Raw genomic sequence first — 464354 nt, forward strand, 5'->3', positions numbered from 1 at the left:
AAAGACTTATCTAAAAAATACTCGATTATTTCAAAGACCAAGATGTATTCTACTCGCAGTATTTAATTAAAGCATCAGCATCTGAAACATTTCTAGGCGACAAAATTTTCAAACCAAAAACACATGATTTTGCATTACTACGTATGGCATCGCCTTAAATAAATACAACTCAGCATAAATAAAAACACATGTTTTTAATTAACATATAATAAATTAAAATACACAAAAGCCACTTGTGGTGCTTGTAGGTACCTACTACACATTTATGTTAATATTGAGTGAAGAGGTGTAAAGTGAAATTCCTTCGGTAAACAAGAAGGTTATTGAACTTTAGGGATCATATTTGTATGTATATATTTAAAGATTTATGATGTGTTATTTTAGCTTTTTATTTTTTTTTATTTTAGAAAATTCGAAAAGAATGTGACATTACTGGTTCCCCGTTTTACGGTCACAATGTACATGGATTTGTGTATGAAATATAAATTAGATCGAGTTTATTTTATAAGTACGTTCATTTATTAATAATAAGTATACATTTATTTATTATTATATTTATGACTGTACAGTTCAGGATTGTTTTAAACGGAAGTGGCGCCCTCTGTAAGTATATTAAAATATGACAAGAGGAAAATTATAACGCAGTGTCTAGAAGAAAAACATAGCATATGCGTTAATCTTTGTTGGGTTGTCTTAATATTTCTCTTATAGTTCTTGTACCCTTTTCTCTTTATCTTAATTTTAGCAGTGACACCAATTGGCGGAGATGAGGTGTAATCCAGTTATATAACTAACAACATGTACACATTCGCATACTGCCTACTAACAATGTATGCCTGAACATTGGGGTTCATTTTTTATAAATCCCTATCAGTCCGCTTCTCTTAAATACACACATTTTTCTATCTGACTATAGCGAAGACCTGTATTAACTCAACCATTTGGCATTTCATTTGTCTGTAAGTTTATTTGTGACGTTCCTGTTCCGGTTTCAAGATGGTGGCCGTTTTATTGGTTTAGTTAAGATTCTTTTTTCAAATGTCAAATTGTCGTGTTTATTAATTAAGTGCGTAGGTATCTAAGTACTTACTTACAAATCTTATGATTTCAGGGGAAATTCGGTTATTATTATAAGAGAAAACTAGAAACATCCTTTTTTGTACACGAGATCTACTACTATTTACAAAACTATTAGCTTACACTGGGTAAATACCTTTTTAATTTTTAATAAACATAACTACCAAGTTAAATAAATTCAAAATGTTCATTACTAGGTATGATCGAATATAAATTTTAACTTTAAACATTTGCTTATTAACCAGAAAATTCCACAATATTAAGTATATTTTGCCTTTGTTAAAAGTCAACATGAATACAATTCTCCCGTCTGGAACCCACATCACAATATTCACGTACAAGCTATTGAATGAATACAAAATAAATTCTTACGTTTTTTAATTAAAACATGGGTATTCCAGCAATTTTGTTGAACTGCAATACTCTTTTAAATTAAATGAACATGGACAGAAGGATCTTCACTGACATGGTATTTCCATATAAAATATTCCAATGATGATTTGATAGTTCAGAATTGCTTAAATTGATAAGTGATTAAGCACCATGTATTGTAGCGCCCTTCGTGGCAGCAGGACGCGTCCTAACGCTTCCTCCAACCGCTTTGTGTTTTTTTAGTATTTTCAAGGGAAATGAGGCAACATACCTTTGAAATTATTTTTAAAATCAATCAATCAACATTTGAACTTAAATAAAAATAAACTTAATAATTATTAGAACTTTATAATATGTGATTTGAGTGCAGTGTTTTAAAGTGAATATTCTGAAATTTGCTCAAAAATATTGGACTTTCGAAACGAACGGCGATCGGTAAATGCACTCCAGATGTTTTCAACAAAATTCTCGGAAACTGGGCAAGCTTGGACACTGGCAAGTTTTTTAATAAGCCCAGGGTAATTTATTACCCAAACTTCGCTTTTTATTGCGGACAGAATGCACCACTTCAACAATTACCAGGAACAGGATTACATGGAGATAAATTATGGACTTGCCAAACTTCACAGCGGTGCTGCCAGGGTCTCTTATCTATGTGAGGTGTCAGCGCTTTATTAGCAGCAGATACATACCTGGACGCTGTTGTTGGACGCGGTGGACTCTCTTACTGCAGCAGCTGGTCCAGTTCCTTCACCACTTAGGATTCTTGCTGCAGAGTCTCCATCTTCTATCTTTGTAGAACGTCACAGCGGTGCTGCCAAGGTCTGGTATCTGTGAGAGGATAGTGTGTCAGCGCTTTATTAGCAGCAGACACATACCTGGACGGATGACGAACCTCGTGCTGGCACTGTTGGTGGATGCGGTGGACTCTTTCGCTGCAGCAGCTGGACCAGTTTCTTCACCACCTGGGATTCTTGCTGCAGAGTCTCCATCTTCTATCTTCATGTCACCTGTTCCTTTACTTCATTTTACTTAACTTAACTTCACTCTATTTTTGTAATATTTATATTTTCTGTAATACCTGCATCAACTGTAAAGCGCCCCTGAGGTGACATCTCACAAAAGCGGCGCTATACAAATTATCCAATAATAAATAAATAAATAAAAATAATATAATTGTTTTGTTCGGTTTGTTTATAATTTCTTAGTATTTTAAATAAGTACCTCAAAGATTGGTAGGTACTTACCCGAATGCATAACAAATGGCGTCTATTTTGATAAAATACTTCAAAAATAGAACTATTTGTCATCGTGCTTTTCGATGTTCTATTGTCTCTTACTACTGTTTTTTGGAAAATTTGATTAATTTTTTTTTTTTTTTTTTTATTAATATCAATAACAAAATTTGTACATTATGTAGGTTTAAAGTATAATATAAGTATATTTTTTGTATTTTTTTCACAGTCCTCCTCACTAGGGTTTCCTGTTCTGAGGCGGCCTGTAGTTTTTCTTAAATTTTTGTATTTAGTTTTGAATTGTCTTTACATTGTCTTCATAATGTTTGTAAGTTGATTATTACTTTGATCTCTAAGCCATGTTTTGACTTTTGTTTTAAATATACTCATTTCGTTTATATTTTTGGTTTCATTTGGTAGAGCATTGAACAATTTTATAGCATGGAATTTATTATTTCTCTGTCCAAAGGATGTGTTCAAACTGGGAGTAATCAGGATATTTTCGCTTTTTGCCCTGGTTGTGTATTTATGTTGGGCAGTGGAGTATTCGGATATGTTTTTTTTCAGTTTAAATAAAATATTTTTTGAATATAGTTTCTGTACATTGTAAACATTGAAGTTTTTGAATATTTCTTCTGTCGGAGTTCTAAGCGGAACTTTCAGTATAGTCTTTAATACTCCTTTTTGTGCTATATTGAGCCGCTCTGTGTGAGTGCTCAAGGCAGACCCCCATCCAGTTATTCCGTACTCTATTTGTGATTGACACAAAGCATAGTATACTTTTTTAATATCGTTTATATTGAGGATATTGCGAATGTTTCTAAAGAAGTATGTGTACCTGGTTAGTTTTTTTGTAATTACATCTATATGTGAGTTCCAACGGAGATTATCATCAATTTCAATTCCAAGATATTTGATGCTTTTGGAGTGTGCTATAGTGGGACAGAGGCATGATAAGCCTTGATTTTTTTGATAAATTCCTTGGCATGAATGTAATTTGAGATTAAGGTCCTCTGACGGCTGCCCTCTGGCTGTTTTAGAAAATGTCAGATATTTTGTTTTATTGACATTAAGCGTCAGGGAGTTTCTTTTAAGCCAGTTTTGCAGGAGACCAAGTCCGTGTTCAACTTCTTTGTAGGTATTTATCCAATCTTTTTCTTTAAATAAAATTACTGTGTCATCAGCAAAACTAATGATTTTTCCTCTTGTTTCTAGGTGACAGATATCATTAATGTATATTAAAAATAATATCGGACCTAGTACGCTTCCTTGTGGTACTCCATGGTTGATTAGGAGAGGTTTGCTTTTTCTCTTGTTAATTTGGACGCTTTGTGTTCGCTCCGTCATATAGCTTTTTAGTAAGTTTAGTGTTGTACATGACATACCAATTTTTGAAAGTTTTGAAAAAAGTATTTTGTGATCTATTGTGTCAAAAGCCTTTTGTAAGTCTATGAAGATTGCCAAAGTTTTTTCTCCACTGTCTAAACTTTTAGTGATCATATCGGTAATTTTTTCTATGGCGTCACTAGTACTTAAGTTCTCCCTAAATCCATACTGAGTTTTTGATAATTTTTTATTGTCTTCTAAGTAGGATAAGAGTTGTTTTTTTAGTGTTCTTTCCAATATTTTTGAAAATGCATTTAGTAGGCTTATTGGTCGGTAATTGTTTATGTCATTTTTACATCCTTGTTTAAATATTGGTATAACAATCGCTTTTTTGAGGGCTGTAGGGAATATGCTATTCGTTATAGACATGTTGACTAAGTATGTAAGTGGTTCGATAAGTTCTTTACAGAGATATTTTATTGCGTTGGTTGAGATTGTGTCCTCCCCCGAAGAAATATTTGATTTTAAAGAAGAAATTGTGTTTTTGATATCGTCAGCTGTAATTTGTTTAAAATTGAGCTGATTTCCTTGCTCAGGTGGTTCGTTTATTTGTATATCTTCATTACATTTTGTAACTTGCTTTGCTAGATTTGATCCTATATTTATGAAAAAATTATTGACGTATTCAAGTATTTGGTCAGGATTATCAGCGTATGTCCTGGGAACATTGTTTATATTCAGCACGTCAATTGATGTAACGTTGGCAGATTTAGAACTTGTTATTTCATTTATTATTTGCCACATTTTCCTGGGATTTTGTTTACAATCTACAATTTTTTTCTTATAGTAGGTTTCTTTTGTACACATAATAACTTTTTTGCAAATGTTTCTGTATCTTTTGTAGTATCTTTACATGTGTATATCGTATGGAATTTTTTTAAGTTTCTTGTGTAACTCGTCTCTTTTTCTTATGCAGTTTATAACATTCTGTGTAATCCATGGTTTAATATGTACATTTTTGTGTGAGATTTTCTTAGTAATTTTTGTGTTATTAGATAGTATATTATTCTGAAGAAGTTCTATGAAATAATTCCATGCATCATTTGTATTGTTCATACTTTGCAGTTTTTTCCAATCGGTACATTGTAGATTATGTTTAATGATATTCCAGTTGATTTCAGTTTTTTCTGTTGTTAATGGTTTTTTCTTCATTTTATTTGACTTGTTTATTTTTATTGAAAGCATAGTTGTATAATGATCGGTTATAGTTGAATTAAATACAACAGTTTGAGTAATGTCTTTTGTTTTACTCATTATATGGTCTATGCAACTTTCACTGTTGTCCACTTTTCGAGTAGGAACATTTATTAAGCTTTCCAGTCCATGGGATGCTAGCATCTGCAGATATTGAATTCGCTTAGGGTGTCCATTTTCTAAAATATTTATATTTACATCTCCAATAATAAATATGTTTTTCGTTTCTTTAAGAAGGCAGAGTTCCTCGTCTACGGATTTAAGGAATGGGTCGATGTTTCTTGTTGAGGGCGATCGATAGATTGCTAATATAGCTTTTTTGAGAAGAAGATTGAATAATTTTCTTCTCACCACAATATAACAAATTGATAGATGTGCCACCTGATAAGACAATAATGTGCTACCCATATTACATGGGCCAGAAGAAACCTTGGTAAATTTTGGATAGGGCCTGACTCGCTTATTACGAATAATTTTTAGAAAAAAACTTTATATTCGCCTTAATTACTATAAAAGAAAACTTTTTGCATTTCGGGCGGCGGAAAATTATACATTTTGATTTTCAATGGCGTAAAACCAAAATTCACTTCGCGAATCGATGTGGCGACAACGCGCCGCCATTAGGAACGCACTGTTATGTTGGTATCACTGATGCATTAACAAGAGCTAAATACGACCGTTGCTATCTTCGTGGGATACCGAGGTTTGTGTAACATGGTTTGTGATACAAAATAAAGTGCCCCTTAATAACGCCTGCTCGCGTCAAGGCAAGAAAAACATCCCAGTTTTCAAGTAGTTTACCGGCTACGCTAGGTTTGTGTAACATGGTTTGTGATACAAATCCATTGGTATTCCACGAAGTTAGCCATAGTCGTATCTACGCAATGTATCAGGGATACCAACATAACAGTGACGTACCTAATGGCAGCTGATTGCCGCCGCATCGATTCGCGAAGTGAATTTTGGTTAACGCAATTGAAAATTTAAATTCATAATTTTCCGCCGCCCGAAATGCAAAAAGTTTTCTTTTACAGTAATTAAGGCGAATGTAAAGTTTTTTTCTAAAAAATATTCGTAATAAGCGTGTCAGGCCCTATCCAAAAATTACCGAAACCTTACTATTGCAGGAAGGAATCTCCATCAGGTTAGTGCACGTTTTTATTATACGTTTAGACAATTCTTGACCACATTTTTTGAGGTTGAGCCCGCCATTGTCGTGGCTATTTAGACGCTCAAACAATAAGCTTTCGGATTCCACTACGTAATTCTAGAAGTAGGAATTTATCTTAGTTCAGAAATTATGTGACTAACTACCATATGAATTCCTCACTGCCCAGAATGCTTATGGGGGAAATAGTGGTAAATATTCGGAATCGTAGACAAGGATAATACTAAATATTTTTAAATGAAACCTTTTGATTCACCTTAATCACTTTAAAAGAAAACTGACTGCATTTGGGAAATTTTTAATTTTAGCATTTTAATTTTTAATTACGTAAAATGAAAATTCGCCTTGGTTGTATGGGACGGCAGCTGGAATAATTTTTGTTGACGTCATTTTCTTTTGTTGGTATTCCTGATATGAGTGGCTAGAATTTTTACCATTTACTCTATGCATATACTAGGTAGGTACTATTTTGGCCGAACTCGAAAAATAAAATAAAGGTACCAATGACAATTGAATAACTAAATTATAAAAAAACGTACTGCCGAAAAGTGCCGACTTAAAAATAATTAATTATTTATTAAGGTATTATTATTTTATTTAACCTATAATAACCCAACCTAACCTATCATAACCCAACCTAACCCAACCTATCATAACCCGATCTAACCTATCTTAACCTAACCTATAATAACTTAACCTAACCTAACCTATCCTAACACAACCTAACATATAATAACCCAACCTAACCTAACCTATCAGATTCCTTTTATAGTAATTAAGGTAAATAAGAAGGTTTTATTTTAAAATATTTTGTATAATCCGTGTCCAGCGATTCCGAATAATTACCGAAATAATCATACCGTCTGTGAACATCTTCAACTAATCACATAACAAATACAAAATATTGTTACTGAGGCTGTTTAATTATTTAAAATACTCGTACATACTCGTCTTACTGTATAATTATTTTTTCATATGTAAAAGCCCCTAAAAAGGGTGATATAAATAAAATTTTGCTACGATGTACAGCTTAGATCATCGATTAAAAATCGTATTCGTAGTAAGACGATTTTGTTTTCTATGCGTATGGGGCCGTTAGAAGCGAGTGAGTCAAGTGATATTTTTTAAAACACGCTCGTATTTGTAACACTTCAACCACTTTTTTCCCAAACCTCAATAAATTTACTCGAAGAATTAATTTATCAAGAAACATGACTGTCGGGTATTGACTGGAACTTAACTATCGCAATATCGCATTGTCAATAAGCCTTTGAACAGATGCAGACGCGATCGCGGATCGATTCGATGCAATATTCATTCGTCGATTTTTTTCCTAAGCTGGCAACGTAACGCCTGTCAAAACATCACCTCAGTTTAATTTTTTTAAATAAACAATTTCTATTATGGTGCTAATCTTCTTAACGAAAAAAAACGTTTGATAACTAACTTCTTCTAATCTCTAATTTTCGCATGAAGACATTATTAAATTTAAACATTATTAAAAAATCCCAACGTGAAATGCAATAATCAACAATGAGTGTGTAAAATTAGTGTGAACTGTTTCGTTACAGCTAGAGAAATATTGAATCGTTGGACATGTCTTGGAAATCAATATTAACGATAGTGATAATATTATACAATCGTATTAATTTGTGACAATACAACTACGTATTGTTTACTATCAACAAACGTCATCGACATCTTATTTTGGTGAACCATTAATATGACTTTTTTCGGTTTTATACATCTTTAATACATTTTTTACTGTTTCGTTAATATTTAAAACTCTACTGATATAGGTTTTGTGAATCCTTAATACAAGTTTTTCGATTGGTGAATCTTTAATACAACTTTTTCGGTTTTGTTAATCTTTAATACATTTTTAATGATTTCATGAAGTTTTAATACACTTTTTTGGATTAGTGAATTTTTAATACATTTTGTTCTGTTTCTCGTAACTGTTGAATATAATCTGTTTTAATTTCGTGGGTCTTTATTAGTTTGTTATCGGTTCAGCAATAAACCGTTGGGTCTTTGCGCCCCGCTATTATTATCAAGATGAGATCTGCAGGTAACGAGTCTGTTATAAGACATCGGTAAACATTTAGTGCTGATAAAGGAAGATGTTTCAGAAGGTGTTGGCCATATATAACAGCGTCTCCCTCGGGTGATAGTGTATTTCTCGTGCAGTGTGGTGAGGTGTTGTGGGACAATGAAAAGGCAGAGAGGATGGATTTTGGTGCTGGTCCTTCAGTTGGCCCTTTGTGCGGCCGCTCAGAATGAAACATCCACACAGTAAGTTTAAAAATCATTACATAATTACGACTAATTATCTCTTCCCATTTGACGTCTCAGAACAGACATTGTCTAGTGAAGTAGGTAACGTAAATATGTGTATTAATCATTGAAGAAGAAGATAATATTAGTAATTCTAAAGGAAACGTATAAAAGAAATTAAAAAGGCAAGGGTCGCAATTGGAAATCGAATCCAGGTCCTTCTTTTAAACCCAAGCCTAGACCTAATGCGGTCAGTGGCAGAATGTTGTCCCAGAAGGCAGAGGTTCTGGGTTCGATTCCCAGTTGCGACCGTTACTGTTTTATGTTGTCTTTTTTTGTTTCATAATTTATTTAGATTTATTGAAATTATCTTTTTAACCAATGATTAAATATCAAATCGATGTATACCAATAACCTTAAATGTTATTTCAATAAATTGTGTACAAATATTAAGTGAAAATATAGAATAGACCCCCGAATTGCTGGGAATGACATTGAATTTTTTTTAAAGACTAGCCTTTTTATGAGAAATGAAGATGTTAGATACTCTCACTCGTATGGACAAACCTGTCAAATAAACAATCATTTTGGTACTTTACTTATGTCAAGCTTACATTGTCATTGATAACCCAGTGAATTGTAAAAAATAGATTTTACTGCATTTAATCATTTGCAAATATATTTGCTAAAGTGTGACTTAGGGATGTAATTCTAGGACATTAAAAATTGGTTTCCATTCAGAGTAGATTTCCAAGTTTAGTACGTTACACTTTTTGCCAAAATTAAATTACAATGTTCGTGCTCCAGTTCTAAGTTATAACACAACATTTCTTTGTTTTTTTTATCCTGATCCTTTGCTGATCCTGACTCAAGTTGTTACCAAGATAAACTATTTAATAATATGAGAAAGGTGATTAAAACTTTGCATCGTGTAAAAATAAACATATTGACAATGTAGAGCGTGTATGAGGTAGGATACTTATAAAGAGAACAACTCAAATACACACCCTTACTAAAAAAATAAAAACGGTGTTTTAGTTCCACATTGAATACATTAACAATTTCTATTTTGAATTATTACTAATAAATTAGCTGGCAACGAAAGAGCTGGCAACGTCGCATTTTGGCAGACTGACACGTTAGGTTCCCGTCATGAAAAAGTTTATTATTTTAGACACAAAATTTTCAATTTTACAATAAACATTATGCATGTACAGGTAAATATAATCCCGATAAATCAACATTTACATTGCGCAAATAATGAATCGAACATGTAAAGTTTTTGGTTATTATCTGCTAATTATTATTAGATTTTTAAAATATTTTTTATTGTATAAACGAGACTAAAAGTAAAGTAAAAAATTTCTTGCAGATTGCCTCAATAATTTTTTTTTTTTAATTTTTCAATTTTCTACAATTTATCGACGAATGTGTTTTTTTCCACTTTTTCATTTGGAAATTTAAATATTTCGATTTATAAACATTAAAGTATATTTCAAATACAAAATCTAAATTTCAAAATTTAGATTTTTTATTTGAAATAAAATCGGTATTTGTTTTACGACATTTTGAGAAAGATGAAATATGTAGCACATTTAAAATAACTTGGAAATATTCCGAAATTCAATGAGAAATTTCAAGTTCATACTGCAGATGAACAACCCTCTTTGGTTGTATAAACAATGTATATATATTTCCATAAACTATTTTGTGGCTGTTAAATGTCAGTTTCTATTACGAGTAGTAAGGTATATGCACGGTTGTTTATCAATGTGTGTAAAATATTCACCATGTTTATTAGTAAGGCTGATAATATCTAAGTTATTTCATTGTGGTCCACTGAAATTGTGCGTATAAGTGCGAATCATTTATTTTTAAAGCCGCGGTTTTGTAAAATTTATATTTACACAAATTTAATTTAATTAAATTGTCGTGGGAACAGAAATATGATAGAACCAACATGTATGGGCAATCAATTTTATTTGTTCTTCTTTTAAACTTATTACTATGAGTTATGAGGTAAGCATTACTACTGGTAAAGACCAGTATTCTCTCTCGTGTAGATAGTTGGCTACACGTGGTTACATTGCACGACAGTCGAATCAAGTGAGTTTTTACAGATTGCAATATTGTCGTGTATTGCCTATTCTTGTCGAGGTATTGACAATATTGCCGGGCCAAATCTACTTCCTTCTTTCTTTATTTCACAATTGACCGAGTGTAGCGAAGAAACACACATAACATTATGCATGAACCCAAAAATCCCTGTACAGAGCATTCGTGTGATTTTGTATGTATGACTTTGAAGCCAAATCTAGGGTGAGAGGAAATTGCCTGGTATCCATCTTGTATGACAAACTTTTGAAATGATTTGTATGCCAAGGGGTATGAAATAAAGAATATAAATTTCATTTTTACATTTTTAATACAATTACAACGGCTTATGAATTGTTTGGCGTATTTGATAAGAATGGGATTTGTGATTTAAAAAAAATATATAGGTTAAGGCATCTTTCATACATCTTCCCCATCATCTCGCGGCTTTTAATCGTTCGCAACAGCTCAGTCCTAGGCCTTTTAGGTTTATGATATTATAAGTGTTTCTGTTCACCACCCGCTATCAAAACTGTCCTTATTTTGTACGCAATTAAAATGAATAAATAATATCTCGTTTTTGCTTTCAACTTTATACAAGTCGGTTTGAGTTATTGGAGGAAATCGTTTTTTTGTGTTTTGAATATGTCTTGTACGACAATCTTGACGGGACACAGCAACATTGACGGGTAACACCTTGCCCGGCAAAACTATTGCCGGGCAAGACAGTAAATTGCTCGGCAACATGCAATAATAGGCAATTTATCTTGCTCATATATCAGAACCTTTGAATTATTAGATCTTAGTAACCTTTTTCATGGCAATGAGGTTGTTAAAAACAATGATGGAAAACCCCATAATATCTAGAAAAAAAAATTAAAAATATATTATGTTATACCAAACAAAAAAAAATCGGAAAAAAAATCACAAAGTTGGGTTTGCAGAAATTCAAATGTAACATTGTAATAAAACGGACAGTCAATTTTATTTATTTTATTTACGTTTATTGAAGTCCCCGTTAAAAACACCGTTTCTATACCTGTTTCAGCTTTCTATCAAATGTTAATCAACTGAGAGGCATAACGACATGATAGTTGTGCTTTTGAGATTCAGAAATGGACGTAGAATCAGCGTAACGGGGACCTTAAAAGCGATCATGAGTAATTCAAAGTTACATTTGAATTTTTGTGTAACATCCAAATTATCTAATAATTGTTTTTAAAATCGTGATTGAATAACCAAACATTATTATACAGAAAATAAACGATGTATGACAGTGGTAGATATAATTTATCTACATTGATTAACTTGTAAAAAAATTCTCATAAAATATCAAGTAAACAAAGAATTGTTTAAGAGAGGTAGGTCGGAAAAAAAACATGATTAGTTGTATTTTTTTGCGATAGCAATAGTTAGTAAAGATATTTTATTGATTTGATAACAAACAGCGCGAAGATATAGAGTTAATCATAAACAACATCCGTCATCTTATTTCATTTCACCTGTACAAAGGCACTGCGATGTTTCAATGTTTTGAATATTCCATAAATTAAAATTATTTTTCAAACTATGCTCTTCTGTGAAGTTAAATAAATTTTCGCAAATTAACAGGTGCTTCGGTAACGATTATAATTCGCTATGTTTATAGTGGAATAACTTATTGGGTAAAACGTCCAATTGTAATATTTAATCTTTGAATTTATTAATTAACAACTCTCAAAATAAATGTGAAGCAGAAAAATCAGGTAAAAAAATCGTTTGCATCTAGGAATTGAACGCAGGATCTCAGCCTTGCAGAGGATTTGCTCTGACCACTGAGCAATCCGACCACATCTCCTCCGGTCTAGTTTAACTGTATCTTACCTAAACTAAGAACTACCAACATTATTGATTTTAATTGCAATGTAGATAGTGTCTTGAATAAATACATCCATTTTTTTAATACGCGCCATCAATTGACTAAGAGTCACTTATATCACAAGTCGAGGATGAATTCAGTGGAAGAACTTATTGAGTAAAACGTCAAATTGTTAAATTTAATTTCTGAAGATAATATTTACTAAACTCTCGAACGAAAATGTAAAACAGAAAAATTAGAAAAAAAAAATCGGCAAAGCTGAGGAAGTCCGGGGTTCAGTTCCTAGATGCTAGATTCGCTTGATTAATATTATCTTCAAAGGTTAAAGATTAAACTTCGTTTTTTGTCGATTGAAGTTATTATTTTTCTTGGTTTCGTTGTAGAAATTTAATTAAATATTATTAAGTTTTCAGGTTATATAGGTATCGGAGTTAGAGGCGAGGCAACATAGTACTCACATGCATTGCTTGCATACAGTAAGTTTCAAACATGTTAGTCAAAGAAAAAAAGTTCCAGTGAAAATTTTACACAACAGTTCCATTTAGAATTACTGTAAAAAAATAATATTCAAATTCGATTATCGGATATATTTATGGTTCCTTTCTCGCTCATAAGCGAGGTTAAATAATGTTTCTCAGTGACGTTTGGTAAGCGAATACAAATGCAACCAATGTACAAAATTAGAAGTTTGTTTTGGGTTAAGTTTAACTATTGCGTGACTAATAATAATAACAATTATAAATTCATCTTGCTTTGTTTATTATAAGACAGGATCCAAGTTTTAAAAGATTGGCTATTAAAAAAAATCGTGATATTTTATTTTATTTCAATAAATTCAATTCTATTTTTCCTTTATGCATATCACGCGCTGATGATTCTGAAAACGTCGAAATCTATAGAACAATTGTTATCAAGGTTCTGTTTTTTCAACTTGACCGAGGAGTCAGTGTGCCTAATATAGATTTGTGATGACTTTTTGTGATCATTGTCATGGTTTTAATCGAATTTCGTCTTTATTTTGTGTGCATTTTGACACCAATAAATTATCCAAAATAATTTCCGATGAGACTCATGAAAACAAACTTATAATTGAAGAAGAAAATTATACTAATACATCTAAACGAAACATGAAGCAGAAAAAGACACAAAAATATTTTTTTAAAATCGGTTACAACTAGGAATCGAACCCTGGATCTCTTGTCTTACTGGACAAGCGACTTAAATAACTCGACAATTGGAACCTATTTATTAATCGTCAATATTTATCAATCTCATATTTAAAATTCAGAAATAAATATATTATTTTGCAACTTTTTTTTCCATATTTTTGTTAATTAACTTTTTTATAATGTTTTTATATGTTAAAAGAAAACGATGTTCCTGAATATTCATTTTGACTTTAAAAAGTCTAGGTATCTCATAAAAATAAAAATCGGAAATGTTTATCCGAGACACTACCTAGGTTACATCAAACAATTTATTGTGCCTTTCTGGGGTCTAAGAGTCAAAGGGTATTGTGTAAATCGGTGACACAGGTTTTCACTCAAATCGGTATAATTCACATTACTGGCGATTTTTTCGTTGAATCCTAATATAATAGGTACTACTAATCAGGGGCGGCTGCTTCATAAGGTCAATGGAACTGTGACCACCCAAAATTATAAGACGATAATTACAAAATATTATACAAATTAAATAAAGATGGGTTTCCACTTCTTTAGACCCCAAGAGCCGCCTCTGGTACTAATATAATTGTTTTCGCACAGTAGGTAAGTGTAATATATTCAATTGGTGGCGGTAAATGATATCAACGGAGTATCGAAAATCCGACCTCAATAAAAATGGTAAACAATTTATAATCAGTCTACCTATTTGCCTTCCATTGATAAATTAAATTTATTTCTCTACCTCTTGGCAGTGGTGTAGAATTACTTTCACAGTATATATATTATTACAATAATCTTGATATTAAATTCCAGGAGAATTTGGTCTGATTTGTGCAAGTAAAAAGATAAAGCAAGTTAAATTATAGAAATCACTATAGGTCAAATGTCAAAAAGTATGTCAGCTTTTGAAAACAAAAACGTTATTTCAAAAAAACTTTTGTTAAAATTAATGTCTCTTTGTTTGAAATTCATCTTTCAATAGAACTATTTTCAGCTCGCTACATAATTTCTGTCATAAACTATGAATCGTGTAATGTCGTATCATAATCGTAAAATTTCCCTTTATTTGTTAAAAAATTATTTTGTGTAGTTAAAAAATAATTATTTCGGTTATCGTAATTTTTAAAAATATTGTTTTTAATGCGAAACCGTATAAGAGTCCCATTTGCCTCCAACCGTCTGGGGCCAGTGGGGGGGGGTATGTTGTGAGGTTGTAGGCAGTGGGGAGGGGAAGGAGACGGGGAAGATGAAAGTGGGGGAGTATACTGGCTATTCAGATCTGGTCACCAAAGCAACGTTTCGATTCTGAATTATTATTAATCTAAGAGTATCTTCCACTTTGAACGTGCTGCAAAATACCATATATTATTTTTGAACAAGCATATTGTGAAATAATTCAAATTAATCAAATAAAGTTTATTTGAACTCACGACCTCCGGCTTGCTAGTCGAGAGCCTTACCCTTTGACCACGGACGGTGACCTGAAATGAACTGAAATTTGCTTTGAATTTAAATATCATTTTCAAAATTGGAATTGATTGTGTGAAGAATTCAGAAAAGCGATAAAGTACCTACCCATAGTTTAATATTTTAACAAAAAATCTTTTGATTTTGTCACTTTCAAAATTGGAGCTGATTTGTCGTGAATTCATAGAATAATCACGATCAATAATAATAATAATGTTCCCTCGATTTATCTATTAAAAAAATAGGGTAACCACAATTTAAATTAATTGTGTGAAACGTTCGTATCATCGTGTATCACTAACGCACTATTTAAAATTAAATTATATTTTCACTATTTTTTGATTTTCTCGAAAAAAATTACGACAATGAAGGTATAATTTTAACTGCCATTTTCGTTTTTATTCGTGAATTCGGCATCTGACGTCAATCCGGGCGATGTTGGTGACAGCCGTCTTACCAGCTTTACCGTTTTCTATGTCGTAATGACGTTGTAGCCAGTTGGAACCATTTCTGAATGTGCGGTTTTAGATCGTTTTTAAAAGCAATAATAATTATGAGAAATAATATTATAATTATACATTTTAATATAATGATCATAGTCAGAAAAGTAAACATTAAATATTCCACACATTTTCAATGGTATTCATAGTTTGGGAAAATACCCCATTAGGTTTTTAATTAAATCCGACGGTTTTTATTATCATTCAATGACCGCAAACATAAAATAAAGAAAAACATGTTCATTTGCAATTACTCACATTACACATTAATAACACTACAATATCAATTAAAATTATTCATTTAAATGTATAATTCGACCACATTTTGAGATGCATCATTGACTTTATATTTAATTAGTGATATGCTATTGCTATAAACATGTGTTTCCAACGAATGTCGTATTTTTCAATTAACATCTTATGCGGTTTATGAATCAATGGAAACCAAATATAAAATGTGGTAAATTGATCGCTCTATAATAATATATGCTTTATTTGGTCACGTCTAAGAAACAATCATTTATAATTTCCTTTTACTTTTCTGTTGTGACTAAGAGGCTTATTGTTTTAAAGGTATTCTTTAAATTCAATCAATACTACACCTCCATATGGACTCCACTTTACGACATCTATAAAGAAAATATTGAAAGTATCCAGAAGAAATTTCTGCGTTACCTCTAATCACAGAATGAACGCACCTAAACGGGGATACACAAATATGCTCTCGAAATATAACGTCTCCACTCTTACCAACCGGCGAACTTACCTTGACCTAATGACCTTGTACAAAAACTGTAACAACTTTATCGACTGGCCTGGCTTACTCAATCTAATAAACTTTAAAATATCATCCACAACGATGAGGCTTATCAACTTATTCCATATTAGCCGGACGCGGACAAATGCTGGTGTCATGGATCCGATCAGAAGAATGTGTGAATTGTATGATAAAAAGAAAACCTGAAGTATTCCGACATCTTTTTTGATACATATGTACCATACGTTTGGTAAGAAATTGAAGTCTGTTTTCCTATAAAAAAAAGAAAAATTGTACATACTAGTACTTTTTTTAAACAAACTCCTGTCCAATATTAATTATGATTTATCTCTAAACTTGTGTAAAAAAATATTTATACCTACACTTTTATTTGACACTGAGCATTGTCTATATACAAAATAATTTTCTTATATACTTTTTCCCTATTTACATGTAAAAAATATTTTAAATTGTTATCTACCAAGTCAATCAGTGAGAAATAGTTAGGATGCATGCGAATTATCCAGTTATTGTTTTATAAAATTATCTTTTAATTACAGTCTGTCTCTGTGTTTTCTCCTATAAATATTTTTAAAAAAATGTTTTTTTACGAGATACCAGGGAGAAAAATGAGTGTTACTCATTTACTAAGAATCTCTTCGAATTATTCGTAATCCGGTTAAAAACGGGATTGCAGGCCCTTAACGAAAAAATTGATAGGTTTCATGATATTTTAAGACATCGGCACATGTTCCGATGTATATATTAGGAATTTATTAAAAGTTTATCAAGAAACAGCCAGCAATCTTGTTATTAACCGGATTACCAGTAATTTTAAGACATTCTTAATAAATTAGTAATACTCGTTTTTCTCCGTGTATTATTGACTTTTAAAGTAGGAAATAATTTAAAGGACGCTTGCTTTCCATTTCAGAAATGTTGTGAAATTGAAGAAAGTAAGAAAATTTCATTAATTCATATTTTGTCAACAAACATAGCTAAAGTCATGTTGAGTAAAAGGTTTTGATATTGAGCTAAACTTGAAATTAGCCGCGTTTAGTGACCAGATCTTAATAGCAAGGTATATTCCAACCTTCCTCTCCTCCATCTCCTTCCTTTCCCCACTCCCAAGACAATCCAATTTGGGATGCCATAGTCCGCTGGCTCTTAGGAGCCGTTGAGATTCTTTCGCGGTGTTCACATGAAAAAATAAAATTAACAAAATAATAGGTCAACAAGACTTATATAGAAAAGTAGATATGGACTGCTTAGTGCTTATTCCAATATAATATTTTTTCGTTTTCTGTCTAAAATGTTCATATATTTTATAAATGAAACTATAAATCTAGATCAGAGCTTTGGTTATTAGCTTTTTGCGTGATTTTAATTGATAATAAATACTGAGTGCATAATGACTGTTATATAAATCTTATGATTTTTATCACGCGAATTATGATAAATAGTATCAATTTAAATACAATACTTATTGTTTGAGGTTAGATAAAAATAAATAAAGGTAGGTTCTGTAGTTAGGTACCTACCCACTAGACTTGTTAAATTAATAATATGATTTTCTTGTGCTTACGAGTAACAAATTCAAAATTGGAACTAATTTAGGTACATGTGTTTAAGAAACAAATCCAAGCCAAAGAAACTTAGCTGAAAAGAACGGCGATTATTTTTGTTCTATTTTTGAAATGTTTGATTTTTTTAAAATTCTGTATCGTTTGCGTCCGTATAAAAAATTATACCCCCAATTTCCTTTTAAAATAGATAAATATTTTTTTTAAAACCAAATTTTTTTTAGTCGTGCACGGAGAAAATGAGTATTGCGAATTTATTAAGAATCCCTTTAAATTATTGGTATCTCCAGTTAGAAATGGGATTGCAAGCCTTGTGAATGAATTAACAGGTTTCCTGATAATCTTTTAGTAAATTGCAAATATATTATCATGATGTGTTGATGAAAATTCGTATATTTTTGCAAATCGATAAAACATTCGTAAATTGATGTTTTATACATAAGGCCTGATCATTTATCGTAAAGGCGAAAATCGATTTCTCTCCGAGCACCCAGACGTTCATCATTGATGTGCAACATTTTCCGCTTATAATGATGGTAGTAGGGAGGGTAGTATGGTAATAGATGGTTCAATATTATTAACTTGGGAATTTCTTTTATAAGCCTAGAAATCTTTCCCTGTTCTGGCGGAAAACGTCATCTTGTAAGAGTTGAAAATCCGAAAACCATAATTTGTAGAACGGCATAAGACTCATTGTGTGATTTGAGATATTTACCTCCAAAATGTTAATGGTTTTAATTTTTTTGGTTATTATGCCGTGTTGTGCTTTAATTAAAACCGGCCATCGGATTTGTGCCTACTGGAAAGGTTCAAAACTTTTCTTTAACTTTTTTTTAGGTTATACCCATCAATTTTATGATGACCGGATAAATCATCACAATGATAATTCATCACATCTTAAAAAGTTATATGAAATCATGGAAAGTGATGAAACAAAAATTTTATTAACTGGGTTAAGTAGGTTAGGTTAGGTTAGGTTAGGTTAGGTTAAAAAAAAATAATTTTTCATCGTTTCTAATGACTTTATAACACTTTTTAAAAGTGTGTTGAATTGTCACTGTGTTGAGTTATCATGGAACCCAATGTTATATTATATCATTGAGACTCTGTCCCGGTTAGACAAGAGATGCTGGGTTCGATTCCTAGTTCTGAACGTTATCTTTTTTTATTTTTCTGTGTCTTGTTCTGTTTCATGTTTCGTTAGGTTTGTTAAAATTATCTTCTTCTTCAATAATAGATTCTTAATAAATAAGCAATAGTCATTTTTCTCCGTGTGTGATTCCGGCTAGTTTGCGCACATTTGGGTCATGGGTAAACTGAAGCAATTCGGAATGTCAATACAAATTTAGGGAACTTTATGGAGGCATGAAAAATATAACTCTCAAAGGCAAACATTACAATTTTATTAAATATCTTGATTACGATAAAATTGCGTCGTTCATAGCTACTAGCCTGAAAGATTACCACGTTTGTATTTAACTGTATTTGCTGACATACCTACATAAGAAAGCGGCTTATTTTATATATGTTTCCATACATTATGATACGCACGCGTAAGAAAAAACCAGTTGTAAAAAAATTGTTTGTTGGGTGTATACAAACAATATTATACCAGCACTTTTTACGATTACAATACAAACATAGTTGTTAATTTTTTCGCCTGAAATATGGAAATATGATCTAGAGATGATTGTTGGGAAAATATATCCGATTAGCTTATTTCAGATTTATTTTTAAATTTATTTACTCTCTAAATGAAGATTCCTGCTTGAGTCACTGTGTTTTTGTTTTATCTTCGAACATTTTAAAACCAAAATTCAATATCGATAATTTTAACTCCTCGGTCTAATTTGTTCGGTTCAGGGAACAAACAGCTATCACCCGTGTAGACAATTTGTTCGCTTTTCGAAACTGCTCATACGATCTCATAGAAATCGTTGTCTCCCTTACTGCCATAGTTATATATATGAACTAACCGGTGTTAGAAAGAGAAAACACCAAGTTTTATGTTCGAATAGAAGTGAACTACAAAATTCGAGAAAAATATATGAAACTTTTTTTTATATAAAGCAATAAAATAGTAGGGTGACCATAATGTTTTCAATACTTTTTCCTAGTAAAAAATGCATTATTTTTTTCGTTATAAGTAATTTTAGGTCAGTGTTTAGAGGAAAAATGTAAGGTGAGCAATTTTTCAAAGATTACATGTTTATTACTAATAACAAAATTTAAAAGTGTACTTCATCACCTCCCAATAGTAATTTTTCGGATACGTTAAAAAATATCCCATTTAATTGAAAAGCGGAAATACTCACAAATTCGCCGACTTTTTGGCAGCATATTTAAGAAATACAACGGTCAATATGCCAATAGACCTGAAAAGTTAACAATAACATTGCAACCTCCTTCAAAACTTAGATGTTTTTATTCATAAATGTATTATTTCTTAATTTTATTTTAGCCCTCTATGAATAGAACTACAGCAATTTATTGTCATGCATGAAGATCGAAAATAAATCTAAATAATAATTGTTAACTGTTGTATTTATAATGCGAAATTAACTAGTATTATTTATTATTATTTTTTTGGTAAACTAATGTTTTTAAGACAAGATTTTTATGCATAGCTTTAACAACCTTTGTGCTATGCATAAAAAATCTTGTCTTAAAAACATTAGTTTACCAAAAAAATAATAATTAATATTTGACAAGTTCAAGTATTTCACCTTAAAATGTAGACAATTTGTCTCGACGCCATCTAGTGAGAGAGTTAGCACTTACAATGCCTTTCTCATATAAAATAAAGTTGGTTGTTTTCAGGTGAAAAAATGTAACAAGCAGTAATTATTGAATGAAACACTAGTATATATTGAATAATTTCGCGGGTAAGAGATAAGCCGCCATAGCTCAGTGGTCAGAGCTGTCGACCGGAAATCGAAGGGACACGGGTTCGAGTCCCGTTGGCGTCACGTATCTTTTATCAGGAGATTTTTCAATGTGGATGAGTGTTTCAGGCGAATAATTATTGCTTGTAAAATAAGTATTATTTATTTTCCATTATATTTCTGTTGTAACACATTATTTGTTTCGTACAGGTTAACATAGTTACGAGTCTATAATATAATCCGGTATTCAATGCAGTATTTGTGTTTTTTCTCCCATTTAAATGTTTTGCTAATTGACTGAGTGAATCGAAGTCCTGCATTAGCACGACCATTTTTTTTTGAAGAAAGACAAACATTCCCGGGTTATGGATAACCTGACAATATTTGAAAATCTCCTACTACCACCACACTAAGCGGAAAATGTTGCTTTTGTTGTGATGGAGGACTTAGTCAGACAAACATTCCCGGGTTATGGATAACCTGACAATATTTGAAAATCTCCTACTACCACCACACTAAGCGGAAAATGTTGCTTTTGTTGTGATGGAGGACTTAGTCAGACAAACATTCCCGGGTTATGGATAACCTGACAATATTTTAAAATCTCCTACTACCACCACACTAAGCGGAAAATGTTGCTTTTGTTGTGATGAGGACTTAGTCAGCCGAGAAATTGAACAGCCTAGTTTGCGTAGCCTAGGAGGGACCCAAACGCAATGTCAACTCAGCCACCGACCGGTCTATTCCATTTCATCTGTATGGAATTTTTTTGTTACGTTCCGGTTCCGATTCAAGCTTTGTTGGATACTACGTTTTTATCCCGTCATAGTTCGCATCATCGTGGTCAATCATCATCATCTACGAGCTGTCAAATCGGAACAATCAATATTACGGTACCTACCGGCCCTGAAGAGTGTTTGGAAAAAGAATTGCCATAGCTAGTTAGAGAATTACAAAAAAAACCTTTTTTTAAATTGCCATTGTTGTAATGCTTTTTCTTTGTATTAATAGTATAATTTCTTATTTGAAACTTGCTGACGTGTACCCGGCGTTGCTGGGGGTTATCCTTAGAAGATAGATATATACCATACAACATTTATTCTGTAGGCCTTTTTAAGATATACAATTCCGTTCTACACATAGACATATGAATATTAGTAGATCTGCCCTAAGTGATTAAAAGCGTATTATTCCCCACTCCCCATACCGGTTCCATTGGAGCCGGCTGGGCTCGCGTATGGCTTCCCGTGAATCTTGAGAATGTGACGTCATCATTCTTGTTCGAACTAGCGTCGAGCTATGGTCGAGGCATTTTACGAAATAACACGGCAAAATGGTGGCTTGTGATATGAAAACTTGTAAAAATAGATGTGAAAAACAGAATAAACCCAATTGTCGTATTACATTCCATATGTAAGCATTATTTTAAGGTTATTCACACGTATAATATGGATCAGTTGTAGAAACATACACTATCACATCGAGATACGTCTGGACGCAAAATACAAAGCCGTTTGAATAAGAATCAGGGATGTGCCTTTGCCTTTTGCGCTTTAGGTACCACGTGTTAGGTACGCGCTTGTTTCGTATGTACGGTACTGCTGGAACGAGAAGGAGTGCATATCACATAATACGCTAGGTTATACCGAGTGGCGATGTGTGATAGAAAATCATGTTTTTTGTTTTTAATTGAAAAAATGTCATCGGAAGGCAAAATGATGTCCAAATTTTTACTCCAAATACTCTTAGGAATCGCTGGTAAAAACTGTGTGTATATAATTTCATTTGTTTTTTTAGTTGTTTTACTTTTCTTTCTTAAAGATTTCAATATTTTATTATTAATAGGAACATAGCGGTTGTGACAACCCTCCAACATTGCTCGAATGTAGCGATTCCCAAGTGTGCGCATCGTTGTTACTGGGAAGTAAATTATGAACACTTATAAAAGTGTCTTAACTAAATACGTGAACAAAATATTCGACTCTGAAAATAGAAGTTTTTTTTGCCGAATTTGGACTTCGCAAATTTGTTCATAACGTGGCGAGTAATTTGCGCTCCCATGTAAAAATATCTATTCATTCAAAAGCAGATTTTACTTTTAAGAACTAAATGGTGATATTAAAATGCGAGATGCCTATATACTGTCAGATTGATTTATTGACGAATCACAGTCAGCTTTACCCCCTTCGTTCTTCAACAGTTGATTTTACCCCTCACCTTTAATTTCTAGTCTATATATTCATATGTCTGTGGTTCTACATTATTTTGATTATCTCATAAGGTTTAACCAGCTTTAGCAATGTAAGCGACGAAAACATTTTTTTTACGACTTGATTAGAAAACATCGACTTATTTTACTTTCTATGAATGTAATATGTGTGTATTTTATTACCTAACTTTTTGGAATAAATTCTCTAAATAATAAGGAAAACCCTATCAAAATTCGTTGCTTAGATTAGAAGAACTAAGCGCAAAAATAGACGCGAATGGAGACTTTGTTTTTATATTATTTACAGATTTCAAAAAAATGTTACATTAAATATTTATTGTTTATCTAAGTACCTGCGTATAAATCTTATAAATTCAAAAGAAATTTTTGTTTTAATTTTGTTGTATCCTAGAATCTTAGAGAGTAGTTAGAGAGATTTTTTTTTTTATTAGGTACAATATTTTTTTACCATTCAGGTTTTACAGTAATGTAGGCCTCACTGGGTGGCTTGCCCGTGCTGAGGCCTTCATTTTATAATATGAAATATAAACTACATAATACATTTAATGGGAAAAATTATACATTTAAAATTAAAAATACTGAATTATATATTTAAAATTAAAAAAAATAGTACATTGAAAATAATCTTGTGTGTTTGTGAGTGATGTGTGTTTATATTGGTTTTGTGTGTTACGTGAAGGTTTTATTTGTATTTTATGCTATGAAATTTTGGTAATATTGTCTTTTTTGTTCTTTAATCCATTTTGTAATTTTGTGTGTGAATTTATTTTTATTTTCCTCAATTTTAATTTCAAGTTTTAAACTGTTGAAAGCTTTTATTGCATGGTATTGGTAGTGTCTTTGTCCAAAGCTTGAATTTACTGTCAGAGTTTTTATGTTTTCTTTGTACGCTTGTCTAACTGGTCTGTTAGTGTTATTTTGTGTACGTTGAAATTTATTTTTTTTGTCAAAAATGTAGTTTAGTAGTGTTTTAACGTATAATTGGCGTATATCTAGTACGTCACAGCTGTTTAATATTTGGTCTGTATCAGTCAGTCTATGTTTTTTTAGTATTACCTTTAAGATCGTTTTCTGTGCGGTTTCTATGTAATTGATAGCCGAGTTTGTTGCTCCTCCCCAAGCAATAATTCCATATTCTATTATTGATTGCAAAGTGCAAAATATATGTTTCTTATGCTTAGGAAAATGTGTATTGTTTTGAGAAGTTTATTTGTGATTTGTTTGATGTGAGGTATCCATCTAAGGATTATTCATAGATGGCACTATATAGTAGTTGAAAGGTTACCCATGATGGCACATAGCTGTCGTTAATGCAGGGATTACTATTGCAACTTCAAGGTCTAGGCCCAGAATAAATTCTACCGTCTGCTAAATAAGCCATCAGAGCTCATTGTTATCTATCACAAATAAAGGCCTAAGTTTTTTTGTAGACCGAGGATTTTTTAATTTAAAAAGTTTACAAGACTAACCTGGAGTTACAACGAATTTACTAAATAAGATAAAATTAGAAACAGACTGTCCACAGAACTATTAGTTTTAAATGCTCGTGTTACATATACTATCAGTGTTATTTCTTCAAAATTCTTCGAAAGAGCCTAGAGTAGGTTATAATACTAAAGAACATTACATTACATAACACGTAGAAGAAACTACTTGAAATCAACTTATTTTCCAAGCGTAATGGAACGAAGGATTTTCTTTAATTTAAATTAATCCTTTCTTTCGTCTGTGGATAGAATACAAAATAAACATTAAGAATGCAAAGAAAAATTTTAAGTCATTTCATTTGTTGGCTCGCTTCATGGCTAAATTACAAGTAAAATCATGTTGCCTTAGTCTTACTTCATTGCATTAAATGCAATTTGTTCTTCTAAGGTAATTTACAGATGCACGTATTTGATAACATTGAGATCTATTTATTTATATATGTTAAGGTCCCGATTAAAGTATGTTCATACACGTAATATTATGTGCATTGTACGTTCTTAATAAATACGTACTTTACGCTATTATTATTTAAGCGTTTTGTATGTGAACGGTGTTATTCGTAATTAATTATTTACGTGAAGTGAATTAAAGTCATTCGACGTGAATATAGAATGTAGACCTATAATCTTGAATCTTGTTGATACCTTTCGATCGTGTTGCCAATTTTGTATCAGCTAATGAATATAAACTATGTATATGCTAAACTATTATGTTTCCTTACTCCTATAACGTGAGTTTCTTAAAGATTCCTTCCACATTTTAAGAGTTGTCTCACGTAGAATGCATGATAATTTAATTAAGGCTCAACTGCCCGGAACTAGTGGTAACCCGAAGTCCCCAGTTTGAGGTTATGAGACTGTAGGAAGTTGGGAGAGAAAGGAGAAGAGATTGATGATGTGACATGACTAAAATTTCGAATGATTGTGTGCTTTGACTACAATATCGATTGATAGTACGCCATGACTAAAAATTGTCTTGTAGTGTGTAGTGACTAGTGATCAAATAAAGAGCTCTTAGATTGATAGTGTACCATGACTAAAAAAAATGTTTTGTAGTGTATAGTGATCAAAAATAGTGCTAATTGATAGATGGTGTGTCATTACTAAAAAATAGGTCGATAGCGTGCCATGACTAAACGGTGACGATAACTCGGCACACCTTTAAAAAGTAGTTTAATATTCATTATGTTGAGTTATCATGGAACCCTACAAAACTAGTGTACCATGACTAAAATTGTCTTGTAGTGTGCAGTGATCAAGTATAGGGCTCATTGATAGATAGTGCCATGACAAAAAAAATGTTAAACAGTGTGTATTGATTAAATATATGGTACTTTTGGGTTGATTACATTTTTTCAGATCTCACTAACATTTCACTGTTCAAATCATTGGAGTTTATATTTACAAAGACTGGGTGCTGCCTTATTATAATATCATTGCAAGATTTCGATCGAATTGCCTCAGAATCGGAGGTACAAATGCCTTCTATCTCTGCTCTGTAAACGCAATCTGTGTCAAGTAATTAACCCACATATGAAGCATATATCAACACAATACTCATACAAAATAAATATATCAACAACATTGATCACTTTTGAAGGTTATTAAAGCCTTAATCATAGTAAAATCATTCATACAATAAACAATAATAATTCTCCTAGCTACCATACGATAGATATATAAAGATATCGAACGCAGACGATAAAATGAGTAATTAATTAATGATTTTATAGTTGAATTATGAGAAAAAAACTTTCTTTGAATTCATTGCTGATTATCACACCGTTTCTAATTGGATGGATAATTGGGTTCCATGATAACTCGACACAGTGACTATTCAACACACCTTTAAAAAGTGATATAAAGTCATTAAAAACGATGAAATTTTTAAAAATTTAAACCTAATCTAACCTAACCTCACCTACTTAACCCAGTTAAAAAGTTTTTGTTTTATCACTTTCCATGACTTTATATAACTTTTTAAAGATGTGATGAGTTATCATTTTGATGATTTATCCGGTCACCGGGTAATTGATATCTGTAGTTTTTGTTTCATCACTTTCCATGACTTTATATAACTTTTTAAAGATGTGATGAATTATCATTTCGATGATTTATCCGGTCACCGGGTAATTGATATCTGTTGTTTTTGTTTCATCACTTTCCATGACTTTATATAACTTTTTAAAGATGTGATGAATTATCATTTTGATGATTTATCCGGTCACCGGGTAATTGATATCTGTAGTTTTTGTTTCATCACTTTCCATGACTTTATATAACTTTTTAAAGATGTGATGAATTATCATTTAGATGGTTTATCCGGTCACCGGGTAATTGATATCTGTAGTTTTTGTTTCATCACTTTCCATGACTTTATATAACTTTTTAAAGATGTGATGAATTATCATTTAGATGATTTATCCGGTCACCGGGTAATTGATATCTGTTTTTTTTTTCTTATCCCGTGCCCGGGTTCACTGGGTGAGGTGTGTTCAGAATGCGACTGCCGATCATGATGTGCCAGATCAGGAGAGGCTGGTTTAGAGAGACCCTTTGAAGTGTCCAACTGGTCTCTCGACCCGTCGCCTTGCACCGCAGCTGGAGGGATATATTCATACGTGCGTGACTCCTGTACATACTGATCTCTAGAATCCTACCCACCCTTGTACCTTCCCAGAACGTCCTCTTCTTCCTTTCCTTCATCTGAGGAAAATAATTTTCCTCAGGGCCTTCTGTGTGGGGTTAATGTTAAAATGATCGACTCAAATATTTGCATCACTCGATCGCGTCATGTCTTTATGGAACGTACCCGACATCTTATTTCATATATTTACATGATATGCTACATATTCTTCACTCTTTTCTGATCTTCTTTTTCGTAAATGATTTTACCATAACATAAAGAATAACACAATAGGTGCCTTGTGTGCATGTTTCGTGATCCAAATAAAAGCCCAACTATCGCTTGTCTGATTAATTATTCTTCAAACAGCTAGTTAAAAAATTTCAAAATTACTCTTAAATTCAATGCAAATTTAAGTTCACTGAACGTGAATAATTTCACGCGGGAATAATGCACATCACAGACAACCAAACTTAGTTCCTTTGGAACCCTGTATTATGTATCAATAACACTTATACCGAGGTTAAGGTACCAATACACTGTATGAATTTTTGCTAAATCTCCCAGTGCACACAGATGCATACTTAAACATTTAACCAAATGCTAAATCGTCCAGATGAACAAAGAGTTTTTGTTCAGAAAATTAACTTTTCGCGTTTTTGTGATTTAGCCTCGTTTTCCGCTTCAGTTAAGGCAAAGAATGGTTTATGATATTTTAGTTTATCACTAACTGATCATTGGAACGGAAATCACGTTTGTGTTAACTGATAGGAAGGCGATTACAGAGAGGTTAATAATCTCTTCCTGGTGGAGATTGTGTTATTCCAGTTTCTTACTTCTGGTTTTTTACAAACTTGCGTCTTAGAAAAAAAATTATTTGGTCCAAATCAGACTAAAATTGTAAAAAATTCTATTTGAAATAATTGATAGGCATCTACAATGTCAACGTTTTACTTGGAAATTTTCGTGGACAATATTGAAATGCGTTAACAACTTCTTAAACCTAGATCTATACACTGCATTTTGCAATGCACCTGAAGGTAGCCATGATTTTCCTGAACTGCTATTGTAGTTGGTCGTATCCTAAGGGTTAAGGTAGGGGCTATAAGCATAGATTTATGAATGCGGGTCTTGTAGAATCCATCACATATAGAAGACAGCATACACAAAAATTAAGCCAACATCAACTGTGAAAGGGTTTTACTCCGTTGAAATACCTGTAGAGCAGACTCAGCGTGCCTACATTGCGTCTGTGTATTAGAGATGGCAATAGCTACGATAACAAAAGGACTAATAATTTAAGTAGTTAGAGTTACATTTTTTAAAAACAAATACGTGTTGTGATAAGATCCTTATAAGAATTGGGATGAGGAAAATGAGGATTAAAAGGATGATTTGTAAGTAACAAACCTCCAAATTTCAACAAAGCTAAAGCTATTTTACCCAAGTTTTAAAAATCTGATATTCTAGACGGATTTTTTATTAATAAAAATTTTTGTCGGTATTAGTGGGTAAAATGATTTTTTTATTACTTTAATGAAGGTAGGTCGGAGACTATGGAATAATAATGAACTTAATCTTTGAGGGTCTAACACTGTTGCATCGATAACTTTACAATATAGGATCGATAGGCGTGACTACCGACGATTTTATAACGATATCCTGAGCACTTATTATCATCAATAATGGTCGCACTTTTGATATACAGACCGGTGTTGATAATGCAATAAATCAGAATTTGATATTCTCTGACAACACTGGCGCATCTCTCTATGAATTACGACTACGACTACGTAAAAGTTGGAAATAGTATTAAATTTACAATGCCGAATTGAAATATTAACCTAATATACATTGGCAGTCCGAATGTTCTTTTTGACAGAAAAGGGGAGTTGATTATTTCATTAGTTCATTAGTCATAACTAACAACTTTTTTTCTCCTTGCTGGAACGGAAACAATTGATCGCGTCTCAGATTAATTAATTATATCAATGGATCGTGTATGCGATTACTTTCAGCTCTACGAGCTTAGTTAGTTCACCCCATTCATTAATTAGCCAGTTATTTTGCATAAAGCACGACATTATCAAAAAAGTTGTGCATATTGACAGTTTATCCGACACATTGGATGCCGCGCTAAAAGTGGCGGCTTTTGTCTTCCGACTGTCCGAATCATATTCTGACCGTGCTCACAAATATCACTAACTGACCATAGATGATGGATTTCGTCAATATCGTATTGATATAGGGCTCTATCGATCGTCCGTGCCTCCTGATGAACGTACGACACGAACGGGAGATATAAAAGTCCAGGGTATCTATTCTCCAATCCAGGCCGCTCGCAATCGTCGTCGAAAGTACAGTCTCATCGGAGGCACACATTTACATACGCCAAACGTCAAAAATCATTCCACTCGAACAACGAGTGGGTCGAACCACTCGTTGTTCGAGTGGAATTACTTCGTCGAGAATCAAGGCCCAGTTCGCGTGTCAGTCGCGCTTTTCCTTTTTTTACTGTTACAAATTGTACTTTAAATATTACATATCTACTCCCTATCGGAGTCTATATTTCTTAAAACAATTTCTTTATAATTCCCTATTACAATTTTGTAATGAGCCCAGAGTCATAACTCAGATCGCCTTACTGCAGATCTTTTCCTACCCTCAATTTTAATAAATGACTTGTAAATATCTCCTGGTTGTACTAAATATAACGTGATGAGTAGCATATCATGTTATTCCATTTGAGCAGGAGTGATGAGTTTGCCTGGCGTATAATGTGTCAGATATATTTCCTAGACATTTCGGGACTTCCTGGAGCCTCATCTGCCGAAAAGCTCGCGACCGGAGACCACCCGACACTGAGTGCACAGTGCGTCGAGATATCTCCCCAAACCAAGGGTACGTCTTTTGCCGTAAAAACCTTTATTAAACCTTATCAGATTTGTTCCCGAAATTTTCTAAGCGGAAAGAAAAAATCAGCTAAATCTTTGACATGAAAAGAAATGACTTCTTTTATATTGTATATACAATATACATGGTGTCTGAAAATTAGTAGTACAATCGGGAAAGCACGCCAAATCAGGAGTTGATTTTATGGTATAACTTTTTTGATTTGAGCTTTCATTTTCGAGTAAATCGAGTATCAAATGTTGAATTTTTTAGGTCAAAATAATAAAAAAAATCGGTAGTGAGGGGGTTAATAGCAGCTATTTAATGTATTTTAGAATGCTTCGCAGCGTAGACCCGACTCCAAAGTTTTGCTAACACTTAAGTTGCCTAAAGGAAAATTTAAAAAGTTTAAAACACACTTTTTACATGATATTTCAAAAAAACAACCCCCACCCCTTTTACTCAGCAGAATTTTGGTACTTCTTGATGAAATTTTGATACTTCTTGATGAAATTTTGCCCACTTGACGCAAGATTGGGCAACGCCGGAAACTTCAGATAGTAAGACATAAAAATAATTAGTTAACATTTGTAGAAATATTGATTCCTGTTGTTATTATAAATAACTACACCATTTAATGATAGCACGAAGACAAGATCAGAGACCTTCTCCCAGTAATGGATAAACAATACCCGACTATTATTTCATAAGGCAAGTTTCCAGCATTGAGACAATATTGACTCCGAATGAAAATCGACCAGAAATAATATTTTTTACAGTCGAAACCAATGAGGCGACTCAACGTTGCAAATTAAGCGAGACTCAGCGGATAAAAAGCATACAAATCTGTTATCATTTGTTGCGATGACTTTTTAAGTTAATTTAGCCAAGGCCGCATATAATTGTTCTGACAGAACACATTGTAATTTGTTTTTTGGACAGGGTGGCAATTCCGGATTACGTAATTCTGTAAACAATATCGGTTTTCAAAATGCACATACGACAATGAGAAACTACTAATAATCATAACAGCGTGTTAAAATATACTTATTTTATTTAACGGCAATATAAAGTAAAGTAAAAAAGATACAAAGTAACGTAGTTTGTTCTCAGTCCTCTTCACTAGGTATTCCTGTTCCGAGGCGGACTGTAGTTTGTTGTATTTGTGTTGATCATGATTTCCTCATCTTCTAATTTGTTGGTTCCCACAAAATATAAAATAAATTAAGCAAAAAGTATTTATGTTTGTTGTCTGTAGGTTGAGTTGGGGTTACTTCATAAATTTAATGATTTCCTCATCTTCATGTTTAGTTAGCCATAATTTGATGTCTTTTTAAAACTTTTCTATATCCATGGTGCTGTTAATTTCAATAGGAAGGGCATTATATAATTCTATAGCATGGAAATAGTGGTTTTTCTGGCCGAAAGATGTATTTAATTTTGAAATATTTAGTAGATTTGAAGATTTCGTCCTTGTAGTGTAGGTGTGTTGTTTAGCAAGGTACTCATATTTTTCTTTAAAATTAAGTAGTGCATTTTTTTGAGTACAGTTTAATACTACTTTTATAGTAGGTTAACACTTCAGGCCTCTGGCATATTGACAGTTACATTTCTTAAAGATGCTGTCAGAAAGTCGAAGAATTTCTGCGTATTTCCGCTTCTCAATAAAATCCCAATAAATTGGATAATTCTGAACGTATCCGAAAACTAAAAATTGTTTTTGAAAGGTGATGAAATACGCATCGAAATTTTTTTATTAGAAACAAACATTTAATTGAATTTAATTTCGAATTCAAACATAAAAAGTTTCAAAAATGGCTCACCTTATGTTTTTTCGTCTAAACACTCAACTAAAATGACTGATATTAAAAAAAAGCATGTTTTATTATTTAGTAATTTATTTACGCCCTAATGGGCTTTTACAAAATTAGTTAACAAGTAATACAGTTGTGTTACATAGTTTACAATAAATTATGATTTTGATTAAATTAAGGTAAATTCAAATTAATAGTGTGGATTACGGAAAGCTAAATATTTATCGAGGAACATATAAATATAAAAACAAAAGTGTATTCACTACGGAGTTGTGAATTCATACATCTCAGTAAAATGATTAAAAAGATTACGGAATCTTTAAACATGTCTACAATATTCCCAAATTTATTGCCAAAATGATGTAGTCTATTTATAGGTGTATGAACTTCATAGTTGGTTTTAAAATTGTCACAGAAAAATGTAGCACTTTGCCTCGTATTTCTAGTCGGTACGTAAAATTTTATTTTGGCGAGAATTTCAGGGTTGTCAATGGAATTATTAATAATTTTCTTTAAAAGTACAAGGTCAGAGATGATCCGCCTATCTGATAGCTTTATTAAGTTAAGTTGTTTCATCAAAAGAACATAGTTAATATTTTGAATTGGAATAAATATTCAGTTTAAAGTTAATAAATCTTAGAAATTTGTACTGTACCCTTTCAATATTGTCAGAATGCGTTTTATACAATGGGGACCAAATAGGCGAATTATACTCTACCTGGCTTCTTACTAAAGAAGTGTACAATGTTTTCAAACATTCAAGTGACTTGAAATCACTCGCCGTTCTGCATATGAAACCAAGCATTTTCATAGCTCTCTTTGTTATATCATTTACATTCAGTGTGAATGTTAACTTTTCATATTTATTTATTATATAGATTACCAGAATTGCAATAATCGGTCTTAGATTTTTTCGATGGAAAGGAAGTTGCAAGTTAAAAATTTCAGACAAAAAGCACAGTCGCACAATTAATTTAAATTCAGACAAGTAGCCCTTTATATCATGCGATTTTCATTATGCAGACGTGTAATTTGATAAAATTTAATGTCCTATATTGTTTTACGATAGGTATTTTCCACTACAACTGCGCAAAACTTGCAGAAAATGGCTATTTAAGTCTGGGGGTCGAGGTGCTGGGAACAAAGTTAAACAAATTCACATAGACAAGTTTAAATCAAATCAGTTTCAAGAGATCATTGCTTGTCAACAGTAATGTCAATTCCTCTCGGGCCGACATGAAAACAAAAAAAAACTCCAGTTAAATATTTAGCAAGATTTCCAAAAATCATGAATTTCTTTGAAATAATTTGTAAACCGCGTTAGTGACTCGTTTGCGAATATACGCAGCGCAACTTGGCACAAAATTGTACCCATTCTTAATGCACCCGGCCGGCTAACTCGTGGGGTAGCCGTTTAAGTGCTGTCAGAACAACCAACCATAGGGCGTTTGAGTGTTCGCGGTTTTAATTGTTTTCAAATGTCAATCAGGATTTGATGATTTACACAAATTTTTAAGCCATAATATTTTTTTTCACTCAAATTCCTTATTGAATCGCGAGTCTAAATTTAAGCGTAATTGATGAACGTTGCTATGCACCAGTATCTTTTGGCATTTGCAGGGTAAGAGGGGACTGCGGGAGGGTGTTCCGAACAGTGTGCATAAATACATTCAAACGATTTTTGCGGTTTAATTTTGATTGTATTACGACAACGTGATGTTTACTTATGTTGACTTTTTAAATATCGATGGTGACCTTAAGAGGAACGACTGCGCGTCGTTTTTCATACATAACTTTGGATTTGAGGTCAAAATACACTAACCAAACAATAATTATTTTTAATTCAATTTTTTTTGTCAATGTCTATTTAAATATGTTCTATTTTATTTTTTTTGTGATTAAAATTATAAAATATAGTCCATTAAAAAAATTGATTCTTCACAATTTAGAGGAAACTTTGGTAATTTTTGTGAGTTAATGGTAATTATTAAAAAAATAATTTTAAAGTATATTTTATACAATTTAAAATTTTATATCTAGTGTACATCTATTCTAAAACTACTATGAAATATTATATTACCTACGTACTACGTATTTAGACTTCACAACATTAAGGACGGGTTGTTTCGGAGAATTTGAAGAATTCATAAAATTTCTACGTTCATTTTCGGGTTCTGTGAAAGTCCTATTCAAGTTCTGTTATTATATCATTGTAGGCTAGTTGCTTGACAAAACTGAAATAAAAACAGAACTTTATAGAAAAAATCTTTCAGAGAACCCTTAAATTAACGTTGAAATTTGATGAATTGTTCAAATTCTCCGAAACAACCCGTCCTAAGACATAACTCACGAAAAACTTAATTTTTTTGGCTTCCTTAACATTTAACCCTTTCACACCCACATTATTGTTTCCACATATATAAAATATGTAATGCTTGATAATACGTCAGAAAATTTTTGATATTTAATTTTTTTTTGAAATTATTCTATGTGTATTTGGATTAACATTGGACGTCAGAGGATATTTTTTTTAAATAGTAAGGTAAAATAAACATAACACAAAAGTAATACAAATAACTGTATCATGTCAAAAATGAACATTTACAATGTAGTAATAATCTCTAAAGTACAAACAAATTACATTTTAACTAAAATTCATTCAGAAATAAAGAAATTATCTAGGATAATAAATCTTTAAAAAATTGCCATACTAGTCGAAAACATGTCCGTCACTACCAGTGTTAATTTGAATGAACATTGAAATTCATTTACAATGCTCTGACAAATGACTGTGAACAGTGAATAGAACTGATGTTATTATTATAGAACGCAATGCGTTAAAATAATTGTAATTCGAGTAGAAGATATTGATATCTCACATTAAATTAAGTAATCAATGACGGCAGAAATTCGATGAAACTCACAATCAGCAGATGTCAAAATATTTATCGTTGTTGTGGCGGGAATAAGGATTTCAACTGAGCGAAAAAAAATAGACGCCATAGAAAAGAATACAAGCTATAAGAAAACAAAAACTTGGCTTTTCTAAATTGCTACCGTTACGGTAAAAAAAATTCACAAAGTTCATATTAATTTGAATTAACACTGGGGCTGAAAGGGTAAAGGGAGTTCATTGAAACCTTTTAAATAAATATTGTTTTGTGTTTATTATCGATGAATTTGTCTTTTGTTCTACCTACTATGTAAATATAGTGAAATATAAAATATTAATTGATAAAAAAAGAATTTTAATTGGCTTAAATTTAAATTACAAATAACTGATTACGTTTTAACACACTATTCTGTGTGTACATAAATTTTAATTTTTGTCCCACAAAAACGATTTTTTTCAAGAACTTTTATTTTATATTTCATTGTATTCGCATTGTATGTTGGGAAAGATTATTTTTTTTATTAACTACCATTAACTTAAAAATTCAAATTTGTCTCTTAAATTATTAAAAGTTTTATTCTGGCATATATTTTATAATTTATAACCAAATAATAATTAAACTAGGATAAATCCGTACTAGATATTATTGTAAAAATAATTATTTAAGAAAATATTAGCAACTACTCTCCAACGAAAATTTGAAACAGAAAAAATATGGGCGCATATAGGCGTTGAACCCAGGACCTTCGCCTTGCGAGGGTGCTGATCTACCAACTGCTCTAATCTGTCCCTATCTCCTTCGGTCATATTTAACTGTATCACATTTCGAATAAGAACTACCAACATTATCTTCATTTTTGTAAACGCTTATTTTTATTGGCTGCTATTTTCGCAATATTCAACTCGAACTAAATTTAATCTAGATAGTGTCTTGTATAAATATATCCTATTTTCTGACTAGGGCGAAGTTCTCGAGTTCAAGTTCTAGATGCGCCGTACTTTGTTTTGTCCTAAATTGTCGTTTGAGAGTTACTTATATTGTCTTCGATAATTAAATATTACAATTTGAGGTTTTACTCTATAAAAGTAAAAATAATTTTTCAGTTTAGTCAATTATTTTTGTTTCAGATCCAAATTTAAATTTTGTGTTTAAAATACTGCGCAGATCTTAAAAATATTTGAATATTTCTGCAAAATTTCATAAATATTCCCAGTATCTTTCTAGCAAATCACCCACGTTATTTACATCGCATTGTGAAAACTTCTTTCCAACTTGGTAGGCAGAAGCAAGCGTGAATAATTTGCATGACTTAGACAGATTTATAATAATAGATCACCGCTCATTAGCCATTAGCCATTGGCAATAAGGCTGTATACACCAACACAGAAACAACAGCCCGCGGTGCAGTGCTATAGTGTATATGGCGGGAGTAGAGATAGAGTGATTTAGGTGGTGGGATTGACATTGACCGAAATAGTTTTTGCGTTGATTTATCCACTGTGCCTACCGCTCCGCTAGAGGGGGTTCTTCATCATGTTACAGTTACTGAGTTGGCTATATATAATTTAATTTAATATCTTTGATACTAGATTCTCAAATACATAAATATAAATAAAATACAATGTCGGTATAAAACCAATACTCAAACATAACTGGGCCGATGTCGCTGAAAATTTTAAAAATTTTTCTTATAGGTAGGAGTGTGTAAATGGTAGATGACTCGGGGACACCCGAGGAAGACTTAACGCATTATCTCTGCACTGGAATGAGATACGGAGTCGAATTAAATTTCTAAAATGATGTAGTTTTTTAACAGTCACAATATGGAATAAAGAAGTGGATGGTAAAAATGACATGGAAGTGAATTGTTGAAGAAGTAGGGGACGTCCGAGGAAGACATGCCACGATCAAATTAATCATATAGTTGTGTGATAAAATCTGGAGTGATGAACGAAGAAAGGGGTGTAAGGAAAATGTATGACGCTGAAGTGAATAGTACAAGAAGTCGAGGATGCCTGAGAAAGAAAGTCACGATCAAGTAAAACATATAATTTAAAAATAAGTACTTTTTTAACTCTTTACAATATAATATTTTCATCTTTAAAATGGACTGTTATCAGGTACACTAGAATTCAACAACCTCATAACTTTAATTCAAACCACATAAAGCACATTGTGCTATATTATGTGCGCATAATTTGGGCATGGCATATACGTACTATATGTTGGGGTGACACACTACGCTATAATCTTCTTCGGGAAAGGGGGTCAGATCAATTGGGGAACTGCTGCTGAATATCATTTTATTTTTTATAGGATCTGACAGATGACAGCCGCGTCATTACGGCGCTCCGTAAATTGTTCAGACCCCCTCTCCTGCCTACGGCCTACGGGTAGCATATTTTTCAAATATCGCCTGGCTAGCAGATCACAGCGTATATCGTCGCACCGCCAACACTTACAACACATCATATTTTTGGGTGTGACGGGTCTGTATGGGATTGTACGGCGAGCAATATAGAATTATATAAAACGCTTTGAACTTATACCGTAATCTGTCAGACCCTTAATTGCGTCAAACAACGTTATTTTTAGTGTCAATGTAATCCAAACATATATCTTACAAACTATATAATGTACTTGTTATCCTTGTTCTACCGGTAATGGAAGATGCTCCACGGAACTAACGTCACTGATCCATTGGAAATGCTCTCCTTGTTTTTTTTTAACCAATATTTCAACGTATGATGCTTCGAGGAACTAGCGTATTGATCCCTTTTCATTTCCGGCGTCAGGTGGAAATGTTGCCTTTGTTTTACAGGTATTTCCATGGAAGCTGCTCCTATGATCTAGCGTAATTGATCCTTTCGGCTCTGGTGCATATTCGGTTAAAATGAGAACCGATCGTTTCTACGACCTAGTTTAATATAACACACATTTAATATTCCATTTCTAACTATATCTTTAATATTAAAATTATCAGATTTAAGTACAGCAATTTTTAAACAAACAAAAAAGATTTCGAAAAGATCAAACTGCATTACTTCGCTCTCCTACGCTAACCATTTTCCTCTAGGACTGTTGATTATGTATGTTGTGAAATGTAAACTATAATCTATTAAAACAATAAATTTTATTGGTACTTGGCCTTATTCTAATCACTTGCAATATAGCTAATAGATTTACATCTCACGTGGATAACTAGTTTACCTTGAAAGAAGTTTTTAACGATTTAGTTATTTATTTATGAGCTTTACAGCAGTTATGTTTACGAAACGTCAGAAATGTCTAAGTTTCCTGTCTTAGTTATCGGTTTAACCAGACATGGATTGATTAAGAACAAAACAACCTTGAAAACTAATGGCGAATTTCTTAACATCAGATATTTTGGTTAGTCATTACAAAATTCAAAGTTGTACTCTTCTCGTGGAGTAGATTATTGATTAATTTTCGGGTTCTGAGAAAGCTATATTCAAGTTCTGTTATTATATCATTATAGGCTAGATGCTTGACAGAACTGAAATAAAAAAAAATTGAAAAAATCTTTCGCAGAACTTGAAAATAAACGTTGAAATTTGATGAATTGTTCAAATTCTCTGAAACAACCCGTCCTAAAAATCAATTAAAATTGGTTATAGCTGTCAATTGAAAAACAAATCGAGCAGCCTAGTAAAATATGTGATTCCCATGTATCTTTTTTTATTATTTAACGCCCAGAGGGCTTTTACAAGTAGGCGGTACAATTTTAATGACAGACAGTTTTGAAACATGAAAAAGAAATAATAAAAATAAAATTACATTAAAAAATAATATATGCAAGAAACAAAATTAAAAATAACAAGAACATAAATTAAAAAATACATCGATTTGACTGGTTTACAAAAATATAACTTCCATTTAGGAATAGTGTTGAAATAAGTCTGTTACGTAATCCACAAAATTCGCAAAGTTAATATTAATTATATCGACATCACCTAAGTATTGGTTTCCCATAGTGTGAAACCGTTGTATTGGGGAGTTTGCAATGTAATTGCGCTTATGTGTGTTGCAGTGGAATAGTGTATTTTTTCTTGTTGTTTTTGTAGGTATTCGAAAGTTTATGAGTTGGAGAAGTTCGCAACAGTCGAATTTACAGTTTAGAATATTGAATAAAAAAGTTATCGATGATGAGACATTTTCACATTCTACTCATGTGAATACCGTTAAAAATGTGAGGAAGTTTAATTTTTTGATCAGTAATTACTGATTTGTCTTAAGAAAGTGGAATTATTATTTTCATTTCATAGGTGTTTATTCTAAAAACGGTTTAAACGGACGTAGAAAACGCTAATGGCTGGTAATACGACTGTCACCGACGTTGGCCGGTGTGACGTCAACAACGCTATATTTAGTTATTTATTTACTTTATGAATGAACCATTTTTAAATACATCCGATCGAGATTTTCGAATAATACATCCGATCGAGATCGACTTGTACACACCCCACCCGATGAAGCCGGGCACCCCTACTAAACACCAAGCGAAGCGAACCACTTAGGGTGACCTATGGCAAAAGTTTTGGTTATACAATAAATGGTTCCCGGGGCGGCGGTACACAAACCTGCCTCCCAAATCTAATTGAATTTTCACTTTTGATTTTGCAAATGAATGAACGCAAATCTTGGAATTTAACCCACTTCCTGAAATCGTAAGATAGACTCGTGGTCGATGACAATGCATTCTATCAACTTTTGGTGGCAATCACGTAAACACGCGAGGAAATGTACGCATTTCTCTAAAATCTTGTGAAATTACAGCAGTTAATAGATACAAAAAATGAATACACTTTCGCATTTATAATATTATTTAGGATGAGAAAGTTAATATTTTATATCTATAGCTTAGCATTTCCGGTCATAAGGCTTACTAGAGAAACAAGTGAAGTCAGGAATTATTACAAAGACTCCTTAATTTAACAAAAAATATTATAACTGAGTAAGTAAATAAGTAGTCGTTGCATTACATTAACATACAGATAACTAATGTAACATAATTTTGTTAATATTTAAAGTAAGTTAATATATTAGTTTGGCATTTCCGGTAATAAGTATTAAATAAATACATAAATATTATCTTACCCTTTGCATAACAATGATTGTGATTGCTATCTGTTACAAAACTCTTTATGTCTAACCTTAAAATATGACTACTTTCTACCCTGAGAATTAGTAATGGTATTCTTAAACTTGTAATTACTGAATAACTTCGTACCTGAATTATCACTTGACTCCACCATCTTTTCCACTGTGAAAACCACAGCACTACACCGAACTACACAAAAATAATTATTTGTTAAGGCGATGCACTACGTCGTGTAATATTTTAAAACGGAACAGCTGAGTTTATACACTCCATCTGTTTCCAGAGGAAACATAGTCTTTGCAGACCTCAGTAAGTCCTGTATCTTTGTCGTTGTTCTGAAGACAGTCTTGATACTTTCCTTTCTCAATAGCCTGGCAATTCTGTCTGTCACATTGTGCACATAAGGCAGGAAGGCACAGCCTTTCGACTCTTGTTCAATTCTGTCTTCGTTTGGTGCAGATTTGGTTCTTATGATTTGCCTTGTCTGACTTGCTGGGTAACCGTTACGCTCCAGTGCATCGGTCAGCTTCGTAAGTTCCGCTCCGATTTTATGTTCTTCACATATTCTGGTCGCTCGGGTCACCAATGTATGGATAAGTCCTCTCTTCTGCGCTGGGTGGTGGTGCGAATCAGCGTGTAAGTACCGATTCGTATGGGTTGGTTTCCTATATACAGTATGCCCTAGGCTACCATCGTGTTTTCGCATCACCTCCACATCTAGAAAAGGCAGGATTTTATCTTCGTTTTCCAGTTCCATTGTGAACTTAATTTTGCTGTGGAGAGAATTAAGATGGTCCAGGAATTCGTTTAGTTTCTCCGTTCCATGAGGCCAAATGGCGAAGACATCGTCGACGTAGCGCCACCATACTTTAGGGACAGCCGAAGCTGTGTCGAGTGCCACTTCTTCAAACTTCTCCATAAAAAAGTTGGCTAGTACTGGCGATAACGGACTGCCCATCGCAACTCCCTCCAATTGCTCAAATAGTTCACCCTGAAACGCAAAGTATCCCGTTTTGAGGCAGTGTTCAAAAGTTTGCAAATGTCTTCCTCATATATCTCCCTGAGCATTGTCATGGAGTCTTCTAGAGGCACATTTGTGAAAAGTGACACGACGTCAAAGCTGACCAGAATATCTCCTTCCTCAGTCTTAACTTCCTTGAGCTTACTAATCAGATCTGTTGAATCCTTAATCCACGATCCGGTTTTTCCAGTTTGCATCTGCAGTAATCTCGAGAGGTATTGGGAAAGTTTGTATGTAGGAGCACCAATAGCGCTGACAATCGGTCTCATTGGGATTTTGCAGTGGCCCCCAAAAAGATACCTGTGGAATCCATCGTATGTGGTGTAGAGACTGCACTACATACAATGATGAAAGTACACAAAATTTCAGAGGTGCAAGCAGAGGACATCCGGCAAGAGACTTGCCATATTTTGAAAAGGGCTGAAATACCCCGCCCCAATATCACGAAAGGAGATATTGGGGCCCTAAAAGAATTACGCGCCAATGAGGAAATCTTGGTTTTGCCAGCCGATAAAGGAAATGCCACTGTCGTGATTAATACGGCAGACTATACAAAGAATATGGAAGACCTCTTGTGCGATTCAGGCACCCATAAAAATATTAAAAACAACCCCACCAACAAGATTGACATAAAGACAAGGGAACTAGTGAAAGCTTCTAGCATCAGGAAAGGCTAAGTGACCAATGACGACACGTGGAAGAAAAAAATGTTCGTTTATTGAAAAAAATTAAAAAATAAAAAACTCCCTGGAGTCAAAATTTTTTTAGTCCAACTAATGTCAGGAGTCGGTAAGTCAAGTACGTTCCTTAACACCCGATATATTATGTAAAAGTTAGACTTTTATAGTGTAATCCTAACGGCTGTTCGATAAATAAATAAACAATAAAGTTGTTAGTTTCTGGTTAATTTATCGGTATATTAATATACATAATTCATGCTTCAAGCTATGACATAGTACGCCATTTACACTATGGTCTAAACAAAACATGACATGGTTAATTTTTGTACACATCGTATTTTTCTCAAATAGATTTTTATGTTTCCGTGATTTTCCTACGTGGTGAAATTCTGGAAGTAGAAATAGAAGAAGTAGGTTGGTGATAACCTTAAAATTTTCTATCTAATTTCTACCACTCTTCGTCTGAATGTCAGCACTCTTTTTTTGGAAATCGGTTTCATAGCTCGAGCTTAAAATAGTGCGTTATCATAGATAAACAAACAGATGGACAGAAATAGCTGTGCAAATATCATCACGTCAGAGCCCATTGTGCATTGCACAGTGTTTGTTGTTTTAGAATAAATAAATATATCAGAACCTAAGCCTTGTGTGAAGGAGTATTCAAGAGCTCTCCAAAAGGTTACAAAAAGCCAGGACTCATTTTAAAATCAGTAAAAACCACTTAATTGCTATCTGAAAATTTACTGATATTTCCAAATAGCCTCCATTTAGGTACCAACACAGATTTTAATGATTTTTGTGAAGAAAATAATTTACCTAATATTACATATAGATAATATCTTCTCTCTGTAAGTTTCTCATGTATAAATGCACGTTTGTTCCTTTCCTAGGTTTTCTAATTTATGAAATTAAGCGAAGAAAAATGAATTTTGGTAATTTATTATGAATTTTTTATTTTTTTTCTATTTTGTCTTGCTTTCTTTAGAAAGCAAGACAAAAATATATATTACAGTAAATAATAAAATAAAATACAGAAATAACAGAAAATTTTCAATAAACTACTTTTCAGTAGTTTGTCGATGGCAACTTTTCACATAAAAAATATTAAAAATATATAAAAACTTATTTTACTTAATGACAACAGTGATAACAATAAAAAATAACAATTTGTTTTAAAAATATAAAAAACATATACACAACAGTAATAGTATCTACCTATAGTTTGTATTAGACTCTAATACAAACTATTTCTTTCAGCGAGCCAATTTTTCAACATAATATTTGTTTTTACATTTGTACATTTTTTTTATTTCAGCAGGTAACATATTTAAGCAACTAGGTATCATGTAGTCCAGTTTTCTTTGTTCATATTTGTTTAAATGCTAGTCCTTCATTTATCGTAAAACGAGTATTGTAAGTGTGGTCCAGTCTATTTATGTATATAGGGCTATTCATATGCTGAAATATAATTTTATACCACAGAATTGATCTTACTGAGAAAATTTTAAGATTCTGATAAAGGTATGGAACATTATGCCTTTGTTCGTATAAACTTTTATGAGCTAATAATTTAACTAGTGAATTTTGAACTGATTGAACATGGTTTATATTTGTTTTACATGAAAGTCCCCAAGCTGTGATTCCATACCTTATAATAGATTCTACCTTATAGCAGATCCGGTAGATCCGAAGATGTCATCTTCGGATCTACCGGATCTGCCCTGATGATGGACACTGCAACGCTGTCCGAAAGTCGGCTAAAGAAGGAGTTAGCGCAACACGGCATAACACCCCAAAAACAAACAACAAAAATGCTTTTGGCCGTGAGAATCTAAAAACTTACCTGTGTGTCTTTATTTCAGGTGTAATAATATTTTTTGTTTTTAATGAGTTTTTATTATTCACAATGTACATTTGTTACGTATAAATTTTATTAAAAAAAAATTATACGTAACAAATGTACATTGTGAATAATAAAAACTCATTAAAAACAAAAAATGTCTAGAAATTGTTACATAGTGAATGCCAAAGAAATACAAAAAAAAAGTAATAATATTTGCCTTAGCATTGGGTGATCTAATATGTATCAATTTAGTTTTTTGGCATTTATAATTAAACCAGAGTCGTGAGACCATTTCAAAAGTTCAATGTAATCTTTTTGTAATAGTTCAATAAATAATTGCAAATCACTGCGAGAAATCACCAATGCAGTATCGTCCGCATACACAAAGTTTTTTACATGTTTAAAAATGAACTTAATAAAAGATACATAAATAATATATAAAATTTGGCCTAATATGGAACCTTGAGGAACGCCTGCTAATATTTTCCTTTGTTTACTTAAGGTGTTCAAAAGTTTTATTTTCATGCATCGGTTGTTTAAGTAATTTTCAAAGAGTTTTAGAAGTTTCCCTCTTATTCCTATGATTTCTAATATTTTCAATATTTTTTTATGATTAATAGTGACAATTGCCTTGGAATAATCTATACATAAGACTAATACATGATTTTTACTATTTAATTCATTATTTATTAGGCTGGCAAACTTCTGAATTAGCATTTCAGTGCCCTTTCAATCAATAATAGAAAAATCTTCTAAATATTTAATCAATTTCAGCTGAATGTATTTTTCAAGGATTTTTTCGAGTGATGGCAAAATACTAATCGGTCTATAATTACCCAATACAGTGTGATCACCGCCTTTATAAATGGGTCGGATGATACTACATTTTAAGTCATCTGGAATTTTTGCCTCAAATATGATTCTATTAACAAAATGGGTTATAATTGGACCTAAGGTAGCTATGTGTTTTTTAATATTGCTCATTCTGATATTATCAATTCCAGGAGAAGAGTTTTTAAGTTGTCTTACAATGCTTTCTGGGATGGTCCGATGCTCTGTAGGAAACTCGCTTGCACAGCGCGGGTGTAAACTGTGCACCCTAAAGTTTAAGTTTAGACTTACGGAATTCAATATCAGCAATTTTGGCCCTTGGTAGGTACATACTTTGAGGTATCCCCTCTGGTTCAAACCCAGTTGTCCTGTAATTACATTTATGTAACATATTGCAAACACTATCAGAGAAATAATTAACAAAATCATTATTTACATTTTCTTTGGTCTCATCTTTCATCAAATATTTGGAGGCAACTTGGTCACAATTATTTTTACATTTCTTTCCTAAAATTTGATTACACTCGTCCCATGTTTTTTTTTAATCTTGAAAAAGATTTTTGAATTTATCATTATAGTATGTGGTTTTTAATTTATGTAACAATTTATTTAAAACATTTCGGTAACACTTATATTCTTTTTCATAGTATTTGTTTGTTGGAGCATTTTTCCAACGTTTATACAAATAATATCTTTTTTTATATAGTGCATCCGTAGGTATCCAGTCATTTATGGCATGAGGTCTGCTTTTAGATTTTTTGCTAATTTCAATCGTGCTGTTTTTGTACAAGTCATCAAAATAATTTTTAATTTTTAAATAAATAACAGAACATTCGGTTTCCTTTAGAAGCGATTTCCAATCATAAATACAAATATTTTTATCGATCAGTTTTTGCGAAAGAATTTTCACGTAATTAGAATCAGAAGATTTGAAATGATCTATCGAGTTATAGTGTATACCAAGGCTGCCCAACCTTTTTAGCAGTTGGGCGAAATTGACGATTTTGAATCACTGGCGGGCCACTGAATACCTGACGGTTCCTATTTCCATGGGGGGGGGGGGGGTTGTTAGAGAATTTCTATAAAACATAATTCCCCACAAAAAAAAATGTAAATAAGTGCTCCGCACAAAATATTTGAAATCCATGGGGGGGGGGGTTGTTACGGAACTTCGCTAAAAATTCCGCACACCCGAACATCATATGTGATATCCCACAGCAATTTTTCGAATTCCGTGGGGGGGGGGGGGTGGCTACAGGATTCCATTTCGACGCAAAAAATATTATGTCGAAAACCGGTGTATTTTTGTTTCAAAAGTAAGTTCAACAGGTTAGATTTTTTCGTCGCTGATTCTCGTTCTGAGTAGCCTGAATAGCGATAAATCGCCGTCGTTGACAACACTGATGACCGCGCGCAAGCTGCATTGTTTGTTTTACCGCGGGCCCGCGACACTTTTTCAAATTGGCGGATTGGCGGGTTTTTTGAAAATGTTTCAAGCGGGCCACTTATAATTCGTTCGCGGGCCACATTGTGGCCCGCGGGCCTGGGGTTGGGCAGCCTTGGTGTATACTAACAGCCGTTGTATTGTGGTCTGCGATGTTATAGTCATACACGCACGCAAATATTGTACTGGACAATTGTTTTCAAATTATAAAAAATAGGAATGCAGGCCCTTAACGAATGAATTTATAGGGATAATAATTTTAATTAAATTAATTTTAATTTATAGGTTTAATAATTTTAATTTAATTTATTGTAATTTAATTTATTTTAATTTAATAATAAACAAACTTACTAGTAAAATACGAATGTATCGTCACGATTTCAGAACACGTGTTCATAATATATTATCAAGGCAAATGCAGGTGCATGAACACGTGTTCCGATATAGTAATAATAATAATTGGCTATTTCGTATAGCGCCGTTTTTGTGAGAAATTACCTCAAGGGCGCTGTACTATTAATTTATTACAAGTACCTAGAATCATTACCATTGGATTTGTTCTAAAAGCACTGCCTAAACATTAACACAAATACTAACACAATAGTCACATGAATGAGCACACAGCTCCCAATATTCTGTGCAGTGTGTAAATATTCAATATTGTACTCTGACGTTGGTGGCCTTTAGGCATCTCTAGTTCCTACTTTTGACACGTTATAGTGGGGTGATATGTGGAGCGCGCACGGTACTGCAATTCGTGGCTGGAACTTTGCGCGTTTTTTAAAATAATTTATTTATTTTGTCCAATTGTTTAATTTTATTTTTATAATCAATAAATTTTTGCGAATATGGTTGGAAAGTGCTTATATGGAATGCACCCCTCTGCTTTCAACAGTTAGGAATTTACTAAAAGTTTATCAAGAAACGGGCTGTAATTGCGTTTTCAACCGAATTACCAATATTTTTTTTTTTTTTGGTTAAAAGAAAGACAAACATTCCCTGGTTACGAATAACCTTAAAATCTCCAACTATCACTAGTAAAAGAAAATGTTGCTTGTGTTGTGATGGAAGCCTTAGCCAGTCGAGGAATTGAACAGACTACTGCTGGGTGGGACTTAAACGCGATGCCAACTATTGGATTATGTCTCAATGTTGTGAAATCTAAATTTTAGTATGTAAGTAGTAAATAATATTGTAGTAGTCATAGAAAATAATGTATTAGGTATAAGATGTAAAATTTTATAACGAAATAAAATATAAATTTTAAAAAAAAATAAATAAAAATAAATAAAAAAAATAAAATAAAAACTCATCCACTGACCAGTCAAAAGAGATTTAATAAATTAGCCATACTCATTTTTCTCCGTGTACTACTAAATGAATCAAATACCAAATAAAAAATTATTATTATGAACATAATCAACACTGTGGCATTATTTGTATACTTACTTCATTTTGCCTTTTACTTACATATTCCTTAACGTGCAGCTTACATAAAAAATTCTGTTACTATCACTGATTGAAATTATGTCATAATCACATACAAATAAAGTTTTACAGCGATGTCCGTATCACATAGATGATTTTCTTATTTAACAATACTCGTTCAATTGAACATTGCAGAGTTACACTATATTTCTATGTGCATACATTATGGACAAACTTACATTAATCTTAACGTCAGGTAGGCTGTTACTTATTAGTCATTGAAAGCCTTCTCACGCGGCTGTGACGTAACTTATATTTACTATTTACAGTCACATGACAGTAGTCAGTACGTGCCTGAGTTGTCGATGATTATCTCAATAAAAAGCTATCGTCCTTAGCCGGAGGCGGTTGTTGAACTGACAGATTTCAACATCTGATCTTATTACTGATAACACCATAAGACTAGTTCATTCGTCGTAGTTTTTCTTATTTTAATTCGTTCGCTTTCATTTATAATGAAGTTACTATTCATGCCTCAACACTATTTTTTTCGAAATCTGTCTTCTGATTGAAACAAACATTATGGCCTCCTATCGTATTTGTTAATAATAATATGATTATTTAATAAACACTTAATTAATGCATTACAAATTTGAATATTGTTTTAAAGAGGGGGCGGGCTTATATAAAAAACGATTATAAGGAATATTCGTGAGGAACTGTTCAAAAAATATTTAATTAACATGACTTATTTAAAATAGAGCAACATTTTCTCGACATCTTGGTTAAGTAGCATTTAAAGAAACATTGTGAATTTTCCTCATACCGATAACATGTTAAATAGCAGAACCAGGTGTGTTTTTAGATGCATTTATTTGAATTTCGATTGTCTTCTTGATTGAATGAATGAAGTAGAATCTTGGATGTGAAAATTAACCCACTTTCCGCCATCCGATCTATCTGAAACTCGGCAGACAGGCTTATTGTCGATGAAAATGCATTCTTTCAACTTTTGGTGGTAATCACGTAAACACATACGGAAATGTACTCATTTCAGTATATAATACGGTGGCACACATGCCTACACGCGCGCGCACACACGTATGGAATGACATTGTATTTAATATCATTCCATATGGAATGACATTGTATTTAATAAATGAAAATTTACAGCAGTAAATATGCGAAATAAATGTCGGTACTATCCAATTATAAATTGGCTTAGGTGTTAGTGTTGTTTGGTCCAGTCCAGGGGAGGAAGATTTCAAAGAGGAAAAGATGGTTTGAAAGGGAGTCATCTAGGAACAATGACTAAGCGAAAATTATATTATATTGAATAGACTTAAGGAAAAATAATTTATAAAACATGTCTTATTTTCAATAGAAATCTCTTGACATCTGAGTTAAGTGGTATTTAAAAAAGAACTATAATTTTTTCATACCCAAAACATGTTAAAAAATATCAGAACCAGATATTTTCATTTTATTTCGGGGCATACTTTGCGATTTTTTTCTATCCAGCGAATTGCATCAATAATTACTTTTTCAACTCGGCATATGAATAGAGATTATATATTTTTAAATAAATGTAAGTGCTCAAAACTTAAAGCATTCAAGAAGAGTGAAGGATATTTCGATCGAAATTCAGAATGCTGGATGTTAAATAGAGGAAGAGAAAGGAAACGATTAAAGGTGGGTGAAGATGATGAACTATTTTGCTGGTTGAAATAGAATTGGAGAGATACACAGTTATAACCGTATACAGTTTTACATAGATACGAATGATTATTGATCACGGTAATAATATTAAATGTGTTTCCTTTCAGCTTGGGTACTAGTGACGTATTTAAATTCAAGTTCAATGAGAAATTTTTAAAGTCAGTCCCTCCATCATTTCTTGTGACTGTTGTATAGGAAATTACACTTGCAAATTGTTTTCAAATAACTGACAGCATCCTTGCTCTTGTCAAACAAGATGAATCACTGGGAATTACTCATTATCATTACCAATTAGTTTTGCTTGTTTTGCTCTTGGCTTAAAAACGATGCGGAAAACTGTTGGTTTCTTTGTCGTTTCCAAAGATAATTTTTTTTTTATCTGTTTGTAATTATTAATGTACCCCGGAATCGACAGTTCCAGCAATGAATAATGTATAGACACTCCCGAATAGCAAAAAAATATAATGTTGTTACATTTTTTTCTGTTCTATAATTGTTTTCATATCTGTTGTTTCTATATAGGTATATCCGAAATTCTTCTCTTCTCTTCCTTCTCTTTATTAAGAGTTACAATTTTTTTGAGTCATTTCATCGAGGAAGGAGCTCTTAGAAGTTCATTTATTTTCAATTACACGGAGAAAAATGAGTATTGCTAATTTATTAAGATTCTCTTCAAATTATTGGTTATCCGGTTAAAAGTAGGAATGCAGGTCGTTTTTTGACAAAGTTTTAGTAAATTCCTAATATACCGAAACACGTGTTCATGCACCTGCCTTGGTTTTGATAATATGTAATGACAAAATGTTACGATTTTTATGAACATGTATTCCATCATCGTGATAATATATTGGTATTTTACAAAAAGTTTATCGGGAAACCTATTAATTCATTTGTTAAGGGCCTGCCATCCCGTTTTTAGCCGTATTACGCATAATTTTCAAGAGGTTCTTGATAAATAAACAATATTTTTTATTATTAATTTTTCTTCGTGTGTTTAGGACAAAATTTTGACAAAAGGCCAAAAAAAATTATGGATTAATTCACATTTTTTCTGTTGTATTTGTCTGTAATTAAGTATGTGAAGACTGCGTATGAAACTGAACTGGTTTATCTTATGTTTATTTCACAATGTGATTATCGTATTATATAACTGTTTATATCCGAAATGTTATAAAATAAAAATAAAATTTTAAAAATCCATAACACTCGTTATCTCCAAGATATTAAATATTATTTGTAACACTGCCCTTGACTTTATTAAATATTGGTGTTTGGACATCCAATCACAGACAACATAGAATAATAATAGCTAGTTATATAGTTTATCATATTTCCCAGTGTAATCTATGTAGAATAAAATGCCCTTTCCTTTCACATTTATAAAAAGAAGTATTGGCCTTCTGTGTCCGCCATCATTAGAAGATTGCTAATGCTAACTATCAGTTATAAAGAATCACCTCGTTTTTAAATACCAGTATTATGGGCATAATTAATATTGTTAGTCTTCAATAAACCCGCAAACCTATTCCTTTTATGCACGCTTAACATAAATAATATATATACATTTTTAAGTGTATTTTGTTATTTAGGCTGAGGCCAAACAAGCGTAATTTTGTAAGTTGTGAGTTGCGTTTTTGGAGTCGCGTAATACACGCGTGGGTCGGCAGACAACTCATTTTTCGTCGCCGTTTGGCACAAACCGGACTTTTATATGAAACCCAATGCAGCGTAAATTACGCGACTCGCATCTCTCAAAATTACGCTCGTTTGGCCGAAGCCTAAAAGGAGCGGCTGCGCTTCCTTTTTCATACTTCATTTAATTTTTAATTTGAGGCCATAATATTCTCAACCGAGTAATATTTTTTTTAATCAAAAGGCTTAGCAAATATCTGTTATGGATATGAGACTTTTTATCTATTTGTTATTTAAGTAATAAAATGGAGGACGCAGCGAGAGGAATGAATTCGTACGTGCTTCATTTCTGGACACACTGACCCCATTATACATTCCTACCCATCATACCTTTTTCCTTCCCAGAACTTCCTCTACTTCCTTTCCTTAAAAATACCCTCCCACAGCATCCCAAAAGATGACATATTGCTCCCGGGGAAATTAAAGTGTTAAATTAAGGGTTAAACTTTAAAATAATGAAGAATAAGACATATATTAGAGTGAAGACATTTCCCAAATGCGAGCATAACTTTCCAGGGAAAATGTAGTCAATAATGATGATGATGATTTGATCAATTACCATGATTAATTTACTTGAAGCCAGGGTCAAACTCGTTAATTAAACCGTTTAATTTATTCAAACCAACCTTTGCCAAAACAAAGTTATTCTTCTGAAGCAACGAGTAACCAGCTAAAACATCATTATGATTTGTGGATGTGAAAGAATGACTGATGATTTGTAATTATGTAAAACAATGGCCATGACATCTCAGTTCTCTCGATCTGTCTGTAAGTCTACAGTCTGAGACGACCATGAAATTGGTAATTAGTCAACAGGTTTTGTCGTTATTAAGATGGCTTCCTTTATTGTTAGTCTGTTTTTAAGCAAAATAATCAATAATTATTATTTTAAATAAACTTATTTTTACAAGACAAGATTTTTATGGAAACCACAAAAGACGACGAATTATTAAAGACATAATTATTTTCCTGAAACGTATTATATAATTTGAAAAAATATTCCGGGAAAAAATAAATGACCGGTAATCAGAAGGGTTCGGGATCAATTCCCGTCGGCGGCATTGTTTATTTATAATTTGTAAACAATAATTATTTAAACCTGAAGTACATTAAATAGATGCTCAACACTACGGTCTACATTTAAAAAATATATACTATATATAACATATACTCGACTACCATAATACGGACATGTGTCTAGTGTGGTAGTCGAAAAGCATGTAAAAAACTGTATTCAAATATTTTTTTTATAAATAAAGAAAAAAAATATATATATACATATATATATTTAAAAAAAAATCAAAATTTAAAAACTTATTTACTGCACAAAAATACAGAGTACAAAGGGGTATAGCTTATAGGTTACATCCTATTTCTTCCAGCTAACGCAACAAATATAACACATTATATTACATAACCCAACAATTACGTGTTAACAAAAAATGTATGTAAATAATTAGTAAAAAACAGAGGTATTTTACTAATGTAAGGTATTCATTTAAGGTGTAGTGACATTTGTTTAAGAGAAATGTTTTTAGTGATGATTTAAATTTAAGTATATCGGTTATTTGTTTGATGCTACGTGGAAGGTTGCTATATACTTTAATGGCCATGTAGTGTGGTCCTTTTTGAAATATAGTTATAAATGTTCAATTAATTAATATTATTTTTTTATTATGATGTTCGAGTTTCCGCACAAGAGCTCGAAGAGAAATTTCTTAAGATTTGATGGCCTCCGTTGTCGAGGGCTCTTGACTAGCAAGCTGGAGGTCGTGGGTTCAAATCCCGGCGTGCGCAAGAAAATTTTATGCGATTAATTTGTGTTATTTTACAAATTACTCATTTAAAATAATATATAGTATATTTGCGGCAAGTATCAGAGTGGAAGATACTTCCAACATCGCCCTGGTGTAAGACCACCATTCAGAGTTGAAACGTTGCTTGAAACGGTTTTGGACGTGTTTGGTGACCAGCTCTGAATAGCCCGGTACTTCTCACTTTCCTATTCCTAATCTCCTCCCCCTCCCCACTATCTTCAGCCTCACAACACACCCCGATTGGGGTGCTATTGTGTCACTGGCTCCAGTTGGGACTCTAGTTCGGTTTCACACATAAAAAAAAATCTGTTTTATTTCCATTCAAATGGCAATAATCATTTGTAATAATCTTTATAATAACATAAGCTATCTGTAGTAATTATTTTTTTCACGAGATTTAAATTTACCTGATTATTATAATATTACAATTTTAAGTGCAATCCGCATTATTATATTAATGTAAGGTGATTGGTTTTGTAATTGTTAATCTATTTTCAAAGAATCGTGATGTAATTTTATGAGTTTGACACAGGTAATAAGTATACAGGATGTCCCTAAAATCAAGGGTTTTCTTTGATTGGATGATAGACTATCTCATGGCGGATCAGATTATCATAATTTTAGTGAAACGTCGTTAGTTTTCTAAATAATTGCACTTTGGTGCAAATCAACACCTTAGATCAGTTTTTCGAGAGTCACAGCTGCAAAATTCCATATTCTAAGATTCTATTTTTTATTACGCAACCCTGAATAGTATTACTATTGATCACAGTTCAAAATAAAAACCACTTTAAAAACTAACTACACTAAATGAGCATTTTTTTAATAATTTGCCAGGTTATCATGGCACATTTTTTTACAGTATAAGGATTCGAAGTGTTGGTAAAGTCATTTATGATGTTAACTTTTGGGATGATGTTATTATGATGTTAACTTATATTTTATATATGTAAGATTCATAGCATAACGCTGAATAAATATTCTCATTGTAATCTATTGCGATTTAAAAGAAAACTATCGTCGCCAATGTATATGATTTATTCGTTTTCTAAACAGTCCAATGTGGTTGACTAGAAATATGTGTTGTTCTAGAAAAAAAGTTTTTGGTGCAGATTGTTAATATTTTAACCTGTTGTTTTCCATTTTCACTTCTCTTTAGCAGTATTATTATTTTACATGCCTATCTTAATATATAAAAATCGGTTCCATGATAACTCAACACAGTGACAATTCAACACACTTTTAAAAATTGATATAAAGTCATTAGAAACGATGAAAAAAAAAGGTTTTAACCTAACCTAACCTACTTAATCCAGTTAATAAAGTTTTTATTTCATCACTTTCCATGACTTTATACAACTTTTTAAAGATATGATGAATTATCTTTGTGATGATTTATCCGGTCACCATAAAAATCATGTGTCATGTGTTCGTACACGCTAATCTCCGAAACCGCCCAACCGATTTCAATGAAATTTTGTGAATATTTATGGTTGGTTTCAGCTTGGAACATAATATAGTTTTGGACCCGATTGGTGGCGCTGTAGTCGAGATAAAAAAAAAATCCGACAAAATCCGACAACAGCGACAACAGATAAAATACGGTCTATATAAAATGGGGTCTACATAGAATACGGTCTACATAAAATACGGTCTATTTAAAAGGCGGTCCGTGGCAGGACAGCGTCTTCCCGGGCCCACTAGTATATTATAAATGACTCTTTCTAGTCCTGACAGGAAGTTCGAGAACTAGATGGCAAAAAGAAGGTTAAGTTTTGACACGAGATGAAAAGAATTTAAAGTTATTTGTGTGATGAACTTGCCCTGTGATAATTTTTTTTCCGTTTATTGTAGGAATTAATTAATTCTGGTTTCTCCAATCAAAACGTGATCAGGGGTGACATCTTGAATGAAGCTGGGAACTAGAGGGAACCGGGGCGTGTCGTTTTTTTTTTATCTACGCCAAAAGATAAGATGCAACCAATCAGAGAGGCCTAATGAAAGGCAACACCTACCTTATTGATTTATTATGGTGAGAAAAAAATTTTCAGTTGATTTCACGGAATAGGGACGGAACCAGATGTTGGCGTTAGAGCTATTTTAAAACAAGTGCTTAAATTTATGATGATAGCAAAAAAATAGGAACATGCACTGCATTGTCAGAGACCTCCGTGATGGTACTTTGAATTCTCAGACTTATTCCAGTGCAGTAGCAATGAATTTGGCAGGTTGGGGCGGATAGAAAAAAAATCCTAGCAAAGTCAATAAGAAACAATAAAACTCCGCTAAGCAATGCTACTAAATGACTTATTAAGTAGGAAATACGCCGTTAAATATAGTTACGTAATTTTTCTAAGGATTTGGACGAATTATAATTATGACGAGCGAGGTAAATAACATTTTAACAGGACTAGTTTGGAAGTTGCTTAATTAAATTAAAATCCTGCAAGAAGATTTAAAAATAAAACTTATAAATAAAAGATATTTTATACATCCTAGACCGTGAAGGCAATTGTAAGCCGGAATAAGAAACTGGTAGGCCGACACGCCACTGAACTGAGGGGATCAAGTTTCATTCCTTGGGACTAAGAAGTTGACAGGTTATTTAAGAAGCAACAATTTTTTTGTTTGTGATACGATCGAAATTAATGTGACGGGTTCTAGGACTTGTAATATATGTTGTCCTTGAGTGCGATGCGGTCCTAAAATTTTCAGAATTCGGAGACATAAATTATATAAATGGCGAAATTGAAAAATGGCGAAAGGCAGAGTTGATTTGGGGGAGGAGACGAGGGGGTGGGGGAGATGAAGAGAGTCGGGGAGTGTGAGGGTTGGAGGAGGAGTGTAGATCGGGTAGCGAGATGAGACGGTCAAGGTTAAAGAGCGCGGGAAGATAGTCAGTTTTGGAAGCGTTGGGAGACGGTCAAATAGGGCCAAGATAGTCAGTTTTTGACCCTTAACAAAAAGGGGCCATAAATTATGAGACTTGCCCATTTCAAAACAAAAAAAGGATGAAGAGCGGTTACTCTAAACACGTTAAATTATTGAACAATCGGCATTAGTTGGGTTACGAGTTAGTATACTTTTCGTAAATTTTAATATGATTTAAAATTGCTTCAGTAGTAATATTTAACGTCTAAAATTCGTAAAATATAAACCGTTGTATTTATGCGATGCCTATGACAATATGAACAATCGGTTCAGGAAGCCGGAGAATGGTTAATTATGTGCTTTAGCATCTGTTATTTAACAATATGTTCTCGTATTCTCCTTGGACATTCAATATATTTGGTATTTCCAAAGTTATTCACGGAATTAACACAGCGGATTGAAGGTAGTTGCCGAGAGAATGCATCTGTCTGGCTTTCCTATTCTATCAGTTGAGATTTTCATTCACATAAGTTTGGCTTGGGACGAAGTGTACGACTTTTCCGTAGGCTATCCTATCTTATCAATGCGACAAAAGCGAAGGAATCGAAATTGGTAATTGGCTTGCCTAATAGGGACTTTTGTGTGTTAGCAAATTTGGAACCCTGGATACCAGGAGAGCGTCTATTTCAGTAGGGCAGTGCCGGCCTTTCCCGTGCTCTTGATGTGGTTGAGTTATCCCGTAAAAGCATCGGTTTCTGTCGAAGGTGTTGGAGGACCAGCCTAAGATGGTTACCCTGGATAGACCCCTGTTCTGAGTATTTTCAGCTGGTGAGAGGACGCTTTCACGGAGTTCCAATCGAAGGGAACGAAGATTGCCAAGTAGCTTTCCTACTTGAGTTAGCTTGGTAGACGAAGGAACAAAACGGATAATGGCTATGCTATCCTTTTCTGACGTATGGGGGAGATTTTCTCGTTTACAGAACGAAGGGATCGTGACGAATATGAAGTTGTTTCGACGATCTTCCAACAGCCTTCCCGTCACATCCAATAAATATTTACCCCACTATAGGAGGAAAAGTCATCTAGAATAAGTTGGGAATTGACTCTGACTGAAACCGTTTGAGGTGACGGAGATCGGATGATTTCAGATTCACGACCTGATAATTCCTGTTTCCCTGATTCTTAGCGCCGGAAGTCGGGGATACCATTTTCTACCATTCTTTGATATTTGAAGCGGACGGAAGGTAACAAACGATAGAGCGAGTGACCATGACTTGAAAGTGGAGTAAGACCTCCCGTCCCGGAAACATTCGTTATGTCGGATGGGTGCCTTCATCCGAATTAAATATTGATATGACTATTTTGAGTGTGGACGAAAGACTTGAAGTATGTTCTGTATTGCACATATGATAAACATGTGTCATTACCTATACTGGAACGAGAAGCTGTATAGGCTGGAGCCAGGAGCTATTTGGAGTAACGTGACTGCAGAGGCGAAGGCGAACAAACTGAAGCTGGATCTAACTTATTCTTACAAGCGTAAACCAGAGGGGTGTTCACGGGACTCCCGAACTCCTGACGTTGCTGATGCAAACCACTTCAGTATATGTTTATGTTTGAGGTTAGTAGAGTGGACTCCTAACTTTCGGCATGCTGGCGGAGCTTAACTCATCATTGATTTGGGGGAGGTTGACGCGACCTAAACCTCGCGCCACCCACGTACCTCAAATGGTTCCTGACATCAGGCTATCATGCCCACCAAACCGGAGCAGCTCCTTGTACCTAACGGTATAAGATGAATCTTCATCAATCATCATCATCATCAACATCACCATGAACAATTACCACCAAGGTCCCACATATCAGAATTCAAAGGAATCCTACCTTCATCACCCTCCGGCAGGAGGCAAAACATGTCATTATTTCACCTGTCGCTGAGGGATATTTAATTAATTTCTGGAGGAGCTGGGGTTGGACCGGGAACTTGACTGCTCTCGAGCTGGTCACGTTAACGGATGGGATTTGGACGGAGACCAACCAAAAGCAATACATGTTTTGTCTCTAGCCATTCCTAAAAATGCCTACTCGTAGAAATAACTCACAAAATTAACAATCCATAATCAAATCATTAACCTAGAATCTTGTGCATCTTGAATTGAATTTGTCTATAGAGAATTTCATGTACTTGTATTTAATTGTCTCATTGTAGTAGCACATCATCGACTGCAGTAACCGGAAACATTTTGGCGAGCAAACAAGGTAGGAAAAAGGTAGTTAAAATCAGGATAGTCGGTCATTGTCTTATTTTAAAACCATACAGAATGTAACACGCCTCATCTAAAAAGAACCAAAGTTACCACAACCAATTAAAAGGATCCTTCAATGAATTAATCAATGTCGAAACAAAAATTGACACAACGTGACATATTAATTCGATAAGATTGAAGGGTTGATGTACCGCGAGAAGTTGCAAATCAGACGGGAGAAATCATTAGTTTCACGAAGGAGAAGGTAGAGTCAGCGATTCGTTTTGCGCGGGAGAGGGGTATTTACCAAAATATATACCCGAGTAAAACATTAAAATCATTTCAGTGGCTGCCGTGATCAGGAGATTACGGAAGAAATATATTGCTAGATAACTATAGTCAAACAATAGAAAACATTACATTTGTTTACAACTCTATAACGACCGATTGTTTACGTAAGTAACTAACTACTTTGTTACCGATTTGCAATATTTTTTATAAAATACATATTCGGTATCAAAGACAAAAACTGATCACGTCATGACGATATAATATAGTTCATTCTTTCAACAAAACACACTCAATTATTTTTCAAATTTTTATTTTCGAGTTGATGAATAAAGTTTGGTTTAAAGGGATTCACTTATATATAAAACTAGGTTAAGTCGAAATATTTTGAAGGTAGATTTCATCAATCTTGGCATAAAAGCTATAGATTAATATATAAAACAAATAAATTGTATATCACCATCAATAAATTTTTGCGGTTGGAATATTATTGAAAGTTTGAACTCGTTGAAGGGAAAATAAAATGTTAACGAATGTTTGTCGAGAAACTATGATTTATTTTGTTATTGCAACAATACATTACGTTTAGCGTTGTTATTGACGGGCTTCTAGTGGTGTTATATTTGACAAAGATTTTTAGAAGGTAACTAACATTCCACCTTTGCATAATATTCATAATCACAAAAAACATGATAAAAATTCGGATAGGAGGAAAAAACAAAGTATGTTAAAACGTCTACTGACCAAAACTAAATAAATGAGATTCTGGAAAAGATATCGAATGACGTCACGGGGAATAAATGTTTATATTGAATGTTAAATTAATGATGTTTGCGGAAATTTTATTACGGCAAACAAACAATGTGCGGATAAGACTGTTTGTATAAGAGAATTTATTACATCTGCTAAGAAAAATACGTTATGTCTATGACGCTTCCTTCGTCACACATATTATTGTAGACTTTATAACCTCTTATTCGGACGATTTGTAGGTTTTATTACAATATGGTAGTATCTTTTAAATCCGGGATATAAAAGTATGATAACTTCTTCTACTTGCGAACTATCTTTATGGTTGTTTAGAAACCTATAGAAGTCTAGTGAGGAAAATGTTGTTACTGATTAAGTCCCCGCATTCCGTATTTCTAACGGTTTATAACAATGTTAAATATGTCTTATTTCTCTTGCAAAATAGGCTCAGAAAATTATTAAAACCACGTTTTGTTCTATTATATAACATGTTATAGTAAAAATTCACAGGAATATCTTTGAATGCAACATAGGCATTTATCGAGAGATTTTTGCTCTTTTTTAAACTTGTCGTGTTTTATTAAATATTTTCACAGTTTTAGTTTTTTTACTACTAGCGCGCTACCTCTAACATTCGAATTTACATATCTCCTTTTCAAACCATCCTTTTCTTCTTTTTGAACGCTAACTACGGAACCTTAAATGTTATTTTGTGAAGATATAAGCATCCAGGGTGAAGTGGTTACCCAATTTAAGAGAAAAGACGACAGATGGCAATGAACCAACTTTCATTTAAAGTGCTAGAAACAACATGTGTGGCTTTTATCCATTATGTAAAGTACCTACAACAAGCAAATAATATTATATTATTTGCTGTTTGAGTATCGTTTTTGGTAATTACCAGTTTTTAGTTTTCCTTATCTCGTCACAGTGATAATCTCGTCACAGGAATCTTCAGTTCTCAGGTTGACTTCTTGGGATATTGATGAGGGCCCTTAAAAAGAATCTGACTGATACCATCACCGTGACATGAGTCCCTGATCAATTAAAAACCCGATAAGTTTATAAAAGAAAACAAAATAGTTCTGTTTATTTTAACTAAAACCTTCTACGTACTATGAACTATGAATCTTAAGGTAACATTGCAACCAACACGTTAATCTAAAGCAGTCATTCCTGAAGTGGTCTATATTTCGAAGTCTATTTTGTGTTCGAGTTCGAACTGCAGGGGGTACATGTCAATGAAAAAAATGGAGGTGCATTAAATGTAAATGGGGGTCGATGAAAAACTCGTAGTATATTTACAAAGCCATTCTGAAATCAAGGGAAATTCCGGACTGAAAAACCAATATTAGGAAAGCAGGGGGTCTACTCAAGAACAGAAATAATTGGAACGTGGTCAACAGGACAAAAAAGTTTCGGGACCTCTGATCTAAAGCCAAGCAATATTTCCAGAAGCCTTTACTTGGATAAGATATTTATAGCATAGATGAAATGTGTATTTATTAATATTTATAAAACCAAAATAACTTTATGAATAATACTTGACGTCATAAACTTTCCAAGGCTTTCTCGATGTAGTTCTTATCTGGCGAAACAAATAAACATATAATGTGTATCAAAGTCTGATATCAGAGGTAGTTGATTATTTTAACATTTCCAAGGTAGGCACCTAAACATAACATCAACATAGACTTTCCTTGTTACATAAAAATATTGAGCATTTTATAAGACAAACATTTGTATTTGAGACGTGTATTCTGTGTACAGCTGAGCGATATATTTATTTATTTATTAACGGACATCGTCCAAATTACAAAATAATAACATGAATAAAGTAAAATGAAAAATATAGGAGTAGATATATAAATATATATTTAACAACATATCAGATATAATAGTACCGAGTAACTTAATAAATCTTCTGCATAATTTACAACGTGTCGCAAAATTCGACGCCAACCTATCAAGGGGTAATAGGCCAGCTCACGACTTATCAGAATATCTAATTATGACCTCAGTAAAAATTCGATAGTTTTAGAGATAATATCACTTATACGAATTTAGCGAAATCGTGACAATCAAAAAGTGTACCTTTGGTCAGTTTTTTTAATGCCACAACTACAAATTTACATATTTTACAATTCTAATTTCTGTCATGAAATTCTATTTCGGTCCAGAAGAAAGCCAATCAATTAGTTTACTAATCTCCAATAATAAGTCCTAATGAATAGGCAAAATAAGAAAACTCATTAGTCAAGCTAAAACCATTGGTATATAAGAACATTAAAACGACATGAGCATAGTTTTGCTTGATGCTCACATTTTTATTATTTCTGATGAACGTATTACTAAAATCTCAAATGTTTCTAGAGGGATCTCTACGAATGAAAGTTAATTATGTTTAAGATGAATAAAAACATGACCTTATCATTAGAATATTTTATGTAAGACGGTTTGAAAATTTTATAATACGTTTTTCAACTATAAAATTAGCAGTAATCACAAGGTTTTATTTTTCTAGACGATGAATTAGTAACTTCCCGAGGGATCGATCCCTTTAGAAACATTTAAGATTTTAGTAAAAAGCTCATCAGAAATAACTAAAATAAACACCACGGAAAGATCGATTTTCTAGGCCTGCTAGGGCTAAGTTAACCAAGTTGACTATTGTTTTTACGCCACTTCATTACTTACGTCGTTAAGATTCCCACTTTATTTTAGAGATTTGATAGAGCAAATTCAACCGCTGGTCTGTCAATACACAGGGGCCGTGCGTCGCATATTTTTGTGCACGGCTGCTTCACTTACGTCGTTAAGATTCTGGCTATAGTTTTGCTTTTGTTTAGTATTAGTTTTTGACAGTTGCTAGAGCTAAAGAAAACATATATATAACCAACGTGTAAAAAATACATACCGTGAATAAAGACTTTCTTTTGTTGATTGATGTTTTGGTAGTTATAATATTGTTTTATATTCGCGAGAAATCATTCACATTTAATCAGAGATGTGCAAAATGGGTACCAAAAAACCATTTGAAATGCAAAATGGAAATGGGTCAAAACTTTTCCATTTGAAAATGCAAAATGGTTTTTAGAAAAGCATTTCAAATGCAAAATGCAAAATACCTATTTTCAAAATGCATTGAAAATGCAAAATGGTTTCTCAGGTCAAACAATCAAAATAATTATAGAATATTAAAACAATTTTGTCATTTAATAATGGACATCAATGTAGAACAAACATATTACATGATGGTAAATCCAAAAACTCCACAACTACAGATTATGAAACCACAAAAAATTTGCGCAGGACTAATGTTGCCAACGTCAAAACATAGAAACTGCTATCTAACATTTAATATTACAGCGTCATGGCCCCGTTCAGTATTTGAATCAGTATTTTTTGTAATGGTATCACTCAATTGCCAGGGCTCCTACCAGGGAGCAACTTGACAAATGTAAATTATCTCTCTTAGCGAGGTTGAGGACCGACTGATATTTGGGGCTTATGAAAAAAGATGAGTGGAGATAGTAGGAAGAATGTTGCAAAAAAGCATTTAAAATGGAAAATGCACTGAGAAAAGCATTTAAAATGCAAAATGCAAAATGGTTTTTAGAAAAGCATTTAAAATGCAAAATGGAAAATACCGATTTTGCATTTCCATTTGAAATGGATTTATTTGAAATAAAGCACATCTCTGCATTTAATTAACTGAAATTTACTTGTATTTTAACCGGGCGTCCGTATTTTATAAAAGTAGTTTTATATTTTTTTCTATCATGCGGAAATAAGTAAAAAAATGACGGTAGAAAGAGAAATAATAATTCTTTCCAGTTTGCCTCAAATATGTATATTGAATGTCATTAATAAAATCCTAAAAATAGCTAATTTGATTAATTCATATTTTGTAATCGTAACAATCAATTTTAAAAATTAAATCATGATTTTTCAATTTCTCTCCGATTTTTCTACGATTGGGGTAGAAAATTAAGTAAAAATGTGGTTATCGTTTTTGATGGCATTTTTCACGTTTAATATTAAAATTATTAATGTTTATTTTAAATGCGTACACGGGAAAGAGATTGTATTTTGCTTCTAAAACAATATTTTTTACCGAAAAAAGATGTACTCGTATATAGCGCATTTGAAATACACAGAAAACATTGCAAACTGAACAAATGTATTGAAAGTACTGAAATGTTAAGCGTCATTTTCAAAATAGGAATCAGATGCGTGAAGAATAATTAATCAGACAAGCGATTCACTAGGGAGGTACCTTTAAAATAATATTTCAACAGAAAAGTTTATTTTTTTATTATATGGCGTCATAATATTCCTCATGTAATATGGTCTGTGTTTGAAATGTTGAGGATGCTGGCATTCTCATAGATTTTATGCCTAAACAAACAGTACTAGTCCCATGCAGTTTGATTGTGGTGCTTCCTTAGCCTTATCAGCATCATTAGCTGTGTTTGAGTAAGGATGTGTGTATTGGCAGCGAAAAGCCAACTTGAAATAACCAGATAAAGCCGACAATACGCTCACAATATAATTATTAAATTCCCCGTGTACTTATTAAGCAATCTTATCTATTATAATACTGTGACATTGTTTTATAAATCATTTATTACTACAATAAAAGAAAACCCATTCATTTGTCGAAAAATAATCAAGTTATAAATTAGAGCAGACACTTGAAAAGAGGATAGTTCCGTATTTATTAAAAATGTTTTTAAAATTTTTTAATGAAAATAAAATAAATGTAATCCATGAGAACGTATTGAAATTTTTATCACTACTATTATGCCACTTGGTAACAAATTAGTGATTGAACCACCATGCTTGCATTAAAGCAAATGTGGATTCCGGATGTGGACTGATCGCGAAAAAAAGATCTCATGGTAAATGGGAAGGCAGGAGAAGCAGAAGGTTAGATTCGTTCAACTGAACATGCATCACAGGTGTCGGTGATCACGACTGTCGTGCAGCATAGGACCGTGGAAAGTGAAGGATCCTGGTTAATCAGGGCAATCCAGGCGTAGTGCGTTCGATTCCTGGGCTGGCTAAGTCCTTCATCACAACACAAGCAACATTTTTCGCTTACTGTGAATGTTTTAGAATCTGGGAATGTTTGTCTTTCTTGTCCTCAACGACACTGAAAAATAACCTTCCAAAATCCTCGAGGGCTCCACGAGTTGACGACATCCTCCACTTACCCGAACCGTTTTAAGGACCAGACGTCTTACCGGGACAGGCTTCTTAAACCACTCAACCTGTCCCGGTAAGAAAAGAGATCCTGGGTTCAATTCCTAGTTGTGACCGTTATCTTTTTGTTTTTTTGTATCTTATTCTGTTTCATTTTTCGTTTAGATTAATTTATACTATCTTCTTCTTCTATTACATTAATGGGTATAATTTAAAAATAAAAAGTTTTCCTTCTATTAATTGATTATGAAAGTCTCCAACTGTCCCTAAACGGCACAACATTCATTTTTACATATACCAAAAACGTTTATATAATCTCATCCAAGTCAGTTTGTTCTTGTTCGGGAAACTAGTGGAGAGACAACAATAAAGAGGAACGTACATTAGAAAAGGAAAATAGAAAGGAAAAACAAATTCAGCGTGACATGGCAGCAAACAACACAAGAACGGCATCTTCAGGCGCACTGTGGTGCGCAGTTCTATGGTGGTGGTGGGCTGTCCCGATGAGACGGTGAGCAGTGGGACGTGAATGTGATCCTTGGAACCCTTAACACCTTGCCAGACGTGACTCCCTAAGCCTACGTAGACGAGGGTACTCTTCAGTATAATGAAATACAATAATAACTTTGTTTAGAATCACGATTTTTTTATTAATTTACAAGCTGACATGTACCCGGCGTTGTTCGACTTTTCTCTACTTTCAATAAATAAAATAGTCATGTATTATATATGGCGACTGGATAAATCATCAAAATGATAATTCATCACATCCTTAAAAAGTTATATAAAGTCATGGAAAGTATTGAAACAAAAACTTTATTAATTGGGTTAAGTAGGTTAGGTTAGGTTAAAAAAAAAAATTTTCATCATTTTTAATATCTTTATATCACTTTTTAAAAATGTGTTGAATAGTCACTGTGTTGAGTTAGCATGGAACCATTATGTATATATAAATCTTCCTGAAGAAATTCTCTAAATGATAGTGAAAACCCTGTCAAACTCCGTTGCATAGTTTAGAAGAACTAAGAGCACAATCAGACAGACGCAGATAGTGACTTTGTTTTATATCATTTAGAGATATCAATGTATTGTCACGATTACGAATTTACTAAAAGTTTATCAGGAAACGGCCTGTAATCCCGTTTTCAGTTCATTATTATCTGGAATGTTCCCGAACGTTCCAGACTATTGCCGAACATTCCACAACATTACAGAATGTTCCAGGATGTTTTGGAATGTTGTGGTATGCTCTCGAATACTTTCGAATGTTCTGGACTGTTATAATTTCCAGAGGACGAAACTTCTAGCCCTTATATCTTCAAAAGCACGCCCTTCAGGTATAAACGGGAACCATCTTCACGGATGGGAGATAGAGGGCTACCACACCATATAACTACTTTGATCGTATCGGGACTCGTTTCTGAGTTTTAGCGGCACGCACATTGTACACTTACTTTTATAATATATATTGATGATTAAGATCGATTGGTTTCGCCTATCAAAAGCATCATCACTGTACAAATTAAATTAATTAAAAGTACAGTGTAAGTGTTTATATAAACGTAATACAGAGTGAGACAAAATATAAAACAACATTGAGATAGCATGAAATTAAAATATAACATAATAACAGATAGAAAGATACAGTAATCCTCCACACAGCATCCCCAAAGATGACATAGGCCCTGAGGGAAATTATTTTCTTCAGGGCCTCCTGTGTGGAGTAAATATAAAAAAAAAAAAAAAAAGTAATAATAAGTTATATCGCAAGAGACAAAGCGTCAGTAAAGAGGTAATTAAGGAATAATTAGAAATTTGATGAGTTTATATGAAATATACCTATTATTGAGAGATTGGATATATTTAATTCATTAACGAGTTTCTGTATTTAGACGGCTTCTAAATTATTTGATATGTTGCCAAGACCATGTTTGTGATGAATATTTGCACTGGGCAGTGCTTTGATTGAAAATGTGATCTTTGTAAAACTTATACATATTTTATATTTCCTTCCAGCCCACCAGTCGCACCTGCCTTACCAGCCGTCCCGACTGCCCCGGCATGCAACTCCATCGAGAACAGTGACCACCTGACACAGTCGGAGTTCATGGCCCGCCTGGTGCACAGCTGCCGCTACGACAAGCTGCTGAGGCCCAGCACCGACGGACCTGTCTCCGTGCTGGCCAGGGTCTATGTCTATTTTATGCAGGCCACTGACGCGCATGATATGGTTTGTCATATAACTAATCAATTAAAAAATAAAACTGTTTAGTGCTTAGCTTTGCAGGCCGTCTATGGCACCAACCACTTTCCCAACCGTTTTTAGGACCAGTTGGGGCTCTCTGTCGGTTAGCACATCGAGTATTTTTAACGAAGCTAGTTAATAATTATTATATCACTTTGTCACGTCATGAACATAAATTATCCGTAGTGTAGATAATTGTATTAAAATATTGATTTGAATAATAACAAGAAGCAATTTTAAGACATTTAACGGGTTTCCAACAGTCTGCAAAGTTGAAAACCAATGCAGTAAGAAATTCGCATCTGTAATAGGGATACCAAAATAATACTTATGTTTTATGTATAATATCTTTCCAGCATTTCAAACTGCACTTCCTCCTCCAACTGCGCTACTTCGACCCGCGGTTAGCCTACAAGACGTACTCGCCCACGCGGAAGCTGATAGTCGGGGAGGACCAGCTCCGGTCCGGCATCTGGACCCCGCACGTCTTCATCTCCAACGAGCAGACCTCTTCCATCATGGGCACAGACGCCAAGGACGTGCTGGTCTCCATAACCCCTGAGGGGGTGGTGCAGTTCAGTCGGAGATACCAGGCCATCGTGTATTGCTGGATGAACCTGCAGAAGTTTCCATTTGATGAACAGGAATGCTCTATCAATTTTGAGAGCTGTGAGTAATACCTTCATTATTGTGCTTCATTTAGAATTTAATTCTCCACTATTGCTACTATTTTAAATTCAATTTTGGTACCCTTTTTAATGCATTAAGCAATGAAACCATTGATCTTTTACGATTGAATATCAAAATAACACCTCTTATTGGAAAACCCTGTATATTTCTTTTGATGCGGAGTACAAACAATTAGTGTCGTTTTCCATGGAGCCAGTGTTCCACCTTAACGGGAAAAATGCTCAAATATCTGGTGACTCACGTTATGAAACCCAAAGACATCACTAAACATAAAAACTTTAAAATGTTTACGTATTAAGAATTTGTACGAAATCCCAACAATAATAACAAAAACTAGTCAGAATCATTAAGGGTGTTCAAAAACCTTGATTATCCTTGTATCCCCCAACCCATGGCAGTGGTTGTTGCCGGTATCAGTGAAGCAGGCTGTATGTTGCAGGGATGTACAACTCCAGTGAGGTTCAGCTGCATTGGGAACAGGACGTGCCGGTGACGATGGCCCCGGAGCTGCACATGGCCGAGTTCGACCTGCTGGACAGCTGGACCAACGAGACGCTGGTGCAAGCTGATTGGACTGACCCAAGGCATGGAGGATTCAGTGAGTTGGACCTTTTATAATGTTTCATTATGCTGTTATGGCTGATTGGTCCGAGCCCAGACATGAAGGATTCAGTAAGTTGGATCTTTGTTGGACATTGTTTTCTTATACAGGAATGAAATAGGAATGAGGCCGGCCAATCGTTCCACAGCTGAGCTGTTGAACTCGAGAACGAATCGTTTCTACGATTGTGACAAATGTAAACGGTGTACAAGTGTTGGACGCGTATTTGGGGTGTTTTTCAACTGTGCACCGGTGCCGAAGGAATCAATGAGGCCAGTTCCTCAGAGCATCTTCCTTTGAAATACCGGTAGAAAAACGATAGCATTCCCACCTGACACCTGTTCTGCAAAGATCGCAATCCGTTTGTTAAGATAGGTTATTTTAAACGGACCGCCCGTTTTTGCATAGAGTCGAGAGTTTTTTCAGGTATTTTGGGGCTCCAAACTTTGGTGGCTACCAAATTCAATCATGAGGCGCACTTGCAAAGTGTGTAATGTTGCTGAACTGATGGTTGCTCTGCTGCTCGTGGACAAGAAAATAATAAAGATACACCTTTAAACTATTGTGACTTCTGTTTCAGTTGGCAACTACAGTTCCCTGTCCTTCCACTTCAAGCTGGCCAGGGAGATGGGATTCTACATGATCGATTATTTCATCCCCTCCATGATGATAGTGGCCATCTCCTGGGTGTCTTTCTGGCTGCAGGCAGACCAGTCGGCCCCAAGGATCGCTCTAGGTAAGTTTGTGTTTCACTGCAAAAATCAGGAAACTAACATCATTCTCCTACTCGGAGGCTGTCTCTTATTTATTATTTCTGTAAGACTAATCCTCTAAAATCACAATAATATATAGACCTTTCCCCATTCCAGGCACAACTACTATGTTGTCCTTCATCACCCTGGCTTCCTCCACGGGGAAGACCTTACCCAAGGTATCGTACATCAAGGCCAGCGAAATCTGGTTCCTAGGCTGCACTGGATTTATTTTTGGCTCCTTGGTGGAATTCGCCTTCGTCAACATTATCTGGAGGCGCAAGTAAGCAACAATTTTGAAATCAAATATAGAATATCGTCCCCTTATTGCAGAACTGGCTTAACTGAATTTTTTGTATAAATACTTTTCTAACAGGCAAGGCTATCTGAAAATACAAAGCATAATGGTGCTCTCCAGTAAAATTCCTAAAATTCATTTAGGTTAGTTCTGCAATAAGGGGATTATTTTTTTTTAATTAACTGGTCTTCATGTCGAGTATAAATAATAAAAATTGAAAATAGAGAGTCCTGGCCATCCGATGCCTTCATTTATACTGGTATATTGCAATATACCTTATTTATTTATATTTTTGATATCATTAAATCATGTTGAAATTCCATTTCAATAAGGTTTTTTGATGATCAAAAGGCCTTTATAACTTTCTTGCACTTTTTTATTTATGACCGGAACGGTTTCACCTTGGTCCTGAAGGTAGCCTGTTGGTAAAACCGGGAAATTAAGAAAAAGTTAAAATTGTGTTTTAATCCATAAAAAGCCATTTATATCTTCAGTTTATCATGTTTTCTTATTGAGAAGTCTCTTTGGTGTCGGCATTCTTCCATTTTTCTTACGGGTGGATGCCCAGTGGATCCGTTCCACTTTTATAAATCTTATTAAGAGTACTTTTTCGTACAAAACTTAATTTTTTTTTGAGGCTAATATACCCCATCGAACAGATTTATTTTTTAAATCAAAAGGTATTGCAAATATCTGGTACTTACTGATATGTGCATATATGATAAATCCGTTGCTCTTAATTGGGTATTTTATTTCCATTCTTGAGTTCAACAGTCCGACTGAAACTTACAACATGGGTTTCTTCGAGACCCATTTTCACTCTTTCTTCTCATCAAAAAGACCCTCCACAAGATATCCCAAAAGATGACATAGGCCCTGAGGGAAATTATTTTCTTTATGGCCTCCTGTGTGGAGTTGGTGTAAAAAAATAACAACTGGCAGAACATAAATTAAAAAAATGATAACCATAAAATCATTGCCTTTTTAGGAAGGTTGTTGAGCTGAAGAAGGTGAACAGCAAATACATCCTGAAGAGCACCCTGACGCCGAGACTGGCCAGGAAGGAGTTGGGGCAGACGGAGACACTGCACAAAGCGCACTCTTGTTCCAGCTTGGATGGAGTGTCTGATGTGCCCAAACCCATCTTCAACAACTACCTGACAGTCCATGTAAGTTGAGCTATTGATTCATATAGGAATAATAATTGATATTATTATTTTAGGGGCAGCGCTGATGATCTAAAATTAGCAAAGTCTCAAACCAATAGCAGATTTAGCAAAATACAGATTTCTATGGGTGCTAATTCAGTTACTGTATTATCGACCACGAATGCGAGGTACATTTTGACTTGCTCATTTTAATGATTGATATCATAAAATAGTCCTCTTTCATTTTAAAACACAAAAGGAACTAAAAAAGGTTCCTTCCAAACATCACTCAACTGGTGTCGGTAAAATTATAAAACTCTGTCAGGATTCTAAAGAGCAATGTACAAAGTAAATAAAACAATACGATTTGTAACTAAAAAAAGGGTATTGTGTTGCGTACATGCGAATATCCTAGAAAGAGCACAAAAATCATCACAAGATTGTTGTATTGTGGTGAACGAATATTATAACACGTTTGTATTTGATATGTTATTTATTAAACCAGCCCAGCTGGCGATCTGTTGACAAGTGGTGACAGCTAGGGTTTGTGTAGCACAGACAATATATTAGGAAATGGCCATAGATAACATTATACTGATAACACCAACATCCCTCTTTTCCTAATAAAGAAAAACAAGTCAAGACAAGATGAACATTACAAACATAAATTTTTCTTTTCAAATAAACATAATTCATGACATAGTAATAAACTGTAAGTGAAATACAATTACCAAATTTAATTATAATCAGATGGATTATATCTATCAGGTTTATTAACAATTCTGCCCGAACGAGTTCGAATGCTTGCCTCATTGTTTGTCAGCTCATCAGAAGTTGTAGGACCTGGATAGAACGGGATGGAATGAAAATCATTGTCAAAACGTACACCTTTCTCCGATGAACTATTTCCATTCAGCGGTGATGATGATTCCTGACGTGATCTGTCTAAATTTAAGTGTTTCCTATTCCTGCGATATCTTGAACCATCGGGAGTTTCAACAATATATGACCTTGGGCATCCTTTAACAATTTCTACTACAGTAGCTGGTGACCATGAACTTGACACATCTTTTTTAAAAACTACTTTATCGCCTATCTTCAACTCAGACAAGTTCCGAACCTTTTTGTCAAAATATTTTTTCATTTTGTTTTGACGACCCTTAAATTTATCTTCATATTCTTTAAATCGCACGACTTTTGGTCTAAGTTGACTGGATGTTACGGGTAAATTACATCTAAGTTGACGTGACATTAAGAGGCTTGCAGGGGATGGAAAATTATTTTTTGGACTATTTCTGTAATGTAACATAGCAAGATACGGATCAGTTTTGGATTCAAGGCATTTTCTTAAAATATTCTTTACTATTTTTACTGAACTCTCAGCTTGACCATTTGACTGAGGATAGTTTGGACTAGTGGTGATATGTTCAATATCCCACTCATATAAAAAGTTTTTAAAAATGGCTGATTGAAATGGTGGTCCATTATCACTAACAAGCGTTAACGGTATCCCATGACGTGAAAATATAGATTTTAAGTGTGTGACTACAGTTTCCGCGTTATAATTGTGTAACATTGAATTTTCGATGTATTTTGAATAATAATCAGTAACAATGAGATAATTTGAGTTGTTGAAATGCATTAAATCTACACCTACCTTTTCCCAGGGAAAATTAGTGATACCATGGGGCAAAAGAGGCTGTGACGGGTTATTAGGTTTAAATTTAGTACAAATCTGACATTGATCGACAATGTTTTTAATATCAGAGTTAATATTCGGCCAAAAAATCATATTTCTGACTAGACTTTTTGCTTTTGACATACCTAAGTGACCTTTATGTACATCTTTTAAAATTTCAGGACGTAAAATTGACGGTATAATTAAACTAGGTCCCTTAAATACCAGATCATTGACAACATGAATTTCTGCTTGAAAATTCCAGTATGGTTTAACGCAGGGTTCAATTACATTTTTATTTGACGGCCAACCGGTTTTATAATATTTCATTAAAGTTAATAAAGACTGATCTTGTTTCGTCGCCGCAGTGATTAATTTCAGTTTTTCTTCTGAAACTGCCAGACTTGACATCAGTAAATTGATATGTATGTCAATTTCTTTTTCCGCATCTGTTATTTCTGTATCAGGTAACGGCGCTCTAGATAACGTATCGGCAATATACATAAATTTACCAGGTACATATCTGACGTCTAAATGGTAGCATTGTAGAGACATCATCATTCGTTGTAACCTTGCGGGAACTTCAGAAAGTGATTTCTTAAAAAGTGTGACTAGTGGTTTATGATCTGTTTCAACATTTACTACGTGGCCATAAATATACTAATGGAATTTTTGACAACCGAATAAAATTGCATATAATTCCTTCTCTATCTGTGCATAATTTTGCTGACTGGACGTTAGTGTTTTTGACGCATAAGCAATCGGTCTACTTTCCTGCAAAATAACTGCGCCCACTGCGCTCTGCGAAGAATCTACTGATAATTTTAACGGTTTTTTAATGTCAAAATTAATAAGTACTGGAGATGAACTTATAATTTTCTTTAAATTGACAAAGGACTGATCGTGATTGGCATCCCATTGCCAGCTGACGTCTTTCTTTAGCAAAGTCCTTAAAAGTTCTGTTTCTTTTGACAAATCTTTGATAAAAGATCCCAAGTAATTAATCATACCTAAAAACCGTTGTAAGTCTTTCTTACAAGTGGGAGTAGGTAATTCTCGAATAGCTCTAATCTTTGACTCATCTGGCCTGATCCCTTGACTGCTAAAGATATGACCTAGAAAAGTAACTTCCTGTAAGCCAAAGTGACATTTATTTAGATTGAATTTTAAATTTACTTCTCTGGCTCTTTTAAAAACATTTTCTAATCTCCTTTCATGAGATTCAAGATTCTCTCCCCATACTAAAATATCGTCAACGAAAACTATCACCCCTTCTAGATCAGCAAATATTTCCGTCATTATTCTAGAGAAGAATTCGGGAGCTGAATTAATTCCATACGGAAGTCTTAAAAATTGATACCTGCCGAAAGGTGTTTGGAAAGTGCATAAATCTGAACTTTCACTATCTAAGCGTATCATCCAAAAACCTGAAAATGCGTCTAGATTTGAAAAAAACTTCGCTCCTTTAATTTTAAACCTAATTTCGTCCATTGAAGGTGTTGGATAATGCGTTCTGCAAATAGCCCTATTTAAATTTCGTGGATCTAGACAAATGCGTAACTGTGAATTTTTTTTTTCTACGACAACTATGGAACTCACCCACGGTGTTGGTTTTGTAACCTTGACAATGACCTTCATTTCCTCCATTCTATCTAATTCTTCTTTTAATTTATCGTGCAGCTTGAATGGAATCTTTCTTGGTGCATCGATTTTAGGATGAACATCAGATCGAACTGTTAGATGACATTCGTGAGGTAAGCATCCGAGACCCTGAAAAACATCGTTAAATTTCTTTATTAAATTGTTCGAATTATACATTGACAAATCATTGTTGGGAATATTTTCAGAATTATTCGTGTTAGAATACACACGTTTTATTATTCCCATTGCATTGCAAGTAGCTAGCCCTAATATAGTTTGACATGATTTCAACTCAGTGATGACAAAGGGAATGGACATATTTTTATCATTATTATAAAAACAATTTAACTTACAAATTCCTTTTGTAGGAATGTTAGTACCACCGAATGAATTTATTTTAAATGCTGTTTCTGTGATAATTTTTTCTGACAAACCAAGTTTATTAAAATTTGTAAAAGACATAACATTTACATTGGCACCGGTATCTATAAGACATGAAATTATAACATTATTTATTCTTAAATTAATGTGCCATGAATTCAATGTTGAATTAATATTGTTACAATTTAATGTATCAATTGTATAGTCGTGGTTGGGTATTTTACTTTGTGACAATGTATTAACATTAATTTTCCTACCTTTCAATTTCCTATTAAAACAAAATTTCGAATAATGCCCAATCTTGAGACAATTAAAGCATTTAGCTAATGATGCCGGGCAGTTTGTGCGGTGAATTTGTCCACATTTGGTACAGACTCCGCCCTGACTTCCGGATTGACCTCTGGATAGACTGCTCGGACTTCCCGATGGACTTCTGGAATGATTGCTCGGACTTCCGGATTGACTTCTGGAATGGCTTCTGGCTGATAGTGAAGATGAAGAAGGGCTTCGTAGAACTTGTTGTATAATATTCCCCTCAAGACTTCTTGTGTTTTCCCTCGATACAACAATCGCTCTTGACAAATTAATCGCTTTTTCCAAGTTTAACGACGTTTCTTGTAAAAGTCTTTCTTTCAAGTAGTAAAGATTTCGATTTAGGTTACATATGAATATGTCCTTTATTAAGGATGTTTGTAGATTGCCGAAATCACAAGTTTGACTTAGATTTTGTAGCGAAGCAATAAAATCTTCGACTGTTTCACTGTCGCCTTGTTTCCTCGTGAAGAATTTAAATCGTTCCACTGTCACATTTATTGTGGGTATGAAGTGTTTATCGTAAAGGAGTAAAATACCGTCGAGCGTACTTTTCTCAATTGTGAGGCCAAATGAGTTAAAAATTTCTACCCCTTTCGGGCCAATCGTGTGTAGAAGCCTGGCCACTTTTTGAATTTCCTGTTCTTCATTAAAATTATTAGCCATCATATAAATAAGGAATGATTGCTTAAATTTCTTCCACTCACCCGCCATATTTGGAACAATCACCATAGGCACAATATGACTCGACATTTTATTTCTTTTGACAATTTGTTTTGGATACAAATTATTGACTCTTGATGTGACTTGACTTGACTTCACTCACAATATATTTATTAAGACACACCTGACACCATGTTGTATTGTGGTGAACGAATATTATAACACGTTTGTATTTGATATGTTATTTATTAAACCAGCCCAGCTGGCGATCTGTTGACAAGTGGTGACAGCTAGGGTTTGTGTAGCACAGACAATATATTAGGAAATGGCCATAGATAACATTATACTGATAACACCAACAAAGATGTCAAGAGATAATGAAAATTGAAACGATTCGCACCCATGTTATGGCAATATGCCATATCCATAGATACAGCATTTTTTGTATATAATTCCATCCATCGAGTTATACCATAATGAACTTACTTGTATTTAATTAAAATTAAACACTTGTGTTGTGTACTTGTAACTAGCGTTTGTTTATTTTGGTAACTTCTCAATGAATTGACGATTGCACCATGATGTAACTGCAAAAAGTGCACTTCGGTAACTAAGAAGCGAGGAAAATAAAAAAATGTCCAAAAAAAGCTTTAAGTCATTTTTCTCAAAACTAGCTTTTTGGAGATACATTGCCATCACACGGGTGTGTGATGGGTCTAAATATACGAACAGATAGAGAAAAAACTTTTCAGAAACAGTTATTCGCCACGTCTTTTTCACGCCCATTGATAAATCTGCCAATAGTAAGATTTTTCGAGTTTCAGTAATAGCCATGATATCCATTTATCTTTATTATAATGGTTCATTTTTTCTCAATATTTAATATTTTCATCCGATAGCATCTATGCGCAACGTAATCAGTACTTTTTTTTAATAATTTGGAATAATATTATGCTGTAAAATTACACATCAATAAAATTTATCTTCGATAGGACAATGACAGGTTCAGAAGAATTCAAAATATTTAGAAATGAAACTAAATGTATTAGATAAAAAAAAAATTATAGGTCTCCAACTAATTTAAATGAGATTTTTATTGAGTACGTAAACTAAACATTGCTAACTGTTAAATCTCTTACATCGCATGTGATATAGCCACTTCTTTTATGTTTCTGCATCATCTCACCTTAACCAACATAATTAAACGGTTCGAACATGTATTTTGCAGAGTTCGTCTAATCTCCCGACCATCACAACGCAGAGTTTCGACGACCTGACTTCCACCAACAGCCGCGCGTCTCACGACGGCACGGTAACTGTCAACGTGGAAAATGGTACAGACACCGCCAAGGCACAGAAGTGGACCACCATGACCCCCCAGGAGATATCTATGTGGATCGACACCAGGTCCAGGCTCATCTTTCCAGTCGCTTTCTTGATCTTCAACGTTATCTACTTCACATTTGTCTATTTCCTCTGAGAATTTGGACTAAATAAAACAAATTGGATTTGGCAAGCCAAAAGCTTTAATAACTTAACAATCATCAACTTTAGCCGGTGTAGCGGAATGTGAAAATGAATACTTTCCAATGTATGTTTTTTTTCTCATTTTCCATCTTCTTCACTTTTATTAAATAGACAATCCAAAGTGGAATTAGGTAGTTATTTATTACTTTTCACAAACAATGATGATCTGAGTACTATGAAATGTATCGTAACGATGATTAAAACTGGCACAATGTGGTATCAAATGTGACCTCATGTGGCTTCATGTTGGATCTTGTGGTGCCGTGTGTGGCATTTTGATTAAGGCGTCATGTGGAATTTATCGTAAATCAACATTATGCCCAGGGACTTTTATTCCAAAGACAAAATAACCCCCCTTTTCTTGGGCAAATAGTTTGTCTATGACACTATCCTTAGACTTTGCATAGGTATTGTATCTTCCATATCGTATTTTGTAGTATTATGAATGTTATTTTACCATAATGCGATGTATAGAAAAATATTATGAAGTTTGTTGGATAAAATAATATATTGTCTAGTATATTTTTAAATAGTTTATTTTATTAAAATTATTAACATAAACTAAAACAAATCAAACATTTGAAGTAGGCATGTAGGATATATCTACTTGTATTTACTTCATAACTACATAAAAAGTTTAATAAATATTTTATCGATATGTTTCACATAAAAGCAATTTTGTTATCCAATTTTAAGTATTTTTCACAATTGGACCATTATCATAACTATTCATCATATTGCTATGTATTATTTTTACATTTAGGAATCTCATGTTAAAATTATTATTTTATTTATATTCAATACATTTTAGTTTTAAAATAAAGTAATATTTTATTACATCAACCACTTTAAAGTAACTCGTGTATTTTTTTTAAATAAGATGAAAACTATATAATATGTCTACGATAAGTTCAAATAAATGTAACAAGTTATAATCCAAATAAACATTGAAAACTGAGTAAGAAGAACAGTTTTAAAGGTAAATAAAGTAACATTTTAAAATTCATCAACATCACTGTAAGCTTTTGTAATTACTTCTGAGACATTACATTTTTATTAAAGATAAACATATATTTACAAGACAAGGTCTTACGCAAAGCACAAAGGATAGCAAATTATTATAAGCAATAATTATTAGCCTGAAACACAATTATAACATAAAAAAATCTTCTGAGAAAAATAAATCCCACTAACGGGAATTGAATCCGTAAAAAGTAATAATTGTTGGATGAAATACTAGTATTTATTGAATTAATAGCTGACATAGCACGGTGGTTGGGTGCACCTGACTGGCGGCAGTCAGGAGGTGTGGGTTCGATTCCTGTAGGCGGCATTTTTTTCAATTTATATTTGTGTTTCAGGCTAATAATTATTGCTTATAATAATTTACTTCTGAGACATCCTGGGATATTCATTTTAGAAAAAATTAAGGATAGGTTGTTTCGGAGAATTTGAACAATTCATCAGATTTCAATTTATTTTTTTATATTAAGTTATGTGAAAGATTTTTTCAAAATCTTTTTTTTATTTCAGTTCTTTCAAGAAACTATCCTATAATGATAAAATAACAGAACTTGAATATGACTTTCACAGAACCCGAAAATGAATGCTGAAATTTGATGAATTGTTCAAATTCTCCGAAACAACCCGTCCTTAGTCTCTTTCTACAAAATGTGTCAGGTAATTTTATTTAAAATGTTGCAAAATGAAACTTGAAATAATACATGGTTTAAAACATTTTTTTCATTACTAGCAGTGATATTACGTACTTCTTCATTTTAATTTTAAACATTTACGAGACCGGTTGAAAAACTCTTCTAGTATCAGTGGTCCTATAAACAAATGAAGATTCACGAATTCACTCGAAAACAATGAAAATTCACTAGGTAGGTACCTACTCAAAATTGCAACTGAGAAATCTGACACTTTATCACACTCTATCATGAAAAAACAATGGTGCAAAATAAACTATGTGACATTGTACCTTATGTCAAATTACACACAAATGATGTTCTCTTGGTCACCCTTCTGGTGTAATGACTTAATTTTTAACCTTATACGAAACATGAGATCGGTTTTATATATAAAAAGTGAACAGGTTTTCATATTGGTCACCTTGCAAACAGTGCGAACAATGCCTGTTGGAGAAGGATGTCACTCGAGTATGTGGTATCATCTGGCATCCTAAGGGTATCATGTGGCACTTTGATATCATGGCATTGATAAAACAAAGCATTTTCAATAAATCATATATATTTTTGGTAGAAAAATGGACAAATTTATTTTTTGTGATTTAAATATATTACATGGTCACAGGAAATCAACACTCGTGACGGTTTCAGCAGTATTGCTTTCATATGACGTTATGGACATGAAAAAGGAATCAGAAAAAAAATTAAATAAAAATTTACACCGCACTAGTCCCAAATATCCGAAGCCAATGTACTTAAGTTGTCTGGAATATTGAGCGGCTTAAGGAGGGCGATTTGTAAAGCGGAATGCTGTTCCTAGCTATTCAGATCTGGTAACTAAACACAGATGAAACTGTTTCAATCAATCTTGTAGGTCAACCTTCAAAGGGCAAGTCTTACAGAATCGAAATTTAATTCTAAATTTGAATTAACCAATGAAACATAACAATCTCGGAGATGCCAGGTTTTGAACCCGTGACATCTAGATCCAGAACCAATAATTATCCTCCTATTGACAGTAAATATCTTCGCATTCATATTATGTAGTTCAAGAAAACCAACACTAAAGTTGCACACACAACTGTAACAATGTGTATGATATATTAAATACAGTGTGATCCCACTTCTGATATTACTCAATCATAGACAACGTCATCCGGTAGTCATTTTACGTCAATGCCCGCTTCGGCGGTGTGGATAGGTGCGATAATCTCCTGGAAAGGAGGCTGCGAGGGGACTATGCTGTCTTCGCTAGAGGAGCGCTTTACTGCTCTGCTGCTCGTGTGCCTAGAACCAAAGATAATTGATGGAAGTTATTGGTTATAAAATTGAATAATTTTCAAGTGTTGGCGATATGTACAATTTGTGGTTTGCAAATAATTTTCAAACCCACCCTCGGGCAGTGGTGTACATTCCATATAGGCACATAAGCACTGCCTTTTGCTCTACTAAAATATAAATGCTATTAAACTTTAAGAAATCAAACTCTACTTTCAAAAATGTGCGTGAAGTTCCAGATACGAATCGCAGCGCTGCGCACACCATACCAACCGCGCACTGTAAAAGGGCGTCGAAAGCAGAAACTAAGTATGCCAAGTGTAGCTCATTTTCAAAACATTTGAAAATTTTATATACCCAATATAAGGTTTGTAAAATGTTTAAATGAATGATTTGGCTTATAAAATTCCAACCAAATCGGCTACAGCCAGTAACTTAGCCAATCTTAGAGAACACTTGCACCAAGTTCCCTTGGTCAACAGTTGTCTGTGGTTTTTTTAGTTTTTTCTTTACTTTTTGATTTTGTTTAAGATAAAAAAACTATACACATTACACTTTCTTAACTTCAAAGTACACATTCAAAATAAATATCTAAATATTATTGCTTACTACATTTTTATCAACTTACATAAGAACATTTTAATTTTGCTCGCCGATCTTAACTAATTCGCTGTATCCCTTCTGCCTACCCTGAACCAAAACTCTGTGCATGCCATTGCCCATAGGCAGAAGGTGTACCAAATCACTGAAGAATCAAGTTCTGGTGGCACAGGATACGTGCACCACAATGGGTTTTGTACAGAATGTACATAGTCCGCAAACGATTTAAAATTGCCACTTCACGTTGAGCCAACGTTAGCGCCCAATATTTAATTCTCTTCTGTGACAAACTAAGCACTCAATGAAAACCTAATTAAACCTAATATTAAAAACAATGCCTAGATTATGTTACTTGCGCAATCCTCATAACTTAGCAGTTATGTATATTGCAGAATCGTATTTAACGGGAGTTTAATTTAGGCCTTAGCATTGGAATTTTCGCAACCATGGTTGGGTTGATTGCGACTGTTACTGTTTTGCACCCTCGAAGCTTTTGAAGACTTTGAGATGAGATTATTGAATGCTTTTTTTAATATCACCTTTCACTTTCCATACATACCGATGAATAAATGTATATTTGTAAAAATCTACCAGGAGCAGAGCAGGTAAAATACTATGAAAAACGAGTAATGAGAATTTTGGTTTATTTTGTTGAAGCTCCTGTCGGTATCATTATATCGGAATACAAACGATCTACACTATGTAATTCTACTCACGAAGCCGGTGTACTGGGCAGGCGGGGAAGCCGCACGGGGGCCCCGAGCAGGCGACGCGCTGGGCTAGCGGGTAGCCACTCACTGTCGCCCCCCGAACTGGAGCCTCGACCTGAGCCAGAGCTGGCACTGGACCACTGTATCGTCTCCGCCATGCTGGAATACAACAGGTGTTGCTATTAATGAGGATATTATATAGTTGGCAAGGAATATATTTCATGTTTTATTAAGAAGCAAACTTTCCTTACAAGAGAAAATAATTCCAGATCACCAAAACCAGACAACATCAAAGATCAGATGGAAGGCACAAAGGAAGAGGTGGATTGTTTGCGTGGAAGACGATCGGAGTAGGGTATGAAGACATGAGGACCAGAGACGAATGCCTAGGTACCTAGGTAAGAAGCTGGGCGTGCAGTTTGCCGCTTTTTTGAATTTGGCAACCACCTCTGGTCTAGAGCCCCGAAATCCCTAAAAAAAATCTTTGATTTTGTACAGAAACGATCCGTTTGATAGATTCGCCGATCTTAACAAACGGATTGTAATCTTTAAAGCACATGCGTCAGGTAGGTATGCTGTCCTTGTTCTACCGGTATTATAATGGATGATGCTATGAGTAACTAGCGTCATTGATTTCATTGGCACTGGTGCATAATCGGAAAACATGCCAAACGCGCACCCAACATATGTACACAGTGGACATTTGTCACAAAAAAAGGATTTCCTTGGGTCACCACATGCGCCATCGTGATTCTTGTTGCCCTGTCATTTGGCACTGTTTCCATATAACTAGTTCACTATATATAATATTCACTATATATGTCTTTGGGACATTATTTATTTATTTATTTATTAATCTTAAGTTAGCTCACATCTTCATGTGTGCTAATAGTTTTATTTATTATCTTACGGTTAGGTTAGGTTGGTCATAATCGCTTCAACAGAAGGATATAAATTTCACCTTCACTGATTCATTGTGTCGTTGAATATTTATAGAAGCAAAATATAGTTTTATAAACTAATGGCATTGATAATAAACGACTTACTTAGAGCTAATGGGGGGTAGAGTATACGAGTTGAAGACCATCGCGCTATCCGTGTAGGTGGAGGCATGGATCTCTTGCTGGTAGAGCGTGTAAAGTTCCTGAAGATCTGGGGGCAGCTTCACTCCACCCTCTGGAAATCAAACATTAACGACTGTCAATACTAAATCCAGTATATACTAAACAAAATACTATCCTGGGATGCTATACAAATCATTATATTATGGCTAATTTTAAGAAAACACCCTTGTGATGATTTTTTCAACTTGTACAAATCATTCAATTATCCACTCGAGCGATTGTTGCCAAGATTTCATCTGCTATCCCATATTTAAAATTCTATAAATTTGGCATATTATGGCAAGCGATCGCTCAACATATTTTTGCAAACTTGACGTTGTATGCCAAAAATCCCTCCAGTGGGTAATATTAGGTAGTAGATACAATTAAAAGGGTTACCTCAATCCGCGCCACAAATTGGTCCCTAGATGAGTCCGAGTCGCTTCAGGCAAATTCAACACAAGAGTACTTGTGAGTCTGTGCGTTTTCTTATTTGTTAATCAAAATGATTTTTGCATATGATTCGATAGGAGGGGGAAGGGGTAGTCAATGAACAACCCCAGGCCTTGCTCGGAGACCCCCACCATCAGTAATCTACCTCTATGATCATCTATGATCACTCAGAGTTATACCTCAGAAACTGCAGGGCAGGGCGAGCAGTTCGCGCTCATCTGGTTGGTGTGGAAAGATAACTCCTGGCAGACAGGTTAAACACTCACCATCCATGATCTGCCTCTGCCTCGTGATGATCTCATCGCTGAGCTGCCTCTGCCTGTCGTACCTCAGCAGTTGCAGGTCTCTCCTGCGCAGGTCGGCCGCTCTGCTAGCGCGCTCCCCCTGCAGGGCTAGCTTGTCTGCCTGCAGCTCGTGCACCCTGCAGGCCAGGGCGAGCAGCTCGCGCTCTTCCTCGCTGCTGGTGCGGGATGGGAGCTCCTATCACAGAATGAAAATTATTATTATTTTACAGTAATCAGTTATTTCATATTTTTAACACAATCTATTAACCAAAAGCTGCAAATGTGGTGCATTCTTCAAAAGGTACCTCACTATTTATCTCATACTCTTCTTCTAATACAGCACCATCTGCTGCCTCTTTGCAATTCTCTGAAAAGCAATGTTCCTCTACCACATTTGCTTCCTCTAATCTATATTGGTCCGAATACTTTATTTAAAAGGCTTGTCTTTTTGTCAAAAGGTTTCGCCATGGGCATTTCACAAACAACTTCAAATTTGCTATTTCTTTGCGGCTTTCACCTATCCCAACTCCGTCCAGTTTATTTTAGGTAGGTCTATCATCGTTCCGTTCCCAATCAAAACATAATATTCTTTTTGGCTTACATCTTCCAAGGCAGCACCCCTCTTTCTCACGGTCTCCAGCTCTTTCTCGGCCTCCGCCCTGTCCGCCCTGGCTCTCTCTTGCTCCTGTTCTAGGGAGGCCAGTTCCGCCCAGGCTTGCTCTACTGCTACGGTCCCCTCTTCCGCTGTGGAGCCTGGTGCTGAGGACCTTCTGGTTCAAACATAGGTTAAAGTAAGAAAACTCGCGCATACTAAATGTAAATACTCTTACATTTGGGTTGATATTTTTAGGGCCAGTTTTTTATGAAATAATATACTACGTATACGAAAAATATAAGCATATAATTAAAAGTACTTTTCTGGTAAAAAGAATTCCTTTAGAATAGTTTTATAGATTTTTATTTTGAAAGTAAAACCGTTTAACTAAAATAATCGACATGTATAAAAACCAATGGTTTTTTCATCGGGATACAACGTATACTTAGTATAACATATCCTGGTAAAGAAACCATTAGCTACATCCCGATTAGAGTCGCTCCCAACTGGCAAATAGTTAATTAAATGAGTCAGTTAAAAGAAGAAAACACATGTTTTATGTAATAAATTGTGACTATTCGAGTGCCCTTTTAACGGTCTCGCCCAGTTTATTATAACAATAATATGCATTCACCATTTTGTTTCCAGCCACTCAGAGCGTCACTAAGAAAATTTACTCCCCACTCCAAGCAATCATTTGCGCATTTATAAAAAAGCAAACGAATATACCATCGGTTACGAATCATCTCATATATTCATTCAATTTCCGGGACAAACACATGTAGCTTCTAAAGAAACAAACACACTTTTCTCTTTCCAGAACGATCTACGCCGCCGGGATCGGAGCGAGCGTCCAGAAAGAACAAAGTATATTCGCTTCCCCAAAGCAGCTTCACGGATTGTAACAATAACATTTGGCTGTCATCAGTTGTTTTGTTTTGCTCTATCTAAAAATAATTTTATACCATTCTGTTTTGCTTTCTGGCAAAAAAAAGTGTAGTGTGTTGTGCCTTGAGGTTTCTTCTCCCTTCTGATCTTCCAGGGGTCACTTTTCGCTGCTGATTTCCAGATATTTATAAACTTTTTTACTTCTGTCATTTTCCATACTATTGTTGTAGTTGTTTACTGTTGTGAATAATGGAGGAAGATTTCCCTCCTGGACCCCCTACAAAGCCCCCAGATCCCTCTCCGGACCCCCCAGACGGGGAAAATGTAGAAATTTCTGACAGTGATTCTGTCATTTTGACTTCTACCAAAAAAAGGAAATTTACTCCTTCTTCCCCAATAAAACTTGACTCGCCTTCGACTTCACAGTCCCCACCAGCACTTTCTCAACTTCCTCCAACAAACTTTTATTCTCCTCATTCCCGTGGCCCATTCATAGTATAAAAAAAACTGAGCAAGGAAAAACCACCTACCCTCTTGAATTTGGCAAATTCCTATCAAATAGCAAGAATCTTTCAATCAAGCCTGGAGGTGTAAAAGCTGAGGGTCGCTTCCGAATCTCCGTCGAATTCCTCTCAGGGTCAGCTGCCAACAGTTTCATCAAAAATATCTTCATTTCATCTAATTCAAAGTTCAAGGCATATATCCCTACTTTCAATGTCACTCGCGTGGGCCTGGTCAGGGGTATCTCGACCGATCTGTCCATCGCAGAAATTCTGTCTTCTCTTTCAACCCCCCAACACATTGGCAATCCCATAAAAGCCAGGAGGCTAAATTACAAGGACTCCTCTGAGGGTATAATTTCTTGGAAGCCCTCCCAATCTGTCGTTATCACCTTTGAAGGTCAATCTCTTCCCTCCCATATATATTTATTCTTCAACTCATTACCAGTTGAAATGTATACTTATCCCACCACTCAATGCTTCAATTGCTGCCGTTTTGGTCATACAAAAGCTGCATGCAGATCTCAACCCAGATGTTTTAAATGTGGAGAAAACCATGCAGCTGACCAATGTCCTTCTTCCTCCTCACTTAAATGTTTTAACTGCTCAGGCTCACATACAGCCATCAACACTTCTTGCCCAGAACAATCTCACCAAAAAAATATCAAAAAATCTATGGCCTCTCAGAACTTGTCTTTTCTGCAGGCTTTTAAACTATTCCCGCCTGTCAAAAAATCATTTGCTGAGGCTTTATCCAGCAACTCCTCATCCAACCCTCTTCCCTCCTCTACAACAACTTCTTCTCGTTCAACTAAATTCACATACAAAAATGCTATCTCTAAACCGGCTCCTGGATACGATCAGCAACAACACAACTCACTGCTCTTAAATCCCAATGGTTCATCTCTTTCAAATGCCACAAATGGGTGTGCAAATAATTATAATCCCTCCTCAATGAACTCTCATAAACCCTCTGAAAAACTCTCCCAAGACAATTCTTCATTTATCCAAACTCTTTTTTTTTTTTTTTGTATTAGGCAATTCACCCTAAAAAGAGTGCTATGTGCCGTTAAAGTTAGGGGAGATGGTTATAATTTTATGGGAAATCTATACGGGAATAGGAAATCTCAAATATTGAAGTCATTCAAGTCTATGAACTTGTATAGAACTGAGAAAATGCGAGAATTGTTAAGAGAAAGTAAATAAGGAATACTAAGGGGAGATTGGTGGGTGATTTTTATAAGTAAACGATAAATGCCTTTGAAAGATGAATGATTTTTACAATTAAAGAAAACATGATCAAGAGTCTCATTTTCCATGCCACACTGGCAGAGTGGGCTATCTAGGACCCGGATTTTAAACAAATGGGATGCAATGGAGCAATGACCAATTCTCATTCTCGAGATACAGGAAATAATTTTTTTGGATTTTTTCTTGCCGTGGAACCAAGGTTTACTTGGTATATGATTTTGTATTCCAGCATAAAAAGCACCAGTTCGGGTTTTCGTATTAGACCAATTTTCTTCCCAGGAGCGAATCATGTTGGATTTAAGAATTGGGATGACGTCAGATATAGGAATTCTAAAATCTAAAGGATTAGAGCCAGAAATTGTTCCAAGTTTAGCTAGAGAATCGGCTTTCTCGTTACCCTCAATTCCCAAATGGCCAGGGACCCAAACCAATATTGTCTCGAAATTTAATTCATTTAAAGATTTAAGGGTGTTTCTGATATTATAAATAATATAGTCTTCTGGTTTATGGATATTTGAGGAAATTTTCAACACTGCGCTTAGTGAGTCAGTGCACAGTAAGGCTCGTCGAATATTGAAAAGCTGGATTTGGCTCAAAGCTTGTTCAATTGCGAAGCATTCTGCAGTAAATATAGAAATTTCTTTAGGCAATTTATAAGACAAATCTAAATCGAATTCGGGAATGTGTACCGCAGCTCCACAATCTTTGTTATCAGACTTAGAACCATCTGTGTAAATGAGTGAAAATTCTGGAAACTTAGAAGATGTAATGTTTTTAAATTTTTCCTCAACATTTTGATTAGATGAGGTTGAAATATCAGTTCGAAAGTCTGAAGTTATAACATTGGGGATATAATTGATAGAATCAAATGGGATAATGAAAATAGGAAGGATAGGATCTTTTTGTAGATTTTGGAGGGAAGAGGACAGAGATTTGAATGAAAGAAAACTTTTTAGAAGGAGAGGAAGTCGATTTTTATCTGTCGATCTTTTTTCGTTGTTTAAGTTATTGAACAAATAATCAAGGCTTTGTTCTAAAGGGTGACGCGATACAGAAAAAGATTTAAAAATATATTTATCAGCCAGGAATTGTCTCCTCAAAATTAAGGGGGGATCAACACATTCTACCTGGAGAGAATTAATTGGAGAAGATTTCATCGCTCCAATAATTATTCTGAGCGCTTTCGACTGAATTCTTTCAAGTTTTTTGTCCAAATATTTAGGAAGAGGATCGAAAAGAAATGTTCCATAATCCAAATGGCTTCGCACTAGAGCACCATACATTAATTTAAGAGTAGTAGGATGAGATCCCCACCACACTCTGGAAACAGCTCGCATAATATTTAGCCCCTTTTCACACTTAGCCGAAATGTTCTGAATATGCGGGAGCCAGGAAAGTTTATGATCCAAAAGTAGTCCAAGAAATTTAATTTGCTTAACGATTTGAAGAGGGACATTATCAAAGCAGACCGAAAAGGGGGGTATTTTTCTTTTGCGCGTAAAAGCCACTACTTTGGTTTTAGACGTAGCTAAATTCATCCCATTTGTCAACAACCAAACTTTAATATTATGTAAAGCCAAATTCAATTCCTTCGCAGCGCGCGATAGATTTTGTGTGATAAATATATAAGGAAATCATCAGCAAAATAAATTCGCTTGATAGATGAAGGAATTACATTGTCTAAATCACTTATATATATATTAAATAATAATGGACTGATTACGGACCCCTGAGGTAACCCCTTCCATAGTTTGCGATTTATCGTTTTTGAGGAAAAGTGGATAATAATGGATCTGTCTGTTAGTAAATTAATAATAAATTGAACTAGTTTTAAGGGAATTTTTATTTTAATTAATTTTTCTTTCAAAATGTTAATTAATACATCGTCGTAAGCTGACGAAAGATCAAGAAATGTGGCCAGAGTGCAAGAATTAAGGGACTGAGATATACGGATGTCTGTTGTTAATACACTTAAATTATCTATGGTTGATTTCTTTTTCCGGAAGCCATATTGATTAGGAGAGATAATTCTGTTATTTTCAACAAACCATTCCAATCTGTTCTTTATCAAGTGTTCTGCTACTTTCATTAAACACGACGAAAGAGCAATAGGACGATAGGATGAGATTTCAGATGGATTTTTGCCAGGTTTTAAAATCGGAAGAATTTTTTGAACTTTCCAGACTTCAGGAATAAATCCCGTTTCGAACATGTAATTAATTAGGGATAAAAAATATTCAACCGACATGTCTGAGAATGCTTTAATGAAACTATATAAGATTCCATCAGGGCCAGGAGAAGAGTCTGGAAGGGAATTGATTACTCGATTTAATTCACTTACTGAGAAAGGAGAGTCCAGCCAGCTAGAGTGAGATGGATAAGAAATAAAGGAAGGCATTTCCTCACATCTGGCAACTGACGGAGGAGCTATTTTATCAGCAAAACCTATAATAATGTCTTCTGGAATATGTTTGGAACGCTGGAGAGTATATGACCGATTTTTTTTAAATTGGACCAAACGGATGACTGGGGAGATTCAGGAGACAAGCGTTCACAGAATTTTCGCCATCCAGACCGCTTTTTGTTTTTCAAAACGCGTTTCGCTTCTGCCTGGGCGCGTTTCACAGAAAGGTAATTTTCGAAACACATACATTTACGGAAAATGGAAATTGCTTCTCTTCTGGATTTAACGACACTAGTGCATTCTTCATCCCACCATGGGGTGGAATGTTTTATCTTAATGTTTACATTACGTTTTTTAAGTGTTTTTTCTGCAGCTTTTATTATCATGTTAGGAAATAATTCACATTGTAAACTAGTGTTGACAAGGGAAGACTTAGATGCTTGAACAATGAAGTCTAATTCTGAAGAAAAATTTCTCCAATTCGCGTCTTTCGTTTTAAATTTAAAACTATTGTTTATCGAAAAGGAATGCGTGGAAGATAAATGGTGGAAGGTAATTATTATAGGAAAATGGTCACTGGAAATTGGATCTTTAAGAATGTTCCAAGAACATATGGGAATCACCGAAGATGAGCAAAGAGATAAATCGACTGCACTTTTCCGATGTTGAGGGGCAGTAAAACGAGTTGGAGATCCATCATTTAGAATACATAAATTATAGGTATCCATAAATTCTAATAGATTATGGCCAGAACGGTTTGTTAACTCACTGCCCCAAGAAGGAGAATGAGCATTGAAGTCCCCAAGTATCATATACGGGGGACGAATCTGGGATATAAATGTTGACCATTCGTTTTCAACAAAAATTGTAGAGGGAGGGATATATATATTGATAGTAATGTAATATCAGATACAACAGCTGCTACTATCTGAAAATTATTGGGGAGAGTGTTGAAAATAATTTGTTTAAAAGGGATAGAATTATGTATAATAAGAGCAGTGCCACCTTTGCCATCCAGTCTATCATGTCTTAGACAATGATATCCAGGAATCTTAAATTGGTATGAGGGTTTTAACCACGTTTCGGAGATGGCAGCAACTGAAATATTATGTTCATCAAGTAACTGTACAAGATCAATTTTGTTGGCGAATAGACTTCTACTATTCCATTGAAGTATTTTGCTCAGTTGCGGATACATCGGGAAGGCTAGAGAGTAAAGATTTCATATAATCGGCAGCGTTGGACGGTACTTTATTGTTATTTGAAAGGATCGTAATTAATAGGGTAATTAAAGTTTGAATAAAAGAAGAATTTTCAATCATGACTTTAGGTAAGATATCGGAAGTGGAACAGTTTTTTAAGGCAGTCCCATTGGGAGCCTGGGATTTATTATTCCCATTCGGGTTAAGTAAAAGATCATTATGTAGTTTTTTATCGAAAAAAGGAATAAATTTTGGATTAGATTTTATCGGTTTGAAAATTGTTTCTTTGTGGGAAGATGATAGAGGGGATTTAGGGGAAGAAAAATGAAAGATAGAAGCGTTAGACGTTATCTCTGCAAAAGATTTTTTCGTAGGAGAGAATAATTTAGAAGCCTGAAAGTAGGAAATGTTGTCTGCAGCCATTGACTGTTTGATATTTCTCTGTCTAGATAACTCTGGACAGGCCACACTAACAGCAGTATGGTTGCCCTTACAATTAATACAAATAGGGTTATTCGTTGTATTTTGACACTGTTCAAAGAGATGATCCTCTCCGCAATGGAAACAACGAGGAGGGGAACGACAAATAGGTTTTGAATGGCCAAAACGGCAACAGTTGAAACATTGGATCGTCGGGAATCTGTATACTTCAACGGGAAGAGCGTTATAATAAATAAATACACGGGATGGTAATGTTTGACCTTCAAAAGTGATAACAACGGATTGGGAAGGTTTCCATATAGTGGTGCCGGTGGAAGTATCCTTGAAATTCAAACGACGTGCTTTTAAAACTTTTGGAGTTAATTGAGAGTCATTAAGAGCGTCTACTATTTCTGTTTCTGATAGATCGGTTGGGATACCTCTTACTCTGCCCATTCTGGTTAAATTGAAAGTAGGTATGAAAGATTTAAATTTATTATTTGAAAGAGAACCTATTTTTTTAACAAAATCATTAGCTAATGTGGCGGATTTAAATTCTATGGATAGTTTGTATCGACCTTCCGGTTTTATTGATCCATTTATAATACCGAGGTTATTGAGTTTTGAGCTAAAAATAAATTTACCGAAATCCAGGGGATGAATTATTTTCCCCTGTTCAGTCCTTTGGACATTAACAATAAATGGAGCTGAAGATGAAATAGAATACATAAGCTCAATGGCTTTTGCTTCTGTAGGAATGGTATCATTATAACTTCCATGAGAGATTGGGGATTCGTTTGTTTGTGAAAGAGATTTAATTTTAGGAGGTACATTAAGGCAAAGCGGAGGTCGTCGTTTTCGGGAAGGAATGGTTACAGAAGCTTGGGAATCATCAGAATCGTAGACGTCTGCAATATTAGAAATGGACTCAGGGTCAGGAGGTCGATTTTCATCCTCCTCCATTTCAACAAATTAAAAAAAAATGAAACAATAAATACTATTTAAGAAATAATAAATGATAGAAATAATACACGCAACTGCGTCGCAAACCAATAATAGAAACAAAAATAATGAATACGAAAATGTAACAATAAATAAATCTTATCTGTACGCCGCGCCGCCGTCAGTCAGCCGTCAAACACAGAGCACTGGAAGTAAACACGACTGCACACTACCGAGGTTCGGTGACTACTCATCCAAACTCTTATTATGCTTCTAATTGACCTCATTTCTTCTCAAACTAATCTACCGTCCAACGCTGCTATTATTATTTCCACATTGAAATCATTTATTCAAAATGACTTTTCAAGATGTCAGAATACTTCAGTGGAATAGCCAAAGTGCTATTTCTAACAAATCTGATCTCCTTAACCTATTAAATTCCAACTTTATTTCTTTGGCTGCTATCTCGGAGACTTGGTTTACTCCATCCACCCACTTTAATGTGGGAGGGTATTCCTGTCTCCGCGACGACCGCCCAGGAGGTACGGGCGGCGGTGCTGCCCTTTTTATTAAAAAATCAATATCATTTTCCCCAATAAATAATATCAAACCCCCCAATGCTGACTTCCAAATGGTTGCAGCTAAAATAAAGGATACATCCTTTATTTCAGTCTATCTTCCCCCAACAGCCCACTTCAATAAACAAATTTGGTTGCAAATTGTAAGTCAACTAAGCCCTCTTTTCTTTATATTAGGCGATTTTAATGCCCATTCCCCCGTCTGGGGTTCTGCTTTCTCCGACCGAGATGGTCGAAGTGTGATGGATTTCCTAGATCAATCCAACCTTTTCCTTTTGAATGACGGATCTCCTACTAGGATCTCACACCCCAGCACAAACCCCAGTGCAGTGGATCTCTCGATATGCTCTACTAGTCTAGCTTCTCTCACCTCGTGGGTGGTGTCCACCGACCCTTGCTCCAGTGATCATTTCCCGATCACCATTACTTATCAAACTTCTTTCCAATCAGACAAGTCTCATATTTCGACAAAAGTTAAAACAAAACACACCAAATGGGATGAATTTAACTCTCATATGGACAAGTTCCTACATAATTTACCCGCCACCGATATATTTTCCGTCAAAGATGATTATAATAACTTCAAATCAATGTTCATAATTGCAATAAATAAATCAAATCCTCCCCCTAAAACTAAATCTCTCAAAAAACTCCCTCCAACTCCCTGGTGGGATGAGGAATGTTCCAAAGTAGTAAGAATTCGGAAAGCTAAATCTCTTACCTATCGTTACAATATGACTATGGAGAACTATCTTATATACAAAAACACTGAATCCAATGCCAAAAGGGTATTGAGGTGAAAAAAAAGATCCGGATGGTACAACTTCTGCAGTTCAGTATCTCCGAACACTCCAATTTCGGAAGTTTGGTCTATGATCCGAAGATTTCGATCCTCCTTCAGTTCACCATCTCCTCGAGCGTCTCATTCTAAATGGATCGATGAATTCTTGGAAAAAATTGCCCCCTCTTCTGTACCTAACTTAGATGAAATAACGCCCATCTATAATATTCTTATGTCTAATCATTGGCTAGACTCTCCGTTCACCTTAATTGAGCTAAAAAATTGTTTATCAACAGTCAAGGACTCATCTCCAGGCAGAGATGGTATACCTTACAGCATAATCAAAAATAGTAATGATAATGTTCTAAACCACTTCTTAGCATCTTAAATAAAAATTTTCGAGACTGGTATAATGCCTGATGACTGGAGTTGTCAAATAATCATCCCTATTTTAAAAATAAACAAATCACCAAATTCTGGATCCAACTGCAGGCCAATCGCTCTTTCATCCACCCTCAGTAAACTTTATGAAAAATTAATTAAAAACCGATAAGAATTTTTTGTCGAGAGTAAACAGCTTCTCTCTCCATCTCAATTTGGATTTAGGAAAAAAAATCCACTCAAGATAACCTTGCCATCATCAGTACTGATATTAATTTATCAATTTCTAAACAGGAAGTTTGTCTTGCCGTCTTTATAGATATAGAAGGCGCCTTTGACAATGTTTCCATCCCAATCTTGAAAAAAAAAACTTCTAGGCCTTGGCCTTCCCCCCATTCTTGTCCAATCTATTATTAATCTATTTCTAGATAGAAAAATTTTCATTGAACTTCCAGATATTTCTCCTCAAAGTAGATCTATTTGGAAGGGTTTACCACAATGCGATGTATTGTCCCCTTACTGTATAATATATACACATATGATAGCATGTCGCTATTCCCCCACAAGTAAAAGTTATTGAGTTCGCAGATGACATAGCTTTCTTCTTATCATCCAAAATCATCCCTCTCGCCGTCAAATATCTTAACGAAGCCATGAATGCCCTTTGCACATGGCTCACGTTAAATGGTCTTGAACTTCCAATCCAAAAGACTCAGTGTGTCACCTTCTCAAACCGCCATAAAAACCCCCCCGTTCAAATTTTATTTAAAAATTCTCCAATCCCCAACGCTTCTGAAGTAAAATTTTTGGGAGTAACATTTGACAGTAAACTTAAATGGTCTTCCCATATTAATAATTTAGTTACTAAATGCGAAAAAAATATAAATATCATCAGATCATTATCTGGCGTTTGGTGGAGAGCTCACCCTACTTGCATTAAGTTGCTTTACAACGCACTTATTCGAAGCCATCTTGACTATGCCTGCCCACTTTTTAGTACTGCCTCAAAAAATGTACTTGATAAATTAGACAAAATTCAATCTAAATCTTTGCGAATTATAACTGGAGCGATGCAATCATCACCCATCAATTCCCTTCAAGTAGAATGTTCTGATCCTCCTCTTTATTTAAGGCGTCAACTATTTGCTGACAAATTTGTTCTTAAATGTTTAAATTCTAAACGTCATCAGGTTATCCCCAGCGTCTCGTTGTTCATTGACTCAACCCATTCATCTACAATGAGAGCTTCAACTAAACCTCTTCCTGACATCTGTAAAAAATTTAAGTCTCTCTCAGAGCTTCACATCATCCAAAATGATCTACTTCCCTTATACAAATTAAAATATAGTCACGTCACCCTATCCCCAACAATAATAGAAGGGATCGGAATCCTTAAAAGTCATTCCAATCTCCCGGCCCGAACTGTCAATAATATGTTCAATGACATTATTTCATCTAAATGGCCCAACTTTTCTCTTTTATTTACTGATAGATCCAAATCTCCTGACTCTCCTAACTGTGGTATAGGTATTAACGTTTACCACAATAATTCTAATGACAGAATATTTCATTCAATTTCAAATCAATTTTCAATATTTTCAGCCGAGTGTATTGCAATAATAGAATCTCTCAAATATATAATCAAAAATAATTTTGAACATTCCCTCGTTCTCTCTGACTCTCTCAGTTCCCTCCAAAAACTTAAATCCAGTCCTCTTCTTCATCCTGATGATCACTTTGTATGCCTTATTCGAGAGATGATAGCCTCCATTCAAAGCTCTGGTAAAACTGTAACTCTGATTTGGATTCCTGGACATGTTGGTGTCATGGGTAATGATATTGCGGATGCCTTGGCAAAATAAGGAGCGTCCAACCCTGTTGTTACCCTCGTAAACCACATTCCCCTATCTGACATTTTTTCCATCATCAAAGATAGATCCCGCAATGTTTGGTCGGAGTATTGGCACATTGCTAGTCAATCCAAGGGAGCCTGCTATGCCTCAATACAAAGGACTATTCCATCAAAACCGTGGTTTCAGCAATTTCCTCATTTTTCCAAAAAAGAAATTTCTTCACTCATTCGAATGAGGATCGGACATTGTTCCGTTCCTTCCCATCTTTTTAAAATTCACGTTGTTGACTCCCCAGATTGTACATTCTGTGGTTTACAAGTGGGAACTTTAGATCACATATTTTTTTGGTTGTCCCTCTCTAAACAAATATCCTCTCTTCTATCAAGCCTTATCTAAAATTGCCTCCCCTCCATTCAACATCTCATCTCTTCTAAGTCTGAACTCGACTCCAATTTTCATTATAATTTTGAAATTTGTCTATTTAAATAAAATTAATATTTAAATTCACCTTTCATTTCTCAATAATTTTAAAAGATGGCCAAGAACACCCTTGAAGGGTGAAAGCCAGAAATAATGGGAAAGAAAAGCAGCTTCACTCGTTTGCGAGAAAGGGTCAAAGGAATGCATGAGGCCACCCGTGACTGACAGTACATTTGCTTTTCCCCTATGCCACGTGCAAGCAATTGATTGACGCAGAAATTACCTTTTACCAATTAATTAATTAAATAGTGACGTGTTTTATTTTCATTAAATTAAAATGACGCCACAAAGTGAATTTGCGTTTATAATAAGTTTTATATTTAATTCGTCGGTATTTAAAACATTTTCGTCGGTGTTTAAAATATTTTCGTCGGTATTTCAAATATTTGGTCGGATAATGTCATTCGTGTTGTAAATAGAAATATCTTTTTACACAATTTACTAAGTATGGGAACTTAGTTTTAGATAATTGTTAGTTTCGATGTATTTCTTTCGTTTATAGTAAAGACCTACCTTATGAATAATACGTTTGCTTCGCTTTGCTAAAAAAATAACCTTCAAATACTTGTAGTCTGATGAAAATGACTAAAATTAATTATTATTCATTTCTGGTCAAGTATCGAAGTAGCTTAACGATATTTTTAGGTAAATTTAGTTAAACATAACAAAAGTAATTACTTGAAGCTCTGCTGCGTGGAGAGTCTGGAAGTGGTGGGCGCATTGTACAACCTATTATTCCTGGACTCCCAGTGGCTGATGACCAGGTGCTGGCGCTCAGCGTCCATTGCTAGCCCCAGCAGGTGGCTGTCCAGCTCCATTAGCTTCTTCCGCAACCTCATCTGCTCCTGGAAGGTGCCGACTATCGCGTGTCTGAGTGCCTTCAGTTCTCCGCTCTTCTGCAGGTTGTTGTTTGTGTTCTTTTCGGCTGCCATGCCGGATCTAAAAAATATTGGAAGAATACATCACTTTATTTTTTTTTTTTTGTATTATAGAAACAAACAGTACATGCTTTACAGAGATGAAACAATATATACAGCAATAAGATACTTCATGTTGGGTACCTATGATATGTTTCCTTGTAATGTCTGCTAAATAGGTATGTTTATTCCTTACTTACCAGGTGACGTGTGTAGTATATAGGTGTGTGTGTAATTTATGTATGAGTGTTCGTGTGTGTGTGTGTTTGTATGTATGCGCATTGAACAGTTTAAATTATTGACATGATGCCACGTTTGAATTTGTGCAGTGAATCCGAAAAAATGTCAATGTTAAAGTTTAGACAAATATATTTATAAATTTATTTAGTATGAAGAGCTCGATTAATTGGCGAATTAGATGCTGCATTTGTTTTATAATTAAACGTGAGGAACAGCACTGTGTGTCAATAACAGAAACAATCAATTAACTTATTGAGGGTTAAATTTTAACTTTTAATATGTCATACTTAATACGTAATACTTATTTCGTGTTACTGAATACTCGATACTTAATTTGTGATACTTACTGAGTGATTCTTAATAAACTGTATTTTATTTGTGATTTATAAAATGCAATAATTTTTACGTGATACTTAACATTCGATAATTAATTTACGCTATTTTTTAAAAGCATTGCATAACTTTGACCGGTTTTATAAACTGGTAGAACTGTATTTTCTGTACCTTGGTCTCTCTTCCTTCATTTTCGTCCTTAATCTTGAAATTTCGTTTTTCAATTCATTGATGACTGTTCTATATTGTGTGACGTGGTAATCTGTATCCAAGACGTTCCTTTTGACCTGTAATACAAAAAATACCATAATTTATTAAAAAACCTACAATCGCAGTAGGAATATATTAAAAGGTTTCATAATAACTCAACACAGTTTAAATTCAACACACTTTTAAAAAGTGATATAAAGTCATTAGAAACGATAAAAAAAAATTTAAACTTAACCTACTTACCCCAGTTAATAAAGTTTTTGTTTCATCACTTTATATAACTTTTTAAAGATGTAATGAATTATCATTGTGATGATTTATCCGGTCACCATAAAAAAACGGTTCCATGATAACTCAACACAGTGACAATTCAACACACTTTTAAAAAGTGATATAAAGTCATTAGATACGATGAAAAAAATTTTTTTTTTATCCTAACCTAACCTACATAACCCAGTTAATAAAGTTTTTGTTTCATCACTTTCCATGACTTTATATAACTTTTTAAAGATGTGATGAATCATCATTGTGATGATTTATCCAGTCACCATAAAAAACACCTTGTCAAAGCTTTTAGCTCCTGTGTGTAGGCAAATTACGTGGCATTAAATAATATTTTTATTTTGCTTTGACCGAACTTTATTACAAAAATTGGACTGATAATGAGCTTTGTGATAATGCACTGACGGCTTCCGTGGTTGGATTAATTTGTGTTATTTCACAACTTATTCATTTAAAATAGTATATTTATTCATTTTCGGGAAATCGACACTTTACATTTTCAGTTTGTACAGAAGTATTATATAGTAAAATAAAACCAATTATGGATTTCCTCCTTGTGACTTTAACTGAGACAGCATAATTTGGAATAAGTTATTTTAATTTGTGAGAAAGGAATATGAATTAAAAAAATTAAAAAAAAAAAACAAAAGATTACATAAAACGAAAAATTTACAAAACAATACATTTATAGCCATGGAGAGAGGTTGGAGATATAAATCAAATCATAATAGAGATATACGAGGCGTATCCAGAAAGTAAGTGTACTGAATTTTTGTAGGTTACAAATTTTTTTATTGAAACAAAAAAATTACATGGTTACCGTAGTACATATATCAGCTATTTTTAGACATAGTCGCCATTCCTCTCAATGCAGGTGGTGAAGCGGGGTATCAATTTTTGATGCCTTCCTCGAAGAAGTTTCCCGCCAACCCCTTCGTCCACTTCTCCACCTCCTCCTTTACCTCCTTGTCGGTTGAAAACCTTTTTCCACCCATGTACAGCTTCAGGGAGGTGAAGAGATAATAATCTGAAGGATCTAGGTCAGTGGAATGCGCGTGGTTGTTCAGGACATCCCATTTAAACGAGGCAGGCAGTTCCTTCGTGGCGTTGGCCGTGTGTGGTCTGGCATTGTCGTGCAGCAGGCTGACTCCCTTTGTCAGCATGCCTCTCCTCTTGTTTTGAATCGCCTTCCGCAATTTTTTTAGGGTCTTACAGTATCTTGCAGAGTTGATGGTCTCCCCTTGAGGCAGATATTCATTCAACATTATGCCTTGACTATCCCAAAACACGGATGCCATGATTTTCTTGGCTGAAATTGTGGTTTTGAACTTTTTGGCGGAGGGTGAAGAGGTGAGAACCGTTTTTAAACTCGCGATTCCACTTGTACACACTCGTGCGATTTATAGCTTTATCACCATATGCAGTTTTCACCTCATTACAAACCTCAAACGGAGGTTTTCCCTTCCAAACGTGATAAAGGATGATATGTATTTCGCACTTGGCGGGAGATTGGATTGACATTTTTCACGAAACGTGTTGTCGCGTCGACACTTCTGAACGTACTGACCTTTAACCTGTCTCGTTGCCGAGGGGAAGAGTCAGGCTACACGTAAGTGTAGCCAACATGTCGAAAATAAAATTCATTTGGTCGTGAGAGCCTCAGTACACTTACTTTCTGGATACGCGTATAATAGGAGATATGCGTATTCTATTTGCAGTACATTCAAGAGTGGTAGAGACACGTTCAGAATCGTCACTAGTGGAAGACCACCATTTAGAATTAAAACGTTGTCAATGCCAATTGTAACGTAGCGGGCAATTGACGTACCTTATTCGTGATGTGGTTGGCCCTGTCCGCGTAAAGAAGCGTGTTCCTACTCTCCTCCCGGTGTTCCGCCGCGGGGGAGACGTGTGCCACCATCACCGTGCGACAGTTCCCGCTGAGAGCTTCCTTCAGCAGACGGGTCAGCTTGGAGTCACGGTAATTAACATACCTGAAAAGAAATAATCTTAATAAGTGTGGTAAAGGAGCAAAGCAATTATTCGAAAACTTCCCCATAATCATAAACTATACTAATTTTATAACACTGTCTGTATAGTTGTTTGTTACGTTCCAGTACCAGTTCAAGATGGTTGCCGTATTGGATACTTCTTTTTTATCCCGCCAGAGCACAAGTGATCGTGATTCCTACTACGAGCTGTGAAATCGGAATAATCAAGATTATGGTACTTTCATGTTCATCTGAAGTTGTATTTCGCAAGCAGTTTCGGATGCAACAGGAAACATGTTGAAGCAAGCAGGAACCATCACGCGCCGTTTCCCCGTGGGGTTAGGCGGAGAGGATCGACCGCCACAAAACTCTGTCTCGGTGCAGACTTCTTGCTTGATTCATATATATTAATATTGTATCGACTCTTGGCATGGCCCTAATTAAGTATTGGATTCACTTGTTTGTGTCATGTCTTATAAAATTGTTTTCTTCTTTACAAGTTCTTCTTCTGGTTTCTACAAAAATGTTGTAGGGTAAATTATAGGGAGTTTACATCTCCCGAAAATAATAATAATGTTTACCTTTCCCTACATTTATGTGAGACTGGTATCATTATAATCCAGACGTCAGACGCTTTGCACGGCAATTAATTCATTCTCTCTCCAGAGGTTTCAGCCGCCAGTTTATCCGTAAATCCCTTGTAACGCACGCGCTCTGCTTTTGTTAAAATTATTGTAACGTGAGTTTGTTAAAATAAAACTAAATTTAAAATATTCGAATTCTGATTTTACACACCGAGAGTAACCACGCAACCTTGGATTCTGCGGATTGGAGAACCACAGAATCATCCAGCCAACAATCCACTTAAATTGGCAATCATTCACACACCTCCAAAAGTATTTAAGTATTAAATGGGTATCTTACCATTTCGCTGCAGAATATTGATTAAAGGGGCATTCACGGGGAAAAATAAGTATTGCTTATTTATTAAAAATCTCTTTAAATTATTAGCAATACGGTTAAAAACGGGATTGCAGGCCTTAACGAATGAATTAACAGGTTTCCTGATAAGCTTTTACTAAATTACAAATATACGAACAATGTTGGAACACGTGTTCATGAAAATTCGAAAAAATATTTTCCTTTCATTATGGTTTATTATCAAGACAAATACATGAGTTCAAACATCGTGAAAATATATTCCCAAATTACTAAAAGTTTATCAAACCTGTTACTCGTTCGTTTAGGCCTGCAATCCCATTTTTAAATGGATTATTAATAATTTGAAGAGGTTTTTAATAAATTAAGAATACTCATTTTTCTTCGTGTGGTCTTAACAGCAGTATCAACAGTACAATGTTTTCTCACCTAGCCCCTCCAGAAAGCGCCGTTATGCAGTTGGCTAGCGCCAGCAGCGAGCGGTTAATGTGCGCGCCCTCTTGCAACCTTCGTCCCCTCGAGCGAGCCACATGTGCGCGTTCGCTGCCTGCCAGGTCGACCAGGAATAGGCGTCCGGAAGCCGCCGCGGTGCTTGGGTCGGCCGGGGCGGAACCGGCGCCCGGCCCTGAACCGCATGATGTGACGGTCACACTGAAAAAAATATACAGTTATAATCCTTATTGCTTTTAATAGATTATATTCCTAATGTGCACCCACACGGAGAAAACATACTGATATAAAATATTACAAAATAATTAAAAATCTCTTCAATTTATTCGTATTGCTATTAGAAACGGGACTTAAGGCGATGCCATACGTAGTAATGCAAAATCATGTGTTTTTGTTTTGAAAATTTGGTCGCCTAGAAATGTTTCAGATGCTTTAATTAAATACTGCGCGTAGAATACATCTTTACCTTTGAAACAATCGAGTATTTTTTAGATAAGTCTTTTTATAAGCCCAGAAAAAAATAATGTATAGGCCTATGAAAACTTCTTTAAAGTTCAAAGTCTCTTACTTACGAACCCATTTTTGGTTATGATTTTATTGTATAATGTGGAAAATTAAGTTATTTATAAAATGATCGGAAAAAAAATAAATATTTATGCCTGAACATCCACAAAATAAAATAAAAGGCACTTTTTGGCCATGTTTTTTTTTTGCATAAATCAAAACAGGCGGATGGTGTTAAACGGGAATTTAATCCTTATCGCCATCTACGTAAGGGTTGATAACAATCAATAGCATATTGATAGCTATCATTATTTATAGCTATCAATAATGATAGCGGCTCAATTTAAAATATTACATGACGTAGTGCATCGCATTAAACGAATAAATTGGCAGGTTTTCTAATAAACCTTCAGTAAAATACGAATTTTCGCATTTCTTCATTATTTAATAATATGATTAACGCAGTTGCATGAACACGTTTTCCGATATATTATGAAAGTACTAACAGTTTGTAAGTAAATAGAATGCTATCACGTTTTTAACAGGATTTCAGCATACTCAGTTTTACATCAAGCAATACTCATTTTTCTCTGTGCGCCCATAAATAACACGATCTACATACTTTAAAGCATATCATGCAAAAGTGTTTCTTCTAAAATATTTTAATAGACGCTATCTACGAAAGCGAAGATTATAATTTATGCTGTATTTAACCTTAATGTCGAATTATTTATGAACACCAGCGGAACACCCATCCACAGTTAAATTTAATATATGAGAATGGGTCGTTTCTTCGACTCGTTTTCGTGTGAGTCGGCTCGCATATGGAACGAGCTACCGGCATCTAATTTATTGACATTGATTCCTGACATTTGAAGCAAAAAATTAAATTAATTTTGGTCTCAGGTTGATGTTTTTTTTTTCAATTTTCAATTCAACACCGAAAATTCTTTCGCACGTTGTCACTGATCACTCAGCAACTGCCCAATCCATCATCCCGACCCCATCAGTCCAATACCTATCGATTTTTTTAATGTTTTTAGTTGAAAAAAATGTCACCTTACTCAGAATAATAATGTCAGAAATCACAGTTGGTAAGTCAGGTACGTCCGTTACAACCCGGTATATACATATTTTTTAAGTTAATTTTCATAGTTGGTCCGGTCTGATAAAGTTTTTAACTAGCAATTGTTTCATTATACTCATTCGTAATTCTACTTTTTGCGAACTAAGTCATGTATCTGCAAGCATGCAAGTTTTTCTCGTCCGCAGTATGACGTCACTAGTCTTGGCAAACATAATATTTAAGTCAGGTTCATTTAGTATCACGAATCACGAAAGCTCACGTATAGTGGGTTTATGCATTGTGTTAGTCCTTGATTCCTCTGCACAACTTAACTGGAACATAGTCTAGAGCGTAAGATTACTTACTATTGATGTTCTCACTTTGTGATAGATGGCTCTCCATCGAGCAGGTTGCATGCGACATATTTACACGTGCTAAAATGTGTACCAAATTGTAATAGTAGTCGCGTTAAAAAGCAGCTTCTCTGCTGTCGGTTCCTGGTGGCTGAGGTTCGTTACCCTCACTACAATTTCCCTGGTGGACAAGGCTCCTAAACTCCTCGCGGTTCTGCGCTGCGTGGAGAGAGAAGGATACCGTCGTACCGGACGTCAGTGATACTTGATCACCCCGGCGCAGCGTTTTGGTGAGCTTCCTCTGCCAAAAACTTTGTGAAAAAAACTGCCCCGTGATAGTGGGGTAAACTGCCCTCGATACGCGGCTTGTATATTTTTATGTTTCAATCATACTTCCACTTATAAATATTGTGCTCCTTATTTATTATTTAATTTTAGATGCCAAACCACCAGGCGAACACATTTCAGATTTTTTTTTATTTTTTTTTTTATTATTTTAATATAGATCATAGTTACATTAATACATACATTTTTTTGAAAAATATAATATTTAGGTACATAATTGCTCATGTATACCTTATCAGAAAAGAGGAGCTCTTGTGCCTGATAAGGGAGCCACGATTCTTACTTCAGTGATTCAATGTTATGTGTAAAATATAAATATAATATATCCATATATTTTTTTAATATAAGTTTTTTTTGAAAAAAAGTTTGATTTTATTGATTTGTTCTTGTTGGTTCGTAATACAGCGCAATTCGGAAGGGAGATTATTGTAGTTTTTTATGGCTTGGTAAATATAATGGTTTTGCATTTGAGTTGTTTTAAAGATTGGCGTAATAAATTGATTTCCATTTCTCATCAGTTTGTAAAATTCTTGATATTCTGTGTTATTTTTTTCTTTACACATTTTTATAATTGAAGTTTGCTTAAATATATCATCAATATTTGGTACTGGAAACATTTTAAAAAGCAATTTTGTTGGGAAAGTAGAGTTTTTTTTAAGTATTACCATTATAATAATTTTTTGCGAGACTTTTACTGAGTTGAGGTTGTTTTTATAAGATCCTCCCCAACCTATGATTCCGTAAATAAGCAGGGAGTGGACAAGAGCATAATATACATTTTTTAGTATTTTCACATTTAAAATATTTCTTAACCTAACAAATATATATATATACATTTCCTTATTCTCTTTACTAACTCCGTAATATGGCTTTTCCATTTCAAATTTTCATCGATGATCACACCAAGATATTTAATTTCAGAAGAAGAGTTGATTACAGTACAAATAGGATTAAGTAGTTTACAGTTGACATTGTCACAATTTTCATCATGGATTATGATATTTACTTTGTGTTTAGGTATTTTTTGTAGTGAAAATAATACATATGTTGTTTTTTTGGCATTAAGTGTGAGTAGGTTATTATCAAACCATGATTTTAAGATATTAATACATTCATTTGCAAGTTTGTTAACTAGTTCCCATGTTTGACCTTTTATTAATAAAACAGTATCATCAGCATAAGAGATTAATTCACCTTTGATTTTCTGTTGGAAAATGTCATTTACATACATTAGAAATAGTAATGGTCCGAGGACCGTGCCTTGAGGAATGCCAAATGTACTTGTTAGTGGTGTACTAAAGGTTTGGTTTAATTTTACAATATGAGGTCTCTCTGTTAAGTAGCTTTCTATCCATTTAAGAGCCAAGTGGTCAATGCCATTTTCTTTTAATTTTAATATAAGTCTTTCATGGGAAATGCTGTCAAATGCTTTCTTTAAGTCAATAAAAATTCCTATACATTTATTTGATTTGTCCAGGGCACTCTGAATACTAGATGAAATTTTTGCAATGGCATCTTGGGTACTTTTTCCCTCTGTGAAACCGAATTGATTTTCATTTATAATCGATTTTTTTTTAAGAATGCAGTTAGTCTTTTTTTAACAATTTTTTCAAAATTTTTCGATATATTAGATAAGAGTGAAATGGGTCTATAATTAGAAATGTCCTCCGGGCTACCGGACTTAAATATTGGAGAGATTATGGTTTTCTTATACGTGCTCGGGAAAACTCCTGTCTTAAAGCTATTGTTTATAATATGAGAGATTGGTGTAGAAATATAATTTTTAATGATTTTTAGTGTTTTTACAGCGAGACCGTCAAATCCCGGAGCAGAACCACCTCGCATTTTTGATATAATTTGTACAATTTCAGACGGATTGGTTGGTTCGAAGAGTTCAAGTTTAGTTTCTATATTTGGAATATTTTCAATATACATCTTATTTATTTTTTTCACGGTAATTTTTTCTGCTAGACTCTTTCCGATATTTGCAAAGAATTCGTTAAAAGCGTTTGCTCCTTTTTTAGGTTCTTCAATACAGTTAATTATGTTATTGTTTTGTATTACACTCTTAATAGTATTACTTTTGGTATTTTGTTTATTTTCCATGATTTCATTGATTATATTCCAAACTTTCTTACTGTCATTTTCAGAATCATCAAGTTTATTTTTATAATAATTTTCTTTCGTGTTTTTTATGAGCGTGGTTAATTTATTTTTGTATTCTCTAAAATGAACATTTAATTTAATGTCTAGTGGTTTTTTTTTGTTTCTTTATAAAGCCATTCTTTGTGTCTTATGGACACAACAAGCCCATGTGTTATCCACGGTTTGATTTTACGAAATTTTGCTGTATTTCCTTTTGGAATAATTTTTTTTGAATCATTTATAAAGTTCGTTAATCTATTTTCAAATATTTTACAGCACTCGTTGACGTTATCACTTCGGAGAATATCTACCCATAATTCAGATGACAATTTATTTTTCAAAGATTCGATATTAACAACAGATATTTCTTTTTTATTATTAGCAGTTTGTCCGCAATGTTGGTTTATCGCCTGAGGTATTATTGAATTGTAATGTAGCGAAGTCATGTAATGGTCGGTAATTGAGGTTTTTATAATTCCCGAGTTTAAATTATTTATATCTTTGATATTTGTGAAAATGTGATCAATGCATGATGGACGTTGCCCATTGACGTTTCTGGTGTAAGAGTTTATACACGACACATAATTCAATTCCGCCATCATATTTAAGTAATTATCTTTATCGTTCGATGTGTAATCGTGCGATAGATGTGTTCTTATTTTGTGTTACTATTGATGTAAGTATGCATACATTATTTAGTACTAACAATCATGCATGCAGGGACATTGGAGAGTCTAGAATCGTTTTAAAATAAATTTAGCTTCTTTTTACAAAAAAAAATTAGAGTCCTGACGTGTGCGGCTAAGGAGGTTAAACAATCAGTTTCCTCACACAGCCGTCGGGAAAGGGTGGGTCCCCTCCAATGCCAAAAACTTTGCCAGTGACCATGAGTTTCTCTTTATTTTGTCTGTCTGTAAATTTGAATGCATGTTCCGTTTGAATCATTTGTACATTTTTATCAGCATTCTTTCTATATTATAATACTTAACGGCCTCAAGAAATTTTGAAGAAAGAATTGTCATTGAAGTGATGTTTTTATGGACGAATTGCATTATTCCTAATAATGTTTTTTTTAAATGTAACATATGGTTAGATGCAGGAATTAATTACACCGATAATAATAATTACCTTAACAGCGCATGACTCCTAGAGGATGTCTTATTAGCCGCAGTGGACTCCACCACCCTCGCACGCGCGCCCCGCTGCAGCAGGGGGAGTGCCTCGGCCGCGCTACGCACGCGCGCCGCGCTTAGCCCCGCCACCGCGGCGTGCCCCCCGGCGTCCTCCCGCAGTTCGAGGCCCGCCCCGCCCACACCGGGGCTCAGGAGGTCACGGATGTTCTCGTTGTAGATCTCCAGGTAAGACATACTGACCTGAAAATAAAAAAAAATATCGTAATCTGAAATAACTTTTTCTTTTTAACTTATTTTGAAGGTTATATCAATCAATTATATCATTGACGAAGACGATAATACTAATAAATCAAAACGAAACAAATAACAATTATTTTTAGGCTCATTTTTCTTTCTATTTATTTATACATTTACCTGTTTCCATCAATACACCCATATTTTAAGGCACTTTCCAAGTTTACAATAAGAGATCAATATTGTTCAATTTATTTATATATTTATTCGGAAATCAATAATGGAATAACTGAATTATTGATATAATTATGAGTGAAGGCAATTTTTCTTGTTTTGATTCCTGTATGAGGCGTAGTTCCTAGTTCCTAAAGGCTATAATTTATTCAACACAGTACGGACTGCGCGTTGGTTGGATAGGAAAGGTCACGTACATTACAAATAATTTGTGATTCATAAATGAATGGTAACTTACTTTTAAATGTCGTGTAATTAACAATGTGTTTGGATAACATACAGTTAGCATAATATTTAAGAAGGTTCTTCGGCCGTTAACCCAGACTACGATGATAAGAGATATTTAACAAATTATTATAAACAATAATTATTAGCCTGAAACAACTAAACAAATTGAGAAAAAATAAATTATGCTAACGGGAATCGAACACACAGCCTTCCGATTGCCCATCGGGTGCACTAGCCACTATGCTACTTCAGCTTATTTAAAGCTGCCGAATAATTCAATAAATACTAGAAAAATTATTGATTATTAGATAAAAAAATACTCGGAAATTGTTTCAGTTTACATAGGTGTTTTAGGCAAATAATTATTGTTTATAATAATTTGTTATCTTTTGTGCTTTGCTTAAAAACCTCTTATAAACATAAATTTATATTAAAAAAAAATAATAAATAATTATAAGAAATAATTAGTCATCCGAAATACTAATACAAATTGAAAATATCTCGTAATATAAATGGTGAGAAATTTAGCACTAACAAAGCCTTTCCTACAAAAATAAAGTTGGTTGTTTACAGGTGAAAAAATATAATAAGCAGTAATTGTTGACTGAGGTACTAGTACATATTGAATCATTTGGCGGGTTGTAAATAAGCCGACATAGCTCAGTGGATACAGAGCACCTGACCGGACATCAGAAGGCACGGGTTCAATTCCCGTTGGCGGCATTTATTTTTATTCGAGAGATATTTTCAATTTGTATTAGTATTTCGGATGACTAATTATTTCTTATAATTATTTGTTATCCTTTATGCTATGCATAAAACCTTGTCTTATCATTAAAAAAATAATAATAAAAGATATTTAATTTAAATGGTTTCATTTTTTTATGTGACTCCTCACAAGAGCGCCTTTGCCTATATAGAACAGGACGACTATGTCGCTACCCGGTTGGGCAGCGTTGTGGGGCGGGTTAGACGCTGTAGGAAGGGATTATATGAAGGCAAAAAAACGGATGCCATTGGCTCGCTCCACATACGTCGAAGAAACGACCCGTTCTCATGAAGCCAACATCAACTGTTTATTCACATTAAAAATCATCTCTTGGTTTTGCAATACCTATGTATGTATAGTACCAACACTTTTTAATTTATAAAAAATTTAAATTTATAAATTCATATTTATATTTTTGGTAATAATCTGATGGCCATCACGTTTCCATACGAGTAAAACATGACATTTGTCATTATTTTCGTGTTTCATCATTATTTCATCAATTCCCTGTCAAAAGAATGGCTTAGCACTTTCATTTCATTAAAATGGTAGTGTTAAAAAGCATAGCATTATGATGGTTTTCCCGCTTCGTTAAATAAAACACGCAACAATAATATTATTCCCTTCACGTGACGACTTTATCGAATCGACTTTGGCCAAGTAAGTACTGAGAATTTATTGAATTTTTCAGGTTTTTTGTTATACACAACATTTAACAACTTAATTCTTTGAACCTTTAAATTAATTTCAGATTCGCTTATAATAACTGCTACAGTAGTTCTGGAACAGTAGACTTTGTGTCCAAAAAAATATGTTTCAAATTTTATCTTCTCTAATCTCTAAATAGCATACAACTTCCGTCTATTTGTGTGCTTAGTTCTACTAAAGTTCGCAACAGATTTTGATAGGATTTTCACTATCATTTAGATATTTTTTTTATATAAATATAAAACATACATATCATATTTATAAGCAGTAGAGAAAATTCGATGTTTTGTAATCATGTTATTTAAATATAACGCTGGCTAAACGTTACGAAATACATCAAAATAATGTTTTACGGAATAGTATATCTTAAAAAGGCCTCATAACCTCAAAAATTTACCCCAAACAATTTATATGTCCCCGATCGGGTACACGTCAGCTAGTATTTAAAAAATCAAAACCAAAATATCCTCTGAAATCATAAGATTTGTAAGTAGGTACTTAAATACCCACCAACGTAGGAAAATAACTAATATTGCGTATTGCTAATTTATAAAGAATCTTTTAAAGTTAAAAATGGGATTGCAGGTTATTTAATGAATTGATAGGTTTCCTAATAAGCTTTTACCAATATACAATATTTCCAATATTTTCCCATTTCGTCATTGGGTTTTCCAATAAGAGGTGTTATTTTGATATTTAATCGTAAAAGATCAATGGTTTTGTTGCTTGTGTGGCGCGTAGCGCCGTTTTGTTGAAAGTTTTGTCCAAATCAATACCATCCAATTTCGGCCATAAAAAATCATTAATCATCTCTCGATAGTGCAATCCATTCACCGTAACTGTTGCTCCAGCCTCATTTTCGAAAAATTAAGGTCCAATGACTCCGCCGGACCATAAACCGCACCAAACAGTCACACGTTAAGGATAGAGAGGCTTTTCAACAATAACTTTTGGGTTTTCCGAGCCCCAGATGCGACAATTTTGCTTGTTGACTAAGCCACCAAGGTGGAAATGGGCCTCATCACTCAAGATGATTTGCATATGATTCACTCAAGTGAATATTAATAACTTGCGTCGTTGAAGCGTGTATCGTTCCATTTTTATTAATGGCGTAGTTTCTACTTGTCAAATGTCAAAAAATGACAGCTTCAAAAGTAACATCTACCGAAATAGCGGACTATTCAAAATAACACCTCTTATTGGAAAACCTGTATATTATCAAAGCAGATGCACGTGAAAAGTGTCCCGATATTTTACGAAATTAATAAAAGTTTATCGGGAAACCAATTACCAATCATTTGAAAAAATTATAAATTTAATTTTTCTACGTGAATTTTATAGTTCAGCCCAAAATAATATTAACAAACCCAATATTTTTTTGTGAAATTACTTTAATTCTGCTGATGTTGTGTTTCAAATTGATTTCGATCATGAATAATTGAAAATGAACCTAAAAAAATCACTAGAACCATAAAATGGACGCAAATTCCTCAATTTTACTATTTATTATTACGTCGGTATTAAGTATTGTTACATGGCTAGATTTGAATTCTATTTTAAGCGTTGTTAGATTTCATCGCGTGAATTCACAAAGGGCAGGATGTTATCGTTAAAAATAACGCTCTTTGAAATACGTCTGACTTTAAAAATAACTTGCTAATACATTATTTGTAAATTTTAAATACGCCTCTTGTCTCGAGAATAATAAATAGCTTTTTAAGTGCACTTCCGATACCATTCATTTTTTAAATATTGGATATTTATAGAGTTAACCCCTCAGGCGAATTTGTTAGGTTTTGCGAACAAACAGCTATTACCGTGGAGTGAATTTGTTCGCTTTTGGGAACAGCTCGTATGGGCTCACAGAAATCTTTGTATCTCCCTTAATGTCTCGTGGTGAGAAATATGAATTGAACGGTGTTAGAAAGAGAAAACACCACGCTTTATAATATTCAAATCCAAAAAGTTAAGCAATGAAGAATTAAAATGTAAGTATTAAATCGTGTGTTTTTTTCGTCATCAAAATTTTCAGCTCAGTTTTTAGATGAAATGATGCGTTATTTAAAAAAAAAAAAAAAACATTTCAAAAATTATATGTTTATTTCTAATAATAAAATTAGAAATCGTAATTCATCACCTTTCAAAAATAGTTTTTAGTTTTTGAATGAAACGTTTAAACTGCCTTCTTTAGCCAACGTTGCTGACGTTGTTATGTTGTCAGAAACGTTGACTAAAGAAGGAGGTAGCGCAACACGGCATAATACCCCAAAAATAAATCACGATAGTACCTTTGGCCGTGAAAATCCCGAATTATAACGTTATATACCTAATTCACACGAGACGTATTTTAACGCGGTGCAATTTTTCTATCGGAATCCTTATTTTCTATGTTGTGTCATAGAGTCATCTAATCAAAGCACGAATCTGTACAAACATCAACTTTTCCAGTAAGCATTTCGTAGCCATAGAGCAAAAGATCACTTTTGAGTCCTTGTAAATCGTTGGCTAAGGCGCAGCACTACGACGTACTGAAAAATCATGTGTTTTGGCTTGAAAATGTGATCGCTTAGAAATTTTATAGATGTTTTAATTAATACTGCGAGTAAAACACATCTTGCCTTCAAAATATTTTTTTTTTTTATTATAAGCTCAGAAAAAAAAGTATCAGTAAATCGCCCGCTAACGAACACCTTTTCGGTTATGGTTTCAGCTTATAATGTGGTAAATTAAGTTTTTTTGTCCTAATTCTATAATGTATTTATTTGTATAAAAAAAAAGTTTTTTTTTGATTTTAGTAAATAAATAAATTTGTGACGTTTTAATGAATTCTTCGTTGTTATTATTAACTTTAAATATTATGTAACATTCGTTCTTATTATGAATTGTTTTGTTTTATCATATATTTTTGCTGGGTGTTCTAGAATTAAATTTAAATGCCATTTTAATTAGGATATGTTTTGTTTAAAATTTCCGAAAAAATAAATTGTGCCTGAACTTAATAAAATAAAATTTTACTTACTTTTGGATATGTTTTGTTTCTTATATAAATCGTACAGGGGGCTGGTGTTAAGCGAGAATTTAAACCTTATCGCCATATGCATAAAGAGTGTTATTTTTAGAGGTTCGATTCCAAACGTTAAACGACGTGGTGCATCGCCTTAAAGTCTGTCAACGTTATCTACAGATGCTAGTACTAATTATTGGTATGTTTTTTGCAGAAAAAGTTATTTGACTTAAAGCTTGAGGGCTTTTTAAAAAAAATAAATTTATCAAAATATATTTTTTAAATAACTTTATTTGATTATAAGGCCTATAATTATTTGCATATTTTTTGTAGATAATTTTGTTTAGTCCTCGAAAATCATTCACAACACAGGTTCTCTATATTTTAACGAATTCTATTCATTTAGGTACAGTTATTTCGCCTATTTTTGAGAAATTGAAGATGTAACGTAATTATAACTCGTGTAATATTTGTGTAAGTATCTTTTCGCTTTTTAAACATTTGATTATGTTATTGCTATATATCAACGATAAATATTGCATTAAAGCTCGCTCTGAAATCATTCGGGACAGTTTTAATGGCCTATTATCAAGTTCAACATTTTACTCCATTGTGAATGAGCCTTTATATCTTTAAAACTGTGCAAAACGTAATGACGTGTGAATTAATAAATTTATACCTATACCATCCGATTTCATCTATTGGATAAATTGTTCCCCTGGCCATAGAGGGATTATAGACTAAGGAACTCTAATGTCACTTTTTTATAATTTTTAATACTTAGTTCATTTATTTTTTTAATTGAATTATATTTAAGACATTGTTAGTCATTTTTTCGTTTTCAGAAAAGATGAGCTCTTGTGCCTGATAAGGGAGTCGTGATTTTTTGAAATGGCGTTCCTATGAAATTTAATTGAATCGAATTCTTCATAATGACTTATTTATTCGAATTCTTGTCACACTTGAACGGTAGAAAATGTCGGAGATATCCAAGGTAGACATGGCACGATCAAGTGAATCAGATACTTGAGTCGGGCCATGTCAAGAGTCAGAATAATAGAAGAGCATGAATGAGGCAAGGAGTGTGTGCCAAGACCTAGTTGTTTGGCGGTAAGTCCTCTCTGCCTACCCCTGTGGAAACGGCGTGATGGTTAGATGAATAGTTAAGAATCACATAAATTATCCTACATTATAACATTATTAATATATTTTCTTTACTTCCAATAAATTTTGTAAAACAATGGATCAATCAATTATTCAAGTCAAATGCTTACTTAATTAATTTACGTTTCCTGAAAGTTTCAACGAATCAAAAGCGAAGGTCAACTGTATCCAGGGTCAGGTCAACCATATTGATCTTCTGTATCGCTCAATCGGCTGTCAGATGTCTTTTCCATTCAAAGTGTATTGGAAATGAATAATTCGTCCGCTATTCCGACTTCCGAGCAAACTGAATTATTCCCTTTTAACGTTACCGCTAACAACAACACGGAGGTTTTAATTGAAGGTTTTCTGTTTGACATGGGTTTTCAGGCTTCGTTATTTAGGGCCCCGATAATAGCGCTATAGTATTTGTAAAGGTAATATTATGCATGTAATATATACATATACGACGCGACCTCCGAATAAGTTTCTACACCACGGGCCAATATAAATATAGCTGTAATTAAATGATAAGATCATCTGGTATTATTGTTTAAAATGGAAGATGAAAAATGAAGAAAAATTTCGGCAATTTCCGACATAGCACAGTGGTTTCAGAGCAGCTTACCGGACATCAGAAGGTACGGGTTCAATTCCCGTTGCGGCATTTATTTTTACTCGGGAGATATTTTCAATTTGTATTTTATTTCAGGCGACTAATTATTGCTTAAAATTTTTGTTATCCTTTATGCTATGCATAAAACCTTGTCTTAAAAACGTTAGTTTATAATTAAAAATGTTAAAAAAATAAGGATTAGTGTACAATTATTAAATTAAAAAAATTATTTCCATTCTTCCAAAATGGGTGGTGTCTTTCCTACTTTTCCCCTGTCCCTTTCAGATCTGAATTTCTAGTGGCAGTGGTAAAAAATGTTTGATGCTTGATAAAATTTTGTACAGTTATTTGAAAAATTATATTGTGTTTTTTTATATTTTAGAAGTTATTGCTAATTTCTTTGAAAGAACATTATGTATCAGAGTGCTTGTTTCATATAACATGACAAATCGTACTTTTTTTATATCAAAATATAACGTTCAAAAAATAATCATTAATAAAATAAGTTTAAAACTAACATTAACAAAAATTAGTAGAAAAAATTCGTTTGGAGATTAAAGACTAAAACCACATTTCAAATATAAAAATGGCTGCCGCCAGAGATGGTAGCTTATATGTAATGAAAAAATTCACGCAAAGTCAGTCATATCAGCAATTGGAAAATGAAAATTAATTTATATTCAGAAAAATTCTGAAATCTGTATATTTTCAAATATACACGCGGCCTGAAAGGGTTAAATGGTTTTTTTTTAATTTAGTCAAAGCGCGCTACACAAAAAATGTTTGAAAAATATATAAATAAATCAATTCAAAACCTAAAAGTTAATTACCAATTAATTTGAAGTACCAAAATTAAAGTTGACTTCAATGCAACTTAAGTGCATTTTTTCAAATTCGTAATTGTTTATTCAATAATATTAATTGATTACTGTTATCATTTCACCCTGACCGCAACATTGTGGAACATTTAAAAACGTGTCAGGTTCTCTATTAAATAAAATATATAATTTTCCCACGATCCATTACGAACCTGTACTAATTTAATCAATGGGAAAGCGAAGTAAATATTTGTCCGTCATTAGAATATTGCCATCAGGTGGGAAAATAATTAGTGGGTAGCTAATTGCTTTTGTAATGGTGAACCGAAAGGTGAATGATTGAATATATCGGTAAATAATAAATGTTAGGAAATCATAGTGTTAGATAGATCATTCACGTTAGTGTTGCTGCTTGAATTTAAAAGTACCATTGTTGATCGTGAAGCTATTTTTATCAGGTAAGTAATTTTAAAAGTCCTTTTTAAGAATATTATTTTATTTATTTATTTGTTCATGTTGTTACGAACCAATATTGGTTATAATATAACTATTACAAGTATATACTACGGAGAAAATTACAAATTTGAGGTACATGTAATTTTTTTTATTTTTAAATTTGAATATTGCACTAGAGTCCCAACTGTCTGAAGCTAGTGACGTTGTGAGATGGGGAAGAGGAAGGTGGAGGAGTACCTGACTATTCAGATCTGGTCAACAAACAAGGCTAAATCCATTTCAAGCAACTTTTCGATTCTGAAAATCGGTGTTACACCAGGGTGATACTGAGAGTATCTTCCACTCTAGAACATGCCGCAAGTATACTATATATTATTTTTAATTAATGCTTTGTGAAATAACACAAATTAAATAAATCAATATTTACTTTTTACCAACGACCTTCGGCTTGCTATTCGTTAGCTTTACCCCTCAACCACAGAGTCCTTCAAGGTATTAAAGAATAAAAAAAAATGATATAGTCAAAAGATAATTGTGAAAATGTCTGTAAGTGACATAAAAAATGTCGATGGTCAATGGAAAATTGTTTGATTGATGAGTTCTGAAAGACATAAGTTATCGCTTTCGGAGTATTCAAAATTGCTCGGGATCTTCCATGAGTATACTTGTAAGACATATATAACATAACCTCTTTAAATATAATTGGATTAAGTATACGTAATTGTAAAAAGCATTCACTTTGTGGCTCATCATAATTTACAAAAAAAACACATACATTTGTTTTTGACCACTATTGTTTTATTTTCACTCTACCGGTTTCGGAAGAACACTTCCTTCGTCAGGAGAATATTAAAAACCGTTTTTAATATTCTCCTGATTAAAAACTGTTTTTAATATTCTCCTGACGAAGGAAGGGTTCTTCCGAAACCGGTAGAGTGAAAATAAAACAATAGTGGTCAAAAACAAATTTATGTGTTTTTATTGTGGATTAAGTATAGTTTCAGAGATTAGTAAATTTTTCGGCTTGCTTCTAAGGTGTTGAAATCCAGCATTCGCGTTAAGAACAAGGATAGATACATGAATGGATAGTACGTATATTCTCTCATATGTAGGTAACACACAAACCTCTTTTGTACTTTTCTATTTTTAAAATATGGTTTAGTTCAGAAGGGGCCCAAAAAATGAAGCTATATTCCAGGATACTGCGAACAAGGGCTTCATAAATTAAAGAAATACATACATATCTATTGAAAACATTGGTTGTTGGTATAATTGAACAAATTCTAATATCATAATAATACCCGGCGTTGCTGTGGTAGATAGACACATACCATCTCAAACTTTTCTGTAGGCCTTTTTAAAGGTTCTCTGATATTTAACAATATTTAAAAAGTGATATAGAGTCAGTAAAAGTGATGAAACAAAACCTAGATTTAATAGTTACCTATGTAACCTATTTAACCTAGTTTTTGTTTCACCATTTTTCATGACTTTATATCACTTTTTGGAGGTGTGTTGAATTGTCATTTTGATGACATAGCCGGTCACCCTTTTTAAGATATACAATTCCATAGTTAATTATTTTGATGTATCTCGTAACATTTAGCCAGCGTTAGCAATATAAGCGTCCGAAAATATTTCTTTTACGACTTGATTATAAAACATCGAGTTTTCTCTACTTTTTATAAATATAATATGCCTTTATTAGATATATAAACCTTCCGTAAGAATTTTTCAAAATGTTCGTGAAAACCCTATCAAATTTCGTTGCGTAGTTTAGAAGAACTAAGCGAACAAACAGACAGACGCGGATAGCGACTTTATTTTATACTATTTAGAGATTCACACCATTAAAATTAAACATTATTATTTACAATAATTGCATTGCAATTTTACAGTGTAAACACGATCCCATACGACTATATTTTTTTTACTTTTTTTTATTTATTTAACAAAATAGGTAGACCAACAAAGCTGTCACATGCCAGCTTGTCTGCAGGATCCACCGAATCAAAATATCTTAAGTCCATGTCTATAACATTGTTAGATTATTTGTATATGAGTAAGTCTTATTTCTAAGTAGGTACATTTCACAGATTTTATTTTATTGCAGACATTCGCAAAATATATTTCTAACGAGTAATTGTAAATACATAATATATCTAATGCACCTCACTAAAAACAAAGAGTTTGGGAATTTACATTAAGGTGTTCAAAGGTACATGGATTGATCATTTATTAACCACAGCTTTATGATTTTAGGGAAGTAAAATTAAATATAATCGTATTAATTTAAAAAACCTAATAAGTTTAGTAAATAACACTGAATTATATATTTTTAATTAACTAAGTAACATGATTAATGGTGTTTATATTATTTTGAAGAAAACACCTAGTCTATAATATGTATAAATAAATTAAGCTACCGTTTGTTAAATTGCTTTATAAGTATCTACGCCTCAACTATCATGCCCTTGACTTCTGTTTAACACCCTCGCCCTTATAATAAAAGCATAAAGTGAACTTCAGCCGCCCACTTTACAAAATGCTTTATTCGATATAATCAATACGTACTTCAAACACAAAAAAAATTGACACGAATCAACCATGAAAAGTTCTATGTATTTTGAAATTGGTTATGCGTTCCATTACCGAACTTAACGAATTGTAAAGATGTAAAACTGAGTAATTATTTTCGTTTTAGAATTACCTGACGGCGTGACAATGGGGGTTGTAAACACTGTTTTAATAACATGAGGGTAGCTTGAACAGAAACGCACGAGAAGAGCTTCAGGTATTAAAAATGACCGATTTTTCTCTGAATTTCGATCAAATTGATTCTCTACCAATGAAGTGTGAAGGTATAGAAGCCATTTTCTAATAAATATCTCAGAAAGGTAAATACTATCAGTATCGCCCTGAAGAAAAATCACTAATAGGAATCGAAAAAAGCGAAAAGTTTTAATTGATACTTGGCGGCTCTCATTCGTCTGAAGAGTTTAGTTAAAACAGTATTAAACCAGGCTCAAGGCCGGCTTTACAAAACCAACGTTGAACCGGCATGTTAGAATCTAATTAATAAGACAGATAAAAACTAAACTTTTAACATCCCTTATGCAAAGTTACTTATTTGCATAACCATCATTATTCGTCGGAACTATAGATAATAGAAACAATGGAGATGGGCCATAAACAATATACACGTACAAGTGTCACCAACATCGTTCACCCATACTATTGCAAATAGCAGAGACGCTCAGTGGCGCACTGCCTTTGTTTCTATCTACACACCAAATTCATAGTTTTCAATGCATAGCCGCTTTGATAGTCCCTGCAGTTTGGTCGTTACTTGGCGACAGTCGGCACGTTAACATACCATATCTCCATTTGTTTCTATTATTTTACTATATCTCTTCCTCATCCATATAAATGTTACTAAAAGAAAAAACACTAATTTTTCAATGCGTTGGAAAAGCAAAACAGTCGCCTAATCATGTGTCCAATGGGGTTCCAAAAAATAAGCAACAAAAAGCATTTCAATACATATGATTTGAGAATTTCAATTTAATTAATTGTATTAAGTACTAATATAGTTGCAAATAAAATAGCGGTTACTCCTCTAGTGTTATTTGAATCATTGTTTGTTGCTATTACGAACATGAAAGAAGGCAATTATCGGTTGAAAACGGCGTACTAAAAGGCCACGGGACGTGTCGTAACGACCCCATGAAAACTAGATAATAATTCTGTGGCGGGTATTATTTATCGATACGTTCATGGTACTGTTTGTCTACCGATATGCTTTTAAATGCCGACAGATAAACAGAACGTTGTGTCGAATGATAGTCATTATTTCAAATTACATGATTTTTTCCAATTTACCCAGAAATTGTTGTCTCTGAGGTTGTAAAAAACATTAACCTGCACGAAAAAGCATTAATTCACCAGCGTGTCTAGTACTAGTATATTATTCAGACTTTCTAGAATGCCCAAAACTCTCCTCCTTCGACTACCATAATACGGACAAATGCTTAGTGTGGTAGTCAAAAAGCATGTAAAAATCTTTTGTATAAAACTATAGCAAAAATAAAGTATCATCTGTTTTATAGGTAGACTGATTAATTTTATACCTAGTTTGTTCTATTTTATACCTATTTTTATCTGTTTTAAACCTATTTTAATCTATTTTACACCTAGTTTGTTATGTTTTATACCCAGTTTGATTTATGTTATACCTAGTTTGATCTATTTTATACCTATTTTGTTCTATTTTATACCTATTTTTTTTCTATTTTATACCTATGGTGATCTGTTTTGAACCTAATTTGATCTATTTCACACCTAGTTTGTTATGTTTTATACCCAGTTTGATTTATGTTTTACCTAGTTTGATCTATTTTATACCTATTGTGTTATGTTTTATACCCAGTTTGATTTATGTTATACCTAGTTTGATCTATTTTATACCTATTTTGTTCTATTTTATACCTAGTTTTTTTTCTATTTTATACCTATTTTGATCTGTTTCGAACCTAATTTAATCTATTTTACACCTAGTTTGTTTTGTTTTATACCCAGTTTGATTTATGTTATACCTAGTTTGATCTATTTTATACCTATTTTAATATAATTTATACCTAGTTTTTTTCTATTTTATACCTTCTTTGATCTGTTTTGAACCTAATTTGATCTATTTTACACCTAGTTTTGTTATGTTTTATACCCACTTTGATTTATGTTTTACCTAGTTTGATCTATTTTATACCTATTTTTTTCTATTTTATACCTAGTTTTTTTTCTATTTTATACCTAATTTGATCTGTTTTGAACCTAATTTGATCTATTTTACACCTAGTTTGTTATGTTTTATACCCAGTTTGATTAATGTTATACCTAGTTTCATCTATTTCATACCTATTTTGTTCTATTTTATACCTAGTTTGTTCTACTTTATACCTATTTTGACCTGTTTTTAACCTAATTTGATCTATTTTACACCAAGTTTGTTCTGTTTTATACCCAATTTGATTGCTGTTATACCTAGTTTTATCTATTTTATACCTATTTCGTTCTACTTTGTACGTATTTCGATTTATTTTGTATTTGATTTGATCTATTTTACACATAATTTCTTCTGTTTTATATCCAGTTTAATCCATGTTATACCTTGTTTGATCTATTTTATACCTAGTTTATTTTAAATTTTATATCTAGTTTGTGTTATTTTATACCTAGTTTGTTCTATTTTATACCGAGTTTGATCTATTTTATACCTAGTTTATTCTATTTTATACCTAGTTTGATCCACTTAATACCTAGTTTGAGCAATTAATGATTCTGAATATACCAATTCCCGATAATCAACGAACACTGTAGTAAATTATTTTTCATTTTATTTTACGACAACTAACACTTGCGAGTAGATCAGCAACGTTTTCAGCTATCAAATATAACACCAAAATAATGATTTAATAAATTTTATATATTACTTTAAAATATTATAAAATGATTACCACTTAAATGTAGTGCGTTACCCTCGGTGGGAATTGTGTTTTTGTACGTCTGATAACATTTTACCCCCAATTTAACTAATTCTCGGTTTATAGTTAGATACTATTTGTACTGGATAATTACGCCAGTGACATTGAATATAAATTGCCGACTTCCTCTTGAGTTTCATCTCGATCGGACGTGGTGAAATGGCTTAATTTCCGATCCAAAATTTGCATTCATTCATTAACGAAAACGAAATTAAAATTTATGAAGCGGATACAATTTATTTTCTGTGTATGATGAAAAGCGAGGTCCAATTTATGTTTATTATGAAATATGACCCTCGTGTCAATAAAAATGGTCATCGTGTAACATAGTTTATTATTTATACATAGTCATGTATATGACGGCCCCGTGGTCGAGGGGTAAGGCTATCGACTAGTAGGTCACGAATTCAAATCCCGCCGTGCGCAAGTAAATCTTATTTGTTTTATTTAACAATTTATTCATTTAAAATAATATATAGTATACTTGCGACGCGTTCCAGAGTGGGAGATACTCTCAGTATCACCCTGGTGTTATACCACCATTCAGAATTGAAACGTTGCTTGAAATGGCTTTGAGTATGGTGACCAGATCTGAATAGCTAGATACTCCACCACCTTATTCTTCCGTCTCCTTCCCATCCCCATTACCTTCAGGCTCAAAAAATACCCCCAGTTGGGGATGCCATAGTCTCACTGACTCCAGACGATTGGGAACAGTTGGGACTCCTGTGCGGTATTCAAATAATAAAAAAAATAAAAAGTTACGTAGGTTCGCTATTCCCGGGTAGGAAAAGAATGTATGATGGTGTGAGAACTGAAAGTGTTTATTGACTCTACCCGTCAAGTTGACGTAATTCCAATGGTTCAAAGCGAGTTTTGTGGGTCCATTACTCTTAAGTTTTCGAAATTTAAATCGAATAAAAACAGCATAATTTTTACGACAACAGAAAGAATTACGAAATTTTGCCGTCATTTAGCATTTTATGAACATTCACTGCATGAAAATTGTGAGAGCGAATTATTATTTTGACGATTAAATTTAAAGACCCCGTAGTATGCGTTCAAAGATGGTTTGAAAGGGAGATATGTAAATACGAATGTTAGCACGCTAATATTTAAAAAACCAAAAGTTTTTAGTAAATTTAGCGAAAATGGTGAAAATATTGAATAAAACACAACTCGTTTGAAATATAGTAAAAGTCTCTCGACAAATACTTTAGTTGCATTTAAAGGTACACTGTAATTTTCGAAGATTACTTTGCGATTTTTTTCTATCGAGGGAATCTTCACAAATAAACTTTTTTTTTCTTATTTTATTAAACATGTCTTATTTAAAATAGAGCAAGTTGTCTTGACATCTGATTTAAGTAGCATTTAAATAAACCATGTTAAATAACACAACCATCTGTTTTTTCTATCAAGAGATATTTATGTAATTACTTTTTCAACTCTGGATTATCTTCCGGAACTTAAAAACTTAGTATTCAAGAGAATTACAGGGTGTTAAGGGGCAAACTTGGCTTACTTTAATCAGTGATTACTGAAATTATGTTAGAGAAGTACAGGGTGTTAAGGGACGTACTTTTCTTACTTTAACCGGTGATTCCTGACATTATGTTAGAGAAGTATAGGGTATTAAGTGACGTACTCGGCTTACTTTAGCCGGTCATTGCTGACATTATGTTAGAGAAATGCCTACAGGATGTTAAGGAACGTATTTGGATTTCTTTAACCAGTGATTCCTGACATTATTTTAGAGAAAGCACGGGATATTAAGAGACATACTTTGCTTACTTTAACCAGTGATTCTTGACACTATTTTAGAGAAGTACAGGGTATTAAGAGACATACTTAGCTTACTTTAACCAGTGATTCCTGACATTATTTGTAACTAAATTTTTTAATATAATTTTGGTCTAATTTTGATTTTAACAAAAATCATAGAAAATCAGTAGAAATTGAACACCTGGGGTCGAAATGAGAAGTTGGGCGGTTACGCGGCTGAGTGACTAGTGTCAAAATTATTTTGTAAAAAATATATCCCAAAAAAGTCACCGGAGACCAAAATTTCACTCACATTTTTTACTCCAAATAATATCAGGAATTACTGGTTAAAGTAAGTCAAATACGTCCCTGTAGGTATGTAGGAAGAAATTCCAAATACGGGGTATTAAAACAATGTTGAAAGAGGCGCGACCCACGAACTTCGGAAATCAATAATCAACATACCTTCCACTTAAATGATAAATATTTTATTTTCCCAACTTAATAATCAAAAACATATTTGAATAAGTTTCCCTTTCACCTTCGGCAAAAGCTCGCACGTGTTAGTTATTCTGTATTTAACCTTCATATCACCTTTCCGGTCGTGAATACGCCGATAGGAATATCTACATAAATAGTACGGGAAAACAAAGAAATCGAAATAGATTTCAACTTTAAATTGCGTGAAGTGCCGCCTACAGTGTGTTGTGCGAAAGGTTAAATCTAAGATACGAATACGATTAAATGGTAAATAACGTTAACAGAGGTTAAGTCCTTGATATCAACGGGCCTTTGCTAAATACTCCATTATTATCGAAAAAATAACTTTACCCATTATTACGCCGTTTTGTGTTTTGTCTATCGAGACACAATTTTGTGAGAGAATAAATCGAAATGTATAATGACACATAACTTCAAAAGAATTCGAAGTATTTATATAATAATGGTTGTTTCAACTTTGGTACTTCATGCATTGTTAATACCATTGTTTGTAAATAATAAAAATTCACTGAAAAAAGACTGCCTTTTTTCACCTCCATCTTGAGGGAGCTTTGAACTCTTGAAACTGTAGTTCAATGAACTTAAAAATAGGTATTCGATTGCAAAAGATAGTTACATATATTAGGGGCTGTAAAAAGATTCAAACTTTTTTTTAAACTGGATATAGTTCCCCTTCATGTGGTGTAATATAAACATACATATATTTACGTTTCTATAATTTATTTAGTGTTTATTTCTCATATTTATTGCATTATTATTAGCTTCCGGATTCCACAACGTAGTACTAAAAGTCAGGATTTATTTCAGTGCAGAAATTCTGAGACTAACTACCTTATGTATTCCTCTTTTCCCAGAATACTAATGGAGGGAACAATTATACCAAGTCTGTGGACATCTTCAATTTATCTTTAAACAAATATAAAATGTTGTTAATGAAGCAATTCAGTTATGTACAATAAATAATGTATATTTCTTAATATTCTTATGTAAAAGCCTCGAAAAAGGGAGTTAATTAATAAATAAATTATTTTTTATGGGTGTGTGTTTTTGATTTGTTCGTTTGTTTTAGTTCTTATAATATTTTCTTTCTGTCTTATATGGTGTGTGTGGAAGTCTCCATTTGTATTTATTTAGTACCGGACATATACATTTATATATTTGGAAAATGTTTTGACTGTCCAGCCAGTAGGAAGTCCCGTTTTGGTACAGGCAAAATTTCGATTAGTTAGCATACATATTTTGTACAACTAAGGATTGAACAAAAGAAAAGAAAAAGAGAGAATGAATAAATATAAAAAAAACAGTAAGGACGGATTGTTTCGGAGAATTTGAACAATTCATCAAATTTCAACGTTAATTTCCGGGTTCTGTGAAAGTCCTATTCAAGTTCTGTTATTATATCATTATAGGCTAGTTGCTTGACAGAACTGAAATAAAAACAGAACTTGAAAAAATCTTTCGCATAACTGGAAAATGAACGTTGAAATTTGATGAATTGTTCAAATTCTCCGAAACAACCCGTGCTTAAACATAAAGTTAGTTGATGTTTGTTTACCATACTTATTAAAATAATAATAATAAAAAAGATATAGAATCATATACTTAATAAAAAAGGATAAAAACATAAATATTTGCTACTGTTGGTTGCATTGCATATTATATACATATTTTGTGGAACAAAAAAAACTAAATATAATACAATTAGTCTGAGTACATATTGTGTAAAAATATTTAATATTAATTTTATATAAAACAACAAATTTGGCAATTTGATGCGATCACGAACAAACACACGCAGACATGTACGCATTTTTCTGAAATTCGATAAAATTACTACAGTTAATATACGTAATAAATTTCGGTCCTACCCGATCGACATTTCGCGAGGAGATACATTTTTTTAAATTGTAAAATTCATTTGAAAATAGATTATTATTTGGAGAAAAAAACTTTGGTTTTTACGGGTTGATTTATTTTAATCTGGCTAAATTCAAATGTCAAATGCATTAAGCAGTAGGTATGTAATTTAGCCTTAGAACATATAATCCTTTATTTACCTTCGTTAATGACTTAAATCGATTTTCCCCTTTAACGTCCCAACGAAACACTATTTTCCTGTGTAAAAAAACTACGCTCTAGATTATGATAAACTAATACGTTTACCAAACAATAGAACCTTATATCTGGGTTACAGAGCTTAGTTCCGCCCAAATTATCAGAAAATTGTCTTTATCTCTCCCTTATTATTTATGTACATGTATTGGCATACGCCATGTTAACAAACATAGTTAGGGAATAATAAATAAGTAGGTCCCGGAGGGGAGACTACTCAACTGTGAATATCTTATCTAATTTTTGGACCTACTACTAAACATGATGTAAATATAATAAAAACTAGAAAAAACAATAAATAAATATTCACGTAGAAACGTTTGTGTTGGATTTGGTAGAAACACGTGTCTTATTTATTAATTGAAAAACCATGAACTATAATTTTGATATCTGTACATGGAGAAAAGTGAGTGTTTCCTTTTTTTAAATCCTGTTAAAAACTGTTTTTTTTCCTAACATACTTTTAGTACGTGCATAATATATCGGAAGACGTGTTCATGCACCTGCGTTTATCCTGGTGGAACACAATGACGAAGTGCGAAAATATTATAAGTTTTAAGAACACGTGCTACGACATCGCCATAACACATTCGTGTTTTACTGATAATTTATTAGGAAACCTGTCGATTCATTAATTAAAGGCCTGCAATCCTGTTTTTAACCGCATTACGAATAATTAGAACAGATTTTTAATGATTTAGCAATATTTTATATCAGTAAGTTTTATCCGTGCGGACAAGCGATAAAGTACCTAAGTCAGTAGTTTTATTATTTATTATTCAATAAATATATTTGTACAGCGCCCTTGAGGTGATTTTTCACGAAAAAGGCGCTATATAAATCAGCAAAATATTATTAATATATTAATACGATATTTTAAAGGAAAATTATTTTAATCTAATTTTTCGTGTGGGTTTTTTTTGGCTTATTTCATGATCAATTCGAACCCTTTATATTTTTAATGTTCCTACTTTATATTCATAAACACAAAACGCAAGAAATAAAAAAAAATACGTATTTTAGAAAATCTAGATCTCAGCGTCAAAAACATATTCAACGGGCAGCCACAAATAAAACATTTGGACAAAACAGCTTCCTGCGCAATGGTACTAAACTATTCAATAAAATCTCGCTCTCTTTCAAAGCTCCCAGCAATATTAAAACATTTAAATCAATGGATACAAAACATAGGGAGATCAAAAATAGAAAATATACTGACACCAAACACAGACTGAAACTCAAACCACCAACTGCACTAAAAACACCATGTTTTGTATATTTATAATTATTAAATAAAAAGCACTAAAAAAATAATTTTTTATTACTTCATATTATCCATACTACTATGTTTATTCTAATAACATCTAAATGAAATCCTCAGCACGGGAGATCCCATTGAGAATATCATTATAATCTTAATGCAATTATCCAAATTTACTAAGATAATATCATCAAAAACTTTGAAACCCAACTATCAAAAAGATATCAATACAACATCAAAATTACTAAAATTTATTACCAAACTAATGCAAAACAATTTATATCTATTTAGGAATAAAGTATTTCCACAAACTTCCTATTGAAATAGAGAAATTAAAAGATATCAACAAACTGAAACTAAAACTGAAGTTATACTTGTCAGGAATAATTAAATAAATAATTGACTGTTTTCCCTTTCTTTATATTTATTATTAGTCTATATAATTAGTGTAACTCGCTCACCAAGCACAAGAACCAGTTTCTCTTTTGGTGATATTGTGATTGTAAAATTATTTTGTACCCATTTGAAATTTATTTAAAACCACTGTACCCACTTATCTAGATAAAAAAATCTGTGTGATGCAAAACAAAGGAAGATAATTAAACATTTATTTTAGTAGTATTACTACTAAATAAACTAAATTATGGAAACTAGACACAATCAATGAAATGACGTCTTGAGAGGCGACCTCCAATGTCTAACGGCTAGTGTCAGATATGAAATAGGAAAAAGTGACATTGATATGAAATATTTATTTTCTGAACCTTGATTTTATTATACTTTGTAAATAATCCTCTCCTACCTACCACCCTTCCCATCTCTCTAAATCGTAGAAAAACATTGTTATGTCGTGCAGCGGTGGATATATAAAATGTAAATCACATTAAACGGACAAAGTTTTCTTTCTTTTAATATTAATTGACACGCAAGTCTCTTTTCATCATTCGCGTGTCAGAGGGGAAAATACGATTGCCTAGGAACTAAACACTTTAAAGGGAAATGTCTCGTAATTAGCGAAGATAGACGCCAGACGCTGCGTCATTAGATAGAACCTTAACCTTTAAAAGTTAACTAAGGTTGGTACTACTTCTTATTCGGGTGTCCTCTTCTATTGGAAATTGGCTGTCATTGGGGAAATCTTCAATCTATGAGCTAAATCAATGGAACTTCACTCGTACCAATCACGTTGCGTTGGTTTCGAAGCTCCGAGCGGCAGCGTGTTCCTATTCTACTACTTTTGTATGTGTCGCTCCAACAAATTTCTACAGTACTAAATTTTGAATTATTTTCGTACCCTTGCTTGATTTGTCGAGGTTATGTTGAACTGGGTGAGAATTGGTTAGGTTAAGTGTGTAGAAGCTTTCCTAAATGTTTCACATGTTCGTTGATGACTCTTAATTATAAATTCCTCACGACCAGCAAACTACCAACCTTACGTAAATTGATAAATTATTCAAAAATTACCTTTTTTATTTGAAACGCCACTAACCGGAATTACAGTTTTTAATTTTTAATTTGAAATATCTTTGAACCGCTGACATATATGACTACGTCTCATTGAGTGATTACCTTCCGATACACGAAGGGTCACATTTTATAAAGTCGACGGGAATAATAAACGAAGAAGTCACTGATCAAACACGTAATTACAGGGTAATGTTTTAAAAGAAAAGTATCGTAAGAATACAATATCGGTTATTGAATTGACCTCTCTTGAATTTTTGTGCTCCTGCTAAACTCGGATATTTATAGGTTTTAAGTTATGGGATAGAATTAATATACCACTATACAGAGATGTGCTTTATTTCAAATAAATCCATTTCAAATGGAAATGCAAAATGGGTATTTTCCATTTTGCATTTTAAATGCTTTTCTAAAAACCATTTTGCATTTTGCATTTTAAATGCTTTTCTCAATGCATTTTCCATTTTAAATGCTTTTTTGCAACATTCTTCCTACTACCTCCACTCATTTTTTTTCATAAGCCCCAAATATCAGTCGGTCCTCAACCTCGCTATGAGAGATAATTTACATTTATCAAGTTGCTCCCTGGTAGGAGTCCTGGCAATTGAGTGATACCATTAAAAAAAATACTGATTTAAATACTAAACATGGGGCCATGACGCTGTAATATTAAATGTTAGATATGCAGTTTCTATGTTTTCACGTTGGCAACATTAGTCCCGCGCAAATTTTTTGTGGTTTCATAATCTGTAGGCGTGGTGTTTTTGGATTTACCATCATGTAATATGCTTGTTCTTCATTGATATCCATTATTAAATGACAAAATTGTTTAAAAATTCTTTAATTATTTTAATTGTTTGACCTGAGAAACCATTTCGCATTTTCAATGCATTTTGAAAATAGGTATTTTGCATTTTGCATTTGAAATGCTTTTCTAAAAGCCATTTTGCATTTTGCATTTTCAAATGGAAAAGTTTTGACCCATTTCCATTTTGCATTTCAAATGGTTTTGGGTACCCATTTTGCACATCTCTGCCACTATATAATAAAAAAATATCTACATAAATAATAATTGCAATTCTGTGAAAAGTTGACCTCGCGTTCAAAAAAATATGTTTTTAATTTTCTTACGTTTAACTATGTGACGTGTACCCGGTGTTGCTGAGAGTTATTCTTATTAGATAGACATATTCAATTCCGCAGTACATCATTTTGATGTAACTCATAAGGTTTAGCCAGCATTAGCAATGTAAGCGCCCGAAATAAAAATTCTACTACTTGATTACAAAACATGGACTTTTAAAAATATAACATTCATGTATTTTACATATAAGCCTTCCGGGGGAAATTCCCTAAATTGTAAAAATTTTATACTATTTACGAGTATTTAGAGATAAATCAAAAATTTAAAAACCTCTGAAATTATAAGATTTTTTAGTAGGTACTTAAAAACCTACATAAATCATATATTTTATGTAACTTTTTTAAATTTAAAATAAGAAATTATACAATTTATCAAAGAAACGTCGCTATTTTAATGACAATTTTTTTCCAAAACTTTCACAGGAACCATATTACATTACAAGATCGAATAAAAAGTCCAAGTAAACACGACTATTTAACTGAAACAAGAATCTATACTGAACCATTTAAATGGCTCCCATCTTGAAACGGAAACGGAACGTCCTTACAAAAAAATTTACAGTCAGACCAATTGCAAAACGGTCTAGTTAAAACATGACTTTATGCTCAATCAATGGGGTAGTTTCATAGTTTTTATGAATATTGTTAAAAATCTGTGGAAGATTTAAAGTTTATTTTTCTGATTGCGATTATCGTACTAAAAATATGTCATCTAAATATTTTCATTCATAATTATTGATTTCAAAAACAATCTAAAACCGCACATTCCGAAACGGTTCCAACTGGGTTCAACGGCATTATGCCAGTGTCTGGTAAGGCAGCTGTTACCAACGTAGCCCGGCGTGAGGTCAACGCCGCCAAAATCAAGATAAAAACGAACACGCCGTTTTGGCGGCAAATCAAAAATGGTAAAGGATGGGGCAAAAGTAATCACCCGATGTTCTTGTGCTGTATTTTTTTATGATAAACTTTGGTACTCCTTGTTATTCCGCTTTCTTGCGGAGTAAACCGATTCATGTCTTGTCGATTTGTATTCTGCGTTTGATTACTTCACAAATGTCAAAACCGAATCGACATATGGCGCCATTTACAAAATTTATAGCGTTTTCTAACAGGGTGATTATTTTTGCCCCATTCTATACATTTTAAATCGTATAGAAAATTTACTCTAAAATGCCGATATTTTCGTAATTTTTTTCGCGAATAAAAAATGTAAATATATTCTAATATTTATTTTAAAATTTCCATTTCTGCGAAATTACAATCATCGAGTTTCCGACACAAGCCTGCCTACTTATGGGCAGGAAACAGCGTATAAATAGCTTATCAACCCCACACAGGAAGCCCTGGAACAAATCATTTCCCTCAGAACCTCAGTTTTGGGATGCCTTGTGCATTATAAAAAATATGCAAATTAAAAATTGTGTAAAAATACACATTTGAAACTGCATTTTAACACAATTTTAAAAAATGCTATTCTGACCAAAATATCTACAGTTTAAAAACTGTAGAGATAAATCAAAATCAAAAAATAAAATGCTATTAGAAGATTTGCAAGTAGGTACTTAAATACCTACATAAATATAAACCATATATTTTATGTACCAGTTTTAAAACTGTAGATAGTTATTCAGAATAGCATTTTCTGGCTTTTCTTACATATTTCATACCGAGACACGACAAGGTGCTAGCTCCAATAAAACTCTGTTAAAATCAGAAGCAAATATTATACAGTTTGTCACAAAGTCACGCTACGAGTATTCCAAAACCTTTCTTTGCAAAGAAACGTCTAAGTTACATGCAGCGAAAGTTATTCTAGGAAAAAAGGTCATTTAAATACTGAGCTGGCTCGCTGCACAAATTATGTAAGCTTACCGTATAATTACATTAAGGGTTAATTTATACTACATGTTATTGTACACATTGCATTATATTATTAGCAGGATTTGCAACCTGCAGGTTATCTTAAGGCTTCGTGGTAAGCGTTCGAAGATGGTTTGAAAGGGAGATATGTAAATACGAGTATTAGAGGGAGCGCGCTAATATTAAAAAAACGATAATAATTAAGCGAAAATTGTGAAAATATTTAATAAAAAAATAACCGTTTGGAATAGAGCAAAAATCTCTTGGCAAAGGCTTTAGTTGCATTTAAAGAAACACTGTGAATTTTTTCATGCCTATAACATATTAAATAACCGAACAAAAAGTGTTTATAATTTGCGAATTTTTTCTATCCAGGGAATTTAATATAATTAACGTTTCGGCGTAATAAATTAATTAAAAACCTAAAAAGTTAACGAGAAACTTGTTTTAAATCGATTAAAATTTTGTATGTGGGGGCTTAAGAGAGAGTTCAAACACAATATTCATGTCGAGGAACAAAGAACACGATAATTATTATTTTTCAATGAACCCGTACTAGGGAATGCAATCCCGGAAGAAAATTTCAATCCAGGTATTTGCGGGACTGAACAATCTTAGTCCCGCTGGATCCAGGTATTTGCGGGATCCAGCAGAGTGGACTTAGATATCTAATCAATCGTATAATAAAGACCTCGATCTACCAACCTTGTTTTTAGACTTTTACATTTATACCTATAATAAAACAAGTTCTTTGGGACATTTTAAATGATTTATTAATAGGTATACCTTTAGTTAGACATAGGTAAAGTTTAAGTCATAAATTGGAAAAGAATAAGATTAGACATAAATTAACATAACATACCCGCCTCGGAACAGACTTTGTCTAGTGAGGTGGGTAAAAGAAATCTATGTACACAAATGAAAATAAAATAAACGCCCGGATTGCCGGCACTGAAACTGAAACTGAACTGAAACTTAAATAATAACGTTCACACGATAAACAATATTCTTGTACAATGAGCATCATAAGTTAAATTAAACATTATTTAGGAAATAGCTTTGTAAAAAAGTTAAAGTATTAATTGTGTCATCTGATAAACGGCTTCTGATATTGGACACAAGGTAGCCAGCGGCTGAAAAAGCTCGTTCAGCTTCCACGCTGGAGAGTAACACGTATGAGCTGCGCTTCTCTGTAATCCCGCCAGTCCAGCGGGATACCGCAAAATTTTCGACCGAGATTAGTCCCGCAAAATGTCTGCGGGATCTCGGTATTTCGGGATCCCGGTATACCGGGATTGCATTCCCTAACCCGTACACATAACGATATAACGTCAATAAAGCTTTTGAAGTAAGTACGAGTACGAATATCACAAGACGAATTAATTGTTGACTTAACTGTTGCACATTGAAAAATTCAAATTAAATTAAATACTTAGGAATAATAATAGTCAAAAACCTAAACTGGAAGGATCAAATCAATCTTATAAACAAAATAAGAAAATTAATTTACATATTTTTGAAAATTCGCAATTTCCTCTCATTGAATAATCTAACATCGGTCTACCACGCTATAGTTCAATCAAATCTCCAACACGCTGTACTCAGCCGGGGAGCTGCATACAAAACAAACCTACTCCCTGTTAAAATTGTACAACGTCCGATTATAAAAATAATATTGAAAAAACCAATAGATAATCCAACACACCTAATTTTTTAAGAATTTAAAGTATTCAAATTTAATGACCTTGTCCGAAGAAACATAATAATTCAAATAATGAAATAAAAACAAAATCACAGCTTTTTAACTGAAAATCTTACTCGTCAAAAACATATATTTCCAACACAAAAATGAAACACCACTTTTGTTCGACATCATTAATCTATCTAGGGAAAAAATACTTCATCAATCTACCTGAAAACATCAGATCGATCGAAAACGATAAACACCTACTAAAAGCGATTGAAGAGAAGTTCAATGTAATAATACCACAATGATGAAACTATCTCCTTAATTAATTTTTTTTAGTTTACTTATATTATTTTATATTCAAATTGCCTTGAATCATAATTATAAACATTAAATATTCTTCATCCTGATGCTCAACACACTTTTAAACACAAGCGCCAGCTTCTATAGAAGAGAAACATAAAAAAAACAAAAGCAGTGAAAACTAGTTTTATGGATTATCTTAATTAACATACACTATTATACTGTGTAAATTTATTAATTATTTAATAAAAAATAATAAAAAAATTATACCAAAAAAGACTTAAATCTACTGACCAAAAAATATAAGAATATTTCATAAAAATAAGTAACTGTAGAAAACCAAAATGGTGAGTTTATTTGATTCTGGTGCAAAGAAGTCACCATTACTTGTCATTGAATTGTGAAGTTATGTTGACATGACATGAAAGGGAAAGTGAAATATTCAAAAACCTTTTTTATTCGCGGAATTCATACAACTACGCAAGGAGCGTACATCTTCTATTTTTTTTATATCAACGTCTCTACGTGTGTGCACTATACACTCAAAAACTACTGGTCTGATTTCGCTGAAAAATTCAATGTTTGTTCTTATTAGTGCCTGGGGGGTTTAGGAGGTGGTTTGAATGCTAGAAAAATTCGGGGACGTCCTACGAAGACATAACGCTTTATCTCTGCACTGGAATTAGATACGGAGTTGAATAAAAGTCGATATAATTTAGTTCTTTTAATATTGACATACATTAGTGAACGGTAGAATAAGTCGGGGACACCCAAGAAACAGTGGCGACTCGTGACTTTTGGGTTTGATGGAGCAAAAGTTTGGAAAATTCGATATTATAGATGTTAATTAGTCCAAAACAATTTTTTATTTTTTTTGATATTTTGATTTTTTCGTATGAAGATTTTCAGGAAATCCGTGCTAAAATTGAATTTTCAAAACAAAACCTTTTCAGCTACAAAAACATTAATTATGCCATTTTTCTCATAATCAATGTTTTCTTAATCTTTCAAATTGGCACACCTACTTGGTAGCTGGTTAACATTTACTTGGAGTTGAGAGCTGACTTAACCCTGATCTTCTAAATCACGTCTTGTAAGAACACCTGTAAACTTTCCTCATTCTCTTAGCAGACTCCATTTTATTTGCACCGAGGGTCACTTAACGTGTAGATACTCTGCACAGATTGTCTTAATAAAGTGACGAGGTATCGATAAAATGTTGCAATTGTCAATCATGTAGGTATTCCAAACTGTCAGACAGGGACAGGTAATTGGGTAACAAATCATTTGATTCATATCCGCAATTTCTTTCCGTGTAAATATCTATATCAATAACTGCACTCACCGTATAATCAGCCGGACTAGGCTTGGCCTGCAGCGCATCGAACAGCCCGAGCAGCGCGCGCTCCATGAGGCCTGGGTCTTTGGGACTACCCCCGGCCATGGTGTGCGTCTTTCCCGCGCCTGTCGCCCCGTAAGCGAACACCGCCCCGTTGTACCCCGCCAGCACGTCACGCACCAGCGCGCTTGTCGTAGCCTCGTACACTTGTTCCTGAGAAGAAATAATAAATAAATTAAAATATTGTAAAAAACCATTAAGATATTGTAACGTAATTATTCAATAAATAAATAAATTTAACGGTGAACACAATTGCCGTCCTACTAATTAGATTCTTACACACCGGTTCAACGTTGGTGTGGTAAAGCCGGCCTTGAACCTGGTGTAAGACCGTTTTAAGATGATACCCTAAAATAAAGCCAGAATCCTAACGACGTAAGTGAATAATAATCTTAAGCAGCCGTGCACAAAAATATGAGGCGCGCGGCCCTGGTTTACCGGACAGACCTGCGGTTGAATTTGCCCAATCAAATGTTTAAAATAAAGTGGGAATCTTAACGACTTAAGTGATGAAGTCATGTAAAAATAATATTCGGCTCACGGTCCAGCATAATGGAAGGATCTACGGTCGATTTTGCCCTTGCAGGCTTAGAAAATCGATCTTTCCGTGAGTTTATTTTAATTATTTCTGATGAAGGTATTACTAAAATCTTTAATGTTTCTAGAGGGATCCCTCGGCAAGTTACTAATTCATCGTCTAGAAAAATTAAATCTGGTGCTCACCGCTAATTTTATGTAAGGTCCTATTTTATTAATCTTAAATATAAATAACTTACATTCTTGGGGCTCCCTCTAGAAACATTTGAGATTTTAATAATGTGTTCATCAGAAATAATTTAAATTTGAAAGTCGAGCAAACCCCGGTTATTAGATTCTTATATCGCCTAAACCAAACAAACTCTATGGTAACAAGCAAAGGTTTGATATTTACACCGCGTTTATAAGTAAGGGGGTTAGTCTATATTTTGGATACAATTAATGTGAAAGTATGACATGAATGTATACCAGTTCTACAATAGTAAGACAGTGTAATAAACTTTTGCAACCCCTTATGTGAGTAAATCATTTTATTATTATTATTTAGGTTCGTCGTTATAACCATTAAATATTTTCATAGACCTTTGCCAACCCATGTTGTCTATAATTATTTCAAATGGTCATCATAAATTTCTAAGCAAATTTCATTCGAGATATTTTTGAAAACCCACAGCTAGTTCTAAATTAGGTCAGAAGTTATAAAACCTCGCGTGTGAAGATGGAAGGTTCACCTTCCCGACAAAGGGTATTATAACATTTCAATTCTTTTGACCTTCCTTCACTTTGAAATGATAACCCAAAGATTATTATATTTGTAACGTATTCGCAATAAAAAGATAGACCCACTAATTTTATTTTGGCCATTTTAAACCAATATGCAAAATTAACACAAATATAACATCAACTCTGATCAATTGGTCTGAGGGTCGATTTCCAACGAAATTCTTATGTATTTCAATTAAAAAATATCTGAAACATAATCTTTTATTTTCAAAAGCTTCTAAGGATTTTGGTCCGGGGAATAAAATTCGATGATAAATCAAACAATAATGCTTACTGTTGTACATCTTACAATATTTTCAGGCCTATTGTTACTAATCACAATTTTAGATTCTAACTACATTCACCTACCTTTTAAGTAAATTTACTAAAATTCAGTTTATTTGTACCGTTTTTTAATTAAATTTCACATTTGTTTTCGGAAATAAATTAATGTAAATCTTGGAAATGGAAATTAACCAATTTTCCGACATCCGATCGAGCTGAAACTCGGCAGATGAATTCGCTGTCAATGACAATGCATTCTGTCAACTCTTGGTGGCAATCACGTTTGAAATTTTTTAAAACATTTAAAAATCGATTTTGAATTTCCATTTTGTTTTGTGAATGAATGAAAGAGTGCAAATCTTAGAAGTGGAAATTAACCCACTTCCCAACATTCGATCAAGCTGAAACTCGACAGATAGACTCGTCGTCGACGATAATGAATTCCATCAACATCCATTTTGATGGCAAACGCGGACATATGCGAATTTATTTGAAATTCGATGACATTACTACAGTTAATATACGAAATAAATATTATTCAAATGGGATTTGGCTAGGTTAGTAGAGCTTTTGAGTCCCTAGGTAGCAAGGTTCAATCCTTAAAAAAAATATGAAAAAATTATTTTAAAGACATTTGAAAACAAATGTATTATATTAAAAAAACTGGTTTGCTTTTTTGCTATTTTTAGTTTTTTATCTGTTATATCAAAATAATCTAGTAACTATTGCATTATTAAAGTTTATTATTTAGGTTTATTATTATGCTATTTTCAGTTAATTATTTAAGTAATTTCTTATCTATCTCATTAACTATAATAGGGAGTAGCTCTCCCCAATTCAAACACGAGAATTAATTTATCGATTGAGTTGGCGAGTTTTATTAAAAAATATATACACATTTTGTAAATAGATTTAAGAACACGCAGCATTTTTATAAATTTATATATATTATGTACATCTATATAAATAAAAATGTTCGTTTGTTCAAAATCTTAAATCTCCGATAGTTCTTCACCAATTGCTTTGAAATTTTGACACAACATTCGAATACGCGTGTTTTTATATATTTTTATTATATAGATGCCTTGTTTTTTTTTAAATAGCGCCAACTGTTGGACGTTAAATCAACACGCACTCTTGTTTCTCTATCTGCACGGACAGACTGAGTCACAGCAACGCGTGGCGGGGTTCAGCTTGTTAAACAATAATAAAATAAAATAAATATATAAAAACGGTTTATATTAACAGATTTTTTTTTAAATTTCTGTTGCATTTAAAAATTCCGCTTTATACCAACCTCATTATATAAATAATAAAATTAAATATTTTAAAATCAGAATCCGGTTGATCTCAATTTTGGTGGACAATGGGGTGAATTAATAGCTTGTGAAAATACGTTAATAATGTGTGGAAGAATTCAAGTATCCATTTCTGATTATCGTAGGTACTATAAATTTGTTCATTCGTAATGATTGATTTAAAAAACGATCTAAAACTGAAACAGTTCCAACTGGCCGAAACGTTACATAGAAGACGTCATTATGACATGGAAGATTTAATGTTTATGTTTCTTATTATGATTATCGTGCTAAAAATATGTTCATTCATAATTATTGATTTAAAAAACGATCTATCATCGAAACGGTTCCAACTGGCCACAACGTCATTATGACCTAGAAAACTCCAATGGCTGTCACGAACGTCGCACGTCGTGACATCAATTCACGCATAAAAACGTCACATTTTAAATCTTTATAGATAATGTATTTGTTTCCAAATACCTTCACTATCGTATTTTTTTCTTATTTTTTGTATAATAAAAATACCATATTCAGTCAGATTAACTTTATTTACTTTCAGGGCGCAGTATTAAATGTCTCTAGGGGTATTGTTTGTTTAACATTAGAGTATTTCATATCATTATATATTTACAATGCAATTTACCTTCAATAACTTCCAACTGTCCAGATCGAATGGGACTATGCCGTTCCAAAAAGGAACTTCAATCAATGGTTTAAAAAACATACTATATTCATATAGATCAGAGGTCCTCAAATTTTTTTGTCCCGTAGACCACGTGCCGATTTTTTCTGTTTTGGGTAGATCCCTACTTTCTCCATTACTCTACTAATTTTGGAATCTACTAATTACACGAAAGGCTTAAAAGGCTCTCGTGGACCCAAATTTTACATTTCATGCACCCCAATTTTGTTTCCAACGAAAATATCCGATGAGCTTATTCGTGAATTTGACCACAAATGAAGATGTTTATAAGATCAAAGGGGTGAATTACAATGTTAGAACTTAGACTTACAATGTTAGACGATATGTATGTTTCATAAATTTAAGCACATTTTGAAGCAGAAAGCTTGCATGTCTTGGTTGCGTGTGAGGTAATAAACATATTAATAGGCGTTCGGTTTTAATCTACGAATACATTTAAGCAGTGTACTAACACATAATAAGAAATTAAAACAATTTAAATAAATTTATGAAAATACTTTAAGAATTTTCGCATTTAGTGTATTTTAATCAATAAACGCAGCTTGAAATTGTTTGAGCTACGTTTAGGGACTAGTTACGAATTATGAATACCCAGGTGTTTCAAAACTTTCCTTTTACCCCTGCTACCACACTGAGAAAAAATCGTATTGCTGATTTATTAAAAATATTTTAAAATTATTGGTAATCCGGTTGAAAAGGGGATTGCAAGCCGTTTACTAATAAACTTTTAGTAAATTCGTAATAATATCGAAACACGTGTTCACAACCTGCGTTTGGCTTGATAATATATAATGACTAAATGCGAAAATGTTAGGAATTTTATGAACACGTGTTCCGAGACACATTGGTATTTTACTATAAGTGTATCAGGAAACCTATCAATTAATTCGTTACGGGCCTAATGGTAAGTTTTGAAACAGTGAAAAATAAATGAATAAAAAAATTGGGTAGTAGTTGAACATTAAAAAGCAAAGGGCCTTCGAAATCTACAGCTAAAAACAGAATTTCAAAGCATTACAATTAATTCAATCAAAAATCAATTTAAATGATAAATCACTTCAAAGAAAGAACATACAAATTCAATTTATCATGGAATCATTTGTTCGAATTTCCTATCATTATAAAAAGATACGCCTTTACCATAAATACTTATATTTTTTCAAATTTCGAATAAATCAACGTCAGTTTGTAAAAACCCTGAAACAAAAGTACCTACCTAATTATTATCTGACGAGTAATTTAGCACCGCGACGCCAAAAAAAATGATTTCGATATTATTTCTAGGTCTGGGCCAAATGACTTCTAAGCTATCACTCGATCAACCTCCCTTTCTCTGACATTGAACTCTGAACCTTCAATATTACCTAAAACAAGGCAATACCACCCGTGAAATAACGGTGAAGGAACACCTACTAAATAAAAACACGCGTCAATAAACTTCGAGGTGAAGTGGGTAATTCAGTGATTACCCTAATTTTATTGGTAAGCCGAGAACGGAAATGAGAAATTTACCGTTATCCCGCCGTCGACCAAAATACTGATTGCTTTTTACATTATTTTATTTATAATTTACGAAGTTATATATTTACTGATTTGATAATTGTGACCTCTGACGACGTAAAAAGAACCTAAACCTAAAAGGAACGCGATAAATGTAACCTTCAGAATAAGGAACTTGAAGAACTGAATGGCGTAGAGGAAGAGCAATTGATGTTATTCAGTGATGATTTAGAAAAATCAAGAGAAAAACACTAAACTTAACAGCGCAATGCAAAAAACCGAGGAATTGAAAGAATTTGATAAAATTTAAAAATCTAACTCTGAAAAACGCTTCAATAACATTCCACATCCAACACTCAAAAACTAACTACACACAATATACATTTTTCAGAATCACGTGTACAAAATAACACGTGCAGAAATTCTGGGACTAACTACCTATTCCTCTTTGCCCAGAATACTAATGGAGGGAAACAATTATACCAAGTCAGTGAACATCTTCAATTTATCTAAACAAATATAAAATGTTGTTAATGAAGCAATTCAGTTATGTACAATAATTAATGTATATTTCTTAATATTATGATTTAAAAGCCCCGAAAAAGGGCGTTAATTAATAAATTTAAAAAAATACAATTACATCTTAACAAACACTGATATTTACTTATTGGGTATTAGAAAAAAAATCAATCGGTTGTTCAGTTGTTTGTAAGATTTTAAAGTTTTTTTTATGCTTCCGATTTTGTTGTCCGGGTTAAATCTTCCCCATAGGAAAAACTAAACCCTTCCACACACTTTTCCACAAATGATTATCTAGTCAATCAACACTATGCAAGTGCATTATACAAGTAAAATAAATACAAGAACAACAACACGTCAACTTACCAGAGATCAAATGGGAAAAAAAAATTCACCGACTCCAGATATTTTCATATCAGAGGGTTCGGCTCGGTAGAACTCCTAACATGGCCTATAAATCCTACTGATCCCTCAACATAAATATTTAAAAAATCTTCCGTTATCCTACATGTATTCAAAATGACCGACTTTTGCATCTTTATATATAAATTTTTTGATAAATCTAATACGTCATTTTCATTACGTGCATTTTTCTCTTTTTATTTTCTTTTTTCTTTGATCATTTTGCTAAAATCTTTACACTACATTATCTATCTATATGTGTTTTTTAAATTTACTTATTATGTCATTTCCACTATACCAGTATATTTTCTTTTAGGATCTTTTATATAATATAAATCTTATGCGGAAACTAACGTTGGTTCTTGTAATTATCAATGCTCTCTAAGATAGTTTCTATGGTCCTATGCCGTAGACGAAAATAGACATCTGCTCATAAATTCTCAGTTCATTTTAATTTATAGGTGCCTATGATTAGAGAGAAAAACATATAATATTTTTAATAAAATATGGAGTTTGATAACGGAAATTTCACCGCAATATCAATTTGCTTTACTCTCCCAGAAATTTGGAATTGCCTCATGTTTAGTGATTACTTGAAGGATGAATTAAAATAATATGGACCATAACTAAATTCAGTAGAACTTTGCAAATCTAATCACAAATAGGCTTCTCGCACGATGTTAAACTTTGAAGTTTAATGGCGAAAACGCTTTAAATGTTTGGTTTCTTCACAGTTTTAGCGCTATCGACTAACAAACTTACCAATTGAATCAGAAAACTAGGATAGTCAAATAAACATGAAAAATATCTTTGCAAACCAATAATGAATAACAGAAAAAATTGTAATTTACTGACTTAAAGATCGCCACACGAACAAAACTGAATATATCCAACAATAATAGACTAATTGTAATTTACTGAATTAAAAGATCGCCACACGGACAAAACTGAATATGTCCAACAATAATAGACTAATTGTAATTTACTGACATAAAAGATCGTCACACGGACAAAACTGAATACTTATAATAATATTAATAACTTAAATAAAATAAAATACCACGAGTAGAACACATCGAGGCCTTTGAAATAAATCTATCGTTTTTTTACAAGCATTTTTATAAGCCTTTAAAAAAATGTGTCAGAAATATAAAACTGCTTTAAAGTTCAAAATCTTCTATTTACGAATCCATTTTCAATTATGGTTTTGTTGTATAGTGTGGCAAATTAAGTTCTTTAGAAAATTATCGTAAAACATTTAAATATTTGTGCCTCAACTTCGCAAAATAAAGTAAAGCACACTTTTTGGCGATGTTTTTTCACTTTCATAAATCTACATCTACATAAGGAGTGTTATTGTTAGCGGGCCGAATCCAAATATTACACGTCGTGGTGCGTCGCCTTAAAAAAGAATCACTCTTGACTAATTTGGTGTGTTGACTTTACTTTTACGTTTACCTAACCAATTTAACTCTAAATACATCTTCTATAAATTGAATTAAAGTGTCATTTTAATAATTAGTAATTTTACTAATATTTTAACAATAATTTAAAAATAGATTCTATGAACAGAAACAAAAACATAAATAATATTATAAAATCTAAATCCTGTATAACATACATTTGTGTGTATTATTCAGTGTTAGTTATACGGCGACCATTTTCTTATATTTTGCGTATAGTAAATTAAGAGGAAGCTACAAGCCAAAAATGTGTGAATTCTTGGTAAGAACTATATTGTCTTATATCGTCAGGAACATAGGTAATAGGCATTAAAATCGCTTGGCAAACGGAGTCTAGAAACATTCGATTTCAAGCGCAAAAGCGGTTTTTATTTATTTTGTAAGGAATTTCATAAGAAAGCAAAAAAGTTAATCAAAGGAAACTGTCACAGATAATTTTGGCCATAATACTTTATTTTTTAAAGTTGTTTCATTTATGCGTTCTTACATTTTCATCGAAAAAGTACATTTTGTAGTAGTTTATATTTATGTTTTATACTGAGTAACTACATTTTTTATTTGAATACTACTCAACGGCAACGATAGGAAAAGCTTCAATTTATCTAAAGCATCTTTTTGATATTCATAATGTAAACCAATTCGTTGTAAAGATTAATCGAAAATAGTGGTTTAGCATTAAGCTTCGCCTTTAAAGGTTTTTTTTCTTACTAACCTGTGTCGATTCCTCTCCAAAGGCTCTGTCGTATGTGTAGATTTTTTCTGGGGCGCGTTTTCTGGGTCCTTCGCGAGTCGCTTCTTCAAAAGCTACTGCCTGAAAAAAAACGTTGTTTTTAAAAATTATTTTCACAAAGTAGATACAGCGAAACAACACGCTTTCAGATACAACGCACAACACATAAACTTGTCATAGGCAGCGGCTTCCTCTTTCGTGCAAGAACCTCTTTTGGAAGTGTTGAGGTTTCGTTCAAGAAAACCTGTAATTTGTTAGAAGTGAATGAACAAATGATTATGTATCATAAACGCTCTTAGTAACAATTTGAAATAACGATCGCACATGCAGTTATATTGTATTTTAAATATATTCCGTCTTACTAATTAATTTCTTAAACGTCCGTTCAACGTAAGTGTGGTAAAGCCGGCTTCGAGCCTGGTTTAAACAGTTTTAACCAAACAAACGCCATTGTCATAAGCCAAGTTTTTCACTGTTCTGGCCTTACTTCTTAGCCTTCTTGGCCTTAGTGATATTTAAACCACGTTTTTAGAAAGGCTGATTATGTTTATGGCTTGTGGACATGAGCCAAGAAGAGTGTTGGCCTAGGAGGCTAGAATATAAGTATTACAAATCCATTCAAAATAATTTAGAAAATATTATTTATGTAAGTATAGGGGGTACGATTCTGGCACCCGGTACGCAATCCTACAGATTTATCTAGGTATAGGGATACGATTATGGCATACGGTACACAATGCTACAGATTTATGTAGGTATAGGGGTACGATTCTAGCATCCGGTACACAATCCTACAGATTTATGTAGTTATAGGGATACGATTATGGCATTCGGTACACAATCCTACAGATTTATTTAGGTATAGGGGTAAGATTCTGTCACCCAGTACACAATCCTTCAGATTTATGTAGGTATAGGGGTACGATTCTAGCATCCGGTACACAATCCTACAGATTTATGTAGGTATAGGGATACGATTATGGCATCCGGTACACAATCCTACAGATTTATGCAGGTATAGGGGTACGATTCTACCATCCGGTACACAATCCTACAGATTTATGTAGGTATAGGGGTACGATTCTAGCATCCGGTACACAATCCTACAGATTTATCTAGGTATAGGGATACGATTATGGCATACGGTACACAATCCTACAGATTTATGTAGGTATAGGGGTACGATTCTAGCATCCGGTACACAATCCTACAGATTTATGTAGTTATAGGGATACGATTATGGCATTCGGTACACAATCCTACAGATTTATTTAGGTATAGGGATACGATTCTGGCATCCGGTACACAATCCTACAGATTGATAAAGAAAATAAATATTGTACAAATAGTACATTTTTGTGTCATGGATTTGACTATGACGCAGAAGTACCAATAAAGCATCGTATGTGTATTTATTTACGTTTGTGTGACGGAAGCGTTGTTTTATCCCTGATAAAGCTCATGTGACAAGTACTCGATTCACCGGCAATGTCAATATGGAAAATTCATATACTTATTCAGTTAATTCTCAATTAATAATTTTGGATGCGGACATGAGTACCGCCGCCCCGGTAACCATTAATTTGACTACCAACACCTCTGCTACAAGTCACCCCAGGTGGTTCGTTTACGTTGTACGTTTGGTATTATAGCAGGGAGGCCCAGACTGTCCAGTTTCATGGGGTGAGATTTGTCCAGGTCTTGGCGGCGGATGCGTCTGGGCCCTAGCTGCGTGTCGGGCCGAATCGGGAGAGGCCGATTGAGGGAGGCCCTGTGACCTCTCCATCCGGACTCTCTCGACACATCGCCTTCCCGTGATTCTCATGTCCGTCACTCCTGAACGAACTGACCCCCAGATACCTTTTGCCTTCCCATCCCAAAACTTTCTCTCCTTCTTTTTCTTAAAAAGACCCTCCACACATCATTCCCAAAGATGACATAGGCCCTGAAAGAAATTATTTTCCTCAGGCCTCCTGTATGAAGAGAATGTGAAAAAAAGAGAGACTATTAAGACATCATCCTTTTCACTATAATTCCTAATCGTCATCAATTCCATGCCATGTATGGTTCAATGAAATCCGTCTAGCAAATTCAATGTGCATGTTATCTACACATTATAATGCCTGAAAGTAAAAAATGATTATATTGGTTTGCTCATTATTAATGTGTAAACTTTCCACCACAATCAAATTGTAAAATTTCACATCAACAGCCAGCACTTCATTATTCATGAGAATTTAATTGTTCTCATACTACTCAACAATATTAACAGAGACCAATCAATAAAAATAATGTACCACCACAGACAAATTATTAGCGTTTTTTTAACCCATAGTAGAGCTCTTTTGACTTCATAATTAGGACAATGTACTGAATTAAAGGATAGATAATTAGCTTTGATAGTAATCAATAAAAAATACACAACCACAAACAAATAATTGTTGGCACCGGTTTGATTGAATCCATAGAAAAAACATTGGTAACACATTTTAGCTTAGGACAATGTACCAAATCAAATGATAGATAATTATCTTTGATATCAATGCATAGTTAACCTTTGACTTACAGAGAAATTCCAGAATAGACCGGTCTGATAATTTAGCATTCGACGGTAAAGTTGATTGCTATCCTCAAACAGTTTATTTTTGTTATGTGACACCTCACAAGGGCGCCCATATACATATGTACTATGTACACATTGTACAGTGTAAACGCAGAGGAGCTATGTCGCCACCCGGTTGGGATAGGTTACGAGGGATTTATTAATGTGGGTCTTGAAAAGGCCCGGATTATATGAATGAGGAAAAACGGATGCCGGTAGCTCGTTCCACATACGAGCCATCTTACACAAAAACGAGTCTAAGAAGTGGCCAGTTTTCATGAAGCTAACATCAACTGTTAACGGTTGTTCCGCTCGTGAACCTCGAGTTTCACGCACGTGCACCAGTGCACCGGTGCCCCGGGATCAATGCTGCTAGCTCATTAGAGCAGACTACATTAAAATACCTGTAGAACATACTCAGCATACCCACATTGCGTCTGTGCAATAGAGATGACATTCGGTCTGTTAACAATTGATTCTCAATCAGCCGGACCGCCCTCCTTTGCTCAGAATCAAGTAGGTTTATCAAGTATTGTCGGGCTCCAGCCCAGAGGGGGCTCCCAAATTCAATTTTTGGACGTACTTGAGATTTATATAGAAGAATCCGCTAGCTCTATAGAATATGCCCAGTTTATTGGAAGCCAGATTTACTCGGGCTTCTATAGATCCCCGATCCGTGCGCCGGTATGATATACTTTATAGAGTCTTTATTGAGGAGGGTGCCTCCATAAAATTGTACCAGACAGTCATTGATCTCCCTCTTTGCCGAATTCAGACACGCTTGGTATTTTGAGACGTTGAAACCGACCAAGTCGGCCTTACCCCTGGCACGAACCTTTTCGAGGTGGTGGACAACTTTTTGTCTCAAAACTTCCCGAGCTGTTCGGACATCATAAGTGGAAGGAGGCTTTTCAAAAAGATAACCCTCATAAACGGCGCTTTCTTCAGCGTAGCAATTGATTGGTGCACATTCAACAAGATGGTTGATGTGCAACAACAGCGTCGGCGATAGCACAGATCCTTGTGGCACCCCCGCATTAATTTGGTGTGGAGAGGAAAAAGAGCTTTAAACTGCGGGTTGAATTATTCTTCCTTTGAGAACATTTGCAATCCAACTATCCAGGGTTCATGTTCATGGAAAATTACAGTGATATTATTATAGCACTCAACATAAACAAATACCACATTCTACGTTATTATATGAGTATCATTCATTAAGTGAGAATTTAATTTATATTACAAAGAGCGTACAGCACATCGTTGGTGATTATTTCGAGTTTACGCTTAAAGAAATCCTGATGTCCTTGTGGCGTATTTCGAGAGACATTCGTGGTACGCCCTAGAACATAGAAGATTGCATCTAGTACCTACGAGAATAATATCGAAGACGCGTAGAGCCACTACAATCGTCGGGAATATTCCCGGCTGTGCTGAACGCGTGCGAACTTATATAAGTGTAACGGCGGAGTGCTACCACGAAGTTTATCGGCGAGATGCTTTTACATCCCGTAATACGTAAATCTCATTAATAAATTAATACTGATAAGCGAATTCAATTATATGGTTTTTCAAAGACTACGTAACTAAAACTGTATACTAATACTAACATATTAAATAACAAATCAAAACGTGTTTTTTAATAATTTTCAGAGCTTACTTTGCGATTTTTTTCTATCTAAATCACGTTTCGGCAAAACAAATGTTTAGATACTATATTCAAAAATAACATATATTTTTTTTGGAACTTAAAAACTTAAAGAGTCAACGAGAAACTTGTTATAAATCTGTAGAAATTGGGTATGGGAGGTCTTAACGAATGCCGACGGATTTCGACATAAATTATAAACTCGCCTATCGGAGTTCGGTAATTTATTAGGCCCTGTACTTAACTCGGTACTTAGTTACTTTAAAATCAATTTATAGAAAGTGTGGAATGAGTTAAGTGGGTGATTTGCAATTTTCACTTACCTTGTCATTGATGACGTGTATAACCCTTTGTGTCTCCCCCTTGTTGAGTGGCCTCACCCTTACGGCGACCTGAACAATTACAAAACAAACACAAGTCAATAACATTATCCATTCTATCCAACCAACTAATAAACTAACACCTCATTGCACTGAAAAGGTCTAAAGGATCTATTGTGGAAATTGTTTGAGTAGCTGGCAGTTAACTCTTTGAGAGCCAGAAGTGCCTATCGGATACGAAAAATGTGTACCCGCTGAAGGCCACCGTGTCCGACGGGCACATTCAAAATATACTTTCTTTTCAAAAGATTATGAATCGTAAAAAAAATTATAGCCTACTTATTCGATTGGCAACACAATAAACAATGGGATAATTGCTTTTCGTTTTGTAAAGAGGAGCCATTTTAAAATACGTAATATCAAAGTTACTACTGCGTCATTGTTCAACGCGCAGTTTGTGTAGTTTGTTGTGTGTTTTCTTTATTTTTTCAATGTGAAAACCACCTATTTAACTTCATGGAAAATATAGTAAAACTTGAAGAATATTTTCGTATTTCTTTAAAATATTTTTTATTACATGAGAGACATTAACATTTCTCAAGATACAAGTAGCTATTCTGGGGAAACCAATTATGGTAGATTTTATACTCTTTTTTATTAACACATTATCTGGAAAGACGATAGAATTTACATAAACATAATTTTGCAAAGAACAAGTAAGGTAACACACGACGGAGGTATTATTTCGCGTTCCGGAGGTTAAAGAAAAATTTAAGTGTGCATTGAATGTGAGAGAATTGTAACAATGGTTTGCTTGATAAACAGCTGATCGTGATATTTTAAAATGTATTCAGTACATGCTATTACATTTCTTGTTGCGATACCATTCATTATTATATGTTACGGTTAATTTGTAACTCTTTTTACTATTCGGGTCGTAGAAGCAACCAGTTCTCATGTGACAAATGTCAATCGTGTACAAATGTTGGGCCCTCGTTTGGCTTGTTTCCCGATTATGCACCGGTTCCAAAGGGATCGATGACGCTAGTTCCTCGGAACATCCTCCATTTTAACCGGTAAAAGAAGGACAGCATATCTACCTGATGTGCTGTGCTCTAAAGATTGCAAGCCGTCTGTTAAGATAGGGGAATCTATCAAATGGACCGCCCGTTTCTGCAGAGTCAAGGGTTTTTCAGGTATTTTGGGGCTCCAGTCTAGAGGTGGCTGCCAAATTCAACAGTAGGGCGTACTTGCAATTTGTACAGGGTCAGCAGTTGTGTACTATTAAAGTATCTGCGGGCCCTGTACAGTACACCCAGCTTCTTTGAGGATATCTTGACTCTGGCTTCGATGGAACCTCCGTGCCTTAGCTGGTCAAAGTTACACCAAGCATATCAATGGAAGGCGTGTTGGGAAGTTTGTTTCCGTTGAAGGAGAATATATTGTCATTTCGATCCCTTTTAAACGTAATCAGACATGGGTCTTTGAAACATTGAATTCGACTAGGTTATTCTTTCCTCTTCCCCAAGAGGAAACCCACTCAAGTAACCGTCCATTCTCTACTTCAAAACCCTCCTGGCTGTTCTAGTTTGCGTATCCTTTGGTGACTTGTCAAAAAAAAACTATCATGGACTGTCATCCGCGTTAACAGTAAATTGGTGTAAACGAAAAAAGGTCTTTGAAAAATAAACAGATAAATAAACTCTTTCTCCTAGCTGTCCAAAATGATAATTTTCATTTAATGGCCGTGGACACAAAGCTCAAGAAATACGGAAAACATTTTAACGGTATGCTATGGAAAAGGTAAGCAAAGGATGCGAAAATCAAATAATAAATACATTTTTGATTTCGAAACATTCCGAAAAAGGTCATTAAAAAAACTAGGACTCCAAATAAAAAACCAAACTTAATAATGATACTTTTTAAAAATGCCTTCGTAATGGAAATTTCTACTTTTATTTTAATGAACGCATGTCCACCCCGTAATTCTATTTTTAAACCCTCAACGTGACGATCTTGGACTTTGATAAGTTTATAAAAATGCTTAAATCACATTAATTTTATTCGAAAATGGATTTTAGTACACGGACAAAAACAATTGTTCATACCCATAGACTAAAATACATCAATGTTCAAACTACTTCCCCGCTCCGTTGCAATACCTGGTGAAATAGTTTTTCGATCTTTGCAAACAAAGTAATACCTTTGTGTTTTTTTAAAGTGGAAGACACTTTTTGATGTCTAGCAAATTTTACATATGGAGGTATTTAAAAACAAATTTCTTTTCAATTAAAACAAAGATTTCTGTAAACTCTTGTAACCGCACTAGGCTTGCTGTTTTCACATAAATATATATTTTTTTGGTTGATGTAAATACCTAATTGTAAAATATTGTCTAATGGGATTTTTCACGACAGAGGAAGGACAAGCTTTCTTAAATTATTTACAATCAAATTCTACACAAATAATAAACAGATCAATGAAATTATTCTAGTGGTATGGAGATGGTATCTGTTTTAAACTAACTTTTTTTTTTATAGTGAATATCTCACAAGAGTCCCAACTGCTCCCGTCTGGAGCCAGTGAGACTATGGCATCCCCAATTGGGGGATGTTGTGAGGCTGAAGGTAAGTGGGGAAGGGAAAGAGGAAGGTGGGGAAGTACCTGGCTATTCACATCTAGTCACTAAACACGGCTAAAGCCATTTGGAGCAACGTTTCAATTCTGAATGGTGTTCTTACACCAGGGCGATACTGGTAGTATCTTCCACTCTGGAACGTGCCGCAAATATACTATATATTATTTTAATTAATTAATTGTGAAATAACACAAATTAATCAAATGAAATTTATTTGCGCACGCCGGGTTCGAACCCGCGACCTTCGGAATGGCAGTCCAATGCGTTACCACTGGCCTATGCCTAAATAGTACAGCCCACATGATTTTAATAGGGAAATTGTGTTGATGTGCTATTGATGTTAACAAACTATTACTTGGCACTGATAAGTAAAAGTTCTCAATGTAAATCTTACATGAGCTAGTAATATAAATATCCCAGGCATATATTTATCAATTTAATTGAGTTAAAAGCGTTCTAATCTGATGGTGCCGGTTCGAATGGGATTGTATTTATACATTTTCTTATGAAAGTATAATGCAAGGTCGGCGGCAAGCGTGTCAAACGAGGCAGGAAGCTAATATTCGCCATTTTTAAACTATTGCGGGGGTCGAAGCTCCAACATGCAATAATTTACCGTCGATGACACATCAACTAACGTAACATGAAGTCAGTATGGACGCCCTAACAATTACAAAACCAAGAAGGTAGGTACTCGTTACTGTAACATAATTAAAACTTACTAATTTCGGTTTTAACTCCGCCTGTCTGTCTGTAATTCCTTTTAAATTAACTGTAGAATTTTCGCTCTGAATTTAAGTATAGTTTTCCAAGATGTAACTATTTGTTTAAACAAATTCACACAGAGAAAAATTAGTGATGTTGATTTATTAAATTCCTGTTAAAAACAAAATTGCAGGCCGTTTCCTTACTAACTTTTAGTACATTCATAATACATCGTAACACGTGTTCATGCACCTGCATTGGTCTTGATAAAATACAATGACGAAATGCGAAAATATTAGAATTTTTGTAAACAGGTGTTCCGACGCCGCGATAATATATTTTTGTTTTACTGAAAGTTTATTAGGAAACCTGTCAATTAATTAGTAAGGCCTGCAATACCGTTCTTAACCGTATTGCAATATTTTATATCAATGAGTTTTCTCCGTGCAGACAAGCTATAAAGTACCTACCTATTTTACGATATTTTAAAGTAAAATTATATTAATCGTCGTTTTCAAAATTTGGAAACATTTTATCCCGTGATTTTTCAAGGGCGGTAAACGTCAAAATGGGAGTCTGTCGACCGAAACGAAATCCCAGGAGCACAGAAATGTCATAGGGTAATTTGTGTTAATTCCCGCAGTAGTAGTGCTATTAAAAATGATATTATGTAAAAATAATAACGTCAAAACAGACCTGTCAACAAGAACAAAATGCCAGGAGCACAGAAATATGATTGGGTATTTTTTCCATCCGGTTTTTATTATAAACATTTATTGCTCAGTGACAATGGTTATTAAAAATCACATAACGAGGAAACCATTTATATTTTTTTAGATATTTGTATTTATCTTTTAATTTTCCGGTGATTTTTCACTGATCTGCGCTAATTTAATTCATAATTTAAATTTATGGAAAATTCGTAGGTATCACAAATAACATGTACACATACAAGTAGTTGTTCTTTAACCTTATCGTGTTTGTTTTAGGGGTGAAAAGCATTTTCTCACGGCATTTTCTAGCCAACGAAAACTTTAAGGGCGACAATGTCATTCGTCGAATTTGGGAGATGTTTTAATTGCGGTATGAAGAGGGATAATATTTTTAAATACACAATTACGCCAATTTGGAAAGTGATCTGTGCTCTACGAGATTAATATGTTAAATAACGCTGTATAAAATTATATAATGATAATATTATTCACTTTTTTTCAAAATCTGAAAGTGGTGCTACAAACACTATGAGCGGGAAACATTTCGATTAATAACAAGCTAAAGGACGCTCTGGTTTCCTAAATTCACTACTGAATGGGAACGACAATTATTCATTATTTGGAAAATCACACGAGAAAATCGTGTGTTTTGTTATTTCTGAAGTTTGTTCTTATTAGTGCCAGGAGTGTTTAGAGAGTGGTTAAAATGGAAGTCGGGGACGCCCGAGGAAGATTCCACGCATTATCTCTGCACTGGAATGAGATACGGAGTCGAAAAGGCGATACAACGTTTTTCTTTGTAATTATGACAATGTTTTATATATTAGTGAATGATAGACAAAGTCAGAGACACCCGAGGAAGACGTGGATCGATCAAATTAATCAAATACTTGTGTAAAATGTGGCGTACATGATGAAGAAAAAAAGGAGTTGTAAGGAGAATTTATAACTTCAAATTGAAAGGTAGAAGAAGTGGAGGACGCTTAAGGCATAAATGCGCCCAGTTTTCAGGTAGGTACACTAGATTTCACAACCTCAAAACTTTACTCGAAAACATTTATAAACCTGAGCAACTCCGGGTACACGTCAGTAAGTTATATATAAATTATTTCAACTTATGAAATGTGGTTCCAACTACAATAAATGGGGCACTACCATCATGATTTCAATTTATTGCTTTTTCGAATTTAGGACGTTAACTTTAATGAAATGCATAATTCTAATCAAAAGAATTATTTTTGCTTGGTTGTGCAATCATCAAAGCTTTAGTATTATTTAGGTTCAAAAACCTTTACATCCGTTGCGCCCACGTTCATACAAACCGCATAACATAGAATTTTGTGTTAAATTTTCACACGTTTTTGCTGAATTTTTTCGCGACAACTTGTTACCCCGTCTAGAATAATTATTTATTTAGATATTTAAAATTTCTTTTGATGTGAGAAATGAATTATAGTCGCGGAAAGTAGGTATATTCTGCTAGGAAAACTGTGATGATAAGGAATAACAGGTGTTGCGTGTTAGCGAAGGCTGTACCGCATAAAGATAGAGACGGACTTAGCGTTACTCTGAATGGCCCAGTCATTCTAGAGAGAAAAGGTACGTTACGTGGTCATAAATTCTACTAGGAACGTATATGTTGTTCCTTATAGCTTCGGTTGTTTCGTAATAATGTATTTGTTAAAACTCTGTATTCTATTTTTTTTTTTGTATATATTCAATAATATTGTTATTGGGTTTATAATGTTTCAGTTTGATAATGCCTTCAGAGGGCGAAACAGCTGTCACGCGTAATAATAATTACACAGCATAACTTGTTTAAAAATAAACTGTTTTTATAAACCCAATAACAATATTATTGAATATATAAAATTTTTTAATTAAAATGGAGTTCTAAAAATTAAACTTAATAACAATAAATCTGTATTCTATGTTTAGAACCACGGCTTTTGCAGTACTGAAAATGAAACAATTAGACCTTACATAAATATTCTGAAGGTTTATTTAGGGTGTCAAGGTGCGTACTTGAATTACTCATATTTTATAAAAGTTTTTGTTTTTATCATGGGGAAATAAATAATGTTTTTGACGTTAGAAAGAAAAATAATAATACTTTTCAGTTTGCCTCAAATATTTACACCTAAAAACAGCCAAAATGAATAATTCATATTTTGCGTCGCTGTCGTAACATTCAGTTTAACATTAAAAAATATTTTTTATTATATGAACGAGTATAAAAGTGAATGTCCAGTTTTCTTACAAATTTCCCAAACAAAACGAATGTTTTTTCGAAATATCGAGTTCTATCAATTTTTCTACGATTGGAGGAAAAATTTAAGGTAAAATGTGGTTAGTTTATTTGACAACATTTTGCACGTTTGATATTAAATTAGATTTCTAAATAATACAATAGATTGTTATAATAACAATAATGTTTATTTTAGATGCATACGCCAGAAAGATAATTTTATCTTGTTACTTAAACAGTATTTGTTTTTACGAAAAATAAAAAAAATAACATGAAATTCACAGAAAACATTGCACTCGATCCTAACTGTTCAATACCTAAAAACTTATTAAGTAATATTATTAAATCCAAAAAATATTATTATTTTTTCATCATGTGGCAATTGTTTCGCAGTACTTAGATGGTAACAGAACTTTTAAAGGACTTTCACAGAACTTTAATATTTACTGAGGATTGGTTATTTCATAGAATTTGAACAATTCATCAAATTTCAACGTTCATTTGCGAGTTCTGTGAATGTCATATTCAAGTTCTGTTAGTATATCATTATATGCTAATTACTTGACAGAAGTTTCACAGAACTTAAAAATTAGCTTTCAAATTCGAAGAATTATTCACATTCATCGAAACAACCCGTCCTTAAAAAATTAATGAATTGCTTACTTTCCATAAACCAACCCGTCCTTGGTAATTTTCTTTTACTTTTGATAATTTTACGAAAATGCATAAAAAGAGTTACATTTTCTAAAAAGAGGGTATATCCTGATAATTCATTATTATACAGTAGATAGTATCGACTATATATACAATATTATCGACCGAGCGTATCGAAGACTTATCTTTTAACTCGACCATTTCGAAAACCTCTTGCATCCACTATATAATATAGCAAGCACGCCTTACTTTGACTATGTGGCTAACTTTGACTGAGCCTACCTATCTGCCTGAAAAAAGTTAGAAAAAACATTACATTTTCATTGAGATACTGACGTTTATTTCGTTGTTAATTGTATAATTCTTTATTTTAAAAAAAGTTACTTAAAATATATATATTTTTTTTTATTACTTTATTTATTTTCATTTCTTTACACATATTAATAGATAGTATATAATAGCACAATATATAATACCAAATAGTATACACAAGAAATGAAAACCCACTAAGGCACTGCCTGAGTGTGGGTAATATAAAACGATTACTATATTTCAAGTACCTAAAGTATAATATACATTAGTTGAAAAGTTTTTTTTTGTTTATAGTTATTATAAAAAGTAAAGAGAAAACATTACGTACAATAGTTTATAAAGTTTCAGCAAGTGAGTTGTAGAAAGGATCAATAAATTTATAGTAAAAGCGTTTCAATATCTGCCTCATTTAGCCATAATTTTACCTCTTTAATATATTCTATCTTTTTATTTATCATTTGAGTTTGTAGTGGTAGAAGGTTAAATGTACGAGGACCAATGAAACTGCTATGTGTCTGCATTAATTTAGTATTGGTTTGGGGGGTGTAAAATATATTATTTGTTCTTTTGCTCATTCTGTTTTCATTTATTTTGAAATTATTTTTGTTTTTAAATAAATATTTCATAGTTTGTAATATAAATAATTTACGAATGTTAAATAATTTAGATTCCTTGTATAATAGGTCGGTCGAGAATGTTTTATTTTAATATTATAATAAGGTTTATAAATAATTAGGGAGTTCTTTAATAATGGACCTTTTTACAAATCTGAGGATTTCTGTGAACATTTTGGTTTTATTTTATCAAATAGGAGAAAATAAATATAAATCTTTCTTGGACGCGAGATCCACTGTACACAGAACTAATAGGTATAATATATGTAAGTTTCGTAAATATTATTACATATATCGTAAATTTATTTTTTGAATAGTAACCTCCATAGAGAGGAAGTCAATGCGAGAGTCGGGTCACCATACGACCCCATATTCAGCAACCTTTACTTTAAAGGGCCGATAGTTCGATGAGAAGTTCTGACACTTTTTATAAACTGTTGTGATAAAGAATTTTATGATAAAAAATGTTAAAATTTGATAAAGTGGGGTTTGAATCAGGATAGATGTTTGCATTTTTAATTCCGTATCAAGTTAAATAAGTCACCCGCCCCTGCCTAACAGACAAGGGTAGTGAGGAGAGGCACCCCTCCGTTACTACCCCCAGTTACCTGCAACCAATTTACCACTAAATGCTGGCCGACATGCCAGGAGGGCTGCTTGTGAATATCACAGGAACACTACTCTCATATTCTACATCGGAGGACGGCCTGCTAATTAAAACCGAATAACGGATTTTTCAGGCTGAAAAATTATACTTGCTAATGCACTATTTGGTAAATAGAAGTGTTCTCTAGAGTAGGTCAAATATCTGGGTCAGTTTGAATTCTATGTGTGGATTTCCTTGGTTTATGCAAAACAGGGGAAAAATTTGTAAAAGGTGTATTCAGTTTTTTGACAATCTCGTTGGTAGGAGTGGTGAGATCTATGTGTCCAGAACCAGTTGACATGGATTCAATTAATAAACTCCCAGAACAACGTATTTGATTTTTATTTTGTGGATTTACTATGGATAATAAGCGAATTAATAAGATAAAATATTATTTTTACACATCGTTTCGGTGTGGATAATACTCTCAACGGACGTGTCCGATCGGACATCACTAGTATCCGATCGGACATTTCTTGTGTCTGATCTGACATTTCAAGTGTCCGATCGGACATTTCCAGTGTCCGATCGGGCTTTTCTAGTGTCTGATCGGACTTTTATAGTGTCCGATCGGACTTTTATAGTGTCCGATCGGATACCGGAAAAGTCCTATCGGACAATTCTGGTGTCCGATCAGACATTTCCCGGGTCCGATCTGACATTTTAAGTGTCCGATCGGAAAATTCTAGTGTCCGATCGGACATTTACCGGGTCTAGTAGGACACTAAATATGGCACTGGCGAGACCAGTATTATTCGGGACGAAAGCATTTCTTGAAGCACCTTCTGTCATGTCTAATGACCGAATCTGAATAGTCCGGTAATAATAATAATAATTTATATGATTTGTATAGCGCCATTTTCGTGCGAAATCACCTCAAGGGTGCTGTACAAATATATAATACTTCCCGGCCTTCCTATTTTCCTGATTTAAATTACCCACATGAACACGTGTTCATTCACCTGCGTTTATCTTCATAATTTAGTATAATGACGAAATGCGAAAATGTTTCACGTATTCCGAATTCCGACATCGGACAATACAATGATATTTTTCTAATAGTTTATTAGGAAACCTATCAATTCACTCGTTAAGGGTCTGCAATCCCGTTTTCAACGGGGAGAATCAAAAAAATATTTCGGTATTTTTCTTCGTTTACTTACACCTAGTGAGTATTGAGGTAAATTATGTAATAATAATAATATTTTGAATGATTTATATGGCGCCGTTTTTTGAAAATTCATTTCAAGGGCGCTGTACAAATATATTATATATTTCAACAATGATTTATCTGATTACCAACTATAGACTTGTCAAACTATTATCAACTTATGGCTAATGCTACGTATGCATTTACGAACCGAAACGCGAGCCGAGCCTAGAATTATAGGATAGGAACGAAGCAACAGCAAATAGCGCAAAACGCCGCATGCCATTGCTTCGTTCCTTTCCCATAATTCGAGGCTCGGTTCGCGTTTCGGTTGATTGAACAGATTGCATTTATCGGTCCATCGATCACTAATTATATGTAGAATGCATTTGACCATTGTTCATGTATTATTAATTATTTATATTTTGTACAGGCAGATAATATACAGGACCATATTTTCCTGAGAGATCACTTGAGATCAACACCGTTTATCGTTTATTGGAACAATTTACATACAATTCGCAAGCAGAGGGCATATTTGGAACACATGTAAATAGATATGGCATTATTAATTCTGGAATCATATATATTTATGTTCTTTAATGAGCGTGTTTAGGAGAGAAAAATAAAAATTTATGTTGGGCGGTAAACCAGTACAAGGATTTGATTAGAATTGATCTTCCTAAATGTGATTCGTCCCTCGGTATGAGACAGAATGAGGTGTAAGGCTTCGAATAAAGTAAATCCAATAAGAAAAGTGTGATTAGGATATATTATAAACAAGAAAAGAATGTTACTCTCATAATAATTTAAGGGTAAGAGCCTAAAAAAGCAAGTTCTTAGTTTTATACATCTAAAACGTACAATAAAATAATACAGAAAATTAATAATGGTACCTACTTATATTGTTTTTGTCCTTTGCGTGAATCTGTAAAAATAATATTTCAACAAACGCCGGCACTTAATGTAGTAATTCACTAGAATTGTTTTCTTTTAACGTAACAATTTCACCCACTCAAATGAAATAGAATTTTAACGAAATGCTTCACATATTAAGTATTCACAATGAGCACTTAACTAATACGTTAAGCTCTCAAATAAATTAAATTCCGTTGCCAAAACCAACTGCCTATTCCAATAAGTTCGGTAAACAAGCGGTCAACATAATGGCGTGTTCCCAAGTAAAGTAGTTGTTAATACAATGTGATTGAAAACACAACTGTTTTCTCACAACATCAACATAACTTCTGAATCAATACATTCACACTTCAAGCTCATTATTTTTACCAACCACATTTAGGGGTTATTTTACCATCCTCTTGATAAACATCATCCATAGGATAAGTATTTTTTTAGATTTACGATGTAGTTTTCTTTTCAGATCTCGAACCAATAAATAGTGGTACTTGTACTACAGTGTGTCTACAGAACATTTTGATACGTAACTTACCTCAAATTACTACATTGTGTCTATATAAAATTATGATGAACATGTCAACACAGCTTCTAACTTCTAACCTAATAATGTAAAATTAGGGGCGGCAATTGGTTAGGCTTCGCCCTGTTTAAGTGATACTAACAACAGTTACATTTAATAGGTAGATATTAGGTCATTCACAGAGAGAGGGTGAGTATATATTGTTAAAATACGGAACAGGAAGGAGTTATACAAAACATATTTTCTTCGATATTATCCAAAAATTATATGAGCAGAAATGATGCTTTTGAAGAAATCTCGTATTACATGAGGCGATCCTATGAAAATCGGGTGTTAATTTTCAAGTTAGCGGAATTTACCCGAAACATACGATTTGAATTCGACCAATCAGAGGGCGTGGACCGTCCAGACGCTAGCGTAATAATATTATAGAAGATACTGCCACCATGGGTGAAACTACGGTGGAGACTCCCAAGGAGGATATTGGGTTTCCACATATGACGGCAGAATAACGAACACCTCGGCACATTTTTGGTGTTCATAGAATATTACTACCTAAGCTTCAATCATGCATGTTTATACAGTTGCAAATCAGATTTCATTCTACTACCACGTTTTATATATGGAACATCTAACTGTATTACTTGCGCCCAATGTCAATATGTATACCTATATGTATAAGTGAATAGATAAATAAAAAAATAAATGTATTTCAATGGAAACGGGAACAATTCTGAAAAATCATATGGGTATCAAAAGATTCACCAAGTTCTAAGCTTTAAACAGCAATAAAATCAATAGTAAAATCTCACTCTAAAAGAGTCGAAAAACCTGTTTAAAAATATTGATTTTTGATTTTTGGTATGTTTTTATTTAATTAATAGCTGATGGGTACCCGGCATTACTGGGAGTTATCCTTAGGAGATACACATATACCGTTGCGGACTTTTATGTGGGCCTTTTTAAGTTATACAATTCCGTGGTACATTATTTTGATGTATCTCATAAGGTTTAGCCAGCGTTAGCAATGTAAGCGCCATGTTTTTTTTTATGTATTGATTACAAAACATCGACTTTTTTCTACTGTCTGTAAATATAATATGCATGTATTATATATATATAAACCTTCTGGAAGAAATGCTCTAAATGATAGTGAAAACTCTATTAAAATCTGGTGCGTAATTTAGATGAACTAAGCGCACAAACAGACAGCGAAAAGTGACATTATTTTATACTATTTAGAGATAAAAAGTCTGGTATAAAAATTTACTAACTACTAACAACTTATTTAGGCATACCTTACACTACATCCTAAACCTATTTTTATACCATTTAGACATAATCCACGAAAAGCACAAGGCTTTTAGCTTCTTTAACATCTGTCGGTAGTTCATTGAAAATCTTAAATCCTTTAAAATAGAGATTATTTTCGGTTCTCGACAAATTTGATTTTGGAAGTCTAAAATCTCCACAGCTTCTCGTGGGGTAGCCATGAATTTCACAAATTTGATTTTGGAAGTCTAAAATCTCCACAGCTTCTCGTGGGGTAGCCATGTATTTCAAAATAAATAAAAATACTTTCTTAAACATGTATTTCGGGAGCATCGTATTTTTGAGCTTAAATATAAATTTTACGGTATTGTAAATTATACGCTGACTCACACTTAACATATCTAGTTTTTTTTAAGGCATTTTTTTACCTACTACTAGTGACAATTATATAATATAGGTATATAAAAACACATAAGTATTTGAATGCAAAGTTGTAACAAAATTTCAAAGCAATCGGTGAAGAACTTTTGGAGATTTAAGATATTGAAAAAACGAACATTTTTAATTATATAGATAGATTGTTTCCATTTAAAACTGATGTGCATTTCATTAAAATGTAGAAATTGCACTGAAAACTGAATAAATTAGACATTTTTGCATACATATTTAGACATGCACAAAAACAAAATATAAATTATCTCAAAATAACAGATTTATACTTGTTGCAGTTTAGTACTGGGCCATCGATATAATATATCGCATAAGTTAGCCGAGATTTCTACCTCCTGCAGGTATTTATTTATTATGTATAGTGAATTGTTATCGATAGGATATCGAATGCATCAGTATTGATGGGGCGCAAATCCTTCGTTCGCAATTGTGCGGGGTTGGTTGCGGTGGTGCGATAAAGTCTAAGACAAACAAAAAAACGAATTGAATTTGCCTTAGTGTTTGCAAGAGGAAATGAGTGGGAAAGGCCAAAGACTTACCCTGGTCTTGTCCTCCTTAGCCGCTGGTTCCTTTATTTACACTTATCAGCTTGCATACAATTAAGGGCAATTCCCTTCAACACTCGCTCACTCAACACAAAAAACAGTGACATTCACTGCGGCGGGTAAAAAACGTTTCACTGGACGATGTGTGCTCCAAAAACAGTCACAGCCGAGTTCAACATATGCGGGTATTCACAAGATGACACGAAATGTTCGCGGTAAGATGCAACGATAACAATGCGCCTTGTCTTTGGGCCCGGGTCAAGGAAAGGGGACAAGGGGCAAAGGGGGGGTGAAGGGTACACATTTTAAGGCTATTCAATTTTAAAACCTCACGCGCAACTTAGTATTAAACCAATATAATATTATGACCGCATAACAAATGAGGAATGATAAAGTACTTTATGTTGTTTTCCTCCAAGAAATCATTTTTAAGACTTCTACTGAAAAAATATTTTTAAATAAAATTCAATTACAATTAAAGTACTGTAGAGGAATTAGAGAAATATTTTTTCCAACTGTATACGATTGTAAATGTTAGCCTACAGTAATGTTTGTAAATCAACACCTTTATTATGGGCCAGCTACGTTAAGGACCTTTTGTCCTTGGCACAGTAACCCGGCTTAGTGCTATAAAGATAAGGATTTATTTTTTATCCGATAACTAACCTCGTGGAAAAAACTGACCCCAGGAAAAAACGTTGCGATAACATCAAAATAAAAGTAAATATTTTCCCTGCATTTTCCTACCGATCCAACAGATAGGCCAGTTACTTAATTGCATGTAAACATTTGAATAAATCTAGGGTGAATAACGACAAAAGTACGTAAATATAAATATAAATTGTGTGATGACTGCAGAGTTCCAACTGCGCAGTGCATGTGGGACTATGGTATGCAATTTGGAAGCTTAAGGCCCCGCAGTAAGCGTTAAAAGGTGGTTTAAAAGGGAGATATTATTTAAAAACGAATGTGAGAGGGAGATATTAAAAAACGAAAACATTTAATAAAACACGATTCGTTTAAAATATAACAAAAATCTTTCAACAAATTTATTAATTACATTTAGAGCATACACTGTGAATTTTTTCATGCCTACAACATATTAAATAACAGAACAAAACGTGTTTTAAATAATTTTCGGAGCTTACTTTGCGATTTATTTATATCTACGACATTTCATATAATTAACGTTTCGGCATAACAAATGTATCGATATTATCTTCAAAAATAACTCTTTTTTTTGGAACTTAAAACTTAAAGGGAAACTTGTTATAAATCGGTAGAAATTGTGTATGTGGGGCTTAAGGATGAAAGTATGGTAAGGAAATGAAGAAGGTTTTGAAGATCTGAGACTATATCTACCACTCTTGAACGTATTGTGAATGGTCCTTCTAATCTCATATTATTTGAGCTTTTAGTGTAATTATAGTGAATTTTAAAATAATGGGTAATTATTCGCTCATTAGAGCGCCATCTTTTTTTTAAAGAAAAGTAAAATAATTAACCCTTGATATATTTCACCTCAGGACGTGTATCTATGAGTAGGGAACTTGTGATAATGGTACTGCAACTTAGGATTCATATTAACAGGCAAATTTGCAATCAGCCAACAATCAGGTATATTGAAAAAATATATAAAAACATGTCAAAAAATAACCTACCTAATGAAGGTACCTTTTTTTGTATTAGGCAATTCACCCTAAAGGAAGGTACCTTTATAGTTGCATATTTTATGTGTAAGAACAGAGTATACCGCTCTGCCACGGATTACATTGTAACAACACTCAAAACCAAAGAAATTCTTCAGAAGTCGATAAATTATTGTGATTAATATTTTAAAGTACCTATTTTAATTTATTACACTCAGTAATATCAAGGACATTGATATAATATTATATTGTGTACTTTACATAGCGTGAACCTATTAATATCAAGGACATTGGTATAATATTATATTGTATACTCTACATAGCCGCAAACTCAGTAATATCAAGGATATTAGTATTTTATTATATTGTGTACTTTACATATCCGTGAACCTATTAATATCGTGGACATTAGTATAATATTATATTGTGTGTTTTGCATAGCCGTGAACCTATTCATATGGTGGACATTAGTATAATATTATATTGTGTGTTTTGCATAGCCGTGAACCTATTCATATCGTGGACATTAGTATAATATTATATTGTGTGTTTTGCATAGCCGTGAACCTATTCATATCGTGGACATTAGTATAATATTATATTGTGTGTTTTGCATAGCCGTGAACCTATTCATATCGTGGACATTAGTATAATATTATATTGTGTGTTTTGCATAGCCGTGAACCTATTCATATCGTGGACATTAGTATAATATTATATTGTGTGTTTTGCATAGCCGTGAACCTATTCATATCGTGGACATTAGTATAATATTATATTGTGTGTTTTGCATAGCCGTGAACCTATTCATATCGTGGACATTAGTATAATATTATAATGTGTGTTTTGCATAGCCGTGAACCTATTCATATCGTGGACATTAGTATAATAGTATATTGTGTGTTTTACATAGCCATGAACCTATTAATATCGTAGACATTAGTATAATATTATATTGTGTGTTTTACATAGCCGCGAACCTATTAATATCAAGGACATTGGTATAATATTATATTGTGTACTTTACGTGGCCGCGAACTGAGTGCACTTCAAATTTCTATTCCAGAATTATGGATACAACAATTTTTTTTTTTTATATTTATGAGTTTTGTTAATTATTAAGGGGATTCAATTCGTAAAATTTTAACGAAAGCAAGCACTCTATTTTAATTTATTCATTCATAAACATTTTAAAAGATTTCGCACATACTCTAAAGAATTCGAAATTAAGCAATACAACCGTATTTATAAAGGCATATTTAAGTAGGAAATTATACACTTCAAAACATGTTCTTGACGTTTGATACTTAATTTGTTTCTAGGCTTATAAAATTCTTATAAAAAACGTTTTATTAAAGCTAAGTCCGAGATGTTTTCTACTCGCAAGATTTAAGGGAAGCATCTAAATATTTCTAAGTGATCAAATTTTCAAACCAAAAACATTTTCCTTGATTTTACTTCAGGTATTTCGCATTGAATCCCAAAGAAAAAAATGGTGTATAGAGCCGAAGTTATCTTTATAGGTAAGTGATAATATACTTTATCAGCTAGCAATGACCTGAATTGTAAACATCTAAATACCTACCTACTTTACTGCAGATAAATATTTAATTCAAAGTTCCAGGTGTACGCGGTCAAATAATAATTATAAAACGAATCGATGTGATATCAAATTTCACAGCGTATATTTATTACACTTCGGAAAAGGTAATTGTATACACAAATGTATTGACATTTTCACAATTTTTTTTGGTGTATTTTCTGTAATAGCACCGGATTTGTAAAAAAAACTCAAGGGAGGTAGGCATTAAAATATTATTTCAGTCTTTCTTTTTCAAGATTTGTTCAATTTTAGGTAATTTTCGGAAAATTTAAGATTCGCTGTGTTTAGTTTGTCTTTGAACTCGATATCTCTTTAATTTTGGCACTCAATTCTACTGATATGACGAAAGCTTAAAGTTCAACTTTGAATTCGATTCCTCTTTAAATTTTTCTATGAATTCGGGTGATGATTTTTAAGTACTTAACTTGGTGACAACAGCTAACAAGCAGCTTTACTAAGAGCTTTTGAGCCTGTTTCTCCAAAAGCGCAATTTCAAAACATTGTATCTGGATTTTGGACTGCATTTCGGTTTATTCAGCTGATATTTACTCAACCAAATATCTGGTTGATTACTCAACCAGATATTTCCAACAGCATTTATATCGGAAATGCTGAGTATCCGAAGCTTTAGTTCTAGGATATCGCTTTTCTTATTAATACCAAACATCCTGGCTGTAATAGAATCAACATCCGGGATGATTTCATCACAGGGTTAGCTCACCAATAGTGTTGTCTATGTGAATACTTAATATGTCAATTAACTACATCACAGGAAATGTGAATATTTTCCACATGTCCTTCAACTTAAGCACGAAGTATCCTTTAAGTTTTAAAAATAATATATTATGTCCCTACCTGTTTTTTTTGTCCTACTTTTTATTTATTACGTACCGTTTTTTTTTCAATGTATTGGTCCTAACTGTTTAAATGAAAAATAAATAAAACGAAAATTTTGATTTTGGTTTGCTATTGATTTGAAAATGTGGCGTGGAGAGATGATTTTTAAAAAATAATTAAAGAACCGTGACTCAAATTTGAAGGGAAATTGAAGAGTGAGGGAAGGGTTGAGAAGTACTAAATATTCAGATCAATTCATTAAACATTGAAAAAGCCATCTCAAGAAAAGTTTAAATTCACATGGCGTTCTTTTACCAAGGTGATATAGAGAATATGTATCGCTTACAGTATAAGTACAATAAATATAAAAAAGAAAGAAATAGATTATCTTACCATAAGTCTATCTTCAGACATTTTCTGATCCTCGCCTTCACTCCCCCCACTACTCGTAGCCGAGGTAGAATTGTGATTCATCATGCTAGGTCTTGTTTTAAAAACCATTTAATACAGTCAATAATAACACAACAAAACAATCTATGCAACAAAGTCACTAATGTAATCACTCGATAAATTGTAATGCACCATAAAGTTAAAACACTAACGAATTAGTTTTTTATTTACCATTGTTTACAGTTTGATTAAAATTTGTTATACTTCAATCAATACATGCATAATGCGAAATGTTTAATTCTGTAATATTGTATTGATATAATTTAGACGTATTCACTTGGTAATGCTAATAAAGCTTTTGTCAAATCGCGTGCTGACATGTCCCATCGTAAATTACTAGAATCATATAAAGACTGTACAATATTTTAAAACCACAATCACTTATTCGAAAAATTTGCTTTAAATTACGTTGAATTTATTGCGCTATCAAATAACATAACATTTGTAATGGAAAATGTGGTTTGAATGGTACATTCGTAAGTAATAGCAAGTAAGTTAAGGTGGGTTAACAATGCGACTGGCTTTGAAGGCTTGTTTGGGAAAACTGTATTGAAACTGGATTGACCAACCACGCCGAAAGGGTTACCATGGGGATGAAATAAGCGGGCTGTAAACACGAGTTGTGTAGAGCAGTGGTGCTCAACGGTGATTGTACGAGCTTTAAATGCTTACAATAATATTGTTGTTAATGTGTAGCTGAAGGAAGACGGGTTAGGAAAGTGTTGGAAAGTAACACAGATGGCAGTGCATAGAGCTTGCGTGGAAGACCGCAAGATGGAGCCAGTGGCCAGTAGTCGCCAGGGCCAGCGGGAAGGCTCTCAGAGAAACTTACTGTTTTAGATTCCAATTACCAAGCTTCTAGTTAGGTATCATAGACTATCGAGTCACCATTATAATACGTAGAGTATTAATAAATCCCTGATGTACCTAAAAGAACTATTTATTTATTAACTCCTACCAAGACGAGTTGGAGACCTGTTTGTACGAACACAACAGAAACAGAATGAGAATTAGACAATTGAGGAGTTAATTATCGGAATCTATGCCATTGTAATAAAGCTATGGTATTTTCATGTGTGGTATCTCACAGTGACGATATTAAAATTATATTCAACCCTTAAACGATGTACGTATATGCTACGAATTTATTTAATTATTTATATATGAAATAACACATAAATTAAATTCAAACTTATTTTATAGTGATTTATTTTTGGCGTTTTATGCCGTGTTGCGCTACCTCCATTTAGCCAATGTTCGAACAGAATTAGTCTATCACACGTCCTGGCCTGCACGGACGATCTCTCAAAGGATATCAGAACACTTAAGAGCATATAAACTCAGCCATCCTGACAAATCGGCAATTACCGAGCATTTAATTGAAATCGACAATTACTATGAATTTTCCTTGAAGTCCTGGGAAGACTGAAAACGCATAGAGCACGCTTAGTTACGGTGGCAATTGAAATTCGTCAAAATTCCATTAATATTAATAAAGACGACGGTAATTCAATAGTTCTTGGAATCAGATAATTGACGGCTACATCAAAACTAAACCCAGAAAACCATTTTAAATTATACTGTAATATCAGGATCGGAGCTGTCAACATTGTATCGCATCTACATTATAATAAATTCTAATTATATTAAATTCCCTCGATAGAAAAAAATCGCAAAAATAAACTCCAAAATTTATTAAAAACACGTTTCGTTCTTTTATTTAATATGTTATAGGCATGAAAAAAATCACAGTGTATCTTTAAATGCAAATAAATCATTTGACAAGAGATTTTTGCTCTATTTCAAACGAGTCATGTTTTATTAAATATTTTCAACATTTTCGCTTAATCATTATCGTTTTTTTTTAATTACCGCGCTCCCTCTAACATTCGAATTTACATATCTCCCCTTCAAACCATCTTTGAACGCTTACTACGGGGCCTTAATATTACAATTTGCAAAATAAATTGCAATAAATAACGATTCGCAATTTTCAGAGTAAATAAAATTCTTGCATATTTACTTTTTTACCCATTATTTTGAGAAAAGGTCATGGACCAATGGCGCAAAGTATAAAGCAAAATAACATTGGTACCTGTATGTATAAATTATTGTCTTTTATTCTACTCGAAGTTGGTAACGCTAAGTTTTTTGTTGTTGACGAAATATATAACAAAGCCCCGATGTATTTCTATAGAAAGCTGTTAAACTTCTCAGGCGTTTTTTTAGATAAAACACTTCTTTTGAAATGGTTGCTTCATGATTAATTTGAACACTTAGTTTGAAAATTATTATTAGAGATTAATGATGTGTTTCTTTATCATATATTTCGCGATAAAATATTGAGTTGAGCAGTAAAAAATAAAATATATGTGTATACGTATTTCCAGGTTAAAAAAATACTACTGCTTTAATACTGAGAATTGAAGCTTTTATTGGGGTACAGAAAAAAAACCATGTAGGTATTTCTCCAGAATATTTTGTTAGAGAAAACTTCAAGGCAGGATCGAGAAGCCTTTACTAAAGACGTGTTTTTTCATTCAGAATTTGAACAATTCATCAAATCGTATCGTATTTGTAGTTGTTTGTTGGATATAATGCTTGTTGGATATATTGCTGTTGGATATAATGCTTGTTGGCTATAATGCTTGTTGGATATAATACTTGTTGGCTATAAAGCTTGTTGGATATATTGCTTGTTGGCTATAATGCTTGTTGGATTACTGCTTATTGTATATAATGCTTGTTGGCTATAAGGCTTGTTGGATATAATGCTTGTTGGATATAATGCTTGTTGGATATACTGCTTATTGTATATAATGCTTGTTGGATATAAGACTTGCTGGAAATAATACTTGTTGTAAATAATGCTCGTTGACTTGAATGCTTGTTAGCTATAATGCATTTTGGCTATAATGCTTGTTGGATATAATTCTTGGTGGACATGTTTTTGAAGTTGAGATCTAGTGTTTCTAATATATGTGTTGGTTGTTGTCTCTAGTGTTTGTATTTATGAATATAAAGTATTATTGTTTTCGAATAGAGTTGTTTAATTGATATGTTTAGGATTTGATTAGTGATTTGAGAATATTGTCATTTTAACTACCCCGTCCGATAACATCGTATACTGTAACAGTGATAGGCAAAGAACCATGTAGATCTTGATTAAGTATTTTTATGAGAGATAAATAAATACACATTTTTTCTTCCACTTTGGTTTTGAACCCTTGGCCTCCAAATAAACAGCCGGGGATCTTATAACACTGTCGGAAAAAGGCAATCACCATCTACCATTCTTACCAACTATACATACTTGATACTGCTGAAGCTGCCTGTTAAAAAGTTTCTATCTAAGAATCATGTAATCGGTTTTTGTATTCATTCGTTTTGGGGAGGGTAGTTGTAAATAACTACCATTTGAAAATTAAACAGCTGCAATCTGTTTTCGGTGTATAATTATTTTTAAATGGCGTATTAAGCTGTAAAATATGAAACTTAAATTTACTGCCTCTTCGTATTGATTGGTGCAATAAAAGCGTGTAAAATAAATTATTTTGTATTTCCATTGGACTGCAGAGAGGAAAATTATTACCATGACAAATTGTATACAGTTGATGTGATCGGTAAGTTAGTGATATTGTTTGAAGTTTTTTTCAGTAATCCATTAGTAAAATAATGGAAAAATAAATATTGAACTCTCTTTTTGAAAAATTTTGCCGAGCAATAATATTTAAGTATCTACATATATATATATTTTGCAAAGAATGGATTCACCGGATTCTTGTAGTATATACACTGAGAAAAAGAACTATTGCTAATTTATTAAAAAATCTCTTTAAATTATTGGTAATCCTTTTGAAAACGGGATTAAAGGCCGTTTCCTGATAAACTTTCAGTAAAAACATGAGTTCATGCACCTGCAATTACCTTGATAATATACAATGACGAGATACCGAAATATTAGGATTCTTATGAACACATGTTTCGGAATTGTGATGGTACATTCGTATTTTACAAAAAGTTTAGCAATATTCCATGTAAGTAGTTTTTCTCCGTGAACCTTCGCAAAAGTTTAAATTTAATATAATATATATGTTTCATGTAGGCATCATTCTCGCCACTGCATTATGTTTGGTATCTCAATGACTTATCGTATAATTTAAGTAGATGCCTAAAGGCTAAACCATTCTCATTCAATGCGCAGAATTCACACACGGATCACCCCGTGTATTCCTGCGACGACGGGCAGATCAGTTCAGTCCGTCGCGTGTGAAAAAAACAAATCTACTTAGATTTTAGATCAAAATTTTCCTAGATTTCAAAATGAATTTGTATGAGGTACGATATTTATTCATATTCTAGGGGGTTAATTTTTGGTTCATAAATTTTCACCCAAAACTTGAAGTTTCCCCGAATTGGCTTGAGAATTATAACTACAAAATTGAAATATGAATATTTCTCTAGATTTTGTGATTTTTTTTTCCCTAAAAAAGTTTTTTTTCCCTCGATGTAGGGAAAATTCCCTAGACATACCATGTATGAGATGCTCGCCTCTCGAATGTCCGAATGTGTGTGTGTGTGTGTGTGTGTGTGTGTTTTGCCGTCGGGGATCGGCTTGGCAGACAGATCCACCGAACAAATCCGTGTGTGAATTCTGCGCCGGATCGGGCGGATCTGATCGGCAGACAGATCTACAGAGCAGATCCGTGTGTGAATTCTGCGCCGGACCGGGCGGATCTGATCGGCGGACAGATCCACCGAGCAGATCCGTGTGTGAATTCCGTGCTTCACACTTTATCAGGCCGCTATGCAATATGGGTACCTAATAGTAAATCTTGCTCTCTCGACAGGTTTCCTGTTACCTATCTTTTGCACGATCACAGCCAAGGGAAATACAAAACACCCGTATCGTTCTTATTCTACTTGCCAAAAGCTTTCTTGTCCTAACATCGCGGTCGGCACTTTATACCTACCCTGTAATAGTCCAACTATCACCTTTTTTTAGCTCTTATTAACCATTGATTAGATTACCGAGCTCCAAGTCAAGTAAACTAATTTCGACTATATATAGGTAAGTATGTAGTGTGAAATATTCTTGCGTATTGTTTATTCAAATAAAATAAACTTTTAATTAAATATTTGAGCTTCATTACGATAAACTTCACCCGCCCATTACTAAAAATATATATTTACTGCAAAAACTTTATGGCATGTAAAAATATAAAATATTTTTAAAAAATGTCAGAGAAGCCACAACGTAGGTACGAAAATAACTAAATGTTTGACATAGGCTTGTATGAAAATAGAACGAAGATTCCGTAATGAGATAGTGCACGTGGTTTCAATGAACTAGTTCCATTGCAGGGCTGGCCTATGCGGGTGCAATTTGAGCAGTCCGCTGATTTGTCAAGGCGCCAAGCTCTCGATAATAACACCTAACAGCTACCTAACACCTAACATTCCTAACACTTTTACCTTGAGATTATTTTTCACCAAAACGGCACTACACAAATATACAAATCATTCTGGTCCGCATAATCCGATGCTATGGTATCTTCTAGTGGTCGGTCGATGATTCGCCGCGCAGTTGCAGGGTTGCCGCAAAGTTGCGAATTTGCAGCAGGGCTGCCACAAGATTATATTATGGACAAGTCGATGGTCTCACAGAACAATGTCGGATGTGCAAATTTGTAGTTTTGCAGTAGATATGTTTAAAGTTTCATTGTGATCACGTACCTAGGCGTCTACATATTTTGAAAGGAAGCGTCAAAATTTTATTCGCAGCAGGCGTCGTATCGCTCAGGACAGTGGACACACTTTAGCGGCCCGTTCATAAACATATTCTTTGAATGGCTATCCTTTTCATAAACGGTGCTATATATTTTTAACGATTAGTACAATATAACGTGTCTTATATATTTGTAATGTAAAACAATAAATAAAATAATATTATAAAAATATAAATAAAACAATAATATTCGCATAAACCTCTACAAATAGAAGAAAGGGACTTGCTTATTCTAGACAGCGAAAAATACCTTGGCTTACATATTGATAAACATCTGACATTTAAACAACACGTAGAAAAATTAAAAGCAAAAATCATCCCATTTTTTGGTGTATTTGGTAGAATTGCCCATCTCCTACCAACGGTGGTAAAGAGGGGCTTATATTTTAGTTTAATCCAGTCCCATCTAAATTATTTAATAGAAATATGGGGAAACACATACATTACATACCTAAATTATTTACAAACAATACAGAACAAAGTTATTAAAAAACTCTTCAATTATAACCCGGACACTCCCACAAAAAAACTGTATCAGGAAATGAAACTTTTGAAAATAAGAAAATTGTACGAATACAACATATGCCTCCTAATCTACAAAATCCAAAATGGACTTATACACACAAACACAACATTTAAACAAACGTCACAAGTACACGAACATTATACTAGGCAACATAACAAATTGTACACACATGCTGTAAGGACTGAAAGTGGCAAAAGAGGCATTGGCCACGAGGGTGTACAAATATACAATCTCCTTCCAGATAAACTTAAAACGGAGAGTATAAATGTATTTAAAAAAAAAACTTTTTAATCTTAAGTTATTAGAACAATATTAGAATACTATTTATTGAATGTTATATATATAAGTTAAGAAAGTGAAATGTGAATTTCTTTTAACTTAATAAATAAATAAAATAAAAATAAATAAAAAAAATAAAAAAATGTCATTGAATAGATGACGTAATTTAATAACCTTCGATAGGTATTATAGATAGAATTGAAACGTTGCTTGAAATGGCTTCTGTCCTGTTTGGTGACCAGAGCTGAATATATCCCAAACCAGAGACCAGGGGTAAGTCAGAATTTCTTTCCAATTCTAACTGTTAACCACAGCCACCCCGAGAGTTGTGTCAAATACTGACTACTGTCCGCAGTTAAACCACAAATTGATTCGCATACAATATTTGCGACTACATAATAATGTGCAATTATTCCGACTACAGAATTATTCAGGTCAAAGGTAGAATTAATTTTTCCATGTTCTTGCTCCGGCTCAATACAGTTCCGACCTTCAAAGGTGCACCAAAATTCAACTTACAAAACTGTAGGCGAGATTCGAATTAGCTAAAACCGAACCGAAACGATGTGTAACCCGAGTGCATTAATGCGAGGTCAACACGTTATAACAGTTACAAGATAAAAAATAGATCGAAATAAATTTTATGCGATACGATTGTACTACCCCAGCCAGGAGTACTCCTTTCCCGGTGAGACCGGTACACCAGGGGGCACTGATTTGTTAGACAAAGGTTATCAGATTCTTCAATAGTAACCAGCTGCTAACCCTATACAAATTTCAAGTACGCCCTTCAATTGAATTTGGGAGTCACCTCTGGGCTGGATCCCCACAAAACTTGATAAACCTACGTGATTCTGTGCAAAAGAGGGCGGTCCGTCTGATTGAAAATCCATTGGTAACTGACCGATTGTCATCTCTAATCTACAGACGCAATATGGGCATGCTGAGTCTGTTCTACAGGTATTTTAATGGAGCCTGCGGGCTTTAAATGCTTACATCAACTGTGAACGCGTATTACGCATTGCGATGTAAGGCGTTTTGTGTAAGACGGCTCGAATGTGGAACAAGCTACCGGCATCTGTTTTCCTTTTTCAGGAAGATACTCTCAGTATCGCCCCGGTGTAAGACCACAATTCAGAATCGAAAGGTTGCTTGAAATGGCTCTAGCCGTGTTTGGTGACCAGATCTAAATAGCCAGGTACTCCACCCCCTTCTCTTCCTCTCCCCTTACCCCCTTCCCCTCCCTACTACCTTCAGCCTCACAACCCCAGTTGGGGATGCCGTAGTCTCACTGGCTCTGGACCGTTGGGAGCAGTCGGGACTCAGTGCGTAATAAATCCCTTCCTAAATCCCCTACCTTAACCCGCCTCACAACGCTGCCCAACCGGGTGGTTACATAGCTCCCCTGCCTTTACACTGCACATACAGGGGCGCTCTTATAAGGTGTCACATAAAAAATAAAACTGATATTAAACACGGATTAAAACCGATGTATTTAAATTTCATTGTCTGAAGCCTGAAGGCTGTAATTTAATAAATATTAATATAGAAATAATATTATTATCTCTGCAGTAACTCTCTATTAATCATATTTTTAAAAATTGTACCTACTTACAGCTTTTGCATTATTTTGCCGTGACCACGTTGTGTATTTCTCCTGGTAGGTAGGTAGTTACTCAATAATGATGGTAATTCCTACTGATCCGCCTTTATTTAATCACAAAAAAAACATCGCCTAATGGTGTTTTAAACGGCACTATCCATACACACCAGGTGCGAGTGGGTACCTACTTAATAATTATCGATACATTTTAGTTCCTGATAGAGATGGTACCAACCTAACAAACGCATCCAACGCCACATTTTCGTTATTCCCCAAAAAAAAATTTCTGTAATATTAATTTCTGAAAATAAGGTTTCTATAACGCCAGAATACAGTGTACAAACGTTGTTTGAAATGGCTTTGGCCGTGTTTTGTGACCAGATCTGACCCGCAATGTACTAAAACCTAACCTAACCTAATCTTCTTCATTCTTATCTCTTTTTCCTCCTCATTCCCTTTAGCCTCAAAACACATCCCAATTTTGGATGCCATAGTTTCACTGGTTGCCAGCATTTATCTTGTGCGACACCATGAAATAAATAAATGTGGGTATGTATACATATCTATATTATAATTAATTAATCTTCCAACCAACAACAGATTTTTTTCATCGAGACAAATCGAGCGCCAAAAACCTTTTGTTATTAAAAACCTAAAAAATATCACAGCGCGTCACTGCTAATAAGAAACTGAAGGAACAAAAAATACTAGTCTTTCTTAGAACTACAGTAGACCTCACTTCGAAAAAAAATATGTTTCTAAAAAATCAAAATCAAATTCCCTATGAAATCAAAAGATTTGTAAGTGGGTACTTTAATACCTACCTACTTAATTGTAAACCATATATTTTATGTGAACATTTCTTTTTTCAAATAAGGATTCAAATAATTTAGTACAAAGAAACGCCACTTGAATGACGATTATTTTTTTCCTTTCTTCAGGTAGGTACCATAATAACTGTGAAACTGAAAAATAAAGTGGATGCAGTGAAACGGTACAAACAGATGAAATGCCAAACGGTATTGTTAGAACAGGACTCAGGTCAAATAACCTAACCGTAACCAATATAATATAAGTATATTTTATCAATACAAGACGATACCTCTATCAAAAACATAATGTCTTTTGCAATTTTCATAATGGATGCCGCCGATAAAATCACACTTCAGCAATAATTCAATGTCATTAAGCCTCCGCCGGTGGGCAGCAATGAATATTTTATTGGTTATTCGTGTTGTCCAAATAAATAATATTTTCACGGCACTTTTTGTTGACGGGATACGATAATTGGACAAGCGACAAGGCAAATAATAAGGCATTTGGACATCGGAAAATCGTTAACCGTGGCCTTGCGAATGTCCCTGGATGTGTATAAAATCAACACCGACATCAGGAAACTATTAATTTGTCAACAAAACTAGATCATATTATTATTTGTATAGCGCCGTTTTCGTGAGAAAATCACCTTAATGGCGCTTAACAACTCAATTTATGCATTTAGTTTATTCCCATCACTTATACAGGGTTTGCCAATAAGAGGTGTTATTTTGAATAGTTCGCTATTTCGGTAGATGTTACTTTTGAAGCTGTCATTTTTTGAATTTTGACAAATGGAACGATGCACGCTTCAACAACGCATTGAAATTATTAAAGAGTAAATCAAATGCAAATCATCTTGAATGATGATGCACATTTCCACCTCGGTGGCTTCGTCAACAAGCAAAATTATCGCATCTGGGGCTCGGAAAACCCTGGAGTTATTGTTGAAAAGCCTCTCTATCCTCAAAGTGTGACTGTTTGGTGCGGTTTATGGTCCAGTGGAGTAATTTGACCTTACTTTTTTCGAAAATGAGGCTGGAGCAACAGTTACGGTGAATGGATTGCGCTATCGAGAGATGATTAATGATTTTTTATGGCCGGAATGGGATGGTATGATCTGGATAACGTTTACTTTCAACAATACGGCGCTACGTGCCACACAAGCAACGAAACCGTTGATCTTTTACGATTGAATATCAAAATTACACCTCTTATTGGAAAACCCTGTACTTATAACATGTTATGATTTCTGCCCGTGGTATCAGTGGTAAGGTATAAAATATTAAAATAATAGTTTACGCATAATAAATAGTATCATTGGCATTAGTTAATTCCAACAGGAGACCTCGATAGGAAATAAGTTCCTTAGTGAAAATCGAAAGCATACAATGTTTAGCCCTTGGATCTAATTTTTTTCGCTTTTTGGCGCTTTTCCGTGTGTTTTTGAATGCATTAATTCATATTTTATTCCCTTCACCCAGAGGACACAGGAATCTACCCTAATTGGGGATAATAGAAAAATTTTAAAAGTTTTCCGTGTCTTTGTGAGATTTATAACTAATTTTCTACTTCAGTTGCTCTCGTCACTTACTCGAGTTGGGGATGCCATAGATCCACAGGCTCGGAGGTTATTGAGGGATTTGGACTATTGTGCGGTATTTGCAATTTTATTCGAAGCCTTTTTTATATCTTTGTAGGTAAACCAAATCTTTCAAAAAATGCGTTTTTTTTACTTGACTTTTCCAAATGTAAAAAAAAATATTCTCAAGCATAAATTGTGTAATACACAAATTAAAATGCTAATAGTGGTATTTACAATATTTTCATTATTTTAAACTTATGCTTATATACCTATCTCCAAATTACGATTAAATGGCATAGCAGTATTTTGCAGGAATCGCTTCAATAAAATGTGGTTTGTTGTTTTGATATAGATTTACTGCTTTCAAAAAAAGCCCCCAAACTCCTTGGGCCCCTTCACGGCTTAAGAAGGCCATGTTCATAACCCCGAGCAACGCGGGTACAAGTCAGCTTGGGTGAAAATATTTCTAGTTTATTCTGACTACTTCCTTGTTTCTTCCCTTTAATCTCTATAAAAAATAATCTGCTCCCCCTTCTCCTGAAGACAAGCATCGACTATTTTTAGTAGGCTTAGGGAATATCTATCTGGTGGGGATAGTTAAATCAATTAAAAATATTATAAGTATTTGAGTTTGTTATGATTTATAAATGTTCCACCGCGTAGCCACTAGGAACATTTACTTGTGGATATTTACGCATAGTATATAAGTCATATATCGTTCCAATTGCAACCTATAAATGCCGTGAGAAGCTTTGTCAACACACAAACAAGGGTTGGAAAACTCATTAGGGCAGAAAATGAATTATCAGAAGTGTGTGGAGTTATTGAACCCTGTCATCGATTCATCGGCTATTGACAGTATATTGGCTTGTGTCTGTCCTACCTTGATATTCACAGTTCTTACCCTACCAGGAACTGGGGCCACCCTATTGTGCAAGGCGGGCCTAGGGTACTACCACCATGATTAGGTGTAGGTAACTATCTACATATTCAAACAAAATGTATTGTTGGTTTTTCAATGGCTGTTTTGTTTTCAAGGGTGGCGCAAGCCCTAAATTTGTGGTAGTTGGTTTTTCACGTTTTGTATTTTGAAAGCAGGGCTGAGCAACTGAAAAACTATTTCTTTTCCTGAGCCAAACGGCGCATGGCGCTAGTAAGTAGTAAATACGTTAGAGGGTTAGGTATTATCAGCGCCTTGGCTCCTTGGCAAGTCGGCGCCCGGAGCAGACTGCTCCAATGGTACCTGCACATGCACAGGTCCGGTCCTAAGTTCTTCGCATTCCTTTGGATTCCGAGTCGGAACTTATCATCAGTTATGCATATTATTTGAATGTGCTATTGTCATTTTTTTAAATGGCTACATGAAAATTGTGGTCAAAGTGGTGTGAATTCGCAGTAAGTATTGCGTCACAAGTTTTTGTTTCATTAAAATTATGAACATCCACAAAAGAGTTAAATCAATAATTCGAGAAGATTTTCAAGGTCAAATAGCCTCATGTTGTTTTTTATTATTATTATAAGCCGTTCGGATTGTTCATTAAATTAAATACATCTCAAATACGATCACACAACACATACGCACAGAGTTACAATTAGAGGTGCTACTGTGTACTAATATCTCATCGAAACTTGTTCCACTATTAGAACGTGATAAGCGGTGCGAGTAGACCCGATTCGGTAGTTTTAGTCAGAGCGTTGGGAGAGTTGGAGTTCAGTTGGAGGTAAAAAGCGGAACCTATTTTTGCGCTTCTTGTCTCATATACACATAATACATCAATGCACTTACCTAGCTTCGTATGAAAGATGTTGCAAGCTGAAATTCATTAGGTAGGTACCTTCCTGCTAAATGTTGGCTCAACAATGAGAAAGTTCAAAGTAACTAGGTACCTAAGCATCCAAAATCCATTCATTGGTGTAGATTCCCATTATCTGATCTAAAAATCGTTGTACTTACGCAATTTTCAATTTTTATTACGATCTTAAAAATGGGTGCTTTTTCTGACCATTTAAAATTATTACTGCGAATAAATAACCGTCATTTAACTCTTAACTAACCCTAAAGTGACCTACCCTCAACTTAACTTTATCCCTTATTTCTTCTTTTTCTTAACTCTTTATGTTTGTTTATCGCTTTTTTTTCATAGTTTCATGAGAAGTGTCAATAATCCGTGGAAAAATAAAGTAAAGAATGATGTTTATTTAATTTTATTAATTATTACTAGCTTTACACAGAGTTATTCGAAATCAGATGAGATCAGTTATATTCCTCCTGTTTTAGTCAGTGGGCAAAATTTCATCAAGTATAAAAATTCCGCTGTAAGGGGTGGGAAAAGGGGGTGAGGGTGGTTTTTTTGAAAGTGCATAATCCTCCTGTTTTGAAGGTCGAGTATGCAAAAATCAATCTCGAAATAAAACTGTACATTTGTTTAAAAAACTTGTTTATGTAAATAAATAGATAGAAGATAGATGATAATCATGTATTATTTTTTGAAATAGCATATTTATTAACAAAATTGCATCAAAAATAATAGTTGAATTGTAAAACAATATATTTTACATGTTCAGAAACAAAAGGTGTTTTTAGCATAATACATCTATTTTCAATTCCCGATCCAGTTGCGTCTCTCTTGGGCCAGCTGGCAGCCAATTTCAAGATTTTTTTTATTTTTGTTTGATACGACTGAGGATTGAATCTTCCTCCCCAGGGAATGGAGTCAACCGTGCTAAAAACTGCACCAAATCCCGATTAGGTAGGACCGACATTTATTTCTTATATTAACTGCTGCAATGTCAACCAATTTCAGAGAAATGTGTATACGCCCGTGATTGCCATCAAAAGTTAATAGAATGCGTTGTCATCGATAACAAGTCTGTCTGCTGATTTCAGGAAGTGGGTTAATTTCCAAGATTTGCATTCATTCAATTAGATTTGGGAGGCGGGTTTGGGTACCACCGCCCCGGGAACCATTTGTTGTATAACCAACACCTTTGCCATAGGTCACCCCAAGTGGTTCGCTACGTTTGGTGATTTAGTAGGGGTGCCTGGGTTCATCGGGTGGGGTGCGTTCAGGATACGCCAACCCACCAGCTGGGTGGCGTGCAAGATTGGGAAAGACTGGTTTGGGGAGAGCGTTTGACCTCTCCAACTGGTCTGTTATATTCATATGTCCGTCACTCCTGGACACATTGATCCATAGATTCCTACACACCCCTCATACCTTTTTCATTTGCTTAACTTCCCTCCACACAGCATCCACAAAGATGATATAGTTCCAGAGGGAAATTATTATCTTCAGGTCCTCCTGTGTGGGGTTGACTTAAAAAAAAGATGTATTTTAAAAATACATTAAAAAAATTATTACTATTGGCAAACCCTGCTTCAGCCCCAAAATCCTTCATTGTATGGTCACAAGAGCAGGTGTTGGCAACCATTGAGGGCAATGGAACATTCCATACAGCCTTGGAAAAACTCATTTATGGCCCATACAAATATCCATTTATTCCCGTCACTATTACATTGTGCTTTTTCAAAGTACGGATTTGTAATAATTCACGGAACTTCATGTAGCACTCATTCCCTATCATAATGGTGTCAATAATTTATAGTTAAGTGTATTGATATTATACAAAGCTTTGTAATATTTTAATGAAAAGCTTTCGATCTATTCCACAGATGGTGTGTGATTCATAAATGTGGATGTTTTCTATGAAAAACGACTCCAAGCTTTTCATAAGTGTTCCATTGTTAATGTATTTTATAGAAACGTAATTTACGCTAGCATTACTTCATTTCTTTTTTTAGGAGAAAAACATTCATTTTACAAAAAAAAACTTGATTATTCAATATTTGAGTGATTTGGCGTTCTCTTTATTTTGATTGTTGGTTGCATTCAAAATTGATTTTGCAAATAATATAGTAAATGGGATACATTTTCATTTAAATTTATTTATTTATTCAATGCATCGTTTATTACAGTCATTGAGAATTTTTAGACTACCATGCTATCAAAACCTCCTAGATCACAAGGCCGGGACACCGGGCGGGACAAATTTGTTATAAAAATTTGTAAATTTTTTTATTTATGAAAACTGTTTTAAATGGTTTAGCTAATTTAAAAAAATAAAATAAAAATATATTTTTTGGAGGTTCTCATACAAGTTAGGAAGCTGATTTGATTCAGTGTCCTGGCCTTGTCGTCTAGGAGGTTTTGATGCTAGAAGTCACACGCCTGTGTTGTGATGGTCGATAATAATATTCATCGATCAAATAACCTGTCTCCTAACTCAAATACATTATTTTTTTCTTTATTTTTGAAATATTTTGCGTTTGTATGTAGTATTACTCTATGTTTGCTTCACTCAAATGTAAATTGTTAACCTCGATACAGGCTCAGTCCTAGTGAGGTTGATTTTTATGATAAAAAAACATGATTTATGTATAGTGAGATGCAATAAATAAATATAAAGTTCATTAAAAATAATATATCAAATATGAAATGTAGAAGAATTTAAAAGAAAATAAGGAGTATAGATTTTAAAAGAATATAAAACACTATTGTGGAAATGGGTGTATTTTGAATAATTCATAAAAATAAATAATTGAGCACTCAAATGGAACCAAATTTATTTATATTTTTTATTATTATAAAAATGTAGTTAGATAGTCACTTTTTTTTAATATTAACTAAACATCATAAAAGATGTAAACTGATGTACCTACAGGGTGTATCAGTATGTGCCCAAAAGAACTTAAACCAGCGATTCCTGATGATATTTGGAGTAAAAAATGTAGAAGTCATTTTGCTGTCAACAGCAAAACAAAACAAAAAATCCATCACACATCTCCACTGCGTTAAGCCTAGCGCAACGACTGATACACACTCCAACTCATTCCAGCAGCACCAAGAGACAAGACGGAGCACCGTTTCAACGTGTGGCAGTGTGATCAGTGGTATGATAGAAAGATATTTTATTAAAAAACAACATCATCAGACAGCAAAATGACATTTATATTTTTTATTGCAAATATGCTTGGTATTCGCTGGTTAAAATCTTTTGGGTACATGTTGATTCTCCCTGTGTATCAATACAAACAGGATGTGTTAAACTTTTCAAGGTAGAATGTTATTAAGGGTTAATTTAAAATTGTTCATAAACTGCTCATTCATACATTTAATTATTATGGAAAAAACACTGGAAGTTGGAATATGAATAAATAGTTTTGTCCATATACAATCTCAATTATTTCAACAAAGGCATACAAATACAATTTTGGATTGAATCACCGATACAATATTGTATTTGTATCAATTCATCTTGTTATTTTGAAGCTTAATATGCAAAAGTGTTTTCTCCTAAAATGATTAGCACCATCTATGAACAAGCAGTTTATGAATAATTAAAAAAAAAAACAAATATTATTCATAATATGAAATCAGTCACCAAAACATAAAATTATTTAGAACCCGGTGCAAACACTTTAATCCCTCTATCAAACAACTTATAATGATAACTGTTCAATTTGACCAGATTGTTTGAGATACTTGACCACGGACGGGAAACTTCAAATGTACCCGACACTTCTCTGCTTCTTCCCGTCTTGAACCCCGACACTTCACAAATAACATCGGCCATATGCGACACGAGTCCCGACAGAATAAAACTAGAATCACTCTCGGAAATAACGTGAACACCAACGGCAATACTACACTTATCGTTACTTAAAATTAGACTTTTACACAGTTGAACGAAGGTATTAACTTCAATTATCGTATAACCCATCTCTAATAACCCTGTAATATCATCAACGATTAAAAATACTGATGGGTGTTTAGGCAGTAAGCTTTTAACTGCGTTGTTAACAATGTCAAACAAGTCGTCTATTTTAATTTTATTATACGCAGTACAATCGGCATTCTTTGATGAAATTACTGCGTCGCTTACAAGGCTCAAGCAATCAACGCTTTTCACGGTTTCGACTTCTTTTAATTTGTCCAGATTATATCCCATCTTCTGTCCAACGCTGTGATAGTGGTGGAAGGAATTGTGAAGCGTTACGAGGCAAATAGAGCCCTGATCTTTAATCTGTTTTGCAATCAGGCAGCTGTGCATAAAGTGCGCTTCTGATCCGGACATCTCTTTGATGAGAAAGAATTGTCCCATTAGACTTTCTTTGTCCAGGTCTAATGCCGCCAATACATCGGATGCCATTCTGAAAAAAGAAAAACTATTATTATAATACGATCTCCACGGTTGAGAGATTACAATCCTTGGCTTCGAATCCAGAGATCAAAGGTTCAAATCCCAACATGATTAAGAAACTTTTATTTGACTAATTTTTGTTATTTTACAATTAAAAATAATATTTTTTCAGCACGTTCAGAATGGAAATGTTGCTTGAAATGGCGTAACCATATTTGGTGACCAGTTCCGAATCTCCTTCCCCTCCCCACTACCTACAGCATCATAAAATACCCCAATAGGGATGCCATAGTCTCACTGGCTCCAGACGGTTGGTAACAGTTGGGTTAGGTTAGGTCTAACCTAACCTAACCTAAGGTCTAACCTAACCTAACCTAACTCATCTCATCTACCTATACTCACATAAAATAAAACACGTATTTTAAATTTTTTTAAAGAACATGTGAATACCCCACAAGAGTTCCAACTGTCAACGGAATCAGAAGGGCTATTGCGTCTCGATTTGCGGTATGTTGTGAAGTTGAAGGGAGTAGGGTTGGGAATAAGAAGGACCAAACACGCTATTACCATTTCAAGCAATGTTTTAATTCTTATGGTGGTGACGAAGGAACAAATCAAATTAGTATTTTTTATCAAAAGAATCGTACTCTTTGTTTATTTAATCATGCAGAAATACTATTCAAATAAGTATTATAATAATGTTAACCACATGAGCAACTGGAGTGGTAAGTACTTGCATTGTTTACGGCATACAAGTCACATGCAATCAATTTATTGCATACGCTAACCAAACATATTTACAGAGGTAATTTAAAAAATAGGTGTATGTGGTCGTGATGAACAGAGCCAAAGTAGGAAAGGACATTATTCATCTTAACTAAAAAAAACGGAAAATCTGTTTGTATATTTCATTAAAACTTGCGCACAATGAGTTCTGGCATCATGAAATTTACACACTGGAATGTAAAGGTCTCTCAAAGTGGGGGTATGCAGGTCTCCCATAATTCCCACTGTCTTCGGGCAGATGGGACCAGTGGTGGCCAGCTAATATGTGCTCCCGAGCGCCGAACAACCAACAAAATTTCCGACATGGCTAATCACAATACGAAACTCGGTTCGGTTATAATATTTCATACAAAAGCTACCTACTTACTATGCGCGCTCAACTTGCAGACCGACTGTGACTTGTGCCTATGTTCATAGCAGTTCGTTTTCGATTGCGATCCAAAATTTGACTGCTTTGTTCGCGTATTCTGTGGAACAGTCGAAAGCGTGGGTACATACTATTCTTTGCAAATATTACCATATCGAGGACGGCGTCCGGAGCTTTACCACCACATCAGAAGGAACGGTTTGTTCAGTAGAAAGATAAACTAAAACGCGTATGTGTATTATTGTCGATATCGTGTCTTCAATTTACCATCTGCTCTTTTTCAGCGAATGTTCCGCTTACAGCTTTCTTCTACAAGATAAAACTTGTCATTAAGAGATGAGTGATGTTCAGATTATTTACTATCAGTTCAGTCAGTTGTCGCCGTTGTCGGGCATTGTCTGTTGAATTTAAAACCTTTCTTGCTCTGCAAAAGTTTTGAAGTTCAATTGCAGGTTATATCGATATTCATATATCAATTGTTAATTAGGCATATCAATTGCAGGTTATACCAACTTATGATTATTTTTGTGTTTGTTCATTGTATAAATTAAGAATGAGTTTGAATGTGGAATACATTAAGAACAATAGGTCGAGTTTTTAAAACAAAGTGATAATAAAAAATTCCGGTCCACCTAAACCTGAACTGATAATAAAACAAGAGTGAATATTGAAGAAGTTTACTCGATCATTTAACAAAACAATGTATAACAAAGCTTCGTGGCTCTGTGGATGTGATCATTTGAATACTTTATTTTGTTTTCCGTCTTTAATTTACGATGTTGATTCAGTTTGGACAATCAGCGGAGTTACTGATGAAATTACTGAAAAAAATCATAAAGCATAATTCTTGTCATTTACATTTACAAAAAGTTTTGAGTTTAAAGGTCTTAGGAAAAGTTGATATCAGAATGCAATTGGATTCGCTACCGAGGCTACCGAGCCCAAGTTAAACACCATAATGAGCTAGTTAATAAAAATCGATACATCCTGTCCAAACTTATTGATTGTTGAAAGATGTTTCTCAACGTTAAAAATAATTAAATACTTTTTTAAGAAACACGTTGAGCCAGGACAGATTGTACGTACTATCAGTGTTAAGCATTGTTAAAATGTTAATTCAGTCTATGCCTGATTTTGACACGAGAGTCATAGAGATCTTCGCTAAACAAAAGGAGCGGAAAATAAAACGTCTTTATAAATAGGTATATATCTTTTTTAATTTATTTTCTGACTTAATGTTGTACTCCAGTGAACCCCCACATATTGTGACCACCGGCTGTCACTGGTTGGGACTATCACGCTATACTCTTGAAAGGTGAGCTTTGACATCATGAAATTTGAAGATTTTTTTTCTGTTTGGAACTTCTAGGTAATGGTAGCTAATTTCAGCTAGCAACGTCATTTCCATCATGAAGATAGGTTTATCCATACACTTTAATAAGAAAAAATCAACCCGTAAAAAACGAAGTTTTTTTTACTACGTACATACTTATCAATTTTAAATTTTCGACCTAGTTGCGCCATCTCTTTCGGCCGGATACTAGCCAATTTCAAATATTATTTTTTTTTGGTTTGATTGAGGATTGAAACTTCCTCCCCAGGGACTGGAGTCAACACCGCTAACACGAAGCCAAATCTTAATTGGATAGTACCGACATCTATTTTGAATATTAACAGCTGAAATTTTTTTTAAATAACATCATACAATTTCAGAAAAATACTTGTGTGTGTGTGTGTGTATGAGTGCCACCAAAAGTTGATAGAATGTATTGCCATCAAAAACTAGTCAATCTGCCGTATTTCAGGTCGATTTTAGGTTGGGAAGTGCATTAATTTCCACTTTCAAGATTTAATTTCTTGCATTCGTTAATTCATTTATTCATTCAATCAAGAAAACAAAAACGAAATTCAAAGAGATGTATTTAAAAAATAGTGCAGAAACTTGGATGAAGCCGGTTAGGAACTGTTAGTTTTAACATTATAAAAATAATATGTTTTAATCTGCTTTTTACTAGTTATCTCAGAATTAGTAATCTTCACGTAATAAAGTCAGCAGATAAGAGCATGCTGTTGAGAATTTTAAATAATAACACTGAGGTTATCAAACGTAAGAGTTTAACTTAACATTGACAACCATTCATGACATTCAACCATCATGCAGCTTGACATACTTACATTAACTCAGGCAAATAAATTCCTTCAGGGCCTATGTTCTCCTGTGTGGAGGGTATTTTTGTGGAAAGGAAAGAGTGAACCTGGGTCTTGAAGGGACCCATGTTGTAAGAAGAGGGAGGCCGGCAAATCGTTCCATAGCCGAGCGGTTGAATTCAAGAACGAGTTGTAGAAAATACCTGTTCACATGTGATAAATGTCAACAATGTACAAATGTTGAGTGCACGTTTCCCAACTATGCCCCGGTGCCGAAGGAATCAATGATGCTAATCGGAGCATCTTACATTGAAATACCGGTAGAACAAGGACAGCATTCCCACCCGACGCCTATACCCTAAAAATTGCAATCCGTTTGTTAAGATAGGAGAATCTATCAAACGGACCACCCATTTCTGCACAGAATCGTTTCTTCTTTTTGCAGTTTGGCGATCAGGTCAATAAATAGGTGCAATACATAACCTAGCCTTCCTCTTCGCCTTCTCTTACAACATTTCCCAAATGCGAATGCCATAGTAGGTCTACCGGATCAGGGCAGTTAAAACTCAGTATCGCCCTGGTGATATTTCCACACATTTTCTGCAGATTTTGTCATTGATTCAATATCAGAACATAATTTGCAGTACGTTTCCAAAATTTCAGTTCATTCTGCTTCATAGATCCTGAAAAAATGGCCCATTAAGTTCAAACCCAAGTCTTGCATTTGTGCCCGTTAGCATGATATTTCCACAGATGCTATTTTCTGCAGATTTTTTAAATGATTCATCTTCAGACCAAAATTCTCAGTACGGATCTGAAATTTCAGTTCATTCGGCTCCGTAGATTCTGAGAAAACGGCTTCAATATTTCAAACACAAGTCTTGCATTTGAATGGTGATATTTGCACACATGCTATTTTCTGCTAACTTCGAATTTACCTTTTAACATTCTGTTAGAATTGAATTAGTGACTGGAATTGAATGGCCAGGTACTTTACAACCTTTCTCTTCTTCTGATCATTTTTCACCCTCACAACATTCCCTGAATAATAATGCCATAGTCCCATTAGCTCAGAGCAGTTTGGAGTATACTGCAGTACCTACCTATCATATAAAAAAGTGTTTTTTTTATTTAATGTTTCCAAAAATTACAAAAAAAAAAACAAAAATTATCAATAATAGTTCATGCTTAACGCTCACAGTTCTTACTCGACTACATAAATTTTCTACCATATTATTTGAGTGTATTTATTTACATGCCAATATCATATGAGAAACAGAAAATCAATAGTCATTATCTATTTAAATGTATAGAAGAAAATACGACGGTGTGTCGAGTGTCGACAGTAACCGACCATGTGAATAATATATTACCAGTACGCTCCTGGACTCTGGCAACATTCAGTTGTGTGCACAATTCATTTAAAAAAAAACCTTCAACAATTTTTGTTTGACAATCTTACTGTAAGTTATTTGAAATAAGAACCGACTAAGTGTTTATCAAACGCAAGCCACAAGCAACTTAAGAAAGTCTGTTAGTTGAAAAGTTCTGTGAACAGTAAACCTGGCATCCAAAAAGGTATGTTTCTAATTTTATCTTATTTAATAAACCAAAGTAAAATTTCCTCCGAAATCATAAGATTTGAAAGTAGGTACTTAAATACCTATCTACTTAATTGTAAATCATATTATGCGCAAGAATTCTTTTTTATTTTAAATAAGGAATCATACAATTTGTTCAAAGAAATTTCAATGACAATTCTTTTTTCAGGCAGGTAGGTACCATAATATCGAAAAGCCCAGTCAAAGTTAGTCACATAGTCAAAGTAAGGCTTGCATGAAAAATAAAGTGGATGCAACAGATTTCGAAACCGGAAACGGAACTTAAAAACAAATTAACAGACAGATGAAATGCCAAACGGTCGAGTTAAAACAGGACGTCAAAAGCTCAGTCAATTCTCAAGAATTATTCCTACTACCATCATTATAAGCGTAAAATGCTGCTTGAGCAATGATGAAGGACTTAGCTAGCAGAGGATTTAATTCACCATACCCGGGTAGGTACACTAGGAACCGATAGAATAGGGCTGCTTCTCCATCTAACTGATTGATTGGAAAATATGTAATGTGGGCTTCATTAAACTGAAAACGTTTTTTTATTGTGGGAAGAGGATCGACTCTCGAAAATGGGAAGTTAAATCGTTACGAGACAATACCGGAATTCACAAACTGATTGGCAAAAATATTTGTAATGACGTGAAAATTTGTCACTGTACAATGGAAAACTATTGTAAACTCTCTTTAGCCAGTGTTCAAAAGAGTGAGGTTTTTACTTCCAATATTAACATTTTTTATTGTATTCATTACATGGTATATGTGTCATAAAAATCAAACTTTGTTAAAAAAAAATACATATAAAGTGTGATCCAATTGGAGTTTTCTGTATTGGCAACACTTTAAATTAGAGAGCTGTCATTAATGGCGCATTTTTAATACATCAAATGTTAGTTTGATACGACACATTTACTAAATGGACCGTTTGACCACCGGTAAACGCGTTAAAATTGTTCAAATATTCTACGGCTACAACAAATTTTGTACAAACTGTTTATCAACAACTGTTTATTAACAGTAGTGAAAAAGTTGGATGTTTTTTGTGGGATTTTCTGAAAAGTCGCGTCTAAGCCAACAAATCTGTAACGTTGGAGCACCTAAAAACTAACAACCGCCAAGCTACAGCCAAGATTGCCCCCGAAACTTACGAAAAAGTTATCGAAAATGATCTCAAACGAATTAACTGCTGCAGAAGGTCCGGAAGCGGCCATTTGCTTAAAATAATTTTCCATAATTAATTAATGATACCAAATAATCGATTAATAAAAAAAATGTATGTTAATGTTACATTTTGTGTGTTTTTCATAATTAAAAGTTAGGAAACTGGAATTGGATCACCTGTATAATATCAGAATAACTGAATTAATCAGATAAATATAATAAAAATTTAAAAAAATATATATTATTATTGATGATGGGAGAATTTCGACCACCGCCGTAGAAATCATATACTTATTTATTTATCCTAAAGGTTAAATAAATAAGAATCTGAAATACTGTATCCTAACCAACTAACTATCCTGAAAGCCCGGATGAGGAATTCTATATCAAGAGAAACTCAAGGATGAAAAATTATAATATCATCGGTAAAATTTCCATTCTCCGCTTACTTCCAAAACACACCCAAATTATTGAATTAACACTCTGTTTCAACTCAATTAGAATAAACATCTGTTTACGTCGGGAGAGATGGTAAAACATGCACAAAATAGGTTCTTAGTTTGGGTTATTTAAATACTTTGTGCGTATTTGAAGCGGAACCTTTCCGAAAATGTCACACCATACAATCTGGCGTTAAAACGTGTAAAAATACGGAGTTTTTGAACTTTGATTGAAAAAAATGGAACATTAATGTTAAGGCGAAGCTTAGTGCCAAATCACTATTTTGATTAATCTTTACGAATTGGTGTACATTATGAATACAAAAAAAGATAGCTTTAGATAAATTGAAGGTTTTCCTATCGCTTCGCTGGAGTAGAATATGAATAAATATATAAATTACTCAATAAAAAATATAAATGCAAACTAATAACAAATAAAAAAATTCAATAGAAATGTATGAACGCATAAAGGAAACAACTTTTAAAAAATACAGTATTATAGCTAAGATTATCTGTGACAGTTTCACTTGATTTACTTTTTGGCTTTCTTATAAAATTATTTACAAAATAAATAAAAACCAGTTTTGTGCTTGAAATCAAACGTTTCTAGACTCCGTTTGTCAAGCGATTTTAATGCCTATTACCTACGATATAAGGTATACCAAGAATATACACATTTTTGGCTTGTAGCTTCGTCTTAAATGTGAAATGAACTGTTATTTAAATAATTTGTGCGAAATAGCAAGAAAGCGGAGAACCGAAATTTTAATACCTATATCATTTTGAGACAAAACTAAATGGATGACATGAAAATTTGACATCCAACAATAATTATTTGAAACTCTTTTATCAAAACCATATTTAACTCAAGACTTTTATATTAACTATTATGAATCGCATAGATTGAGGAACACTTTTTAAAACAGCAGAATAATAATTTTAACTCGGCAATAAAATTATCAATTGAACATGTCATGTCATATAGATGAAAGCATTTTCCAACTAAAACTGAATAGCTGGTGACGGCCGGTGTACAGAAACATTGGTAGGCTGATTCAAATCCCAAATTAACTCCATATTCCGAGATTCATTTGGTTTTATGTATATACATACTCGTACGCAATGTCAGCTTTACAAGGTCATCGGCGCGTATATCACTTGTGATATACTTACGATCAACTATTTTGGCCGCTCATTTGGTTCCACAGTCACTCCCAGTCGACATGCTATAGCTTCGTAAAAAGGTACCCGATGAATTCAACACTTTTCACTGATTAATTTACACGGTTCGTCAATTTGCAACGATTAGATATCACTTTGATTTGAGGTTATCGACGCAAATTGATCTGTGGATTATTACACCGATAAAGTAATTATATCATTATTTTTTACCTTAATTGAGGCGGACCCTTCTGTCAGTTCTCGGTAAGAAAAATCAAATAATAAACACTTTTTTCAATGTTGTTTGAGGTAACTTTGTGCGAGAAAAACGTGCGTGCTCTGTTATCCGTAGGCCTAGTTGTATAATTTGACACTTCGCAACTGACGTAATATCCTTATGTCAAATTCTAGTATTTGACATTTAGCAAATGTCATCGCCAGTCGCGAGTCGTCTTTTCCGGCCGTTCCGTCCCTTCCGATATTCGAAGCGAGCGTGTCTCGTGTTTTATTTTTTATTTTAAAATGCAAGTTAATATTGAATTGTGCGTCTGACGATTTTCACTGTAACATAAAGTATGTAAGTTTTTTAATCTAATTTAAGAGAAACGTGTCATCTAACCCTGATTTCCCTCGATCTAATAATAATGTCCATTCGGTTAGTTACTATTTGAATTCGTTATTATTTTGATGATTTAAGTAAGTACCTATTTTAAAATGTTATATTATTAATTTGGAGTTGCCGAATTTAGCTGCTTCTGTCTGATGTAGATAGTTTGTAACCGCCTACTGGGCCTGCTGATTCAATTAATCTAACTCTAACATCAGTTTTAATTTCTTCGCTATTTTTTTAAAATATTATATTCTTCGCAAGCACCTATCTGTTGATTTCTAAACGTTATCTCACCAGAATAATATACCTATGATTACCACGTTTAATATATATATATACAGAATTATTAGACCCACACGATTTTTTTAGTTTCCAAACTTAAATTACATGAATGACTTATATATATACTATAGCTATATATAAAGCTATAGAATATTCATTTTATACAAATACTATTTGCTTAACATTTATTTAAGAAGCAATTTAATCCTAGTTGGCATGCTATGCACCATATATTTGAAGATGTTTTTGTTTTTTTTTGATAGGGTTCATATTGGTGCTATTTCTAGGTCATGGGAGTGTTGGAATTTGCATTATCTTAAAGATATTTGTGGACAACTAAGGCATTGTGACAGGGAACCTCGCCATTTGAAAACCATGGCTGCCATATTTAAAATAATAAAAAAAACAATGACTAAACATAGCTCTAATTAAATAAAAAAACAATTAGATCAATAAATTATAAAACCAAAAAAAGGTTAAATGTATGGTGCATATATTTTAATGCTTGCAAAACTCGAAAAGTAGTTAACCGATATTGCTGAAAATTTCAATGTTTGTTCTTATTAGTGCCGGGAGTGTTTAGAGAGTAGTTTGAATGATAGAAGAAGTTTGGGGACTCCCAAGGAATACTTAAAGTAATATCTCTGGACCGTAACCAGATACGGAGTAAAATTAAAGTCGGTTTAATGTAGATTTTCAACAGTGACATACAGTAGTAAATGATGGAAGAAATCGGAGACACCCGAGAAAGATGTTAGCAATAGCGAAACATTGCAGGGTACACTAGTATACCTATATAATTTAGTCGTCGACTTGCAAAACCCTCAAAATCTGTAGATTTCACGAAAAACTTTTTAAACCATTTTAAATGTAAAAAGAAAATACCTTTTATGCTAAATATCAACATAATTATTCATTATTCTTTTGATATTTAGCGAAAAATATGAATAATTAATTTATTTTCAATTTACTTTAAGCATTTTTTGTGAATGCATCAGAACCAGCAGAAATTTCCAAAGGGGTTTTGCAAGTCAACGATTGATATAGTGTATTACAATACACCTATAAATAATGGGGTATTACTTTTATATTTCCATGCATGGGTAAAACAATGAGTTCATTACTACCATACCTTTCATTCAATTGTGGCAAATAATAATAACTCCGCACTTTTAATGTAAAGTCAATATTAATATTATAATAATATCTGTTCTTAATTTTTAGTTAAAAGTACCTGCTGTGTACTTTGTGGATGGTAGGCAAACATTATAAATGTTATGTAAATATTCTCATTGTTATCTTTTCAACAACTTTCCATTGAAATATTTTAAAATTGCAATGTAGATAATCTTTGTAAATGATAAGCAAACAACACAGCAATTATACGAAAAATAGTATTTTATTATCAAGATAAAAACAATACATCATGTCATGCTCTGCGGTTACGTACCAAGTAGTAAATTAAAAAGATTTGAATGAAATCTGACTGTCATTATTGTCTATTGGCTGTTGCAGAAAATTAATCAAAGACATTTATAACAATGTCAGGAGAAGGGAAAAGGATATCCCGTTGGTATTTCGGAGGGATCGCTTCGGCGGGGGCGGCTTGCTGCACTCATCCCCTGGACCTACTCAAAGTACAGCTGCAGACACAACAGGGAACCAAAGTATCCCTTGCCACTCTGACCAGCAATATTATCAAAAATCAAGGTACATAAATCTTTTTCTTATGCAAAACCTCTCTACATCAATTTTAAATTTATGTTAATGCCAAAGGAAAATAAAAAAATGAATAATAAGTAGGTACCTGCCTGTATACTGTGGTTATGAGTCTACCATTTTTAAATTTTCTTTTTCCCCACTGCGGCAAGACCACTTTTTTGAAGAAAGAATAAACAGTTGAATCCTATCCATGTTTGGTGTATTTTATCTTAAATTCTTGTTTTAATATTAATATTAATTGAAATAATATTCTTTCTAGGTGTTTTGGCACTGTACAATGGAATATCTGCATCCCTTCTCCGTCAGCTTTCCTACTCCATGGTCAGATTTGGTATCTATGATGTCTCCAAACAACGCATCACACAGAGAAGTGTGAGTTCGATTTGTTGATAACATGAACATTAAAAAAAAACACCTATTGAACCCAATGACATTATAAATATACTTTAGACAAGTTGTATTGCTCGGAAAGCATAGTCATGGTAATTCAATGGGCAAGGCACGGTAAGCTCTAGCTAAACTACTTAATAAACTGCTCAAGCATTTGGTAAAATTTCAGAATAGCTCGACAACTATTTATATGGAAAATACTGCATTAAACTTGAAAAATTACCATTGATACAGTAAAAACAAAGATGTTGATTAATTTTCTCTTATTCCGCTTCACTCTTAATACGCAATATTTCACTTTCAAATAAATGGATTTAGCTTTATTAATTCAAAACATGATTTATTATGTCGGGGGAGACGGAAATATACGCACTTTTAATTTTAATTTCGTTTATTAAGTCACTTACACGATATGTCAATTAGTATGCGGCGCCGCTGACGGCGACTATATTCATATCAAGAGTTGGATTATATTCATAATATCGTAATTCATACCTACAAAATATTTCATAGACACTGCTGCCAACCAAAAAAAAATTAGTATTGCCATATAAAATAAATAATATCATCGTGTATAATTAATCCATATTAATATGTAAGTCAATGTATTATTTATAACAAATAATCAACATATAAATAAATAAAATAACCCGAATAACAAACAAATAGAATAAAATGTGATTAAACGTATTCCGTTTAGGTAGTTTAGGTTAGGTTAGGTTTGAACATGGAAAATAGGTATTAGAATTAAATCACAAACCAGTCTATACAAACCTAGCGTATCCCACATACTACTTGAAAACTGGGATGTAACTCTAAAGGGGACGCGAGAAGGCGTTATTAAAGGGGCATTTTTTTGCTATAGAAAATCACAGTTAGATTAGGTTAGGTTATATATATTATTTTAATATTTTCAAGATTTTATTTTCTTTAACTGAATTAGTTCGTAGGTAGGTACTGTACCTAACCCGCGCACTGGCTAGGTAAATAACTAGTTGTGGTAATTCCGGCAAATGTCACATTATTTTGTTTCTTTGAAATCTCGTGTGACATATCGCGTAAGTGACTTAATAAACGAAATTAAAATTAAAAGTGCGTATTTTTCCGTCTCCCCCGACATAATAAATCATGTTTTGAATTAATAAAGCTAAATCCATTTATTTGAAAGTGAAATATTGTGAAAGTGGAATTCGTAACCTTTACCTAAAAGACAACTATTTATGTGGAAAATACTGCATTAAAGTTCCTTTTTTTTTCAAAGTTCTGAAAAATTACCACTGTACAGTAAAAACAAAGATATTGAACCAAAATTGATTACATATACTTTTACATATAATTTTTGTACATAATATATGTATTGCCAGTTTATTGTTCAATGTGACCACATTTACACACATAATATGTTTATATGCTTATTATTTTTTACATTACATAATTATTTTAAACATAAAATATATATATATATTTTTGGTTTTATAGAGGATTGTACCTTCCTATCCAGGAACTGCTGTAATGTCACCCGATTTCAGAGAAATGCGTGTATAGTATATGTATATATAGTAAGCGTGTGTGTATGTGATTGCCACCAAAAGTTGATAGAATGCATTGTCATCAATAACAAGACTATCTGCCGAGTTTCAGTTCGATTGGATGTCGGGAAGTGGGTAAATTACCAAAAACAAAAGTGAAATTCAAATAGATGCATTTAAAAAGCAATCAATTTTTCTAAATATGTATTTGATGGCAAATTTATATTAACCCTTAAATGCATACTGTTGCAAAACTGCAACATACCGTTCAAACCACCTTTAACTCTTTGGTGTATACTTAATGCATGCCGTTTTAGAATTATTAAGTTCACGGTAATATATTTTATCGAGTGGCATCACCTTTTTTTTCAAAATTTTTTGTCAAATGTCACTTTTTCTTTAACAAAGTGAAGATTCTCGAAAATTGGTTGGAGGTTAGAGTTACTGTTTTGTTTTGCTGTTATTAATTTGATTTTCTTAGGTAAGTAGATTCAATAATACAATACTTATATGTAATAACTCGTATTTTTCCGGTACACTTATTAGTTTTGAGAAATTTTTTTAGATTTTTTTTTTTTTTTTTCATACGTAAATTGTTCATATTAATTTTTATTAAATACATGGTGTTGTAAACCTGCAACAATTTTTTTTAATCAAATATCATTAAAAAATTACAAAAAAAAAATTCTTTATATTTCCTTGCATATGCATGTAAATATCTACAAAATATATTTTTTTCCAGAAAAATTGATAAATCATGCATTTAAGGGTTAAATAAATGCAGAGCTCAATCCTGTAAAGTAAACATTATAATGTTATCTATTTCCATAATTATAATTTTTTTTATAAATAATACCCGTCTATCTATGTTAATGATCTGATTTCTACATCCTAAGGATGAGTTGTTTCGGAGAATTAGAACAATTCATCAAATTTCTACGTTCATTTTCGGGTTCTGTGAAAGTCCTTTTTAAGTTTGGTTATCATATGATTATAGGCTAGTTGCTTGACAAAAATGAAATAATAACAGAACTTGAAAAAATCTTTCACAGAACTTGAAAATGAATTTAGAAATTTGAAGAATTGTTCAAATTCTCAGAAACAACCCATCCTAAGTGAATGCTAGAAATTATTTTTGGTTAATGCTTCCTTTATTCAATCAAAATCTCTTAAAAGTATATTTTTATTTTGATAATGGTACTTACAGATAATAGTTTAGATACCTTCATAATAAGATCACAGCCAGAGTTGACTCGATCACCGCATTGATCAGATGCATTGTTTTTGCATGTTTACAAATTTATCATGCTTAAAATTATCCGTTAGCCTTGTTTTATCATGTCAACTATTTATTTTCCAGGGTGTTCCTCTATCCCCTGCGTATTCTGTGATGTTGGCAGCAGCGGGAGGGGCAGCCGGGGGCTTTGTCGGTACCCCCGCAGATCTTGTCAATGTCCGCATGCAGAACGACGTGAAACTTCCACTAGACCAAAGAAGAAAGTAAGTACCTATCCAAATAAATACTTTCAGAATAATTTACAGGTGATTCTAAATTTGAAAGGCACAATAATTTTATAATTAATATCTTAAAAATAGAGATCAACATATTCATCTTTGCAGTCAGTTAGATTTAGTGGATTAAAAACATCTATGAATTAAAAAAAAAATATTTGTTTGTTAGTTCCTTCTTTGGCCACCTACAAAGATAAGTGTTTCAAGCTGTAAAAAGTTTACTATAATTTTCAATAGTAATGATTGCAATGCATTGGACCTCTTAACCCATCTACCACATACAAAAAATCAATCACAGGAGTAAAGCATGTGGTCACTTCAATGACTGGCACGAGAAAAAATATGATTTAATATCTGATATTGTTATAACAATTTTTTTTTTCTCCTATTATATGGTGAATACTTCTGGCAAAAGGGATTAATTTTGTTTTCATTATTTTATTAGTAGAAGCCAAAGAAATCCAGATAAAACCGAATAATGTTTTATGGCTTCTGTTCTACCAAATAAATCTAGATTTAATCGAGTTAGGATTATTACTTTTCTGATTTTCCATGTGGCTTAATCTCAGTGTTATGTGAGTAATAAAAGCTTGGTGCATAATTAAGAATCGTTTTACCTGAGTCTTCTAATTAATTTATGTTTATACTAGGTTTTTACAGATGATATCACTTATATCAGAACAATCCAGATATAAAAACTCAGTTAATACACAAATAGGGAGAACAATTACAAAAATCTACTCGGACATAGGATATATTAGTTTTCATACATCTAAATAAAGATTAAAATACAAATAGACATACTAAATTATAAAATTGTATGAAAGCTCACTCATATGACAAATGGTACAAAATAGTAATATACAAAAGAGACACAAATAGAGACGAAAATATTACATAATATAAACAGACCAACATATTTTTAGCCATAGCAGAACATTTTTTCTGAATCTGAAAAATGTATACTTCAGCACATCTTATTATATAGTCAGTCGACATATTTAGGTCAGATCAAATAGGCGATATTATTTTTTAATGTATTCGGGTGAAACATGTTATGGCGTCTTAAACAATGGGAATTGGGAACATTTATTTCAATATTACAATAAGACATAATGCAATACTAAGATGGCCGTGAATTATTTTGTGTAAACATATTAGATCAGTCAGTTGCCTTCTAAGTGTAACTAGCTTTTTGCCCGTTGCAGGCAACTAATGGGTAAAAATGTGGTGCATGGTGTAGTGTTTGAATGAAGATGAGGCGAGGGTGTGGGACTACAAATTTTTAAAAAAGAAATTAATATTTGGAGAAAAAAAGGTGCCAAAGAGCATACTGATCATTTTTTCACCGAGCCGTTCGGGTTGTGTAGGTCCAGACGCGTAATTTGATACCCATATCGTATGTACGGTTTTTGTCACCGACACTCTTGAAAAGTCCCAGGGAGTTTTATTTTGGAAAAAAACATTGCTTTATAAACACGCAAAATGTGAAAACTTTTATTGGAAAAAATTAATTTAAAAAAAAACAGTTAAAAAAACCGTTTTTAATATTAAATAACTTTCCCAAACTTCTGTGCTCCTAGTAGATTACAGCGACCTCGAGGTAATTTTTCGCAGAAATGGCTTTATAAAAATTATCATTATGGAGGAAAAAAGTCTTCATTTCAATCTTAATTAAATTTCATAAAAAAAATATCGGAAAAATGTATACATAACGCAATAAGGTACCTACTCGTTAAAAAAGAAAGGGATCACACTATATATGAATTGCTCCCAGGGCGACTTTTTTTTTTTTTTTTAAATCTTATAGAATTTTACTGAATTAAATATAATAATCCATAAATTTTAATACAAAATTATCCACATTCGTAGTTACAAGCACGCCATCGACGGCCTGTACCGCGTGATAACTGAGGAAGGCGTCGTGAGACTCTGGTCAGGGGCCTCCATGGCCGTGGGTCGGGCAGTCCTGATGACAGTGGGCCAACTGTCCTGCTACGACCAGATTAAGGGGTGCCTTGTGGCCACTCCGTACTTTGAAGATAATGTGGTTTTACATGTGGTGTCCAGTCTTGCCGCCGTAAGTGTTTTTATCTCGTTTTGTAATTGAATTCTTCTTGTATTGTTTTTTATTGCTTATCGAAGATTATAGAAAATTCTGGCAATCTTGTAATTTGGTAATATTTCAGTAAATTTGTTATGCTAAAATATTCTTTGCAATTTTGTTAATCGCCTTTGTTGTGTATCTGGAAAATTGCAAACTTCGAAAAACCTTGGTGAAAAGTTTTGTACGAGGCGTATCCAGAAAGTAAGTGTACTGAGGCTCTCACGACCGAATGAATTTTATTTTCGACATGTTGGCTACACTTACGTGTAGCCTGACTCTTCCCCTCCGCAACGAGACCGATTCAGGGTCAGTACGTTGAGAAGTGTCGACGCAACAACACGTTTTGTGAAAAATATTTCACTTTCTTATTTCATTTATTTTTCTGTGCATGACGATCAGAGGAGCGGAAGACCTTCAATTGTGACTGACGAAATTGTGGAAAAAATCGAAAAAAAGCTCCGTGACAATCGCAGATTGGCTGTGGAAGAACTTTCTGCGATGTTTCCACAAATCTCCAGATCTCTACTACACGAAACCATCACAGAAACCCTTGGATATCAGAAACTGTCCGTAAGGTGGGTCCCAAAACAGCTGACAGACCAACACAAGTTGAATAGAGTGGAAGACGGACAAGAGTTTTTGAGGCGCTGCAAACTCCATGGAGATGAATTTCTCCGCTCCATCGTTACTGGAGATGAAACTTGGGTTGCACACTACACGCCTGAAATGGGATGTCCTGAACCACCCCGCGCATTCCCCTGACCTAGCACCTTCAGATTATTATCTCTTTACCTCCCTGAAGCTGTCCATGGGTGGAAAAAAAATTTCAACTGATGAGGAGGTAAAGGAGGAGGTGGAAAAGTGGACGAAGGGGTTGGCGGGAAACTACCTCAAGGAAGGCATCAAAAAGTTGATACCCCGCTTCACCACCTGCATTGAGAGGAATGGCGACTATGTCAGAAAATAGCTTACATATGTACTACGGTAACCATGTAATTTTTTTGTTTCAATAAAAAATTTTGTATCCTACAAAAATTCAGTGCACTTACTTTCTGGATACGCCTCTTATGTATGCCTATTTTTTCTATTTTTTTTCTATATTTTCTATTTGTCATTATCCTTTAAGAATTTAAGAATATGCCAAACTAGTAGGCATAAATCCTGGTTGTAAAAATTCCCCTCTTTAACCATACTTTGCTACAAGTTTTTGTTTTCAACCAGCAATATGTTTTAGAACTCTAAATAAACATAGTTTTTATGCTACGATTCTCAACTCTTGGAGTTAACACTCCTTTCTTCTTGTGGTGCATTCTCCTAACGGAGGTTGGCTATCATCGGGGCAATCTTCAACCCGCAGACCTATATAGCCTGGAACAACTGTGCAGAATTGCGTCATACAGGAAACAAAGCCATGAGTTGCAGCATCTTCTACAATATTTTCCATCAATCATTTTCTGGAAAAAGATTTGTAGTTTTCGCTCTTCATCATGTTTTTTTCATTAATATACCAATTTGTTAATTATTCCAGGGTGCCATTGCCACAACCCTGACGCAGCCCCTTGACGTGCTGAAGACGCGCGCCATGAACGCCAAAGCCAGTGAGTCCAAGGGCATCAAAGCCCTGATTGTCAACACCGCCAAAGAGGGCCCCATGAGCTTCTTCAAGGGCTACGTTCCTGCATTTGTAAGACTGGCTCCTCACACTATCCTCACATTTGTGTTCCTCGAACAGCTGCGTCTTAACTTTGGGTATTTTCAACCACTGAAGCAAAATAATGAATAATTATATACTTATAATAGAATTTGCTGTTCACACTTTACATACCATACATATGTTAACACTTAAAAGAAAAAGTTTATAGATATGTATTGTGGTATACGATTGAACTCGGTTATGACACTTTGAAATTCCATGAAAAGTTTTTGATGCTTTGCAAAATAAGGAAAAAAAAATATGGATGTTGTGTGATAATTAAATTTGGTTTGACACTTAGAAATTTCATGAAAAAGTTGTTCATACTTTAAAATACAATCAATAAGTGGTGGACACTGCAAAATAATCAAAAGAACATAGATATTATGTAATACACAATTGAATTTGTCGTCGACACTTAGGAAATATCATGATAAGTAAGTTGTTTACACTTTAAAATAGAATGAATAAGTTTTAAACTCTTTAGGCTACTTATACACAATGAATAAGTTGTAAACTCGTTATAATACCTATACACAATGAATAATAAGTTGTCGACACTTTGCAAAATTATGGATACATAATATGTAATACACAATTTATTGAAGTTTTTTTGACACTTTGAAAATGTAATGTAAGTAAACACAATACACAATCAAGTTTGTTGTGGACACTTTGAAATAGTGTTCTGGTATTTCATTCTCAGGGTGAAAACTCAATATATTAATAGATTTTAATGTTTGCGTAGAGTCAGTAAGTAAATATGTAATTACAATAATAATTAAGTTTGTGTAAAACCGACCTGCCACATATCATCAGCAGGGAATTTTATTGTATGCCCTTGAAATGATACACATTTACTGTTTATAAAATAATTATTTTAAATCCGTGAGAAATGCTTTTTCATATCAGATACAATTTGATTTATTTTCCACTATTAGCAGTGCATTTATTTAATGAAATGATAGTGTTTGATGCGTCAACAATGTGCATTAATTATTGCATCAATGTTGTACAATGCATTAATATTTGCTTTTCATGTTACCTGTTAAACAAACTTTATGCAATCTTTAATGTCATTCGTATTGTAATTATGTTTAAATAATTACGGAAAAGGTCATTTGAAATGAACTTGGTCTAAATATCGTATAAAATGTTTTACATGTTGACAAAATCTTGTTCTTCCAAATTTACCAAATTGAATACCTGTTAATGATAAAACAATTCTTATGAAAATCCCACCAGTTCTATAAGTGCATTTATCACTTTAAACCAATCTTTATACAATACACATACTATACAATATTTATTATTGTGAATTTTTTTGCATTTAGAAACATTTTTAAGTACCTTACGAAGGCTACAATATTAAGGCGATGCAATACGTAGTAATGCAAAATCATGTGTGTTTGGTTAGAAAATTTGGTCGCCTAGAAATGTTTCAGATGCTTTAATTAAATACTGCGAGTAGAATACATCCTGGCCTTTGAAATAATCAAGAATTTTTTATATAAGTCTTTTTACAAGCCCAGAAAAAAATTATGTATAAGGCCTATGAAAACTGCTTTAAAGTTCAAAATCTCTTCTTACGAACCCATTTTCGGTTATGGTTTTATTATATAATGTGGCGAATTAAGTTATTTATAAAATGATCGAAAAACATTTAAATATTTGTGCCTAAACATCCACAAAATAAAATAAAAGGCACTTTTTGGCCATGTTTTTTTCTTGCATAAATCAAAACAGATGGATGATTTAAGCGGGAATTTAAGCCTTATCGCCATCTACGTAAGGTGTGTTATTGATAGCGGCTCAATTCAAAATATTACATGACGTAGTGCATCGCCTTAACAATTACTAACTCTGTCTAAATACCTACTAATTTTAAGATTAAATGTATTTTTTATTGCTGTTTCTGGCAAACTTGTTGAAAAATAATTTAATAATATAATTAGGCAACTAACTGTTTGAGCCGCGGTGAAATATTTTAACACCAGGCACAATTAAAAAAAAGTACTCCCTTAATAATTTGCTTAACTTTTTCTGGGCACTTTTTCAAAGTTTCGTATCCCGATAAGTTAAGTGTTCCGATTCCCCTGCTCTACTAACGGCTGTACTAACAATTGTTACATTGAAAGTTTGGAGTATGCCTCATACTTTGATTCAATAAGTGAAAAGTTAAGCTGCTTACCGGATACATGACATTTGAATTCATGTTTCGTCCGGCAAATTATACAATATTATTATTATTTTGCAGCAATTTGCAAACTCATAATTTGTATTTATTGTGTTATTTAGTTTTTAGATGCCGTGTGATCAAATTCCTCTCCTGAGATATAAGTGACAAATTTAACAGCATTTTTAATTGTTTACACAAAACTCTGTGACTGTCGTCATAATAATTCAAATGTGTGATGATGCAAAGCATTACTTTAGAAAAAAAAATTATTATAAATTGTAGTTTAATAATTTAAAAATTATATATTTTATTCTGATTAACAATAATTATTTCTTTTTAAAATAAACTGCAAAGCAAGTTTAAATATTAAAAATTTATATTCTTTAATAAAAATGAAATATATTTTGTAATTTTGAATTTTAAGGAAAAAATTACATTCCAATCAAATAAAATATATAATATGCAATTTGATGACATAATTTCTTGAGGCAGATGAATATACGTAAACTAATGTATGTTTATGTAGAATGTATAGTTTTTCATACTTAGAAGGTTTGTAGAGAGAGCTATGGATGATATTATTTTTTTATAAAATATGTATTGTGATTTTAATTTACATCAATAATATTATTTACATCTTTTTTCTAAATTGTTCACTGTGAAAAAATCTTTATTTTATCATGTAGCCGATGCTAAAACCTCATTCAGAAAATGGTTTTGTGTCTCATCTGACAGAGGTGCACACATTATATAATTACAATTTTGCAGAGTAGGTTTACTGGAGTGTCATTATTCTTATGTCTGTAAAATTATGAATCTAAAAATCAATACGGAAATTGATTTTGGATTGAATTTCAGTTCAACTAATTCGTCTGCTGGAAAATTCATTATAAAATCATTTTAATGTATATTATGTGATATGTCAATTTTGTCAGACGCCAGTTGGTCAAAAGTCAGTTTTTCAAAAGTCAGTTTATTCAATGTCAGTTTGTCATACATGTGGTTAGCTCCTCATTACTACCTTTCAGACCATAATGCTGGTCTCACACGAGCGCCATACTCTCATGGCTTAGCCTAATTCAGCATATTGCTTGCCATACATTCCCACACTATCCAAGTACTGTGAAACAGCCGGCTCATGATGAGATAATAACAGAACTTGAATTTTAACTTTGAAATTTGATGAATTGTTCAATTTCTGTGAAAAAACATTGTCATGATATTGAACTCTTTTCTTAATGGGGATCTTGTGTTGGTATTTACAGAATATTTTTTTATTTTATTTTTTCTAAGCGTACCTACTACAAACTCACGGGTTTGTTTATATGTGAAATAATTCCGATTTGTATTTGTCTGCAAGTGCGTTTTATGCAATACAATATTATATAATATGTAAATGTATATCCGTTTTTCTTATCTTGGTTTATATTATAATATTATTCAATGTGAAATAATATTTTCGCTATTGACATAGTAAAATTACGTAATGGCATTTTTTAAAACCAATTTCAAAATCATTTAAAAAATATATATTTTTATTTGAAAGTTATTCAAAAATGTTGGGCATTTTGTAATTAGTTTTAAGATTTATTATTTTTAGTTACTTAGATTCATAGAGTAAGAAACTTGTGTGGTTATTGACATACTGACATTTTTAGAGGCTAGAATAAAATTGATAATTTGACATTCAATATTTTTTAAATTCAGTACCATTCTACAACACCCTAATAACCATCATAAATGGTTTAGCCTAGTTTTTACTATTCTATAACGCTTCAACCTGAAAACTTACATTTATATATTTATGTACTATTTTGTCTAACCAAGACAAAATGACTTTAATGCTTTTAATTTTTTTTTAAATAGTGATTTGGTTAATTTTTATAACCAATTTACCAGTACATTTATATATTATAAGAATAAATATATTGATATTCGTTTTCGTGAATTTCAGAGAATAATAATTTTTTTTAGTTTTCATCTGCTTTATTAACATAATTGTATTAATATTATTTTGCGACAAACCATTCCTAAGTTAGTACATAACTACCTACCATTACATTATGTATTCCATTATTTTAATTTTCTCATTTATATATTGTTTTGCAACTAACAAACTTAGTTTATGAAAACGTCTAAACTAAATTGTAAATAAATAATTAAATTATTTTAGTTGCAGTTGGCAGGGCCGTATATATATTTATTGTTTTTATATAGATAAATCTAAATATTGATACTTAACCTTTTGCTATGAAGCAGTATTTATTTTGCATCTTATAATGTAATTATAAAATCATAAATAATGTACACTCTATATAAAAAATGCTTAAAAGTTGTAAAATTTTTAAATACCAGATACATTTGTTATTTTTTGTAATATGTTTCTTATTCCTGGATGCCAAAAATTTCAAATTCAATTGATGTGTTCAGTTTAGTTTTCTAGAGAATGTCGTTGAAAGAGATCGTTCTTTCCATAGCTCAGGTGTAGTTTGCTATAATATATATATATATATATAGATGGTTGTTGATCGCTAGTCTTCCTATTTTGAAATGTTGCTATTAAATAAGATTGATGAAAAACTGACATTTATTTTTTTCAATGTTATATTTTTTGTAGTTGAAATCACAAAATCGTAGAAGAGAATCTATTGACTGTTAATAATTTCAAAAATCCATAAATAAAAAATTGTATAACATGAATATTTATTTGTCTTTTATTATAATACTAGCTGATGTGTACCCGGCTTTTCTCGGGGACTATAAATGGTTTGGGGTAACGTTTTGAGGTTGTGATAATCTCATAAGGTTTAGCCAGCGTCAGCAATGTAAGCGCCCAAAATATATTTTTTTGTCTTAATTACAAAACTTCGACTTTTATCTACTTTCTAAAAATACAATATACATACATACATGTTTTGTATTTATAAAACCTTCTGAAAAAAATTCTCTAAATGACAGTGAAAACCCTATCAAAATCCATTGGGTGGTTTAGAAGAACTGGGCGCACAAACAGACAGACGCCAGTTTTACTCCTGTTTGGATTCTTGTATACGTACAAAATATGTTAATTTCATATTATACCTCCCCCTATATTTCACTGAAAAATTCTTGCAAGAATGTAAAAGTTCAAAACAAATCAAGCCACCGCAGTTACATGCATGAATATTTGTAAGTTCTGTAATGACATTAAACTCAAAATTTCCTATGTCTATAAACTCCTGAGAGAAAAAGTACAAATTTCATGACACAATTTGAAAGTTTTTGCTATTTCAGAACAATATTTAATTAATTCTTTGAAAAGGGAGGCAAGATCAATTAATGAAATAGTCTTTTATCACACATGTTTATTTTATTACAACACTGATGAACAATATACAATAACATCCAGATGAATAAATAACATCCATAGAACAATATAAAGTGGTAAAGCAAATAATGTGAAAGTAAATTAGACCCCAAAATCGTGGAAAAGAATGAAAATAATTGGTGGGATAAAATCTGATGGTTCGTCCAGTGAATTTCAAATGAACGAAGTTATACAAGACATATATATTAGGTAGGCATTTACAAATCATTTTTATTTGGATAGGTGCCTATGTGATAAGTAAATTTTTGAACACATTCTAATAATTGCTGTCGTACATACAAAAGGGAAAAACTCTACGATCAGGGAATTTTACTAAATTGGGCAAATCCGCCTGCAAGGCCTAGTAGCAAAAAACCCGCAGGAGCAGGTTATGTACAAAACCTTTAAACACATGATCTTCGATGCTAGGTGCCACTGTAGTAACTTTTGTATTGACAATGTGTTTGCAAGACAACTGTTGTGATGTCCGCTAACGGGGCATGACTGCTCGCAACCCAGTTGGTGTGACGTCTAAAACTAATGTAAAAAAACAAATTCAATGCAAACAATTTGTGATGGTTAGTCATTTTGTAGTGTATTTATGCCAGTTGTTGCATAAAGTTTCATAAAATAGAAACTTCTACAAAAATACATATCTAAATATATAATATATTGGTCTGAATTCATTTGTCATCGTTGTTAATATCCTACTGGAATTAAACATATTGCAAGATTATTTTGTTTCACTTTTTAATATTAACAAATTTAAAGTCACAAAAAAAATTTAAGAATTAAATTATAGAACTATCTATTCAATCAAAAATTGCTATTAAGTTATAGATAATATTCAGAAAAATAGGAACATTGATGGAAAACTTGACACACGGAGAATATATTTTTCAACAACATTTAATACAAACTACATATAAAACAGACATCAAACCACATAAATACAATTACATATTTTACAAAATATTATGTAGCTTTAAAATACAAACCAGATTCATAATCAGATCATTTAATGAAATTGCACTTGACATAAGTAAAAGCATATGTAGAGAGAACAATAAATAGCTATGTAAAATAATTTAACACTGGACCGGCAAATATCTAGTTAACCCCTCAGGTTAATTTGTTCAGTTTTGGTAACAGCTCATACGACCTCATAGAAATCGTTGTCGTCCTTACTGTCATGGTTAGAAATATGATTTAAACATTGTTAGAATGATAAAACACCACGCTTTATATTCAAAACTAGAAATTCACCACAGAAGAATTAAAATGTACATCTATTCAAAACCAAAGATTCCGACAGCAATTTGAGAAAAATTTGTTAATTTTTTATTAATTATTTTATCATGAAACAACAAAAAAGTGAGGTAGGTGGCAATAATGTTTATAAAACATTTGTCTAATAAAAGATACATTTTTTGTTATCTTTCTAAGAATAAGAGTTGAAAGTTTTTTTCGTCACCTTTCAAAAATAGTTTTCGGACACATTCAGAAATATCCCGTTTATTTTGAATTTTATTGCAAAAAAAATTACACGAAAATTCTCCGACTTTCTGACAGCATCTTTAAGGAATATAACAGTCGATATGCCAGAGGCCTGAGGGGTTAAGTAATGTCACTTTAAAAACAAGGTGTATAAATGAAAATAATAATAAACCAATAGCTAGAATAAATTTCTTGTAGATAAATTTGCATTGTAATTCTGTAATATTACTAGAATCATCAGAGAATACATGAGTTTCCGCGAGTAATATGAGCTAAGCGAGTACTGAATCCAGCTAATGTTGCAGTAATAAAAAAACAGTTTGGAACACCTTGAACATAAAAAGAATAAGTATTCTTTTTATGCCATGTACCAAAATTTATTAATTATTTCTACAAAAAACGAATCAATAACTCGAGGGCTTAAAATCAAACAATGTTATCCACAAAAAACATGCCAATAATAATAATTGGTTTTATATTGGACATGCTAGTCTGTTGTATTTTATATGTATTGTTTATCATGTTAATTCGCGGATGTAACATTAATTAACTATTTGGGCTTGTCAACATCCGCGGACCACCGCTTATGTATGCATTACAATATCTACCTAGCTGTAAGATTGCATACATTGTAAAGTATTTGCTATTACTTTTCCTTTTTGGACCAAGGCAAGCCCGTACATTACAACAGTGAAAGAGATTCGACCAATGGGAAAGCCTAGGAATGGGCGGCCGAACCTTGGCTGTCCTTTTTTTGTCCAGCGTGGTCGGGTCACAAGTGTAACAAAAAGGTGCACTTTGACTTTTCAAATCCTCTATATCACTGGATCTCCTGAGCTACAGACTTGCCTGGACTCGCTGCCTGCAGCTGCCCATTCCCGCTGACTTCTTAAAATTTTATTGGCTACCTGATTCACCAACTGGCTTGCCGGCAGGAATTACAAGGCTTGCAGCGGACCCTAACTAAAACGTCAGTACACATTTAACTGCTTTTTTAAAAGCGAGCTTTCATATTTTGCATTTGCACAAAAGTCATGTACAAAATTAACCGTCCTTTTCACAACGAAAGTTATTATTTTACATCTTACGCAGTCCGTGTGCGCGCTACAATATGTCGAGTACATGTATCTTTTTTTGTAGATAACTTTTTTTGACTTTAAGCCCTAGAATTCTTTGTATAATTTTTGTAGATAACATTGTTTGACATTAAGACCTTCAAATGATCTCTTACAATATTCTTGCACGCAGTCCATTCATCTCTTACTCGGTCTGCCTCTTGGTCGCTTCTACTTGGGCATTCATGTGGTCATGATTTAAAAAATATATATTAATGAATCGGTTAAGAATGTGTCACTTAGCAGAGATTACCAGTCGCCTGCATTCATTTTTGGTCACCAAATTCAATACGAGATTACTAATACAGTTGCATAAATGATTATTTTAATGATATTAAAATAATCATTCATCATCAACGCAATATATTGGAGAACATGAACAAATAAATAAATAAACTTCAAAAATATTATACAAATGTGATGAAAAGGTACATAGAATATTTTTTACCGAAATTCAATAAAAATCTTATATAAAATATACTTCATCTAAAATCTACCTTTTTACGGACGTTTAATTTTTTACAAATATTGATACAGTAATTTGGCAGCCATTGGGCACGACTATAATACAGTGATTTTTAAAACCATACTACTCTTCACAGACAACATTAATTACACAGATGTAGCAACAGTTTATAATAGTATAAAGATAAATTAAAATAATTGTACTTTGAAATAAAGATATTGTAAGTAGAATGAACACAATTTTTGGGATTGCTATTAAGCTTTTCACTGCTTTCCCGATGTATATACACAAAATAATGGATGTGCATGTCATTCTTTTCGACAGTCATACATTTTCTTTTAAAAAACACATAAATGTATGCATGTACCACTAGAGGCGTGAGTTATTCATATATCATAAAAAGTATGAACATGCTGCGCACAGGTTAAGTAATCAAGGTTTAAAATTAACATAAAAAACAGGTACAAATGAGTAAAAACTTAAAGCAACACTAATACTGAACATATTATTTGGAAAATCATATAAAAATAAATAAGATCAATTTTAAAATGCGTCATGATAATTTTAACATTATAAATAAATATTTGTAATTTAGTGAGATATTTCTGTTATTTTTTTACATAAAACAGAAGCTTTTCCAGATTGTTGAATTGTTATTTCACATGGTCCTTGTTCCCACGGCTCCCCGTCCACTTGCATGGGAGCGTTGCCTTTCAATTTTATCTGTTCAAAAGAAATAAAATTGTTTATTTATGTTGTATTATTGGGAGGCAGGGAGGGTAGTGCAAGTCTGAACATTTCTTAAAGCATATTATTAAACATTTATAAATTAATATAAAAGCAATAATTAACTTAACCTTTGACATGCCAAGATTCAAAACAAAACTTGTGTTACCATGAGGGGTCACTGAGATACCCCACACATTTTATCATTATTTATTTATTTATTTATTTATTTATTTAGACGCCGTAAAAGGCTTTTACAATATACATGAGTTATGTTTACAGTGGTTCACAGGAGCGAAACAGTATTATGTTAAACAGAATAATTACTGAGAAATTATGTTGAAAATTAAACAAGAATAACATCTGGTATACATAGGTACAATAGCATTTTTATTTTCAATCCGTACAGTAATTTAGTATTGAGGTTATTGTTACCTTCAATATTGGATTTGGTTGAATTTGCTGAGAACTAAGAGTTAGCTCTATTGAAACAGGGCTGTCAGTAAGACATCTCATAACAATTTTGGGAAAAATTATAGTTTTGATTAAGTATATAAAATTATTAGATAACACTCTTCTGTCTGATATCTGATGTAAGTGCATAGTTTAGGTTCTGTGATAACTTATGGATAGAATGGTATTATGCCTAATAACTTTGATAATTACGACAGAGGTATGTTATTATAGCCTTCTTATAACTATATTCCGTGCAGTTGAACACATCTACTACTTCTGAGAAAGCATTGCCAACTGCATGCAATCTAGGTATAAGCGAGTTTCTAAATGACTCAGTCCTGATATTGTTATTGAAATTAAAAAGAATTTTGGATCGAGTGGTTCTAGTGGGTATATGGAAGGTAATTAGGCTTAATATATCAGGGCTGTCTATAATACCATTGACAATTTTAAAAATAAAAGTCAAATCGGAAATAAGTCTTCTATCTGAGAGTTTAAGTAAGTTTAATTCTTTCATCAAGTGATTGTAATTTATTGATTCTATAGGTAGACCGAGTTTATAGTTAATGTATCTTAGGAATTTATGCTGAATTTTTTCAATAGAGTCGGAGTGGATTTTAAAGTAAGGACACCAAATAGGAGAATTATATTCGATTTGACTTCGAACAAGTGAGGAATATAAGATTTTTAGTGTTGAAATATTTTTAAAGTCTCTGCCATTTCGGAGAATGAAGCCGAGCATTTTTAGTCCTTTGTTGGTGACTGTTTCTACATGTGAAAGAAAGTTAAATTTTGAATCGAAAATAATGCCGAGATCGTTAATTTCACTTACAGAGGCGAGAGAAACATTATTAATTTTGTATTGATAGTTAAGGGGTTGTGTTGTTCTAAAAAATCTTATAATGTGGCATTTACTAATATTGAGATAAAGTTTGTTAGTTTTGCACCAATCTTGAAGTTTATTTAAATTTAATTGAATTTGAATACAGTCATTTATTGTTTTTATAATTTTAAATAGTTTAAGGTCATCGGCAAAAAGTAGCACTTCAACATTTTTATCAAATACAGTAACAATATCGTTTATGAAAAGGAGAAACAGTATTGGGCCTAAATGTGACCCTTGGGGTACACCGCTAGTAGCTATGAATTTGTGTGAAAGGTTAGAATTATTTTTTACTTGTAGATTTCTATTTGTTAAGTAGCTTTTTATCCATTCCAATAGTTTACCCTCAATTCCGATTTGACTAAGTTTATTAAGAAGAATTTTATGGTTAACTTTGTCAAACGCTTTTACAAAGTCTGTATATATTGAGTCGACTTGGGTTTTGTTTTCGAGTGAACATGCTATAAAATTTTCATATAAGGAGAGATTTGTTAGTGTGGATCTGCCTGGCATAAATCCATGTTGATTAGTTACAATGATGTTGTTAATATGTATGGAGATTTTATCGAGGATAAGTTTTTCAAACAGTTTGGGGATAGTTGAGAGCATGCAGATGGGTCGGTAATTAGTGACATCATGAATATCGCCTTTTTTAAATACAGGTGTTAGATAGCAATTTTTCCATAGGTCGGGGAAGCATCCAGAATTTAATGATTGGTTAAATATATGACATAGTGGATTGGCTATTATTGATGCACAGTTAATTAGAAAGGCAGGACTAATTTTGTCAGGACCCTCTTTTTTCTTTAAGTCGAGTGTTTTTATTTTGCGTATAACATCAGGAACATTTATATGTAAAGCGGGAATGTGGACCGATTCCTTTGGATGAAAGGGTGGAAGTTGAACATTTGGGATATCATTATCGTAAACATTTTTGAAGAAGTCGGCAAACAAATTAACGATGTCATTAGTATCACTACTACTTTTCCCTTCGAAATACATGTATGTTGGTAGGCTAGGTTTGTTTTTTCTTAGTGAGTTTACATGTGTAAAAAAGTTTTTGGTATTTGAAGGAATAGACTTTTCTGTGTTGAGTATGTATGTTTGATATAATTTTTTGGAGAGCTTTTTACAGTCAGTTCTATATTTATGAAATATTTTGTAGTCTGAGATAGAGTTGCTCTCTTTGAAATTTTTGTGCCAGATTTTTTTGTTAATTATTAAGTGTTTTAAGTCATTATTAAACCATTTGGGGAACTTTGATGGTTTGAATTGAATTAAGGGAACATATTTTTCAATAGCCGTGTTGATGATGGAGTAAAAAGATTCAAGATTTTGGTTAAAATTTGTGTTTTTGTCTAAAAAGGACCAGTCTGTACTTTCTAAGTATTTTGTTATGAGTGGATAATCTGCCCTTGCAAAATTGTATGAATATTTAGGAACACTATTAGAGTAAATGTTTAGGAAGTTGTTAGTAATGGTGATGTTTAAGGGAGGATGGTGGGAATCTTCGGGAAGAAGGGGGTCTATGGATTTACATAATTTTACTGAAGGATCGCTACTATATGCAAGATCTAGTAAATGGTGATTAGAGTTGTATACATTATTAATTTGTTTAAGACCTAGGAAATTTGACATATTTATAATTTCACGAGCATTAGCAGATGTATTAAAATGAGTTGTTGAGTTATCGCTATGGGTAATCCAGTCTGTATTGGGAGTATTGTAGTCGCCGATTAGCAGCATTCTAGCTTCCGGATATTTGAGCTTGAGGGCCTCTACATCTTCAATGTGGTTTACGTAAATTTGTGTAATTGATCCGGGAGGAATATAAACACATCCAAGAATGATTTTTCCTAGGTTCGTCTTGAGTAGTAGGAAAATTTGTTCTATATTTTTGTGTTTGCATTTTAGCCTGGATGAAGTTATAGATTTGGTGACTGATATTAATACACCTCCTCCTCTTGATTTGGTGCTGGTGGCGGTACTTCTATCTAAGCGGTAGGTGTTGTGTGAAATGAAGCCTAGTTCTTCTGTGTTAAAGGACGGATCCAACCAAGTTTCAGTCAGGAAATATATATGAAAGGGATGGATTGGAATCGATGATCTTAGCTCATTAAGTTTTGTGCGGCAGCCTCTGATATTCTGATAGTAAGCCATGATAGGTTTTAGTTTTTTGAGTTACTATTTACAATAACAGGTTTATTATTTTTGTATTTTATTGTGAGTCCAATCTCACCATCTTTGGTTCTTTGTTCTAGTGTTAAACGTAGCTTGGTGAGATAGTTTCTTTGAGCTGGGGTTTGGTCTGAATAAATTTTAATACCGGGGTATTCGGTTATGTTGTTCTTTTTCTTTAGTATGTCTATGGCTTGAATGGAACTGTCAAGGATGACTTTAAGAGGTCGAGGTTTGTCAGGTTTTGTGATTCCCAGACGAAAAGTTGTTATGTTGGCTCGGGTGATGGATGAGTTAAGAGTTGTTAGTGTGGTTAAGATTCTCGTTGTATCATCAGTATTTTTTTCTATATGGGAACTGGCTGAGCTTTCAGGGAAGTTAAAAATAATTATGTTTTTTGACCGTTTTTTCCTCTCTTCGAGCTCATCGGCAGCTTCACACATTGATACAGTTGATGAGTTTGTGGATTCTTGTGATGAGTTTGAATCTATCAATTTTGAAGAGACCATGTGCTCGTACGACTTGACCTGTCCCTCGAGAATTCCAACTTTTACACCTACATCCAACATAGTGCCAGAGAGGTTGGACAGTTTATTGAGTAGTTTGGTCATCTGATCTTTAGTTAGTTTTAAAGCGGGATCCGTTATGTTACTGTATAGAGCACTAATTTCTTCTTTCGCTTTATTGATATAAGAAAGAGCATCTGTGGCACTCATCTTGCAAGTTGGAATTTATAAAATTATTTTAATTTTATTTTATATAATATAGCGGTGACAACCCTGCACTTGAGTTGTCTGTGACAAGTTAGATGGGCAATTCACTTGCACACTACGATACTCTGAATGTGTATGTCAGTAGTACTTCCTTCTGTATGGCGTTTGTTTGTGTGTGTCTAATGCGCTCTGGTGACAGTTGAGATTTGAGATATTAAGTTATAAATAAAGAGTTACCAGTTAGGCAGCTGCAACTATTATTTCACTGTTTAAGTTTAGATTTTAGTTGAGTTTTTGTAATAAAAATCACTACATAGAGTCCTTAGATTAATGTTTACTGTTAAATTTTGTGGAGCAAAAAAAGTATGTGTTCACTGTGACACTTGGTATTGTTGTTTATACGGACAATTATACGGACATGCTCCTAGCTTTTTTAGGAATACAATAATTTTACTATAACCTGATACATAAATAATATGTAGTAACTTCAGAGATTTTGGTTACCCTTTTGACAATGGGGAGGACTTTAGTTGAAGAGAGGAAAAGGTTTGACACTTACTGTAGCCTTGGAGCCTTGGCCCAGCCGCAGTGGCTGAGACAATCCAATCTGCAACTGGGCGATGTGGAAGGAGGAATTAATGCCCAGGACCTCCAGTTTGCCATCATTAAAGCTTTGACAAGGAACTGTCTCATCTGCTCCGGCATCTAAAAGAAGAATTAAAGTAAATAAAAAATAAGTTATGGTTGGTAACACAGACAAATGAATGAATAAACTTGAACTAAAACATATCTTTCGCCCCACTATGGCTGTTAGTTGTTAGTTAAAACTGTGAGAATTGCAATGGAAAAAACGGGGGTCCAGCACAATAAGATGGCCTGTTGGGGGTTCAGGATCGGGCCCCAGTTCTACAGGTTAAGTTTGCAGAGGCTAGCGGCCTTGCTTACCCGGTATCGTCGCTCCAATGCCTGGGCTAAGCTCTCGGCCACAGAGAAAGAAAGACCCATCCATCATCAGACTGTGAGCGCCAGGCTCGGATATCGTCAAAATCACTAAAAAGGGAGGTAACTCTACGGCTTCTTCAAGGAAACAGTTGGTACATCAGGTTTATTTATACACAAAGGTTTCATGGCTATAACTGCGATTTGACAAAGCAATCTCTCTCTCTAGGCTATCAATGGTTAAGGTAATGACTCATGGGGATTGCAATAGTTGTCTGGAGACTCACTGTTATGATTATCTAGAGTCCAAACCGCATTCCCGACTTGGGGCTGGTCTGAGATCACCCTCAAATAGCACAGAATTTATAACACGGTTGCACAGAGAATCACTTCCAACTCTAATCAGTGGATTGATCCTTTAAAACAGTAATTTGGGCCAGTGCCTCTCGACACGGGTACCGGTGCTCAGTATCTGCCGTATGATGATCGTTTTCGTGGGAATCTTAGTCTGACACAAGTGAACAGTTGATGGCTAGACTGCGCGAGTGCGTGAGTTATGTGGCAACTTGGAGGCATGCGTTTAGTTTACTTCTGTGCCGTTGGCGCTATTGGGCCGATTCGTCATTTAACTGTTGGAAGTGATGGCATTCTTTTGATTCGCAATTTTAGGGTTTGTGTTTGTGCAACGTAACAGTACCTAAATATAAATTCTGGAATAAAAAATTTATAATTATTATATAAACTTACTCCAAACATCTACTCCAGCGCCCCATGAGGGAATATTCAGCATTAACAGAGCTTGGATAGGGGGCAGAGGAATTACTTCTCCATCCAAAGTGAGTTCTAGAAGATTCTCCAACCCATGACAGTCCTGGGCAACGGCTTGGTGAGTTCCAAGGAATAAATAGATGAACTGAGAGAAGAAAGATAAAAATCGTACATGAGTTACATATTTAAAATACAAAGATTTTTCTCGACTATTCTATCTATGAACTCTATACTTCCTACAAATTACAAAAGAAACAATTGTGTTCAAATTAATAGTGATTGCCCATTAAAAGTGTAATAAATTAATCCATCGCCCTTGCGTAAATTTATCTCAAAAATGACAGTTTAAAAAGTATTCATTGATTCATTACATATTATTATTGCAACAATTTTTATTTTTTTTTTTTTTTTTTATTTAAAAAAAGCAAGACAAAAAATATATATTACAGTAAATAATAAAATAAAATACAGAAAAAAACAGAAAAGTTCCAATAAACTACTTTTCAGTAGTTTGTCGATGGCAACTTTTCACATATGTACATATTACTATTGTACATATTACGTAAATGAATGTGGGTACTTACATAGTTAAAGGTCTGACTGCTGCAAAGGTAGAGAGGATGTAACCGAGCTCTGTGGAAATCCAGGGCCACTTTAGCATCAACGCCAATACTCACATAGTTGTATGCCACAAAATTTCGCCGCCCAACTGATACTGACCATCTGAAAAACAAACATTAAAAAATATAATATAAAGTGCACTGACTTCGAGATGTGACTCTACATGAAAGTGCAAGTAAAAAAGAAATAACTTTTTCGAAATTCCAACATTTTAATGTAGTTTTTAGGTAAAAAAGTTAGTTAGTGCCCTGAACCCCCCGGACACCTTGTATTTATTTTATAACTTTTGAAAGATTACAATTTTGGTGACTTTCTCAATTACCATACTAGGCTCATGCCCGTATTATGGTAGTCGTACATGATTTATGTAAGAATAACAAAATAATATTTTGTAGAACAATAATAAAACATAAGGAAAAAGGATTTTCTGGTAAAACAAAAATTTTTAAAAATGCATATTATTATAGAAACCATATTAGAAATAAAAGTAAAGATAAAACTGATTGATAAAAAGATATTTTTTAATGAAGATTAAAACTATACCAAATTATTTTTTATCATTATTTTTTTATTTAAAACAGATTAATCTTGGTACATATTTACCTATGTTCGGTCACATTTGAAGTTAGCGATATAAAAAAATAAATGATAGAGTTAAACGTTTAACATTTTTTTTATTCAGTGTTAGGAACTCATGTATTCTTTAACTTGTTAACCGGGGAATTCCGTTTTGAATTACGCAGCATATAACGGGCGCGAACTCCTTCACTAAGACATATCAATACATCACGCCCGGAGGACGTAATTTCATATTATTATTTTTTTTCATTTATGCATTATAAAAATGAAAACATAGAATTAAAAAACTATAAATTTTACAAACAATTATAAAGATTACAAAAAATATAAAAAACTTTTTGATTACAGAACAATAAAGAAAAGCACACAGATAAAAGAGAAACATTGAGTTTAAAAAATTAAAATAAGTAAAAATTTAAAACTTAATTTCCGTGTGATATGCTCGGAAATATACGTCTCGCTCGTTCCAGGACGCAACATATATTTCAAGGACGTATTCATATGTCCTACCCGTACCCGATACTGTTTACGTTTGACGTATTTATACGTCCCGCCCGGTTAACAGGTTAAAGAAGGCTCGTCCCCTTTCAAATAGCCAATGTTGAGCACGGATAGTAACAAGGGATATAGAATTAATTGAATTTGTATCGGTGTTTAAGGCATTGTATATTTGTATTATATTATATAACCAGAATTGTCGCTGAGCGAATTTGGTTCTAGTTTTAGGGAAGTTCTAGTGTCCCCTGTGAAGAAGCAACACTACTGTTAAAAGAAAGATAAAGAAAAAGTATGACATGCATTTAAATTAATAGACTGACCTGTCTATAGTTTGGTTGGTAGCATTCTTGATGCCTTCCATGACGGAGAGGGGCGCCAACGGAACAGAGGAGCTTCCCCCCCATCCTAACACCCGACTTAAATCATTCCCAGTACCCAGGGGAAGAATTCCAATAGCTGGTGCGGGCTGAAGAAAAAATATTATTTTGCTGAATATGTATCTTTTTATCAACTCGGGATGCACTGATTCAAATTTCATCAGTGGAAATACATATTCTTTGGAGGTAAAGGTAAAGAGTAAGCCTGAGTCTTGACGAGAGCCAGAATAATTACGTTTCCTAAGAAAATTGTATTGTCAACATTTCCGTAATCATGGGAGGAAACCGAGTTACCTCACCATTACAATTCTCGTATTGACAGCTAAATATAAATGATTTAATTTCAATATAATTATGAATATATGCTTTGGGGTAACCAAATGACCCCACATATGAACAAAACAATGTTATTTTTGCAAACCTTGGCATTTCAAAGGTTAAAAAAATAATTAATTGTAACTGCATAAAAATTTAAAAAAAGAATATGATTATTAATTATGAACACAAATAATTGTAATTTCATAAATAGTAACATTTACATCATTACAATGCACAGGCAAATCATTTTAAAGAGTACACATCTGAATATATTTGTACCCACTGATATTATTAAAAGCTTCAAAAAAGTTTTTTTAAATAGTTTGAAACACCCACAGTCTCCCCGAAAATGCCTGAATATTTGTGATGCGTGGTGATGTTTATCTATTTATATCGTTTTCATGTTTTTTTTGTTACATTCTTCAGCTTTCAAACAAAGGCAAAATTATTATTAAAGTAAATATTTTTTTATTAAAGTAAGTCAGTTTTTGTAAATTTGATTTATGTACCAGAAAGTACTCCGAAACATCCCTTATTGAATGCTATGAATACCTATATCAGGTGCTCTAGATTGATGATTTTATTGTCTAATGTACAAGTCAAAATATTGTTTCAGCATGTTTTACGCCAAGAAATCGGTGATTCACAAAATTTGACTTGATACTTTTAGCATAAGTCCTAGATATTATGTAGTAAGTTAAAAATCTTCAAGTCATAATTTTCAGTTCCCAATAGCATCAATGTCACAAAATGCAATAACATTTTACATTCCATCTAATAACTTAAACAGAAGTAATTATTCCTTACATCAATGCCGGCATCCGTTATAGTAGTTAGCACAGCAGAGACCGAGCCATCTCCCCCGGCCACGAGGATCCTGGCCGATGAAGGGATCCAGCGCAGCATGGAGCGGAGACCGGAGTCACCTAGGATCACCACCTGGATGGGGTTTAGGTAGCCGCGGAAGTCGGACAGAACCTCCTCGCCCACCTGGCCACCAGATTTTGGATTCACTGAAGTCGGGAAATAATGATATTTAAAATGAAAAGTTTGATTATTCCCTCTTATGGCCTGTTTACGCAAAGACAGTGTTTAGGATAGTGGTAAGTGGTAACTAAACTTTTAAAAAGTGACTTGCTAACAGTGTGTTATGACTTTAGACTGTTTAGTGGTAAGTGACTATTGTTTTAGGACTGTCAATTAGTTAACCACTTACTACCGTCCTCAGAGGCATGTCCACAGGTTTTAATCAGGGTAGGCAGTTGGAAAAACAGTGAATTAATTGATATTAAAAAACTTAACACAGGTGTGTTACGCTGAGAATGGCTAAGCTGCTGGCTATATCCGAACGACGGTTGGGATTAAAGCCACATCAAATATCCAAAGCACTTCATATATGCATATTTCAAATGCACAACTGCATGAAAAAAAGCCAACATAATATGATTTTTATTTCATTAGTACAGTTATACTAATTAATAGAGATACCAATAGATGGCACTGATTGCTATTGAATAAATTTAAAATTGTTGACAATTTAATGGGCTTTTACACACTATAAAGTTTAATAGTTGAGTATCACAGTTATTATAAATTCTACAAAATTAAAACAATAAAGGAAACATAATACAACGAAAAAAGAAAAAATATTAAATGTTACAACAAAAGCATATAATAAAATAAGATACATTAGTAAAAATGATAAGAAGTCTCAAATAAATAGATATTCAAAATAAAAAATAAAAATATATATATTGCGGAAATTATAGATGTCTATTTGTGTCTCGATATATAAAAGAATTGAAATAAACAATATTTATATTGATTATTTTTAAGATGAAATATATCTCCCAGATCAGAATACAAAATACAAAATTCAAAATACAAGACGGTAAAACAGATATCTGCAATACTGACAATAATGACACCGAAATCACTTAACTTTTAGTGTACCGAAATTATCCATGAAAGATGCAAAATTTGTATCCGTTGAAAGCCGGTGTATTAGATAGGCAATCTCTAAACATACTTCCTGTTGTGGGATTTTGTAGCTTAATAAATGTTCTTACTAAAATAAATTATTTTCGATTGGCAACAAGATTAAATCAGATATGAGTTTTTGATTTTCATTTTGTAAAGAGCAGTCCCTACAAAATATTAATTTACTTGCTTTTTTACTGCTCCCTGTTTATGTTGATTCTTTACTGGATAGCCTGCAAGCGGCCTTAAGTTTACAATAATTTTGAGTTACATATTAATGGACAAACCTATAACAACCAACGGCCTCCAATCTGGCCAATCTGGTGGTATGACCGAAATATGTCCAGTACGGTTTATAGTCACACACGTGGGGGGCACTACCATAGACCTGATAGATCCAAAGTCACACACCTGAAAACATACAACATCTAGATTACTCCAACTTCGGATTCCAATCTTTGAGGCAGGAGTCAGGTCCTTGTTCTACCTGCATTTCAATGGAAGATGCTCCGAGGAACTAGAATCACTGATCCTTTAGGCAACAACTACAACAAGAACAACCCTCTATATTTCATTAGTTAGAAGTAAACTGGAATATAATTCATTAATATAGACCGAGTTCAGAATCAATTGCATCTAATAACGCTGTTTGAATTATGTCAGACCTGGTAGTGTTACACAGTCATTAACAATTTAATTGACAGCCCTGCCATCGTTGCCACTATTAAATTCCAGGTGCCAACTAGAAACATAAGACAAAATGCAACATTCTTCTGCAATGCATATACAACCTATTATCAGACACACTCACTAACATTGGTTAATTAAGATGCATGATCTAGGCAACAAGTTTGGGGTTACTATTGATATATTTGTAGTGGTACGCCACTACTTCATTCGAACGGAATTCTAGAAGTTTCGGTTTTTCCAAACAAGCTTCTTGGATGTTCTTTTATTTTTTATTTATTTGTTTGGAAAATTCTAGATAGCAACCAAATTGTTCGAGAATCTTCTTCACCTTTTAAAAGCGACAGTATGAATAATCTAATCAGTCAGTCATCAATTCGCCATCAGTTAACAAGGTGCTCAACGAGTGATAATCCACGCACCTTATTTGCGCGAAGGACATTCTTCCCGGCTCTGCTCATGGACTCCATCGGAATATCATCATAGCGCTTTGGCCCAGATCGCCGTCCCTGGCCAACGCTACATGGATTACAGCGCCCTGGTTCCAGCGTCTCTGACCAGCGCTTCATCCACTCACCATGACCACCACGAGGACACGTAGCATCCTCACTGGTCTACTCAGCTCCCTTTCAACCGCCTACAAGGTTCACCGCACCTTCGGCCTTCCCGTCAGCACTGGAGTACTGATTGCCAAGATCGCCAGTGCCTGACAGACAACGAGTCCGGTCACCAGCGCCCGGCGTCGACTCACAGACCCGCGTTTGACCTGCCATCATCGCCTGCATCCGGAGAATACTACACCTGTCCTACGTCCACTCTCATCACGACTACCTGACTCATAAATAAACATTCTGACCTTCACGACACATCTTTCGTTCCGTGCCTTCCTCACCAGATCCCCAAAGTGGTGACCCCGAGGTGATTGTGTTACCCCGACTCACCGGTAACCCCGTCTCAAAATGGGTGATCGGTTGAGGCACCATGGAGCTGTGTGCACCAGACCATCTCCGCACAAGCGCGGATAATAGTGCTCACAATAGTTATTTTAGTGTATCCTCAGCTTGTGTTGTGAACAGTGTTTGTAATTTATAATAATTTTGTTTTTCTAACCATTTTATTTTTTTTTTACGTGAGAGAATATACAACAACTGTACAGTGGCCCTGAACCCAAGATAAATGCAACGATACCAGCACCAACCCTTCCTACTCCCATCAACAAGCAAGATCTGACTCAACTTTTCTTTCTATCGCGGCCCTCAACCATGCCGCTGGAAGGGGAGTCCTGTAGTGGTACGCCACTACTTCATTCGAACGGAATTCTAGAAGTTTCGGTTTTTCCAAACAAGCTTCTTGGATGTTCTTTTATTTTTTATTTATTTTGTTTGGAAAATTCTACATAGCAACCAAATTGTTCGAGAATCTTCTTCACCTTTTAAAAGCGACAGTATGAAGAATCTAATCAGTCAGTCATCAATTCGCCATCAGTTAACAAGGTGCTCAACGAGTGATAATCCACGCACCTTATTTGCGCGAAGGACATTCTTCCCGGCTCTGCTCATGGACTCCATCGGGATATCATCATAGCGCTTTGGCCCAGATCGCCGTCCCTGGCCAACGCTACATGGATTACAGCGCCCTGGTTCCAGCGTCTCTGACCAGCGCTTCATCCACTCACCATGACCACCACGAGGACACGTAGCATCCTCACTGGTCTACTCAGCTCCCTTTCAACCGCCTACAAGGTCCACCGCACCTTCGGCCTTCCCGTCAGCACTGGAGTACTGATTGCCAAGATCGCCAGTGCCTGACAGTCAACGAGTCCGGTCAAGAGCGCCCGGCGTCGACTCACAGACCCGCGCTTGACCTGCCATCACCGCCTGCATCCGGAGAATACTACATCTGTCCAACGTCATCTCATCACGGCTACCTGACTCACAAATAAACACTCTGACCTTCACGACACGTCTTTCATTCCGTGCCTCCTCACCAGATCCCCAAATATTTATTGACTCCATTTATAAAATTAAGCATAATCTATACCAGCACTTTGTCGAATCTTACAAATTATAATAACATTGGTAATTCAGTATTAGTGATTTGTCTTATTTGTAGTATTGTTCTAGTTTCCATTTAGTTATTGTTACAAGTTTTACTTTTATTGTTTCATATTCAGTTTAAAAATTATTTCATGCTTTAAAAACTTTGTGTATAATTTTTGATAGCTCACTAGGTACGAGGGGGCGTAATTAAGTTCGCGGAATGGGTAGGTAAGTGATTAGTAGGGGTGTCGCTGAATTAGGTACTAATTGAGCAACTCATTATTAGTATAAATACCGGGTTTTATTGTAATTAGGTCTTTGAGTTTTCGTCGACCAAACAATCAAGGGGAGAATTGTGAATATGGAGAAAATCGAGTTCCGCGCTGTTATAAAATTCTTTACCAAGCAAGGAAAATCAGTTCAGATCATACTGGAAGAGATGTCATCCGTTTACGGGGACTCTTGTCCAAGTAAAACTATGATTTACAAGTGGCATACCCTCTTTAAACAAGGCAGGGAGTCGCTTGAAGACGACCCACGGCCAGGAAGGCCTATCGAGGTGACCACTCCGGAAATTATTCAAAAAGTCGAAATATTAATAATAGAAGATGCCTGACTAAAGAAGAAACAGCTCGCAGAAATGGTTGGAGAATCAGATAAAACCATTTTCAAAATTCTTCACGACCATCTTGGCATGACTAAAGCCAGCGCAAGTTGGGTGTCGAGAATGCTCACGCCGCCTCAAAAACAACAGCGCGTGGAGTGTTCTCGTGCATTTTTGGACCTTTGTAGGGAATACAAAGATGGAGTGTTGGCTCAAATTGTTACTAGTGATGAAACTTGGGTTCATCATTATGAACATGAGTCTAAACAGGACTCTATGCAGTGGCACAAGAAAGGCACACCACCACCCAAGAAGTTTAAGGTGTCACAATCGGCTGGGAAAATCATGGCGACAGTCTTTTGGGACTTGCATCCTTGGAATTGGAATCCATTGGAATCCTGTTGATCGATTACAAAGATAAAGGTGTTTCCATAACCGGAGTTTACTACGCTTCAATTCTAGAGCAATTAAAGGAAGCCATCAAGGAGAAAAGAAGGGGAAAATTGACCAAAGGAGGACTCCTTCTGCACCACAACGCGCCTGTTCACAAGAGCCGTGTTGCGATGGCTGCCCTGCAGAAGATGGGCTTCGAAATTTTGCCACATCCACCCTACAGTCCTGACCTGGCTCCCAATGATTATTACCTTTTTCCAAACATGAAAAAATAACTTTATGGGTAAAAGTTTTCAAGTGATGAAGAAATGAAGGATGCAGTTTCGGTGTATTTTTTAGACAAACACAAATCTCTTTTTTTTTGAGGGTATATATAAGTTAATTGAAAGATCCGAAAAATGTATTAGGGTAGCTGGTGAATATATTGAAAAAGAAAAATAAATTTGGATTTTTATTTCCACTCCTTACCCACCATTCCGCGAACTTAAAAACTTTCCCTCGTATATCCATGTTAAAGGTTCTGGGCATAAAACCAAATAAAATAAAACAGTACACGGTCGGGAAACACGCCAAACAAGCGTCCAACATTTGTACACAGATGACAGGTCGCTTCTACGACTCATTCTTTTGTTCAACAGCTCGGCCATGGAAAGATTTGCCAGCCTCTGTGTTTCTTCTTCAACATGGGTCTCTTCAAGGCCCAGGTTCACTCTTTCCCATCCTCTCCTCCATATAGAGTCACAAAGATGACATAGACCCTGAGGGGAATCATTTCCGTTCTCCTGTGTAGAGTTATAATGATGGCAGTAGGAGTTCTTTAAATATTGTCACGTTATTTATAACCTAGGAATGTTAGTCTTCCTTTAAATAAAATAAATAATTATAATTTAGCACCTCATCGGCAGGTTCTCCAGAATTGCAATGGAAAATGCGTTGGCACCAGCAGCAAAAGTAATCATTTCCTCTTCCTTCTGATAAACCCCCTTCGCATTCATCACAAGATGGACCAACTAAAATAGAAAAATTAAGAAATAAATAAAATTACAGTACTTTCTCCGTAATCCGCCGCTTGATTATCCGACAACTACAATAATCCGTCGTCATTTTTATTAGTTGAAAGCACAAAATCAAGATCTACAATTCGCCAGTATTCAAATGTCAAATTCAGTAGTCTGAGGCTGCCCTTGACTCGAGCGCCAAACTTTGTACACCGACTGGTTGGGTTTTGTTACTTTTGCACTCTCGGTTACTATACTGCTATTTAGCTTTCTCTCGCTGATCATTTTACCATTCATCAGGGTTCATTATTATTGTTTTAGGACATTTCGGTTTTCAGTTAATCCTCTGTGTATTCTAGCTATTGTTACGTTCTGCCACGTTTTTTGTTTGAAAATTTAACAAAATAGAGTCTTCTCACAAGCAAAAACAAGACACCATGACTTTTTATAAAAAAAAAGGAAATTTTTATGAAAAATCAATATTGGAGTGTTTATTTTTTTTACGAAAAACCTATTTTAATTTTTAGCTTATTTTGTATGTACACACTATGTATAATGCACCGCTTTCACTAACTGAACACTTGCCCGATTTTCAGGGTAGTGGATTAGTGAGAGAGTACTATATTTGAAATACAGCGAAAGAGTAATACATCGAAATATGTTTGATATCTTAGGAATCTGACTACATTCTTTTACAAATGAGAACAAAAAATAATGTCTTTTGACAATTACAGCAAATGAGAACATTTTTTTTTCTTTGCCAGCCATCTAAGTAATTTACTGTCAAAACTATGAACCAGAAAGAGACCATTACAGATCCACAAATAATACAAAATTTAGGGCATGGCACATTCACAGAACTGTTGAACTTTTTGGATAAGCATTGAAAAACTAGGTATGAAAGGATCGTTATATTACCACAAAAGGTTAAGATAGCCACCTGCTTACGGGCATCGAAACTCTGATGTATTACATTACACGCATAAATAAACCACGCTCGTAACATGTCTGTACTTTCTACATCAGAAAATCTACACATTTTTCTATGGATCCAATTTAACAATATCAAACATTTTATTTTTACTAATGCAACATTGTCATACCTTTGACCCAGTGATGTGTGAAGGGTACATCTATGGGGGCAGTGGCTACCCGACACTGCTTCTTCTTATCTGCTAACTTCCTGCATCCTCTACAGGCGCTCAGGGCACACTTCTCACAATACAGCCCCACGGCTGATAACATCAGCCTTTTACATACTGAACACTGGGAAAAACAAGGAAACATTTATTTGTACTGGTTTACCTACATAACAAACGACTAGAAATTTTATAGACTGGTCACACTAAACATTTGTTTGCAGAAATTTAAATGTTTTATTTTCATGAATGACGGAGGAGGAATTTTAGAATTGGAACAAAAGAAACAGTTCACAAATCAAAAATGGTTCTTAACTTCATCCTAGTTATAATGGTGTGGTGAAAGGCTATAAAAATAAGAAGAATAAATTCAATATAAGTAGGCAGGTACCTACAAAGGAAAAATATACAATTTAGTTTACCACCAACCATTTATTTATCAATTAGTATTGAATGAATAATAATTTTTACTATTTCATTTTCATAATTAGGGGCCGTTCAAGTATTATGTAAGCACTATAGGGGGGCAGGGGGTCTTTGCTTTGCTTATTTTTGATGACATGGGGGGGTGGGGGGATCGAGATAGTGATTACGTCAGCACTGCCCAGCAGTAGTTATTTTTTTTTACACATTGGCAACCCACACATTGTCTATGTTTGAAAACTGAATACGTATTCGGGGATTCCCACAAATAATTAATATGTTTAGGTACTCGCTTAAAAAACAGAATACAGAAAATGCATATAGGTACCAATTTTAACGTAAGCATGGGAGGGGGGGGGGGGGTAAGAGCTTTGCTTACTTTTGGTGACAAGGGGGGAGAGGGGGTAAATAATTTTAATAAATCTGCTTACGTAGTACTTGAACGGCCCCTTACGAGATTTAGGTAATTATATTTAAGTATAGAAAAATATAAAAATTTCTTATCATCAATTTTCGATGGCAGGACTGCCTTTCTGTATATTTGTTGTAACTATAAAACAGAAAATGCTCCGGTACCATGAACTTGCACAGCTTTAACGGTGTAGTATTTACGTAGCACAAAACTATTTCTATCATAAGCTATGAAGCTTTGAAATATCGATTTAACTTATCAAAAATAAGACAAGACAGAGAAAGAAAGAAAGCACTTGTACACAAATAATTATTTTCACATTATTTTATTTGTTACATATTTCAGTAAAATTTCTAAAAGTCCTTATACCTATGTCACTTTTATTCCAATACTTTGCCGAATTGATTCATGATAATAATAATAATATTTGGATGATTTGTACAGCGCCGTTTTTGTGCAAAATCACCTCACGGGCGCTGTACAAATATATAATCCACTTCTAGAATGATCTATGTTATTACTAACTATGTATGGTGATAATATGCAGTACCATACTTACCTGGTAGGTCACTTAAGATAAATACTAAATAAACATTAACTAATTGTTTATTAGCTAAATTTAGATACAGGATTTAGGACATAATTGGAAAATTGGATATAATTGGACTTTCTCTCAGGAATGGTAAATTTAATTTGAGGATATGACAGCTTAAAACGGTAAGTTTTTAGTTTAGACCTGAATCCTGTTGGAATTTTTATGGATCATAGTTTCAGAGGGAGTTTATTCCAAGCCTTCGGCCCAGATGCTCCAAAAGCACGATCACAAAACTTAGTATTTGGCTTGCGCAATTGAGATAGCTCTTTTCGAAGAGCCGTATTCGTTCGACTCCCGGTAGACCGTACCACGGCTCAATTGAACAGTTACTCTTTTATATCAGGAGATATTTAAAAAAAATAGCGCCATTAAAATTATTCAAATATAAATTGTTTTTAGATACTCAGAGACGTGAATGGCGTCTTAACAGTCCGACATCTATCCGTGTGATCATTCTTACGCTTACGAGAGCCGTATCGGGGGGGCCATAGCTAGGGTGCCCTAGTGGGGAACCGTAACGGGGGAGTCATACCGGGGGAGCCGTATCAAGCGGGCGCAGTATTCTCATTGCTCATACGCTCTGAGCACTCAGCTCCTGTTCAATTGAACAGTTGTTTAATTGAGTGGTATCTTTGAGTCGTACGAAAATATTGAGCTGGTACCGTGGCTCCCGCTCTTAATAAAATGAGTCATGATCCATTGCTAATTCATGAAACCATACTAAAAACGAAATAACTTAATCCCCAAAGTGGTTGGTAACAGACAAATAATTCATGATGCAACAAGAGTGATTTTTTACGAAAAAATCAGGATTGCTTTTGAGATTCTTTCGTTAACATTTATATAAATTACTTTTTTTTTGTTTTGCGAAACATACTCTAAGTGCCAGTTGTTTTACAACCCTTCAATAATTCATTAAATTTCAAAGTTAATATTTAAGTTCTGTGAAAGTTCAATTCAAGCTTTGTTATTATTCAAGTTCTGTGAAAAATCTTTCCCTTATTGGAATAATGACAGAACTTGAATAGAACATTCACAGAACCGAATGAATAAAATGAAAATTGTTAAAGATCTGTGAAACAACTGGCCCTTAATAATATGATTAATTACTTATTCAAAAGTTACAAGCATTGGAAGAAAAGATTAGGTATGTATTTGTGATAAGATTTTCACGCTATAAGCTTAATGCATATTATGTTAATATTATTTTTTCAATTCAATTATATTATTTCAAGTTAATCTGCTCAAAATACAAAGCATTCCGAAAAAAAATAATTTTATTTTGAAGCTTGGGTTTGAACTTTGAAAGCCATTTAATTCATACAATAAACGCCCTTCAAAATTCTCGACATAAGCCCCGATGGTAAACGGTTTTAGAAACCAAATAACTTAAATATGAAATCTAAATTATTACTTACGAGAATATTGTACGGCAGACATTTATTAAGTTGTATACTTCTCCAACTATGGCCTTTAGAGCGGTAATTAGCAGCAATGTATATTATGTCCGGAAACCACCATTTAAAAACGTAAATGAATGACACAACAGGAAGGGTTATGTATAGGAGTCCCCAAAAAACTGAATTTAAAAAGGTTAACATGTTCAAATCGTTATTTTTAGTAAAATTCAATAAAAAATTATCATGTTTTCAGTTTGTATAGAAATCGAAACGTCATTCGCGCTATACGTCAGTCTGACAGTTCTTTGTTTATTTATACAATAATATGAATCTATGTATAATATCGATGTCCATTTATCTATGGCCACTAAATACACTTTTTCTAGACGAGCTAGAACTGTCGTTTCAAATAAAGATTGAAAAAAATTAAATAATCAAAATAAATAAAGAGGTATGGAGATGTGAAGACCATAAAAAGAAGTGTCAGCTACAGAAAATGGATGGCAGTTAATTATAGTGAATCGCAAAGTTTCTACAGCGTCATGTTTGTTGTTTTTTTTTATTTCGAAAAAAACTTATTTAGCATTATCAGAGCTGGCCCTGTACAGGCGCAATTGGAGCAGTCCGCTCCGGGCGCGAAGGCTGCAAGGCTCTGATAATACCTAACACTTAACACAGCACCACACCCTGTGGTTTTCACTAGAGCTAGAGGCCGTTTGACTCAACGCCTTACCTGAGCTGTATAGAGAATATCACATAAAAATTTCATGAATATTTTCGTACTTCTAAATATTTTTTTATAACATGAAAGAAAGAAAAACATTACTCTGAATATACGAGGGTAATCCTAAAAATAAAAGTAGGGTCTCTTATTTTTTTATTACAAAGGAGCAATTATTTTTTAATAAGTTGTACACCTCGGTTTGAACATTTATCTATTTTTCTACATAATCAATCACCATTTCATTTGATGCATTTTCGTAAGTGCTGTGGAAACTTGGTATACCAATGTTATTGATGAAGTATTCAGAGATGTGCTTTATTTCAAAAAAATTCATTTCAAATGGAAATGCAAAATGGGTATTTTCCATTTTGCATTTTAAATGCTTTTTTAAAAACCATTTTGCATTTTGCATTTTAAATGCTTTTCTCGATGCATTTTCCATTTTAAATGCTTTTTTGCAACATTCTTCCTACTTTCTCCACTGATCTTTTTTTCATAAGCCCCAAATATCAGTCAGTCCTCAACCTCGCTATGAGAGATAATTTACATTTGTCAAGTTGCTCCCTGGTAGGAGCCCTGGCAATTGAGTAATACCATTACAAAAATACTGATTCAAATACTGAACATGACCGACGCTGTAATATTAAATGTTAGATAGCAGTTTCTATGTTTTTACGTTGGCAACATTAGTCCCGTGCAAATTTTTTGTGGTTTCATAATCTATAGTCGTGGTGTTTTTGGATTTGCCATCATGTAATATGTTTGTTCTACATTGATGTCCATTATTAAATGACAAAATTGTTCAAAAATTCTATAATTATTTAAATTGTTTGACCTGAGAAACCATTTTGCATTTTTAATGCATTTTGAAAATAGGTATTTTGCATTTTGCATTTGAAATGCTTTTCTAAAAACCATTTTGCATTTTGCATTTTCAAATGGAAAATTTTTGACCCATTTCCATTTTGCATTTCAAATGGTTTTGTGTACCCATTTTGCACATCTCTGGAAGTATTGAACCTTATCATCGTTGCTGAAGCGAGTTTAATCATCCATGAGCATTCGAGGGACCCATGTTGAGCACACATTCCGATTACCAGAATTATGCTAAAATTATAGTTACACAATGGCGGCCACCAGACCCTGCACAGAAAAGTCCCACAATGAACACCGTTGCAAACCGTTACCTTCGGCGGACTTTAATTTTCTGCGTAGGGTCTGGAGCGGTGCAGGCATAAATAAACCACTAACTAGATCAATTCTCATTCGGAGCCTACTTATTATACTATACACCAATGAAAAACTCTGAAAGTTTATTCCATAAACTTGTGGATATAGTTAGGCAATCATATGACGTCACAATATTTCAGTTCCAATTTTCGATCGGAGTTATACCCCCCTGGGTGCACGAAACGCTAGTTCCAAGCGGATAGTTCATGTGTGAGAGATACATATCACTATATTTAAGTAATTGCTAGTAAAGATATATTTGTGTTTTACGTGTGGCAACACTCACCAGTCACCAGTCAGATTAGAGTAATATAAAAAAACAATGGGGTTCTTCAATAGTTTTTATTTATAAAAAATATTATCACCTAACAAACATTAAGTTCATATATAATATCATGAAATTAACCTTATACAGACTTTTATTTTAAAATAAGAATATATGAACAGTACATACTCATTGAAGTATGTATTTAAAAACAAATTTAAACTAGACTTAATTATTAATATTTTATGACAAATTACTGAGAATTTTGGCTAAACGAACAGGGCACATTTCTAGGGGAGATTTCTTTTCTTTGTTCAAGGTTTCCAGGCTGGCTCCGGCGTGTACCAACAGGACGGCTACTTCATCCCGTTCTTCTTCACATGCTAAATGCCTGGAAAAAAAAGTTTAATACAGTGGTGCCTCACACAACGAACTTAATTCGTTCCAGGAGCAAGTTCGTTATGCGAAAAGTTCGTTATGTGAAACGCGTTTTCCCATAACAATACATGTTAAAAAAAATAATTCGTTCTGTAGCATAAAATATGGTAAGATGACATAAAAAAAAGATAAATTTTTTGTTATTATTTTTATTTAGATACATCTAAAAACATAATGAAAAAAACACACATTTTTTAATTTTAAGAAATAATCGAATCTTGCACATCTTCATCCATTTTCCGCCGATGGTGCAGTGAAAAACCTGTCCAAAGTCGTTTGTTTCTCTCTTTTCTTCAACATCTGCCGGAAATAACGGACAAGAGTATCGGAGTACAGGTCGTTGATCCTGTTTGCTTCAGCGGAATCCGGATAGTGGGGATTGGTAAACTCCTGCCGCAGTTTCTCGCATTTGCTCATTAGACGAAATCATAAGGGTAAGTCTGTCCTTCATGGCTTTGTGTCCTGGCAATTTCTTCTCTTCTTTTGTAATGAATGTTCTGCTCGGCATTCTTTTCCAGAAAAGACCCGTTTCATCGGCATTGAACACTTGTTGTGGGCAGTATCCTTCATCCATAATAAATTTTTGAAAATTAATAGAGAACTTTTCTGCTTCTTTTTTATCAGCACTGCCAGCCTCACCATGCATATTAACGCTGTGGATTCCATACCTTTTCTTAAATCTAAAAAACCACCCCCTGCTGGCCTTGAAATCTTCTTTATTATCTTGATTGCTGCTACTTCCAGGGATGTTTTTCTTTAGATCTTCATAAATTATCTTGGCCTTGTAACAGATAATATCTTGGGTTGTTACGTCACCTTTCACCTGTCTGTCCTTAATCCAAATCGCTAATAGCCTCTCCATTTCCTCGTGGATTGAAGATCTATGTTTTTCATTAAATAGTTTTGATACTCCTTTGGCTACTTTGGCTGATTTTATTGCATCCTTGTTTTTCAAAATGGTGAAAATGGTGGTCTTGTTGAGGCCAAACTCTTTGACGAGGTCACACTGTTTTACTCCACATTCACTCCTTCTAATTATTTCCTGTTTCATTTCAAGAGAAATCACCTTCCTGCTTTTTTTAGAACCCATCATATAAAAAAAATGTTGAGTTTATCTTAAAAGGACGACTGCCGTGATACGTGTGCGATTTAATTCGTAATGAAGAACGATTGCTGCGATACGTGCGTAAGTTAAGCGTACTACGCAGTGACTAACGAGTCTAACGACTGCCTGCGCGGGAGGATGCAATTAATCGGCAGTGATCGTAGAAGATCGGGCGACTTCGTTGTGTGAAGCGAAGTTCGTTGTATGAATCGTGAAATGAACGAAAAGGAAGTTCGTTGTGTGCAGCATTCGCTGTGCGAGGCGTTTGTTGTGTGAGGCACCACTGTACATAATTTATCAGATCACAAACATTCACAATAATAATGGGTTAAGTTAACCCTTTTACTCTGAAGGATACAGATGGATATGCTAAAATGCATGGAAAAATTCGGCAAAAGTAGGCTTGTTTATTGTATTTATATCCGTAGGAGGGAGGGAATAATTATAACATGTTTTTTTTGTTGAAATTCTTGAGTGATTTTTATAGAATGGAACCTTTATATCTCCCATTTTCTTATAAATAATGCACAGATTTTTTTTAATGTGTCCCCCGTATAAAAACAGAATTAAGTGTATTTCGTTATTTAATAAATATCTGCCTTAACCCCTTGTGCACCGCCGTTGCCGATAGGCACAATAAAATATATATATAAATAATAAAAATATTTCTCTGAATATAAGTAGCTATTCTGGGGAAACTACTTATGGTAGATTATATTTATAAATACATCTGGTATTTACAAAGAGCACTGTATATCGAAACCACTTTTACCATTATGTTGTAACAACATAAAGATTAACCCAAAACCCATTGTTTTAGTTAGCCATGTTCAAAAAGAGTTACTAATTCCCAATATATGAAATAGTTGTTACAGTGCAGTGTTCCCGCTGTTATCCTTGGCGTCTACAAGCAGAGGGGGCTGCCTCTCCAGCAGGATTTATCTGGTATTTACGAAGAGCACTGCATATCGAAACCAGTTTTATCATTATGTTGTAACAACATAAAGATTAACCCAAAACCCATTGTTTTAGTTAACCATGTTCAAAAAGAGTTACTAATTCCCAATATATGAAATAGTTGTTACAGTGCAGTGTTCCCGCTGTTATCCTTGGCGTCTACAAGGAGAGGGGGCTGCCTCTCCAGCAGGATTTATCTGGTATTTACGAAAAGCACTGTATATCGAAACCAGTTTTATCATTATGTTGTAACAACATAAAGATTTATCCAAAACCCATTGTTTTAGTTAACCACGTTCGATAAGAGTTACTAATTTCCAATATATGAAATAGTTGTTACAGTGCAGTGTTCCCGCTGTTATCCTTGGCGTCTACAAGCAGAGGGGGCTGCCTCTCCAGCAGGATTTATCTGGTATTTACGAAGAGCACTGCATATCGAAACCAGTTTTATCATTATGTTGTAACAACATAAAGATTAACCCAAAACCCATTGTTTTAGTTAACCATGTTCAAAAAGAGTTACTAATTCCCAATATATGAAATAGTTGTTACAGTGCAGTGTTCCCGCTGTTATCCTTGGCGTCTACAAGGAGAGGGGGCTGCCTCTCCAGCAGGATTTATCTGGTATTTACGAAAAGCACTGTATATCGAAACCAGTTTTATCATTATGTTGTAACAACATAAAGATTTATCCAAAACCCATTGTTTTAGTTAACCACGTTCGATAAGAGTTACTAATTTCCAATATATGAAATAGTTGTTACAGTGCAGTGTTCCCGCTGTTATCCTTGGCGTCTACAAGCAGAGGGGGCTGCCTCTCCAGCAGGATCTGCACTATGGGCACCCGGCCCTGCGCCGCGGCCCGATGCAGTGGTGTGGCCCCGGTCAGGTCAGCCACGTTCACGTTAGCGTCGTTGTCCACCAGAAACTGAGCCACCTGGAATATAATTCAAACTTTATTTTAACCTGTTGACAGCAGAGCAGAAAATCCTAGTACGAGTATTAATAAGACTTTGTAGTATTAATCCCGAGTACACTCAACTGCCAGGTGAAAATATATATGGAGGTATCAGTTTTGCTCAAATATCAGAATGAAAACTACGATTTTTTGTTTGCGATTGTTTTCTGTTTACCAGACAACATATCTTATTATTCATATATTATATTTCATGCAACTAATCTCCTGCTGACAAGCTACTTGCAGTAGCTTAGCGGGTATAAATAACATTGTATGTAATTTTTAAACAAATAAAAAAAATAAAATTTTAAAAAATATCGTAAGACATTTCTCCAGAATAGTTAACTTTATCTAAATAGTAAAAATAATCTCCCATTTGGAAGACAACATACTGTCAAAAACCGTGAACTGGGTTATGAAAACTCCTACCATCATCATTATAAGTAAAAAATATTTCTTGTGTGATGATGGAGGACTTAGCAGAAGAATTGAACGTCACAATGCCTGGATGGGAACCATCCACTCACACTACAACCAGTAATAATATTTGGCTAATTTATATAGCACCGTTTTCGTGAGAAATCTCAGCCTCAAGGGCGCTGAACTTACTACCTAAAGTACCTACTAAGTCTAAACTTAAGAATCAGAACAGGTTTTTAAGTGAACATCTTTTGGCACGCGTAGGGGGGTAAAGTAAAAGTACGACGCTTCATTCGGTCAGCCTTGTGACTCGTCAGCTGTTTCCGCTTGACTGCCAAAACTCTGTGCGAGAAAAGCCGATTCTTGTGTGGCATACCGGAACAACGCTTCATTCGGCCAGTTTCGTAACTCGTCGGCTCTTTCCGCCCCGCTGCTCTCCTCTCTCCGCCTATATTGTCGTTTCCTCTACTACACGCTCACTGGATAAATAGGCAGGTCGATAGCCCAGTGAGTAAGATGTTTGGCTAGCAGTCAGAGGGACTGAGTTTGATACTCACAGATGCTACCAACTTCCTTTTCAGAATAAGTTCTGCTTAGTGTAATGATCTCCTCTTAATGATTAGTATAAGTTTACTCACAATTTGTGATGGCCAAATAATACTCGAATTAGACAGTTTTGTACACAATGTGTTTCGTTTGGATTACAGGTATTGAAGAAGAGAAGACAAGAAGAACTTGCAAACACTTTTATACTAGAGCATTTTCGCCAATTTTTGTACAAGTTTTTGTGTATTCCATTTCCATTACTTTTACTTTCCACTTATAAGTTTCAATCAATACCATATTACTAGAACGGAATTTTTTCGGGATCAATCTGGGGAAAGTTTTCTCTCTGAAGTTCTCGAACCACCGGAAATAAAACAATCAGCCCTATAAATATTTGATAAACTACCGATTTTTATTTTTGCGGCATGGCATCACTGGACATAGATCAAACAGGCTCGTCTCCTCGGCTCAGTCGTGTGTAGCCCCATAATTCGTACCGTGTTCAAATGGATTCAGCCATATAGATTCAGCCGAATGGACTCAGCCAAATGGTTCGGGACCAAATGGATCTGCAGTTTGTGTCCAGCTTTATGGTTATAACATGCAAAAAATTAATGTTTTACCTCCTTCCATCCTTTAGAACAGGCATACTGCAGCGCCGAATGGCCCATGTTATTACGGTGGTCCACCTTTGCTCCCTTGGAGACGAGAATGCGCACCACGGTGGCTCTGCCAGCGGCTGCGGCCAGCACCAGCGGAGTGGCCCCCGCATCTTCGCTCCAGTCCACCGGACAGCCCCGCTCCAGAAGGTGGGACACCACCTCATCGTGGCCCCCCACCGCCGCCCAGTGCAGGAGCAGACGCCCATTCTGAAACCAAAACAAAATACTTAAAAAGCTTTAAACTTTTCAATGCTGGCCTTTTGAACTAAATTTATCCCACCGTGCACCACGTTTTGATGCAAGGTATTTAGGATGTATGTTTTAGTGAAACTCTGTGGATCATTATGACATCCGCGCACGCGGATAGCCACCGGTGGATGACATATGAAACAGCCCATAGAAGAACATCTACAGGTCTAGATGGATAAAATAAAGATTTAGTTAGGAATTAACGGAATTGAGTAACTAAAATTAATGCGACTTGGTTTAACAATATGATCACCTCGAGAACTCAATGAAGAGTCACATATTGTATATATATATATATAATGTGAAACCTGCGCTTTATGGAGAAGATTTTGTCTGATAAACACTATCCTGTACAATAACGAAATAATATGATAATTTTACGTACATTATCTGGTTTTGTTAGCAGAGCATTTCCACTTTCATCTAAGCGAACTTTCACCATATTAAAATCTCCCTTATACGCTGAATCGTACACATCATTAGCAGTCATTTTTACAGTTTAAAAATTAAAGCCAAACTTTTATTCGTATTTTTCAGGTTATGCCGCAAAAACAATGACAAATAATAATGTATTGAAATGACAGCAAAGTTTTCTATGGTTATTCGTTCAAGTGATGATACTATCATACCATTTTATTTCGATTCCGATACCGATAAGATTGCACGTTTTTTCGAATACTTACTAATTTATTGTTGTGATGAACCTTTTAATATTTTTAGTTTTGAAAATTATTAAAATAAACTTCACCTAACACTGTTTAGACGAAAATCCTTTCGTATTTTCTTAAGCGGAAAAATTTGTGTGTTTTTTAAAATCGAAACCATTAAATCGTATCCATTTAACCGGCTAGTATTCGAGTAGACACATACGTCAGATTCTGCCAAGCAACATTTTCCGCTTATGTAAAAATGGAATTTTTTTCCGAATCACGTTTTGGCACCTAGCCGGGCCACATCTGAGGTTGGGGGCCCTGTGGAATTTTTTTTTTTCAGAATCCTATAACTTCTATCTTCATGATCCATCCAGATGATATGTTATGTATGCCTTAATGAACTTATTGTATTTTCCTTAAATCCCCCCCCCCCTCTCTGCTGATATCCATGACCTATAACATTTTGTTTTGTGGAGCCATTTGTCATCCACAACTCTGCCCTAAAACAAACTCTTGCTCTCGGTGAATTCTGGTCGATTAATTCGAAACAATAGCGTTAGATCATTTTGATGTTTCGGAATTATCGAAAATGTATCGATTATGCCCATCACTATCTGCGATCGGTTGTCTCAGGTTGACTCCACAGAAAAATTAATGTTTGTTTTGAAATGGCCGTTATGTTTGAATTGACGCTGTCACTCGAAATAAAATAATATTTTTTGTGTATTGCTTTGTAAATTTCAAATTTAAAGCCAACAACGACCTAAATATGACGCATAAATACATATTATTTGAAATCGTTGCGGAGTGGAACCACTTACCCGTAAGTGAAGAGTTATTTCGAAGAAAGCATCAAGAACCTTTGATCGAGTTTAGTAAAGAAGTTTCTGCTCTGATCAAAGATGTTCATTCCCACTTGTCTTTTGTTGACGACGTATCAAAGAGGGGCGTTAAAAGTGAACAAGAACGAGTATCTAACAGTAAAAAGGTATTGCATCAAGCGAAGTTGGAGAGTGAAAGAATAAGAAATGAAATTACTCAAATTTCCAGTCAAAATAATAAAATAAAAGATTCTTTTGAAGGAATGAACGACCGAGTCAAAACCTTCCAATTAGAAGCAAGTGAATTAACGCAACGTAAGTAATTTAATATTTCCCATTATCGTTGGATACGTAACTTACAGTACATAATCATTATCTGAACAAATATTGTTTAATTGACACACCCTATTTCTTTTCTTGTAACAATATCTGTATAAATGCTCAGTTACAGTGTAACCTGAATTCTCGTGTCCTTTTAAAAAACATAACGAAACCAGTGACCCAATTACAAAAGTTTACCATCTCTTTCTAGTGAAAAGGGCATTTTCCGCCGAAGTGAAGAACACCTACAAAGCTTTCCTCCAGGCAAAGGACTATTACAAGGACAAGTTGAAGATGTACTTCACGATAGAAGGCCCCCCGGATGCTGAGGAGATCCTGATCATGTTGGAGTTCTTCACCTCTAAAAAACGATCCCATCCAGATCACATTATCACCATTGCTAGAACTAAGAGTAACAATAAATATAGATGTAAGTTTCATTTTTACTAGTAATTGTGTAAAGAAAATAACAGCATGAGAACTGGAGATGTTAGACATGATGGTTACCAACTAGCGATGAGTCGTTCATGAGCAAGCCTCAAATTGAGCTAGCTCATTTTGATGAGCCGTATTCATACGACTCCCGGTAAACCGTCCGACATCTAGACTTGGACGTATGTATTTACCTACTAACTATCTAGTATCTTATTTATCTCTTCCCACGAGGCAGCGTACCGGTAACAAGAGTTGTATGATCATTCATACCCTAAGAGCCGTATCGGGCGAGCATAGTATTATCATTGCTCATACGCTCTGAGCTAAGGCTCCGGTTCAATTGAGTAGTCCCGCTCTTATTAAAATGAGTCATGATCTATTGCTATTACCAACAGATTAAATTAACTAGTTTAATTTTCTGTGAAAGTTTTTGTTGATTTTCATGAGAAGAGCAATCGGGATCTTTTACTTTTGAACCCTTTGATAAGTCCAAAATATTTGATTGTAACAACCACTACTTATCCAGCGGGTAAAGTCAATAATAGTCTGTATACTTTTGGATTAAACTGTTTATTCTGCAGTATCTCTCACAGTGTTTTTATAATTCAACCTTCTTCCCTTATCCACTAGCCGGAAGTTCCATAGATAAGCCAAACATCCCTCTCGAAAAGTCATCTTCTTCTTCTTCTCCTTGACGCGCCCCATTCCTGGCCATATGGGTGTTACATGATATTTTTCACGATTTTCTAAAATCCAATGTTATGCTTTCTTTTCAATTCAACTTCAATTTCGAATGATTTCAGTCCATTGAGTCGGCAGTATCTAAAAAACTTGTCAATTTTCCTTATAACAGCTATAAATCAATTTTTGAACAGTCCATCAAACTAGCACCCATAGCCATGTTTGTAAGGCTGACAAATTACGCACAATATTCAAACTACAATAAAGGTTTCAAATCAAATTACAATAAGAAGAATTTTAAAATGCATTTTTCGTAACTAATTTAATTGAAATATTTTTCAGTGATTGACATGAAGCCCAAGCTAGCAATCTTCCCTCAGCTGAACAAACGTCTCGAAGAAACCAATGATATTTCAGGATGTCTCTGCTGCATACGGAAATGCCTATTAAAAGTTGGCCGCACGAAATACAACATTTCTAATTAACACCAGTGGAATCCTTCAACGGGTTTCCTTACAAAAAATACTAACTTTAACTAGTTGGTAACTGTCGCAGAAGAAACATGCATTGACGTGTTTATGATTTGTTGTATATCGGTGACTTGGGTTCACTAAGGACGGGTTGTTTCGGAGAATTTGAACAATTATTCAAATTTCAAAGTTAATTTTCAAGTTCTGTGAAAGATTTTTTCAAGTTCTGTTTTTATTTCAGTTTTGTCAAGCAACTAGCCTATAATGATATAATAACAGAACTTGAATAGGACTTTCACAGAACCCGAAAATGAACGTTGAAATTTGATGAATTGTTCAAATTCTCCGAAACAACCCGTCCTTAGAATGTGTTTATAATGAAATTTATGGAATCCATCGAGACTGAATAAAGGAAGATGACACCATGAGCAGCAACACCTATATCTATTTGACATTCAGTACTTGTTTTGGATAATTTTTGTGTACATAATATTATATTATAAAATATGCAGATCTGTTCACTTTTATTAGTTAAATAATATTATATTTTAGCGATGTATTGTGTGTCATAGATTATTATTAAGTTTAAATTTAAAGCAATATATCTGTGGTATCTTGTCACAAGCTGACGTGTTGTCTTTTGTTGGAGGATTTTGGACTCCACACAGAAGGCCCTGAGAAAAAATTTTCCCTCAGGGACTATGTGATCTTGGGGACGCCTTGTAGAGGATCCTTTGCCAAATCGCCCCCAGGTGTATCTGTCCTGGACTAATTTAATGACCTCTCCTACCTTAACTTTTCCTGGGGCTTCCTACTGGAATTCTTCTTTCTGATGTTCTTACTGTGTCAATACATAGATACACAATGATGATTAATTACGACTTCACTCCCCTGTTCCGAGATGAACAGTAGAGAAAGCTACTTTATGGTATATTTTATGTATCTGGAAAGTGCAGTGTTAGATGGAACTTGACATTGTAAGGTGGTGGATTGTCAACTGAATTAAATAAAACAAATAATCATTATAAAATATTTAGGTTTATTGTACAAACATTAATGTTACATGCATCATCTCCATATTCAAAAATTTTATATTTCTCATCTGAAATATAATGTGGTCGACATAATATTATCTAATCTAAATAAAATTATTTGAAATGTAATAAAAAATATAAATATTCTTGTGCGAGTCACTTATTAAATTAAAACTTTGCAAAAAAATAACTCATTCTTATTCAAAATAATTATATTCACTCTCCTTGGTAACGAACTCGGGGTTAAATTTATAAAAAGGATTGTAGCGGTAAATGTTAAAAGATTTAGACTTAGACTTCTCGGGTCAGTAAGATTTTATAATCATGCAATACCAATTTAAAATGCTAAATAAATCTTTCACCTGTGAAGAAGCGTCCCTGAGAATTTAAGGAAAAATTATTATGCAGAAATATTTCTTATATAATAAACAAAATATCTGTGAGAAAGAAAGTGATGAGTACAATCAACTTTTTATTCTTGCCGTGTTTTCCAAACACGGATTTATATCCAATTCCCGTATATATCTAAGGAGACATTACGTAGATAAATTTGATATTATTTTGTTTACTTTATTAATTGGATCAGTTGATTTAAATGCAACGCATCTGATTGGCTTTTTGGTTTATTTGAAATCATTGGAATGCTTAAATATACCTTGTTCTCGCGCCGATTCTATCAGCGAAACAGTTGGTCAACTCTTTAACTCGGGGTAGTTAAAATAATTCAATGACAGGTGAAAAACAATTACTAGCAGAGATATGTAGTTATTTTTATTATTACAGAATCAGATGTAAAACGAAATTGTCTTGTATGCATAGACTAAACTCTAGAAATGCTTTCCATGTAGATTTGAATTGAAACTAATGTCGCCATTGACTTAGTACCTTTTGGTTCCAGCCTACGCTCCTTCCCTGTTACAGTTGCCTGACACTGTCTATCGCCATTCCATTTGTTTGAAAAGTAAATTTCATAATGATGATCAAACATAGTACTGCATACAAAATGTAAGCAAAGAATGGTCAAACTTTTGGATCATGAAACATGATCACATTGCATTTCTTGTGTTCTTCTTTATTTTATGCTTGTATGTAACAAAAAATAAGCATACAATACTATTCCATTCACAAAACAAGCTTTTCAGGGATAAAAGTGTAACATTAGTTTTTTTTTAAATTATGATTGTTATTTTTGACCATTCCTGAAGGACACTCCAGGGTCATCTGAAATGTTAGTTCAAAAAGGACAAAGAAGCAACAACCCAAAAAACCAATATAAAAGGAAAGCAGGTTTAAAAGTCCAAACTATGCCGATACAATACACCTCAATGCAACCATTGCACATAATATGAAACTATTACTGTTTGTAAAAATAAAGTGTTTCAAATCACAAGTTGTATTTTGAATAAATAAAATACTGGTACCCTTTTGCGTCTTACAAGTTATTTATTTTATAAATAATCTATAACAGTTAGTTCCCCGACTTGTGCCGGAAATACTTCTCAGCATTACCGACAGATAAGGTAAACAAATTCGCATTATATTGACACAGAATATAGAGGATCACTCCATCAGTTTGTTAATTATGAACACAAGACATCTTGTGATGCCAAACTGTATTTTAAAAAAAAAATTTCAATTGTGGGCTCTCCTAGTAGATTCTATATCAATGAATGCATTCATTTTGTACTCTGAGCTGCATCTTGTTTGTTAAGATATGTTTTTATAAAACGAATATTTCACAATCTAAACTACATACCAGTTTCGACGTTTTAAATAAAAAAAGAGTTCAATAATTATAAATGGAAGACTCATGACGACAACATTAAAGGATCTTACCATTATATATTGACACAAATAGAGCTCCACAGAAAGAAAAATACTTGATACTATCAAACTACAGAAGTGTATTTTTTCCCATCTGAGGCTAGGCGCGACAAACTCTATAACCGGCCGTATTCACATGGGAAGATCAGCACGGCCGGCTGGTCATTGCGGTCAAGTGCGTGTTGAATTAAAACCTCACGAACTTGAATAAATAAATACAACGAAATAATGTTAGAACAAGATCAGTTGTCAGCTTGACCAGGCATTATATGAGAAAGTTGCGCTGAATGCACAACTCCCATATAGAATGATATATTCTATTCGCTGGCCGCATATAACTGTAGTTTGTGGCCTAACCAATAGAGTAAGATGTGTCAAGACAAAATAATGGAAATAGACATTGTCAAAATGGCATTGTTTATTCTTTCAAAAGCAATTTTGGACCATGTTATACATACATCTAATTTATATGTACTTAAATTCCAGAAATTCTTGTTATTTTTTTTTATCTAAAGTGGCTATTTGAGCTACAAATATTATGTATGCAGAGTTTCGTTACAATATCTACTATTTGTCAGTCTTTTCTTCGTACGCTAAAAAATCCAACACATAAATATGTATAAAATTTTCATATTATCAATCACAACAATTAACAACACACATTACAATGCACGCGAAGAAAACCATTTGATATGGAAGCTATACCTAGTATATTTTGTTGAATACCCAACTATAATAAAATATTGTAGCAATAAAATTAACATATAATAAATTATACGCATCAATCAAATGCTTGAAAACTATCGACTCAAAGATAACAACTTTGCTAAGCCACGGAACTAATAATCAAAAGACATCAGCAGAAAAAATATATACATACATACAAAAGATATTGTTTTGTCAAAATCCAATTCAGAAGTTTGAAGCCTTCACATTATCGCAACAGATGACTCCGTTCTTCAAATCTGGAACGCAATAAGGCAGACTTTTTTGGCAGTGAATGTGATACCTTTGACATATCACAATAATATCCCCAAGTCTTTCAATTCAACAAATCAGGAACTATGTGATTTTTAACCGCAATTGACAGGATCAATAATTAATAGAAATGTTTGAAGAGTTTCTGTACAACAGCTGATGCATCTATTATTATTTTCAATAAAGATTCATCTTTATGGCACGGTGTTAAAGAGAATTGCACAATGTATAGTGCTGTTGTTCCAAATAAATGTCCAGGCTCTTTAAATTAACTATAAGAGGTGTAAATTAACGAGTTATGCTTCAAGATTGCAAGCGGTGATTGGTTACAGATGTTAAAGGAGTCCACACCGGGACATTGGTGATCTAATTAATTGAGAATGTTCACTCATTCTAGAGAGGTGGGGCCTATTTACAAGCTTGTCAGGGTTTCAGGAAATCTTCATTACCACCCCGATTTTATAAGAAATCAACACTTGGTGCTTAAGTTCCTTGAAGCATGACTCCTAAAAAACTTTTGTCAATTAAAACATTAAAAATAAACCCGAACATCACTAATTATGTAATATGCAATTCTGTAAAACCTCAAGGCCAATACCCACGATCATTCATGCTCAATGGTTTTACACTCAGTTGAACATGTCTCAACGTATGTACCTTCTCGTTCGATGCTCTTTTCTTCGATGTCGAGTCAACGGCTCGATGCAAAAAAGATTCAAGGTCTGTAAGTCTTGTTTGATCTTCGACAGAAATTTACAATTTGATTGAGCGTCTTGGTGGTATATCTATGTCTTGTGTCGAGCATGTGAACATAACGGTAAGCACACATGTTCGATCGAGCCAAGCCTTCGAGCTTGAATATAAGTGTGTTCATAGCTTAAAGAATATTGAATATAAGTGTTATCTCGTAGTAGAATACTTCACTAATAAATAATGTATTTGAAAATGCTGCTGTACATATTCATATTCATCTACGTTACTTGGATATGACATTAATTAGATCAGTTAATAATAATTTAGAACATGTGTTTGATACCTAGAATTATGGTAGCCTAGCTAGGTTAGCATTATTAAACACATTAACAACAATCAATTACATAAAGCTTTCACATAAATATGCCAGAAAATAATATGGATTTATTATGACGTTATTTGTAAGTGGAAATAAACAGTTTCATTTAATAACAAATTGTGTACACAGATTATTTACATATATACTTCAACTTACAGCACAATAGTCAACAAGTTTACTCAAAACTACCCCTGTAATGTCTACATTGAATAATAATAATTATTATACATCATTGAAAAATCCTTCCATCAATATTTCTTCGTTAATTTGTTAAAAATATTAATTATCATTTATAAAATGTACCACTGAATATTTTATTTAGAATCTGTGTCTTTATACAAAAGTTATCAATTCCTTTAAAACTACAGCTTAAATTATTTAGTGTGGATCTAGATTATGTTTTAGAATTTAAAAAAAAACACATTTAATTGAAGATACTAATAAGTTTCTGCAAGCCACTTTTGGGGAGAGACAAAAAACACATTATATCGAAGATTTAAATAAGTTTCTGTGCAAGCCCACTTTCGAAGAGAGAAAAAAAAACAAAACAGAGTTCAAGTTCATATTGCCAATGTAACAATATTATGGGATGACTAATACGAAAATAGATTTGCATCAACGATATGTACTTATATTTCTCGCAGTATGAAACGGGTTTGATTCCATTATTTTTGTTCAACGGCATTTATATTTTTAAATATCCAAATATGGCTTTTGATTATAAAAAATCATACATAATAGCAGGTCCAATAGTAAAATGGTATTATTTTTAGAAACATTTGTAAAATGGGATAAAGGTAATTTTACAAGTGTAGCAATTGGTTTCTTGTACAGAATTATTCTATAAATATGAACATAGAGTAGTTAGATACCCCACATCCGAATGCTTATTTAATTTTATGCTCGTACCTGTATTATAAAAGATTATTTGGGTTAAAGTGTAAAATCACAACCTTCCTATAATGCCTAGACACTGATACTGACTGTAGCGGGCAGATGCATAGGCATTTATTTCAAATTAATACATTTGGATTTAATTCACTTTTCTAAAATATTTTAGTAAAAAAACCAACTCCGCCATTTAAAGAATTTTCTGACAGTGTCTAGGCATTTATATAGGAAAGGTGTTGTTAAAATACCAACACCAATCATTGAAAGGAGATATTTTATAAAGGAAGATTTAAATATCTGCCTAGAACTAGGTATGTTATAAACATTATTTTACAAGTCTATAGCTTGGTCAATATATAAATTATATAACAGTTTGTGAATGAGTGTTGATAAGTGTGTAAAAAAATAAATCATACCTTCAAAGCAAAGTTAAAATTATCATCAATATATTCATATAATATATAATACTTGTTATTCAAAAAGATTTGTACTTCTAACAATTTATTAATATTGTAAAACTAACTAAATGTAATAATAAAAATTATAAAAAAGTTTTTTTTTGTTAAAAACGTCAAATATAAAAATTAAACATCTCATTATTTAAAAAGGTTTAATATGATAAAAGTTATCAGAAAAACAAAAACAATTTAAAATAAAATCATTGTATGTATAAACTTTGTTGTGTTTCACCTCAACAAATGGAAGATATATCAAGAGTCTAGGCACCAATTACATTTATGTGGTCTAATGCTGCGGAGCCAAACTACTCAGCTGAACCACGAAGTACGCGTGGCGTTTTGCGCCATTTGCAGTTGCTTTGTTTCTTTCTAATTCCATAATTCATGGCATGGCATCATCAAATGACATTTCTCAGGACGAAACATTCATCCCCACAAATAAATAAAAATAATATGTTTAATTTAACTGGTTAGTTTTGTTTGTTTGATGAACCATTTAGCTACCTTCTTAGTTATGGTCGGTTCAGAGATGTGGCTGGTGAAATGGACCAATCTTTTGGCTACTTGAAATGAAAATCATACTATTGTAGAAAGGAGTCTCGCATATACCTAGAGTTACAGAATTTCCATTGGAAGTAATCAAGAATAAAAATAATCGGTGCTAAGAATCTTGAAACATTTGTCAAAATAATATAAAATAAGTGAGTGTTGTAACGTGATGTAAGGATAAACAATTAAAATGGATTTCAGACTTATATTTTCATGCAGCTTTTATTTTTCCATTGGTGTGGTTGGCACCGTTGGTGTGGTTGGTGTTGTTGCTGGTGATGTGGTTAGTGTTGTTGCTGGTGATGTGGCTGGTGTGGTTGCTGTAGTTGTTACTGTTGGTGTGGTTGGTGTAGTTGTTACTATTGGTGTGGTTGGCGTCCCCGTTGGAGTGATGTCTGGTAGGGTGGGCCGGGGTAGGAAGGAGGAGGGCACCAAGCGCTACCCAGTGGAGTGAGAAATAAACTCGTCTGAAAAATTAAAACCACACTATTGTTACATCTCTGTATGTTAAATAGAGAGACATACTTTGTAGAGATGCAATGGATATCCGCTTGCTATCCGGTTTCGACCTATCTGGTCACTCTTAAATTATTATTATCTTAGCAAATTATGACAAATAAAGGCCAGTTTTTTGACAGAACACAGCGAACGAGGTTACGCACCTGTTCATCCGGTGTATCCATCACTGTGTATCCGGCCAAATCACTATCTGTTGCATCTCTAATACTTTGGCCATTCATTTAATTACGTGAATAACTAGTGATTTATTGCAAGAATAAGTGTGTCTGTGAGACTACCCAAAGAAGCCCAAGCGTGAAAGAGCAGTTAAGCATTTGTTTCCCCTAGTCATGACTCCGTCTAGTGAAAGTTTTAGAACTTTTACCAAGTGGTGTGTGGTCACTATGGAACCAGTTAGGATAATAATGATGGAATGATGCTCACCTGTAGAGGGCTATACTGGGGGCCAGGTCCAGCAGCACAAATGGCACAGTGGCGTACGTCATGAAGACACGGGTCAGAGTGAAGGCGAGAGCATTGTATACTTTGCCCGTGGACCAGGCAAAAGGCTGGGCAAACTTGCGCACCTGGAAATAAATTAAATATCAAATTAATATTTTTATTTATTTATTAACCCCCTTTTTAGGGGCTTTTACAGATGAATGGTAAAAATTATACATAACTAAACTGCCTTAGTAATATTTTGTATTTGTAAATGATGTAAAACTGTAAATAATAATGGGATTTTTTAATGTGCAAACCGCACAAGAGTCCCAACTGTCTGGCTCCAGTGAAACTATATGGGGAAGAGGAAGGTGGGGGAGTACCTGGCTATTCAGATCTGGTCACCAAACACGGCTAAAACCATCTCAAGCAACATTTCAATTCTGAGCGGTGGTCTTACACCAGAGTGATACTGAGAGTAAGTACACCATATATTATTTTAAATGAATAAATTTGGGAATCACACAAATGAATCAAATAAAATTTACTTGCGCACACCAGGATTTGAATCCGCAACCTTAGGCTTGTTAGTCGAGAGCCTAAACCCCTCGACCACGGAGGCCGGGATCTTTAAGGATTGACATTACATGAATAAATAATTGATGGGTTGGTACCTTTCTAGCAGCCAGCGTGAAGAGCGCCCCCGTGGCGAAGGTGAGGTAGTATCCGGGGTAGAAGCCGTGCCAGATGGCGGAGAGAGCATACGTCTTGAGCAGCTTGGCGGACTTGACCCGCGTGTACACCGACAGTCGCAGCCACTGGCCCGTGCCCGGGTTCCACTTAGCCACCGCCTCCCTGAACGTGTCTGCAGTCTACAATCATACATTCATTCATATTATTGTATTAACCCGTAAGCTGCTCAATTAACCCATTGGCCTCAAACGACGCCGTCCCGGCGTGTGTACGGCGATGTGTCTTAAAATCAAACGACTGAGAGTCTGATGTCTGTCGGCTTAAAAACGAAAAAGGGATACATTATTGAAATCTGTGTTTAAAATTTTAAATGCCAATCGCTCTGTAGATAATTAAGCATTTATTTCGTAGTAATTGGCAGGACTCCTTTGGTACAATTTTTTCCTGATATTTACGATTGAAATTTTGTTATATTTCGGCTTCATTGAATTTTTTCAAAATGGCGTGTGGTTCGGGAATTGACAAGCTTGTTCGTAAAACGCATGGTGGATGGCTAACAAGAGCCCAAATGGCAAAAAATATATATTATGGTAATAAGTATGGTTAATGTACAACTTTTCTTAATCCAATTATAAAAAAATGAAATTGGTTTTTGAAAAAAAAATTTTCATATCATCGTTTTATCATATTATTATTATTTTTTAAACAATGCATATATTTTTTTAAATACCTTGATTCAATGCACAAGTAAATTAAAAAAGATTGTTTCGTTTGCATGTTTAGTTTAAAAGTTATGTAAGATTTAGTACACCACTGCACATAAAACTTTTGGTACAAAATTAATTCGGATGTGAAGGACAATTTTTTAGCCAAACAATTCGGAGGCCAATGGGTTAATTGTCATAAGATTATTACATACCACCATGCTGGGTTATTTTTCTAGACGACATAATTATCAAAAAAATGTGTTTTTGCTTAGTTTTGTGTAGGAATCTCCTGAAAGTAATCCAATATTTCATTGGGAATGTTTAAAAATACCTACTCACTTCACATGTTTAGTTTTTACACAATAAACAAAACTAACAAAAACTACAATTCATGCGATCAACAGCAGGTTAAAATCTTTACTGATAAATTGTAATCTTTACAACATTGAAATAAGGTGATAATACAGTTTGTTCTACCTGTATTTCAATGGAATATGTCGATTTCTACATTTTTGTACCCTTACAACAAGAAGCATCTTTTCCAAGTCAATAACATGTTGCAATAAAGATAAATATATGTATATATATTACCTCAAATCCTATAATGTCAACATTGCTGACTTGGTCCCACTTGGCGGGGGCGCGGTATCCGATGCCAGCATTGTTGCACACGGCGTCCGCCAGCAGCCATGCCAAGTAATACTTGCAGCGCACGGCCAGCGTCGCCAGGTAGCAGAACCACAGCAGATATAAGCTGGACCACTCGCTCGGCGGTTCGGCTGAAATCAAACAAAACAGTTTCACTAATAGATCGCGAGGCAAGATATAAAAGACATTTACATTTCATTATTCATTACATGCTTAACTATTTGTACTCCATTGTCGCCGCCACGGCGACATAGGAAAAATTCTAACAACTCCGATGGCGTTGTAACTGCAGCGGCGACTAAACAATGGGTATACATTTTATTGTTTAAAAAATAAAAGGGTACTTTTACAGGTAAACACATTTATTTTTATTTTTTTTATAGTGAATACCTCACAAGAGTCCCAACTGCTCCCGTCTGAAGCCAGTGAGACTATGGCATCCCCAATTGGAGGATGTTGTGAGGCTGAAGGTAAGTGGGGAAGGGAAAGAGGAAGGTGGGGAAGTACCTGGCTATTCAGATCTAGTCACTAAACACGGCTAAAGCCATTTGGAGCAACGTTTCAATTCTGAATGGTGGTCTTACACCAGGGCGATACTGGTAGTATCTTCCACTCTGGAACGTGCCGCAAATATACTATATATTATTTTAATTAATTAATTGTGAAATAACACAAATTAATCAAATAAAATTTATTTGCGCATGCCGGGTTCGAACCCGCGACCTTCGGAATGGCAGTCCAATGCGTTACCACTGGACTATGCCGGCCGTCAAATGATTCTATTCAGTTGTATACAGTACCCACATACAATTGGTTGTACTTTTTGCTCTGTTTTTCATACATAACTACGCATTCATTTTATTTTAATATTTTTTACTGGGCAATAAATATTCTCACTCCATCAGAGACCAGGCTCAATGGAAAACTCCATATTGTAAGAAAAGGTCCCAAGCGGGAATGTGTGGTCTGCTCCAAAAGGGCAGTAAAAGGTGGCAGGCGGGAAACCAGTTAGTACTGTGACACGTGTCCTAACAAGCCACGTATGCGTTTGGGTGAGTGCTTTCTAAAATACCACAATCTTATAAGATAATAAATATATATTTCTTAATATAACTATTTCATTTTATTTACTGCCTTACAAAAAAACTTTTTTTTTTTTAATTTTCTAAAAGTATTGTAATTTTTCCTCATATTTTTACACTACACTCTATGGAGTAGCTGGTACACCATATAAAAAATAGTTTGGAGTACAAAGGGTTAATTGATATTTTCTTCATTTTCTATCTTGGTTTTGAACATCAGAGAGGCTTTAAGGATCATAATATTGTATTACGCAAATAATCATTTTTGCGCATTTGTCATTCATTTCTTCCAGTCCCGAATTAATATCATACAAAACTTTCAAAAATGCATTGCATTGATCGTTTCTATATGCATTATTTTACCACATTAATCGTTTAAAGCACGCAGTTTTCGAACTACATATTATTATTTCAAAACATGAAAATACAGAACCATATTTCGTATCTAAATGCATAGTTTCGATTAACGGTACGTACTTGTAAACGAGTGGAACATTCGAAATTTGTGCCGTTAGTCATTAGTTGTTGTTAGACATTTAAACACAACGGTGCACGAGTGCGATCTTTTTACTGGGCAGAAAATTAGAAACACACATTCACGTTAAAGAGTCCTGCCACCGTGGTGAAAGGTCAAAAGAGGAGAGGATCTCCATGTTGTTTGGCGTCAACAGTATTGGAAATGACATATGCGAGCCCCTCGTCATTGGCAAATCACTGAAACCTAGGTGTTTTAAGAATTCGTAAACTTTACATGGAAGATATTTTGCAAACAAAATTTATTTTTAAGTGACATTGATGCAGAAATGGGAGAAAAAAACTAAATATTTTAGTTAGTAGACACCTGTGCAGCTCACCCAAGTGATAAGACATTTGTAAGAATGTAGCTTTTTCTATATTCCCGCTTTCATCAATAGGTCTTCAAAAACGATAGATAGAGGTTTCACTGTATATGTAGTAGCACATAATAGATATTGAGGTTCATCACTTACAAGAGAGGTAGTTGATGGGATACTTGGGGGCCAGCATGAGGTGAAGAGATGCAGCTCCTACAGCTCCCAGGAGTTTACCCCAAATGGCGCGCTTTCTATTTGGCTCATCGGCAATCTGCAACCAAAAACAATAATTTTAAACATGTAATTGCAACCCTCAAACTAACTTAATCCATTTAAGTCAGAATACAGTCAAAATATATTTGAAATAAAATCTGTATAGGGTTAGCATCCGGTTACTATTGAAGAATCCGCTTTCCAAAGTCAGATTTACTCAGTCTTGAATGGAACCCTGTATTAACACATTGTTTGCGGGAGACGCTTAAACGCGTCTTTTGCGTACTGTTGGTAGAGAGCGGGAGACGCTTAAAAGCGTTTTTCGTATTTGTATACTATTGGTAAAGCGCGGGAGACGCCAAAATGCGTTATACACTTAGAGTAACAATATATTACGATGATATTATGATGTTGGTTACTCTGTGTAGTAAAAATAATGTGTCAGCTCTCGTTAGACGTGTACTAGGTACCTGGCAATTCGTGGAATTAGGGTCGGGTGACCGGCCGACTGTGGTCATAAAACATGCACTTGAAATAAAATAACTGTAAGATAAATGTTTTGTTTTTTTTTTTTAAATCTTTAAATTTCTTCAGTGTTAAAGCGATATTGTCTCTATTTTCGTTTCTGCCTACATTCCGCTTTAAAAATTTCGTACAAAGTATTTGTGTGCTGTGCTCGAAAAGTATTTGTTACATTTTTGTTAGTTATTTGTTACATAATAAAGGGATATTTTTTCATAAAAATGGAGTACGGTAATGATAATCGATTACAATAAATATATGAAAGGCGTTGACCGAGCAGACCAATACCTTTCGTATTATTCTATTTTACAAAAAACCACTAAATGGACAAAAAGGCTAGCGATGTATATAATAAATTGTGCATTATTCAACTCATTTGTTGTGTACAACTCCGTAAAAGAAAGGAAAATAAAATATAAACGATTTTTTAAGGAAATCGCAGAGCACTGTGTGGCTGATCAGATTTCGTCAGATAATAGTCAAGACCCGGAACCAACACCATCAACATCTGGTATCCGAAAAAATCTTCAAAATCTGATCCTCCAGGAAGACTATCGATTGATATGCGAAAACATATATTGGAAAAGATTGAAGGCCCTGGTAAAAATAAGAATCTACGAAGGCGATGTCGTTTGTGCGCGGTACACAAAATACGTAGCGAAACCCGGTACATGTGTAAATTCTATGATGTACCTTTACATAAAGGGAATTGTTTCCAACGATTTCATACTTTCAAACAATATTAGTGGTGTGTATTTTACAAAATATATATACTATGTTGAATGTGCATAAAATGACTAAATCGACAATACGACAAAAGTGCAGTTTTTCAAAATTTTTAAATTTAAACTTAAATATCAAAATTTTTTCTTCAAAAATATAAAAATTTGTGACCAGATCATAATAAAAGATTTTGAAAAAAGTTAAATACTGAAAATTTTATTTAAATTTGATCAATAGTTCAGAAGTTATAGCTATTTTACATGAAACGTAATTTTGCGCGCGAACTTGATAAAAATTGCCCACTTTACGGCGTAGATTGATTAACCTGTTAACCGGGCGGGACGTATAAATACGTCAAACGTAAACAGTATCGGGTACGGGTAGGACGTATAAATACGTCCTCGAAATATATGTTGCGCCCTGGAACGAGCGGGACGTATATTTCCGAACATATCACACGGAAATTGAGTTTTTAATTTTTACATATTTAATTTTTTTAAACTCAATGTTTCTCTTTTATCTGTGTGCTTTTATTTATTGTTCTGTAATTATAACCTTTTTTATATTTTTTGTAATCTTTATGATTGTTTGTAAATATTCTATTTTTTTAATTCGATGTTTTCACTTTTTTTGATGCATAAATAAAAAAAAATAAAAATAAAATTAACGTCCACCGGGCGTGACGTATTGATACGTCCTAGTGAAGGAGTTCGCGCCCGTTATATGCTGCGTTATTCAAAACTGAACTCCCCGGTTAACAGGTTAAAAAACCCCCCGCAAACATTGTGTTAATACTAGTTGTCGGGTAATCGAGCAGCGGATTACCGAGAGAGTATTGTAAATGTATTAGTAACATCACCAACCTGAGCCTCGGACGCCTTATTATAAATGAAGTCTTTATAAAGAACATAGGTCAGCGCCGGCCCGCACAGCAGAGTCTGGAAAGCCAGCGAATACGAGAAGAACTCTAAAGGCGACGGTAATTTCGGTAACGCTTCGTGCCCACCTAAAATAGTAATGCCCAATTAATACTTATTAACCTTAACCATCATATTGAATATTATCAATTATAAAACATAATAAATTGATCATTTACTATATTTTAAAAGTGCCACCACTGAGAGATTGGGCTCTTGTGGAATCAGGAACTGCAGATGTATTTTCTTACATCAATACTTTTCTGCAAGCGCATTGATTGTAATTACAGATTTTGCTGCGATCAATATCTCAGTGGTTAGTGTGTAGCACTGTTTTTGAGAAAATTCAAACTTCAGAAAAAACTCTTTTGTAAGAGATATTTAACAGGTTCACTGCCAGCCTTGGACGGTGTAGGCTTTGAAAGGTCTATAACCATATACAAAAGGCTATAACTTTAAAACCATATTAGATAGTCAAAAACCACACGCAAAAAAATTTGATTCACTCAACACAAGACCAACATAAAAACAACACGTCGCGATGGTCATTGGATTTACACTGAGCATTGAAAGTTATAATGACTGTGCGAAGTTTCTCAAAACATTCAATCTCCTCGCAGAATTGGCAGTGAACCCGTTAATCAGTTTAGTTGCAGTTAAAACATTTTAATCATAGTGAATACTATGATAATTAATGATAGACTAATAAATAAGTGGTTAATGTTTATTTTTAGATATATAGATTTTACTACAATTAAGCAGTCTGTTTGTGGAATGAAAATACCGGGATAAAACATAAATCATACTTTGTATAAGGGAAATTGATTAAGAAATAGATAGGTAGAGATTACCTACCTGCATTTAAAACAGGAAAAGTTCATACAACATTTATTTATTGGCGTTTTCTTTACCATTGTCTCTGTTGGGTTTGGTTGAGTTTGCATCGCCACACTTTTCTCTTCCGTCGTGAACCCAAAATGCTACGGAAGTCACTCTTTGTGTTATTATCATTAATGGACCTGGAATCATTCAAACATTCAATATTATCATAAAAGTTATTAGAAATAATTAAAACATTCCCTTTAACACGAAAACAATGTGAAATAACAATTTTTTGTAGCTCGTGGATGCTGTACAAAAGCTGCAAAAAATGTGTGTTATACAGGGTGTATCGGCACTAACCCGACAAACTTTAACCAGCTATTCCTTAGCACATTTGGAGTAAAAAATGTTATGTGCACTTTGCTGTCCGGTAGCATTTTTTTTTTCAATTAAAAACAAAAAAAAAATAAAATTTCCACACTACATCACTGTCATTGGCATTGCGTTTCGTGTTCAACAGCTGTTATAAGCAAGTATGTCAAAAAGCGTCTTCGCTCTTTCGCACACACTAAATAATAATAGTTAAAAATGAGACGAATGGTGCCGTGCCATTTCGTTGTGATTGTAAAAGTGCGCCAATATAGGTACACACGTGCATTATTCAACGGAATTCGAATAAAATATTTGCCAGATGGGTTTTCAAACTTTGACAAAGGATAAAACAGTGGTGACATGTGGTGAAAATATTAATAATATTTTTTTTATTAAAAAAAATGTTACCGGACAGCAAAGTGCACATAAGATTTTTTACTCCATAAATTTACTATTCATATGTGGTGAAAATATGAATAGTAAATTTTTTATTTTAAAAAAAACGTTACCGGACAGCAAAGTGCACATAAGATTTTTTACTCCAAATATGCTAAGGAATAGCTGGTTAAAGTTTGTCGGGTACGTGCCGATACACCCTGTATATACCTAGTCAAATCACCTTAATAATATTTAGCTCTAACACTAGTAATACAAGGTCTCCGGGATAAAGTGCACTAACTGCATGGGATGATTTTAGATGAAAATAAACATCATTCAAATTCCATCGTTTGTTCCAATATAAAAATGTGTTTTCTTTTTTTTAAATAAAGACAAACATTCCCAGGTAGTAACCTGACAATATTTGAAAATCTCTTACTACCACCACAGTAAGCGGAAAATATTGCTTGTGTTGTGATGGAGGACTCAGCCAGCCGAGGAATTGAACATGCGACGCCTGAGTGGGACCCAAATGCGATGCCAACTCAGATACTGACCGGTCAACCGGTTTCCATACAAGTATATTTTTTTATATACAAACAATTTAACTGTATTTTTGCTATTTGTTTTTGGGGTGTTATGCCGTGTTACGCTAACTCCTTCTTTAGCCAACGTTTCGGACAGCATTGCAGTGTCCATCATCAGGGCAGATGTGTTATTTGAGGTTGTGGTGAAATGTGAGCTTATGTATGAGGATGTGATACCGTGTTGCCAGCTCCAACTCTCTGAGCTAACATTAACATATAATTTTTAAAAGTTGTTATCTTCGTTTAGCTCTAGTGTAACCGTCAATTACCGGATACCAAGAGCTATTGAGCTTAGCTCCATCGTCTCTATTAATGTTTACGGGATTTTTATGAATTTCAATGGCTTCTGTAATCAGCCGTGCTCTATAAGTTTTGGGTCTCCCCAGGACTTCAGGAACAAATCCAAAGTAATGCCCGGTGTCAATCAAATGCTCGGCAATTGCCGATTTGTCAGGGTGGCTGAGTTTACAAGCTGTGAAGTGTTCTGAAATCCTTTTGGAAATAGTCCGCTCTGTCTGGCCTACATAGACCTTGTCACATCCGGAACAGCTGAGTTTATACACTCCATCTGTTTCCAGAGGAAACTTAGTCTTTGCAGACCTCAGTAAGTCCTGTATCCTTGTCGTTGTTCCGAAGACAGTCTTGATACTTTCCTTTCTCAATAGCCTGGCAATTCTGTCTGTCACATTGTGCACATAAGGCAGGAAGGCACAGCCTTTCGACTCTTGTTCAATTCTGTCTTCTTTTGGTGCAGATTTGGCTCTTATGATTTGCCTTGTCTGACTTTAACTGTAACATAAAAACAATCTTAACCCTTCAGGTTATTTTGTTGGCTATTGGGAACAACTCATATGGTCTTGCAGAAATCCGTCTTCCTTACTGTTGTTATGGTGAGAAATTTGATCTAAACGGTGTTAGAAAGAGAAAACACCACGCTTTATTTTCAAATCTAATCACAGAAGAATTAAAATGTGCACCTTTATGAAGCCAAAGGTTCCGACCGCAATTTGAAAAAAACTTAAGACTTTTTTATTATATATGTTTATATGCAATATTTAAAAGTGGGGTGACTTTAACATTTGTAATAACATTTACTAATAAAATAAGTTCGTTTTTATACAATTAATAACTTGACTTAACTTGACGGCCGGCATAGTCCAGTGGTAACGCATTGGACTGCCATTCCGAAGGTCGCGGGTTCGAACCCGGCGTGCGCAAATAAATTTTATTTGATTAATTTGTGTTATTTCACAATTAATTAATTAAAATAATATATAGTATATTTGCGGCACGTTCCAGAGTGGAAGATACTACCAGTATCGCCCTGGTGTAAGACCACCATTCAGAATTGAAACGTTGCTCCAAATGGCTTTATCCGTGTTTAGTGACTAGATCTGAATAGCCAGGTACTTCCCCACCTTCCTCTTTCCCTTCCCCACTTACCTTCAGCCTCACAACATCCCCCAATTGGGGATGCCATAGTCTCACTGGCTCCAGACGGGAGCAGTTGGGACTCTTGTGAGGTAATCACTATAAAAAAATAATATACAGTTAATTTTAGTTACAAAAAATGTAATGTGAGTAATTTTAATTTTTTTTATGTTTGTGTATTTCATCACCTTTCAAAAACAGTTTTTAGTTTTCGGATACATTCAGAAATATTCCATTTATTTGGATTTTATTGCAAAGCGGAAATACACGCAAATTCTTGGACTTAAAAAAATTACGTATGGCGCTGAGGCCTGAAAAGTTAAAACTTTGGAATTTGAAAATAATTATATTCTTTGCTACTTGCAGATGTAGAATCACATCCTGAAGTTAGTGCACTCTACCCCCGGATACCTTGTATGCATTGAAAATCACCAGGTTAATTTACAGATGTTTTGGCTATAGGGATTATATTGGTGTGATAAATTGTCTTGAATGTCCAAATAGTGCAATAAGGAAGTATTAAATTATAGAATTTTTGTAATTATAATATTAGGTATAAAATAAGGGCTTCAACATATTTATTTATTTTATCAGAGTTGCGTTTTTGCATCCTTCTTAATGAATAACTTTGCAATAGATTTCTTATTTCTTAACCATTTAACAACATATTTTCCCCAATCTGCTTAAAATTATACACAAACTAGCTGACGTGTACCCGGCACTGCTAGACTTTTTTCTACCTTCTATAAATGTAATATGCATATATTATACATACAAAAACCTTCCGGAAGAAATTCTCTCAATGATAGTGAAAACCCTATCAAAATCTGTTGCGTAGTTTAGAAGAACTAAGCGCACAAACAGACAGACGCGGAAAGTGACACTATTTTGTACTATTTAGAGATAATCCTTGTTTTAAAAGATCAAGTGTGACTTTTGAAAAGAGTTTTGTGTACACTTGTTATATCATAGACAATGGAAAGCAGCAAAAATGATTTTATATAAGACATTTTATCATCACAATAAGCTGTTAAAAATTTGTTTTCTCATACCAAAATAAATCAAAATTTGACAAAATGTTTTCATGCATACATTTCATAAAAAAACACAACCATTTTTCATTCGGTCATTTGATGGTAAGGCAGAAATATAAATAGTGATCGGAAAACTAATATATTTTCCATGCTTGACTTGCGTAAAACAATGATAATTATACTAATGGGAATGGGTTTAGTAAAAATATAATAACAATAACTTAACTGATAAGAGCTGGATTGTATTATTTTATTACCATTTTAGTAGAATGCATTACTAACCTGTGATATCAAGATTAGTTGATTCCTCCAAGTAAAACTGCCTGTGGAGGTGAATACAGGAGAGGTAGGCAATGGCAACACCTAAAACGGAACTGAAAGCAAAACAAATTTTCAAAATATAATTAATTGAATAGTGATAAATTTGTGTCAAATTAATATTTAATAAAACTATGTACCTACTGCTAACCAATTCTACTAACACAAGAAGACATCACCAACCATCGTAAACAGTTAAAGAAAGTTTGCCTGAATATGTACTAAGAAGTATTAGGCTCAACTCCTTCTAACCTAGTATAGAAAATAGTGGTAAAAGAGGGAAACTTTTCTAAATCGCATTTGGAGTCGATTTTGTAGTATAACTTTTTTTAATTTGAGCTTCCGTTTTTGAGTAAATCGTGTCCGAAGTTGGAACATTTAAGGTCAAAATTGAAAAAAATCGGTCGGGTTAGTATTAACGCCTTTTAAAATGCACCGAAGTGTAAACTCCGCTTCAAAAGTTTTGTTAACCATTTAGTTGCCGAAAAAATAAATTTTTTTGAAGGTTTTTTTTTTTAATTATATACCAAGAGTTTACTAGAAGACATCACATGAAAGTGAAAAACCTTTTTTTATATAGAATAATAGGAATAAACTAAGCAGTGTGTCCATTGACAAAAAAAGTGTGACATTCCATCTTCTTGTCATGACAATTATTTGAGGTCAACAATTCAAAAATGCAAAATTACATATTATTGTAAAAATAAGATGTCATACAAATGTGACCTGCATAACCTACAAATACATTTTAATGAGGCAATTACACATTATTATTGCCGTACACTAGTAAATAATAATAATATGTTAATAATGCAGTATTGAGCTGTTATCCTGCATACAATCTCACATTCTAAAGGTAGCCTACACAAGTATATTCACGCTCGACAGTTCGGTCGAACATGTTGGCTTGGAAGCATGCTCGTCAATGCGTCCACACGCTCGAGCAGCTCGACACAAGACCCTCAGTCAAATAGTTAATTTCTGTGTAAACCTCGAGCAAGAATTATGGCCCTTGAATCTTTTTTGCATCAAGCCATTTGGTAAAAACATTGAGACATGTTCGAATGAGCGTAAAACCATCAAGTATGAACGAGCGTGGGTACTTAGCTTAAGATTGTGTTTTTTCATGTAACTAACTAATCATCACGCCGTTTCACCACAGGGGTAGGCAGAGAGGACGGACAGCCAAAAAACTCGGACTTGGCACACATTCTTTGCCACATTCATACATTGTCTCGTACATACTCTTCTATTATTCTAACTTTTGACATGGCCCGACTCAAGTATTTGATTAACTTGATCATGCAGTGTCTTTCTCGGGCATCCCCGACTTCTTCTCCCATTCACATTTGCGTCATATATATTCTCCTTACACTCCTTTCTTCATTCATTCGCTCTACACGCCCAAACCATCTAAGCGTCCCTTTCTTAATCTTACTCATTACGCTTACATCAGTCTTGCGTTCTTTGCGCATGTCCACATTTCACACCATCATACATGTTTGTCATGTACATTCAGTTTAAAATGTAACTGTCCTATTAGCTTGATATTACATAGCTATTATTCTACAAAATGAATACTTTTACGAGAACGATTAATAATAATTAACTATAATTGGCAAATCAAAATGCACTTACTTGGCCATAACTCTTTCGGGGGCGGTCTTCATCAAGAAGAAGCAAATTACAGGCAGCAGTGCTAAATGTATGGCCTTTCTGGAAACAAAATAAACAAAAAAATGTATACAAAAACTAGTGGATAGGTCGGGAAACACAATAAGGGGTCATTGTTATATTTTTAGTTCAGAGTCAGAGCATTGTAATAAAGATGTAGTGGGAAACAATGAATAATCAAAAAGTTGAACAATAATAGATATTCTTTGGTCTTTTGTATGAAAAGTTGAGCAATAATGGTTGTACCATAGTATTAGAATCAGGCCTCTGGTAAAATGGGTTATGTTTTTCTTTTATGCTCCACACAATCTGTGCCGTGAAAACTGCTTGTAGCAGTCGATAAACAGTGACTGCTTAGTTCAGAATGCATATAAAACACTAAGGACGGGTTGTTTCGGAGAATTTGAACAATTCATCAAATTTCAACGTTCATTTTCCAGTTCTGTGAAAGATTTTTTCAAGTTCTGTTTTAATTTTAGTTTTGTCAAGCAACTAGCCTATAATGATATAATAACAGAACTTGAATAGGACTTTCACAGAAACCGGAAATTAACGTTGAAATTTGATGAATTGTTCAAATTCTCCGAAACAACCCGTCCTAAGAATAAAAAATAAATACTGCAAATTCATAGGAAGGATGTGATGAAGGATTTAGCTTGCAAAAAAGTGAACCTGTGATATTTGGGTGAAATCCTGAATTACCACAAGTTGAACCTAATTTTGTATGCTAACAATAATAATAGTAATACTAGCAGTTAAAAACCCGCTCCGCGGGTTTTTTTCTACTAGGCCCTGCGGGCGGCACTTGCTTGGGCTTCGCCCATTTTAAGTGATACTAACAACAGTTACATTTAATAGATAGATATTAGGTCATTCACAGAGAGAGGGTGAGTATATATTGTTAAAACACGGAACAGGAAGGAGTTAATGAATAATACGGGCCATAATACGGGCGTGTGTCTAGTGTGGTAGTCGAAAAGCATGTAAAAACTGTACACATTAATATTTCATGAATAAAGAAAAAAAAAAAAAAAAAAAAAAAAAAAAAATAACATGCTAAATTTACGCATAATAAGAATGACAGTTGTTTGAATAAATAAAATTTTATGTATTTGTGATGGATTATTTCAAATGAAACACTAATATTGACTACATGTCTACAACTGATATTAACTGTTATCGTACCTAATAAAATTAGCTCATAGGAGACTTGCAGTGCTTAAATATGTGTTACAACCGTCAATGTCTATAAGTTGAATCAATATCGTATAGTTTGTCACAACAATTAAAGATAGTTATAACAAAGTTGACTGAAATAATAGATTATTACATATTGATTAATTGTACCCGTGTTTATGAATAAAAGGAGGGTAATTGTGCGATGAGATTAGCAGTCGGTTTAATTAAAAGGTGTTAATTTTACTCCAACTGGTGGTAATTCTTTACCTACAACTGTTACTGTATCTAATAAAGTTTAAAGTTAGATTATATATACACCTTCATCAGGAGAGTAAAAATCTACATATAAAGGTAGATTGTTACAATATAGCGCCCCTGAGGTGATATCTCACAAAAGCGGCGCTATGCAAATTGTCCAATAAATAAATAAATATAATGTTTACATTTTATTGTGTACATATGCATTGATGTACAATGGAAATAGATAAAATTATGTTTTCCGATTAAACTTTATTTCATCAATTTATTATATCCAACCAATACATGTGTCATGAGCGAAGTTCACCTCATCAGGAGTAAGTATACACCGAAGTCAAAAATTAAATATAGATTGCAATTGGAAAGAAGAAGTGGAAGGAGGGGGGAGGGGTAAGAGTAGGCTGGGTTTATAAGAATTAGGAATTACAATATGAAAGACCAGTTAAGTGGGAAAATATTTAAAAGAGAGTTTATAAAAAAAAAATTGTTGTTAATTATATCTGCTTTTATAAACATGTTCTCTTATTTCTAAAATTTCTAAATTATTTATTTGCGATGCTTTATATCCTGTGTGAAGTACTTTAAGACCTGAAAAAAAAATAGCATATAACCATAAAACAATATATATTTATAGGACAAATAACATTTAATAACGGTTATTCTAATAAATTGATAGTTGAAATACTAAATAAAAAAATTAAACATATTCTCTTCAAACGGTATTTTTGCCCTATTTCTTAAGATATAAATAAACAATGGCGTAGAATTCTGTTTGTGGATAACGATATTTCTAAAATTATATATAAAAACATTCCTGGTACTATTCAACCGGCGTTTTACACTAATAACAAAATGAAGAAATATATTCTTAATAATAAAGATGGCGAAAATCAAACAAAAAAATCAGGAGTTTATAAACTCAATTGGGATGATTGTAATTTCTTTTACAAAGGTAGAACCAATAGAAACTTTGAAGTCAGAACTAAAAAACATCTCAGGGCTCTAAATGGAAATAGTGAATCTGAGTTTGCAAATCATCTTTTGAATCACACTTTCGATTAAAATTCAGGTCTTAAAATACTTCACTCAGGATTAAAGCATCGCAAATAAATAATTTTGAAATTTTAGAAATTAGAAAACATGTCAATATAAAATCAGATATAATTATTAATAAGCAAAAAAAAATTATAAATAATAATGAAAAATGCCATTGCAAAGTTTAAATAAACTTCCAGAAGAAATCTTCTTATTAAACGCTTGATGGTCAAGTAATTTTGCATATTTAAATATTCGCGCCAGTCATTTGGTTCGTTCTTACACCGCCAGAGGTGCGCTCTGTCGGCCATCTATTGACGCGGTGCGTATCGGCCATATTGAAGGAGCGCGTGCTTTTTTCGTCAAACGTCAAACGTAATCACGTAATTGTTGATAATTTTCACTGTAATGTAATTAATCCAATGGATTATGAACTTTCTAAAACATATTTTCTTCGATATTATCCAAAAATTGTATGAGCAGAAACGATATTTTTGAAAAAATATCGTATTACATGACGTGGCGATTCTATTTCAGTATGAAGTCGTGTCTTAATTTTTAATGTCTTATTTTTTTTATATCCGGTCGCCTACAAACCAAAATGAACCTTACGGTTGCTTAAAATTGAGGGGCAGAGTGGTATTTTTTGCCTGCAGACCCCCTATGCAGAATTTATCCGAGTCACATAATTTGAATTTGACCAATCAGAGGGCCTAAATCGTCTAGACGCTAGGACAATAATACTATCAGATATTTGGATGATTTGTATACTGCCGTTTTTGTGCAAAATCACCTCAAGGGCGCTGTACAATAATATGTAATACATTTCTACAAATGTAGATATGTTTTTATTCTTATTTATTTATATTTTGTACAGGCAAAAAACACACCGTACCATGAACAATGAGCATCAATAATATTCATATTGTAAATTCGGTAATGAAACAGTTGGGAAATATCATATCCTTCCTTGAGAGGTCACGGGCTTGCCGCTCTGATAAATATTTATAAATTTATCTAAAATTTATTAAGAAGATGGATTCCACATGCATTGCATGGATATATTTACAGAGTTGAACGATTCTTAAAATGTTCCATCTGTTGCAATAGTGAATGTTTGCCTTATTTTTAAAACGCTATTTTTGTGAAATATCACATCAAGGTCGCAGGTATGAAAATGTTGGAAAATTATTCAAGATAATGTAAAATATTTTAAAATGGATGCACACTCATCGGAAAACACCATTAAGATGTTTACAATTTTAAATCTAACACATACCTGAACACTGACAATACCCTTGATTTATTTTAAAAAAAAACGCGCTTCACTAAAATACAAATCGTCCAAATATTATTGATTACAGTGATCACCAACGTGGACGTCTACTGGTTTTGACAAAGGGGTGCCAAAATTTTACTCGCACCAGGCGAAGTTTGGCTTAGGGCCGGCGCTGCGAAGCATAGGACATACATGGCTATTCAGAGTTTTACCTGATTAGGTACTAAACATAGTTAAAGCCATTGTTAAACATTAAGATAAGTAGCTTTCACTCAAAACAAAATGTAATATTATTATTAACTTATTTCAAATGAATCAGTATGGGAAAAAACCCAAAATCTTTGTTTTAACACATTTAGTTGCATTATGCCTGGTATTGAACATGTTACCTCTAGTTCCAAAGGCAGATATTTATCTAAGTTTATATAGGCACTTGGAAATTTCTCATCATCGCACTGCCTGAAGGGGTGGTGGGGGGGGAGGGGGACATTAAGCTGCCAAAATAAACATGCGAGATATCTGCAGAAATAGTAAACCTCCTGTTAGTAGTAGACACGCTGCTTTAACAGTGCCAATTAATCTTTAAGAGCTTGTTACTTACAGGGTTGCCCAAAAACGAATTTGAAAACACCAATGGAATTCCAGGTTTGCCTTGTTACTCGATAATTAATTAATTTTTATTCTTAAAAAAAGACAAATATTCCTGGGTTACGAATTACCTATCCCAATCTAACTCTTTGAAATCTCCTACTACCATCACAATAAGCAGAATTTTTTTCTTGTGTCGTGATGAAGAACTTAGCCAGCCGAGGAATTAAACTCACAGTGGATGGGAACTCGACGCATCACCAACTCAACCACTGACCGGTCATATTTTAAAACTATTCTTGGTTGTACATAACCTATCAATCCAGTTAAAACTATGAACACTTCAAAAAATATGTTTCGTTTTCCCTTCATTTTCTAAATTGTTCATAAAAAGTTATTTCAAGTATGAAATATAGTGTTTCATCTCTTTTTTCTCAAGTTTGTTTGTAGAATTCCAACTTATTTAAATAATTAATTTAATATGACATCCTGCTGTTGTTTTATTAAACCGCGTCCAGAAGCGTTCAATGCAACATGCAATAAAACAATTAATGCAACAAAAATTGTTTGGACGGTACATATTTTGCTGTTTGTGTTGATTCATGTACGGTGCGAATTCTGTTGTTTGAATTGCATATTTAGTTATTTACAAACTGCCAAACATAAAGCAATTGCTGGTTATCATTACCGATACCTTACCATTTCCCTCCGATATGAAGAAAGTAAAATCATCATTTTATTTTTACAATCTTCTACACTTATTCCCAAGTAAAAGAGCAATATTGCCCCAAGCATCGGTTTAGAAGTTATTTTATAGAATTCATTGTCTTTGGGATTCCAAAGAACAGGCTTTTCTTTCTATGAACTGATTAGTTAGAGTTTTTATTCTTCGCTCCACATGACGAACATCTATCACGAACGCCTTCCAAACGTTTATTGCGAAAGACTTTGTGTTTGCGTCAAAAACCGACAGGTTGCATGCATGTTCATATTGCCGTCCAAACGACGACTTTGCAATGCATTGCATGTGGTTGCGGCTTTATGCGTGTCAGCTGTTTCACCCTTAGAAGGCATTATGTAATATCAAACTCTCAACATTCAAAATAGAAATTGCAAAATTTATTTATGAATTATTGTTATATGAACAGCTTTTTTCCGTCATCAAATGGGAAAAACCATATGAAAACTTTTTTTATCCAATATCCCAAAAAAAATTAAAATTCCCAGCCCTCGGTAATTTCAGGATTTCCTGGTTTCTTCACGCGAGTCCTCCCTTTGTGTAACCCCAGTAATTCCAGGTTGTCCTTGTTTCCAGGTTTCTCGGTTTGCATAAATCCTATTTATCATGTGCGCTGTTTATTTAAAATTCCACTTGAAATTCCTGAGGAGTGTTGTTGCTTGGACACGTGCAACATCAAATACATTTATATCAGCAGTTAATTTAGATAAGTAGCCACAACATTGACGTTGATGGATGCAATGGCGGAGTGGGATGGTGCACTGGAGCAGATGCATACAATGATAATAAATAAATAACAAGGCTACTCCTGAGACCAGGATAATGGTAGACAATGTGGTGACTGTTGAATGACACATGGGAATCTATTATTTAATCATTTATTTAAAGAAGGGTGTCTCTGGCAGGAGGCGTCGATTTGATTTTTATACAAATCTACAGTTTTATTCCGATATTGATGAAATTATGCACACTTGACTTTAAAAACAAGAGGAAGGTCACCGTCTACATCAGGGGTTCCCAAACTTTTTTGCCCCGTAGACCACTTGCCAATTTTTTTTTCCGTAGACCCCCTGCCTGCCGAATATTGAATTTTCCTAAAACTATTAACGTCCCATGTGATTCATTTATTTTTTTAGTAAAAATATTCCCTTTCCTTGCCTGCCCAACAACCGGGTGGCGGTGTAGTTGCTCTGTCTTTAGATTGTGCAGACAGGGGCACCCTTGTGAGGTATTACACCAAATGAAAATGAAGCAGGATAAGCAACGGGAATTTCTTTCTGTAGCTAGCCGAACAGAACTGCCCCTTAAGTTCTTTGTCAGTGCTTATTCCGGTCAGTTCTTCTTGTCACATGATATTCAATTCTTCAACGTTGGATTTCCATAGTCAAAATGTTCTCAACTTAGTTTTAAAGTCTGTGTGAAGTGCATTTAAATGTTGAACGTCATTATTACCCTGGACGTTTTTCAAAAACAAGTTGGGGAACTAGGAAAATTCGCAGCTTCCAATGTGCAAAGTTTTGCTTGAATATATTAATTCTGAGGAGAAAAGGAACGTAGACCCTATTTATTACCTCAATTAACAACTTTACGAAATATAAAAATATCAAATAAGTCATTTCTCAGTCGATTACATTTGTGTTAGGTCTATTGTGTCATTTACGGAACTCCTAAATGTTGACTTGAGGTAAATGGGGGTCCGCTTGTATGTACCCCCATTTGAATCTCGTGGACCCCCAAATTATTTTCTCGCTGACATAGACCCCTAGCATGCCGATATCGACCCCTGGGGGTCCATGTAGACCACTTTGGGAACCTCTGATCTACATGATATTTCAAATAAACCATCCTATCCCTTTTTCATAATAAATAAGTTAATTAAAAAGTGACTAGGTATGAATAGCCAAGTACTTTCGGACCTTCCACTTCCCCTTCCCTCTTCCTTCAGCCTCATAACCACAATATTCCTATAATTGAGGATCCACAGTTCCAGTGGCTCTGTGATCACTCTGATCTGCTGAGATAGCCTGTTAGTTAATAGTTAGCCAACTCACTTGCCGAAGCAGAAGTATCCGGTGAAGAGGCCCAGCACTAAGCAGATGGCGTGGCGCGCGTAGGGCGGAGCGCCCTTCAGGGGACCCCGCAGGATGCCCGCCGTCAGCAGGGCGCCGCACTGGGCCATCAGGAAATTTATCTGCAAACAAATATATTATATTAGTTCAAAGAGACATAATATTAGAAAAGAACCAAACGGTTCCATGACAAAACAAAACATTGAAAAAAAATAACAAAAAACAATTTTTTATTGTTATTGTGTCCAATTCGTAGTTTGATAATGGCCACCGAAACAGCTGTCACCGTAAAGTATGTAATAAAAGCTAATAACTTGAAGAACTTAATAATAACATTATTAAATATTATTTTCATTAAATGTTGAAAAAAAAAATTACAAACCTAACAACAAACCTAAAAACAACAAATCTAACAACAATAAACCTAACAATAATCACAACAAATCTAACAACAATAAACCTAACAATAATCGCAACAAATCTAATAACAATAAACCTAACAATAATCACAACAAACCTAATAACATGGACAAAAAAACCAAACAACAATAACAAACAAACTAACAACAATAACAAACAAACTAACAACAATCACAACCAATCTAACAACAAACCTAACAACAAACCTAACAACAAACCTAACAACAAAAAATCTGTCTAAGTCTATCATCTATCTAAATCAAATGTAAGAACAACAACAATAACAACACAAAAAACCTAAACTAAAACTTGATAAAGTGATAAAACTTTATCAAGTTTTATCACTTCTGTTATATTCGGTTACCGAACCAGACTCAACATATTTTTTGACATCAGAAAATTTAAAAAAACCGATACATAGTGATCGAAATACGTTATGAGCTAAAAATAGTAGTGTCGACCTAGAAAATTCGGACAGAACAAGATGTGAAATTCAGTTTTTTTTTTTAAAGAAAGACAAACATTCCCGGGTTACGAATAACCTGACAATATTTGAAAATCTCCTACTACCACCACAGTAAGCTGGAATTGAACACACTACGCCTGGGTGGGACCCAAACGCGAGGTCAACTCGACCACCGACCAGTCAAATGTTGATGACGCCAGAACTCATCGTACGGGATATTTCGCTGCTTCAAAAACAAATCGAATGTATTTTTTGCAAGATTTATCAAGAGGAAGTACTTTCATAATTTTCTATACAAATTCTGGTAAATATTTAGACATCATGCCCATAAATTAATGTTAATATAAATAATGATCTAACGCACATTATTACAAAATAATAGAATGATTGATTGCATTTTAGTCGAACGCCCACGCGCGGATCAGGAGCACAGAGTTGCAGAGGAGTCTCTGCTCCCCTCTCAGTACAGTACAGTACCGAGTGCCCATCCCATGCATGATCCCACTGCTCCCAGTAAACAAACACTTGAAACTTCTCTTGACCGATATCCATCCATCCAAATCCCCACTCGAGCGTTCATCAATCAAAATAGGTACCTACCTACTAGATACGCCAAGCTAGTGATGTGCAACCGGGAATACTCCACCACCTAATAAAAAGTCCCCAAGTCGGGATTTTTTTTCATTATTAATTTTATTCAGAATGAGGTTGACTTCTTAGTTAAAAAATGTATTTTATTTTAAGAGTTAATAACGACTGTAAAATTATTTATTCGATAACTCCAAAAATGACGAATGTAAGAGCTTTCAAATTGAACTTAAGTAAAACGTATGCAATCGTGTCTCGTGACGTGAAAATTACAAATGTTCTGTCCTCGGTAAGCTCTAATTAATATGTAAATAATATAAAATATCATTGTAGGAAACAACCTCATGAGGATTTCATCCCTTAGATTAAAATTCCCGCTTTCGGGAATATTCCCCAAATAAATTTCCGGGAAATTACCATCACCACAACCGATATTATCCGAAAATACACTAATAATACGTTCGGACGAAATGCATAATGCAGACGATATGACGAGAGATAGGAAACGGATTAATGTTAATATGCATTAAACCTTGAAATAAACGCTAACAAATATAAATAACGCAATGAAAATATACAGTAACCTTGAAATATGCACGAAAAATAAAGCACCAATGACTATTACTTTTAGCGCTCGACTGCTAAAATTCGAGTAAATCATTGATGAATGAACTTATTTGGTTGAAATTAACATAATGTAGTCGTACTAATAAAGCAATAGTATATTTTTCTAGCATTAAGTATAATATACCTATATTTACTATTATCTTATCCAAGCCGTTCAGTAGATAATATTAATAGAGCACAAATTCGAGGTCATAGCGGTAGAAATATAATGTAATATGTCTGTATTATGGTACGTATACATTTGCGATCTTAAACGCGAACCGAGCCACGAATTGCGGGAAAATAAAGAAGCATTTGCGGTTGCTTCGTTCCTTTCCCATAAGTTAAGGTTCAGTTCGGCAGTTCGGCTCGTGTATGTATACGTAGCATTATAGTAACCAGTAACCATTGTACAATGTGAAGTAATACAATTTTCTCAACTTTATGAGAAAATAACAGAATAGATCAATGTTACCATAATATTACATTTCAGTTTGAAACCAGACGAAGAAAGAAATTTTAAATATCTCCAAATACAGGGTTTTCCAATAAGAGGTGTTATTTTGATATTCAAAGAAACTTTTCCCGTAAAAGATCAATGGTTTCGTTGCTTGTGTGGCACGTAGCGCCGTCTTGTTGAAAGTAAACGTTGTCCAGATCAATACCATCCAATTCCGGCCATAAAAATCATTAATCATCTCTCGATAGCGCAATCCATTCACCGTAACTGTTGCTCCAGCCTCATTTTCGAAAAAGTAAGGTTAAATGACTCCGCCGGACCATAAACCGCACCAAACAGTCACACGTTGAGGATAAAGAGGCTTTTCAACAATAACTCTTGGGTTTTCCGAGCCCCAGATGCGACAATTTTGCTTGTTGACGAAGCCACCGAGGTGGAAATGGGCCTCATCACTCAAGATGATTTATTTGCATTTGATTCACTCAAGTTAATTTTAATAATTTCAATGCGTTGTTGAAGCGTGTATCGTTCCATTTTTATTAATGGCGTAGTTTCTACTTGTCAAATGTCAAAAAATGACACCATCAAAAGTAACATTTACCGAAATAGCGGGCTATTCAAAATAACACCTCTTATTAGAAAACCCTATAGTATAAAACAATGTCAAAACACGCGTCTGTCTGTTTGTGCGCTTAGTTCTTTAAAACTATGCAACGGGGTTTGATAGGGTTTACATAAAACATTTTTTTTTAAATATATATAAACATAGTTGAATTGTAATCGTTATCGCCAAGTTATAAACTCGCAACTTCTGGGCAGAGAGCCAAAGAGCTTACTGCTCTACCACGGAGATTTGAAAACAAAAACTAATTTTATATGTTACTAACCATAATTTTATAACAGTCCAAGATTACACTTATATTTGAGGTCAATGTCAACGTCGTATATCACACTATAAATAACGGTGAAAAACAAATAAACACAAGTTTAGTGATAAAAACTTGTGTTAGACAGAAGCGTTTCACCTGCTTAGACGAATCAAAAAATGATGTCATATCATTGTTCACCTGCCGGCGATTAGCAGCACGGTGATGTTATGAGAATTTATCAACTCAATTCGTTGTAATGTGGATTCATTGAAAATCGTGATTTACGATATATACGGAGCAAATGAGTATTTAACTGATTTATTAAACTCCTGTTAAAAAGGTGACAGCAGACCGTTTCCTAATAAACTATTAGTACTATCAACTATCATAATATATCGGAACACGTGTCCATGCAGCTGCGTTTATCCTGATATTATACTACTAGCTGAAGCGTACCCGGCGTTGCTAGGGGTTATCCTTAGGAGATAGGTATAAATATACCATCGCAGACATAGACATATGAATATTAGTAGACCTGCCCTAAGTGATTAAAAGCGTATTATCCCCACTCCCCATACCGGTTCCATTGGAGCCGGCTGTGCTCGCGTATGGCCTCAAGTGAAATTTGAAAACGTGACGTCATCATTCTTGTGCGAACTATGGTCGAGGCATCATCGGTTCATTTTACGAAATAACACGGCAAAATGTTGACTTGTACTATGAAAACTTGTAAAAATAGATGTGAAAAAGAGAATAAACCCAATTGTCGTATTACATTCCATATATAAGCATTATTTTACTTTATTTTAAGCATATTCACATCGTATAATATGAATCAGTTGTTACTATCACATCGAGAAACGTCTGGACGCGAAACACAAAGCTGGTTGGTTGCTGGGAAGTAAATTATGAACATTTATAAAAGTGTCTTAACTAAATACTTAAACGAAATATTAGACTCTGAAAATAGAACCGAATTTTTTTGCCGAATTTGGACTTCGCAAATTTGTTCATAACGTGGAGAGTAATTTGCGCTCCCATTTAAAAATGTCAATTCATTCAAAAGCAGATTTTACTTTTAAGAAGTAAATGGTGATATTATAATGCGAGATGCCTATTTACTGTCAGATTGATTTATTGACGAATCACAGTCAGCCTTACTCCCTTCGTTCTTCAACAGTTGATTTTACCCCTCGCCATTATCTTCTCGTCTATTAATTCCTATGTCTGTGGATCGCAGACTTTTCTATAAGATTTTTTAAGATATATAATTCCGTAGTACATTATTTTTATATATCTCATAAGGTAGCTAGCGTTAGCGATATAATCACCCGAAAATATTTTCGACTTAATTAAAAAACATCGACTTCTCTCTACTTTTATGAATATTATATATGCATGTATTTTATTTATAAGCATTCCGGAAGAAATTCTCTATATGATAGTAAAAACCCTATCAAAGTACATTGCGTATTTTAGAAGAACTAAGCGCACAAACAGACATTCGCGAATAACGACTTTATCTTATACTATTTAGAGATAATGACGAAATGCGAAAACATTTGAATTTTTATGAACACGTGTTCCGAGATGGCCATAACACACATTCGTGTTTCACTGATAGTTTATGAGGAAATCAGCCAATTCATTATTTAAAGGCCTGAAGTTCCGTTTTTTTTTACCAGGAATACGAATCATTTGGAGAGATTTATAATAATCAAGCTCTCCGTGTGGCATTATTTCAATTTAATCCCCCTTTATAAAAAATTCGCAAATGGATTTCTAAATTCTATTCCGCAATCCCTCGGTAAATTATTTAAATGATAAACTTATGTTTACAAGACAAGGTTTTTTTGCATAGCACAAAGGATAACAAATATAATAATCTAATAAGTAATAATTATTAGCCTGAAACACCCATATTTTATATCGGGACATTTTTTCAATTTGTATGGGTGATTCAGGCTAATAATTATTGCTTATAATAATTTGTTCGACTATGGAAAGCTGTTTGGCTGCGGCAAACAAACAAGTCACAGGTGTAATAGTCCCGAAATGTCTTTGAGTTATGGGACTGTCGATAAACAAACATTATGCTAACTGAAAAATTCCTAGAAATGTCATCTATACTGATTGAAATACACGAAGCTGATATTGACAGCAAACTGATGTCGTTAATTCGAATACGAATTTTCGTTTCCTTTTCTGCGTATAAACTGGACAAAATTTCCGCGAGCCGAGCCGCGAATTATAAAAAAGGAACGCAGTAATACGCCGCTTGCGGTTGTTTTGATCCTTTCCCGTAATTCGTGGTTCGGTTCGCGGAAATGTTGTGCTGTTTATACGCACCCTTAGGCGCCACACAGGCCAGGGAAATAATAATTATTATTAATAATAAATGGACAATTTGTATAGCCCCGTTTTTTGTGCAAAATCACCTCAAGGGCGCTGTATTGATTATCTGTTACCCGATGTTCGGCAAAATAACGATTTACTTAGAAAATCCATCGCAATGATTTTAAATAAGTTAAAAATTAAAATAAAATAGTTTCAATGTGGAAAAACTGTAGTTTGATCGTGGATTTAAATGCCGAAAAAACTCATGAAAAATAAATAAAATAAATGTGGTGTTCTACGAATTAAATACAATAAAATATAATGTTATACACGTGGTCCAAACAACTTCGACGTAAAATCTAAAAATAAAAATAACATGTTCTATGATTTCTACTGCGCCATCAAAAATATTTACTATGATTCTGAGATTTACACTTATTTTATACAAATAGCGACTTGATTTAGTTTTACTACCCGGCTACGCCAGTGATTGGTTCTCGTTTGTATTCATTTCGTATTAAGTTGACCTTGACAGTCTGACAATGGCTTCTGAAGCCGAAACGAGTCACATAACTAACAATGAATTTTATTTTTTTTTAATTGTTAAAATCAAATTTAATAATATAATTTTTAAGTTATGAAAGTATTTTTTGTAACATTAATTAATAAAGTAAGGAAAATTATTTATTCCCCGCTTCTAAGTATGTTTACAAAACCTAAACAATATAACACATTTAAATAAATTAATAGCAGCCACATCATTATTAAACAATTAAGATAACAAATTAATGTGGGGAAAACAGACGTCAAAATACCCCCACAGAATATGATATCTATTGTCACAATTATTTTATCAGTAAATCGGTTTAACCGGTGATAAATCATTTTAAATTGGTAGGGGGTAAAATCATACAAATAGGTCGTCTAAAAGTGGTTATAACCACAGTTTTAAAATGGCCTTGAAAGACGAAACAGCTGTAAAAATAACAAAAACAAAAAAAATTTTGCAGAACTTAATAATTATTTTATTAATTTTATTTTTTTTTAAATATTAAATGTAGTTCTACGAGTTCTACGAATTAAACACAAAAACAATAATTAAGTGAATTTTAAATTAACTTCAAATGACATTAAAAAAATATGTATATCAAAAATCCCCACTCTAATGATATTTAAATTTTCATTATTCCTACATTTTTATTATAATAAATGTATTTTATAATCAATTTTCTACCGTACAAAATAATATTGATTGTATTTTATTACGTGCAAAATAATATATATCTACATATTGATTTTCATTAGTTGTGGATAATGTTATTATCGATTGAAATGATTGTGGAAAAATCCCTACAAAGAAAGCAGTGCCAATTGCATTGCGCCAGATCTTTTGCTGCTTCACACAACCACATTAAAAAAATAGCTCACGATAGAAATGACACTGTGAGCTGAAAATAATATCGTTGTCTTACAAACGAAACTGTACAAAATTGAGCACGCCAGACCGTTCCAGACTTTTAGAGCGTGAGCACACAGAGAGCGGTCAGGAGTTCCGAGTTCCGCGTTCGGCGTTCATTAGAATGTACTGATACTATAACAACAACGCACACAGCGGGCAGTCAGACCGAGGCGGTCAAAACGGAACGCCGCGTTCTAAGAGTTCTTTTGCCGCCGAGGCAGAGAACGCCAGAACGCCGCGATGTTTGAGGTTACAAACACAGAAAAGTTAATTGAATTGGTTAGGGAAAGGAGTTTGTTATACGATTTAAGTGATGTAAATTATAAAAAACGCGAAAAAAAAGTCGAAGCATGGTTTGAAATTGCTACTAGTAAATTTAAATTTTAAGTAAATTTTATTATTAGTAAATTCGCCTTGTTCTTCTCGCGTTGTGTTGATTGGGTGCACCCAATACTTTCTTTTCTTTTTAGAAGCTGTTAAGCTCCACAAGAGCAATATATTTTCACGGATGATGAACTTTCTAGTGACATGTTGCATATGCAAAGACCCAAACGAAACTAGAACGCGAGAATTTGAACGCCGCTTGTGTGCGTTGGAACTCTTGAGCGGTCAACGGTCACTAGAACGCAGAATTCTGACCGCTCTCTGTGTGCTCACGCCCTTACTGCTTCGTACATTCAGATATGAAAACTCTATAATAACTCAAATTTGTCTCGACGTTGGGAGCTGAAAATAGTTTAATTTAACCAGAAATTCAATACAACAATCTACAATCCGTGCAATAATTATAGGCGCTAGGGTCCACCGTTCGAGTTTTATTGAGAAGAAAAATGGATTTTCTGCTTTATAGTATCATATTATAAGATGCTGCGATGGACCAAGAGTAGATAGCGATATTATGAATGGACGAGTAATAACAATAATCGTTTCAGGTAATTAGGTACGTCCTTTTGCCTGTGAACCTTTGGAAGCTTGCCAGCTTTGGAGCGCGCCGATTCAAATCGCGATGTGGCAAAATTTAATATGTTGTCCGCTAAACAGGCCGATATGACTAGCTGGGAACTGAAACTCGGGCGGGTGTTACGAGTCATTATAATATTAGGTCATCAACTGTTACAGCTATGAGAAGGAGATATGACCTTGAAAACATACAAACACGTTGTTAGTTGTTTTTATTTTTTATTCAAGCCGAAACGAGATTTAAACTGAAACGGTGAGCGAAAAGTGACGTAAGCCCAAACATGCGAGATGAGATACATGCGTTGTATATGCGTTCAAAGTTAAAACTTCTGCAATGTCCATTATGAAAAAAACTATCGAAGGGTGTGCAACATTTTCTGTGTGGAATTTCTAATTCCACGCAAATATAAAATTTAAAAAAAAAGTAAGTCCTCACACAAATCAAAAGAAAACATGCAACAAAATAATAAAATTAATAAGCATTGAAGTTCATTATTAAATATTATTTAGTTAAAATTATTATTTAACCCTTTGCACTCCTAATTTTTTTTTTAATTACCTACTACCAACTCCTTAATTAATTTACAAAAAGGGATAAAAAGTGGCCTCAATAAAAAGTTAAACAAAAATTTTTAAAATATGTAATTTTTATTACTCTTTCTTTACAAAAAGAAATGTAAAACTATATTTTCACCTAATTACTGAGTATTATTTTCAAGACCGAACGACACATGTGCTTTCTCGGCCACGAAATATTTGCTACTAAAAACAGTAAAAACAAATGTAAATACACAAACAGAACAAAATATTATGTGATAACAAGTGAATAGGTATAATAATCCTTTGTTATGTGTTGGGAGAAATCCCTCAGCGCTTCCTATTGTTACGCAAGTAGACAGGCAAGTACCTACCTACTTACATGCGTCGCAACCAAATAACTGCGCAGTGCATTTACAAGGTTAAAAATAATACGATTTTAAAAATTATCTAAAAGGCGAAACTTGACGAGATATATGTATTTTGCGTATTCGGAATATTCAGAATGAGATATAAAGTGTTTAAAAGAAAAAAAATACATTTCATAATTTAAATTATTTTTCGAAATTGCGTTACTATAATGTCGAGTATGACTCGACATAGGAGTTGGTGTAAGAAATATAATGTCGAGCCACACTCGACAAAGGAGTGGTATGAGTTAAAGACTAGATTAATCACAGCACTTAAGATAAAGATGGCGTGTAGAAAAATAATAATAACAACTAAGGAATAATTCCGATAAGAAAAGTTTTGCAGATATCGGCGCAGTGGCGTAACGATCACATGAACACCTTCGCGAGGTGTAAGAGTTTTCTTAATTTGAATTACATAACAGGACAGGTTGTTTTTTTTACATTAATCCCACACAGGGCCCTGAGGAAAAGAATTTCCCTGAGGGTTTATGACATCTTTGGAGAAGCTTTATGGAGCGTTGTTTAAGAAAAGGACGGGGGAAGTTCTGGGAAGAAAAAAAGTATGAGGGATGGGTAGGAATCTAGGGATCATTCCAGGGTGACGGACGAATGATCTATTCCTCCCGCTGCGGCGCAAGACGATGGGTCAAGAGATACCAGTTGGAGAGGTCGAAGGGTCTCCCCAAACCAGCCGCTCCCGATCCGGCCCGCCACGCAGCGGGGGCAGGCGCATCCTGAACATACATCACCCGACGAACCCGGGCACCCCTGCTACATCATTAAACTTAGCGGAAACACTTGGGGTGACCTATGACAGAGGTGTTAATTATCCAATAAATGGTTCCCGGGACGGCGGTACCCAAACCGCCTCCCAAATTATAAAGCAAACTGACAATCTCTCTGTATAGGTAATATTAATAAAATAATAATTTATCAAATTGCATACGATATAAGTAAGTACTAATAAGAAAAAATCCATAGCATAAAACAGGTATATAATTTTGTATTGCTGATTGACATGAACCCAAAAACCTCTGGACGGAGCTATTCGAGAACAATTTGAAGCCGCGGGGTGCGGGGAAAAATGAATGAAAAAGCCAAAACCTACTTAAATTTTTTTGTGACTTATCACATTCCGTATTTCATCAAATACTCAAAAAAATCATAAGCCGTTATGACTGCATTAACAAGACAAAAATAAACATTATAATAGTTCATTATGCACCACTTTTCATACAAATTATGACATACAAGATGGCTGCCAGGCAATTTCCCCTCACCCTAAATTTAGCGTCAATGCCACTCATTTTCTCAAAAATTATTATTATTGTTATCATAACTATTGAGGGACCTTCATTTTTCTCCTGCGGCGCTTAATCTTACTTTTCCCAAACAAAGTATGCGCTGTTTTGAATGTATTTTTATTAACTTGGCGGAGAAACAAAAATGTTGGCTGCAGTCCTAACCTCAATTTAAACTGGAATAGAAACGATGCCAATTTTTCTAGTCGGACAATTACACTTTCGGCTGCAGCATAGCGGGAATTAAGTTGACATTAGGGTATCAAAAATAAGTTTTATATTTATACACATTCGTTGTTAACAAGCCGGCCAGGGGGCGCCAGTTTTTCGTAACGCCACTGTTTTTTAATATTTTTTAAAATGATAATTGCGACTGGGAATGGACAATTGAAGGAGGTAGTAAGAGGAAAGCTGAGAAGTCCATAGCAATTCACATATTATTGTCACTAAACACGGCTTGAGCCATTTCAAACAACGTTTTTGATGTAACTTCGGGTTGTCTCACAAACTCTTTAAATAAATTTAAAAAACTCCTGGTCAACAAACTTTGGACTTTTATTAGGAGATAGATTATAATGAGCTCGGATGGCTTTATTAACAGGTGGTAGGAATGAACTTTGGTCTCACAATCGTATTTATCTAAGTAATCCCCGCATTATGGACATCTTTATTGTCACCAGTGCCATCCATGAGTACCTAACTAGTATCTAGGATATCAGTTTCGATTTCAAATAATGGGGCCTTTTTACCACACTAGAACGCTGTGTAAGTCACTGGGGTGTTACTGAGAGTATATTTAACACTCTGCACACCGGGATTCGAAACCGTAATCCCGGAGTCCTGAATCAGAAGCTTAACGACGAAGCAGACAGAAGTCGTCTGGGTGCACAAATTTACAAGAACACAGTTATTTACATTTGGAAAGATCGTATCTTGGAATTAGTGTATAAATAAGAATCATGATGCCACAATAATCGCGTATTTATCATAAAACCAAACCAAGCAGGCGTGAAAATATTATTAGAACCTGAGGCTCGTAACTTTATTGGAAAACTCGACATCTTTTATTCCCCCGTGTGAAGATAAACTCAGTTTATTTGAAAAAATAGTATTTTACAATAAAATCATAAGCCGCTCATCTCACTAGGGAATTCCTCTGTCGAGTTGTGCAGCAACACAATTATAGTAAATTAAATAAAAATTCATACAACATTGAAAATATAAACTAAAATTACAGATGGGCAGTATGTTTAAAGTTAGCAACAATAACATTAGTCTGACTAAATAAGTATTACAAAGTACCTATGTTGGCTTATCAGCCACAATCATGGGGCGACTATACTTACAATGGCAAGAGGATAGCACGAGTAATTATGAATAAAAAATAACAATAAATAAAAATAGGTGAATAATAATAAGTACACAAGAATAAGTAAATAAGTATAAGCAAATGAAGTACATAATATTAAGAAAATATTAATTAGTAAATAATGATCATTTGTGGAAAAGTGTGTGGAAGGGTTTAGTTTTTTCTGTGGGGAAGATTTAACCCGGACATAAAGTCGGAAATAAAAATAAAAAAAGTAAATAAATATAAGAAAACTAAGTACATAATATTAAAAAAAATTAATAATAAGTAGATAATAATATGTAAATAATAATAAGTAAATAAATATAAGCAAATTCAGTATATAATATCAAAAAAATAATAATAAATAATAAGTAAATAATAATAAGTACATAATAATCAGTAAATAATAATAAGTAATATATATATATAATATTTATGTACCATATTATGAATGCGAACCAAATTAATTTTTAGAAAACGAATTTTATAAAATATATTATGATAAAACTATACTAACAGACCGAGCGATTAGTCATAATAGACCCGATATAGTTTTACACGACAAAATTAAAAAAATAACTTATATCATTGATGTCGCTATTCCAAATTCCGTAATATTCAAAAATATGTTAGTGAAAAAATAAGAAAATACACAGATTTAGGAAATTAAATAAAAAGAATTTGGCATTCTCAGACTATAAAAATATTACCATTCGTTATTTCGGCTAATGGCATTATACCTAGCTCTCTCATTAAAAATTTAGGCGTATTAGATCTATCAAAAAATTTATATATAAAGATGCAAAAGTCGGTCATTTTGAATACATGTAGGATAACAACAGATTTTTTAAATATTTATGTTGAGGGATCAGTAGGATTTATAGGCCCTGTTAGAAGTTCTACCGAGCCGAACCCTCTGATATGAAAATATCTGGAGTCGGTGAATTATTTTCCCATTTGATCTCTGGTGAGTTGACGTGTTGTTCTTGTATTGTTTTGTATTTATTTTGCTTATATAATGCACTTACATAGTGTTGATTGACTAGATGATCATTTGTGGAAAAGTGTGTGGAAGGGTTAAGTTTTTCCTTTGGGGAAGATTTAACCCGGACAACAAAATCGGAAGTTTAAAAAAAAAAAAAGTAAATAATAGTAAGTAAATAAATTAAGTACATATAATATTAAAAAAATAATAATACGTACATAAATTAAGTAAAGTTTAAACTGTGTTTATTGGTGAAACTTTTCTCAGGCAACAAACTTACACGCAGTTCGGTAAATAGTATTCTGGTAAATAGAAGAAATAATTAAACTGGTTTGTTGTGAACACATTACACACCCTATACTTTTAATCGCGTCTTAAATATTAAAGCCCAGCTACACTACTCGCGAAGTTGATCGAAGTTGACCTAATACGATAGTGTGGGCACGAACTTCGCTTCGCTTCGGGCATCTTCACTTCGCTTCGCCCGACTTCCGATTGTTGTCGGTAAATGCGCCCGAGTCAAAGGACTCGAAGTTCGAACACGAAGTGTCTGCCCACACTACTCGGTTCACTTCAGTTCGCTTCGAGACGTCGTGTTTGGTGGTTGTGCGTGCGCAGAATCATAGTGACTATACGTAATAAAATATGGCTTCTACACTGTGGTCACAGGACCTAATTTTTTTGTTCCTAGAAACACTCCAATCCGAGGCGGTTATTTGGGACCCAATTGAAAGGGACCATAAAGATAACTAACTAACCATCACGCCGTTTCCCCGCAGGGGTAGGCAGAGAGGACGGACCGCCAAACAACTCGGTCTTGGCACACACTCCTTGCCTCATTCACATTCATACATCGTCTCATACATTCTCTTCTATTATTCTGACTCTTGACATGGCCCGACTCGAGTATCTGATTCACTTGATCGTGCCATGTCTTCCTCGGGCGTCCCCGACTTCTGCTACCATTCACATTTGCATCATATATCCTCCTTTTTTTTTATAGTGAATAGCTCACAAGAGTCCCAACTGCTCCCGTCTGGAGCCAGTGAGACTATGGCATCCCCAATTGGGGGATGTTGTGAGGCTGAAGGTAAGTGGGGAAGGGAAAGAGGAAGGTGGGGAAGTACCTGGCTATTCATATCTAGTCACTAAACACGGCTAAAGCCATTTGGAGCAACGTTTTAATTCTGAATGGTGGTCTTACACCAGGGCGATACTGGTAGTATCTTCCACTCTGGAACATGCCGCAAATATACTATATATTATTTTAATTAATTAATTGTGAAATAACACAAATTAATCAAAAAAAAATTATTTGCGCACGCCGGGTTCGAACCCGCGACCTTCGGAATGGCAGTCCAATGCGTTACCACTGGACTATGCCGGCCGTCACACTCCTATCTTCGCTCATTCGCTCTACATGCCCAAACCATCTAAGCGTCCCTTTCTTAATCTTACTCATTACGCTTAGGTACATCAGCCTTGCACTCTTTGCGGATCTCCACATTCCTCACACGATCAAACATGGTTTTACCACACATACGCCCTTGAGGTGATTTTTCACAAAAACGGCGCTTTACAAATTATCCAATTATTATTATTATTATTATTATACGCCTCAGGGATCTCATTTCAACAGCATTTAATCTACTTTCATCCTTTATTTGCTACTTGAACGTCCATGTTGCCTAGTGCACGGACTCCGAGAGACTGAGCTACTCGCGAAGTTGCACGAGTGTGTGGGCACGCACTTCGGACTTCGGCTAACTTCGTCGAGGACTTCGTCGAAGCGCCGAAGCGAGTAGTGTAGCGGCCGCTTTACGCGGCAGGATTACATAGGTCGGAATAGCGAAACACTTAACTTCTTAAAGCCCAGCTACACCACTCGCGAAGTTGATCGAAGTTGACCGAATACGATAGTGTGGGCACGAACTTCGCTTCGCTTCGGGCAACTTCGCTTCGGGCAACTTCGCTTCGCCCGACTTCCGATTGTTGTCGGTAAATGCGCCCGAGTCAAAGGACTCGAAGCGTTACTCGCGAAGTTGCACGAGTGTGTGGGCACGCACTTCGAACTTCGGCTAACTTCGTCGAGGACTTCGTCGAAGCGTCGAAGCGAGTAGTGTAGCTGACACTTTAGCTTATTAACAAGGTATAGGCTCCTCCCCAGAGGAGCGAATAGAGAACAAGGGGTGTCACATCAGCTGATTATGAGTGGTACCCAACTATAGGTCGCACAAGAAAGTCGCGTAAGTCGTTGACCCGAACAACACAATAGGATTGCACCAATGTGCATACATGTGTACAATTCAGAACAGTGACAAATCAGAACACCTTTGAGGTGTCAATATACATAGACAGTATTGACACCGAACATCAAATTCAACATCAGTATTGTGAATTATTTTTACCGAATGACTAAGTACTTAAAATCAGGAACTCGTGCAAGACACAGAGCAAACAGCGAAGTATATTTATGGCATAACGAGCATGTCGTATTATTGTTGTGAGATTGTTTGAAATGTGGAGGAAATAACCACAGATAAAATGAAGTACCGACTGTGAGTAAGTTTATTGTGTCAAAGACGATCACGCCACATTTCACCTAGTGCGGTTTTAAGGTCACTACCACCTGATGTTAATCTACATAGTATGTACAGGGTTTTCCAATAAGAGGTGTTATTTTGAATAGCCCGCTATTTCGGTAGATGTTACTTTTGAAGCTGTCATTTTTTTACATTTGACAAGTAGAAACTACGCCATTAATAAAAATAAAACGATACACGCTTCAACAACACATTGAAATTATTAAAATTCACTTGAGTGAATCAAATGCAATTCATCTTGAGTGATGAGGCCCATTTCCACCTCGGTGGCTTCGTCAACAAGCAAAATTGTCGCATCTGGGGCTCAGAAAATCCATGAGTTATTGTTGAAAAGCCTCTCTATCCTCAACGTGTGACTGTTTGGTGCGGTTTATGGTCCGGCGGAATATTTTATTTTATTTTTTTTTTATTAACAATATTAAGTTTTTTTTACAGGTTTTTTTTAATGTCTGTCTCACTAGGATAAACCTGTGTCGAAACCATTGGACCTTACTTTTTCGAAAATGAGGCTGGAGCAACAGTTACGGTGAATGGATTGCGCTATCGAGAGATGATTAATGATTTTTTACGGCCGGAATTGGATGGTATTGATCTGGACAACGTTTACTTTCAACAAGACGGCGCTACGTGCCACACAAGCAACGAAACCATTGATCTTTTACGATTGAATATCATAATAACTTATTGGAAAACCCTGTATAATACAATATAGTATTTTATTATTAATTAGATTAGGACTCGTATTCTTTTTGGATAATTCACGTTAGGATTATCAATTATTTAACTACCAATTTGGAAAGCTGGTGTGGGTACCGCCGCCCGGGAACTATTTATTGGATAACCCTAGGTCCCCCAAGTGGCAGGGGTGCCCGGGGGGTGTGGTTTGTTTAGGTCCGGATGCGTCACCTCGTCTGAGAGACTGGTTGAGGGAGGCCTTTTGAACTCACTGGTCGGACTCTCTCGACCGTCTCACCGTGTAGCTATACCAGCGCTGTAGCAGCGTATTGGGGAATCTTTATAAGTAAGACTGCTTATGTAGATGGCGATAAGGTTTTAATTGCCCCCTGTTTTGACTTAAGCAAGAAAAAAAACATCGCCAAAAGGTGGATATTGTTTTATTTTGCGGAAGTTCAAACACTAATATTTTCCAAACATTTTTTTAAGAACTTAATTTGCAATATTATACAATAAAAACAATAACAGAAAAGTGGTTCGTAATTAGGAGATTTTGATCTTTAAAAACGGTTTTATAGGCCTGATACTTTATTTTTTTCTGGGCTTATAAAAAGACTTACAAAAAAAACCTCGATTATTTGAAAGGCCAAGATGTGTTCTACTCGCAGTATTTAAGTGAATCATCTAAAACATTTATAAGCGATCAAATTTTCAAACCAAAAACACATGATATTGCATTACTACATAAATATGTAGTGCTCCGACTTAACCTGGTCCACCAGTAAAGCAAGGGACCTGCGGATAGTAGAACGTCACGAGCATGTGACTCATCCAATCAAACGGCCTAACGAGACGACACGAGGGGACGGCGATAAAATAATAAACACGAGTGAGTGCGCCTAGTCGACAAGTCGACCATTGGTCGACCGCTACACGAAGATATTATATATTCCCATTGCCATTGCATTGGTGCAAATTGGCGGTAAGGATTTGGTCAACGGAAGCTATTGTGTAGTCCTATTTGTCCACTAACAAATTATTGTCAAGTACTCGTAGTTAGTGTGTTAAAAGTTTGCTAAGAAACCGTCATAATAAGGGCCAGTTTTTTCACAGAACTTCATCAAATTTCAAGGTCTGTTATTATTCCATCATGGGCCACAGAACTTGAATATTAACGGCCGCTGTTCCCAATCCTAATAATCAAATTCTAAGCGAATCACCACTGCACTACGTAATTCCAACACACAATAATTGCTTAAGCAAGCCGCTCAGTCTAAGCCAGCCGGACAGCTGGATTAGCAATTTAAGCAATATGTAAGGAAAAAGCTAGTTACAAAAAGTGTCGACAGAATGAAAAAATACCGCGAATCAATGATCAAATGTCACTCTGACAATCGACAGTCGCGCTCCTTTCAGTTTTTTGTGTTGCATTCGTCATTATTGTTTTAAAATGGATAGAGAAGTTTTAGACATTTTAGATATACTAGATATTGCTGAATGGGCCGAAGTAATTGATGAAAACATCGGGTTATACAGGCGGCGACAGGGTGTGGATGTCAATTACATCGAACTATTTATTTATTTATTAATTTACGGACAATGTGTCCATTAAAACCATAATATTGACACGAATAAGAAAACATAGATGACAGTGAATGGAGAGTACATGTATGTGAAGGGCAAAGACAATGTAAAATAGAAAATAACTACAAATGAATTAAATGACAAAGAATTTTTTGACCGTTTTCGTATGACGAAAACGTGTTTTTGGTATATTTTGAACCTAATTGAGGAGAATTTAACTTATGCAAGCGAAAGGTAAGTTTTTATTTACGCAAGTGTCATTTTTGCGATGAATGTGCGAAATATTTTGCCCTTACCTCATGTCAGATCTGAAAACCTTTCTATTCTATCAATTTAATGTTATTCTTCGCACGCTTTGCTTTGATCTCCATTTTAAGGTTTGTTTGGGTTTGTTTTGCTGTCGCACGGAGAAAAAACTTACGTCGATCTGCCAAATCAAATGGGAAGTCCCGATTGTGGCATCACGTTCAAGTTGTCACTTTATTTTTAATATATTGTATACGTTAGTTTAAAAAATGTGAAATACCAGTTTATGAATAACGGTATTTAAAAGAAGTAATGTGTATTAATAAGAGCTACAATAATTAACTCTTTAATATTAATTTAACATAGAAAGTTTTTAATTTGATGTCATTTTATTGTCTATGATAATGTGCGGTAGTGTGTGGGGCTACTTAAGATTTTCAAAGATAAAATGATTGGGAACAACGCAATTCGAACGTTCCCTACAAAATGCTTAAAAATCGCTTGGCTGAGCAAAAACAAAGATTTGAACTTAGATAACGATTAAAAAGTTGGGAACAGCGGCCGTAATTGTGGAACAACTGGCCCTTAGCACTTATCATCCATGACTCGTTACACAACAGAATATAAAAAATGCTTGTACACTTTTCATAATGTAATGTATGTACATTTACTAAGCCCTGGAGACTCCCTGGGGACTGTTAACAAACCAGTAAGTTCGTGGTTTAACCTTTCTTGGCCGGTGCTGTCAACTGAGTGAAAATCTTCTGTATTTAATAAAATATCTCTGTAAATATACTAAACACAGGGTTCAAATTTGTTGGTAAGGATTTGGTCAACGGAAGAAATTATGTAGTGTAGTCCTATTTGTCCACTAACAGATTATTGTCAATTACTCGTAGTTAGTGTGTTAAAAGTTTGCTAAGAAAACGTCATAATATTGTAGGCAGTCAGGGCCAGTTGTTTCACAGAACTTCATTACTCCGCATTACATTTAAGTATTGCATAAAGTAATTACAATATACAAACATTTACCGAGTGTATAGCACCGGAGGACGTGGAATTTTTAACACCGTAAGGGAAGGGTTAATACGGGTTTGTGACGTGGCTAAACCGGCGACAGGAAAGTTTCAAAAGATACAGAGTAGGCCCCCAGAACCCGTATTAGTCGTCGCTATCAAACAAATAGTGACTTTTCTTACAATTTTCCAATTGTGATATTTAACAAATACTAAAAAATATATACAGGGTGTATCGGCACGTACCCGACAAACTTTAACCAGCTTTTCCTTAGCACATTTGGAGTAAAAAATGTTATGGGCACTTTGCTGTGCGGTAACATTTTTTTTTTCAATTAAAAACAAAAAATGATAAAAAAATCCACACTCCGTCACTGTCATTGGCATTGTTTCTCGTGTTCAACAGCTGTTATTAGCAAATGTGTCAAAAAACGTGTTCGCTCTTTCATACACACTAAATAATAATAGCTAAAAATGAGACGAATGGTGCCATGCCATTTCGTTGTGATCGTAAAAGCGCCCTAATGTAGGTACGTACGTATATTATTCAACGAAACTCGAATAAAATATTGCCAGATGGGTTTTCAAACTTTGACAAAGGATAAAACAGTGGTGACATGTGGTGAAAATATGAATGGTAATTTTTTTTTTTTTTTAATGTTTCCGGATAGCAAAGTGATAATAACATTTTTTAGTCCAAATATGCTAAGGAATAGCTGGTTAAAGTTTGTCGGGTACGTGCCGATACACCCTGTATAATTCATCCATTTTTTGCATGGAACTGAAGAACTTCGACTTGAAAAGACTGAAGAACATAATATGTTAAGATACATCTTAATATCGTGATTATTTTTTAGATTATTATGCTGTATTGCGCTTCCTCATTCTATAGCCAACCTTTCGGCCAGCGTTAGAGTGCCCGTCAGCAGGATACATGTCCTTTGTGTGACCTTTCCCACATAAATTATGAGTTTGAGTATGCACACAATTTCTAAATGTTGTACCTATAATTTCGAGACTCGCAGTGTTTCATAAAAAGCAAACTTCTGTTGTGAAGGTGGGCTTACAAAAATAGTACGTACGCGATATTACTATCAAAGATACAATAAAAACCTTAACATACTATACCTTTCCTCAATCAGATCATAGAATATTAATTTTGAACCTGCGAATCAAACAGAGAATCCATTTCATAGCCCATTGAAGATAACATCTGCCGGCGGCGTATATTTCAGGCGGGCAATTAAAACAGAATAATGTAATATATTGATCAAAATGACTAATGACTTTATGACAAACGATTTACAAGTATAGTCATTCAGAATACATCGTATTTTAATTTACTTGAAGACGAGCTACAAAACAAACATACGATACGCTAATAGCAATTCACTCAAATGCCTGAAATTTATTGACAACAGAGGGGCAATAAATGAATTAGTCCCGCGCGACCGGGCGCGGGACTAATTCATTATTATCATTATGAAGGAGTAAAATAGACAAGACTTGGGCAAGAAGTGTGTTAGCTATTTGCGTAGACACACGAGAAAACGCGCGAGCCGAGTAGAGCAACCGCAAGCGGCGTTTAGCGCCATTTTGGAAAAGGGACGAAGTTAGTCGCTCGGCGGTTCGGCTAACGTGTTTATACGCACCTTTACACTACATATCAACAGATCGACACACTTAACTTTGCAATCGGTGACGTCGCCACTTGTCGACATAGAATAAATAAGAACACAAGAAATGGAATACAAGCGTGTTTCGTGATCCAAAAGTAAGAGCAATCTTCCCTTAAATTTAAAATATTTACCGAAATTCGTTTCATCGTCATTATATAGTGTTCATTTCATTCAAATATCAATGACGATGTATAAAAAGTAAGTCCAGAGAGAGATCGTACGTACGTCATCGACGATCGTCCTCTTCCTTCTCGCAAGTCAAGAGATACTAGAATAGTCATGTACCACCGCTCTCTGGGACTACTATACGATGTCAGGCAAGTAAGTATAAGACAGACAGTTCGTGCTAAATGGGCAAGAACGAAAAGGTACTAAGTCAGTGGCGACATCGGTTTCCATTAAAATCTACACGAAAGGCATTTCTAGTGTGTATTATAATATACACGGTGTCCGGAAACTCGTAGTACAAGCTGGAAACTGAAGAATGTACATCACATTTGGAGCCGATTTTGTGGTATAACTTTTTTTGGTTTGAGATTTTGTTTTCGAGTAAATAAAGTTTGAAGTTTTGGGAATTTTTAGGTCAAATTTTGAAAACATTCGAAAAAAGACTAAAAAATCGAAATGCTCAGTCAGATTTTTTTTTAGTATATGCACAATCAGTGAATGTTAATATCCATGAATGCCAAAACTTGACAATGCTAATACCAAAACAGAATAATGCTTCCTGCATAACACTTCTCCAGTTCTTCCAAACAATAAAAAATGGCGTCAGTTCATATATGGCCGCCTGCAAAGATATCCATGTCAACCGGGGGCTAACGGCCCACCGGGCTGTCGTTAGGCCGAGCCAAGAGGAGTGGCAATGATCCCTAATCACCCTTCGAGGGATACTTAACCAACCCGACACTGTGCGCTCTGTACTCCTGGCAACTTCATTAATTACAACATAGTTTATGCAGACTTGTTGCCCGGATAAATACTACTAACAACTAACAGACGTTTTACAATTAATAAAAATGGATTTATTCAAATACAGAATATAAAAATATACAGGGTGTAACAGGATGTACCAGACAGAGTAAAACAGAGACAGTTTAAACAGAGTGTCCCGAGCCTATTTGAAGTAAAAACTAACTTATCATTTTGGTATCCGGTGACTAGTTAGAACTTTAGCCCAATGAAGTCGGCTCCTATTGTTTTTAGTGTATAAAAATGTATTAAATTTATGAGTTATTAACGACAATAAAATTAGTTTTTCGTTATCTCCAAAAATGGCATGTGACAACTTTCGTAAACCGTACGACCAATGGTGTCTGCGAAGTCACACACAGTACAATTCATAATTCGAATGGCAGTGCGCATTTCCGCGAAGTCCACGCTTTTCGGTCGGATGTAAAAATCAGCGTTTTGTCGGCTTATATAAATATATATATGTATATACTTTTTTTTAAACTTTAACACCACAAAAACATCGAAAAACAGTTAAAAACACATTGATGTTTTTATTAATGAATGAATTTATAAATGAAAGTATAAAAAGTCTTTGATAACAAAACAATTATTTTATTATTATGAAAATAAGTACAAATTAGGAATTAAAAATATACACATTTATACAATGCGGTTAAGTTGAATCATCAGTTGTATCGTAAACATCGATCAACAAAGTCTATATCGAATCGTAAATGAATTATTTTTCAATAAATCACAGATCACTCAAGAAAGTATTGAAATTGAAGAAATCCTTATGCGTTATAAACTTTACTTTGAATGAAGAACAATATTTGAGGTTAGCTTCAGGACAACAACACATCCCACAAAGTTTTGGCGGCCGGGCGAAGAGCCGACGAGTGACGAGGCTGGCCGAATAAAGCATTATTCCGTGCAAGAGCGTCGTTCCGTCTTGCCACGCTTGCTATGAATCGGTTTTACCCCCCTAGGCGGGCCAGAATGTTTCCCATCAATAATTTCCCCTCAGGGCCAATGTCATCTTTGGGGATGCTATGTGGAGGTTTTTTTAAATGAAAGGAAAAAGAGAAAGTTCTGAGAAGAAAAAGGTGGGAGGGGAGGGTAGGATTCGAGGTATCAGCGCGTCCAGGAATGACAGATGTATGAATCTATCCCTCAGGGTGTTGGTTATTCAATTATTGAATAAATGGTTCCGGGGCAGCGGTAACCAAACCGCCTCCCAAATTGTCTACGGTATTATTCTGTATTTTCCAAAAATTCAAAAAGTCCTCAGCATGCTTTAATTAATATGATAAATTTGTAAAAAAACAAGAAATATAATGAAAATTAAAAAAAAAACCAGCCTTATTATTTAAGAGGAAGCTTAAGTCAAAAATGTGTATATTCTTGGTATACCTTATATTGTAGGTAATAGGCATTAAAATCGCCTGACACACCCTCAGTCTAGAAACGTTCGATTTCAAGCACAAAGCTGGTTTTTATTTATTTTGTAAATAATTTTGTAAGAAAGCAAAAAAGTTAATCAAGTAAAAACTGTCACAGATAATCTTAGCAATAATACTGTATTTTTTAAAAGTTGTTTCCTTTACGCGTTCATACATTTCTATTGAAAAAAAAAAATTTAGTAGTTTACATTTATATTTTTTATTGAGTAATTTATTTTTTTATTTGTATTCTACTCAAGCAAAACGATAGGAAAACCTTTTTGGGATTCATAATGTACACCAATTCGTTATAAAGATTAATCAAAATAGTGATTTAGGATTAAGCTTCGCCTTAATTTTTTTTAGTAAAGAAAAGGTGTTTTCCGATAAGCAGTAATGAAAATGAGTTGTTCAGAGGGTTGGGAGGCTGTCAGAAGCGTCATAGCGCCAAAGATGATGATTTTATTAAAACACGTGTACCGTAGCGGTTAAATGAATGTCTCCGAAGGGATACAACCACGTTGTAAGCTTGGAAAACACTGCACTTATCTATAATTCAAAGTTGACAGAATAGTTGCATGTCTAATGTCTACGTGTCACGGTGACAGCCACTAGTCAGGCATTTCCCCCAAGACGGCGTGTACACTTGTTCACTGCACGGTGTACAGTTCTACAGTTCCCATACTATACAAGAGTATCGCGTGACGGAAACACGCTGCGGTGAGGAAACGTGCGCCTGTTTACACTCGGACATAATGACCTGCCACTTGCCCGACGGTTTATTGTGTACTCGCACAAACTGTGAACGCCCCTTAACCTGTTGATGGCCAGTTGACCGCTTAAGTAATGCAATAATTATTATGATGACCTTCCTGACAAAAGGGGTTCAAAACATGGTATGGAAAATATTTTTTATCCATTTCTATGGGGTTGTAATATCACACGACGAAAGAAAAAAATGGTAAATTAGCATCTTGTTCCAGACATTCCTCTATGATTCCAGGTAGGGAGATACTTTTAGTATCGCTTGGAATACAAGTTTCCAACTTTTAACGTGCGTTACCATTATCAATTGACCGCATGAAATAAGGCGTGAAAACTGTCAAAACATGCGGTCACGGTAACGCGCGTAAAGTATGAAATACCAACAGAGATAATCTAAACGTTGTTTGAAAGGGCTTCAGCTATGTTAGTTACCAGACCTGAACGGACAGGTGGGATCCCAACCTTCCTTCCCATCCCCACATTTCCTAGAGCCTCACACCCCAACTGGGGATGTAATCGTCCCACTAGCTCCGGGTAGTCTAAGGGCATAGAAAATGCGCCACGACAGAGTTAGTTGACCTTGCATCTTGGATCTTCTATCTCTATACTTACTCCTCTATCCCTTGTGGAAATTATGTGATGGTTAGTTAAGAGTTAAAACGAATACATTGTGGGTATCCATCCACTATACAAATTACAACACTATTGACGATATACAAATTAACGATTTTCGCTGGTTTCGCGTGCGTTTTTAGAAGCTAGTACAAGTTAACATCAAGATGAAGACTTGCATTATGGAATGGTGTTATTTTTAGATATGAGAGAGATAATCTATTGTTACTATATATCGGTGACTCGTTGTTTGTAAGCGCTTTTTAATGATTATGTCTCATCTGCGTCATAGAGAAATAAATAGGTATTCACATAAGTGGCTCGAAATGAAACCTTAGTAGTCTAACCGGCAACAACTCAAGAGGAAAGTTTGACTTGGTACTTACTATAAAACTTCTAAGAGCCAGCAACGTTTGCCATATTACATCAAGTCTCGTTACAAATTACAAGTTACATCCGGGTAACTCGGTTTGACAACCAATTAGGAATTTTCTCATCCAGAGCTCCACATTTACGAGAGAAGATTTTTAACCACGACGTTATTTGATTTAAAAAACTTTTATAAACAATAATCACCCTCACACATCGATCCACTATATAAGCAATAATATACCAATCAAATACAAAATAATTAATAATATAAGTTATAATATAATATTGTGTAGGTTGTACAAATATATATATGACGTGATTTTTTTTTGCAAAAACGGCGCTAAAGAAATGATCAAATAACAATAATAATTTATTTTTTCAAAGTAAGCAAATACTTTGGGGTGTGAAATTATATGTATAATATATTAAATGAAACAACACACTTTTTATGGAATTAATAAATGCCAACCAGGTTTCTGGTAAGAGGTAAGAGCTTGGGAGACGATGAACGTTCCGGACGTCCAAAAACTGCAACTACTGACGATAACATTGCTAAACTTCACCAAATAGTGTTAGACGACCGCCGAATTAAAGTGAGAGAGATAGCAGAGGTTATGAAAAAGTCCAAAGAACGTGTCTGTCACATATTAAATCAGAATAAGGAATATAGTATTATTTGCCTTTACATCGGTGATAAACGGCATTGTATATTTTAGGAGCGATGAACTAGAATGTTGAGCGTTGAGCGAATGTGGTTCTAGTTTTAGGGAGCACGCATCCCAGGTTTGATGAAAAGCGGTTGTGTGCATGATGTTATGATGAAAGGATAGAAACGAACTAAAGCAAATTGTTCGTCCCATTTCACACGACTGGTGTTAAACGAGCTGGTGGCAAGTAAGGTCTGTCACGTGTTCAAAACTAATGATCGCCGGTTTATTATTTTGACTCGCGGTTTGCAACGTTTTGGCGGAAAAAGTGGAAATTATCGTTTCATGAGTAGAAATCGAAAGGAAAATATCTCTAAATATAAAATAAAGTCGCTATCCGTGTCTGTCTGTTTGTGCGCATAGTTCTTCTAAACTACGCAACGGATTTTGATAGGGTTTTCACTATCATTTGGAGAATTTCTTCTGGAAGGTTTATGTATATAATAAATGCATGTTATATTTATAGAAAGTAGAGAAAAATCGATGTTTTGTAATCAAGCAGTAAAAAATATTTTCGTGCACTTGCGCTGGCTAAACCTTACGAGATACATCAAAATAACGTACTGATTGCGTAATTGTATATCTTAATAAGACTTACAGAAAAGTCTGTAATGGTGTGTGTCTATTTCCTAATGCTAACGCCGGGTACACGTCAGCTAGTTATTATATATAATTTCCATCGTTTTACATTCCAAACTACTGATTTAACTTCTTTCGTGGGGCAATTAAATTGTGACACAATAATTATTATAAACAGTTAAATAAAGAATTGAGTTTCTATTGTGTCCAACAAACAGTTCTCCAACTCATCGTGGAAGGAGATTTTAAATAATAGGTTCTTTGTGTTAAATCAGGGATTTATTAATACTTCGCGTATAACAATGTTGACTCGATAATTGACCTAACTATTAGCTGGCTAAATGAGATCTGAAAACACCAGAGATGTGCAAAATGGGTACCCAAAACCATTTGAAATGCAAAATGGAAATGGGTCAAAACATTTCCATTTGAAAATGCAAAATGGTTTTTAGAAAAGCATTTCAAATGCAAAATGCAAAATACCTATTTTCAAAACGCATTGAAAATGCAAAATGGTTTCTGAGGTCAAACAATTAAAATAATTATAGAATTTTTAAACAATTTTGTCATTTAATAATGGACATGAATGTAGAACAAACATATTAAATGATGGTAAATCCAAAAACACCACAACTACAGATTATGAAGCCACAAAAATTTGCGCGGGACTAATGTTGCCAACGTAAAAACATAGAAACAGCTATCTAACATTTAATATTACAGCGTCATGGCCCCATGTTCAGTATTTGAATCAGTATTTTTTGTAATGGTATCACTCAATTGCCAGGGCTCCTACCAGGGAGCAACTTGATAAATGTAAATTATCTCTCATAGCGAGGTTGAGGTCCGACTGATATTTGGGGCTTATGAAAAAAATATGAGTGGAGATGGAGAAAATGCATTGAGAAAAGCATTTAAAATGCAAAATGGAAAATACCCATTTTGCATGTTGCATTTTGCATTTCCATTTGAAATGGATTTATTTGAAATAAAGCACATCTCTGGAAAACACCAAGTTTGTCTGGGAGCATTCTAACTAGTCCTGGCGACTACTGGCTACTAGCTGCTATCTTGCAGACTTCCAAGCAAGCTCTATGCACTGCCCTCTATGAGTGCATCTATGAAGCTCTTAGCTAATTTACTTCCCAACAGTTTCGTATACAGGTCCATCTGTATACGGAAGATGGACGATGAAAGCTTTAAAGCTATCTAAATTGTTAGCTTTAGCCTCCTTTAGGAAGAAGAAGGGCAATACGACAGACACCAAAAAAATCAATCACAATAATTCTTTTGGCTGAGATAATCTCAAATCTCATCAAGTCAAACTTTACTTTTCACGAGATTATAAAGCCCCTAGTACGCGGGCCAACGATGACAGATGCTTTGATGTGTGAACGAAAAACCGGCGATACTCGGGTTGGCCGGCCAACGGCCAATATACACCAATATAAATGGTCCTGTACACGTTGGGACAGCGAATTGGCCCAATGCGTCGGCCCAACGTATACTGGCAGTTTTACAGATGTTGAGAACGAAAACTGAAAAAATACCTATGTAAAATTAAATTTAAAGATACCCTTGCGTGAGTACCAGATGGATAAAAAAAGTTAATTTTATAATAATTTTGTTTTTGTTAGGAAGCTGAAGATAAGGAAAGAAAAAAAAACTAAGATTGTCGAATTGAACCGTGAGTCTAAAAGGCCTTACACCTTAAACACCTCCCTGAAATCAGAGACAATTTAAGGAGAGTGGTGGTGGTGGGAGTAAAATTGGCGTCTTCTCTACACACCCGCCCCTGCCGCAGTGTGAAACTGATCGTGCAGCAAAGCGCTCGTCGATCAAGACGGCGTAAACAATTTCCAAACATCAGAAAATATGAATGGCTCCGACGCTTTGACCTGATACGTGCGGGCGCCGTCTACTCACGCGGTGATCAAGGAAGCGATCTAGGGTGCTCCCCACCACTGCCCCGATATTGCCTCCGATTGCAGGGAGGTGTGTAAGGTCTTTTAATTTAAACGCAATTGATAACGTCGAAAGGTATCCTGTGTCTTTAAGCATTTGTGTAAAAATAGGTGACTGAGGGCGGGTGTTTAATTTAATTTTAAACTTTTTTGAAACATTCCATACTATCGGTATGCACAAACACATTCAAAAGTATCATCTTTAAAATGAATTGCATTTACCACGTCTTGTTTTAATTCCAAAGATTGTTATTTTAATCAACAGTATCGTTTACTGTAACAAGGTGGACTTCTAAAAATCTAAAATAAAAATAAAATTATATTAACCCCATACAGGGACCCTTAGGAAAGTAATTTCCATCAGGGCCTATGTCATCTTTGGGGATGCTGTGTTCTGGGAAGGAAAAGTTATGCATGTGAGTAGGAATCTAGGGATCAGTGTGTCCAGGAATGACGGACGAACAATATTTCTGGAAGTGGGAGACCACTCCGAGGGTCTCCCCCAAATCAGCCTCTACCGATCTGGCACGACACGCAGCTGGTGGGCAGGCGCATCCTGAACTCACCTCACTCGATGTACCCGGGCTCCCCTGCCAAATCACCAAACGTAGCGAACCACTTTAGGTGTTGTTGTTATTGGGGTGGCAGAGGTGTTGGTTATCCAATAAATGGTTCCCGAGGCGGCGGTACTCAAAAACGCCACCTAAATTGAATTTCACTAATACAAACTAATACTTTTATTACAATTTAAGAAACTATTAAATAATGCTAAGTTCAACGAATTGGTAAAAATTATGCCAATAATAATATTATGACTCGCGATTTGATCTTTGGCCTAAGTGAAACGGATATCCGAGTCTAATAGGAAGTATAGAAGGCACATAACCTCGCGTCCATTAATTATCATGTGATTATTTTATTTGAATATTTTTAAATATAGTTACAAAAGGTAATTGTTTAAATAATTACAATCGTTTTTAACAATGGCTAATTGTGAATTCAACAAATAAAGGAACTGGCGCGTGTATAATGCTAAATATTATTAGAAATGTGCATAATGTTTACAAATGTAAGTAATGCAACACGAATAATGTACGATTGTTTGATATTCATACAAAATGCGACAAACCATTATTTAATACAATTTCAATACTACCCGGCTTCACCTAAGTTTCAACACACTTTGTTCATGTCCTGTGGATTACAGGGAGTAAAAAACTCCTGGTGTCTTTTTCTAGCAAATGACGTAGGCAGACTGATGGAACCTAAACGCAAGCCAAATACTAAGTTTGGTGATTGTGCTTTCGGAGTATCTGGGCCGAAGGCTTGGAATAAACTCCCTCCGGAACTAAGATCCATAACAAGTCCAACAGAATTCAGGTCTAAACAAGGGTCCCATTAGCTCAGTGGTAGAGCGGTGCCCCGGCAAGGCAAGGGTCCTGGGTTCGAGTCCAAGATGTGACCGTATCTATTTCAGATTTTTCTGTTTCAGATTATCGTTTAGAAATCGCTAATATTGTCTTCAATAATTAAAAAACTTACATTTTTAAGCTGTCATACCCTTAAATTAAATATACCATTCCTGAGAGAAAGTACAATTATATCCAATTTTCCAATCATGTCCTAAATCCTTTATCTAAATTACGCTAATAAACAATTAGTTAATGTTTAAGTGTCAATCTTAAGTGACCTGCCAGGTAATTATTGTACTTTATATTATCTCCATATATAGTTAGTAATAACATTGATCATTATAGAAATGTATTATATATTTGTACAGTTCCCTTGAGGTGATTTTGCACAAAAACGGCGCTATAAAAATCATCCAAATGTTATTAATATTCTTGCGAAACGTCACGGAGAAGCAGTTTCTCTTGCTTACGCCTACTTATTGTTATCAGCGCAAAAGGGATAAGAGTATACGATCATCGAATTTAAATATAACATTTTCGAATAGATTTTAATACAGTGTGTTATTTTTACTATAGTAATAATTTTTATTAAATTTTCTTTTTGAAACAAACATTCTGTATGCAAGCAATGATCGGTGTGAGTAGGTATTGTGTCTGTATTAACTATATACTATAACAATGATCAAATAAAAGTAATTTAAAAAATGTCCTCTAACTTTAAAAAAATCACGATAGAGTGCAAAATGAAATGAAATGCAAAAATCTTATGCAGAACTGAGCACAATGCAATTATATTTTATGAATTTTCCCTTCGAGGTAACGAATTCCGAATAAACCGGAAAATGAATAGGCCTTTTGATGGAGGCTTTCTGGCATTTTTATTTCGCAGTAGAAAAACTCGAGCGTCTACTCATTGTTTCCACCCTTTGTCTAAATCAGAGGTTCCCAAACTTTTTTGCCCCGTAGACCACTTGCCAAAATTTTTTTTTCCGTAGACCCCCTGCCTGCCGAATATTGAATTTTCCTAAAACTATTAACGTCCCATGTGATAATCATTTATTTTTATCTTAAAAAGATTCCCTATCATTGCCTGTCCAACAACTGGGTGGTGGTATAGTTCTTCTGTATTTACACTCTGCAGACAGGGGCGCCCTAGAATGAGCCCTGGTGAGGTATTACACCAAATGAAAATGAATCAGTATCAAGCAACGGGAATCTCTTTCTGTAGGTAGCCCTACAGAACTAACCCTTAAGTTCTTTGTCAGTGCTTATTCCGGTCAGTTCTTCTTGTCACATGATATCTGATTCTTCAACGTTCCATTTCCATAGTCAAAATGTCCTCAAACTTAATTTTGAAGTCTGTATGAAGTGCATTTAAATGTTGAACGTCATTTTTACCCTGGACGTTTTTCAAAAACAAGTTGGGGAACTAGGAAAATTCGCGGCTTCCAATGTGCAATTTTTTGCTTGAATATATTAATTCTGACGAGAAAAGGGACGTAGGCTCTATTTATATACCTCAATTAACAACTTTACGAAATATAAAAATACAAATATCAAATAAATAATTTCTCAGTCTATTATATTTGTGTTAGGTCTATTGTGTCATTTACGGAACTCCTAAATGTTAACTTGAGGTAAATGGGGGTTCGCTCGTATGTACCCCCATTTGAATCTCATGGACCCCCAAATTTTTAACTCGGTGACATAGACCCCCAGCAAGCCGAAATCGACCCCTGGGGGTCCATATAGACCACTTTGGGAACCTCTGGTCTAAATGGAGTATCCCGCAATATTGTATATCGCTGTGCTCTTCATTTATAGGGCGAATAGTGTGTTAAAGGAGGATGGAGATCAACAAACAACAAATGAAGCAGTAAATAATAGTGGAAATGTTTAAATATATGTTCACTTAATCGTGCCACGTCTTCCACCCGACTTCTTCTACCATTAACTTTCGTATCATCAAAAATAATCCAATGCACTTGGATTTTCTTTGAATTTAAGTGTCATTTTTATAATCGTAACTGATTATGTGAAGAGATTCAGACAAGAGATAAAGTACCTACCTACCTATAATAGTATATTTTTTTCACCAGATAATTATTTTAATTCTAAGAAGTTAATTCTAAGATTTTTAGATTTTTCAAGGGTCTGCGCTTTTTAGCTAACATTCAATAATTATCAATCCCACAATTATAATATCCTGTGATTTTTCACGGGTCTGCGCTAGCTCTTTTACAATATTGATAACTATTTTTAGACTAGCTATCCTTAAATGACATTTTAGGTCGTCTGAGTACAACATAATTGAATATGAATTTGATATAAAATTATTTTAATAATTGCATATTACATCATAAATTATTATGTTAGATTATACGTTTATAGGTATGTAAACATGTTGTGCAGGTAACAACGCTCTGTCAACAAGGAGCCATTAAAAAGTGGGAAATTTATCTGAAAAAGCAGAATAAAAACAGTAAGAAATATACAGGATTTAAATAGAGTTGACCTGATGACATTAGACTGGATCACCGGTGTAATGATAAAATATTTAGAAATCAAATGAGCAAATTATGATCATTATTATGGACATACAAACGGGATGGAATCTCGCAATAATATAATAAACAATAATATGATAGACAATAATATAATAAACAATAATATAATACACAATAATATGATAAACAATAATATAATACAAAATAATATAATAAACAATAATATAATACACAATAATATGATAAACGATAATATGATAAACAATAATATAATACACAATAATACGATAAACAATAATATGATTAACAATAATATAATTAACAATAATATGATTAACAATAATATGATTAACAATAATATAATTAACAATAATATGATTAACAATAATATAATTAACAATAATATGATTAAACAATTACATAATAAACAATAATATGATTAACAATAATATAATACACAATAATATAATACACAATAATATAATACACAATAATATAATACACAATAATATGATAAACAATAATATAACACTTTGCAATAATTATTATTTGCTACTTAAAATTTGAAAATATGTAGAAGTCTTCATGGTCGAATAATTAATACAAAAGTGGATGGAAGAAGTCGGCGATCCTCCAAGAAAAGATATTCATATTTATTTGTTAGAAATATATGTATGTACATACTAGGTAGAACCTAAAAAGTTTTGTACGCTAAAGTTACTTAGAGATTTATTATGTCTCAAAACTAATTAATAGGTAAAGGGAAGAGGAATATAAGATCAGGATAGGAAATGCTCACTATACATTCCGTACTCATGAATTAATTTATGATCGTACGCATTATAAATAAAATGACTTCTGTGCGATATTTCTGAGGGATAAGAATGATAAGAATGTCTACGTTTTGAAATTTTGTGTTGAACAAAAAACATGACACGATCAAGTGAAACAGATGCATGAGACAGGTTACATCAAAAATCTGAATAAAATAAGTGTATGGTTCACGGAGGATGTCAAGTAAGGTGTTCTATCCCCTTTACTTACCATATGCGGAGAAAAGTATAGTAATTGTTTTTAAAAATTCAAATGAGACAAAAAAAAGATAAATACGCCATTAATTAAATACATCATGGGAAAGTTTTAGTCAAAGCATTTGTAAACAGTTTTATGAGACATATTTATAAAACCTCCTAGATGGCAAGATCGGGACATTGAATCAAATCAGCCTACTAATTTGCAAGAGTTAGGAGGCTGCTTTGAATGAGTGCCCGGCCTTGTAATCTAGGAGGTTTTGATTATAATAACACTTTCCTTTAAAATCGATAAATTTCCCCATGTGGTGAGGGAAATGCTCTAACCTCTAACGGTCCGGCCCGCCATGTGAGCTCCGTTCTAGAGATTTGTCGGCATTTGAACATAATGTTCTCATGTCTCCGGAATCGCGGTCGTTACAGTTCAACGCACGTTCTGCAAAGAGTTCATGTTCATAAAAGATGTATCACAGTAAATCTCGATTTAACGGTATAAAATGTGAAGAAAAATTAAACGGTTAGTGGATTTTCCGGTTAAAAGAAACATATTTTTTTAAATGCCCCATTTTTGTTATGTCAAAACTTTAATTATATGAAATTCCCTCGATGAAAAAAAAACAAAGTAAGCTCCGAAAATTATTGAATTATTTTGTTTTGTTCTATTATTTAATACGTTATAGGTATGAAAAAATCACAGTGTATCTTACAAATACAACTAAAGCATTTGTCGATATTTTTGCTCTATTTCAAACGAGTGGTGTTTTATTAAATATTTTCACTTAATTATTATCGTTTTTTTTTTACTTATCTTCCTTTCATGTCATCTTTGAACGCTTACTAAGGGGACTTAAGTAGATTCCGGTTGAGAGTAAATCGAGATACTGGTGTATATTTAACGGAACCTTACTGGCGCGCCGTGACGTATCGGGGGCCGCATGTCCGGGCCCGGGGGAACTTTCACAGATCTAAGGTTTCGGATGTTAGATGGCCCTTTACCGAGAAACCGCCTTTATCGGAATACAAAATGCAAAAGTTGTTTGGTTCAGAAAACTAAAACACTGGTTTGACAGAAAATATTTCTAGGGTGAAAAATGAACGTAAAAAAAATATGTCCGTACGAAAAGAGAAATTGTACGTTTTCCGATGTTTCAATATAAAATTTTCGCTGTCTGTCTGTTAGAACGTTTGTCCCACTTTTAAGTATCATATTATCGTATATACTTCATACTATATATACGTATACACTTACGATATATATATCATATTAAATAGTTTACCCAAATGTAACAGTTTAGGCAAATATAGAATACGAACAATCATTTGGTTCAAATCATCAGACATACTCGTAACTCATTCGGGAGTGGGTCTGTCTGTGAATTATTGTAACTCTAGTTCAATGAACTCAGATTAGTTTAGATTTTTTTTTTAAATTGGATCTGATTGTGTCAAGAATTCAGGCAAGCGATAAAGTACCTACCTGTAATGCAGCACTTTAACAAACAAAAAAATATCTGTCATTTTCAAAAATACAGACAAGCGATAATGTACCTACCTATAGGTGCGTACCCTTTCGTAAATACTTTTTTTGATCATTCTGCAACAATTTTAATGTCCATGTTCTAATTATTTACAAAAACCTTCAGCTACACAAAACCTACATTAAAATATTCCGTTTGATTTAAGGTTTTTCTTTTACATGTTCAAAATATTATTATTCAATTTTTACTCATAAATAAAAAAAAGTTTATTTATTAACAATTACTGCTGTGTAATTTTTTTCTCCTTCTGAAGGCATTATCAAAAACTTTTGATGACTAACTTACTTATTCAAGCGAAGTTAAATTTACTTTACTTTACCTTACTCTAGCGAAATTTATTTTACTTTACTTTACCTTACTATAGCAAAGTTTACTTTACTTCACCTTACTCCAGCGAAGTTTATTTTACTTTACCTTACTCTAGCGGAGTTTACTTTACTTTACCTTACTCTAACTAAGTTTAGTTTACTTTACCTTAGTCTAGCGAAGTTTACTTTACTTTACCTTACTCTAGTGAAGTTTACTTTACTTCACCTACTCTAGCGAAGTTTATTTTACTTTACCTTACTCTAGCGAAGTTAAATTTACTTTACTTTACCTTACTCTAGCGAAATTAACTTTACCTTACTATAGCAAAGTTTACTTTACTTCACCTTACTCTAGCGAAGTTTATTTAACTTTACCTTACTCTAGCGAAGTTTACTTTACTTTACCTTACTCTAACTAAGTTTACTTTACTTTACCTTACTCTAGTGAAGTTTACTTTACTTCGCCTACTCTAGCGAAGTTTATTTTACTTTACCTTAGTCTAGCGAAGTTTACTTTACTTTACCTTACTCTAGTGAAGTTTACTTTACTTTACCTTAGTCTAGCGAAGTTTACTTTACTTTACCTTAGTCTAGCGAAGTTTACTTTACTTTACCTTAGTCTAGCGAAGTTTACTTTACTTTACCTTAGTTTATTCAAAGCATTCTCGAACACTCCTGGTGCTAAAAATACGGTCACATGGTTTGCCTCCAGCTCGTCGAAATGATACGCGGATATCAAGTCTATCAATTTGGGTGTCTATGTTTGAATCAGATACAGCACGCGCGTAAAGCAGCAATACCAAAGCAATCTCGTTAATATGATAACAGGAAGGAAAGACGCCCGGCGTTTAGTAACAGTTCATCCCGGAGAGTGGTCCATGCGCTGTATAATTCACAGATCCGAGCAGACGGAACGCCCGCCCAACTAAAACCACTGAGGCCGCCAGTGGGCCACGGCCAGTAACTACCGCCGTTATTATGTGCGACCGCTTTCGCGGGGAATAAACATCAATTTGTAAAATTGAACCAAAGCTCGCTCCGGTGTGTGTTTGTTGGGATTTATTATAGCACTGATAGTTGGAGTATTTTTTAAAGGGGGGTCTACAAACACATAACAAATATGGATAGCGGGACCAATAAGAACAGTGACAAATCAGAATACATAAGTGATACAAAACTACGAAAACTAGGTTAGGTTTTTAGGATAGTTTTTTTTCATCACTTTTAATGTTTTTATCTCTTTTCAAAACTGTTCTGATGGTACACGGAACCCAAAATGTACATAAATATTAATAATAGTGCAGACCAATGAAAAATTACGATGGATTATTTTTTTCTAATGTAATTTCCAGTGGAGGGTACTCTCAGTATCGCCCTGGTAATAAGACCACCATTCAGAATTAAAACGTTGCTTGAAATGGCTTTGGCCTTGTTTGGTGACTAGATCTGAATAGCCAGGTACTTCCCTACCTCCTTCCCCTCCCCACTACCTTCAGCCTCACAACATACCCTAATCAGGGATGCCATAGTCTCACTGGCTTCAGACAGTTAGGAGAAGTTTCACAATCTCAAAAAATAATGCAAACATACAAAAAAAATTAATTTTAAAAAAATGCACAGCCGAAAATGGGCCCCGATAAACTGATTGTAAGACAACTATGCTGACCATTGGCACCACCAACTATTAGTAAGAACGACGGCATAAATACTACGTACTGAAAATATGGGAATTTATGTATTTTAGAATGTTACATATTTACATCACATACGAAATTATAGGGTGTCATTATATTATTATGTATGTTTGTATAGATACACATAATTATCATCCGATTCCAGAGTAAATAAATATATAATAATGTCACCTTGAGCCACAGAAAAAAAAATCCACAGGTATACTAATATACCTAGGAAACGAGTTATCAGGCTAAAAGAATCTTGAAGGTAATTAATTATAGCAACCGGCGATTATCTCAAGATTTCTTTAAATTAACAACATTGTTGAGTCAACCAACAACAAGAACATTTTGAATTTATCGTTCAAAGCAATCCAAAAAACGCAATTTAAAAAAAAAAATGGTTTTGAAATTCGATTTTGTTTTCTTGTTTGAATATATATGAATAAAATGGAATCTTGGAAGAAGGTATTAACCCACTTTCCGACATCCAATCGTGCTGAGACTCGGCAGATAGACTCGTTGTAGATGACAATGCACTCTATCAATTTTGGTGGCATTCACGCCTACACACATTCTGTAGGTTCAATCCTAAAAAATATGTATATTTTTAACACCTAAACATATTTTTCATACAAACTTTATGGACCAAATGCTGCCTTGCGTTGGGATAGGTTAGAATTCTTCTTATCTCCCCGATACATAACGTTGCCGTCGTGCGATAGTAGTTCATTAAATTACCTGAAACAAAATAAATCAACCGATTAATTCTATTATTTAAAAAAAATTCCGGAGGTAAAGTGAACTAACTTCGTTGTGGTATTTTTTAGAAGTTAAAGATAAATAAATTTTTTAGAAATTCCAACGTTTTAAGGTAGTTTTTAGGTAAAAAGAAAGTTAAATTGTTTGTATGGGAAAATATTTTAGTATGGGAAAAAAAAGTTGGGATTTAATAAAAGTGTTTTTTTCTTTTTTACTTCTACCATCATGTAGAATTACCTCCCGAAGTTGGTGCACTTTACCAGTGCACCAACTTCGGAAGCCAGTATGAGTATAGCATCCCCGAATGGGGTATGTTGTGCGGCTGAAGGTCGTGAGATTGAAAGGAGATGGGGACGAGGAAGGTGGAGAATGTCTGGCTATTCATTTATTCATATCTGGTCACCAAACACGGCTAAAATACTTTTAATTTTCAAATCTGAATGGTGGTCTTTCACCAAGGCGACATATCTACATATTGTCTACCTTCTACTACGACCATAGAGCTACAATAAGAGGCGCTACTGCGTACCAGTATCTTGTCAAAGCTATTTTATATGTATTAGAACGATAAGGTAGTTTTAGTTAGAGCCTTGGTAGAGTTGGAGGTAAAAAAGCGAAACCTATTTTTTCGCTTCATGTCTCATCTAAATATAATGCACCAATGACTTATTGTATGTTCTCTGACTTTATGGTGACCACTAGTCAGTTAATATATTTTAACCATTTGGTACTTTCCAAAAGATTTCTGAATCAAAGGTAAAATAAAATTCAGCCTTATCAGTATTGCTTTCCTGCGAACTTATTTTTGTAAACACATGATTAATTTTGTGGAAATCTATCGTGATTTTATGGTAAAATCGCATTTTTATCTGGCACTTAAAGTGTTATAAATAATCGACAGTAAATTATTAAGAGTTAAGCCAACGATGGAAGGACGGCTTATGGAGAATACTAAAAGTTAAAAATTAAAGATTATATAGAGAGAATAATCTATTTACAAGTCGTCTTATCATAAATGCATGGGCCCGGCCGCGAAATAAGTTACTTTGGACCGATGTTATCAGTCAGATTAACGTTTTCAAACAAGACATCAATTTTCCTGATTTTACGATTATTTTAACAATGTTGTTGATTTAATAAAAAACTAATTTTGCTTGTTGCGGTGCATAAACACTATAGATGCTGTAGATCATTAATTACAAATGTATTACGGATGTTTTCAATGGTTCTTTGATTGGTCGATTTTTTAAACGGATGTTATTTCATTGTGATTAATCTTCCACCTCTAGCCAACGTTTCGGATAGCGTTAATTTCCATCACCAGGGCAGAGGTTTAGATTGTGATTATGTGTAGTGTCATGTCATCTCATCTTAGGGCCGGTATTTCAGTATAATGAACGTGGTTTTCGGCGTTAAGTTTTGGTGTAGCCGTCAAGTACCGGATACCAAGAACTATTAATATAAGCCCCATTGTCCATGTTAATATTAATGGACTTTTGTGGATTTCAATTACCTTCGTAATTAGACGTGCTCGATGCATTTAATTAAAAAAAAATAATAATATGTTTGCAGTTTTGAGATAAACTTGGAAGAATGTATCACATTAATAGGATAAGAAAATACTGTTTAAGCTTTAAAACGAGAGTTATGTTTATAATGAGTTATGCACGGAAAGATTATTTTTAGTGCACATACGATTAATGTCATTCAATCATTTAATTTATTTAAGATATCTATACTTTTCTATCAGGCGATTCAGCGACCTCACCTGATGGACGATAATTTAATTTATCTTATTCATTTAATGCTTTTTGACAAGCTGATATTTGTAAGCTTGTATAATATTCAAACAGCGTTACGTCAAAAGCTAATAAGCCATTTTTTACAAAACAATAAATTAGTGAAAACATGAGGCATGAAATAAAATAAAAACCTTAACTAATTGCACGAAACTAAATTAGAATTGTTGATCCACACAATAGCACAGCGCAGCTTCCGCGTATAACTCAATAATAAGTGATGCAAATGAAGACATTTCCTAGAAATAATATTATCTACGTCATCTGGCTTAGAGAAGCTGGGCTATATTATTATTTTTGTATATTATAACCTAATAGGCTCTTTCTCCATCTGAACCTTTGCATTGCGAGTCGGCCAGAACCGCAGAGGAAAAAAGACGGTACCATAACAATTTTATAAAACCCGCCCACGGCGCATAATGCAAAGCTTTTTCATTATAAATATTGGAGTTTTGTGGGATTTCTGAATATGCGGGATTAAAGTTTAATTTGCTAGTTCGGTAATTGCATACTATCACGGTAATTTTTCGATTAAAGTTAATACTGAAACAAAATGAAGGAGTATATTTATTGCACAGTGGAAATGGTGTAGGCGAGCCCATAGAGATTTAATATTAAAATAATTTCGGGTTAAAATGAGTATACAAAAAAACTCCGCCGTGTTTTAACGTGTTAATTAGGTGGGCGACATATTATGCTATACGCATCATGGCTTAGCCTATTTCAGCATATCGCTCGCCATACACCACCAACGGGAATGTATGGCGTGCGATATGCAGAAATAGGTCAAGCCACGAGGATATAGCGTGGTCTCTCACAGGCCTCGGACGGTCGCCCCCTCAATGCCCTCTGGAGACGGGAGACGGCCAAACTTACTCCATAAACGGTTATTTGCATACATTTTGAATTTAATTTAACTGTTGTAAATAGTTTTGAATTTAATTTAACCGTTGTAAATAGTTTTGAATTTCATTTAACTGTTAATATTCTACGTATGCATTGTTATTTTGTCAATTATTGGTTATTATTTCGAAATATGGAATGTATCGCGTTATACTACCCCTGCATACATTCTGGAATAAACTACATATACATATGGCATTGTATATGGCACATATGTATATGGCATTGTAAAAAAATATACAGTGCCAGGGAGCATTTTTCCCTTTTACTGCGTCAACTGGGGGTAAGGGTGCTTAAATGTAATTAAGTATAATCTTTTCTACCCGGTGAGCAAGCTGCCTTTAGCTACTACTGTAGGGCTTTTTTTAATAGAATAAACTATTATTAATCAAAATGGACATTTTACAAAGACATAATAACGTTTTTTTCTCTACACTGTGTTATTTACCATCGTATTATTGTCTACAATTTCTATATAGTTTATCATTTCATCACTCGTTCGTAGTATGCACGTAAATTCATGATTTTGAGAATTTTGTAGGAAATTCTAACAGGACATGAAGTATTTATAAAACGTTTTGAAACGAATGCAAAGGGCAACCAAAGTAACTAGATAACCTACTAACCGGTTTATCGTGATAAACGTTCATGGCTTAAACGTTTTCCACTATAATATAAGAGCATGGAAATACGGACAAAAATAGAACTGTCCGGAATACAGCAAGGCCAAACAAACCATTGTCAAAAGCAGACCAACTATGTGTTTGTCAAGAGGTTCTCGTTGCTATTGAAACGATAACAGAAAACAGACGATAGTATAATAGAATACATAATTTTGAAGAAATATGAAAATGACTTCGCGAAAAGAAAGCGAGATATCTTTCTTAATTGAAAAACATAAATTATTCGGGTGTCGACATATTTACGAACGTTTTCCAAAAGTTAGTGAAATTTCGACGGTTCCCGCTTTAATAATGTCCCCAACGTATGGGCGCCAGCGATGTTGATGTTTTTTCTGGCCCGCGAAAGTGAACATTGGGGTATATTTTTCGGGGTTTATTGCGAGAGCTGTCAGGGGCACGATGCTTATCGGCTACATCGCTATTTGTTAAATCAATCATGTTATGGGATGATAACTGACTGAATTTTGCCGGAAAACTGAACATTTGGCCATATTTTCGTGGGTTTATTGCGGGAGCTGCCAGGGGCACGATCTTATCGGCTACATGTCGTTCGATCAATCATATTGCGAATGATTACTGACTGAATTGCCGCGATTATCGATTTACAATCAATTTAATAAAAATTTATTTGACCTTTATGTAACAATAAATAAATTATTCAATAAGATTGATGAGATTCAAGATGATTATTTATAAAATATGGAAAATAAATAGGCAATAGCCTCCGTCAACTTGTTCGATTTTTTCTGTCAACCCTTTTCTTCTTTACTGCAATTCATTATGCCTTGTATTGTCGTACTGCTTACATTTCTTTGAAATTCAACAATAATTTTAATGTAAAAAATCTGAGTCAAGTATGTTCAGCTCGTAACGCTATTTCCATTAAGGTTTCAATCAACCTGTTTCCATGATCTACAATAGACAAGACGCCAATTGACATATTGTTCCATCACAATTAAAAATAAAACTATAATTTACTAACTATAGCTCCCCCTTAACACGAGTTATTCTCAATTAGGGAGTATTAATTAAATTAACAGCTTAGAACTTGTTTTTTTTTACTACAGACAGACTTGACAAGTTTGCAAACGAAGAATATCGCGGGTGGCGGGGCACAAATTAAATGTGTCCGCAATTGTCTATCTGCACACGCGCTCTCGGTTAAGCATTAATCTTCCTTAATTTTTTTGTTACGTATAAGATTCGCACACCGATGTCTGAATTTGATCTGTGGATTCCTTCCATATACCAGAAAATTCAAGAACTTGGTTATTTATGCTAGGCAATTTTGGCACTTTAAGTTTCGTCGTTTTGCTGCATCGAAATCAATCTTTAGTGTTGTTTATAAAGTGTGACGGGAAACTAAATTATAACATGCCCTTCTTCCTTCACTTAATCACATCCTCTTCAACTCCCGCATTAACAAATCCCTTCCTACAGCCCCTTTACTAAACCACCTCACAACGTTGCCAACCGGATGGCGTTAAGTTCCCCTGCCTATTCTTATGCTACGTATACATCCGCGAGCCGAACTGCCGAACTGAACCGCAACTTATGGGAAAGAAACGAAGCAACCGCAAATGGCGCGAAACGCCGCTTGCAGTTGATTCGTTTCTTTCCCGTAATTAGTGGTACGAGTCGCGTTTCAGTTCGCAAATGTATACGTACCCTTACTCAGTACAAATCGCTGCGTCTCGTAAAATATGTATGTATAAATTACTTAATAAACGGCGATGAGTTGCCGGCAATGAAATCAATTGTTTTTAATACTAATTAATAATCTTTATGTCCCACCCGCATTCAAACCAGCGGGTTTTTGAATTCTCCTCGAAAGCCGTTTATACAATATTTGTAGTTAGATTGACATGTCGACAGAAGCCATGTTTCATGAAATGGTCCACTAATTGGCGGCCGACATCATTCATTCATTCATAGCGCCCGAGATTCAGAACGGAAATTACGGTTTTAAACGGAAATTAATTTGCGAGGCTTGTTATCGACACGGAATCAATAACATCCCCTGGCATTATATCCGCATCTTCGGGAGAGATGAAAAATCCTGACGGAAAATCGAATTGAGACGGCTGAAGCGGGTTGACATTTCCATTTGGAATTTTCAATGCGTTCAGGTTATGAATTTAAAATTTCAAGTGTTGAGCAACATAATAATTTTTAGTTCTGGAGCTTCTTGACAAGACAACATCGAAAGCTGAACGAGTATGGAATATTAAAAAGGCTTTGTACAAAACTGTTGTCATATAATATAATATTTTCAGGTAACGGAGTGTTACATAATTTAAAAGAATAATTTTCGAAGAAAAGTTCTTCTTTCTACATGGTTTTCGCTTTGTCATGGCATTATTCATTTAATTAAAAGAAAATAAGTAAATTAAAACTATGTTTAGATCACTTTATATTGACAGACGATCATCGTGTTTCTTTTCTTCATCACTTCTTCAGGAATAGTATACCGTTATACAAAGAAGTGGTTATCTTAGACGAAACACGTTGATTGGGTACAGCTATGTACCCACGCTCGTTCATGCTCGATGGTTTTACGCTCATTCGAACATATCTCAATTCGACTCGTTCAATATGCCCGATGCGAAAAAGATTCAAAGGCCGTAATTCTTGCTCGATTTTCGACAGAAATTTACGAATTGACCGAGCGTCTCGGTGGTATAAAGGGTGTTAAGGGACGTAGGTACTTGACTTACTCAAACCTTGTCCTCCAATAATTAATTTGGAGTAAAAAATTAAATTAAATTTTGGGGTCCGGTGACTTTTTAAAACCCGTAGGAATTGGATAGTTAGGGTCGGGGTGAGGAGTTGGGCGGTTACTGTGGAAGAAAAAAAAATGGTTTTAAGAAAAAAAAAATTTAAAAAGTCACCGGAGAAAAAAAAATCAGCATTTTTTACTCCAAATAATGTCAGGAAATCACTGATTAAAATAAGTTTAGTATCATAAACTGTGTATATATACAGCTGTGGACGCAACGCAAGCATGGTTCCAAGTCAAATTGTTCGATCGAGCAAAATCGTTGAACATGAATATAAACGTGTGTACACAGCTCATCAAAATAAAGTGGTATAATCAAAATGTCTTAATAAAATTATTTTTTTACACATCAGATCAGGCAGAAAGTCTATAAGTCTATGTGAATGTATATGTACAAAACTCTGGAGTCATGAAAATTTGCCCATCTCTGTTTAGATTTTCCAGGTCAACGTTACATATGTGATGACGTTATTTGCATTATGGGTTATGAAGCTTTGAAGAATCTTTGAAACAACTGTCAGAAATAAGATATAATAATTTGTTCTATATTTCTCAATAAGAAAAAAATTGGTGAAATCTCGTGGGCTACCAGTTATAATTATTTATAAACATGACAAATAATGCCATGTTAATGCGACCATTAAAACGATTGTGTTCGTTTAAAACAACAATCAAATCATTTTTATACACTTTTATTGACACGTTACGACGTTATAAAAGTCGGCAGTACATTTATTTACCACATAATATAATTCTCAAAGGCGGATAAAATGTAAAAGATACAGCGAATAAAACCTGCCGAAAGAATGGGGTAAATTCACCCACAGCTCTCGATAATTAATTATTCGCCAGCGGGGGCTGGTGGTCGCTTTTCCGGACCGCTGAATTTACTACAAAATAAATACCGTATATAAAAGTAGTTAGTCGCTTACATTGATGCTCGATTCCAATCAACGGTTACAAAGGTATATCGGGAAACATTTACAATTAACAAAAAAAATAATATTAGGTATGTGATAGATGAGTATTTCATATTTATTTTTATACACACCTACCTTTACGTATTAGCATTATGTACACCGTTACCTCTACGTATTACCATTATGTATACTATTACCTTTACGTATTGATTATATATATTTATATAGGATTATTATTCTTTGTCTTTATTTATTTGCATTGCTAACATCGTGCCTTTTTGTCTAAAAATATTTTTTTCCAATTTCCAACTGCACGTTTTTTAAAACGATTTAATTAGAAAAAATGTTAATTTCTTGTATCTATTTGACTTTTTTAAATAACGAGGGATATTATAAAAAGTAATGTTTTATTACCTTCCTTTTTGGAACAAATTCTAGCGAAGTCTTGACTTGACCTGTCACTTCAACTGTATTTTGTCCTTTCTTTAAGATACGATATTCTTTACTCTTTAATTAACATTTTTTTAATAAAATGTAGTGGTTTTGTAAATTGGACGCAAGTCCGTTAATAAATAAATAAATGATTAATGATTCCCTCACAGCGATCTCCCGCGCTGAGGATTTCATTTACGTATTATTAAAATTTAGTAGTGGGAATAATATGAAGAAATTATAAAAAATATTCTATAATGTTTTTCCTGCAATAAATATAATTGTATTACAAATAAATATAAATGTTTTTTAGTATAGTTGAGTGGTTTAGGTTTCAGTCTTTATTTGGTGTCAATATATTTTCTATTTGGCTCGAGCTTTTTATTTTAGATTTGAATGTTAATATATTGTTGCGAGTTTGAAATATTTTTGAATGAGAGTGGGATTTTGGTGTGATGGAGTTTAGTACGATAGTAAAGGAAGCTTTTTTGTCCAAATGTTGTATTATAATTGTAGGATTTGTGAAACTATGTATAAAATAATTGATAATAAGACCGTGTTTGAAGTATGAAATTTCTATTAGGGGTGCAAGTGAAAATATTCTATACCTAAAATCACAACACAGGATTGACCCTTAAAAATCGCTTGGCGAAAATAATTAATCGAATGGAAGACGAGAAATGGGGGAGTACTGCCAAATGACGGCAGGCATAGTCCAGTGGTAACGCATTGGACTGCCATTCCGAAGGTCGCGGGTTCGAACCCGGCGTGCGCAAATAAATTTTATTTGATTAATTTGTGTTATTTCACAATTAATTAATTAAAATAATATATAGTATGTTTGCGGCACGTTCCAGAGTGGAAGATACTACCAGTATCGCCCTGGTGTAAGACCACCATTCAGAATTGAAACGTTGCTCCAAATGGCTTTAGCCGTGTTTAGTGACTAGATCTGAATAGCCAGGTACTTCCCCACCTTCCTCTTTCCCTTCCCCACTTACCTTCAGCCTCACAACATCCCCCAATTGGGGATGCCATAGTCTCGCTGGCTCCAGACGGGAGCAGTTGGGACTCTTGTGAGGTATTCACTATAAAAAAAAAAAAAAAAAAAAAAAAAAAAAATAGGGAATTTACGAGGATATTTGAGCAATATAGACTCTCAGACACCCGGTAATTTGGCAGCAAGGTTAAAAGCATCAGGTTTTCTCCTTTCGATCCTGAAAGAGTTCTTCCTCACATAGAAGAAGACAACGCTAAAGGCATAGACCAATCTAGTACAGAACTTTACCGGAGGAGCTAGATTTTTACATTAATCCCACACAAGAGGCCCTGAAGAAAATAATTTCCCTCGGGGCATGTGACATCTTTTGGGATGCTCTGTCGAAGGTCTTTTGAAGGAAAGGAAGTTCTGGGAAGGTAAAAGGTATGAGGGTTAGGTAGGAATCTAGGGATCAGTATGTCCAGGAGTGACGAACATATGGACATATTCCTACTGCGGCGCAAGACGAAGGGATCGAGAGACCAGTTGGAGAGGTCAAATGGTCTCCCCAAACCAGCCACCCACCACGAACCCGGCCGCCCCTGCTCACCAAACGAACCGAACCACTTGGGGTGACCTATGAGAGAGCTGTTGGTTATCTAATAAATTGTTCCGCACCGACAACCGAAATTAGTATTAGCGATTGATAGTAAACCTAGCAGAACGACCAGCCTTGTAAATTGACATTTCAGCCAGGCGTTTCACACCTAGTACGTAAATGCAATATGTCAGCACGGATATCAAATGTTTATAATACGTGTATAAATATGTAAATTTATATGAAATGATTAAATAAATATGTATGGACTACATGGCAAAAATCAGCTATAATTATGAGAAAATCAATACTTCTTCATTCGAATGAATTATTATTATCGAAATATTTTAATCCTGAAAAGCAATCGATCATTTCTAAAGAGTTATCTAGATTGTGCCCATCATTAAAATACGGAGATTAAGTCAATGGCAAATAAATAGAAAACAGTATAATAAAGTGCCAATTCAACGTCCCATAACGGAAGAAAAGTTACAACCGTGACATAAATCGTAATGATTAGTATATAATATAGGCACAAATTTTATGAAAGGCTCGCTTTTCTAACGATCGACCCAGCGCCAGATAACCGATTCACATTCAAGAACAGAGAATTGAAATGTATGAATGGATAAAATTGCCATTAGCAAACTTTTGATTTCTCGATAACCGACATTTTTGTAAAGGCTTCATGAATCTAGCGGTTTGCGGACGCATTGAGCAGAAAACAGATTAACACATGGAATCAGTATAAAGCTGTTTCAAAAGGATTTTGAACACTGAATAGATTTTAAACACTGAATTGATTTTGAACCCTGACCGACCTTCCGGCCATAGGTAAAAAGGCGTATTAAAATTTATAATAATACATGCTATACCATTGCTATACCCATCCTTGTTTTTAACAGGAATGCTCGATTTCAACACCTTCGAAGCACGCAGAAAAATATTTTTAGGCAAACGTTTTTTAACTAATCTCTGGAAGGATACTTAATCCACTTATATTGAAAGACGTTAACTTATATCTGCTTAACAAGTATACTCATGGAAGATCCCATGCACTGTTTTCGTTGCATACTCCGAAAGCGAGGACTTCTGCCTATCAGAACTCGCCAAACAACAGAGCGTCTCATTTTTAACGTCACACAGTTAGCAACTATCTTTTGACGCATGTCACAAAATAGTAAAACTGCCTCCATGACATTTTATACTTACATGTACCTCAAATTCGTGAACTTCTCCGTAATACATTGGTGCATAACCGTTTTATAAAGAACATGAATAAATAAATAAATATTATAACCCAGGAATTCAAATTGAGAATACAAAATAATTCAGAGAATTCAAATCAGGACAGTTACATGCAAAATGTAATCCGTCAGGGTTGGTTGGAAGTCAACAAACAGGCAGAAACTCTGATTTAACCAGCTAAAACTTTCGAACAGTGAGCTCTGAATATATTTGGAAATGTGAAGTTTCTAGGAGAAGATGCTAGATAATGAGCTTTGAAATATTCATTTCCACACATATTAATTAAAATCTTGAGCGAAGATGGGGAATAAAGCATTTTTTTCTATAAAAATTAAAATTAAACGCCAAGCACATCTAGAACAGTGAGCTCCTGGTGAATTCTTGGTGAATCAAGAATCTAATTTCTAAAGCCAAGTAACCTATATTTATATTAGGGTCCAATCCGACGATCCACAGACCACAAACGGAATTAGAACCTAAACAAAGACAATTTTAATATTGAAGAAGTAGAAGAAATTTAATACTTGGTAATCACTATCCATTACTAATTATAACTTAACACTAACAAGGAAATGTTTACTAAAGATTGTAAAAAAAATAACTTCTTATGTAGGATAAAGGGAAAATTAGACCTTAAAACAAGGAAATTGGTCTACAACACCACTGTAACATCCCGCCTGAACTACTGCACAAGTGTCATTTTTTTAGCAATAAAACGCAAGTTAAAAGAATGGAAATGATACAGAATAGAGGTATGAGGTATACTAAGATAAAATGAATGTAATGCCAACTTAAAATTCTAAATGTGTGGCAACGTTGGTCTATAATAACCTAGTATTTATTTACAAGTTAAAAAATAAAATGTTACCAGATTATATGTTAAAAAGTATGACTGTACTACGAGAATCTGCAACGATTTTAGGCTTCCGTCGACAAATTTATCGGCAACACAAAACAATATTTATTACAGGTTTCAAAATGTTCAACGAACTCCCTTTAAATGTTAAGGAAGTCAGAGTCAGAGGCAGTTTTTCGTGGGTTATGTCTCAATGATGTGAAGTCCAAAGTACGTAGGTAATGGAATATTTAAATAATTGTTTTAGAATAGATGTACACTAGATATAAAAGTTATATAACTAAATAAAATATACTTAAAACAAAAATACCACGAAATACCTACATATCTGCACTACCATTTCTACGTATTCAGCGCTACATCGCGAGAGAAGATTCATAGATCGAAACGGTGCAAATAATAGGCACACTCGGTGTAAATAACGGGCACGCTCGGTGTAACAATGTTCTTGCACGTGTATGTGTAAGTTGGTCGGGGAACAGTGACCTACAGAACTACAGAAGATGAATGCGTTGAGAGTTCTACACTTCAATGCGCCTTGCAATATCATTAGCCTCCATACAAATCGATGTTTACCTTAACAGTACCTGTAACCAGCACGTTTTGTTATTTTATAAAATTTTATTTTTTTTGGCTATATTTATTTATTTATTACACGCCCTAGTGGGCTTTTCTTAAAAAAAATACAAGCATTTTGAATCAGAGTAAACACTTAAAAATTAATACAATAAAGAAGAATGTAAACATAATGGCAAAAATGGATCCTCACGCATATAATTGAATTTAAAAGATTCAACAAAACAAAATAGTAGAAGCGGAGAAGTTATATGGGTACATAGATCTATTTGTGTCTAGAAGAATAAAAGTGATAGAATATACAACATTTATACTGATTAGTTTTCAAATGAAATATATCACCCAGATCAGAATATGTATTTGTTTCCGAGATTGTGAAGTCTTGGAATCGGAGTATTTTGTAATATTAATAATAATATTATATAATAATATTATTATTAATATTACAAAATACTCCGATTCCAAGACTATAATATTATATAATATTAATATTAATATTATATATATTATATTATAATATTATATTATATTAATATTATTAATATTAATATTATATAATATTAATAATTTGGTTATTAATATTAATAATATTAATAACCAAATATTTAAAAGCTGTGACATACTTGATATACGCCAATTATATGTTAAAACTCTACTAAACTACATTTTCGACCAAAAAACAATCCCCAACAAACACAAAATATCACTAATAGACCGGTCAGAAAAGCGTATAAAAAAAACATAAAAACTCCGACGGTAAACACTACCTTTGGACAAAGACACCATAAATACCACGCTATTAAAGCATTCAACAGTCTTCCACTTGAAACAAAAATTGAGGAAAATAAAAATAAATTCAAACACAAAATAAAAAAATGGATTAAAGAACAAAAAAGACAATATTTCCAAAATTCTATAACATACGAGAATAAAACATATACACACAACACAAAAAAATGTATAAGGCAAGCGGCACGCACAAGCACATAGATCATTGTAAGTGCCGATTTCCATTCCCTTCTAATGTTTTTATTTTGGTGTGAGAATTGGATTTTGATTTCTAATCTTTATTTTTGGTGTAAATTTATCTTTATTTTAATGTTGTTTTTTGTTTTTGTTTAAATGTATAAATTCGTATATTTTAAAATGGGGGCCTCAGCACGGGTGAACAACCCAGTGAGGCCAACGTTGCTGAATTGAAATGTGAAGTACTGTAGAGTAATGTATCAATAAATAAATAAATATAATATTGATGTCTAAATGGAGAGATAATTAGTTGCACCTAACGAGATCTACATAAGATAAAAGTTTTTTGAGAAGGGTTAAGGTTTATGCACTATCTAATATGTATAATATTTATGACAATAAAGGAATGAAATATTATAATGACGAATAATGAAATATTATAATCAGAACATGAAAGCTGAAGGAACCATAAGAAAAAAGAAAATAATAGACATTTTTGATCAAAACGTGTTTTTTTCTATAAACTTGTGATTTCTTGTGTCACAATCGATCTACATTGATGAATTGTTTCTATAATATGACACATTTACACTTCACTAAATAGTATAAAGTAAAGTCGATATCCGCGTCTGTCTGTTTGTCCACGTAGTTCTTCTAAACTACGCAACGGATTTTGATTTCTTACACATGCATATTATTTTATATAAAGTAGAGAAAAGTCTCCGAGCAACGCCGGCTATACGCTAGCTAGTTTCGTGATATAATAAAATGATATTTTGAAATATTTAATACACAATTCGTAAGTATATAAATATGCCGAAAACTTGAAAATACACAAAACTTGACATAACCAACCTTTGGTCACAGATCAATGCACGCCAATGCAGCACAGATATAAACGACGGTAGTCTTATAAACATTTTAGACACAACAATTAACCATATCGCGCACGAGTAGGGAATGCAATCCCGCAAGAAAATGTCAGTCCAGGTATTTGCGGGACTGAACAATCTTAGTCCCGCTGGATCCAGGTATTTTCGGGATCCAGCAGAGTGGACTTAGATATCTAATCAATCGTATAATAAAGACCTCGATCTACCAACCTTGTTTTTAGACTTTTACATTTATACCTATAATAAAACAAGTTCTTTGGGACATTTTAAATGATTTATTAATAGGTATACCTTCAGTTAGACATAGGTAAAGTTTAAGTCATAAATTGGCAAAGAATAAGATAAGACATAAATTTACATAACAAACCCGCCTCGGAACAGACTTTGTCTAGTGAGGTGGGTAAAAGAAATCTATGCACACAAATGAAAAAAAAACGCCCGGATTGCCGGCACTGAAACTGAACTGAAACTTAAATTTAAATAATAACGTTCACATGATAAACAATATTCTTGTACAATGAGCATCATAAGTTTAACTAAACATTATTTTGGAAATAGCTTCGTAAAAAGTTAAAGCATTAATTGTGTCATCTGATAAACGGCTTCTGATATTGGACACAAGGTAGCCAGTGGCTGAAAAAGCTCCACGCTGGTTGGCACAATAGTCATAAGCGCATTGTAAGCGAATTGAAGGTATGTGCCTTTTAATCCACAGGACTCGAAGTAATTCATTTCCTTCTTTATCAAAACCTCAAGGTTGCTCATATTGCCAGATCTAGGTTGTTGATGGGCTGTTGATCTCGAACTCTTCATACTAATCGAAGTAAGTTCGAGTTCGTCTTGAAGTGACATTGGTGCTTCTGCTGCTGCTGCGTTTGTCTCCAGATTAGCGAGAGAAGTGTCGTCATCGTAAGGATCATCAGCGTCAGCAGTATGTATGAGCTGCGCTTCTCTGTAATCCCGCCATTTTCGACCGAGATTAGTCCCGCAAAATGTCTGCGGGATCTCGGTATTTCGGGATCCCGGGATTGCATTCCCTACGCACGAGTGAGTGGATGGGTTGCACCGTATTTGTCAAGCCAACTACCAAACTATGGGCGTTTTAAACAATATTTTTTTTCATACCGATTCCCATATGGAAACTATATTGGAACCCTTATGAAAAAGTTGTCATTAGAGAAGAAATAATATTTTGGGACGGTACTAAATGGTCAAAAAATGGCAACACCTTGAACATAAAAATAGATTATATGGTTATGTTCAAATTATGCATCTTTGTGTTATGGTTGTGCATATTTCATTTGCCGTTACCGTCAATTAATATATAAAATACACGCGAAATTCACAATCTGTAATGTTTTACGAAGTAATGTAAAATCATATGTTTTTGATTTGAAAATGCTTAGAAATATTTTAGATGTTTTAATTAAATACTGCCAATAAAATAAAATACTTTTTTGTTTTAAAACCACGATATTTATTAATTTAAGAACCGACCGGTTTCGCTTTACTTAAGCATCATCAGGGTACAAATTAATACTAAACAAGAAGTACATAATGTGTGTATATATATAACAAAATATAGAGGGAGACAACATGATACAAATATAAGCAACACAAAGACGGTCATAAAATACATTAACATAAGTGCACAAGTAATGGAAAAACCGCTAGATAATTATGTAGACTAATGGGTTATATCAATAAATCGGGAGAAACAAAGCATCAACTGGCATGGTGGTAAGGAGGTAAGGAGAACTGGGATTTTTTTATGGGTTTATTGGAAACAGACCTAATATTGGACTACTTGATATGTCTAATTGATTATTAAGTATCCGACTTTTGGTTTTTACGGCTTTTTTAATTTCTAGTGCCTCTAAGTTGTTTTGTCTGTTACCATGCCCGTTTTTATGTAAGATGTTAGCACCGGTGCTATGACAGAATGTATGATCTTTATCGATCAAATGATTTGCGAATTCGGAAAACCCGTTATTATTGAGGCAACGAAGATGCTCCTTTATCCTAATATTAACATTACGTGATGTCTTACCGATATAGAAAGCCGAACAATTATTGCAATTTAATTTATAAATCCCCGAATGACTTAATTTATCGTCCTTATCTTTAGAATTAATTAGAAATTTACCTATATTGTTATTAGTATAAAAGGCCGGTTTGACTTCAGAAGGAAGGTTTTTTACACTTAAGGTAGAAAAGTGATTAATAAATAAAATTCGCCCCCATTGATAATTAATATTATTATCATTGATTTGAGGACAAGGACTAGCAAAGAGGAAGCGATTAATGGCTATTTGTTTTAGCTTTTTATTTAAGATTAAATCTATAAAATTTGATTCATAGCCATTATTTACTGCTATGTTTTTAATTAGTTTTAGTTCATTATCAAAATTACTATCGGACATTGGAATTGTGACTAAACGATGGACCATTGAATGGAATGCGGAGTGCTTATGTGAAATAGGGTGATTGGAGGTGCTGTGTATGACAACGTCAGTATAGGAGGGTTTACGAAAAATGTTAAAATTAATTCTGTTATTAACGATCGATAAGGTAAGGTCTAAAAAATTTAAAGTTGAATTTATGCCTATTTCTAATGTGAATTTAATCTTATTATGAAAAGAGTTTATAAGTTTGAGGAAGGAATTCAGTTGACGCTTAGTCCCTGTCCATATACACAAAACATCATCAACGTATCTTTTCCAGTACAAGACATTTTTAATAAGATGTGAGGTACTAGATAAAATTTTATTTTCTAAGTTATCCATGAATATATCAGCAATCAGAGGACTGGTAGGGCTCCCCATAGCTAGGCCGTCACGTTGCTGATATATAACATTATTAAATTGAAAATAATTTTGATTCAGGCATATATTAAACAAGGAAGTTAAATGCCAGTTTCTAGCACCCTTTCGAAGTCTTTTTATAAGCCCAGAAAAAATATAATATCAGGCCTATAAAATTTCCTACTTACTAACTCATTTTCGGTTATGGTTTTATTACATAATGTGGAAAAGTAAGTTTTATAGAAAATTATCGTAAAACATCGAAATTTTACATAACTTCCTAAAATAAAATAAAACACCTTTTTCTCGCATAAATCAAAACAGGCGCCATATCGCCATCTACATAAGGAGTGTTATTGTTAGCGGCCGAATTCCAAATGTTACATGACCTTAAAGACTGTTCATCAACACTTTAAATATAATTAAACGAAATAAACGATGCAACATTTACGTGAAACAATGACACGACAGGTGACAAATAATGTCCGCGATCTCAACCTGTACGAAAATCGGTTTTCAACTTGATCTTACAATAAATAGAGACACACGATGCCTAACATAAAACGAAGAAACTGACAAGGTCAATAGTGGCGTATCAGTGGAAAAGCACTATTACAACTTGTATTAGGAGCTGTACCGAATAAACAATAATAACCTCCTCACTTAAAAACCATATGTTTGTACTGTTATATTTAGTTTTAACAATTAAAAAAATTATCAAAGTTCATATTTTTCGGATCTCCCGAAAACGTACCAAATCTACGACCAGTCAGTCACCAGTCTCAAAAAGCCTATTTTTGTTCAAGTGGTGCCGTATGTTGTATGGGTGTCAAGACGTTTTTTTATTCTTAAATTACCCGTTTTAACATCTAAGAATACTAGGTAAAATGATAGCATATCGTCACTAATGTTATTGTATTGAACCGAAGTGCAAAAATACATCCAAAACCGCGCATGCTAATCAATTTACTGGTATTTAAAAAACTGGATTCCAACATCTTAATCGGTTCTAATGTTAATGTGGACCAGGGTTGCCAATGCATATGTTCTAAAATACCCACAAGAGATGAAGATATGTTTAAATTCCCAGTTCCTTTACCTCCAAAATGAGACAAGATTATATTGAAAGTAGCATTTATTTTCCCGGGGATATTAGCCACAACCCCACAACGCGTAAACGTATACACCACTGAACAGATTATTCCTACAAGGGTAATTATCGATTTCAAGGAAAACCATTCGACTCCTATACCACAGCCACAGACAGGTCAATAAAATGTGAAAGAATTTCGATATTTGAAAAGTTTCACGGGATATAAGAAAAAATAATGGAACTTACTCTGGGCACACTGACACGCCCATAAAAGATCTCTCGGTTTATTTCTTCAGTGGATACACGAATATATAAACACCACACTGTTTGTTGAACACGTATAACAATGTACCTATTACTCAAAATTGAAGGAATGTTTTAAAACAGTAACATTTCCAAATAGATTTTTGCAATACTTGAAATATAAACATACTTTAATTCAAATCATTTGAGAAGTAAACAAATTCACCCGATTGACCTTAAGGTGGTTTGATTAAATTTAACGCCAGGCGAACGAAACCTCAAATCGTCACCTGTGGCGTTATAATCAATTGTTACAAGACATACAATTCTTTAATTTAGCGAACGTTATTCTAAAAACATTCCGAAAGGTTACATAAATTATTTTTTTAGGTTCCGTCTCCAAGTCATTTAAAAATCAACAATATTGTATTACTAATAGAATATTACATAATTACACATAGATAATAAGCTAAATTTAAGGCCTCCACGAATAATTAGGCTTTTGTTTTCTCCAAGGTTTTATTTTTTCTATTATGTCCTACTCAGAAACATATTATTACTATAAACTGTCTCCATGCTCTTTTCATAATTAGCTTCCTTATGTATACACCTTGTCGTTTTTTCATTTCTTAAGCACCTATAAATATTAATTCTACTTCAGTATTTATTACCTACGTTTATTATTTAAAAATTTTACAACATTGAAGATAAATCTTTATTAATATTTAATTACATACCTACTGTAAGTTCGAATGATTACGTGATAAGTAAGTAATTTAACTTATTAAGTTAGATAAAATTTTGTCCTCATTTTTAACTTTTGATTTAATTATGGTTACTACGCCCTTACTCGCCAAAGACAATAAACTTATTAATTTTTCGATAGCGAAAAAATAAAAAATCAAATGTTACAAAATTTGCGCTTTTTTGTTATTTTTTTCTTTACAATTCTTATTTTTTTCGATAACAAAAGGGAATACGTCAAACTTAGCGTACAGGACTATACATTCATATTAGTGAAAATACTGGTAAGACAATAAGAAAAGTCAATGCTTAACGATGAAAATAAGGAAATTTTGTAGTATTTTTTTCGATCACTTAAAAGGGAATACGTCAAACTTAGCGCACAGGACTATACATTCAAATTAATTAAAATACTGGTAAGACAATAAGAAAATTCAATGCTTAACGATGAAAATAAGGAAATTTTGTAGTATTTTTTTCGATCACTTAAAAGGGAATACGTCAAACTTAGCGTACATGACTATACATTCAAATTAATTAAAATACTGGTAAGACAATAAGAAAATTCAATGCTTAACGATGAAAAAGAATGAAATTTTGTAGTATTTTTTTCGATCACTTAAAAGGGAATACGTCAAACTTAGCGTACAGGACTATACATTCAAATTAATTAAAATACTGGTAAGACAATAAGAAAATTCAATGCTTAACGATGAAAAAGAATGAAATTTTGTAGTATTTTTTTCGATCACTTAAAAGGGAATACGTCAAACTTAGCGTACAGGACTATACATTCAAATTAATTAAAATACTGGTAAGACAATAAGAAAATTCAATGCTTAACGATGAAAAAGAATGAAATTTTGTAGTATTTTTTTCGATCACTTAAAAGGGAATACGTCAAACTTAGCGTACAGGACTATACATTCAAATTAATTAAAATACTGGTAAGACAATAAGAAAATTCAATGCTTAACGATGAAAAAGAATGAAATTTTGTAGTATTTTTTTCGATCACTTAAAAGGGAATACGTCAAACTTAGCGTACAGGACTATACATTCAAATTAATTAAAATACTGGTAAGACAATAAGAAAATTCAATGCTTAACGATGAAAAAGAATGAAATTTTGTAGTATTTTTTTCGATCACTTAAAAGGGAATACGTCAAACTTAGCGTACAGGACTATACATTCAAATTAATTAAAATACTGGTAAGACAATAAGAAAATTCAATGCTTAACGATGAAAATAAGGAAATTTTGTAGTATTTTTACCGATTGAAGTTTGTAGTTGATGGATAAGGCTAATTCACAGGCTTGCCTGGAGCTCGGAGAGATTTTCATCACGCTACTGCCTATTACAAATGTTTAACAAATAGAATAGATTATCTGAATTGATGTATATCCCCCTTCCATCAATCCTATTAACTTTTCATCTCCCTCTCAGCCTCGTGCAGAGATAACTGAGGAGAGAGATACATTCATGTGATTGGATATTTTATTCCTACATAATATATAGTATACACGGGGTCCGGAAACACAAGCGGAAAACCGGTGAATCTACATCGCACAGAGAACCCAATAAAGCGTCTTTTTCACTTGACATTTAGATTTTTTTTCACTTTTTTCGGCAGCTTCGGACTGTTTTCAAATTTGAAATAAAAAAATTCCAACTCAAAACTTGATTTACTCGAAAACGAAAGCACAAGTCAAAAAAGGTTATACCACTAATATCCGGACGCGATATATACGTACAGGGTGTTAAAGGATATACTTGACTCATTTTAACCAGTGAATCCTGACATTATTTGGAGGAAATTTTGTTCTCCGGTGACTTTCAAATTTTTTCTTTCAAAAACTTTTTTTTTATTCTTCCACCCCTCGTCACTGGTCACCCAGTCGAGTTACCTTCTTACTTCTTCTTGCGAACCTAGCTGTCCAATTCCTACTAGTTTTTATAGCTTATTGTAGAAAAAACATAAAAAATGACATCGGAGACCAAAATTTCATTTTTATTTTTTACTCCAAATAATGTCAGGAATCACTTGTTCAAGCAAGTCAAGTATTTCCTTTAACACCCTGTACAGAAGTGCGAAGGCAAAAGGCAAAGGCCGAGAAAGCAACGAAAGGAAAATATAATGAAGCTTTAAGCTATGTATAACCCGACAGGCATGATTTAGGTTTTCCTAAAAATATCAACTCTGCTTTAGAGGAATCTCTGGATGAAAAGAAGATTGTCGAACTGGGAACGTAAACAAACTTGGCTGAAACATGAGATGGTGGTTATTTCGAGAGGATAATTTGACAGGGAGCTCGGATACGCTAATCCCTTGGATGTTTCGTGTCAATTTCAATGTTGTCACTATAACCCTTGATGGGAATATAATTGGCTTCAAAATAAGAAATCGTTTTAAAATCTGACGGAAGAAATTTACTAGAAGAATCTATACATTTCACTTTTTTTTTTTGACTGAGAATGCGCGTCAAAGAAAAAATACAGTGTTAAATAAAGTTAACTAAGCATCCATTTGTTTTTATGTGATTACAGCAAAAGAGTCCCAACCATCTGGAGCCAGTGGGACTATGGTATCCCCAATTGAGGTATGTTGTGAGGCTAAAGGTAGTGGGAGGGAAGGAGTTAGGGAAGAGGAAGGTGGGGGAGTACCGGACTTTTCAGATCTGGTAACCAAACACAGCTAAAGCCATTTCAAAGCAACGCTTCAATACTGAATAGTGGTCTTACACCAGGGCGATACTGAGAGTATCTTCCACTCTGGTCTGCTGTCCCTGACCTAAGATATATACCGTGCAGTGAAAATTACGCTCAGTCATCTTAGTAACACCAGGATTGATACAAATCTTAACATAGTGGTCGTTCAGTTTGATTTGTGAAAGCCACTCTAGGCTTACACAGAAGTTCAGATCAGTAGAAAAAAACTGTAGATCTATCAATAAGTTTTTATGAATTTTATTTTGGACTAGCTCTATTCCGCCACGCGTTGCTGTGGTTCAGTCCGTCTGTGAAGATAGAGAAACAATGGCACATGTTTCATTTACGTCAAACAGATGACGCTGTTTAAAAAAACATGTTTTCACCTATCACAGGTGACATCTGTATAATATAAAAACACACACGTATTCGAATTCAACGATGTGTCAAAATCTCAAAGCAATCTGTGAAGAACTTTCCGATATTTGAGATTTTGAAGAAACCTACATTTACATTTTTATTTCACCTTTTTAAGTCAGAATTGTCATTACAAGGCGATCCAAAATGCTGAACAGAATAAGACGACTCAAGTGAAAGAGAAGTAAGGAATATCAAAATAGACCTATTTAAAATACGACGGAAATACTACAACTTACAACGCACACAAAATTTCAATTATTATATAGTGTAGTTAAGAAAAGTTGGTATATTTGCATGTAAATTACCCAGAATATTTGGTAGGTAAACACTTTGTTTGAAGGAGAGTCACCCAGCTCCTAAGTATCCATATTTATTCAGGTCTCATACATAAATAGCAAGTGAGCGTGCCTTCAGGAATTTATGAGTGCTTTAAAATCATACATATAAATTTAGCATCGTTCAATTCGATTCAGAATACAAACATTGAGATAAATTCGTGGCATCAAATATTTAACGTCGCAAGCTTTGTAAATTGAATTACTTAAAATCGGGCAAACTATTACTGGAGCGAACCGGTGGAATACAATGTGAACAAGGTGAAAAGGTTTTCAATGAGAAAATAGTTCCGACACACAAATCGAAACATAACTTTTGTAGTGGTTATTGAAGAGTCAAAGGCTTGAGGTCAAGTTGTGATTTGAAGTAGATACAAATAAAAGGTTATTATAATGCGATTCAGTTGATTCCACAGGTCACATGCTCAAACATACTCACCCATAAATCAAAAAGAATGACCCACTCGAAATGAAATATTGCTGCGTTACGAGGATGGGGAAATTATCACCGCGTTAAAAAAAACTCCTGTTGTGAATGGGGCTTTTCAAATAAAATACTAAGTGAAGTAAAAGGAGACAACTGGTGGGTTTGATAGTTGTAAACAAGCAGGAAGTCCCCGGAGTTGCCTTGACTTTACGTACAGATAGTAATTTTCCTCTTATTTTGAACGTCAAGCGTGCAAAATGTCACTAAAAATATCAAAAAAAATTGGTGTGGGGAAAGCGGGGTTTTTCAAATTCTCACGTGGTTAGTGATTTTTCTCGTGTTTTGAAGGTAAAGTGTGCAAAATTTCATCAATCTTCTGAATAAAACAGTAGATTTGTACAAAAATCAAATCCACGCCGCTATGTAGTTATAAAATGTAACATTTTGGTACATCTATTCTAATACTTCTATAAAAATATTCTATTACCTACGTACTAATATTTGAACTTCACAACATTGAGACATAACCCACGAAAAACTGCAAGACTTTTGTGTTAATATTTGATTAACGTTATCGACAACGCCAGGAGAATACAACTATTCAATCTAAAATATATATATATATTTTAGATTGAATAGTTGTATTCATATATATATATATTAATACATCAAAAAAATAGAAAGTTAATGTAGTAGTTTTTCACATCGATTCTAACAACATTCACTAATTAATAATCAAGAAATAAAAAAAATACAAATGAAAGAAAATACAAATTTACACAATTTACCACCTGAAAACGATAAAACTATAATATTAAATTTGGTAGCTCTGAAACGAGGGTTTTAAACTTATTATTACTATATGAACATGATTTTAACCCTTTCCTAACGGCTATGAGAAAAAAGTACAAAATTAATGGTTTTATATGAGATTCTTAATAATATGTTGTAAAAGAAACACATAATTTTTCTTTAGATTTTTATTTGCATTCTAGCATAGACATATGAATATTAGTAGACCTGCCCTAAGTGATTAAAAGCGTATTATCCCCACTCCCCATACCGGTTCCATTGAGCCGGCTGGGCTCGCGTATGGCTTCCCATGAATCAAAAGAATGTGACGTCATCATTCTTGTTCGAACTAGCGTCGAGCTACGGTCGAGTTCGTTTTACGAAATAACGCGGCAAAATGGTCGGTTGCGCTATGAAAACTTGTAAAAATAGAAGTGAAAAAGAGAATAAACCCAATTGTCGTATTACATTCCATAGGTAAGCATTATTTTAATTTGTTTTAAGCTTATCACATCGTATAATATAGATCAGTTTTAGAAACATATACTATCACGCGATGGACGCGAACAACAAAGCCGTGTCCACAAGAATCAGGGATGTGCCTTCGCCTTTTGCGCTTTGATAAAATATGTATATATATATATATATATTTTTTTTTATTAATTTAAAAAAAAAAACATTACACATTACAGTGATCTTTGGCTGTCCAACTAGGAGATAAACCTGTTTTAGGACAGTCAGAAATAGGCAGATTTATTAAATGCGATTCTTGTTTTGTCTAGTGTATTGACTTTTACTTAATTATTGCTCTTTATAAATAATTTGAAAAGTTTTCTTGGTTGATACAAGCAGTTGCTAACTAAATATTTTAAATAATATAAAATATATAATAGTATAGTAGATATATATAAATATATACAGGTTGTATCGGCACGTACCCGACAAACTTTAACCAGCTATTCCTTAGCACATATGGAGTAAAAAATGTTATGGGCACTTTGCTGTCCGGTAACATTTTTTTTTTAATAAAAAATTTACTATTCATATTTTCACCACATGTCACCAATGTTTTATCCTTTGTCTAAGTTTGAAAACCCGTCTGGCAATATTTTGTTCGAGTTTCGTTGAATAATGTACTATGTACCTACGTTGGCGCGCTTTTACAATCACAACGAAATGGCACAGCACCATTCGTCTCATTTTTAACTTTTATTATTTAGTGTGTACGAAAGAGCGAGGACACTTTTTGACGCACTTGCTAATAACAGCTGTTGAACGCGAGAAACAAGGCAAATGACAGTGACGGAGTGTGGATTTTTTATTTATTTTTTGTTTTTAATGGAAAAAAAATGTTACCGGACAGCAAAGCGCCCATAATATTTTTTACTCCAAATGTGCTGAGCAATAAATAGCTGGTTAAAGTTTGTCGGGTACTTGCCGATACACCCTGTATAATAGTATCATTTGGAACGTCTATTTTTTCATGTGTTATTTCTTGTTGGAACTCCGTCGTATTAATAAAGGATAATAAACCAATCATTTTTAAATTTATTCCACTTTAATGGCGTTATTACTAATAGTTATTAATAATAATAATTTTACACAATTCATAAACAACACTTAATATAGGATAAAACGAAAAATTGGTATGTTTGGAAGTAAAATGTAGATACAGTGAGCATGTTTGGAATGAAAAATGTATGTGTCATTTTGCTGGCCGATGATATTTTTATCTATTAAAATTAAAAATATTATATTTTTCTATCGTACGTCGCCACCGATCATATATTATCTTTGGATCATACTATCACACGTCGCAACGGACCACGTGTTAGGTACGCGCGTTGTTTCGTATGTACGGTACTGCTGGAACGAGAAGGAGTGCATATCACGTAATGCGCTAGGTTATACCGAGTGGCGATGTGTGATAGAAAAACATGTTTTTTGTTTTTAATTGAAGTGTTTACAAAGGAACTGTATGAATAATACGGCCAGAATCGCTTGCGCTAAATATTTCTTTAGGAAATATTTTTTATTTGATAAACGCAGCTTCTTTGACGGCGTTGGAATATATTATCTTCCACTTTAGAACGTGCCGCAAACATCCTTTAAATTATTTTAAATTAGTAAATCGTGAAATAATTCAAATTAATCAAATAAAAATTTTATTTGCACGCTGGGTTTCGAACCCGAAACTTCCCGCTTGCTAGTTGAGAGCGTTACCCCTCGACTACGGAGACCTTCATATCTATGATTTGTAATTTTTCTCACGGACACGGGCGTCATCACAGTCAACAGATTAATACCTTCTTTCTATGTTGGTTCATCTTTAAAATATATTTTTATTCAGCTGTTATTATTTATCTAGCATCGATAATATAACTATTGTACATGTTGTTTTCTCTTAAACTGTGCTTTTATTTTTGTACATTATTTAAACCCCTGTAAGTTGTTTATTGGATGCTGTTCTCACAAATATACTTTAATTATTAACCCTTTTGTCTTTTTCTTTTGATTTCTTCCATTGTCCGTATATATTTATATATACATAATTTATATGTATAACTCGTATATTTTTTAATAATATTATGCATAGTCTTAGAATACTGTTATTATGTCGGTGTATATAATACTGTTTTACTAATTTCTTGCAGACATATTATGATGCTTAAATGTACCTAAAAAAATGTTTATGCAAATATTATACCCAAAAAATAAATAAAAAGCACCTTCATCGACAAAATACTCCCAAATAATACCCCACACCTGGCTATGTGGTGGTGAGAAGTACCTAGCTATGTAAATCTGGTCACTGAACACGCCTAAAGCCATTTCAAGTAGTTGGGGCGATACTGAGAGTATCTACAAAAACAAGGAGCAAATAATAATGTAAATGCTACGTATTATTGTGATGAAATAATGTTTGAAATAATTCGCGTAAATTAATTTTAATTAAAAGTGATAATTACATTATTTTATTATTAATAGGAAAAAAAGCGGTTGTGACAACCCTAGATCATTGTTCGAATGTGGCCGTTGCTTAGAGTAATAATATAGACGTTGTCAAGTGTGCTTGTCGCTGTTTACTGGGGTAAGTAAATTATGAACATTCGTAAAAGGGTCTTAACTAAATACTCTGAAACTAACTACGACTCTGCAAACAGAAGAAATTTACTTTGCCGAATTTGGACTTCGCAAATTTGTTCATAACGTGGCGAGTAATTTGCGCTCCCATGTAAAAATGTCTATTCATTCAAAGCAGATTTTACTTTTAAGAAGTAAATGGTGATATTATAATGCGAGATGCCTATTTACTGTCAGATTGATTTACTGACGAATCACAGTCATCTTCACTCCCTTCGTTCTTCAACAGTTGATTTTACCCCTCGCCTTTATCTTCTCGTCTATTAATTCCTATGTCTGTGCATTCTAGGTATTATTACTGTGACCTGGACTAATTTGTACCGTCAGGAACTTTGTGTATCATAGTAATGTGTATAATAGGAACTTTTAAAACATAGGTTTTTTTTTTTAAACTAATTAAATCGTTAAATAAATATTAATAGTTATAAATAATTAAAAATGAATCTCGTGGTATTCAGTAAAGCAGTTTTTCTTTTCATTTAGACATAAGAATACATTGCAGTGAGAACATTTTGAGTGAGGCTTTGACTGTATCTTCTTGATGCTGCATACTTCACATCTGCCTCTGTTTTCTACAAAAGTAGGCCAGTGTATGCCTCTGTTACCCAACCTAACATCTTTCAATGTCGAATAGTTTGCTTTGCGCCTCTTAGATGGGCCAGGGCTGGGTTGGTTTTCCCTCGATAACCTTTTTTTCTTGTCAAGATCTTTTTTGTCATCAATCCTTGTGCAACTGACCGTCTAAACTCTTTTACAGAAGTCTTTTCAAGTATCAGCCCATGAACAACATATGCATTTACAAAAGCTATATCCAGAACTCCCCAAAACAATCTGTGCCACCATTTTGGAGACTTTCGGTCTACACAGTACAAGGCCCTCAATCTGTCAGCTGTATCTACACCGCCCATGTAAGAGTTGTAGTCTTTGATAGATTTTTGACAAGATACTGTCGATTTGGATCCATTTTTTTTTTTGCGAGTTACAGTTTCTTCTTCGTTGCCATGAAAATTCGAAGCAATGTTTACGACTTTGTTGTCCTTTCATTTCCAAAACCCGATGCCCAAACTAGAAAATCGATAGTCACATTCTCCACGTTTCAATTAAGAGTCAGCTAACAGATTGTTGGGTACACCCTTACGATTAACCCTCATTGTTCCACATCCGTAAGTTCTTTCAGTCTTCAGTTTCTCCAGTAGAGCTACCGATGTAAAAAAATTGTCGAAGTAAACTACTTTATCCTTCCCCAGTCAGATTCTGTCAATTCCAAAACCACTCTTTCTCCTAAAGTGCAATCGGAAAATTTTGCATTCATTACTTCGTCTTTTCCTTGATAAATCATGAATTTTTTTATAAAACCTCTTTGGTCAGCCAGACACCATAGCTTATAGCCTCTCTTTATTGGTTTCATCGGAAGATATTGTTTCAAGACTGACCTTCCCTTGAATTTTATCATTGATTCATCAACACTCACTTCTCTCGTTCCGTGGTAGCACCCTTGAAATTGTTTGTTCAAAGCATCAACTATAGGTCTGATTTTGTATAGTGTGTCTTTGCAGTTAGGAAGCAGTTGAGAGTTATCATTGCAATGGAGGTTGGACAAAATAATTGCAAATCTATCTCTGGGCATGGTCTTGCTTACCAAAGGATTGTTCAAATCAGGGGCCGACGAAAAATGATCTGTCCAAGAAGGTCTAGTATTGTAGGCCATGTAAAAGTTCATTCCAATAAAAGCCATCAGTTCTTCCTTTTTTAGGTTGAGGACCTTATCATGTTGGACTGCATATAAGTTACTTTGATATATAATTATATCCAGAATATCATCAATGAAAACTTAAAAAATATCGGTGGGTGTATTACATCCAGCAAAACATTCTTCGACCACACCCGTATTTGTAGAATATTCTGGAAGATAAGTTTCTAAATCGCGTTTTTTCCATTTACGATTCGGCTCAATATTCTTCTTCTTTTTAGATGGTATCAAAGCAACAATTTCTGAAGAACCGGAGGGTAATGCGCATTGACTTACTTCTCCATTTTTTTCTTCGATCTCATTTGTAACCTCAAGTTCAGCTTGATCTAAAGATTGTTCCAACGCTTCCTCGAAAATTTGATCACACGTTCTAGATGTATGTAGTTGCATATTTTCAATATTTTCTTCGTCAGACAACTCCACATCTGAATTCGCATCGCAATCCGGAAGGTCTTCTAAAAGTAATGCTTCAATCAAAGCATTATTTTTTGAAATATCCATTTCGAAGACCTGAAAAAAGCGTAAAAAAATTGTACGGGACGATTTTATAAAAAAAAATATTTTTAAAATACCCACATGAGGTAAAAATTGCGAGGCGCATATTACGCCGTTCTATTTGTATAAAGAACATTAACTTTAAATTCAGTAAATTTAAATGATTCACCTCTTCAAGGCATATAAGAATCTAGTAAATCAAAAAAAAATAAAAAAAGTTGTTGTCTCATATGCATTCGTGGACTTGTTCGATATAAAAATAATAAATTTCACTCATGTCTCAAACAAATAAAGTATAACAAGAAGTTACTGACGGTACTTATTAGTCCTTAACGATTTGTCGAGTTATTCAAACACTAATAACTAGAATTATCCACTAAAAACACATTTACTACATAAACAAAACCTTAATTTCCAAGTGTAATAAACAATAATGGCACTTACCAAGTAATAACTATTTTTAAATATTTTCTAAAACAACAGCACGTCACCACGCATTACGGTCGTCGTTGCGAAGACTTATTATTTGCCCTACTTGGCGCCAAATCGCCGTATGTCAAATACTTTGCTGTTATTGGCTAGCTAGACGGTACTAGAAAGTATCGTCAGGCTTAGCAAAGGTATAGACGATAATGCGGCATAGATTTTAGGCAGGAAATCAACAGGTACAAATTTGTACCGTCAGGAAGGAAAGGGTTAAGGAGAAATTAATTTTAAGATATATATATATAGATATATCTCTCACAAATCTCTCGACAACATTTTTTACACACAATATTACGTGGGATTTTATTCAAAATACTCACTTGATAAAATAAAATATTTAATAAACATATTATTGCAGCCCTAAGAACGGGTTCCAGTGCCACTTAAAATTACATAATATACACTTTAAATACAATGTTAAAAAAAACTTAGAACGGGTTCCAGTGCCACTTAAAATTACATAATATACACTTTAAATACAATGTTAAAAAAACTTAGAACGGGGTCCAGTGCCACTTAAAATTACATAATATACACTTTAAATACAATGTTAACAAAACTTAGAACGGGTTCCAGTGCCACTTAAAATTACATAATATACACTTTAAATACAATGTTAAAAAAACTTAGAACGGGTTCCAGTGCCACTTAAAATATAAAACTAAAAAATATATTGTATTAATTAAGGAGATGGATTCACAAACACTATAATCGTAACAATTGTGTCTAATATTACGTCATCATAAATGTATATTTCCCCGAAATGATTCAATAACCAAATATGAGAAAAATAAACTTACGCAATAAATTACCCATCTGGAGTAACACTACGAATGTATTCATATTTCGTTGTTTATTTATTTATTTTATGCTGAGGATGATAAGCACAACTTTGAACATAATTTACAAAAACTTCAAATAAAATCAACATGTTTGTAAATTTAGCTTACGATACAGTGTAAAAATAACTGCTCTATGCTGTTTGTTTGTTGACTCAGGTTATGTTCGGATAATTAACGCGGTTCCGTGAAATTAGGGTTGCCATCCGTCCGGGTTTCCCCGGATTTGTCCTAGTTTAGAAGGCGTCCGGGGAGCGTCCGGGCGGGGTTTCATTTGTAGTCCGGGTTTAAAAATTTAAAGTCTTGGTCCGGCCATCATGAACTCTTGAATAAATGTATTGCTTTTGCTGGAGATAATTGCAATACAAACTTCGGTGGAATAGAACGAAATGGAACCAACAATGTTTTCCACAAGCTGAGAGAAAATATAAAACCCAAACATGGTTGGTGTGGGATGCTCTGCCCATGTCATTAACAACGCAGTGCACCACGGATGTGATTTACTGCCAGTAGACGTGGAATCCATCATCTTAAAAATTTATAATTTTTTTGCCACTTATACAGTACGAACCAAAGCTCTTAGAGAATTCTGTGAAACAGCTGAGGTCGAATATAAACAGCTTCTGTATCATTCCAAGACGCGTTGGCTAAGCCTGTTTCCAGCTGTCGAGCGACTCCTGAAGCTCTACCGTCCATTAAAAGATTATTTTGAAAGCATAGAAAGGCCACATGTTTTAATTAAACAGTTTTTTGAAAATCCTCTCTCGGAGGCATACTTATTTCTCATACACTCAATTATGCACACCGTTCACTCAAAAATACAGAAATTAGAGAAAAGTGATAATTCAGTCCTTGAAACCAGAAGCATACTTGCTACACAACAAAAAGCTTAGATGACCGAATTAAGGAAAGTTTCGTGCCGTTGAATGTTCAGAGTATTATAAATAAAGATGAAAACACGAAACAAGAGTTAATAAAATGCTCGCAAGGAAATCAAAATGTACATTGAAGAATGGATGCAACCGTTAAAACAATTTGAGAAATTTGACCAGATATTTTTGCCAGAAATTAATAACAACACAGAATGGACTCTTATTGAAGACACTGTTCTTTATTTAAAAGACAAAAACATAGATATTGACGACGCAAAATTATTTGACGAGTGGGTGAATTTAAAGGCTTTTAGTCAAAACCTAACTGAACAAGATAAGCTTTTAAATTCAAATCAACTTTGGGTACAATTTTTTAAAACACCAAATGCGAATTTATATTCGGAATTGCTGAAAATTGCACAGTATTTTTTTGCATTCCGGCTCATAATGCCAACGTGGAGAGAATATTCTCATTAATTTCACAACAATGGACAAAAGAAAGACATTTACTAAACGTAGAAACAATCTCGTCAGTAATTAAAATTAAATTCAATTTCCAAGAATGCAGCTGCATTGATTTTTACAAAATCCTTATAAAAAGGGAAGATATTCTAAAAGCTATCGGAAAGAGTGATAAATACAAAAAAACTGAAAAGTAAAAAGGCAAGAGGCTGAGGAAAAATCTTTAATAGCTAGATTATCATATAATGTACTTACAAGTGCTATAATTTCTATTCATTTTTGTAGTTAAAGTTATGATTGTTTTTATTACGTAAAAGAAACGTAGAATTTTTATTTTTATTTTTTATTATTTCATAGATTTCTTGAAATTACAATTGTTATGTTTTTTTTTACAACCATACTAGGCTAATGCCTGTGTTAAGGCGGCTGTTGATTAAAATTTAAGGTGATATAAATGAGAATAGTTTTGGGTATTTTATGTTTAAAAAAAATAATAATGTAACTTACATTCCAGTTAGTCTAAACTTTAAAAAAGGTCGGTTTTGTTGCTTAAGATTTAAGAAGACTGAATTTAGTTCATATTATGTTAAGAGGTATTTTGTTGTGTAAATGGCTGCTGATACAAATTTAAAGAAGATAATTATTATTCAGTTAAAAGAGTTACCTCAATAATTGTAAGACTGAATACTAAAATGGTCTCAGTATTTTAAAGATTTTTGTTTAAAAATTTAATTGAATTTTGTTAAGTTTAATATTTTAATGAGGTTTAGTTTTCATAACAGAGTATATTAATAATTTTTGTTTTATTTTAAGAATGAAAAAATTCTAACTGATTATGAAAACAATGTGTAACAAACTGTAATAAGATTCTGTTTTGTTAGGTACATTTAAAATGATGATAAAAGATGTAAAATTCAATTTTAAAGTCTGAAAATAAATTAAAAGGTGATTTATGACATTTTAAACTGTTTTTATTACACTGACTGTGTTTAAAAAAACCTGTTGACATGTCCGGGTTATGGGCTCTAAAATCCGGGGTTTTCACGCCTCTTGTCCTGGTTGCCAAATTTTAGAGATGGCAACCCTACGTGAAATCCACACATGCAAAATAATAAAAATGAAAATTTTAGTACGCGATGCACAATTTTATTTGAATCTGAACTCGGCAGATGTATTCATTTAGAATATAAATACATAAAACATAAAGATAAATAAAACCGAGAACGTTGTTATAATATAAATATATATTTTATCACTCATGAATAACAGTACATTTTTTTCATAATACATAATACATAGTACATAATATTTAATGTTAACAACTTCATTTCTAAAAAGAGGAATGGAGCCTTGAAGTTTCAATTTAATTGTTAAAATATAAGACGAGATGCAATAACAATTCATCCACAATTTTAATTGTCAAAAAATTAATTTTGTGGAAAACTTTTTTTAATAAAAACTAGTCAATATGTTACCTACGTAATTGACTGTCTGAATCTAACTGGATAGGCCTGACCCCAATTTAGAATGACGGAAATGCAACCAATATTGGAAAATCACAGAAACATTCAAAATTATATGTAAAAACGGAAGGTGGTCTGAATTAAGAACTAGATGACTTGCTAAAAACATTGACAGAAAAAACAAATTCACACTAACATCAAGCTACTTTACTATAAAGTAATCCACAACCACAATACTCGGAATAACAATAAAATCCGCATTACTTCAACACACACTACAAAATATGGAATATAATATCTTATATTGCCTACACACTCTAAAACTCTCTTCCAGATATGTATAAAAACAGCAGCATATACAAAAAATTCAAAGTAATGCTTTAAAAGAATATTTTTTAAAAACATACTAGAACCACCCCTGTATTTAGATTATTTAGCATAATCTATTTTTACCAATGTATTAGTGGTTAAGTAACTTCTTGTAAATTCCTACCTTGGGTTTGTACTTATGTTTATATCCCTGTCTGTTTCCTATTTTGTTTGCTCTACTTAACCTTTCTTTTTTCTATTTTGGTACCATTTTGAACGTAAAACTTATAATTTTGATATTAACATACAATGTAAAATTATCCCTATTAACTCTAACCTATGTATTGTAAGTTCCCCCCGTACTACAATGAGTTTTGCAGCTCATCGGAATTGCTCTAGCTAGAAATAAAAACAGGCCAAAAGTAGAATGACTCGATTCATAAGCCACGAATGAAGTGACCATTCATTATTTTGGGATCCGTCTTTCCTTATCTTAAATTTTCACATTGTAAACTTAGCTTCCATATCTGTTTCATATCATTTACATATCTTGCGATATGTAAACAATTTGGGAGTAATTTTAAGATTTTTAAGAAGAGCACACCTCTATAGATTAATTAAGTAGATGTAGTAGGTGAGTGTAGTTTAAGAATTTACTCAAGATACGACTTTTTGGATAAAAGCCTTAAAAAAAAATCATATTAAAAATTTTTGCATTATAAGAAATATATAATATTTTTAAATAATATCCGGCTTTTTATTTTTGTTGAAAAATAAATATACTGTCACAAACATTATGAATATAACCACTCGAGCGATTTTTGGCATATTATGGCAAGTGCCAAATTAAAAGAACCTAAAAATATGGTATAAACAGTGAAATCTAGGAGGATTCATTGGCTTTAAACCGCAGTAAGCAGTTTCACATGATTCCATATTGATATCAATTAAATAATATGAAAAATGTATTAATATCACCAATCCAACGAGTGGTTATTTTTTCCTATAGTAACACTTGTGGCTATTGTAAAATAAAATAATTTTATTTTTACATCTAATATCTACCTCTACACACCCAACTTTTTAAATGACGTGATTTCACATATTAGATAAAGAAGAAAATGTGCTCACAGACAGTTGTAATTCTTTATTTCTTTAATGTTGAATTCCCAATGACTTATACCACGAACCGCGACTGATCTTGACAATGAACTGTGACCAAACAAGATTCCTCAGCCCTGAGGTTCGTCTTCTATCGGCATTTATTTTTTCCTGTTTTTTCCCTTGCTTTGATTATAAATTAAACCATTTGATTTTGACTTTACAATTATGTCCAATACTCATCATAAGACACAGCTTAATACACATCGCAAAAAATTACGAAAAGGAAAATAAGAAATGTCAAGGCCTTTTTAAAAAGCCACTCTCGTGCCAAAACAGAAATCTTTCGGCGGAATTTTCGTGAAAACGTATATTGTTTGTATTTTGTTAACATAACATCATTTATATTTTACGATAAGTGATTATTTACGTAGTTAGATGATTGAAATATCCTTACATCTATCTATCTATATAAATTAAAATGTTCGTTTGTTCAAAATCTTAAATCTCCGAAAGTTCTTACCGATTGTTTTGAAATTTTGACAAAACGTTGCATTCGAATACGCATGTGTATTTATATAACTATATTATGTAGATGTCACACGTGAGAGGTAAAAACAGAGCAACATGCGCTATTATATTTCTATTTGCACAGACAGACTGAGAAACAGCAACGCGCGGTGGGGATTTCCTTTTGACATGTGCACCGATTCATTGTTACGCGGATGACAGTACAGTTCATGATAGCTTTTTGTTTGACAAGCCCCCAAAGGGCACACAAACTCCAACGGCTCGGAGGGCTTTGAAGCAGAGAATGGACGGTTATCTCGAGAGTATTTCCTCCTGGGGTAAAAATAATCTCGTCGAATTTAATGTTTCAAAGACCCAATCCTGTCTGATTACGTCTAAAAGGGATCTAAATGATAATCTAGTCTCCTTCAACGGAAGCAATCTTCCGAACAGGCCTTCCATTGATATGCTTGGTGTAACTATAAGTGACCAGCTCAGGTATGGGGGTTCCATCGAAGCCAGAGTAAAGCTGGCCTCTCAGAAGCTGGGCGTACTGTACAGGGCCCGCAGATACTTTAATAGTACACAACTGCTGACCCTGTACAAATCACAAGTGCGCCCTACTGTCGAATTTGGCAGCCATCTCTGGTCCGGAGCCCCTAAATACCTGAAAAAAACCCTTGACTCTGTGCAAAAACGGGCGGTCCGTTTGATAGATTCCCCAATCTTAACAAACGGACTGCAATCTTTAGAGCACAGGCGTCGGGTAGGTATGCTGTCCTTATTCTATCGGTATTACAATGGAAGATGCTCTGAGGAACTAGCGTCATTGATCCCTTCCGCACCGGTGCGTAGTCGGGATACACGCCAAACGCGCGCCCAACATTTGTACACGGTTGACATTTGTCACATGAGAACGGGTCGCTTCTACGATTCGTTCTTGAGTTCAACAGCTCGGCTGTGGAACGAACTGCCGGCCTCTGTGTTTCCTCCCTCCTACAACATGGGACTCTTCAAGACCCATGTTCACTCCTTCCTCTCCACAAAAAGACCCTCCACACAGCATCCCCAAAGATGACATAGGCCCTGAGGGAAATTATTTTCTTCAGGGCCTCCTGTGTGGAGTTAATATAAAAAAAAAAGCTAGTACATAAATAAAATATGTATTATTTGTGCGCAAAGTATGAAGGGGTGATTTATATCTTAGTTCGTGTTCGCTCTTCATCATAAATAAAGCACGTAACAGAAGGAGAGGTTACAACTGAGATGTCAGCGGTAGGAGTATACACGAAAAAAAAAAGAATACTGTTAAAAAAGTGAAAGCATACCAATTTCCTGATAAAATATTAGTCATTCAGAATATATCGACAACACGTGTTCTTTTCCTAATAGATATCATAAGGGAATGCGACAATATCAGTATTTGTATGAACAAGTGTTCCGCCGTCCTTATAAAACATCCACTTTATTTTTGTAATTTTGTTAATTTATTTGAAAGGCCCGAAATCGCGTTTCTAAAAGGAATAATTTGACCAGATTTTTAATAAATTAACAGTATTTTATATCAGTAAGTTTCCTCTTACCGTGTACTAACCTCTACGTAGTTATGATTTCAAAGAAAGCCATCCTCGTATATTCACTCACCTAAAACAAAGAGAAAAAAATCGAATTATAAATATGTATGTATTACCGTGAAATAATAATGTTAGAAAAGTTTGTATCTGCTAGGCTATGGATATTTCTCTCCCATTTCCATGAGACATGGATAGACCGCGTATATTATGTATGTGTGCGCCTCGTTTTTTTGAAACCGGTTTCCCAAAATAAGCCCGGTTGATTCAGAGTACGAGTCAAGTTGGGCGTACCTAATCTAAGATGGTGGAACTGAAAAGAATACCCCACAGTGATGAAAATATGCAAAATAACTTATATATATTTTTTTTAATAATCAATCAAAGCTAAAAAGCGCACCCTTAAAAAATACGAAATCCAACTTGTCAAGATTGACTCTAAGAAATTTAAACAAAATAAATACACTTTTCAAATATAGAATCTATATCACAGAAAATCTAAATTAGTATTTTTGATGGTGATGACGATTGATTGATGTCGAGTTGAAATTTGAAACCACATTCAGAAAGGGGTGAAAGGATCGGCATGAAGCTACGTTCACAGTGGGATTCTTTTGGTGTGTCACAAAACTCACAAATAATTTTTACTCTGGTTCAGTATGGAATTCACAACACTGTTCAAACGGGAGATGCGGCCGGGAATTTTCCAGTGTAGTTTTTGCCTCTACTGAGCGCTGTAAAAATAAGTCAGGAGCATTTTGACTCCCAATATGAAAGAGGTAATTCTGCGACGGCGTGGGGTCGGTCACTCAAACAAAGCGCACGGTAAGATTAGATTTAGATTAAACACGGCGTTTGCGTTTTAATCGTGAATTCTAGAGCAAACGGGAAAGCCAAAATGATCAAAATTCACGGTTAATTATCCGTGAAATAATAAAAATATATAACAAAAGGTGATATTTTAATAGTTGCAGTCGATGTGTAGTGTATCCTAATCTGTAGCTTATTTCAGCCTCCGGAGGTTACGGTAGCCATTAAGTTCGCTGGACTGATCATTTTGAGTGCGATCTGACTTCGGTTGCATTCAAGATTGTGAAAATTGCATCGAGTTAAAAGTCTCTCTTTCTGAATGAGGCTTCAGTTATGAGTCGTTATGAGTCTTAGGGTCAGTTGTTTCACAGAATTTGAACAAATTATCGAATTTAGAAGTTTATTTTTATGTTTTCCGAAAGTTCCGTAATTATTTCATGATGGATCAGTAGTTTTATAGGACTGAAATATTAACAGAACTTGAATATAACTTTACAGAACTTGAAAATCAACTTTTAAATTGGATGAATCGAGCTGGTCGGGTGAACTATCCATGTTAACTGACATTTTTGCAAAAATATTTTTTTTCGAGGAAATGGTGTTATTTTAATGTCTTCTTGCGCTGGAGATTTCGTAATGGTGGCACTGTTTTAGTGGACGATTTCAGATGTATAATCTATGGTATCCGACATACTGTTTCAAGTAAAGAATGGTAAGTGATGCAAGATGGCGGATGGCCAACACATACCATGTTCTGCGTCATCACAATTAATGGATGAAGTGATTGCAAACATTGTAAATTCTGTGAATTATTTTGACAGTGTAGCAGATCTCACGTTTTCTGCCGAAAACAATAACCCAAACTCTTCAAGAAGTGAAGATATGACCACGATAAGATTTGGATGCTTTTCTAACCTGTTTCGTGTAAAGCATGTTTTTTAGTGTTTTCATTTAACATGTTTTACACGCTACAACTTTAATTGATTTTCAAAAGGCATTTTGGTATCAACATGCACTGTTCACTTGAAAATGTTATTATTTCAAGGCGTGTCATGTTATCAATGTGGATCCAGATGATTAATCGTGGATTAATTTCACTTTCAAAGTATTTACCGTATATTATATACACTGGTATTTTATTTTTTGCACTTATTAGATTTGGAACATTATAAATGTTATATACCATAAATTGGTACGTATGTTCATGAACGTAAAAGAAAAACGTAAAGGATGGTAACTAATATTTATTTAACATTTTAAATTATTTTCTTTTAAATCATATTACTGCAATGAACATAACTTTGTATTGTCATTATAATAAAAAAATAAAAACTACTCTTAATTTTTTACGAATTGTTAATCTTATGCATTCAAACATTCAAAATGCTATATCACATAACTTATTTTTGTCAGTTAACATGTTCTACACCCGAGCAGCTCAATTTCAAATTATGTGTAACAACCCGTCTTAGTTTCATTATTCACTAGTGACAAAGCAACCATAAAAACTTTAAAACACTGAACCATTTTATAACTGGAATAGTTCTTTCACGGGTTTCGCGTAATTGTCGCGAGGGACACCGGGGAGGGGAGGGAGAGAAAGACCTTTGTGATAAAGGTGGATCCACAAAGCACAGGAAAAGGTAAGCAGTTAGACAGAGCTGATGTCCGACAAAGGAAGGAGGAACCATAAAGACACGGTTACAAAAGCAGCCAAGTTAGACAAGCATGTCGTTTTTATGGGAAACGCAATAAATAAAAAAAATAAGTAACGAGAATTACGACCTCTGTGGTGGCGTGATCCTCGGCAATGGATAAAGGTTTCGAGACTTCTTCGAGAAAGATCGACGAAGTGTAAAAAATGAATTATAATAATAAAATGATAAGGATTATTTACACAATTTGGAATTTTGAGTGAAATTATGCTTTCAGCATCGCTCTAATAGGAGATCAGCAAACTTCGACTATGTTTGCATTCTGTGTAATGTGAAACTTTGGTCATACATTCTTCTTGGTAGTGTAAATGAAGATCTGATGAGTTCGCCCAAAACAAAATGATGGAACACCCCTCTATGGAGTTAACCCATTGGGTTAAAGTTTGTGATTTTTTTAAGTTTCTTTACTAATTCTGTCGTAATTATCAATGTTATTAGGCATAATACCATTCTATTCATAAGTTATCACAGAACCTAAACAATGCACTTACATCAGATATCAGACAGAAGAGTGTTATCTAATAATTTTATATACTTAATCAAAACTATAATTTTTCCCAAATTTGTTATGAGATGTCTTACTGACAGCCCTGATTCAATAGAGCTAACTCTTAGTTCTCAGCAAATTCAACCAAATTCAATATTGAAGGTAACAATAACCTCAATACTAAACTACTGTACGGATTGAAAATAAAAATGCTAATGTACCTATGTATACCAGATGTTATTTTTGTTTAATTTTAAACATAATTTCTCAGTAATTATTCTGTTTAACATAATACTGTTTCGCTCCTGTGAACCACTGTAAACATAAATCATGTATATTGTAAAAGCCTTTTACGGCGTCTAAATAAATAAATAAATAAATAAAAACCCGTCTTATCTCACCATATATTGATACTATCAATTTGGGAGTGGTCCACAGACATAGGAATTAATAGACGAGAAGATAATGGCGAGGGGTAAAATCAACTGTTGAAGAACGAAGGGGGTTAAGCTGACTGTGATTCGTCAATAAATCAATCTGACAGTAAATAGGCATCTCGCATTATAATATCACCATTTAGTTCTTAAAAGTAAAATCTGCTTTTGAATGAATAGACATTTTTACATGGGAGCGCAAATTACTCGCCACGTTATGAACTAATTTGCGAAGTCCAAATTCGGCAAAGTAAATTTCTTCTGTTTGCAGAGTCGTAGTTAGTTTCAGAGTATTTAGTTAAGACACTTTTACAAATGTTTCATAATTTACTTACCCCAGTAAACAACGATGAGCACACTTGAGAATCGCTACATTGTGATGTGATAGTATATGTTTCTAAAACTGATCCATATAATACGGTGTGAATAAGCTTAAAATAAAGTAAAATAATGCTTATATATGGAATGTAATACGACAATTGGGTTTATTCTCTTTTTCACATCTATTTTTACAAGTTTTCATAGTACAAGTCAACATTTTGCCGTGTTATTTCGTAAAATTAACCGATGATGCCTCGACCATAGTTCGCACAAGAATGATGACGTCACGTTTTCAAATTTCACTTGAGGCCATACGCGAGCCCAGCCGGCTCCAATGGAACCGGTATGGGGAGTGGGGATAATACGCTTTTAATCACTTAGGGCAGGTCTACTAATATTCATATGTCTATGGAGTGGTCTCATTTCATCCATCACGAATGAAAACATAATAAACTATAAAGCATGTAATTTTTAAAAATTGCCCCGCTACCCTAGAGGGATGCTCCACCTCGTTGTATTGGGCGGACTCTGCAGATCTTCATTTATACTGACAAGAAGAATGTTATGAACAAAGTTTCATGAATGAACGAATTTGTCATTTAAGTTGTGCATTTTGGTATTATTTTCCTGTACTAACTGGCTCAGGGCAGTGGACTTGTATACATAAAGTTTTTAGAAAATTTAAAACGTAGATAACAATCGCAATATTACAATCTTGTGCTGTACTCGGTTAGGCTAGGCTAAGCTGGGTGTACGAAATATATCCTTGCGAAATAATGACGTAATAATAAGCCTCTACAAGGCCATTATCGTTTAGAGAGGGACAGACCCGTTTATACCAAGTTCTTTATCATTCGAGGCATGTTTTTTAGAGGTTGTTGACCCGATGGCGATGGCTTCAGTGTCCTAAAAGGTCCATAGTCTATAGAGAATAAACTGAATTATATTAATGTTTAATAATTATTGTCGTTACAGGACTAGACTCCGGCATACGGCGGGAACGGGAAGGCTTCCGGGGAAAGGGGTTAACGACACCAACAATAATGCCGTTGAAGAACTCTCGCAGGCGCTAGACCAGCCAATATAATAATGTTAAACCAACTAAATGTGGCAGAGGTGTTCACTGCGCGGTACACGAACCATTTCTTAGGTACAATTGTTTGAATATCCTACAAATTTGATCGTCATCAAAATAGCGTAATAAAATCCATTTATTTATTTACGCCCTAGTGGGCTTTTACATGAAGTAAATATAATAATAATAATAAGTAATACAGTTGTGTTAACTAGGTATTTGTTTTACATTGTAACAATGGTAAAGAAAGTACAAAGTGCTGATTTATAAAAAAAAAAAGTTACATCACGTTTAAGTTTAGTACATTTGAAATAATATAGACAATTTTGGAATAATATATAAATAAAAATAAAGAGACAGGAAAATATATATAAACCTATATATATTCACTACGGAGAGGTAAACTACAAATTTACAATTCAAAAATTAATCCTACAATACAATAATCGTACAACGCTAAAAGTTATTTTGAAGATTTTTTTTCATCACTAATACGGAATCTTTAAACATGTCTACAAAATTCCCAAACGCCATCTTAATGATAATTTTTTTTAAATATTTTAAACATTGCAACGGACCGCCAAACGCCGATAATGTTAGGCTTTACGGGTGGTCAAACAACTTATACTGTGAGTATATTACTCTACCAGCCCGACAGTTAGCCGAGAATCCTATCCACCAGATTATTCTTTGCATCTCAAAATTTATAACGTTGTTATTTTTAAGTTTTTATTAATTCTCTTTTAATTTTATTAATATTTTGTCTAGCTGTTTCTGGAAAGAATATTTAAATCAGCTAGTGGAGGGCTTTATACAGAATGTTTATAAGAAAGTTGTAGACTAATTTATATGAAATTATAAAACTTAAAAAACGTTGATAAAAAATTACAAGTTTATTTCACTTGTGATTTTGATTAAAACTGTGCGTATATTGATTTATTTTCAAATCAGTTATCAGACCCCTGACACAAACCAGACCAAAGAACACGAGTCAACAGAGTTGTAGGTCACAGTTGCATAACTATAACAAATTAGGTAACACGCAGACCCGGTCTCATAATAAAGCAACACGTGGGCCAGAATGTCCGGAGTCCAGAGGAGCGTCAGGTTGCGCAATTCTCACTGAGAGGTCGCATGAGGATAAAGAAGTGTTCGTTTGTTTGTGGATTGTGTCTGAACAATAAACCAAATATGTAGGTACTAAAATCAAAGGCCTGACAATCAAAATAATTCCATCTGAAACTAATATGTCGACTTTAGGGCCGCTATTAAATTAAACACTTCTATTTATTACGAAAGGTATCTCGATTGGTAGCTAGGGTTGCCAGATGTACGGTTTTTCGAACGGCTGTCCGGACTAGAAAATTTTGGAAAACCGGACAATAGAATGTCCGTTTTTTTTTAAAATACGCGACATATATACCTCACTCACGAGATAATTTATAGAGCAAAAGCCGTGAGCGATTCTGGCGGGTGGTAGCAAGACTTGTTCAAATCTTTTGAAAATGATACAATATGTGTGCAGTGTTCCCGTCTCCAATGCCTTCGTAGAAAGAGTTTTTACTGTAATGGGATGTATGGACTGACGAAAGAAATCGACTAGGTGTGAATACCGTAAAAAGCGAATAATGTGTTTTCTTCAATTTAAATGTTAATTGCACTGAATTTAAAGATACAATTTCAGGAAATAAACGATTATTTAAAGCAGTAGCATCTAGTGCCAAATATGTTAAAAAGTCATTTTTACCTTACCAATAATAAGTAAAAGTTTTAATGTTTGCAACGTGTTTCATTGTGTTCACCCTAAGAAATTTTCGGTAATTTTCTGTTTGTTTTGGCCAAAATCAAAGGGGTTTATGATTATCAAAGGACCCTTTGATTTTAGACAAATTGTACCAAAAAAATCAAAGGGGGGACCCTTTGATAAAAAATGTTCGATTTTTTTTTATCTGGACCATCTGGCAACCCTATTGGTAGTCCTGCATATGATAGAAAAAATCTTTAGATAATATAATTAAAAATTCTAACGTTTTCTTGGCAATTTTATAATAAGAATTAAACTTAAAAATTACATACATAAGCTTTGGATTGTTTGTGTTGGTGCATATATGTAGGAATAAGTATGTCCGACTTACACAGATATTGATGTCCTCGCGAGAAGTCATTGAGAAACGGTGTTTGTTTATTTGCGCCTAGTCATTTTTTAAGCGGGAAAGGTACAACGAAAATTTGAATACTCATCACAGTATAATATTATTGAGGCATACTATGCTACGTATACATCGGCGAGCCGAACTGCCGAACTGAACCTCAACTTATGGGAAACAAATGGCGCGAAACGCCGCTTGCAGTTGATTAGTTCCTTTCCCATAATTCGTGCTACGGTTTGCAAATGTATACGTACCCCTATATGTACCAACGCTAAACTTTCGCGTAAAAACCTAATACGGCCTAATTTTAGAGTGTGATCTTTATTGAGGCGAAGGCACTACAAATTATTGAAAATCATATGTTTTTGGTTGAAAATTTGATCGATTTTTGACAAAAAATTAATACTCAGCATTGAGTAAACAAAAGTTTTTCATATTTAACAAATCGCAAAGTTGGTAAACGTGTGTTAAATGAAAAATAATTTACAAAGGGAAACATTTGTATGATGTTTTTGGCAAAAAAACACTTGACTCTTTCAAAAAGCGTTTTACAGAACTTTCATAAGCTTTTATGATCAAGGTGTTGAAATGTTATTTGATGTACGAATTTACACTCATACATAACTACCTAGTTATTGAAAAACGTATGTAACATGTTTTTCCTGTTTACTTTAGGACAAAGCCCGCAGGAAGACAAAACAAGTCTTGTAAGGAAATCATGTTCCATGTAAGGAATATCATACTGTTATCCCTTCAGGCTAATTTGCTCGCTTTAGGGAACAAATCATAAAAATCGTTGTATCTCCCATTACTGTAACGGTGAGAAATATGATATAAACTGTATTAGAAAGAAAAAACACCACGCTTTATATTCAATTGTAAGTTAACCACTAAGAATTAATATGTGCACCATTATGAAACCAAAAAATCCGAACGCAATTTCAATAAAACATTATGAAATTATGTATCATTTATTTTTAAATGAAACAACAAAAAGGTGAGGTGACAAAAAAGTTTGTAATAAATTTATCTAATAAAATGGATGTGTTTATTGATTTTTTGTTATCGGTAATTTTGTTTAATATTTAAAATGTTTTATTTGGATTTTAAGTTCAACGCGGCAATACTCCGATCTTCTGTCAAAATATGGCGGAGGCTTGACAGGAGTTGACAGCATTTATAAATGTATTGAACAAGCAAAATAATTAAACAGAAACAAATAATTATTAATGAGCTGCATTTTATACAGTCAATTACTTAGGAAATGTTTAACTCGGAACCAGTTCGATAACTTGTGACTCGCGAACAACGTGAATCGTTTGCTTTGATTCATTCATTTGAATTGATTGGCATTACATCACTTCGGTTACCATGAATCGACAACGACGAAGAAAATAGATGAAGCCAAACAACTGTATTCAATTAATTTCGAGAGAAAAGGGTGCAGTAGAGACTGAATCATTTTAATCGGTGTGTTCGAGAAGATAGATAGATTCAAGATTTCAAAATTCAGATTTGTTAAAAAATCAACCGGCGGAAAAAATGTTTTTTTTTACATGTTCATAAATACATATATATATCTATATCCATTTTTATTAATATATGTATTTTTTTAAATCTAGCTTTGAATCAGAGCCAACTGTGAAAAATTGAGAACAACTGAGCCAAATCCTAATTGGGTATTTATTTTGTATGAATTTTTTTTTATTTATTAAGTTAAAAGAAATTTACATTTCACTTTCTTAACTAAAATACATAACATTAAATAAATAGTTTTCTAATATTGTTCTAATAACTTAAGATTAAAAACTTTTTTTAAACACGTTTATACTCTCCGTTTTAAGTTTATCTGGAAGGAGATTGTATATTTGTACACCCTCGTGGCCAATGCCTCTTTTGCCACTTTCAGTTCTTACAGCATGTGTGTACAATTTGTTATGTTGCCTAGTATAATGTTCGTGTACTTGTTACGTTTGTTTAAATGTTGTGTTTGTGTGTATGAGTCCATTTTGGATTTTGTAGATTAGGAGGCATATGTTGTATTCGTACAATTTTCTTATTTTCAAGAGTTTCATTTCCTGATACAGTTTTTTTGTGGGAGTGTCCGGGTTATAATTGAAGAGTTTTTTTAATAACTTTGTTCTGTATTGTTTGTAAATCATTTAGGTATGTAATGTATGTGTTTCCCCATATTTCTATTAAATAATTTAGATGGGACTGGATTAAACTGAAGTATAAGCCCCTCTTTACCTCCGTTGGTAGGAGATATGCAATTCTACCAAATACACCAATTAGTGGGATGATTTTTGCTTTTAATTTTTCTACGTGTTGTTTAAATGTCAGATGTTTATCAATATGTAAGCCAAGGTATTTTTCGCTGTCTAGAATAAGCAATTCCCTTTCTTCTATTTGTAGAGGTTTATGCGACGGTATTATTATTTTAGGTGAGCTTAGGATCATGTAGCCGGTTTTATTAATATTTATTGTTAATATATTTTTTATTAGCCAACTGTTTAGAATATTAAGATCCTCTTGAGATTGTTCTAATAGAGTTTCTAAGTTTTTTCCGAAGTAAAATATTGCAGTGTCATCTGCGTATAGAAATATTTCACCATGTAGTTTCAACTGGCAGATGTCATTTATATATATTTGGAATAGGAGGGGCCCCAGTATAGATCCTTGCATATTAACTGTATTTGTATATTAACTGCTGTCATCAATTACAGAGAAATGTATATTATGTATCACGCATATGTCCTTCGCGTGTGTTTGCGTGATTGCCACCAAAAATGGATAGAATGCATTGTCATCAACAACGAGTTTATTCGTTTGGAATGTCTGAGGGCCCGTTCCCACTTCCGTTTTCAAATCGGAGGCGGGTCCCGTTTTAAAAACGGACGGCCAATGGCCCTGTTCACACTACCGTTTTAAAAACGGATCCGTTTTAAAAACGGACCATACTCTACGAAAAAAAATAATTGTCGATTCAACAAAAACATGTTATTTGCTCATTATTCAGTAATGGTGCGCAATGGACGACGATGAAGCTCTTGTTGTCATGTGGTACTTATTAAATAGAAGGAAAAAAGTGAAAAGAAAATTTTGAGTACACCCAATCATAGCCGAATGATTTTCTGTAGGAATTTTCCAAGTGTTAATTGGTGAGTTAAGAAGTGATGAACTAAAGTTCTTTAATTATTTTAGAATAATAATGAATGGATTATTTATATAGCGCCGTTTTCACCATGAAAAATCACCTCAAGGGCGCTTAATGGCTTAAGAGAATGTCTATCACTTCCTTTAACCATCTACTGGAATGAGTTTCAGAGAGCTTAACATATCAAAATACAAAATTGAGAAAGTGCATTTGTCCTGAAGAAAGGCTATCGATATTTTAAAGTAAGAAAACAATAAACACTCAAATATTTTTTATTATGTGTTTATTTAACTAATACGCTCTTCCGTGCATCTCATTAAAGCTTTAAAATTTAAAAAAAAGTAAACTTAAATAAAATAAAATAAAAATTTTGATGTACAAAAGTTGTGTACACCAAGTGTTTTGTTTTTATTTAGTTAAAGATAAAATATTACCATACTCTTTCTTCGACCAGTGGTATTAAATTTTCGGGATTTATTTCCTTATCCATTATTGTAGTTTTGATTTATTTACTTAACAAAATAACCAAATACAAGCACGCAGCGTGCCTGCTTCCTTGCGACAGGGAGCGGGCGGGGAGGGGTCGGGGTTTGGCGGGGACTCTGCCGGAACGACTGGACGACAAGTGTGAACAGCTCCATACAACACTATGAGCGAGCGTGTGCCGACACGATTTGAAAACGGACGCGCTGCGTAGGCGAGCCATCCGACAAAAAATGTCGGATCCGTTTTCAAATCGTGTCGGACAAGTGTGAACAGCTCCATACATCCACTGCAGCCACTAGGGCATCCGATTTTAAAACGGGACCCGCCCCCGATTTGAAAACGGAAGTGGGAACGGGCCCTGAAGTGGGTTAATTTCCATTTCAGACATTCCATTTCATTCATATGTACATTCATTTAAGAAAACATAACTACATATATAGAATCGTTAGTTCAATTGCTGAATTTTCAACGAATCGTAAAGATTGATTCAAATGATGTGTCATGTATTTATTTATTGAACGCCCGTACTAAACTAAACTAATTATTAGCACAGCAGCATTCTTAGTGGGTACCTACTTAATAGGAACAGATGAGTAAAATCTCAAGAGCGACGATATGATCATCTCTAAATCGGCAAATGAATAAATTAGGTGTAAACAGTCGCAGTGTGCATTCGTTTGGTAATAATTTAATTCTATCCTCGTGTCTCATTTGCTAGTGGAAGACAGAATGCCGACCGCGTATGAGAAAACCGTGGCATCGCATACGTATACATACAGCCTGACAGATACACGTATACTACCTGACAGATACTTCAACGTTACGGGCCCACTGCGTAGATGCATGTACAGTGTAATTATTACGGAATTAGTGCAATTTCATTTGAAAACAATGCACTTTAGACGGTTACGGCACTAGATTCACTAATATTTATCACACTGAATGCGATAGATTATGTACATTGAGTGCGAACCATGCCCAATGTTGGGGGCCATTTCTACATAGTTTCGCTATCTCTTTTCCCATGTTGGGCGCCATTTATAGATAGTTTCGCTATCTCTTTTCCCATGTTGGGCGCCATTTCTACATAGTTTCGCTATCTCTTTTTCTTAATAATATAATAATTAAGTATATTTTGTTATTTTTTCCCCTAAACATCTCTCACAGCTTTCACCAATTAAGCTTAGTTTCAATTATTCTAAATCCCTAAATATGGCGAGCATCTCATTTGCATAGTATATGAGCATATAGGCTAGGGTTTAGCTGAGCGGCGCACAGTGGGCTGAAAATCGCCCACAAATATGTAAAGCATTGAAGCATTAAAATGAATCATCAACATAAAAATTTTTTTTTTCAACTTGAGGATTTAAAAAAAAAAAATCGCAAGTTGCGCCAAAATACGAAGTATGTCAAAAAAATACAAATAAATAGTAGTATATCTGTGTGTAAGGATAGAATGGCCAACCTTGTGATTCCAGAGATAGCCTCATTTTTAATGTCAGTGCCATAAAAATTTTTCTTAAAAAAATGATAACTCCTTCATTTGTACACGCAATTGCTTCGTACGAAATTTTATAGCATAGATGATCAGCAGAATCCTTTTCTAGCCAAAAAAAATACCCTTGAAAATTCAAGTCTCTATGTCTATGAAAGGCGATTTTCAGCTCACTGTGCGGCGTGACGTTTATCACGAGTTTTACGATTTGGCAACAGGTTGTAAATGACACGCAGGTCAATGCTTTCAAGAGCAATAAATGTATACCTATACAAATCTCCACTGTGCCAACAATACGATGATCTACAAATAATTTTCTGATACATAAAATGAAACCCAATCTAAAAAAGTTGAAGATAACTAATATTCGTTTTTGATTCCTGACATCGATATATTAATCATTTTTATCGAGATATTTTACTATCTTCTTATCTTAATCATAGAATTTGAATAAGTAATCAAATTTCAAATCGCTTAATCTTACGCATTACGCTTACATCATATTTTGGTCATACATGGTTTTACCACACAAACGCCTCGGGGATCTCATTTCTACAGCATTCAGTCTACTTTCATCCTTTATCTGCCAGTTCCATGTCTTACTTCCATACATCAGGGTAGGTACCAGCACTCCATTGTGGACTGCTAGCTTCGCTTCTTTGGACAATTTTTCGCTAGCGCCAACTGCGTTCAGTCCTCCATTAAAGGAGTTACCCGCATTTACCATTCTTTCATTATCTCTGTCAGCCTTCCCATCTCTCGTAAACATACTTCCTAAATACACAAACTCATCCACCTGCTTAAGTATTCCTCGTGTACAACTATATTGCTCAGTGTTTTCGTACTCTCTCTTTCAAACACCATGACTTTAGACTTACTTACATACATTTCTATGTAAATTACATACGAACGATTGGGGAAAAAATATTATAAAAAACAGTCAAATATTGAAAAGAATATGCATAAAACTGGTTTCCATAAGAAAACGGGTGTAGGCAGGCCAAACTTCTTTAGTAAGTACATAGTTGTTGTGTACATAAGTTTTGTTTGCTTCTCGGCAGTTAAAGAGTAGTGGGCACACCAATGGAATCATCAATATGATATTAATTACGAAAACGTACACAATTGAATAGCGTTAAGATATTGTTAGCCGATAGTACCCACATTACAATAATATTATGGTGATCTAGCATTGATATAGAGTGTTATGGATACAATGACTGGTACTTCCAGCACCAAAAATGACTTTCAGCAGAAAATAAAGCAAAATTAAAATCGCACAACTTGCCATGAAGATAAAGAAACTAGGAGGAACCCGAACTAGAGTAAGTAAACTAAAAAATCAGTAAATTTATAGAGATCAAGCCAAGGATATTGTAAAAATGAATACGTGCGTAGCCAAAAAAACTTACAATCAGGAGACCAGAAGTAAATTGATAGAGATCATTCCCAAGCCAATGATATTGTAAAAAATTAATACGTGCGTAGTTAAAAAAAGCTAACAATCAGGAGACCAAAAGAAAAAAGGCTACTATGTATACCACGCCAGAGTTGCATAGAAAAAAATGTTGTTTTGTATGGCTCAACTGGTTTTCAGAAACATGACTGAGAAACGGGAAGACAACAGCGAAGATAAAATGAAAATACTGTTGGTATAAATAATAATCCCTAAATTCAATACAACAACGGCACAACACCATTACACATACTCGGCCATTAAATGTTTTAACCAACTACCTTAAGAAATAAAAGCAGAAAATTTTAAAAATAAATTTAAAATACACTTCACCTCAGACAAATTTGGTTGTTTGGTATATTATTGTATAAAAAAATCAGCTTTAAAAATATTTGTATACATATAAATTATACCAAAAAAATATAAATATTATATTTATTTTTGCAATATCTAGCGTATAGACAGACATCTATTATTCTGTACACATATGTTCATAATTTTAAAGTTCATATGTATGGTAGTATTCTCAAAATTAATTAATATTATAAACTGAAAACGACACTCCCTCCCTAAACACGAGTTATTCTCAATAAGGGAGGTATTAATTAAATTAACAGCTTAAAATTTGTCATTTTTCTGCATTATATGTCTTGCATTTTCGTTTTAAATTATTTTATTAATTCTATATAACCAAATCGTTGATGATTGGTTATGGTAACTTCTAATAATGTTAATCTCCTTTTTTGTATGAAAACGTAAGAATTATATTTCAATAAACGAAAAAATATATATATAATACAAAACAAAATGGGAGATTACAATAAAAAGGCGACCAGAAAAACCATAGCAAAAAAAAGAGCGATGATATAAAAAGAAGTGTTCAAAATTGGAGGTCTTGATCCAAAAGAGAACATATTGGAATGACAGGAAAAATGCTTATATCCAGAAATACGTGACTGAAGAAGATAATGAAATGTCATCGTTAAATTGTCGTCAACTGTACAATTAATCTAAATCAACTAACTAGGAGTTACGGCTAGAAACCGAACGGAATAAAACGGTTCGGGAGTTTAAACGGAGTATTTCGGTTAAAAACGGGACCTCTGGCCTTTAACGAATGAATTGACAGGTTTCCTAATAACTATCACTACTATCAGTAAAACAAGAATGTGTTATGGCGATGTCGGAACTCATGTTCATAAAAGTTCTAAGATTTTAATAAATCAGCAATACTCATTTCAGAAATTTAAATCTTAACAAAGAAATAACCTACCGATGAAAAATCATAGGAGAAACTTTTGGATGATGAAAAATAAAAATATCATAATATTATGGCACAATTATTAATAATGAAGCTTTGTGTTTGGAAGATGGATGTTAACTCTTGACAGGCCAAGATGCCAAACAAAACTTCTGTAACCAAGTGGGTCTTCCGACGATCCCATGCATTTTTCTGCCTTACGGGCTTTTAAACTATAGAAATCCCAATTATTCAGTCAATTATTTGGTAACTTATGTATTTGCGCAGAAATACTAACATGATGTCAAGTATTTAAGCAATATAAGGAGGATAGTAATTTTGGGTACTACATACTTCCCCACTTAGCTGCGGGATAGTTAATGGAGAAAGGATACTTAGGATAATGGGAGTTGCCAATCTGGAAAAAAAATTCTATATTATTAATGGTAACTTATGCATTTGCGCAGAAATGCGTAAAATACTAATACAATATGTCTAGTATTTAAGCTAATATAAGGAGGATAGTAATTTTGGGTGCTACCTACTCCCCCACTTGGCTGCGGGATAGTTAAAACGACAATTTGACGCGAATTAAAAGTGTTATGGAATAAATTAACGAATTTCCGTAGACCAATTAGAAAATATTGTTCAATTTGAGATTGCCCAAAACTTGGTTCGTGAGTAGAATTCTTATTTCTCGCAATCATTGTTGACGGAGTGTCCAGTTTCCACTAGCAATACTAAAGTAACGAAGGCTTATAGGTTTCTGTACAGCAGAAGCAGAAGATCGAGAAGTTGGATGTACGGTTGATAGGGTGGACCGGAGGAACTAGGGTTAGGGTGGTGGAGCGGGTAAGTATGGTATTTTATGGTCCCTGGTGGCGGTGAGTCGATGTGGCGGAGGGGTGGGGAGGTGCACAAAGGATGTGGCTGGTTGGTGGAACCGTCCATTTGAATCTGATACCATATCGCACTTTTATCGTGAAATATGCTCATTTCATTCCGCCATCGAAATAGCACTCATTTTATCGGCAGATTTTTTCCAATCGTGTCGTTTTCGCTCCGTATCGAATTCAAATTTAATGTTTCATGAATGTATTGATTATTATATCTAAATGTTGATGAGTACCTATGATAAACGCAAAAATAACATTTATCAGGAGAACAGTAATCGAAGAAAAATACGCTTTACTGGTTCTGGAACTAGGTTAAGGTTAGTTTTTTTCCATTGCTTTTTAAAGGTGTGTTGAATTGTCATCGTGTTGAGTTATCCGATTACCAGTTTTGTATATGTGTAGTTTTGTATACCAGTGTTTTTGTATCTACTCTTTCGTTTGATACAGGAACTAACTCTATCCTATAAAAATGGGAACGAACCAGTAAAGTGTATTGTTTTTCGGTTACTGTTCTCCTGATAAATGTTATTTTTGCGTCTATCATAGGTACTCGTCAACATTAAGGTATAATAATAATCAATACATTATTTCACATTATTTATTATCACAAAATTTTTATACTGACACCACAGCATTAGATGTCTACCACAAACATAACATCAATTTGAAATGAAACCATCGTACAATGAAAAAAATAACATTAACACAGGTTAAAATAAACCTACTGTTCTTAAAAGTTTTAAAAAATGTATTGTAATAAAAATTCATTTTTGTGTATTCTATAAATTAATGGGCTCAAGGCCAAAGCTCCAGATCAGTCAACCGCAATAATAATTATTGTAGGTAAGCGTAATAGATCAAATAATACATAAACAGTTATTGCTTTTGCATCGCACGAGCAAGGCTCGTGAATCATGAGCATTATAATGTTTTGAAAGATCACCAGTCATTGTCATCAGTTATTTTTTCATGCATGACAGTTTTGAAAGGGAGTAGGGTGGATTTATAATATTCAAACCTTTGAATTGACCAGACATGGGTGACGGTTTACCGAGTTTCAAATCCGCGAAGAGAAATATTTAATATTATAATAATTCGTATAGAAAATCCACGCATTGTATACACTATTCAGAGCGTGACGTTGAAATTTTTCAGTTTCGTATGATAAGGTATAAACTAAACGACTGCAGTTGGATAATGAGAAATGTAATGAAATCCGAATCGTCGGGAAATGAATCAGCAATTGCTTACAAACGAGAAGTTGTTAACCCCTCAGACTAATTTGTTCGGTTTTGCAAACAAATAGCTATTACTCGTAGAGTGAATTTGTTCGCTTCTGGGAACAGCTCGTATCGTTATATCTCCCTTACCCTAAAAGGCGTTAGAAAGAGAAAACACCACGCTTTATGTTCAATCCAGAAGTTAACCACAGAAGAATTAAAATGTCATTACTTATTTTTTTTAATATAAAACGACAAAATGGCAGATATGTTTATAATATACATTTGTCTAGTCAAAAATGTATTTCTTTATGAGTAACTTTAGAACAGCGTTTAGACGAATAAACGAAAGCTGAGCCATTTTTAAAAACTTTTAAAGTTTGATTTCAATATATTAAAATTTAAAAAAATGTATATTTCTAATAATAAAATTTTAAGGCGTATTCCATCACCTTCCAAAAACAGATATTAGTTTTCGAATACATTGAGAAATATCCCATTCATTTGGATTTTCCACAAAAATAATCATCTGTTTACATAAATAAATTCGCAGGAGAGCAATACTGATAAGGCAGAATTTTTTTTCTTCTGAATTGGTAATCATTTGGAAAGAAAATGGTTAAAATATAGTAAGTTTGACTAGTGGTCACCATAAAGTCGGAGAACATAAAATAGGTCGTAGTCATTGATGAATTATATTTAGATGAGACATGAAGCGAAAAAAATAGGTTCGGCGTTTTTACCTCCAACTCTCTAACTAAAAGTAGCTAATCCGGTCTACGCGCACCGCTCATTAGATATTAGTACGCAGTAGCGCCTCTAATTGTAGCTCTATGGGTCATACTCGTACAAGATAAGAAGAAACCGACCGCTTAGCGTCGGGACCATGGATACAATAGGTAATAGGTACCCAATAAAGGTGAGCGTACCACTCATAGATCCGTTGTAGGTTGTAACCTCTCACGCTTTCTCGTTAACGACGCATGTAGTAGAAAATACAGGTCACAAATGAACTACCGGCAGCTTGAACATACAAAAAGGTTAAAAGTGACTTCAAGATTAGGATCATCATATTAAGTCATGTAAAGTTTAGGATTGTCTTTGAAAGTGACATGCACGTATGAAAAGTCACGTTAAGATCATGCAATTATTAAACAGTGATATGCAAGGATAACAGTAAAATAAATGCACAATAGGAGACGTTCGATTCAAGAAATTGCTCGAAAAGTTAAGTTCGATGCAACTGCGTCAAAAGTTATATTCAAGTACCTTATTTGGTTGATATCGCCATTTTTTTAAATGTCTTCTAATGGAGAAATGGCTGTCAAGAACAACATAAAACAAGCAATATATATATATATATATTAAATTGGAACATATTCGTAAGGCGACAATTTTGCGCCATGCACTTGCGTTCAACAATTGCATTCAAGCAAAAGATTGCAAAATAGTATAATGAATCTAATTATCCTAGTCATCGGGTACTTAGCAACAAAAGCACGATGCATTTCATACGTATTATTATTTATTGCGTTCTTTATATTTAGTAGTAATAGCTGACTGTCATTATTTGTCTTAGCTTATATTAAAACGAAATCTATTAAACTACGCGTCTAGCGGCAGTCACGTGCCGTGGAGCCATTGGCATTCGCGCAAGGGTTAACACACACATGGGCACACTGCGACATTATTGTTTTATCTATTACAAAGCAGAACGCCTAGCATACAGCACACAGTCAGTTTCAGTAGTCACTCCGATGGGTTTTAGTAAACAAAAAGTTTGTAGTGATAGTTATCAACGTGGCAAAAGGTGGCGAACTCAACATTCACATTACAATATTCATGTACAAGCTATTGAAAGAAGAAAAAAAATTCTTACGTTTTCTGAGTTTTAAAATGGGTATTCCAGCAATTTTGTTGAATTTACAACATGAAATGAATAATATGCTTAATTTGTCTGACGATAGGATTTTTCACTGACTTAGTATTTCTATATAAAATTCTAAATGATGCATTTGATAGATTTATTATATTAGAAATTCTGGTGCTAGCAACCATATTATTTCTCATTGCCCAGAATACTTATAGAGGGAAATAATTATACCGAGTCAGGGGACATCTTTAATTTATCACTTAACAAATACAAAATATTGTTTCTGAGACAGGTTAGTTATGTATAGTAAATATGTAATGTATTAATTTATATTTTTTACTATTCATATGTAAAAGCCCCTAAAAAGGGCGTTAATAAACGCCCTTTCACACGAGAAAGGAAAGCCATTTATTACCCATCCAAATGATCAAACTTTGCACGGGGAGAGTTCATCTTGTGGCATGACATGAACAGTTTTTATTGGTAGTCAAGCAGTAAAGCCAAATTCACATAAGGGACTTTTCAACGCGATGCTATTTTTGTGGTGAAACTGACAGTAATCTACGCACTAGAGTCTTTGTCTATTCCCGTACGAATGACTTTAACGTGATCAGTTTTTTTTTCTTCAATAATTGGGCAATAAAGTCACATTCACCTAAAGCTGGGTCCAGACATGTTCTTTTGTCCGTGCCGTACCTCCGTTTCGTACCAGCGTCGCGATCAAGAACGCTAGTTTGGACGCCCGTTCGGTACGGTACGGTGGTACGGCGTCTCGATACGGATAGAGGTACGCTCCGATCCATCGCGAGTCGGTTTTTCGACCCGTTCAAAGGCGATACGGTACGGGTCTGCGCCAGTCTGGACGTGTTCGCGGCGTCTTACATCATTCTCTGTTTTTGAACAATTCTAACTCCCACCAACGTCGCCTTTTTTGTTTTTTTTTCGTTATATTATTGTGAATAACAATGAAGGACGCGCAAGCAATCGTCAAATTCTCAAACACTTCCGCAGTCGACGACATGGTGGGAGGAAATGAACACGCGATGATCGCAGCGACGTTACGGAGATACGGGCTCTTGATCGCGACGCGGATACGAAACGGAGGTACGGTACGGACAAAAGATGATGCGTCCAGAGTTTTTGGATCGCGACGCTGGTACGAAACGGAGGTACGGTACGGACAAAAGAACATGTCTGGACCCAGCTTAAGAGGTTTTTCATCGCGATATAATAATTAATATCGTCATCCTGATGAATTTAATAAGTAGTTAACACGTAGCCAGTATCAAGGACGGTGACAAGTGGCAACTAAATCTTTTAGGTAGTTGATATTACATCACTCTCTGCGTGTGGACAGTGCGTTAAGCTCGGTCCAGACATGTTCTTTTGTCCGTACCGTACCTCCGTTTCGTACCAGCGTCGCGATCAAGAACGCTAGTTTGGACGCCCGTTCGGTACGGTACGGTGGTACGGCATCTCGATACGGATAGAGGTACGCTCCGATCCATCGCGAGTCGGTTTTTCGGCCCGTTCAAAGGCGATACGGTACGGGTCTGCGCCAGTCTGGACGTGTTCGCGGCGTCTTACATCTTTCTCTGTTTTTGAACAATTCTAACTCCCACCAACGTCGCCTTTTTTGTTTTTTTTTCGTTATATTATTGTGAATAACAATGAAGGACGCGCAAGCAATCGTCAAATTCTCAAACACTTCCGCAGTCGACGACATGGTGGGAGGAAATGGACACGCGATGATCGCAGCGACGTTACGGAGATACGGGCTCTTGATCGCGACGCGGATACGAAACGGAGGTACGGTACGGACAAAAGATGATGCGTCCAGAGTTTTTGGATCGCGACGCTGGTACGAAACGGAGGTACGGTACGGACAAAAGAACATGTCTGGACCCAGCTTTAAGTGTTGAGAAGTAAGTTACCGTTAAGTACCTACCAATTTATAATTTTCAAAATGTTCGGTTAATTAGTCCTCTCCACGCTTCGCACGCATTTTCGAGTTGTTTAAACACGTCTACAATTGTATTTATTTAGTATCTGTGTCCACAATAAACTTTTACTATAAATACAAAAGTTTACTAAATCGCTTGCTTAATTGCACGTGAGAAACAGCACTTATCGCTTTTCTCAGGATAGTGATTTGGTTACCACTTATCATTGTCCTTGCTACTGGCTACGTGTAACCTATCCATAACGGTAATCTTTGCACACAATCGTAGCGTAAGCCGTACAAATAATCCATTTTTTATGACCCAAGTTCAACTTGTGAGGCATGTGGTGGAGTGATTATTTGTACTCGGACATAGCCAAATTCACACAGGGGTTTAGCAGCGAAATGCAATTTTTGCCATCCAGTTGCAACTTTATACTTAAATAAATAATGGATTTCACCATCTTCGTCTTTTTTTCAACTTTTCTTTGGCAAAGTTCATGATAAAAACGTTTTGTGTAGATAACTATGCCCAAAGTGTAAAGGTCAGGGGTCTGAAGCAAAAGTGGTGAGACAGCGCCCTTGAGGTGATTTGTTGACAAAAACGGCGCTATACGAGTCATCCAATTATTATTATTATTATTAGGCAAGAGCTGAACATTTTGCTTCTCATATGAAGAGGGCTCAGCGTGCTAATTTGAACTATTCGAAGATTCATACGAGTCAGTCTTCAAATCTGAACCGTTTCATCTCTCAAACGTTTCAAAGTGGTTCCAAAACAGTTTTACTGGAAACTTAATAAAGCACGATCTATGTGAACTTTATTTTAGCCTAGCTCACATTCCGAGTCCCGGAACTAAGGGCCGGTACATCAGCTCTTTATGCTCGCGTGCGTGTATCCTCGCTAAAATTTAAACGTGCTAATTCAGTCGCTTGATCCGTGATAGCCGCAAGCGAGTATTTCCAGTGACACGTCTGTCAAATTATGACATTTACGTACACAATTGTGTACTTTCGTCTCGCCGAAATTTAAGTAAATTGTAAATTTGTATCAGTATGGAATTCAATTATCAATGGAGCGATGACTTTAGTTGATAAAGTATGAGATTAAATCTAAAACATACAGTACATAGTATAAGAGGGTTTTTAAAAGTTACAATGTGAGAACACGTTCATTTACAACGGTCATCATAATTTCATGAATAAATGCACAATGCGTCCAGCAAAAAAATAAAATTTACAATCAGGTTCTTCGCTGATTGTGAGGGTCCTTTAACTAAAATCAACTGTTAAATAATTTAACCAGGTGGTTGTGTCTGATTGCCCGCTGGCAGTGCTTCCAGCGAAGAGAAGTATCGAGCGAAAGAAGTACATAAGGAATATAAGTAAAAAGTAAGAGTTGGAGTGAAAGAACGAAAGAAACGCCTGGAAGAGGAAGAAGGAATGAAAATGACAAACCATTTCCAAGAAAACATTAAGTTGTTTTGGAAAGAAGTCAAAAGGTCCCGAAGTGGCCCAGAAAACGGAAGCATGAAAGTGATAAAATCAAAAGATGGAAAAATGTTGACGAATGAGGAAAAAATAAAAGAGAGATGGATGAATTATTTCGAGGAAGTCTTCGAAAGCGAAGTGAGTGACAGTGATTCCAGCGGCGAATCAGATATGAATGACGATGGAGTGAATGTTACCGAAATTAGCATGGATGAGATAGAAAGCTCGATTAAATGTATGAAGAATGGTAAGGCTGGCGGGTTTGACAATATTGCTGCTGAATATTTTAAAGGAGGTAGCCGTGTAATTCTCACATGGTTGTGCAATCTTTTTAACCAATGTTTAAAGGAAGGTTACACGCCTTTAGATTGGAGAAGGGCTGTGATCATGCCATTATACAAAGGTAAAGGGTCACCTATGGAATGTGGGAATCATAGGGCTATTAGCCTGCTAAGTTCAGTCGGCAAGCTGTATGGTAGAATTTTGATTGAAAGAGTAAGAAAGGAAACAAAGGATAAAATATGGGATGTGCAAGGTGCTTTTATGAGTGGAAGGGGGTGCATGGACCAGATCTTCTCATTGCGTATGCTCACTGAGAAGTTTCTGGCAAAAAACCAGAAACTTTTCTGTGCCTTTGTAGATTTACAAAAAGCATACGACCGAGTCGACAGGAAAAAGCTATGGAAGGTGTTGTCCAAGTATGGAGTGAATACGAATCTGACTCAGGCAATTGCGTCTCTGTATGAGGGAAGCGTTGCATGTGTAAGGGTAAACGGTGGTTTTACGGGGTGGTTTGATATCACAAAAGGTGTTAAACAAGGCTGCGTAATGTCACCGTGGTTATTCAATCTATACATGGATAATTGTATGCAAGAATTGAAAGAGGTGGGATTGGGCGCGAATTTGAATAATTTGAAAGTATGTTGCCTGTTGTATGCTGATGATGCGGTGCTGATTGCTAATAGTATAGATGATCTACAGTCTCTCGAGTCTAGGATGAACGAAGTATGCATGAAGAATGAGTTAATGATGAATGTAAGTAAGTCTAAAGTAATGGTGTTTGAAAGAGAGAGTACGAAAACAGTGTGCAATATAATTGTGAATGGGGAATACTTGGAGCAGGTGGATGAGTTTGTGTATTTAGGAAGTATGTTTACGAGAGATGGGAAGGCTGACAGAGATATTGAAAAAGGGGTAAATGCAGGTAATTCCGTTAATGGAGGACTGAACGCCGTCGGCGCTAACAAAAAATTGTCCAAAGAAGCGAAGTTAGCAGTCCACAACGGAGTGCTGGTACCTACCTTGATGTATGGAAGTGAGGCATGGAACTGGCAAAGAAAGGATGAAAGTAGATTAAATGCTGTTGAAATGAGATCCCTGAGGCGTATGTGTGGTAAAACCATGTTTGATCGTGTGAGGAATGTGGAGATCCGCAAAGAGTGCAAGGCTGATGTAAGCGTAATGAGTAAGATTAAGAAAGGGACGCTTAGATGGTTTGGGCATGTAGAGCGAATGAGCGAAGATAGGAGTGTAAGGAGGATATATGATGCAAATGTGAATGGTAGCAGAAGTCGGGGACGCCCGAGGAAGACATGGCACGATCAAGTGAATCAGATACTCGAGTCGGGCCATGTCAAGAGTCAGAATAATAGAAGAGTATGTATGAGACGATGTATGAATGTGAATGAGGCAAGGAGTGTGTGCCAAGACCGAGTTGTTTGGCGGTCCGTCCTCTCTGCCTACCCCTGTGGGGAAACGGCGTGATCGTTAGTTAGTTAGTGATGACTGTTTGATTTTGCAAAGAAACACGTACCTCTATTCAAATCGTAAAAAAAACTTTTGATATTGGTGATACCTATGCTTACGACCTATAAGGATTATGCGCTAAGCTAGTCATAACAATCAAGACAGCATAAAGAGCAACTGATAAATCGGCCCTAAATTGATTTCCACTATTCTATTATACACTCAGTTTACGACGCACAGTGGGCTGAAAATCGCCTTTCATAGACATAGAGACTTGAATTTTCAAGGGTATTTTTTTTGGCTAGAAATGGATTCTGCTGATCATTACTATGCTATAAAATGTCGTACGAAGCAATTGCGTGTACAAATGAAGGAGTTATAATTTTTTTAAGAAAAAATTGTATGGCGCTGACATTAAAAATGAGGCTATCTCTGGAATCATAAGGTTGGCCGTTCTATCCTTACACACAGATAATACTACTATTTATTTGTATTTTTTTGACATACTTCATATTGTGGCGCAAGGTGCGATTTTTTTTTTTAATCCTCAAAGTAGAAAAAAACCCTTTTTAATGTTGATGATTCATTTTAATGCTTAAATGCTTTTAGGCTTGCAGTGTAAATAAAATATTGTAAAGTAGACAAAGCATACTCGTATGTAAAGCATACAAAATTTTATAGCTTATTAATGATCAGCAGAATCCATTTCTAGCCAAAAAAATACACTTGAAAATTCAAGTCTCTATGTCTATGAAAGGCGATTTTCAGCCCACTGTGCACAGTGTTTTGGCTTGCATTGTAAATAAAATATTGTAAACTAGACAAAGCATACTCATATGTAAAGCATTTAAGCATTAAAATGAATCATCAACAAAAAAAGATTTTTTTTCCACTTTAGGATTTTTTTTAAAAAATCGCACCTTGCGCCACAATATGAAGTATGTCAAAAAATACAAATAAATAGTAGTATTATCTGTGTGTAAGGATAGAACGGCCAACCTTATGATTCCAGAGATACCCTCATTTTTAATGTCAGCGCCATACAATTTTTTCTTAAAAAAATTATAACTCCTTCATTTGTACACGCAATTGCTTCGTACGACATTTTATAGCATAGTAATGATCAGCAGAATCCATTTCTAGCCAAAAAAAATACCCTTGAAAATTCAAGTCTCTATGTCTATGAAAGGCGATTTTCAGCTCACTGTGCGACGCTGAGATTCTCGGCATGTGATATGATTTACGCTACATATATAATAGGTAAATATAACCTGTTCTGTGGCATGATCCACCAAGTGAGTAAATGACTCACGTTTTCTTATCACATTTATTCAATATTTACTTTTAAATATTTGTCTTTTTAATTTGCGTATTTTAAGAATAGTTTATCCCTCTGTGGTCAGCTGAAAAGTATGATCGTAATATTTGGTGACTGGTGATAATCTGATCAAAATCTGAAACGGACCAAGAATCTGCGTTTAACGGGGACTGTCCTGTCATAATTTCAAAATGGCGCTGATCACCCCTAAATAAATACCAGTGTTCGTTTGACTATTCGAATAAGTAAGATTTTTTAAGGTAATTTACTGCAGGATGGGGCAAAAGTAATTAATAACCCTATTTGAAAACGCTATAACTTTTGCAAATGGTGCCAAATGTTAATTCGGTTTTGACATTTGAGAAGTAAACAAACACAGAATACAAATCGTCAAGACATGAATCGGTTTACCGAAAAAAATAATTCACAAGCAGTACCAAAGTTTATCATAAAAAAATACAGCAAAAGAACATCGGGTGATTAATTTTTCCCCACCCTGTATATCTCTAAATAATATAAAATAAAGTCGCTATTCGGGTCTGCTTGTTTGTGCGCTTAGTTCTTCTAAACTACGCGACGGATTTTAATAGGGTTTTCATAATCGTTTAGAGAATTTCTCGCGCATGGTTTATATAAACCGATTTTATTTTCATTTTGTTTTAGAGGTTATTTTTATTTTGTATTCTGTTTTCTTTTTGATTTTGTTTTTTAATTTTACTTTGATTTTTTTTTATCTAACTTTGTTTTTGTTTTTTTTTTGTTCTTATTTTGGTGTTCTTTGTAATAAATAAAAAAAAATAACACGTAAAAGCCCAGCCGGGCGTGGCATTAGAAATAAATCAATGAAACATGCATATTATATTTACAGAAGGTACAGAAAAGTCCTAGTATTCCCAACCTAAAAACTTTACTACAAATCATTAACAACCCGGAGCAAAGCCGGGTACACGTCAGCTAGTAGGTATACATTAAAATTATTTTCCACAGCGCCCTTGAGGTAGTTTACAAAAATGATGTAATAAAATCAGACAAGCATAACAATTACATATTATATGCCAGCCCACGTAAACAAACACATACAAAGCCGGTACTCCGCCTAGGGCAGGTTTGTCTTCTGCGTAGGTTTGTAGGTTAAGGCAGTAAAGGACAAATAATAGAAAAGAGACAGTAAAAGAGACGTCGTAAAAATGTTCCGCAATAATATTCATTATCAGGTAGACTTTACTCTAAAGAGATTACAAACTTATTCTTAGAAAAAGCACACCCAACTTCCGAGAATGGCTTTCTGTCAAGGGCTTTTGTACTATTGCACATAGTCTGTACACGTTTTTCTTTTCAAGGTTCAATATAAAATATTATTATGTTCTGAGCAGTAGTAAAAATATCGGACACTAGGCCCTTTCCGGGCGAGATTTGACGCTCACACATTCAAATAAGTACTTGGCGTTTTTTGCGACAAGCGCGCAGTCTGTTTGATAATAATAATAATAATAATTGGATGACTTGTATAGCGCCGTTTTTGTGCAAAATCACCTCAAGGGCGCTGTACAAACTTATAATCTATGTTCTTACTTAACTACTTATGGAGAAAATATACAGTACAATACTTACCTGGTAGGTCACTTGAGATTAACACTATTAACATTATCGAATTGTTTATTGGCGGAATTTAGATACAGGATTTAGGACTTTATTGAAAAATTTAATACAACTGGACTTTCTCTTAGGAATGGTATATTTAATTTAAGGGTACGACAGCTCAAAAAGGTAAGTTTTCAGTTTAGACCTGAATTCTGTTGGACTTGTTATGGATCTTAGTTCCGGAGGGAGTTTATTCCAAGCCTTCGGCCCAGATACTCCGAAAGCGCGATCACCAAACTTAGTATTTGGCTTGCGCTTAGGTTCTATCAGTCTGCCTACAGCTGATGATGTTGCTGATCTAAGCGTTGACTGCCTCAGACCAGTGTTTTCCGGGACGCATAGTTCAGAGATGTAGGGTGGGGCCATTTCATTGATGGATTTAAACACCACCCAGCACAGTTTGTACTGGATTCTTTCAGGGCACTTGAGCCAGTGAAGGTTACGAAGGTGTTCTGAAATGTGTGAATATTTTGAAACCCCGGTTATGAGCCGTGCTGCTGCATTAAACACTGATTGAAGTTTGTCAATTTGATATTTTGGAAGGCTGTTTGTTTGTTGATGTTTAAGTTGTACCCACTAAGCACTAGTTTTACGAGGTTTTGCCCTCGATTGAATTTTTATATGCTTTCATCTCGCATTCGCCAATATTTAACTGAAAAATTGTGAATAAAAAGAAGAGCAGATAATTTCAGTATAGCCCGCCCTGGTCTAACATCTAAGATAAAAAAATTAGAATCGGAAGGTGTTTATTTGATTCCATTCCTTTATTAACCCTTTCAATACCAGAGTTCCTCCTGGGGAACATGAATAATAAAATCTCTTGATTTTGTCAAAGAAATCGCACAGTATTTTGCGTATCGCTGGTGAAGGATATTCGTCGTCGCGTCTATTTTTTATGCTAGGTTACAACCTTTATTCCAGCAACAAATACTGAAAATAAAATGACAGAGCCCGTTATAGCTTGGACTGGAATCCAGTATTATTTTTATGTTTTTTATCTAAATATTTACGCATGTTACACTGTAATTTAATATCTTTTAATTAAACAATTGTTTGTGTCGATAGTTGTTTTCCCTTTCTAATAAATAATAACCTTTGAAACATAAAAATAAAGAAAAATCCAGCATGTGGAAATATATGTGGAAATAAAAAGTGCGGTACTGAAAGGGTTAACACAAAATTGCATCAATCTTATGTATGTACATAATATGCAGTTTTGATTTATTTTGCCATATAGTTTTTTATATCAGATTTGATAAAAATAATTTTGCGCGAAGGTCAGTCAAACGGACCGCCCGTTTCTGCAGAGTCAAGGATTTTGCAGGTATTTTGGGGCTCCTCTAGAGGTGGCTGCCAAATTCAACAGTTTGTGCAGGGTCACCAGTTGTGTACTATCCGCAGTATCTGCGGGTCATGTACAGTTCACTCAACTTTTGTGAGACTCACCTGACTGTGGCCTCAACGGAGCCTCAACGGAGCCTCAACGGAGCCTCAACGGAGCCTCAACGGTGCCTGAGCCGGTCACTTGTAGTTACACCAAGCATATCAACAGAAGTTACTGCATATACTTTTACTGTATAATAACTACATATAGAGAGAAGCAACTTACAATTAATCATTTTCAATATTTATCCATCGGCAAACTTGCGTTGGACAGAGTTAAACGCTTCCGTTCATATGTTGGGTTACCTTGAATAAATATGGTTAAAAATAAGGCGTGTTCCCCTAGGAACGACGTAATAAATTAATGTATTCAATTATTGTCATTTGGTTCACCTCTGCTAATGCAGTTCCGCGTGGGCCCCGATTACAGGTGATGCAACACGGCGGAGCGACACGTGCAATGTAGGCGAAGTTCGTTAGAATGTAACCAATGATAATTTATATGATTCTTGTTTATATTAATTTAACACGCGATGATAAGTGATGTTCGTATGTACATTGACATAATTTTCGAAGATAAATTTGATGAAATTTCCCAAAGGAGGAATTACATTATTATATACATATAAGTCGCGCGATAAGAGGTTATATTATGAACAATACACACGATTGTGTGTGTTGGTGCATATGTAACAGTGAGGTTATTTTCAAACATCGCGGAGAAACAGCCTCTTATCTTATAGTGATTTTAGGGGTATTATGCCGTGTTGCGTTGCGCTACCTCCTTCTTCAGCCAACGTTTCGGACAGCGTTACAGTGTCCCAACAAATTACTATAATACTTTTGGCCGTGAAAATCTCAAATCATATCAGCCTTTTATCTTGCTTAAGCCTACTTTTTTTTTTTTTTTAAAGAAAGACAAACATTCCCGGGTTACGAATAACCCAACAATGTTTGAAAATCTCCTACTACCACCACAGAAAGCCGAAAATGTTGCTTGTGTTGTGATGGAGGACTTAGCCAGCCGAGGAATCGAACACGCGACGCTCGGGTGAGACCCAAGCGCTATGCCCACTCAACCACTGACCGGTCATTATATTATACTTATTGTTATTGTGTCTAGGCGGCGCTATATAAATTAGCCAAGACTAAATAAATAGATTAGCGAGAAAGGGACGACAAATGTACACGATCAACGAACTAGAATATATAGATATTTGAATTTATTTTATTAACATTTATTCGAAAAGTATAATATAGTGATCTTTTTAGTTGCATCTATTTGAATTTCGGTTTTGTTTTCTTAATTGATTGAATAAATAAATTAATAAAATGGAATTTGGATGTGGAAATTAACACACTTTATTTTTAACATATTACATACTTTTAAATATAAATTGTTTAAATATGCGTTTATATATTACAGTATTTAAAAAAATTATATGCATCAATAATAAATACAATAATTATTTCGTCAATATTAATTTAACATTGAAAATTTTTACTTTGATGTCATTTTATTGTCTATGGAAGTGGGCGGGGCCACTTAGGGTATTCAACGGCAAAGATGGTTAGAAACAGGCGAATCGAACGTTACTGAACAAATCACTTGGCTGATCAAAGCCTGAGATTGATCTTTCGAAAAATTGGGAACAACGGCTGGTAGTCACCAAACGTAGTGAACCACTTGGGGTGACCTATGGCAGAGGTGTTGGTATCCAATAAATAGTTCTCGGGGTTGCGATACTCACGCCCGCCACCAAAATTGGAATGTTGTAGGTACCTGGATATTCAGATTTGGACACCAAACACTGCTAAAGACATTTCAATGAACGTTTCGATTACGAATGGTGGTCTTTTACTAGGTCGACACAGAGTATCTACGTCTACCACCCTGATTACATTAATTTCATATGAAAAGATAAACGAAGTTCGCGAACGAAAGTTGACGCATATTATTATTTCTAGAATTATTGCTTAGTTTTTATAACTGCCCTAATTGTTTTATTTTTTAATACTTCATTTAAATTCGTTATAATTTCAATACAGTACATTTTCATTTGCATACATAATAAGTCACACATAATTGTAAAATGGGGGCCTCAGCGCGAGTAAAGCACCCACAGTGAGGCTAATATATATATTTTTAAAATACTTCTAATGTATCAATTAAAATGACTTTATTGTTAAAATTTAACGAGTGAAGATCATTATTTAAAACAATAATAGTGTGTAAATATATCAGAAAACCACAAAAACAATAAATAGTATAACTTTGCGGTTTTCACTTGACCTTTGAAATACCGTTAAAATGTCATTCAATATGTTGTAATACTAATCATGCACGGGAAAATTCTTTTTAAATAATTTGCCTTTTTTCATTTTTAACCTAATGTATAAAGTATCTTCTTCTATTTAATACATAGTGTCTGTTTACGGCGAGCGGCCGGCGTGGCTTTGATTTGTATACAAATCTACAGTTTTATTCAGATACTGATGAAATTTTGCACACTTGACCTTCAAAACCGGAGGAAGGTCACTGTATTAAATTTCGAAAAACCCGTGTAGAGCCCGAGCAACGCCGGAGACATCAGTCAGTATTCTATAATTCCGACCCTTAACTTTCTTAAGCCCCGGCATACCCAATTTCTCCTTAACTTTTTTGATTCCAAAAAATATATATTTTTGAAGATAATATCTATGCATTTTGTTATGCCGAAACGTTAATTATATGAAATTCTCTCGATGGAAAAACATCGCAAAGTAAGCTCCGAAATTATTAAAATCACGTTTTGTTCTGTTATTTTGTTATAGGCACAGACATAGGAATTAATAGACGAGAAGATAATGGCGAGGGGTAAAATCAACTGTTGAAGAACGAAGGGGGTTAAGCTGAGTGTGATTCGTCAATAAATCAATCTGACAGTAAATAGGCATCTCGCATTATAATATCACCATTTAGTTCTTAAAAGTAAAATCTGCTTTTGAATGAATAGACATTTTTACATGGGAGCGCAAATTACTCGCCACGTTATGAACTAATTTGCGAAGTCCAAATTCGGCAAAGTAAATTTCTTCTGTTTGCAGAGTCGTAGTTAGTTTCAGAGTATTTAGTTAAGACACTTTTACAAATGTTTCATAATTTACTTACCCCAGTAAACAACGATGAGCACACTTGAGAATCGCTACATTGTGATGTGATAGTATATGTTTCTAAAACTGATCCATATAATACGGTGTGAATAAGCTTAAAATAAAGTAAAATAATGCTTACTTATGGAATGTAATACGACAATTGGGTTTATTCTCTTTTTCACATCTATTTTTACAAGTTTTCATAGTACAAGTCAACATTTTGCCGTGTTATTTCGTAAAATGAACCGATGATGCCTCGACCATAGTTCGCACAAGAATGATGACGTCACGTTTTCAAATTTCACTTGAGGCCATACGCGAGCACAGCCGGCTCCAATGGAACCGGTATGGGGAGTGGGGATAATACGCTTTTAATCACTTAGGGCAGGTCTACTAATATTCATATGTCTATGGTTATAGGCATGAACAAATTCACAGTGTATCTTTGTATGCAACTAAAGCATTTGTCCAGATATTTTTGCTCTATTTCAAACGAGTCGTGTTTTATTAAATATTTTCACCATTTTCGCTTAATTCATTTTTTAATATTAGCGCGCTCCCTCTAACATTCGTATATACATATCTCCCTTTCAATCTTTGAACGCTTATTACGGGGCATTAATGGTGAGTATACACAAGGGATAGAAAAAAAAACAGTTTACTAATTTATAACAAAGTTAAAAAATAAAAGAAATGTTTACTGTGAAGGCAAAAAATTTTTTTAAAGAAAAAGGAATATATCCGGGCACGAATATCTCGATAATATTTGAAAATCTCCTACTACCACCACAGTAAGCGGAAAATGTTGCTTGAATCGCGGACTTGCCCGTCTGCAAGTAGAGGAATTAAACTCACAACGCCAGAGTGGGACCCAGACGCGATGCCAACTGACCGGTCGCATGTATGTAAAGGTATTAGAAATAAGCAAGTGTAAAAGTGGTATTAGAAAAATGCAAGCATTATATATGTTTACATTAGACCACATTGCAGTGGAACTATTTTAAGTTGAATAATAAAAATAAATATAAAAAATAAAAAGGGTATGGCAATGGCCTGCGTTTAAATTAATGTTTGTTTAATGGTTCTACCGACACTTAAAACTGAAACAGGGTTTGCATTGTGGATGCTATCAAAATATCATTTTCCAGCGTAATTATTCAGGGGAATAACAAAGCACAGGAAGGAATTTCCCGCAGTCGTATTAATAAATTATGATTATACTCGTACAACGGTGTACATTGAACATACATAAAATGACTGTTTGACAACTAAATGATTGCGGATTGACAATGAAGGAGACTGGCATGTAACTAATGATTACGGAAGATGAAAATCATATTTAAAAATTAAAAAAAAAACATCATAACTCTTGACTCCGTGCCAAAACGGGTAATTTATTTGAAAAAATTCTCTCTATTTTCTACTGGTATTTCTACTATTACAAAGACCTAACCTCACTGATCCCTTCAGCCAGAGCCTTCAGTTCACCAGAGCTGCAAGACACTTTAAACGCGTGCCCAGCATTTGTACACGATTGACATTTGTCGTATGAAAATTGATAGAATTTACGGTTCCATGACAACTCCTCAAAATGACAATTCAACAGACCTTTAAAAGGTGATATAAAGTCATTAAAAGTGATGACAAAAACTAGGTTAAATAGTTGCATTTGTAACCTATTTAATCTAGTTTTTGTTTCATCACTTTTCATAACTTTATAACACTTTTTATACGTATGTTAAATTGTCATTTTGATGAGTCATACGGTCACCAGTGTTTACGTCCTTCACTTCCCTTAACAGGCTTAATATTTGTTATCCCTTAAAAATACCCTCCACACAGCAACCCCAAAGATGAATGACCTATGTGGAGATATATTGAAAAACAATATAAAAGCCGCTAGTAACGATCCTAACATAGGTATGTATTATAATTCGACCGCTTCGCATTTCGTGTGTTCCGTGTCCGGTCAATTCTGTCAAGATGGTAGCCGTATTTGACAATACCTGTTTATTCCGCCAGAGTGCATGAGTGTTAGGAGCTGCCAAGTCGGACTACCTTTTCAACATTATCAACACGCGAAGTCTACGAACTGTTCACAGAACTACTAGTATAGAAGAAAGTAACACACAGACTTCTACAGGTATCCGTATCCTGTCCTGCCTTTTATTTCAACGCCTACAGTATAATATTTATTTCCTGTATTTTTTTCGATTTAATGTTTTTTTATTGTTATCAAGTTTAATTTGTAGAACTATAGAATAATTTTAGTTTTTCTTTCATAAATTCAATAATATTATTAGAAAGTTTATTTTAAAAAATCAACAATAAAAAAAAGTATTTTAACTATAATACGTCATTTTTATTAACATTTTTTTGTTTAAAAATAAATATATACAAACACATTTTTTTTTGTTTGACTGGGGATTGAACTTTCTCCCCAGGGACTCGAGTCAACAACGCAACACCTAAGCCAAATCCGAATAGGATAGTACCTATATTTATTTTGTATTACTGCTTTAAATTTTTAAATAGAATGTCATCTACTTTCAGAAAAATGTGCTCGTGTGCGCTCGTGTGTAATAAGAATACATCATCGAGTACAACAACGAGTCTATCTGGCGAGTTTCAGCTCCATCGAACTTTCGGAAGTTGGTAAGATTCCACTTCATTAATTCAAGAAAACAAAATCAAAATTCAAATAGACACATTTAAAAAAAGAGAACAATTCTGCCGTATAATTATGTTCGATAGTGTTCAACAGTTTGATAATGCCTTTAAAAACAGCTGTTACGCGTAGTAATAAAAATAATTACAAGGCTGAACTTGTTTATCAATAAACCGTTTATTATATAAATCTATCTATATAAATAAAAATGTTCGTTTGTTCAAAATCTTAAATCTCCGAAAGTTTTTCACGAATTGCTTTGAAATTTTGACACAACTTTCGAATACGCGTGTTTTTAAATACCTATATTATATAGATGTCACTGGTAACAGGTAAAGACATCATATTTTTGAATAGCGCCATATGTTATAAATAAATAAGAGATAAAATTAAATCGCACTGTTCCTTATCTATATGCACAGACAGACTAAACCGCAGCAACATGTGGCGGGTTACACCTAATCGAATAAATATATTATTGAATACTTTAAAGAAAAACGTCAAAAAAATTTCCGGTAGTTGCAACAACTTGAAGGTAGTTATCCTCATACCATAATATTTGTTGATAAAAATTTGGCAATTCAAGCAGCTGCCAGCCGAGGGACGTAAAAGGAAGTCGTTGACAGTTGACTCAACAACACAACGGAGGTGTGACATCCCAACATATTATGCCGTGTGCGGAGAGTAGGCTTGTGTGGGACGTTCGTGTGTCGTAATAAACCCCCATAGGCGGTTCAATTTGGTTGGTTCAACCGTTGTGTGTCAACTGTCGAGTGTTGTGTACAGAACAAACGACGCGATGGTTGGTTCAATTATGTCATTTGCTACTGTGGGTAACACAAAGCATGCAAACTACTAAAAAAATATACTAAAATTGTTTGCACAAACCCCACGTAAATTTTGGGGTCTTACACATACAATGAAAGGATGAAAGTAGACTAAATACTGTTGAAATGAGATCCCTGAGGCGTATGTGAGGTAAAACCATGTATTATCGCGTGAGAAATGTGGAGATTCGCAAAGAGTGCAAGGCTGATGTAAGCGTAAAGAGTAAGACTGAGAAAGGGACGCTTAGATAGGTTGGGCATGGAGAGCGAATTAGCGAAGAAAGGAATGTAAGGAGAATACACGATGCGTATGGTAGCAGAAGTCGGGGACGCCCGAGGAAGACATGGCACGACCAAGTGAAACGTCAGACGATGTATGAATGTGAATGAGGTAAGGAGTGTGTGCCAATACCGAGTAGTTTGGCGGTCCGTTCACTCGGCCTACCCCTGCGAGAAAACGGCATGATGGTTAGTTATTTAGTTTTTTTTTGTAACACATACAATAAAATACACTCATTTAACCCCAGCGTAAATTGATAAATACGATATTTGTCATAATTTTTTGTCCTTCGTATAAATTGGTATGTGCGTTATCACAAACACCGTTAGGATTATTGACACAGTCTTAATTGACAATAAAAAAATAAAATATTATAATAATTAACTTGATAGCCACGCCCCCTAACCGAATGCAACGCATCTCCACGCGGTGAATAGTTGACGAGATTGATGCAACTGCTCGACCAAATTGAATGCTCTGTTTGCGACATACACCAAAACGGAGGTACCGCATACACACACACACGCGAAGGTTCCAGTAAGTCACTATCAATAACTCAAGTAGATACGTAGCAGGTGTTTGTTTGTGTAGTAGTGGCGTGGCATGGCGTGATATAATAATAATAACAACCAGCAGACGGAAATACAAATAACGCTAACAAGGTCGTGTTGTTTCGGGAAGATAACGGAATACTCAATGGCCTATGCAAAGGTAAGCAGCTAACTTGGATTTATTGATACTGTTACCTATAAAATATGCAACTATAAAGGGTACCTACATTCCTGTCATTACTTTGTCTTTGATGCTTTTATGCACTGGTATCCCCCGATGTTTATCTATCCGTAAGTTTTATATAATGACAGATCCTGTTGGTACCTAGCATCGTATTACCTACACCTTTCCTTTTGATCTCCTTTATGAATATTATTGTTGCCCACCGACCCGATTCCTACCTTTCCTATGCCGACTTAGTGTAACTTCAGTTCAGTTGAAAAAATCGTCCTGTCAACACCTAATAGTCCAAGCGATGACCGTAAAAATCCCATCCCATAGGCCACATGAACCAAATTAGTACTGGGCTTTAACCCCAAATAAGATTAGTTAAAAAAACGCATTCATCCAGATTTCGGCCCGGGAGGAGTCCTGGAAAGCGACGACTTCCGGTCTCATTTTTGGGATGAAAATATCCGACGTGCCACATTACCAAAACTAACGGCAAAAGTTGATTGCAAATTTGTTATGAAAAAAAAAATCGTTCGGCCAACTTTTGTGTGGGGAGAAGTACCTAACAAATGACATTGTAGGTATCCTCCAGATGCGGCAAAATATCTCATCGGCCACACCACAGACATAGGAATTAATAGACGAGAAGATAATGGCGAGGGGTAAAATCAACTGTTGAAGAACGAAGGGAGTGAAGCTGACTGTGATTCGTCAATAAATCAATCTGACAGTAAATAGGCATCTCGCATTATAATATCACCATTTACTTCTTAAAAGTAAAATCTGCTTTTGAATGAATAGACATTTTTACATGGGAGCGCAAATTACTCGCCACGTTATGAACAAATTTGCGAAGTCCAAATCCGGCAAAAAAATTCGGTTCTATTTTCAGAGTCGAATATTTCGTTTAAGTATTTAGTTAAGACACTTTTATAAATGTTCATAATTTACTTCCCAGCAACCAACCAGCATTGTGTTTCGCGTCCAGACGTTTCTCGATGTGATAGTAACAACTGATTCATATTATACGATGTGAATATGCTTAAAATAAAGTAAAATAATGCTTATATATGGAATGTAATACGACAATTGGGTTTATTCTCTTTTTCACATCTATTTTTACAAGTTTTCATAGTACAAGTCAACATTTTGCCGTGTTATTTCGTAAAATGAACCGATGATGCCTCGACCATAGTTCGCACAAGAATGATGACGTCACGTTTTCAAATTTCACTTGAGGCCATACGCGAGCACAGCCGGCTCCAATGGAACCGGTATGGGGAGTGGGGATAATACGCTTTTAATCACTTAGGGCAGGTCTACTAATATTCATATGTCTATGGGCCACACGAATGAAATCGATGTCAGAATTTAGATAAAAATTCCCTGTTTACGAATATGTCGTTCGGCCAAAATTCGGCCGAGGAGAACCTTGTGGTCTACGCGATTGTTCGAGCGAAAAATACCTTTCTTCTAGCGACCCGCGTAAGGAGCATCAGCTTGGTGAGCGGTGAGTGCCGGCAGAGGGCGCCCCTTGTCAGCAATAATTAGAGCCACTCGGACCGCTGCGCAGGAAAAGTACCTAACAAATGACATTATAGGTAACCTCAAGAGGCAGCAAAATATCTCATCGGCCACAAGAATGAAACCGATGTCAGAATTTAGATAAAAAATCCCTGTTTACGAATATATCGTTCGGCCAAAATTATATTAAGGAGAACCTTGTGGTCTACGCGGGTAATTTAAAAATGAATAATCGCGTAGACCACAAGGTTCTCCTCGGCCGAACGACATATTCGTAAACAGGGAATTTTTATCTAAATTCTGACATCGATTTCATTCGTGTGGCCGATGAGATATTTTGCCGCATCTGGAGGATACCTACAATGTCATTTGTTAGGTACTTCTCCCCACACAAAAGTTGTCCGAACGATTTTTTTTCATAACAAATTTGCAAACAACTTTTGCCGTTAGTTTTGGTAATGTGGCACGTCGGATATTTTCATCCCAAAAATGAGACCGGAAGTCGTCGCTTTCCAGGACTCCTCCCGGGCCGAAATCTGGATGAATGCGTTTTTTTACTAATCTTATTTGGGGTTAAAGCCCAGTACTAATTTGGTTCATGTGGCCTATGGGATGGTATTTTTACGGTCATCGCTTGGACTATATAAGCTGTGTCTGATTACGGAGCCCCCTTTTTCGACCGTGTCGAAACATGAAAAGCCATCGTGAGCTCGCGCATTTTGGTGAAAATTAGTGTATTGTGTTTGAACCAGCGCAAAGGAGAGAAAACGCGGAAGAATAGAAAAAAAGGTAAGTCGGCATATCCGAAGTTTCCATTCTTATTGTATTCCGCGGTGCGGCGGTGCTATTCCGTCCCCAACAGATCCCGTTTTGGCTGTTTTGCTTGTACTGTGATTCATTATTTTTTATGGTATTTTATATTTACGCATGTTACACTGTAAATTAATATATATATTTTTTAAATTGAACACTTATTTGTGCATTCTGTTGTTTTTTCCTTACATGTAAAATTAACCCCTTGATATATAAAAATAATAAATAAAACTAGTGAGCAAAAAAATGTATATATCAAAAATTGAAATAATTGATTAAGCTTGATAACACGGTCTGTATGTAGAAATAAAAGTGGGGTACTGAAAGGGTTAACAAAGCACCAGATGAAACAGAAACTCTCGCCTGGTGTTGTTGACGAATCAAGATCGTACGAGAAGTAATTGTTAAAAGTGAAGAACAATGTGAATCCGAAGTAATCCGAGTATCTTTTAGCCCGGCGAGGCAAATTCCTACCCGGAATGATTGGATAATCACCAACCTAACTAAAAAAGGTCGGATATCCTTTTCCAACATTAAGGTGAAATTGGGATTTTGTTGATGTCAATGCTGCTTTGGACATGCAGCATTCATGTGAAGAGGTTCTGGCCTGAACCAAGCCAATTCACTGCCTTTAACCTTGGATCAAGGATCGCCAAGATCATTTGTCAAAGCCTGGACTAATGACCAGTGGCGGCTCGTGACTTTTGGGTCTACTAGAGTGCTAATATTATTAAAAATGGGATTTTTGATGTTGTAGCTGAAAATGATTTTTTTTTCTAAAAGTTTTTCAGAAAATTCTATTAACCGAAAAGTCACGAGCCGCCACTGCTAATGACTGTTCCACCACCACGTATGTCATTCGAGAAGGAACGAGAAGTGTCTACCCCGTTTGCCGCTTGTGTTAGGACGATTTGTTTCAGAGAATTTGAACAATTCATCAAATTTCAACGTTCATTTTCGGGTTCTGTGAAAGTCCTATTCAAGTTCTGTTATTATATCATTATAGGCTAGTAGCTTAACAGAACTGACATAATAACAGAACTTGAAAAAATCTTTCACAGAACTAGAAATTAACTTTGAAATTTGATGAATTGTTAATCAAACAATTTTGGTTAACAATAAAGGACTCTCACAGTATTTTTTATTTTTGTTGATTTGTTATTTGGATTGATTTGTTAATTTTATTGATTTCTTTTAGAAATCAATAAAATTAACAAATCAATCCAGTTCACAATGGAAATGGGGGGTAATAAGATTAACTTTCTCGACATAGGTATCGAAATCATTAACAATAAATTAGAATTTTCAATTTATAGAAAACCTATATATAGTGATAATATCATACACAATACATCTAGACACCACATTTCACATAAATTATCAGTATTTTATTCACTCATTCACAGACTTTTACACGTGCCTTTGAATTATATAAATTATAATAATGAATTAAATATTATTAAAACTATCGCCAATAACAACGGATACAAAAGCGAAACTATTGATAGGCTAATAGAGAAAAAGGATAAAAAACTTACATTAACAATCATTTCACAAGGCCTTGAAAATAAAAATGAAAAAGATAGTAATAAACAATGGGTTAAAATCCCGTATATTGGTGAAATATCAACAAAAATATCTAGATTAACCAATAATGATAAATGCAAAACAGCTTTTTATAATGTAAACTCTCTAGGTAGAATTTTAATTAACAACAAAGATAAGAGAGAAAAACTCGAGAACTCGGGCGTTTACCAAGTGAACTGCGCTAACTGCCCAGCATATTACGTTGGTCAAACAGGGAGATCTTTCAAAACCCGTATTAAAGAACATTTTACAAATTGGGTAAATAATAAAGGCGAATTGTCAAATGTAGCATCACATTTATTAGAAAACAAACACTCGTTTGATAAAGACAGAGATGTTAAAGTCCTCCATACTTGCAATAAAGGCCATAAGCTTGATAGATTAGAATCTTTAGAAATTACTCGCTTAATTAATAAAATAGACCCTAACTTTGTAATGAATAAACAATTAGAATCATTTGCCAAGTCTCCGCTCTTGTATCCATTGTAATTTTCATAATAATTTCGATGTTAAAATATGTAGTTAGGTTAGACCATCCCTACTTCAATGTAAACATGTACCCCTTCAATAAGTAACTTTGTAATTAATAAGCTATTAGTATTAGTTGCTAAGTCCCTACTTTCTTAATTCCTATAATAATTTCTCAAATGTAAACATGTATATTTTCAAAAAGCAAATATAATCCCATCATAAATAATGATTTGACATTAAAATTAGGTCATTAATAATGCATATTACCTGTGAGGTTTTTTCCCTAATAAATATTGAAATGAGCTACAAACCCAAGGTAATTAGCTTACTGGATTTACCAAATATTTAGAAATTCGACAATCTTAAACGACTTAGTAACAAATAAAATTGATTAAAACCCTATAAACTACCCCTCTCCCCCCTCCCCCATATGTTGTGTATATAAACCGTAGACTAAGAATTTTGTGTACCAGTCTGAAGATGGCTTTGACGAGCTGAAACCGGTTACGGTCAAAATAAAATTAAGTGGAATAAAGTTTTTTATTTGTTTTATTATAATATACCAATCTTTATGTTTTAAACCTTTATTATATTAAGTACATATATCTTATCTTATCATTTATTATTATTTTAATAAGTTTTGTAATCAAAAATCAACTCTATATGTTTTAATCTATTTTTTATTATTTCTCTCCTTCTCTTTTCTCTCCTTCTCTTTTCCTTTCATCTCTTTTTTAATCTTCATTTATACAAAATGTGTAGTCAATTTATTTAAATTTTGCCTGTCCTAAAACGGGAATTTCTCCTAGATGGACAGAACATCAATGACAGAGCATTTTTCAAGTGTATACAGGGTGTCCGGAAACTCGTAGTACAAGCGGGAAACTGGTGAATCTACATCACATTTGGAGTCGATTTTGTAGTATATATTTTTTTTATTTGAGCTTTCGTTATCGAGTAAATCGAGTTTGAAGTTGATTTTTTTTTTTTTTTTTTTTTAATCAAATTCTTATAAATTATTACTGAAGATCAAAGTACCCAACTAAATAAAACTATTTGATGGTAAAACAAATGAAGAAACTCGGATTTGAAGCATTATTTTGAAATCACCCTTCATTTAACCCGGTGTAATCATAAAATATTTCTGCTCTGCAGGGTTAAAACATCTGTTATTCAACCCTAAACACCAGAAAAAACTTTAACCCTAAAATAGCCGAAAAATATTTTTTTTTGGTTTTTTTTTTTTTTTTGAAAATGCTCAAATCAAAAAACTTTATGTTTTTTTGAGTTCCCCATGTGGTGTAGATTCTAAAGTTTCCCGCTTGTACTACGAGTTTCCGGACACCGTGTATAATTAATAACCTGTACTAAATAATAAAAAAATAATATTATGTATAATACGTCGATATATCACTATCACAATATTATCTATCTAAAATGTTCAACATAACGTTGAATGGTTTGAATAATATTATAAGCAAATTGGATTTATACTGCGTAAACACCACTGTCGGAGTAATTTGAAGTAAGAAGAGCACCCCTGAATAGATTACTCGAGTAGAAGGTGAAGGTAGTATTTATAGGTTAAGCTATTAGAGTGAAGCGCACTTGGTGTTAAATATCACTAAATTGCGATATATAAATTTTAAACGATTTCTCCCTGCCAGTGGAGGCTCGTGACTTTTTAGTGTACTAGAGTGCTAATATTTATAATTTTTTTTTTAGAAAATTCGTTTCTCTGTATGAAAATTTTCAGGAAATTTCAGTTTGTCAGCACGGATTGCCTGCAAATCCCCATACAAAAAATCGAATTTTCGAAAAAGAAAATAAAACATCGTTTTCAGCTACAACATCAATAATGCCATTTTTGTAATATTAGCAATCTAGTACACCTAAAAGTCACTAGCCGCCACTGCCCCCTGCCCAAGAACTCCATTTCCCTCGGGGACTGACTTCCCTGCAAGTGATAAGCTAAATAATTGAGAAGTTAAATACATAAATATCGAAATGTTTCGGTCACGCACGTCAATATTACCTCCTCTATTGAACTACTGTTACGTACATTTATTTTCATAATTTATGTATTGTATTTCCCTCTGCTGTGAAAGGACTAGAATCTTAGGAGAACGGCTGCGCGGCCCTTTTCATACAAAATTTAAATTTGGATTTGAGGACAGATCCGAAAAAAAAAGTCCGAACACAGGACTCTTAACTGTCAGTTCATTTTCTACAGCACGGCCTGTAATAATAAAAGATGGCGGTGGTGAAACTGATTTACTGATAAGTACATGTCAGGTCTTTAGTCCTTGTATTATATTTATACTTACGTACAGTACACGTGTTATACTGACCAGATAGGTTTTTGCACAAAACCATGTTAATTCCATTGACGAATTATGCTGGATTAATTTATGTTTTTTTACTAATATCCAGCAAAATGGATGGCGACTCTCTTTTGTAGCTCTTTTAAAAAAAAAAACTTGTTTTGAAATGGCGCCATAGAAATCTAAATAATATAATTTGGCTTGCTGTCAATTTGGATTCATAAAATAATATTGTTGAAAGAGAATTAAAGAATGGCGTTTCAAGCTGTCGACAGAAATGAATACTGAACAATTATTATTGATAGTTACCCTATTGTAAAAATTATTGTGGAAAGAGAAATAAATAATGGCGTTTCAAGCTGTTGACAGAAATTAATACTGAACAATTATTATGGATAGGGGAACTATTGTAAAAACCAGGCACATATATACTATATACTAAAATATATCAGAAAGAACTATTCATATTAATTGCAAAAAAATGTTTGACACCACTGATATGTGGCTTGTACTTAAAAAGTCGCTATAGAATTTGTTGAGAAAATATTCAGACAATTATTGTTCACTCTAATATTTCAAATCGTAATTCAAAGAAGAATTTATACTAAAATCAGTGAATAATAATATATCTTTCTCTAAAACATTTATATCTCTTAGTTTATATTCAATTATGTATTATATACACCTAAATATGTATCTAAACTTATTTTTTTCTTAAATATGTTTTTTTTTTCATCTATTTTTTTGTATTTCTTATGTTTTATTACACCTAATATATTTTATTTTGCAACATGCTATTTTTCTACATTTTAATATTGTAAGTAATTTTGTATATTTTATTTTGTATTTATTTAATTACTTTTTGTTTTACAACATGCCATTTCTGTACATCTTAACATTGTAATTTAAAGCATTATGATCACCATAATACGGGCATGAGCCTAGTATGGTGATTGTAAAGAACACAAAAAATTGTTATCACTTAAATTTCATGAATAAAAAACACAAAAAAACTTATTATATATATTTGAAACATAAAACTATTTTTAAATACAACTGTTTTAATTTAGATTTTGTTCTCGTGAATGAAGTGGAAATTAACCCAGTTCCCGACATCCGATAGAGCTGAAACTCGGGAGATAGAAAGAGTCAATCCTAAGTCAAACAAAAAAAAAGTTTTAAGATACATTCTAAAAGTTCACAGCAGTTAAGAGCCAGTCCCTTGGGAGGAAGGTTCAATCCTTAACTTTTATAAGTATTCAAACATATTTGAATGTTGTAAAAATAGACGTATTAGAGTAAAAAAACTTTGTTTTTATGAGTTGATTTTTTAAATTTTATTTTAATAACTATGCATATTTATACCAATACCATTAAATACGAATAGATTGCATGAGAATCATACCCACATACATATAATCATGGACACCGTAATACTGTCCGAAACGTTGGCTAAAGAAGGAGGCAGTATGGCACGGCATAACACACCAAAAATAAATCACTATTATACTTTTGGCTGTGAAAATCTTAAATCATATCATAATACCCATATTATATCATATACATATTGGCTAAGTACACTTACTAAGTTAATAAACAAGAATGTGTACCGACGTGCAAACTGCAAATTATTGCAAACAGTAATATATTATAATTATCTTTGTAAACAGTGGGTAATGGTGTCGGCAATTATGCTCTAACTCCCCTCGTGTCAACCAGTAGTGAATTTTGAAAGGAACTAATTTAAATAGATAACACTAATGGGATTTCTAATTAGTACTAATTCAACAGATAACACTAATCAATCTTATCATGCTTAGCTTCGCATAGCCTATCCTTTATTTCAATTATAAAATATTAACGGCCGTTGTTCCCAACTTTTAGATCGATCAATCTGAGGCTCCAATCAGCCAAGTCATTTTATTCAGTAACGCTCGATTCTCAAACTCCTGTTTCCAAATATCTGTATCGTTAATAATCTTAAATGGCTTCATAGACAATAAAATGACATCAAAGTAAAAAACTTTCAATGTTTAAATTAATATTGACGTGTTAATATTTTACTTACTATTAATACGGTCAATAATCTGTTTTGAGTACCGTAATACATATATAATCCTCCGTGTGCTAACATGAAACTAAGCAACTTGGACAAAATAAAAACCAAAAAGTAGGAAGAACTTCACGCAGAATGGGAAAATTAATATTATGGAGTTTACAACATCATCCGGCATTTTCGACAATCGAAAATCATCTTCACTGTCCATATTAATTTGATACTAAAAATAATAATAAAATTGGCAATACGAAAAATAATGCGTGAACCAAATGACGTTCGACATTTCACTGTAATTTTTCACTCTAATGACACTATAACTAACCCTTTTACTGAGCCAGAGGTTAATCCAGCTGTTGGGTTCCTTTAGCTAGATAGAAAAATTGCATTGGGAAGAGGGTATTTGTGCATTTGAGGAATGTTGAGCCAAAATTTCGGATCAACAGTTGATCAGTAGGATTGTGAACAACGGCCGTAAGACAACTTTTAAGGCCCCATAGTAAGCGTTCAAAGATAATAATTAAGCGAAAATGGAAAATAATCGTTTGAAATAAAGATAAAACCTCTAGACGAATGCTTTAGTTGCATTTAAAGATACACTGATTTTTTTCATGGCTATAACATATTAAATAACAGAACAAAACGTGTTTTTAATAATTTTTGGAACTTAAAAACATAGAGTCAAAGAGAAACTTGTTATAAATCGGTAGAAATTAGGAATGCGAGGGCTTAAGCAACCCATTTTCATGTTGAAAATATTAACCCCTCGGGACTCTGGCAAATTTAACGTTATATTTTCTCTTTCTAATTCAGTTTAGATCATATTTATAACCCTGACAGTAAGGGAGACAACAATTTCTCTACGGGTAATAGCTTTTTGTTCGCAAAACTGAACAAATTAACCTAAAGAGTTAACCTATACAAGTGTTAGGCACGCGCTACATGCTTAAGGGATCAATAAAGCTAGTTATATGGTGCATCATCCAATGAAATACTGGTAGAACAAACACAACATTCCAATCTGATATCTATGTTCTCAAGATTGCAATCCGTTTGATAAGATACGGGGGTCTATCAAACCCGTTGCCTGAGTCAAGAATTTAATCGAATAATTATTATCGAAATTTCGTGTGAGTACAAAATTATTGTGTTCCATTAAAATGACAAAACGCGTTCCTCAATACAACATTCAACACGTAGTCAGATTAAATTCGTCAACACTCCAATGGGAAAACATTAGCGTGTGATGTTATCTCGGTTAAAAAAAAAACTTTTTATGTGCCAGAAGGTGTGGTTCACAAAATAAATATTTAAAACAAGCGTGGATATCGCATTTTAGTGGCTGCCAACTAATTTTATAACCGTGTCATTAGAACATAGGCTATTTTAAAAGAGTTGTATCGTCGTAAGTATGCAAAAATTAACTTTTCTAATTCAGTATGTATCTGTATCCGGCTTGCTGGTATCCTCCTGGCTCCATTGAAGTCCAAATAAATTTTTAATTTTAATTTCATGTGAATACGCAGAGTCCCAACTGGACGGAGCCAGTGAGACTATGCTATCAACAAATAGGGTAATATTATGAGGATGAAGGGTGTGAGGAAGGAATGGAAGTGGGAGAGAGAAAGATTGGGAAGTCTGACTTCCAAAAAGCTGAGCATTTTGTTTAAGTCTATTAGATTCTTCAATAGTGACCACCTGCTGACTGAAAAGATCTCTAGTACGTCAGACGATTGAATTTGATAGCCACCTCTGGGCTGGACATCCAAAATACTTGACCAGATTGATTCCATTCATGATGGAGGTTGATCCGTTGTTAACGGATCGATTTCCATCTCAGGAATGTACCCGTTCACAGTTGATGTTGGCAGCATGAAAACGGGTTGCATCGTCGTATGTTGTATCCACAACTTGTGCGTAAAACATTTAATCATCTAATCCCGCACTTCGACATTTGCACTAATTAAGTAAAATCCTTTTAACTCGGTTAGATAGAAAATCTTACAACGTTATCAGTATATATAATCTAACTTACATATGTAGTTATAAAATTCAGTCATGGCATCATGAATTCATAATGACATCAAAACGTTAAGTCATATGAATAATATTGTTTTTAAAAATGTTGTAATCCTATCTAAGGCTTTCGTGGTAAGTGTTTTGGATTACACCTTGCGTTAGGCAGATTTAGACTAATCCGTAAAACTCCCAAAGCTCCAAGGTAAAAGATAGAGTAGGTACCTGCTTACTTTTATACTAAAAATGAATAGTATATTATCATGTTTTTGTCGATGTAAAATCCCCCTCTGATTATGTCCAAATAAGATAAACAGTAAATACTCATTTCGATACAATCTTTATTTACTTACTGCGCATGTACTTATTTACTTCTAAAATAACTTTTTGTTATTATTTTTAACTACTTCCGATTTTATGTCCGGGTTAAATCTTCCCCATAGGAAAAACTAAACTCTTCCACTCACTTTTCCACAAATGATCATCTAGTCAATCAACACTATGTAAGTGCATTATATAAGCAAAATAAATACAAAACAATAAAAGAACAACACGTCAACTCACCAGAGATCAAATGGGAAAATAATTCACCGACTCCAGATATTTTCATATCAGAGGGTTCGGCTCGGTAGAACTCCTAACAGGGCCTATAAATCCTACTGATCCCTCAACATAAATATTTTAAAAAAATCTTTCGTTATCCTACATGTATTCAAAATGACCGACTTTTGCATCTTTATATTAAAATTTTTTGATAGATCTAATACGCCTAAATTTTTAATGAGAGAGCTAGGTATAATGCCAGTAGCCGAAATAACGAATGGTAATATTTTCATAGTCTGAGAATGCCAAATTCTTTTTATTTCATTTCCTAAATCTGTGTATTTTCTTATTTTTTCATTAGCAGATTTTTGAATATTACAGGAATTTTGGAATAGTGACATCAATGATATGTTATTTTTTTATTTTGTCATGTAAAACTATATCGGGTCTATTATGACTAATTGTTCGGTCTGTTAGTATAGTTTTATCATAATATATTTTATAAAATTCATTTTCTTAAAATGAATTTGGTTCGTATTCATAATATGGTATTTTTTATCTACTTCCGATTTTATGTCCGGATTAAATCTTCCCCATAGGAAAAACTAAACCCTTACAATCACTTTTCCACAAATGATCATCTAGTCAATCAACACTATGTACTTATTACTATCTACTTAATTCTCGTATTATTATTTACTTTAATTATTATCTAGCTAATTTATTTACTTACTTACTTTTTTATTATATTATTATTAATATTATTTACTTACCTATCGGTTATTATTTACCTATTTTTATTTAGTTATTTTATTTTTTCTTATAATTTATTATGCATACTATCCATGTTGTAATTGTTAGTATGGTTACCCTATGCTTGTGTCTGATAAGCCAGCACAGGTACCTTGTACTTTAGTTAACAGAAGAATATTATTGTTGTCAACTTATTTATCAATGATTCTTTTGTTGACATTTTTGTTTTTATTTTTCGTACATTTGTTACTAAAATTTTGTTTATTTTTGTCTACCGGTCACGAAACGACCGTGTCATAAACTTTTCTTTTTTAGGTTTAAATTTAATGTTATGATTATATTAAGTTTACATATATGTATTGTTTTAAATGATATAATTGTAAAGCTGCACATCTTGATACAGGAATGCCCTAGTGAGATGTGCAGAGTACGTTTTTTTATATTAAAAACTGTTTTTTTGAATAAATAAATAAATTAACTGCCATGATTTTAAAGGTTCGTCATTATTTAATTTGATGGTTAAATTTATTTCTGACGATCACTCTTATGGGCCTATAACACGTTCGCCCAATGCATTGGGCCAACGCGCTGGCCCAACGTGTACAGGACCATTTGGTCGATGCATGCGTTGGCCGGTCAACCCGATTATTGTCGGTTTTCGTGTACACATCAAAGGACAGCAGAGTTCACACGTTTGCCCCGTCTTCAGTTCGCAATACGCGTTCAGTGGAACAGTAGTGTCGATTATTGCGTGAGTGATTATTTACGTTTACGAATTACGATGATCAATAATTAAAACGTGCTGTACATAAATGGCCGTGGCTGCGATAATTTAATTTAATTTTCACATCCATCTAAATTTGACGGCTCTCCGTGGTTGAGGGGTAAGCCTTTCGACTAGCAACCCGAAGGTCGCGGCAAATCATGGCGTGCGTAAGTAAATTTTATCTGATGAATTTGTGTTATTTCACAATTCATTTATTTAAAAATAATATATAGTATACTTGCGGCACGTTCCAGAGTTGAAGATACTCTCAGTATCGCCAACGTGGACTAGTGGCTTTATAATACATATCTACACTGTGACTTTACTGATTACGTTAACTTTTGGTCATATTATTTCAAATTATGCTAATTTACAAATACTTGCGATGAAATTCTTAAATTCCTTGAAATTCGAACGAAATCACTCACTCCACGCTGGTGGCGATAGGCTTGAAATTGCAACTTGCCTGTTCTGATTTATGTAAACAAAAACATCGTCAAAAAGCATGTGTCATTTTATTTCGTACAAATATATTCAATACAAGCAAATCCGAAAAATGTTCGCAAATAGAAGATTTTACAATTTTTATAGGCCTGAAACTTTATTTTTTCTAGCCTTATAAAAAGTTTGGTTAAAACAAGGGCCAAGATATATTCTACCAAAAGCACCTTCATTGATTCTACTCAAAATAATAATTTTAGCATCTACGTAAATATTTCTAGGCGATCAATTTTCAAATTTAAAATCAAGTGATTTTGCAATGCATTGTCAAACAATACGATGTCATTAATAATTACAGAAACACACATAGGAATTGTAAACAAACTCGAAAAAAATACCCATAAGAAATGCAATAAAAAAATATCTATGAAATAATTGGTTGAAGTGATAGGTACCGTAAATAATAATTTTAGAAGAATTTTCACACCAGAAAACAAAACCCCTGGTAAAAACAAATGCAACAGTTACGTTTTTGGCAGAGGGCCAATACAATTCTTTTCTTAGCCATGCATGAATAAACACTAAAAACGCAAGGAAGTAAAATTATACACCCCTGCCTCATGAATGGAATGGCTATCTGTTGCTTCGGGTAGCCAATCGCCTCCGAATTACATTTCCACATCAATGAAACACAAACATATCCGACAAAGGACATTACATATCGGTTAAAAATATTCAAAACATCATTACGGTAAATATAAATAAGCCATATACTCCATCAAAAAAGAGTCGGCTATGAAAATTTGGCATATTTACCGTTCCGCACGAAATGTTTTTGTTCGTAAAAGCAACCGCTCGTATGACAATATTTCATTAATTTGGGAAGTGAAATGATGTATCGTATGCCGGTTCCACGAAGCACATGTATTACGATTACGCTAGGTGCTGTTTTGTTTTGGTGATGAAAAAGTGTGTAAATAAAACGCTCAAATGCAACACATCCGATTCGTTGCCCAAACAAACGGGCGAGATTCTCTCGCAGCATCTTCGCGCTGTGATAAATCTTCTCGCGTGAAATAGAGAGTTACTTACCATATCAATGGGTAATCCTGTCAGGTCGGCGAGCCACGAAAACACCTTGATCCCATCGTACAACTCTGAATTCACAAACGACATTTTGAACGCGGCCCAGCGCGTGCGGCGCCGACAAACGCTAAAAAAAGACTGAAAGGCAGCGCGCCCGAGCAGGAACAGAACACAGCTGCGAGCAAGCACGTAACCTAGCGACCGGCACCGGTGATTGGCGACCGCGACTGGCGACAGTGGCGAGTGGCGATTGAGATTTCGCTCGCTAGTTGGCCGTTCCTTGCAAACGCTATCTTGCCTTCGTGCATGTATTATAACTATTAGATATTATATTATCATACCTCTACCCGAAACCTAATTTTAATCGTCAGCCTGTTAAATTTGATAATTTAGGCTTACCATTTTATACCATGCAATCTTCGATTGCAAGATGCAGTTTGAATTCAGTGCGCGTTTTTATTTATGAACGTACGTATTTCGTATGTTCTTCAAATCCGTTGATTCTCGTTGTTAAATTATTTATTCTGATTCTGATGATGGGAATAATCGAGATATTAATTTGGAAATTATTATAATAAAGTGCTGAATAATTACTTGATTCGAATTCAATCGACACATATTATAACAGATCGGAAAAATAATTTTAATGAATAAGAAGTCGAAGTTTCTCGAAAATCTAATCGATTAAATTCATCATTATCTTAGGAAAAACAGTGTTTGCGCCATTTTTAGGTATATTTTCACTGGGCAAATATTTCACTAACCGCCGTACTTTTATTAGGCACATATTATGGAAATTACACTTCGTTTCAGATTTGTCTACAAGACACAACGATTTACGTCGGGATATATGGTAAAAGATGTATTATAATTATTTTTTTATTCAAACTTTAAAATTCACCATATGAATAAAACCATTCATTTGCCGCCATTTTGGACATTCTTTTGTATTGAAGGACACTTGCGTATGTTTCGTTTCAATACGCATAAATTACTTAATTAAACCAACCTATTTTATGCATGTAACTAGTTGTTTCTTGTGTAATTGTAAAAAACAAAGTGCAATTTCTATCATCTGTGCGCTCTTTTGTAGCATCCTGTGCGCACTTTTAGGCACAGATTGTGCCTAAAAGTGCGCACGGTTAGGGAACTAATTACCTTTCATTGTAATGTCTCGTAATATAATAATCCGATTTACGCCCATTGCTACTTTAATCTATGCATAATATTTTCCAATCTTTTATCTAGTTTTATTTTGGTCGTATCAGATAAGATTATGCAGTGTTTTATATACAGGTTGGAAGGAAAACAACAGCATTTAAAAAGAAATAAAACAAAAAATACCCAGATCTAAGAGATACATCCAAATTCATTTATTTGTAATAAACAAAATATACATTAAGGGCTAATATGTGATATGTAAAAATATTGTAATAAAATATTGATTCATTTCATAGAAAAATAATGTTTGTACTTAAATAAAAATAATTAGGTACACATTAATACATGTTACAGCATACATAGCTTTTCTGGAAGGGTAGAAAAAAAGGAACAAAATAAATAAAAAAAAGCACCGATTTACAAAATATTTTTTCCAAAAAGAATTTTTGTATTAAAATGAGAATGATTGCAATTAACAACAAATATTTATTGTATTCCGAACACCATTAAAAAGTTACAAAACTGTAACATCTCTTCATTATTTATTTCACCAGATATCAGTGGCTCTACAAACTCGCATCCCGGGGCAAATCCCTTAAAAAAAAACATTATGTGATTTGAAATAAATTTTATTAATGCAAACCACTTTATCATGTCTCATTCAGATCCTTTATGTAGATGGCGATAAGGTTGAAATTACCACTTATCATCAGCTGCCTGTTTTGATTTAAGCAAAAAAAAACTTGCAAAAACACAATTATTTTGTAAAGTTCAGGCACAAATATTAAAATATTTTCTGATTATAATCCAAAGAACTTAATTTGATAGTGTATAAAATAAATCCATATTCGAAATGGGGTTCATAAGTATGGGATTTTGCATTTTTTATAGGCCTGATACTTCATTTTATGTAAAAGGCTTGCTCGACTATAGTAAAGGCTAGAATGTGTTGCACTCGCAGTATTTAATTAAAACATCTAAAATATTTATAAGAGATCAAATTTTTCAAAAAAAAACATGATTTTGCATTACTTGGCAATGCATTACCTTAAAATGTATCATTTTAGCACGAGGATGTAAGAATTCATTGCAGACTCGACATGTATTTTATTACCAATGTAAGATATTAATTTAACCCATTGAACACTCAACTAGGAATAATTCGGGTCTTGAATACCGGTTACATTTTGAAGCAAAAATAGCTGTCTCAGTGCGTAAAGTAATCGACAGAACTCGACTTTGCAAACTTTACAGAATATATCTGTAATATATATAAATAAAATTGTGAATCTTCGTTTGTTCAAAATCTTAAATCTCCTAAACTTCTTCCATTGCATTCAAATAAGAGTGTGTTTTTATATACCTATATTATATAGATATCACCTGTGACAAGTAAAAATATTTTCTTCCGCTAGATATCAATAATAATAAAGAAGTACAGTCATCCACGGTGCCATCCCAAAACAAAATGGAAGAAGCAACTCTTGTGCCTGTGCAAGGAGAGGCCTACTATGCATGAAAGCGCCCTGTTGAGGCGATGGGTCCCCCATCCAAATAGGACAAGAAAAAGATTAGATGAGAAGTCACTAATTTGTAAATCAATGTAATGACAGCTAGACTCAACCGAGAAACGGAGTTGTTAAAGGGAACAGCTGTGCCGCCTTTTTAATATAAAACTTTAATTTGTATTTGAGGCCAAAATATTTTTATAATCAAAAGGTGTAGCAAATATCTAGTATGGATATGCGCTACTTTATTTATTTGTATTCTAAATTATAAAATAAAGATCATTAAAGAATTAGATTTTTCCTGATTTTAGAGGCAACTTTGCCATTTATTGTGAGTAATATACAACAATAATTAAATTAATCAAAAAAATAAGTAAATAAAAAGTCCCGCCTTCTTTGTAAATATAAAAAATATTTTAAAAAGCATTTTAATGGGCTTAAATTCAGCTTTTTAACTTATAAAATGATTTGTCGAACATAAATTTAAAATTTTGACCCAAAAAACCATAGAAAAGTTGGCTAAAATAAGGCAAAAGTTTGCAGCACAGTCCATTGTGGGACTTTTCTACGCAGGATTTAATTATTGTTTGTTGCCCGACGTAGCGATGCAAAAATGAGTGAGGTGGGTAATTTACAACACTTTTGTAAAAATGTAACAAAATATTCAATTTTGGAAACAAGCCCAAACTTTTGTTTATCCAATTCAGATTTGTAGTTTTTTTTACACAGCCAGAAATTTGCTTGCCATTATAAAAAGGACTAGTAATTCGTAAGCAAATTCTATTTTCATGGACTGAATAGTGATATTACAATGTGAGTTGCCTGTATACTGGCAGATGCATTTATTGACAAACGGTTATTTATACAGTCACATCGCCTCCCGCAACTTGGTTTGTTTCCCTTTCCCTGAGGGGCTGGTCTATCAATTTGAATGTCTACGCAAAAAATGATTTTTTATTTTTTTTATTTTATATTTCATTATATCAACATAGTAGGTTGGGTAAGATTAATTTTTTTTAATAATTATTAACTCCTCAAAAAAAAATTTCAAAATTACTTCTAAAATCATGGAAAAAATAATTTTGTGAATGGTATGTATTTTATAATTTAGAACACAATTAAACAGAGTAGCACATATCAGCATTAAATATTTGATATACATTTTGATTAAAAAACGAATTATTCAGTTTGGTCAAATATTTTGGCATCAAATCCAAACCTAATATGAAAAACACCGCGCAGCCATTCCTTTGACGTACATTGTACACCCAACTAGGTGATGGCTTTCATTACGCATTTGGTTAATGCGTACAAACAATGAAATATTACATACTTTTAGTGCAGAAACGTGAGTGTGTCAAATTGGTGATTTGTTTGTCCAATTGAATGTAATATTCTAAGTCTGGGAGCATAAGGGCGGACTCACCACTTCACCACTGCTAGGTCTCATTCACAACAAAATTATACTAAAAATGCAGTCAAATTCCGAAAAGAATATTTCCAGTTATTATGAAACATTAACCATTTTATTAGATAAAACACGTAGTATGCAAATCAGTAGCTGTAGCACTAACTTGACGTATTTACCTTGATTTATGGTACATACCATTAAATTAAGATTAAAATATGCATATCTGCTATTTCCCATAAGCATTCCTGTGCATTGCTATAAAAACTGTGATAACGCATTGAAATAATATATTCCAAAGGAAATATTTTTTATATCATTAAAAGAAACAAAAAGAACTTAACCATTTTTTTGATGCACCTGAGGAATGTTTTAAGGTGGAAAAAAATGGGAGAGGGTAGGATAATTATTAATACAGATTAGATCATGCTAGCCGTATAGGGAAACTCCTACAACAAATGGGAATCTATATCACATGCAATATCCTAGATATTAGTTTAAGGGGCTACCCATAGATGCCGCATAGCTATCAGCATGGCCGGGTCTGAGTCTTTCGGTACCTGGCGCTAATTATAACCTCCAGGGCGCTGTGTTAGACTTTATTAGCGCCTTGGCATGTCGAGCCCTGGAGCAGACTGCTCCAATTGAGCCTGCGCAGGGGCCGGCCCTGGCTGTCGATAATGCAGGGATTGAGACTTTAGTAAATACAATTGCAACATGATGAAATACAATTGGTAAAAAAAAAAGTTATACCACAAAAATCGACTCCAAATGTAACGTAGATTCACCAGTATCCCTACGTACTATGTACTATGAGTTTCTAGACACCGTGTATATCTATAAAAAATATTATTGCTGGCAAATTTTTTTTCCTGTATTTCAAATTAATTCACGTTATTTTATGAATTTGGTCATTTTCTGTGCTACTAAAATATGATTATGCTATAACATTGTAGGAGATATATAGCATGGTTGGATTGATACAAAGTTTCGTCACATTTGACAATCATCAAATCGACAATCTGCGCCATTTTGAGTTTTCAAAGTTTGAACCATTTCTTGGTCTGTTTGCGACCAGCTAATAAACATAACAACACAACAGTTTCGCTTGATATATAAACACAATTTGATCCCAACCAATCAAACGTCATAAATTCAAAATGGCACTGATGACACAACTCAAAGACTAAAAAATAATCATGTTACAAACTATCATAGAGAGGAGAATAGAGACTGTTAATAAAACATAATTGAATTATAATAATGATACATTGTATCAATATTCCATGAAAAAATGTAATAGTAATGTTAAGATAGGATTATAGAACATAATATAAATAACATGAAGCATCAACAAACATGGCTCAACATATTTTTAAACAATAATGAAGTTCAAATTGGTACAGCCTGTACATACACGTATAATCTATTTAATGCAAAATATTCCCACCATTTGGGTACCAATTAATAATCTATGAGTCAGTATTTGCAAACACATTAATTTGTAAAATTAAATAAACAAGTGATAAAAATAATCAACAGATATAAAAGGTCAACATGGTAGTAGGCATGGGGAGCTTGCAGTGACATCTGGTGCTATTTTGTTGAACAAAAGGCTTTTGGTTCATATTTTTAAATACAAAGAATACTTTTTAGATTCTCACGGCCAAAAGCATTTTTGTTGTTTGTTTTTGGGGTGTTATGCCGTGTTGCGCTAACTCCTTCTTTAGCCGACGTTTCGGACAGCGTTGCAGTGTATGCAGTGTGTTGCATCTTCGGATCTACCGGATCTGCCCTGATGATGGACACTGCAACACTGTCCGAAACGTCGGCTAAAGAAGGAGTTAGCGCAACACGGCATAACACCCCAAAAACAAAGAATACTTTTTTTCCACACAATAAGTTTAGAAAGAAACTGAATGAAATCTCAATGCACGCCAAAGGAAATGAACAATTTCTGCTGAATATTATGATTGTTAATAAAATTTTGTGCTTTGCGTGATGATAATGTATAATATGTATGTATTATCAAAGATAAATTCAGTGTGGAGATCATTTGATGAAATCGGCATACATTTAATGAGGTTTTAAAATGTTTCATTGTTGCTGTATTACAGGGTGACCGGGGGTAAAGTGCACAAACATTTGGAAGTGATTCTACATGATGGTAGAAGTAAAAAAAAAAAAAAAACTTTTTTCGAAATCCATAATTTTTTTTCAATAGAAGAATATTTATTCCTCCATACAAACAATTCAACTTTTTTTATCTGAAAACTGCCTTAAAATGATGGAATTTCGGAAAAAGTTATTTTATCTTTTTTACTTGTATTATCGTGTAGAACAACCTACCAAAGTTGTACACTTTAACCCCGGATTTCTTGTATTATGAATCACATACCCAAATAATAGCATTTAATTATATTTTATGTACATAACTAACCAAAATAATATTTATCAACTTTAACAAGATTATTGTTGGATGTCGACAGTTTCAACCCTTTCGGTCCGTGTGTATATTTGAATATACAAAGATTCTGAGTGAATAAAAAGTGGCAGTTTTCATTTTCCAATTACTGGTATAACTACGCTTTACACGCTATTTTATTTGGATTTTAGCTGCTAGTTCAGGCGGTAGCCATTTTTACATTTTAAAAGCTGATTTTTGTGTTTAATATTGACTAAATTGTTTCAGATGTAATTTTGAAGGAATTTTTCAAATGTTTCATTTTTTATGTAATTTTCTTTTAATAATAAAAAAACTAATTTTTGATAAACAGTGTACTTTCGCTTCTGTTTGATGGCCAGCAAAAATAACATAAAATATGCATAATATAAAACACATGATAACATAACTAAAAACATAGCAATATTCAATGCCACCGAGGAACTATCTTTTGCACACATTAAATCAATATACGATAGCTAAATGTATATTGAATTATATTATGTACGTAGGTGTAATAACTAATACACAAAATGTAAATAAAATTAAATTACGTAATGTATGAAGTCATTTGGTTTTCATCAAAAGGAGATTAATCAAATCACTTAAAAACTAGTAAGCATTTATAGCTCCAAAGTAGGACAGCACCTTAGCACCAAAATTATGTATACTGATGATTTTTTCTACAAAATTAAATAAAATCTGCACCAAAAAATATTTATAAAATATGTAAGTCATTTCTTTATCAAATAATAGTGAAATTTAATTTATGTGAATATTCTAATGTATATATTTTGATACATATATCTATTTTTACAGTTTTCGTTTATATTTTTACCTCTTGTGGGGTATTTCATCACCTCTAATCACCAAACTGTTGAATAACTACTCGTTAAGTAACATTAATCATAGGATTATCATGGCGGAAAAAACTGGCATTTAATTGACGTGTAGAGTTACTCAGCGAAGGGGAAACACATAATATACACCAGTCGACGAGTAACACTAATCGGCAGATTAATCGCTAATCAGAGGTGGTGAAATATCCCTATAGTGAAAAGGTTCACTTGTCCAGAATAAGATGAAACTGGGAGTTTCATTATTAGCTGAAAAACAATAGCTATGGCTTAAAATAGACCTTGTTATTTGATGTTTGACTACCTCTGATCTACACCAACCATTAATTGCAAGCTTCGCTCTCAGCAGTGGCGGCGCGTGACTTTTGAGTATGAATGTGATCCAAAACCTTCATCAAGGTGTTTGTACCGTCACTACATTTCGATGTTCACAACAAAATTCAACATGGTCCCTCATGAGATAATGCAATAAGGCATTCCCAATAATCCAACACCGATTTTCTATTCAGTTACCTAAAAATATTCATTTCAAATAAAATAATATCTTATTATTACTAGAATCTACAGCTTTTTTCAACTAGGTGACGATAAAAATAAAATGTGTCTACACCGTAGTTTAATATCAATTTAGTTGTGAATACACAAAAACAAACAAGAAAAATAATTGTTCAGTAACAAAGCTCTCTTTTTGGACATTTAAAATGGCGATAGATGTAATAAAAACAGCAAATAAATGGCACAAAACTTTCTACAACATTAACAGTCACGGAGACCAAACTAACTATTGAGCTATTCTATCTGGCAAGTATTAAAGATCCAATAAATACTGCATAACTTGCCAAGCTTTATAACAATTGCCGATCAACTTAGAATAAGGCGTCACATTCAGAAATGGCGATCAATTGATTCAATTAAATCTGTTATTAGAGATGATAACATGAAGCACAGCAAACCCCTCACACATTACAATTTTTTACATACATTTTTTCAGATCCTTGAATAAACCTTTGTAATGTCTTTGCACTTGGTAAAATGGCCTTTCACATTAAGGTTTTATCGTGGCTCATGTTGTGAGAGCGGAACATGACAGGTGATAATGAAGAGAGACTGGACAACCGTGCAAACTCTTTATATACCTATAGTTGTCTCACTTTTAGTCCGTCTCTCTCGTAGAAGTATTCAGTCCCACATTCATTATACCTTTGAAGAGAGTTTCACTTTATCAATAGAATTAAATAATTGGATGTCATGGCGACAGAATTGGGCTGTCCGCTGAGTGCTGAATTCTGGTTTACTTAATTTTGATCTTGTGGAGTTTGAGTTTAAAGCCGAGGAGTTCCGACAGGACCCCTGACAGGGCTGAGAGCACCACCACTTTGGTGATGGTGTAGAGATAAGGGTTTGCACTCAGGCCGGAGATTTTGAAGGGACTTTCCAGCTCCTGGAACAAACACAGTAAGATGATTTTTTTGAAGTGCAATCCCAAACATTTCCCGCATGTTAAATGACTGTATTAAAACACTATTCTCTCTTCGCATTTAGGAATGACTGGTCCAGTCTCATCACGGCAAGTAGAAGAAGAGGCTGGTTGGTCTCACCTTGAGCAGATCGGCTGCCAGCTTGAGCACATTGTTGGCCACGGCCAGGCGCTCCTTGCTAGCGGGTCGGCGCTCCATGGCCAGGTGAAGGTTGATCTGCTCCGTCAGAAGCACGGGCAGGCAGCGGTGCTTGCGAGCGGCGCGGGTACCGAGCGCGGCCAGGCGTAGGAGCGCAGCACCTAGGGCCAGTGCCCAACCTAGTGCCTCCGCCGCCTTCGACATCTCTGTTTGACCAGTCTCCTGAATCCATTAAAAAATATATTTATCTTAAGGCGATGCACTACGTCATGTAATATTTTAAATTGAGCCGCTATCAATAACAACCCTTACGTAGATGGCGATAAGGTTTAAATTCCCGCTTAACGCCATCCGCCTGTTTTGATTTATCCAAGAAAAAAACATGGCCAAAAAGTGCCTTTTATTTTATTTTGTGGATGTTCAGGCATAATTTTCAATCATTTTATAAATAACTGAATTTGCCACATTATACAATAAAATCATAACCGAAAATGGGTTCGTACGTAGGAGATTTTGAACTTTAAAGCATTTTTCATAGGCCTTTACATTATTTTTTTCTGGGCTTATAAAAAAACTTATCTAAAAAATACTCCATTATTTCAAAGGCCAAGATGTATTCTACTCGCAGTATTTAATTAAAGCATCTGAAACATTTCTAGGCGACCAAATTTTCAAACCAAAAACACATGATTTTGCATTAGTACGTATGGCATCGCCTTAAAATGACAATAGAATAAAATAAATCGTTGACATTGATTGATTTTGGATATGCAGTAATATTATTATGACTTTCTATTTGTTCTTTCACTTATCTCCAAAAAAAGAATTACATCTTAGATAAAATACTTTCTCATCCGCCACTCCAAAAATGGGCAAGTGCAAAATAGTGAAAGCGGGGGATTATACCGGCGTGGTAAGTAAAAACACAGTGTCTTCCTTGAGAGTCTCAAGGCAGACACTGTGTTTTTAGTTACTGCGGCAGTATAGTGCATGCATACAAAATATGACAAAAATTTAAATCTTCCACAAAATTTTCATTTTTTGGTATAAAAATTAAGGTGTCATGTTTACGCTTGTGAGAAGACTCCATTTTGTAAACTTATTCAAACAAAAAAAGTGGCAGAACTAAACGAACAGAAACACGCGAGACAGTTGCTGGAATACACAGGGGACTAATTAAAAACCTAAAACTCCAATAACTAAAAAAAAGTGGCAGAACTAAACGAACAGAAATACGCGAGACAGTTGCTGGAATACACAGGGGACTAATTAAAAACCTAAAACTCCAATAATTAATCCTGTTGACTGGTAAAATGGTCCGCGAGAGCAAGCTAGATGACAGTATAGTAACTGAGTACATTTGAGATTTTGTGCTTTCAAATAGTAAAAATAATGGCAGATTTTGGTGGTTGTCGGATTACTGAGTGAGTACTGTACAGTGTACATACATATGGTAATCATATAATTTTCTTACCTTCAGAAGTTCGATAACCAAATAAGAAATAAGCAGGACCATCATGAAGAATGCTGCCGACACAATCACATCCACAGATCTCTGTGGACCACGCCTCTGTAAATAATAAAAAACAATATAATAAGATCCTTGAAGCGAGGATGTGTGGTAAAACCATGTATGATCGTGTGAGAATTGTGGAGATCCACAAAGAATGCAAGGCTGATGTGAGCGTAATGAGTAAGACTAAGAAAGAGACGCTTAGATGGTTTGGGCATGTAGAGCGAATGAACGAAGAAAGGGCGAAAGAATAAGACGCAAATATGAATGGGAGAAGAAGTCGGGCCATGTCAAGAGTCAGAATAATAGAAGAGCATGTATGAGACGATGTGATGCGATGAATGTGAATAAGGCAAGGAGCGTGTGCCAATACCGAGTTGTTTGGCGGTCTGTCCTCTCTGCCTACCCATGTTAGTTAGTTAATTAGTTAATAATAATAATCGGATAATTTTTAAAGTGCCGTTTTTGTAAAAAATCACCTTGAGGGCTCTGAAATCGAACCAACAAATACACAAGAAAAAAGGTTATTTACTGGCTTTGAACAGCAATTGGTATCGGAACTGGAAACTGCTCTAACCTAGACCCAGGAACTAACAACACAGATTGATTGCCATCTCTGATCAAATAAAGGTATGCCATTTTACAGGAATTTGAATGTAGCCAGCTCGGAGGATCTGGCAGTAGTAATTCAGAAACTCAGCGAACAGTAACCAACTTCACAAATACAATAATAAATCTCCGTTAACCTTCAAGTAAGACCTCACAGACAGCCACGTCTTGATGTTCCTGACCCGGTTGAGGCGGAAGTGAGGTAAGAAGGACTGGCGTGCCCGGCGCGCCGAGGTGAGGTGCGAGAAGAGCTTGGCGTAGAAGAAGCGCTGGCGGAAGGCACGCTCCGCCACCGACAGCAGGAAGAATACCAGCGCGCCTAGACCGAGGCGGAGAAGCCAGGATATCAAGTTCATTATGCGCTCCCTGAAAATAAAAAGAATTCAATCACTACACTGCCAAATAAATCATATAATAAGACATGATCCCTTACAATCGTAATGCAGTGTGAAGGGGATCAAGGTCCTCCCAGCTCACCTTGCAATTCTAAATGACAATAGTAGGGAGCCTGCTTATAAAATTTCGAATTTGTGCAGGCGTCAGTCTTACGATATATGAAAATACATTTTGCACCATATGAACATCAATAATGGTTAGTGCTTACCAAGCTGAGCTCCCAAAAGCTGTGCATATGGCGTGGAAGGGGGAATTCATGATAAAGATGGCGGGCAGGTCCCATACCGTCACATTCTCCGTTCCAGCTGCTTCACTGTCCACCAAAACCTGCCCAAAATAAAAAAAGACAAATGAATTTTTTTAAAATTACTTTTGCAGAATCACATTAAAAATAAGACTTAAATTTACTATAACCACTCGAGCATCAGCTACCCAAATTTAGGTGCGACAATCACCTACGTGGGTACGTGATTTTTATAAAAACAATAAAAACCATAAAAAAATAACCGACTTCAAAAGAAGTATTAAAATATGGATTATGGACACGGGAAGGAAGAATATAGATAAAATGTTGCAACCTAACAAAGATTATAACATTATGTTTTTCGTCTGTATGTTTTTGCACTGTACATTTTTCTTGTATAATGTTATGTTTTTCCAGTACATATTTTTCTTGTATAATGTTATGTTTTTCTTCTATTATTTAACTGTTACAATTTTGACAAAATTACTTTAAAAATTAACATACTAAAAAAACATGACCAAATATATGATTCATACAAATAAACATGTAGAACAGTTCTAAAAAAATTATTAAAAAAAAAATATATATATATATAATTTGAACTTCCCGCACTCTGTTAATATTTAGGACGGGTTGTTTCGAAGAATTTGAACAATTCATCAAATTTCAACGTTCATTTACCGGTTCTGTGAAAGTCCTATTCAAATTCTGTTATTATATCATTATAGGCTAGTTGCTTGACAGAACTGAAATAAAAACAGAACTTAAAAATATCTTTCACAGAACTAGAAAATTAACTTTGAAATTTGAAGAATTGTTCAAGTTCTCCGAAACAACCCGTCCTTAGTGTTCTAGTTTGAATAACTTCTATAGAATACCAAAAGAGCTCACCAATGTTCTTCCCATGGAATATTCCAGATAACATTTACAGAGACAGTATCGTATTTGTGCTACAATATATCAATGTTGTGAAAAATGTCCTGATTATTTATTTTATATGATTTCTGTTACTTTTTATCATATTATATCAATGTATTCGTAATTGAATTCTCTATTAAATTAAAACCATAGACATATGAATATTAGTAGACCTGCCCTAAGTGATAAAAGCGTATTATTCCCCACTCCCCATACCGGTTCCATTGGAGCTGGCTGGGCTCGCGTATGGCCTCCAGTGAATCTAGAAAATGTGACGTCATCATTCTTGTGCGAACTAGCGTCGAGCTATGGTCGAGGTATCATCGGTTCATTTTACGAAATAACACGGCAAATGATGGCTTGTGCTATGAAAACTTTGTAAAAATAGATGTGAAAAGAGAATAAACCCCATTGTCGCATTACATTCCATATGTAAGCATTATTTTACTTTATTTTAAGCTTATTCACATCGTATAATATGGATCATTTGTAGAAACATATACTATCACATCGAGATACATCTGGACGCAAAACACAAAGCCGTTTGCATAAGAATCAGGGATGTGCCTTCGCCTTTTGCGCTTTGATAAAATACATAATCGTATCATTTGGAACGTCTATTTTTTCATTTTGTTATATCTTGCTGGAACTACGTCGTATTAATAAAGGATGATAAATTTTTTAATTTATTCCACTTTAATGGCGTTATTACTAAACGAGTTTTGAATTTTACAAAACTTATAAACAACACTTAATAATAATAGAATAAATGATTGGTTATCAATTGTGAAAAATTGGTATGTTTGGAAGTAAAATGTAGATACAGTGAGCATGTTTGGAATGAAAAATGTATGTGTCATTTTGCTGTCCGATGATATTTTTTATCTATTAAAATTAAAAATATTATATTTTTCTATCGCACGTCGCCACCGATCATATATTACCTTTGGATCGTACTGTCACACGTCGCAACGGACCACGTGTTAGTTGATTCGTATGTACAGTACTGCTGGAACGAGAAGGAGTGCATATCACGTAATGCGCTAGGTTATACCGAGTGTCGATGTGTGATAGAAAAACATGTTTTTTGTTTTTAATTGAAAAAGTGTCATCGGACGGCAAAATGATGTCCAAATTTTTACTCCAAATACTTTTAGGAATCGCTGGTAAAAGCTGTGAGTATATAATTTCATTTGTTTTTTTAGTTGTTATCCTTTTCTATTATCATCTTAAAAGTGAAATGTTATATATTTTCTTAAAGATTTCATTATTTTATTATTAATAGGAACAGAGCGGTTATGACAACCCTCCAACATTGCTCGAATGTTGCGATTCTCAAGTGTGCTCATCGTTGTTTACTGGGAAGTAAATTATGAAACATTTATAAACGTGTCTTAACTAAATACGTAAACAAAATATTCGACTCAGAAAATAGAAGAAATTTACTTTGCCGAATTTGGACTTCGCAAATTTGTTCATAACGTGGCGAGTAATTTGCGCTCCCATGTAAAAATGTCTATTCATTCAAAAGCAGATTTTACTTTTAAATGCAAAATGTTTTATTTTAATTTTATGAAACCCAAATTATTAGATAAATGGTGAAATGGTGGATTCGTTGGCTTTAAACTACAGTAAAAAGATTTTTTGAACAAATGTGGGCGGCCCAACCTGAGCACTCGGAAATCCCTGATGCTAAAGGCATATTTTTTTAAATGTGTCGAGTGTTAACGAATGGATGACAAATTTATCTTCTTTTCTTTACAACTACCACATGGCCGCGTTGTGCACTCTTGAGGCCACAGACAACATGAGCACTGCGGGAGGTGCAGAATTTTTATTCTATGACTCTGGTGATAGTCTACCTGTATAAAAGTATTCAGCCACGCTCCCAGATGGCACAAGAGCCTGTATTATATGATATCTACCTGTATGAGTCTAGTGGCGGTGGGCAGGAACGCCAGCAGCGGGGCCAGTATGGCGGGGCCAGGCCAAAAGCCGCTGGAGCACCGTGCCAGAGTCCTATCGGCCCGGTGCACCACGGCGCGGCTGATGTCCACGGCAGACAGCGGAGCCTTGAGGATCCGACCTCGCTCCCAGATGGTGCAGGAGACTGGAGAAAACAAAGATAAAGGATATGAGAAACAACTACATACATATTATTAACATTTTCACCTGCAGAAACTGGCCTCCTCTAATTACATTCATTTAAAACAAATGCATACTTATACTTGACAAATGTATACCTACATTAGCACTGGATTATTTGTTTGGTCGCAGGGTTTAGGCGCTTGAGGAGCGCAGGCCAGGGAAGATATCCGGGGCCAGGGCGCTGATGTGAGGAGTCCATGGTAATCCATAGCCTCTCTTATAAAGTCTGTGCAGAGCCAGGCGTAGGTAGATGCGTGTAGCCTGTAGCAGCGCGGTGGAGTAACGGCGGGGTGCGACACGGGGACCACTGGCCATGTGGCCCCCGCGTTTTTTTTTTCAGGGCCCGCAGTTTTCTCACTGTTGTAACTGCTAATTGATGACTGAGTACATCTCAATGCGCCCGTTTTATAGCGCCCAGTGTGTCGAGAATATTCAGACTTGTAGGTAGGAGTGCGCCCAATGCTAGCATTATATCTAGAGAGTTCTAGCTACTACGATGCGTTTTGCATTGGCGAACGTTCCCGAATATTTCAGTAGCATCGCTACATTTGAAAATGTTGATTTATGGACATTTATGTGATTTTTTTTTTTTTTTTTCTTTATTCATAAAAATATATTTGGATACAGGTTTTTTACATGCTTTTCGACTACCACACTAGACACATGTACGTATTATGGTAGTTGTTCGAAAAACGAACAGGGGTTGGAATAGCCGACTCAAGGGCTATTCCACACAGATAACAAATAAATTAATTATACGGTTTTTGACAGGCGAATGCGGAAACACAATGCGTAACGTTACTTCACAAGCAACTTACCGGTGAAATGATGGTGAAATCTGCATCAGCCTCATCTGTCAGCACTGGAACTGAACTGTCGTTCGTTATCACTCGTTATTTTAGATTAAATTGCAATAATAAATACGTATTATGATTATTCCGATAACACAACCGGGGATCGATAATTGACAGGTCGAACCGTTTTTGTGCAACTGGCTGGGCTCACGGCTTTCCGTCGTTTTAGCTGACTTGTGCGAACTTAAACTAAACAGTTCAAATCCTGACGATACGATTGGTTAGTACACGGCCTGTCAAAAGCAATTGGCGTTACGGAACATTCCGCCCACCAAAATACAACAACGTGTATTTTAAATAAAATTTAGAAACAAAACGGGCAATGCTGTGGAACGTTGCGTGAACGAAGAAACAGTGAAAAGAGAGAAGAAAAAGAAAAAAAAAATATATTAATAATAATAATGAAAATGATAAGAAAGAATGCGCCGCGGAAGCGAAAATGATTAGTCACATTGACTAGGCAATGGACATAATTTGGGTAATGGTCTCGTGAGAAGAGAACCATTCGATGTACGAACCGTAGCGATACGAACAACGCCGTCGGGGCCTGGATGACAATGTTCTCGATGTAGAGCGTCTATCACAAGAGAAGTAAGCTTAGATTCGCGAGGAAATAGGGCAGGATGTTTATACTCGAATTCGAGCCCAGATTGAGATAACCTGCCACCCACCCTGAGCACACCGTGGTCGTCAATGAAGGGATTAAGCTTCCGCATTTGTTTCGACATAAGGTTGCCCTCTTTCAAGCGTGTGATATCATTATTAAAATGTACATGATGAGTGCGTTTAACTACTGTCAAAAGTGAAGTGTGAATTTCGGCACGGTTTAATGGAAGATACAAATGACGAGATTCTTTATTCTGTAGGTTGTATATGAATCTAAGACAGTAACCGAGAATGCGTTGGATCTTCCGAATCGAAGAAAATTTAACTAATAATAGGTCCACCAGATTTTCGTCCTGTTGGACAAATAAAGATCGAACTCGTTCCTCAGAGTGAAGTTCAATTTCGTCGAAATTGCCATCGAACAACGGCCAAGAATCGGATGACTGGATCAGCCACGAAGGCCCCGCCCACCATAACGTGTTATCGATCAGATCGGCTGGAGATTGACCACGAGAAGCGACATCCGCTGGATTATCTCCAGATGACACGTGATGCCAGGAAGTCCCTTCGAGGGCATCTTGAATGTGACTGACACGGTTAGCCACGAAAGTCTTCCAGCGACACGAAAGAGAACGTAACCAGGCGAGCACGATGGTTGAATCCGACCACGCAAAGGTATTGGAGATCTGAAGCAATGGTACGTATAAATCTTTGACGAATTTTAATAGATCTGCTAGAAGAACTGCCGCACACAGTTCAAGGCGAGGCAATGAAATCTTTTTTGTGGGGGTGACTCGAGACTTGGCGCAAACCAAATATATTTGGACTTTATCGTTAACATCCATGATTTGCAAGTAAACTACCGCGCCATATCCAAGTTCCGAACTATCTGAGAAGCCATGAAGTTGACACGACTCCATGTGAGGGAATGACACCCATCGAGGGATTTTCAACGACTTCAAGAGCGGTAATTGTTTAGTATAACGATCCCATTGACGAACAATTTTAACAGGGGGGGTGTCATCCCACCCAACCTTTAGAACCCACAACTTTGGTACTAGGGATTTGGCGAAAAACGTCAAAGGGCATAGAAAAACGAGAGGGTCAAAAACTCGAGCGACTTCACTGAGGATAGTGCGTTTAGTGCACTCGCGATCGAGGCATAGGACTTCGAATGAAAATGTATCATGTCGTGGCTCCCACTTTAATCCCAATACCTTGAGAATGTGAGAGTTATCAACATCCATGGACACCAAGTCATTGAGGCAGTATTCCGGAGGCAGATCGGCGAGTAATTCTGGTTTGTTACTAGCCCACTTCCGCAATTCGAATTGACCTCGTTTAAACAGCTCGATAACTTCGGTTTTCGTTTGTTGAGCTTGTTCTAAGCTGTTACAACCGGTAACGATGTCATCTATGTAAATATCCGAAGTTAGCACACGACGCGCTAGCAGTAAATCATAACCTTCATCTTTGGTCAACTGTTTGACAGTACGACAGGCCAAAAATGGGGCGGAGGAGACACCATAGGTTACAGTGTTTAGTTGGTACTCGTGGAAGGGTTCCGACGAATGAAAACGCCAAAATATTCTTTGGAAAGCGCGATCTGGTTCTAGAACCAATATTTGGCGATACATTTGTCGTACATCAGCAGTAAACACTACCGATGGTATACGGAATTTTAGCAAAAGCTCCAGCAGGTTCTTTTGAAGCTTTTGACCGATAAGCAAGGTATCATTTAACAAGGATCCGTTAACATCCGTCGCTGAGGCGTCGAAAACGACTCTTAAGTAAATGCTAGCGCCGCCTGGACGAAGAATGCAATGATGAGGTATGTGATACTTTCCCTTGTGCAAATCTTTTCCAGGAACACGAGTCATGTGACCACTGTGTAAATAATCAGTCATGAAAGCAGAATATTGTTCACGTAAGGTTGGATTTGCTATGAGTTTGCGCTCGAGTGAATGGAATCTACGTAAAGCGATCTCACGCGACCCTGGAAAAGAGATATCCCTTCCACTTTCTCGGAAAGGCAAGGATACGATGTATCTTCCCGAAGATCCGTCCCGTGAGTGGTCAGTGCAGTACATTTGTTCACAAAATTGTTCCTCATGAGTGAGGTGTGAAGACTGGGGAATGGTGTCTAACTCCCACAGTCGCTGGACCTCTTCGTGGAGCCGGTCCTCGTTAGTAACGATGAAAGATTTCGTTTCGTGAGCAGTGTCCGAACCAACTGAACCTAGAAGAAGCCAACCAAATGCAGAATTGAAAGCTGATGGCTGACGTGGACCACCATTCACATTACCAGGTCTCAGAAGACAAGAGAAAACCTCAGCACCCAGAAGAAGATCAATCGGTCCCGGTTTGTGACAGTCAGGATCGGCAAGAGGCAAGTCTCTCAACTGATGCCACGATGACTTATCTAGACGAACAGTTGGCATGTTGCCACAGATACTTGGCAGCGTAAGTGCCTTGATGTTGAAGAGAACCCGTCCCTTAACACCGATCTCTAATTGAATGACTCCTGACGTGGTTGCGGAAGATTGGCCTAAGCCGCTAACTCTCTGAGAACTGGCTTGACGAGGGATGCCTACGAGCTCCGCAGCACGATCGGTGATGAAGTGAGCTTGACTGCCCGAATCGATCAATGCGCGAAAGGTTTGGAAACGGCCGGATGAATCGCGAATGCCAACATTGGCGGTTGACAATAGTACTATGGACTTGTCTCCTAAGTTGGTGAGGACCTGAATTTTAGAGTCGGAAGAAGGCTCCTGGTCCGTAGACGCCGTGGAGTGTTGATACTGATTTTCCAAAGAAGCGTTTTCGTCTCGATGGAGCAAAGTATGATGTTTTTGCTGACATTTTTGACATGTAAACAAAGATTTACAATCTTTAAGATAATGAGAAGAATGAAGACAATTGAAACACCAACGGTGTGATTGAACAAACTGTAGGCGATCCTGAACTGACTTGAGTGCAAATACCTTGCACTTGGAAATGGAGTGGTCTTCCCCGCAACAGGAGCATTTCAGATAAGTGGTGGAGTTCGAGGACCTATTTGTTTTAGGCTGTCCTTTCTTAAGATCGCAAAGAAGCGCTGAAGTGCGTTTTTTGGCAGCCTGATTAAAGTTCCGTGCAAGAGGTTTGTCAATAGTACTGCTATCGCGAGTCGAAAAATGTAAGTCTCGTACAAGAGCTTCGCATTTGTTATAAAGAAACTCTTTGAGTTTCAAATATGAAGGCAGGTCGGTAGGAGACTGCAGTTGTTCGAATGCGCATCTTGTAGGTGAATCTAATTTCGACAGAATTAAATAACAAAGCACGAAGTCCCAATTATCTATTGGGAGATCCAATTCTTTTAAAATTGTTAAATCCTCATTAAATACATCGAACACGCGACGAAATTCAAAAGGATCGTTAGGCGGAAAATTTAAATTTAGCATTTCCCGCCAACACGTAAAGGCGAGTTCACGCGCGTTACGATAGCGCGCGATTAATCTTTGATATGCTTCAACGTAGTGAGCTCCTTGTACTGGAAATGTCCGAATTAACCCTAAAGCTTCTCCAGATAAACATGAGAACAAATACTGCATGCGTTCGATGTTGGATAAAGATTTGTTTTCATGAATCAGAGCGTTAAACATGTCGTAAAATTCGGGCCATTGCTTGACATTTCCAGAAAATATTGGAATGTTTATTTTTGGTAATTTAACATTTGTGCACGCATTCGCGGTCTTACAATCGAGAGGCTGACTGGTTAACTCCTGGTAAATTTCGACAATTTGATAATACATCTCGTCAAAGGTTTCACGAATTTTATCCTCATCAATTTCGTTTGTGTCATCTAAAGCTAATATTTCCGCGTGAGACGTTTCAAATTCAAGAACTATCTTTTCCAGAGTAGTATAATGCGCTAACAATAAGTTGCACTTAGTTGCATCGTGCAAAGCGCTTTTTGCTATTTCATGTGTCTTGACTAACCTATTATTCGCTAATGTCCGTTTCCGGCGCAATGTTTGAATGGCTGGGGCCATGTTGAATAAACGCGATTGGAAACGTACCTAAAAACGAAACGAAATAAATGATAATAATTTAATCTATTATAATTATATACGCGGTAGGTCGTAAATACTATGAAATCGTAAATACTATGGTCGTAAATAAACGAAATAAATGATAATAATTTAATCTATTATAATTATATGCGCGGTAGGTCGTAAATACTCAAGAGCTAGGTACCTACCTAATTACTGTTCGAATTGATTATTATTCAAAATTTAAGAAACATTCCACAGCATATATCCGTTTTGGCATAGATAGATTATAATCTTAAAGTTCCCTAGTTTCGGCACCAAAAATGTTCGAAAAACGAACAGGGGTTGGAATAGCCGACTCAAGGGCTATTCCACACAGATAACAAATAAATTAATTATACGGTTTTTGACAGGCGAATGCGGAAACACAATGCGTAACGTTACTTCACAAGCAACTTACCGGTGAAATGATGGTGAAATCTGCATCAGCCTCATCTGTCAGCACTGGAACTGAACTGTCGTTCGTTATCACTCGTTATTTTAGATTAAATTGCAATAATAAATACGTATTATGATTATTCCGATAACACAACCGGGGATCGATAATTGACAGGTCGAACCGTTTTTGTGCAACTGGCTGGGCTCACGGCTTTCCATCGTTTTAGCTGACTTGTGCGAACTTAAACTAAACAGTTCAAATCCTGACGATACGATTGGTTAGTACACGGCCTGTCAAAAGCAATTGGCGTTACGGAACAGGTAGTCGATCTTTGGGAATGCTGTATGGAGGGCCTTTTTAATTATAGGAATTTGAGAGGAAGTATAGGTAAGTAGGAAGTGATTTGAGGAAAAGAAGGTCTCTACCAATCTGGCCCGCCACCGTCCAGCTGATAGACAGATGCATCCGCCAACAAGACAAACTTAACCCCATGAATTTGGGCACCTCGGTTAAGTCACCAACTCTGGTAGAGGTGTTGGTTATCCATACCCGTACCCGCCTCCCAAGTTGAAAGCTACGAACATATGAAGGTATACAACAGTAAGTACCTCTATCACTAGCAGGACTGAGTATGGCACAAGGCTCCCAGGCAGGGTCTGCTCCTCTTCCTTCCCACTCTGACTCCTCGGGCTCAGAGCTATAACTACACTCTTCACCTAGAATGAAACACAATATGGATTGTTATTTCGAACACAGCTAATATTTATGAGTTCAAAATATCTACACTTCCGCTTATACATAAACTACAGTCGATTCCGCTTAATTGGGACACATCGGGCTCAAACATTTTGTCCCAAATAAGTGACTGTCCCAGATACGTGATAGTTACAAATAAATAAATAGTCATGAACAAACAATTCAAAAACAGTAACCCAAAATTACTTCTAACTTCAATGTACTACAAACTGAACAACGACGAAATGTCGGTGGATGACGAACACTAGCCGGTGTGGGCGAAGTATACCGAATTACCGCGGAATGAACTTGGAAGTTCCGTAGTGCGGTGCAATCACTAACCTTACCCGCGTTCCATACTGAACGCCCGCCTTCATAACTAAAATTTGTTTATTGAGACATGTTTTGCATCGACTTAAAATCCGAATTTGTCCCAATCAAATAGAATAATGACCAAGATAACCGAAGTGAATTAGTATTAGTTACTTTATTTGGCTTCTGTTCCCTAGGCTTTGGATGAAATAACCGGCTGTCTCGATAAACCGATGTACCAATTAGGCGGATTCAACTGTAATTGATCATTGAATAGAAAAGACAGAATGAACTAACTGTTGGTGGTCTGCCCCACCCAGTCTGTGTGCTGAGAGGCTCCCAGGGAAGCAGAGGGCGTGTCACACTCCTCCTCACTGGATGATGGACATGAGGTGCAATCCTTATAAATAAACATCAAATAACAAGTCAGTAATTGTCAAATGCATTATCAGAAAAACTAGAATGAATAAAAATATTTTACGGTGAATGAAATGGGAATTTTAGTCACCTTTCTAGGTTTCCTTGTAGCCCCCTCAGAGAGAGAGTTTCTCTGCTCCAGCATCTCCTGCACCCAGGAGTTCCTGAATCTGACCCCCGCCCCGGGCTTGCACCTCTTCTCTCTTCTCCCCCCGCCCCCCGGCTCCGTGCTCAGGTTGGTAGAACTGCCCCCGTCACTGCAAGCCCTGGGCCCCTCCCTTATCCTTACAGTACTTTCCGAACCAATGGAAACGTCCTCCGAAACTACATTGTTTTCCAGCCACTTCTCCCGGTTATCTTCTTCTTCCCTGTCGCAAGATTTTTCCTCCAAGTCGCTCTTCCTTACATTAACCCTCTTTCTCAGTTTACTTTCGTATAGGATGCCGATGGGTATTTTATTATCACAGAGATTCACAGCTTCAGTATCTTTATCGTCTTCGTTTTCCTCGTCACTTTCGTGGCCGTCTTTGACTTCGTCCACGTCACCGTTAAAATCTAATTCATCACCGTTATCGCTGCCGTTGGAATTGTTTCCGTTGAGACTCTCAAATCCGTCGTCACCTTCTGCGCTCCCGGTGGGATTCCTCGGGTTTTCATTCCTCCTTCTCTCCCCTAAAACGGGGCTTTCTGCTTCGACTTTTCTAAATGGTTCTCCGCGCATTAATCTCTGCCCTCCGAGTTCAAAGGAGACACTCTGTCCGTTAGAGGGAGGGGTGAGACTAACTGTCGGTATGCCGAAAGTCCTCTGCCATTCCTGCGGCTCTTCGGACGCATCTTCCACGCTGCCTCGCGTTTGCGTTGAAACGGTGATCACTCGTATCTCTTCCGTAGAGTAGAACACATTCTCTTCCGAACCGAGCACGGACTCGTCAGCTAAGAGATGATTTTCTTTCCTGAAAACACAAATGCATAAAGAAATATGTCAGGAAAACACAAAGCGGCGATTCGATTATTCCAAATTGATAAAATATCAACCTCAGAATTCCTTTTTCTGGAGAGACTGACAATCTGCATCTCTGTCTCCTTTCATCATTGCTCACAGATCTGTACCTGATGATAAACAATGGAATCAGATTATGGTGATGAAGAGAAAAGTACATTCAGTGTGATGTGAGTATTTGCAAGATGATGTAGTATATATAGTGGGTGGGCTGGTTACCTGGGGGCGGTGGGGCGGGGTGGGGCAGTGCTTACGATGAGGGCGTGGACCACCCCCAGTCCGCACATCAGAAACAGTGGAACTAGGATGCATGTTGCCTGAAAATATTAACTCTAAATGTAGCAACGTATTGCATGATAATTACATTTTTGATGATACTGTCAACATGCAAATTGTACATAATATAAGGAATGGTGATTAGTGTGTTATTAGCCGAGCTATATATATAGTAATATACAGTATTTATCAGAATTAACGACAATTTAAGTCATGTAAACAATGCAAGAAAATATGAATACCAATGTTAAATACAAAATTTATATTTTTGTACCAGCTGATGCAGCGAAAGTAATCTCAGCTCCTAGTTGACAAAAATCTAATGAATGCATTAGTTTGACTCGACTCCGGATGTACAAGTTAATTCAGTGGTGTGTGGTCACACACATTATATTTAAAACTCTAAACTGCACATAATCGTAGTATAACACATTGCCTGAAATATTGTGGCAGTGCATCTCATTCCAAGTGTTCCTATCATAAGTTTAATGAATAAACAACTAACGTCTAGATGAACGCTCGCAGGGGCCAGAAAGTAGAGTGCCGTGTTGATGCCCTGCAGGGCCCAGAGGACGAGCAGAAGCCTCGCGGCAGAAAGGGAAGTGTGCGCCGCCCACCAGCCTTTCCACAGCGGCAGGAGGAGAACTCTTGCTAGTGCCAACCGCACCACGGTGCCCAGACCTTGCACCGGCTTAGCCTTGGGGAAGGATGACCCTGGAAATTATAGAATAATATATTATATAAATATAGCTATCTAACCATCTCGCCATTTCTCAAAAAGGATGAACCGCCACAGAACTCTATTTTATACATATTTTTTACTTCATTCGCGTTCAAACATCGTCTTCTGTTATTCAGACTCTTGACAAACCAAACTAAAGTATTTAAAAAAAATCATTTTCATTATGCATTTTATTACAATACTATACTTTTCTTTGAACCTTTGAAAGGCCGAGCTCCCGTGACCTAATACCTCTGGAGTGTGCCGAGGGTAAAAATCCCACAAACTGAAAGTGTTGTTTTCAGATACAAAATATTCATATCCAATGGGCACTTTTGGCGTTCAAGAAGTTAAGCAAAGCTTGTGCATTTTAACAGTTTTCCTTTATAGTTATATGAAAAGGAAATATGATTCACTTGTCTTCCTCGGACATACCCTACTTCTTCTACCATTCACTTTTTTGTCATATATTTTCATTACACTCCTTTCTATGTTCATCTAAGCGTCCCTTTCTTAACCTTGTTCACTAAGCTTTTGCCCTTTGAATTTAAGATTTGCACCCATTTTACTTACATTGTATTACTTTTCAAGTTTCCATTCGTTACCTTTCTGATCTGTGACCACCCTGAGCATAAATTATATTCATATCTATAACAACATCAATGATTAGATAAACCAATGGGCTATAAAAATCAATATCATTGTTTACTGGGCTGCTACCAAATTTACCAATTATTATTGCTATAAATTATGAAATAAAAATGTATGAGTAAGTTTAATTACCTCTGATAAGATCAACATCAATGAGATCCGGCCTCAGTTTAGTGGATTTGAGGGGAACCTGCGCCAGGCCATGGAGAATCCGCTGCTCTATGGTGGTCTCCCATTCCTGCTTGTCATAAGTGCCAATTTTCTTCTGGTACCTATCACATAATTTTTTTTATATATTTATAGAAACAATACATTTAACAGTGATGATCAACCTTTTTAGCCGGAGGGCTAATTTACATATTCATTTTCAATTCGTTTGCGGGCTGCAGGGGGTATGGTACATACAGATTGAGATGAAATTTTGCAGTCGGTGGTGTCGGCAACCTATTTGAATTTTCTAAAATGTTTTTTTTTATAAAATGATCTGAGAACACAATAAACAAAGAGCCGCAGACAAAATTTTTACATCTCCAAATAAATCAATAAATGCTGTCGATTTTTATCGTTCGGAAACAATATTTTGTCAACCTTTAAAATGCATCAACCACAGATCTCAAAAAAAAAGCTGCGCTACGTTGTAGAAAAGACGAAATTTTTTCCACAATCAACCCGTAGGAGCCGGCAAGAATATTCATTAAATAAAAATACATTTTTGTTAAGGCCAACATGAAGACAATACCATATTTGAAAAAGTGACATTTTTATGTTTAACAAACCCAATAAAAGTAATATCCAAAGGCAAAATGAATGTATAAGGTCGACACTGCAATTGCAGTGTTTCGTGATGTGCATGGGCACAATTCTTCAACACTGCAATTGCAGGTCTCTGGCTCCTTAGGGTTAAGGTCGATCCACAAAATTCTGTATTTTTAAGAATATTCTTGTATGTGCAAGAAAATGGTTATTATTTAGAGAGGCTGCTCCAAAACTTTGAAGAAAGACTTAAGTTTACCGCTACTCTCTTGTGCAAAACAGAACAGAAACCGTAGAAAAAATTTTACTGCAATTTTTTTTATGTTATGTGGGCAGCATGAAAAAAGATCACGGCCCGCCTCGGTCCGAGGACCGCGGGTTACTAATCGCTGATTTAAAACATTTTTGTAATACAATCACTAATAAGCAAGTGTCCAATTAGTAAAAGCAGAGGATTATAGTTCATACATACAAAATATGCTAAAAATTAAAATAGGTATGTATTTCTTAAAAACAAACCACTATCAGTCTTTCATAAAATTTCACATTTTTTAATTTCAAGTTATGTTGTCATTTTAGAAAGGAAGACTCTATTTTGTAAACTTATTCAAATTAGAAACGTGGTAGACCGAAACAAACAGAAACACATTTATTTATTGTTTATTTGCAAAAACAGTATGAACCAGAACATTGCAATATCGATAATTAACATTTACAAAAAAGTGAATAACAAATAGGTACATTTTCAAGTGGGACAAAGAAAAAGTTTCAAATTTAGGTTTACAATTTTAAGTATTGAATAATAATATTTCACGTTTAAATACGTTGTAGGACATGTGGAAAATATCCACATGCGACAGTTGATAGAATAGACAGAGAACTAATCGAAATGGTAACTGGTAAAGTAGCGGTATAGTAACTGAGTGTAAGAATAAGATAACCCAACCTATCGGTGTACTTGGCTTGGCGCTCGAGTCTAGGAACGCTGCGGACTACTGCATTTGACATAGGAATTATAGAGCATGACTTTGTGCTTTCAACTATGTAATAAAAATAACAGCGGATTATAGTGGTTGTGGGATTATTTAACAATGGATCACTGAGAGAGTACCGTTCTTAATAACTTGATAAATCAAAGATATTTTTAAGTATAGTCGACTCCAGCAGACGGCCCCATTACGAGTCTAGAATAAACACTGTTTACCCAATAGCGAAAAAATCAGAATTGTCATATCTATGAAGCCAAAGTGGCCCAATTTTATATAATATCATTATTACATTACTAAATTAGTTACTTATCTTTAATTTCTATTGCTGGTTGGCCACCTCTTCTATAAAATAAAATAATTGCTAATCGATGAATTGAAATAGTTTGATTGATGAATGATCACTGTTAGACATAATTTATTGTTAAACGAATCAAGCTGCATTTACATATCTTGCGAGTTCCATTGAATATAAAATAATAATATTATCTAAGGCAGTAGTAAGAAATACATGGAGTGCCAACATGCGACTCTCACCAAGAATGTTATTACAAAAATGGCTCTCACCTTACGAGATTAAAATATTGTGGAATGAGAATTAGAAGCAAGACAAAGGTAGGAAATTACCATTACAAGCTCTACGTTCAAGTGGAACTATGCTGGGCATTTAGTATGACTTACAGACGATGCTTGGAATTGAATTGCATCCTTGGTTGGGGAAAACAAGGGTGTTCGTCCAATGGGCTGATGGCCGAGAGAGAGAACTACCGGCTTTTGGCGAGGGATAGTAACAAATCCAACAATACGCAAAATTATAGGACAAATTTGAGAGAATTCTTTAAAACATCGTAATTAATACAATTTAAAAAAAAAAACAACAATATTATATCGCAGATAAAAAGTCAGGTTGTTTAACTTATTAAAATTAGTGGAATTGATGAAACATTTATAAATTATTAATTTGAAATCATCGATATATAATAATAACAGATTAGCCTTCTCATACCTAACTTCAATCTAAATATAACACCACCTAAGAACAATTTTATAATACAACTCCCCATTGAATTCTGACGCCTCGCTTTCAAAGCCAAGATAAAATGCAGGTTCCCTACAATATAAAACAGAGCAAGTTTAATAATTACTCATGTTGTAATTCAACTCATGTTGTAATTTTATCGGCCAATAGCAAGACTGAAAGCCACAGCATGAAGATGAACTTAACAACCAAACTTGATGTAAACTTACTAAACACGCTTCCAAAAAAGTATCAGCGAAGATTGTTTATTTTGTGGAAAAAGTTTTGTCGTAATTGTTGCATGATGTAGTTGTTTGCTAGAAAAAATATACAAGATTTTTATCAATTGTTACTTTAATTGATACTACCCCTCGAAGCTATCGATAAGGTATATATATATTTTTAAATATTCATATAGCTGGATAAATTATTAATGATAAAGTTCACGAGAGCCCCTACCTAAAAATATTGCTAACAGCCTAAAATTCGAGTTTGAAAAATGATCTTCACAAAGCTCTATTGAGCGTTGGGACGAACTTGGTGGATGACAAATTTGCTCCGTGCAGACCAACAAAAGGTAAAAAGATACTTCTTCCGATCTTTCGGCTGCGGGATAATTCACTTTCTTTTTGATAAGATGTTTTCTGAAACCAAATTTTTGGTTTCATTGTTAATTTTAAGGTTCATATGCCCCGTCTAGATAATGCTTGGTGATACATATTTCATTTCTGTCAGTGATTATCATTGCTGCTAATTGTCAACTTCATGCCATTATAAACAAACACATGTATACATGGATGTCCATTAAGAGAAGCATTTTTAATTAACTTGATCAGATAATTAATTGATTGTAATGGCGTTGTTCACAAGACTAGTGGAATTTGTAATTTGAGTGTTGAAATTTTCTTAAATATTATTATATTTACGATCATATATTTCTAAATAAGCACCAACAATTAAATTAAACTAATTAACCAACATACCATTTAGACAGGGAGGATAAAATTCTATCTTTTCTCTCTCTGTCCTGGCAAACACTTCTTGCTTAAAAATCTATTCACACACACTTGTCTTTTATTCAGACTCTTGACCTGACTCGACTAGTCATTCATTCACTTAATCGTGCCATGTTTTTTTCTGGAAAGTCCCCCACCTCTTCTATAATTCATTTGCACAGATGACAGTCCTTTCTCCATCCATTCTCTCTGCATGTTTAAATCATCTAAGTTTCTTAAACTTGTTCCTTACACTTACATCGGCTTTGCATTATTTTTTTTAACATAACACAATCAGTCTGTTTTCATCCTGGTATCAGAAAGTTGGCATAGCTTCCTTTTTCTATGTGAATACCGCACAAGTGTCCTAACTGTCTGAAGCCAGTGGGACTATCCCACATTGGGGATGTTGTGAGGCTGAAGGTAGTGGGGAGGGTAAAGATATTGGGAAAAGGAAGGTTGGGAAGTATGTCCTTTGACAACATTTTACTGGCGACAAGTGGATTTTCTGCAATCATTCTTCTGTTAATATCCTTATCAGCCCTATGTTTTTCACAAACATATTTTATTTTGTGTAATTCCAAAAAAGGAAAAAAAAAGAGAAGAAATATTGGTGACTTGATTGGGACTTTCAAAATTTTATCTGGACTTTATAGTTGCCCTGGCATCCAAGAAATCATCACCACCTACAAAAATATAAATCTCCGTGGAGACTAAAATAGAGTAGTGGATGCATGGAACAAATACAATTACTACAATACGTCATCAATGATACTAATATAAACCAATTTAAAACTCGCTTGGTTTCTTATTTGGATGTTGGTTCTACTGCGGACGATGTATCCAATGACAGCGACACCACGGACGACAAGGTCTTTGTTTGACAAAAGTTTGTGCACAAAACATCACACACGCTCCTTCTTCTGATGCAAAACCAGCAGCCTATTTCAATTTATTTTTCACCTCGTTACTTATTGAAAATATTGTCAAAGAAACCAATTGTTATGCTACACAATCATTGAACACAGGAAATTTTAAACCAAATTCACAGGCAAAAAAGTGGACACCAACTAATGAATGAAATAAAAGCATTAATTGCCGTCTCATTGGAAATGGGGGTAACAAGATGAGCCACCATTTTTTCTTATCGGAAAAGGGATTTCAGTGATATAAGGAGATCCAACCTCATATACGCTCTCTGTAAAAAGGAACTAAACGAACTTTGCGTGAGAAAACACGATTGTGAGCTACATAATACAACGTAGTTGTAAATGTGCAGTTTTTTTTATTAGAGCATAAAATAACATTTTTTACTTGTTTAATTTGAAAAATAATCATTAAAATTTGTTGATATTTGTCCAAGTTATTGCATTTTGATTCAATACCATACTTTTTTATCTAAAAACTGTAGCAATTTACATAAATACTTGCAAAATAAGCATAGCACTTAAACAGCAAGATTATAAAATAATACAAATATTACAAAGCAAAAGTTCAAGTTTTTTTTATAATGTATTAGAGCAAAATATGGTAATAAATTCAAGAACAGTTTAGTTTAACATTGGAGAGAACTATGCAATAAAATTTAACACAAATAAAACTACAATCCAATTTTCAGATAAATATACATGACCATGAATTACCAGAGCAGAAAGTACGTTCCAAAACCATTTATATTAATTGTTAACCCTTCAGTACTTTCATCACATTTGTTCAGTTTGCAATGTTTTATGTGCATTTCAAATGCGCTATACGCACTTTATTTCTTAAATTTCCGTAAAAAAATACAGTTTTAGAAATTAGATCAAATTATCTATCTGGTGTATGCATTTAAAATAAACATTACTATTTCAAAATAATAAAATTTTAATATCAAACGTGAAAAATGTTGTCAAAGACGCTAACCACATTTTTACTTGAATTTTTACTCCAAGCATAGAAAAATTGAAAAAACTCGACATTTTAAAAACACATACGTTTTGATTGGGGAATTTGTAAGAAAACTGTACCTTCACTTTTATCTTGTTCATATAATAAGAAATGAGAAATAATATTTAAAGTTAAATCGATTGTTACGATAGCGGCGCGAAATATGAATTATTCATTTTGGCTATTTTTAGGATTTTATTAATGGATTCCAGAATAAATATTTGAGACAAACTGGAAAGAATTATTATTTTTCTTTCTAACATCAAAAAAATTACGTATTTCCGTATGATAAAAAAAAAGATAAAAATACTTGACCATATATGACCCTCAAATGCTGGAGGGGTTAATCAATACTGGGCACACCAGATAACAAATAATACATTCTAACACCGTTTATAACAGATTTGCATTTAGGTACTTATCTACGGTGGCAACGAATGTCAAAGTTAATTAATCATTCTGTCGCAATATTCATCCAGCTGTTAATAAATCACTCTAGTCTAGTCTCGAGTCTAATTTATGCAAATATGAATATCGAATTTTGTAATGCAATACCGCAAATACCTACAAAATAAATCAAATCGTTCAGGAGAGGTTCTATAGAAAGAGAAAACCATTTCATTTTATGAATTTGCCAATTTTAACTGTTTTTTTTTTCTTATTGAACAATAGAAAAATAAGGAACAAACAGTATGACATCTTATCTCATTTGTATACAGTCAAGTGGGCATTTCAAAGCTCTATAAGCTCATGATGGAAACCACGTTAAGAGCTGAAAATAGTCGCTTTGACCCAGAACTTTTACACTTACAAAAGGTGTGCAAATTTCGTGATTCCTGTGCCCACCATTCCAGTTTTAAACCGCTTCAGAAAATCAAATTTCATCTTTAAGTTGAGATTAATTTTAAGGCCATATTTTCAGTGTACTTAATTAAATTTCTCTTGACAGAAAAATAAAAAGTATAACTTTTGTTTTTATGGACAACATTTGCATTTGTGGATTAGACAACACAACAATTTGTGGAATTAGACATCTTACGGTGGTTGAAAATGACGCTGTATAAATGACTAGTCCAAGCATTATAATTTTTTGTTTTTTTTTTTTTATTATAATTATTATTTAATTTTTGATTTGATAGGAGAGCAAAGATTATACACAGATTTAGGAAACAATACAATATAATTGGAAGTATAAGGATAATAAAATGAGAATTTCAAGATGATATAGCTAAGAAACAATTTCCTAGATCTATTCAGAATGATGCATTCAAAAGCAATTATCAATGCCCTGCAATATTCATACAGACTGTAGTCAATATTTACATTGAACACAAAGCAAAATTAATGCTGCCGGCTTTATGGAGGAATGGCTAAATGTAATATGATGTTATTGTTCTTCTAATTCTTCATTGCAGTTCAACTCATGTGTTCCCTGCACTCTCCGCAGACGTTATGGCAACCACTTTGACTGGTACACCAGTGGTGCAGCCATTGGCGTTGTGATGTTTGATTTCATAACTTAATGATTATTTAATTATTTTAATGAGACTATCTAAAGTGCAGTTAGATGGTCTAAACCCAAACCAATATGGTTAGAAACTCACTGAGGGGGCTAAGGGCACTGCCAACGACACAAACGCAGCTAGCTGTAGGAAGTGAAAATTGCCAATAGCAATGAAGAAACATCAATTTGTCTATGGTGGAAATGTCTCTCCTTGATGAGAAGAAAACTCATATCAGGAGAGTCACATTGTCGAACTAGGAGAGTCTGGGCTACTGTGGGAATAAGGTGAAACATGGGAGATACCACAATGGCCAATATGGCCTGAGGGCTGACTGTCTCCGAAGCAATAATAATATTAATAAACATAAAATATAGAGAAATCATAAGTTTCATTCAAATTGTGGTCGGAACCTTTGCTTTCATAGAGATGAACATTTTAATTTTTCTGTGGTTAACTTATAGATTTGAATATAAAGCGAGGTGTTAACAAGTTAACCAAAATCAAAAAGTTGACTCTACGGGTAATAGTTTTTGCTCACAAAACAGAAAAAATTAGCATGAGGGGTTAAAAAGATTTTCAATTCATTTATCCATCAGCGTTTATTCAGCAGCTTATGATATAAATTAATAATATTGGTGAATTAGTTCTTATTTACCAAGCAGCGAGTTCTGTCATATTTATAGGATGCTTCAAATGATTGTGTTCTTCTGTACTTGAAGCTCTCAAACACAGATTTATGTAAAATTAGTTCACTTAATTACCATTATAAGGATGAACTACCTCCTTCTGAAACAGAAAATTATTACCATTTTTATAAATGTATTTATAATCTATAACAAATAATTTGAATATTAATTGAACAAGCCATAATTATTTTAATATTTAAATATTTTTACCGATTTTCTACATAGAAAATTTTGGTAAGGAATATGTGAGAGCAAATAACAAGAAACACAGCTCATCAAACTTACTAACAGTTATAAATTAATGTGAATGTGGGTTAAAACTGAAGTTTGCTTCATTTGTGTTATCAACAGTTTGAATTATCACACAATAATTGCACACAAACTTATCAACTTTCACAAAAATAAGTCTAAATTCTCTATTGCGACATAAAATGAAGCAATAAACTTGAGTGCCTGTCAAATTAATTTAAATCACATTGGAGAATGTCAAGACATTTGCTATTGTTAGAAAACAATGCTTAGATTGTATAGTAAATACTTTTATATTGTTTTACTATTTGTATATAAAAGAAATTCGGAACATCATGAAGAAAATGACAGGAAAAACTAGATCAGGTATTCAAGATCAATGTTTTGACATTGAAAATTCGAGAAACATTGGGGGAAAACATTTCCGTTTATCCAACCTTGACCTATTTTCGTTAAATATTCGTGGTAATAATAGTTTGAAACGAAATAATACATTTCTCAAACATCATATGTCAAGTGGAGACGAGATGCGTACATTCAATTCATATAAAAAACAATGGAAAAATAATCGATAAATATGTTTAAAAACTTGCAACGCTCTAGTGAATTAAATTCAGAAGACATGTAATATTTGACATTGTTTATTGTTTTCGAGATTAAACACGCAAAGCAGCAAATCTTTATTCACAACATACATTTTTATAATTATAGCGAATCCACGAGAGCAGTTATTATTATTATATATTATACCTCACTAAAAACTTTTAAAATATTCAAGAGGGTGAGTTTTAACACGTCACACTTACACTGTATAACCTTTTTATAAACAAAATCAAATTAAAACGAGAGAATATTTTCAGCGAGAATTTTACAGACGTTATCAGACAACTGATTTCACTGATTTTATTCAATACAGCTGTTTTCAGTGTTTTTAGAAATAATACATTTTGCCACAGAAAATTATTAGAAAAAAAAGAAGATTTATATTTTAATTTTGGGAAAACATGATATTGTTAACTGGCAACTTTACAGTAAACAAAGGAAAGTAACTCGTGATGATACACTTCAAAAAAAGATACCACTGAAAAAGATTACAGTTATTTTAGGAAAGTATTGTTTTACTGTTCGACAGACCGATTGTCGTCTATAATGCACAAACGCAATGTTTGTTCTACGGTTATTTCAATGGAGGTCGAAGGAGCTAGCAGCTTTAATCACCTTTGTACCGATGGACGTATGTGAAACTCGAAGGAGAAGTGGAACACCCGTTCACAGTTAATGTTAGCTGTATGAGAACAGATCGTTTCAGACTCATTTTTGTGTATGTCAGCTAGTGTCTGATTTTCCTCCTTCATATAATCTGGGCTTTTTCGAAGACACGCATTTGTAAATACCTTCCTACAGCCACTACATTAGCCGGCTCAACGCCCAATCGGGTGTTTGATAGAGTTCTCCTGTCTTTATACTGTGCAGATAGGGGCAGTTTGATAGAGTTCTCCTGTCTTTATACTGTGCAGATAGGGACAGTTCTACTGTCTTTATACTGTGCAAATAGGGGCGCTCTCGTGAGATGTATCATAAAAAAAATAATGAACCTTGATGATGTTACTAACGAAATTCGAAAAAATTAATTTGTCTTTCTCTATATATTACTCACAAGTTTTTAAGCTGGGACTTAGTATTTATTACTTACAGGTATTTTTAATAGGTACTTTTAACAGGTATTTTTGATAGGTATTTTTAATAGATACTTTTAATAGATACTTTTAATAGGTACTGTATAATTTTCAGGGTAATTATGTACCACTAGTGACATCTATGAAAGCTAAATTATATTATTTATGAAAGGTTCGCGCCTCTGCTAATTGCTTGATTAAATTCTGTCAGCAAAGACGATCTCTGTTTTGCGGCCTATTGAATTTGAATGTCAACAGTCTTTAGTCAGGTTATAAAAAGGTGGTCTTTGCTTAAAAACACCGCTCTTATTCATAAACAATCAAAGGTTTCACCTCTCCGAAATAACTACGGGAACTAGTACCTGTACCCAGAGTAGTTATTAAAAAGTGCTTAATCATACCTGTGAAATTGGAAGTTTATTGTCAAATAAAAAGTGATTCAGTTTAACTCTCAAGAATCTGAGCTATTATTCTAAGGACCCCAATTTATAACAGGTACTTTTGAGAGATATTTTTAATTGGTACCACTAACAAGTATTTTTTAGGTATTTTTAATAGGTACTTTTTGTAGGTATTTTTAATCGGTATTTTAAGTAGGTAATTTTTATAGGTATCTTTCGTACCCGTAGTCACTGTACCTAGCAACAATAAAAAGTAACGATAAAAGCACCAGAGAACACGAAAAAAATGTGGGGAATTTTTAGACAGGGAATTTCGTAGCTACCCCCTCTCCCCCCCATGGAAATTATAAATCTATTTTTTTTTGTGGGGAATTATCTTTCACAGAATTGTGGGGGAGAATTTTTTTTTATTTTTTTATAGTGAATACCTCACAAGAGTCCCAACTGCTCCCGTCTGGAGCCAGTGAGACTATGGCATCCCCAATTGGGGGATGTTGTGAGGCTGAAGGTAAGTGGGGAAGGGAAAGAGGAAGGTGGGGAAGTACCTGGCTATTCAGATCTAGTCACTAAACACGGCTAAAGCCATTTGGAGCAACGTTTCAATTCTGAATGGTGGTCTTACACCAGGGCGATACTGGTAGTATCTTCCACTCTGGAACGTGCCGCAAATATACTATATATTATTTCAATTAATTAATTGTGAAATAACACAAATTAATCAAATAAAATTTATTTGCGCACGCCGGGTTTGAACCCGCGACCTTCGGAATGGCAGTCCAATGCGTTACCACTGGACTATGCCGGCCGGCCCTATGAGAATAGTTGTGGGCAGAAATAACTGAGTACAGTTACAAATTACTTATTATTAATTAATTCTCAAGTTGGTATAAAATACTTATTTATTATTATGAGTATTTTGTAACCGGTATTTTTTGTATCTGTACTCACTGTACCCAGTAACGAAAAGTACTCACATTGTGAGTCTCACAGGTCCCTGGTCGCACTCAGACACGCTGTGAGTGGTTTATTTATGGTCGCGCTGGTCTCTGCTAGCGATGGGCGGAATCGATGAATCATCGATGGTTTACTCGATCTCTTTTACCATTCAAAATATCTCGATTCATTGTCAGAATTAATTCGAATGCAACTCCGAGACAATCGTTTTGAAACGTCATCGAAAGTCGTCGCTGTGATTGGTCAGAAATAATCGATGCCAGCCAAGCGTTGTGATTGGTCAGAATTAATTCGAATGCAACTCCGAGACAATCGTTTTGAAACGTCATCGATAGTCGTCGCTGTGATTGGTCAGAAATAATCGATGCCAGCCAAGCGTTGTGATTGGTCAGAATTAATTCGAATGCACGGTCCGAAATAATCGTTTTCAAATGTCATCGAAAGTGGAATCGAGACAATCGCTCTGAAATGTCAGAAATCATTCGAATGTTTAGTCCGAGATAATCGTTTTCAAACTGTCAGAATTCGTTCGAAAACGCAAATCGATTCTCACATTCGAGAGGTTATATTTCGAGATGTCAAAATACCTCAGATTGCTTGACAAACGAAGTACATTGTTGGCTGCCTACTGAAGCATGTTGATGTTATAATCAACCTCGTGTGTGAATTGTAAATTATGAATTAATACTTTTAGGTGACGATTTACGTTTCCAGTAGGTATAGTTTATGTGTAAAAGATTTTCATGGTGATAGTTTTTCACAATTGAAGGTTTAATACCCACCTATGTTATTTTTAGGTTATGTATCATCTATTCGGGACATTCGGGTAGTGTATATTTAAAATAAAATAAACCAATAACTTAGCAAACACCATTTTTATATTTAATGCTGATCGGGTTTCACTACAACCGTAGCTTCTTCGGGCAGTATAAAATATTCAGTATATATTAAACTCATCAAGTGACATGTGTTCGTTCATATAAACATAATATATCTGCTACCTATGCTACGAACAAATATATTTAATTTATTTTAAATTAACATGAATGAAACTAACATCGGTGTCTCTTACTTAGTAATTAAAATGAAACGCTTTCTGCAGTAAAATAACTTTATTTACTTAATAATAATTTGTGAATTGCATACAAATTACAAATTAATGAATGGTTTGTTTTGGGTTCTAGTAGGCGCCTACAACGTACATGAGATTTAGAGGTTATTTTTAACAAAACGGCATATAATTATTATCTTATTAAAGAGGTACATTATAAATGGGAATTTGTACCTACTGGCTACACTAAGTAGCTATTCAGCAGGAGCTTACAATATTATATAAAACAGATATCAAAGTACAGCAAATGAAAATTACAGCACAATAATAATGTACATAAAAATATTTTTCTTTGTACTTAAAAAACTTGTATAATAATTTATTTTAATTGTACGTATGTAGATATTCGAATCTTATTAATTATTTATAAAAATGTTAATTGCATATGCATACATATTTGAAATTCGTGGCTAACAGGAATAAGACTAATGTTGCTAGCAGACAACAAGAGAATCATTGCCAGGAATGAAAATTAGTGATTGAAATTTCGCTAGTACCTGCTTACCAAAAATATTGCCATACTAATAAAAATAAATTACAACCGGAATATGCAAACAATTTTTTTTACGATAGGAATAGTCTTGATATTCGAGTTTCTATTTTCGAATCCTACCCCCCCCCCCCCTGACGGAAAAATTTTTGCCCCTGTCCGTAGCTATTGCTCCCGCACTCAGAGCGATTCATTCGAATGGATCATTCGATTCTTTTGATGTTTCGGTTAAAAAAAATCGATTATATAAATATTTCGATCATTCCCATCACTATATGAAAGAGAAAAGAGAGCAGAGAGTCTCTGCTCTCTTTTCTCTTTCATATTCCTGTATATTTGTCTATGGAATCCACCGGTGTTTTGAGTTTTGACGTTTCGCGCAAAGTTGTAGTTCGTTCGATCTCGTAAAAATATTATTCTATTTATATTTCTGTTCAATGACATTTTTATAATATATTCAGGCGTCTCGTATTAACTAACCATGTTACCATCGAGTCATAAGACCGTGTTTGTCTTGGATCATACACCATATTTTGGAATTTCGTCAGAGAACCACATAGAATTTGATTTGTCCAAGTCAAGGGGTCCAGGATATGTTCCTTTGCCGCCAATATCTAAATCTCTCTGGACCTGCAGCGTGGAAGCCGCTGTAGAATATTGTCGAATAGTTTGGGATCTTTTCCCTCAGGGAAAACTGGTATTTAATTTATAACCCAATTTGATTATACCATTTTATCTAATACATCTTTGGTTATACAAATAACACTATCTTTAAATTATTTCCTTGCCTTTTGTTATTTTAGGTGAGATTTGTTGTCAGTGATACGGCTGCGCACATTTTAAATACATGGAATCCCGTACAACAAAATTTAACACACGTAAGTTTAAGTGTTCAATTTCGTATTGTTACCAATTATATTTTATAAACCCGAATTTCAATTCGTAAATGATTAACGCCATCAGATTATCGGATCGGACGAACCGAATACAAGTCCGATTCTCGTGACCGATTTTTTGTGGTCTCAGTCGTTTCCGATCTGTCTAGCGAAAAACTACAATCTGAACAAAATATAATCTGTGGCGCAATTTATTTATTTATAGACATCCTCCCAGGCCTAGTCCTATTACCTTTATGGTAGTACCTTAACCCCTACGTTAGATAGGCATTGATACATTGTTATCAAGTTTAATTTTTAGAACTCCATTTTAATTTAAAGTTATATTTTATATACCTATTCAATAATATTATTATTCAATTTACAAATAAATATTTGTTTCGCCATAAAATAATATCATGTGTAAAAATAATTAAACAGCAAAACATTTTTTTTTGTAAATTGAATAATGATATTATTGCATACACAATACGTGCATTGTTACTTTTGTACTGCACTGATTAGTAGTTAGGTTTCAATATCCATTTGTAAACTTACGATTCAGAAGAAAAAGTCGTACGTGAATTTAAAAAATTGGCAGTGCGCGCCCTCACACAATTAGAGGCACCCTTTCCATGTCGGCCGTCCTATCTGATAGTCCATCGCAGGGGTTCCCAACCTTTTTGTACTCTAGAGCACATTCTAAAATATCGGTAGGGTGGCGGGCACCTCCTATTTTTAATCGACAAACTCGGGGCAGCAATCGCAATCAAAATGACAACAACACGGTTCCAGGCGGGGAATGCTATTTGCACATCACTCCTTGTACACGCCGAAAACCCGAAGTGAGCCGATGATCGCCGAACCGATCTGGACAGTACGAGCATGTGACTACTGTCAGTTTGACTGTCGGAGCCATGCTTATTGCTTTCACTGACAAACAGAGCTGGTAGAGTCATGTGCCATGTGTTTTGGCGCCTTCGGCTCAGTTCACTTCACTTCGTTCACTTCGGGTTTTCTGCGTGTACAAGGAGTGATGTGCAAATAGAACTCTCCGTTCCAGGCTAAAGTGAAGAGTGCAGTCTAGCTCGCCGCTAGACAGGTTGCGACAAGTACTGTCAGCAAAGGAACCACTCATACATACAATATCGCACACATACAAACGTATTTAATAAACCTAGGCACTCAAAAAATTCAAACTCTAACAAATAAATAAAAATAATTCACATTTTCAATTAATGTATTTGAAAAAATTATTTCACTATCGAATAGTGGCGGGCACATACGAATCGTTCCGCGGGCTCCATGGCGCCCGCGGGCCCGGGGTTGGGAACCCCTGGTCTATCGGATGGAAAAATCGGACATGTATTCCCGTCCTTACGCTTTTAAATATTATAAGTGTTTATCTACAGAGTGACTATATTTGTATTTTACCATCTCTGTAATGGTTGGTAATACTTCGTGCAGTTCATAAAGGCTGAAAAGCTGTGCCAACCCTAATTAAAACATACCATAAGAGAAAAATAAACAAATGCGACAAATTTTCAATCAAGATTAATTTTTTCCATGAATTTGATAAGGTACTTGCATAATAATTTATTCAGTCTGTCTCAACAATTAGCGAAATTTACAACTTGAACCAAAAAATTCACTGGTAATATAATAATTCTAAATGTGCCGACATTAAATTTTTTCCATCCGTCAGCTGATTCTATTTTCGTAAAATATACTCCATTTTTGATGATTTTACCGGAAAATGTGTTTATATGTTGATAAAAATAGGGTGTAGTCGATGAAGATCTTTCTCCAAAATAGTGCAGAGAAATAATTTTATTTTATTTTGTCTATTGGCAATGGCAGCACGCAAGAGGTTAACCCTTCAGGCCTTTCAAGTTCTATTATTAAAAATAAACATATAATTTTTGATATATAAAAATATAGAAATCAAATATAAAAATGGCCCACCGTTTTTTCGTCTAAACACTGAACTGAAATTACTAATAACAAAAAAAACACATATTTTATTAGATAAATATATTATGAACATTACTGCCACCTAACCTTTTTATCGTTACATATAAAAATTATTTATAAAAAAAACACAAAAATCATAAATTTTTTTCATATTGCAGTCGAAACCTTCAGTTTCACGGGAGTGCACATTTTAATTCTGTGTTATTATATACTATGATATTCTTAAGTGTTTTCTCTTTCTAACATTGTTTAGATCATATTTCTCACTACAACAGTAAGGGAGACAAAACAATTTCTATGAGAACACAATGAGCTGTTCCCAAAAACGAACAAATTGACTCTACCAGTATTAACTGTTTGTTCACAAAACCAAACAATTTTTTTTCTTTTTTTTTTTTTTCTTGCTAGAGCAATCCTGATGAGTTACAAAACTCATTGCAGGACAAGAGGAACTTACAATACATAGGTGGGAGTTAATAGGTACAATTTTACATTGGTATTTTCATATCAAAATTATAAGTTTCACATGCAAAACAGTACGAACATAGAAAAATAATCAAAATTATGAGTTTCACATTCAAAACATTACAAAAATAGTAAAAGGGACGTTAAGTAGAACAAACAAGAAGAAACAGACAGGAATATACACATAAGCACAAAGCCAAGGTAGGAATTTACAAGAAGGTACTTACCAACTAATACATTGGTAAAAATAGATTATGCTTGATTACAAATACAGGGGATAGGAAAGGAGACAGAAAGAAACAAGATAAAATACAACACGACAAGAATTACTTATTTTCGTTTTTATATGTTTTTAAGAAATAGTCTTTTAAAGCCTTACTTTGAATTTTTTGTATATGCTGGCTGCTTTTATACATATCTGAAAGAGAGTTATAGAGTGTGTAGGCAATATAGTCAAGAGATTTTATCCCAAATTTTGTAGTGTGTTAGAGGAATGCGGATTTTGTTGTTATTCTGAGTATTGTGGTTGTGGATGTCTTGATTGTAAAGTAGCTTGATGTTAGTGTGGGTTGATTGTTGGGTAATTTGTAGGACAGTGGTCGTGATTTCATGTTTCGGAAGGACTGTGATTGGAAGGATACGGGAAATTGAATACATGTCCTTGACATGTGCGTCCCAATCAGCCTGAGGGGTTATAAACCTAAATAAGTACTCGTTAAAAAATAAAATATTTTCTATGCAGATACTAAATGCCATGTGCCTCATGGGGGTACCGGGTTCGGTAAACTCCAACGGACCCGGGGGCCCTTCTGTGGTGCCGGGGCTGCGAGCCGCTGTGGAGGCATTGGCGGAGCCCTCACCCCAACAGCAGGCACGACAACACAAGGAGCCCCAGACGCTAAACAGGTAATACAATCAAAGTTAATTAAACAGTTAATTTTTTTTTAAATATTTATTTAGCTATAAAATTTTACATTTTCAATCTAGTACAATTCTGTTAACCGATTTTGATATAACATGGTAATATTCATTCTGTTTGGAATCCTCGACTTTTCAAACCTTTGTGCATACTCTACCCACTAATTGTGCATGAATAAAAAATAATAATATGATTTCTTAAATAATTGCATGTTCACTGTGTGGCATCATATTAATTTAAATAAAATAAATCACTTTCAACTTTACTAAAGAAAAACCACTTTCGTTAAACAGTGTTTTTGTTACACACTGTACAAAAAATTTGAAAGTTAAGATTCGAGTTGGTATCAGTAAAAAAATATGTTTAACTCTGTTTTTTAAATTTTGCAACAATGTTTTTTTGCGACTTCATGCATGCGCATTATAATATTATTCAAGCGTGAAAGCCGCGGTTGACAGCTGTTTTTATGTCTTCTTGAAAATCTTCACAGATATTCGTGTAATACAACACATTTACAACTTATTTGTGTTATTTTTAGACAAATAATTATATAATAATAGCATTTGTGAAATCTATTTTCATGTTATATCATAAAGTTAGGTTAAAACGGTTATAGCAGTATTCAAATTGAATTTTATGGTGTATATTTTTATAAGAACTTCCAGTGCACTTGTTGGTAACCATTTTTTTTTGCATGAACGAGATGATAAGTGAGGTGACATTTTTCTTGCAAACTCCCTAAATAAAATGACTGTATTTTTTTAACTTTGTATTCTTTGAAATTTTGCAACGTTTTGATCAAAAATGTTTGTGGAAAGCCTTTTTCTTTAAATTTTATCATTTTTAAAATTAAAATATTGAACGTTTTAAGTATTAAAGTATATTTCGAATACAAAAATCTAATAGGTAATTTTATCTAGTTTCTAAAATGGTATTCGATTTTATGACATTTTCAATATGAAGAGTTATATATATATGTATATAGAACAAATAAAATACCTTGGAAAAATTCCGAAATTCAATGAGAAATTATTATCATTTCAAGTTTATACAATGGATAATCAACCCCCTATGACTGGATAAGCAATGTAATCTTCATGAACAATTTTATGTCAGTTTCTATTTTACTTATCATTTAGTAAGGTTTTACATACACGGTCGTTTATCAATTGATTAAAATTTTCACCAATTTTTTTAGTAAGAATGTTTGTGTGCACCACTATTTAATCAAAATAAATTACTTGTTTCAAAACCAATTCTTCATCCTCATAAACATATGATGAAAATTAATAAGAATAGACAAATAAATTCAGAAAAAATATTACAGGTATAAAAAAATAATTACATAAAATTATTTTTATATAGCTAGTTATTATATTTATGTGAAAAAAACTTTTATAAATGAACACAACAGAATCAAGGATGTAAGATGTATTAAGATGACTAAATAATAATAAATAAATTATTATGAATGTAGGTATTAACCCATTGGCCTCCGAATTGTTTTGTACCGAAGTTTTTAATCTGCAGTGGTGTACTAAATCTTACATAACTTTTAAACTAAACATACAAACGAAACAATTTTTTTAAATTTACTCGTTCATTGAATTAAGGTATGCAAAAAATATATGCAGTTTTTTAAAAAATAATAATAATATGATTAAACGAGGATATAAAAATATTTTTTTTCATAAAACCCATTTTTTTTTCTTTTTTTTTATAATTAGATTAAGAAAAGTTTTACATTAATCATACTTATGACCATAATATATTTTATTTCAATTTGGGCTGATGTTAGCCGCCCACCACGCATTTTACGAACAAGCTTGTCAATTCCCGAACCACACGCTATTTAAAAAAAAATTCAATGACGCTGAAATATAACAAAATTTCAATCGTAAATATCAGGAAAAAACTGTACCAACGGAGTCCTGCCAATTACTACGAAATGAATGCTTAATTATCTACAGAGCGATTGGCATTTAAAATTTTAAACACAGATGTCAATAATGTATCCCTTTTTCGTTTTTAAGCCGACGACACCAGACCCGCCAGGATGGCGTCGTTTGAGGCCAATGGGTTAATGTGAAAATAATTTTTTTAGATAATATTAATTTTAAAAAAAGAAAAAAATTGAAATTAGAAAAAGTGTTAATAACTAAATAATTTTTTTAAATAACATCAGTTATATATATATTTTCACATTACTATATATGTATTCATAATAATTTATCTAATAACTATATTAATAAAATAATAAATCTTCCATTTTCCTATATACTGTGTACTATATACATTTAACATAATAATCTGTAGAACTTAAAACCCAGTGTAAAAACTTTTTTAGATTAAACGTAACATATGTTATAATCTAAACGTTCGTAGATGGAGTTATTTTAATTATTTTATGTATGTAGTACACTTTTTACAAGTTATACTTTAAAATATTAAGACTATTAAAATATTAAGAATTATTTATTTGTGCCCTTACATACGCAATATGAATATGAATAAATAGTTTTGTCTGTATAAAACATCAATTCTCTCAAGAAAGGCATACAAATACAATATTGTGTCAGTGTTTTTTCATAAAATAATTAAATTAACGACATGTATGAATGCTTAGATTATAACGCACATTACGTTTACCCCTAAGTGTAGTGAATGGAAGGTGGTTTTTATTTGTTTATTTGTTTTTATAGATGTCGAATCATCTGTGTGACAAGCGCCCGAGATGATGCGTCAATGAGAAGCCTCGTTGATATTGTACAAACTGTTTTGCTGCAGCAGAACAAAACACAAATTACTCCGTGAGTATTCTAAGCTTTATGATTTTATTGTGAAAAACATTAATGGAAACTAATTGGAAATTTTCAAATACTTGTTAACCTTATGGGAATGTTGCATATCTACTGTGGTTTGATAAAACCCAGGGCGGTATAACTCCGATCAAAAATTGGAACCGAAATATTGTGATGTCATATGATTGCCTAACTATATCCACAAATGAAAAACTCTAAAAGTCTATGGAATAAACTTTCAGAGTTTTTCATTGGTGTATAGTACAATAAGTAGGCTCCGAATGAAAATTTTACTGTCTATATATTGGCATATCTATGGTTGTTTAGGACCAATTTGTTTCATACAAAAACCTCGAAGATATCGATCTAGTGAGTGGTTTATTTATGGTAAAACCCTTCAAGCCACAAAATGCAAACTTTACAGGAGACGATAAAAATGAATACATAGTTACAAATTCATAAAACTAATTAAGTCTTGGAAGTTTATAAATGAAAGTGGTGCTTCGCTTTTCAATTTTTTTTTGTAAAATATTGCAATTCTATTTATAATTGAGTAATTTTATCCATGGTTTTTACAAAATAACTAAAATAAAAATTTTATACTCATAATTTGTAATATTCTCATAAAATGATTTACCAAAACACAGTAAATAATGTGTGATTCTTCGGCGGCTGTCACATATGTGATTCATGAAATTTCATGCCTTTTAAGAATGAAGATGATTTACCTACCTGCATTATTAAATGTAATTTTTACTTTCAGTTCATTTAACCTGTGGCTTTTCTAAGGTACAAGCTAGTGTTTGAATACACAACATGTATTTTTTTTAAATGATTAATTTCTAGAATTTAATGATTAATTTCTAGAATGATCCGGATAAATCACTGCCATTTGGTAATCATAAATGTGTTCCCAGCCAATTTGGAGTCACAAGTAAGCAGCCAGCCTATAAGAGAGGTAAATATAATTATTTGGGAACCAAAATTTTAATTTTATTTACTTTTTTTTAAAACTTAAATGCCCTTCTCGCTGAAAGCTGTTATCCACAAGTGCTTCTTCGTCACCTGAAATTAAATCTTAATTACACATTGAAGTTTAATATCGTACATTATGCATATTATCCTTCAACATGCCAAGATGAAAACAAGACTTATGACCATGAGGGGTCACTGAGATACCCCACGCATTTTATCATTATAAGAGTAACGGCTGTTGTTCCCAATCCTACTGATCAACTGTTGAACGGAAATTTTGGCTCAACATTCCTCAAATGCACAATTACGCTTTTCCCAATGCAACTCTCCTACCAAGCTAGAGGAACCAAACAGCTGGATTAACCTCTGGCTCAGTAAAAGGGTTAGTTATAAAAAGTGTCAACAGAGTTAAAAATGACCGCAAAATGTCGAACGTCATTTGGTTGACGCATTCTTTTTCGTATTGCATATTGCCAATTTTATTAATATTTTTAGTATCAAATTAATATGGACAGTGAAGATACGAACGTAATGCATGATAATATCGAGTTACACAGGCAGTGACAGCCAAAACATTGGATGACAACAATCGATTGTCAAAAATGCTGTTTCGAATGCCGGATGATGTTGTAAATTCCATAATATTAATTTTCCCATTCTGCGTGAAGTTCTTACTACTTTTTGTTTTTTTATTTTGTCCAAGTTGCTTAGTTTCATGTTACCATCAAATAGAATAGAGAGACAAGAATATTATAGAGGATGGAATAGAGGGAGACAAAATATTATAGGATGGGTAGGTAAGAGGTGGGAGTAAACTCTTTCAGCGGAGGTTATCGGAATAAATTTAAAATGGGACTATTAGTTATTTTTTCCGATTTTACGTCCAGGTTAAATCTTCCCCATAAGAAAAACTAAACCCTTCCACACACTTTTCCACAAATGATCATCTAGTTCATCAATATTATGCAAGTGCATTATGTAAGCAAAATAAATACAAAACAATACAAGAACAACACGTCAACTCACCAGAAATCAAATGGGAAAATAATTCAATGACTCCAGATATTTTCATATCAAAGGGTTTGGCTCGGTAGAACTCCTAACAGGGCCTATAAATCCTAACGATCCCTCTACATAAATATTTAAAAAATCTTTCGTTATCCTACATGTATTTAAAATGACCGATTTTTGCATTTTTATATATAAATTTTTTGGTAGATTCTAATACGCCAAAATTTTTAATGAGAGAGCTAGGTATAATGCCAGTAGCCAAAATAACGAATGGTAATAATTTAATAATTGTAATAATTGTGTTGGCATTATTATTAACGGCTTTTTTAATTTCGAGGGCTTCTAAATTGTTTAACCTAATTCCGATTCCATTTTTATGTAATATTATAGCTCCAGAATTATTATCAAATGAGTGATTAGTTTCTATTAAATGGTTCGCGAATTCTGAAAATGTGTTACTATTTAAACATCAGAGATGCTCTTTTACTCTTATGTTTATGCTTTATTTTTTTAAATATTTACATGCTTTTGTAAAAAAATATAAAAAGTCATTTTATGTATTACGGTACATAAAAAAAAATTATCTGTATTAATAATAAGTAAAATATTAACTCATCAATATTAATTTAACATTGAAAGTTTTTACTTTGATGTCATTTTATTGTCTATGAAAGTGGGCCACTTAAGATTATCAACGATAAAGATGTTTGGAAACAGGCGAATCGAGCGTTACTGAATAAATGGCTTAGCTGATTGGAGACTCAGATTGATCGATCTAAAAGTTGGGAACAACGGTCGTAAGTTTATATGTTTTGTAGGAATACAATTGCTGATAAGTGGAGGGTAGTACTTTCAGAGTTTTGATTACCCCCGTTGGCAGTGGGAGGGTCAATAAGTTTGGTTGTTTATATTATGTAAACATCACTGTGAAAGTAATTTTAAGTGAATGTGGTAGCATTTATTGAGGAAACACATTTGAATGTGGTATTTTGTTGTTATTTTAGGTTAGCACATACATGTCAGTGGAGATTCACAGTGTGGGAGCAGGGCGCCTGGCCGCCCGTCTCCTGAGGCTGCTGATGCCACACTACAACCTCGCCAGTACCACCGTTACCGGTATTCCTATGAAGGTAACATTGAACAAGACAATAATTGTTAATTCATTACGTAATAACTAATATACATATCTAATACCTAATAATTTAATCAAAGACTAGCTGTCGTGTACCCTGCGTTGCTTCGGGTTGTGGATGGTTTGTGTTGGAGTACCGTTAATATAGTCCTCCTTTTTATTTTCAATTTGTATTGATATTTCAGGTGAGTAATTATTGCTTATATTAATTTGTTACTCTTTGTGCTATGCATAAAAAAAAATAATGGCTAAAGCAATTTTAAACAATATTTCGTTTCTGAATGGTGGTCTTACACCAGGACGATACTGAAGTAACTACCACTCTTATTACACTCGTAATTTTATTATAATTTTCTAGGAAGAGCAGAACGCCAGCTCAAGCGCCAACTACGACGTAGAGATCTTGCACGGAGCAGCGGCGCACGCCGACATCTCCCAGCGCCCTCCCGCCTCCGTTGCCCCGCCTGATAAGGCACGACAGGACCCCGACACAGATTACGAAACAGTCAGTTATTAATTATTATTTTTATGGCACAGTTTAGTGAAGAATATCAGATGGCGCTTAAGAAGAATGACTGCACCGCCTTTTTCATACAAAATTTAAATTTGGATTTGAAGCCAAAATACCCAACCAGATTAAAGCAGTATAGTGCACACAAATTATGCTCAAAATTAAAACAGTTGCAAAAGTTGCTAGAATATACAGAGAACTAACTGAAATATTCTAAAACAACAACAATGAATTCCGGTGACTGGTAAAATGGTCAGCGAGAGCAAGCTAGACAGCGGTATGGTAATTTAGTGTGTAAGAGCGAAATAGTTAATAACTATTAACTTCTGACATTTCCCATACATTCTGATGACAGTATGTTATACTAGCGTCTCCTCGCGGCACGAGTTGGCAGCTTGGTTTACTTTCACACATTTTAATGGATATTATGCCATGCTACACTAGCGCCTCTAGCGGCCAGAATTCCTGGCCAATACAAGTAAATACTGCCGATATTTGACTGGAGTTGGGCGAATTATTAATATTCTAGATTATTTGATAAGAGTAAGATAACCCAACCCCTCAGGGTACAGAGCTTGGCACTCGATTCTAGGCACGCCGCAGACTACTGAAATCGTCATACGAATACTGGCGAATTATAGAGCTTGATTTTATACTTTCAGCTAAAATAAATAAATAATAACGGCGGATTATGGTAGTTTGCGGATAACCGAGAGGCGGATTGAACACATATTATTTCTTTTTTTAAAGAAAGACATACATTCCTGAGTAATGTTATGAATAACCCGATAATATTTGAAAAACTTCCACTAACATCATTTTAAATGGAAAATGTTGCTTGTGCAATGATGACATGACACCTGGGTGAAAACCTGACGCATTTGTAAACTCAACCACTATCAGCTCAAATATATATATTTAATTATATTTATTTATTTAATGCCCAGAGGGCTTTTACATGTAGGTGGTACAATTTTAATGACATTTTTGAAACATAAGAAATAAATAATAAAAATAAAATTACATTAAAAAATAATATGTATATGCAAGAAACAAAATTAAAAATAACAAGAACATAAATTAAAAAATACAGCGATTTGACTGGTTTACAAAAATATAACTTCCATTTAGGAATAGTGTTGAAATAAGTCTTTTACGTAATCCACAAAATTCGCAAAGTTAATATTAAATATATCGACATCATCTAAGTATTGGTTTCCCATAGTGTGAAACCGTTGTATTGGAGAGTTCGCAATGTAATTGCGCTTATGTGTGTTGCAGTGGAATAGTGTATTTTGTCGTGTTGTTATTGTAGGTATTCGTATGTTTATGAGTTGCAGAAGTTCTCAACAGACGAATTTAGAGTTTAGAATCTTGAATAAAAAAAGTCGTTTATTTTACACCTGTCTTCCAATGTGTGTATTTTTAGAGTATTTAATAAGAAATGATATTGTACGTCTTCTAGTGTGATACTCAATTTAAAATTTATAAAATGTAGAAATTTTTTTTGTATTCGCTCAATGTTATTAATGTGAATTTTGTAAGAGGGAGACCAAACTACTGAGTTGTATTCAATTATGCTTCTAACTATTCTCGGTCCAACATTAGAACAACCCGTGGACGCGCATGTCTCCTCCCCTTCTCCCCACTTCTACAAGGACGAGCGTTAACACATTCAGACCCACATAATTAATAAATTAATTATATTATTTTATTTGTCTACCGACAAAAAATTTAAACATTTTGTATATTCAAATAATGATGATGATAGTATTACAATATACATTGTACTTCATTTGGCATCAGATTTATCAAATCGGCTAAGAGATCAATCCAAAGTTGAAAATATCATCATTTCCATTACAAAAAAATGTATTAATTTTCCTCAGATGATTCATTTGAAATGTCAAAAGCTAACGAATTATTATTATTGTCCTCGAGTTCATCAACAATGTGATCGATATTCCAAAATTTTTCGATACCAATAATATGTCGAACAAAGTTACTCCAATGCTCTGGCGTAACTTTTACGATACCTTCTTGCATGAGTCGTCTTGCTTCACTTATTTTGAAGGATTTATTGTTTACTTCGACATGCTGTTTAACCATTGACCACACAGTAAATAAAACCGTTCAACACCAATATTCACAAATTTTATATATATATTACCTGTCTATATCCTTGAATTATAAAAATGCATTGTTGCAAATCGAATAATCATACAAATAACACATATATAATGTGTACCTGTCCTTTTTTGTTTTTCGTAATTGGTGATAATGAATTTGGACATATCGGCTGAACATCCATTTTATCGCAGAGTCTGAAAGGGTTAATTTCTCTAAGTGCGGGCACTTAGAACGAAAGCCAAGGACATACTGAATTGTGAGTGGAGACAGGAATCGCAGCCGAGCGATGGTGAAGGAACGTGGCGGGGGGGGGTGGTATGCGCAGAAAAAACCTAATTTAGTGCGCCAGCAGGACGTTCTTAACTTGGATCGAGAATAGAGATATGTATAACAGTTTAATGGCTTGTATGGAGTTAAAGTTTTTAGTTGTTCTTAATACGAAGCCTAGTGTTTTCATGCCTTTGTTTACAATTTGGTGGATATGATTGGCGAAACTTAGTTTTTCATCCAAAATATTGCATGATAAGATTGTTAATTTCACCAAAACAATAGTAATTATTAGTGTAATAGCACCAAATATTTTTTTTTGAATATATAATATATTGTCATTGAAATAGTTTTGTGAATTTATAAAACTATTTCATTGAAAATATATTTTGAATATATAATATTATATATTCAAAAACAATTTGTCAGTGCACCTTTTGACGACACCAGTTTCTGACATGTAGTTAATAAGAATGGTTTATTTATACAATCAATACTTTGTTGTGGTTTAGGTTACTCTGCGTTGGTGCACCCCCAGAGGAAGCTGGGGCGAGTGGGGCGCTTGCGGGCCGCTGCATCGCGTCACCCCGCTGGACGTGGCCTCACGGCCCTCCGCCTGTCTGGTCAACTTCCTCCTCAACGGGAGGTCCGTCATGCTAGAGATGCCCCGGTGAGTTGCGTAACAATCGGCTTCAACCCTTAAAGAGTCCTGGTATGCGGTATTCGCCTGTACTCCTACCTGCAAACTTATTATCTATGGTGCTCTCCTATCTTCCATCCTGTAGTACTTGGCGTTGTCGACAATTCGAAAAAAAACTCTGTCAACGGTTGAATATAACCATTGGAAATAAAATCGCCTTCAGATGAGTGTAGTGAAGTCCTGTTTTAAATCAACCGTTTTGCATTTCGTCTGTCTGTAAATTTATTTGTATGTTCTGTTTCAAGATAGTGGCCATTTTAATGGTTCATAAAGATTCTTTTTCAAATGTGAAATCGTCGCGTTTATTTGAACTTTCTTATTAGCATTTTTTCAATATTATGGTTATGGTAACTACCTGCCTGAAGAATGTTTGATAAAATAATGTTCATTAAGATAGTGACATTTCTTTGGACGAATTGTATAATTCCTTTTTGAAATTAAAAAAAACTTCAAAAAATAAAATATATAATATTATGGTTTATTACTAGGAAGGTAGGTATTTTAATTTTGATTTACCTCTCAGACAAAGACATTTATTTACTATGTGTTCCTTTGAGAACTGTCAAAACGTGATAATTTTTGTGTTATTTACGAGTTTTGCTAAAAGCTTCATAACTCACGTTTTGGGAAACGTAGCCTTATTCTAAAAAATGTTTTGGAAAGATTATGAAATCCACTATCGCATTGTGTTGTTATACGTAAATATTTGCGTTTCTAAATATACATTTTATGAAAACGTCAAAAATATGTAAGAATCGCTTACCATTATATCAAAGCCGTGAAAAATGTACTTTTTTCTAAGTATCATAAAGAAATAACACTTTATATATTGAAGAAATATAATTAAAAACTATTAGTCACCACAAAATATTAACCGTCCAAACTAAAATATTTTTAATAAATTATTTAGAAACGCAATAAATTATGAACGAACAAGATGACAGATTCAATCGGCTTAGATAATGCACTTCTACGTTCCATAGATATTCTTGAATACAGACGCGTAGCGTTATTCATTATCGATACTCTGTTTTTTAAATCATGGCAATCCGTATACTAGTGATGGAAATAAATCAATTTTTGTAAAATCTCGCGCGTTTACGTGAAAAGACGTTCTAATGTCTTGACCGCTATTATCATATTTACGTCTTTTGACGTTCTAATGTTTTGAGTGGTTAAATAACATACTTTTTTGGAGGAGAGGTCTACTGCTATTTACGGTTAGTTTTATTTTTATACAGTGATATTGTCCTGCCTGGCAGAGTTGTCCCAATTTCAATTTATTTATATGTGTTTTTCAGGAAAGGCGGTGGTAAGGTTATGTCCCATGTGTTGGCTGCCCACGGAGGGGAGATCTTCATTCACGGGTTGGGGTCGGGGCGCTCCGCCCTGGAAGACCCGCCCAGCGTGTCCGAAGGCCCCGGGGGACGTGTCACCGACTACAGGTATTATTTATTTTACATTGTGTGATCATTTATTCAATGAATCAACTTTAATTTGTAGAATTTTTAGTTGTTTTTTGATTAATGCCTTCGGAGGGCGAAACAGCTATCACGCGTGGTAATAATTACACAGCAGAACTTGTGTATAAACTGTTGTTTGTAAATTTAATAATAATATTTTGAGTATATAAAAGAAAAACCAAAAATCTTCATATTAGAGCTGATTCCAATCCTGACGTATTGCAGTGAGGCATGGAACTTGCAGAGGAAGGATGAAACCATGTTTTGCCGTGTTACAAAAGGGGAGATCCGGAAAGAAAGGGATGCTTAAATGGTTTGGACATGTGGAGCGAATGAACAAAGACAGTGCTGGAGAATAAAACATGGTGATGTGAAAGTGAATAGTAGAAGAAGTCGGGAAAGCCCCAAGTGACCAAGTGAATCAAATAATTCATTCAACAGAAGAGGTGCATGAATGTGAATGAAGCAAAGAGACAGCGTTGTGGTTAGTTACTTAAATGACATTAAAAATTCTACTTGCACTCCTTTTGCTGTGTAAAACAATAATTGCAGCATCACACCAGCTGGCTGTCTCAAATTATGTAAAAACATAATTATACAGGTGTAACAGCATGTACAAAAAGGATTTTAACCAACGATTCCCGAACATATTTGGAATAAAAATCCTGATTTTGCTGTTTGATGATATTTGATGACACGCATCGCCACTGATCACATTGTTGCTGCATCGTGACGGATCATGTGATATGCGCTCTTTACTCGTCTGTTACCGTACTGCTGGAAAGAGATGGAGTGCGTATTACTGACTATAGACTGTACCCTAACGAGGTGTGATGGAAAAATATATTTTTTCTTTTTAATTGAAAAAGTATATCATCGGACAGTCAAATGACATCTATGTTTTTAACTCCAAATATTCTCAGGAATCACTGGATAAAATCCTTTGGGTAAGTGTATGTGTTTTTGATGAATTTCGTTAGCATCTCTCATAGTATATGTAATAATTTGTTTGTTTTTGTTGTTGTAGAATAAAGGACTTTGGTGTGGTGATGCAGCAGAACAAGCTGGCCCCGCTGCGGGGGCCCGGAGCGCTGGGGCGCTCCCGCACGCGCCTTGCTCGCCACACGCTCTGCTGGCCCTTGACCCTTTCTTCCACACTGCTCTTCAACTCTTACATCTGCGAGGTAACCAATCTGAAATAATACTCGCACACAATCGCTCCATGTGCTAGCTACAAACGGATGTGCTGCCATCTCTAATATTTAAAAAAAAAAACTGTTTTCCTTGCAAACATAGTGTATACATTCTGTGTATGGTTTGGAGTTTGATTGTCTTACAGTAATTATTACCGATTTACGAGGGAGGTTAGTGGGAGCTGAACTCAAATTTAAAGTCAAAATGTAAAATTTTGATGGCTATCTTGAAATTCTTGGTCTCAAATCAGTTAAAAAATAATTTACAATACAGTAAGTACTGTCTCAGTAATCCGCAACTTGATTATCAACAACTACTATAATCCGCTATAGACTAGCTGAACAAAATCAAGCTCTATAATTTGCCAGTATTCGTATGTCAAGTACAATAGTCCGCCACATGTGTTTTTTTTTGTTAGAAGTTTAAAAAATGGAGTCTGAAATATGACACCTGTTTTTATGAATATTTTTTTAAATTTTATTATCAATATAAAGTTTTTTTTACAGGTGTTTTACGATGTCTGTCTCACTAGACTATACCTGTGTTGAGACAGACGTATTGGTTACACAAATTAGTGTTTACATATTATTTGATACATATAAGATTTCATTACATTAAATGACAATGTGAAAATGATAATAAATAATAAATGATAAATTGGTTAATCAGCATCTAGTTGGAGTACATACTTATGAAGGGGTTTTTATAAAATTTTTGATCTTGGATCTGTCTTGGCTGATGATCCAAGACTTGGTGTCTGTTTTATATATTAAAAAAAAATTTGTTGCAAAATATCTAAAATTTCTTTGGACAAAAGTTGTTTTAGCGCAAGGGTTTTTTTAAGAGATTATGTCCTTTAGTTCTAGTATCACGAGCAGTTTGGACATTGTCAAAAGTGGTTTTGTGTTTGAAGAGGTATGCTAGTATGTTTTTGGCATAAAGTTACCTAATGTCCATAACACAGATTTTCCTAAAGATTTCATCCGAGCTTCTTCTGATCAGTAGTTTGAGGATAATCTTTATTATAAGTTTTTGAGCTTTAGAAATTGGATCAATGGCGGCAGTGTTTGCTCCACCCCATGCTATGATACCATACTCTATTAAAGATTAACAAAGTGCATAGTAGATTGTTTTGAGCTGGTTTAGGTTGAGAAAGTTGCGAGTTTGTCTAAAAAAGTAAATGAATTTTCTAAGTTTGTTTGCTGTAGTGGTAATATGTATATGCTGTAGTGGTTATATATTTTGTATGTATGTACTATAATCCACCACTTCCACTAATTGGACACTTGTCCAGATTTTGGGGTTTCAGATTGTAGTGAGATAGTACTGTATTAATATGTATTTGTTTCAGTACATAGACCCGCTGCCTCGGCTGATGGTGAAGGAGACTCTGTCAGAGGAGGAGGTGGTGCAGTGCAAGCAGGTGGTGTTCAACCTGGTGGGGCTGGAGGCCCGGCACGAACCCCTCGCTATACCCAATCAGGGGCACAGGTAACCAATCCTTTAATCTTTTGCCATTCGCTTAGAGTCTTAGCCGTCTTCAGCAAACATCTCCACTCCTGCCAGTGTTCTGCTGTTTTCCTCCAGTTGTTTTTAATAAAAAATAATGTTTTTTTAGCCGAACAGAGTGGCTGGTGCATTGCACTTGTCTGCCATATTAAAAGAGTACAAGAGTTATATAAAAAGAAGTAAAAAAAAAAAACAACATTAAAATTGTTTTACAAAAATATATACTTAAACCTGATAGCAGAAAACAGTACTACAAAAAATATACAGGGTGTCCCGGGGTCAAAGTGTAGTAACTTCGGGAGGTAATATGTAACATGATAACAGAAAACAGTACTACAAAAATATATACTTTTTTTCTTAAAATTTCGAATTACGTGGTAATTTATTAATTTGATGTCCCGTGGATTTTGAATTAACGGGGTTCTACTGTATGTGTACCTAATAATATACTTCATATTATTCATATTACTAAATTTGAATAACATATTCATGAAATCCTCAGCACGGGAGATCCCTCTGAAGATATCATTATATTCATTTATTAAAAAAAATTAAGATAATAAAACATTTATTATTATTATTATACTAAAAATGTATGGAATATTATTCGCCGCGTGAAATATGATTGCATTCCGCCAACAGAAGTTGCGAGAGCACGCTCGTTTTGATTTCGATATATCGCTCTGCAGTCGTATGAGAATGTGCAAGGAGACGGGTTCCTAAAATACCTAATGGCTGTAAATGACGGTTTCAGAGCCCGCTCTTAATCCTACTTAAGGTTTCTATCTAATTTTTTCTCATTTAATAAAATATTTTGTTATTGTAATGTAGGAGTAAAGGTGTTAGGCGTGAGGAGCAATGGCGCCAGGTGTGGGGAGAGCTGGAGACCCTGGTGCGGGGCCACCAAAGCTCCCCGGGACACCGGGCCGTGCTGCACTGCCTGAAGGACTGCCGCTCCACCACTGACTCAGGTCATTATTCACTCTCACTAACATCACTTAACCTTTTCAACGCGATCTATCCCGTCACTAAATGTATGTGCTTAGTGAAACTTCATGGATCACAAATCGTCATTTCGCTTGCAAGACTGGCTATGTGAGTTTTACCAAATTTTACAGGGAAAGCAAAAACTTTCCAGTTTTGTATTCAGATGCGTCGACAAACAACGTTTGAATGATGTGCAATAACAGTTAAGCGCTTGTTATATGATAGCGAAATTTCGCAAACTGTCAAAATGTCTTCATTTTTTTGTCACTAGAGGGCGGTAGTTGTACATTAATGAACTTGTTAAAATATAACGTCACATGTGCGTTTGTCGCAAAGCAATGAACTTATAATATGAATGCGAAATATTAAGTAAAACAAACAACTTAGTAAAAAAGTATGACTTATTTGTAGAACCTACTATTTTGGTAAAGCATTTAATTTGACATTTTTTATAAATGTTTCATCATTCACTTGCTGTTGTCATTAGTGTTGAGGAACATTTCCGATACATATAGTTTGTTTTACACGGTGTTCGGAAACTCGTAGCTCATAAGCTAAAAACGGATAGTTTTGAGACCTGCAAAATTAAGGTTTATATTTCTTTATGTTTACAAGTTATAAGCCCTTGGGTTGTAATCATTCTGAGGTAACGCACAGAGGTCTTGAATCGAACCAACCGCCCAAAGTTCTCACATGTTGAGTAAATTTACGAAAATCGCGTCCTGGTCAGTTTCTCCATAAAATTATCAAAGCAGTTATTCCCCTGTAACGCAAATAAATAAAAGTACATTTTTCCTTACCAACCTGTCGTTTTGTAATGAAAACAATAATTTTATATCATTTTTTTAAATGGACACCGGTCAGAAAAAAACCCGCTGGAAAATCGAAAATTTCAAAAAAGCTAAGCAAAAAAAAGTTTTTTTCTGTTCATCAAAATGAATATAGAATACATAAATAAAACCATTAAGGGCGTATCGTTTTAAAAAAAGTTGTCCTATAAAGGGATAACTTGTGAATAACCTTTCATTTATTGTCAATTTTGGGTTATGACTTTTTTTATTTGAGCTTTCGTTTTCGAGAAAATCGAAGGTGGATTTATTTGGTAAATTTCTTAATTTTATATTTGATAGAATATCTATACATATTAATAACATCATTAATAAATTGACCTCGAGAAATAAAAGAAATTTTATTTTTTTATTTATATATTTGTTAAATTATTCTGTGTTATTTAGTACAACTAAACAATAATCTTTTTTCATTTATTCGTTACTTGAAGCATACCTTGTTTGGAGTATTTTTTCGGGCTGCCATGGATAAATCATAATATTGATCTACAAAGAGAAAAATAATATTGGTAATTTTTGGTTCAATTACCAAACGTGCCCTATGAAAAAACGTTCACTCTCCCACTTAGTAGTCAGAGCGCGTAAAGACAATGAATTCTCTCACACACACTTGCATAAAGATGCCGCCAGTAAACAACATGACGTTAGTGCTAACCGTTAGGAAAAGGAACGCATATTAAATGTTGTATTTTACAACTTTTAAAAAATATGACACTTGAAAAAATACAATACGTCAAATTTACATGAAAAAAGAGAATTTGTGAGTACTTACTGTTTTTGTAGCTTCATAAGATTATTGCAATTCTTTAAGTGAGTCGGTATTCTACTTTTAGACCCATTAATGAAACATTTTGATGGCATTTTCGAAATATATACGCCGTAAAACAGGGAGCCTATAGTTTCACCGCCATCACCGGGGGCTTCCATCCCGGAATAAGTAAAAAACTGTGAAATGCGTTGAAAATTTGGTGCAAGATGAAGTATTTATTTAATTGTTAATATCCACAGATAGCATAACGATAATAAGAGGCCGTACTTCTACAGATGTGTGTATTATATACATATTTTAAATTAAAAATATAGTGTAAAGCCGTTATTAACGCGATAATCATACATCCAAGTTTTAAAAGTGGGTTGTATGGTGTATCAATGTTTTTATTTTTTATGGTCGAATGCCTACAACAACTACAAAAAAAAATAGGCAGACTGAAAAATAATAGTCCATTAATTGGTAACAAAGAATATGAAGTCTGAGAATGACATACGAAAGGTAGTATTAAGCCGTTTTAGAGAGCCGTTTTCCAGCAAATCACCACTCTGCCCTATAACCCACTCTTAAACTTATGCTCATAGCCGAGATTGGGCTTGTTCCTTGATTTTTTGCTGAAATCTAGTACCTAGCTGTTTTAGTAAATATGCGATATCCAGGGCTTGCCCTGGCGACATCCACATACAGGGATAGCTGCCGATGGATAATGTCTTATAGGTCACACAGGAGGCCCTGTGCATCTTTGGGGATGCTGTGTTGAGTGTCTTTTTGAGGAGATGAAGGCATTAACATGAGTCGAGAGTCGACAGATGAAATGCCAAATGGTTGAGTTTAAAAATTTTTTATGTGATAATAATAACAATATACAATTAAAAGTAAATTATTTTTACATATGTAAGGACAGGTTGTTTCACAGAATTTGAACAATTCATCAAATTCAAAAGTTGATTTTCAAGTTCTGTGAAGGTTCGTGTTCTAATATTATTTCATTATTGGCCAGTTGCTTCATAAAACTGAAATAATAACAAAACTTCGATAGAACCTTCACAGAACCAGAAAATGAACGTTGAAATTTGATGAATTGTTGAAATCCTCCGAAATAACCCGTCCTAAGGACTAGGTACTGGTAGTCAATGTTCATTTTCGGGTTCTGTGAAAGTCCTATTTAAGTTATGTTATTACATACATCATTATAGGCTAGTTGCTTGACAGAACTTAAATAATAACAGAACTTGAAAAAATCGTTCACAGAACTTGAAAATTAACTTTGAAATTTGAAGAATTGTTCAAATTCTACGAAACAACCCGTCCTAAGAGTACAACTTTAAAACGGAATTCAATGAAGAGTGTACATAGATTTTATATCGGACTAGACAGACTTAACACAGTTAATTGAAAAATATTTCATAAATACATTAAAAAATATATACAGAAGGAGAGTTCCAAAGAAAGATTGCGTCACTGGTTAATAAAACTGGTGAGGAAATATCCTTTAACGGCTTTTGCCAATATTTTTTGTTCGTTACTGGATGTTTTAGGTTACTAGGTAATACGTTGTATTGAGTATTGGTGATGCAATTTATTATAAGGAGTTAATTTCAAAATGTGAGTAGATGACGATAAGTGTATTTGATTTTGTGATTGTGTTTTGTCGTGGTGTATGTCAGAATTAAAAGCTGGATTGGTTTTGGTGTGTGAGGACTGTTGAATTATTTGTGGAATGGCAGTAAAAGCAAGTATTCGTGTCTGAGAGTACATATCTTTGACTTGTGTATCCCGTGGTATGTAGATGTTATTTATTTTACCATTTCAAGTACTATTATTTAAATTCGATTTTAATTATAGCGTTGGAATTTTGCCATTACTTATTAGTTTTTTTTTTTTTTCTATAGATTCAACAGATTATTATTTTTCTTCTTTTTTTATACTTCTGTTTTATAATACATATCAGTATATCATATTTATTTTTTATATACCTTACGAGTATATTATTTTCCTGTTTTCAGTCTTACTGGTTTGCAACAAAAATGAATAATTGTAAGCATGAACAAATGTACATACTTACTTTAAATTTGAAACTTTGCTTTATTTACATTCTTAGTATTAGCATTTGATTTTTATTTTTTTTTTGTATATAGTTGCTATTATCCATTTATTATGTTACTCTTAAATACATAAATTGTAAATTTCCTCTGTAAAAGCCCGACAGGGAGAATGAATAATAAATAAATATATATTTCTTACGGCTCTATTTTGGATAACTTGTATTTCATATATTTGTTTCTTGGTAATGGTGACTCAGATACTAACCAGATGGGAACTCAGGTGGGAGTGGATCAAAGCATAATATGTAGTACGCAGTAAATATGTGGGGAGTTAAAACAGGACTTTACTACGCTCAGACAATTATCAAGTGGACTATTTATTTCAGGAGCCAGTGCCGGCAGCGGCAGTGACAGTGGCGTGCGCGCCTCCGTCATCCGCGCCACCACCGACAGCCCCATGTCACCCCCCGCCTCGGGCAGCTCCGCCCCCGCACCTCCTCTGGCCCTGCCCCTCGCCCAGCAGGCCGTCCTGGCGCACACCTCCATCTACACCACACCCAGGTGACCAAACATTCATTTTATAGGGTTAAACGAGGCGTACCATCGACCAAGTTTTTTTAGACACAAACAAACTTTAAAGCAAAAATGCACTTTTTATCGCAGTCAAAAGATTGCAAGAAGCATTGCTTTTTATCTTTTGTTTTGCAAATTTGCTTCCAGCCAGCGAGAATCTATCTATCTATCGCCAACCGTATGAGATTTTTTGAGATAATTTTTCAAACAGATAATTTATGCAGTTAGACATATTATTTTAGATTGAACCTACTGTAGACTTTATCATTTAAAATTTAATCAGTCAACTACATATTTACTTTAAAAAAATATCATATTCATAGATCGATTGAACAAACTAACAATTGACTGTTTCGGAGAATTTGAACAATTCATCAAATTTCAACATTGTTTTCGGGTTCTGTGAAAGTCCTATTCAAGTTCTGTTATTATATCATTATAGGCTAGTTGCTTCACAGAAATGAAATGAATCCTATAATTTCTATACCCGCTATATCCGATTTTTTGACAAAATGATCTGAGTATGACATCTTGTTCACATTTTTGCGAGCAACAAGAGGAGCCTAAAATTGAGTTTCAAAACCCTCCTTATCGCAACCAAAAACCATGTTAAAACCGCGAGTGAGAAACCAAATCCGCTATATCATACAGAAAGTTACTATCAAAACCCGCTATATCGGATTCAACGAATCACAAGCAGTTATTTTGCCAAAATACAATATGGCCGCCGCTCTGACGCCACGCTCGTGTGTCAAAATGATCTACGCGTGAGTTTCTAAACCCGCCATGTCGGCTCAGTTGACTTTCAAAATCACGAAGTGAGTATCAAAATCCGCTATATCCATTTTATTTATCGAAATTACTTAATTATTGCTAGACATATATAGAAAAATAAATGCTTTTCGAAATTTTATTACTCCAATTCATTATATAAAAAATTGTAATGGATTTATTTATGTACGCTAGAGATGTGACAGTTTTTTGCGGTTTTCTCCAAATCAATGAAAGTTGATATAGCGGGTATAGAAATTACACGACTCAAATAATAACAACTTGAAAATCTTTCACAGAACTTGAAAATTAATTTTTAAATTTGAAAATTGTTCAAATTCACCGAAACAACCCAGTGCTAAAAAGTTTCCTCCAAGCAAACATAAATCATTATGTAAGTGTTTGTGATGTGTGAATGTATTCAAGTTACAACAGTACTTTTGCCACAATCTTCATATATGACTTTGTGTACGCCTTTGCAACAGAGTTGTATTTAAAATTGAGTTGTTAAGTTTCATTTCAAATTTGTGACGCTTGGATTTTGTAAACCCTGCATTTATGATAACAATATTGAAAAATGTAGAAACACTGAAATAAATGACTTTTCAGATCTGTTCTGGACTTGTTTGTGGGCGGTGATACGTCACGAGGGCCCCTGCGCCGCATGGACTTTGCAGGGCGCCTGGCGCATCCGTCAGGGGTGGCCCCCCTCTACCCCTCGCAGCACCGTGCGGGGGACGACCAGCCCCCCATGCAGACAGAGGCGTGACAACACCACCCAGAGAAGATCAAACAGCGGGGCGCTATCAGCCTGATTTAGCTGCTGTATCAATCGATAGACAAGTAATACTATCATTCGAAAGATGTGATATCAAACTGGAAAAACTTAAACAGTGGTTTCACGTGATATTTGATTTTGAACCAGAAAGGTTAGGGGTGTTTCACAGAAGTTCAAATCTATCATTGTCAGCAAACCGCCAATCAGCGCCATTTTGTTTTGAACAATTTTTGATCAGCAGAAAAGTACGACTGTCATGGGTAGTATCTTGTCAGCTGATCACAATTTGGACTTGATTTGATCTTCAAATGGAACTTTTCAAATGACAAAATGGCGCTGATTGGCCATTTGATGAATACTCAACCTAAGCGTTATACTGAAGTACTAATGAAAAATTTGACAAAGGTTATGTTAGAGTTATGACATTTTGTCAAAAAAATATATTGTTATTCTTTCATGAAAGAAAATGTACTAATCTCGTCAAATTGAGCTAGGAACTTTCAATCTTTTCGGCAGACAATACTAATGTACATTGTAATTACTTATAGTGCCATTACCGATAGATTGCCCGCAGTGACCTCAGGAACTAAATTTCATTATTTTGTATTACCAAATAAAATCCTGATTTTACCTTTTTAATCTGTCAATGGCAGGAGTGTGATGATGGAGTGCATGATTTGATGGAATTATCGATCACTCTTTTTGTTTTACACATATCCTGAAAGGCACAAATCATATTTTATCACCAGCAAGCACAACATAAGTGATTGATAGACCTATGACAATCCTATAACTCCGTTGACTATTAATTATGACCAATTAATTGGAAGGTTTTGACCAGAATTTTCTATTGGTTTCGAGTGTTCGGTCCGTCAACGACTAATCTGAGGATACCAACAGTTTAATAGTATTTATTTTTGTTGTAATCTTATAAAATGTATTAGATTTTCCGTTGAAATGTGTAATAGATCAGTGTTCATAATGTTAAAAGCAGTTTATTACCTTTCATACTTTTCTACTTTACTTAGAAGTATGTACGAGATAAAAGACTTGGAATTCTTTCTGTAAATATTTTTATATAAAAAACCATAAAATAATAGAATTTTTTTTCCGGGTACCAACTCCCATTATCCTAAGTATCCTTTCTCCATTAACTATCCTGCAGCCAAGTGGGGGAGTAGGTAGTACCCAAAACTACTATCCTCCTTATATTAGTTTAAATACTTGACATCATTTTTTAGTATTTTACGAATTTCTGCGCAAATACATAAGTTACCATTAATAATTGGGATTTTCATAGTTTAAAAGCCCATAAGACAGAAAAATGCATGGGGTCATCAGAAGACCCACTTGGATACAGACGTTTTGTTTGGCATCTTGGCTTGTCAAGAGTTATATATAATAAGAAAAGGAAATCCGAATAGTTGTTTGAACCCTAATCATCAAATTTACACTTGGCAACTATTTAAATGGTTCCCGTTAACCACCGATTCTCGGTTTGTTAAAGAAGAAACTACAACCTATGGTACCTGCTAATACAAATCAAACATACAGAGCTGCACATTACAGTGAAGGGAACAAAAGAAATGCGCGGAGCAGGGGGTTGGCGTGTCCCTTTCAGTCTACCGGCAACTCGCTTGTAGTATTATTACTGTTTGTCTTCAAAAATAAAATCTGTTTATGAATTAGTCCTTTTTACAATGGCGCACAAATTCCTCGCTTCGTAATAATAACCATAATAGGAAATCCCAAATCGGGTGAAAAAGTTCAGCTGGTTTCTAAATCGAATTACTTTGTTCCAGTATTTAGTTTAACATTTAATATTTTGTAATTTACTCGTCGCAGTAAACGAACAAGTGAACGCCTGACGGTTCAGTTGAAAACATTCAGATCCTTAAGGGAAAGAAGTTGAGGAGTTTGGCGTGTCCAGGGATGGCAGAAGGATAGGTACTTTTGCCTCAGCAAATCTGGCTTTAGAGGTAGCACAATGTGCTTCAAAAGCCATCCCAAAAGTTTCTTTACTGGTTGATGGGCGGCGGCAGTCTACCCTCGGAAGGTGAACCGGTAATTGGCAGCTCCGCTAGAGAAGTGTATGAAGACTTTGGTAAAGTTCCTGTATTGTATTGAGTAGGAAGGATGGGATAAATAAATGAAAGACTTGTGTAAAAGTATGTAGTTTATATTTCCAATAAGACTAAAATTGGTTGCGCCACAGCACATGTTTTGTTTGTTTTGTTGGTTTGTTTGTTTGTTGGGTTTGTCCCACAACGGGTGGGGCGAACGGAAGATTTCCGGCGCCCCCTGCAGAATTATTATTAAGGCCATATTTTTGTAATCCTACTTATGTAAGACGGCTAGTAGTATGAACGGTTGTAACATTTTGTGTTAATTCTCTATTAAATTGTCACACATTTAAATTCAATATATTTCGGCTTTTCACAGCAAACGGACTCTCTTTCCATGGTAAAATATAAAAAAATAGCATTCACTCGACGTAAAATCTAACGGGTTCAGTCGGTAATCTAAACGACTTCCTCCATCCATCCATCCATCCTTGACACCGCTCTTCACACTGTTCTTTACGTTACGTTATCAACTACATTTAAAAGGCAATAATTAGTGATTAGTGTCTGGAGGCCGACCGCAGAATTCAACGGGCCCGCCTCCATTACCAAACAGGCTCAACTGCAAATATAAACTGGAATGCAACACATCCGACACAGGATCAGGTCTGACCTCGGCCACGTCTTTGTCTGAATTACTTCCATTCGGTTGTCGGTATACCAATACATATATATAAAAACAAAACCGTAATAATACACCAATCATTACAATCCTCTCGGCACGTTCTTTTCATATACATATTTATTTATTGTAACCGATAATATTATATGATCAAAACTTAACTTAGTAATAACCTACAAACTTACAAAATCGTCACCTCCACTTAATGCTAGGTTTTTTTTATTCATTATTAATTAACATTACATAATGGAATTGAAAAATAAATTACCTAGGTACAATGTTTGTTCCTACAAGCTACACCGCGCACCGTAATCACTCGGAAGGTGCGTCAACCTGCGTCTCCGTCTCCAACAAACGCACGCAACTAAGTACAGAGCACACGTCCTTCACTCCGCACATCCACACCTCCACCGAGCCACAGGACTATACATCTAATTCAATTTAAATACACTCTAAAACAGATTAACATGCAGATATTTACATGTAGGTACACAGGCTTACTGATTGCAAACACAACACACACAAGAATTGCCAGAAGTTATCATTGTTACAATACAGACAGAATACTTACAACACAGACAAACTGCCAAGTTTGCAGTCTGCCTATTCCTAAAGATTAACATTCAAATTCCAATCAAATCTAGAGCGAAAAATATCTTGTCAAATGGAAAATTAATACAAAATTAAAATATGTATTATTACTTAATTTCTTGAAAAAATAATGTGATGGATTTAAAATTTAGCTTTACATCGTCAGGGCGCTATAGAAACATAACTAGAGAACCCAAGTAATCATTGTTTTAAATCATCACCAGTCAAAAAATAATCAAATGATCACAATATAACCCCGTGCAAAACTGACAATAATAATCAGACAATAACAGACACGTGTGACTCGAGACAAATAATACAAAAATCATTTCACATAATTAATTCATTCTAAATCAGCAGAACACTGTATAAAAGCACACAATACCGCAAAAGACGCTCCAAATATACCCCAAAGAGAAACTCGCGATACCGTGACAACATTGGTGACCAACAATCGATTGGCGATCGAAGGTAGATTGGTGTATCGCCAGACACACGTTTGAAAATCGTTAAGTGGGATTCGGACTTCACACGTTGGTTGGACTGGTAGACGAATGGGCAATAAGAATAGAGATTGCTGCTGCGGCGGTGGGTGGTTGGTTGGTGATGGTAGTCTGGTGGGCGGCACTAGGTGGTGGTGGCTTGGGGGGCTCGGGGGGCGGGGGGTCACTGGGCAGGGGGAGAGGCGCGCGGCCTCTTGGCGGGGGGCGCTGCCTCGTCTTCCTCCACGCCCAGGGAGTTCTCCTCCGAACTGCCGTCTATCACCTCCGATGATCTAGGGCAAACAAACATACGTGTTATAATATATAGATTGACTGGCGTAAAGAGCAAAACACCACATGTTATAATGTATCATATTCAGGGTGGCCACAAAAAACGGATTTCAAAATTCCCTGATAAATCCAGGTTTTCCAGGGCAGTTTCTATATTTTTCCCTGATATGTTTTATTTGGTATAAGGACATATCGTTCAAAATTTTATTTTTGAAACACGATTTTCATCTACGCCAGAAAATTAGAACAGATACATAAATAAAGGGAATTCTGTCATCTAAAGCATTTATTATTTCCTTGCACCACAATGATCTATTCAAAACAAAATACACTTATTACAAATTTATGATATTTCGCCTGAAGACAATTTGTGTACAAATGAAAAGACCAAACAAAAATAGACAAATAAACAAAAGTAAGTACAGTAGAACCCCGATAATTCGAAAAAACGCGTAATTCGAAATTTTCGCCAAAAAAATTTCCGCAGAAAATTATTTCATTCAAATTTTTTTTTAAGTCGAAATTCGTTAATTCGTAATTTGAAATTTATTTTTGTCTGCGCACGAAAATTTGTTCGTGAAATTCGAAAAAATTTGATTTTTGCGAAAATAAATCACAATATTTCGTAAATCTGAATCTAAAAGTCAGCCGTGGCGGTAAAACGCCGAAAAATGTATTTTTACTTGGTTATACATTGTCCTAATTAGTATTATTATTTTGTAAATCTGAATCGATTTACACTGGAATGTTGTATTTTTTCAAATTTATTTCGAATATCCGAGTTTGAAGGGCCGAGAAAATACGTTTTACGCGGATATATGTCGTAGTTTTACGAGTTTACACCTAATATCTGTATTTAAAGGGTCGGCCGCGACGAAACTCGGCCGCGAAATTTCGATTTACGCGTAAATGTATCGTATATTTACGAATTTATTTCAAATATTTGAATTTAAATGGCCCGCTGCGACGGAAATCGGCCGCGAAATCTCGATTTACGCGTAAATATATCGTATTTTTACGAATTTATTTCGAATATCAAATTTTAAAGGGCCCGCCGCGACGGAAATCGGACGCGAAATTTCAATTTATGCGGAAATATATCGTATTTTTACTAACTTTACTTCGAATATCCGAGTTAAAAAATACGGCGCGACGGAAATCGGCCGAAAAATTTCGATTCACGCTGAAATATGACATATCTTTACGAATTTACTTCAAATATCTGAACTTAAAAGGGCGGCCGCGACGAAAAACTGCTGATAAAATTCGATTTACGCGGAAATATTTCATATTTTTACGAATTTACATCAAATATTTTAATTTAAAAGGTCGGCCGCGACGGAAATCGGCCGCGCATTCTCGATTTACACGGAAAAATATCGTATTTTTGCGATTTTTTTTCGAATCTGAATTTTAAGAGCCGGCCGCGACGGAATACGGCTGCGAATTCTCGTTTAACGCGGAAATATATCGTATTTTTACGAATTTAAATTCAGATATTTGAAATAATGGGCCGGCTGCGACGGAAAATTACCGCGAAATCTCGATTTACGCGGAAATATATCGTATTTTTACGAATATCTCAATTTAAAGGGTAGGTCGCGACCGAAATCGGCAGCGAAATCTCGATTAACGCGTAAAAATATAGCATGTAATCGGCCGCGAAAATAAAGAAATAATTGGTATTAATACGAATTTACAACTAAAATACCACCCGGATTTGAAGAGGCGGCCGAGAAAATCGATTTTCGGCGTATTTTTTTTTTCATAAAAATTCGAATTTGATTTTTGATGTCCCGTGGATTTCGAATTAACGAGGTTCTACTGTATTGACACTTTGTAAAAATGTTGATAATGATGATCTTTAAATTTTATTACGACCGTACTGGGTGTCCGACCCTTTTGACACTTTGTTGTAACTTTGCTAGCTTTTTCTTTACAGATTTCGCACCTACATAGTATAGGGGAAAAACCAACGCGGGTGGTTTACGACATGATTGTGTTGCAAGGGCTATTTACGAAAATAATATTTAAAAAATACCTACTTATCTAGTTTGTCTTTGTCGGCATATCTTTTGTTACACACGCCGCAAGTAAAAGTAATAAAACACAACTTTGGGACTTCACAAATCGTAAATAACGAATTTCGTTTTATTTTTGGAATTCCCTGATATTTTAAGAATATTTTAAAATTCCCTGACATTTCCCTGATAATTCCCGGTTCGGTAAAATTCCCTGATAATTCCCGGTTTTCCAGGTCTGTGGCCACCCTGATATTCAACGTTTTATTTTTCGTATTGACTATTCTGGTGAAATGAACGAATCGTATATTAAATAAATTGTAAATGCATTCATTTTCATTAGGTAGGTGACACATTATGATATACGCATCATGGCTTAGCCTATTTCCGCATATCGATCGCCATACACTATCGATGAGAATGTACGGTGAGCGATATGCTGAATTAGGCCAAGCCACAAAAATATAGCGCGCTATAAGGGTGGTCTGTCACAGGCTTTAATCGAATGCATCACATCACCTTGGTTGGATAAGGTTCTAACTGTAATTTTTTTTTTCAATAATGACCTTTGAATGCAAAACCATTTCTTTTGCTCATTTCTATAACCAAAATAATTTTCGGAACCATCTGTGTTGTATTTCTGTAGATACTTGTATCACGAATTTCTAACCATTTTGTTTGTATTTGACGGTTGATCGTTGTTACGAGACGCAGTGTGGTTATTTACTTTGGTTGGATAGGGTTCTAATTTCACCAAGTTATACATAATCCACCGTTAAATATAATCTATTTAACGATATCTGATTTTAAGGGAAAATATTTAAATAAAATGTGGCACTATCTTGGAATGACAGAGGGAAGTTAGAACCTTGTACAATAAATTTTGATGTCCTAGCTGCTTGCATATGGAACTTATCTGCACATTTAGGTATGTTCTAAAATGTTAAGCATACATCCTATTTAAATATTTTCCTTTAAAATATGTTTAACTTAACCCAAGATTCAACCTAAAAATCAGAAATTGTTACATAGATCATGAGAATCACATGTCTTTGCAAACTTTGACATCTCATTTCTCAGAACACATTGAAGTGAAGTTCCCTGTCCAACCAAAGTGATGATGACGCACTTCTTGAGTCAAATAATAAGCATAAATGTCGATTAGTTTGAATAAAATAATAATATAAGCTCCAAAGAGTAAAATAGACAAAATAATTACTGTAACCTACATATACTGAACAAAGTGTTTTAATGAGTGAGTGACATCTAAATGATGAAAGAAATGTTTTAAATAGGTCAAATAAATAATAATGGTGTTTGGCCTTGAACTGTATTCAGGGGATATTGATCCATAATTTTTGTTCATTTATTTATCATGCTGGCTTATCTCTTATAGGAGGGTTTTTCTTTTATTATTTACTAGCTAACATGTACCCAGCGTTGCTGGGGGTTATTCTTAAGAGATAGATATATACCATCGCATCATACTTTTCTGTTGGCCTTTTTAAGATATACAATTCCGTAGTACATTATTTTGATGTATCTCATAAGGATTAACCAGCGTTAGAAATGTAAGCGTAAGAAAATAATCTTTTTAGGACTTGATCACAAAACATCTTTTTGTCTTTTTTCTACTTTCTATAAATATAATATACATGTATTATATGTATATAAACCTTCCAAAAGAAATTCTCTCAATGAAGTGAAAACCCTATCAAAATCAGTTGCATAGTTTAGAAGAACTAAGCGCACAGAAAGACGCGGATGGCGACTTTATTTTAAATAAATTTATCTAGAAAGATAAAGGTGTGATAAATAACTGTTGGGAGAGAGCATCTGTTTTTTCATATTCAGTTATTATATTTTATTACAGTGAAACTCTCTTAAGAAATTTTCCAAGCGACCGGAAAAAAACAACATTTTAAGCGGGAAAACTTTAGACATATATGTGGAGTAAATTGGGGCATTTCTCAAATTTAATCTTCTTCAAGGGACTTAAAAATTCTTCACACACTCAAGCCGGGAAAGGTAGTTCTATTCGTTCGATTGATGCTTAACGTCGGGAAGGGTAGTTCTACCTTTTGCGCCAGCTTCATTTCAATGGCAGAAAAGACAGAATTATTCAATGTTTTTATATGATATTTTATATGGTTTTTATATACTATATGTACATAGTTATTGAATCGTAATGCAAGTCTTCTTTTTATATTTATCTTCGTTCTTTTCGTTTACATCGGTATTTCAACAAAAGGATAGTATATTATTAGTTATTGTAATAATCAATTCCTGGAATGAGCGTTTTTATGACTGTGAAACCCAATTCGCATCTCTATCTCTGTTCCGCCCCACTTAACTACAATGTGCAAGCGAGTGAGAGATGTCGGGCGTATTTGAAGAAAACAGGTATGGGCAAATACCGATAGGTGTACCGTAATAAACATAATACGAGGATAATTAAGTTGCATTTCAATTATATTCGATTTTCGTTTACTACTTTTATAGCTTGGTTGGGTATGCTGAGTTACAGTGTAGAAATTTTTATTATTTTCAATGACAAAGCAATTTGAAACAAATTAAGAAATTCACCTTTATTTTCGCCAGGAGATAGCGTAGCGCCAGCGCAAAAAATATCCGCCAGAAATGTGTTAATAGGAACGGCTATCGCAGCCTAATTACACAATTTTAGTGTAGTACAAATCAATAGTGATCAACAATCCTATTTAATGATGTTTGTTTCATTAGTTTTGAGATTGTGTCCCAATAAAAACTCTATAAAATTTGCACAGCTTTTTTGTCTGGAACTTCTGGATAAATCGTCTATTTATACCTTTCAACATAATTTCTATCAAGAGTTATTGAGTTTGAATAAAAAAAAACAACAACAAAAGATAAATTTAACATTAGTGATCAATAAGAAAAAAGAGCTTGGCAGAGGTCAATGTTTACCTTTTAGTAGGCGGGAGGGGGCTGGCTGCCTTGTCCATGGAGTCTTCGGTGCAGGAGGTAGTGGCCTCGTCTAGTGATTCTGCTGCTATTTTACCTGCGCAATATATACACCAATTATTGACTTTCACACTTATTCATGCACGTGTGGTAGACTAAATAAAATACAAAAAAGGCAATAAAACTCGCCGTATATGGGTTTCATGTGTTCATGTTATCTTTCTGGCTATTAAAAATGTATTAAATGTTATGTGAGGAAAATAAGTGTAACTGAAGGACATGAAAAGTGCAAATGTATCTATTTATTCATCGGAAACATTATCTATTGACAATTGTTTAATTCATTGAGTGATTTAATAAGGCGGGTCCCACCCAGGAGTTGCAGGTTCGATCATCTGCAGTAATTTCAAGTTTTCCACCATTGCACAAGCAACATTTCTCACTTATTATGATGGTAGTTAGAGGAATTGAAATATTCTCAGGTTATTCGTAATTTGGGAATATCGTGGGTAGACTCAGAATTTTTTGGTGGACTCTTAGAACTTTGGGAAACGATGTGAGAAAATTACAAATTGTGAGCGTCAAAAATGGGTCCCACGATGACAACAAATATTCTATAAAATGATAAGGAAGGCACATTCAATAGGGAACTGGGTATCGAGGAGTGTTTTTGCTAATATATTTTCCCTCTTAGACCCAGTTTGAACCCTCGTCACATTTGACATGGTCAGAAAAACGGCCATCCATGCCGTTACATTAGCCTTATCAAATAGTGGTCATATAAACAGTCGATTACCAACATTTTGTCAAAATTTATGTTACGTTGTTTTGATCAGTCACCGAGCAAAACGGCCAATTTAATAATGTACATTCGTTTCACAGGGGTTCAAACAAGTTAAGGTGGGTGATTGAGAGATGTTGGGTTTAGTTACCATTGGTGAGGTGTGGCGGTTCCAGGTTGCTCTCGTCGCTGGTCTCGAGCGCAGGTGCCTGTGCCCCCCCGTTCTCCTTTCCCTCGTCAGGCACGCCCAGCAGCGTGGGGTCCAGCTCTGACATTACGCAGTGTGCCCACACCGCCATCTCCACCTGGTGCGGGCCCCACTTCAGGGTGCCGCTACCGGTGCCAGTGCCGTTCTGCTCAGTGGGTATGCTCTTCTCCGTCAACTCCTAAACAATATACACACATTTTAGTTTATCACACACCAGAGAACTACTCTTGGATAGAAACTAGGGAGTGAATAGAACACTTTCAGAAGACAAACAGCTGTCAGGAGTGGGAAGACGTGTTTTATTTCGCAGCGATGATATATTGGACAAGTTTGGTAATGCGAGACAATGTCAAGGGTTTGTAGATGGCCGACAACTACTCAATATACCTCAGGAAACACATGAAGCTATTGAAAAAGAGTCCAGTCTTTTGAGTCTAAATCCTTTTCAAAAGAATGTTAGTTGTCAATAGGCAAAATCACTGCCACTGTCATCATTGACAATAATATTCAAAGCACTTTCACACACAATAGCTGTTTGACATTGAAGTTTCCAGCATTCACAAACATTGCAGAGATATCCACACGACTTTGTCAATTTCAATGAGAAACTTACAATAAGTCTTCTGGCAGCCATCTATATAAAGCTGGCTTTAAAAGGAAATATCACCAAACCTCTTTTGAATGGTAAAAGGATTAAAAACATGTTATTATCAAAAAATAAATTTTACAAAAGAAATTTTTCACCCATTTTAAACCATTATGTTTTTTATAGTCAATTGGACAATGTTAGGTGATTCATTTACATTCAAAAGGTCAATTAATTAATGACTAAAGGCTGTGCGACTGATAACTCTCCGTCCGTGTCCCGAAACTAGTAGTACAAGCGGGAAACTGGTGAATCTACATTACTTTTACAAAATCTAAGGTCGAGGGGTTGACATCAGCTGTTTAATGTCTTTTAAAATGTGGCGGCTACAATAGTTTATAACCCTTGCACAAATAATTGTTTTTTGGGGTTCTTTTTGAGTTGTAGATTTAACAGTTTCCTGCTTGTACTATGAGTTTCCATACACCGTGTATAAAATGATGGAAGATTATAGAAATGGGTAAAAGAAATGTAGCATTGCTTTGACTTACTTTATTGAGGCGGTCACATGTGTTGCGTATATGTGCCACAAAGTTGAGGTACTCCTTGGCGGTGTAGTCGATGCCGTCCATCTCGGGTATGGCCTTGAGGCACTCGTCAGCCATGAAGGGCGCCACATCGGGATCGGCGGCCGCCAGCAGCGCGGAGGCTGTGGTGGTGCCCACACCCTTCAGGTTGGACAGGGCTGTGATAGCCTGCTCGATGTTGGGCATCTTGCGGAACGCCTTCTTCGTCTCCTGCATCACGGCGCGCGGCGTGTTCACCTTAACCAGGTACGACAGCTGCGGGTAGAACTTGCCTCGCTGCAAACACACATAGCATTAAAAAACTCATTCATTATAAGCCAATTTGATTTTGAAATTTTTGTGAAATAGCACTTTACAAAACATCACCATACTTAGTTTTTATGAAAGCAACAATTGATAGACAGATGTCATAGGGGCTGTGAAATGGTTTGGATTAGTCCAAACGTCAACAATTTATGATTGATTTTATGCCAGGAGATTTTATAAAGGCTTATGGATAAGGAAGTAGTGATGAGACTATTATGTGAAACGTGACTAAAGTCATCCATGTATATTTTTAATATATATATCCATAATAATCAATTAATCACAACAATCTGGCCACGTGCTTAGTAAGGTCGTTTTAAATATGTGTTTTACTTAACTTAAAACACAAGTTTAATTAAAAAAATTATGTTTTACACGGTTTAAAAATTATATTAGATTCGGTAAACCACTGCAGATTAAATCATTTTGGTACAAAATTAATTCAAAAGGTGGGGGGCCAATTTTGTAGCTTAACAATTCGGAGGTCAATGGGTTAAGAATTTATTTCTTGGAGACAGATATATTATTTTGTAGAATAAGAAGAGAGTGTAATAAAGCCAATACTAACCGTTTGCTTCCATTTCATTAACTGTACCAATTCTTCGTGGACTAAATGTGCATCTTTGCCGCGGGCCTTGATCAGATGTGGAAGCTCATTTTGATACCTGGAAGAACGACAAATACATTTTATTACACACTAAATCACTCAAAGTACAAACATAATAATATACGTACATCCAATTTAAGTTTTTACTCGCGGCTGATGGTTCTAAAAGACAAGCCCACGGCACGGCTGACGCACACCTGTGTGATAGAGGCACGCAATAGTACTCGACCGGGATTTAAAATGTGGCTTATTTTTTACTCCATTGATATTTTTTGATATGTTGAAGAAGAAATATAGTTACTTCATCCAGGTGCGCGAAAAACAAAGTCCCCAATTCTTGGTTTTTTCAATTTTTCTTTAGTTGATAAATACCTACATCTCTCTAGTCTGTATCATAAATTATGACCATCATTATACTATAGTACTGGGTGGTTTTTAGCTTAGATGTTTACGTTAGTGGAGCAAAAGAAATTCAAGGTCAGAGCAATGTGAATGATAAAAAAAAATGTCAAAATCGAGCCACGCACGGTGGATGTCCGGGCTGATTTTTTTGAGCAGTGATCAGGCCCCACTCTGTCTGCCAAAAGGGCGTGCCTTTTTTTAAAATATTTTCGTTATCTTTAAAGACTAATATAAAAATAATAAGAGAAAAAAGGCAAGATTTGACGAGCCATAAATAAGCAAACATTTGGTATAAAAGAGAAAAATAAAAAAATTTATTAGAAAGGAAAAATGACATTAATAACAGTTGTAAATGTAATCCTAATGGTATGGGGAAATAAGCATGGCTATGGAAATATGAGGCTCGCAATACTAATTATCTACTACCATTGTAGTTGTAGCTCACGTAGCTGGCATGGAATTAGGCCTGCCACAGACCTAGGCCAAGTTTCCCGCACATGCTTACAATAATTCAACAACATTAGTATGAGGAAAGCTCATAACTGTTTTTATACATCTTTTAAAAGGGAAGAAATTGCTACAAAGGATCGCACAAACGTGACGAAAGAATAGAGATTATATTATCAGCAAAAGTGATGCAGAAGATGGAATGAAAAAATGGATAAAATCAATTATAATTTATGCAAAAGAGCAATAAAACAAAATAATGAATTTTGCAAGATGAATAATAAGGTATTGTTAAATAGTACAATTGCGTAACCACTTCTAAGAGAATATTCGCAAACAGTAACTGTTAAAAAGGGTGGTTGGTCCATTGGGTGAGACGCAAGGAGTGTAATAATAATATACAGGTGACAGCTGCTATCAAGAAGAGATCAACAGGTGTCTGTAACCCCCTCCCCCCTACATTCCAGTGGAATGCATTCTACAGGGACTCACTAATTATTGTGCAAATGGGGTTTAAACTTTAGGTTAAAATTCAAATTAGACTTCTTAATAATAAAAAAAAAATTAAATTGGCTCACATTTTGTCACCAGTCTATTTTTTTTTACACCAGGAAATTTACATGACGTAATTGCAATCAGAGATTTTGTTTAGACCTATGATGTATTGAACTCTAGAAAAGTTAAAAGTTGGTAGAGAAGTTCGATTCAGAAGGGAACCATAGAACATAGAAAATATTATGTTTTAAATTACAAATTTTTGGGTAGGTTGCTCA

The 464354-nt window shown here is 34.2% G+C and overlaps 11 protein-coding genes across 17 annotated transcripts in view; 4 read left to right on the forward strand and 7 right to left on the reverse strand.

Annotated features, from left to right (window-relative positions):
• Window positions 1-8412: 8412 nt before the first annotated feature.
• Window positions 8413-76566, forward strand: LOC149419460 (pH-sensitive chloride channel 2-like). Its single transcript, XM_089638314.1, has 8 exons — window positions 8413-8727; window positions 65939-66152; window positions 66524-66836; window positions 67297-67455; window positions 68039-68194; window positions 68328-68493; window positions 69497-69677; window positions 75560-76566. Exons 1-8 carry the CDS (start codon window positions 8645-8647, stop codon window positions 75809-75811), a joined length of 1524 nt encoding a protein of 507 aa, XP_089494440.1. The 5' UTR covers window positions 8413-8644; the 3' UTR covers window positions 75812-76566.
• A 2044-nt stretch (window positions 76567-78610) lies between these two features.
• Window positions 78611-145313, reverse strand: Kif19A (Kinesin family member 19A). The gene is made up of 13 exons (XM_089637593.1): window positions 145180-145313; window positions 140592-140690; window positions 132354-132560; window positions 105156-105400; window positions 99594-99815; window positions 98063-98228; window positions 95914-96029; window positions 94931-95191; window positions 82579-82747; window positions 81960-82173; window positions 81184-81313; window positions 80144-80296; window positions 78611-78836 (listed from the first exon to the last, which is right to left on the reverse strand). Exons 1-13 carry the CDS (start codon window positions 145282-145284, stop codon window positions 78713-78715), a joined length of 2211 nt encoding a protein of 736 aa, XP_089493719.1. The 5' UTR covers window positions 145285-145313; the 3' UTR covers window positions 78611-78712.
• Window positions 145314-178368: 33055 nt separating this feature from the next.
• On the reverse strand, window positions 178369-187965 carry Elp6 (Elongator complex protein 6). Of its 2 annotated transcripts, none has more exons than XM_089638319.1 (2): window positions 187806-187965; window positions 178369-179908 (listed from the first exon to the last, which is right to left on the reverse strand). In XM_089638319.1, the coding sequence occupies exon 2, from the start codon at window positions 179905-179907 to the stop codon at window positions 179152-179154; it is 756 nt and encodes a 251-aa protein (XP_089494445.1). In that variant the 5' UTR covers window position 179908; window positions 187806-187965; the 3' UTR covers window positions 178369-179151. The 2 variants fall into 2 exon arrangements, with proteins under 2 accessions (XP_089494445.1, XP_089494446.1); XM_089638320.1 differs by lacking the exon at window positions 187806-187965 and adding an exon at window positions 187587-187783.
• On the forward strand, window positions 187556-199981 carry Dic1 (Dicarboxylate carrier 1). Of its 4 annotated transcripts, none has more exons than XM_089638316.1 (6): window positions 187556-187657; window positions 189982-190176; window positions 190448-190560; window positions 193468-193607; window positions 195492-195699; window positions 197255-199981. In XM_089638316.1, the coding sequence occupies exons 2-6, from the start codon at window positions 190008-190010 to the stop codon at window positions 197507-197509; spliced, it is 885 nt and encodes a 294-aa protein (XP_089494442.1). In that variant the 5' UTR covers window positions 187556-187657; window positions 189982-190007; the 3' UTR covers window positions 197510-199981. The 4 variants fall into 4 exon arrangements, with proteins under 4 accessions (XP_089494442.1, XP_089494443.1, XP_089494441.1 ...); XM_089638317.1 differs by lacking the exon at window positions 187556-187657 and adding an exon at window positions 188011-188147; XM_089638315.1 differs by lacking the exon at window positions 187556-187657 and adding an exon at window positions 188017-188151.
• Window positions 199982-202946: 2965 nt separating this feature from the next.
• Dgkepsilon (diacylglycerol kinase epsilon) lies at window positions 202947-226025 on the reverse strand. Its single transcript, XM_089638322.1, has 10 exons — window positions 225767-226025; window positions 222883-223045; window positions 221676-221791; window positions 217346-217469; window positions 215886-216091; window positions 214704-214849; window positions 213270-213408; window positions 212665-212830; window positions 211538-211683; window positions 202947-206745 (listed from the first exon to the last, which is right to left on the reverse strand). Exons 1-10 carry the CDS (start codon window positions 225947-225949, stop codon window positions 206614-206616), a joined length of 1521 nt encoding a protein of 506 aa, XP_089494448.1. The 5' UTR covers window positions 225950-226025; the 3' UTR covers window positions 202947-206613.
• A 2021-nt stretch (window positions 226026-228046) lies between these two features.
• Window positions 228047-233891, reverse strand: LOC149419465 (uncharacterized). Its single transcript, XM_089637835.1, has 4 exons — window positions 233688-233891; window positions 233015-233260; window positions 231232-231404; window positions 228047-228358 (listed from the first exon to the last, which is right to left on the reverse strand). Exons 1-4 carry the CDS (start codon window positions 233790-233792, stop codon window positions 228211-228213), a joined length of 672 nt encoding a protein of 223 aa, XP_089493961.1. The 5' UTR covers window positions 233793-233891; the 3' UTR covers window positions 228047-228210.
• A 741-nt stretch (window positions 233892-234632) lies between these two features.
• LOC149419466 (uncharacterized) lies at window positions 234633-239439 on the forward strand. The gene is made up of 3 exons (XM_089638323.1): window positions 234633-235091; window positions 235309-235527; window positions 236556-239439. The coding sequence occupies exons 1-3, from the start codon at window positions 234725-234727 to the stop codon at window positions 236696-236698; spliced, it is 729 nt and encodes a 242-aa protein (XP_089494449.1). The 5' UTR covers window positions 234633-234724; the 3' UTR covers window positions 236699-239439.
• A 13-nt stretch (window positions 239440-239452) lies between these two features.
• oys (lysophospholipid acyltransferase 6) lies at window positions 239453-388482 on the reverse strand. Its single transcript, XM_089638324.1, has 11 exons — window positions 388275-388482; window positions 264515-264654; window positions 257350-257427; window positions 255676-255767; window positions 251681-251788; window positions 250716-250858; window positions 248551-248665; window positions 246423-246610; window positions 245106-245303; window positions 244432-244574; window positions 239453-243956 (listed from the first exon to the last, which is right to left on the reverse strand). Exons 1-11 carry the CDS (start codon window positions 388356-388358, stop codon window positions 243701-243703), a joined length of 1545 nt encoding a protein of 514 aa, XP_089494450.1. The 5' UTR covers window positions 388359-388482; the 3' UTR covers window positions 239453-243700.
• A 2950-nt stretch (window positions 388483-391432) lies between these two features.
• Window positions 391433-422179, reverse strand: phtf (putative homeodomain transcription factor). 2 transcript variants are annotated; one of them, XR_016302900.1, is made up of 16 exons: window positions 422062-422179; window positions 420976-421106; window positions 413267-413406; window positions 412268-412476; window positions 411706-411803; window positions 411522-411596; window positions 410578-411439; window positions 410367-410469; window positions 409631-409738; window positions 402867-403051; window positions 399988-400106; window positions 399521-399749; window positions 398736-398831; window positions 397244-397483; window positions 394230-397086; window positions 391433-393993 (listed from the first exon to the last, which is right to left on the reverse strand). XR_016302900.1 is itself a non-coding variant. In XM_089638325.1 (15 exons), the coding sequence occupies exons 2-15, from the start codon at window positions 420993-420995 to the stop codon at window positions 396937-396939; spliced, it is 2634 nt and encodes an 877-aa protein (XP_089494451.1). In that variant the 5' UTR covers window positions 420996-421106; window positions 422062-422179; the 3' UTR covers window positions 394220-396936. The 2 variants fall into 2 exon arrangements, 1 of the variants encoding a protein (XP_089494451.1); XM_089638325.1 differs by lacking the exon at window positions 391433-393993 and having other exon boundaries at window positions 394220-397086.
• Window positions 422180-426261: 4082 nt separating this feature from the next.
• asun (integrator complex subunit 13 asun) lies at window positions 426262-451665 on the forward strand. The gene is made up of 14 exons (XM_089637836.1): window positions 426262-426584; window positions 426691-426765; window positions 429944-430107; window positions 432823-432930; window positions 433789-433879; window positions 435912-436037; window positions 436398-436544; window positions 439460-439617; window positions 440949-441092; window positions 442138-442294; window positions 443656-443795; window positions 444645-444784; window positions 448849-449023; window positions 450416-451665. The coding sequence occupies exons 1-14, from the start codon at window positions 426369-426371 to the stop codon at window positions 450573-450575; spliced, it is 2001 nt and encodes a 666-aa protein (XP_089493962.1). The 5' UTR covers window positions 426262-426368; the 3' UTR covers window positions 450576-451665.
• Window positions 451666-454567: 2902 nt separating this feature from the next.
• The window catches only part of Amun (protein amun), a 15191-nt gene continuing 5404 nt past the window's right edge, over window positions 454568-464354 (reverse strand). For both annotated transcript variants that reach the window (XM_089638327.1, XM_089638326.1), the window contains exons 2-6: window positions 462694-462790; window positions 461784-462095; window positions 460590-460824; window positions 459661-459754; window positions 454568-454695 (exon numbers count right to left, since the gene is read on the reverse strand). In XM_089638327.1, the coding sequence (XP_089494453.1) occupies window positions 454587-454695; window positions 459661-459754; window positions 460590-460824; window positions 461784-462095; window positions 462694-462711 (768 nt within the window). In that variant the 5' untranslated portion in view covers window positions 462712-462790 and the 3' untranslated portion in view covers window positions 454568-454586. The remainder of the gene's footprint in view (window positions 454696-459660; window positions 459755-460589; window positions 460825-461783; window positions 462096-462693; window positions 462791-464354) is intronic.

Source organism: Hesperophylax consimilis, chromosome 12, assembly GCF_061612785.1.
Source record: "Hesperophylax consimilis isolate HC1 chromosome 12, BYU_Hcon_1.0, whole genome shotgun sequence".
Taxonomy (NCBI): domain Eukaryota; kingdom Metazoa; phylum Arthropoda; class Insecta; order Trichoptera; family Limnephilidae; genus Hesperophylax; species Hesperophylax consimilis.

What these genes read in the sequence shown, in the direction of transcription:
- phtf (XM_089638325.1), bottom strand. Translation starts at nt 420,995, where the DNA reads ATGACAGAACTCGCTGCTTG. An exon ending in CCAGAAAAAGGAATTCTGAG is followed by an intron (nt 411,440 to 411,521) that starts GTTGATATTTTA and finishes TTGTGTTTTCAG; the next exon opens with GAAAGAAAATCATCTCTTAG. An exon ending in TGGTTATCGAACTTCTGAAG is followed by an intron (nt 397,484 to 398,735) that starts GTAAGAAAATTA and finishes TAATGGATTCAG; the next exon opens with GAGACTGGTCAAACAGAGAT.
- LOC149419465 (XM_089637835.1), bottom strand. Translation starts at nt 233,792, where the DNA reads ATGACTGCTAATGATGTGTACGATTCAGCGTATAAGGGAGATTTTAAT. An exon ending in GTTCTAAAGGATGGAAGGAG is followed by an intron (nt 231,405 to 233,014) that starts GTAAAACATTAA and finishes ATTATATTCCAG; the next exon opens with GTGGCTCAGTTTCTGGTGGA. An exon ending in AACAGCGGGAACACTGCACT is followed by an intron (nt 228,359 to 231,231) that starts GTAACAACTATT and finishes TTTTTTTTCCAG; the next exon opens with GCATTTAGCATGTGAAGAAG.
- asun (XM_089637836.1), top strand. Translation starts at nt 426,369, where the DNA reads ATGTTACCATCGAGTCATAAGACCGTGTTTGTCTTGGATCATACACCA. An exon ending in TACAACAAAATTTAACACAC is followed by an intron (nt 426,766 to 429,943) that starts GTAAGTTTAAGT and finishes TTTTCTATGCAG; the next exon opens with ATACTAAATGCCATGTGCCT. An exon ending in CCGCTCCACCACTGACTCAG is followed by an intron (nt 444,785 to 448,848) that starts GTCATTATTCAC and finishes TATTTATTTCAG; the next exon opens with GAGCCAGTGCCGGCAGCGGC.
- LOC149419466 (XM_089638323.1), top strand. Translation starts at nt 234,725, where the DNA reads ATGACGCATAAATACATATTATTTGAAATCGTTGCGGAGTGGAACCAC. An exon ending in AGCAAGTGAATTAACGCAAC is followed by an intron (nt 235,092 to 235,308) that starts GTAAGTAATTTA and finishes ATCTCTTTCTAG; the next exon opens with TGAAAAGGGCATTTTCCGCC. An exon ending in GAGTAACAATAAATATAGAT is followed by an intron (nt 235,528 to 236,555) that starts GTAAGTTTCATT and finishes AATATTTTTCAG; the next exon opens with TGATTGACATGAAGCCCAAG.
- Kif19A (XM_089637593.1), bottom strand. Translation starts at nt 145,284, where the DNA reads ATGTTATTGACTTGTGTTTGTTTTGTAATTGTTCAGGTCGCCGTAAGG. An exon ending in TACACGTCATCAATGACAAG is followed by an intron (nt 140,691 to 145,179) that starts GTAAGTGAAAAT and finishes GTTTTTTTTCAG; the next exon opens with GCAGTAGCTTTTGAAGAAGC. An exon ending in TCCACGCAGCAGAGCTTCAA is followed by an intron (nt 82,748 to 94,930) that starts GTAATTACTTTT and finishes TGTTTGAACCAG; the next exon opens with AAGGTCCTCAGCACCAGGCT.
- oys (XM_089638324.1), bottom strand. Translation starts at nt 388,358, where the DNA reads ATGTCGTTTGTGAATTCAGAGTTGTACGATGGGATCAAGGTGTTTTCG. An exon ending in GGATACTTCTGCTTCGGCAA is followed by an intron (nt 257,428 to 264,514) that starts GTGAGTTGGCTA and finishes TTTTGTTTCCAG; the next exon opens with AAAGGCCATACATTTAGCAC. An exon ending in CCCAGTATAGCCCTCTACAG is followed by an intron (nt 243,957 to 244,431) that starts GTGAGCATCATT and finishes TTAATTTTTCAG; the next exon opens with ACGAGTTTATTTCTCACTCC.
- Dic1 (XM_089638316.1), top strand. Translation starts at nt 190,008, where the DNA reads ATGTCAGGAGAAGGGAAAAGGATATCCCGTTGGTATTTCGGAGGGATC. An exon ending in CAATATTATCAAAAATCAAG is followed by an intron (nt 190,177 to 190,447) that starts GTACATAAATCT and finishes TATTCTTTCTAG; the next exon opens with GTGTTTTGGCACTGTACAAT. An exon ending in AACGCATCACACAGAGAAGT is followed by an intron (nt 190,561 to 193,467) that starts GTGAGTTCGATT and finishes TTTATTTTCCAG; the next exon opens with GGTGTTCCTCTATCCCCTGC.
- Elp6 (XM_089638319.1), bottom strand. Translation starts at nt 179,907, where the DNA reads ATGGCATCCGATGTATTGGCGGCATTAGACCTGGACAAAGAAAGTCTA.
- LOC149419460 (XM_089638314.1), top strand. Translation starts at nt 8,645, where the DNA reads ATGAAAAGGCAGAGAGGATGGATTTTGGTGCTGGTCCTTCAGTTGGCC. An exon ending in CCCAAGGCATGGAGGATTCA is followed by an intron (nt 67,456 to 68,038) that starts GTGAGTTGGACC and finishes CTTCTGTTTCAG; the next exon opens with TTGGCAACTACAGTTCCCTG. An exon ending in ACAACTACCTGACAGTCCAT is followed by an intron (nt 69,678 to 75,559) that starts GTAAGTTGAGCT and finishes TGTATTTTGCAG; the next exon opens with AGTTCGTCTAATCTCCCGAC.
- Dgkepsilon (XM_089638322.1), bottom strand. Translation starts at nt 225,949, where the DNA reads ATGTTAACCTTTTTAAATTCAGTTTTTTGGGGACTCCTATACATAACC. An exon ending in TAACGGATGCCGGCATTGAT is followed by an intron (nt 214,850 to 215,885) that starts GTAAGGAATAAT and finishes TTTTTTCTTCAG; the next exon opens with CCCGCACCAGCTATTGGAAT. An exon ending in CGCTGGAGTAGATGTTTGGA is followed by an intron (nt 211,684 to 212,664) that starts GTAAGTTTATAT and finishes TTCTTCTTTTAG; the next exon opens with ATGCCGGAGCAGATGAGACA.